This window comes from Mobula hypostoma, chromosome 9 (assembly GCF_963921235.1).
Source record: "Mobula hypostoma chromosome 9, sMobHyp1.1, whole genome shotgun sequence".
Lineage (NCBI taxonomy): Eukaryota > Metazoa > Chordata > Chondrichthyes > Myliobatiformes > Myliobatidae > Mobula > Mobula hypostoma.
In genome coordinates, this window is record NC_086105.1 from 95,685,721 (window position 1) to 96,106,120 (window position 420,400).

Sequence of the window (420,400 nt, forward strand, 5' to 3'; positions counted from 1 at the left end):
ACCAGATTTCTCAGGCAAGATTTTCCTTTCGGGAAAGCATGCTGACTACAGCCTATATTATCATGTGACTCCAAGTACCCCCCAAAACCACATCCTTAACAATCGACTCCAACATCTTTCCAACCAGTGAAGTCAGACTAATTGGTCCATAATTTCCTTTCTTCTGCCCCTCTCCCTTCTTGAAGAATGGAATGATACTTGTTACTTTCCAGTCCTCCAGGACTGCCAGAATCAATTGATTGAGAAAGATCAATACTAAGACTTTCAAAATCACTTCAGCCACCTCTTTCAGAACCCTGGGATGTAGACCATCTCATCCAGGTGACTGCTCTATCTTCAGACTTTTCAATTTCCCAAGAACCTACTCCCTAGTAATGGCAACCTCAGTCACTTCTGCCCCCTAACATGCTTGAACACCCAGCACACTGTGTGTCTTCCAGTGAAGGTTGATGCAAAATACTTATTCAGTTCATCCGCTATTTCCTCATCCCTGATTTTTCAGCAGTCTGATATCTACTCTTGCCTCTCTTTTCACATTTTGTACAGGTTTTCCCCGCCATCCGAAGGTAGAGCATTCCAATGAAACGGTTCGTAAGCCGAAATGTCGTAAAGTGAAGAAGCAATTACCATTTATTAATATGGGAAAAATTTTTGAGCGTTTCCTGACCCAAAAAATAACCTACCAAATCATGCCAAATAACACATAAAACCTAAAATAACAGTAACATATAGTAAAAGCAGGAATGATATGATAAACACACAGCCCATACAAAGTAGAAATACTTCTTGCAATCATTGAAGCACAGTCTAGCGCAACGAAAATCTCACGCATGCGCTCTCGGCGGAAGCACTCTCTCTGGTAGCCTTTAAGCTATGAGGCTGCCAAATCATACCAAATAACAAATCATACTAAATGACACAAAAATACACAACCTATATAAAGTAGAAATAATGTACGTACAGTGTAGTTTCACTTACGGGAATCGGGATGGTGTGTTAGGCTGAGTTGTCGGAAATTAAAGTGGTGGGAGGTAGAGGAGACTGGGGTGTCATCTCAACATAGTCTATTTCCAATAGTCTATTTCAGCCAGGTCATCTTCTTCTATGTCTGCCTGCCTCGATATCGAAGGTCGAGGTTCGTCGTCTGCTGTGGCTGATGTGCAAGGCTTGAAAAACGACAGTATACTTGACTGCTGAGCCTCGCATATTTTTAAATCATAGAGTCCTTTGTAAGCACTCAAAACATCCTGCAAACCTGCCCTAAACATACATGCCCTTTCAAAATTAAAGTCATACTTTTCTGCAATCATTGCAGCGCTGTCAATCGCAGTGAAAATCTCACGCAACTGCTTCACGTTCAGTCCCTGAACGACTTCATTTTCGTTACTGCGTTCGGTTTCGATATTATCCTTTCCTCTTGCAATTGCATCAGCTCTTCATCTGTCAATTCTTGGTCATGGGATGCCAAAACCACTTCAACATCATCTTCGTCAACTTCCACAAACCCAGCCTCCTTAGCCAAGCTCACTATTGTCGTATTTATTGTTGATGGTTCGAGAAGCCTTTAAAAACGTTCACTGCTTCAGGACATAGTTTCCTCCAAATGCCATTTCTCAATGAGACTGTTAGCCTATCGAGAAGCATCCTCCAATGTTGGCGATTGCCAGTTTTATATTGTAGTCTTTCCAGATCTCTTGCCGGAAGAATGCTTTCGGAGTTGCCCTCTCTGTCAATAGCACTTACAATAAAACACATCACATTTTGCGTATAGTAAGCCTTAATTGTAGTTATTAGGCCTTGGTTGCACGGCTGCAGCAACCATGTCGTATTCGGCGGTAAGAATGCAACACGAACATTACTGCCATTCCCGGTAATGGCAGGCGGATGAGCAGCACAATTATCGACAATCACAAGACACCTATTATCGAGGTTATTTTCTCTAGCAGTATTTTTCAACAAAAGGACTAACGTATCTGCTCATGTACTCAGAAAAAAGCACTTGGGTGTTCCAACTGCTTGGATGTGAACGGAACACAACGGGAAGTGTTTTCTTATCAACGCCTTTAAGTGCCCTCGGATTTTCTGAATGGTACACTAAAGTAGAGGCTTAGTGGCGTTAATAATAGGCATTAGGGTAAACCTGTCTTTCGATGCCTTGTGTCCCTTAGCCTGCTTTTCTTCTTTTGAAATAAATGTCTTACTCGGCAATTTTTTTCCAATAAATTGCAGTTTCGTCACAGTTAAACACTTGCTTATACGAATAACCACCTTCTGTAATTATTTTCTTCAGTTCTGCTGGGAACCTTGCAGCAGCTTCAGTTATCAGCCGAAGCACTCTCTCCAGTAAACGATAAACTATGAAGCTGCCCTCGCCTCAGAAACCGATCAAGCCACCCGTGACTACCTTTAAATTCCACTTTCACAACACTTTCATCACCATCAGCCAGTGCTTTCTATTTCAGCTTTTTAAAAAGACTGACTGATTTCTCCTTAAGTATAAGATAACTTAAAGGAACACCACGTTTTGTACACCCATCAATCCACTCAAGCAATAGACTTTCCATTTTATCCATTACTCGGATGCCGACTAAGAGAGAACACTTTGCTACGAGCAGAACCAACAGTAACATCGGCGGCTTTCAAGATTTTTTCTCTCTGTGTATAAATAGTGCGAATGGTGGATGCAGGCAAGTTCAACGCGCGGACCATGTCCTTACTTCATTCACCATGATCGAAAATGCTTAATTATGTCTAGTTTTACGCGAAGTGTTAACACCCTTACGAGCTCTTTTAGGCTTTTCCGATACCTTAGAACTCATCTTGCTAACGGATGCACAAAATAAATCGAGAATAAATCACGTGTTTAAGCAATCACGGCGGCTAGAATGCAGTTCCGGGGGAGGAGCTTGGCTGCTCGGGGCAGCGCGCTGCTTTTTTTTTTGCACGCTGCCATTTTTTGTGCGTTGCTTTTTCTCGTAACGCTGAAAAAACCTTCTGTTAGCGAAAACAGGGTACTAATGTAGGTCTTTCGTAACAGTGAGGTTTCGTAAAGCGAATGTTCGAAAAGCGGGGGACACCTGTGTAAGTTTCTTTGAAGAAAGTTTTGGTATCCTCTTTAATATTATTGGCTAGCTTACCTTCGTATTCCACCTTTTCCTTCTTTATGACCTTCTAAGTTGCCTTTTGTTGGTTTTTAAATGCCTTCTAATCCTCTAACTTCCCACTAATTTTTGACCTACTATTTGCCTTCTCTTTGGCTTATATGTTCGCTTTGACTTCTCTTGTCAACCACAAGTGCGTCATCTTGCCTTTAGAATACTTCTTCTCTGGGATGATGCACCTTGTGAATTGCTCCCAGAAATTCCAGCCATTGCTGCACTGCCATCATCCCTGCATAGTGTTCCCTTACAAACAATTTTGGCCAATTCCTCTCTCATGCCTCTGTACTTCCCCCTACTCCAATGTAATACCGATATGTTTGACTTTACCTTTCTCCTTCTCAGATTGCAAGATGAAGTCGATCATATTATGATCACTGTGATAAGGAATTGGAACTGTAAGTGGATGGAATTTCAGATCATTATGGAGGCTGAGAGGGCTCATTCCAATGGCCCAATCAACGGCAGGAGCAGACTATAGCGATGAGGTTTCTCACAGGTTGGCAGTGCCTGTTTAAAAGGAGAGCTTTGTGGGTGTTCAGGCTCATTCCGATGGTCTAAACAGTGGCAGGACACAATGATATCTTATGGTCTTGATCAATTGAACAAAAAAAAGATAGTTACACTCAAGTTGCAGGACACATAATTGTCAGGAGGGAGAAAGGGAATAGGCAGCCAGTGCAGAGTGTCATTCTCCTCAACAGGCATACCAGTTTGGAATTGAGTTGACTTTATTACATACATCCTTCATATACATATAGAATGTGGAATAAAAAATCTTTACGTTATATCTCTGTCTAAATATGCAATGAGCAATTTATAGTAATTTATAATAAATAGTATGTACAACAGGATAGTCAATATAACATAGAAATACAGTTGTGTCAGGATGAACTAAGCAGCCTAACGGCCTGGTGGAGGAAGCTGTCCCGGAGCCTGTTGGTCCTGGCTTTTATACTGCAGTACCATTTCCCGAATGGTAGCAGCTGGAACAGTTTGTGGTTGGGGCGACTCGGGTTCCCAATGATCCTTCGGGTCCTTTTCACACTCCTGTTTTTGTAAATATCCTGAATAATGGGAAGTTCACATCCACAGATGCACTGGGCTGTTGCACCACTCTCTGCAGAGTCCTGCGATTGAGGGAAGTACAGTTCCCATACCAGGTAGTGATGCAGCCAGTCAGGATGCTCTCAATTGTGCCCCTATAGAACGTTCTTAGGATTTGGGGGCCCATACCAAACATCTTCAACCATCTGAGGAGAAAGAGGCACTGTTGTGCCTTTTTCACCGCACTACCGCTATGTACAGACCACGAGAGATCCTCAGCTGAGGAACTTAAAGTTGTTTACCCTCTCAACCCCAGATGCATGAATGTCAGTAGGGGTTAGCCTGTCTCCATTCCTCCTGTAGTCCACAACCAGCTCCTTTGTTTTCACAACATTGAGAGAGAGGTTGTTTTCTTGACACCACTGTATCAGGGTGATGACTTCTTCTCTGTATGCTGCCTCGTTATTATTTGAGATTAGGCCAATCAGGGTAGTATCATCAGCAAATTAAATTAGCAGACTGGAGCTGTGGGTGGCGACACAGTCATGGTTATATAGAAAGTAAAGGAGGGGGCTTAGGATACAGCTCTGAGGGGCACCTGTGTTGAGGGTCAGAGAGGCAGCGGTAAGGGAAGCTCACTTTTCCCACCCGTTAGTAATCTGACAAAATGTCCAGGATACAGCTGCACAAAGCAGGGTGAAGGCCACGGTCTCTGAGCTTCTTGTTGAGCCTGGAGGGAACTATGGTGTTGAATGCTGAACTATAGTTCAAGAGCAGCATTCTCACATAAGCATCCTTCTTCTCCAGATGTGTAAGGATGGTGTGTAGTAGAGCTGTGGCTATTGTGTCATCTGTCAATCAGTTGTGTCTGTAGGTGAATTGTAAGGGGTCCAGAGTGGGTGGTAGCATGCTGCAGATGTAGTCCTTGAGCCAGAGTCTGAAAGCATTTGCTTATTATTGAGGTGAGTGTGACAGGATGCCAGTCGTTCAGACATGTTACCTTGGTATTTTTAGGTTCAGGAACAATGGTGGATGTTTTGAAGCAGGAGGGAACTCTACACTGGAAGAGGGAGAGGCTGAAATATAAGTAAACACACCCGCCAGTTGTTCCGCGCACACTCTGAGTACCTGCCCTGGGATGCCATCTGGTCCCGCAGCCTGTGTTACGAGAATACACATAAAATTAAGATGTTTGCTGGCCTGGGCTAGCATCAGTGCCATCAGCAGTTGGTCTGCCACCTGCCCTCAGGGGAAGGAGAGATAAGGAACAATGGAGCAGCGTCTGGAGATGTGTAATGAAGGGACGTGGGAGAGAGAGAGCTGTCTGGAGCAGCTCCCCCCTTTGAACCCTGAACTGTTTGAAGTGATGGACAGGCGATGCCCCAGCAGGGGGATAAAAAGGGACAGGTTCGCTAAGACAAGGACACACGCCACCCGAGGTAACGAGACCCTGGAAGCGGTGCGCCTCTCACGAGTGGGTGAGAAGTTCCAGACAACGGCCGGGGTGGAAAGGTACGATCAGCGGGAACCCGGTGTGTGTCCGCCCTTGCCTGGGTGCCGGGTTCACTGCAGAGGATCGACCGCATCTGGAGGAGGGGTCACAGTCGGTGACCTCAGGTGACATCACAAAGGACCCGCCCAAAAGCTGCTTGTGAGCCATCTCGCAGGTCTGTGAGTGAAGCAGTGTTCTGAATGATCAGTTGTTCCTATGTTCTCTCTGTCTCTCTTCCCCCACGTTGTCCATCGCCATGGCCACGATTACTGCGAACTGAACTGGACTGAACTTGAGTCATTTTGAAATTTGGTCATTTACCCCTAGACAACGATAGAGCTTGATTGATGCTGTTATCTTAATTCTGTGCACATGTGTGTTTATCATCGCTGAACTGTTGCATTTATTATCCTTTCGATTACTGTGTTGCTTGTTTCTTTAATAAAACTTTCTTAGTTCTAGTACTCCAGACTCCGGAACTGAGTGATCCATTTCTGCTGGTTTGGCAACCCAGTTACGGGGTACGTAACACCTGTTAGGGGGAATTATCTAACAGAGGAATGCTAGAGTGGTCAGGAGTCTTTCTCTGATCCTGGCTCCACTCAGAAGGAGAGTGCAGTAGTTAGAGAAGCGGACAGGACATTAGGAGGGAAACCTCTCCCAGGGTATTACATATGCAAACGGAAATGGAGGTGGATTGGCCACACCAACAACATCACCAGGCAGGCATTAAAATGGCATCCCCAGGGGAAAAGGAAAAAGAGACATCCAAAGAACACATGGAAGAAAGACACCGAGGTTGAAATTAGATGATGGGTCACTCCTCGTTCACCCTTCAGAAACTGGCTCAGAACAGAAGACAGTGGAGATGGGAGGTCATCAATGGCCTGTGCTCCACCCACTTCCCCCTGCATTTTCCAGATATCCACGTTCACCTTCCTGCTGCCTTAACATGGATAAAGTTCTTCTTGTCCTCACCTACCACCCCTTGAGCATCCACATCCAACATATCATTCTTTGCAACTTCTGCCATCTTCAACAAGACCCTACCACCAAACACATCTTTATCTCTGCCCCTATGCCCTCCCACTCTCTGCTTACTGCAGGGATCGCTCCATCCTTGCTTCCTTTGGATCATTCATCATTCACCACCAATCTCTCTCCTAGTACTTATCCCTGCAGATGGCCGAAGTACTACACCTGTTCATTCACCTATTCTCTCACCTCCATTCAAGGCCCCGACCAGTCCTTCCAGGTGAGACACTTCACTTGCAAATCTGTTGGGGTCATGTACACTATCCAGCGCTCCCAATGCAGCCTTTCGACCTTGGTGAGACCCAATTTTTATTGGGGGTCCACCAAGAAGAAATAAAAATGTAGACTATTTTCTAAATGGGAGATAAAAAGCAAAAATCTGATTGCAAGAGATTTGGGAGTCCTCATGCAGGATTCCCTAAAGGATAATATGCATGTTGAGTCTGTGGTGAGGAAGGCAAATGTGATGTTAGCATTCATTTCAACAGGACTCGAACATAAAGGAAAAGATGTAATGTTGAGGCTTTATAAAGCACTGGTGAGTCCTCACTTAGAGTAGCAGAGGGATCTGGGGGTACATGTCCACACAGTTGCCTCACAGGTAGATAGGGTAGTTAAGAAAGCTTATGGGGTGTTAACTTTTATAAGTCAAGGGATAGAGTTTAAGAGTCTGGCTAGGTAATGATGCAGCTCTATAAAACTCTGGTTAGGCCACACTTGGAGTACTGTGTCCAGTTCTGGTCACCTCGCTATAGGAAGGATGTGGAAGCATTGGAAAGGGTACAGAGGAGATTTACCAGGATGCTGCTGGGTTCAGAGAGTATGCATTATGATCAGAGATTAAGGGAGCTAGGGCTTTACTCTTTGGAGAGAAGGAGGATGAGAGGAGACATGATAGAGGTACACAAGATATTAAGAATAGGTAGAGTGGACAGCCAGCACCTCTTCCCCAAGGCACCACTGCTCAATACAAGAGGACATGGCTTTAAGGTAAGGGGTGGGAAGTTCAAGGGGGATATTAGAGGAAGGTTTTTCACTCAGAGAGTGGTTGGTGCATGGAATGCACTGCCTGAGTCAGTGGTGAAGGCAGATACACTAGTGAAATTTAAGAGACTAGTAGACAGGTATATGGGGAATTTAAGGTGGGGGGTTATATGGGAGGCAGGGTTTAAGGGTCAGCACAACATTGTGGGCCGAAGGGCCTGTACTGTGCTGTACTATTCTATGTTCTGTGTATTGTGAACAGATTTTGGCCCCTTATCTAATAGTCCGTGAGCCAGTAGGGTTGGTCGGTACCATCTGAGGGGAATAATGCTCATAGTGATTTTTGGCAAGGTATACATCTCTAGAGTTAGAAAATCTGTGATAGCATTGCACAAGTGGTAGCTTTATGTGTGCTATCATGCATTTTATAACACTACCCTAAAATAAGCATTTCTGAAAAGTGGCCACAGATAAAGAACAACATATATATTCAACCTAGTGGTATTTTGTCATCAGTGATCCCTCAACATCAAAATTTGTTACAATGATAGCTGAATTCAAGCACTTTCATATTGTAGAAATTTATGATAACATTTGATGAAAAGTATGTCATTGGTGGCACTCGCAGTACAGTGCCCAATTTCAGTTGAGTGAATCATTTCATTTTTAGAAAAATATTTCTCTGTTGCTTATTTTGGAAAAGTCAATAAAACCCCAAGAGCACATATAATCATATGGATTTGTAGAGAAATTATTCAGGAATTCAAATAAGTAATCACTTTTTGTATATATTCCATATTAACATCAGTACAGCAGAAAATGTTACCCCACCCCACAAAAGGTAAAAAACCTCATTTGGAGAGATTTCTGGAGTTTTATTAATGTCATGATATTTTCCATACTGTTGTATCAAATCAAAACAATCTTCAGCATTTGTCACAGCATATGAAATAATTCAAATGTGGGGTTCCACACGGCCATAACCTAGGCCCCATTTGGTAGTAAAATGACTATATTTAATCAAAGACTGCTTTCCATACTTTCATAACCTATTAATAATCATAATAATTTTCCAAGTCTTCCACATCTTCATCTGAACTTTCCACACCCTCTGAGGTGGACGGCTGGTTCTCACAGTCTGCCAGTCTACACATATCAGTACACCTGAGGCCATTAAGCAGCACACATACTTCTTGGGAGTGAACATTTTTTGGACAGTTACATGCTATTAGATCCAAGGACGGCATCGGGTGCTGGCTGGCCTTCCATCCAGTGCACAACCAACTGTTCAGCTTCTTCTTCTGTCTCCATCTTCCATCCTCTGCCAACAGGGCTTGGCACTTGTGGGTCCTTCTCCAAACATCTTCTCCATATACCAGCCTGGTAGTTGGCTCGCTGTGCATGTTTTGCATGGTGGGAGTTGATGACTTCTGATTTCACCTTTTTTGGCACAGAAAAGGTGATACCTGAGCTCATTGACTTGGTGGTTGATGCTTTTGAGGCATACAGGAGACATGTAAATGCCTCCAGTTTGTCCATCAGTTTTGGGAAGAGGTGCCATTCCTGATCTAACTCTAAGAATATGTCCTGAGTTTCCCTGTTGCTGGACAGAAGTTTTAGGGCACTTGTCTTCCTTTTGCCTGCAAAAGCGCTTGCAGTATCACATCCTGTATATGCTGGCAACCTGATGAGAGCCCTCCAAACCTCTATGCCAACAGTGGCAGCAACCTTCCTGATGTCTACAAGCCTTGTACGGGTTCTAGTGCCACACTTCTGGAACAATGAGGCCTCAATCTTGTCACAAAATGCTAAAGAAGTGATAAAGACATCTGTGCCTTCTGAGCAGATCACTAGAGATTGGTATCCTTCTCTTGTGGCATAGGCAGCTTGGAGAAGTAGGCGGCCATCTGCTTCTTCTTGTTGACACTGAACAGCTGACACCTCCTCACTGAGATGTGATTCTGTAACATTTGTCATTCACATTTGCATACAGAATCTTCTGTAGCTTTGCTCTGTACTCCGCCTTCCTCCATTCATGGTCTATGAAGCTAATGAGACTGTTTTGGTTACTGACTTTAGACAGGAAGCTCCTCCACTGCCTCACCATCTGTGTGCCTGTGATACCTTGCAACTCATAACCAGTCTCTTCATCCCACAGATATCTTTCACTACTCATTGATAGAGTTCTCCTTGTATGTGTCGAACACAACATCTATTCTGCTACTCTGACTGCCTTCCCTCAGAGCCATACCTAGAATTGTTGTGGCAACATCTCAAAGTAACTTGATCACCTTTCACTCTTTGGACCAAGTTCATTCCACCAACCAGTGTAGCAGAGTTTCCTGGGAGTTGCTCTTTACTGCTACATTTTTCTGCAAGGTTGTGGCTAAAGTAGCTTTATTTGTCTTTCTCGGCGATCCTTCTGGTGTGGACAGGGCCCAGGGCAATGGTCCAAGGGGATGAGAAAGGATATCCTCCATACGTAGACTGCGCCCTTGTGCCATCACTATGATGCGTCCAAACAAAGACCTGTCTGCTTTCAAGATGATTGCCCTCCCATTTGATTTCACTTCTCTCTTCTTACACATATCAGTGAATGTTTTCAGTTTGTTGGTTTTCATTGGGTCATGGAATTTCTTTGCTGGTGGGTCATGGAATTTCTTTGCTGGTGGGTCTTCCTCTAGTCTCTCATCCTTGAAGGTTGCATAGCATTGCTAACCAATTTCATATGCCTTCATCAGGTCGGAGGCAATGTCTTTGGGGGTTGTTTTGCCGTAGAGATGCTAATGAGGTCCTGCTTCTCTGCAAATGGGTTGACTCATTCATGTATGAGGCTAACCACTGCTGAAACTGCTTCCTCATCTTTCTGGATTCTTGGCCGCTGTGGCTCCGCATGACAAAGCCCTGATTTGTTGCCTTGCAGCATCTCCCTTAACTGTCCTAGGAATGCAATGCAGTGCTCAGTTGTTATGTAATAACACTTGATAGCTCCAGCATTCAGGCTGAACCGTGATGTGCCTCCAGGAGTCTGTGTGTCTTTGTTCACTGTAGCTTCAGTAGCCTGGTCAACAGGGATCTGCCCAAAGGGTTGTTACTTGACAGCTGCACTGAGAATTGACCTCATACACAGAAGGATTCTTCTCTGGGAGGTTCATCATCTGAGCAAAGTAAGGGGACAGGTACCTGGCATAATTCATCTTATCATAGGCAAAGCACCATGGGATCAGGGTTCTTATAGCATGGAGGTGCAACTCCCAGTCCCCCTCATGAGTGGCATGCAGAAGCCCAAGTACTACATTCTCTACCATGTACGTATGATATCCAGAATGCGGATAGCTCTCCATTGTTGTGACGGAGGTGTTCCAGAAAGTCTGTCCACAGGGTTATCAGCTCAGTTAAGAGTGGACTTTGCAGCAGATTGTTCAACTTCTGTTGGTTCAAGTCACTGGCCATGTCGTTCACATGGTCTAAGAATGATTTGATCATCCCATCCCTCTCTGGAATGTTGTCCTCAACCCACGGTGTGAACTCTGCCCATGCCAGTCTCATCAGTGCTTCATAGATGTACTTGTGGACCCTGACAGCACGATTGTAGTGTTTGCCATCAAGGACTCCATTGATGGACCCCTCTGCGACAATTCCAGCCTCTATGCATACATCCTTTAGACCAGCATCCCGAAATCGCTTTCCTAGGATGGCTAAGGCATTACATATGGTATGGAATGTCCCCATCCTGAGAAGAATGTTGGAGAAGTTCTCTTTGTGCTTCCAGGCAATTTCAGTGGCTTTTGCATAGTGTGTTTAATCCATGACTACCACAATTGTTTCTAGATGAAGTTCCTTCCTGATTAGCTCTAATTAGTTCAGGATTTCAAAGACTGCTGTGATGCTTTCCTGTGACTGATGAATTGATGGTAGGCAGATACCCAACAATACCTTGTGAGATTGGTTCTTGGTCACAGAATACACACAGAAAGTTACCACCGCTGCAATGCTATCACATATTTTCTAAGACTACAGGTGTATACCTTGCCAAAAATCATTGTTAGAATTATTCCCCACAGATGGTACCAGTGGCCCAAATTTGGGGTCCTGGCTCATGGACTATAAGAAAAGATAGGCTGACATTGGAGGGGGCTCAAAGGAGGATCACGAACATGATACCAGGATTGAGAGGCATGTCATATAACCATATAACCATATAAACATATGAGGAATATTTGATGGCACTGGGCCTGTATTCAACAGAATTCAAAAGAATGAGTGGTGAGCTCATTGAAACCTATCGAATGTAGAAAGGCCTCAATATAGTTGATGTGCAAAGGATGTTTCCTGTGGTGGGGGAGTCAAAGATCAGAGGACACAGCCTCAGAATAGAGGGACCTCCTTTTTAGAATGGAGATGAGAATAAATTTCTTTAGCCAAACAGTGGTGAATCTGTAGAATTTGTTGCCAAAGGCAGCTGTGGAGGCCAAGTCATTTGATATAGTTAATAGTAGAGGTTGATAGATTCTTTATTAGTCAGGGCATGAAGGGGTATGGGGATAAGGCAGGAGATTAGGGCTAACAGGGAAAATGATGAAATGGCAGAGCTGACTCGATGGGCAAATGGCATAATTCTGATCCTATATCTGGTGGTTTCATGGTCCTGTCGAGTACCTCCACTCCATCCACAAAATGCAAAATTTCCCAATGGCTAAACACTTGAATTCCTATCCCCACTCCTGTTCCACCATGTCAGTCCATGGCCTCCTCTTCTACCACAATGAGGGCACTTTCAGTTTGGAAGGGCAACACCTCATATTCCTCTATAGGAAGAGGCGCAGTCGATGTTCAGGCCGTGCTGCCTGGCCTGCTGCGTTCACCAGCAACTTTGATGTGTGTTGCTTGAATTTCCAGCATCTGCAGAATTCCTGTTGTTTACCTCATATTCCTTCTAGGTAGCCTCCAGCCTGATAGCATGAACATTGATTTCTCTAACTTCTGGTCATTTTTTCCTTCCCTCCCCGACTTTTTCTCTTTTTCAATTACCCACTCTGGCATCTTACCTCTTCATTTCACCTGCCTATCACGACTCCCTGATGTCCCTCTTCCTTCTTCCATGATCCACTCTCTTCTCCTATCAGATTCCTTCTTCTCCAGCCCTTTGCCTTACCTATCACCTCTCAGCCTCTTACTTCATACCCCCGCCCCCACCCACCTGGCTTCACCTACCACCTTCTGGCTTGACCTCCTTTCCTCCCCACTCCTTCTTATACTGGAATGTTCTCCCTTCCTTTCCTGTCATGATAAAGGGTCTCACCCCTAAAACATTGACTGTTTATTCATTTCCATAGCTGCTCCCTGACCTGCAGACTTACGCCAGCATTTTACATGTGTTGCTCTTAATCTCTAGCATCTGCAGAAGTTTTTACCAGATAAATAAAGAGTAAAAAAGAGAGGCAAGAATGCTGGAAAATGACGCTGGACAGGTAGTAATTGGGAACAAAAAAGTGATGGATAAACTTATTAAGTTTTGCATCAGTCTCTATTGTGGAGATACTAGCAGTTTGCTAGAAGTTCAGGAGTGCCTGGGGGCAAAAGAGAGTGTAGTTGTTTTTACTAAGGAGAAGGTGCTTGGGAAACCGAAAGATCTGAAGGTAGATATGTCACCTGGACTAGATGAACTACACACCTGCATTCTGCAAATGGTAGCTAAAGAGATTGTAGAGGCAGTAGTAGTGATATTTCAAGAATCACTAGATTTTGGAATGGCTCTGGAGGACTGGAAAATTCAAAAGATACTCGACTCTTTATCAAGAGAGGGAGACAGAAGAAAGGAAATGATGGGCTAGATGACCTGACTTCAGTGGTTGGGAAAGTGTTGGAGTCCATTATTAAGGATGAGTTTTCGGGATTCTTGGAGGCACATGATAAAATAAGCCAAAGTCAGCATGGTTTCCTTAAGGCAGGGGTTTCCAACCTGGGGTCTATGGACACATTGGCTAATGGTAAGGGTCCATAACATTAAAAAATTAGGAACCCATGCCTTAAGGGGATGTTTTGTCTGTCAGATCTGATGAAATTCTGTGAGGAAATAACAAGCAGAACAGATATAATAGAATTAGTGGATGTTGTAAACTTGAATTTCCAAAACGCTTTTGACAAGGTGCTTCACATGAGGCTGCTAAACAAGATAAGAGCCTATAGTATTAGAGGAAATATACTAGTGTGGACAGAAGATTGACTGACTGGTAGGAGGCAAAGAGTGGGAATGACTGGGGCTTTTCTGGTTGGTTGCCCGAGACTCGCGTTGTTTCGCAGGGTTTGGTGTTGGGACCACTTTGTTTCACATTATATGTCAATAATTTGGATGACAAAATTGATGGCTTTGTGGACAATATGAAGATAGGTGGAGAAGCAGGTAGTGTTGAGAAAACTGGCTATCTACATAAGAATTGAGACAGATTGGGAGAATGGGCAAAGAAGTAACAGATGGAATATAGTTCAGCAATGTTTATGCCCATACACTTTCGTAAAGGGAATAAAAGCACAGACTATTTTCTAAATGGGGGGGAAATTAAAAAATCAGAGGTGCAAAGGGTCTTGGGAGTTCGCATGTAGGATTCCCTAAAAGTTAAATTGCAGGTTGAAATGGTGGTAAGGAAGGCAAATCTATTTCAGAAGAACTAATATATAAAAGCAAGGATGTAATGCTGAGTGATTTTACAAGGCATTACAAGACTGTACTTGGAGTATTGTGAGCAGTTTCAGGCTCCTTATCTAAGAAAAGATGTGCTGGCATTGGAGAGGGACAAAGGAGATTTGCGACAATTATTCCAGAAATGAGAAGTTTAATATATGACGAGCATTTTAATAGTTCTGGACTTGTAGTTCCTGGAATTTAGAAGATTTGGGGGTGTGAGGAGGATTGCATTCAAATCTGTTGAATATTAAAAGGCCTAGGTAGTTTGGATGTTGAGAAGTGTTTCCTATAGAGGGGAAATCTTGGACCAGAGGCCACAGCCTCAGAATAGAGAACAGAGAGAAGGAGGAATTTATTTGGCCAGAGGATAGTGAAAATATGACTTTCATTGCCACAGATAGCTTTGGAGGCCAAGTCATTAAGTACATTTAAAGCAGAAATTGATAGGTTCTGATTAGTCAAGGCGTCAAAAACTATGGGGAAAAGGCAGGAGAATGGGGTTGAGAGGGAAAATAAATCAGCCATGATATAATGGCAGAGCAGACTCGATGGACTGAATGGATTAATTCTGTACCCATGTCTTATGGTCTAAGAAAGTATACTCCTCTTGGCAGGACTCTTAAGGAGCATTGATATACAGATATTGATATTGTGTTGCAAATCCATAGGTTCGCAAAAGTTGCAATGGAAAGTAGCAAAAAAGGTGAATGTCATGATGGACTTCAGTAGTCAAGGGAATGGGTATAAGAGTTGGTAAGTCAAGTTAGAGGTGTATACAGTTTTGGTTAGACCATATTTAGCTTATAGTGCCCATTTACGATCACATTACAAGAAGAATCTGGCAGCTCTAGGAATCTAATTAATACGTTTTAAAATAATTGACACACCTAGTGCCAAATGGTGCTAAATGGATCAATTTCATGACCATCACATGCTTTCATGAAGAAGTTTTCTTTTTAAGGACAACTTTTGAGCAACATAGAATAGTTGCACAGATAGTTTCTTGTTCTCTACAAAAATTCCAAATTGATGATGGAATTTTTCATTGAACACCTCAGAGTATACATAAATATATAAAGTTTTTTTCTGAAATATTGTAATTTACTGAAATACATTACTCACTTTGAAGCTGTATCTTACAATGTTTTGAGGAGCATGTGGATTGTTGGCAGTAGAAACACAAGTAATTTCTTCCTTTAGTTCCTAAACAAAAATCAGAATTTACATATTTAAAATAAAAATAAAGAGCAAAATTTACTGACCACATATTCCCAAAGGGAGCTGGGTTCAGATAGAGCATGGGTCAAACAATCAGCAATATTGTGTTGCAAAACAACTACAACTAAACTTCTCTGCAAACTGTCTCTGAAGTAGGCCATTAGTGAAATTTTGATTATAGTAACAAATTGTTAATTTTAATTTTTGTAAGTTTATTGCATCTTTCCTGCAAATAAATCTGAAATACCCATAATCCAGCACCATTAATAACAGAAATAAAGCAGATGGTAACAAAATGTGGAGAGCAATTGTTCTCTGACATAATAGTTTGCTTCTGGGAGTGTGTGCAGACATTGATAATATCTCAAGCAGAGGTTTGTTTAATTTAATAATGAGGATATGAATAACCAACATTCCATTTCCTGACATGTGAATTTATGTATCAGGAACAGGAAAAGCCATTTGGCCTTGTGAGCCACTGAGCCAATTAACAGGATTATAGCTGATCTGACTGTACTTTCAACACTATGTCTGTATATCTGCAGTATTCTCTTGCTAACGAATATATATTTTCACCTTGGTCATAAAAGTATTCAAAATACATTTCTCACAGCCCTTTAAGAGAGAGACTTCCAAATATTTTTTAAAGAGTCAGCAATCATTTAAGAGGTATAAAAAAGACAAACTACTGTTTAAATAAGTAAAAAATATATATATTTAAATGAAACATAAACAAATTAGAACACTATCAATACTATTAATGTGCTATAAAACTGTGTATTAGTTCTTAATAGTTATCGATGGAGGAATTAATGCCAAATACGCTGTCACGTTCTTCTGATTGTAAATTAACCAAATCAGCACAGACACCTGGTGTAGATTATAGACTGCCTTCATACAATGTAGTCAATAATTGCATCCTCGATTTTCATTGCAACCAGTTCAAGGAATGGACCAAAATTCCAGCAACTTACTGTGAGAAGCTTGTGGAAGGCAACCCTAAAACGTTTGACCCAAGTTAAACAATTTAAAGGCAATGCTACCAAATACTAACAAAGTGTATGTAAACTCCTGACCCACTGGGGAAGTGATGAAAGAAATAAAAGCTGAAATAAATCATTCTCTCTACTATTATTCTGACATTTCACATTCTTAAAATAAAGTACAGTGATCCTAAATGACCTAAGACAGGGAATGTTTTCTAGGATTAAATGTCAGGAATTGTGAAAAACTGAGTTTAAATGTATTTGGCTAAGGTGTATGTAAGCTTCTGACTTCAAGTGTATGTGCAAGTTAAATGTAAGTCCATGATACCTGCTGCTCTATTCTTACATGCCTCAGATATTTCTGTCTATTGTCTGTGCCACTGTAATGTTATTATTCGGTGGCCAATAGACAACTCCTACCAGTGATTTTTTTCCCTTTGCTATTCCTAATCTCTACCCAGATAGATTCAACATTCTGCTGCTTAGAATTCTTATATCGTCTCTACTGCCCTGATCTCATTTTTAATTAAGAGCATTACCCTACCTCCTTTGGATATTTAATTCCCAATCCTCTCCACCCTGCAACCGCGTTTCTGTATTGGCCACTAAAGCATATCCCTTTGTACTGATTTGTGACATGTTCACTGACCTTGTTACGAATACTATGGACATTCAGATATAGAGCCCTTACACTCATTGTGCCTTTAAAACCTAGTAATATTTTTCCCTTATGCACTTCACTTTTCTGCACTCCATCCTTACTTTTCTCTTTTACTTTATCCAAAATTCTCCAATCTGTTGAACCTATCCCCCTGCTATTTAGTTTAAAGCCCTATCCAGAACACTAGTTATGCGATTCGCCAGGATCCAGGTCCCATCACAGTTCAGGTGGAACCCATCCCAATAGAACAGCTCCCTCCTTCCAATCTGCTGTGTATCCTTATACTGAATTGGGATGTCTGTTATGTGTCCTTGTCCTGAATCCCGATGTCCGTTGTGTGTCCTTGTCCTGAATCCCGACGTCTGTTGTGTGTCCTTGTACTGAATCCCGATGTCTGTTCTGTGTCCTTGTCCTAAATCCCGATGTCTGTTGTGTGTCCTTGTCCTGAATCCCGATGTCTGATGTGCGTCCTTGTCCTGAATCCTGACGTCTGATGTGCGTCCTTGCCCTGAAGTCTGTTGTGCGTCCTTGTCCTGAATCCTAACGTCTGATGTGCATCCTTGTCCTGAATCCTGACGTCTGTTGTGCGTCCTTGTCCTGAATCCTGACGTCTGTTGTGCGTCCTTGTCCTGAAGTCTGTTGTGCGTCCTTGTCCTGAATCCTGACGTCTGTTGTGCGTCCTTGTCCTGAATCCTAACGTCTGATGTGCATCCTTGTCCTGAATCCTGACGTCTGTTGTATGTCCTTGTCCTGAATCCTGACGTCTGTTGTGCGTCCTTGTCCTGAATCCTGACGTCTGTTGTGCGTCCTTGTCCTGAAGTCTGTTGTGCGTCCTTGTCCTGAATCCTGACGTCTGTTGTGCGTCCTTGTCCTGAATCCTGACGTCTGATGGGTGTCCTTGTCCTGAATCCTGACGTCTGATGTGTGTCCTTATTCTGAATCCTGATGTCTATTTTGCGTCCTTGTCCTTGTGCATACCTGTGCTGAATACTGATGCCTATTATGTGAGGGTGAGAGAGGAGGTGTGTGGGCAGCAGTACACTTAGGCTACTTGCAAGGACAAGTGCCTGGAAGGTCATTAGTGAGAAGGGACAAATGGACAAAGGAATCATGGAGGGAGCAATCCCTGTGGAGAGCGGTGGGGGGGGGGGTTGGAGCAACGATATGTTTAGTGGTAGGATCCCTGTGGAGATGGCAGAAGGTGCGGAGGATAACATGTTGATGGTTGTCGGGTAATAACTGTTCCTGAACCTGGTGGTGTGGGGCATTAAGCTTCTGTACCTCCTGTTCGATGGTAGAAGTGAAAAGAAGGCATGGCCTGGATAGTAGGTGTCTTTGATGAATGATGCTGCTTTCTTGATATATATCTGAGAGTAGTAACTCCTCTTTGTCCCAGTCTTAAACAGCCAAGCCCTTTAGCTGAGGCTAGGTGCCCAGATTCTAGATGCAAAATGCAAATCGAAGCATCCTCACACCATCTACCCTGCTGTAAAGAAAGTTAAATTTAATCCCTCATTGTATATGCTAAAAAAACAATAGAAGTTTGTAAGACAAAATGGTGTTAGCCTTGAAGTGGGAATGTTTTGAGAAAATAAAAGGAGTGCAAATCTATAACCTTAAGAGTAGATAATGATGAATATATGTTTGTCTAAGGAAGGTGAGGTCATGTGCAGGTGCATTATCATTAGCAAGGGAAAGTACTAGAGTAAGGGATTTTGAAGGGTATGAAAAGGGGCAATTTGTTTGTGCAAGCTGGATATCTTCTCTTAGGCTTGGTCGTGACTAGTGCTAAGAAATGGAAATAGAGACAAGGAGAGAGGTAGAGGGAGAAGGGGAGGGGAAGGAGAGAGAGAAACTGTGTAAAAGTTTGTCAGACTTGGGCTTTGTGGAGATCAGCTCACTAAATGTTAAGTATTATTTTGTTTTCTGTACTATTACTACTTCATTAATCATTTGTTTTTCTTTCTGTATTGTATGCTTTATGTAATTCTAGTAAAGCGATTTCTTGTGACCGTTAACAGCATACAGCATAATAACCTTTGTTTACAAATACATTTTCAAATACCCCTTTCTGAAATAAAAAACACTGGACGAATTTTAAACGATTTTCGTTAAACCTGTCAAGTCCTGTCAGAATCCTTCAACGGCATCGCCCCTCATTCTTCTCAAGTACTGGCCTATTCTTCTCCATCTTGCTTTAAAGTGCAAATCTCTCATCCCAGGAACCAATCAGATGATGTTTTGTTTTTGACAAATCACCTTCAAGGCAAGGAAATCCTTATCTAAGGAATCCAAAACATTACTCCTGTACAGTGGTGAGAAGACTGACTGACTTTTGTATATCATCTGCTTTGTAAGAAAGACATATTCCATTTGCCTTCTTAATGATCTGTAGTACTTTTTATTAATTTTCTATATTTCTAGTGCAAATACATCCAGATCCCTTTGAACATTTAATAGATTTAAATCATTTAAGAGATTAATTTATTGGAAGTAGTTCAGAGGAGGTTTATTAAATTAATGCCTGAAATGGGTGGGTTGTCACATGAGGAAAGTTTGGACAGACTAGATTTGTAACTACTGGAGTACAGTAATGAGACAGGAACTTGATGGACTCTCCACGTTTCTATTCTTCTTGCCAAAATGTATAAACCTCACACTTCCCATTATTAAACACTATACACTCCTGTACCTAATAAAGTGGCCACTGAGCGTATGTTTGCAGTCTTTTGCTGCTGTAGCCCATCCACTTCGACATGTTGTATGTTCAGTGATGCTCTTCTGCACATCACTATGGTAACGCTGAGCTACTGCCATCTTTCTGGCAGCTTGAACCAGTTTGGACATTCTCTTCTGACCTCTCTCATTCACAAGGCATTTTTGCCCACAGAACTGCCGCTCACTGGAAGCTTTTTTTCTCACCATTCTTTGTAAATTCTGAAGACTGTTCTGCATGCAAAGCTCAGGAAAACAGCAGTTTCTGAGATACTCAAACCACCCCATCTGGCACTAACAATCTTTCCATAGTCAAAGTCACTTAGTCACAAAGAACACTGAGGCTGTCTACAAGAAGGGTCAGAGCCGTCTCTACTTCCTGGGGAGACTGAGGTCCTTTAACATCTGCCGGAAGATGCTGAGGATGTTCTACCAGTCTGTGGCGGCCAGTGCTATCATGTTTGCTGTTGTGTGCTGGGGCAGCAGGCTGAGGGTAGCAGACACCAACAGAATCAACAAACTTATTCGTAAGGCCAGTGATGTTGTGGGGATGGAACTGGACTCTCTCAAGGTGGTGTCTGAAAAGAGGATGCTGTCTAAGTTGCATGCCATCTTGGACAATGTCTCCCATCCACTACATAATGTACTGGTTGGGCACAGGAGTACATTCAGCCAAAGACTCATTCCACCGAGATGCAGCACAGAGCGTCATAGGAAGTCATTCCTGCCTGTGGCCATCAAACTTTACAACTCCTCCCTTGGAGGGTCAGACACTCTGTGCCGATAGGCTGGTCCTGGACTTATTTCATAATTTACTGGCATAATTTACATATTACTATTTAACTATTTATGGTTCTATTACTATTTATTATTTATGGTGCAACTGTAACGAAAACCAGTTTCCCCCTGGGATCAATAAAGTATGACTATGACTATGATTACATTTCTTCCCCATTTTGATGTTTGGTCTGAACAACTGATCTTCTTGACCATGCCTACATGTTTTTATGCATTGAATTGGTGCCATACAATTGGCTGATTAGATATTTACATTAATGAGCAGTTGTATAGGTATACCTAATAATGTGGCCACTGAGTGTATATTGTATTTTTTCCCTCACTTACTGTATATCCCTCGCAGATTCTTAGCATTCTCCTCACAACTTACATTGCCACCTATCTTTATATTATCAGCATACAATAAACTCATGCCCATGTTCTAAGCCAATTATATAGATTGTAACTAGATTCCTCATCCTATTCTCTTGTTGCTTTAAAGTCTTTCAGATTCTCCCCCCAGTCTCCCATGGTTGAACTTCTCAGTCTGCCCTTTTAGTGCTTTCGGTCAGCCTGATCTTCCGCCATCTGCCTGCCTCTACGTCTCCTGATGTCCCAGATCACTGACTGATTCTAAATAAAGAGGGCATTCATCGTCAGTCCCTCACATTAATATTTTTGGGGACGTAAATTCAAATGGAGTGACTATAAGAGTAGGTCAGTGGCTGGGCCTCTCTGTTACCACATCAAAATGACAGGAACACAAAGAGAAATTCCCACTTGCTTGGATGAATGAACTCCCAAAAACACTCAAGAAGTTTGACACCTTATAGGACAAGTTTGATTGCTACCCCATTCAATCCCTCCAGTACCAGCATTTGTACAAGGCAGCGTATTTCCTAGCGTAGGCCTCTTGTGCAGGATCTCCCAATTCCACAAACTCATCACCAGGTAGCACATCGGAATACTATCAAATGCAAGTCACATGCCATCCCAACTTGGAAACATATCACCAGTCTTTATTGTCACCGAGTCAAAATCCAGAAACTCCCTACCCACAGCACACAATTAATCACAGGAATAGGCCACTTAGCCCTTTAATCCTGCTCCATCGTTTAGTAAGAACCTCTCTACCTCTACCTGCAAAGGTAGTCTATTCCCTACCCTCTGATGAAAGCTAGTTCTAAAGGTGACCTTCTGAGAGAAAAAAAAATCACCTCATCTTTGTTACTAAATGGACAACCCTTTATTTTTAAACAGTGACTGCTAGTCCTATGTCCTTCTTTAAGAGGAATGGTAGAACCTAGGTCTCCAACCTTGCAAATATTTCTCAGGATCTTGTATGTTTCAAACAATTCCCTCTTTCACTTCATACTCCAGCAGTTACAAACCTAGCTTGTCCAAACTTCCCTCACCATCACCTATTGCAGATAATAGTTTAGTAAACTTCCGCTGAATTGTTTCCAAAACATTCACCTCTTTTTGAGGGAGTACCTTCATTAGAAAGACTGAAATAGTTACAAGCAGTTTGTATACTTAGTGACTAGATATGGACAAATATAATCCCCAAAATAATGAGCTATGAAGAAAATTTCGACTCACTGTCCTACTGTGCTTGTCTTGAATTTTGATGCTATCACTGCTTATATGTCCTGCTTACCCATTGTGAGTTCTTTGTTAGTGATGTTAGGCCTGTTCAGCTGTCCTGAGTCCTGGTGTCAGTCAAGCTTACCCATCCTGTTCACCTGTCCTGGAACTTGATGTCAGTAACACAGACACAGGCCCTTCAGCCAATCCGAAAAATCCATCAAACACACATTTACACTGATCCCATTTTATCTTCCCCACATTCGCTCCGACACCCCCCTAGATTCTAGAACTCACCAATGCATGAAAAGCAATTGGCAGTAAAGATTAAAGGTCTATTAAAGAATAGCTTTATTTGTCATATATACATCAAAACATACAGTGAAATGCGTCTTTTGCATCAATGACTAATGCTGTCTGAGGATGTACTGGAGGTAGCCCGTAAGTGTCACCGTGCTGCTGTGCCAACATAGGATGCTCAGAACCTAGTAATCCATATATTTCAGAATGTGGGAGGAAACCCATGTGATCACCGGAAGAATTTACAAACTCCTTACAAGCAGCGGCGGGAATTGAACAGTGATCACCGGCACTGAAAGGTGTTATATGCTAGCCACTATGCTGTCGTGCCACCCCTATTAACCCACCAACCAGCTCATCTTTGGGATGTGGGAACAAACTGAAGTACCTGGAAGAAACCCATAAATTACACAGTTAGCCTTGGAGGTCAGGATCAAGTCAGGGCTGCTGGAGCTGTAAGGCGCAGTTCTGTCCATCCATCAATGTCAGCCTTGTACACCTGTCCTGATTCCTAGTGGTAGTCTGATGCGTAGCCTCCTACTCATAGTTCTCAAGATTTTTGTCTCAATTGAACATTCAGCATTCGATGCCACATTCAATACAGAATGGCGGACCAAAGACAGAGACTTCCCAGCAAATTTTACACCTACATGTTGAACCTCCACACTTCAATAAATTGACATCTGAAAAATCAGTTACGTAGGTCAGAACATAGAAGATATAGTACAGATTAGTCAGCATGATTCGGAGGAAAGACAAATTTTATGGATGGAATCTAAATGATTTTACAGGGTCCATATGAGATTGCACCCAATTGTTGACGATTTGTTGATTAATGCAGATTAATGCCCTGACTTCATTTATACCCATGTAATACGGATCTGCTAAAATCAATGTGTTTGACTGAATATGAAAACTTACAGGCTTGTCTTTAGGATCCTCTTGTAAAACCTCAGGTGCAATCCAGCCCTCTGTTCCAGGTATACCAGAGTGTAGGCTGAAACTGTGATGTCCAGCAGACAGTTTCTTACACAGGCCAAAATCCGAGAGCACTGCCCTTACATTTCCATGAGAGTTTGGCAGGGAGATGAGGATGTTGCGTGGTTTCAAGTCACGATGGACTAGAACCCAGATTCACAGAAATAATATAGATTAGATTTGCTAGCAACCTGTGACTTTACATAATAACTTGCCTTTCAAATATTAAGAGGCAAGGAGAGGCTGATTTATAATCCCTCTCAAGCCCACTCTCCCACCTTCTCCTAGTAACCTTTGACACCCTTACTAATCAAAAACCTATCAACCTCCACTTTAAATATATCCAATGACTAAGCCTCCACAGCTGTCCCTGGCAATGAATTCCACAGACTCACCACCCTCTGGCAAAAAAAAATCCTCCTCATCTCTGTTCTAAAGGGATGTCCGTGTATTCTGAAGCCGTGCCCTCTGGTCCTAGACTCCTCCACTACAGGAAACATCCTCTCCATGTCCACTCTATTTAGACCAGTGATTCCCAATGGGGGGAAGTTGAGAGTCCTAAGTTAAGGAAACAGAAGTCGTCGGGGAGAATTCAAGATTCTTTGGAGACAGGGTTGGGGGCAGTAGGCGACACCTTAACAATGGCACGATAATTATGAGACCTTACGTGATTGGTCAATTGTGCTAACTGGAATAGTATAAAGGTAGCCTACTGAACACCAGTTCTATTCCAACTAAAATTCAGGTTCAAATCTGAATCCGTGTCAATGTAATTTTCACTGTTGTGATCGTCTTCACCTTTGCCTCGCTGCTCCTTTGTGTGCCGCAAACATCATTCCATCTGTTTCAATTCGCTGCCATCATCAACATCAGATAGACATTTCCAGTTTGTGTTAATTTTTTATTTTAATTTAGCCCTGTTAATGATGGATAAATACGTAAGGTGCAATCTCTACAAGTCTGAAGGAGGTGAAGCCTTGAATTCTAATCCTGCTAAGAACCAGAATCTACAGAAAGTGCGTCAATACAATGTAACATACCTGTAGTATGATTTTATTCTGTTCCTGTTGGATAAGCAATGCCCCATGTGTCTTATTTGTAATACTGTACTGTCTAATGAAGTCCCGAAATCATCAAGATTGCAGGAATACTTCTGTAAAAGACACACTGAAAAGGCTACTTATGGTATTACTCAGCTTCAGAAGATGAAAGAAGCATTTGAAAAGCTTTGCACATTCCAGTCATTTGCCAAGAAAGCTAAAAATGACCTGGATAGTGGCCTCGTTGCTTCTTATAACATTTCCAAAATAATAGCAAAGTGTGGAAAATCTCATACAATTGGTGAAAGGTTAATAATGCCTATTGTACAGAAGTGCTCACCATTGTTCTCAAGATGGACACCAGTATTTTATAATCAATTCCTCTGAGTAATAACTGTGTAGCTCATGGTATTGACAAAATGAGTGAAGACGTTGAGTATCAACTATGCACAGAGCTACAAAAAACAGAATTTGTGATACAACTGAATGAGGCATTGCTAATAGCATATGCAGAGTTTATCAAAAATGGAAAAGTTCATGAACAGATTTCTCTTTTGTAACAAGATAAAGACAAATATCAATGGAAAATCAATTTACGAGGAGCTCAAAAGTATTCTGATTAAGAATATGATTTCTTGTGCAGCAGATGGAGTATCATATATGACAAGTCACCATGCTGGTGTAATGGGATTTACAAAAGAAATTCCAAGTTTGTTTGCAATCCATTGTGTAATTCATTGTCAACATCTCACAGCCAAAAACCTCAGCCAGCGACTTTTTTCAAGCATGACTCTTGTAATATCTGTTATCAACAAAATTAAAGCTCATTCATTAAATAGCAGAATATTTCGCCAGTTATGCCAAGAACGATGAAGAGTTTGAATGCTTGCTTCTTCACATTGAAGTGTGTTGGCTGTCAAAAGGCTGCTGCTTAAAATGTTTCTTTGATCTTTTCGACACGGCGGTTGAATTTTTGCTCAAAGTCAACAAGAGCTAAGGAAACAAGATTGAACTTCTACATGGAGATGTGGCATACCTAGCCAATTGGTATGATAAAATGTACATTCTAAATAGGAAACTGCAGGGTGAGAATTTCAATTTAATCCAGTCAAAAAATGCAGTGTTTGCTTTTATTGGAAAATAGGAAATGTATAAGCAAAACATTGGGAGAAGAATGTTCTCACAATTTCACTGCATGGAAAGTATCGCACTCTCTTTCACAGACAATGATTTGCAAGAGTACTGCTTACACCTGCAGTCACTGAAGAAGGATTTTCAGAATCAAGGATTTGAACGATCTGGAAATTCTGGACTGGGTAATTAATCCATTTCTTTGCAAGGTGGAAGAACAGGAAGAGAACTTGCAAGAAGAAATTATTGAAATTTAGAATGCTGAAAAAGGAAAAATTGCTTTTAAAAATGTTGGCTTTTGTGGTATGTGGCTACACTGTCATATGAAGTTTCCTGGTCTCTGGAGAAGAGCCAAACTGCTCTTCATTGCACTTCCATCCTCCTACCTTGTTGAAAGAGGCTTCAGTGCTGTGAACCACGTACTCACAAAAAACAGAAACCACTTGGACATTGTTACGGATGGAAACTTAAGGCTTTTGCTGTCAAACTTGAACTAGATATTTCAACTCTTGCCAAAATCCATCAAGCACATTGATAACGAAGCTGCTGTACAGTGCACAGGTACTGTGTAAGCTAGGTTTAAAGATAAATAAAAATTTAAAGCAGTATCATTTTTCTCATGTTAGCATATGGTAGACATTTTTTAAACACTGGTGGTCTAAGAAGGGTGTTGGCAAGTATGAAGGTGCTTTAGGCGGGCATTGGCAAGTATGAAGGTATTAGGGGGTGTTGGGCTAAAAACGATTGGGAAACACTGATCTAGACCTTTCAGTATTTCAATAAGATCCCCCCTCATTCTTTTAAGCTCCAGCAAGAACAGGCCCAGACCCATTAAATGCTCCTCATACATTAACCCTTTCATTCCCGGGATCATTCTCACAAATCTCTTCTGGACCTTCTCCAATGTCAGCACATCCTTTCTTAGACTTTTTTTTAAGATTTAGAAATACAGCACTGAACAGGACCTCCTGGCACTCTGAGCTGTGCTACCCAGCAATTTAACCTTAACCTAATCAAATAACAATTTATAATGACCAATTAACCTACTAACTGGTACACAGGAAGAAACCCACACGCACACGGGAAGAACATACAAACTTTCTTACAGAGTACACTAGAACTGAACTCCAAACTCCGACACCCCAAGCTGTAAGAGAGTTGTGCTAACTGCTACATTACCGTGGCACTCAAAACTGCTCACCATATTTCAAGTGCAGTCTGACCAGTGCCTTATGAAGACTCAGCATCACATTCTTACTTTTATATTCTAGTCCTCTCAAAATGAATGCTAACATTGTATTTGGCTTCAGGGACTTAACCTGTAAGTTAACTTTAGGGAATCCCTTGGCACCTTGGATTTCTGAATTCGTTCCCTATTTAGAACAGAGACTATGCCTTTATTCCTTCTACCAAAGTGCATGACCAGACACTTCACTACACCGTATTCTATCTGCCACTTCTTTTCCCACTCTCCTCATCTGTATAAATCTTTTTGCAGACTTCCTGCTTCTTCAAAACCACCTGCCCTTCCACCCATCGTTGTATTTGTCCACAAAGCCATCATTAGACCAAGTAGCTAATAAACAAAAACGCAATCTACACTTCATAAGTTAATTTTTTTTTCACTGTAATAGTTTTATATATTTTAGTGAGCATAAAAAGATCTTACCAATATTAAGGGAATGGAGATGAGCTAGGCCAGACATGGTCTGAAAGAGTGCCGTGACTCGATCCAGATTAACATGGTCAAATTTACAATCTTCCACATACTGAATAATAAAGCAAAATAAAATATGAACAGATACAGGATATCTGAAATTAGTACTGTAAATATCAGAAATACCCAGTGGGTCAGAACTAAAGTGATCTGAAATGTTAAATCTGTTGTTTCTCTCCATAAATACTGTCTAATATTTTAGCTTTCCAGTTTTTCTTGTTTTACTTTAATAAAACATGTTTCACACTTAACATAATATAAAATTAAATCCACACCCCTAAAGAATAGTTTTATCATCAATAAGCAATTGTGGTATGAAATAGAATACCAGAACTAGAAACCCCCAAGATTAAATACAGGGCAAATATTAAACATATTCGCTTCAGAGAATATGTTTATCAAATGTTCCCAGAGATTATACTCCGCTACAAAACTCCTTCTACATTGCTGAATAATTTTTCCTCAGGCTAGGTAAAGGTATCAAGATCTTTTACACTGTCGCATTATACAAACGTTTGTAGAAAATATTATATATATATATATATATAAAACCCCCTCTCACTAATCTCATCTACCTGGTAGGTTATGCAACAAATAGACATTACATTCAAGTTTATGTGTAAGGTGAGTGTTCTTAAAGTTCATTTGGATTCATTTTCACATTTGATGCTCGCAGAATTAAAGTATTGGCATCACATGTTGTCTGTATCCTTGGCACATTTCGTAGCCTTCTACATGATCTTACATTAAAAGATATTAGATGAGGAAAAGTATTTTTGATAGCTTCAAGTGATAGATTATTAACGTAACAAATTATTACCATTTCTTTTTAATTGAAGAAATTTCTAAGTCATGTTCACGTCCTAACACAATGATTACATACAGACTATACCTAATATATCACTATTCGCTATGTTCTCACTTTATTCCTTAATCTATAATCTATTAAACCATGCACATTGATGTTCCCCACTGACAATATAGTTCATAACACTGTTGCCTATGTGTGAAAGAAGAAGCCCATGATTGCCTTTAATACCTGATTTCAGACTTTAAACGCTCTTCCCCATTTGAATGTGCACAATGTGCACATTTTACCCAGATTATTGCTGTCAGCCTTCTTTGTCATCTTGTAAACATTGACCAGGTTACTCTAAAGTCTTCAATGAGAATATGTTTCAAAAAAATTGGTGAAAAACCACATTGTTAAATAGAAAGCCCCAATTCACCTCTTGCAGGGTAGCTGCACACAGCTCGATTGCAATATAATAAAACTGCTTATCCCTTTCAGTACAGAAATAGCGAATGACATTAGGATGCTCATCAGATTCCCGAAGGAGCTGAACTTCACGGTTGGCAAAATTGAAACATTCAGGGAGAATCCTTTTCACAGCAACATTACGGTTATCAAAGGTCCCCCTAGGTGGTGAATAGGATATATGTAAGTTACTTCAATGTGCATATAATACAAAATGGACAGGTTAAAAAAACTTTATAAAAATGAAGTTCATCATTAATAAAACTCCAGAGAAACAATGAAAAATGTTTCATTACATCACTTCTCTGATAGTCTGTACAACTGAAAGGCTGATATGAGGGAACACTCCTTTGTGTAAATAGTTGTGAGGATCACTCTCTCTGGAAATTGCTGCTAATACTGGGGTTCAATTGCAGATTAAAAAGAGAAGCAATTCTTTGTTAATTCTTTGTTATGGATATAGTACCAAGAGTCACGAATGGATATTGAGTGGCAATCATTATTGAATTGATAGGTGGAACAGACCCAAGCAGTGGAAAGACCTCCTCACTTCTTATGTTCCCTCCCTACCCTCCATCAATGTCTTTTATTTAACTATCTGCAAGGAGGTGCAGCAAGGAGTGTTTGGGTTGCGCTTCATGATTCAAGGTTGTTTAATGTCACTTCCAGAACGTTAATATACGGAAGAACGAAATAATTGTTACTCTGGATTAGATGCAGAACAAAAAAACCCCACAATAAATAAAGAACACAATAACTTAGAATAACACAATAAATAAGATAGCTTATATTCACAGATTCATTGTATGTATATAAAGTGACACTAGGCACAGGACAGTCTGCACATAAGATGGCCGACAGGAAACGATAGGTGTTTGTACATAACGTGGCTGAAAGGAAGTGGTGGTGGCGTGGGTTAGTGGGTGGAGGTGTTGATCAGCCTTACTGCTTGGAGAAAATAACTGTTTTTGAATCTGGTGGTCCTGCCATGGATGCTCTGCAGTCTCCTCCCCGATGGGGAGTGGGACAAATAGTCCATGAGCAGGGCGGGTGGTATCCTTCATGATATCACTAGCTTTCTGTATATATGGAAGATATCATGAAGGATACCACCTTTCTGCATCTTTCTATATATATATGTCCTTGATACTGGTGATGCATTGGGCAGTTTAAAGGATCAGTCGTGACTCAATGGGCCAAATGGCCTAACTCTGCTCCTATATTTTATGGTCTACCCATTGTAGAGCCTTCCTGTCCACTGCGGTGATGCAACATGTTAGGAAGCTCTCTACTGCTCATCTGTAGAAGATTGTGCACAGTCCAGCTCTCTTCAGCCTCCTCAGAAACAAGAGATGCTGGTGAGTTTTCTTGATTGTATAGGATGTGCTCCGGGACCATGAAAGGTTGTGTGAGTGTGCTCTCCCAGGAGTTTGAAACTGTTTGCAGTTTCCACTGCTGTGCTGCCGATGTAAAGAGGGGCGTGAGTGGTGTGAGTTCTGAAGTCGATAACCATCTCCTTTGTCTTATTGATATTGAGGAACAGGTAATTTGCCTGGCTTGAGCTCTTGACCTTGACCTTGAACTCTTCTAACTCCTCTCTGTAGGCTGTCTCATCATGTTATTGGCAAACTTGACAATGGGATTACTTGGAGTATTGGGTGCAGTTTGACACAGACAGGAAGGGTTATGTTTTCAAAAGCAGCTGTGATGCTTTCTTTGCAGATAATAGATAAAATTATATATTATCATAGTTTATAATATAACTCTCCTTGCCTTACCGAAATACAAATGTTCCCCCGGCTCCATGACCTAGTACATCTTTTGGATTGAAGGAAATCTTTCCTATTGTAACCAAGTTGGTTCCAGCATCTGAATGGGTGGATAAGACACCATTAACATCATAAACATTAGCAGAATTACAAACAGAAGACGAAAAAACAGAATAACATTCAATCTATTCTTAACTCATTATCAAGATCTGGGCTCCTCATTTAAGTATGGAGTCTGTGAGCAGGACAGGGGAACAACTTGACTTCTTTTAAAATGGGTATTATAATCAGCTTGGTAAATAAAATTTTGAAAAAACTTATTCATCTTTAAGTAATTAGAAATTGATCAAAGTGAGGTGGAAGGAAACATGATGGGAAAATGAACCGTGAACCAGCAAGAAGTTCTTTAGTAATTAGAGGTATATTTTAGAAAAAAGATGCAGAATGCATCGTTTTAAAAACCCCAAGAGCATGGCTGCTCAGTTAACTCACTAACTTCATTAGTTTCATGCAAGAAATACACTCTAAACAGTCAATCAAGCACCTACTATTCTCAGCCAAAACAAAGAGGAATTAAGAAGGAATTTAATGTAACTCTGCCACATCAATATGCAGTCACTGCATGACTACCCAAGGGTCTCAGCCCAAAATATTGACGCTTTACTCCTCTCCATAGATGCTGCCTGACCTGCTGAGTTCCTCAAGCATTTTCAAATCAAATCTAATCTAACTTTCATTCAACTATACATGGATACAGCTGAAAAAGACAGCATGCCTCTGGGGCCAAGGTGCAAAACATGCACAGCACATTCAAAATAGTGAGAAAAGAAACCCATAGTCATGTAAGAAAACACATATATAGTCCAAGACCCTGAGCAACGTCCAGCAAATTTATGACACAGTTCTGGCAATCCAGCTTGTAATTCCACCAATCAGACACTGGATGGCAGCACTGACAGGAAAGGCCAGCCCCCAACTCAGCACAGATATCCTGCTACACTGCTCTGGCATCTCCTCACCTGGATTACAGCAGCAGTCAAGTCTGCAGCTTGAGGCCTGCTCCTTGCTACAATCAAGGTTACACTGCTGCCTCGCCATCTGCCTCACTACCAAACAAGGGAAACAGGCCTGCAGCATCTTACATTATAAATGTCCAACAGGGTCTTGCGATTGGAAGAGAAATGTCCAAGACAATCACCCATGGTTACACTGCGCAACACTTTTGCACACCAACTTTGATGCCTTCAAGTAGCAGGCAGCAATATGGTCTGCACCCAGGTCACCTCCTCCGAACCTAATTGGGCTCCTTCAACCTGCCAGCCAGCTCCTTCTCCGGCACGTCAGCCAGCTTCTCCTTCTCCAGCCCGCCAGCCAGCTTCTTCATCACTGACACGCCAGCCGACTCCTCTTTGTCCAACTCACCAGCCAACTCCTTCACCGACCCGCTGGCTGGTTCCTACAACACCCCAGCCGGCTACTCCGAACAATGAGCAGTTCACTGATGCGGCAGACCTGCTGTATCCATAGTTCTTGGAGTCTAGTATAGTCTTATGATCATAAAGAACACATTTAATAAAGAAAAGAACACCTTTGGTTGGCCCCCGAGAGGCCGCTGTGTCTGAACATGTGCCATCTTACTGGAAAGAGATGTGTGTTGGTTGTGTTGTTCTAGCAAATGGGCTGCCTGTTATACATTGTGCCTAATTTTACTATTGCTGCCAGGTTTCTCCCTGGGTGATAGTGAAAACCACTGTAGTGTTTGTCAATGGGAAATTAGCTAGATGAACAAAATAAATCAAATCACAATAGAAATAGTTCGGACACTCTCATTAGCTGTGAACTTAATGCACAAAGAATGATAGTTAACAGGAGTAATGCACTAGCAAGAATGAAATGAAGCTGGAGACTTATGGTGAGGGACAAAACATATGAAAAGCTGAAGTTTATTCAAAATGACAGGTTGGAAAAATTGTTAAAAAGTACACATGATCCTGGGCTTTCTAAGTAGTAGCACTAAGTACAAGAACAAGGAAGTCATGTTGAAACATCATAAAACACTAGTTTGGCAATAACTATAATATGGTGTGAATGTCTGAGTATTACATTTTATGAAAGATGTAAAGGTTTCTGAGATGGTTTTGATTGGAATTATTAAAATGAGCCCAAAGATGAGGGCTTTTACTTTAGTGAACAGACTGGAGAAGCAGGGGTGGACTTGCTTGAAACAGTGGAATTTGGGAGAGGAACTGGTAAAGATGTTTAAAATCAGGTTGGGTTTAGACAAAGGAGATGGAAAGAAACTGTTCCCATTGGTGGACAAGTCTAAAATTAGGGGACACAAAATGCTTGTGACCAGCAAAATTACTACAATTCTCAGATTATTTTCATGCTCGCAGAAAGGGTCTGAAATGGACTGCCAAATGTAGTACTGTAGGAAGATTCAAAAGAGGTAATTACTTAATGGAAAATATTTACAGGACTACCCAGAGAGGATGGAGGAGTGGGACAAGGTTGGCTGCTCCTACAAAGAGCTGTTACAAATGGGCCAAATTGTCCCAGTCTGGGCTGAAATCATTCTGCAAAAAAAGCTGCGATGCATTTGGGGAAAAAATACCTTTAGCTGTGAGCACCTGAAGAGCGCTCTCCTGATGATAAAAGAAAATAAGGAAGTTAGAGCAGGAGTAAGAACCTAGTCCTTCAAGCCTTCAGGGCTGATCTGTCCCAGGTCTCATCTCTTCTGTGCCAGTTCCCCATAGTCTTTAATTCCATGATGTTTCAAAAATGTATCCACTTCCTTTTCAAATGTCCTAGTGATCCAGCTTCCAAGCAACCCTCCAGAGAAGAGAGCTGCTGAGATTTACCACCATCCGTGAGAAGTTCCTATGTACCTCCGTTTTAAATGACTATGTTTAAATAATATTGTAACTATGTTCCTCTTTCAAAATTTCCCATTAATGGTAACATCTCAGCTTGTACCTTTTAAAAGTTCAAATGTCAAAGTACATTTATTACCAAAATATTTATACTGTTTACAACCTTGAGATTTGTCTCCTTGCAGGCAGCCACAAAAAAAAGAAACACAATGGAGCCCATTAAAAACACCCACACTACAAAGGCAGTCAAATACCCAACATGCAAAAAAAGTCAAATCTTGCAAACAATAAAAAATAATTAACACAGAGAACATTAACCACAGAGTCCGCAAAAGTGAGTCACAGTCACGAAACCCATTCAGCACTGAGGTGAGTGAAGCCTGTCAGGGTAACAACTGCTCCCAATCTTGGGGGCGTGGGACCCAAGACTCTTGTACCTATCACCCAACAGTAGTAGTGAGAAGAGAGGGAAACTAGCCAAACACAGTCAGACATTGCTGAACACCTGTTCATTTTCTGTTCTTGTCTTTGATAATTTTACTTTTGCCTGATGCTTTAATCAGCGTGGAGTAATGGAGCTGACCATGGGTTCATCTTCTGCCATTAGGCCTCCACGCAGTGTCCACCCCCAGCGATGGCCACCCTGGCCGCATAGGTACTCTTCAGAGTCTAGTTCGCTGAATTGGCCAGGAGAGCACAAAAGTGCCAGGTTGTTTGGTCAATTCAAAAACCATCCTTAGAAGGGAAATTACAGGCTGCAGACTTGCCTCTTGTGATCTTAAATGTTTCAATAAGATATCCACTCATTCTTCTAAACTCCAAAGAATAAAGATCTAATTTCTTTAGCTGCTTGTGACAATACAACCTTTCATCCCAGGAATTAGCCCCAGTGATTTCTTTTGGACTGTCTCTAATGCCAGTATATTCTTTCTTATTTAAGGGTCCAAAGGCAATACACAGATATTTGATTACGTTTATTTAGCCTATCCATCCAGTCTTCCACAACGGAACATTGCAAGCTTGGTGAGGTAGTACACTAAGGTTGTACAGGTATAACCTTAATGTAATTTGTTGGAAATGAAAGGGTAGGTCAAAATAATGGTTAAGAAACTAGTAACAAATGGACTACCTATTCTACTCTTTCCTGCTATCTCTTATTCTTAGTGTCATAAGTTCACCACCTTCCAGACGTTAGTTAATGAAAATGTTCCAACTTAATTTCTTCCTCTTTGTTATCTTGTTACCCCCACTTGGAACTGACCTCCTGTAATGCTTATCAATGTCATCCAAGGAGAAACATGGAAGTAACAGTTGGACTGTTCTTGTTCTTTGTGAACTAGGCACAGTGTGTCACAGACAGCTCATTTACTACTAGGTGTGGACATTCATGCTTTGCATGTGTCTCAACATGCAGAGTTAGATTGTAATTATGTCCTTCTCAGCTCCTCCTTTAGCTGAGTATAGTCAATGATTGCTTGACTGACTAGAAAGTAGGATGTTTGTTCTGGAAAAATAACAAATTTGCAGAAGTGACATAGATAATCTCAATACTAACCAGCCACTATTTCATCATAACAGACAGTACCATTGAATAAACTGTAGCCAGGAGGTTGCTCTGAGGATTGGGTACTGCTGTCATGACTTGGTGGGCTGGGTCCCTGGGCTTCTTTTAGGGAGGTTTGAGATACCTCACTGGAGAGTTCTGGAGAGTCCAACTTGATCTGGTCAGCAGAGCGCGGTGGTTGCTGCTGAAGCAGCTGAAACTTCTCCTCCAGGTGTTGTTCCAGTTGCTCCTGTTGTAATTTCTGCTGCCGATGCATCTTCTATAACAGAAAGGAGAGAGAGGAAGCTTCAGAGCAGGTAAGGGATCCTTCATAATATTACAGGATAATATAGGCTGATTGATTACTGAGCCAATACCTGCCTTAAATGGATTCCAAGCACCATCTTTCTCGCATTCCACCAGACTAAATGAAGAAGGCATTATCACTGGTGTAAACAATGTTAACTTACTGAGGTGGAGGTTGGGGGCAAAGGAATCTCTATACCATTAGGTTAATGGCCAAGAGCTGTGAATCACTATAAAATCAGCTTAATGATAAGCAGCTTGGCATCAGTTTAACATCAGATCAGTGTATATCAATTGGAGGATCATGATACAAAGCTTCAATTTAAAGAGTTGGGGGTACGATTAGGTTTATGGAAGAGAATTTGGGACCATTGTGACATTACCTAACAATTAATGGACAGGAAGGGTTAAAAGGGTAGACAATCAGAGTAGCATTAGGCTAACAGAGGTGAACTGGGATCACTGTAGCATCAGGTTGATGGAAGCTGGGCGGGAGAAAGTTCGACAGAAAATATAGAAGGGGAGCTGGGGGTTGGGGTGGGGTGGTTGGAGGAGAGCTAGATATCACCATAACATAATGTTGAGAGCAGGGAGACGAAGAGAATAAGATCACAATTACACCTGTTATTAAAAAAAGAAACCTCATGTCATTATAAGAAGAATAAAGGAGAATAAACTGGGAACTACTTTAACACTAGATTACTGGTGCATGACATAATTGTTTTGAAAATATCACTTACCTTTGGATACATGATTAGAAACACCACCCAGCATCCTACTAGTAAACCAAGTATGACTGCAGTCAGAATATCCTGGTTTCCAAATTCAGGCACAGTCTCTGTTGTAGCCTCTTGCTTCACTTCATTGTCTATCCGATAATTTTCAACAAAATCTTTTGATTGCATCTGGTTATTCTGCGACATAAACTTAACAGAATATCAAATATTTTGGTTTACAAATGAAATATGCAATGCTGCTACATAACTAAATACCTTTCAATAAATGATTTGTGGTTTTGCCTGCTATGAGGCACAATTACCTGATATTTTTCAACCTATCAGAGATCATGTGTAATTTACTTTTCATGTGTATTTTACAATTTTGATTATTAAAATTGAAGCAATCTGTCACTTCAGGTATAAAAGTTTTATATCAGTTGATAAAAGGAATGTATTCCATATTTTCCATTCTAACCTCCAGAGTTTTATAAAATTATGAGGGGCGTAGTTAGGCAGATAGCCAGTGCCTTTTCCACAGAGCAGAAGAGTCTAACACTAGATAGCACAAGTTTAAGATGAGAGGTGAAAGACTGAAAAGGGAACTGAGGGGCAAGATTTTCCACGGATGGCTGTAAAATTCCAGAGGAAGTGGAAAAACAGGGACATTACATTTAAAAAAAACATTTGGACAAGTGCACAGGTATGTGGGGTTAAAAGGGAAGTGGACCAAATGCAGGAAAATGGGATTAGTATAGATAGGCATCTTGGTTGGCATGGAGAAATCAGGCTGAAAGGCATGTTTCCATGCTGTAGTCTATATTAATTCTCTTTTTATTTAGAAGAGATTATGGATTCCAAGCATTGTTTTTAAGAATCACTGGGAATGCCCAACGCAGAGCATCAAGCAGTAGCAAGTCACGACAGGTGAAGAAACTCTTGTAATGGCCTGGTCTTCAGAGTATCTAAGTCAGTGTAGGAACAGAATTATTCCAGCGTTTCTCTTGTGCCTTGATTTGAATCAGTTATATTGTGACTCGAATAAAACAGTAAACGCTGGAAACACTCAACAGGGAAAGTGGGGGGGGGGGTAACTTTAGTAGAGCTGCTTCTTTGCAGCTCCAGCAACTCAGGTTCAACCCTGTGTGGAGATTCTCCATAAGATGCCCCTGGTTCACTGGCTGTTTTGGTTTCTTCTTCCAACTCTCCGGCACTCATTTACACTAATCCTAATTCTAGAAATGCGCTGGGTAAAGGGCCGGCATTTTTTCTTTCCACAGACAATGGCAAACCTCCTGAATATTTCTAGCATCTTCTGTTTTTATTACAGATTTCCAGCACCCACAGGTTTTGTTTTTAAAGTACCTCAGACATTTTAACATTGATAGTTCAGAGTGAAGGACCAAAGGGCAAGGTATGAATCAGCAAAAGACAGAAATGAACTATTTACAACATACTTCATCAATAGTTCTGGTGTTGGTCTTTGTTGTGATGACAGCCTCGTTATTTTTCTTCACGGGTTCTGGAAATGTCCTCAGGATCGTAGTGTGTGCAACTGGGGGGAGTTCATGATGACCTGGAAACAACATACACAAAATGGATTGATATATTTTTAGTGAGATTTTTTACAAGCTTAATGAATAAGTAAGGTTTTAAGTAAAGTCTACCCACTATCAAGGACATATATACAGAAAGGTGCCGGAAAATGTTTAGCAATATCAGGGAGGAACACACTACCCTGCTCATGGACTGTTTGTCCCCCTCCCATCACGGAGGTGGCTACGTAGCATCCACGCCAGAATGATCAGACTCAACAACAATTACTTTCCCCAAACAGTAAGGCCAATCAGCACCTCCACCCACTAATCCACCACTCTAATACTACTTTATCATTTCCTGTCAGAGTCACCTTATGTACAGGCACTCCTGTAACTAACAGTCACTTTATGTACATACTATAAATGTAGATAAGCAATCTTATGTAGATTTATTGTGTCTTTTATTAGTGTGTTCTTTATCTTGCTGTTTTTTTTGTGCTGCAACAAATCTAGACTAACAATTATTCCATTTTCCTTTACACGTGTACTGGAAATGACATTAAACAATCTTGAATCTTGAAATGAGAGCTGCATATCATAGCCTCAAGCTACCACCCCCTCACTACTATCTGACATTTGGCACATTCCACATGGAACGGTATGATTATTCATCCACTTACAGGAATAGAAACTGCACCAAATAGTTCATGATTATTCTGTATCCAACTGCAATTACTGCATTTCAACAGCAATTCAGAGTGCCTTTTCAGCAATTTGTTTACTACTATATGAATGTATAATGTGCTTTAAATTTAGCTTCAAAGAGTGTAATTACATTTACATTTTGTTCCAAATACAAAGATACCATAATCCAATTATAATAGGGAGATGTCAAATCATCCAAAACACCTCTACTCCAAAACTGGAAACTCTAAAGACTGTTTTGATTCTAATACTTAAAAGGAGTCAAACCATTTTAATGAAATTGCATTAGTTGCTATTTTAATGGTAGCCTATAATAAAATGTATTGAAGACAAGAGAGATAATTGTAGCTACTTAATATTTTTGGGCCAAAGAACTCTGTTTCAAATTCCATATTAGAAGTTTCAACGCCTACACTGACACTTTTGCAACTTGCCTGTTTTAAAGTTTATTAATTCACATCTGCTCACTGCCTTCCATGTAGCTCCATTAGAGCTGGGAACTCATTGAGCATTGAAACAGGTGTTGTATAAGAATCTGTGTATTACAGCTGAAAGTTAGTGGAGTTGGACATCACTTTGCTTTTTAACTAATACACACTCTGGCCAAAGATCACGTGTTGCCTACTCATTACAACAGCTGGGAGGTTATTTACGCACCTATGATCAGCCATTGGTTCTCGACGTTACCAGATGCAAGAATACTCCCCGGGGGATATTTGACTCGAGTGCTTGGAGTTCTTTCACAAGCGCCTTGCTCTTGCACAGTGACATCATCAGTTGTGGGACCACTGACATGTACGACCACTGACATGGGGATTCCACGAGGCTACGGAAAAGGCAGTATGTTCTGTATCCTTTTTTTAGATTAAAACAAACTCTCATGCAGCATTTTCTAAAGATGAGAAAATCAATAAAAGACGAGGGAAGTACTTTGTCCCAATCCTTACAAAAATCAACAGATTGTTCAGATAGCACTTGCTCATTTTACAGAGACTGTCCGGTTCCCAACCATGCTGCTAATCCATATCAGTTACTTTAATTATGGTAACGCTCTTAGAGTTGTGAACTTACCACTACAGCAACTCCTTCATGGACGAGTGATGTTGAGGCATAGAAGGCAGATGCATGTTTCCCAACATAAAGTGTGGGACTGCAATGAGGAAATAAAAAAGCAAAGCATGTTTAACCATTGGGAAAATATATAACCACCTGAATACTTTCTTGTACAAAAGGCAAAAAGGATGACTTTAGTTAATGGAACTGGCTGCGTATAAAAGGTAAACTGTAATAAGCATAAGCACAGATATAAGCATTTCTTTGTAATGCTTGAATGATAGGTGTAGTTGCCAGAAGTGTGTAGAGCGAAACTCCAAAGTGCAATGATATTTTATTAAGAAGCATTGTAAGTGTACTGAACAACTTTCCAAGCTCGGTGATTTAGCTGATGGCTACAAGGTCCACATTCAGGATGTGAGGTGGTCAGCAGTCTATGGTACATCACTACACTCAGGTATCAGGATGTACTCTAGAGCAATCTTGTAGAGTATGGCATTGAAGTGTCTAGGTCTCGAGTAAAACCTGTTTCAATTAGTCTATAAAGTTATGGAGAAGCTCATATATAGGCAATATAAGCTTGGATATATTCCAATAGAGTGTTAAAATTGGGATTTGGAAAGTAGCACTTACACCAATTGGGTCTTTGTAGTGGATGGCTCTTTTGCAAACTGGTAGTTCCATTTTATCATCCGGATGTCCTGAGAGTTAAAGGTGAGGTATCGCAATGTTTCCATGGCAACATTGAGGTGAGGTATCTGGTGAAGGCTGTCTTGTTGCCAAATGAACATTCCTACCACAGGAGATCCATAATTCTGCATCCAAAGGACATCACCTGATGCTCTGTCTACAGTCACCACCAAACCATCGCCATTTGATGCAAAATGAGCCATCTCTGTGAAAAGCATAAATAAAACAACTAGCATAAATAACTTCTGCAAACGAGAGGTCAAAATTTAATTTAGGAAGGGGACTCATATTATGGCATTCAATAAATTTTAGTTGGCATCGAGCTCATGAAAAAGTGAGTTCTCAAATTTAGAATTAAAAATGTAAAACTTACTATAGTCTGTATTTTCATTGCATAAAGGAGCAGAGTAGTCATAGTATGTTGCATTCCAGTACATTTCACGTGTCTTGGTATCGTACATGGTGATCATATACTCTGTCAAGTTAAGCAACAGAGATCATTCAATACACAGCTTCAAAATTATTCTTCATGAATATAAAGCAGGGATTTTTACAGAGGATTAAATACTGCTGTCAGAATATTGGTCTTGCCATTTGTGGCTCAGACAGTTGAATTCCAAGTTAGAACATTGTAAATTAACATTCAGTACCTGAGACCAAAACCCAGAGTGGTAACACTGAAGTGGTGTGTTGTCAGAGGTACTGAAATTTGCTTGATATTAAATTTAAGCTCTATTTGCTCTCTCAGGTGGATGTAAAAACATGATTTTGATGAGAAGAGGACTTAACTCTAGTGTCAGTAGTAACATCTCAATTGACTCAATAAAAGCAGATTATCTGGTCAATATTACAACACTTTGTGGGATTTTGGTTGATCCAAATAGCTGGCTTGTTACCTTCATTACAAGTGACTAACACCCAAACTTAGTCAAACACCTGAGCAATCACAGTGAAAACTGTGAGCAATGTCAAACTTCTTGGAGTGCACATGTAGCACAACCTCTTATGGTCTCAGAACACATCCTCCACACTCAAGAAAACTCAACAACACCTCTTCTTTCTGAGGAAACTGAAGAGAGCTGCTCTATGCACATCGATACTCATGACCTACAGATGCGCATTTGAGAGCATCCTAACATGTTGCGTCACTGCATCGTACGGAAACTGCACTGCGGTGGTCAGGAGGACTCTACAATTGGCAGTTAAAATTGCCCAACACATCACCGGTGCCAATCTACCCACCATCAAGGATATATATGCAGAAAGGTGTATATATCGAAAAAGGCCAGCAATGTCATGAAGGATCCCACCCATCCTGCTTATCAACTGTTTGTTCCACTTTCACCAGGGAAGAGGCTACGTAGCATCTATGCCATGACCACTAGACTCAAAAGCAGTCACTTTCCCAAGCCGTCAGGTTAATTACACCTTCAGTCATTAACCCACCCTACTAATCCCCACCATGACTAAATACACATCACCTAGCATCACTTTATGTACATAGTCATAGTAGTATAGTCATAGTCATACTTTATTGATCCCGGGGGAAATTGGTTTTCGTTACAGTTGCACCGTAATTAATTAAATAGTAATAAAACCATAAATAATTAAATAGTAATATGTAAATTATGCCAGGAAATAAGTCCAGGGCCAGCCTATTAGCTCAGGGTGTCTGACCCTCCAAGGGAGGAGTTGTAAAGTTTGATGGCCACAGGCAGGAATGACTTCCTATGACGCTCTGTGTTGCATCTCGGTGGAATGAGTCTCTGGCTGAATGTACTCCTGTGCCCAACCAGTACATTATGTTGTGGATGGGAGACATTGTCCAAGATGGCATGCAACTTGGACAGCATCCTCTTTTCAGACACCACTGTCAGCGAGTCCAGTTCCATCCCCACAACATCACTGGCCTTACGAATGAGTTTATCGATTCTGTTGGTAACTGCTACCCTCAGTCTGCAGCCCCAGCACACAACAGCAAACATGATCGCACTGGCCACCACAGACTCTTAGAACATCCTCAGCATTGTCCGACAGATGTTAAAGGACCTAAGTCTCCTCAATCAATCAATACAATCAATGTATACAACAGTTCCTTGTGAATTGTGTTTTATAAGATTGCTTTTATATTTATTGTTTTCTTTGTTTTTTTATTGTGTTATTTATGCTTATTGTGCATTTTTAATGTTGCATCAGATGTGGAGTAACAATCATTTCACTATAAAAATTTGTACTTTATATGGAACATAGAACAGAGAACAATACTGGACAGATCAGGCCCTTTGGCCCACAATCTTGTGCTGAACTATTAAATTAGTAACCAATTGCTCACTCAACTGAATGAATCCCTCCTGCCTACGCAATGTTCATGTCCATCCATTTTCTGCACATTCACATGCCTATCTAAGAATCTCGAATACTTCTATGTGCCTCCACCCCAACTCCTGCCTCAAGGCAGAGCCTTTTGGGCACCCAACACTCTCTGTGTAAAATGAGCCCCATACATCTCCTTTGAACTTACCTCCTCTCACCTTAAATGCATGCCCTCTGGCATTAGATATTTCATCCCCAGGAAAAATGAACTGACTCCAGTTCTATCTGTGCATCTCATGACCCTATAAACCTCTATCAGATATCCTCTCAGGCTCCGTTGCTCCAGAGGGAAAAAAGAATTAGTCCAATATGGTTTAACGTCCTCTAATCCAGCCAGCATCCTGGTAACTGTCTTTTGAACCATCTCCAAAGCCACACAATCCTTTCTATAATTAACTGAATGCAATAGTCCTGATGCTGCCTAACCAGAGAATTATAAAGCTGTAGTATAACTTCCTGACTCTTGAACATGAGTTACTGACTAATAAAGGCTAGCATGCCATCTGCCCTTGTCAACCTATCAACCTGTACAGCCACTTTCAGGGAGTTATGAACTTAGACCCAAGACTCCTCAGCTCATCAAAACTGTTAAGGGTCTCTTTACATTTGATCTCCCAATGTACCAACATTTCACATTTGGCCATGGTAAGTTCCATCCATATATATGCAACTGATCTTCACACAGTGGCCACTTTATTAGGTACACTTGTACACTGGCTTATTAATGCAAATATCTAATCAGCCAATTATGTGCCAGCAACTCAGTGCCTAAAAGCATGCAGACATGGTCATGGTTCAGTTGTTGCTCAGACCAAACATCAGAATGGGGAAGAAACGTGATCTAAGTGAGTTCGAGTGTGGAAAGATTATTGATGTCAGGTTTTTGAGTATCTCAGAAACTGCTGATCTTCTGGGATTCTCATGCACAACAGTCTCTAGAGTTTACAGAGAATGGTGCCAAAAACAAAAAGCATCCCATGAACGGCAGTTCTGTGGGCAACAAAAGCTTGATAATGAGACCAGTCACAGGAGAATGGCCAGACTGGTTCAAGCTGACAGGAATGTGACCAGAACTCAAAATAACCACACATTACAACAGCAGTGTGAAGAAGAGCATCCCTGAATACACAACACATCAAACCTTGAAGTGGATGTCTACAGAAACAGAAGACCACGAACATACACTCAGTGGCCAATTTATAAAGTACCTAATAATGTGGCCACTGAATGTATATACTGCTATATTCTTCGACACCACCAATCTTCATATCATTTGCTAACTTACTAACCCATCCATCTATAAATTCATCCATATCCAAACAGCAGAGTTCTCAGTACAAATTCCTGTGGAACATCACTAGTCACTAGACCCCCAGCCAGAATAATTCCTATTAACCACTATGCTCTATTTTCTACAGGCAAGCCGCACTATGGGCAAAAACTAGCGAGGATGCTGAAAAATCAGAATGTGATGTATGTTGAGGCACAAATGCCAGAGCTTAACAGACTAGTTTATGTTCATACTGTTAACTACTAAGAAACAACAGCCCATAATGGTATAATATGATAGACGTTAGAAAGGCTTGTTATTTGAAAATTGTTGAGCCGGAACCTATCTACTTCAAAGCTGAGATGCTATTTCTCAAGCTTACGTCGGGCTTTTGTTGGAATAGTGTAAGAACCCAAGGACAGAGAGGTCAGAGGGGATGGGATGGAGAATTAACATGACAGGAAACTGGAAGCTCAGAACAATTCTTGCAGACTTAATGGAGGCATCTGCAAAGTGGGAAGCGGAACATGATCAGACGAGTACTTTGTAGAATGCCTCAATTCAGGAACACCATGGATAGGTAGGGGCCAGGGTCTAAGACTTATGCTGACAATGCTAGGATCCCACATTGGCACATACATTACTGAACATATTGGAATCATGTATTGTGAAGCCAAATGCTCGCAATTCATTTGCCCTCAAAGTACCTTAACTGAGGAAAAATAAAATTTTAGCTTGCACAACTGCAAACACTTTAAATTAATGAAAAGGTAGTTGGATTTGACTGTTTTTGAATCTTTATGGCTGATAAGGAATTTAAAAATAACTTCACATAAGCTGCAAACTCTTTTCTACAGATGCTGCCTGGCCTGCTGAGTTCCTCCAGCATTTTGCGTGTGTCGTTCAAATAACCTACACTGTCAACACATAAAAGCACTAATTATGATTTCCTGCATTTAAAATAACAAAACTATTATGGGCTGTTATTTCTTAGTAGTTAACAATATGAACAGAAACTGGTCTATTAATAAACTCTGGCATTTGTGTCTTAACATACATCTGTGACTAAAAATAACACAATATGATCATAATTAAAGTAAGTTTCATATCAGTCAATTTCTATACAAGCTCTCACAAAATAGTAAAGCTACTATTTATTCTGTTCTATTGCAGAATAATACTCCGGCCACTAGATGTCAGTACTTTCCTGATTTCGTCGTTGTGGCTATCCCTCGAGGTCGAGGATGATGGTCTTTGTTCTGTTGACTACTTATGGGCTCTCAAGTGGTTTATGAGTCCAATCTTGGCTTTCAAAGTTCTTCCGCATTCAGGACAGGTAGTTCCAGATGGCAGATCGGGCTTTGGTTGTTGCTGCCTCTGTTTCCATTTTCTTCTCTTTTCTTCTAATTCTGCACATCTGTTGGCTTCGAAAGTTGCTGTTCCTTCTCGGATGATGGCTTGCCAGAGTTCCCTGTCCTTGGCATTGGTTTCCCAATTGTTGATGTCGATGTTACATTTCTTCATGTTGGCTTTTAAGACATCTTTGAATCTCTTCTGTTGTCCACCTCTTTTACGTTTGCCTTCTTTAAGCTGGGAGTAGAAGATTTGTTTCAGCAGACCTTCGTCTTTCATCCGAACAACATCACCGCTCCATCTTAGTTGGTTCTTGATGACGAAGGCTTCAATGCTTGTTGTTTTTGCTTCATTTAGCACACTGACGTTGGTTCTTCTATCTTCCCAGTTGATATTTAAGATGTTTCAAAGGCAGTGTTGATGGAACTTTTCAAGTGCCTTCAGATGTCATTAGTACTGAAGGCACTTGAAAAGTTCCATCAACGCTGTCTTCGAAACATCTTTCCTGATTTACGTACATCATTGATAAGGTTCATAACATTATTATTACATTCATTGGCACAGGAACATTTTACTAAATTATAGTTTTTCAGGCACTAGCACATTCTGATATCCAGAAAAATAAGACTTGACTCTCTGTTTCTTTCAGCAGGTCTCTTGATACATTCACCTCTATTTTTTGCTCTCAGTGAGGTGGGGTCTTGGATGTTCAAGCCACAGATGACCTTGATAATACTTAAGAATCTGTAGATGCTGTGTATATTAGTGAGTTTCTGGATCTCCTGTGCTCTTTCCAACTTTCATACGTAGAACAGTGCAGCAGAGAAACAGTCCTCTTAGCCTTTGATGTCTGTGCTGTCTCTGATGCCAATTTAAAATAATCCCATTTGCCTTCACGTGATCCATATCCCTCCATTCCCTTCATGTTTATGTATCCCATCCTTAAGAATCCACTCCAATAGCCTCCCTACAACTGACATGAGGCTCCCTGGCTAAAGTCAAGGATTTTCTGTAAAACCTCAATCTTCAGCCATCTGAAAAGCCATTTCTTTTCCCCTGAGGCATTGTGGAGCTTCCAGTCCAAGAAAACTTTGTGCTTGCAATGAATGATTTGAGTTAGTTCCTGGATCTCCCAGGCATTCTCATTTGGAGTTCTATCACAGGTTATAACGAGAGTGATTTGAGTTAGTTCCTGGATCTCCTGGGCATTCTCATCTAGAATTCTATTACCGGTTATAACTAGAGTGATTTCCATAATAATTCAGACATTGCAACCAATTTCTGGTTGCTGTTGATTAGCAGTGCTCAGATTGTCTAAGAGTACTGAAAGGTCAATCTTTTACAGGATCCTTAAGATCTCCAACACTGATACTCTTGTGGTAACATTTCTGTTGTTGCTATTATTTAGAACACAGAAAAGGCCTGTGGCTCAACCCATAGAGGAACTGTGGCTGATTCTATCTTATGCCCGTTTCATGAAGGGATATATATGGTGTTCTTAACCAATGGGTTCACAGCAGACTTAATGCAGACTGATGTTCAACACACACAAAATGCTGGATGAATTCAATGAGTCAGGCAGCATTTATGGAGGAAAATGAAAAGTCAATGTTTCAGGCTGAGGCCTTTCATCAGAACTGGATAGGATGGGTGCAGAAGTGAGAATAAAAGAGTAAGGGAGGGGGAGAAGCAGAAGCTTGGTAGGGACAGGTGATTTGGGTGAGAGTGGGGGAGGGGGAAAAGGGGAATAATGTGAGAAGCTGCGAGGTGGGAAGGCAAAAGGCTGAAGAAGAAATCTGATAGGAGAGGACAGTTTGATGATAGGTGATGAGCTGTTTGTAACAGTAGGGGAGTGGAAAGAAATGGAGAAACTGTGCCAGTGAAATGAGGAAAAATAGAGGAGGGAGTGATTACTGGAAGTTAGAAAAAAAATCGATGTTCATGGAGGCCATTTGGAGACTACTAAGATGGGATATGAGGTGTTGTTCCTCCAATCTGTATCTGGCTTCGACGTGGCAATGAAGGGGGAGGTGTACAGACATGTCAACATGGGAATGGGAGGTGGAATAAAAATGGTGGGCCACCAGGAGATTATTGAGTTATGGCAGACATAGCCAAGATGCTCAATGAAACAACCCCCCCAATCCACATCGTATTTCACTGATGTAGAGGATGCTGCACCAGGAACATCAGATGCAATGAATGACACCAACACATTCTCATGTGAAGTGCTGCCTCATCTGGAAGGACTGTTTAGGGCGCAGAATAGTGGTGAGAGAGGAGGTATAGAGGCAGGCGTAACACTTAACCTGGTTGTAGGGTTAAGTGCCTAGAATGTGATTGGTGGGGTGAGATGAATGGACAAGGGAGTCATGGAGAGAGAGACCCCTGAAGAAAGTGGAGAGGGAGAGGAAGATAAAATGTACCTTGTAGTGGAATCCGATTACAGATGGCAGAAGTTGCCGAGAATGATGTGTTGGTTATGGAGGCTAATGAAATGAATATCAATTTCCTCTAACTGGTAACCACAGTCTTCTGCTTCTTACCCCTTCTCTTTCTCCTTCCCCATCATCATCCTCCCTTTGGTTCCCTTCTTCTTTAGCCTTTTACTTTCCCCGCCTATCACCTTCCATCTTCCCACATTATTCCCCTCCCCCCTACCTGGATTCACCTATCCCCTGCTTATTTCTAAAATATCCATTATAGTTCTTTTAAAATATACTATATACAGCAAACATGTTAAAGCACTGTTGAGATATCACCGACATTGGCTCTACAAAATCTTCTAATTATCATCAGAGAATCAATGTCAGCACCCTTTCCCAGACTAACATCCCCTGCACTGAGGCCCAGTGGGTAGACCACAACATCAGACTCCCAAAACAGATACTCTATCCCAAGCTTCATCAAGGTAAGAGGTTACCAGGTGTACAGCCGAAGTGATCCAAAGATATCTTCAAAGATTTTGTGAAAAAATAGAACTTCCCCACCAGTTCATGGTAATCTCTGAATTACGACTACTCAAACAGATAAGGTACATTCAGGATAGTACTGAGAGCTTTAGGTCCATTTGTCAAGATCACAATGAATTACAGAGGGAGTTGCATCAGGATCATAACCAAACTATCCACTTGCCTCTCCCACCAAGCAGACTGTATGTGGCAGAGTCTGCCATTCTTTCACTGATCTTATCAGCCGACTCAGAACCATCAGAAATTGAGTGGAAGCAATTCAACCTGATCCTGAAGGACAGCTTAAAATCAACTAAAATCCATCAGGCAATTCACATGCAGCAAGCTCCCACAAATAATAACATGATATTAACTTGATAATTTATGTAAATTGAGAAATAAAATATTAACTACGACACTGGGGCAGTTCCCCTGATCTTCTTTGCAAGTAGTGATCTGGATCTTTTATCTCTATCTGAGAACACAGATGACCCTTAATCCATAACGTTTCCAAATATTCTATTCCCCACCAGTAGTTCTCCAGCTGTCCTTAAAACACCCTAATGTTGGTTGTTAATTGCTTCAATGATCCCTTTATTTATTCCAGAAACAAGTTAAAAAGTTCTTCATATTTCCATTCTATTTTATCTTACACCCTTGTAATTTATGCCATCACTGGAGTGAATTTACAATGGGATCAACCTTGATAATTTCCTTCCAAAATCACAAAAATATGACTTTGGACATCCTTTTCATTAAACAATTAATCCCAACATCCCAACTCTTTCCTCTTAACAGTTCTAAATACCTCAGCACTCATACCTGTTCGCCCAATGTACAGGAGAGGAGCAGATGGACAGATGTTCCCTGACATATCTGTAGTCAATGTGGTTTGCTTTTCTCCAGTTGCAGGATCTACTACAAACCACAGGTCCTGTTTCTTACCTAATGCAAGAGAATGTATACCACATATATTAAAATTAACAACCGGAGAACAATAAGCCACATCAAAAAGCTTCATAAAAATAATGTTTGCTCTGTTTTAAAACATCTTCTACAAATACGTCATTTAATTGTGAAAGAACAGACCAAATGTAGTCTGTACATAGAAGGCACACTATCAAATGCAGAAAATCAAATAGCATGTTGTCAGATGAATTCTTATCAGAATTGGTCCTTTCTAATTAACTAAAACGTTCATTGTATTTCTCTGTTCTTGAATTTCAAAGTTCAAAGTAGATTTATTACCAAAGTACATATACGTCACCAGATACAACCCTGAGTTTCATTTTCTTACAGGTATACTCAATAAATCCATAAAAGAATGCTAGCAATATCAGAATCAATGAAAAACCGCATCAACTTGGGCATTCAACTAGTGTGCAAGATATAACAAACTATACAAATACAGAAAGAAAGAAATATTAATAATAATAAATAAATAAACAATAAATATCAACAACATGAGAACAAGAGCCCTTGAAATTGAGTCCATAGATTGTGGGAACATGTCAATGACTGGGCAAGTGAAGTTGAGTGGTTATCCCCTTTGATTCAAGAGCCTGATGATTAAGGGGTAATAACTGTTCCTGAACTTGGTGGTATCAGTCCTTCTCCCTGATGGCAGGAGCAAGAAGACAGCATGTCCTAGGTGGTGGGGGTCCCTGATGATGGATGCTGCTTTCCTGTGACAACACTTCATTTACAAACGTAGCTGTGCTCAGTGGTGGGTAAGACTTTACCCATGATGGACAGGCTGTATCCACTTCTTTTTGTAGGATTTTCCATTCAAGGGCATACCAGGCTGTGATGCAACCCGTCAATATACTCTCCACTACACACGTATAGAAGTTTGTCAAAGTTTTAGATGTAATGCCGAATCTTCGCATGCTGCTGTGCTTCCTTTGTAATTGCACTTACATGCTGTGCCTAGGACAGGTCCTCTGAAATAATAACACCAAGGAATTTAAAGTTGTTGGCCCTCTGATCCACTAACAAGGACTGGCTCATGGATCTCTGGTTTCCTTCTCCTGAAGTCAATAGTCAGCTCCTTGGTCTTGCTGACTTTGAGTAAGAGTTTGTTGTTGTGGCACCACTCAGTCAGATTTTCAATTTTCCTCCTATATGCTGATTTTCTCTTATATGCTGATATGCACTCATATAGTGCTTGACCCATATACTTACATTACCTTCTGATTCAGTTCACCACCATTAACACATTGTTTACTTGTGGTATTCATAAAGCAGCAGCATGACTAAAATCAGCAACACTTACAGTATCTCTACATTAGAAGATGATATGATGTGTATCCTGGTAAACCTTCATCACAAGGGGATCGGGACATGTATAAAATTGTTTTTATATAACCAAAGAGGTTCCTTACAGTTCTTGTAGCTGGGGAAGGTAGTGGGGATAAGCTCCCTCTACCAATTAAATGCTCCCAATGTCGTGTATCTCAAATAGCTTCTGACAACCAATTCCAGCTCCCGGCCTTCAAGAATGGCTTAACTATTAAGCCTGGTGGAACAATTTCTACTGACAGGAGAAGCAGTAAAGGGAGGGGGTTACTGACACCTTAAAATTAGTTGCTTCAGGCAGACGGTGCATCTGCTGTGGTTGGCAGCTCACTTAGAAGGAAAACTCTGAATCTCTCCTGCCTTGTGGCTATAGCCACTCATGGGGAAAGCTTTGGGATTAAACCCGGAACTGGAGTCTCTGAGGCAGTCCAATGTTGAGTTCAACATTAACTGGCATCTCCTGCAATGCTGCTGTTGCCAAATTGTATCAGTGAATGTCATTCCTTTGGATTTATCAGCTGTGTAGAGAGGGGGAGCCTGCTGCATGGGCAATAGCTTCCTCTCCATATCGTACTGCCCCAGCTCACATACTGGCTTGGACATCGTGCAGACAGGTTGCAATATCCATGATTGACCCTGACCAAACAAAGAAATGCTAAGATATTGAACAAGAAATCTTTACCTGTGTACAGTATTCCATCAGAGCTCCGACAAGGAGAGGAATGAACCAGCTCAGGGATGGTGAAAGGGAGTTTCTGAAATAACAAACAACAGTATTTGGCATTCAACAGTGAGGTCAGGTAGGTAAGTATAATTAGGTAATAGCTATTATAATTAGGCTGCCTGTAGATTTTTAAAACCCTCAGAAGGTTGCCGTCTTGCCCCTTCTCAGTAGCTCTGCCTATCTTTCATCAATCCTTTTGAATTTGGACTTAAATACTGGCTCTTCCTTCCTATTCCATGATTTCTGGGACCAATTCAATGACTTCCTACAAGTGGCTATCAACAGGTATATTGTGTGCATATCCTACACATAACAATGTTCTAAATATCAGATTACAAATAACAATGTTCTCTGCTGCTCATGATTTATTCCCACTCATGACCTCAGTGTTGGTCATTCTGTGCTCCCCAGTGCTGCCTAATTCTCACCTCGTAGTAGGAATTATAAATGCAATCGGTTTCCGTTCTGGATGTTCCAGTATCTAACCACCTACAACAGTGCTAATCTGAACGATGGCTAGACAAATATAAGAATGTCCCTTTAGAACAGGGATAAGGAGGAATTTCTTTAGCCAGAAGGTGGTGAATCTGTGAAATTCATTGCAGCAGACGGGTGTAGAGGTCAAGTCATTGGGTATATTTAAAGTGCAGGTTGATATGTAATTAATTAGTAAGGGAGTCCAAGGTTTTGGGAAGAGGGCAGGAGAATGGGGCTGAAAAGAAAAATAAACCAGTCATGATTAAATAGTGGAGCAGACTCGATGGGCTGAATGGTCTAGTTCTGCTCCTAGGTCTTATGGTCTATATACATTTCACAGCCTGGGTAAACATTAGATTCCCCATGCAGAATAATCTATTCGAGTGTCAAAATGAATTCAGAAAACCTGGTGATCTAACATGACAAATACTCCTTGAGCTGCAGTATAATCACTAAGCCTTAGGCATTCTGGTTTTCTTAATCTCACTCCCAGAGGGCATTGAGCTAGTTCTATGCCTTTTTACGCTCAATTCCCATAGTCCATAATTCCTTTGGTGTCTAAAAATTTACAGAGTGCAGACTTGAATATGATTGCTTCACTAACTGAGCATCCCTGTTCTCCAAGTGTTCTGATGAATCACAACATTTTGCTTGAAGAAGTATATTCATATCAGTATCGATGCTTGGTCCTTCATCCTGGGATTATACTGCATAGTTTCCAGTTGGAAGAAACTGACTCTCAACATCTACCATGCCAATCGCTCTCAGAAATGTGTTTATTTCATAAGATCGTCTCTCAGTTTTGATAATGGTAACTCCTCTTTCCAAAGTATCATACTCTGGCAAGTTCCCTCGGTTTTGTACTTCATTTTCCTTACAACAAATGCCAGTAAAAATTTTGCCTTACTAAGTGCTATTGTGCCTGCATGTTTTCTTGCTCACCAACTAAGACAAAATGACATCTCTGTATGCCAATGTTTTATTAGCTTCTCAGTTTAAAAATTGCTTTTGGAGTTCTTTCTACCAAATCTCACATAGTCTACCAGCCAACTTTTTGTACACACATTTAACTCACTAATGATACAAACTTTTCACATCTTCCTTGACTTTGGATCACCAGCAAACTCTCTTCTCAAATTATATAATTCTGAGTGCAAAGGGCCCAATAATGATCTCTGAGATAACCCATTAGTAATTTGTCATTTTGAAAAACCCATATAGGACCACAGAACTGATAAGGCCAGGAGATCTTTAGAGTCTTCTTCTGGTGGAACAATATTAATCAATTCTCCTGATCTCTCACCACTGTACTGTAATTTTTTTTCTCTCTCTCAAGTGCCATATGAAGGTTCTGATTTGTTTCCACTACCCATGCAGGCTGTCGGCTCTGAGTTATTTTTACTGAGTAAAAAAGGCATCTGCTGGCTTCTCTCTTAACCCAGAACTGTAAATTTGTGCCCCATGGTCCTGCTAATGAGAGATATTCTCTCCCTGCCCTATTATCATTACTGTTTATTGTTCTTTATCCATGGTGAGAAGTTACTTCTAACCTTATGAACCTTTTACCTTTGTCTAAGAAAAACAAGAAAATATTTGTACACTTTACTGAACTTAAAATAAACTGAAGGAATACCTTACTATACAAGTTCTGGTGCTCTGTATCAAATGAAAAAATCATAGAAAGACTGATGGAAACTGAAGTGTTAAAATATAGTAACATTTGAAACTGAGAAGTATTTGGTTAGATATAAGATTTGAAGTAAAATTATGCAGCAAAAAGTAAAGGACAAAATATGATTGTTCCTGTGGTGCACAGATGGTTGTGATTATAGATTTCACATAGGAACCTAGCTGAGGTTGAATATCGAACATGTTTGTTTTTGAATATTTAAAAAAATATGTAATACAGTATATGTACAAAATCCTTCTTTAAGCAATTGGTGCATTAAAACCACAAGTGGGTACATTCTTTGTGAGATAAGCAAATTAAAAACATAGGGATTAATGATAAACAGACAGTTGTGTGCTAAGGGAAAGCTGATCATTTCCAGCCGATCAGGGAAGGCAGCATTTCTGCATTTGGTTTTGAATAATGAGCCAAGCCAACTGATCGTAATTTCATAAGCTTTAGAATAAAAAGTATAATGACTTTGTTAACACAGGTTGATTACAGAAAGCTCAGAGGGAATTATAAAGGACTTAAGAAGCCGAAGAGACAGCATGAGAAAAGATGAGCAGCAAATGTTGCAGATTCCAAAGATATTATTTGCATGTGAACAGGATACTGGCAATTGAAGACCAAACAGGAATTGATTTATGGAGATAAGGACATGGCTGGAACAGTTTACATCAGCGTTTAGAAAGGAAGATACTTGCTGGAATTTCAGCATAGGAAGATATAGATGAAATTTTGGTTGAGCAATAAAGTTGATAAAGTGAGGACATGGTTAGCTCCATTTCAAATTGATAAATCAGCTGATCCAGATGAAATGTATTCTTGGTTGCTGAAGGATAGGTGTGAGGAAATTACAGAGGTCCTGTCTAAACACTGAGATGCATGAGTAATGACAAGCTTTGAAAAACTAAAAACATAACACCGCTGTCTAAATCAACGTAGGATTAAATTAAGTAACTATGCACCTATCTGATATTTTTGATAGGCTGAGATCAGGGCTATCATGAGAATAACCTGGTAATCGGTTAACTACTTTATTATTGTCATATCTACTGTGATGCAGTAAAGTTTTTCTTTGCATACTATCCTGACAGGTCATTCCATACACAAATACACTGAGGTACTACAAAAGGGAAAAAAATAGAATTCAGAATACAGTGTTAAAATTACAAAGAAAGTGCAGTGCAGATAGAAAATAAAGTGCAAGGGTCATGATGAGGTAGACTGAGAGATCAATTTCATTTTCAACGTAAAAGCAGTCTGTTCAAGAGTCTATTGTAACAGTGCAATTGAAGCTGTCTTTGATCCTGGTGGTACATGTTCTCAAGATTATGTCTCTTCTGCCCAATGGGAGGGGTAAAAAAGAGAATGAGAGTGAGGGGTCCTTGATTACGCTGACTGCATTCCTGTGGCAATGGGAAGTGTTGATGGAGTTGCAGAGGTCATCTGGTCAATGGGTTAATGAAGCCATTACCAAAACAAAAAAAAGTGAACAAAATTATAAGTGAGAGCAGATAAGAGAGTGAGAGTACAAACAAATGAATGTAAAAAAATGTGAAAAATGCAGAGGTGGAGGACAAATGCAGAGGTGGAGGACGTATCCAGGTCAGAATGTGCTAAAAGGGAGTGAAAACAGAACCAAAATCAGATGAATGGTTTACAGCAGAAATGGTCAGTTCTCATACAGACAGGGCAAATGAGTTAGCTGAAGTTGTAGAATTCAATATAAAGTATATAAGGTTGTAATATGCTCAGATGAAAGACAAGACACTATTTTCAAGCTTATATTGAATATTTGTTAAAATATCATAGGAGATCACGGGCTGACAGGTTTGATGGGCAATGCGATGGAGAATTAAAGTGATAGGCAACAGGGTGCTATGAGTCTCTCTTGCAAGCTGATTGTGGGTGCACAATCTGCGTTTGGATTCTCCACTGTAGAGGAGACCACATTGTGAACACTGAATATAATACATTAGTTTGAACGATGTGCAAGTGAATTGCTGCCTCACTTGGAAAAAGTTGTTTGGATCCCTGGATCATGAAAAGGGGAAAGGTAAAAGGACAGATGTACCATCTCCTGTGGTTGCACAAAAAGGTGCTGCAACCAAAAATGACACTAGGATTTTCTTTTTGCAACTAGTGGTTAGATATAAGGGTCATTGATTTAATTGTGTAACTGAAAGGAAGGAACTTACTATGGCTTACGGTAAAGAGACAATGGGGTGGTACCAGCTGGTTGATGCCACAGAGCATGGGTCAGAAGTCTTTCCATGCTTTAGCATTCTGTCATTTCATTACTAAGAAAGGTAGGTCTAGGGTGCAGGGAGCTGACTTAATGGAACAAGTGGCCTCTTCACTTAAGAGTTTTTATTGTTCTATTTTATATAATGTATCAAGCTGGAAGTAAAAACTGGACCATTTTGTGTCTGTACTATTACAGTATAACAACTAGTAATTATAAAAAAGTTTTAGCTTTTCCTACATACTTTGGAAGATGTTAAAAAATAAGCTTGTGGATATGATGGATATGATGCAAACATCAGAGGAGTTAATACCCACTGTAGCTGAATAATACCCTCAGGAGTAAAATCTATGATCAAGGTTCATTAAAATATCTTACAACTTACCATTAGCCCCTCTTTAGCTGCCCCTCCCATGACATAGAGACTTCCATCAGTTGGATCTGGAAGAAATGCTGGTCTACAATCAGAACAAAACAAGTTTTGTGTAAAACTGGAATCAAGTTGTCACTATGTATCAGTGAAGAGTTTAAATAAGTAGCACAAACTGGTAAACAAAAAATAACTGCAATTAATTTGGCTTCAAATAACAGATATGAATCATCTCAAAGATGCTTAACATCTTCAAAAGAACTACCAATCTGCACGTCATGCAAATATTTTTATATCATCTTAACTAAACAGTGCTATAACATCTATGGTCTGAGTGTTCTTTGGTAGTATTGCAAACAATTGTTCAGAAACTGGGTATGTTAGGGCCTATACTGGAGTTGTGGTATATAGCAAATATTAATTTCAACAGCACCCAGTTGTCAGACCTGAATATGTATTGTAGATTGAGTTTGGTAGAACAATGGTGTTTGTGGAGCTGCAGACTAGGGTCGACTGAAAACAAAGAAACACTCCATTTGACTTGAGATGCTTGCATATTCCTGAATGCAGTCCAAAGTCCGTGGCGATTAACATTCATTTTGGTTGTCTGGAATGTGGGTGTGAATATGGAGGTGTTTGAAGTTTACATGTAATTCAAAGGAACTATAAAATAGTCCTACTGTCAGGCAGGCCTCTTCTTTCAAGAATGTCTCGAGTATGATGCCTGCTGCTTGTTTTCCGGAATAAAGACTTCTATATCCACCAGTTTCAGTGTCTCTCCAGTGACTTCATTCACGGTCACAAAAGGGTACATAAACCAGAAATAAAAAGTCTCTGGTGTTGTGTGCTTATTTTGAGAAACCATATTAGCAAGCAGTGGTGACTTGATGGCATGAAGATTAGATGACTTGTCAAAATAACACTAGCACTACAATAGATGGTTACACACAGAAGTTCAGCTGAAGGATGTGCTGCTTCACAGTGGGTGGGTGAGGGAGGAAGCAAGACTGGCGGGTGAAGTTTTGGTCCTGCAACTAGAAGCTCATTTAACTGTAAATTAATATCATAAACAGGGGACAGAAAACACTGTGATGAAATGAACATATTCACTTCATTCATAAAATGAATGCTTCAGCCACAAAATGAAGGGAAACTCCATATATCAATATCGGAACAATCTAGTATTTTTCAGATAAGGGCTAAAACCAATACAAAAGGGCAAAGGCTGGCTAATTTTAGACTGGGAAAAACTATGCACATTCATCACATAGAAAAAGCCAGCATGCACAATGGCCCCAAAACTTCACAATAATTTCACTGAACAAGCAGAGCACCAGAAACTGAACAAACATTATACTGAGTCCAGTCAGACAACTGAACCTGAAATTAGAAATCCAACATAAGGCTTTTGAAGAAACACTGGGCAGGAAGAAACAGGCTGAGGAAGTTTCTTTTATGAAATGGTACCTAAATTGGCAGGTGGGAAGGTCATTAATAAACCTTGAACAGAATACTGTCATATTGTCCTGAGGCTGGCTGATATACATGTTTGAAATACTTGACTGGACGCTTTCTTGCAAATAGGAATTTTTATTTTAAAATGTATTCTGTGGTTCAACATTACCCGCTTTTGATTGTGCGAAGTTTGAGTGAGGCAACAGACCTTAAATTTGTTTGTAGACTGAAACATTTCCCATCTATAGGATATTAATTTTCAACAGTGACTTACTTGGCCAGGTAGACTGGAACCTGAATGATTGGATCTGAAATATAAATTATAAATGAGATTCATTTCTATTTGGGGAAAGAGCAGTATTAATCACAGATCCCAAAATAGTACATCAAGTATAAAATAGTACTAAATACTGACTCTGTAACAATATTAAATACAAACTCAGGATTATTTCTATTACTTCATGCCATCAGGTTTAGATTGGAATAGGACTTCGAACTATCTTATATCTATCCAAACAAATTGAGATTTTTCTTTAAATCTGTTGGGTGAGTTGCATTGGAGATTTGATAGGATATACAACTCACTTCCCAAACATTTTACACTGTAAGATTGCCTACAAGAAGACATACATTAAAGTTTTAGGATTCTAAATATTCAAATATTATTCAATATCCAGTTAATTTAAGGAGTGGGGCAGATCACTGAAGAGAGAAACCATCATGCTGGTCCTAAACTTGATGATTGAATGTTGGTCCTGTAAACAGAGATTATATAATCACATCAACCTAATTAAGTCTATTTAATATTACCATTTGCTCCTTTCAGACTTTTCATGACAAGGGCAGAGGGTAGATTTACGAGGTTTCCTTTGTCATGATGTTCCTGACATCTATCAGGTTGCCTCATGCCAGTCCTCGTCCAAAGCATACTATCTGATTTTACTCAGTCTCTAATTTGCATAATTTTGAGAGACTTAACTGCTATTTACTTTCCACTTTCTGCACAAAGACCAAATCAGACTCAATAAGCATGATATTATTTGGACATGAAAGTCCATGTTTGCTCACTACAGAGAGGGCCATTGCACCTGCGTGTTTCTTTTTAAAAAAAAATAAATTCTGTAACTAAAGATCACAAGATTCTCGGTTTCGGAGCAGATGTTTATTTTCAGCCAGCAAGAAAATTGGTAAATAAGAACCTTTACAAAAGCAACAGCAATTTCCTTAACATCAGCTTTTTTGATTTCTGAATTTTTGCAGAAGCTAATGGATGATCAAAGATGCTTGTGAGTAGTGAAAGATTTTCACTAAACATCTATTGTTTTATGTTGCAAGGCTTATAGGGTGCATTCTAAACAATAGTAGTGCTTCTAAACAGAAAGCCACTTCTATGTCCATACCATATTGTTTTATAATACTTAATTTGTTCCCTTAACATCATCATCTTCATCATGTGCCATGTTGTATGATGTGGGTGATCATGGTCTTACATCTGTCTTTAATCTGAGAAGTTCTAATAAGCTCTTCAAAACTTTTGCCTGTCCATCCCTTGATGCAACTCATGAAAGTCAGTCGACTGTGACTTTTTCTTCCATCAGTATTTCCCATCACAGCTGGAGGTTCAAGCTTCGCTTCCCTTAATACATGTTCCAGAAATTCCAGCTGCCATTTCCGGATTGATGATATCATTTCCCTTTATACTGGACAAAAACATAGCTAAACCCAATATGGAAAAGTATAATTATGACAAAGAACATTATTTATAATGAATGAAATTAACTGTGAATTAAGACCAACCCCAACATTGCGTAAGAATAAGGCTGACATTATCCCACTAAGCTATTTCACCCTGGGATAATATGGGATCATAGACTCAGAAAGCAATAAGGACCAGGAAAAAAGTTCATAATTAATTAGCCGCTTCACCTTCTTTTAAGGTCCATTTGATCTCCCCAGTCCGTTTGCTAACAGCATGCAGGTTCCCATCAAGTGTAGATATAAACAGCAAGGTTTCTGGGAGAGTCACTGTACTGGCAGCATACTGTAAAACATTATTGACAATTATTGTCAGAATTCAAAGAAAAAGTAAAGTAAATCAGAATACAAATCCATGTCCATCTAATTCCAATCTAGGCTGGTAGGAGCGGCAGGACTGGCAGCTCACTGTCCTGGGGTCCTGTTGTTTTAGACATGATAGAACAGGAGGGATTAAAGGGGGAGGGGGTGACATCGCAGGTCAGGGAAAATGTCACGGCAATACTCAATTGGGACAGATTGGAAAGCTCATCTAGTGAGGCTTTATGGGTGGAACTGAGGAATAAGAAAAGTATGACCATGTTAATGGGATTATATTATAGACCACCTGACAGTCTGCGAGATTTAGAGGAGCAAATTTGTTAAGAGAACCCAGACTGTTGCAAGAAACATAGGGTTGTGATAGGAGCAACACACATCAAAGTTGCTGGTGAACGCAGCAGGCCAAGCAGCATCTGTGTTGTGATAGGAGATGATTTTAACTTGACACATATTGACTGGGACTCCCATACTATAAAAGGGCTGGATGGGAAAGAGTTTGTCAAATATGTTAAGTAAAGTTTCCTTAATCAGTACACAGAAGTCCCAACAAGAGAGAGTACAAAACTGGATCTCCTACTAGGGAATGAGGCAGGGCAAGTGACAGACATTTGTGTAGGAAAACACCTTGCATCTAGTGATCATAATGCCATTAGTTTCAAGGTATTTATGGAAAAGGATTGGTCTGGTCCTTGGGTTGAGAATCTAAGTTGGAAAAAAGGCCAATTTTGATGGTATCAGAAAGGATATGGCAAGTGTGGATTGCGATACATTGTTTTCTAGCAAAGGTGTACTTGGTGAATGGAAGTCCTTCAAAAGAGAGATTTTGAGAGTACAGAATTTGTATACACAAGATATTCTGCAGGAAGTCTGCAGATGCTGGAAATCCAAAGCAACACACACAATGGATGTTCAGAAAATGGAGGAGATGCATGTGATCTAGCATCTATAGCGGAGGAAGGGAAGCCCCGTCCTTTGAAGAAGAAGGACATCTCTGATGATCTGGAAAGGAAAGCTGCATCCTGGAAGCAGATGTGGCAGAAATGAAGGAACTGAGAAAAGGGAATAGCATTTTTGCAGGAGATAAGGTGGAGACAGGGTGAGAAGAGGTATAGTCAAGATAACTGTGGGAATTGGTAGGTTTATAAAAGATGGCGGTCAACAGTTTGTCTCCAGAGATGGAGGCAGAGAGATTGAGAAAGGTGTCCGAAATGGACCAAATGAATTTAAGGACAGGGTGGAAGTTAGAGGCAAAGTTGATGAAATTGACGAGGTCAGCAAAGATGCATAAAGCAGCACCAATGCAGTCATTAATGTAGTGGAGGAAGAGTTGGGGAGCATTACCGGGGAAGGCTTGGACCATGGACTGTTCTACATAGCCAAAGAAGAGGCAGGCATAGCTACTTCCCATGTAGTTGCCCATGGCTACCCCTCAAGTCCGGCGAAAGTGGGAGGTGTCGAAGGAAAAATTGCTGAAGATGGGGACTATGTTCCTGTCAGAATAAAAGGCAAGGATAACAGGTTTATGGAACTTTGGCTTTCAAGAGACATTGAAGCTCTGGTTAAGAAAAAGGAGTTGCATAGCAAGTATAGTCAGGCAGGAACTTGAGGAGTATAACAAAATGCAAGAGAACACTTAAGTAGGAAATCAGGAGAGCTAAAAGAAGACATAATGTTGCTCAGACAGAGAATCCTAAGGGGTTCTACAGATATATTAAAAATAAAAGGAGTGCAAGGGACAAACTGGTCCTCTGAAAGATCCAAGTGGTAATCTATTCGTGGAGCCGAAAGAGATGTAGGAGATGTTAAGTGGATTTTTTTGCATCTGTATTTGCTTGGGAATTGAACTCAGAGTCAATAGATATGAGGAAATGCAGCAGTGAGGTCATGCCCCTGATACAAATTACAGAGGAGGAGGTGTTTTTTGTCCTGAGGCAAATAAGGATGGACAAATCCCCAGGGCCTGACAAGGTGTTCCCTTGGACCCTGTGGGAAGCTACTGTAGAAATTGCAGGGGCCCTAGCACAGAATCCTTAGGGTGAGGTGCCATAGAATTGGAGGATAACTAATCTTATTCCATTGTTTAAGAAAGACTCTAAGAGTAAGCCAGGAAATTATAGGCCGGTGAGCCTGACATCAGTAGTGGGAAAGTTACTGGAGGGTATTCTAAGGAACCGGATATATTTGGGTAGTCAGGGACTAATAGGGATAGTCAACATGGCTTTGTGCATGGTATTTAAACAATCTTTTTGAGTTTTTCAAGGAAGTTACCAGGAAAATTGATGAAGGCAAGGCAGTGGATGTTGTCTACATGGACTTCAGGAAGATTTTTGACAAGGTCCCACACGAGAGGTTGGTCAAGAAGGTTCTGTCACTTGGCATTCAAGATGAGGTAGTAAATTCGATTAGACTTTGGCTTTGTAGGAGAAGCCAGAGAGTGCTTATAGATGGTTGCCTCTCTGACTGGAGGCCTGTGACTAGTGGAGTGCCGCAGGGATTGGTGCTAGGTTCATTGTTGTTTGTCATCAATATCAATGATGTGGATGATAATGTGGTTAACTGGATCAGCAAATTTGCAGATGATACCAAGAACAGGGTGTAGTGGATAGCAAGGAAGTCTATCAAAGCTTGCAGGGGGATATGAACCAGCTAGAAATATTAGCTGGAAAATGGCAGATGGAGTTTAATGTTGACAAGTGTAACGTGTTGCACTTGGGAGGACCAACCAGGGTAGGTCTTACATGGGCACTGAGGTGTGCAGCAGAACAAAAGGATCTGGGATTTCAGATCCATAATTCCTTGAAAGTGGTGTCACAGGTAGATAGTATTGTAAAGAAAGCTTCTGACATATTAGCTTTCATAAATCAATGTATTGAGTGCAGGAATTGGGATGTTATGTTGAAATTCTATAATGCATTGATGAAGCCTAATGTGGAGTACTGTGAGCAATCTTGGTCACCTACCTACGGAAAGATGTAAATAAAATTGAAAGAGTGCAGAAAAAATTTACAAGGATGTTGCTGGGACTTGAGGACCTATGTTATAGGGTAAGGTTGAATAGGTTCCTTAAGGTTGTTATAGCCGGGGGTGATAATGAGGACAAGCTCCCACTACCTATTTGAGGAATGTGCCTCAAATAGCCTCTGACAACCAAGTTCAGTTCCTGGCCTTCATGTGTGGTTTAGCTACTAAGCCTGGCGGAACCATTTCTACTAAAAGAAGAAGAGGCGAAGACTGGTTACCGGTGCCTTAAAACCAACTGCTTTGGGCAGATGGGACTCACTAGCCGTGGTTGGCAACTCATCTAGGAGAAGGAAAATTCTGATCTCAAACCTCCTCTGCCTTGCAGCTATACCCACTCATGGAGAAGGCTTCGGGAGTAAACCTCAATGGAAAAATCCAGAGCTGGAGTCTCTAAGGCAGTCCTACATTGAGTTCAATGCTGACTGGCAACTCCTGTGACACTGCTGGTACCAAACTGTATCAGTCTCTAATGTTCCTTTGGGTTCATCAGATGCACGGAGTAGGGAGCTTACTACATGGGCAACAGCCTTCTCTCCATATCATACTGCCCAGGTTTTAATATCTAATTAGCTAGGATGCAATATCCATGGTCAACTTTGACTGATGGAGGCCCTCACCTGAATAGGTTAGGACTTTATTCCCTGGAATGTAGAAGAGTGAGGGATATTTAATAGAGGTGTTCCGCAGGGGTCGGTGTTGGGGCCACTTCTTTTTACAATGTGTATCGACGATCTGGATTATGGATTAAATGGTTTTGTGGCTAAGTTTGCGGATGACACCAAGATAGGTGGAGGAGCAGGAAATGTTGAAGAAACGGAAAGGTTGCAGAGAGACTTAGTCAGTTTAGGAGAGTGGGCAAAGAAATGGCAGATGAGATACAATGTTGACAAATGTACAGTTGTACATTTCGGAAGAAGAAATAATCGGGCAGATTATTATTTAGATGGGGAGTAAATTCAAAAATCAGAAGTGCAAAGGGACTTGGGGGTCCTCGTGCAGGATACCCTAAAGGTTAACCACCAAGTTGGATCGGCGGTAAGGAAAGCAAATGCTATGTTGGCATTCATTTCAAGAGGAATAGTGTATAAGAGTAAGGAGGTGTTGATGAGGCTCTATGGGGCATTAGTGAGACCGCATTTGGAATACTGTGTGCAGTTTTGGGCCCCTTATCTTAGAAAGGACGTACTGATGTTGGAGAGAGTTCAGAGAAGGTTTACAAGGATGATTCCTGGAATGCAAGGGCTAACATATGAGGAGCGTTTGTCGGCTCTTGGATTGTATTCATTAGAGTATAGAAGAATGAGAGGGGATCTCATAGAAACATTTCGAATGTTGAAAGGGTTGGACAGAGTAGATGTGGAAAGGTTGTTTCCCTTGGTGGGCGAGTCCAGGACAAGAGGCCATAGTCTTAGAATTAGAGGGTACACAGTTAAAACAGAGATGAGGAGAAATTTTTTTAGCCAGAGGGTCGTGGATTTGTGGAATTCGTTGCCACATACAGCTGTGGAGGCCCGATCATTGAGGGTGTTTAAGGAGGAGATTGACAGGTATCTAGTTAGTCAGGGTATCAAGGGAAAAAGCCGGAAATTGGAACTAGATGGGTGAATAGTTTAGCTCAATGGGGAGCTGCGGAGCAGACTCGATGGGCCAAATGGCTTACTTCTGCTCCTTTGTCTTGTGATCTTGTATACAAAATTATGAGGGGTAGAGAGCAGGTAAGTGCAAGCAGCTTTTTTTCCCACTGAGGTTGGTTGAGACTACAACTAGAGGTTGTGAGTAAGGGTGGAAGGTGAAATGTTTAAGGGGAACATGAGAGGGTAGTTCCTCATTGAGAGGGTGGTGAGAGTGTTCTATGACTTCTATGATTTTTTTCTCTCTAATCCCAATGAAATTAAACAAAGTGCATTCACTTCCCAAAGACTGACTTGTCACTAGCTCCAGGATACCTTATTCCACTGAGTCTTTTACCTTTATTGCAAAAGGAGCTCTTCATATTTGATAATTTGGAATATAATGCTTGAAAATAATGAATTGGGAAATAGCATCAAATATTTACAATCAGACAATAAAGAGGTGGAATACCAATGTTCTTTCTCAGTTGTGCTGTTAAAAGAGATCATCTCACTAACTGAGCTGAAAGTTCAAATGCTCAAAGTTCAAAGTAAAGTTTCCTTTGAAAAATTGCTTTGTTCAAGAAAGAGATTAGGGATAATCCTGGGAATTATAGACAATGAGTCTTACCTCAGTGGTGGGCAAATTATTGGGAAGGATTCTTAGAGACAAGATTTATGAGTACTTAGAGAAGGGTATGTCAGGAATAGTCAGCCTGGCTTTGTGAGGGGCAAGGTATCCCTCATGAACCTTTATGAATTCTTTGTGGATGTGACAAAACACATTGATGAAGGAAGAGCAGTGGGTATGGTGTATATGGATTTTAGTAAGGTGCTTGATAAGGTTCCCCATGGTAGATTCATTTAGAGTCAGGAAGCAAAGATTCAGAGGAGCTTGGCTGTGTGGTTACAGAATTGGCTTGCCCTTAAAAGGAAGAGGGTGGTAGTAGATGGAGAGTATTCTTCCCGGAGGTTGGTGACCAGTGGTGTTCTGCAGGCTTCTGTTCTGGGACCCCCTGCTCTTTGTGGTTTTTATAAATGACTTTGTATGAGGAAATGGAAAGGTGAGTTAGTAAGTTTACATATGGCACAAAAAATTGGTGGAGTAGTGGATAGTGTGAAGGGTCATTGTAGGTTCCAATGGGACACTGACAGGATGCAGAGCTGGGCTGAGAAGTGGCCAATTGAGTTCAACCCAGGAAAGTGCAAAGTGATTCATTTTGGAAACTCGAATATGAAGGCAGAATATAGGGTAAATGGCAGGATTCTTAGCAGTGTGGCTGAATAAAGGGAATCTTGGAGTCCATGTCCATAGATCCCTCAATCCCTCAAAGTTGCTGCACAAATAGATAGGTTGTTAACAAAGTGTATGGTGTGTTGGCTTTCATTAGTTGGAGAATTGAATTCAAGAGCCGTGAGGTAATGCTGCAGCTCTATAAAACCCTGGTTAGACCACAGTTGGAATATTGTGTTCAGTTTTGGTCCTCTCATTATTGGAAGGATGAGGAAGCTTTAGAGAGGATGCAGAGGAGATTTACCAGGATGCTGCCTGGACTAGAGGACATGTCTTATGAAGATAGCTTGAGTGAGCTAGTGCTTTTCTCTTTGGAGCGAAGGAGGATGAGAGGTGACTTCATAGAGGTGTACAAAATGATAAGAGACACAAATAAAAGTGGATAGTCAGAGATTTTTTCCCAGGGTGAAAATGGCTAATACAAGGGGGCATAACGTTCTTTACACAGAGAGTGGTGGGTGCATGGAACACCCTGCCAAGAATGGTGGTAGGGGCAGATACATTAGAGGCATTTAAGGAACTCTTAGATAGTCACACGGATGATAGAAAAATGGAGGGTTATGTAGAAATAAAGGTTTTGTTTGATTTTAGAGTAGGTTAAAAGGTTGGCACAACATTGTGGGCTGAAGGGCCTGTACCGTGCTGTAATGTTCTATGTCCTATACTCTAATTTTACCATCTAAGTACGTATACGTTATCATATATCACCTTGAGATTCATTTTCTTGCTGTTGAGGTGAACCGAAAATGTTAATCAACAAAGGCCAGAGCACAATTACTTGTTCAAATCATGACCTGATAAATATGATGATAGAACAAGGGAGAAAGAGACAAGAGGAAATCAGGAAATCATTGTTTCAAGACTTTTAGTCTTCCATGAAATAGGTAAAGTAATAAAACACCATGGGTTCAAAGGTATATTTCCATAATTAGGTGTCACTGAATTCTTTAACGCTAGATCAACGGTCAGGGTCCTCAAGAACCCTGGACTTTCCAAGAACTGCCTCATTATAACTTTATAGTTATCATTCAATTTTGCTTTGCTTAAAATAAGATGATCAATAATTGCCATACTTGGACACACACTGCAATATTAGCCATCAGACAGGACCTATAACTGTTCATTGTGGTGAATTAACAATAGCATATTACCGAAGCAATATTATGTACAGGTGAAGATGGCTGTACATTTTTTTTAAGTGACACAATTTTCTTCAAACTGCAGGTCACTTACTTACAGTATATTGGAGCATAAATCTGTGACTACCACTTATTCTTTAATATTTTGGTTAATTGACCCGATATATTTATGTAAGGTAAGCAGAGAGTACTGGTAAATTAATTAATAGAGAAAGCTGCTTCATTTGCCTTTCAGCACAGTGTAAACTAGGTATAGTACGTAAAGCTCCATTAATTCAGAGAAGGCATGTAAAATGTCTAGGGGATAGTTGGAAGGGGACACTAGCAGGGCTGACAGCAGAACCGCGATGCACAAATAAATAGTATATGAAAGGGAGGATGAGGCATCTGTGGCTGAAAAGGGAAGTCAAAGACAGCATAAAAGCAAAAGAGGGCATATAATATAAGCAAACATTAGTGGTAAACTAGAGGATTGGGAAGCTTTTAAAAACCGACAGAAGGTAACTAAAAAGCAATAAAGAGTGAAAAGATGAACTATGAAGGTAATACCAAAAGCTTTTTCAGATAAGTAGAGTAAAAGAGTGGTGAGAATGGATATTGGACCACGGGAAAATGACTCTAGAAAGGTAGTAACGGGGGACAAAGAAATGGCAGGCAAACTTAAGTATTTTGCATCAGTCTTCATTTTTGTAGACATCAGCAGTATCCCAGAAACTTGAGACAGAAGTGAATGCAGTTGCCATTACTAGGGAGAAGGCGCTTAGGAAGCTGAAAAATCTGAAGGTAGAAAGGTCACTTGGACCAGATAGACTTCACCCCAGGGTTCTGAAAGAGGTAGCTGAAGAGATTGTGGCAGCATGAGTAATGATCTTTTAAGAATCACTAGATTCTGGAATGGTTCCAGAGGACTGGAAAATTGCAAATGTTACTCCACTTTCCAAGGGAGGGAGGCAAAAGACAGGAAATTATAGGCTAGTTAGCCCTACTTCAGTGGTTGGTAAGACGTTGCAGTCCATTATTAAGGATGAGGTTTTAGAGTACTTGGAGGCACATGATAAAATAGGCCAAAGTCAGCATGCTTTCCTTAAGGAGAAATCTTGTTTGAAAAATCTGCTGGAATTCTTTCAGGAAACAACAGGCAGGATAGACAAAGGAGAGTCAATGGATGTTGTTTACGTGGATTTACGGAAGGCCTTTGACAAGGAGCCACACATGAAGCTGCTAAACAAGAGCCTGTGGTATTACAGGAAAGATAGTAGCAAAATTGGAGACAAGATTGACTGACTGGCAGGAGGCAAAAAGTGGGAATAAAGGGGGCCTTTTCTGGTTGGCTGCTGGTAATTAGTGATATTCCACTGTAGTTGGGGTTAGGACCATTTTCTTTCATGTTATATGTCAATGATTTGGATGACAGAATTAATGGCTTTGTGGCAAAGTTTACAGATGATACAAAGATAGGTGGAGGGGCAAATAGCATTGAGGAAGTAGGGAGTCTGCAAAATTACTTAGATTAGGAGAATGGACAAAGAAGTGGCAGATGGACTACAGTGTAGACAAGTATATAGTCATGCACTTTGGTAGAAGAAATAAAGGTGTAGACTACTTTCTAGAATAGAAGACTAGAATATAAAAGGAAGGACGTAATGCTGAGGTTTTATAAGGCACCGGTCAGAATACACTTGGGAATATTGTGAGCAGTTTTGGGCCCCTTACCTAAGAAAGGATGTGCTGGCATTGGAGAAGGTCCAGAGGAGGTTCACAAGAAGTAATCCCAGAAATGAAAGGGTTAACTTATGAGGAGGGTTTGATGGGTCTGTTTAAAAGAATGGGTGGGGGATATTATTGAAACTTATTGAATATTGAAAGGACTAGATAGAGTGGACGTGGAGAAAATGTTTTCTATAGTGTGGGAGTTTAGAACTGGAGGGCACAGCCTCAGAATACAAGGATGCCACCTTATGAAAAAGATTAGGAAGAATTTCTTTCACCAGGAATGGAGAATCTGTGGAATTCATTGCCACAGACAGCTGTGGAGGCCAAGTCATTGGGTATATTTAAAGTGGAGGTTGATAAGCTCTTGATTAGTAAGGGTGTTAAGGTTACAGGAAGAAGGCAGCAGAATGGGGTTGAGAGGGATAATAAATCAGCCATGATGGAATGGTGGAGCAGGCTCAATAGGCTGAATGATATAATTCTGCCCCTATGTCTTATGGTCATGTGGTCTATGGCTTAAAATAGAACCCCATTTTAATTATTCCAGGGACATTGTATAATCTATCCAGAATCTTTTCAAATGGCTATTTAGTGGTACAGCTAACAGACTGAGGGTCACAAGCAAATTCCCTTGAGATTTACAAGTAAACGATGATATGAACTATTTGTTGTGTTTACCAACAGAACTTCCTTATAACTTTGTAACAGACACACACAAACCATTACACGCTTCTAAAGCAATGTACTAACCAGAGAATGGGTTTCCACATTTAATAAATTAACACAATAAATACATGCATAATTTTAGGAGTTTGCTTCAAATTTAATTTAACAACTGACACTGTCATTGCTTGAATAATATTTTCCCTCTTTTTCTCACCATTGCTCCCCACCCCTCCTCCATTATATCACAAACCCAATTACTGTAGATGTGTGGTACCACCCATTCCTTTTTTGAGTAAATCACCATTACTCACAAGCAACCTCCTCAACAATATTAACAAGATAGTCACTTTACGGGAAGCTGCACAACAGGCAAGCCCAATCTTGTTTTCATCTATCCTATCAGTGTAGGGTTTAAAATCAGAAATAAAAATAGGATATCGACTAGGTTTTATATGAATTACAGTATATACTGCAGGAATTTAGCTGGCAAATAAAACACAAGGATAATTTTCTGTTTTTTACAGTAATGGACAAATGTACTGAATTAACAATTGCTATACTATCATTGACCATCTGGATGCTAGCATGACAACAAAATTTATGATATACCACCAGTCAGACTATTTGTTTAAGTGAGTGTAAAGTAAAGTAAGGTGGAGAATGGCAGGGCAATTTCTGTTAATTATAAATACGTGTGATTGGATCAGCTCCAAATGCAAGGGCAAGGAATGGCAGAATCACAACATCAACAGCTATAGATACCTACTTCACAAAACAATATAGCAAGATAGCTCCACAAATCAAGGATTCATTGCAGCTTCCTGTCTCAATAAAGGAGTGTTTTCTTTTGCCTCTAGGTAATCAGTATCACCCCACAATTAGTATTTCATGTGAGTATTTTGCAAGCTGCTTGCAAAATATCACCGTGTATTGCCAGTGCCATCTAGAAAGATCTGCAGGAAGCTCTGTGGCAGGAAAGTAGCATTCATCATCAAGGACCTTCACAAACCAGGCCATGCTCCCTTCTCACTGCTGCCATCAGGAAGTAGGTACAGAAGCCTCAGGTCCCACACCACCAGGTTCAGGACCAGTTATTACCCCTCCCAACCATCAGGCTCTTGAACCAGAAGGGGTAATTTCACTCACCCCATCAATGAACTGATTCCACAACCTACTCACTCACTTTCAAGGACTCTACAACTCATGTTCTCAATAATTATCAAACCACAAACAAGAGAAAATCTGCAGATGCTGAAAATCTGAGCAACACACACAAAATGCTGGAGGAACTCAGCAGGCCTGAAACGTCGACTTTACTTTTTTCTATAGATGCTGCCTGGCCTGCTGAGTTCCTCCAGCATTTTGTCTGTGTTCCTCAATATTTATTAGTAATTTATTATTAATTAGTTTTTTTCCATTTTTGTATTTGCAGAGTTTGTTGTATTTTGCACATTGATGTTTGTTCGTCTGTCTTTGTTGCGCAGTTTTTCATTTATTGTTTTGTTTCTTTGTATTTACTGTGAATACCAAAAAGAAAATTAACCTGAAGGTAGTATATATTGACATACTCTATATGTACTATGATAGTAAACTTACTTTGAACTTTCAGTGTTAGTTGCCATTTTGGCAAGAATCCACTAGTGCCATCTTTTAACAAGAACAACACAATTGGAACATAATACACTGTAACAGTCTGTTTGTTCCTTTGTTCCAGAATGCAGAATACAATAGTCCATTATAATCACTCTTATTCCAGATCCAGTCAGATGTCATTTAATGAAAACCTCTTTAATGAAAAATTGCATTAATCAGTACTGAAGAATTATGCATTACAGAATCCATAACATATATAAAAGTGATTCAAGAATAAAAGGCATAGATAAAAACTTTAGACTATCAGAAATTGTGGCCTGCTCAACTACTTTTGAATTGTTTTCTGTAATTTCAGGAAAGGAACATTGATTCAATCCCAGACAAGGTGAACTTCAATCACACAATTGTCTTCCTTAAGTCAGATGTTGAATAGAATCCAAGTAAAAGAATGTCTTTTATTTATGCAGCAGCTTTCACAACTCATGATGACTCAAAATGCTCAAACAATGAATGCAAACACAGTTCTCAATGTAATGGAAGATACTTGGAAATAAGTGCCAATTTTTAAAAAGCGGCATCCATTTAGCAATTCAATTCCATGCTACCTCTGGCAACTAACTAGTTATGTCTGTGACTCGCAGCACATACAAAGAAGATAATTGTATGTATGATGTTGTTTTTTTGTCACTAGATTGTGCAACAATTATTAAAAACTTTATTGCATTCGACCATACTGTAAGTTTCTCTTTTCTTTGAAGAATGAGTTAAACTAATACAACACTAGACTATCACTTTGACCTTTGTACCTCAGCACAACATTGAGCTCATTGTACAGCTCAAGATGATGGTCATCAACTCCATAACTTTAAAAAATGATCAGTCATTTACTCCGATAGATTGTTCGTTGTAAGGTTTGAACTGCAGCACAGAATGTGTTTTCAGTCACTCACGCATAATAAAAAGCAAAATCAATCTGAATAATTATTAACACAGCATTTTTGGGAAATAACAATATGCTAAACAACACATGCAATTCAAATGGTGCAATTTTTATTACTAGAAAAGTATTAATCTTGATTAAAAACAATATCAGCAGTGTACCACAGTGGATCAAGAACAAAAATTATTAGTATCACTTTCAGTAATGACACAATGGAAACTTCATTTTAAACAATTCCTTCATATTTTAAACATTATATTAAAATCATCAGAAAAGCAAGTATTTTTATGCAAAACTTTATGCATTTACTTCTACCCATATCCCCAAGATTTGGCTAGCTGAACTGAGAACTTTGAAACAGACCCCTGAATTAATTTGCATTTTACTTTTTGAAAACTCATACTATATTAAAAGGAAAGTATTTCCTAACTAAAATATTAAAGTTTTGTCTTAGTGATTTAAGAATTACCCAACTAATAGTGGTGATACATAAAGGAGACAAACCAGGAAATTAAAAACAGTCCAGTTTAACAACAGTGGTTTGTGAAGCTATTCCAATCTATAATTTAAGACACAGTGAATAAGTAGCTAGTGAAATTTGAGCTGATTACCGTGCCAAGTGGATTTATAAAAGGTAGGTCATGTCTAAATGAATATTTGAGGAAGTAAAAGAGATTGTAGGGAAATGAGTATGTACACAAACGAAGACTGTGACAAGGATCTTAACTGATGCCTCATCATGCATTATGTTACACTGGAATGATTTTTCATTTCCCAAAATATATATTGCTTGTAAGCTAGGAACAAGATATTCAAGAATTTTAGGGTCCATGTAAATTAATCACTATAATATACCAAAAAGAATAAAAATAAAATCAATAAACTTAATGGAATTTTACACATTAAAACTAGAGCACTAGAAATTGGAAGGGAAAAAATGTTGCTACACTACACTGATACTGGGCATTGCACCTTCAAACATAATAAGGGCTGTGGAGACAATTCAGGGGAGATTCACCAAGTGACTCCAGGGTCCCAAGATATTATGCGATTATATAAATAAATCTAATGAAACAGAAGTTAAGTGAAGATTTCAATGAAGGATTTAAGATTCTGTAAATAACTAACTGGAGAAAGGTAATCTAATGGCAGCGTAATCTTCACTAAAAGTAAATTTAAGAGCTAGATCATTCATGATAAAGTTCTGAAATGTTTCTATAAAAATGTAGTAGAGCTAATGGTGCTCCCTCCCACAAAGTGTAATAAATGCCACCCCAATTAACCATTTAAAATATTAGATTTGTGTTGGTCCTGGATGTTAAAAGAAATGAAGAATTAGGATGCAGCTTAATCTTAATCTCATTAAATAGAGAAATAGATGCAAGGGACTGAAGACATACTCTTGTTGCTATAAACAGTATGGGAAAGTCAAACAGACCTAGAATTTGAATGATGACAAAAATTCATTGCAATAGATCCACCAGGAAACAAAGCATATATATTCAGAGTCCCTCTGCAATTCATAGGACATGTAATGAGACAATCTAACAGGTGTCTTTTTTCAATATTTTCACAGCATAAAAATGATGTAATCAGAGTTTCTACAAAACTTGAGTGTGGCTTCATCTTTACAGTAGAGGAGGCCGTGGATAGACATGCCAGAATGGGAATGGGATGTGAAATTAAAATGTGTGGCCACTGGGAGATCCTGCTTTCTCTGGCAGACAGAGCGTAGGTGTTCAGCAAAACGATCTCCCAGTCTGCGTCGGGTCTCGCCAATATACAGAAGGCCATATCGGGAGCACCAGACGCAGTATATCACCCCAGCCGACTCACAGGTGAAGTGTCGCCTCACCTGGAAAGACTGTCTGGGGCCCTGAATGGTGGTAAGGGAGGAAGTGTAAGGGCATGTGTAGCACTTGTTCTGCTTATAAGGATAAGTGCCAGGAGGGAGATCAGTGGGGAGGGATGGGGGGGGGGGGACGAATGGACAAGGGAGTCGCATAGGGAGAGATCCTTGCGGAAAGCAGAGAGAGAGAGGAGGGAAAGATGTGCTTAGTGGTGGGATCCCGTTGGAGGTGGCAGAAGTTACGGAGAATAATATGTTGGACCCGGAGGCTGGTGGGGTGGTAGGTGAGGACCAGGGGAACCCTATTCCTAGTGGGATGGCGGGAGGATGGAGTGAGAGCAGATATGCGTGAAATGGAGGAGATGCGTTTGAGAGCAGAGTTGATGGAAGGGAGGCCCCTTTCTTTAAAAAAGGAGGACATCTCCCTCATCCTGGAATGAAAAGCCTCATCCTGAGAGCAAATGCAGTGGAGACGGAGGAATTGCGAGAAGGGGATGGCGTTTTTGCAAGAGACAGGGTGAGAAGAGGAATAGTCCAGAAAGCTGTGAGAGTCAGTAGGCTTATAGTAGACATCAGTAGATAAGCTGCCTCCAGAGATAGAGACAGAAAGATCTAGAAAGGGGAGGGAGATGTCGGAAATGGACCAAGTAAACTTGAGGGCAGGGTGAAAGGTGGAGGCAAAGTTAATAAAGTCAACGAGCTCAGCATGCGTGCAGGAAGCAGCGCCAATGCAGTCGTCGATGTAGCGAAGGAAAAGTGGGGGACAGACACCAGAATAGGTACGGAACATACAAACCCCATTTCCAGAAAAGTTGGGATATTTTGCAAAATGCAATAAAAACAAAAATCTGTGATATGTTAATTCACGTGAACCTTTATTTAACTGACAAAAGTACAAAGAAAAGATTTTCGATAGTTTTACTGACCAACTTAATTGTATTTTGTAAACATACACAAATTTAGAATTTGATGGCTGCAACACATCAACAAAAGTTGGGACAGAGGCATGCTTACCATTGTGTTACATCACCTTTCCTTTTAATAACACTTTTTAATTGTTTTGGAACTGAGGATACTAATTGTAGTAGATTTGCAATTGGAAATTTTGTCCATTCTTGCTTGATATAAGACTTCAGCTGCTCAACAGTCCATGGTCTCCGTTGTCTGATTCTCCTCTTCATGATGCGCCATACATTTTCAATAGGAGATAGATCTGGACTGGCAGCAGGCCAGTCAAGCACAAGCTCTCTGTGTCTACAAAGCCACGCTGTTGTAGCCCGTGCAGAATGTGGTCTGGCATTGTCCTGCTGAAATAAGCATGGACGTCCCAGGAAGAGACGTCGCCTTCATGGCAATATATGTCTCTCTAAAATCCTAATATACGCCTCAGAGTCAATGGTACCTTCACATACATGCAACTCACCCATGCTGTGGGCACTGATGCACCCCCATACCATCACAGATGCTGGCTTTTGCACCTTTCGCTGATAACAATCTGGATGGTCGTTTTCATCTTTGGCACGGAGAACTCGACGCCCGTTTTTTCCGAAAACTAGCTGAAATGTGGACTCATCTGACCACAGCACACGGTTCCACAGTCTTTCGGTCCATCTGAGATGAGCTCGGGTCCAGAGAACTCGCCGGCGTTTCTGCATAGAGTTGATGTATGGCTTCCTCCTTGCGTAAAACAGTTTCAAGTTGCATTTCTGGATGCAGCGACGGACTGTGTTGAGTGACAATGGTTTTCCGAAGTACTTCCGAGCCCAGGTGGCTATAATTGTCACAGTAGCATGACGGTTTCTTAGGCAGTGCCGCCTGAGGGCTCGAAAATCACGCGCATTCAACAGTGGTTTCTGACCTTGCCCTTTACGCACTGAGATGTCTCTGAATTCTCTGAATCTTTTCACAATATTATGTACTGTAGATGTTGAAAGACCTAAATTCTCTGCAATCTTGCGTTGAGATATGTTCCTTTTGAACTGACTAACAATTCTGTCACGAATTTTGGCACAAAGGGGTGAGCTCCGACCCATCCTTGCTTGCAAAGACTGAGCCTTTGATGGACGCTTCTTCTATACCCAGTCATGATACCTCACCTGCTACCAATTAGCCTGCTTAATGTGGAGTCTTCCAAACCGGTGTTACTTGAATATTCTATGCACTTTTCAATCTTATTTTAACACTGTCCCAGCTTTTGTTGAGCGTGTTGCAGCCATCAAATTCTAAATTTGTGTATGTTTACAAAATACAATTAAGTTGGTCAGTAAAACTATTGAAAATCTTTTCTTTGTACTTTTGTCAGTTAAATAAAGGTTCACGTGAATTAACATATCACAGATTTTTGTTTTTATTGCATTTTGCAAAATATCCCAACTTTTCTGGAAATGGGGTTTGTAGATTGTTCCACAAAGCCAACAAAAAGGCAGGCATAGCTCGGACCCATGTGGGTGCCCATAGCTACACCTTTAGTTTGGAGGAAGTGGGAGGAGCCAAAGGAGGAATTATTAAGAGTAAGGACTAATTCCGTCAGACGGAGCAGAGTGGTGGTAGAGGGGAACTGATTAGGTCTGGAATCCAAAAAGAAGTGGAGAACTTTGAGACCTTCCTGATGGGGGATGGAAGTATACAGGGACTGGACATCCATGGTGAAAATAAAGCGGTGGGGGCCAGGGAACTTAAAATCATCAAAAAGTTTAAGAGCGTGAGAAGTGTCGCGAACATAGGTAGGAAGGGATTGAACAAGGGGGGATAAAACCGTGTCGAGGTAGAAGTATTGGGGAAGTTAATCGGTCATCTCATGATTAGGTTAGGGCTAGCAACACACACAAAATACTGGAGGAACAGCAGGCCAGGCAGCAGAGAAAAGAGTTAACAGTCGACAATTTGGCCCGAAACATCAACTGTTCACTTTTTTTCCATAGATGCTGCCTGGCCTGCTGAGTTCCTCCAGCAATCTGTGTGTGTTGTTTGGATTTCCAGCATCTGCAGATATTCTCTTGTTAGGTTAGGGTTAATCAGGTTTGTTGCTGATGGCTGGGGTAGTGTAGCTCGAAGAGCCGGAAGGGCCTACTCCAAGCTGAAAATTTTAAAAAACTAATAGTTTGCACCCGCCGAGTTCCTAAGGCTTTTTGTGGATTGCATTTATATAGTGTGTTTAACATAGTCACACCTCCTAAGACACTTCAAGGAATACCACTCAATATAATTTGCAACTACACCACAAAAACAGTATTATACAACATCAGCGTTGTTGAACAGACAGTACACAGTCCTTTGAAAATGGAAAAACAGGTAGACAAGGTGTTGAGGAAGATATATGCTATGCTTGCCTTGGCCAAGGCAGTGGGTTTAAGAGTTAGAACATCTTGTCACAATTGGACAAAATATTGGTTACACTGTACTTGAAGCATTATGTGCAGTTCTGATCACCACATTATAGGAAGGATGTGCCTAAGATAGAGAAGGTTCAGGAAAGATTTACAGGAATGTTGCATGGATTGGAAGCCTTGAGACTGGATAGGCTAAATCTGTTTTCCCTGGAGGGAAGAAGACTGAGAAGTGACATGGTAGAGGCATAAAATATTAAGAAGGGCATAGATAGATAGACAGCCAGTGTCTATTCCCCATATTAGAGGTATCTAAAACCAGAGGGCATACATTTACAGTGAAAGGGAGAAATTTTAAAGGGGACCTGAGAGGCAAATTTTTCACACAGAGTATTGGTATCTATCAGAAGAGATGGCAGAGACAAGAACAGTGACAACATTTAAGAGGTACTTTGACAGGTAATCAAATCAGCAAGGCATAAAGGCATGTCGAATTAATGTAAGAGAGTGGGATTAGGATATAGATAGGCAAGATGGTTGGCATAAATGAGATAGGCTGAAGGGCCTTTCTCTACACTGAACAACTCTATGACCTGAAGCTTGATTAAGGAGGTAGATCCTGATGAGGATCTGAACATAGATAGACACAATTAGGGCAGGAATTGCAGAGTTCAGAGCCTTGCCTCCTGATGGCATTCATTGATTCATTCAACAGTTTTGAACAAATCAGCTAATTTACCAAGAGTTGGAAACAGATAAGATGTCCTTGAGAGACACAGCAAGCACATTTTAATTTCTTTCTTCATTTCATTTGTGTCACAAAAGGGGGTGCTAAATATGAACTAGGATTTATGGGGAATACAAAGACTGGAAAAGATAGGATTCAATACAGGACAGGATGAAAGAGTTCAGTCAATCTTGGCAAAGTGTTTTATCCATACTTATGAAACAATGATTGTTTAAGTATTATTCTTTGTTTTAATATTTAGGAGGATGATGGCGCCTAAGGGGGACTCCTTCGCTTGCATCTTTGAAAACAGCTCTACTTCTATCCTTGATATCTCTTTTTTTTTCCTTTTCAAGGTTCTTTTGAAGACCCTGATCTGGAGTTACACGCTGACTTTGGTTCTTTGTGGAAATGGGATGCGCTCTCAGGGCCTCACAACTGGCTGCTTTTCAATATGCTAAAGATGTGACCTGGATGACTAGCATGACTTCAGAGTGTCACATTTCTGTGGCTCTGGAGGCAGGCAGATTCAAGGCCAGTGCCGCTGCCACCTGATGCGTCTTGGGAGACGGAAGATTGAAAGCAGAGAGCTGGCTGTTGGCTGTGTGCCCAGAGACCTGAGTTCTTTGGGCACAGAGCTCAGAAGAAGCAATGCAAAAGACTTTTAATGCCATAAATAAGTAAGTTGCTTTGTTATGGCTGTGAAACGGGGACATCTCTTTTTCCCTTATGAGGGAGAGAGAGAGCCTGTGGTATGCCGAATATCGGGTGAACAAGTACTCTTTGAGGTATTAACAAGTTGGGTGTCTTTATTGATGCTTTGTTGCATGCTTCAGTGCCCGGTGGGGTGTGCCGATACTTTTTTGCTGGTGGGGGGTGGTTGCTTTGCTACTGCTTATGCATGGGAGGGGGGAACTGGGGGGGGCTTTGGGGTCCTAGTATTTAACTGTCATTCATTCTTTAGGTCACTCCTCAGTTTTCGTGGATGTTTGCGAAGAAGAAGAAATTCAGGATGTACAATTCTGGATATACATTTCTTTGACATTAAATTTACCTATTGATATTGTCAAAGCACAAGGTCCAATCTGAGGGAACAATAACATTTCAGGAGAACCTAGTGTTCTAGGAACACGGAGAACTAGAATATGGAGAGATCTGAGATGGCCCACAGTGCTTGATCCAACAATCCTGCACCAGGCTAAATTGCTATTCCTTGTTTTCCTTCAACTTGCTAATTGTTCACGCTGACACTGGTAAGGCTGCAATTTATAACTAACTGATCTTACACTAAGTGCCTGCTTTGCCAATTCGAAGTCTGGACACAGTTCCCCACAATATTATGGGTTTGAAGACTTGACAGTGATTATTGGTAGGTTATTGGTTATCATAGGTGATCCAGCTATATTTTCATCTCACACATATATCCCTACCCAGTAGTCAGCAGCAGGAATCAAGACTTATTTATTCTCTTCCCTACTTAAGGATGCTCAGGCCATACAATCCATGCTATATGATTCTGGGCTGAACCCTGCGTTCTTTTCACAAGAAAATTAATATCTACATAAATAGCTTTCTTTCATATAATGCAATAGTAATATGTATTTATATGAATTGTATCACTCCAAATAATAAAAAATATTTTTTCATTCTTAAAAGGATGTGGAGGCGATTTTTAATAACAATTCACTAGTAATACAACCACCATTATTGATACAGGCCCCTTTTTTCAGATTTACTTTATAAATAAAATAAAATGGTATTAGTGTAATTGAGTGGCTGATGATTGAAGTGGACACAATAGGCTGAAGGACCTTTGCTGTATGATCCTGTAACTTTATTAGTTATATGTAATTTCTCCAAATGTTATGAAGGAATGTAAACTTTTATATTTCCATGAACATTAGTTCACTCTTCTGCTTGTCTTGTTTTGTAGTAACCAAGGTGCTCCCATATCCTTTGCATATTTTTTTTAGCTCAGTACTCAGTACCCATTGTGTATTTCTGGACTAGAGATATTGTTTTAACAAATAGGCAGCCAATTTGCATACAGAAAACTCTCACAAACTTCAGTTTGATACGTTTGGAGTTCCTTTATACTAATGTTAGTTGAGATCTCTCTTTCTCTGTGATTCTAATTGATAGATCTATGGTTCCTCAGTTCAGAGTGACACTAATGATATCTTTAGAAGATTATGAAGTAAAATGCACAGCCTTCTGACTAACGTTTTGTGGAGACAGCTATTGAGTAACCACAAATTCTAGCTGCATCCAAAAAAAGCAAGTTTAAATTATGTGCTATGTACATAAGAAGATGGGAGATTTTCACATTGAGGCCTGAGGAAAAGGAGGGCATTGTGTGCTAAAGATTGCCTTGCTGGAAACAATATTTCATTGTTTTTAAATGCAACATAAAGTTTCCATTTCTATGCTAATATTTAGCATTTCACTTAACATTGTTAGATTCGAAATTAATAGGATTCAAGATGAACCATTGTCTCTGAATCTCATACTCCGCAACCTCAAAACTGTCAAACTCTTTGGTTTTCAACTTTCTTGTACAACACTAAGGCATTTCTAATTGGCACCTCTAATTACCAGTGATCAGAACGTATTTCTATTTTGCTTACCCATCAAAACGTTACCAATTTCCTGCACTGGGCCTTCATCTTTCAATTTTATCATTAAAAGAAACATATATGATACAATCATGGATTAAAAACTGAAAATGCTGAAAATATTCTGATGAACAGTCAATGATACAAAGCATTTACTCTCTTTCTCTCTCTACAGAAATTGTCAGGTTTTATTTCAGATTTCCAGTATCTGCAGTACTTTCCTTGGTTCCCTAAGACTGTCATAGCCAGGGTGGGTGGGTGGGTGAGAGATAGTGGGGATAAGCGATAAGCTCCCACTACCTATTACATGCTCTCAATGGCATGCATCTCAAATAGCTTCTGACAACCAAGTCTAGCTCCTGGCCTTCAAGTGTGGCTTAGCTACTAACCCCAGCAAAACTGTTTCTACTGACAGGAGAAAAGGCAAAGGTGGGTTACTGGCACCTTAGAACCAGTCACTTCAGGCAGATGTGACTCATTAACTGTAATGGCAGCTCATCTAGAATGAAGAGTCTGATTTCAAACCTCTTGTTGCCTTGTGTCTATACTGATACATGGCCAAGGCTTCAGGGGTAAACCCCAGGGAAAAATCTGGAGCTGGTGTCCCTTAGGCTGTCCTATGTTGAGTTCAACACTGACTGGCAACTCCTGTGATGCCGCCTTATCAGTCTTTGCCATTGCTTTGGATTCATCAGATGCATGGAGAGGGGCAGCCTGCTCTCCCTATCGTACTGCCCTGGCTTGCATATCGAACACTGACAGCTAGGATGCAACATCCATGGCCGACCCCGACCAACGAAGGCCTCAGAGTACTTTACTTCACAGCAGTAATTATGACCGCTTTCTTGAAGTCAGGGGTTATGTCAGAAAACAGGACGAAAAAGCTCAGCTCCCAATATTGAAGTAAAGATCCAGAACTTGAATAGGAGAAAAACCTTAGAAAGGGGTTTTCCAGACGAAAAAAAACACACTCAGATCAAGCTACTGAAAGTCAGACATCCATTTGATGTTATACAGCAACAGCAATAAAAGAAATGTTTTTCACTACTCCAGTCCCAGCATGAGCAACACCATTGAGTATATTCATACTATCGGCAGACTTGGCCTAAAATATTTTGCATTTTTATCAATGGAACAGAGATAAGTGATTTCACAACAGCTCAGATCAAAGTCCCATAGCTCTACAATATCAAATCATGAGTGACAATGTACTGTTAAGCAACTTACAGAAGATATCTCCAATAATATTCCCAACCTTGATATTGGCAGGGCCCAGCAATCAAGTACTAAAGACAAGGCTGTTATGACACTGCTGAAATACAGTAGAATAGCTGTTAAGCTGATCAGATGACAGCACACAGGTGCAGCAAGTAGTACTGCTGGCTATCTAGTCTACCAATAGATCCAGTGCTGTGTAGCTTTCAGATTTTTCTTGTGGGTTTGTCCAAGATGCTCCCCTTTCATCTCCTATTCCATGAGAAGTTGGTTGGTAGAATAATTGGCCACTGCAAATTCCCAATAATCAGAATCAGAATCCTTTATTATCGCCAAGTATGCGGACACATACAAGGAATTTGATGTCTGTTTCCTTGAGCTCTCGCTGTACCGAATCAAAAGGCAAACCAAACAATAGTGCAAATAATCGTGAACTATATACAATGAGGTATACCTGTGTATGTACAGGTGGACTTGGTTCATAATAGACTAAAATTCAAGTGTTCATAAGACTGATGGCATACGGAAAGAAACTGTTCTTGTACCTATTTGTCCTGGCATACAGTGATCTAAAGTGCCTACCCGAAGGAAGGCAGGTGGATGGTAAGAACATCAAGGGGAATTAACAGATGTTTACGAGAGAATAGATTATGAAGAAATATGTTGTGGAATGGCATTGATCTGAAAGTTAGCAAATCTTCAATAAGCTGAATTGCCTCTTTGTTATAAGGAGACGTGAGAAGTTGGAAATATAACAAATATGAAATGAGAGAGTACAAATCCAAACATAACACTCGTAGAATTTAAATTCAAGTAATTAAACAAATCTTGAATTAACAACTAATATCAGTCATGATGACCACAAAATTAGAGGATTGTTGGAAAAAACATTAAAATTTCCAAGGAAATAAATCTGAAATCCAAACCTGATCTGGCACTATGCGTTTTAAATGGTGGTATAGGCAGTGATGTCCACATAGCATCAAAACAAATAAAAGTATTTGAAAAAGTAATTTACAATGCTTTACTCCAAAGATGATGATGAGAGGCACAGATGAAGTGGATAGCCAGAGACTTTTTCCCAAAGGCAGAAATGGCTAAAATGAGGGGGGCATCCTTTTAAGGTGGGGGAAAGTATATAAGGTATGTCAAAGAAAAGTTTTAAAAAAAATATAAACAGTGCCTGTAAAAAGTATTCCCCCCCCCCTTGGAAGTTTACATGTTTTATTGTTTTACAACATTGATAACAGTGATCTAATTTGGCTTTTTTGACATTGATCAACAGAAAAAGACTCTTACATGTCAAAGTGAAAACAGATCCCTACAAAGTGATCTAAATTAATCACAAATATATAACACAAAACAATTGACTGCATAAGTATTTACTCCCATTCAAAATGACACACCAAATCATCACTGGTGCAGTCAATTGGTTTTAGAAGTCACATTAGTTAAATTAAGATCTGTTTTTGGAGACCTGCGTGCAGTCAAGGTGTTTCAATTGATAGTCGTAAAATTATGGCTGTATCTGATGAGTCAGTATCCCGGCAAAAACTACACCTTGAAGATAAAAGAACACTCCAAGCAGCTCTGTGAAAAGATTATTGGAAAGCACAAGTCAGGAGATGGATACAAGAAAATTTCCAAGTCACTGAATATCCCTTGGAGTACAGCCAAGTCAATCATCAAGAAATGGAAAGAATATGGCACAGCTGTAAATCTGCCTTGAGTTTGCCGTCCCCAAAAACTGAGTGACCGTGCAAGAAGGGGACTAGTGATGGAGGCCACCAAGAGACCTATGACAGCTCTGGAGAAGGTAGAAGCTTCAGTGGCTAAGATGGGAGAGGCTGTGCATACAACAAATATTGTCTGGGTGCTTCACCAGTTGCAGCTTTACGGGAGAGTGACAAAGAGAAAGCCACTGTTGAAAAAATTTCACATGAAATCTTGGCTAGAGTTTGCCAGAAAGCACGTGGAGATTCTGAAGTCAGCTGGAAGGCGGCTGTATGGTCTGATGAAACCAAAATTGAGCTTTTTGGCCATCAGACTAAACAGTATGCTTGGTGCAAGCCAAATAACACCGCACATCATCAAAAACACACCATGGAGATAGCTGCATCATGCTGTGGGGACGTTTCACTGCAGCAGGCCCTGGAAGGTTTGTGAAGGTAGAGGATAAAATTAATGCAGGAAAATACAGAGAGATCCTGGAGGAAAACCTGATGCAGTCTGAAAGAGAACTGCCACTTGGGAGAAGATTTGCTTTCCAGCAAGACAATGACCTCAAGCATAAAGTCAAAGCTGCACAGATATGGCTTAAAAACAACAAAGTTAACGTGAGTGGACAAGTCAGAGTCCAGACCTGAATCTAATTAAGAATTTGGGCTGAACTTGAAAAGAGCTGTTCACTCATGATCCCCATGCAATGTAACAGAGCTTGAGCAGCTTTGTAAAGAAGAATGGGGAAAAATTGCAGAATTCAGATGTGCAAAGCTAATAGAGACTATCTACACAGACTCAAGGCTGTAATTGCTGTCAAAGGTGCATCTACTAAATACTGACTTGAAGGGGGTGAATACTTATGCAATCAATCATTTTGTGTTTTATACTTGTAATTATTTTAGATCATTTTGCAGAGATCTGTTTTCACCTTGACACAAAAGAGCCTTTTTCTGTTGATACTGTCAAAAGAAGCCAAATTAAATCCACTGTGATTCAATGTTGTAAGACAATAAAACACGAAAACTTCCAAGGGGGTGGAGGAACGAAAACATTTTATAGACAGCGTACATACACAAAGTGGTGAGTACTCAGAACACCCTGCCAGGAGTGGCGGTAGAGGCAGATATATTAGGAACATTTAAGAAACTCTTAGATAGACACATGGATGATAGAAAAATTGAGGGCTATGTAGGAGGGAAGCGTTAGATTGATCCTAGAGTAGGTTAAAAGGTCAGCACAACATTGTGGGCTAAAGGGCCTGTACTGTGTTCTATGTTGTCTTATCTGCTGAGTATTCCCAACATTATGCATTTATCTACAAATATGAAAAGAAGTAAAAAATTATCAAAAGTTAATCAAAATTCTCTATAGGCATAGATGGGAGAAATTCTATTTTGGAATAAAGAATTGACAAGATTAAAAAGTATTTTGTGTTTATCTTCACAGAGTTCATAGAAAATCTCTTAGAAACAAACAATAGAGAACTATGGGTCAAGAACAAACGAAGAGAAATAAATCACCATTTGTTTAAAAAAAAAGTAACTGAAGAAACTAATGATACTGAAAAGCAATAAATCTTCAGAATCTGATGACATACATCCTGGGATTTTGAATGAGACATCTTTACAGACATTGGATAGACCAGCTGGTAAATTTCAAGGCTGCATAGATTATGGAAAGCTTCCTATTAGGTAACTAGTATAGCTCCACTATTAAAAGAGAGGGAAAATAGGAATTGTCATTCAGTTAGCCTGACATTAGTTGTAGGATAATTGCTGGAATCTGTAGTTGAGGAAGTGATAATAGGGCATTTAGAAAATAATAACAGAATTAAGCTGAATGGACATAGTTTAATGAAATGTAAATAGTTTGACAAATCAGTTAAGAGATTTCTTGAGGTTGTTTCTAGCAGAATAGATAAGAAAAAACAGCTGTTTTGGTGTAATTCCTCTTTCAAAACGTCTTTGATAAAGTACCGCAACAAGCAATTATGAAACAAATTTTGAGTGTATGACATTGGAACTGATATGCAGGATAAAAAAAAGCGTAAAAATGAACAGGACTTTTCAGATTGGGTTCCAAAATGATTGGTATTGGAGTACGAGCAGTTAACAACCTACATTCATGAATGGATGATAGAATTAAGTTTACTGATAGCACCGAGCTAGGTGGCAGTGAATTGAATTGAATTGACTTTATTACTTACATCCTTCATATACATGAGGAGTAAAAAGTCTCCGTTCAAATGTGCAATATGCAACTATAGTAATTTATAATAAATACTTTGTACAACAGGATAGTCAATATAACATAGAAACACAGTTGCATCAACATAAATTAATCAGTCTGATGGCCTGGTGGAAGAAGCTGTCCCAGAGCCTGTTGGTCCTGGCTTTTATGCTGTGGTACCGTTTCCCAGATGGTAGCAATTGGAGCAGTTTGTGGTTGATTGTTGAGTGTATGATGCCAGAAAAGATGCAATCTTTTGGGAGCTTTAGGTAGCTTAAATGAATGGGGAAGGATGAGGGAGTGGATTCTATAACATAGAAAGTATGATACCATTCAACTTAGAAGAAACAATGAAGCAGAGTGCTTTTATTTTTAATGGCAAGAGCTTTAAATGTTGGCATTCAGTGGACCTACATACCCTGGTACATAAATTACTCAGAGTCAAAGAGTCAAACCCACCAAAATCACTCCAAATATCAAGCATCCATTTCTACATTTATCCTACCCTAACCAATTTTATTCTCTTCTACATTCCCATCCATTCCCCCTAGGTTCAACCAATCATCTGTATGCTAAGGGCAATTTTAGTAGACAATGAACCTATCAACCCATAAATTTTTGTGATCTAGGAAGAAATTGGAGTCCCTGGAGAAATTACATGTGGTCTTAGGCAGAACATACTGTGCAAACCCAACACAGACAGTGATGGAAGACAGGATTGAACCTGGGTCCCTGGAGCTGTAATGCAGTACCTCTCTTCTCTGTGCCACCATATCACCCTACTAACAGTTAGTGTGCAGGTACAGCAAGTAATTAGGAACAAACCCGTATACTGGCCTATAGAGGATTTGAATACAAAATCCTAATGTGACTGCACCTGGAATATGGTGTTTAAGTCTGAAGAGAACACACTTGCAATGGAGGGAGTGCAATATAGTAGTTTCCAAGGCTACAAAGTTAATGCAGGAAACTGGCACAGAGGTAAAAGATCATCCATGATTTTATTGAAGGGCAGAGTGGACCAAATAGCCAACTCCTACCTCCATTTCAAATTTCCAGAAACTACATTGCTTCACTGAATGTCAAAGCAGACTCAGTGGTTTGATTGCACATCTCATGCTCCTGTTCCTTATGCTCTAATGCATTGTTCCAGTATTACTCCCTCCTTCACTTTCTCTCTCCTACTTTCATTTATCACCTCCAAACAAGATCAGTTGTGATTAGCAAGCCGTTTCCTGCCTCAGCAGCCACCACCGTATTCACTTATCATTCAGTTTCTCTTGGTCTTCATCCTATCACTATCATAATTCCAACCTTTCCCAGTTCTAATTGTAAATTATTGGCATGAAACATTAAATTTCTTTCTCTACTCACAGGTGCAGGGTGAATGAGCAATTCCTACAGTTTTGGTGTTGTTATTTAGCCATAAGAGAGGTTGGAAAACTGACTGCTTTCTTTGAAGCATCGGAGGCTGAGGGGATACTTGACGGGAGTGAAGGGAAAAATTCTCTGAGACTAACGTGCTATGGAATGTAGTTTCCACTGCTCTGGATAGTTATACAACACAGAAACAGACCCTTTGAACCATTTAGTTTGTGCCAAACTATTATTCTGCATAGTGTCACTGACCTGCACTCGGACCATAAACCTCCACAGCCCTCCCATCCACAGACCTATCCAAATTTCTCTCAAATGTTGAAATCAAACCCACATCCACCACTTCTGCTGGCAGCTCGTTCCACACTCCCACCACCCTCTGTTTGAAGAAGTTCTCACTTCGTGTTCCTCTTAAATATTTCACCTTTCTCCTGTAACCCGTGACCTCTAGTTCTAGTCTCATCCAACCTCAGTGGAAAAAGCAAGCTTACATTTACCTTATCTATACTCATAATTTTGTATTCCAAATCAAATCTCCTCTCTTTCTCCTACACCCTAGGGAATAAACTCCTAATGGCTTAGTCCTCAAGTCCTGGTAATGGCTTTGTAAATTTTCTCTCTACTCTTTCAAACTCTTTCTCAATGTCAGCAAGAGTAAGGATCTGATTATTAACTTCAGGAGAAGGAAACCAGAGGGTCATGAGCCAGTCCTCATCAGAAGATCAAAGCTGGGAACAGGCAGTAACTTTAAATTCCTCGGTGTTATTATTTCAGAGGACCTGCCCTGGGTCCTGCATGCAAGTGCAATTATGAAGAAAGCACAGCAGCACCTCCACTTCCTGAAGAGTTCGCGAAGATTCTGCACGACATCTAAAATTTTGACAAAATTCTATGGATGTGTAGTGGAGAGTATATTGACTGGCTGCATCACAACATGGTATGGAAACACCAATGCCCTTGAATGGAAAAGGTAATAGATACGGCCCAGTCTAACACTGGTAAAGCCCTCCCCACTATTGAGCACATCTACATGAAATGCTGTTGCAGGAAAGCAGCATCCATCATCTGGGTCCCCCCCCCACCACCACCCAGGACATCCTCTTTTCTAGCTGCTGTCATCAGGAAGGTGGTACAGGAGCCTCAGGACTCACACCACCAGGTTCAGGAACAGTTACGACCCCTCAACCATCAGGCTCTTGAACCAAAGGGGTTAACTTCAATTGCTTCATCATTTGAAATGTTCCCATAACCAATGGGACTGACTTTCAACAACTCTTCAGCTCATGTTCTCGATATTTATTGCTTATTTCTTTCTTTTTGTATTTGTAGCTTATCGTCTTCCGCACTCCGGTTGGACACGATTTCACACACGCCTGCTCTTACCCTATCCTCCCGCCACCCTACCAGGGATAAGGTTCCCCTTGTACTCAACTACCACCCCACCAGCCCCCACGTCCAGTGCATAACTCTCCGAAACTTCCACCACCTTCAAACGGGATCCCGTCACCAAGCACATCTTTCTCTCCTCCGCCCCCCACCACCTTCTGCTTTCCGCGAGGATCACTCCCTCCGCGACTCCCTTGTCCGTTCTTCCCTCCCCACTGATCTCCCTCCTGGCACTTATCCTTGCAAGCAGAACAAGTGCTACACCTGCCCCTACACCTCCTCCCTCACTACTGTTGTGTAAATGAAATCACCAGAGAGAGCACTACTGGTAGATGCAAAGCAGTTTCTTTATTCAACAAAAGAAGGTACCGCAGGCATCATACGGAGACGCTTTCGGTGGAAAGGTCTGCTGGCCCAACGTGGGGCTCAATATTTATTTGCTAAACACAAAGGACAATTCCATATTTACAAAGTATAAACAATGCTTTCTTTTGAAGCTACTTGCAAACTTCACACCTTCTGGTTCACATCCATTCCACAGGATCCAGCATCGTCTGTGGACTGGGATTCACAACTTTTAGGAAATGTATTGTTCTAAATTAAATCCACAATACATTATCAAGGCACAGAAGACTGGTAGCCAAAGCCATTTCTTAAATGTAAATGACCCAAACTCAAAAAACACCCTAACAACTACTGAGGCTGGAACTACTTTCCAGCTGAGGCGACACTTCACCTGTGAGCCTGTTGGACTCATTTACTGTGTTTGGTGCTTCCAATGTGGCCTCCTGTACATCAGCGAGACCTGACGTAGATTAGGAGAGCGCTTCCCCGAGCATCGACACTTCATTCGCCAGAACAAGCGGGATCTCCCAGTAATTCCACTTCCCATTCCCATTACGATATGACAATCCATGGCCTCCTCCACTGTCGTGACGCCAGACTCAGGTTGGAGCAACATCTTGTATTCCGTTCTGTGTAGCCTCCAACCTGATAGCATGAACCCCAATTTCTCAAACTTCTGGCAATGCCCTCAAAACCTTCCCTTCTCCATTTCCCATTCCCTTTTCCCTCTCATCTCACCAATCAACTTCCCAGCTCTTTTCTTCATCCCTCCCCTTCCAGGTTTCACCTATTAGCTGATGGTTCTCTCTCCCCTCCCCCACCTTTTAAATATACTCCTCAGCTTTTTTCCCCTTCAGAACCGCCGAGGGAACGTCAACTGTACTTCCCCCCCCCACCCCATAGATGCTGCCTGGCCTGCTGAGTTCGTCCAACATTTTGAGTGTGTCGCTCGGATTTCCAGAATCTGCAGATTTTCTCTTGTTTGTGGTTTATAAAATCCTACAATTTTTCCAATGTGGGGAAACTACACCCTGATTTGAAGTATTACATCCGAACATGAAGTATCAATTTTCAATCAGAAGCTATTTTGGCTCCTTTGATTATTTGTCACTAGGGACAAGGCACTGTCAAAGTTTAATTATTTCAAGTCTCTTTAAAAGTGTCAAATCAAAAATAACTGCGGGCGAGGGAGAAGGTATTTGAAAAGATCCTGTTATACTTTTGGTCCGAAATCTGGACCGTGATATCGCTTTGCAGAATTAGCATGTTTAATAGGACAGAAACAAAAGCAACACAGGAAAATTAACCAAACGATGTTTTCCATTACCATCCCGTACTTAAGCAGATTAAAAGCGCAAAATTGTGAAAACTCACAGCAAAGTCCAGACGTCAAATTAAAACAGCTGCTTTCATTTCAAATGTTTAGTTTTTGCTAACAGAAAATCAGCAAAGGTTCACTTGGTAGCATTCTGCCTGAAACAGAAATGGTAGCTTCAACTCCCACATCAGAGACCAAGTACAGAGATTTGCATGAAACTTCGGTCCGGAAGCTATCGCAAAATTTGGGTACAATGTCCCTTGCAGCTGGGACATTAAAGTGGGGAAAGGTCTGCCTTCTCCATTATCCTGCATTATTGCAAAGAGCGAATGGAAACTGTCGGGCGTTCTGAATTCGTCAGTATATTATACACCTGGGAACTTGCTGACGAGAAGTGACTCCCCCGATTCCTGAAACAGTAACTAATTTGCAAAATACGGTTGTAAAGTACTACTAAATAACTCGAGTTGAGAGGCGGTGTATCAACGCAAATGATTTTACAGAAGTCTTTACAAACAAAAGTTCTCTCCTGAAAACCAGTCATTCGACGACAAGTCAAATCTTCGTCGGCTTCATGGGGTGTAGCCGAAATCCACAGGATAAACTGAATACCAAATCGTAATGATTTACGTGTATGGTTAGAACCAGACGCACCTCATTGGACCAAAACCCTTTTAATATCCACAGATTTCAAAGACATAGAAATCCTTTACACTAATTCCCCTGCAGTTGACGCGCTTTAGCAATAGTTCCCATACTTTGGGAGAGTTTTCAGTCTCGTCACTAACAACGCTAAAAAGTTTCTGCTACTTTTCGCAGTACGCGGAGGAGCAGTTATTATGCTACGTGCCTATGAACTCAGGTGCAGAATAGATGAACCGTCAGCAACTCCCAAACACAGGAGCGGAATCACAGCAGTGAAGCGGATTCCAGTTGGAGGTTGCGATCCTCGTCCTCGTCCTCCGGGGGTCCCTCATGACGGTGCCCACCGACGCCCCTCCCCTGCGCACCATTAACCCATTACTCCATACGGCGAGGGGAAGCGCACCGCCACCCGCCCGATGACTCACCCGTCTCACACCATGCAGCAGCAGGGCGACGAAGATGAGGGCTGCGGGCCACCGGGGCCCCGCCATGGCTCTCGCTTCGTTAAAGGCGAAGCGCCGCCTGCCACCCCCGGGCCCGCTCCATGCCTCGCACCCCAACCGTCACCGGATAGCCATAGCGCGCGCCCGCTGGCGGTCCGGAGCAGCCGCGCCTCACCCGCGATTGGCCAAGCAGAGACGGAACTCGAGCCCCGGTCACGATTGGAGGAACTAAATGAGTAACATAAAAGCCCACCAATGGAACGGAGGGAAGCTGAGAGGTGATTGGCCTGCGGCCAGACGGGCGGAGCATCTGTGTCAGTTGCGGATGGAGGCGGGGTCGGCGAACCGAAAGTGACAACTCTTGACACGTGGAGCTGTTTTGTTTGTAAATGCTGTCGAGACGGGTTCTTGTGACTTCCCGTTCCGGGAGCATGTCGAGGCCAGTTAAACACAAGCAGTAGTAAGGTGTTACTGGAAGCTGTGAGATCCGCCTTTTGGATTTCACTCCTTCACCAACCCTTTTTCCCCATACACAAATCACTGTATCGGTATCTCACGCAGATGTCAACACGAAGTAAAATCTTCAACTTCGTTGCAGTCTTACCGTCTCAAACCCTTCCCTACTCCACGCTTTTTCCCAATTTTACAGGACTTTTAAGTGCTCCTGGCACCTGGTCTTACTGTGCCACTTCCATACCAATGCTTCCACCACGTCTATCCTCGAAAGCTGGGAACAGACAGAACCATCGACTATCTATTCCATTTCCCCCATCTCGTCCCTTTCTCTCCCCCGAGAAAAGCACACATTTTTTGTCAGCAGATTCCAAACTTGAGAACGAATTCCAAACAGGAAACGCGAGGCTCCAAACACTTTCCACCTGAAGCAGCTATTTAATGATACTACCGCCCTGAACATCTCTTCAGCTTGCAAAATGTGATTTGTCACTTTAATTCTCCATTCTTCTCAATCTGGAACAAAGATTCAGCTTCCTTAAGTGTTCTATTTTACCTCAATGCCAGTGTAAAACAAAATCCTCTTCAAATTCAGTTCAACCAACACACATAAAAGTTGCTGGCGAACGCAGCAGGCCAGGCAGCATCTCGGAAGAGGTGCAGTCCACATTTCAGGCCGAGACCCTTCATCAGGACAAATTCAGTTCCATGGTTTTAGCTAGTGCACATTTCCACCATGTTCTTTTAACTCACTTTGTAACTTTCAGCATCTGCTCATGCCTTTGTTTTTCCCCTCTAAATCTCCAACTATTGACTGATCAGTTTCTATCTGCACACATGTTGTCACACTAGAAGAAGATACTGAAAATCCACTAAGGAACCAGAGGAAGCCATTTGGCTAATCAAGCATTGTTCACTGTAAATCTAGTATCTGAAACATTTATGCTCTTACTTTTTTTTGTTTTTTTTAGATCAATTTGAATTCCTCAAACTTATGCATAGGGAAATTATGTATAGGTTACCATCTACAGGCCTCATTTAGCTCTTTAAAACAGATAATCTCACTGACCTGTATGTGAATTAAATTTTACAACCTTTATTCCATGTATCCCAATAAAATGCATTTTCAGTCAGATGACATTAGTGAGGGATTGAGGATTGCAGTAATTCTCAACTGTGTAGTGCCATTTCATACAGACCCGCAACAGAAGACAAGGATACTGTAAAGTAACAAACTTTAATTGGCAATAAAGACTAGTTTTCAGAATTAAACATTGGGATAATTAATGGTCAGCACTAAAATTCGAAGCAGTGCAACTCTAAACCAAGTCAACTTCCTTAATTTCCAAAGATCGGTGTGCTTGAATCATGCATTCTGCAAGTTATTTGCTGTTAAAACTGCATGACCCTTTACACTCTCAACTGGAATCACTCTGCCATGAAAAACTTAACAGGGCAAAGGATTGCTTTTTTAAAAAATGGCATATTACATTGAAATATTGCACCTTTCATAGTTATCAGGTCTAAGATCCATAAACCTAGCAGAAACCCATAAACACTCAACTTTTAATTTATCTATTTATACTCATCCAAGAAAGGATATCAGTGATTAGAAACTGCACACTATTCCATTTATTGCCATTAGTGCAAGTATTCAATACAAGTACACAGTTAGCTCTTTCCACACTATCCAAAATACCTCCAAGTCATGGACATCAAGTTAAAATACAAAGCAAGGTTCCTCTGCAGCATCCCAAAGACTCCCAGGTTCAATGGGCTAGACAAAGAGCAAAGCTTTCTCTGCACTCTTCAAATATTTAGTGTCAGTCAGAAAATTCTGAAATTATTAATTGATGGCTTGATCTGCTGATTAGTTTACAGTACGAGAACCCTTCCCCCACCACTTTAAATGACTCAGAACCAAACTATATGGCACACATTGCAAACCTATACAACTCCATAGAGGCATGCAGAAAAATGGCCATTTAGTGTTCAGAAGTTGCTTGATGCTTTAGTCATTTCCAATTTTCTCAAAAGCATGCTTACTGTGAAAGGTGAAGGCAGCCATGGCAAAAGTGGGGAGAACAGAAGAGATGGTTTAGTTCTAACATTTTAAAACATGCGTTGCTCTTTATTGACAGTTGAACCAGTTTTGCCTTCCCCAGCCATGTGTACACTACCAAACCTAGATATACAGCACAGCCAACAGATGAATGCCAGTAACACGAGTGAATAATCCCCCGTGCAGAAGCATTAGTAACTCAAACACTCCTCCCAGCTTCCTGCCCTCAGATGCCAGGTAAAGCTGACATCTACCTGGAACAAATAGGTAGAAGCAAAGTGCAACTCACATCTAGAAAATGCTTTGCAGCTCATCCACTGCCCTCCTGTTATCTACCATTTTTCCCCTTGAAACCTCCAAGCCTCAAGAAACAAAATTGAAGTGGAAATGGTCATGCAGCTTTAAACAGGTACTGCCCTATGGAATCAGGGAATAACACTGATTTATTCATCCAAATATGGTTTTGCTTTCTTTCAAATACAAGTCAGAGGAAGTACAGTGGGTTCTGCATAATTGCATAGTGAAATCTCTGGGTTTCATGCCTGCAATTAAATAGCAAAGCTAGTTTGAAAGCAATGAGAAGGCACAGACAAATAGAATTTGTTATGCACCATTTACTCTATGCTCTGCCTTTATCTGGTTGTGAAAATAATTAGTGACTGAGGCAACACATAATTAAGGGTACATATGTTTAAACATTAGAATAGTTAAGTTTAAATGAATTTGGTGGCACATTTGATGTGCCATAATTTACACATTTGCAGACCAAAACTGGAAATTGGAATTAGGCCAGATACCTTTCCTGTTGGCATGGAGATAGACTGAATAGCCCATGAGGGCAGATATTTAAACACAAGGCAACCAATTGTGAAACCTCCTGAGAACAGACATGTGATTAAAGATTGCTTAAAGAAATAAATATTCCACAATTTGGTTTTATATCAAGTACAATGGATCCACATAAAGATAGAGCCAAGCAGCACATCAAGTAGAGCCCCACTGTACTGTTTTACAGATACTGCTCCATGGATGCTTAAAAAGCCCAAATTGGGATGTTATCCATGTTATAATAGATATAATAAAATGCTTCTAGCACATCACCTGTAGATAATTGTGGCTCTCAAAGAACTTGGATAATTTGATGTTTTGCTTCTTTGAATTTTTTTTTTTAAAATTTGATGTTCACAGGTAAAGTCACATTGGATTAACCACCTCCAGCTTCTGGTGAGGATCTTCAACTTTTTTTTTGTATCTATTATTGTTGGCATCTTCCAAGGATTTGAGAAGGGGGATGGGGTGGAAGGGAGGAAAAATTATAATCCAGTAATTAAGCAAGTTCCAATAAATTCTGTAGTCCTTTGGTTTCAGTCTATCCTTCACTGCCAGAGGTGGAGGCACATTCAAAAATACTGCCACTTCCCAAGGACTGTATCTTTGATTGCATCAACATACTGTGTAGGCACCCAGTAAACCCAATAGTAAGAAGCTTCAGTGGGACCCAGTTGAAAAGCCTGGAAAAATGAATAACAATGATTACAAACTAAAAATTCCATTGATGGACAGAAGAGGCTTATATTTGTACAGCATCCAGACCACTACATATGCATTGCAGTACCTTGTAATCCAACTATTGTGCATGAAGCCATAGGCAAGATCTTAAAGTACAACGAACAACCAGTTTGTTCTTCTTGGTGGTGTTGAAGACATTGAATAACAGTAATCTTTGTGCATCAAAATAATAAGTACTTCTGTTAAACCTCCCTAAATTCATCCTATTTACTCAAGCCAAAAAATTAATGCTATCATGGTATCCTCCCCACAAAAGTCTACAACCTTCAGACAGGTATACCAACACCAAATCATGAACCAGAAAAAACAAAGTTTCCAAGGGCAACTTTTCTCCTCAATTCTCCCCTTTGTCTTTAACTTAGAGCTCCATTTAACTTCACTGTACCTTTGTTGCTCTGGAGAATGAAACTGCAACTTTCTCCAATGTCTCCACTCTTTCATAAGAGCTACGTTCAAAAGGTAGCAAGAGGCAGGCATGTTTTAGTTGAATTGTGCCACTTTTCGTGAGCTTTTAAACTTGTAGGCACTATTGGCCATGTCTGCTGAGCGGTCAGAGACACTGCAATTAGACACACACACACACACAAAAAATAGCTCCTCATTCATAAGCTGAGGGAGTCTGCAAGTCAGACCATGGGGTGGCTGGGTAGCATTGTTGTTAGCACAAAGCTTTACAGTACCAGCAACCCAAAGTTCAATTCCTGCCATTGCCTGTAAGGAGTTTGTATGTTCTTCCTGTGACCATGTAGGTTTCCTCCCACAGTTCAACAAAGTAGAGGCTGGTAGGTTAATTGGACATTGTAAATTGTTGCACGATTAGGCTACGATTAAATCAGAGGATTGCTGGGTGGCGCAGCTCAAAGGACCAAAAGGGCCTATACCATGCTGAATCGCAATAAAGGCTGACATCTCAGTGGCCATAACAGGAAAACAACTATAAATCTCCACACAAACACCCCTCTGCCACCTTCCCTCCCCCCCCCCCCCCCAAACACACATTTTGCTAAAGTCGTCATTGTTTCTGACAATCCTGCCAGCTTTCCCCGGACCCTCTAACCCGGAACTTCTGCCATGTTCCTTTTGGCAGTTCACTCCTGCCTTGTCAACACTGAAGTTCCAATAGTGACACCTTGCTGCCATGCATCCACCACCTTCCTTTCAGTCAATACTCACCATCATGTGATAATCTTCATGTCCTTCAATAGGTTCAGTGATCACATTTTTGATAGAACCCATAGGGATTTTCTCTGTCCTTTCTGTTAAGAAACAATTTAAAACAAATTAAAACAAAACAGCCACATTAGAACCTTAAAGGAACTTACTGCTGTGCAACTTGATGTCTTTCCATCAAGACATGAACAAGTTCATACACCAATTTCTTGTACCACTCCTACAAACCTTTGACTTGAACTTAAACCTTGAGAGTAACAACTGTAGATTCAATGATCAGCAACTTGCCTTGACCATTCTAGTCTTTGATAGGCAAAACTGAATTCAATTTCAGTTGACTGCGCTATTCCTACCATCAACACAGAGTGAAAGACTTGGCCTAACCTTAAACAAAAAGAAAACTAAAGCACAGTAATGGTAATATCAAAGAAACCTGATATCCCAGAACTGTAGGATCGTATTGGGAAATGAAATCCTGAAACAAGTTCACAACTTCAAGTACCTTGGATCATGGGTAATATCTGATGGCAAATGCAAAACAGACATAGACACAAGAATAGCATTGGCAAGACCACCATTTACAGAAATGAGAAACATCCTAACGAACAAGAAAATAGCAACTGACATCCGCCTTAGAACTCTCAGCTGCTACATTCTTCCTATGTTGATGTATGGCTGCAAGTCATGGACCATCACAAATGCAATGGAAAAAAGAATCAAAGCAGCAGAGATGTGGTTCCTCAGAAGAATGCTATGCATATCATATACAGACGGGATAACCAAAGAAGTTCTACAGAGAATGAAAACAAATCATACATTACTAAAAAAAAAAGCAATCAAAATTCTTTAGACACCATGCGAAAAGACATTAGAACATTTAGTTACAACTGGAAAGCTGGAAGGAAAAAAGGCAGACAGAAAGAACATGATAGAGGGAACAACATCATGGTTAGAAACAGGGGAGGCAGTAACTACAATTTGGAGGGTCAGGGACTGTGATGAATGGAGAGACATGATCACCCATGCCAAACGGCAAGGCACCTGAATGATGATGATGATGATGCGCTATTCCAAATGATCAAGTTGTTTCTTAGGGTATCACACAACTTTTGTTTTGAATCATCCTGATATTCAACCTCCTGAATCTTTCAGTCAAACCCATTACCTCCTAGTGTGACTCTTGGGCAGACACTGCAGATATTAAGCTATAGAAGAATGCTATTCAGTGTTCCAGGCAACCAGTTCTTTTCAAAAGAGGAAATTCATCCCGAGAGCCTATTTAAAACCAAAAGGTCTTGGAAGTAGGAAGAGAATGAAACTCAGGTAGCTTATGCTTTAATTAGTGTTTATACAAAAAGCTGGCCATTTTTGCCTAAATGAAGCAAAATGGTCATCTTTTTATTCTGCACAGATTGATTAAACTTCATATAACCAATGATGCATAAAAGAATAGAAGTACTATCTTCAAAACTTACCCTTGGTTCCAATCCAGAGCTGGTCCTGCTCTAGTTTGAAAGTTAATCTTACTTTCCCACTTGACTTGTTGTACATGCCGGACAATGGTACACTTGGCAAACGCTCCTGCAAAGTACAGGGATCAATAGTTTCCAACACGCTAGGCAGCAAGCAGGAAATCAAGAACTAACCATCTGCCATCACCTTTTGATTTAATGTACAAGCTAAATAATATCTGTTGAAAAGACAGAACCAACAGGCCAAGACACAAAAGACTGCAAATGATGCATTGTGAAGCATCACAAGCATGCTGGAGGAACATGGGCTGCATCAATGGAGGGTGACGGACAGCTGAAGCTTCCAGTTCCCTGCAGAGATGCTGCCTGACTTGCTGAGTGCCCAATTTTTTAAAGGGAGAAGAAAGTAAGGCTCTATCCTTGGTGCCCAAGACTTTAGTTAGCAATGTGTTGTGACTGGATGTCAGCAATAGCACCAAATACAACATCAGGTTCCAATCTTCCTCAAGGTCCCAAGTCCGCAATTTTTTTTGTAAACAAGTCCCTAGGCACTACAATGAAGGTGTTAGCCTGGATTTCAAACTTTGGAGCAGACTGTTCATCAGCATTTCAACTCCACTGACCCCATCTCCCATCCTCCACAAAGAAATGCTACAAGATGTCACAAAAACAGCAAATATCAAAAGTATCTACTTACTTTAACACCCCTAATGGATGGCATAACATCTTCTGGTTTTCCTTTGTCCAATACTTTTCTGTGTTGCTATACACACACACAAAAAAAAACAAACTCATAAAACCAGAGCCAAAAGTAATATTGAAGTTCATGTTGGGCGATAGAGGAAGGGAAGGCAAGATTGAACTTGAGTGGGTTATAAAGTTGCAAAACATCGTGGGCCAAAGGTCCTTACTGTGTTGTGTGTTTTATGTTAATTTTCTCCCAGTAAGAGAATGCTTAATTTTATTGCACTCTTGGCTGCATTTAATAGAATCTTATCTTGTTTAATTAGTGCTACTGCAGTTTACATCTAGATGTTTTGACCAAAGCTCAGTAAATCACACTATAATCTTTCCAATAGTCTCACTACCAAAACCATTCAAATAATCACAAATCCCACAATACTACCATCTCCCTAGCTTGTCTGACTGCTGGATCCAGCAATGTAAACTTGATCAAACAGAAATGCCATTTGCCTTTTTTCCTCTGTTCATACCCAAAGAACAGAGTCTGCCATTCATTGGGTTCATTTTAGCTTAACTCCTTAAAACTCAAAAGACTTACAAATACTCACCAAAGTTCTTTCTAGTAGTGTGAACATTCTAATTATCTAGGTTGCAAAAAAAAGAGTCCATGCTCCAATTCCATCTTAACTTTCTCAGCTTAGACTGAGCATTTTGTTTTGTCAAAGGCAGAGTTCTTGTTCCCTTAAAGAAAACAGTCACTTGGCTGAAATTAGTATAGCCATGATTTAAATGGGGGAGGGGTGAGGAATGACAACACTTATAACTGCTTAAACCCAAAAAAAAAAAAAATTCTGACATCCCCAATATGGATGACACAGAAAGCGGAGCAAAATAGCACAGGTCATCTCTTGTGAGCAATTTTGCTGAGCATATAGTTTCACAGCTAGCAGTGACAGGGTAGAGATGATGCTGTCAATATACAAAACCCCCATCAAATTAAGTACTGCACAGAATGGAGTAAATAAGATCTGTGGAAGTTAGAATGTCAACTTAAATTTTCCTGTGCATCAGGCTTGAAGGGCTGAATGACAATCTCTTGCTCCCATAAAACCCAATGTTGACTATGACAAAAGCTACTTACCTTTTGCCTACAGAGAGGTTCCTTTTTGGGTTCTTCAGCTTTGGCCTCTTGCTGTACAACCTCTTTTGGTGTGTTTACTGCTAAAACGTCATTAATTGTTGATCCAATAACCATGATTTTTGCACCATTTGTTACTTTTATTTCACGTAAAGTTTTATCTTCCGGGAGCAGACCCTTGTACATGACTTTCTGCATGGCAGGAGTGAGACCTGAAAAGAAAGTGTTGATCCTAATCCAATATTTGAAAAATTAACTTGGGTGCTTTTTACTATTAGGGCAAATGATGAAGATCAATTTCTGTGCAGTGGTCAATACCTCCCACTGACTTGCTCCTCTCTATAACCTCCAAATGATTTATCATGAAATTATGAACAGATGATGTCACCCTGAATTTATCAGAAATTTTTAGCTGCCTGGCACCCAAACCATTTTGGGATAGAGCAAATGGCAGCTAAAAACGCAGCTATCATACCTCTGGCTAAATAAACCTGGATTTTCCCTACAGATACAACCACTAGGTAGTGATAGCTTAGGAAAGATTACTATCTACTGCCACTCCTGAAACACTTGCAGAGCAGGAGTGCCATAGTTAAAAAGTAAAAGTTGCTATCCTGATGTCAGAATAACACGCTGTCCATCACCAACATTACCAATTACCTCAACAGCATCTCAATGTCAAAGTGAACTCACCATATTTTGCATTGTTCATTTTGCCCACATCCCAGACTGGCAAAGTAATCTGCAAGTTTATTTATAGAGGTAGTTAGACAGTAGAATATCCAACTGGTTGAATTTCTTTGGTTGTAAGAGAAAAGCAAAGTCAGTTTGGGCAGCACCAAGGAATGTAAAGAAGCAAAAGACAGCTATTTAAGGGACCCCAAAGTGGAGGTGATAATATAGATAATACAAGTTAAAACCACATGCAATTAGGATTAACTCACTGGCTACTTTAGGTACACTTGCTTGTTAATGCAATTATCTAATCAGCCAACGTGGCAGCAACTCAATGCATACAAGCATGCAGATGTGGTCAAGATGCAGTTGTTGTTCAGCCCAAATATCAGAATGGGGAAGAAATGTGATTCAAGTGTCTTTGACCACAGAATGATTTGTTGGTGCCAGATGGGATGGTTTGAGTCTCTTAAACTGCCGATATCCTGGGATTTTTATGCACAATCATCCTGAGAGTTTACAAAATGGTGTGAGAAAGGGGAAGAGAGACATCCAGTGAGCGGCAGTTCTGTGGGTAAAAACACTTTGTTAAGAGGTCAGGAATATGGCCAGACCGGTTCAAGCTGAGAGGAAGGTAATAGAAGCTCAAAGACACGCATTACAACCGTGCTGTGCAGAAGAGCATTTCTGAACACAACAGACCTTGAAGTGAATGGGTTACAGCAAGACCACAAACACACTCAGTGGCCATTTTACCAACTCCAGGAGGTACCTAATAAAGTGGCCACTCAGTATTATCATAGATCACCAATTTAGACTAGGCAAACCAAATCAACAAGAATTCATTCCTACTGTTATTACAGTAGAACAGAGGGCTTCTAGATCAGTATGTGAAAAAAATAATTAGGGAAATGGGTCACCATAGATACAGCAATGATGAAATATTAGTTGATGATCCAGTAATTAAGGGGGCTAAAGAGAACATAAAATTTATATTCTCAGAGCAGAATAAAAAATGTAGAAGCAATTTGTTTAACCCAAAACCAGGATTAGAGATCCAAATAAAGCAACCTACATAAACACAAGACCCTTGATACAATAAACAAAACTTTTAAAAAGGTAAAATAATAAACATGTAATAGCTTACATTTAAAAATTAAACAGTTTTCAACAAGTACATATCCCTATAATGCACACAAACTCAGCAGGAAGTGATTAAGTCATGGCTGATAAGTTAAAGGGAGCATTAAAAGGACAAACTGTTGTCGGAAAGACCAATAATCCTGAATATTGAGAAAATTCTCAGGAATTTAAAAGACGATGCAGAACAACTGAAAATAGGACATGAAAAGTAATCTTGAGGGAAAAAACACTACACAAACTTTTCAGATAAGGGAAAAACAGCATTAGTCAAAGTGTGCCCCTTACAAACAAATTCAGGGGAAATGAAAGAAACAGATCAAGTACTGTGTCCACCTTTATGGGACTAAAAGCTCACAGTACCCAGACGTACCATCTATTTTAAAAGAGGCTGAAGATAGACGACAACTACTAGAACCTATGGTATTTTAGAATAGATTCCAGATTGGAAGCTGGATGCCAGAATAAAAAGGTGTGGGGGGGGTGGGGGGAGGTGAAGAAGGGTAGTTAGACAATGATAAGTGAAGCCAGGGAGTAGGGAAGTAAAAGGGCTGGAGAGGAAAGAATCTGATAGGAAAGGACAATACACCATAGGAGAAGGGAAAGGACGGACACCAAGGGTAGGTGATAGGCAGGTGAAAAAAACTAAAAGGCCAGAGATGGGAATAGGAGGGGAGGGAAAAGTTTTTTTTTGAAAAACAGAAGAAATTGGTATTCATGCCATCAGGTTGGAAGCGATCCAGATGCAATAAGGTGTTGCTCCTCCACCCTCATCTTGGCACAAAAGTGAAGTGCTGCCTCACCTGGAGTGACAGTTTGGGGCCCTGAACGGAGGCAAGGAAAATGATGAATGGTTAGGTGCAGCACTTTGGCCGCTTGCAGGAATAAGTGCCAAGAGACAGATTAGCAAGAAGGGGAAAAGGAAATGCCAGTCAACCGTTTGTCTCCAGAGATGGAGATCTAGAAAGGGGACAGAGGTGTCAGAAATGATGAAATCTTAGAAAGGTTTACGTAACATCAATGCAGATTAATGAAATAAAATCATTTGCAAAATCTGATAGAAGTTTTGTTTTAACTAGCAAAATGGCTATAGAAGAAAATGGAGGATATTGTATACAACAGGAATTCTGCAGATGCTGGAAATTCAAGCAACACACATAAAAGTTGCTGGTGAACGCAGCAGGCCAGGCAGCATCTCTAGGAAGAGGTGCAGTCGACGTTTCAGGCCGAGACCCTTCGTCAGGACTAACGAAGGGTATTGTATATTTAGATTTTCAGAAGTTCTACAAAAGGTTTATAAAACAGTGAGTAAATGGAACTCCAAATAGTATGGCATGGATTAAGAATTAGTTAACAGAAAAGAGCAACAATCAACAGGCCAATTAAGTTGATCAAAATGAATAGAGCAGTGCCACAGCAAAAAATTAGATTACTGAACCAAGTAGAACATATAAGTTTGCTGATGCAAAGTTGGATGGAATTGTGGGTTGTGAAAAGAATGCCGAGAAGTCAAGAGCCAACAGCATATTAGAATACAATAAGAAAAAGTCTATATTATACACTTCAGTAGAAAAAAGTGGGGAAGTTATTTTGAAAAGATGAGAAACTATCAAAGCTCAAAGGAAACTGGGTGACCTTCCACACAAATCAAAGTTAACACACAGGTATAGCAAGCATTTAGGAAAGCAAACAGTGTATTGGGCCTTCAACACAAGAGGACAAAGTTGACAATATCAATTATACAGAAGCATAAAAGCCACTATAGAAATGCACGTCTATTTCTTACTTTTCTAGTCTTGGCCACGTAGAAGGCGCCTAGAAGAATTGTCCCAGTCTGCATTGTCATGCACAATAGCACCACTGCGAATTTACATTTAAATATTAACTAGTACAAAATAAAAATTAGTGCAAACCCCTCCTCCCTTCACAACATACCTGTGAGGGAGTGAATCTTTTCTTTCAGGCCAGCTCCTGTACTATCCAATGGCATCCTGACATCATATTTGTTTTTATTCCAAATAATCTTTAGATCTACCATTTCCTTGCTGGTATCTGATTCTCCTCCATTACTAACAGAGGTTTGGGGAAGGGAATCCTCATTCTCCATTTGTTCAGTTATTAAGCATGGTGAATCTCCTTCACTGGTAGCTCCACATCCTGCTTTCTCTTGGTGAATACCTATATCTATGCTGGCCTCAGTTTCCATTCCACTGGGTTCTGCACCTGCAATTGAGAAAAGATAGCCAGGAATGCCACAATGTAGATTTTCAATCATGCAAAATTTTCCGACTTATTGCAAACCTTACAAACACATTTATACATTAATATGCCCTAACCTTTTACCTACATTTTAGATGCAGACTTCAAGGAAACAATACCTTCACTTTACATCCTCCCATAATTAATATTGCTGTAGTCCCCATGACCAAGCAAGAGAAAATTATCTTCATTTTAAACCAAGCATAAAGATACAATGCTATTTAATTCCCAATATGCATTACAATACCACTTCCAATAGACCACACACATTGACCCAAATATCCAATGGTTCAGCAGGTCTCTCTCTTTCTTGATGGGGAGAGTCTGCTGGTTCTCCAGTCGTGGGCAATCGAATAAGCAACGCTGCAGATTGTAACATCAGAACGGTGAGTTGTTGCCTTCCCCTCCTGCTGTGGCAGGAGCAATATCCCCCTCTCCCGCATCAGTGAGGGAGGGCTGTTAAGACGAAGTGTTAGAATGCACTGTGGTTTTTGATGGACTCCAGATCATGGCTTCGGGAGGGGGTATTGCTTACACGGTGGATGGTGGGGCTGATGCTTTAGCAGGAGCGGGGGTGGGGGGGGAGATGCTGCTACTTGTGAGGAGGAAAGGGGCTTAAAATTAGTTTATGTCTGGCTATTGACTATAATTATGAATTTGGATTACCAATCCAAACATCACTGAATTTAATATGCACATGATATTCCTGTTATCTTTCTTCTATTCTTGTTCAGCTGAAGGCTGCCCTTAGAGATTGCAGAAACATTAGTCAGCAAGCCTTTTTAAAACATGAGCTTATCATCGTACAAAATATGACACTGCAAGAGAGAAAAAAAACTCAGATGATCCCAAAACTAATTTATTGTTTCAGGAAAGAAATGTGAACTGGAAACATTCAAATACAATGGAAATAGAATTTATCACAGCACAGAACAGGCCCATTCGCACATCAAATCCATGCCAACTATCAACCACCCAATTATACTATTGACCCTTTCATTTAATTTTAATCTTTCATATTCCAATCAGATCTCCCTCAGATTCTACTATTCATCTATGTCCTCAGGGTATTTTACAACAGCCATTTAATCTACCAACCCACACATCTTTGGAAAACCAGTAGTACCCAGAGGAAACTCACATGGTCACAGAAACAATGTGCAAAATGCATAAACAGGACTCAAGGTCAAAACTAAACTTTGGTCTCTAGTGCCACGAGGCAGCAGCTGTACTGTCCTTAAAACTTGTAGTGCCAAGGGTATTGTCCATTTCACATAGGATCCTGTCAATATTCAGCTCACAACAAGACCCACAGCCCTTTTAACCTGGAATTGATTCTTCCATCTCTACTTACCCATCAATATTTACCATTTTGAGTGGCCCTTTCCTCAAATGCTGCTCCAAGAAACAACACGATTTATTTTTCCACCTCCCCTTAGATGTCTTTTGAGTTTTTAAACAAAACATTTGATCATTCTGTTCTTTGCAAGGGTCATACCCCATGTAAATCAGTAGTTTTCTATCAATATTGTACTTCATTAACCCTAAATTTGTCATATGCCTTCAATTCCTCTGACTGAACTCAGTTTCTGCCACACCATTTCTGGGGAAGCACCTTATGTTTATGGACCAATGGGTCAAATCCTGTGCTATACTCTTCTAAATTTACTCACTTGTGTCTGGATTAGTTATTCTTACCAATATTGGAGATTTCCCCACAATTTAGGGGTAACCAAGAAACTAGAACATATGCAACTTCCTTTTCAGTTTTATATCAATTCCAGTTATGCTGCAGTCACAATTCCATCTGGTCTCCGTCGATTTCCTGATGGGTGAAACAATTCTTCCCCAATTTCAGACTTAATGGAAATGATAAAAAGTGCGAACTCTAGGCATATCGCAGAATGTTGTTACATTAGATGTTTACCAGTAGGTTAGTTGTGTGGATAATTACTCCAACTACACTCAAAGCTCTTCTCTCCACTTAGTATTTTAGAACCCTCTTCTACTCTACTTCATCACACAAATCCCCTCCACCCCGCAAAAGTTCTAATCATTCAAAACATCTTATTGTCTAACATAATCAATTCCAAAGTAATTTTTATCTAGCAAATATCAAATTGTTACAATCGAGTGCAAACAATCCAACCTAGCTGCAGTAACTAAAAGGGCTCTTCCTGCTGCCTGCCATAGGGAAAGTAACTGGAGTTCACCTCATCACTTCCTCATTGCTGTAAGAGTTGATCTTTCATTGATCCTGTTATAGTTACTATTCTACAGATTTTCCTAGTATGCCTGCTGGAAAATGAATCTCAGGGCCATATGTGGCAACATACACATACTCTGATAATGCAAACACGAGATAATAACTTTTCTCTGAACTATTAGGCAGTTAAGAGTCAACTACATTCACTTGGTTCAAAAGCCACAAACTGCCCAGAATATTTCCTTCCCAAAATGACTAGGTGAAATAAATTTTATATAGTCATCTTATTTTATGGCTATCATTACTAATACAATTTTAAGGAAATATTCCAGTCTCAAAGTCTCAGCACTGGAACCAACTGAGCAAACTTTTCCTGTACCACATGTCAAAAACAGAAACAAGAAACTCCCAAACACTAGACCTTATGTAATGAATACACCTCAACTTAACTCATTGTTACACCCTTCCATAAACTTTTTAAAATATAGACTTCACAGAGTATTAGCTTCTTGCAGCTGTCCTCCATCTCCACAACATTCTGCTTCCTCTGCACTCTCATCCCTTACACCCCTTCCTTCTGCTCCCAGTAAGTATCAGCCCCTTGCATACTGCCCCAACCACCACATGTATCGTGTTATTCCTTGCACTGCCCCGTACTGTTCTCTTACACATTGGCAGCCCACTGCTCTTCATAATGTACTAGAGCTTATACACTGTCTGACCCCCCCCCCCCTTCACTGGTAGGCCCTTGACCCTCACTGCCCTCTGCACAGAAAACCCTTGCACTGTTCCCATCATTTACACCCCGCACATGCTGGTTCCTTGGAACACTCCTGCTTCCAGTATGCACACCCTCTCTCACTCACTGACCACCACATCCACTGAGTGTACATACTAGTCCCCTGTACACTGACCACCCTCTCCCGCTCCCTGTACACACTGGTCCCTTACACACTAACCCCACTGCTCCTTGTAAACACTGGTGAATTGGACACTATCCTCTACCTCCTTGCACGCTGATACAACCCACCCAGCCCCTTCTTCACTAGTCCGGGACCTCACCCTCGTTTCCCCATGAGAGAGCCTTCCTACATTCCAGTTTCCCTTCCCCACCTCCACTCGACTCTTTTGCATGTCACCACTGTCCACCCTCCCCCATTGCCAATTATACATTGGTGTCTTAGTTCTCCGACTCTCAGGTGCCTAATTTCGCGGTAGCCCACGACAACCACCGCTCTACAATGAAGATCTCTGTGTGTTACATTGTCCGGGCCCGTTAGGAGGCAGTGTCCTGCAGTGACTGAGCCGAAATCACCAACACTGCAGCAGGCCGTATCCAAAACCTACCATCCCGGGTTGCCATCGCTATCCGTATGAACTCGAGGCCTGCTGGGAAGGCAATGAAGATTTCCGCTTCCAGGCCACGCGTGCCCGCTCTTAAATGTAATGGGCAACTTCAGATGATTGACAGTAAATGGGCGGGTCGCAAGTCCTGCCCGATAACAGGGGCGGGGCCAGATGATTGACGGTTTTGGGCAGGGGCGTGTCCATGTGTGGGCGGGGTTATGCGTGATTGGCATGTTAAGGGGCAGGATCGTCTTCGCCAGCAGACCATCACTTCAGATGCTGGAAATTATACATTAATGGCTGGAAAGAATCAGCAGAAGAGTGTTGTTGAGTATCTTAAGTGGCTGCTCCTTGGGTTCTGGCCACAACCCCCCACACTGCGATGTTGTGAGTGAGGAGGAATGTTGTCCAGGAGACCTTCTTGTCAACGGGTACACAAAATGCTGGAGGAACTCAGCAGGCCAGGCAGCATCTATGGAAAAGACTACTGTCAACATTTCAGCCCAAGGCCCTTCATCAGGACAGGAAAGAAAGATGAGAAGTCAGAGTAAGAAGGTGAGGGGAGGGAGAAGTACAAGGTGGTAGGCGATAAGTGAAACTGGGAGAGAGGGAAGGGTGAAGTAAAGAGCTGGGAAGTTTATTGGTGAAAGAGATACAGGGCTGGAGAAGGGGGAATCTGATAGGAGAGGACAGAAGGCCATGGAAGAAAGGGAAGGGGAAAGAGAACCGGAGGGAGGTGATGGGCAGGTAAGGTGAGAGAGGGAAACAGGAATGGGGAAAGGTGAAGGAGGTGGGGGTGACAATTACCGGAAGTTCAAGAAATCGATGTTCATGTCTTCAGATTGGAGGCTCCCCAGACGGAATTTAAGGTGTTGCTCCTCCAACCCGAGTGTGGCCTCATCACAACAGTAGAGGAAGCCATGGACTGACACGTCGGAACGGGAATGTCAGTCTAATGCGGGGTCCTTTATCTAAATAATTACAACAGACAGATGCCAGCAACCTCTTCTCATTGAGGATGGAGCAGATATGGGAAGCTGAGGACTTGGGCAGAGGAAACGGGAAAATGAAGAAGACAAAGAGGAGGGGAGCGCTGAAGCAGTCAGCTGCCAGCTCCGGGAGACCAGGATCTGCAAGGTTTCTGACACACCACAGCTCCGATAGATGGAGGCTACTGAACAACCAGAGCCAGTGGGCAGAAAAGGAACAGAGACCAATCTCCCCTTAGTGACACTGCCAGCCTGGGAAGGAACATTCCCAGTAGCTGATCTCTGAGAAAGAAACACTGACTCTAGAAAGACAGTAAGGCAGTTTCATGAAAGGTTGTGGGCACAAAGGCTCAGGAAATATGGAAATAAAACCAAGATCCCTAACTGTGATGAACAGTCACTGAAAGGGACAAAAGGAGCTTTTTCTTTTTTTTGTCAACCCCAGCTTTCTAAATACTAGCAGCTGACACTTGTAAAGGTCAAAATATTGCAACCAATATTCTTGAACTTATTGTGAACAGGAGCCAGTCTTCAGTTCTTAATGTAAATGGTAAGCAATAATCAATTTGAAGTTGAAAAGACAGCTTTGTAAACAAGTACTGTTTATAGAGTCACAAACTTGCTGGCCCCACAGTATCTGGTCTAACTGCTAAAAAGCTTCAGCATAAGACAGCAGGTTATTTAATTTGGCTTGCTTCAAACTAGAGAACACTGGTTAAGTTATTTAGTTCAAGGAAGCTTGCAAACCAGATTGATATTTTCACTTACCACATCAGATAGCTGTGTTTCAAAGAGTCAGCTTCAGAGCATTAATCGTGGGTACCTGGGATCTCTGCCTCCAAAAGCTTTCAGATCACTTGTGTTAAAAGGTATCTGAAAAAATGCCACAAGTGTGTGAAGTCACCCAAGTGGCAGAGATACAGCATGAATGTTAAGCAAGCAGTCAAGCCTTTTAGAAATGGTCCAAGAACATCAAGAAGAATGACAGAAACGCGAGGTGAACTACAATTCATATCTCTGCCTTCAATTTCTGTGATAGACGACTGCTTTGTCTGTAACTCACAGGTATGTCATTTTAGCTTGAAGAAATTGTACCTGTATTTTGGAATTCCTTTGTGAGTTCTGAATGTGTTTTAACAATGCTCTTTGGATTTAAACATGTATCGCTGAGAACAAATGAACTGTGTTTAAACTATTTTGTTTGCTGGAAGTATCTCCTCCTTGGTAGGGATGGGGGGACCCACCATTCAAATACTGAGTGTTGGCTGCTAAACTCACCATGGAGGATAAACAGGGAAGTGAATTAATCATTAAAGGTTGGGTGGTTACAGTATAACTTCCCATTAGTGAGGAGACCTTTAGCAATCTATATCAGATAGGCCTTAACTTCTTCATTTGAGTTCAGAACTTCGTGGTCAAAACCCAACACCATCACATATCGTGCACAGTATGAAGAGCACTATGTAGTATATTAACACCCTGTAATACCTGGCCAAGCTCGAGGCCAATGTGAGTTTTCTACCGAAGTGTGGGCTGCCACACCTCTGCAACTGTGGAAGGTGGCTGCAGGGAAGGGGCTTAGTTACGCACTCGGCCTGAGGATCCTACTGCGAGGAGGTAAGTTCTCTATCAGTGAAGTGAAAAGAGGTAGTGGTGGGGAGGGGGCAGGGTGGAGGGCAGCTCTTTGTGGAGTACCACACTATCAGCTCTGTCACGGTGTTCACTAACTAACGACTGATCCCAGGTGCGGAGGAACGACAGACTCGCATGTAGAGACAGAAGTAAGAGCTTATTCAACAGAATTCCAACTGAACATAGATGGCTTGACCGAGCATTCTCAAAACATGGAAGGACCTTGCGATCTATCCTAAATAGGAATCTGCTTTAAATAAGTGCAGTACATTGAAAACCCACGGCAGCCAAAATAAACTTGACAAGATTAAACAGAAAACACGAATAGATAAGACAACAATTAACAAATACAGGTGCTCAGGTCTGCAGGCTCATGACAGACCCTGAATCATTAATGTTTTTGCCTTGCCTGTGCTTTGCTGCTCTTTTTAACATCGCTGCCAGTCATTCTGGCTGAGGCTTCAACTGCAGCATGGATCAGACAGTACCCACAGGAGACTGGTCTGCAACTCCTGATGGAAAGTGTTAAAGATGTGAGGTTGTACAGTGCCTCCGGTTTCCTATAGATAGAGCACAGCCAGGACACACAGAACGGAATGGAAGGCTCTGTATGGACCTGATTGGACTTACTCTTCATGTCAAAGGCAGTCACAGTCAGATTACCCAACATCACGATGATGCCCTTCTCTGACCTCTGCCTCCTTCACACCTCCTGTCGCCTACAGAAGGACCAGACTGCCATCGCCCACAGGGTCAGGTCTGTTCTGGTACAAGTGACTGACCCACCCCAACCAAATCTGTGCTATACCTGGTGGGAAAATCTTTGACAGCCTTGCACAACTCAGGGATACCATCACCTACATGTAGGAATGGAGAGTGGATGCCTGTCTGGTCTGCTTGGACCAGCAGAAGGCTTTTGACAGGATATCACACACACACATACACACACACACACACACACACACACACACACACACACACATGATGGACTGCTCTCCAAAATGGGTTTTGGGGAGGGACTCAGATATTGGATCCAACTGTCTGACACTCCAATTTAATGGGTGAGAGACAGATATCAGAATCAGGGTTCATATCACTGGCATATGTTGTGAAATTTGCTATTTTGCAAATACATTGTAATACATAATACTAAAAAAGCTATAAATTATATATTATTTAATGTATATATATCTATATTAAATGAGTAGTGCATAAAGAGAGGGGAAAATAGTGAGGAAGTGTTCATGGGTTCATTGTCCATTCAGAAATCTGATGGCGGAGGGGAAGAAGCTGACGACACATTGAGTGTGTGTCTTCAGGCCCTGCCCCACCTCTTTGAAGGTAGCAATGAGAAGAGGCCAATCCCGGGTGATGGGGTCCTTACTGGCGGATGCTGCCTTTTTGAGGCATCGTCTTTTGAAGATCTTCTGGATGCTGGGGGAGGCTAGTGCCTGTGTAATTCAGCCAGCAGAGTTTACAACTTCCTGCAGCCTTTTCTGACCCTATGCAGCAGCCCCTCCATACCAGATTGTGATGCAACCAGTTAAAATGCTCTCCAGGATACATTTGTGGAAACTTGCATGTGTCCTTGGTAACATACTAAGTCTGATCAAACTCTTAATGAAATATAGCTGCTGTCATGCCTTATTTGTAATTGCATCAATATGTTGAGCCCAGAGTAGATCTTCAGAGATGTTGACATTCAGGGACTTTAAACTGCTTATTCTTTCCACTGCTGATCTCACATTGAGGACTGGTGTGTGTTCCCTCAACTTCCCTTTCCTGAAGTCCACAATCAATTCCTTGGTCTTACTGACGTTGAGTGCAAGGTTGTTGTTGCGACACCACTCAACCAGCTGACCTATCCTGCACCTGCCCTTGTCACCATCTGAAATTCTGCCAACAATAGTTGTGTCATTGGCAAATGTATAGATGCCACTTGAGCTGTGCTTAGCCAGACAGTTGTGGGTGTAGAGAAAGTAGACCAGTGGGCTAAGCACGCATCCTTGAGGTGTGCCAGTATTGATTGTCAGCGAGGAGGAGATGTTTTTTTCATAGAATAGTACAGCACAGTACAGGCCCTTCGGCCGACCCTCAAACCCTGCCTCCCATATAAGCCCCCATCTTAAATTCCTCCATGTACCTGTCTAGTAGTCTCTTAAACTTCACTAGTGTACCTGCCTCCACCACTGATTCAGGCAGTGCATTCCACACACCATCCACTCTCTGAGTAAAAAACCTTCCTCTAATATCTCCCTTGAACTTCCCACCCCTTACCTTAAAGCCATGTCCTCTTGTATTGAGCAGTGGTGCCCTGAGGAAGAGGCACTGGCTATCCACTCTATCTATTCCTCTTATTATCTTGTACACCTCTATCATGTCTCCTCTCATCCTCCTCTCCAAAGAGTAAAGCCCTAGCTCCCTTAATCTCTGATCATAATGCATACTTTCTAAACCAGGCAGCATCCTGGTAAATCTCCCTGTACCCTTTCCAATGCTTCCACATCCTTCCTATAGTGAGGCGACCAGAACTGGACACAGTACTCCAAGTGTGGCCTAACCAGAGTTTTATAGAGCTGCATCATTACATCGTGACTCTTAAACTCTATCCCTCGACTTATGAAAGCTAACACCCCATAAGCTTTCTTAACTACCCTATCCACCTGTGAGGCAACTTTCAGGGATCTGTGGACATGTACCCCGAGATCCCTCTGCTCCTCCACATTACCAAGTATCCTGCCACTTACTTTGTACTCTGCCTTGGAGTTTGTCCTTCCAAAGTGTACCACCTCGCACTTCTCCGGGTTGAACTCCATCTGTCACTTCTCAGCCCACTTCTGCATCCTATCAATGTCTCTCTGCAATCTTTGACAATCCTCGACACTATCTACAACACCACCAACCTTTGTGTCGTCTGCAAACTTGCCAACCCACCCTTCTACCCCACATCCAGGTCGTTAATAAAAATCACGAAAAGTAGAGGTCCTAGAACAGATCCTTGTGGGACACCACTAGTCACAATCCTCCAATCTGATTGTACTCCCTCCACCACCACCCTCTGCCTTCTGCAGGCAAGCCAATTCTGAATCCACCTGGCCAAACTTCCCTGGATCCCATGCCTCCTAACTTTCTGAATAAGCCTAACGTGTGGAACCTTGTCAAATGCCTTACTAAAATCCATATAGATCACATCCACTGCACTACCCTCATCTATATGCCTGGTCACCTCCTCAAAGAACTCTGTCAGGCTTGTTAGACACGATCTGCCCTTCACAAAGCCATGCTGACTGTCCCTGATCAGACCATGATTCTCTAAATGCCTATAGATCCTATCTCTAAGAATCTTTTCCAACAGCTTTCCCACCACAGATGTAAGGCTCACTGGTCTATAATTACCCGGACTATCCTTACTCCCTTTTTTGAACAAGGGGACAACATTCGCCTCCCTCCAATCCTCCGGTACAATTCCTGTGGACAACGAGGACATAAAGATCCTAGCCAGAGGCTCAGGAATCTTTTCTCTCGCCTTGTGGAGCAGCCTGGGGAATATTCCGTCAGGCCCCAGGAACTTATCTGTCCTAATGTATTTTAACAACTCCAACTCCTCTTCTCCCTTAATATCAACATGCTCCAAAACATCAACCTCACTCATATTGTCCTCACTATCATCAAGTTCCCTCTCATTGGTGAATACCAAAGTGAAGTATTCATTGAGGACCTCGCTCACTTCCACAGCCTCCAGGCACATCTTCCCACCTTTATCTCTAATCGGTCCTACCTTCACTCCTGTCATCCTTTTTTTCTTCACATAATTGAAGAATGTGTTTGGGTTTTCCTTTACCCTACTCGCCAAGGCCTTCTCATGTCCCCTTCTTGCTCTTCTCAGCCCCTTCTTAAGCTCCTTTCTTGCTTCCCTATATTCCTCAATAGACCCATCTGATCCTTGCTTCCTAAACCTCATGTATGCTGCCTTCTTCCACCTGACTAGATTTTCCACCTCACTTGTCACCCATGGTTCCTTCACCCTACCATTCTTCATCTTCCTCACCGGGACAAATTTATCCCTAACATCCCGCAAGAGATCTCTAAACATCGACCACATGTCCATAGTACATTTCCCTGCAAAAACATCATCCCAATTCACACCCACAAGTTCTAGCCTTATAGCCTCATAATTTGCCTTTCCCCAATTAAAAATTTTCCTGTCCTCTCTGATTCTATCCTTTTCCATGATAACCCTAAAGGCCAGAGAGCAGTGGTCACTGTCCCCCAGATGCTCACCCACTGAGAGATCTGTGATCTGACCCGGTTCATTACCTAGTACTAGATCTAGTATGGCATTCCCCCGGTCGGCCTGTCCACATACTGTGACAGGAATCTGTACTGGACACACTTAACAAACTCTGCCCCATCTAAACCCTTGGAACTAATCAGGTACCAATCAATATTAGGGAAGTTAAAGTCACCCATGATAACAACCCTGTTATTTTTGCACCTTTCCAAAATCTTCCTCCCAATCTGCTCCTCTGTATCTCTGCTGCTACCAGGGGGCCTATAGAATACCCTCAATAGAGTAACTGCTCCCTTCCTGTTCCTGACTTCCACCCATATTGACTCAAAAGAGGATCCTGCTACATTACCCACCCTTTCTGCAGCTGTAATAGTATCCCTGACCAGTAATGCCACCCCTCCTCCCCTTTTTCCACCCTCTCTATCCCTTTTAAAGCACTGAAATGTTATTTCTGATCTGCAGAGACTGTGGTCTCTGGGCGAGGAAGTCAAGGATCCAGTTTCAGAGGGAGGTACAGAGGCCCAGGTTTTGTAACTGATTAGAACTGAGGGTATTATTGTGTTGAATGCTGAGCTGTAATCAATAAACAGCAGCCTGACCTAGGTATTATTATTGTGCAGTGATCCAAGGTTGAGTGGAGAGCCAATAAGTTTGCATCTGCTGTGGACCTGCTGTGGCGATAGGCAAATTGCAGCGAGTCCAGGTCCTTGCATAGGCAGGAATTGATTCTAGCCAAGATCAACCTCTCAAAGCACTTCATCACGGTAGACATGAGTGCCATTGGACAATAACTATTACCCTGCTTTTGGGCACTGGTATGACTGTCGCCTTTTGAAGCAAGTGAGAACCTCTGACAGCAGCAGTGAGAGATTGAAGATGCCCTTGAACAGTCCTGCCATTTGGTTGGCACAGGTTTTCAATGCCCTACCACGAACACCATCAGGGCCTGATGCTTGAGGGGGTTCACCCTCATGAAGTAGGTTCTGATGCTGGCCTTTGAGACAGAGATTATAGGGTCACCAGATGCTGCAGGGATTTGCACAGGGGTAATTTTATTCTCCCTTTCAAAGCACACATAAAAGGCATTGAGCTCATATGGGAGTGAAGAAACACAACCATTCATGATGTTAGGATTTGCTTTGTGGGATTTAATGGCCTGCAAATCCAGCCAGAGCTGATGTGCATCCAATTCCATCTTTAACCTCAACCGAAATTTTTTATTTGCTCTTAAAATAGCCTTCCGTATGTCGTACCCAGATTCCTTGTATAGTTTTGATCCACTGGTCTTGACTGTCACAAATCAGCAGACTATGAATCTTGTACTTCATCCACACAGGTCTTGATGAAGTCGGTGACAACTGTGGTGTATTCATTCAGAAGTGAAGATTAAATCCTGAATATTGTCCAGTCCACCAACTCAAAGCAGTCCTATAAATAGTCCTCCGCCTCCCTTGACCATAACTTCTTGGTCCTCACCACAAGAGTCTTTAGTCTTTAGTCTCTGCCTATACACTGGGAGTAGAAGTACAGCCAGTTGATCGGACTTTCCAAAGTGTGGGCGTGGGGTGGCACAGTAAGTGTCTTTGATGGTAGTATAACAGGGGTCAAGTGTGTTGGCTCCTTTGGTTCCACAGGTGATGTGTTGGTGGTAGTTGTTTAGCGATTTCTTCAAGCTAGACTGGTTGAAATCCCCCCACAATGATAGGGAAGGCATAAGAGGGTTACATTGCCAGTGGAGGCACACACCAAAATCTCCCTGTACACAGAAAATGCCACTTTGTTCTGCTTGGATCCGTGGTCATTTTGCAGTTTGATCATCATCTGTGACCAGTTTGAGTTGACATCTGGGGCCAGAGTAAACCACAGGAAGAGCAAAGCAATGTTCTTCTGCAACTGATCTGACCAATCCAACCTGCCCTTCACCATCAGGGCTGACTATCTGAAGGTGCTGGGGATCTAGTTTGGTGGGACTGAGGCATGTAACAAGATTCGGCTGGAAAAGATTGAAAATGGGTCTGTGGCAATAGTGTTCTTTGTCAATATGCTTTCAGGGCTGTTGTACTTGGCATGGGTATAGCTGTTCCCTGCTCTTCTGCTTTGATAATCACTTGGGTCCAAGATGGTGCAAATTTGATGCATCATGACGTACAAGTCCCCTGAGAATGGGGTGGGGGGGAGTGTACCCAATTTTGCTCTCATTTGATGACCCCCTTCATGTGCAGCTGTATCATTCAGTGCGTGGAGCAAAACTACATAGGCACCAAGTATCACTATGTTCTGAAGTTCTAGCTTCCCCTGGGGCTGCAGAAGGTACTGCACAATGCCACAGTCAGTTGGACATTACTCCACTACCTATGATTTGTGGAAGAATTCTTCTGGGTAAACTTCTTTGACCACAAGTCCATCGGGCAGTGGTCAGGATGGAATGTACTGCAGACAATGTGGGACAGAGATGCTATGGATTCTATGACTTTGTTCCTTGAGCAAACAGTCCAAACCATTTGGCAGAACACCTCATTGCCGTATCTGACCTCTAATCAACAAAATTATGCTCAGCCGATGGTGGGATGTGCCCTCTCAGTCAGTACTTTCCTGTACAGATGACATCGCCTCCAATATACGCTGCCCTCAGGACAGCTGTGGTGGGGAGAAAACGGCCACCCAGCTCTTTGCAGATTGTGTATTTGTTAAGAAGGATGCAAGGGTCCATGACCCAGTACATCTCCAGTAGCTGTACTACAGAGAACGCTGATCTGTGGGCTGTTTCCAGGGACACACAGTGAGACAAACATCAAGTTGCACTGGGAGGTCATCAGCTCAGAGGATGAGGCACTTTGGTCCAACAGAAACCTGTTGGTTGTCCGACACTGTGAGATGTATGTAAGGGAATACTGTAGACTGGCAAAGTCCAAGCTGCAGCTGTACGTGCTAAGGGACAGACCGAAGCTTGTGAAGCCAATACTGAGGCTTTGTGGGGAAGGATCACAGTCTAGGCTGCATTCATGGAGGGTCCAACTGGGGTGGGGGAAGCCCCATAAACAGTCAAAGGGTGTAACACCTAAGAGAGCCATGTGAGTTTGTTTGTTTTGTTCAGTAAAGTTCACACCACTGAATGTAACAATGACAAATATAGTGAGTTTTACACTGTTTCTTCCTTGGCATATATATTTTTATCATGAATAAAGTCTTCTTGAAATTTAAAAAAAAGAGAAAAGAAGAGGTTTCTCAACGGATTCAATAGCTACTGCAATGAGTACCCATAGATCAAGAGAGTGAGGTTGAAGTACAACCAGAACTTGAGAAGCAGCCCTGTCAAATACTCAAACAGGTCCTGGACAAATGTGATCATTCACAGACCTAAGCAGTGGGCCATCTGTGCGTGCTGAATGCCTGCTGCTCCTCAGAGGTTATAGTCATGCCAAAGTGTTCTTGGAGCGGGAGCACATGGGTGCCTGCTAGATTGTTGGAGCCGCAGAGGTTGAGTGCATCCAGGACACAAAGACCAACATTTTAATTAGCTTCCTTTTGATATTTGATGAATTTATTTTAAACAACCAAAATGCATTAAATGGGGACTTAGGTGGGGGGGGGGGGAGTCGAAGAGTAACAATCCGTAAATTATTGTCACAAGTACTGAGGTACTGTGAAAAACTTTGTTTTGCATTCCAACCATACAGATTATTTCATTACAACAGGGCAGCAAAAGGGAAAATAATAACAATGCAGAATGAAGTGTTACAATCAGGCAGCCAGTACTGCGAAACAGGCAGATAATAAGGTACAAGGCTAAAATGAGATAGATTGTGAGGTCAAAAGTCCACCTTATCATACTAGGGAACCAATTGATAGCTTATAACAGTGGGGCTGAAACTGCCCTTGAACCTGGAGGTATGTGCTTTCAGACTTTTGTACCTTCTGCCCAATGAAAGAGGAGAAAAGAAAGAAATATCCGGGGTGATTCAATTTTGCTGGATGCTTTACTGAGGAAGCAAGAATTACAGACAGAGCCTGTGGAGGGGAGGTTGGTTACTGCAGTGTGCTGAGCTATGTATATAACTCTCTGCAGTTTCATGCGGCCTGAGCCAGAGCTGTTGCCACACTGAGCCCTGGTGCATCTGGATAGGATACTGTCTATGGCGCACTGATAAAAATTGGTGAGGGTTGTAACTCCAAAACATGAAACGAATCAAAAGGAAAACATGGAGCTGGGAATAATGTATCTACTCTTAGTTTCATTTTACTTTCAGTGAGGTGTGCCCTTAGGACATGGTGGCGTAATGACGTATGCCATTCACATACTTTTACACTTAACCCGTAATCAATTATTTAAATTTATTTAAACAAACCAATAATGATTAATCAAACATTATATTTAAAGTATTACTGAAATATTAAATGAACGCTACTCCTCTCTGCTTAGCTATAAACCCCAACTCAATATAGAATGTATTTTATTCATATATATATAAAAGGACTGCAACTGTGACATGTCTTTTAGTCTTGTGGCATCCACCACTGCTTGAATATTCTCAGCACACTTGTGCAGATCTCTGTGCGCCAATGGTGTGACCACTGTAAGTGTTGCTTGGTTTAAAGAATTCACATTTCTTGCATCATTCTCTGAGCCCATAATCTTATAATCTTTTCAACACTGCCTTGAGATTTTGGATATGTTCCTTTTCATCATTACTGGTAACACCGAGTGCCTGGGCAGCCGTAGGGCACATGGTCCATAGCTTTCTGCCAGAGTGCATGTGCTGATGCTGCTCCAAAAATAAGCCTATTATAGTGATAAAGCCCTTTGTGAGTGATTATGGTGAGAAACACTTTGGACTCTACTTCCATGTCCTTCTGTAGGCAGGCCTCGGTTAAGTCCACTTTGCTGAAGTGTTTTCCTCTATCCTGGGCAGAGGGTATCGATCTACTTTCAGTACTGGGTTGATGGTAGCTTTAACATCACCACAGATCCTGATGGACACATCTTTCTTGGCTGCTAGAGCCACTGGCAATGCTCATGTGCTCCACTTAACATTAAAAAGAGTTCCTTCAGCCTCCATGCGATCTAGCTCACTGGATATTTTATCATGAATGGTAGAAGAAACCAGATGTACTTTGTAAACCTTGGGACTGGCATTTTCATTTAATATTATTTTACCCTTGGTATGTTTGAATTTTCCAACGCCATCCTTGAACTCTTCTGTAACATCATCCAGTAACTTTCTTAATTTGCTTTCAGTTGACTCTATTGCAGAACATGTGGCATGCAAATGGTGGATGGATCTCCAATTAAGTTGTAGTTGTTTCAGTCAATCATGCCCCCACAATTCCTGCCCTCCTGTTATACCACATAGAAGCCCAATATGGCTTGTTGATCGTTGTATTTCACTGTTAAAAATGTCATTCCCACAGGAGCTATCTTTTCTCCAGTATAGGTTCTTAGTTCGATATATTCAGGCTTCAGTTCAGTATATTTGAAATGCCGTTCAAATTCATTTTGTGGAATAACTGTAACAGCTGAGCCAATGTCCAATTCCATTTGAATTAATTTGCCATTCTCTTCTGGTGTAAGCCATATTGTTTGTCTCTTGTTAGTTTTTGCATTGTAAATCTCAAGGCTAGTCATTCCTGTGTCACTCTCATCACTAGCAGATTTTTCATCAACAGCATGCAGATTAGTGCTCTTTTTGAAACTGCAACTTGACTTTTTCTTTTTCTCTTCCCTGTACAATCCATTTATTTTTTGTCTGCCTGTCATGCTCTTTATATGTGCCCTACTTTGTTGCATTTTCTGTAAGTTTTGTCTTTAACCCTGCAGTACTCTGGTGTATGTGAGCCCCTGCCACAATGGTAACGCAATTTGTTCAACCAGGAAGGTTTCTGTTCAGACATTACAATTTTGTTTATGCTCATGTTTGTTTCTGAGTGCAACCCAATTGTGTCTTTGGCTGCAGTTTCCAATGACACAGCAATTTCAACTGCTCTTTTAAATGTGAGTTGTGCTTTAGATAGGAGGCCATTTTGAATGCTTTTTTGCAAGATTCCACAAACTAAATGTCCTGGGTTATATTTCTCCAATATTACTGAAATATTAAATATGCAACAAGAGTCAAAGAAGACATACAACATTTTTTTAGCCTTCTGAGGAAGTACAGGTGCTGATACACTTTCTTGGACATGGCATCGACATAGTTGGACTAGCTCAGTCTACTGTTCACTCCTAGAAACTTGAAGCTTTCAACCGTCTCAACCTCAGCACTGTTGGTGTGCACTACCCTCTTCCTGAAGCCATGAACAGCAGTTTTCTTAACAGTGAGGGAAAGAGTGATGTCAAGGTACCATGCCACCAGGCTCTCTATCCACTTCCCGCACTCCAGCGCATTGTATTTTGAGATACTGCCCAAGCATCATCTACAACCTTGTAAATGGAGTTAGGGCAGGATCTGGCCACACAGTTGTGGGTGAGTAAGGAAAAACGCTGAGGGCTGTGGACGCTGCCTTAAGGGCACCAGTGTTGATGCCTCTCCCTAACTGATTGCTGTCAGTCATGATCAAGGATCCATTTGCAATCTTGATTCCCAGGTCCAGGCATTTGTAGATGAGTTTGCTTGCAAACGTACTCAGAGGGAGTGCTGCAAAAATTCACCAGACTAGTTCCTGGGATGGCAGCTCTGTGATCCACATTAAAGTTGAGGTTTGTTTGCATCTATTCTCTAAAATGTAGAAGAATGGGAAATGATCTAATTGAAACACACAGTTCTTAGATGGTTTTTAGGGCAGTTGTGGGAGAAATATTCCCCTGTCTGAGGAGAGGGGCACAGCATCAAAAAGAAGAGGTTCCCTCTATTGATGCTGCCTGACTTGCTGAATTTCTCCAGCATCTTGTGTGTGTTTCAGAATCAGAATCAGGTTTAATGTCACTGGCATATGTTGTGAATTTTTTTGTTATGCAGCAACAGTACATTGCAATACATAACAATAAAAACTGTGAACTACAGTAAGTATACATATGTAATAGTTAAATTAATTAAGTAGTGCAAATGTAAAAATAAAAAAGTGGCGAGGTAGTGTTCATGAGTTCAATGTCCATTCGAAAATCGGATGGCAGAGAGGAAGAAGCTGTTACTGAATCATTGAGTGTGTAACTTCAGGCTCCTGTATCCCCTCACTGATGGTAGCAATGAGAAGAGGACATGTCCTGGGTGATGGGGGTCCTCAATGATGGATCCCACCTATTTGAGGCATCGTTCCTTGAAGGTGCCCTGGATGCTGTGGAGGCTAGTGCCCATGATGAGCTGACTGAGTTCACAACTTATTGCGATCCTGTGCAGTAGCACCCCCATACCAGTCAGTTAGACTGCTCTCCACGGTACATCTGTAGAAATTTGTAAGTGTCTTTGGTGACGTATCAATTCTCCTCAAACTCCAAATGAAATGTATCCTCTGTTGTGCCTTCCCTGTAACTGCATCGATGTGTTGTGCCTGAGACGTTGACACCCAGGAACTTGAAAATGCTCACCCCTTCTACTTCTGATCCCTCTATAAGGACTGGTGTGTGTTCCCTCGTCCTAACCTTTCTGAAGTCCACAATCAGTTCTTTGGTCTTACTAATGTTGAGTGCTAAGTTATTGATGTAACACCACTCAACTAGCTGATCTATCTCACTCCTGTACTCTGCCTTGTCACCATCTGAAATTCTGCCAACAATGGTTGTGTCATCAGTAAATTTATAGATGGCATTTGAGCTGTGCCTAGCCATACAGTCATGGTTGTAGAGAGAGTAGAACGGTGGGCTAAGCACACATCCTTGAGGTGTACCAGTATTGATTATCAGCAAAGTGAAGATGTTATTTCCAATCCACACAAACTATGGTCTTCTGGTGCAGAAGTTGAGGATCCAATTTCATAGGGAGGTACAGAGGACCAGGTTTGGAGCTTTTCAATCAGAATCAGAATCAGGTTTATTATCACCGGCATGTGACATGAAATTTGTTAACTTAGCAACAGCAGTACATAATCCAGCAGGAAGAGAGAAAAAAAAATAAAATAAAACATAATAAATAAATAAATAAATTACATATATTGAATAGATTATTAAAAATATCTGCAAAAACAGAAATACTGTATATTAAAAAAAGTGAGGTAGTGTCCAAAGCTTCAAAGTCCATTTAGGAATTGGATGGCAGAGGGGAAGAAGCTGTTCCTGAATCACTGAGTGTGTGCCTTCAGGCTTCTGTATCTCCTACCTGATGGTAACAGTGAGAAAAGTGCATGCCCTGGGTGCTGGAGGTCTTTAATAATGGACGTTGCCTTTCTGAGACACCACTCCCTGAAGATGTCTTGGATACTTTGTAGGCTAGTACCCAAGATGGAGCTGACTAGATTTACAACCTTCTGCAGCTTCTTTCGGTCCTGGGCAGTAGCCCCTCCATACCAGACAGTGATGCAGCCTGTCAGAATGCTCTCCATGGTGCAACTATAGAAGTTTTTGAGCGTATTTGTTTTTGTGCCAAATCGCTTCAGGCTCCTAATAAAGTATAGCTGCTGTCTTGCCTTGCTTATGACTACATCAATATGTTGGGACCAGGTTAGACCCTCAGAGATCTTGACACCCAGGAACTTGAAACTGCTCACTCCCTCCACTTCTGATCCCTCTATGAGGATTGGTATGTGTTCCTTCATCTTACCCTTCCTGAAGTCCACAATTAGCTCTTTCGTCTTACTGACGTTGAGTGCCAGGTTGTTTCTGCGACACCACTCCACTAGTTGGCATATCTCACTCCTGTACGCCCTCTCGTCACCATCTGAGATTCTACCAATCATAGTTGTATCGTCAGCAAGTTTGTAGATGGTATTTGAGCTATGCCTAGCCACACAGTCATGTGTATATAGAGAGTAGAGCAGTGGGATAAGCACACCCCCCTGAGGTATGCCAGTGTTGATCGTCAGCGAAGAGGATCTGTTATCACCAATCCGCAGACTGTGGTCTTCTGGTTAGGAAGTCGAGGATCCAATTACAGAGGGAGGTACAGGCCCAGGTTCTGCAACTTCTCAATTAGGATTGTGGGAATGATGGTATTAAATGCTGAGCTATAGTCGATGAACAGTATCCTGATGTAGATGTTTGTGTTGTCTAGGTGGTCTAAAGCCGTGTGAAGAGCCATAAAGATTGCGTCTGCCGTTGACCTATTGTGACGATAAGCATATTGCAATGGGTCCAGGTCTTTGCTGAGGCAGGAGTTCAGTCTAGTCACAACCAACCTCTCAAAGCATTTCATCACTGTCGATGTGAGTGCTACCGGGCGATAATCATTAAGGCAGTTCACATTATTCTTCTTTGGCACTGGTATAATTGTTGCCTTTTTAAAGCAAGTGGGAACTTCTGCCCGTAGCAGTGAGAGGTTGAGAATGACCTGTAGGAATGACTATGTTAAACACTGAGTTGTAGTCAATAAACAGCAGTCTGACGTAAGTATTAGTATTGTTCAGGTGATATAAGGCCGCATTAAGAGCCAACGTGGTAGCATCCTCTGTAGACCTATTGTGGCAATAGGCAAAATGCAGTGGGTCCAGGTCCTTGCTAAGACAGTAGTTGATTCTAGCATAACCAACTACTCAAAACACATCATCACTATAGATGTAAGTGCTACAGGGGTCCTTATAATCTCCCCTTCAAAGTGAACATAAAAGATGTTGAGCTTATCTGGGAGTGAAGCATCACTGTTCTTCATGATGTTGGGTTTCGCTTTGTAGGAGACAATGGCCTGCAAACCCCGCCAGAGTTGCTGTGCATCCAGTTCCGCCTTTAACCTCATTTAGAATTGTTTCTTTGCTCTTGAGATAGCCCTCAGTAAGTCATACCTGGCCTTCTTGTATAGACCTGGATCACCAGACTTGAATACCACAGATCTAGCCCTCAGCAGACGACGAACCTCCTGGTTCATCCCTGACTTTTGATTTGGATATGGCAGTATGTTCTCCTAGGGACACACTCATCCACACAGGTTTTGGTGAAGTCAGTGACAATTGTGGCATACTGACTCAGACTTAAAGATGAATCTCTGAATACAGCCCAGTCTGCTGACTCACAGCAGTCCTGTGCCTCCTTTGACCATACCTTCTTGGTCCTTACTACTGGTGCTGCAGTCTTCAGTCTCTGCCTATACTCAGGGAGTAGAAGTTCAGCCAGGTGATCAGACTTTCCAAAGTGTGGGTGTGGGATGGCACAGTAAGTGCTGTTGATGGTAGTATAACAGCAGTCCAGTGTGTTGGTTCCTCTGGTTCCATTATTTAGAAAATTTTTCAAGCTGACCTGGTTGAAATCCCCCAAAATAATGAGAAAGTCTTTGGGTGTGTTGTTTCATGCCTGTTGATTATATCGCTCAGTTCATCCAGAGCCTGTTTAACATGGATCTGAGGTGGGATGTTCACCGCTACCAAAACGATCACTGAAAACCCCCGTGACAGATAAAATGGACGACGCGTGATTGCAGGGAATTTCAGGTCGGGTGAGCAGGACTGGGACAGCACCACCACGTTTGTACACTATGGGGAGTTGATCATAAAGCAAATTCCACCTCCTCTGCCTTTGAAGTACTCAGTACTCCTACCTTAGTGGAGAATTTTGTTGTATTGTTGCATCTGGTCTGGCAGAGAATATCCAAGACTCCATGAAACAAAAACGCAATCTCAAACACAAACACCTTCTGATACAGCGATCTTGCTCTTACATCATCAATTTTATTTACCAGAGATTGTACATTTGCCAGCAGAATAGTTGAAAGTTGGAGTCAGAACACTTGTGTCCTTTAACAAACTTTTAAACCAGCACAGCATCCTCTCTTCCTTCCACTGTCTTAAAGGGGAACCATTACAGCAACCAGAGACTTTCCGAGATTCGTCGACTTTGAGTAGTAATAGATTTTTAAAATCACCTTCAAAAGATGTTACTTACTGTATAGACCATGACTATAGCTGTGGATTTCGGCTGTAGCAGTCTAAAATTGGAATATCTGATGATTTCCATCGGAGCTGCTTGAACGAGTCGCCTTCTTAATGGCTCCCTGGAAGCGTTCCATAGAGAAAGTCTTTTCATTCAGAGGGTGGTAAGTCTTTGGAATTCTCTGTATAATTTATGGAGTGTATGCTCACAAAAACATATGAATTCTTCCCAACCAGAATCCCTAGATGAGCCAAGAGATTCGTAGTCTGCTGAAGGCTAAATCTGTGTTATTTTGAACTTGAGATCCAGAGACTTACAAGAAATCCAGGGATGGAAGGCTATACAGAGAGCAAAAAGGCAATTTTAGATAAAGAGACACTATCTGGTGCTCTAAAATTGTGCAAGGGCTTGCTTGCCGTTACATCCTACAAGAGAAAATCAATTAGCATAATGGCACATTACTCCCTGATGAGTTTATTGTATTTTCTGCACTTTGAGAGGGAGAAAAATGATATTCCTGTATAAGTTCTCACAGAACACAATGACCCTGTGATCTCAGTCTCAGAAGCTGATGTCAGAACATCTCTCAGGTCAACAACACACACAAAATGATGAAGGAACTCAGCAGGCCAGGCAGCATCTATGGAAAAGAGTAAACAAGTTGACATTTCTGGCCAAGACCCTTCTTCAGTATTTTTTCAGGTGTCAGGCCCTGATGGTGTACGTGGCTGAATTCTGAAAACCTGCTCTTACCAACTGGCTGGAATGTTCAGAGACACCTTCAACCTCTTCCTCCTGCTGCCTGAGGTTCCTGCTGGTTTCAGGATGGTATTAATTTTGTTGGTATACAAGAAGAGCAAGGTGATTTGCCCAAATAACTAAAAACACCAAATGCAGTACATTGGGTTAGAAGAAGTGCAAATAATTGCCGCTTCACTGAAAAATTCTGTTTGAACTGACAGGCATTGTACTTCCTGTCACCCAAGGCACTCACAGATTTCTACAGATGAACCATAGAGAGCATTCTAATTGGCTGCAACACCATCTGATATGGGGTTAGGGGTGCCACTACACAGGATCAAAAGAAGCTGCAGAAAATTGTAAACTTAGTCAACTCCATCACGGGCACTAGCCTCCACTGTATCCAGGACACCTTCAAGGAGCAATGCCAAAGAAAGGTGGCATCCATCATTAAGGACCCCCAGCACCCAAGACATGCCCTGTTCTCATTGCTACCATCATGTAGGAGGTACAGGACCTGAAGGCACACACTCAATGATTCAGGAACAGCTTCTTCCCCTCTGCCATCTGATTTCTGAATGGACATTGAACCCATGAACACTACCTTACTACTTTTTAATTTTTAATTTTTGCACTACTTATTTGCTTTAACTATGTAATTGTCACAATGGGGGGCATTTGGAACGGACCCAAATGCAAGACACAGACACTGAAGTACAAGGAACAGGACTTGACTAGAGTAGGGACAGACAAGGAGCAGGGACAAGAACACAGACCTGGGTTTGGACCCTGAGCTAGGGACTGGACAAGGACCCAGAGCCTGGGTCTTGCCTCGGGCTTGGGCCCCAGAACCAGGCATGGACATGACATGACTGCAGGACTGGAGGCTGGGGTCTTGAGGCTTGAGGCTTGGAGATAGGCTTGGGGTCTTGAGGCTTGAGGCTTGGGGGCTTGAGGCTTGGAGACAGGCTTGGGGTCTTGGCTCTTGAGGCTGGAGCTTGGAGACAGGCTTGGGGTCTTGGCTCTTGAGGCTGGAGCTTGGAGACAGGCAGGGAACTGTACATCAACAGAGAGCCAGGACTTATCCTTCAAAAAGCCGGGACTCATCTTTAATTCAACACTAACATGAAACTGGACAGTACATAGACATAGAGCCAGGACTCATCCATAGACAAGCCGGGACTCAACTTTATCTCCACACCAAGGTGGGACAGGTTCACCTGTTGGGTAACGGCAGAACGGCCGGACTTACCCAGCAGAGGCAAAGACAAGACAGATCCTCCCCGCAAGGCAACGGCAGAATGGCCTGACTTACCCCACGGAGGAGAGGACAAGACAAGACAAGACAGGACCCCTGCAAGCAATGGCAGAACGGCCTGACTTTCCCAACAGAGGCAAGGACAAAACAAGATAGATCCCCCTGCAGGGCAAAGGCAAAACAGCCTGGCTTACCCCACAGAGGCAAGGACAAGAAGAGACAAACACCAAAGAACGATAGACAGTTCCATCTCTGCTTCGGGGTAGCTCCGAGTCTCAGTTCGGCCAGCAACCTCAGCTGGCTACGGAAACAGCCAGATCCCTACCTAGCTCAGAGTGGCTGACGGCCACTCAGCTGGCCCAGGAAATGGCCAAATCCATACTGCAAAGACAGCTCGGACTACTGACAGCAATGGCAAGTGGCCGCACTAGTCTTCCACTGGCAGGTTGCTCCCAGGGGATCTTGACAAGACAAACCAGCAGCCCACACTCAACCCCAAGGCTACTTATATTCCAAGCCCCAAGACGGGAATCAGGTGCCTATGATTAACCCAACCAAAACAAAGGACAGCTGGAAGACCCAGAGTCCTGAGTCCACAGACCGGACCGTGAACCGGAATGCGGACTTCACGGACTTGGACCATGACAGTAATATACATATATACTTGCAGTAATTCACTTTTTTTCTATTATTATGTATGTTATTGTGTTGCCACCACTGCAAAGACAACAAATTTCATGTCATATGCTGGTGATCTTAAACCTGATTCTGACTCTCATGGGAAAGTGCCATATAACAGAGAGTGGCAGCCATCACTTTATTTCAGATTTGCAGCACCTACAACTTTGTTCATTGTCATTTAAAGATGAGTGCTTAAGCCAGTTGATGGGTTTGTCCTGGACTGTGTTGAACTTCTTGAGGGTTGTCGAATCTGCACCTGCCCAGAGAAGAGAAGCATATTTTCCATCATGCTGCTTCTTCTTGCCTTGTAGATGGCAGAAGGGCATTGGGGGTATCAGAAAGCAGGTGACCACCGTGAAATATACAGCCTCTGACCTGCTCTTGTAGTCAGAGTGTTTATGCAGCTGACCCAGCTGAGTTCCTGGCAAATGGCGACCCTCCAGTATCTTGATGGTGGGGGTCTCAGTAATGACAACGCCATTGAATAGTAAGTCATTAGACACCAATTCTGTGGTGCAAGTGTTACTTGCTTTTTATCAACCTATTCCTGAATACTGCTCAGGTATTTTCCCCTCAGCAAGTCCCTGAAGGTTGAAAATGACTTAGTTCCACTCCAGTTCTGTGGGTTCCAAGCTGATTGACAAGGCAATGTAGGATCAACAGATTCTACCACAGGCTGGGTAAGGCTTTGTTAATTGGGTGGGAAGAAGTGCACTTACTTCACCATTTTTGCTCTGTTTCCAGGTGCTCCTGAAAAAGGGAAGAAACTAGACAAGCAAAGCTAAAACAAAGTAGGAAAAGAGCTCAGTGGGATAAGAACAGGATAAACAACAAATCTGCCAATAATGTTTCATTTTTCAATCATAGGGAGGAAGAAAAAATGGGCTGTTGGGAGGGAAGATTGCTTGAGAAATTAATGTCTATGACTATCCTTGAAACCTTGGTGGATTAGAGGGCGGTAATGAGGAAGTATCACAGAATAAGTTTTCAAAGCCTGAGAAATAGCATTGTTCTTGTAGCTCATAAGACGTAGGCCACTTGGCCCATCGCACCTACTCCGCCACTTAATTATGGCTGATTCATTATCCCTCTCAACCCCTTCCTTGTGCCTTCTCCCTATAACCTTTGATATTTACCAATCAAAAATATATCAAACTCAGCTTTAAATATACCCAATGACTTGACCTCCATTGTCACCTGTGGCATTGTATTCCATAAATTCACCACCCTCTGGCTGAAGAAATTCCTCTTCCTCTCTGTCCTAAAGAGATATCCTATTCTGAGGCTGTGCCCTCTAGTCCTAGACTCAGGCACTTTAGCAGATATCTAATCCACCTCACTCTATCTAGGACTTTCAATATTTAATCAGATTGTGTGACGGCAGTGTTGGGCTTATTTTTTAGTGAAAGAAATTCCGTAGGTTCAGAGGGTAGTAGGTTGGAATGAGTAATTAGAAAGGTAAAATTAAATTATCAGAGTGGTCCCTAATACTAGTTTAAGTTCATCAGCTGGTGGCTGCAGAAATGAGTTTTGGCGAATAACATCACACTTCAGAAGGGAAACAGAAAGCAATGAAGGTGAGCAAATGGATCATTGGACAGAGTAGAGTTTCTTCAAAACTGGTATTCCTAGGCGTGAAGTAACAGTGAATTCAGCAATAATCTAACAGCAGACTACTGCAAATGTTAGCATTCAAAATAAAGCAGGAAATTCGTCAGGTCAGGCTGAGAATTTGATTTTATTCTGCTCTTCCTATTTGCACCACAGTAATCTTTACTAGGTCACTGGTCGTGTGTCCTTCAGTCCAGTAATCTTCACCAGGTCACTGGTCGTGCGTCCTCCAGTCCAATAATCTTCACCAGGTCACTGGTCGTGCGTCCTCCAGTCCAATAATCTTCACCAGGTCACTGGTCGTGCGTCCTTCAGTCCAGTAATCTTCACCAGGTCACTGGTGGTGCGTCCTCCAGTCCAGTAATCTTCACCAGGTCACTGGTCGTGTGTCGTTCAGTCTCTCTTAAAGTGAATAGTGTCCTTTATTTTCTCTGCCTCTCCCCCCTTTGCAGTGTTAAAACTCACATTTCCATCTTTATAAAGTCATGATGAAAGGCCATTGGTTTGAAATGTTAACTCTTTCCTTGCTGCCAGCGACCGTGCTTTTGTTGTTCTGCAGCTGTCCAGTGGTTGAATGACATGGAGCAGAGTTGTTGGCAATTGCTGGCCATGGCTGAAAGATAAAATCTGAAATGATTTATTCGGACCTCGACTGTCTCTGTATCTTGTTGCGGTCATCCTCAGTATTAACCATTCCTCCCAAATTGGGATCATCTTCAAATCCAGACATGCGTTTTTGATCTAGGGTGGCCCTGAGCAATTAAGATAAATTGGATTCAGCCCTGGTACTGTATTTGTGAAACATGAGGGAAAATATGTGATGCTTTGAAGTTCAACAGCGTGAAAGCAAATTTAATAACAAATTTCAAAGGGGAATTGGCTAAACTGTTGGAGGGAAATTATTTCCAGGGGAAAGAAGGGATTTGGATCATGGATGGTTCTCTCACGGTGTATGCATCAGGTCCACGCGCCACTTTCTATGCTACATTATTCTGATTGACTACACTTCAAGAGTTCTTCACTAATTGTGGGACTCTTGAGATAACTAAATCTTTCAGTTAACAAACAATTATTCTTGTACCATTAAGGCAGTAGAATCGGTTCCTCCTTGATTACTTAACATGGACCTCATCTCCTCAACCCGCTGTCTGACACCACTGTCTTTGTCCGGCCCCTCCGAGACCGGGCAAAAGCGAGTGATCTGTCTGTCAAGGTCGGAGTGACAGTTTTCCACCCGCCTCTTTCGGCTCCGGCCCGTTCGACTGACTGACAGCTCCACAGAGAGTTCGCTGGTCGCGGCGGCGGCTGTGGCAGTCTACGGTCTCCATGGGTGATTGCCGAGTGGGGAACGTTTACCTTCTAGGTGTGGGTTTTATGCTCATTTTCACTGCGTTCACCACTTGCGGGAACATAGAGGTGAGTTTGATCACGGTTTAATGAAGTGGGATGACAGTACTTACCTAGATTTAGAGTAACTGTATTAAGACTACAGGAATAGGATATGAATTAGATTAATACTCGAACAGATTCTTACTGTGCTAATTTATGGAGTATTTAGCGGTATAGGCTGTGAGATTTACAGAATGGGCTAGAGTGGCTGAGTAATGGAACTGAAATAACAACGCATTGTTACCAACTTTGAATTCAAGTAATGGTATATGCAATAACTATCTGTGTCTAGGACGTATAGTTAAATAGTTTGATAAATCAGTTAACAATGTATCAGTTAAAGTGATACTGTATTGACCAAAGTAATGATTAAGACAAGTCAAGTTTATTGTTATTTAACTATATACATGTACTGTATATAACGTACATAACCATCATCATCAGGTGCCGTGCCCAGTTTGAGCTTTGACTGCCATGGCCCACACACTCCTGTTTCGGTTCAAGTGGATCAATTCATTGGTATTCATTTCCAGTTCTCTGGCTGCTGTCTCCATCATCATTTGTCTTTGTCTTCCTCTAGCTTACTTCCCTTCAAACTTTCCCATAATTACCGTAAATTCTAACTCCTCTTTCCTAATCACATGTCCAATGAAGTTACGTTACCTTTTCATGATCTCATACATTATTTCTCTTTTTGTGCTTGCTCTGTTCATGACATCCTCGTTAGATATTTGTTCGTCCATGATATTCTTTGCAAACTCCTCAAAAACCACATCTCTGCTGCTACAATTTGTTTTCTCATGTTACTACATATTGTCCAACATTCTGATCCATGTAACATAACTGGATAGACGTAACATTTCAGTGCTCTGAGGCGGGTTGTCATGCCTAGTTTATTGTTGGTCAGTATACACTTCACTTTCGTAAAGGTGTCTTTTGCCATCCCTATTCTTCTTTTGATGTCCATGTCGCACCTGCCATCTGATGTCACCCAGCTTCCTAAGTAGCAAAAGTTCTATACTGTACTTGTTTTATGTCTTCCCCATTTATTTTCAGCCTGCAGATAGGATTCTCCTTCTTTTTGAATATCACCATACATTCTGTCTTTTTGCAATTGATAGATAGACCCATTTTTGCACTTTCTTCAACAACTACATCAACTAAGTTTTTTTACATAACCATACAATGAATATAGAAGCAAGACAATGTTTTCTCTGAACCAGGATGTAAAGCACATACAGTAACTTATGACAGTAAGGATAAAATCTACAGATGAATTACATATAAATAACAAACTAAAGTGCATAAATTAAATGTTGTAAGGCACGGAACAGATTCACCAGTCACACTTTGAAAGCAATGCAGCGGGGAGTTCAGAAGCCTAATGGCCCGAGGGAAGCTGCTGCTTCCCAACCTGACCATTCTTGTTTTTATGTATCAGTCTCCTGCCTGATGGTAGAAAGTCAAAGAGGATGCTGGATGGATGGGTGGGATCCTTAATAACACTAAGGGCCCTGCGTATGTAGCACTCCTGATAAATGTCCCCAGTGGATGGTAGGGAGACCCCTATGATCCTCTCAGCTGTTCTCACAGTCCTTTGTAGGGATTTGCAGTCCGATGCTCGGCTGCTCCCACACCAGATGGAGATGCACCTTGCCAGCACACTCTCAGTGGGGCTCAAAGAAGGTACGATGGTAATAAACTGTTGATGAAGTAACAATATATTAACTTAGCAAGTAGCCGGGTAGCTTGCTGTGATCTGGAGAGAGTTGCATCGTACTGAAAGATGCAAGACACGTAGGTGCAATACCTCCAGAGTCCAGCTGTTCACTGATGCTCACTACCCAGGCTCATGAACTGAGAGGGTTAACAAAGGGAGAGCTGGAGAGGAGGAATGAGAACTACATAGCAAAAACACAGCAAAACAGTTGCAAAGACAGAAATAATTGTTATTTACTCATAGATTTACAGCATGTGATCCCAGGACTGGGGCACAAACAGAATCTTGTTCTTCAAATAACTTTATCTCCAGCAAGTAACCCATGATCATGAACTAGCTTCAATCAACTCTCTGTTCTGAATCACGAAATGTTTACAGCACAAAAAAGGCAGTTTCCCAACTATGTCTTCAATGGCCATTAGCTCATTACTTTTCAGAGACCTTTACCAATCCGAAACAAATCCTTCTGTCATTCTCTCTTCCCCTAGCCCTATATCAATTCTGCTTCCCCATTCTCCCTAGCTTGGTATCAAAGCCAAAGGAATCCTTTTGTGCCAGCCCCAGAGTCTACCCAATCCAGACCACGACTACTTCTTAGGCATGCCCTCGGGGGCAAGCATAATGTAGCCCCAAGATAATCCCAGTGCACCAGTGTTTGTAGATCTGTATCAATCTCAAACTATTAACACTGCCCTTTTCTCTCCTTATAAACCTGCATGAACCCCAAATCACTCACCATTTTCCCATTTTCTATTATTTCTGTATCAATCCCAAACTGTTCTCATCGTCTCACTTTCTACATTGGAGTCATAGCGTTATTCAGCTTAGAAACTGAGCCCACGGCCTACTGTAACCATAAAACCATAAGATATAGGAGCAGAATTAGGCCATTTGCCTGGTCCATGGCTGATCCATTTTCCCTCGTAGCCCCAATCTCTTGCTTTCTCTCCATATCCCTTCATGCCCTGACTAATCAAGAATCTATCAACTTCAACCTCAAACATACCCAATTACAGTACTTGGCCTCCACAGCCTCCCGTGACAACAAATTCCACGGATTCACCACACTTTGGCTAAAGAAGTTCCTCCTCATCTCCATTCTAAAAGGACACCTCTCTATTCTGAGGCTGTGTCCTCTGGTCTTAGACTCTCCCACCATAGGAAACATCCACCCCACATTCACTCTATTTGTGCCTTTCAACATTTGATAAGTTTCAATGGACTCACTCCTCATTCTTCTCATTTCCAGTGAGTAGAGGTCCTGAACCATCAAATGCTCCTCATATGGCAAGCCTTTCAATCCTGGAATCATTTTTGTGAACTTCCTTTGAACCCTTTCCAATGTCAGCACATCCTTCCTTAAACTAGGGGCCCAAAATGGCTCACAATGCTCCAAGCGAGGCCTCACTAGTGCCTTATAAAGCCAAATCATCACATTCTTGCTAACGTTGTACCTGTCTTCCTCACCACCAACTCAACCTGCAAATTAACCTCGAGGGAATCCTGCAAGAGGACTCCCAAGTCGCTTTGCACCTCAGACTTTTGAATTTTCTTTCCATTTAGAAAATAGTCTACCCTTTTATTTCTTCTACAAAAGAGCATGACCATACACCTCCTGACACCATATTCCATCCTCCACTTCTTTGTCCATTCTCCGAATCTGTCTAAGTCCTTCTGTAGCCTCTCTACTTCCTCAAAGCTACCTGCCCCTCCACCTGTCTTCGTATTGTCCGCAAACTTGGCCACAAAGCCATCAATTCTGTCACCAAGTCATTGACGTATAATGTAAAAAGAATTGGTCCCAACACACTAGTCACCGGCAGTCAATCAAAAAGGCTCCCTTTTTTTCTACTCTTTGCCTCCTGCCAATCAATCAATACTTCCTGTAATACCATGGACTCTTATCTTGTTAAGCAGCCTCATGTGTGGCACCTTGTCAAAGTTCTTCTGAAATCCAATTACGCACATCTGCCGATTCTCCTTTGTCTATCCTACGTTATTTCTTCAAAGAATTCCAGCAGATATGTCAGGCAAGATTTCCCCTTAAGGAAACCATGGCTTAAGGAAACAGCCTACTTTATCATGTTCCTCCGAGGACCCCGAAACCAAATCCTTAACAATCAACTCCAACATCTTCCCAACCACTGAGGTCAGGCTAACTGGTCTATAATTTCCTTTCTTCTGCCTCTCTTCCTTCTTGAAGAGTAGAGTGACATTTGCAATTTCCATTTCTCTGGAACCATGACAGAATCAATTGATTTTTGAGTGATCATTACTAATGCCTCCACAATCTCTTCAGCTACCTCTTTCAGAACTCTGAGGTGTATACCATCTGGTCCAAGTGACATATCTACCTTCAGACCTTTCAGTTTCCTAAGAACCTTCTCCCTAGTAATGGCAACTTCATACACTTCTTGAACTTCTGGCATACTACTAGTGTCTTCCATGGTGAAGACTAATGGAAAATACTCAGTTTGTCGGCTATTTCCTTGTCCCCCATTACTACCTCTCCAGCATTACTATCCAGTGGTCTGATATCTACTCTTGCCTCTTTTTACACTTTATGTATCTAAAGAAACTTATGGTATCCTCTTTAATATTATTGGCTAGCTTACCTTCATATTCTATCTTTTCCTTCTTAATGACTTTTTTAGTTACCTGCTGTTGATTTTTAAAAGCTTCCCAATCCTCTAACTTTCCACTAAATTTAGCTTTATTATATACTGTCTCTTTGGCTTTTATGTTGGCTTTGACTTCTCTTAGCCATGGTTGTGTCATCTTGCTGTTAGAATACTTCTTCCTCTTTGGAATGTATATATCCTGCACCTTCCGAATGGCTTCCAGAAATTCCAGCCATTGCTGCTCTGTCATCATCCCCACTGGTGTTCTTTGCCAATCAATTTTGGCCAGTTCTTCTCTCATGCTGCTGTAATTCCCTTTACTCCACTGTAATAAGATACATTTGGCATTGGATTCTCCTCAAATTGCAGGATGAATTCGATCAAATCATGATCACTGGCTCCTAAGGGTTCTTTTACCTTAAGCTCTCTAATCAATTCCGGTTCATTGCACACCATCCAGTCTAGAATAGCTAATCCCCTTGTGTGCTCTACTACGAGCTGCTCTAAAGAACCATCTCATAGGCATTCTAGAAATTCCCCCTCTTGGGATCCAGCACTGACCTGATTTTCCAATCTACCTGCACGTTGAAATCCCCCATGACTTATTGTAACATTGCCCTTTTGGCATGCATTTCCTATCTTCCATTGTAATATGTAGACCACATCTTTGTTACTGTTTGGTGGTCTGTATACAACTCCCATCAGGGTCTTTTTACCCTTGCTATTCCTCAGCTCTACCCATAATGATTCAATACCTTCTGACACTAATGATTTTTCTAACGATTTGATTTCATTTTTTACTACAGATCCGTGCCACCCCCTCTGCCTACATGCCTGTCCTTTTGATACAGTGTGTATCCATGGACGTTAAGCTCCCAGTTATAATCTTTCAACCATGATTCAGTACTGCCCACGGCATCATGCATGCCCATCTGTTGCTATACTATAAGTTCATCTACCTAATGCTGTCCATGCTGACCCTTTTTGCTAATCCACCCTCATTTGCTGTATTAGGACAATATACTTACATACTTTGCATATTTAAGTACCTGTCTAAATGATTCCTGTAAAATTTTGCTTAGGCCACATTTGGGGTGCTGTGTGCAATTCTATTTGCCTCATTACGAAAAGGATATGTAGGCTTTGGAAAAGGTGCAGAAGAGACAGTGGGGTAGCCACTGAGTGTATGTTTGTGGGCTTCTACTGCCACAGCACCTTCATTCCAAGGTCTGATGTGTTGTGCATTCAGAGATGCTGTCCTGCACACCACTGTTGTAACACGTGTTATTTGAGTTATTGTCACCTTCCTGTCAGCTATAACCAGTTTAGCCATTCTCCTCTGACTTCTCTCATTAACAAGACATTTTGGCCCACAGTACTGCCGCTCACTGGATGTTTTAGTTTTCTGCACCATTCTCTGTAAACTCTACAGACTGTGTGTAAAGATCTCAGGCGATTAGTAACTTCTGAGATACTCAAACCACTCTGTCCGGCACCAATAATCATTCCACCTTCAAAGTCACATTTCTTCCCTGTTCTTATGTTCGATCTGAACAAAAACTGAACGTCTTGACCGTGTTTGCATATCTTTAAGCATTGAGTTGCTGCCACATGATTGGCTGATTTGTATTAATGAACAGGTGTACCTAGAAAAAGCGACCATTGAGAAGATGTGGGAGCGTCAGAGGCTGAGGGGAGATCTGTCTGTTGTTTATAAAATCATAAGAAGCACAGTAGATGTTATAAGTTGATATAAGAAGCATAGTAAAGTTACTGTCATGGTCCCGTCTGTCAATTCCTCATCATGCTATTAACTCCCTAATTGGGCCTTAATCCCCTCGTCTGATTTCCGATCATTCCCAGTTCCACAGCCATGCTCTGCCAGTTCGTTGGTCGACTCTAGTGTGAGTAAACCTCGTTTCCCGATTCCTTGGGACTGTCATTTCTAAGCTCCGCATCATTTCCTGGATACTCTACATAAATCTTTCTCTGTGTAAAGACTCTCCTGGATACCGGTTCCCCATTCGCGGCGGTGCTAACGCCTCACTCTGCCTCCACGCCTGTGTCCTGCACTTGGGTTCATCCTCAGCCTCGTCCTTGCAACAGAATGAGCTGCCCAAGAATGAACCCAGCGGATACGGACCCTGTGCAACAGGCCCTCGCCAGCCAGGGCTACCGACTGGGCGCCCACGACCAGCTGCTCAGAGAGGTCACGGAAAACCTTCGTGCGCTGTCCATGAATGTGAGGAAGGTCAGTGAGCAGGTTGACCGGGTATCCGCTTCCCTTACTCCGTCCCTTCCAAGAACCCCAACTGACCAAACTGCACAGCCTGGGATGACTATGCCCCTCGGATCGGCAACACAATCCCCTCGAGAGCTGTACGTGCCCGAACTGGAACCCTACGTTGGGGATCTAGGGAAGTGCCGGGCTTTCTTATTACAATGCTCTTTGGTCTTTGATCAACAGCCATGTACGTACACCTCGGACAGATCAAAGATTGCATCCATCATAGGGCTGTTGCGAGGGGATGCCTTGGCATGGGCCACCGCAATCTGGGTCAACCAACCAGAGGTCTGTTCCTCCTTCCCCTCCTTCGTCTCCGAAATGAGGAAGGTCTTTGAACAGCCCATTCGCGGTAAGGGCGCTGCTAAGCACTTGCTAACTCTGTCAGGGTTCGCGAAACATAGCACAATACTCCATCGAGTTCCGAATATTAGCGGCCGACTCTGGGTGGAATGACGAGGCACTACGGGAAGTGTCCCGACAGGGCCTCTCAGATAAGATAAAAGATGAACTGGCAGCGAGGGATGACGCGGACAGCCTGGACTCTCTGATCTCTCTAGCTACCAGGCTCGATAATCGACTTCCAGAGCGGCTGAGAGAAAAGACCAGTCGCCCTGCTCCTCAGGTCAGCCCATGTTACCTTACCTTACCATCTTCAGCCAGCCTCCCTTCCCCAGCCGCTCCAAGTAAAGCTCCTGCTCTGACCATCCCCACTACCCTGGGGGAGGAACCGATGCAGCTGGGACAGAACCGTCTCTCCTCGGCCGAACGACTTCGGAGGCGGAGAGCCGGGGATTGTTACTATTGCGGCCAGCCAGGACATTTCCAGGATACCTGTCCTCTGCGGCCAAAAGGAAGGGCAGCCCCCAGAAACACATTCACCATGTCCGTCTAGTCCTCCAGGGACTGTGGGAGAACAAGTTATTTGTGAAGGTGGAAAAATGTGAGTTCCACGTCCCCTAGGTCAGCTTCCTGGACTACATCATTGAAAGCAGGCAGATGAAGGCAGATCCCGAGAAGATCTGGGCGGTGGAAGAATGGCCCAGACCCATGACCCGCAAGCAACTTCTGCGGTTTTTGGGAGTTTGCAAGCTTTTATCATCGATCTATCAGGGATTACAGTCGGGTGGCGGTGCCCCTTACCCGACTTACCTTGCCTACCACACCTTTTTGTTGGGACTCCGAGGCTGATTTGGCATTCACTGACCTGAAGAGGCGGTTCACAACCGCTCCCATCCTGGTCCAACCGGACCCCTCCCGTCAATTCATTGTTGAGGTTGACGCCTCCGACTCCGGGGTAGGAGCAGTCCTGTCCTGACGATCAAGTCCGGACGATAAGCTTCATCCCTGTGCCTTCTTTTCTCGCCCACTGTCCCCCGCCGAGCGGAACTACGACGTGGGGAATTGGGAACTACTGGCGATCAAGCTAGCATTAGAGGAATGGAGGCACTGGCTAGAGGGGGCGGAACACCCGTTTTTTGTTTGGACTGATCATAAGAACCTGGGATATATTCAGACCGCCAAATGTTTGAACTCCCGCCAGGCCCATTGGGCATTATTTTTTGGACCGTTCAAGTTTTCCCTCACATACTGTCCAGGGTCCAAGAACAGGACACCTGACGTGCTCTCCCGCCAATACAATTTCAATGAGGACACTTCCAGCCCAAAGACTATCCTCCCACCAACCTATGTGGTGGCCACCCTCACTTGGGAGATTGAGTTCATGGTAAAGGAAACCCAACGGGATGACCCTGACCCCGGCAATGGACCCGCCGATCGCCTTTTTGTGCCTGAATCCGTCAGGTCTCAGGTTCTCCGCTGGGGGCACACATTTCGGTTCGCCTGCCACCCTGGGAGTGATAGGACACTGGCTCTCCTGAAAAGACACCTTTGGTGGCGTTCCATGGAGGCGGATACCCGTTTCTATGTCTCTGCATGTTCCGTCTGTGCCCGGGGGAAAGCCTCCCATTGGCTACCTGCCGGATTACTTGGTCCCCTACCTGTCCCTGGTCGTCCTTGGTCGCACATCACCCTAGATTTCGTCACCGGTCTACCCCCTTCACACAGAAACACCACCGTACTCACCGTGGTAGACCGGTTCTCCAAGACGGTGCACTTTGTAGCCCTCCCTAAACTCCCTTCTGCTCAGGAAACCGCAGACCTTCTTGTCCTCCACGGAATCCCCGCGGACATCATCTCCGATGGAGGTCCCCAATTCATCTCGCAAGTATGGAAGGCCTTCTGTAAAGCCTTAGGTGCCTCGGTCAGCCTGTCATCCGGCTTCCACCCAGAGACGAAGGGGCAAACAGAACAGGTCAACCAGGACTTGGAGGTGACACTACGTTGTATTACAACCAACAACCCGTCTACCTGGAGTGACCACCTCACGTGGGTTGAGTATGCCCACAACTCTCTGGTTAGTACTGCCATCGGAAGGTCTCCCTTCGAGTGCTCCCTTGGGTTCCAACTGCCTGCTGTTCCCCGCGCAAGAAGAGGAGATTGCGGTGCCGTCTGTTCAGGCCCATATCGATCGGTGCCGCAAGGTTTGGGAGGACACAGGCACGGCCCTGCTCAGATCAGTGAATCGCAATAGGAGGATTTCTAATCAACACCGGACTCCTGCGCCTGAGTATCGACCTGGGCAGATGGTGTGGCTTTCATCCAAAGACATCCATCTCAAAAACCAGCCTAAGAAACTCGCTCCTCACTTCCTGGGACCTTTCAAGGTCGAAAGTATCATCAACCCCACAGCAGTCCAACTTAAACTACCAAGATCTATGCACATCCACCCTACTTTTCATGTTTCCCAATTAAAACCGCTTTGCCAGTCCCTTGTGTCCTCCGGCCAAAACCCCTCCACCCGTCCAGATCATCGACAACCATCCGGCATACACCATCCGGCGGCTACTAGATGTGCGCCGTCGGGGCAGGGGCCTCCAATACCTGGTCAACTGGGAAGGGTATGGCCCAGAGGAGCGTTCCTGGGTTCCCGCTCCTTCATCCTGAATCCCTCCGTCATCCAAGACTTCCATCGGGACCATCCGGACAAGCCTGGAGAATTGCCTGGAGGCTCCCATTGAAGGGAGTATACTGTCATGGTCCTGTCTGGTAATTCCCCATCTTGCTATTATCTCCTTAATCCCCTCGTCTGATTTCCAGTCATTCCCAATTCCACTAATTACAGCACACCTGGTTCCCATTAGCGAACACAGGTTAAAACTCTGCTTTGCCAGTGCGTTGGTTGACTCTAGTGTGAGTAATCCTCGATTCCCGATTCCTTGGGATTGGCAGTTCTAGTTCTGCATCATTTCCTGGATACTCTACGTAAACCTTGTCTTTGTGTAAAGACTCTCCTGGATACCAGTTCCCCGTTCGCGGCGGTGCTAATGCATCACGACCCTGCCTCCTGCACTTGGGTTTGTCCTCAGCCTCGGCCTTGCAACAGTTATAAGTAGATAGATTTTTACACAGAGTGGTATGTGTCTGGAACAGGCTGCTGGGGGGTGGGGGAGATGGACGAAGAAGTGATGGAAGCAGATACAATGGTGAAATTGAAGAGGCTATTAGATATACAGGGAATGGGAAGATGTGGACCATGTACAGGCAGAGGGGAATTGATTTATTTGGTCATCATGTTAGGTGCAGACATTGTGGGCTGATGAACATGGTCCTGTTTTGCACTGTTCTATGTATCAATACCAATTGAATCTCACTGGCCTATTCCCTTCCTATAACACTATATCAATTTTAACTAATCTATTATTTTGTTTTCTCATATTTGCAAAAAAAACTTAACAAAACCTGAAATAAATGTTGTCAGCCATTTAAATCTAATTGAATTTCTTCCAATATCTCTAATGAGAATCAGATTTAATATCACTAGCATATGTCGCAAAATTTGTTGTCTTTGTGGCAGCAGTACAATGCGATACGAAATAATAGAAGAAAGGTGAATTACACTAAGTATATATATTAATTAGTTAAATTAAGTAGTGCAAAAAACAAAAATAAAAAGTAGTGAGGTAGTGTTCATGGGTTCAATGTCCATTTAAAAATTGGATTGCGGAGGGGAAGAAGCTGTTCCTGAATCATTGATTGTGTGCCTTCAGACTCCTGTACTTCCTTCCTGAGGGTAGTAATGAGAACAAGGCATGACCTGGGTGATGGGGGTCCTTAATGATAGATGCTGCCTTTTTGAGGCATTACTCCTTGAAGATGTGCTGGATACTATGGAGGCTTGTGCACATGATGGAGCTGACTAAGTTTACAACTCTAAGATCTCAAGAAAACAAAGTAAGATCAATCTGGCCTAAAAAGTGTTTTGGGAAAAAAGCGCTGTAAATATCTGAGAAAGTTGCAACATAACTTTCACCAAAATTACACCAGAGATTGGAGATCTGAGCAAAAGTTTATAAAATCTCTAAGATAAATTCTATGAGTTTAGAAAGTTGGTTATTTTAACAATCATAGAGAACTCTGAACATTGAAATGTTTATTGGTAAAAGGCATAGTACTTAGGACTCATTCTGGTACATAAGTAGGTCATAAGATCACAACTATTCAATCTGATCACAATTTACTTCAGAGTTTAAATGATTCTTCTGCAGAGTTTTGCATTCTTAATGCCAGTTAATTTGTAGTATACCAGTGTCGGTTTATACGGTAAATTGGTGACCTGCTTCATGGAGTGAGCACATAATCTAAAGTGTACTGCAGCAATGATGTATTGTCAGAGGCATTGTTTGCTCTAAGTGATATTAAACCAAGGCCCAATCTACGAAATGGGGTGAATGTCAAAGATTGTTTGACCATTATTGAAACAGAACTTTCCCCAGTCTCTGGTTAAATATTCTTTAACTATGCAACACCGTCAAAAACAGATGAACTGTTGGCACTGCTGTTCGATCTTGCTCTGCATTGCATGACTGCTGTGTGAGTCTTTGAAGCAATATAAGAGAGTACACTTTAATATGTAGATGTTTATGGGAGAGGAATAAAAATAACCCTTTCAATGTTCTTCTTTTGCAGCAAACAGTAATACGGAGTTTGACCAACACCAGTTTCTCTGGCAGTGGTTATGACAGGTACTGAGGGTTGTGTCTCTTTCCTATTGATTGGATTGATTTCCAATGTTTTGTATGAACTTATGGATCAAAGCCCCTCCTCTCAGCCACCTGCTTTCTCCACTGTTGCCTAAGTCAATCTATGTAAATTATGGGAAGGGAGTGTGGTTAGGAAATTTTTTTGTCCAAAATTGGTAGTTCCCACTGCACTGAGTTTACTTGGCATCAATCCAAGTGTGCTTCATTTTCTGTTTCTTCCTATATGGTAATCTGGTTTTGTACTGGTTGAGTGAATCTGAAGACCTTGATTTCAGAGCAGAGGAACTCGTTGCTGTGTGTAAGCATTTTTACTGAGGCCAAGTTGAACATTTATAAGACTTCCCTACTTCTGTTAAATAATTTTTGAATTGGGTAATGTCACTGGAGACAGCTGCTTTTGCTTTATGGCAAGGCATCTGTTTGCATCTCTGTGGTGCCCTTAATACAGTAAATATCCCAAACTGCTTTACTAATTCATTTTCAGACAAACATGACATTGAACAATTGAAAGATCAGAGGTGATTTGAGGAGAATCTTGAGTCAAGAGAGATGAATAGAGGCATAAAGAGGAAATTCCAGTCTTTTGAACCTAGGAATCTGATGGAATGGCTTTGAAAAGTGGAGAAGATAGCAGGAATCGGAAATCTCAGGGGACTGGAAGACTGCAAGAAGTTAGAGAGGAGTGGAAGGAGATTCCATGCCTCTGTGATGGGAGAGGATATAAATAGAACACAGAAGGAGGCTCAATATGTGTGTGGAGTCCATGACAGGAAGAGTGTACTCTAGGCATGAGGGTGATTCAGTGGGTGGGTAGAGTTTATGATGGGGAAGAGTGTGCATTAGGTGTGGTTGGAGATTCAGTGGGTAGGTTGAATCCAAAGTAGTGCATAGATTGTGAGGGGAGAAGAAATGAATGGAATACTCTAATATTACACTATCTTGTTTTCTTTCCAAGTCTTGCCATTATCTATGGAGTGTTTTCAGCTTCTAACCTCATTGCACCATCTGTGGTCGCGGTTGTTGGACCAAAGCTGTCTATGGTATTAAGTGGAGTTGTTTACAGGTAAGGCCGGTCCATCATTTTGTTTCAGTTTGTAGCATGGCATCAATGATAAACTTTGTCATTGCATGGTAGATTCCTCTCTCAACCCCATCCTCTTTTTGCTTCATCATTTATCTCCCCTTATTCAGTTAATGCACCCCTGGCTTTTACTTTCAAAGGTTAGAACATTATTCTGGTAAGATGGCAGCATGCTCAGACGAGGCAGCTTCTGCTGAGCCAACCAAAGATGCTTCTGTCTTTTTCTAATGTATTTTTTACAAATCACAAGACCTGCTGGAGATTAAGAACTTACAGTACTGCAGGTCTACCCCAAAGCATCTTCAAGAATTCCAAAAGATTGAAGTAGGGTAAATACTGAAAGGTTTTTATTCGCTGTACAATTTGACTTCCATGCTGAGTGTCTGCCCTCGGACTGAGGGGGAGGGGCAAGGTGAAATCACCTTTATTCAGGGGTCTGTGGGAGGAGCCACAGGGGCAGTCAGCAGAGGGACGTGTCCAGACAGTTAACCCAGTTACAACATATATATGGTTTACCACAACCCCATCAGCAAGTTGTTTGTCGGCAGAGTAACTGAAGGAGTGGGACTTGGTGTGGATTGTCATTTTGCCTACGTCAGAGAGGCATCGGACGAGTTGGTGAGCCAAGGCAGTGTGCAGTCTAACAGTGAGTCTGAACAGTGTGCAGTCCAACAGTCTGAACTTAGTCACTTTTCCTGTGATCACAAGACCCAGTTGGACATTGCTAGTGTGGAAGGCTGCAAGTCTGATTTATTGGTGGGTGCAGACAGCAGGTCAAGCAACTTCTACAAAGACAAAGGGATGATGCAGGGCCTCAACCCAAAACGTCAATCATCCTTTTGCATCCGCAGATGCTACTCGACCTTCTGAGGTCTTCCAGTAGTTTATCTTTGCTAACTTTGTGTATCCTGATCCCACTGCACAGCAGCATTGTCGTTACACATTTAAATGATGGTCTGCTTTTCTATCTTACTTAAGTGGATAAATCTGAGTTTCTCCCACCACCTCCTCCTACCTTCTACCTCCTACCCATAATTTACTGTGTATTAAATGTTCAAAATTATAAGTAGAATTGATGAGGTGGATGGTAACAGTTTTTTCCCCAGGGTAGGGAAGTCCAAATCATGGTTTTAGGGTGAGGGGTAAGATTTAAAAGGGACCTGAGGGGCAACTTTTTCATTCAGAGGAAGATGGGTATATGGAATGGACTGACAGAGAAAGTGTTTGAGGCAGGTACGATAGTATCATTTCAGAAGCACTTTGAGTGGCCTGGCTTAGAGGGCTATAGCCTGAACACAGGAAATTGGGACTAACTGGCGGGGGCGGGGTACGGTGTTTGGCTTGGACTCAGGTCAAAGGACCCGTAGCCATAGTCTATGCTCTATAACTATACATTCTATTACATTCTCCCTCTGCTCGCTCACCTAACCTATTTACAGTATATCCCTTTATGGACCTCACATTCTTCTTTGTCTTACTTTCCCATCTATCATTGTATCATCTGGAAAGCTAACTACAAGACCCTTCACTGAGGTCATTAATATAAATTATAAGTAGCCAAGCCTTCTTCTGGAACTTCACCAGTCACAATTTGCCAATTTGAAAATTGCTCATTCATTCCTTACTCCCTATTATGACTCCTAATTCGCAGACCTGCTACTTCTGTTTTGCAATATTCTAAGCCTTTTCTTTCAGTCTAATACCATCCTTAATATTAGTTAGTTTTGGGTGAATCCTGTTTTGTGAAGATTCTTTATTCCTTAATAGCATGTATCTATTTCTTTCATTATCTGCCACCTATCATACATTTTAGTTCTAATTTCCCAGTTAACTTTGGCATATTCTCTTTCCATGCCTTTGTAATGATCTTTAAGTAAGTTTAAGATGCCAGTTTTGGACCTGTTGTTGTCACTCTCAAATTAAATTTGAAGTTCTACCATGTTATGATGATTCTTCAAGGTTTCATGCATGATCACATCTGAAAATAGCTTGATCTTTGGTTTGTCCACAGTTTATTGTCTGAGGAAATTCTCTTGAATGCATTCCATAACTTATTCACAAGACTACCTTTGCATATCTAATTTATCCAGGCAATTGGAGTAATCAACAATTACTGAATTATGTTTACTAAAAGCTCCCATTATTTCTTGAGCGGTATTCTATCCAGTAGTACTGCTAATGATATGGGGTTGGGATAGTGGCCATAGATTTCTCTTATTGTTGTTTTCTTTCTTTTGTTAAATATATTCATTTTTATTGTTTATAATACTAGTGAATAAAATGCATTAGTTTCATTTGGTCTTTGTATGTCCAGCTGAATTAATGTTACAACTAACATAAGAAGACACATGCTGATTTATTATGACTGTGTACTGACTCTCAAGTTGTTGACAAAACAAACCCATGAATTAAAATGCACTTTAAAAAAAAGAGAAGTCCCTACCACTTTCAGACATTGTGATGGAACCCAACCTTAACTCTGCTTTCAAGAAAATGGTATATTTCATTATTTAAGTGTCTGGTTGGAGCAAGCTTGTAATCTTCCAGGAACTGGATTTAGCACTAGAAGGGGCATCAGACACAACATTTGGCTGTTTTTCTTTTTCCAAGGCTTTTAATTGAAGATAAGATGATATTCACCAAATTTCTGCACGGCTTCACTGCTGTCAATTTCAGTTTGAGAGGGGTTGCTCCAGCAGCTAAGTCTTAATCTTATTCATTTAATCATGTACAGCTTTTAATTCTTGCCTCATTTTGTCCTTCCTTTTCTCTGCACCATTATAACCCTTTAGACAAACGGAGTTGATCAGTCATTTATGTACACAACTTGGAAGCTATGCTCATCTTGAAAGCCAAATACAAATTATCCCTTGTTTTCATTTATTGCCTGCAACAAGTTTAAATGTAGAAAAATGAAGTTTGCCCAAATAGTCTGGGGGGTGGGGGGAGATAATACAGAATGGCTATTTGACTTTTATCAGTTAGAAATGAAAATCTAAAGCTTTACCTATACCTTTTTTGCACCCAAGTTGATCCTATTTCCGATTCACTGATCAAGATAATTCACTGTTTCCCTAGATATGAATAATTTTTGTAATGATTTGGCACTGCATTGAATTTGCAGTCCCTAGTTTCTTTCACTGTGCATTGTAAATCAAAATTCTTCAGTTTTTATGTAATGGTGGAGGGGGGGGGTGCTAGAAATGTGGTGTGGGAGCAAAGAGGGCTGGTAACCCAAAAAAGTTTGGAAACCATTGTCCTAAATCCATCCTTTATTATTGGAACCACTCCATCTCCCATTTCCTTTTATATCTTCTCTAAAATGTTAAGTAACCCAGAATATTCAGTTTCCAGCTTTGTAGCTGCACCACTCTGATGGTTTCAAGTTCATATCATTTCTTTCTCTTTCTGCCACCTATACGAGATTCACCTGCCATTGTGTCGTGCATTCACAAAGGAGTCCGAATCAGGTTTATTATTATCGACATGCTGTATGGTGTGAAATTCATTATTTTGTGGCAGCACCACAGTGCAATGCATTAAAAAAATTCTAGAGGTTACAATAAGAATATAAAGATAAATAAATAGTGCAAAAAGAGCAAAATCATGAGATGGTGTTCATTGGTTCATGGACTGTTGAGAAATCTGATGTTGGAGGGGAAGAATCTCCTACTAGAGAAGAGGCTCCTGTACCACCTCCTTGAGAGTAATGAGAATGTCCTGGGCAGTGAGGGTCTTTCATGATAGATGCTGTCTTCTTGGGGCACTGCCTTTTGAAGATGTCCTCAACGGTGGAAAGACTCGTAGCCACGATGGGTAATGGGATTTGGTGATGGTAATACTACTAAATATCTAAGGTACTCTAGATGGGCGGATTCTCTCATGTTAAAGATAGTCATTGTGTAGTGCTTCTGTGTTGAAAATGTTAATGTACCGTGGAACATAGAACTGTACAACCTATTCAGCTCACAATATTGTGTAATCTTGATGTCAATTTATACTAAATGTATACTTTTGTGTATCACCTATATCCCTCCATTCCTTCATATTTGTTTCTATCTAAAAGCCTCTTGAACTCCACCAAACTGCCTGCTTCCACTATTACCCCAGGTAACCCATTCCAAGCACCATCTGCTCTACTCTGTGTAAGAACTTGCCTCTCGTGTCACCTTTCAACTTTCCCCCTCTAGACTTAAAAGCATGTCCTCTGGTGTTTGATATTTCTACCAAGGAATTGATTCACACAGTGGTGGGTGCGTGGAATGCACTACCAGCGAAGGTGGTAGAGGTGGATACAATAGGGTCTTTAAGAGACTCTTAGATAGGTACATGGAGCTTAGAAAAATAGAGGGCTATGTGGTAGGGAAATTTCTAGAGTAGGTTACATGGTCGGCACAACATTGTGGGCCGAAGGGCCGGTAATATGTTGTAGATTTCTATGTTCTATGATTCTGACTGTCTACCCTATCTATGCCTCTCATAATTTAAAAAAAAATCTCTATTCTGTCTCCCTTTAGCCTCTGATGCTCTAGGGAGAATAACCCAAATTTGTCCAGCCTTACCTGATAGCACATACTCCTTAATCGAGGAAGCATCCTGTTTGCAGCATGGTAGCATAGTGGTTAGCACAACGCTTTCTTTACAGTGCATGAAACCCGGGTTCAAATCCCAGTGCTGTCTGTAAGGAGTTCGCATGTTCTCCCTGAGACCATGTGGGTTTCCTCCAGGTGCTCCAGTTTTCTCCAATATTCCCAAGACATACCGGTTAGTAGGTTAATTGGTCATTGTAAGTTGTCCAATGATTAGGCTAGGGTTGAATTTGGGGATTGCTGGGTGGTGTGGTTCGAAGGGCTGGAAGGGTCTATTCTGTGCTGTATGTCAAATAGATAAATAAAGTGCTTTTGTATACATACTTTATTGTCGCCAAACAATTGATACTAGAATGTACAATCATGTTTTTTCAGTATGTTTTTTATACTGAAGGTACAGCATGGCTTCCTTACTTGTATAATCAACACCCCTGCTAATAAATGCAAGCATTCTGTGCTCCTTCTTTACCAAGGGACCTACCATGACTTTCCTTTCATTTGACCTCCCAATATGTAACAGCTCACACCTGCTTGGATTAAACATCTGCTACTTCTCTACCCATATTTATAATTGATCTATTTTTGATAGACCTACAAATCCTGCAATCTTGGTGTCATCCACAAACTTGCTAATCCACCCATCTCCATGTTCATCCAAATTATTGATGCGCATCACAAACAAGGTCCCAGCTTCTTTCCACTTATGAACTCATGTCTGAACAATGTCCACGTTGCTGTATGCAGCACATAAGCTGCTTCATTTGCTGAGAAGATGCAAAAGGAATTGAAAATTGTACAATTATCTGAGAGCATCCCTACTTCTGATGTTATGATGGAAAGGAAGTCATTAATGCAGCAACTGATGATGTTTGGGTCTGAAGCATTGCCTGGGGAACTTTTTGAGTGACATCCTGGAGTTGGGATGATTGACCTTCAAACGTTGGAGTGTCTTCCCCTTGTTGCCCAGTTACCAGGGCTCCTCAATGTCAATGTGTCCCTCCACATCTGGAATGTAGCTCTTTAATCCAAGCTTGTATCAAAGCTGTGATGAGGTCTGGAGCCAAAACTCAAACTTGCCATTAGTGGGGAAGTATTTTGACAAGAATTGCTGTTTTATGCCACTGTAGATGATGCCTTCCACCACTTTGTTGATAATCTGGGAGCAGACTGATCTTCCAGATTGGATTTTTTTCTGCTCTATGTGAACTGGACACACGTGGGCATTTTTTTCCACATTGTAGGGCAGATGCTAGTATTGTAACTACAACTAAATGTACATCTGTTACTGGAGCACAGATCTTCAGTACTCCAGCCAGACTAGTCCTGTAGACTGCTGTTTCCAGGGATCTTAGCCATTTCTTGAAATCATGTGAAGTGAATGAAGACTTGCTGCAGTGACGATGACAAGGTGGACCATGAACTTAACATTTCCAGAAGACTGGGTAAGGATGCATATTCTCTCCCTGAGGAATATCAGGGAACCAGATTGTACAGTTTATTTCAGCTTGTTCAAATTTGCCAGCAGGGATTTGAACTTGTGACTTTACAACTTTGGATGAGGCTCCTGGATTATCTCTCCATAACACAACTGCGATATCTTCACACTAATATCTCTATAGAGTAAATTACTTTCCCTTATTACTAATTGAACAGGATCAGTGGCTCAGTTTCCTCTTTCTTGCATGCAACTAGCTTAATAGGCTGAATGGCAGTCACTTATTTTAATGCAACTGTCTGCAGGCGCTAATGATTGTCTCCCGTTCTTCTGTAACATGGTCTGGGGGGCTGATCAGCCTTCCTCTGATTCTTGTAACTGATTGGGAGGCTGGATAGCCGCCTTTCCTAATGTGAGCTGGAGGAACTAAAAGGCCGTGTGTAGTTCCTGAGATAGGCTTGGGGTGAGAAGGACCTGTGATGAAGCCCTCATGTTTATCTATTTGCAGTGGTTACGTGATTTCCTTCAGCCTGCCAATGACATGGTCCATATTCACTGGCTCTATCCTCATTGGATTTGCAGCTGCTGGTGAGTATTCTTTGCAAATCTCAGTACCAATATCTTCCTTTCTACCCTTTAAAATTCTTCCCCCCCCCACCTACTGTCCTTCCAACTTCTGTCCTTCTAACCCAAAAGAAATAACACTTCCAACTCCACAGTTCTCTCTTTGCTAAAAGCAGGTGCAGCTGGTAGAGCTGATATCTCATAGTTCCAGAGTCCTGGGCTCAATCCTTATGCCTGGTGCTGTCTGTGTGGAGTTTGCATATTCTCGCTGTCACCATGTGGTTTCCTCTCATATTCCTAAAAAGTCTGGATTAGTAGTTAATTGACTCTAAGCTACCAATTTGTAAGTGAGTGACAGAAGCTGTTTTAAATTGTGGGACAATCTGATGGGCCAAATAGCTTTTTACTGAGCCTATACGCTCACTGCATCAGCACATTAGAACAACAATGGCCAGTGGGCTATTGAACAGTGACAGGAGAGAGTGGGCTGGGGTTTGTTGGGCCTGACCATGACCTCCTCACCCATCCCCAGCCCACTCTCCCCTGTCGCTGTTCAATAGCCCACTGGCCATCATTAATTGAAACAACGGCATTGGTAATACTGACAATTTTACTGAAGCTCTCTCCTTAAACCACTTTGTAGCAGGCTGTAATATCTCACTTCAGTTGAGCAAAATCATCACTGGCTGGGGAAAGAACTAAGGGCATTTCTCCTCCGCACACATTCCTGCTTCTCTTTCAGTACTGTGGACAGCCCAGGGGACTTTCCTCGTCTTGAACTCCGACTCCAACACTATCAACAAGGACACTGGGATTTTCTGGGCTCTCTTGCAGTGCAGGTAAGGGAAGTATGGTGCTGAGTGATCTAAACACAAAGGGAAAACCTCTCCAGACATGGTAGTCCTGTGGTTGTAGTAACCTGGTGAGCGTGAGATCCAGAACTCGGCAAGGTTGATCTCAGGAAATGTGGGTACTTTTCAGATGGATTAACGCCTGTAAAAACAATTGGGTCATATTAGGGTGACGAGGGAGGGAGAACAGGCTAAAGGTGAGTGAGCGACAGAGGGAGGGTGAAAGAAAGGTGAAGGTAAGGGTGTGAGAGAGAATGGAGTGAAAGGGAGGCTGAAGGAGCATGAAGATGAGTGAAGAGGAGGGAGAATGGGTGAAGCTGAAGATGCAGTGGAGGGGAAGCCAGGGTGGTGGTGAGCGAAAGATGGGGAGCACAGGACGAAGCTGATAAAGACAGATGGAATGAGCATTATGTTAGAAGTGGTGACATAACATATGCAGGGAGTGATGAGAGAGAGAGAGGGTGGATGATGTTTTAGGGGTAAGTCATGGTCAATGCCTCCTGATGAAGTCTTCCCCATCCCACCCATGGTCTAAATGTGAAGGATAGACAGAAAGCTGTCAGATGACTGACCTGACTGGGAGGATAATTGTGTTGGCTCAGTGTTAGAGGCCAGTTTTGCTGGGAAATTTGTTTCTAGGTTGTGAGTGCCCGAATATTGAGCCCCAACACACCACTAGTATGGTGATGTTGATTTTAGTGCGTCACCCTGTCTAGGACTGCTATCCTTCTGAGGTGATGGTTCTGATATTCTCTGGGTGCCCAATGCTGTCAATCTGACTGGGCAATGCTTTCTTTTTTGCAGCATGTTATTTGGGAATCTCTACATTTACCTGCAATGGAGAGACATGATGGTAATTTCAGGTAAATAGGGACTCTGATTTGGGCTTTATATATTGCAGACACACTGCGGGGGAGAGGTGGGGTCCCCAGCAGACTTTGCAGGCTCTACACTGGGCAGCACAACAGTACCACCAAGAGCTGCTACCTCATAGCTCCAATGACCTCGGTTCAGTTCTGACCACCGGCACTGCCTGTGTGGAGTTTGCACGTTGTCCGCATGACTGCATGGATTTCCACTGATTGTTCCGGTTTCTTCCCAAGTCCCTAGGACGTGGGATGGTAGGCTGGTTGGTCACTAAAATTGCTGCTGGTGGCATTGAAGGGAACATGAGGACAGGTTACAGGGAACGGGATAGCTGTTTGAGATAGCAAATACTGGATGGGCCACATTGACTCCTCCTCTACCTTAAAGTTTCAGCTTGGAATTCAAAGCTTGATTAAGTTGAACTGGGTCTACGTGGCCACATTATTCTGGGTACACTCAACACTCAGCAGATCTCTTGTCCACCCGTGATGTAGTTGGATGATTCAGTCAGAGTCTTTGCCGATTCAGGTGCCGAGTGATATGCAAGCAAAAGCCACTTGCTGACAGGTGAACTTCACAGGCTGAAGTTTGGGGCTTGCGTCTTCGGAGCCCCGAATTTGTGGCTTTGAGCTCGGCTCCAAAGACTTCAGCCTGTAGTGCAGTTCCAAGGGGAATGCAGTTTGAAGTTTCAAACTGAGATTCTATCTAAAGGACCCTGAAGCACCATTTTGAAGATAGTTTCTTTTTCCCGTTGCCCTAGCTGCCACATATTCCTCAAAGACCTTTGATAATATGGTCATCAACAAATTGCTATTTGGGATCTTGCTGTGCCCAAGTTGTACACTGCCTTCTCTCCATCAAATGCCACTGTATGTCAATGCATATAAAGTGTTTTAGGATGTTCTCAGATGATGAAAAACCTGAGAGAAGTGCAAATCCTTTATTCTTTGCTGTCAGATGATGACAGGAGGATACTGTTCATCGTGCTGTCTGTGATCTCTCTTGCTGGCACGGCCATTATACTAATGCTGAAGAATACTGGACATGAAGACACCAGTTATGGACTCACCGAGCCTTTGCTTCCAACTCGGACACGGTAAGTTTGAGAGTGGAATAACAACAACTTCCAATTGGAAGGGACTTGTAATTTTGCAAATATATTCCAAGCTGTACCCAGGGGTGTTTAAAAAAATTTTTAAAAAAACAATATTTTGGCTTAACCGTAAACACAAAATAATCTGCAGATGCTGTTGTCAAAGGAACACTCACAATGCGCTGGAGGAACTCAGCAGGTCAGTCAGCATCAGTTGAAAAGATTAGTCAACGTTTTGGGCTGAAACCCTTCGTCAGGACTGAAGAAAGAACTTTGGGGGGGGGGATTTGAAGAATGCTGGTAGTTGAAAAAAACAGTAATTTTTAAGACAAAGGGGTGGGGGAGGGGAAGCAGGGAGGTGATTGGCAGGAGAACAATAGTAGAAGGAGGCGGAACTATGAGGGAGGTGATGCGAAATAGGGAGAGATGAAGGGAGAGGGAGGGAATTACCGGAAGTTGGAGAATTCTATGTTCATAACAAGGGGCTGGAGACTACCTAGACGGTATATGAGGTGTTGCTTCTCCAGCCTGAGTTTAGCCTCATCATGGCAGTAGAGGAGGCCAAGTATGGACATATCCGAATGGGAATGGGAAGCAGAGTTGAAGTGGGTGGCTACCGGGAGATCCTGTCTGTTATGGCGGATGGAGTGGAGGTGCTCGACGAAGTGGTCCCCCAACCTGCGTTGGGTTTCACCGATGTAGAGGAGGCCGCACCGGGAGCACCGGATGCAATAGATGACCCCAACAGATTTCGCAAGTTAAGTGTTGCCTCACCTGGAAGGACTGTTTGGGGCCCTGAATGGTGGCAAGAGAAGAGGTGTAGGGACAGGTGTAGCACTTACGCTTACAGGAATAAGTGCCAGGTGGGAGATCCGTGGGGATGGACATGTGGATAAGTGAGTCGCGGAGGGATCGATCCCTGCGGAAAGCAGAGAGGGGTGGAGAGGGAAAGATGTGCTTAGTGGTGGGGTCCTGTTGAAGGTGGCGGAAGTTGCGGAGGATAATGTGCTGGATCTGGAGGCTGGTGGGGTGGTAGGTGAGGACAAGGGGAACTCTGTCCCTGTTGTGGTGGCGGGAAGATGGGGTGAGGGCTGAAGTGCGGGAAATGGCGGAGCTACGGTTGAGGGCATCATTGATGACGGTAGATGGGAAACCACGATCCTTAAAGAAAGAGGACATTTGAGATGTCCTGGAATGGAAAGCCTCATCCTGGGAGCAGATGCGGTGGAGATGGAGTTACTGGGAATAGGGAATGGCATTTTTGCATGTGGCGGGGTGGGAAGAGGTATAGTCGAGGTAGTTATGAGAGTCAGTGGGCTTGTAGAAGATGTCAGTGGACAGTCTGTCTCCAGAGATGGAGACCAAGACATCAAGAAAGGGGAGAGAAGTGTCAGAGATAGACCAAGTGAATTTGAGGGCTGGGTGGAAGTTTGAAGTAAAGTCGATGAAATTGACGAGTTCAGCATGGGTGCAGGAAGCAGCACCAATGTAGTCGTCAATGTATCGAAGGAAAAGTTGGGGAGCAGTACCAGAATAGGTTTGGAGCACAGACTGTTCCACATAACCAACGAAGAGGCAGGCGTAGCTGGGTCCCATGTGAGTTCCCATAGCTACACCCTTAGTCTGAAGAAAGTGCGAAGAGCCAAAAGAGAAGTTATTAAGTGTGAGAACCAGTTCCGCCAACCGGAGGAGGGTAGTGGTGGCGGGGAACTGGTGAGGTCTATTATCCAGGAAGTAGTGGAGGGCATGGGATGTATCGCGGATGTAGGTGGGGAGGGACTGAACTATGGGTGACAATATGGAGTCCAGGTAGGCAGATACAAGTTCGGTTGGACAGGAGCAGGCAGAAACTATGGGTCTACCGGGACAGTCAGGCTTGTATATCTTTGGGAGGAGGTAAAACTGAGCGGTACGGGGTGTGGGAATAATGAGTTTAGCGGCTGAGGATGGAAGGTCTCCGAATTTGATAAGGGCGGTGATTGTGTGGGAGACAATGGTTGATGTTTTTTGGTGGGGTCCTGTTCCAGGGGTAAGTAAGAGGAGGTGTCAGAGAGCTGCCGTTTGGCCTCAGTGAGGTAGAGGTCCGTCCGCCAGACTACTACGGCACCACCTTTGTCAGCAGGTTTGATGGTGAGGTTTGGATTAGTGTGGAGAGTGTGGAGGGCAGTGCGTTCAGAGGGAGTGAGGCTGGAACAGGAGACTTGGAGGCTTAGATGTTTTGGGAGATGTTTACAGAGTCCAGGATTTTGAACATTGGGGATGCTGAAGAGGAAAAACTGGTATTCAATACATCTCCAATAACCTAGTACGCTCAAGACCTTGGTGGTGTTGGAATTGGTGGATTTTCAGAATATCAGACATTATTTTTATTAATATGACCAAAAAACTTCTAATTCACTTTTTGTTTAGATATTACACAGTACGGTAACAGACTTAGTAAACTGGCCACTTTGGACAAACGAAGGTTGTTTACATGGCTGCTAGCTGACTCCCAAACACTCACCTCTAGGAAGAGATTGCTAAACAGAGTAAAGGATTCAAGGATTTGCTTAGAATTCCCTTGAACATGCACAAAATCTCCACTGACCACTGGAAACCTTTGACCCATACCATTCAAGGTGGAGAAGAAGCACTGGGAACCTTGAAGCCATGAATAGGGAGCATAGAGAAGCCCTGTATTAGCGGTAGACAGATTGCACCATCACTCACCCACACATCCACTTATCTCATCCAGTAGCAACCTCCTGTGAGTCTATGGTTCCCAATGTTGCCTCATCTCATTACCCCAAAATCAGATTGGAATCAAAGTCACCATCAATTCCAAGGGAATGCTGAAGAAGAAGAATATGGCTGCAAAAAAAAAGGCATACAAATTCAAATCAAGTATGAATCAATAGGTCTACAAGAAAGTATTCCATCTTTCCCCAGAACTTTTCTTAGTCCTTACTTCTGTGTTACAGTCCATCTCTGGCAAGCTTCCTGTGGAATTGAAGCTAATTTTCAGCACGAATTTGAAGCTGTTCGACACTCTAAAACTAAAGTCACATGAACTTCAGTGGTCAAGCAGGCATATACTGTACATGGCTGGAGACCTTGGTTTCAAACCATTGTCAACACTTACACTGAGGCATGTGAAATTATGGCCTTTGCACTAGATATCCACAGGACAGACGTCCTCTACCAATCTACCCTTGCTGCAACACTCAACATCCCAACAATTAAAGTTCATATCAAGCCCTGAGAAAATGTGGATGAGTTCCACAATAGTGGGAGTCATATTTCACTGAAAACAGATATCAATGATTGGAGCAACACACATCAAAGTTGCTGGTGAACGCAGCAGATTCTTTCCTGCCTTCATTGTATCAGGTCAACTTTTATCCCATTTTGGGGAAATGGTGCTTGAAGAACTTCAGGCCTGGCACAAAACTGCAGGCTTGGTATGAAACTCATTGTGTGCTACACAGCAATAATGCCTGCTCTCCTATTTGTTTTTGACACCTGGACTGCCTACAGCAGGCATGTCTTGGCACTTTCATTAGAAGGACAATTGAAAATTCCTAATACCGAGGCCCTGATTACAACCTATGGACTATTTTGTATAGTTCATACAATTTGCATGCCTGATACAAACTCTTGAGATGCATTCAATTCATGGTAAGAGATGAGCAGGCAGGTGGAGGAAAAGATACAATCTGCTCACAGGTACTTTCAAGAAATGGAACATCTTCCTGGTTCGTGACCACTCAAGGTGGAGAAGGAACGTTCTGCATGATACTGAGAAACATAGAAAACCTACAGCACAATACAGGCCCTTCAGCCCACAAAGCTGTGCTGAACATGTCCTTACCTTAGAACTACCTAGGCTTACCCATAGCCCTCGATTTTTCTAAGCAACATGTATCCATCTAGGAGTCTCTTAAAAGACCCTATTGTTTCCACCTCCACCACTGCTGCTAGCAGCCCATTCCACGCACTCACCACTCTTTGCGTAAAAAACTTACCCTTGATATCTCCTCTGTACCTACTTCCAAGCACCTTAAAACTATGTCCTCTTGTGCTAGCCATTTCAGCCCTGGGGAAAACTATCCACACAATCAATGCCTCTCATTACCTTGTACACCTCTATCAGTTCACCTCTCATCCTCCATCGCTCCAAGGAGAAAGGCCGAGTTCACTCAACCTGTTCTCATAAGGCATGCTCCCCAACCCAGGCAACATCCTTGTAAATCTCCTCTGCACCCTTTCTATGGTTTCCACATCCTTCCTATAGTGAGGCGACCAGAACTGAGCACAGTACTCCAAGTGGAGTCTGACCAGGGTCCTATATAGTTGTAACATTACCTCTCGGCTCTTGAACTCAATCCCACAGTTGTTGAAGGCCAATGCACCGTATGCCTTCTTAACCACAGAGTTAAACTGCATAGCAGCTTTGAGTGTCCTATGGACTTGGTCCCCAAGATCCCTCTGGTCCTCCACACTGCCAAGAGTCTTACCATTTATGGTATATTCTGCCATCATATTTGACCTACCAAAATGAACCACCTCACACTTATCTGGATTGAACTCCATCTGCCACTTCTCAGCCCAGTCTTGCATCCTATCAATGTCCCACTGTAACCTCTGACACTATCCACAACACCCCCAACCTTTGTGTCATCAGCACATTTACTAACCCACCCCTCCACTTCCTCATCCAGGTCATTTATAAAAATCATGAAGAGTAAGGGTCCCAGAACAGATCCCTGAGGCACACCACTGGTCATTGGCCTCCATGCAGAATATGACCCGACTACAACCACTCCTTACTTTCTGTGGGCAAGCCAGTTCTGGGTCCACAAAACGATGTCCCCCTGGATCCCATGCCTCCTTACTTTCTCAATAAGCCTTGCATGGGGTACCTTATCAAATGCCTTGCTAAAATCCATATACACTACATCTACGGCTCTACCTTCATCAATGTGTTTAGTCACGTCCTCAAAATATTCACTCAGGCTCGTAAGGCACGACCTGCCTTTGACAAAGCCATGCTGACTATTTCTAATCATGTAATGCCTTTCCAAATGTTCATAAACCCCGCCTCTCGATCTTCTCCATCAACTGAAGTAAGACTCACTGGTCTATAATTTCCTGGGCTATCCCTAGTCCCTTTCTTGAATAAGGGAAAAACATCCACAACCCTCCAATCCTCTGGAACCTCTCCTGTCCTCATTGTTGATGTAAAGATCATCACCAGAGGCTTGGCAATCTCCTCCCTCGCTTCCCACAGTAGCCTGGAGTACATCTCATCCATTCTCTGTGACTTATCCAACTTGATGCTTTCCAAAATCTCCAGCACATCCTCTTCCTTAATATTTACATGCTCAAGCTTTTCAGTCTGCTGCAAGTCATCCCTGCAATCGCCAAGATCTTTTTCCGTAGTGAATACTGAAGCAAAGTATTCATTAAGTACCTCTGCCATCTCCTCCGGTTCCATACACACTTTTCCACTGTCACACTTGATTGGTCCTATTCTCTCACGTCTTATCCTCTTGCTCTTCACATACTTGTAGAATGCCTTGGGGTTTTCCTTAATCCTGTCCGCCAAGGCCTTCTCATGGTCCCTTCTGGCTCTCCTAATTTGTTTCTTGAGCTCCTTCCTGCTAGCCTTATAATCTTCTAGGTCTCTATCATTACCTAGTTTTTTGAACCTTTCGTAAGCGCTTCTTTTCTTCTTGACTAGATTTACAACAACCTTGGAACCAGGTAGGGTTCCTGTACCCTACCATCCTTTCCCTGTCTCATTGGAACGTACCTATGCAGAACTCCATACAAATAAGCCCCTGAACATTTGCCACATTTCTTCTGTACATTTCCCTGAGAACATCTGTTTCCAATTTATGCTTCCAAGTTCCTGCCTGATAGCCTTATATTTCCCCTTACTCCAATTAAACGTTACCCTAACTTGTCTGTTCTTATCCCTCTCCAATGCTATGGTAAAGGAGATAGAATTGTGATCATTATCTCCAAAATGCTGTCCCACTGAGAGACCTGACACCTGACCAGGTTCATTTTGAAATTCGGCCTGTCCTCTAAAACCCTCACTAATTTTTATAGATGCACCATAGAAAGCATTCTTCTAGGGTGCATCACAACCTGGTATGGAAGTTGTCCTGTCCAAGACCGAAAGAAGCTGCAGAAGATCGTGAACACGGCACAGCACATCACACAAACCAATCTTCCGTCCGTGGACTCACTTTACACCACACGCTGTCGGAGCAGTGCTGCCAGGATAATCAAGGACACGACCCACCCAGCCAACATGCTTTTTGTCCCTCTTCCCTCCGGGAGAAGGCTCAGGAGCTTAAAGACTCGTACGGCCAGATTTGGGAACAGCTTCCTTCCAACTGTGATAAGACTGCTGAATGGATCCTGACCGGGATCTGGGCCGTACCCTCCAAATATCCGGACCTGCCTCTCGGTGTTTTTTTTTGTACTGTCTTACTTTCCATTTTTCTAATTTCTATTTATGATGTATAATTTAAATTTTTAATATTTACTAATTTTTACTATTTTTAATATTTAGTATTTGTAATCCAGGGAGTGGGAAGCGCAGAATCAAATATCGCTGTGATGATTGTACATTCTAGTACCAATTGTTTGGCGACTATAAAGTATCTCAAACCATTGGTCTGAGCATGTCCCTTCTCTATCACCTGCCTATCCTCCCTCTCGCACTGTCTCCAAACCACCTCTATTTGTGAGCCAACTGCCCGTTTCTCCATCTCTTCAGTTCGGTTCCCACACCCCAGCAATTCTAGTGTAAACTCTCCCCAATAGCCTTTGTAAACTTCCCCGTCGGGATATTGGTCCCTCTTAGATTCAAGTGCAAACTGTCCTTTTTGTACAGGTCACACCTGCCCCAGAAGAGGTCCCAATGATCCAGAAATCAGAATCACTGCTCCCCTGCTCCAATCCCTCAGCCACTCATTTATACTCCATCTCACCCTATTCCTATACTCACTGTCACGTGGCACAGGCAGTAATCCAGAGATTACTACCTTTGAGGTCCTGCTTCTCAACTTCCTTCCTAACTCCCTGTATTCTGTTTTCAGGACTTCCTCCCATTTCCTACCTACGTCGTTGGTACCAATATGTACCACGACCTCTGGCTGTTCTTCCCAATTCAGGATATCGTGGATGCGATCAGAAACATCCTGGACCCTGGCACCTGGGAGGCAAACTACCATCCGAATTTCTTTCCTGCGTCCACAGAATCGCCCGTCTGGCCCCTAACTATAGAGTTCTCTATCACTGCTGCCATCCTCTTCCTTTCCCTACCCTTCTGAGCCACAGGGCCAGACTCTGTCCCAGGCAGGTCATCTCCCCCAACAGTACTCAAACAGGAGTATTTATTGTTAAGGGGGACAGCCACTGGGGTACTCTCTAGTACCTGCTTCTTGCCCTTCCCTCTCCTGACTGTTACCCACTTCTCTGTCTCCCCAGGCCCCAGAGTGACTACCTGCCTATAGGTCCTCTCTGTCACCTCCTCACTCTCCCTGACCAGACGAAGGTCATCGAGCTGCATCTCCAGTTCCCTAACGTGGTCCCTAAGGAGCTGCAGCTTGATGAACCTGGTGCAGATGTGGCCATCTGGGAGGCCATGAGTCTCCCGGACTTCCCACATCTGACACTGAGCACAGAAAACCGGCCTCACACACATACTTCCTGTCTGTATTCTACACAGATAACCTACCTCAAACTTTAAATCCATTCATTTGGGAACACACTGGACTCTGATGTAAGTGGCAGAAAAGATGTCATTCACTCACTATCCCCTCCCCACTCTATCTGGTAGCTCCTGTCCTGTCAGAGGAAGGGTCTGCAGTTCCCATATTGGCCTCATCAGCCACCTCAGCACCCACAAAACTAGAGTGAAGGAAGTCATGCTTATTTCTGAGTAACTCCCTAAGAAGAAGACAAAGAGGGTGAAAAGGACTGAATTATCAATGAGACTGAGATTATGGGTTCAAATACCTCTCTGCATGCTTGAGGGCAAATTTAAGATTGACTCCCAGTGCGGTACAGAAGGAGTACAGCAGTGTTGGAAAGGCCTTTATGATAAAACTAATGAATGTCTGTTTTACCTTCTCAAATGATATAATATCCAAAGGTGCAATTAAAATATTGCTTTACTCAATATTTATCACTCATTCGCAGACCACCTGGTGATTATCAGATTTCCATCTGTGGGGCACTCGGGTGCTCTTCCTAGAACATGGAACATAGAAATCTACAGCACATTACACGCCTTTGGCCTACAATGTTGTGCCGACCATAGAAGCTACTCTAGAAACTGCCTAGAATTTCTCTACTACATAGCCCTCTATTTTCCTAAGCTCCATGTACCTATCTAAGAGTCTCTTAAAAGACCCTGTTGTATTTGCCTCTGCACCTTTGCTGGCAGTGCATTCCATGCACCCACCACTCTCTGTGTGAAAAAACCTACCCCTGACATCCCCCTTGTACCTACTTCCAAGCACCTTAAAACCATGCCCCCTCATGTTGGCCATTTCAACCCTGGGGAAAAAGCCTCTGACTATCCACACGATTAGTGCCCCTCATCATCTTATACACCTCTATCAGGTCACCTCTCATCCTCTGTCGCTCCAAGGAGAAAAGGCCAAGTTCACTCAAACTATTCTCATAAGGCATGCTCTCCAATCCAGGCAACATCCTTGCACCCTTTCTATGGTTTCCACATCCTTCCTGTAGTGAGGTGACCAGAACTGAGCACAGTACTCCAAGTGGGGTCTGACCAAAGTCTTGTATAGCTTACGTTATATCAGTGACTAATCTTTATGGAAAGTGTTTTCAACATTTTGAGGTCATGAAAGATGCTTTCATTTTTTGAGGTCATCACAGTTTTAAAATTTACCTCTTTTGCCTAGGTTTAAAGAGAAAGTGACCTCAACCATGAATCAGATCACCACAGAGTTCAGTAAGTTCATTTAATGCTGGTAAGGCTGAGGCCGCTGAGCTTGTATGCCTCTGGTGTGGAGATATATTTTGCATCATGCTGTGATTAAGGGAGGGGCTACCTAGACTTGGATGTGTGGAGAATGTGTAGATGGGAGGGTGTGTAGGGTAGTAGGGTGTGGACTAGGAGGTGCAGTGATTAACGATGAAGGATTAAGGGTAGTGGGATATGATGACCGGTGCATTTGATGGTGAGGCAATTCTATTCCTGGAACCAAAATCAAGAAATTGTTTCTTTGCAATCCTACTTTGAGAATTTGAATTCAGTTGGGATCAATCAGAATCAGGTTTATTATCACTGACGTATTGTATCCAGAGACCGTGCCTGTCACGGCTCAGCACTGCCCTCTACCTGCTCGGAAGGCACACCACATGCCAGTCAACATTTCACCCCTTCCAACTGATCAATGCACACTTAACCATTGGCCACCTTAATTGGATTAACCCGACTAGCACCAAGCCGTTGGCCCCCCGGTGAATCACCTGTGCTGGACCCGCCAGCCCCCGACCTATAAAGGGTGCTACATGTACTTGGCTCGCTCGCTCTCTCTCTCTTTTGCCATCCTCGAGGGACCACCCTGCTTCACTCCAGGCTGAAGACTGCAGAACAGCGCTGGAGACACGTGGTGAGTTGTGCATTGAATAGGGTTTGGGAGAGTTTATTGTTGTCCCTGTAGCAGAGAGCCGTGCCTGCCCATAGTCAAGGGGGGGCAGGTATCATAGTTACTTTCCCCTTGCTTGTATATGTACCTGTACTCTGTCCCCACACCGTTTTCCCGTGTATTGTACTGCCGACCCAACTTTTCCCACGCTCGTCTGTTCTAAGCTCATTTGTGCAAATATTGTAGCTGCTTGTGTTGTCCCCAAGTTCTTCTCCCCTTGTAAATAAACTCATTGTTAAAACTGTGTGTCCAGAATCCTTGCCTTGAGACCCACAGAATCTGTCTCATTTCCATCACAACACATATGTTGTGAAATTTCTTGTTTTGTGGTAGCAGTACAGAGCAAAACATGAAAAAGTACTATAGGTTACAATAGGAAATATAAAATAATAGTGCAACAAAGAGCAAAATAGTGTGTTGGTGTTCATGGGTTCCTGGACTGTTGAGAACGCTGACAGCAAGAGGAGAAGAACCCATTCCTAAAATATTGAGTGTGTCTTCAGGCTCCTCTTGTCCCCTCCCTGATGGTATTAATGAGGAAAGGGCACATCCTGGATGGGGAAGGTCCTTCACGATGGATGTTACCTTAGTAAATAAAATGCTGGTCTCAGTGAAAGTGACCAAGTAATGCGAGAGTGTTCTAAAATCTATTTGACTCATTGTTGGAGAAGGCAACCTAAAGTCCTTAACTGCTGACCCAGTGTGTGAGTGTGTGACTCTGTCTCCTCACTACATGGCTGGCTTTGTTGGTGCCCTTTCTTGTTGTTGAGGAAGATGCTTGGCCACCAAACCTGGGCAGCTAGATGCAGACTGTAAATGTGAAACTTCTCAGCAGAGCCTGAATTCGGCTCTGTTAACTACTGCTAAACTACACACTGATTCCAGATTGCTCCTTCAGTAGACCAACTTGGAGGGAGCAGTGGGAATATGAGACTGATCCAGCTCAAAGTATCACTTACCCAACAACACGATCCACACAATGGAAGGATATTTGTTAAATTTATTTCCCAGGTTCTGCATATCAGTGCTGGTTCATGTCTCCCCCTTATTGCTCATTAACTGAGATGATCGCTTAGGCTATTTGTTCCCATGTGTAAAAGTCAACTGCAGGGCAGGTTTCCTCCCCATAAGGACATTAGTGAACCAACTGGGTTTTCACAAGTTTTGTGGTCATTATTCCTAATATTTTTTATTTTATTTTTTCCTTTTTTTTATTTGAATTCAGAACTGCTGCAGTGCGATTTGAAATCAAGGCTTTGGATTAATGGTCTGGTAATTTTAGCTCTGTTGTCAACATGGGTGTAGATTTCTGTTTAATAGGTGTGGGGTTTATAAGCCTTTGGACGGACTTGGCCCTGATGCATCAAGATCCCACCAGAGTAGAGAATTGCAGATTCACCACCCTCTGAGTGAAGAAATTTCTCCACATCTGAGACATTATTAGACCATAAGATATAGGAGCAGAAATAGGCCATTTGGCCCATCGAGTCTGCTCTGCCATTCAATCATGGGCTGATCCAATTCTTCCAGTCATCCCTACTCCCCTGCCCTCTCCCCATACCCTTTGATGCCCTGGCTAATTAAGAACCTATCTATCTCTGCCCTGAATGCACCCAATAACTTGGCCTCCACAGCTGCTTGTGACAACAAATTCCAGATTTACCACCCTCTGACTAAAGTAATTTCTCTGCATCTCTGTTCTAAATGGACGTCCTTCAATCCTGAAGTCGTGCCTCCTTGTCCTAGACTCCCCTACCATGAGATACCTTTCCCATATCTAATCTGTTCAGGCATTTTAACATTTGGAATGTTTCTATGAGATCGCCCCTCATTCTCCTGAACTCCAGGGAATACAGCCCAAGAGCTGCCTGACGTTCCTCATACGGTAACCCTTTCATTCCTGGAATCACTCTCGTGAATCTTCTCCGAACCCTCTCCTATGTCAGTATATCCTTTCTAAAATAAGAAGCCCAAAACTTATTCTAAGACCGTGGCCACTAGTTCTAGACCCCTTGTCCTCGCTGCATCCTGTGTGATGAGTTCAGTATGAATTTAGTGTTTCAGTGTGATTTCTGCTCACTCCTTTAAACTCTAATGAATGGAGGCCTATTCAATCTCTCCTCCTATAGCCATACCTGAAACCAATACAGTGAATCTTTGTTGCACTCCCTTTAAGACAGGAATATTCGTTATTAGGTAAGAACGAACTATCCATGATATTCTCGTATAGTCTCTTAGCTGCAGTAAGGCATCATCGCTCCCACATGTAGATCATCCTGTAATAAAGGAGCATATACCATTTGCTTTCCTAATTGCTTGTTGTAACCATATGTTTCCTTTCATGACTTTATGTGCACGGGCTCCTCTACCGTTTTGAACATCAATATTGTCCCTTCCATAATGATTGTAAAATATTCTGCTTTCCTGTTTTGTGATGATGTGATATTTTCGATGTTCTTTACCATCTACCACATTCTTGCCAAGTTAACTAGCTTATCTGTATATGTCGAAACCTCTCTACATCACTTAATTTCATGCCATCATCGAACTAGGAAATGTTACATTTGATCTCCTCAGCTAAGTCATTGGTGGAGCTTGTATACTGTTCAAAGTTCAAAGTATGTATGCAGTACACAACCCTGAGAATGGTCTTCCTGACGGACAGTCACAAAGCAAAGAAAACCATAGAACCCGTTCAAAGAAAAACATCAACCCCTCTCCCGAGCACAAAAAACAAATCCCACAAATGGCAACAAAAAGGAACAAGTGAAAAACACGGAATATAAAACACAAAATTGAAAGAGTCCATATTTCAGTTCAGCTCAGTGTTCATTATCTGGAGGACACCTCGATTCAGAGTCGCCCAAAGTAACAACAGAAAAAGGAGTGACCAGAAAACACAGAGCATGAACTACAGTCCAATCCACAATCTGCAGACCCAGAGAAGACCTAAAACATTCAACCCTTTCTGTACTCATAGTTAATGGATGGCCAAACATCAGGCAGGAAACTTTTCTCACTAAGTTCAAATCTTCTTTTTTCAGGGTCGATGTTAAGGCTCTTACACACAAAGAACATGTTGCTGCTGAGTGTGACCATAGTGTACAGTGGTGAGTGTGTTTGTATATTGCAAAGAGTTTGAATGTGTGCCATGCGGTGGCACAGTGGAGCAGCTAATAGTTGCTGCCATGTAACCCGAGTTCAATCCTAACCTGTGGTACCATCTACCTGCAGATCCCTGGTAGAAACTAAGGGGAGCTCATGGGAATGTAGGGGAGTAAACAATGGGATTAATGGAGAGTTGGTGTAAATGGGTGTCTGACAGTGGATGTGGTCCTACTGGGCCAAAGGGTCTGTTCCCATGTTGTGTAACACCATGATTCTGTGACACGATGAGTCTGTGTGACTGTCCACACGACTGAATGTGCTTAGTCTGGTGGATTAGTGAGTTCATGAATGTTGCAGGTGGACAAAGTGGTGAGTGAATGTTATCAAAATAAGCAGGGTCGGTCATCAGGCCACTGTTGTAATTATTTTTTCTGTATCATGCTTTTCATGATTTGCATCTTTAGCACTCTTTCACTATTTGTGATCTTCTTGCGTCACTAGTTGAGATAGGAGGCACAGGAGGTAGGAGATGTGAGACAATGCTTGATCCCATTTCATTTCATTTTTTTAAAAATCTTTTCTTCTCTATTTGAGACAGGAGGCCAGGACACGAGATGTAAGGCAATGCTTGATCCTATTTTGCTGATTAAATTGAAATGCTTAAACTATAGGAACACCTTCACAGCAGGACAGAAATGGTCCAAGAAGGCCATTCACTAACACCTCAAAAACAATCATCTATAAACACATTCCACAAAATATAAAAGAATGTGTCTTTGTGTGAGTGTATGCACATCAGGCATGTGACAGTATGAGTTCTTAACGTTAGTAAGTAATGAACTTGAATACAGCTGTGCCTATGCTTGTGAATTTGGATGTTTCCACAGGAATGTTTGAGTGTGCGTGCTGTTGAGTGATTATGTGAAATTGCATATGCAATCACGGTGACTGCATTCATAGCATGAAGCTGAGGGGGACTGTATGACAGTTTCATTCATGTAAATGTATGCTGCACTCTGTTCAAGGTGGTGCAAGTCAAATACAGTATACTGGAATAAACCTTAGTCAAACCAGTTCTCCCTATACTCAGTGTAACCTTTGCCATTTTGTACTCATCTTCCCATCCAATAAACATTACATTGTCCCAACTGTAATATCTACAACTGGCATCATCCGAAAGGCACTGCACAATAGTGTTAAACAATTAGGGTTACACAGCAATTTCTATGCAAATGTTCAGAACGCCACAATATTAAACACCACCAGAATAGTCCGAAAATTCCGAGCAATTGAGAAATGCGTGTGCTTGGCTATGCTCGAACCTCAGGTGTTACCAGCCTGATCTGAGAACTAACTAACTAACTAACAAACAAACAAACATTATTATTAAGCAAAAATTTAACCAGTGGAAGAGCATGACCCTCCATGGAACTTATCCCATAATCTGAGCAGACTAGATGTCGACAAGGAAGTGTTGAACGCTTGACTCACAATTGAGACTTCTTCCAAGAAACAGAGGGATTCCTTGTGGCAATATAGGACCATGTGGTCAATGCAAAAAAAAATCAAAAATGTATAGTAAAAGAGCAACAAATTCAAGATGATAAATGCACAAAATGCCAATAGAAATCAGAAACAATTCAACGCATTACAGGACCCTGCAGCAGTTTAACTCAATCTGATTACTTACACAGGCACAATCAATTAGCAAACATCATTCATCAAAATCTTGTTTTAAAATACAAACTCATAAAGGACACCATATTTTACAATAAATACAAGCCTGATCCAGTTTTAGAGTCAGTCCTTTGAAATATTTTATGACTGATTCATTATTGAAGATAGCACAATCCATAACAACCATCCAGTTATAATATTTCTGGATAAACAAGCAAGAACAACTTACTTAATAGATACAGCCATTCCAAACACACATAACGTATAGAAATCAATAAGTGAAAATCACCAGAAATACTGAATTAAAAGAGGAAGTTGAAAGACTATGGGAAATGAACAAGATATACATTGCCCTGACAGTAATACCGACAACTGATATCATCCCAAAGGCACTACACAATAGCATTAAACAATTAGGCCCACACAACAAGAATTATGAAAATCTCTAGAAAGCCACAATACTAAATACCAATAGAATAGTTCCCAGCCATTGAGAAATGAGTGTCCTTGGCATTGCCTGTACCTCAGGTTTTACCAGCTTAACCTGAGAAAAAAATTAAAATAATAACTTATTTCTAGAGGACTTTTCATGCAGACAATGTAGTTCCAAGTGCTTTACAATGGGATAAAGTGCAAAGGTGAAAATACAAGACAAAATTTCAGTTAAAAGCAGGGTTCGATAAATAGCTTTTGAGCTGGTGTTTATAAGTGTCAACTGAATCTGCATCCGTTAGAGTTTAGGTATTGAATTCTACAATTTAGGAGTGCAATTCAAAATAGCTGACCTGCCAATTATCTTTTGAGGAGGATTATTTAAATTTAAGAGACTGGTAGAAGAAGACATGAGAGTTCAAGCGAGATTTTAGAACAAAAGCATTAGAACAAAGCCAATGATATCCCTGGATTGGAGCAATGAACTATGTATTGGAAAAAGTTGATAGTTGCTGTGGTTAAACACCTCAGATGTGATTTATGACATTTTTTCAATGTACGGTATATGTGTTGGTGCGTTTGTCTAGTGATCTGAAGGTCGCTAGTTCGAGCCTTGGCTGAAGCAGCGTGTTGTCCTTGAGCAAGGCACTTAATCACACATTGCCCTGTGATGACACCGGTGCCAAGCTATATGGGACCTAATGCCCTTTCCTTGGACAACATCGGTGGCATGGAGAGGGGAGACTTGCAGCATAGGCAACTGCTGGTCTTCCATACAACCTCGCCCAGACCTGCGCCCTGGAAACCTTCCAAGGTGCAAATCCATGGTCTCACGAGACTAATGGATGCCTATAAAATGGTATATAAATGCTTAAGTAGTTTAACCCAATTATTCTGTCATCCAGAAACAGTTAATAAAATAAATAACTTTCTTCTACAAGTTAGTCTATAATGACTACAACACAGTCTCACTTTTTTTCCAAATTTATCATGCAATTTAGGCAGTGCCTGAGGCACAGCCTCCCTTCACAATTCCAAACTGGACCTCGCTGATCAAATGCAAATTTAAAGGATCTTCAGTCTCTCTAAATATGCTAGAAATTTCTTGATGATAGATGTTTTACTGTCTGGTGTCATTTCTCACTCTATATGTTCCTCAAAATTGCTGTGTGATGTAATTTTGCAAAATAAATTTTTCCTGAACTGAGAGAACTTGGGACATTACAGAAAAGATACCTGCAATGTTCTTACCAATTTCCTTAAAGTCTCGGTGACGGACCTTATCGCCACACTGGAAATGTGTAATGAAATGTAGTAGAGGGAGTGTTACTTTGTGTCTACAGGTCCTCCCCAGTATACCCAACTTATGTACATACACATGAGTGTTTGGGTGACTGGTGGGTGGAGTTGTTGGCTGCTACAAGGCTGCAGACATCCTTTCTGGGTGCGAACTCTGAGCCAAAATCATTGCATCTTGCAGAGAAATCGGAATGTTTGAGTTACACACCTTGTTTAACTATGCACTGGCTTATAATTTTACTTAAGTAACTTACAAATTGCTCTGCTTACAAACATTCCTCAGGAACAGAAAAATTCAAAGTTGGGGAGGGCCAGCCTTAGAAGCCCTTTGTTTGGACAATTGGTGTGTAACTCTTGTTTTGGGGCTTATTGTTCCAGGTCTGATGTTGACTTTCTACAGCGGAGTGTATGGGACATGTATAGGAGCTACCAGAGAGTTTGGAACACAAGCTAAGGGCCTCATTGGACTTTCAGGGATATTTATTGGCATTGGAGAGATTCTTGGTAAGTGTGAAGATATCTATAAGATTCAATGAACATTGGCAACAGCTGCTGACCAGAATCTTCCTGAGGCACATTCCATAACAAACACTGTCATGGATGTAAGGTGCCTGTCAGAGAAAGGTGTGTTCGAGATGTCTTTTAGAAGAAGGTGTGTGTGACGTATCTCTCAGAGGAAGGTGTGTTGGGGCCAAAAAGGGTATTAATTAGAACCTGCCACTCTTAGAAAACAGGGATTAGTACAGCCTTGAACCTCCTCCCCATAGAAATATACAAATTGCTATTGATTGATGAGTACCGAATTGCCCCCTTGCTGATCTGAAAGGAGACCTTTCAAAACCTTGCTGCCCTGAAAGGGCTCCTTTTATTCCTATATAACAGTGTTAAGGTGCTGCATACTCCCTTGTAAGCCTCCTACTTCCACAGCAGGGGTAGGGGTTTACTGGCTGGAGAACAGTGAACTGCTGCCCTAACTCCCAAACCTTCTGGCGGTAGATTCCTTGCCAGCTTGTAGGTTAAATGACCACTGTAAATTGCCTCCATGTTGGCAGGTGGCAGGAGAATAATGCAAAAGGAAAAATAAGATTAGAGTAGCTGAGCGTGGCCATGGTGAGCTGGGTGGCTTGGTTGATTCCACGCCCATGTCTCTATCAGTTTATGGGGGCTTGTGGAGGGACTTTATCTGGCAGGGTTTGAACGAATCAGTGGGTGTCCAGGTGCTCACAGCTAAGTTCTAGAAGCTGCCTTCCTTGCTATGCCATCTCCAGCTGGAAAGAAGATGGTGCTATGGGATTTGACATCCTGCTGGTTTTTGAAGTGTTGTTTTGGAGCTGGTGTAGGTGGCGTTAAATGGGAAACCTGATGCACTGGCACATTTGGAGCTCTGGCCAGTGGGTGACTGGGAGGCACAGCCCGGGAATCTGAATCCTGTGCTTCTCTCATTCGCAGGGGGTGGGATTTTTGGGTTGCTCTGCTTCAATAACCATTTCCGACGCACCTCTGCCATCTTACTGGGAGTCATCGTGCATCTCTTGGGATTCTACCTAATTTTCCTCATGATGCCAGATGACGCTCCAATCACCAGTGCCGACAGCAGTCACGACAAGCCATACCTGTTTCCCAGGTAAGTCACCGTTATGAACCTTTGGTCATGGTGAGGGTCATCCTTCCCCAGCGCCTCTTCCCAACTCTGTACACCGTGCCCAATTTTTAACCATTCAATTGCACAATAATGCCTCAAGATTCATCTTGCCTGGTGACGTAGACCAAGGTTTGTCTCAATGTTCAGTGGAGAGGAGCGGAGGTTTGGTGGGGCAGTGCTGTGGGCAGAGCAATGACACAAATAGCAGAGCTGCGGCTCTCCTCCGTTATGTCCTGTTTAAGTTTAGAGTAAGTAAGAAGTCGGACATTTGATGCATCCTTTAAATTTGAGCAAATCTGGTGACCTTTTATCCAATATTTTCATTTAATTCAATTTATTACTCTTCCAATTTTTTTTTTGAAGTTTTAGATTTGATCAAAGTCTTTCTTTTTTTTTTGGTCGTATCCTCAAAGTGGACTGCCCAGTCCCTTTTTTTTTGTTTCTTTTTTTTATATAATGTCATGTTTTTTTTTCTCTCCATTTAAAACTCAATGTTTTTTCTTTCCTCTTCATGAACTGATAAGAGGAGAATTGCTGTTTGCATTTTTTTATTAAATATTTTATACTAGCTTAACAATATGTATGATTTTGACAATGTCTATGTTAATCTCAGTTTGTATTGTTACTGATATATATATTTGAGATAATTCTCCTCTTGATTGTATTTATGTTCCTTTTAAATCAATAAGAAGATTAATAAAGAAAGAAACAAATTGCAGAGCTGCTCCTTACAGCTCCCGTGAGCCGGGTTCAAAGCTGACCTCCAGTGCTGTCTCTGTGGAGTTCGCACATTCTCCCTGTGTACGGGTTCCCCCAGGTGCTCCTTTTTCCTCCCACATCCCAAAAACGTGCTGGCTTGTCGGACAATTGGCCACTGTAAATGGCCTCTGATGATAGAATCTGGAGGCAGCTGGTGAGAATGGGGTTAGAACAGTCTACAGGGAAAATTAGTTGGGGAATGGAATTTTACTCTGGGACCTGGATTAAACTCCAAATGGCATCTTTCTGATGCATAGGCGTGGCAATTTGTTATGGGGTGTGGAATGGTGGCAGGGTTAAGAGAATCAGTTGTGAGGTGGTCAGACTGGTGAGAACTGCAACCGGAGCGAACGGGGGCTAATTCCCTTACTGGGCTAGATGTCCACTACAAGTTGATCACAAATCCCTCTGTTTAAAAAAAAATGCTACCTTGTTCACCAATATCGTTCATTAAAGAAAATCTGCAATTATTCCAGGGCCTGGGTGCTTATCCGGTTTGTAGCTGAGAGTACGGTCCATTGTGAAGAGGCCGAGGGCAGAAGTCACGTAATCAGACCAGTGTAGTGGGTCAAGGATACAGCCTAGCGTGGCTATCACAGAGAATGAGCTGGACAGTGTCAGTAAACAGGCCTGTGTTTATAAAAAGAGAAACACAAGACAGCAGATGCTGCAATCTGGAGCAATTCGAAAGGTGCTGGAGGAATTTAACATGTCGGGCGGCATCTATGGAGATAAAGTGTTGAATCTCTTTTTCCTTCCATATGAGTTCCTCCAGCACCTCTTGTGTTATAAAAAATTCTAGAAATACTCTGCAGGTCAGCTGGCCTGTGAGTAGGGAAGTTGAATTAGTACTTCAGGTCTGATTATCTTTCATCGGAGGGAAATGTTGTTGTTTTCACAGTCCCGCCGTGGCATTAGTGATCAGCTTCCTGCTAGGCCTGGGTGACAGCTGCTTTAACACTCAGCTCTACAGCATCATTGGTATCCTGTACTCCGAGGAGAGTGGGCCTGCTTTTGGCATCTTCAAATTTATACAGGTAGAGTGAGTGGAGATATAATCTGTGAGTATACAGTTACTGGCTTCATCCTCATTGGTGCATGATGCTAACAACAATGCTGCTACAGCATCTGGCACACACTGTGCCAGGAGATGTAGAGGAGGATTGACCGAAAGACAAAACAGCAGCAATGATTTAGCAGTGAGCGATAACTTTAATAATAAACTGCAAAATAATAAGCCATGAGGGGCCACAAAACAGGAGAAAACAGGTATTAAACACCACAGGCAACCAGGCGAGGAGCAACTGGTAAGGGTTGGCTGATGCGTTGGGTGAACGGGGTTTAAATAGGCTGCAGGTGATGCGTCAGGAACAAGTGGCAGGTGATTCCTGTTATCTGGATAGAGATTGGGAGGTGCAGGCCTGACCCACGACTTGTCAATGTGTGAGTCACATTCATGCTGAGTCATGATTTCTATCACACCAAGCTGAGATGCATATCTGTGGGGAGGTTTGCTATTGCTATGGGGGAGGGTTTAAATTAGATTTCCAGGGCGGTGGGAACTGAAGCGAAGAGGCAGAGGATGGGACGGTTGGAGCACAAGTAGACAGCTTGTAGAGAGTTTGTGAAGAAGGATAGGCAGATGATAGAGCAAAGATGCACTCAGCCTGATGGTTTGAGATGTGTTCATTTTAATGCAAGGTGTATTGTAAACAAGGTGGATGAACTTAGAGCGTGGATCAATACGTGGAATTGTGACGTTGTAGCCATTACAGAGACTTGGATGTCTCAGGAGCAGGAATGGCTGCTGAGTGTGTCAGGCTTTAGATGTTTCAAAAAGAACAGAGAGGGAGGCAAAAGAGGTGGGACGTGGCATTGCTAATTAGAGATAGAGTAGCAACTGCAGAAGAGGAGGAAGTCATGGAGGGATTGTCTACTGAGTCAGCGTGGGTGGAAGTCAGAAAGAGGAAAGAGGCAATAACTCTACTGGGGGGTTTTTATAGACCCCCCAATAGTAACAAGGATATCAAGGAGCAGATAGGGAGGCAGATTCTGGAACAGTTCAATAATAATAGCGTTGTTGTGATGGGAGATTTTAACCTTCCTAATATTGATTAGCATTTCCTTAGCGCGAGGGGTTTAGACGGGGTAGAGTTGGTTAGGTGTGGTCAGGAAGGTTTCCTGACACAATATGTAGATAAGCCAACTAGAAGAGAAGCTGTACTTGATCTGGTATTGAGAAATGAACCTGGTCAGGTGTCAGATCTCTCAGTGGGAGAGCATTTTGAAGGTAGTGACCACAACTCTCTCTCCTTCACCATAGTGCTGGAGAGGAATAGGAGCAGACAATTTGGGAAAACATTTAATAGGGATAGGGGAAAATATCATGCTATTAGGCCGGAACTTGGGAGCATAAATTGGGACCAGATGTTCTTGGGGAAATGCATGGCAGAAATGTGGCAAATGTTCAGGAAACATTTGAATGGAGCTCTGCATAGGTATGTTTCACTGAGACAGGGAAAGGATGGTAGGGTTAAAGAACCAAAGTATGTAGAAAATCTAGTCAAGAAGAAAAGAAAAGCTTCCCAAAGGTTCAAGAAACTAGGTATTGTTAGAGCTCTAGAAAATTATGAAGTTTGCTAGGAAGGTGTTTAAGGATGGAATTACGAGAGCCAGAAGGGGCCATGAGAAGGCCTTGGTGAGCAGGATTAAGGAAAACGCCAAGGCATTCTACAAGTATGTGAAGAACAAGAGGATGAGCTGTGTGAGAATAGGACCAATCAGGTGCGATAGTGGAAATGTGTACATGGAGATGGGGAGGTAGCGGAGGTACTTAATGAATATTTTGCTTCTGTATTCACCAGGGAAAAAGACCTTGGCAATTGTAGGGATGACTTACAGTGGACTGAAATGCTTGCGCAAATAGACATTAAGAAAGAGGATGTGCTGGAGCTTTTGAAAAGCATTAAGTTATATAAGTCACTGGGACTGGATGAAATATACCCCAGGCTACTGTGGGAGGCGAAGGAGGAGATTGCTGAGCCTCTTTCGATGACCTTTGCATCATCCATAGGGATGGGAGAAGTACCAAAGGATTAGAGGGTTGCAAATGTTGTTCACTTGTTCAAGAAAGGGAGTAGAGATAACCTAGGACATTATAGAGCAGTGAGTCTGACTTCAGTGGTGGGCAAGTTGTTGGAGAAGATCCTGAAAGGCACAATTTATGAGCACTTGGAGACACATAATCTGATTAGGGATAGTCAGCATGGCTTTGTCAAGGGCAGGTCGTGCCTTACGAGCCTGATTGAATTCTTTGAGGAAGTAACAAAATACATTAATGAAGGTAGAGCAGTGGATGTAGTGTATATGAATTTCAGAAGGCATTTGATAAGGTTCCCCATGCCAGGCTCATTCAGAAAGTAAGGAGGCATAGGATCCAAGGAGACCTTGCTTTGTGGATCCAGAATTGGCTTGACCACAGAAGACGAAGGGTGGTTGTAGATGGTTCACATTCTGTATGGAGGTCGGTGACCAGTGGTGTTCCACAGGGATCTGTTCTGGGACCCTTCCTCTTTGTGATTTTTATAAATGACTTGGATGAAGAAGTAGAAGGGTTGGTTAGTAAGTCTGCTGATGATACAAAGGTTGGAGTTGTCGTGGATAGTCTGGAGGGTTGTCAGAGGTTATAGCAGGACATTGATAGGATGCAGAACTGGGCTGAGAAGTGGCAGATGGACTTCAACCCAAATAAGTCTGAAGTTGTTCATTTTGGTAGGTCCAGTTTGAAGACAGAATATAATATAAATGGTAAGACTCTAGGCATTGTGGAAGATCTGAGAGATCTTGGGGTCCGTGTTGAAAGGACACTCAAAGCTGCTGTGCAGGTTGACAGTGTTGTTAAGAAGGCGTATGATGTGTTGGCCTTCATCAACCATGGGATTGAGTTCAAGATCCGTGAGGCAATGTTACAGCTATATAAGAGCTTGGTCAGACCCCATTGGAGAACTATGTTCAGTTCTGGTCACCTCACTACAGGAAGGATGTGGATACTATAGAGAGAGTGCAGAGGAAATTTACAAGAATGTTGCCTGGATTGGAGGGAGTACCTTATGAGAATAGGTTGAGTGTACTTGGCCTTTTCTCCTTGGAGTGACAGAGGATGAAGGATGACCTGATAGAGGTGTATAAGATGATGAGAGGCTTTTTCCCAGGTCTGAAATGGCTAACAGGAGGGGGTATAATTTTAAGGTGCTTGGAAATAGGTACCAGGGGGATGTCAGGGGTAAGTTTTTCACACAGAGTTGTGTGTGCATGGAATGCACTGCTGGCGGTAGTGATGGAAGCGGATACAATGAGGTCTTTTAAGAGCCTCTTAGATAGGTACATGGAACTTAGAAAAATATAGGGCTATGCACTAGGGAAATTCTAGGCAGCTTCTAGAGTAGGTTACATGGTCAGCACAACATTGTGGGCCGAAGGGCCTGTAATGTGCTGTAAATTTCTATGTTCATATCAAAGTGAACTATTACATGATAATATTACTTTTTTTGACGTGTGCCTGCGTGTGTGAGTCTGTGCGTGTGTGTCTGCGTGTGCGTGCATGCGTCCATGATGATGTCTTTTTCATTACAAGGCACGGAGTGAGAGGGAGAGAGACTGTGTGGCCGCCACTCCTCACATAGACATTTTTTGCAGTATTTTCCCTGTATTTTACAAGGTCGAGTTGCGATCTCGACACTCAACCTGGCATAGATGGAAAGCGTACTCGGGAGCGGACCTGACTGGTTTCGAACCCAGGAACCTCTGCTCCTGAGTCCGGCACCGATGCCATTGAGCCACCAGCCGGCCCTACATGGTAATATTACATTGCACACGGGTGATTTTTTTTAAATCACTCAGCTAAAGTATGCAGGACTCTGAGTTTTAATAGATGTCACACCGATGTGTAGCACACTGGGCTGAGCTGGGAGACTCCCCACAGCGAGGAGACATTTCAGAGCTTAAAAAGGGGCCACGCAGAGCAACAAGACAAGACGCTCTGAGCTAAGCGAGGAATCACACTGAACTACGGAAGACAGTGTATCTCAGTATGATCGCTATCAATTCTCCGTTGGTCAGAACACTGAACAAAGGTACAGCTCACAATGCTCGAACATTTGTCACTGAGCTATCACACATACTACGCTGTGCCACTATTGGTACCATAGTGTCACAGAACTACAGAGTAGAGAAACAAGGCCCTTTAGCCAAACTTGTCCATGCCAACCAAGGTGCCTACCTCAGTGAGTCCCACTTGCTTGCTTTTGGCCAATATCCCTCCAGATATTTCCTACCCATGAACTTGTTCAAATGTATTTTAAATTTTGTAGCTGTACCTCCCTCCTAATTCCTCTGGCAACTCATTCAATATACCCACCATCCTGTGTTTAAAAACTTGCCCCTCAGATCCCCTTTAAATCTTTCTCCTCTTTCTTAAACCTATCCCCTCTAGCTTTCACCTCCCCTGCCCTGGGAAAAGACCTGTGACTATCCACCTTACCTCTGTCCCTCAAGACTTTATAAACCGCGTGAGATCACTTCACAGCCTCCTATGCTTCAGGGAAAACTTATCTCCAGCGTATCTACTGTAGTTTCTCCTTAAATTCTAACAGTCCTGCCAACATCCACGTCAATCTAGCTTTGTCCTCTCTGGCGGATTCACGTCCTTCCTAGAGCACGGCAACCAGTATTACGTACTCCAACTGCAATCTCACCAGTGTGTTGTACAGTTGTACTCTATGTTCCCATCAAACGCAGTACAAGTTATGATCCCTACCACACTCGACTATGAGTCATGTCCAGTAACTGCTCCCTAGGTTGATATCTTCCTGCTGTGCCTGGATATGATCTGTTATTATTTAGAATATTTCAGTGACATATCAGAAAGAAGCCATTTTCAGCTTCGTGCCAGAGTGGGTTTATGATTTTAAGGGTGAATTGCATTTGTAAGGTTTATGCCTCGTTGGAGGATTTTCTGTTTGGATGATGATTTGGCAGTGTTATATCTGGATATCCTACCCTTAGGGCAGCACAGTAGTGCCGTGGCTAGCACAGCACTTTACAGTACCAACGAGCTGGGTTCAATTCCCACCACTGCCTTTAAGGAGTTTGTATGTTCTCCCTGTGACCGTGTGGATTTTCCTCCCAGAGTCCAAAGGTTGGTAGATTAATTGGGCATTGTAAACTGTCCTGTGACTGGGCTAGAATTAAATCGGGGGATTGCTGGGGAGCACGGCTCGAAGGGCTGGGAGGGCCTATTCTGCATTGTGTCTCGATAAATAGATACACTTTAGTGGATGTGTCGTTAGCTCCGAGATGTGCTTGGCCTAAATGTAACCACTGTCCTCAGTGTTGTGACTGTGTTTCTTTGACTTTCAGTCTGTTTCTGCCGCGGTGGCTTTTGGATACAGTAACTACCTGGTGTTGTCGCTACAGCTGCTCATCCTCACCATCTTCTGCTTCCTTGGCACAATCTCCTTTTTTATCACAGAGAAAATTGAAGCCAACGCGCCGGACTTGCTAGATTTCTGACCTTAACTATGCAGCCATGAAGTGCAAGTGAAAGGCACGGCAAGAAAGCAGGGACTTCCAGGGACTAAAATGGGGAAAATTCTCTGAAGCAGATTGTCAGGATGTATCAGCTCTCTGGCTGTAGTGGGATCACTGACGCCCACTGCTGGCTGAAAGAGCATTTCCATCCAACGTTTTGCAGACGCTGTATTGATCAGCGGGTCTGGTGTCTCTGTTTATAATGATGAAGACAGAAATAAGCAGTAGTTCAAACCATCTGAACTGTTTTGTTATCTTCCCTATTGCTGGAAGGGTCAGGGAAACTGAAGGACACAGATTTATGGTGCTTGCTAAACAGCGTGCAACAACAGAAAATGCTGACAACACTCAGCAGGTCGGGCAGTATCTGTGGGAAGAGTTGTTTCAGGTTGGAGACCCTTTGCCGGAACTGGGGAAGAGAGATAACAAGTTAGTTTTAAATCTTGGAGAATATTGAGGGGCACAAAATAGAGCAAAGGCAAAGTGAGGGTGAGGTTAGGGCTGCCAAGGTACAGCAACCTTGATTTTGGATTACTCCAGCACACACATAGCTGACAGGCTAACATTGCAGGTTGAAAACCCTTCATCAAAACTCTATTTCTATTTCTACAGATGCTAACTGATCTGTTCAATGTTACAGCGCTCTTCTTATTTCAGATTTCAATGTCTTTTAAGAGCCTCTTAGATAGGTACATGGAGCTTCAAAAAATAGAGGGCTATGCGGTAGGGAAATTCTAGGCAGCTTCTAGAGTAGGTCACACGGTCAGCACAACATTGTGGGCCGAAGGGCCTGTAATGTGCTGTAGATTTCTATGTTTCTATGCTTTATTTCCATTATCTGCAGCTTCGTTTTAAATTTTCACTTTAAGCAGTGAGTAGTTACAATCTGGAACCCTGTCTCTGCAAAGGAGCGAAAAGCAGATCATTAGCAATCTTTTTTAAAAAAACTTTGTTTTTAGAGGGTACAACAAGGAAGATCACCATGTTATGCGTTGGAATGATTGTATCGAGATAAATTATAGCCTGGATTGCTACTCCTTTAAAGACAGCAAATAAATATATATTGTTGTAAAAGGTCCAGATGACCAGGTTTTTACTGTCATGCACAGCTGTATATTGATGGTCATCCTTCCTGTGGATTCAGTGGTTATTATGTGACTTAAATTTAAGTAACAAATTCAGTTAACTAAATTAGCAAGTAATAAAATAATATTGCACTTGTTTCTGGAATGACCTCCAGGCTCTTACTAGGCAACCCCACAACTTATAAATTCTTACCTTTAATTCAAATCTCTCCATAGCATTGTTCCTCCCTCTGTCTGTAATCTCCCTCAACCTGACAATCTCTGAAATATATCCTCCACCATTTGTCCTATATCACATCAGCTATTGTAATCATGGCGCTATTGTTGCCTCGTTTTACAGAGGAGCTTTTCATCATTATACTACATGGTCACCCAAGAATAAAGTTCATGGTGACATGCTGCAAACTATAGAGAAATTCCCATGACCATAGGTGCCACTTGTCTATGAAACTAAACATCAGCAATGCAATTTGCAATGCTGGCACAGTCTTTGGTTAATTGAGGAAAAGTCTGTTTAAAGATCAAACCAGTAAAACAAAACACATTGTCTCTCAGGCAGGAGTGATCCTGCTTCTCTGACTGCATCCAAGATATAGTCTATTCACAGAGCTGCCATCAATGTTTGTTCCTGCATATTTCTCCAAATTCACTGTCAAGTCTGGAAAATCAAAATCAGAGTCCTGTCCCAGGCCAGCTCACATATTAGGAGCAAGAGTACACTATTATTTATGAGTATCATAAATGGCCTGTTCATAACTTCAACTCTGCATTTGTTAACCCATAGTAACCTTTCACCCCCTTACTATTTGTATTTACTTTCTGCATTTTAACACATTGCAAAGACTCTAATTCTGGCTTTCAGGAACAGATTTCAAAAGACTCACAGTCCTCTATTTTTATGTGGCGGCCCCCATTGTTTCAGACAATGACCCCTAGTTTGCGATTCTCCGACAAAAAAGGAACATTCTCTTCACATGAACCCTCAAAACTTAGATGTCTGAATCAAGCTGACTCTCATTCGGAGTCAGGTTTAATATCACTAGCATATGTCATGAAATTTGATTTCTTTGCAGCAGCAGTACAATTCAATACATAATAATAGAGAAAAACATGAATTACAGTAAATGTCTGTATGTTTATAACAGTTAGGTTAAATAAGTAGCACAAACATACTTATTTTTTAAAAAGTAGTGAGGTAGTGCTCATGGTTCAATGTCCATTCAGAAATCGAATCACAGAGGGGAAGAAGCTGTTCCTGAACCGTCGAGTGTGTGCCTCCTCCCTGATGGTAGCATTGAGAACACGGTATGTCCTGGGTGATGGGGGTCCTAAATGATGGACACTGCCTTTTTGAGGCATCTCTGCTTGAAGATGTCCTGGATACTATGGAGGTTGGTGCTCACGATGAAGCTGACTAAGTTTACAAATCTCTGTAGCTTATTTAGATACTGTGCAGTAGTCCCCCCCTGCACCCCCTTCGGTATCAGACAGTGATGCAGCTAGTTAAAATGCTCTCCGCGGTACATCTGTGAGTGGATACCAAATCTCCTCAAACTCCGAATGAAATATAGCCACTGTTGTCTGTTTTTTATAACTGCGGAGGATGAGAAGTGATCTGATAGGGGTGTACAAGATGAGAGGCATTGATCGTGTGGATAGTCAGAGGGTTCTTCCCAGGGCTGAAATGGCTAGCACCAGAGGGCTCAGTTTTATGGTGCTTGGAAGTAAGTACAGAGGAGATGTAAGGGGTAGGTTTGTTTGTTTTTTTTTTAAAATACAGAGAGTGGTGAGTGCGCGGAATGGGCTGCCAGCAACGGTGGTGGAGGCAGATACAATAGGGTCTTTAAGAGACTCCTGGATAGGTACATGGAGCTTAGAAAAATACAGGGCTATGGGTAACCTGAGGTAATTTCCAATGTTTGGCACAGCATTGTGGGCTGAAGGGCCTGTATTGTGCTGTAGGTTTTCTATGTTACTCTGCATCCTTTTGTTAGGCCCAGGATAGATCCTCAGAGATAGTACTGACACCCAGGAAATTGCTCACTCTTTCCCCTTCTGATCCCTCTATAAAAACTGGTGTGTGTTCCCTCATCTTATCCTTTCTGAAGTCCACAATCAGATCTTTGATCTTACTGACATTGAGTGCAAGGTTGTTGCTGCGACACCATCCAGCTAGATGATATACCTCACTCCTCTACGCCCTCTGGTCACCATATACCTCACTACTGTACGCCCTCTGGTCACCATATACCTCACTACTGTACGCCCTCTGGTCACTATATCCCTCACTCCTGTACGCGCTCTGGTCACCATATACCTCACTCCTGTACGCCCTCTGGTCACCATATCCCTCACTACTGTACGCCCTCTGGTCACTATATCCCTCACTCCTGTACGCGCTCTGGTCACCATATACCTCACTCCTGTATGCCTTCTGGTCACCATATACCTCACTCCTGTACGCCCTCTGGTCACCATATCCCTCACTCCTGTACGCCCTCTGGTCACCATATACCTCATTCCTGTACGCCCCCTGGTCACCATATCCCTCACTCCTGTACACCCTCTGGTCACCATATCCCTCACTCCTGTATGCCCTCTGGTCACCATATTCCTGTACGCCCTCTGGTCATCATATCTCTCATTCCTGTACGCCCTCTGGTGACCATATCCCTCACTCCTCTACGCCCTCTGGTCACCATATACCTCATTCCTGTACGCCCTAAGTCACCATATCCCTCACTCCTGTACGCCCTCTGCTCACCATAACCCTCATTAATGTATGCCCTCTGGTCACCATATACCTCATTCCTGTACGCCCCCTGGTCACCATATCCCTCACTCCTGTACACCCTCTGGTCACCATATCCCTCACTCCTGTATGCCCTCTGGTCACCATATTCCTGTACGCCCTCTGGTCATCATATCTCTCATTCCTGTACGCCCTCTGGTGACCATATCCCTCACTCCTCTACGCCCTCTGGTCACCATATACCTCATTCCTGTACGCCCTAAGTCACCATATCCCTCACTCCTGTACGCCCTCTGCTCACCATAACCCTCATTAATGTATGCCCTCTGGTCACCATATACCTCATTCCTGTACGCCCTCTGGTCACCATATCCCTCACTCCTGTACGCCCTCTGGTCACCATATCCCTCACTCCTGTACGCCCTCTGGTCACCATATCCCTCATTCCTGTACGCCCTCTGGTCGCCATATCCCTCATTCCTGTACGCCCTCTGGTCGCCATATCCCTCACTCCTGTACGCCCTCTGGTCGCCATATACCTCATTCCTGTATGCCCTCTGGTCGCCATATCCCTCATTCCTGTACGCCCTCTGGTCACCATATCCCCTCATTCCTGTACGCCCTCTGGTCAGCATATCCCTCATTCCTGTACGCCCTCTGGTCACCATATACCTCACTCCTGTACGCCCTCTGGTGACAATATACCTCACTCCTGTACACCCTAAGTCACCATATCCCTCATTCCTGTATGCCCTCTGGTCACCATATACCTCATTCCTGTACACCCTCTGGTCACCATATACCTTATTCCTGTACGCCCTCTGGTCGCCATATACCTGTATGCCCTATAGTCACCATACCTCACTCCTGTACGCCCCCTGGTCACCATATACCTCATTCCTGTACGCCCCCTGGTCACCATATACCTCATTCCTGTACGCCCCCTGGTCACCATATACCTCATTCCTGTACGCCCCCTGGTCACCATATCCCTCAATCCTGTACGCCCCCTGGTCACCATATCCCTCAATCCTGTACGCCCCCTGGTCACCATATCGCTCATTCCTGTACGCCCCCTGGTCACCATATCCCTCATTCCTGTACGCCCCCTGGTCACCATATCCCTCGTTCCTGTACGCCCCCTGGTCACCATATCCCTCGTTCCTGTACGCCCCCTGGTCACCATATCCCTCGTTCCTGTACGCCCCCTGGTCACCATATACCTCGTTCCTGTACGCCCCCTGGTCACCATATACCTCGTTCCTTTACGCCCCCAATCACCATATCCGTCGTTCCTGTACGCCCCCTGGTCACTATATCCCTCATTCCTGTACGCCCTCTGGTCACCATATACCTCATTCCTGTACGCCCCCTGGTCACCATATACCTCATTCCTGTACGCCCCCTGGTCACCATATACCTCATTCCTGTACGCCCCCTGGTCACCATATCCCTCAATCCTGTACGCCCCCTGGTCACCATATCCCTCAATCCTGTACGCCCCCTGGTCACCATATCGCTCATTCCTGTACGCCCCCTGGTCACCATATCCCTCATTCCTGTACGCCCCCTGGTCACCATATCCCTCATTCCTGTACGCCCCCTGGTCACCATATCCCTCGTTCCTGTACGCCCCCTGGTCACCATATCCCCTCATTCCTGTACGCCCCCTGGTCACCATATCCCTCATTCCTGTACGCCCCCTGGTCTCCATATCCCTCATTCCTGTACGCCCCCTGGTCTCCATATCCCTCACTCCTGTACGCCCCCTGGTCACCATATCCCTCATTCCTGTACGCCCCCTGGTCACCATATCCCTCATTCTTGTACGCCCCCTGGTCACCATATCCCTCACTCCTGTACGCCCCCTGGTCTCCATATCCCTCAGTCTTGTACGCCCCCTGGTCACCATATCCCTCACTCTTGTACGCCCCCTGGTCTCCATATCCCTCACTCTTGTACGCTCTCTGGTCACAATATCCCTCATTCCTGTACGCTCTCTGGTCACCATATCCCTCACTCCTGTACGCTCTCTGGTCACCATATACCTCGTTCCTGTACGCCCCCTGGTCACCATATCCCTCACTCTTGTACGCCCCCTGGTCTCCATATCCCTCACTCTTGTACGCCCCCTGGTCACCATATCCCTCACTCCTGTACGCCCCCTGGTCACCATATCCCTCACTCTTGTACGCCCTCTGGTCTCCATATCCCTCATTCCTGTACGCCCTCTGGTCTCCATATCCCTCACTCCTGTACGCCCCCTGGTCACCATATACCTCATTCCTGTACGCCCCCTGGTCACCATATCCCTCACTCCTGTACGCCCCCTGGTCACCATATACCTCATTCCTGTACGCCCCCTGGTCACCATATCCCTCATTCCTGTACGCCCCCTGGTCTCCATATCCCTCACTCTTGTACGCCCCCTGGTCACCATATCCCTCATTCCTGTACGCCCTCTGGTCTCCATATCCCTCACTCCTGTACGCCCCCTGGTCACCATATCCCTCATTCCTGTACGCCCCCTGGTCACCATATCCCTCATTCCTGTACGCCCCCTGGTCTCCATATCCCTCACTCTTGTACGCCCCCTGGTCACCACCTGAAACTCAGCCACCAATAGTTGTATTGTCAGCAAATTTATAGATGTCATTTGAGGATACGGACCTAGTTTTTCCAACCTTACCTCACAAGATTACCTGTCCATTCAAAGTATTAGTTCAGTCACCTTTTCTGAACTGCTTCCATCACATTAACATCCTTCCCTAAATAAGGAGGCAGATATTGCACACAGATGTAATCCCACCTAATGCCATGTATCCATATGTCACATCTAACCTCTGATATTACCTTCCTACTTTTGGATTCATTTCCCCAGAGCTAAGCAATAACATTTTGTTACTTCTTGTACTTGCCAATGCGTCTTTTGGTGAATCATGCACTTGATTATCCTGACCCTCTGCATTTTAGGGATTCGCAGTCTCTCACTGATCACTCTTTTATTTGGTTAGAGATCCCTAGCACCGAGGCCCCAATGGTGATCATTCTGTTCCTTGCATTGCGTGATACAAGACTCTCCAAACAGACATTCCATTCCGAGTCCTACCGCAGCAAGAGCTTAGCAGACCTTCTTGAAAAAGTGCTTGTCCCTGCTGACTCCTAGGAACTCCTGACCCGTGATTCAAAGTGAGTGAGTGGATGTAGATGGGATATTTCCATTAGTGGGGGAGTCTAGGACCAGAGGGCACAGCCTCAGAATAGCAGGATGTCCCTTTAGAACAGAGGGGGAATTTCTTTAGCCAAATGGTGGTGAATGTCAGAGTCATAGACATGTGCAGCACAGAAACACATCTTTCTGTGCCAAACCATTTAAACTGCCTAGTCCCATTAACCTGCACCCAGACCATAGACGTCCGTAACTCTCCCATCCAAGTTCCTATCGAGCTCACATGCCCCACGTGCACTGTCAGCTTGTTTCACACTCTGAGTGAAGAGGTTTTCCCTCATGTTCCCCTTAAACATCTCACCTTTCACCCTAAACCCATGGCCTCTAGTTGTAGTCCCACACAACTTCTATGGAAAAAGCTTGCCTGCATTTACCCTGTCTATACCTCTAATTTGGTATACCTTCATTAAATCTCCCCCCAGTCATCTACATCCCAAGGTGTAAAGTCCAAACTTATTCAATCTTTCCTTACAGTCAGGTCCTCCAATTCCGGCAACATCCTTGTAAATAAAGTTGAAAGAGTACAGAGAAAATTTACATCTTTCCAGTAGGTAGGTGACCAAAACTGCACATAGTACTCCAAATCAGGCCTCACTAACATCTCATACAACTTCAACATAACATCCCAATTCCAGTACTTAAAACCTTAATTTACGAAGGCCATTGTGCCAAAAGTTTTCTTTAACTATCTACCTTTGACACCACTTTTCAATGATTTATGGACCTGTATTTCCAGATCCCATTTGTTCTACCACACTCATCACTGCCCTACTTTTCACTGTGTATGTCTACACTGGTTGGTCCTACCAAAGTGCAACGCCTCACACTTGTCTGCATTAAATTCCATCTATTATTTTTCAGCCCATTTTCCAGCTGGTCCAGATCTTGCTGCAAGCTCTAATAGTCCTCCTCGCCGTCCACTACACCCCCAGTCTTGGTGTCATCCACAAATCTGCTGATCCAGTTAACCATATTATCATCCAGATCATTGGTATAGAGGACAAACAACAATGGACTCAGCACTGATCCCTGCAGCACACCACTAGCCACAGGCCTTCAATCAGAGAGACAGCCATCTGCTACCACTCTCTGACTTCTCCCACAAAGCCAATGTCTAATCTAATTTACGACCTCATCTTGAATGCCAAGCAACTGAACTTTCCTGACCAACTTCCCATGTGAGACCTTATCAAAGGCCTTGCTAAAGTCCATGTAGACAATATCCACTGCCTTGCCTTCATCAACTTTCCTGGTAACCTCCTCGAAGAACTCTATAAGATTGGTTAGACATGACCTATCATACACAAAGCCATGCAGACTATCCCTCATTTGTCCCTGCCTATCCAAATACTCATATATCCTGTCCCTCAGAATACCTTACTTTCTTTTCAAATCTTTTTATGATCTTTTTTCAAAGTAAACATGAGTACATCGAAGTAAACAACACTTACAATGTCTCAAGAAAAATAAACATTATATCAAGATTGAAAAAATTTTGTGATGAAAAAAACTCTACTAAGCAAGAAAAGTGGGAAAAAAGAAAAATCCCATTAGGTGTTCAACCCCAGAACCATGCGTCATACATAAAACTTCTAAAGATAAACGTCAAACCACCAGCAAAAAAAAGTATCAAAAAATTTATAATTAGATCATGGAGAATCCACAATTAACTCAAATGAACCCCATCTTTTCTCAAAATCAAACATAGGTTCAAAGGTTCGACTTCTAATTTTCTCCTAACTAAGACTTGTCTGTTATCAGGGTGTAGATACCTCCGTAATTCAATCAATCCAAAATCAGTCAAAAAGGAGTTGATAAGTGACGCAGAATGATTTGGAAGTTGCTGTTGGGTTAAGCTCTTATCCATCAAAGGATTTAAACAACAGCTAAAATCCCCACCCATTATCAACATATATTCATTTAATTCAGGCAGTAAGGCAAATACCTTTTTAAAAAATGAAGGATAATCTAAATTAAGACCATACATTTAACCAAAACAACTTTTCTGTTACAGATCACTGCTTTAACAATTAAAAATCTACCATTAGAATCTGACTCAATATCCTCGAGTAAATATATTAGATTTAATAAAGATGGACATGCTTTTAGTCCTACTCTGAGAAGTGGAGTGGAACTGCAACCTTTCCACCATCCAAAAAATCTATTTTAATCTCCCGCCCTGGTATGTGTCTCTTGAGCAAAAATTATATCAGGTTGGAATCGGTTACTAACTTTAAAAGTCTATTTTCGTTTGATAGGATGAGTCCAACCATGTACATTCCTACTTATTAGATTAATCCGTTTAAATACCATATTATAATTTTATTCTACTTTACACATGCGAATACAGGATGATCAAAAATGGCGGCGATGAAGAATACAACCACATAAAAAACACGCATGCTCCAGAACCACCCAATGGGGAAAAAGATTCCTGACTCTAACCCCTCCCCCTCCCAAAAGCCCGAAAAGGAGAGCAAACTAGATAGAATACAAAGCCAGGGACTGCCCTGTCTGTTCAGGAGAAACATTTTTAAAAAGGATTATCTCTCCCTCCCCCCAGTTAAAAAAAACCGACTGACCTTGTGAAAGGAACAATAAAGTCTCAGCAAAGGAGTGTGTTTACATTCCAGCATAACAATGTTATCTCTTAAAGAGAAAAACCAGCGCCATTTTTTTTGGGTTTAATATTATGTCTCCAAAAAAAACTTCAAATTCAATTATAAGACGCTATAATAAAGCAGGAAAAATTAATAGCATGTTAAACCATACTAAATTTCCAAAAATACCAATTAATAATAACATAAGTAAATAAACCCCCCTAGATATATAAAAAAGCCCCATTAGTAGGAAAATCTACTGATTAATTAATTCAGAAAGAAACAAAAAAAAAGACATGAAACCAAATATTAGGTTAAAGGGACAAGTCCCTTTATCTTCTTTTTCTCAGTCAAATCTCTGAGTAACCATTTAAACAGTCATACTTGAACCATAAATCTTCTTTAAAAAAAACAATATGCAATAACGAATGACTCTCCTTATCTTCTTTCATTAGTCGCCCAATTAAAATATCCAAGTCACCTTTTTTTAAATTTTATTTTTATTTGGATAAGGAATTCACAAGTATCATGTACTTTTTCCACACTTATAACCTTTTCCATTTTTTATATGTATAAAACTATAATTATTTATACATTCTTAAGTACACATTGAGATGATATAAAAGGAAATTAGACACTTAAATAGATAATTATGTACAGTGGTAATTCTAATCTATTAGGCTAAGTAATGGTATTAGTTGTTAAGAAACATAGTAACAATAGTTTCCATAAATCTCTTCTGGACCGTTTCTTCTGGTCCAAAATGTTGTATGTAAGCCTATGTAACAACCATTGTAGGTGTTTATATCCTAACTTGTTCATGCTTGCTCCTGCCCCCAGACATAATTATCCAATCCCTATGTACTTATTTACTTAATTTTAGCATTTTTTATCCCTTTTCCAAATCTTTTCCTTTACTTATGTTAATTCTCTATTTTCCAAAAGAAAACAAAAACAGTGAACATTTAGACTAGAGGTGCTTACGTTAGCAATATTACTGTGTTGATGAGAAGAGCAGCATAAATCATTAGGAGAGTCATTTAAAGTCTGCTGGCATTGGGGTTATATATTCAATCCATTTATTCCAGATTTGATAACATTTTTATTTTTGAATTCTCAAGGATTAAGTCAACTTTTCCATTTAAAATATTTCCAAGATAATTTTGTGCCAATCTTCTAATGTAGGTGGTATTGGATTTAGCCACTTTCTAGTGATTGATTTCTTACTTGCCGCTAAGAGGGCCTGCAGCAACTTTATATTCTGTTCAAGAAACAATACATGCCCCAAATAGAGAGTCTCAAAGTTCAGAGGTATCTGGGACCTAAGTACCTTAACTAATGTTCTATGAATACTTTCCCAATATATACTTAATTTAGGGCAATCCCAGAAAATATGAAAATGATTTGCCTCCTTGGAGCCGCACCTTCTCCAACACGTCACGTTTGTATCTCTATATTTTTCCTGATATGGGGTCTTGAAGTATCTTATAATATTTTTCCAACAATGTTCTCTCCACGTCAAAGAATTAGTTGAGGACCACTGAAAGCTGCATATTTTCCCCCAAGCCTCCTCTGAAAGTACCAAACCTGCTTCTTTCTCCCACTTCTCTTTAATATACAATGTGTTTACATTTTTAGCATGGGAGAGTGCATTATATAATTGAGAAACTGATTTACTAGGTATTGAACTGCAAGCCGAATTCAGGATCTTGAAAAATTCTAATTCTACTGTTGATAGGTCTGTATATCTACAACTCTGGTTAACATAGTTTCGTACTTGAAGGTACCTAAAAAAGTCATTGTGTTCTAGGCCATGTTTGTCCTGCAGGATTTGGAAACTTTGTAATACTCTTTTATCTATAAATGAGAGGTAGGTTGTAAGACCTTTCTTTATCCATGATTTAAATCTTTTATTTCCTCTGTTGGGAAGGAACTCGGTATCATATGCACACCATCTGAAGAGTTTTAACATGTTATTAATTCCACACGAATTAATCACCTTCTGCCATACTTTTAATGTAAGATTTATCCAACTGTTTTTAAATTTTTTCAATTGGGCCATCAATCCTTTGTCAGCTATTGAGGCCTGTAGAGGAAAACTGTCAACTAATCCAAATTCTATTTCCTTCCATCTAGCCTTATATTCCCTATTACACCAATATAATAGAGGGGTTATCTGTGAGGCATAAAAATAATTTCTCAGGCAAGGAAGAACCATACCTCCTCCTTCCTTCCCTAACTGTAAGGTGTTATATCGAATTCTAGGTTTCTTTCCTTGCCAAATGAAGTGGGAAATCCATTTGTCCCATTCCCTGCCAAGTCACCTTCATAAATCTTCTTTCCGAAATGCCAAGAATATACAAATAACCAATTTCAGACAATTCATTTGGTAACAGCGGCAGGTATAGTTTGAACGAACTCCAGTGCAGCTTTTGGATCAAAAAATGTACGAGGAGGAGAGTTAGAAGGAAAAACTTTAATTCTTGTTGGGTAATGCAAGGAAGGAAACAGTTTCTTATCATATGCCTGTTTCATTACCAGAGCAAATCCTGATCTTTGTTCCATTACGACATCCTGAACGCTAAAAAGAGGGGGTTTAGAGATGGAAATAGAGAGGAGCTGAGGGCAATACAGAGGGACCTGAAAGCCAGGATCAGGGAGGCTAAAGACAGGTACAGGAGGAAACTTGAGTGGAAACTCCAGCAGAACAACATGAGAGAGGTCTGGAGTGGAATGAGGACCATCACTGGGTTCCGGCAAACTAGCAACAGAGGAGCTGAAGGCAGTGTGGACAGGGCCAATGAACTTAACCTGTTCTTTAACAGACTTGACATTGTGGCCCCTGCCCATCCCCCACATGAGCCATTTGTTGTCGGCCCCCAACCAACACTTATTCCACTCTCCCCTCCTACCCCTCCTCACAGTCCCCCACCCTGCTCTCATGACTATACCCCTTCCCCACACGAAACCACCACGGTGGGCTTCACAGCTGAACAGGTGAGAAGACAGCTGAAACGTCTCAACCCAAGCAAGGCTGCAGGACCGGATGGTGTCAGTACCAGGGTGCTCAAAGCCTGTGCCCTTCAGCTATGTGGAGTACTTCGCCATGTATTCAACCTGAGCCTGAGGCTCCGGAGGGTTCCTGTACTGTGGAAAACATCCTGCCTCGTCCCTGTGCCGAAGATGCTATGCCCCCACGGCCTCAATGACTACAGACTGGTGGCATTGACCTCCCTCATCATGAAGACCCTGGAGAGACTTGTTCTGGAGCTGCTCCGGCCTATGGTCAGGCCACACTTAGATCCCCTCCAGTTCGCCTACCAGCCCCAACTAGGAGTTGACGATGCCATCGTCTACCTGCTGAACCGTGTCTACGCCCACCTGGACAAGCCAGCGAGCACTGTCAGGGTCATGTTTTTTGACTTCTCCAGTGCATTCAACACCATCCACCCTGCTCTGCTGGGGAAGAAGCTGACAGCGATACAGATGGATGCTTCCCTGGTATCATGGATTCTTGATTACCTGACTGGCAGACCACAGTACATGTGCTTGCAACACTGTGTGTCCGACAGACTGTTCAGCAGCACTGGGGCTCCACAGGGGACTGCCTTGTCTCCCTTTCTCTTCACCATTTACACCTCCGACTTCAACTACTGCACAGAGTCTTGTCATCTTCAGAAGTTTTCGGATGACTCTGCCATAGTTGGATGCATCAGCAAGGGAGATGAGGCTGAGTACAGGGCTACGGTAGGAAACTTTGTCACATGGTGTGAGCAGAATTATCTGCAGCTTAATGTGAAAAAGACTAAGGAGCTGGTGGTAGACCTGAGGAGAGCTAAGGTACCGGTGACCCCTGTTTCCATCCAGAGGGTCAGTGTGGACATGGTGGAGGATTACAAATACCTGGGGATACGAATTGACAATAAACTGGACTGGTCAAAGAACACTGAGGCTGTCCACAAGAAGGGTCAGAGCCATCTCTATTTCCTGAGGAGACTGAGGTCCTTTAACATCTGCCGGACGATGCTGAGGATGTTCTACGAGTCTGTGGTGGCCAGTGCGATCATGTTTGCTGTTGTGTGCTGGGGCAGCAGGCTGAGGGTAGCAGACACCAACAGAATCAACAAACTCATTCGTAAGGCCAGTGATGTTCTGGGGATGGAACTGGACTCTCTGACGGTGGTATCTGAAAAGAGGTTGCTGTCCAAGTTGCATGCCATCTTGGACAATATCTCCCATCCATTACATAATGTACTGGGTGGGCACAGGAGTACATTCAGCCAGAGACTCATTCCACCGAGATGCAACACAGAGCGTCATAGGAAGTCATTCCTGCCTGTGGCCATCAAACTTTACAACTCTTCCCTTGGAGGGTCAGACACCCTGAGCCAATAGGCTGGTCCTGGACTTATTTCCTGGCATAATTTACATATTACTATTTAACTATTCATGGTTTTATTACTATTTAATTATTTATGGTGCAACTGTAACAAAAACCAATTTCCCCCGGGATCAATAAAGTATGACTATGACTATGACATTACCTCCCTAGGATAATCATCATAAAAACAGAGCTCGGATTCCATAAATCTAAAAGCTCTGTTTTCTTGCCTGTCACATTATTTGATCTTTAATTTTAAAATGATGAAAACAGACCAAAACAGACCTTGGTCTATTTGCATCTTTAAATTTCGATGCAAAAGCTCTGTGTGCTCTTTCTATAGTAGGCAGCTTTGATAATATAGTAGGAAATAAAGTATGAAAAAGCTTACCAAAGTAAGCAGTTAAATCTCCATCTTCAACTCCTTCTTGGAGTCCAACAATTCGTACATTTCTCTGGCGAGATCTAGTTTCCAGGCCTACAACGAGTTGTAGCTTCGACAATTTTTGCTTAGTTATCTTCAATTCCTCTTCGTGTGTAACAACTTGAGTTTCGAAGTCTTTAAGTTTTCCCAGAAATGACTTCATTTCATTACTATTCTTTTCCAGTTGATCTTTAATTGATCCATTCTGATCTTTAATTGAATTCAGTGTCCAGACCATATCTTCAGCCCATGGTGGCATTTCATCAGATCTCTCCTTTGACATCTTTCCTTTCCCGTCCCGTTACCTTTATCACTAGGTTCAGACAAGTCCTTCCCACTCCTCGTAGACATAGACATATTGTTCCTCCTCAAGAATCAGCAATTAAGAATTTTAAATTTGAAGTTTAAACCAGGGGGAGAGAAATGAAACTACGAGCAGCACAAAATTGCAGTTACTCCATTAACAGACAGGCGCAGTCTCCTCAGAATACCTTCCAATAACTTGCCATTACTGATGTCAGGCTCACCGACCTATAATGTTTAGAGGCTTTCTTAAAGAGCGGAACAGTATTTGCCATTCTCAAATCCTCCTGTACCTTACCTGTCACTAGGGTTTCTGCACTTGCCTCGCTCTGGGTCTAAGGGAACATCTTGTCGGGCTCTGGGGATTTATCCACCCCAAACTGCCTCAGGAGAGTAAACACCTCATCCTCTGTAATCTATATGGGGACCAGGAAGTTGAAGCCACTTTGCCTCACTTCTATAGACTGTGTTTGTTTCCTCAGTAAATACAGATGCAAAAAACACTTAAAGTCTCCCCCATCTCTTTTGGCTCCACACATGGATTACCATTCCGATCTTCCAGAGGACCAATTCTGTCCCTTTCAATCCTTTTGCTCTTAACATATCCGTAGAATCCCTTGGGATTCTCCTTCACCTTGTCTGCTCGAGCAACCTCATGCCTTCTTTTAGCCCTTCTGCTTCCTTTCTCAAGTGTCACAACCATGGATTCACCATGGATTCAGCAGTGCAGTAGATACGGCAGTTGCACTTGTGAATATGCACATGTCAGCTAATTATTATTTAATTGTGATAGTATTTAACTCCGTACTTGTCGTCGTAGTGCTTGTCAAGAATTGGACACAGCACAGCAACACTTTACTGGTTGTTTGCATTCGGCCTTCCCTGAGAAATTGGACTGTCGAGTCAACTAACTCTGAGGACTAGCGGTATTTGTTTAATGTTTAGTTCTTTTCAGCTGCAGTGTAGGCTTCATTTCCAATTTGAGGGTTTTAGTTAATGGCCTTGTTTGGCCTAACATCTATTGTTTTATTTTCCCTTTTGATACTGTTCGCATTAAAGTCAGTGAACTATCGACCTGCTTCAGTGTCTCTCACTCTGCACTTGGGCCATATCCGAACTGACTAACACTCGCATCTCTTATACTCCATAAGCACCTCATTTTTCTGAGCTGCCTATACCTGCAACATACCTCCTTTTTTTCTTAACCAGGGCCTCCATTTCTCTTGAAAACTAAGGTTCCCCTAAACCAGCTATCTTTACCTTTTATTCTGATAGGCTTTGTACTCTCAAAATTTCATTTTTGAAGGCCTTCCACTTACCAAGTACACCTTTGCCGGAAAACAGCCTGTCCCAAGCCACAGTAGCCCAGATCCTTTCTGATACCATCAAACTTGGCCCTTCTCCAATTTAGAATCTCAAACCTTGGACCAGACCTATCTTTTTCTATATTTACTTTGCAACTCCAGTTATTTTCGCAGTTATTTTGTAAATAACACTATTCTTTGCATTTCTGGTCAGATGCTAAATGCATTTCATTGGCTTTGTATCTGTATTCAGCACAATGACAATAAAGTTGAATCTAATCTAATCTAATGGCATTGTGATTACTCAATGTAAAACGTTCCCTACACAAACTTCTGTCTCCTGCCCTGTCTCATTCCCTAATAACAGATCAAGTAATGCACACTCTCTTGTTGGGACTTTTATGTAATGATTAAGAAAGCTTTCCTGAACACATTGAACAAACTCAATCGCATCTAGTTCATTTACAGTATGGGAGTCTCAGTTAATTTGTGGAAAGTTAAAACCACCTACTATAATAACCTTACATTTCTTGCAACAGTCTGTGATCGCTCTACAAATTCGTTCCACGAAATCCCACAGACTATTGGTTGGTCTGTAATATAGCCCCATTAATGGGGTCATACCTTTTGTTATTTCTCAGTTCCACCCATAAAGCCTCACTAGACAGTTCTCCAGTCTGTCCTGACTGAGCACTGCCATGACATTTTCCCAGACTAGTAACACCACCCCTCCTCCTTTAATCCCTCCTGCTCTGTCGAGCCTAAAACAATGGAAACCTGGAATACTGAGCTGCCAGTCCTGTCCCTCCTGCAACCAAGTCTCACTAATGGCTAAAATATCATAATTTTATGTGTTACTCCATGTCCTGAACTCACCTGCCTTTCCTTCAATACTTCTTGTATTGAAATATACGCAGCTCAGGCCATTAGTCATACCATGCTCAACCTTTTGATACCTGATTTTATCTAATGTCTTAGCAACATGTCTCCATTCTGGCACTCTGGTTCCCACCTCCTGCAACTCTAGTTTAACACCCCTCTGCCCCAGTGAATCTGTGGAATGCCTTGCCATAAACGGCTGTGGAGGTCAAGACATTGGGCATACTTAAAGTGGAGAATAACTTCTTGATTAGCAGGGGGGTCAAATGTTACAGGGAGAAGGCAGGAGAATGGGGTTGAGAGGGAAAATAAATCAGTCATGAGTGAATGCAGCAGATTTGATGGGCCAGATGACTTAATTCTGTCCCTATGTCATATGGTATTATTAAATACCTTGTGTCTGTTTGTTTGGGATATGGAGAAGGAGAAAAGAACCTCACAAAATGCCCACCCAGACTGCTGGGCTAAGCATCAGAACTGGCACAGTCTGTGAGTCCACGCTGGATTCACTAGCTGCAGTAAAACCCACAGAATGGAAATGGAAGCAAGTCATCCTTGACCTCAAGAGACTGCTCAAGAAGAGTAGCCTAAACATAGTAAGCTTCCCACAAGCACCCAACAGTTGTGGTAACAATCAATATCTGCAAATCAAAAGTCTTTTACCAACTTTCCCCAGCTACCGTGCATGCTCCGCTGACAATAATAATTCAGAGTGAGGAAATAGAAATTATGGACTACTTACCTTATCACGGAAACTACTCCTCAGTGAAGACAGAAATTTATCACAGTTTTCAGTGTACCTACACAGCTGTGGTCAGTTGAGGAGAAGTGTTTCAAGATCATGACTTCAGATGTGGTTAAAAACTCACAGTCTACCAGGTAGCAGTGATCCCTGCCTTCCTATATACTTCTCAGACCTGAATTACCTGCAACAGGCACCTTAAAGAAATGGAAAGATACCACCAATGCTGTCTCTAAAATGTCTTCCACACCCATTGAAAGTGTAAAGAAATTTCCCAAGTAATTCCTCCTCGACCAACATCCCTAGTGTTCTGTCCTAGTCCAGCATCATATGAGCATACACATTAGGAGCAAGAATAGAACGCTCGCTCACAGTGTTGACGCTCTAGGTACACTCATTTGGCTGTGTAAGGCAGGTATGTCATTCACTTGCTTGACTTCAAACTCCCAAAACCACTTCTTTATTCCAAGTTCTGTCATGGGAAGAAATACGAGTTGAAATGAGGATTCAAGGATGTTCAAAGTAAATTTATCATCTGTCCATATGTGTCACCATATACAACCCTGAGATTTGTAATTTCCTTTAATTTCCCTTTAAGAAATATACTTTTAAACAGCCTTAATGAATTAGTGATTTCATGATCTTCTGAAGGACTCAGTGGACATGCAGGTACAGCACCTTTAAGGTGATTGAAGATATGTTGCCATGGCTGAAAGAAAGGGAGGCTGAGAGGACTCTGAGCCAGGCTGAAACACAGATGAAAGAGTCTCCCTCTATACAGCATCTTGTTAGCAAATGTACAGTTGCTGGAGAAGAAAATTAAGGACCTTAAGGGCAGGATTGCTGTATTGGAGGGAAATGAGGAATTGCTGTGTTCTATGTTTCACAGAGACATGGTTCACTGCAAACACATTGGATGCATCAGTAAGACCCAAAGGTTTCTTGATACACAGAATGGACCAAATGGCTGATTTGGAGAAGGCAAAAGGTGGGGGCCTGTGTTTCATGATAAACTCCTTCTGATGCTCGAACATAGTGGTTTTGTCATACTCTTGTTCCCCCAACCTGGAACATCTAACAATTAAGTGCTGACCATTCTACTTACGAAGAGAGCTCTGGCCGCAGTTTACATACTGCCAAAAGCTGGCATAAATTAAGCACTCAAGATATTGAATGCTGCCATTTCCAAATGAAAAACACACCACTCTGACACATTTCAAATCATAGTCGGGGACTTCAGTCAGGCTTGTTTGAAAAAAATCTCTGCCTAATCATCACCAGAATATAACTGCAGCACCAGGGGTTACAACACACTGGACCACTGCTATACCACAATAAGGAATGCCTATAGTTCTATGTCCAGAATGCACTTCAGGAAATCTGATCACTTGTCTCTCCCACACTTCTCGATCTCTCTCTCACCATCTATCTCATTCACAATCTCTTCCTCACTCTTGGTTTGCTTCAAATTCTTTACCTTCCTTAATTTTTCTCTGTCATAGTATTTGGCTCTCTCTTCTTCTTGTAAAGCTTAATGGTGTTTGACAGACCAATGCAAGGGCATTACCACCACCTACTGAGCTGGAGTGAGGAACAAACAGGAAATAAACCCATTAAATAATATTAAAAAGTCAAACAATCTTCAGAAAGTCAAATATGCACTGGTATACATTATGTTTACAGTGAAAGAAAAACAAACTTTCACGTTAAACACCTCATAGGAACTGCATCCTAATATAGAGTATGCTGCATTGTTTCTTGACAAATGTACTCCCTACAAAAGCCCAGATCATGAACATTAATTCTGAACGAGGAATTATTCAAACTAGTATGTTCAATTATGTAAACATGTGGATATAATTTGTTTCCTCCTTTGAGTTCCCACCATCCTCTGAATTTTATATAAATGCTGCCCTTTCTTTTTCTTATCCCAACTTTGTTGCCAAAGTGATTGAAGAGATTTTCACCTCCGCTTATGCAAAGTCATAACTATATCTACACAAAATGCTGGAGGAACTCAGCGGGCCAGGCAGCATCTGCGGAAGCGTACTGGCGTTTGAGACCGAAACCCTTCGGCAGGGCAGGAGAGAAAAAAAGAGTAGATTTAAAGGTGGGGTGGCGGGAGTGTGAAACACAAGACGACAGCTGAAACCTGGAGGGGGAGGAATGAAGAGAAGAGCTGGGAAGTTGATTGGTGAAAGAAAAGGGGGAAGGAGCACCAGAGGGAGTCGATGGGCGAGCGGGGAGATAAGGCGAGAGAGGGACAACGGGATGGGAAATGGTGAAGGGGGGGGGGCGTATTACTGGAAGTTTGAGAAATCGATGTTCATGCCATCGGGTTGGAGGCTACCCAGACGGAATGTAAGGTGTAGTTCCTTCAGCCTGAAGCGTAGCCTCATCACAACAGTGGAGGAGGACATGGATGGACATACCGGAATGGGAAAGGAAAATACAATTAAAATGGGTGGCCACTGGGAGATCCCGCTTTTTCTGGCGGACGGAGCGTAGATGCTCGGCGAGATGCTCTCCCAATGTACGTCGGGTCTCACTGATATACAGGAGGCCACACCGGGAGCACCGGACACGGTAAATGACCCCAACAGACTCACAGGTGAAGTGTCGCCTCTCCTGGAAGGACTGTTTGGGGCCCTGGCTGGTAGTGAGGGAGGAGGTGTAGGGGCAGGTGTAGCACTCGTTCCGCTTGCAAAGATAAGTGCCAGGAGGGAGATCTATGTGGAGGGAAGAATGGATAAGGGAGTCGCGTAGGGAGCGATCCTTGTGGAAAGCAGGAAGTGTGTGAGGGTGGGGGAAGGGAGAAAGATGTGCTTGGTGGCGGAATCCCGTTGGAGATGGAGGTTTCGGAGAATTATGCGCTGGACGCTGAGGCTGGTGGGGTGGTGGGTGAGGACAAGCGGACCCCCGTCCCTGGAAGGGTAGCAGGAGGATGGGGCGAGGGCAGACGTCCGTGAAATGGAAGAGATGCGATTGAGGGCAGCGTTGATGGTGGAGGAAGGGAAGCCCCTTTCTCTGAAAACGGAGGACATCTCCGTTCAAGAATGAAAAGCCTCATCCCGAGAGCAGATGCGGCAGAGATAGAGGAACTGAAAGAAGGGTTATGGCGTATTTACAAGTAACGGGTAGGAAGAGATATAGTCTAGGTAGTGTGAGAGTGTGAGAATCCCGATTTTAAGTGATTGCTTGCCGAGAAGGTTTGGCACCTTGTTTCCTTCAACCCCAACATGGGCAGGGACCCATAAGCAATGAATATACATTGCAGCCTCAACCGATACTGTCCAATCTCAAGAATGTCTGGCTTACGATTTGAAATACCCGTTTCAATTTCAGTAAACTCCTTTGAGCCATCTGCGTGAACCATCGCAGATGTCAATGCTGAAACTTCTATTTTTTTTTAAAGTCACCTGAAACGGTGGAACATAAACAGAATTGGATCTTTTGAACCATCCGAGTAGATATGCCAGCAGCCATAATATTTGCTGTGCATCTATTGCTGAACTGACTGTGCTACTGATATACAGTCGCTCCTCATCTTGATCTTTTCTTAAACGTTTAAGTTACCAATAAGGGGGAAACCCCTTAGAGGAATGACAGAAAGGGGTACACTGGGATCATATTCCACATTAGACAACCCAAGATTTGTTGCCCATTCATTTTCCATCGACCCAAAACTGAAAACTTTACGACTGCGGTGTTCCCACCTGTTTCCAATATTGGATGACCGATCTTATGTCCTCTTACATTATGTCACCCGGTTCGGATATGGCCCAAGGGCGGAGTGAGAAACACTGAAGCAGGTCGATAGATCATAGACTTTAATACGAACAGCGTTAAAGGTAAAGAAAACAATAAGCGTTGGGCCAAACAGGGCCGTTAGCTAAAACTCTCAAATGGAAAACGAAGCCTACACTGTGGCTAAAAAGAACTGCTAAGAATTAAACGAATACCACGAAGTCCTCAGATTCAGTTGACTAGACAGTGCAATTTCTCATGGAAGGACGAATACAGGCAGCAAAATATTACTGTATCCAAGTCTTGGCAAATACTACGATAGAATGAATGGAGTTAAATACTATCTCAATTAAGTAATAATTAGCTGACACGTGCATATTCACGAGCGCAATGGCCGAATCCGTGGTTCTGACACGTTAACCCAATAAACCTTTGCTTACAATAACCTGTGTAGGTGTAAAGGAACTTTGCCCATTTCTACCAGTAATGCTGAAATTGGGGATGATTTAAAATACCACAACATAATCTCAATGCCTGAATTTGACCTTTAGCTTAAAGACCGCTGGTGAGGCTGACCCATAAGCAACACACCCACAATCAAAGACAGACCTGATTAAAGCAGCACACATTTGTTTAAGTGACCTCCTACTCACATCCCAATCTCACCCATCGAAGCATCTGAGGTTTGATTTACACTTGTCGAGAAATTTATTGACATGTGTCCACCCACATGCCTAGAAACTTTGCCACTGACTCCTAAGAAATTTACCATATAACCTGAGATCAACTGTGGATGTAATGTTCATTTCAGAAAAAAAAACACAAATAACTTGATCCTTTGCAGCAGGAAATGTAACCCCCCACGGACGTCCCATTCCTCTGTTTAATTATTTGGCTCTTTCTCTTCTTCCTCGTCCCCACTCACAGTTCCCCAGCCGGCCTCCAAGGGGCGCGGCCGGTGACGTAGGCTGCCCGAAGCCCCGCCCACCCCGCGCGCGTGAACCGGAAGTTGCCGCTGCGGACCGTGAGCGCGGTGATGGGGCTGAACGGGCTGAGTCGCCGCTGGCGGCTGCTGGGCAATTGGTCCTGTGTTGTCGGGCCCGCGGCGCGGCGGAGAACGGTGTGCAGGCCGGGCCTGTGCGGGTTGGCCTCCCGTGGGGAGGAAACCGGCAGTGGGGTGAGGGTGCGATTCGGGCCGAGTCCCACAGGTACCGCGATGGGAGGGTAACAACTAACAGGGCCCGCTTGGCGTGTGAATGTTTGATGGATACTCACCTTTGACCAGAAATGCTGTGCCTTGTAATGGATGTGCAGTCCTTATTTTCCATATTAACATGGAATCATCCTGGTCTTTGTATAAACCTTTCCCGGGAATTGTCCTTCCAGTATACATACTACATTTCCCTGATTCATCAGCCTTCCTGACTCCATAACCCTCTCTGCACATATTTCCTAATTTCCACCTTTCCCTTTGTCTCTTGTATGCTTTTCCATCCCGCCGCCTTCATTTCCGTCAGCTGCTTCCCTTACCACCGTGCTGTTTTCCCCTCAAATCTCGTTTTTCACCCTGTGAGCTCGTTGAGCCCGATATACAAATCCTTCAGAGAGCACTGCTACTGAAATAAACTGGATTAATTGAAGGCAGCCCTTAGTCTTGTGAGACCATGGATCTGCGCCTGGAAAGTCTTCACTCTCCAGGGCACAGGCCTGGGCAAGGTTGTATGGAAGACCAGCAGTTGCCCATGCTGCAAGTCTCCCCTCTCCGTGAGAGCAATGTTGTGTAAGGGAAGGACATTAGGACCCATACAGCTTGGCACCAGTGTGATTAAGTACCTTGCTCAAGGACACAATACGTTGCCTCCACTGGGGCTCGAACTCACCTTCAGGTAGCTAGTCCAGTGCCTTAACCACTTGGCCACGTGCCCACACTATAAACTGGATACAAGTAATCTTAAACACAAACCAGTCTGCACATGCTGATAATCCAGAGTAACACACACACACAATGCAGGAGGAACTCAGCAGGTCAGGTAGCATCAATGGAGAGGAATAAAGAGTCGATGTTTCAGGCTGAGACTCTACAGCTGGACTGGAAAGGAAGGGAGGTGAAGGTGGAAGAGGGGAGGAGTGCAAGTTGGAAGCCAGGTGAGGGAGAAGGCGGGTGGGGAAGTGAATAGCTTGAAGGTGATGGGTGGAGAAGGTAAAGGACTGAAGAAGCAAGAATCTGATAGTGGAGAGTGGACTATGGGAAAGAGGCAGGGGACCAGAGCGAGGTGAAAGGCAGTTTAAGGCCATAAGATATAGGAGCAGAATTGGGCCATTTGTCCCGTTGAGTCTGTTCTGGCATTTCATTGTGGCTGATCCATTGTCCCTTTCAGCCTCAGTTTCCTGCCTTCTCCCTGTAACCCTTCGTCTCCTGATTAATCAAGAATCTATCAACCTCTGCCTTAAATATACCCAATGAGTTGGCCTCCACGGTAGTTCATGGCAACAAATTCTGCCGATTCACCACTCAGGCTAAAGAAATTCCTCCTCATCTGTGGTCTAAATGGATGTCCCCCTAATCTGAGGCTGTATCCTCTGGTCCTAGATTCTCCCACCACAGGAAACATCCTTTCCACATCTGCCCTGTTGAGGCCTTTCAACCTTCGATACGTTTCAATGAGTTCCCCCCTCATTCTTCTGAATTTCAGTGAGTACAGGCCCAAAGCCATCAAATGCTCCTCATATAATAAGCCTTTCAATCCCAGAATAATTTTCATGAACCTCCTTTGAACCCTCTCCAATGTCAGCACATCATTCCTTTGATAAGGGGCCCAAAACTCTCAGTACTCCAGTCAGGCCTCACCAGTGTTTTATAAAACCTTAGCATTGCTTCCTTGCCCTTGTATTCTACTCCTGTTGAAATGAATGCTAATATTGCATTTGCCTTCCTCACCACCAACTCAACTTGCAAGTTAACCCTTTTGACATGCATTTTCTATCTCCTGTTGCAATTTGTAGCCCACATCTTTACTACTGTTAGGTAGTGTACAACTCCCATCAGGGTCTTTTTATCCTTGCAGTTTCTTAGCTCTATCCACAATGATTCTACACCTTCTGATCCTATGTCACCTCTTTCTAAGGATTTGATTTCATATTTTATCAACAGAGCTACCCCACTCCCTCTGCCGACTTGCCTGTCCTTTTGATACAATGTGTATCCTAGGATGTTAAGCTCCCAGCTATAGTCTTCTAGCCACGATTCAGTGATGCTCACAATGTTGTACCTGCCAATCTCTGACTGCTATGTTCATTTACCTTATTCCATGTACTGTGTGCATTCAAGTATAACACCTTCATTGTTGTATTCATCACTCTTTTCGATTTTGTCCCCCTTTTGCATTGCAACTCATCCCATTGACTGCACCTTTGCCCCATCATCAGCCCCTCCTTGCTAGCAGTCTCACCACACACTGCCTTTGTAAACCTACTGCCACGTGCTCAGCCCTCTCGCACTAGTTCCCATCCCCCTGCCAAATTAGTTTTAACAACCCCCCCCCCCCCCCCGCCACCGAACAGCTCTAGCAAACCTGCCCACAAGGATATTGGCCTTGGGCCCCCCCCCCCCCGGGTTCAAGTGAACCCATCTCTTTTATACAGGTCATACCTTTCCCAGAAGAGATCCCAATGATCCAGAAATCTGAACCTCTGTCCCCTGCACCAGTTCTTCAGCCTCGCATTTATCTGCCAAATCATCCTCTTCCTACCCTCATTCGCACGTGGCTCAGGCAGCAATCTAGAGATTACTAAACTGGGGTTCTTGCTTTTCAGCTTTCTACCTAGCTCCATAAAATCTGTCTTCAGGACCTCCTCACCTTTCCTACCTGTGCCATTGGTGCCAATATGTGCCAAGACTTCTGGCTTCCCATTTAGAATGCTGTGGATCCAATTCAAGACATCCCTAACCCTGGCACCTGGGAGGGAATGTACCATCTCGGTATCTATCGCGTCCACACAATCTTGTCTCTACTCCCCTAACTGTGGAATCTCCTATTGCTTCTGCAGGCCTCTTCACTTCTTTTCTGTTCCGAGCCACTGCACCAGACTCAGTTCCAGAGACCTGGTACGCCATTCCCCTCACCAGTATCCCCAAATTTGTACACCTGTACTTATTATTGAGGGGAATGGATGCAGGGATACTCTGCTCTGGCTGTGCATTTTCCCTCCTGACAGTCACCCAGTTAGTTGCATTTTGCGAGATCGGGGTGACTACTTCCCTGTAGCTCCTATCTATCACTTCCTCAGTTTCCCGTATGAGCTGAAGGTCATCCAGGATCTAGCTAAAATGTAAAGATAACCATTTTTTCTCCACTGCAGAGTTTCTTCATAATACCTGCCTGATCTCCACTGCTGCTACTGAGAGAGTTCCTGTACTACTGCCTGAATTCTCTTACAAATAAACTTTTGACTCTGTTCTTGTTAACCATTGCCTCATCCTTGGTATCCCATTTCTTTTCAAACTATTGTTGTCCCTATCTGTGCAGATCTTTTCCAGAACTCCATGTTTGAATCTCTGCAATCTAATTTTTTTCCAGTACTTATATAGAATCACAGGTGACAGGGTGGAGATACATCTCTACCAAAGGAGGTGTAAGGCGCTCCTTCCCTCCACTAGCCTGCAGGTCACCTTTGAACAAGGTGTAGAACCTGCTTAACCCCCTGATCGGGGTCACATGAAGCCATGGGAGCAGGTAGATGATGGTCGTATGAGCAGATGGTGCATATCACAAGTCCTGGTTATGTGACCACTGATGCCAGACAGACAATCTCTGAACTGTTTTGATAACGGCTGGGGTCACCCGTCTTGTAAAGACACTGCCTAGAAGAAGGCAATGGCAAGCCAGTAGGAAACTTTGCCAGGAACAGTCATGGTCATGGATAGGGCAACGGTGTGAATGGGTTCTTACCCCACAGTCAGTGATTCCTCACTCGGCAGACAGATGGAAGACCATGATTGCCCACGTCATACGATATGGTGCATAATGAGTACAGAATCATTTCTCCTGAGACTGTTATATTAGCTAATTCCTTCTCTTCCTTGGCATGGTCATCCATACTGTCATTTATCCAGCTGGGTGGGCAACAATCAATTACTATGGTTTCTCTTACCATGAAGGATCTCTCTTTGGTTCCCTATTTAGCAATATCATTTAAAAATAATGAACATCAGTGTGTTGATGATTCATGCCTCTCTCAGCCCCTCCACACTTTCTAAGTTACTGTCCTGCTGTCTGATGGGAGGTACTGTGCAGTCATAGGTACGACATAGAAACAGGCGCTTTGGGTCTCTGTGGCAATGAACTGTTCTATCTTCCCCCTGCCCTCAATTTTACAGGCCAATTAACCTACTAGTCTTCATGTCTTTGGTATGTGGGAGGAGACTAGAACATCCAGAAAAAAACAGTAGTCCAGGGGACTTGCAAACCCCACACAGGCAGCATCATCGGACGTCATTCTGTGGTGCAGTGAGGCAGCAGCTTCACTAACTGCGGCACTGTGCAGAGAAGTGACTGCCTCTGCAGACCCGGGTTGTCGCAAGTGTCCTTGGAGCCAACGTACTTTTGGAGGATGATCTTATGTCTTTCCTTTCCATTGATTCTATCCATCTCACTGGTAATTGTTCATATTCTTTATCCATATCTGACCCTGGAATGAAGTATGAAGCATATATGCTCCCTGATGAAGCACACTTTGCTTTACTGTGACGAGAGGTTTAATCTAGACTTTCTAACAAGTCCGTGTTCAGAAGGTTGCCCATATGTTACTCAAAGATGAATCAATCAATTAATATGCTGCTTTTGCTTCCTTGACCAGGCTTCGTGCACCTTGGAGGACTCCGCACAGCTCTGTACAATTACTTATTCGCCAAAAAACATAGAGGCCAGTTTATCTTACGTATAGAAGATACTGATCAGAGCCGTCTTGTACCTGGAGCAGCAGAAAATATTGAGGATGTACTGGAATGGTCAGGTATTGTGCATAACTCTGTGGTTGCTGGGTGTTATAGTCTCCCTTGGTATCAGTTAAATCTCTCTCCCTCTCATATATCCTGAAATAAGCATAAGCCTTTCAATTATATTAGTGTCTCCCACCCAGCGAAAGAATTTCAGTTATAACCCATTTTCAGTTTTACTGCCTTAGGCCCTTAGTTATATCACTTTCTTTCTTACAACCTGCATTCAGTTTAATGTCCCGTTACATATTTGTACTATGTTGCAGTTGACCTTGTGTTATAGGACTCTTGTCAAATTTGTTCTGTTACACACCCTTAGCATCTCACACATAATACTTTAATATACTCCACCCTCATTGCAATTTAATGGTTATAACGATGCTCTGAAGAACATAAGTAGAAACAGGAGTAGACTGGCATGTGCTCCTGTTCCATCATGACTGACCATTTACCACCTTTCTACCCCATCCTCAAGTTCTTTAATATCTAAAAATCTATTAGTCTCTGAATAGGGTCTTGGTATCTGAATCAGATTAATATCACCAGTATACATTGTGAAATTTGTTGCTTTGCGGAACCAGTACATTGCAAATCATAGTATTAAAAACTATAAATTACAATAACAAGTATGTATTAACAATAAATTAAATAAGTAGTGCAAAAGGAGTGCGTAAATGGGGCAAAAAATACTGAGGAAGGGTTCTCGGGTTCATTGTCCATTCAGAACTTTGATGGCGCAGGGGAAGAAACTGTTCTTAAAACATTCTATCACTTGTCCTACAGGTATCCCCCCTGATGAAAGCCCACGTAAAGGAGGCCCCTGTGGACCATATCAGCAATCGGAGCGACTGGATCTGTACCTGAAGGCAGCTGAAACTCTAGTGGAGAGGAATGCTGCTTACTATTGCTTTTGCACTCCCTCCCGTCTGGAAATACTGAAGAAGGAAGCACTGAGAATGAGGCAAACACCAAAGTAAGCTTAAAATGTGTGTTTACAGGGATGGCATCCATGTTGAAGCATGTGCCTTTCCTCCACATAATGGCTTTTAACAGCTTTTATCAGTGCACACAATAGGTATTGTTCCATGTGAACTCTGTCCTTTACTTGCTCAAGAATGTATGACCTGCCCCCTAATACTGAAGCCACACTCAGGTTGGAGGAACAACACCTTATATTCCGTCTGGGTAGCCTCCAGCCTGATGGCATGAACATTGACTTCTCTAACTTCCGTTAGGCCCCACCTCCCCCTCGTACCCCATCTGTTACTTATTTTTATGCACACATTCTTTCTCTCACTCTCCTTTTTCTCCCTCTGTCCCTCTGAATATACCTCTTGCCCATCCTCTGGGTCACCCCCCCCCCCCCCGTCTTTCTTCCCGGACCTCCTGTCCCATGATCCTCTCGTATCCCCTTTTGCCTATCACCTGTCCAGCTCTCGGCTCTATCCCTCCCCCTCCTGTCTTCTCCTATCATTTTGCATCTCCCCCTCCCCCCCCCAGCTTTCAAATCCCTTACTCACTCTTCCTTCAGTTAGTCCTGACGAAGGGTCTCGGCCTGAAACGTCGACTGCGCTTCTTCCTATAGATGCTGCTTGGCCTGCTGCGTTCAACCAGCAACTTTGATGTGTGTTCCCTAATACTCCCTCTGCCTTTTATTTCAGAAAGTTAGAGATTCTTATATAGCACCTCCCATTACCCTGAGATGCCTGAAGTTGGTTTACAGCCAGTTGCAGTTACTGTTAAAATGCAGGAAGCACAACAGCTGATTTGTGCTTAGCAAGCCCCCGAAAACATTCTAGAGGTACTGAACAACAGGAATTCTGCAGATGCTGGAAATTCAAGCAACATACATCAAAGTTGCTGGTGAACGCAGCAGGCCAAGCAGCATCTATAGGAAGAGGTGCAGTCGACGTTTCAGGCCGAGACCCTTCGTCAGGACTGACGAAGGGTCTCGGCTAGAGGTACTGATACAGTCGAAAGTTTCCACCTGTTTCAAAAGGGCAACAATTGTAGCAGTGCCCAAGAAGAACAGTTTGAGCTGCGTTAATGTCTGTCGTCCAGTTGAACTCTCATCTACAGTGATGAAGTTCTTTGAGAGGTTGGTCATGGCTAGAATTGACTCCTGCCTCACTGAGGGCCTGGACCCACTGCAATTTGCCTATCACCATAATAGGTCTACGGCAGATGCCATCTCATTTGCTCTCCACACGGCCTTGGATCACCTGGACAAATCAAATACCTATGTCAGGATGCTGTTCATTGATTATAGCTCCGTGTTTAACACCATCATTCTTACAGTCCTGATTGAAAAGCTACAGAGCCTGGGCCTCTGTATTTCCCTTTGCAACTGGATCCTCGACTTTGTCTGTGTGGATGGGTAATAACATCTCCACCTCGCTGACAATCAACACTGGTGCACCTCAGGGATGAGTGCTTAGCCCACTCCTCTACTCTCTCTTCTCCCATGACTGTATGGTTGGCCATCGCTCAAATGCCATCTAAAAATGTACTGATGGTACAACCATTGTTGGCAGAATCTCAGACGGTGACAAGAGGGTGTACAGGAGCGAGATATACCAGCTCATTGAGTGTGTGGCAGCAACAACCTCGCACTCAACATTGGTAAGAAAGAGCTGATTGTGGACTTCAGAAAGGGTAAGTCGAGGGAACACACACCAATCCTTATAGAGGGATCAGGAGTGGAGAGAGTGAGCAATTTCATGTTCCTGAGTGTTCATACCTTTGAGGACTTAACCTGTTCCCAACATATCGATACAGCTATAAAGAAGGCAAGACAGTGGCTATGTGTCATTACAAGTTTGAGGAGATTGGTATGTCACCTAAAGCACTCAAAATTTTCTACAGATGTACAGTGGAGAGCATTCTGACTGGCTGCATCACTGTCAAGTATGGGGAGGGGGCTATTGCACAGGATCGAAGTAAGTTGCACAGAGTTGTAAACTTAGTCAGCTCCATCATGGGTACCAGCCTCCATAGTATCTAAGACATCTACAAGGAGCGGTGCCTCAAAAAGGTGGCATCCGTCATTAAGGACCCCAATCACCCAGGATGTGCCCTCTTCTCACTGTTACCATCAGAAAGGAAGTACAGAGGCCTGAAGGCACACACTCAGCACGTCAGCAACAGCTTCTTCCCCTCTGCCATCCGATTCCTGAATGACCATTGAATCCATGAACAGTACCTCACTACTACTATTATTTCTGATTTTGCATGACTTAATTGATTTAACCATTGAATTTACACGCACTGACTGTAATTCAGTTTTTTTTGTGTTATGTATTTCATTGTACTGCTACCACAAAGTTAAGAAATTTCACAACACAATGCTGGTGATACTAAACCTGATTCTGATAAAGGAATCCAAGTTAGAGATGGCGAAAGATCAATCTTGGTGGAGACATGGGTGATTTCTTTGCATGAATAGTGCCACAGAACCTTTTTTATCTACATGAACAGTAATTAACCTAGATTACTATCACATTTGTAAAGTATATAGTGCAGGACTCTGTCGTCAACACTGCAGTATCCCTTCAACAGAGGAATGCTCTCGCAGCATCCGTGACAGTGAAGCATTCCTCCAATATTTCTCCTTCATCAGTGCAGTGTTCCCTTCACAAAATAAAATGAAATGCTGGGTGTCCTGAGAAGAAACCTCCACTCATGTAGTAAATCTGTCAAGAACATGGCATACAAGACACTCGTCCGTCCAAAGCTTGAGTATTGCACGGCCATATGGGATCCCCATCAAGCTATAAGAACTATATAAGAAGTCCATCAAAAAAATCCAACGCCATGCTGCTCGCTTTGTGTTAAACGATTACAGCAGGAAATCCAGTGTCACCAACATGCTCTCTAACCTTCAATGGGACCACTTGAAAACCAACGTATTAAACTATGGTTAATTTTCATTTTCAAGGAAGTTCACAACATCACTCCATCAAACATCCAAATTCGTCACAGGGTCAGTTCAACACGACAGCAAACTGGATCTCACATATTGGAAACTCCTTCATTCAATAAGATTCGCTACCAGTACTCCCTCTACCCAAGATCAACAAGAGAGTGGAATCTTCTGCTGCCAGACCTGCGCAGTATTTCTGACATGAATATTTTTAAAGATAGACTCAATCAAATCAATTTAGAGGATCTAGTCAAAAAAGCTCACTTTACCATTTAACTTGCACACCGTTCACACCGACTGCGCGTTATAACAGCCGTATGGCAGTGCTTGCACAGTACCAAGCAGAAGAAGAAGAAGCATACTAGCCTTCCACAGCTAACATTTGTTCAGTTCTTGCTCTCTTAATTTATGTATATGTTATGTTGTATGTTGTCTGAACCTACATGCCTGTGATGCTGTGGCAAGCAAGTCTTACATTGTACCTGTACCTATGTATATTGTATATGGATGTGTACTTGTGTCATATACTCAACTGTACTTGTGTATTTGATAATAAACTTGACTGAAGAGTGCTGTCTTAGCACTGCCTCTGAAACAGTGATTTCTTCACTAATCATCTAACAGTGCAACATTCTCTCGGGGAATGTTGTTTTGGATAATGTGCTCAAGCCTTTAGAATAGGACATAAACCCACAGTCTTCAAATTCTGTGTTAAATGAATGTTCTCCATTTTTAGGTATGACAATCGCTGCAGGCACCTTACTTCAAAACAGATCGAGGAGAAATTGGTACAAGGGTGCCCATATGTTATCAGATTCTGCCTGGACAAGGGTACAGTGTCCTTTGAAGATCTGGTGTATGGAACAAACAGGATGGAGCCGGCCAGTGTGGAAGGAGACCCTGTCATCATTAAGGCAGATGGATTTCCGACCTATCACTTGGCAAATGTTGTTGATGACCATCACATGAATATCAGCCATGTTCTGCGGGGTACTGAGTGGCTAACTTCCACTGCCAAGCACGTGTTGATGTACAGAGCCTTCGGCTGGGATCCACCAGTTTTTGCTCACCTTCCTCTCCTCTTGAACAAGGACGGCAGCAAGCTGTCTAAGCGTCAGAGTGATCTGTTCATTCAGAACTTTTCCCAGAATGGGTACCTCCCAGAGGCTTTACTGGACATTGTTACGAACTGTGGTTCAGGCTTCTCAGGTATTGTTCTGTTCTGTTTGGAGTGCCTTATACACGGGACTGCAAATCGGCTGGGCTATGTTGAGGGAGGGTTGTGCGGAGCTTAGAGTGTGTCAGATAGAGGTTGTTTTAAATTGAGCCTGCAGGCAGGGTTATGTACAGAATGGATTGAGTATTTACAGGTTTGGCATATTATGGACATACTGGGGTATGTTGTATGTAGGATATTTGGAGTAAAATGATAGCAGCAGGGTCTTGTTCTTCTGGGTGCTCATGAAAAGGATCAGTAAAACGAGTCACAGAGGGCAACTGGAAAACAAGGAATAGGCTTTAAAGCGAGAGGAAAATATTTAAGAGAGACCTGAGGACTAATGTTTTCACACAAAGGATGGTGGGTGTATTGACTGAGCTGCCAGAGGAATCTGTAGAGGTGGGTACAATAACTCTGTTTGAAAGATAGTTTGACAATTGGAAAGGTTTGGAGGGATGTGGGCCAAAACGAGACCAATGGGACGAGCTAAGGTAGACAATTTGGTCAGCATGGATGGGTTGGGCTGATAGGCCTGTTGTCATGCTGTATAACTCTATGACTCTTTGTGTTTGTAGGAAATCGGCCAGGTCGAACTCTAGAAGAATTAGTGAGTGAGTTTGATGTGACCAGGATCATAACTCACTCTGCACTCCTGGACCTTGACAAACTGCCAGAGTTCAACAGGTACATAAGGATCCAAGTGTGAGCACGCATAAGCATAAGTGTGCACATCAGTGTACTTGTACTAATAGTAAAGCCATTTTCTACTGTGGTGAACATAACCTTTACTCTATCAGTTTACATTTGTAACTTTAAAATTTACAGCCTCTGATAAAGTTCAAATGGCCCTCTCAATGTGGTACATTAAATAGAGTCAAAACAGGAGGGTGTCAAATGTTTCCAGTGTTTGAGGAAATGCAGGGAAGTTCTCCTGTGTTCTGGTTAGTTGTTTAAGGGATTGACTGAAGTACTTTGATGGTGTGGTAAGATGCAGTGGAGAAGTAAGTTTCTTGCTGCTGAGCTACTCAGACCTTGACACCCCAAGACAGTCTCAATCTGTTCTGAATTGGTCAGTTTTGCTGGGGCATCATAGGCAGTATCAGCATCAGGAGAGTAAAAGTCAGCCAGGCAGAACTGATAGGCATGCAATACTTCTCACTGTAGTTAATAAATAATATGCAGGTAGAGACACAACTAATGAATAAGGTGACAAGGAGAGAGGGGATGCTGTTGCTGTTTATTAGTGTTAACCTATGAGGAGGTGCACATAGCATTTTCAGGACTCCAGCTGAGATTAGGTTGATATGTTACACTGCAGACAAATGATTCACAACAACTGAACCTGCCCACTCAGATCCTGTCCATGCTCTTCTTATTTGGCAGAATTCACTTGTTGCGCTGCATTGAAAATAGTAGCTCACGGCAGCAATTGGTGATGGAGCTGCAAACACTGGTAGAGAAGGTGTACAAGGACAATCTGCCAGAGGGTAAACCCCTGAGCACAGACTATGTGGAACGGGTGCTGGTACACCGGAAGGTAGGAGCAATACTGAAATTTATTCCTAGTTTCAGCCCCCTCTGAGTCTCAGTAACTATGAGTTGGGATGGGTTGCCTGTTGTTGAGTAGTGGCTGTGTCAACTTCCCACTGGGAGATTGATACTGTTGCTGAAGAACTGTGTGGTTCGAAAGGAGAAAGCCGGTGTAGGAGCAAACCGAGAGGCCACACAGAGTTGGTATTTGAAATAACGGGCAATTTGTTAAAAATTGGTCTGCATCATTAGACCAGTCAAAGCTGATCTACCCGAACATGAACTGGGTACAACTTAGTTGTATTCTTAGTTGACAACATTACCAGTGAAACTACATTTCGATTTTAATTAAGTAGCAGACTAGGTCCTGATTACTGAATAACATGATTATCCACAGGTCTAACAGTATATATATATATGTTTTTTTCTGTTACAACAATGGATGCATGCTATAACGTAATTAATGAAGTCCCTGAACCTTGGGTGTTGTTACTGTTGCATTCCATGTCTCGATTTCTAGGCTTTGTCTGGGATTCCCTGTTACCACATTAGCACAATCCACATCCCTATTTCCAGTTATTAGCCCTCACTATTACTCCCCTACAAGCTGAAACCTCAGTTAATGAACTGTAAGACACAGCCATAAAATTATGTATTTGACATACTGGCAGGGGCACATCACTTCTTTGCTGGACTTGCTAAAACCAGACTACTCCTACCTGTGGATCCGCCCTCCTGTGCCACGAGAGCAGATGGAGGATCTGACAACAGAGGCAGTGAAAATCTGCAGCATGGTGTTAAGGTAAGCATCTGCCTCCCCTCCCTATCCTCCTAATCTGTTTTCCCATTCATTCTGTCCTCGCCTTTTAATCTCACTCTTCCGTCCTCCCCTTTTGTCCTCTCGTTTTGCTATTGCTGTCTGTCCTCCTGTCTCACCCTTTCTCCTTTTACCCCTCCTGCTCTTTCCCTTTTAGTCTCTCCACACTATTGCCCACACTGACCTTCCAGTTTACTCTTGCACTCCCCCCTCATTGCTTAGCCCTTCCCTCTCAACCCTTAGCTCTTCCCTATGGTCTCTTGTGGTCCTTCTGTCTCACCTGTACCCCTGCTGCCCTTGGTCCCTGCCTCCCCCCCACCCCCACCAATTCCTTCCATCTTCTTCCTCTAAGGTTTGGTCTCATCTGGTCTCTCCTTCCAACCCCACTCTCGCCCTCACCCTCTTTCTCAGCTCTCTACTCTTATCTCTGCTGTACCCTTTTCTTCATACATCTCCCACCACCTTCTTGTGTTCTGTCACCCTTCCCTAGTGCACTTACCTTTTTCTCCAAACTCTTGCCCTCCTCGAAGTCCACCCTGGCATTTCACATTTCTTGTACTGCCAACTCTCCTTTCTGCAATCCATTCTCCTCGACCCTCTAGTTTTCTTCAATCTGTCACTTTGAAACTTAATCTTACAAAGAAATCAATTAACTCTTTGCTGACTTGGATTCCAGCCTATACCAGAACTGTTCAAACGTTCATGGGACCCCAGCAGATCTGAATTCAGAGCTGAAATGGTTACAGACACAGTTGACAACCACCAAATACAGTGCCATGATGAAGCTCCTTCGACTGGCTCTCAGCGGGCAGCAGGTAGGGAGCATCAAGATCAGTGGCACTAGTGAAGAGGGACTAAATACTTGTGAAGACTGAAAAGGCTGCCCTAGTTTTCCTTAACACTGAGCATGCTCACAGGAGATATACATAGGAGATAAATTCTGAGAAGTTTTCTTAGGCTAGTGATGGAAACACTGCCTTCACTGTTGGCAAGTTAGGTATCCAGATGAGAGCGATTTGTTAATTGGAAAAAGAGCTGAAGGGGAGATGAACACAATGTTTTGTTGCTCATGGAATTGGCAGAGCTATCATTGGCAGTCGGTGGTGGGATTGGAGCTCTCTTTCAAAGATATAAATAGCTTGCCTTTCTGCCACGGTTATTCTAGTGCCTAGTGTTGGTTCTGGGGAGGTAATCTATATCTTTTTGGAGTGTTGTAGAGAGGGGACATAATGAGGGAATTTTAATTGGGTAAATTTGCTGTTTCTTTTGGAGGATCTGATAGTATTTTGCTTTCTCCACAGCAGGGACCAAGTGTAGTTGAAATTATGCTGTCCTTGGGACCTAAAGAGGTGTGTGAGCGACTGCACCGAGTGATTGTTCAGTGAGCGTGGGTGGCCTTCTACCACCTGTACTCTTGACAGGTTGTCCATGATGTATTCTTCAATCTGTACGACTGCTGATGGAACATCCAGGAAGGGAAAACGTGAACGTCCGAACATTTTACGCTTCTGGGTGAATCTACCTGGTATAATGAGAAGCTGCATTCACGGCGCTGCTTTGTGATTACAGCACACTGGTCAGGGACCTGGGCTTCAGCTGCATCGGAGTCCAGCAGAGAAGGGAAAGACTTCCATCCCCACAGGGTAATCCTTATGTTACTCCTGCTCTTGGAGGAGTCTCAGATCCATGACTTCAGGATCACGTGTTGTTCATGGGACTTTGATCATCTGATAACCAAGAATACCAAATCACTTGCTGTGAGGACTATTGGTATCAATGGATTAACAGCAGAGATAAATATCATTTAATGCAGCTGTTCTGTGCTCCACACCAGCCTCCTGCTTCACATTATTTTTTATTTATTTCATTCTGTTCTTTTCTCCCTTGTGTCTTCCAAATAAAGACATTGGTTCTATTTCTAATGCCCTAAACACCAGCAGCATAACAGGCAGTAACTAGCTAACTATCTCTAAAGAGAAACACAGACTTACTATGCTTTGAGTTAAATAGGTGTCTGGTGAGTTCTTTACTGGATTTATTATAAATAATTTATATTTATTATCTTATGTTTTTCTCCTTTTGTATTGATCTCACCCTTCCCACGAGTAAAAAGTTCAAATTTATTGTCATTCAGCTGTACACATGTACACTGCCAAACAAAACAATGTTCCTCCAGATCAAGGTGCACAACACAGTAATTCACATACAACATATAAAGTAATATTAGCACAAATAAATTAACAAATAATAAGGTGCAGTTACATCACAAGCTAAAAAGTAACCAGTATAATGCTATTGGTGCTTCCTACGTGGTGACACCTCGGTGTTGGTAGGGAGTTCAGTAGTATTACAGCCTAGGGGAAGAAGCTGTTTCCCATCCTAACAGTTCTTGTCCTAATGCTTGTACCTCCTGCCTGATGGAAGGGGGTCAAAGAGATGGTTGGATGGTGGGATGGATCATTGACAATGCTAAGGGCCTTGCATGAGGAGTGCTCCTGGTAAGTATCTCTGGTGGGTGGAAGAGAGACTCTGATGATCCTCTCAGCAGTCCTCACAATCCTTTATAGAGTCTTGTGGTCAAACGTCCTGCAATTCACCAGCCGGTGATGCAGCTGGCCAGTACACTCGATTTACACAGGCAGTCCTGGGTTTTTGTAAGTGAGGTCATTTGAAACCTGGGGAGCCCTTGTAATTTCAAGAACTTGAAGAAGGCCATGTTGCAGCTTTCCTTCCATAAAGAGCCTCAGGTTAATCAGCATAGCAGATAGTTACATCCTTCCAAACATAGACATGAGAATGAATGAAACTGGAGTAAGTTTTATAGGTAGCCTCTGTTAGCATGGATCAACGATTTAAAGATATCCAGAACTATGGAATTAGGAGTAAACTGTGCTGGGGAACATGGAGTGAGTGACTGGAACAGAGGATACCAAAAGGGAGGGGATGAGTGAAATGGGAAGGAGATGAGAGAGGACTGGAAGAAGGGGAGGGTGCTAAGAGGAGTTAATGAAAATGGAGCTGAGGATTGGGTAGGAAGTGAAGTATAATGAGAGGGAGGGAATTTGAAGTGAATGAAACAAGGATGGGATAAATGAAAATATCAAGCTGAGAGTAGTTAATGAAGATGAAGCTAAGAGATGTGTGAACTACAGGGTGCTTAGGAGTGTATGAAGGCAAAAAGAGGGAGAGGGCAAAGGAAAGTGAACTGGAATGAGAGGAACAAGGTGGGGAGGGAAAAATCGTGTAGATAGGAAGATATTTGTGTGTGTGAGATTAGATGTTTGCTTTAGGGTAAATGGGCATTCATGTATCCCACGTACAGATGCTATGTCTGTGCAGAAAGGATTAGACTCAAATCACTTTGGGCTTCCTTGTCATTGAATCTAGCCTCACTTTGTCACGTCCATGTGGACCACTTCTTGCTAAAAGGCTTATGGACACAGGTATCTTCCACTCGGAACTGGCATAGCAGCAAGACTCTGAAAATACAGTTCACGGGCTGGGTACAGACCAGGTGCCACACAATGGAGTAGAAGCAGATTCATAAGATAACTGCCCTGCATTGGGAGTCATCGTTCATGATGAGATCCCAGTGGTAGGATGCCTGAGAATAGGACACAACCTGAGAGGAAACTCCCAGAAATGGAATCTGATGTGTGCTGGAATCCCAGCTAATGCTGTGACCCAGGAGAGAGGTCAGATCCTTGGAATGAAATCCCCAGGAATAGGTCAGATCTTTAGTGAGACTTGGTTGTGGGAGAAGCAGAACTGGCAGCTCAATATTCTGCGGTTCCGTTTTAGATGTGACAGAGCGGGAGGGGTGGCAATACTAGTCGGGAAATGTCACAACAGGTCTCAGGACAGACAGTAGAGAACTTGTCTAGTGGGTGGAACTGAGGAATAAGAAAGGTATGACCACGTTAATGCTGTAAAAGGGCTAGATGGGATAGAGATTGTCAAATGTGTTCAGGAAAGTTCCCTTAATAAGGCCCTGGTTAAGAAAAAAAAAAGCAGGGGCTTAGCGGTAGGAACGTATGGGGCATTTACAGAGTATAAGAAATGCAAAAGAACACGTAAGAAAAAAAATCAGCATGCCTAATAGAAGACATGAAGTTGCCCTAGCAGACTAGGTGAAGGAGGATCCTAGGGATTCTACAAGTATGTTAAGAGCAAAAGGAATACAGGGGACAAATTTGGTCTTCTGGAATAGTGTAGGTATCGTGGTAGGTTGCTTCTAAACAATATTATAGGGATTTTCAAGGAAGTACCAGGAAAGTTGATAAATAAAGTCTACATGGACTTTAGCAAGACATTTGATAAGGTCTCACATGGGAAGTTGGTCAGGAAGGTTTAGTTGCTTGGCATTCAAGATGAAGTAGTAAATTAGATTAGACAACACACACAAAATGTTGGTGGAATGCAGCAGGCCAGGCAGCATCTATAGGAAGAAGTACAGTTGATGTTTCGGGCCGAGACCCTTCATCACGACTAACTGAAAGAAGAGATAGTAAGAGATTTGAAAGTGGGAGGGGAGGGGGAGGGATGAAGCCAAGAGCTGTAAAGTTGATTGGCAAAAGGGATACAAGGCTGGAGAAGGGAGAGGATCATGGACGGGAGGCCAAGGGAGAAAGAAAGGGGGAGGGCAGCACCAGAGGAAGATGGAGAGCAGGCAAGGAGTGATTGTGAGAGGGACAGAGAAAGAAAAAAAAGGAAAAAATAATAAATAAATAAGGGATGGGATAAGAATGGGTGGAGGGGCATTAACGGAAGTTGAAGTTAATGTTCATGCCATCAGGTTGGAGGCTAGCCAGACGCTCAGACGGTGGTGCGAGCTGCCAAAAGAACGGATGACTGTAGGTTTAATTGCAACATTTAATAAAGTTTGGTTAAATACATCGATGAGAGGTGTAACGGGTTATGCTCCTTGAACAGAGAAGGCTGAGGGGCGATTCGACAGAGGCGTACAAAATTATGAGGGGTATAGATAGGGTGAATGCAAGCGGGTGTTTCCCTCGGAAGTCGGGTGGGACTACAACTAGAGGTCATGGGTTATTGGTAAAATATTTAAGGGGAACAGGAGGGGAAACTTCTTCACGCAGAGGGTCGTGAGAGTGTGGAAGGAGCTGCCAGTGCAAGTGATACACGTGAGCTCGATGTCAGCGTTTATGAGAAGTTCGAATCGGCTCTGATCCGGGTGCAGGTCGATGGGACTAGGCAGTTCAAATAGTTCGGCTGGAGGGCCTGTTTATATGCTGTGCTTTTTTCCCCTGACTCTGTATGGGAATGGGATCAGATCCTAAGACGGAATCGTTGGCAAGAAATCAAACCCCGCGCTGAACTCTCCGGGAATGGTGTCGGGTCGGGCTTGGTCGGGGAGCTCGGTGACAGGTCGGATTGTGGAGAGGACACCCCACTATGCGGCAATGTTAGGCTCCGGGATGAGGACCTCTGGGAAGGGGGTAGCCCAGCAAGAGGGTGGGTCAGATCTTGGGGATGGAGCCAAACCTTGAGTCGAGGCCCTCGGGGTGGGGTCTTTAGGCCCCACTGTTCTGTTTTATAAAGGGGGCGGTGCGAGTGCTTTGGGGAGGAGCTGAACAGCGGGTCCGAGAGATGGCGGCGGACGAGGAAGGAGAGACGCTGGAGTCGTGGCTGAGTGAGTGCGGGGACGGGGAAAAGGTGGCGAGCTTCAGTCCCTGTTTGAGAACCCGGACCTATCGTGGTTGCTGCTCGGTAGTTTGTAACCGCCTACAAGGGAAGAGGCGGCCGCGTCTCCCAGTACATGCTGCCCACCAACCCCCTCCCCAGTAAGAAAGTGATCGACTTCTCAGCGGCCCGCAATTCTCTTGCCATTACACTCCCCGTGGGAGCTGATGATTCCTCGCCCACCTACCCCACCCTTCCCTGTTAGAGTTCCCCGTTGTTGTCACCTTCTCCCATTCTTGGAGCTACTTGCTGTCCTCCCATCTCTGATTCAAGAGCCTCCCCTTTTAAGTTTCAATAACAAAATTTGATTCTTAAGAATATAAATCTGTCCAAGCTGCCAGTGCCTATGCGTTCCCAACTGGACCTGCCTGGTGCCCTTGTCCCGTTTCTTATTACCTTTTTGCTATAATCTATCTGTTGTGCCTAAAATATCATCTCTACGGCTGATGGCGATCTCTCTAGCCCACATTGTCCAGAGGGGTTTGTTTAAGGTTTCCTCAGTTGTAATGCCGGGGGCTCGTGAGATACATTGCGATACGTAACCAGATGTTGGCTGAAGAATAACTATTCACTAGAGGGAAAAACCCAAGTGCTCTTTTTGAAATGCTAATACTGAATTCTTCAAATCTAATTAGAAGATCACAAATGAACGCTATATATCTTTCCAACGCCGCTGCCTGGCCTGCTGAGTATTTCCACCTATTTCTGTTCAGTGATGGGTTATTTTTTTATACGCTGGTGGTTTTGGAGTGGTGGGTTTCACTGAACCACAGCTGACACCAAAACACAGGGAACACCGTGATGTGTACAGGGTGTTAATCCAGCAATGGAGTTCAATAAACTCCACTTCCTATATAGATATCTTAAAATTGGACTGTACCTCTTCCTAGAGATGCTGCCTGGCCTGCTGCGTTCACCAGCAACTTTTATGTGTGTTTCTTAAAATTATCATAGCTTCAGAATTTACAATTCAGTTCTTTTGTTTTTCACAAAGTACCTAAGCAGGGTCTCAGTTGTTCATGCACTGAATTGGTAATAATAATCAATTATATTGCAACGTACAACATCTGAATTAAGCGATCAGTTCAGTCAGCTTGCCGTTGTGCCTTAACTAGGTGGTGCTTTTTGAGTTGGTGCTTATGGCTTGTTTTAATCTGCTGCTCTAATTGAGTGCGTTATTGATTGTGTGACATAACGAGGAGCCAGATTTGCGGGCTTGATGTGCCTAATTTGAAGTTGTGACTGTTCAGGGCAACTGAAGTGAGGACAGCAATAGTCGAAATTAGCAATAGTCGAAATTAGCATTTCAGTAAGTCATGGGGAAGTCACAAGACAGACATAATGACTTGCGACATAACCCCTCCCACACTTCGGCAGCATGGTTGGATCTGGGGAAATGGTTGAATTGACTGTGCAGAAGTGGGTAGATTTTTTTGAAAAAATGACTTATGTAATGATTTTGTTTGGCTCTAATGCTCACTGAGTAACTGTGAATGTGGCAGTGGCTATACAGTTTTAGTTATCTGCATTCAAGAGAATAAACATTACACAATAGTTGGAGAGATTAAAAGCAGAAATTGCTGAAAACAGCACGTCAGCCAGTAGCTGTGGAAAGAGTAACAGAGTTAAAGTTTCACTCCATACTCCGTTTCTCTTTCCACCTATGATGCCAGACATTTTACATGTACCCAACATTTACTGCTTTTAATTCACATTTCCAGATTCTGCATTTTGATTATATTCCACATGTTCAACCAATCATGAGATACTGGTGGGGTTCAACAGTAGTGACACAAAACACAACTTTTTCAAAAGTGTCAGGGTCACACTCCATCCAAGTATATAAGTAGTGTTAAGGATTTAACTCTGAATAATCATGGGGGGGGGGGGGCATCTAGCAGAATTGGTGTCAATAAGCTTCAAAAGACTAAGGGAACCTGGCACCAGGAACGTTTGCAGCTGGCCTCTGGCAGCTCATGTTAATGAAGGTACAGTACTTTGCTTTGCATGAATTGCCTTCCTCCACCCCACATGACCCACAACATGTGGAGGCATCAGTAGTGATCTTTCAGGAATCACAGGAGTCAGGAATGGTTGCAGAGGACCAGAAAACCACAGATGTCACTCTACACTTTAGAAACATAGAAAATAGGTGCAGGAGTAGGCCATTCGGCCCTTCGAGCCTGCACCACCATTTATTATGATCATGGCTGATCATCCAACTCGGAACCCTGTACCAGCCTTCCCTCCATACCCCCTGATCCCTTTAGCCACAAGGGCCATCTCTAACTCCCTCTTAAATATAGCCAATGAACTGGCCTCAACTGTTTCCTGTGGCAGAGAATTCCACAGATTCACCACTCTCTGTGTGAAGAAGTTTTTCCTCATTTCGGTCCTAAAAGGCTTCCCCTTTATCCTCAAACTGTGACCCCTCGTTCTGGACTTCCCCAACATTGGGAACAATCTTCCTGCATCTAGCCTGTCCAATCCCTTTAGGATTTTATACGTTTCAAGCAGATCCCCCCCTCAATCTTCTAAATTCCAACGAGTACAAGCCTAGTTCATCCAGTCTTTCATCATATGGAAGTCCTGCCATTCCAGGAATCAATCTGGTGAACCTTCTTTGTACTCCCTCTATGGCAAAGATGTTTTTCCTCAGATTAGGGGACCAAAACTGCACACAATACTCCAGGTGTGGTCTCACCAAGGCCTTGTGCAACTGCAGTAGTACCTCCCTGCTCCTGTACTCAAATCCTCTTGCTGTAAATGCCAGCATACCATTCGCCTTTTTCACCGCCTGCTGTACCTGCATGCCCACTTTCAATGACTGGTGTATAATGACACCCAGGTCTCGTTGCACCTCCCGTTTTCCTAATCGGCCACCATTCAGATAATAATCTGAACCTCACTCCTTCGGAACGCTCTGCTCTCCACTCCCTCCGCACTAATCCTAACCTTATTATTAAACCCGCCGATAAGGGGGGTGCTGTTGTAGTCTGGCGTACTGACCACTACCTTGCCGAGGCACAGCGACAACTTGCGGATACCTCCTCTTATTTACTCCTCGATCGTGACCCCACTAAGGAGCACCAGGCCATTGTCTCCCATACCATCACCAACTTTATCCACTCAGGGGATCTCCCATCCACTGCTACCAACCTTATAGTTCCCACACCTCGCACTTCCCGTTTCTACCTCCTACCCAAGATCCACAAACCTGCCTGTCCTGGCCGACCTATTGTCTCAGCTTGCTCCTGCCCCACCGAACTCGTTTCTGCATACCTCAACACGGTTTTATCACCCCTTGTTCAATCCCTTCCGACCTATGTTCGTGACACTTCTCACGCTCTTAAACTTTTTGATGATTTTAAGTTCCCTGGCCCCCACCGCTTTATTTTCACCATGGATGTCCAGTCCCTATATACTTCCATCCCCCATCAGGAAGGTCTCAAAGCTCTACGCTTTTTGGATTCCAGGCCTAATCAGTTCCCCTCTACCACCACTCTGCTCCGTCTAGCGGAATTAGTCCTTACTCTTAATAATTTCTCCTTTGGCTTCTCCCACTTCCTCCAAACTAAAGGTGTAGCTATGGGCACCTGTATGGGTCCTAGCTATGCCTGCCTTTTTGTTGGCTTTGTGGAACAATCTATGTTCTGTGCCTATTCTGGTATCTGTCCCCCACTTTTCCTTCGCTACATCGACGACTGCATTGGCGCTGTTTCCTGCACGCATGCAGAACTCGTTGACTTTATTAACTTTGCCTCCAACTTTCATCCTGCCCTCAAGTTTACCTGGTCCATTTCCGACACCTCCCTCCCCTTTCTAGATCTTTCTGTCTCTGTCTCTGGAGACAGCTTATCCACTGATGTCTACTATAAACCTACTGACTCTCTCAGCTATCTGGACTATTCCTCTTCTCACCCTGTCTCTTGCAAAAACGCCATCCCCTTCTCGCCATTCCCCCGTCTCTGCCGCGTCTGCTCTCAGGATAAGGCTTTTCATTCTAGGACGAGGGAGATGTCTTTTTTTAAAGAAAGGGGCTTCCCTTCCTCCACTATCAACTCTGCTCTTAAATGCATCTCCCCCATTTCACGTACATCTGCTCTCACTCCATCCTCCCGCCACCCCACTAGGAATAGGGTTCCCCTGGTCCTCACCTACCACCCCACCAGCTCCGGGTCCAACATATTATTCTCTGTAACTTCCGCCACCTTCTACGGGATCCCACCACTAAGCACATCTTTCCCTCCCCCCCCCCCGCTTTCCGCAGGGAGATCGCTCCCTACGCAACTCCCTTGTCCATTCATCCCCCCCATCCCTCCCCACTGATCTCCCTCCTGGCACTTATCCGTGTAAGCGGAACAAGTGCTACACATGCCCTTACACTTCCTCCCTTACCACCATTCAGGGCCCCAAACAGTCCTTCCAGGTGAGGCAACCCTTCACCTGTGAGTTGGCTGGGGTGATTTACTGCGTCCGGTGCTCCCGATGTGGCCTTTTATATATTGGCGAGACCCGACGCAGACTGGGAGACCGCTTTGCTGAACACCTACGCTCTGTCCGCCAGAGAAAGCAGGATCTCCCAGTGGCCACACATTTTAATTCCACATCCCATTCCCATTCTGACATGTCTATCCACGGCCTCCTCTACTGTAAAGATGAAGCCACACTCAGGTTGGAGGAACAACACCCTATATTCCGTCTGGGTAGCCTCCAACCTGATGGCATGAACATCGACTTCTCTAACTTCCGCTAATGCCCCACCTCCCCCTCGTACCCCATCTGTTACTTATTTTTATACACACATTCTTTCTCTCACTCTCCTTTTTCTCCCTCTGTCCCTCTGAATACACCCCTTGCCCATCCTCTGGGTCCCCCCCCCTTGTCTTTTTCCTGGACTTCCTGTCCCATGATCCTCTCGTATCCCTTTTGCCTATCACCTGTCCAGCTCTTGGCTCCATCCCTCCCCCTCCTGTCTTCTCCTATCATTTTGGATCTCCCCCTCCCCCTCCTACTTTCAAATCCCTTACTCACTCTTCCTTCAGTTAGTCCTGACGAAGGGTCTCGGCCTGAAATGTCGACTGCACCTCTTCCTAGAGATGCTGCCTGGCCTGCTGCGTTCACCAGCAACTTTGATGTGTGTTGCTTGAATTTCCAGCATCTGCAGAATTCCTGTTGTTTGCGTATTCAGATAATAATCTGTTTTCCTTTTTTTTCCACCAAAGTGGATAATTGCCCACTCACCCAACCTATCCAAGTCACCCTGCATCCTCTTAGCATCCTCCTCACAGCTAACACTGCTGCCCGGCTTTGTGTCATTTGCAAACTTGGAGATGCTGCATTTAATTCCCTCATCCAAGTCATTAATATATATTGTAAGCAACTGGGGTCCCAGCACTGAGCCTTGCGGTATCCCACTAGTCACTGCCTGCCATTCTGAAAAGATCCCATTTATTCCCACTCTTTGCTTCCTGTCTGCCAACCAATTCTCTATCCACATTAATACCTTACCCCCAATACTGTGTGCTTTAAGTTTGCACACTAATCTCCTGTGTGGGACCTTGTCAAAAGCCTTTTGAAAATCCAAATATACCACATCCACTGGTTCTCCCCTATCCACTCTAGTAGTTACATCCTCAAAAAATTCTATGAGATTCATCAGACATGATTTTCCTTTCACAAATCCATGCTGACTTTGTCCGATAATTTCACCGCTTTCCAAATGTGCTGTTATCACATCTTTGATAACTGACTCTAGCAGTTTCCCCACCACCGATGTTAGGCTAACTGGTCTATAATTCCCTGGTTTCTCTCTCCTTTTTTAAAAAGTGGGGTTACATTAGCCACCCTCCAATTCTCAGGAACTAGTCCAGAATCTAAAGAGTTTTGAAAAATTATCACTAATGCATCCACTATTTCTTGGGCTGCTTCCTTAAGCACTCTGGGATGCAGACCATCTGGCCCTGGGGATTTATCTGCCTTTAATCCCTTCAATTTACCTAACACCACTTCCCTACTAACATGTATTTCCCTCAGTTCCTCCATCTCACTGGACCCTCTGTCCCCTACTATTTCCAGAAGATTATTTATGTCCTCCTTAGTGAAGACAGAACCAAAGTAATTATTCAATTGGTCTGCCATGTCCTTGCTCCCCATAATCAATTCACCTGTTTCTGTCTGTAGGGGACCTACATTTGTCTTAACCAATCTTTTTCTTTTCACATATCTGTAAAAGCTTTTACAGTCAGTTTTTATGTTCCCTGCCAGTTTTCTCTCATAATCTTTTTTTCCCCTTCCTAATTAAGCCCTTTGTCCTCCTCTGCTGAACTCTGAATTTCTCCCAGTCCTCAGGCGAGTCACTTTTTCTGGCTAATTTGTATGCTTCTTCTTTAGAATTGATACTATCCCTAATTTCTCTTGTCAGCCACGGGTGCACTACCTTCCTTGATTTATTCTTTTGCCAAACTGGGATGAACAATTGTTGTCAGGGAGAGAGACAAGACTATAGGGTGGTTAGCCTGACAAGTGGTTGGTAAAATTAATAAGGATTATTAGTCATTAAATTATTCATCCATTATAAAGAATGAGGTTTCAGACTACTAGGAGGTGCATGATAAATAGCTCAAATCAAAATGGTTTCCTTAATCTTACCTGACAGTCCTTTGAGGAAGCAACAAAGAAGAGTAAGTGGATATTGTTTGCTTGGATTTTCAGAAGGCCTTTGACAAGGTGCCGCACAAGAGGCTGCTAACCAATATAGGAGCCCATGTTACTTTTGGAAAGGTACTAGCTTGGATGGAGGGTTGGCTGACTGGCAGAAGGCAAAGAGTGGGCACAAAGGGGGTTGGCCGCTAGTGCCTCGTGGTGCCCCTCGGGGATTCGTGTTCGGTCTCCTACTTCTCAAGTGATATGCTAATGATCTGAATGGCTTGTGGATGATACAAAAGTAGATGGAGGGGTAGGTAGGGCAGAGGAAGGAGGGTGTCTGCAGAATTTGGACAGTTTGGGAGAAAGGTGGTAAATGGAATACAACATAGGGAAGTGTATGGTCATGCATCTTGACAGAAAGAAGAATGGGTAGAGAATTCAGAAATCAGAGGTGCAAAGAGACTTGGGTGTCGTAGTACAGGATTCCCTAACGGTGAACTTGTAGGTAAGGAAGCCAAATGCAGTGTTAGCATTCATTTCGAAGGACTAGAATATAATGGTGAAGTTTTATAAGGCATTGGTGAGATACATTCGGAGTATTGTGAGCAGTTTTGGGCCCTGTATCTAAAGAAGGTTGTGCTAGCGTTGGAGAGGGTTCAGAGGAGGTTTACAGTAATGTTTCTGGGAATGAAAGGATTAATGTATAAGGTGCATTTAATGGCTCTGGGCCTGTACTTACTGGAGTCTAGAAGGATGACGAGGGATCTTATTGAAAGCGCTCAAACATTGAAAGGCCTGACTAGAGTGGATGTGGAGAGGATGTTTTCTATAGTGTGAGAGTGTAGGACCGGAGGGCACAGCCTTGGAAGAGGAGGGTGTCCATTTAGAACAGGGGTGAGGAGGAATTTCTTTAGCCAGAGGATGGTGAATGTGTGGAATTCATTGCCACAGACAGCTGTGGAGGCTAAGGTATTTGATACATTTAAAGTGGAGGCTGATATGTTCTTGATTAGTAATAATGTCAAAGTCTACAGGGAAAAAGCAGGCGAATGGGATGCGAGGGAATAATTAAATCGGCATTGATGAAATGGCAGGGCAGACTTGATGGGCTGAACGGCCTTGTGGTCTAGCGTGCAACGCCTGTGATGCCTAGGAATACCAGACTGAGATGGTGGAACCTAGAGCAAGAAATCAAACATTGAGGAACACAAGCAGCACCTATGGAGGGAAATCGACAGCGAATGTTTCGGGTTGAGACCCTTTATCTAGGTTTACTAAACATTTCCCTCTGCAGATGCTGAATTCAACCAGCAACTTTTTTTTGGTGTCTAATTAGATTATTTTACTATTGGGATCCAGTATACTATATGAACCGGAAGAGAAATGGACTACATCAAGGGATTCTGCTATTTGGTCAATCTACAGTAAGAAAGGGATGGGTTACTTGTTGCTTCTTTCCTTGGTTTCTTGAAACAGTGTTTGGGTTGTAAATGAGTTGAATGAGTAGGTGGAGGGATGGATTAGTGAATTTGCAGATGACGTGAAGGTTGGAGGTGTTGTGGGAAGCATGGGAGGCTGCTATAGAAGAAATGCGATGCAGAATTGTGTGGAGAAGTGGCTGATGGATTCAATCTGGATAAGTGTGAAGTGATACACTTGGGAAGATTGAAGTTGAAAGTGGAGTTAAAGCTTAATGGCGGGATTATTAGCAGTCTAGAGGAATAAAGTTGCCAAGCAAGTTGTTAGGGTGGTTAAGAAGGCATATAATGTGTTGGCCTTCATTAGTTGGGGGGATTGAGTTTCAGAGATGCGAGGTAATGTAGCAGCTTTATAAAACTCTAGTTAGACCACATTTGGAGTATTGTTTTCAGTTCTGGTTGCCTTATTACAGGAAAATTGTGGAAGCTTTAGAGAGGGCGCAGAGATGATTCACCGGGATACTGCCTGGATGAGAGGCTGTTACATAAGGAAAGGTTGAGCAAACTTGGGTTTTTTCCTTCAAAGTGACGAAGGATGAGAGGCGACTTGAGAGAGGTGTATAAGATTATGAGAGGCATAGATGGAGTGGACAGCCAGCACCTTTTACCCAGGGCACCAGTGGTCATTACCAGAGGTGAGTGGAGAAAAGTTTAGGGGAGATATCGGTCAGCAGAACATCCTGGGCTGAAGGGCCCATACTGTGCTGTGCGGTTCTGTGTTAGTCATAGAAAAGTATAGCATAAAAATAGGCCCTTCAGCCCATCTAGTCCATGCCAAGCCATTTAAATTCCCTACTCCCATTGACCTGCATTGGGACCAGAGCCCTCCATACTTCTACCATCCACGTACCTGTCCAAACTTCTCTAAACATTGAGATTGAGCTCGGATTCACCATTTGTGCTGGCAGCTCATTCCACGCTCTCATAGTCCTTGAGTGAAGTTTAAGGGGGAAGTTTAAGTTCCCTCTAAACTTTTCACCTTTCACCCTTAACCCATGACCCTAGTTGTAGTCCCACCCAACCTCAGTGGAGAAAGCCTGCTTGCAGTTACCCTATCTATACCCCTCTTTACTTTGTATACCTCCATCAGATCTCTTCTGCATCTTCTACATTCCAAGGAATAAAGCCCTATCCAATCTTTCCTTATAACTCAGGCCCTCTAGACTTGGCAACATCCTTGTAAATCTTCTCTGTACTCTTTCAATCTTATTTGGATCCTTCCTGTAGGTAGATGACAAAAACTGCACACGATGTTTGTTCCTGCGTATTCTGGTTGTTGGTGGAAGGTTAGAATATATAGAGAACACACAGCACAGGAACACGCCCTTTGGACCATGATACCTCAGACTGATAAAGCTAATGTCAGCTAATTAAACTAATCCCTTCTGCCTGCTCGTGATCGATATCCCCCTGTCCTCTGCATGTTCATCCCTAACCAAGAGCCTCGGTCTTAACTTCCTCCGCCACCACCCCGGCAGTATATTTCAGGCACCCACCAGTCTTTTTGAAAAAAAAAACAACAACACATTTCTCCCTCATACCCGAAACACATTCCCTCTCGTAATAAACATTTCTACCCTGGGGAAAAATGCCCGCTATTTAATCTGTCCATACCTCCTATAATTTTATAAATTAATATAATTTCATAATTTAGCAAATCTTTAATACTTCATCTATAACACAAAGACCAACACCCTTCAGGTGTTGCTGGCCTGAAACAAAAGCAATACGGCAGAAAGACTTGGTAGGTCAGTCAGTATCTGCCATGGAGGAGACTAGGTAACGTGGCGTTTTGTCAACACACAGTTTCTTCTAATTGTGTTGTATGTTTTTCTTTTAAAGATAAAGCTACCAATCCTCTAAATACTGAAGAGAAATGGGAATGCATCAAGGGATTCTGCGATCAGGTCAATCTAGAGCTGGAGGGGTAAGAAGGGGATGGGTTACTAAAGTGATTTAAGTATCTAAAGAGAATGTCAGTACCCCATGTCTGTTATCTTCTCCGTGATCTCTGTGTGCCGTTGGTTCTGGCCTCTTGGCCCTCCAAACTGCACCAATAGGAGGCAAAAGCTTTGGTTACTACATTACTTAGCTTTGAACCACTCTCTCTAAAATTCTCAAACTCTCTTAAAATAGACCACGTTGTCATCTACTTTATTGGTGCCAAATTTTGTTTAATAATCCTGATGTGAAAACGCCTTGTGTTGATTTCAGCAACATTGACATTGCTATAATTCCATCAGATGAACCAGGGTAAGACTTTCCCAGTGAATGGTAAGGCCCTGGGCAGTATTGTGGAATGCAGGGTCCTAGGAATTTACACACATACTTCACTGAAAGTGGCATTAAAGATAGATAGGCTAGTGAAGAAGACATTTGGCATGTTGGCCTTCATCAGTCAGGACAATGAGTGTAAGAATTGGGACATAGTTTTGCATTTGTACAAGATGTTGATAAGGCCACGCTTTGAGGATTGTGTACGGTTTTGGTCACCATGTTATAGGAAGGATGTAATTAAACCAGAGAGAGTGTAAAGAAGATTTACATGGATGTTGCCAAGATTCAAGGGCATAAGGTATAGGGAGGACTATTCCTTTGAATGTTGGAGACTGAGGGGTGACCTTTTAGAGATGTATTAAATGCTCCATGTTGGATTAAAGGCTGTAAATGAGGGATATGGTTAGGGTGATTACATATGGAAAAGATTTTAAAGGGATCTGTGGGGCAACCTCATGCAGAATGTGGTCTGTATATGGAGCAACCTGCTGCCCGTTACGCCGCTGGCACTTAGGGCAGAGATGAAGGTCCTCCATCTTTTGGCAGTATTAGGCTTCCCTTCATTGTGTCAGTAGCTTGGTTTTCACTACTGTCAGCCATGCAAGCCCCAGTTGGAGACTCGGGAATACCGTCACACTCAGGTGTGGAAGAATTCTTCATTGTGGTTTCTGTAACAATTTTGTTTTACAAGTCTGGGTTATTAACCCTGAACTGACCCCTGAACCTAGAGGACCACTCTTAGTCTGGCCTGTACCCTTTGACCTGTTTGGCATGGGTGACCCTACTAAGAGCCAAGGCATAAAGCCCTGACTACAGCCAGCATAGAATAATACAGCACACTACAGGCCCTTCGACCCACAATGTTGGGCCGACCCTTAAATCCTGCCTCCCATATAACCCCCCACCTTAAAATTCTCCATATACCTGTCTAGTCTCTTAAATTTCACTGGTGTATCTGCCTCCACCACTGACTCAGGCAGTGCATTCCACGCACCAACCACTCTGAGTAAAAAAAAAAAAAAACCTTCCTCTAATATCCCCCTTGAACTTCCCACCCCTTACCTTAAAGCCATGTCCTCTTGTATTGAGCAGTGGTGCCCTGGGGACGAGGCGCTGGCTATCCACTCTATCTATTCCTCTTAATATCTTGTATAACTCTATCATGTCTCCTCTCATCCTCCTTCTCTCCAAAGAGTAAAGCCCTAGCTCCCTTAATCGCTGATCGTAATGCATACTCTCTAAACCAGGCAGCATCCTGGTAAATCTCCTCTGTACCCTTTCCAATGCTTCCACATCCTTCCTATAGTGAGGCGACCAGAACTGGACACAGTACTCCAAGTGTGGCCTAACCAGAGTTTTATAGAGCTGCATCATTACATCGCGACTCTTAAACTCTGTCCCTCAACTTATGAAAGCTAACACCCCATAAGCTTTCTTAACTACCCTATCCACCTGTGAGGCAACTTTCAGGGATCTGTGGACATGTACCCCCAGATCCTTCTGCTCCTCCACACTACCAAGTATCCTGCCATTTACTTTGTACTCTGCCTTGGAGTTTGTCCTTCCAAAGTGTACCACCTCACACTTCTCTGGGTTGAACTCCATCTGCCATTTCTCAGCCCACTTCTGCATCCTATCAATGTCTCTCTGCAATCTTTGACAATCCTCTACACGATCTACAACACTGCCAATCTTTGTGTCATCTGCAGACTTGCCAACCCACCTTTCTACCCCCACATCCAGGTCATTAATAAAAATCACGAAAAGTAGAGGTCCCAGAACCGATCCTTGTGGGACACCGCTAGTCACAACCCTCCAATCCGAATGTACTCCCTCCACCACCACCCTCTGCCTTCTGCAGGCAAGCCAATTCTGAATCCACCTGGCCAAACTTCCCTGGATCCCATGCCTTCTGACTTTCTGAATAAGCCTACCGTGTGGAACCTTGTCAAATGCCTTACTAAAATCCATATAGATATCATCCACTGCACTACCCTCATCTATATCCCTGGTCACCTCCTCAAAGAACTCTATCAGGCTTGTTAGACACGATCTGCCCTTCACAAAGCCATGCTGACTGTCCCTGATCAGACCATGTTTCTCTAAATGCCCATAGACCCTCTCTCTAAGAATCTTTTCCAACAGCTTTCCCACCACAGACGTAAGGCTCACTGGTGTATAATTACCCAGACTATCCTTACTACCCTTTTAGAACAAGGGGCAACATTCGCCTCCCTTCAATCCTCCGGTATCATTCCCGAGGACAACGAGGACATAAAGATCCTAGCCAGAGGCTCAGCAATCTCCTTCCTCACCTCGTGGAGTAGCCTGGGGAATATTCCGTCAGGCCCCGGGGACTTATCCATCCTAATGTATTTTAACAACTCCAACACCTCCTCTCTCTTAATATCAACATGCTCCAGAACATCAACCTCACTCATATTGTCCTCGCCATCATCAAGTTCCCTCTCATTGGTGAATACCAAAGAGAAGTATTCATTGAGGCCCTTGCTCACTTCCACAGCCTCCAGGCACATCTTCCCACCTTTATCTCTAATCGGTCCTACCTTCACTCCTGTCATCCTTTTGTACTTCACATAATTGAAGAATGCCTTGGGTTTTCCTTTACCCTACTTGCCAAGGCCTTCTCATGCCCCCTTCTTGCTCTTCTCAGCCCCTTCTTAAGCTCCTTTCTTGCTTTCCTATATTCCTCAATAGACCCATCTGATCCTTGCTTCCTAAACCTCATGTATGCTGCCGCCTTCCACCTGACTAGATTTTCCACCTCACTTGTCACCCATGGTTCCTTCACCCTACCATTCTTTATCTTCCTCATGGGGACAAATTTATCCCTTACATCCCGCAAGAAATCTCTAAACATCGACCACATGTCCATAGTACATTTTCCTGCAAAAACATCATCCCAATTCACACCCGCAAGTTCTAGCCTTATAGCCTCATAATTTGCCTTTCCCCAATTAAAAATTTTCCTGTCCTCTTTGATTCTCTCCTTTTCCATGATAATTATAAAGGCCAGGGAGCAGTGGTCACTGTCCCCCAGATGCTCACCCACTGAGAGATCTGTGACCTGACCCGGTTCATCACCTACTACTAGATATAGTATGGCATTCCCCCTGGTCGGCCTGTCCACATACTGTGACAGGAATCCATCCTGGACACACTTAACAAACTCTGCCCCATCCAAACCCTTGGAACTAATCAGGTGCCAATCAATATTAGGAAAGTTAAAGTCACCCATGATAACAACCCTGTTATTTTTGCACCTTTCCAAAATCTGCCTCCCAATCTGCTCCTCTGTATCTCTACTGCTACCAGGGGGCCTACAGAATTCTCCCAATGGAGTAACTGCTCCCTTTCTGTTCCTGACTTCCACCCATACTAACTCAAAAGAGGATCCTGTTACATTACCCACCCTTTCTGTAGCTGTAATAGTACCCCTAACCAGTAATGCCACCCCTCCTCCCTTTTTTCCCCCTCGCTATCCCTTTTAAAGCACTGAAATCCAGGAATATTGAGAATCCATTCCTGCCCTGGTGCCAGCCAAGTCTCTGTAATGGCCACTACATCATAATTCCATGTATGTATCCAAGCTCTCAGTTCATCACCTTTGTTCCTGATGCTTCTTGCATTGAGGTACACACACTTCAGCCCTTCTACCTTATTGTCTTTACACCATTTATTCTGCTTCTCTTTCCACAAAGCCCCTCTATATGTTAGATCTGGCTTTACTCCATGCACTTCTTTCACTGCTCTATCGCTCCGGTCCCATCCCCCTTGCAAATTAGTTTAAACCCTCCCGAACCATGCTAGCAAACCTACCTGCAAGGATATTGCTCCCCCTCAAGTTCAGGTGCAACCCATCCAATCTGTACAGGTCCCACCTTACCCAGAAGAGATCCCAATGATCCAAAAATCTAAAACCCTGCCCCCTGCACCAACTCCTCAGCCACGCATTCAACTGCCATCTCCTCCAATTCTTACCATCACTGCCACGTAGCACTGGCAGCAATACTGAGAACGCCACCCTTGAGGTCCTGTTCTTCAGCCTTCTGCCTAGTTCCCGAAACACTCACTTCAGGACCTCATCCCTCTTCCTGCCTGTGTCGTTGGTACCAACGTAGAAACCATAGAAAAACTACAGCACAGAAACAGGCCTTTTGGCCCTTCTTGGCTGTGCCGAACCATTTTCTGCCTAGTCTCACTGACCCGCACACGGACCATATCCCTCCATACACCTCCCATCCATGTATCTGTCCAATTTATTCTTAAATGTTAAAAAAGAACCCGCATTTACCACCTCATCTGGCAGCTCATTCCATACTCCACCACTCTCTGTGTGAAGAAGCCCCCCCTAATGTTCCCTTTAAACTTTTCCCCCCTCACCCTTGACCCATGTCCTCTGGTTTTTTTCTCCCCTTGCCTCAGTGGAAAAAGCCTGGTTGCATTCACTCTATCTATACCCATCATAATTTTATATACCTCTATCAAATCTCCCCTCATTCTTCTACGCTCCAGGGAATAAAGTCCTAACCTATTCAACCTTTCTCTGTAACTGAGTTTCTCAAGTCCCAGCAACATCCTTGTAAACCTTCTCTGCAATCTTTCAACCTTATTTATATCCTTCCTGTAATTTGTTGACCAAAATTGAACACAATACTCCAGATTCGGCCTCACCAATGCCTTATACAACCTCCTCATAACATTCCAGCTCTTATACTCAATGCTTCGATTAATAAAGGCCAATGTACCAAAAGCTCTCTTTACGACCCTATCTACCTGTGTCGCCACTTTTAGGGAATTTTGTATCTGTATTCCCAGATCCCTCTGTTCCACTGCACTCCTCAGTGCCTTACCATTAACCCTGTATGTTCTACCCTGGTTCGTCCTTCCAACGTGCAATACCTCACACTTGTCTGTATTAAACTCCATCTGCCATTTTTCAGCCCATTTTTCCAGCTGGTCCAAGCCCCTCTGCAGGCTCTGAAAACCTTCCTCACTGTCTACTACACCTCCAATCTTTGTATCATCAGCAAATTTGCTGATCCAATTTACCACATTATCATCCAGATCATTGATATAGATGACAAATAACAATGGACCCAGCACTGATCCCTGTGGCACACCACTAGTCACAGGCCTCCGCTCGGAGAAGCAATTCTCTACTACCACTCTTTGGCTTCTACCATTGAGTTAATGTCTAATCCAATTTACCATCTCTCCATGTACACCTAGCGACTGAACTTTCCTAACTAACCTCCCATGCGGAACCTTGTCAAAGGCCTTACTGAAGTCCATGTAGACAATATCCACTGCCTTCCCTTCATCCGCTTTCCTGGTAACCTCCTCAAAAACTCCAATAGATTGGTCAAACATGACCTACCACGCACAAAACCATGTTGACTCTCCCTAATAAGTCCCTGTCTATCCAAATGCTTGTAGATTCTCTCTCTTAGTACTCCCTCCAATAACTTACCTACTATCGACGTTAAACTTACTGGCCTATAATTTCCTGGATTACTTTTCGATCCTTTTTTAAACAAGGCAACAACATGAGCCACTCTCCAATCCTCCGGCACCTCACCTGTAGACAGCGACATTTTAAATTTTTCTGCCAGGGCCCCTGCAATTTCAACACTAGTCTCCTTCAAGGTCTGAGGGAACACCCTGTCAGGTCTCGGGGATTTATCCACTTTAATTTTCTTCAAGACAGCAAGCACCTCCTCCTTTTCAATCTGTACAGTTTCCATGATCTCACTACTTGTTTCCCTTAATTCCATAGACTTCATGCCAGTTTCCTTAGTAAATACAGACACAAAAAACCTATTTAACATCTCCCCCATTTCCTTTGGTTCCGCACAGAGCCGACCACTCTGATCTTCAAGAGGACCAATTTTATCCCTTACAATCCTTTTGCACTTAATATACCTGTAAAAGCTCTTTGGATTATCCTTCACTTTGACTGCCAAGGCAACCTCATGTCTTTTAGCCCTCCTGATTTCTTTCTTAAGTATTTTCTTGCACTTCTTATACTCCTCAAGCACCTTATTTACTCCCTGTTTCCTATACATGTATCATGACTTCTGGTTGCTTTCCCCCTCGTACCAGGATGTCGTGCACCCGGTCAGAGACATCCTAGACCCTGGCACCCGGGAGGCAACAAACCATGCGGGTGTCCTTCTCACATCCACAAAATCTCCTGTCTGCTCCCCTGACTATAGAGTCTCCAATGACGACAGCTTTCCTCTTCTCCGTTCCACCCTTCTGTACCACAGGGTCAGACTCAGTGCCAGAGGCCCTGCCACCGTGGTTCACACTTGGTCGGTCGTCCCCGCCAACAGTACAGTAAACTTATTATCCAGGACGGTAAACTTGTTATTCAGGGGAATGGCTACAGGGGTGCTCTGCACTACCTGTCTACTCATCTTTGCTTTCCCCCCACTGACTGTCACCCAACGACCTGCTTCCGATAGCCTAGGTGTGACTACCTCCCTGTAGCTCTCATCCATGACTGCCTCATTCTCCCTTACGAGTCAAAGGTCATCCAGCTGCTGCTCCAGATTACTTACACGGTCTTCCAGATTGCCCAGCCGTATGCACTTCTGGCAGAGGTGACTCTGCGGAAGAGGGGAACTCCCCCAAGACTGCCACATCTCACATGAGAGGCACATCACCATCTCAGGAGGCACTGTAAAGACTAACTGGGAACAAGCTCGTCCTCCGCCTCTTCTCATCGAAGCCTCTCGAGTCAAAGCCTCAAAGCTCCACTCCTTCACTGGCCCACTTACTCATTGGCCGCTCCGCTTGAGCTACCCCTCTCTTTATTTGTTTGAGCTGTTCAGACTGCTTGGTCACATGACCTCGATTGCCCAATCAGCTGCTTTCTGCTGAGTCTGAGCTATTCACATCTTGATCGTCTAATCAACTGCTTTCTGCTGAGCTATTCAAATGTTGATTGACATAATTGTACAGTCCAGCTGGCAAAACGGCCAGAATCTCTTGAGTCAAAGCCTCAAAGCTCCACTCTTTCACTGGCCCACTCACTCACTGGCTGCTCTCCAGGTCATTGAAACACACAAGACTCCAAACCACAACAAGGTTGTGGTCCTCTTGGAAGATGGGGAACAAGTTGTCAGAGAAGGTGGTTGAGGCAGATAAATAATTTTTAAAAGATTGGATTGGAAAGGTTTGGAGTAGGGGTTCCTAACATTTTTTTTATGCCATGGAGCCTTACTATTAACTGAGGGGTGTGTAAACCTCAGGTTGGGAACCCCTGGTTTAGAGGGATTTGGGTCAAACATGGGCAAGTGGGTCTAGTTTGGATTGATACTTCGGCGTGGATGAGTTGAGCTGAGGTCCTGTTTCCATGCTGTATTTATCTAAGATTGTACGTTTGTGCTGGTTTGCAGTTTGGATCAACTAGATGGGCCTCATAAGTACCATAACTACATTGCGTACTTCCCTGCTTTCACCAATTCACCTCTCTGGGTCCCTGAAAATTATACAGTGCATTGAGTAAAGAACAGTGATTGTTTTTGTCAAAGAGTCACCATTGTTACAATTGGCTGAATGGCCTCCCTTCAACTTGAGTCTTTCTACAATATTAACATCATAGCAGAAGTAACAAAATGGCAGTTTGAGCCCCTGAAGGTTGGCCTTGCTCTTTTTAAAACTAAAAAAAAAATCTCTTGAGAAAGGTGTTAATTGAAGAGTGCGGAAATGTATCCAGTAAAATGTAAATTCCTCTCTCTCTCTCAAGCCCACAGATTGCAACTCGTCTCCTGGGTCACAAAATCCAGTCGCCACAAGAAAAAGAGGCTCTGTATGCACTCACGGTGAGGTTTTCTGTTGATTATTTGTATAAATTTTATATGGAATGAGCAGAAGGGCAACATTAATATAAACTCCACCAGGGTAGCACATCACTAATTGTACAGGAAGTGTCACTACACTAATCCATGCAATGATCCATGGTCAGCTACAGCAGAAGTTGAACGTGGAATGAAGTTATTTTCCGATATCACATCAATTACTTCCAAGGCAACTACAGTTTAAGTTTGTTACAGAGTAAAATCGTGCTACATATATATTTCCTTATGAGAGGAGAAAAGACTAACTTGGATCTCATTCATCTTCTGCATCCTGGTGGTTGTATTATGAAGTGATAATGGAGTTATTGGCTATTATCGGTAATATACAATAGATGCAGACACAAGGGAGAGAGCCCTCCTTAGGGAAGCATAGATTCGAAGTCGCCTCCTGCGCTCACCACACTCCATAGTTTGTTGTACTTACAGTATGAATCCCAAATCATCCCAAAGAGTCCAGATTGTCTGAATGAATCAACACTCTCCGCTACCATTGTTCAACCTTTAATGTCCTTGCATGGATGTGACTTTGACTTCAGCTGGCTGCAGTTGGTTATATGTTTAGTTATGTGATAGTCGTAGAGTGCTACAGCACAGAAACAGGCCCCTTGGCCAATCTAGTCAGTGCTAAACTATTATTCTGCATAGTGTCATTCACCTGCACCTGGACCATAAACCTCCACAGCCCTCCCATCCACATACCTATCCAAATTTCTCTCAAATGTTGAAATCAAACCCACATCCACCACTTCTGCTGGCAGCTCGTTCCACACTCCCACCATCCTCTGTGTGAAGAAGCTCCCCCTCAGGTTTCCCTTAAACATCTCACCTTTCACCCTTAGCCCATGACCTCAAGTTCCTGTCTCACCCAACCTCGGTGGAAAAAAACCTGCTTGCATTTACCCTGTATATGCCACTCATATTTTGTATACCTTGATCAAATTTCCCCTCATTTCCCTATACTCTAGGGAATAAAGTTCTGACCGTTTCAACCTTTCTCTAGAAGTTAGGTCCTCAAGTCCTGGCAACATCCTTGTAAATTTTCTCTGCACTCTTTCAATCTCATTGATGTCTTTCCTGTAGGTAGGTGACCAGAACTGCACACAATACTCCAAATTAGTCTTCACCAACAGCTTGAACAACTTCAACATACTATCCCAGCTCTTGTATTCAATAACTTGATTAATGAAGGCTAACGTGCCAAAAGCTCTCTTTACAACCCTATCTACCCGTGATACCACTTTCAAGGAATTTTGGATTTGTATCCCCCAAGCTCCCTCTGTTGTACTGAACTCCTCAGTGCTCTACCATTCATTATAAATGTGGTACCTTGGTTTGTTCTCCCGAAGTGCCCACTCTTAATCTACATTAAATTCCATCTTCGATTTTTAAGCCCACTTCTCCAGCTGGTCCAGATCATGCTGCAAGCATTGATATCCTTTCTCAGTGTCCACTACACCTCCAATCTTGGTGTCATTTGCAAATCTGCTGATCCAGTCACTACATTATCATCCAGATTGTTGATATGGATGACAAGCAACAATGGAATGAGCAGCATTGATCTCTGCAGCTCGCCACAAGACACAGGCCTCCGGTCAGAGAGGCAACAATCTACTGCCGCCCTTTGGCTCTTTCTGTGAAGCCAGTCTCTAATCCAATTTACCACATCATCTTCATCGCCAAGCGGCTGATCCTTCTTGACCAACCTCCCATGTGGAACCTTGTCAAATACTTCGCTAATTCCATGTAAGCAACACCCACTGCCTTGCCTTTATCAACTTACCTGGTAACTTCCTCCAAAAAATCTATAAGGTTGGTTAGACATGACCTACTATGTACAAAGCCATGCTGACTATCCCTAATCAGTATCCGGTCCGTTAGAATACTTTCCAATAACTTAACCACTGCTAATGTCAGACTCACCGGCCTATAAATTTCCTGGCTTATTCCCAACACCACACCCATTGCTAAGGATGTTTTAAATATCTCTACTTGGCCCCTGCAATTTCTGCATTAGCCTCCCACAAGATCCAAGGGAACACCTTGCCAGGCCTGGGAATTTATCCACCCTGGTTTTTCTCAATACAGCAGACATCTCCCCCTCTGTAATTTGCATACAGTCCATGACCTCACTTCTATAGATTCAGTGTCCATCTCCTGAGTAAATATAGATGCAACAAATCCATTTGGGAGCTCCATCTTTTTTGGCTAGATAACTATGATCTTTCAGGGGAACCATTTTATGTTCTCTTGCATTTTTTGTACTACTTAAGCTCATTTGTTCCTTCCTGCCTATACCTACATGCACCTCCTTCATAACCAGGACCTCAATATCGTTCGAAAACCAAGGTTCCCTAAACTTGTTATCTTTGCATTTTATTCTGACAGGAACATACATACAAACTCTGTACACTCAAAATTTCACTTTTGAAGGCTTCCCACTTACCAAGTACACATTTGCCAGAAAACAGCCTGTCCCATCCACACTTGCCAGATCCTCCTGTAATGGCATTATAATCACAAGGTGCAAAGCGTTCCCCTGGACAAATGTCTGTCACCTGCTCTGTCTCATTTTCTAATAGGAGATCTAGTATTGCACTTTCTCTAATTGGGAACTCTGTGTTGATTAAGGAAACTTTTCTGAAAATATTTGACAAACTCTATCTGATCTAGCTCTTTTACAGTATGGGAGTCCCAGTGAATATGTGGAAAGTTAAGATCACCCACTATCACGACCTTGTGTTTCTTGCAACAGTCTGCGATCTCGCTACAGATTTGTTCTTCTAAATCCCATTGACTATCGGGTTGTCTATAATATAAACCCATTAATGTGGTTATCCCTTTCTTGTTCCTCAGCTCCACACATACCGCCTTTGCAGTTTGTCCTGTCTGAGAATGGCTGTAATATTTTTCCTTTTCGTTTAACCCGTGCTGCTGAATCACCTCTAAAACAACGGCCGAAACATTGAGCTGCCAGTCCTGTCCCTCCTGCAACCAAGTCTCACTAATGGCTGCAGTGTCATAATTCCACGTGCTGATCCCTGCCCTGAATCAGAATCAGATTTATTATCACCGGCATGTGTCATGAAATTTGTTAACTTAGCAGCAGCCGTTCATGCAATACATAATATAGAAGAAAAAAATAATAAATCAATCAATTACAGTATATGCATATTGAATAGATTAAAAATTGTGCAAAAAGAGAAATAATATACATTTAAAATGTGAGATAGTGTTCATCTGCCTAACAATATCTTTCCCCACAACCACTCCACTATCTGCTCTGGCACTCCGGTTCCCATCTCCCTGCAACTCTAGTTTAATCCCCCCCCCCCCCACCTCCACCACACCCCCACCGTGCAGCACCAGCAAACTTTCTGGCAAGGGTATTAATCCTCTCCAGTCTGTGCCATTCCCAACTTCCCTGGAAGAGAGCTTAATTATCCAAAACCCTGAACCCTCCCTCTGCACCATCTCCTTAGCCACATGTTAAACTGTTCTACCTTCCCATTTCTGTCCTCTCTAGAATGGGTGGCAATCCTGAGGTCACAGCCCTGGAGGTCCTGTCCTTTAACTTAGCACCTAACTCCCCGAACTCACTTTGCAGGACCTTGTCACCCTTCCTAACCATGTCATTAGCACCAGTGTGGACCATGAGCTCTGGTTGCTCACCGTCTCACTTAAGAATGCTGTTGACTTGATCCGAGATGTCCCTGATCCTGGCACCCGGGAGGCAACATGCCATCTGGGAATCTCATTCTTCTCCACAGAACCACCTGTCTGTTCCTCAACTATTGAATCACCTATTACCGGATACCCCATCCCTTCTCCCCCACCTCTCCCATCTTCCCTTCTCTGCTAGTTTATTTTACCCCAACTGTATCCAAAGTGGTATACCTGTCATTGAGGATACGGCCACAGGGATACTCCACACTGGCTGCCGGTCCCCTTTCTCCCTCTTGACGGTCACCCACTTACCTGTGTCCTTCATCTTGGATGTAACTACCTCCCTGTCTTGCCTATCAATCAACCCCTCAGGCTCCTGAATGATCTGGAGTTCATGCACCTCCACCTCCAATTCCTTGACATGGTCTGTAAGAAACTGCACCTGATACACCTCTTGCAGATGTAGTCATCACAGACGCTGGAGGTCTCCCTGCCTTCCCACGTCCTGCAAAAGTAGCACTCCACGATCCTGCCTGGTATCCCCACTGCCCTAACTATGCAACGAGAAAGAAAGAAAATTACATGACCTACCTATAGTCTCCACCTCTCCTTAACTTAATCTTTTCCCGCAGGTATTGGATACGTGCATGAACAATTGTGGGAAACGGTTTCAGAATGAAGTTGGAAAGTTTCGATTTTTAAATGATTTAATTAAAGTCTTATCACCAAAGGTACCTGCTTTTTGATTGGTAATGAATCTTGAGTTTTCTGCTAACAATATATGTTCCTTAATTGTGGCTCCTTTTAGTTTGCTACTGCTCTTTAGGAAATGCAACCTGCCAGTATAATTGAACCCTTTTGATTCTAGTGCCATCTCAGCTACAGGCTTTGCAGGAACTATATTGGGTGTGCTGTCAAGATCTGAAGGTTGTTTTCTGGTGGTCCTCTGCCATTGTGGAAACATTTCCAAACATGCAGCTTGCTGAAAGAAACCCATTATATAATTTAATTGTTTTGGGTGAGGGGTGTCACTGCTCCCCCATTCCTGGAAACCCGGATGGTATTATAAATACAATATAACTCCTTGACTGAACTGTGCAATTGTGAACTGTGCAATTGTGGTTAAGCTGAATAATGAACGGGACTGTGATGGTAGTGGAATGTGGGTGGCCAGGACTACGATGACCTCTTTTGCTTTGCTTTTCCCCCCTGTAGTACCTGGGCTTGTGGTCCTCAGAACAAGTGAAGTCTAAGGTGATAGAAATGTTGTATAGCTGGACAGTGTGGCTACCAAATGCAATAAAAATCCGAGATGCCTATCAGATGCTGAAGAAGCAAGGTAGGTGATAAGAGACTGTGCTGTGTGTGTATGTCTGGGGAAATAAGAACATGCATTTCCATAGTGACCTTTATGGCCTCTTTATATTCAATGGAAGTGTGGTCACTACTCTGTGTAGGAAGTACAACATCAAATTTATGTACGTCGTCCTGTCATTTATAACTATAGGAGAAAACAGTCCGTTTTAATGAGTAGATGCCAGGGTAAATACTGGGTTCTAGGAAGGCCTTTCCTTTGGAAAAAGTGCCATCAGGTCATATCCATATATTGGAGAGGGCGGGTGGGTTCTCAGTTTAACATATCATCAATGGGGATGGATGGTTCCTTCCACACACAGATAAAATCTCCCCCAGCTTTAAAAAAAAACAATTGCTGGAGGAATTTAGCAGCTCTAGCGCATCTCGAGAGGGAAATAGACTGTTGACACTTCAGGTTCAGACCAGATATGAAGGTGCTTGACCCAAAACATCAACTGTCCATTTCCCTCCATGGATACTGCCTGATTCCATCAGTTCCTTTAGCGGTTTGGGTATTGCTTCAGATTGCAGCAACTGTAGTCTCATGAGTCTCCAAAATCTGCCCAATGCGAATCCTTTTCTATTTTCTTCCCATGCCACATTTACAATCTCCCGTAGAGGCAGTGGAACATTTTGAGAAAGCTGCCCACACAACATAAATTGGAGGGTAGTTAGGGGTGTAGTGGGTATAACATGGTGGTTGTCTGTCGTGTCCGACGATGACAGGAGACCTGTGCAGGCGAGTTTTTTAAAGTGGAAAAGCCATTGCTTTGGGGCAGGTCCACTCCTGTCAACCTCAGAAGTTTGGGTCCAGTGGTACGAGTAGTCTTTACAAACTGGGGTCTTCCCTGGTTGTAGTGGATGACCATGACGTTTTATGTGCCTTGTCGTGCCCTTCGTCTCCATGGAGCGTTGCAGAACCGCCTTCCTGGCCATTGGATCTCACCGTTCATTTCACCCACCCAGTCCATCGGAGCTGACTTTCCATGCTAGGACAGTCCCTGTCTCACCTGGGTACAAGGCCAGACAGCTACCCTCACCTGGTTCAGCTCACCTGTCACATGCAAACAGCTACTTGGAGCCACAGGTGAGAGCCGAGTGTCTGGTGGGGATCAAAGGTGAGTGAACTACCCCAGAATGGACACGACAAGCCCCTTCACCAGAGGTGCTACCCCTCCCTGAACACCCCTATAAAGTAAAAGCACAGAAGGAAAACTTTTTATATATATATATAAAAAAAAAATTTCCTCGTCCTCAGGTATCATCAAGCAGGATCCCAAGTTACCAGATGAGAAGCCTTTGCTGCCACCTTCCCCAGAAAAGAAGTGCTCCCTCTTTGATGATGATGAAAAATCAAAGGTAAAGAAGACCCACTGCACTGGCAATGCACCTCTGCTCTGGCCAAGTGTGTCAGGATACCTGGCATTGCTGGTAACTCTATCTGAACTTTGCCTGACTCTTCTTGAACTGTACCTCCCTTCTTCTTCATCCTTCATTTCCTTGGCATCCCCTTGTGGCCTCCTTAATTGATGAATAATCTTCCGCTGGAAGCGGGGATAGGCTTTTCAACCCTGCAGTTTGCTCTGCTATTCAAAAGATCATCGCTGATCCTGGGACTCTCCTCCTTCCGGTACGACCGCTCTTCCCCAGGACTCCTTTCATGAACATCCACAGTCCCTTTGAGACAGAGCATTCCACTGCTTTACAAACCTCTGTTTATAGTTAGTTCCCTCCGTTCTAAATGGCCGACCTCCAATTCTGATGTTACACTTCTGCCTCACTTCTCATCCATCTCTGGAAATGGCAGTGGAAGTTTGGCTGGCTTCCCTTCGAGAGTCAGAGATAAATACAGCACAAAACAGGCCACTCAGTCCATCTGGTCTGTGCTGAACCTTTATCAAACTTGAGATCACCTGGATCTGCACTGACCTTGTCCCAGTTCATGCCCGGTCAGTTCACCCATGTGCCCTGTACTTGTGACTGACATTGGCTTTCTTACCCGAATCACTTCTTGCAGTCCTCTATCCCACCACGGCAGCCTGTTTTTCACTGATTCTGGCCAATTCCTCATCCCTAAATGCAATATTTTATCATCAGTTGCTGCCTTCTAATACCAAGGGCCCAAGGTCTGGAAATTCCCTTGCTCCTCTCTGCCCTTCCGGCTTGTCTTTCCTCCTTTAACCTTGACCTTAAAGGCGACCCTTTCGACAAAGATGTTGTCCATCTGATTTCAGTGGTTTGCCATCCTTCTTTTTATTTTCTCACTCCAGTACCTTCAGATATTGTGCAATACTGCAGTGTATGTGTTTTATAAATGAAAGTTTCTTGTTGTCAACATCAATGCAAATCTTTTTCTCTCTGAGCTGATAAATGCCATCACAATGCTAACAGCCAAATCAGGAAAAAGTAATGTTTTACTTTACATTTAAAAACATATCCAAAAAAAAATCTTTGTGGCCGATAAGGAAAGTGAATTAGTAATTTATAGGTTTTGAGAGTTCCAAGCTTGTAGCTTGTAAATGGGATTCTGTTTTTTTTTTAAAGAACACCCAGAGATATTAACCAGCAATCATTTTCTGCAATATCCTGACCCACAGCTCCTTGCAAGACTTCTGAAAAGCAACCACCCAGAGGACTTGCAGGCTGCCAACAGATTGATCAAGAGTGTCATCAGAGAGGTAAGTTCATTCACAGCAATTCAGAATTTCAGTTGTTACGTACCCCGTAACTGGGTTGCCAAACCAGCAGAAATGAACCACATAGTTGGAGTCTGGATTACTAGAACTAAGGAAGTTTTATTAAAGAAATAAGTAACACAGTACTCTAATCGTAAGGATATAAATGCAACAGGTTAGCAATGATAAAACACACATGTACCCAAAACTAGGATAATAGGAATCAATCAAGCTCTATCGCAGTCTAGGGGTAAAATGATCAGTCTCAAGTGACGCAGAGTTCAGTTCAGCTTAGTACAGTTCGCAGTAATCGCTGTTGTGCCGTTGGAGAGAGAGAGAGAGCGAATGCAAATTTCGATTCAACAGACCTTTGATGTTCCTCGCAGTTAGCTTTCGGGCGAGCCCTTTTACTATCTTCGGAGGTCACCGACTGTGACCCCTCCGTTCTGGATACAATCGTTCTTCCGCGGTGAACCCGGCACCCAGGCAAGGGCGGACACACACACCAGGTTCCCGCTGATCGTACCTTTTCACCCTGTGCGTCTATGGTCAGTCCTGCTACCAGACCTCCAAACTCTCACCAACTTGTGGGGGCACACCACTTTTCCAGGGTCTCGTTATCTCGTGATCTCGTGGTGTCTGTCTTGCCTTAGCGAACCTGTTCTTTTTATCCCCCTGCTGGGGTATTGCCTGTCCATCAAACTTCAAACAGTTCAGGTTCAAAGCAACCGGTCTGTCAATACTTGGAACTGTTGTCTCTTTTCGTTAATCTCTCTCCTCTCTCATTAACATTTTGAATGCTTCTCCCTTTGTCTCTCTTATCTCTCTCATCAGCATCAATCTTCCGATAACTTGGTTTTTCGTCACACAGTGAAACACAGACTCTTGCCGGAACAATGTGTCTCTCCTGATCCAGTCGTGTGTCTCCTCACTGATCACATGAACAGTAGTTTTTTTCATCAGTCTCCTTTAAGGCAATAGTGTGTGTCTGATGGCCTCGTTAATCCCGCAGAGAATGTTCACAACATTGGCTGGTTTTGTCTCCGTTGACCTCTTTAAACATTGTGCACACCCGAGCTAATTCACGTGCGTCTCTGAAAGCAGTCCTCACACAGCATCGTGACCTGAGATGCTAACTGTCTCTTTCCCTGCCTCTCTCCGTGTACTTCTACCAGTTCCCTATTCTTGCATCAGCAGTTTCTTGTGTATGGATTTTATCAGCAACGTGTTCACAAAGCCAACTTGATTTCTGTTTCCCCAGTTCTGATGAAGAATCTCTGACTTGAAATTTTAACTCGACCAACGTGTGCCATCTGATTTGTATCTAGCATCTTTTGCCTTAATTGCAGATTTGGACTGTTGGTTTGGGGAAGCGATGATGTGTAGCTGGTGGGTGTAGTAGTCTGAGCCACTGTAGTGATGACAGGCCCATCCCTATCCACTATATAGGACCCAGTTGCTGGGAGGTTGTACACTGCTAGCATTGGGCAATGGCCTTCATACAGTTTTGGATGAGCCCTAGACCTGCCTCAAATAACTTGACCCTTAGAATAGGCGAGGTGTTTATTGGCCAAAGTCAGACACCCCTTGCCAGCTACTCTTTCTCTCCTCTCCCCTCCCCACCCCCCCCCCCATTGGGCAGAAGATGCAAAGTACTGAAACCCCATCCCACCGGGCTCAAAGTACTGAAACCCCATCCCACCAGGCTCAAAGCACTGAAAGGCCATCCCACCGGGCTCATAGTACTGAAACACCATCCCACCGGGCTCAAAGCACTGAAAGGCCATCCCACCGGGCTCATAGTACTGAACGGCCATCCCACCGGGCTCATAGTACTGAACGGCCATCCCACCGGGCTCATTGTACTGAAAGGCCATCCCACCGGGCTCATTGTACTGAAAGGCCATCCCACCGGGCTCATTGTACTGAAAGGCCATCCCACCGGGCTCATTGTACTGAAACGCCATCTCACCGGGCTCAAAGCACTGAAAGGCCATCCCACCGGGCTCAAAGCACTGAAAGGCCATCCCACCGGGCTCATTGTACTGAAAGGCCATCCCACCGGGCTCAAAGCACTGAAAGGCCATCCCACCGGGCTCAAAGCACTGAAAGGCCATCCCACCGGGCTCAAAGCACTGAAAGGCCATCCCACCGGGCTCAAAGCACTGAAAGGCCATCCCACCGGGCTCAAAGCACTGAAAGGCCATCCCACCGGGCTCAAAGCACTGAAAGGCCATCCCACCGGGCTCAAAGCACTGAAAGGCCATCCCACCGGGCTCAAAGCACTGAAAGGCCATCCCACCGGGCTCAAAGCACTGAAAGGCCATCCCACCGGGCTCAAAGCACTGAAAGGCCATCCCACCGGGCTCAAAGCACTGAAAGGCCATCCCACCGGGCTCAAAGCACTGAAAGGCCATCCCACCGGGCTCAAAGCACTGAAAGGCCATCCCACCGGGCTCATTGTACTGAAAGGCCATCCCACCGGGCTCATTGTACTGAAAGGCCATCCCACCGGGCTCATTGTACTGAAAGGCCATCCCACCGGGCTCATTGTACTGAAAGGCCATCCCACCGGGCTCATTGTACTGAAAGGCCATCCCACCGGGCTCATTGTACTGAAAGGCCATCCCACCGGGCTCATTGTACTGAAAGGCCATCCCACCGGGCTCATTGTACTGAAAGGCCATCCCACCGGGCTCATTGTACTGAAAGGCCATCCCACCGGGCTCATTGTACTGAAAGGCCATCCCACCGGGCTCATTGTACTGAAAGGCCATCCCACCGGGCTCATTGTACTGAAAGGCCATCCCACCGGGCTCATTGTACTGAAAGGCCATCCCACCGGGCTCATTGTACTGAACGGCCATCCCACCGGGCTCAAAGCACTGAACGGCCATCCCACCGGGCTCATTGTACTGAAAGGCCATCCCACCGGGCTCATTGTACTGAAAGGCCATCCCACCGGGCTCATTGTACTGAAAGGCCATCCCACCGGGCTCAAAGCACTGAAAGGCCATCCCACCGGGCTCAAAGCACTGAAAGGCCATCCCACCGGGCTCAAAGCACTGAAAGGCCATCCCACCGGGCTCAAAGACAGCTTCTATCTCAATGTTACAAGGCTAACTCTTGACCGCACAATCTGCCTCTCCATCGCCTTGCACTTATTGTCTACCAGCACTGCACTTTCTCTGTAAATATAATGCCCAATTCTGTATTCTGTATTGCCTTTCCCTTGTCCCCGCTCAGTGTAATGATGCGTTGAAATGATCTCCATAGATGGCTTTTCACTGTAACTCAGTACAGGTCCACAATCCCTTATCCTAAATCCTTGGGGCCAGTTGTATTTCGGAATTCAGAATTTTTCGGATTTCAGACCCCCCCCCCACCCCCCCACCCCCGCCATTGATACCAAGAAACACGTATACTCAAGTCCCTTATTTAACCTGTTTCAGTCTGGTGGACTTTAGGACCCAGCGGCGCACCAAAACTACTCACATCCTCCCGTATACTTTAAGATTTTAAATTATCTCTCGATTACTTATAATACTTAATACAATGTAAATGCTATGTAAATAGTTGTTATACTGTATTGTTTAGGGAATAATGACAAGAAAAAAATTTATTTCCAACAAAAACATTCAATAAAACATAAAAATATACAGCTTCAAACGAACCGAATCAAACACATGGTAAATGACTTATTGGAATAAATGTAAAATATCACTGTCACTATAAAACTTCAGTAACTTGTCTTTCTGTTTATTTAAATCATATACAGTGGTAGTTCCGACACTATTTTCTTCAATAAGACGCTGCACAGACACACCACGATAAAGCTTCTGCAATAACTCCACTTCCTCCATTATTGATAATGATAGATGCTTCCTTCTCTTTTTCTCATTGTTACCCATAGGGGTATCTGCAGCTCTTTCTGACATTTTCACAGTGAAATTAAACACAAAGTCAACAGCGAACAGCAAATGCACGTGTAACCAGTCAAAGCGCTGAGCCACAACTGACGTCTGGCAGCCTCTACTAGTGCTGCCACGTCACACCTGAGTGACGTCAGCTGCTGGAGAAAAAAAACTTGGTTTTCCGGGCTTTTTGGATTTCAGAATTTCGGATAAAGGAATGTGCACCTGTACATGTGACAATAGTTACTAATTAAAAACTGTAGACTTGCTCTGGTTTGTACTTATTGCATCACCACATAGTTAACGTTTTGCGATGTTTTTCTTGCGGCAGCAGGCAGGGAAGACTCCGGAAGGTGACCGAAAAGAGAGTGGATGGGGCGCGAGGGGGAGCATGCCTTGAGAAGGGAATGGACATCAGTGACTATGAGAGTGAGGTTATGAGGAGTGTATAGTTTAGGAGAGATTTTAAAGCTGAGGGATGTGAGGTGCCCACTGACAGCTGGGTGGATTTTTCTGGAGGAAGTGTTGAAGGCTGTTGGTAAGGGTATATGTACATAATCCCATCTCTGTGTGGATGGGTGTTTGTGTGCATGCGCACATGTGAGTAAGTGTGACACGTATGCATGTGTACATTTTGCTTTATGTAAATTTGGATGCAGGGCGTGGCCTCTTGTTGTCTCAGACCCTCTCTCTCCCCCCCTGCCCCACTTACCACTGGACCCTGACCTCATTCGGCCAAACCTGTGTGGTAGTTGGTACACTGGCCAATGTGCATTAACTCTCACATCTTGACTTCCAGGAACCAGCGTGAAAGTGTGTTATTGTTGAATAGGAGAGGGGATAGGGAAGGAGTAAGCGGAAGCCGGCGGAGGAACTTGTAAGATTAGGTGGGGAAGGGGTTAAGAAGTAGATGGTGGGAAGGAAAGGAGTAGAGGTAGAGGAGGAGATGGGGGGGTGATGAAAAGGGGGAGAAGACAATTAAATCCCAGTGCTCATAATATACTAGGTGAATGATACCCCCTGCTCTGCAGTGATCCCATTAAATCAGATGTATGTGTCTGTCACTTGCTTTCTTTAATGAGGGAGAAGGTCTCCCATTGCCAGATGTTGGTGGATGTATTCTTTCCAACAAGTTGGAATAATCACCAACAAACAACTAGCAGAGGAACACAGCAGGTCGAACAGCCCTTGAGGAGAGAAAGCAATTGTTGGACGTTTTGGGTCACAACCTTATCTTGGCACTGCAGTACTGAGCAATTTGACTTAACTGGGTTTTCTTTTTCTAGTGTGATGAGATAATGAATTTAATATTCTGCAGTGTTTGTGCCCCGCCCTTGGACTGATGATCAGCTGGGGTCCAGTGTGCTCATCTTTGTCTTACGCAGGAAGATCAGCCCTTTGTTCTGTGAAGGTGGCCGTAGCTGAATGGCCCGTCGCTCTCCGGTCCTATTGGATATTTTAGTGAGAGGATATTGATTCAGATTGCATGTTCTCAAACTGCAGTTCTTCACAGGATGAAGAGAAAGCTGAAAAGATCAACAAGAGGATCCGCCTCATTGAGGAAGTAGCCAACAGTACAAAGTTGCTGAATGAGATGCTGACTATGTACCAGAAAGACGGTTTGCCCGAAAACCAGATCGAAATTCTGAAGGTAATCTTCCACAGGTCTAAGCCCTTTGATAAAATACTCAATCCTGTATATCTATCAGACTCTTGCTCATTCCAACAGTGTGTGTGAGAGTGTGTACTACATCCCATTAGGCTGTGCTCTCTCACTTGGCTCGTTGTTCTTTGTGCACAGAACTTGTATCAGCGCTGCGAGAAGCTGCGGCCGGCACTGTTCCGACTTGCGAATGACACTGTGGAAAATGATGAAGCTTTGGGTAGGTAGGTCTGTTCCTTGGTAGTATGTGGATGGATGAACAGGGCAGCTGATTAGCAGAGGATGACTGGGTTCAACAGATGGCTGAATAATACTGATTACGTTCTGTCTCTCTGCAGTGGAAATTCTGCAGACCAACGACTCACTTGCAGATGCAATCAGCTTGTACAAGAAAATCATTCAGGGGCATGAAATCAGTGTGGCCCCCAGAAGTTCAGCCAAAACAGGTAATCTTGGGCAGAGCACTGTAAATGGCAAACTCTACTAGAGGGTCTGGCCAATGTTTGTTTGGCAAGTGTGCAAGGGTGAGACTTAGACTACAAACAAAAAGTATTACAGATATTAGAAATCCAGAATAAAATCAGAAAATTCTATAAATAATCAGGCCGGGCAGCATCTATAGAGAGAGGATAAAGTAAGTTAAGGCTTATCACTGAACTTTCTCTAACTTTTGCTTTCTACCTATCAGACTTCCCTTCCCTGACTTTGTACCTTTTGCCTTCAATTATTCCCATTTTTAATTAATGGTCATTGACTTGAAAATGAACTCTATTTTCTTTTTGCAAAGATGTTGCATAGTTTCAATATTTTACGTTATATATATATTTATATATATTAGAGGGGAGTATTTCTATATAGGGGAATGTTGTTTGATTCAAAGTAGTTGAATTTGTTCTGAAATCCAGGCCGTGAAGTGGGGGGATGCTTCTTGAGTATGTGGGGTGATTTTCGTTGGAGTAGTGGGAGAGGATGAGGATGGAGGGGTTAACAGCAGGAAGCTCAGGCTCTGCTCAGTCAGGGTGTGTTTGGTGGTGAGGAGAGTGACATTGTCTGAAGATGGTGATCATGTTATGAGTTTGAATTAACTTGTTTGTGATTTTTCGAATTGAGATTTAATCTTTTTAATTTCAGAAATGTCTTCGCTACTATCTGATTTATCTGATTTGGAGCTGGACTTTGGAAAACCTGAAACCGATGAGAGTTCAGGCCGCAAGCAGCAGTTGCCATGTTTGCTGGATGAAGAACTGGTGTCTCTGGGTGGGTAGCATTTCTCAACAGCTCCACACCCCACCTGACAGACAGGAAAAGGTGTTTGCTCATCTGCAGCCTTGACCCACGCGTCCCATGGCCCCGACTTGGTTTTATTTCCTCTCCTCTCTTCTCACTTTGACCTCTCATACCCAAGTAATGGCCTTGCTGTGGACCTTGGTAACTTTCAGTTGTTCACTTGGCCTCTGTTACTTTGCTCTGGATTATAATTGTCTCCTCCAGAGGGAAAAGCAAACATTTCTTGACTCTCTTAGCACCACAAAATAAAGAAAGAAGCTGATGATTTAACTCAGTGAGATCTTTTATTGATCTCCTAGTAAAAAGGCTTGAAAGTTTTGATACACACTCCAGTTGATGTAACATTAAATTATGATATAGATATTTCGGTGCATTGTTGAAGGATCACCACATTGGTTGATGAGGTACAACAGCAGGATATTAATAATGTCTTTCCAGTGAAACCTTAAACCCAAATCGCCATTTGAGCTCTCTGAATGTTCGAGTACAATTAGAAAATGGGAGGGTTTATGTTCAGAGATTTGAAATTGGTTAAATGATTTTGTTATCCATGTGATATAATTTTTAACATCTTTCCCTATTTTTTAGGCTTAGAGTAATTTAGGAAATTAATTGCAATTCATTGGGAGTGGAAGTAGTCTCAGTTTTAATGAGAGACATACGGAGCTCCCCTACTGCTGTCAATGAGTACGTCCTCAGTGAATGGCAGAGTGTTTGGGAGAATGAGGATGGGTTCTCGATTATTAACTGGCACACTGCTCTTCCAGATCTGAATGAACCCTCATTAATGGAGCAAGCTGTGAATCAGAATACGTCCCAGGTAAGGAACTGGTAGCAGCAAGCCTATTGCAGAAAATGAAAGATAATAGTGTAGGAGGTAACATTTGGTGTGGGTAGCAGAGTTGATATAATTGAGCCCTTGGATGGTAAAATATAATGACTGGTTTGCCATTGGATCAATGCTGGGTTCTTAACTTTTGATAGTTTATATAAATGACCAGAATGACTATGTAGTGGGATCTTGGTGTTCTAGTGCATGATTCTCAAAAGGCAAGTTCTCGGGTACAGTAACTAACTGTGAAAGCTAACAATTTATTGCTGGGGAATTGAATGTAGTACGAGGGGTGTTATTTTCCGATAATATAGGACGGCACTGTACCTGAACTATATCTGGACTATTGTGTACAGTAGTGGTCACCAACCTTTTTAAGCCCAAGATCCCCTACCTCGACCTCAGTGAAAGGCAAGATCTACCTAGTAAATCGTTTAGAGAAAAAACAGCTTAGATTGTACTTCCAATTTGAGGCCTTTTATTTGGGTGAATTGTATTTGAATTGCACAAATACTTTTGTCAAACTTTCAAATTAATTCAAACAAGAAAACACTAACTAGCATATCAAACAGGCCATAGCTGTCTTTCTTTAAGAATATTACAATACTTCACACCTTTAATTCTAAGTTTCATTATTTAATTTTATTTCAACACTAAAAATAAATGAGTAAAAATTGACTGTTGCACTCAGTGTGATGACTGGGGCTGAATACTTTCTGCTAGTTCCCTGAAATTTGGCTCATAACTACAGACAGCCAGTCTGAGACAGTCTGTGAGGTGTAGGGTTGCCAACTGTCCAGTATTCCCCCGCTAAGGTAGAACGTTCCTATGAAACCTTTCGTGCTGAAATGCTTTACGTCAAAGAAGCAATTACCATTAATTTATATGGAAAAAAATTTTGAGCATTCCCAGACCCAAAAAAATAACCTACCAAATCATACCAAATAAAACATAAAACCTAAAATAACACTAAGATATAGTAAAAGCAGAAATGATATGATAAATACACAGCCTATATAAAGTAGAAATAATGAAGATTAAGCCAAAACCGATTCGTGGGGTTAAAAAATTGGCACGCATGCGCACACAGGTGCCCGTGCAAGGCTTCATGGTCATGGTAGTCTTTCTCGGGGTAAACACAAATGTCCTGGGATTTGACTGCTACTTTTGTCCGTTATTTGGGAGTGAGAAAGTTGGCAACCCTTGTGAGGTGTCTGTCAGTAAGTCAGCTCCTGTACTTAGATTTAATAATTTTCATCCGTGAAAATGCAGTTTCACATAGATAAGTTGACCCGAAGTAGGCACTGACTTTTAGTGCTATAAAACACACCGCGCATTGCTCGGCCCCATCAGTAGTAATTGCCACCAGTTTATGAATGGGGATGTCATTTTCACAGACATTTTTTAAAAACTCATTGTAAATATCCTCTCCTCTCGTTCTTTAATTGCAAACGAGTGAGGAAGTTCTCCTTTGTTGTAAAATCCTGGAAAGCCATTCTGACAAATACAACAAGCTGAGCTGTTTGCATTACATACAAGGATTCATTGAACTGCAGTGAAAAATATTCATGTCCTCTGACGGTGACTCTACCCTCCTTGTCATTGTTGCAGGGCCAAGCGGCATATTATGTATTGCGGTTGTGATGCCGTTTTTGTTATTAAAGTCATTAAAAACAGTCTCTGCGGTAATGACCATTGCTTCCTTGAATAAATCGGCATCTGTAAAAGGCTTCTTGTGTTTAGCCAAAAGGTGACTTACACGAAATGATGCTTCAATAGCAGCCTTATTTTGAGCAGCATGTTTTGTGAAAAACAATTGCTGGGCCTTCAACCCTGATTTCAGCTCAACTTTCCAGGCACTCTTTGGGGGGTAGGTGTCTTTAAATTCCTAGTGTTTGGTGTTGCGGTGCTGCTCCAGATTCCCTCTTTTAGTCAGTGCTTGTGTTTGGTGGCACAACATACATACACACTTGTCTTTCACCAAGGTAAACAGAAATTCCTCTTCCTATTCTGGATGGAATTTGTATGTTTTCGCCTTCTTTCGTGGAGCCTCCACTATGATATCAGGATATCACGAGCAAGCACCGATTGCGTTGCCTCTGATCTGAGCCGACATTCACCTAATTAATTAGCTTGTTTATTTTGGCTTTTTTTCTTAAAGATGTGCTGTGTGCATCCTGACTACCGCTGCACCCCTGCATGCTTCGTGGCTCGGAGGTTGGGGACACTGCCGTATATTGATGTTTGCGATAGTCTGTACTATTACCTAATCTAATTGGTTACTTTGATACAGCACAGGCTGCGCTGAAAACGCGGTGCATGACGGGGGAACTACACACATGTGCACTTGGCAGGAAGAACGGAACTAAACCCCCACAACCCGGAAACAATCTCTCTTTACAAACAGCTTTTTAACAAAAATATTGCTATATTACCATTATCCTAATTAGTATTACTTTTATAATGCTCACATTACAACAGTATTTGTGTATTTATTTTTGATTTTTCTTCGGGATCTACTGGGAAAGTCTCAAAGATTGACGGGTTGGTGACCCCTGGTGTACAGTATTAATCTCTACTGTATCTGGAGTATTGTGTACGGTATTAATCTCCCTGTTTAAAGGACCCTGTTAATGTATTGTAAGTAATTTAGAGAAGGTTTATAAATACCTGGAAGGGTCAGGTAATGGCATGAATAAATGCTGAGAAACTGGACCTGTATCTGATGGAGTTTAGAAAAGTGACAAGGGACGAGATTGGAACATACGATATTCTCAGTGATGGACGGAATGAATTTCCGCTAGTGTAAGAACCCCTAACCAGGAGTCGCTGTTTAAAAATAATGGGTTGCCCATTTAAGATAGAGGTGAGTTTTCTTTCATTTTTCATAGTGGGCTGTGAGTCATTGGAATGTTGGAAGGAGAGGCAGATTCTTGATAACTAGTGGAGTGAAGATTCTGCAGTGTACAAGAGTGCAGAGCAGGCGGAAGGGGTGAGCGCCTTATCCCTGTTACCAATTCGTTTGGCTTTGCCGCTTTTTCTGGTGTGTGACCTGCTTTCTGAAGTCCGGCCCTCTTGAGTTTCTTGCAGGCAGTGGGCCAGCTACGTTTAGTGGGGTTTGTGTAACTGTCTAAGGTTGATGAACCAATTTCACACCAGGTGTATGCTCCCGTTTGATCCCGCTAAAACAGCAGTGTGCGCTGTTTAAAGTCCATGTGTAGCCCATACTGACCTGAACAAGATGCTATGACTCTTGTGTTCCAGAAAGCAAATCCAGCTACAACCGCACCAAGATCTACCTCCAGTGGGAGCAGGGACTTGGACGGCTTGGACCTACTGGGGTCAACGTTGATGGAACAGTTTCTTCAACACCAGACACAGCCAGTACAATGGTGAATGACAGAAACTATTTTTACTGTATGTCTGAATTCCACTGCCCCACCCTCAGTACTCCTGTTGCTTATGAAAAAGATCTTTGTTTCATAGGCAGCTTGCAGCTCAACAAGCCACACCACCCAGCAACCCAGCTATTTGACGCCAGCCTAATCACAGGACAACCGAAATGACCTACTAACCTCTGTACTGTGGGTGGGAAGCTGGAGGAAACTCACACTGTTCATGGGGAGAACGTAGAAACCCCTTACAGAGGACACTGGAATTGAACTCCGGAACACCCCGAGTTGTAGTTCTGTGGCACCCCATTCTCTTACCCTCCAGCATGATTTGCTAGTGCTGAAGGCAAATGATTATCTGTAATAAAATGTAGACATGGACGAGGACAGCACAGGAACAGGGCCCTCTGGCCCGCAGAGTTGTGTCAAACTAATTAAGTTAGTAATCAAATCGCCAGCTAAACTAATCCCTTCTGCCTACACAATGTCCATATCCTTCCATTCTCCACACATTCGTGTGCCTGTCTAATGTCTCTTAAGTGTCTAATGTTTCTACCTCTACCACAACCCCAGGCACCCACCACTGTCTGTATTTAATAAAATAAAAAGAAAAAACACGCCCTGTACATCTCCTTTCAAATTCCCTTCTTTCACCTTAAATGCATGTCGTCTGGTATTAGATGTTTCAACCCTTGTGAAAAGATACTGTCTGTCTACTCTGGAACTCCAGAGAAAACAACCCAGATTTTTCCAATCGCTTGTTGTAGTACATGCCCTCGAATCTAGGAAACATTCTGAGAAACTTCAACACCCTCTCCAAAGCCTCGACATCCTATAATGTGGCAACCAGAACTGTATGCAATACTCCAGATGCAGCCTAACTAGAATTTATAGTTGCAACATAACTTCTTGAACTCGATTCCTCAACTAATAAAGGCAAACATGCCATATGCCTTCTTAGCCACCCTGTCAACAAGATCTTGCCTTTAACAGTGTACTGTTTCTTTGAGTTTGACCTACCAAGATGCAACACTTCACATTTGGCCGGCTTAAACTCCATCTGCCATTTCTTTGCCCATATCGGCCACTAATCTATGCCCTGTTTTGTTCTTTGCCAGTACTCTCCATTATCTGCAATGCCACCGATCTTCATATCATCCGCAAATTTACTAACCCACCCATCTATGTTTTCAACCAGGTGATTTATATACATCACAAACAGTGGAGGCCTCAGAACAGATCCCTGTGGACAGATCTCCAGCTGGAATAAGTCTCTTTGACCCTCTGTCGTTGAGCTAGCCAGTTCTGAATCCAAACAGATAATTCACCATGGATCCTACGCACCTTAATCTTCTGGATAAGTCTCTCATGAGGGACCTTGTCAAAAGCCTTACTAAAATCCATGTAGACAACATCCACAGCTCCATCAATTACTCTCATCACCTTGTCAAAAAATTCCATCAAGTTAGTAAGACACAACATGAGGAGGTGTGAGGTTTGGACTTGCCTGAAAACAGCTATTCCCAATTACCTCTCCCTCATTCCTGCCAAATGCTGTTGTAAATTGTCCTGCTCCAATGTAATATTCTCCCGCAAGGTCCATACTTATCCTTATCTATAGCTACCTTAAAACTTAAGGAGTTGTGGTCACTGTTCCCTAACTGTTTACCCACTGAAAAGTTGGTCACCTAGCCAAGCTCATTACCCATCACTAGATCTAGTACAGTGCCTATGTACATACTGATTTAAGAAACCCTCCTGGATGCATCTAACAAATTCTGCTCCATCTGAATGTCCTTGTTTATATTAGAGAACTTGAAGTCCCCCATGACAACAGCCCTGCTGTTTTTACAGCTTTCCTTAATCTGCCTGCGTATCTGTTTCTCAGTCTCCTGGTGGCTTTTTGGAGGGTATATAATACAATTTCATCAGTGATTGCAACCTTCCTATTTTTGAGTTCTACTCGTATAGACTCAGTGGATGATCCTGCCATTATGTCCCCTCTAAGTGCAGCTGTGATATTGTCCCCAATTAGTCCAATATCCTCCCTCCCTTTACCTCCTTCTCTATCTTTTCTAAAACGTTAAACCCCTGGGACATTAAGCACCCATTCCCGTCCCCCATCCCTCTTTCAACCAAGCTTCTGTAATGCCTACAACATCATCTATGTTCTAAGTTCATCGTGTTTATCCATAATACACCTGGCATTAAAATACACCCACTTCAAACGATCTGTCCCATCATATCTATTACTTTGATCCTGCCTGTTTTTATTGGCCCTGGCATCTGCCTTCAGCTCCATCTCAACACTTTCTGACCTGGTGTCCTGCCAAACTAGTTTAAACCTTCCTGAGTAGCACCAGCAAACCTCCTGGCCAGGATATTGGTTATGAAACCCCCTTTTACTGGGCGTCTCTGGGAAAACCAGCTTGCTAATCCCTCGCCAACAACCACTGGATTCTGCAGTGATAACCTCGCCTTTCTCCGGCTTTGTACATCTGGGATGCAGACAACTTTGGTCCCGGAAAATGCATGAGGTTGGGATGTCTCGCCTGCCCAAACTCTGGTTTGGGTGGACATTGTGTGATTGATTGCCCCCAGCAAGAAGTAACAGATCGTACACTGCACACAATTATAAAGAAGTATATTTAAGAATGTTAATTTAAGCAAACAGTTACTAAATGAAGGAAAGAAAATACAAAAAAGGCCCATTACTCTTAAACAGTCAAATGTGCACTTAAGTTGGGGCTCACCTTGAACTTGTCTGTCACTCGTGCGCTGGACTCTCAGTCTGCGTGAAAGCACAGACCAGCTTCTAAATGTTGCTCAAAATCCATCTTGAACCAAGGGAATATTGGTTGTTCCTCCATGAAGCCATTCATCTGCACAAAGCACCTTGTGCAACAGAGATGGCAGCCTCAGCCATCTTGTTTTCCCCTGCCTTCCTCCAGCTCCTGCCCACAGAGACCTCTGCACCTGCACCCTCCAGAACCTCCTGCCAAATCTACCATCCTGATAGGCCGACACCACATTCCTAAGCTGAATAATAAAACTTCTTATCTCAGCTCGAACCCAAACAAGTCGAGAGTAGCACAGACTGCTCTTACAGAACTGCTAAAATGAAATACCTATGGCGTAGCAGTAAAAATCTTAACCGGGATGTTACACTTAACTTCAGGGAGCAAGACACCAGGAAAGTGAATAAGAGATTTAACATTTTGTTTGAAAGTAAAAGTATTCTGTTTCCCTAGGGAACAGCCATGCATCAAACCTACACGGAAGGACCTCCAGAACCAGGCACCAGCTCGCGCTCTCATGGCCGATTTGGACCCATGTTGTCCTGCCATGTCCGCTTCGCTTGCGGCGCCAACTCTCCTTCCTCAGTCCATGGTACCGCTGGAGCTCATGCACGTTTGTCCCCTTCAGCTGCAGCACCAAGTGCCTGCTCCACGTGGGCCCTCGATCGCAGGGGGCGAGGAACTCTCCTGGAAGAGGCTGTTTGTGCCAGTGGAGACCATTCGGACAAGTAGGTGCAGCGAGACTGGCGTAACTTGTTCTGAGCTCACCTCCGCCATGGAGAGAGGGCTCCAGTTCTCTGGAGCTCTGCTGTTGGGGGATAGTCTGAGGTGTAGGAGAAGGTGGTGTGTCACGTCAGGGTTGAAGGATGATGTTATTGAGTGATTCAGAGATACAGCACAGGAACAGGCTCTTTGGAACCCATTTACACTAAACCTATGTACATCGTGTTCTCCTCGTAGTCTTGTCAACTCCCTACAGATTCTGTAAATGGAATGAGCTGCCCGGATGGGAAGTAAACAAAAGTTTTTTCCATTGTATCTTGGTACAGGTGAGTGTAGTAAACTATAACCAACACCTTTCAGCAATACATCAGTGGCAATTTACAGTGGCCAGTTGATCAAACCTGCACGTGTTCTGGAAGAAGCCAGAGCACCTGGAGGAAGTCCACGTGGTAGCACGTGGCACCAGAGGTCAGGACTGAACCTGGGTGCCGGGCGCTGTGAGGTTGCAGCTCTCTGAGACACACCACTCTGCGGCTCCCGAAGGACGAGGGATCCATTCCTGTTCAAAATGATAAAGCTCATGTTTTACAGCTGAGCTCAGGACCGTGTCTGAAGACAGGCACCAGCCGTAACAGGTCCGCGTAAGGGAGTGGGAGGCCTTCAATCCCTGTGGTTGACTTCCTCTCATTTGTGGGCCTATATAGGATCTGGTCCAACAGCGTGTGCGTTTGTATAGCATTTTTAGTATAGCCAAAGTTCCCTGAATGCTTGGCAGGTCTGTGTGAGACAACATGTGACACCACCCTGCATAAGGAGATCATAGGGCAAATGAGCTTAGCACGAGTCAAAGTTTTACAGAGCATCTTGAAAGAAGCAAGAGATGTAGAGGGAGAATATTTCAGAGGTTTCGCTTTGGAACCTATAGACTTGGCAGTTGATAGGGGAGTGATCAAGTCCGGAGGCAGAAGGACAGGTGCTACCACTTACAGGACGTAGATCAGCTCAGGACTCGTACAAGGATCCTGTCAGTCCAGGACATTACAGCCGAAAGAGGCCTTCCTTGAGTCATTGACTGTGCTGGTGAAGGAGGTGGAGTGCACGGATACTGAACTATCTGAGGGATGGTTTACTCTGCCAAACGTCTGCCTTATCAGCACACTCTCCCCAGATCCCCTGCACTCCCCAGCCATGTCCTGAGCTGCCAAGGTACATTTTAGTCTCCTCTGAGTATATAAAGAAAAAAGTGAAATAACTGGAAATTTGATTAAAAGTGGAAAGTACAAAATCTGATGAGGGAAAATATCGACCAAAAGGGTGCTTGGTTTTGTGTTTTTATTTTTCTGATCTTCCTGCTGCCCTGGGTGGTGGACTGGCGAATCAGTGACTGTATAGGGGGCACTGCAGTACCCTCGTTACCTCTATCCATGCTGCATCTGCAATTACTTCCTTCCACAGGTCATATACCACCTGTCACAGTCTACGACAAAAATGGCTTCCAAGTCCTCTTTCACTTTGCCAAAGCCTCTTCCTTACCCTCACAGAGGCCGGACCTGTTGGTTGTTATCATCTCTCTTCTGAGCACATTGCCCGGACCAATAAAGGGCATCCTTTTCCAAGCCGCTGTGCCAAAGGTGAGGCTCCTCAATGCAGTCGTCTGGGGCTCCACGTGTGTGTTACCCTGCTAGTAATTTCATTGCGGTTTAACTTGTTGCTAAAGTGTGGTTCCTCTGTCTCTGGGGCATTCTCACCTGCACAGTGTTGGCTTTTGTTATTTCACACATGTCTTGAGCTCTGGTTTGTGTGTTTGTTTCCAGGTGATGAGGGTGAAGCTACAACCTGCCTCTGGCACAGAGCTTCCTTCATTCAATCCCCTCCTCCCACCGCCAGTCATCTCACAGGTCATGCTCCTTGACAATCCTCGCAAGGTAAGGTACTGGACATCCTGCTTTCACCCAGTAAAGTAACCGTGCTCCAGAAGTGTTTTATTCTGTATAACACTTATATCCCATATTCCGGGATGTTTCTACGTTCACCTCCGGCCTATTGATACAGGTTGTCCTGAGAATATGACGGGATTCTCTTCCTGAGAACGATTTGTGACTCAGACTGTTACCAAGTTGGAACTGTGTGTGGGAGAGGATCACAGATACAGTTGTGGTGGGGGAATGAGCAGGTGAGGGAAGAGTGGCTGTCACTCGGCCTCACTGACAGAGAGAAAGTCAGCTCGGCTGGGCTCAACTCAGCCCTCAATTGTAGTGGGTCAGTGAGGTGTGGGTGGAGTGCAGGGGCTGGGAACAGGGAACAGGGAAATGCCTCCTTTCCACCAGCAGAGGATGCCAACAGCCCCACTGCAGCCTGCAAATCCATCCTGCCTATCTCCCAAATGCCTCCTCTTACATTTCAGCTGGCATTCATAACCTGGGGAAGGCCTGCTTGCCAGGTTGGTTAAATTACAACTAGCAGAATGGCTGTTTATTTTACACTTAAGTAGGTGAAGAGTTGTGTTTTCCGATGTGTGTTAAAGATGTAGATCTGGGAGTGCAAGCCACAATTCCAAAATTTGTTGTTGACACAAAGCTGCAAACTGTGAAGAGGAAAATTAGAGCAGCTTGTAAACGGGCTGGTGAAAAGGCAGGTGAAGTTTAATGTCAAAAAACATGAAATTATTATCTTGATAGGAAGAAGTAAGTGAGGCATTGTAGAATAAAGAATATTATTCCAAAGGGAGTGCAGGAATAAAGGGACCTGGGGTAGGGGTGAACAATATCATTGAACGTCCGGGGAAGATTGTGAAATAGGCAGGTATATTTTCTGGGTTTTATCAATTGAGGCATAGATTATAAAAGTAGGGAGGTAATACTGCACTTTTATAAAACACTGGTCCAAACTCACCTGGAGTTATGTGTTTAATTCTAGTCATCACATTTCAGAAAGGATGTAAAGCTTGCAGAGGGGTCCAGAAAAGAACAGCTCTTGAAATGAGGGGTAACTACTACAAGGATAGGTTAGAGAGACAGGACCTGTTTTCGTTAATGAAATGGATGAGAGGTTTGGATGGAGAGATGGACAGAGTGGATTGGGGGAGAGGTGGTGTTGGGAATGGGGAGGCTGTTCTTGCTGTTTGAGGATCAGAGGTTATGGGGATAGAGTGATATGAGGAAGGAAAAATCTTTATATACAACTTGTTGTTGGACTTTGGGATGCACTGTCTGCAGATCTGGTAGAGGCAGGTTCCATTGAGCAAAAAGTATGAATATACAGTGAGGGAAAATCAGGAAGACTAAGAAGAGGCTTGAAGTGAAACTCCTGAGTTGTTCTGATAGTGAGACAGAATGGACAGGGTGAGCCGAGAAGACACCTTATGCTCTATAATTATACTCTTGATTTAATACTCCCACTCCAGAATCTATCTGCAAAATTGTTCCCATTTTGGATTCTCTGATGAATTGGGTTTATCAATCTTATCTTTTTCCTTTGATCAATTTCCTAATTCTAAGCTGGTTTTTATAAATGGGAAAAGAAACAAGCTGAGCTTCATCACAGTTGTGCTGGTGGAACAGAGCCAATTCTACTACAGTATCCTCAGGGTGCCAAGGTCAGTTGAAAATTGAGTGGCCAAGTGACTTTCAGGGTTACCAATCATGGGTGGACAGTCAAAAAAGTTTTTTTTAAATCATGTGGCGCCCTCCTGTCTTTGGCCACTAATATGTACACCCTCATGAGGCCCTTTCCACACATTGTTCCAACCTTCCAATGCCTTGCTTCCTGTATACATTCACCTTTGTGAGGCAATCATCTGGCTGGTCCCACCTCGGGTCTAACTTCCTCGCTAACTTCATCTGTACTGAATGCACTTGATGGTCAATGTTTGTCATCTCCCATCTCTTGTCATAGTTGGATCTTGGACTCTCAGGTCTTCCCAATTCAGTCAACCACCTTTGCTCCATCTCTGAAATCATAAAACTACAATGGATTTCAATTAATTGGGTTATCAGTTAATCGGGGTAGCCACCTATTTGGGGCAACTCCATTGGGATTCTCCTTGTTTATTTGGGACACTGTGTTGCTTAATTGGGGCAGGAGACTGTTGCTGAACAATTTCACACTAGTGCCTGTCACATGTACCTGTGTGGCCATTAGACACTATACCGTGCTTAGAGTGATCAGTTTTTAAATAACGCTTGTTGCATGTGTTTATCTTCATAATGCAGTGATTTTTGTTAATAGTTGTTGAGAAATAAGCAGCAAGACAATTCAGAACTGTTCTGCTCACTGCTGTCTCAAGTGTCAGGCTTGGAGATGCCAGTAACATCGGGAGTGAAAATGAAATGATTTAGTACTTTAACATGTTAGGAACTACGAAGAATTTGAAGGTTGCGACAATCATCTTAGATGTTACAATAAAATGAAGATTTAGAGGATGCAGTTGTCGAAAACATTGTATATAGACAATTGATTATCTGCACAAGGTGTCTCTGGTTTTGTCCATTTACAGTCAATCAAAAGAAGACAGCAGCATACACTCACAAAAGTTGCTGGTGAACGCAGCAGGCCAGGCAGCATCTCTAGGAAGAGGTGCAGTCGACGTTTCAGGTCAAGACCCTTCCTGACAAAGGGTCTCGGCCTGAAACGTCGACTGCACCTCTTCCTAGAGATGCTGTCTGGCCTGCTGTGTTCACCAGCAACTATTGTGTGTGTGTTGCTTGCATTTCCAGCATCTGCAGAATTCCTGTTGTTAGCAGCATACACTGGATGAATTCCTCTGCCGATAACAATTGGGAACTAATGCAGTTTTATAGTACTGTAGTATGACTAGTGTTCTAATCTGTCCTGTATTTCATTTCAATACATAATTTGTTACTCAGTTAAACAGCAGTTTGTCTTTTTTTCCTATCTTTTTAACTACTTCCATGAAACTCTGGCGAATTAGGGCAGCTGCTTAATTGGACCAAAATGTACTGGTCCCAATGTGTCGCAGTTAACTAGAATCAACTGTATTAGATTTGCATTCAAAGCAAATAAGTGAATGTCTTGTTAGCACCACAGTAATGTTTCTTGTCACCGCATCAGAACTGTGGAGGTTAATTACTTATTTCTGCCCTGGAGAGTTGGTTTTTATACGTGTCTTTGTTAATTTCTGTTGCCTGTTCTGTGCCTGGTTTCAGGAGAAGGTCCGTTTGCGATACAAGCTGCACTACACCCTGGCTGAGCAGCCCTTCACAGAGACTGGGGAAGTCACTGAGTTCCCAGCTGTGGAAACCTGGGGTACTCTTTGAGGAATGAGAGAAGGTCACAAGACAGAACACCTGAAGGAGTTTGACACCATACACCCCAGCACCAGGACCATTGTTCGGTGATACCAAAATACGACAGGATTCCCATGAATTAAATTGGATTCCCTGTTGGGACAGATGACACCAGAGTTCGAAGGATGGGATCCTAATTTTGCCAAATTACATTTCACTTACCCCCTCTTTCTCTAATGTTGCTGGCTGGAACAGAAGAATAGTCCTGTTAATTAATACTCATTTATAGTTCCTATTGCCTAACGCAAGTGGCCTTGTCCTCTGTCACATCTGCACACATCACCCCAATAATATTTTTAATCAGTGTGGCTCACACTGTGAGGTGTCACTTGCAGGGGTTAAGAAGCCTTGTTTGTTTTAACAACCCCTCCAGTACATCTTTGTTATAAAGTTTGTCAATAGCAGCAGAGCAGATGCTGCATGTTTGCCTTTTCACTCCAGTCTTTGCATTTCCAGACAATTAGTTAGAACTTAGAACGGCAGCAAGTTGAAGAATTCCATTCAAATAGTCATTTAATTGTCTTTCACTGCATAGTAAATGCAAACAATGGAAATAGGTGGGATTATTTGGATTGGTGGAGGTTTAGTAATCTGAGTGTTCATCTTCACTGTAAAACACAAAGTTCAAAGTACATTTATGATCAAAATGTACAGTATACATTATACAACTAGTCTCCTTACAGACAGCCACAAAACAAAGAAACCTTAAAAGAACCCATTTCAAAAAAGACCATCAAACACCCAATGTGCAGAGGGGAAAAAAATATGCAAACAATAAAAGTAAGCAAATGGAATTCACAAGTTCAGTTTTTATGAAATTGAATCATTTGGATCTGCAATTGTTCTGCAGAGAAATGCATTCACTGGAAGGGAAATAAGAAATGACATTTTGCTTCCAGCTCTAAGTACCAAAGTTGACCTTTCCATCCACAAGATGCCCCAACTCTTCACTCTTGCTTGCAGTTTGTCACCACATAATGAGGCAGTGAACAGAGAGGAAATAGCATTAATTTGAAGGGAATAGTGGAATTCATAAAGGCCACCCAGTCCCTTAAGCCCACTGTAACTCCTCATTTCTAGCAACAATTTTACCCAAAAGTGGTACAGCCTGTCACTGAAGGTCTATGGTGAGGATTGGTCACCTGGGTGATGGTGACACCTACAGGCTCAAAATCAGTATTGCACTGGTTTTTAAATTGCACTCAGTTACAGACCCAAAGTATTCACTGTTCCTCCTTGGAACGGATGCGTCCTGACTTGCTGAGCCTTTTTCCCAGTATATTCTGTTTTTCTTTGTTTCAGATTTCAAGACTCTGCAGCTTTTTAAAAATTTTAATTTAAAATTTACTTACCCCTTGTTCATTTTGTTTGCATGTATCTTTTTCAATATGTAGGAGGTAAGGATTTCTAGAATCTAAACAAAAGTATTCTGTTCTCAGAGGGCTTAGCATGGTCTTAAATGAAAAAATCATTTTTCTGTTGGAAAGAATAGTGAAGACATTTGACAATATTCTCTGGGAATATGACAGCTTGTTTTGAGTGAAGAACTAATTTACAATTAAGAACATTCTTGGAAATTAATTATGGGAAGAGAGATTAGTCTTGCAACTATAATTCAAATATTTATATTTTTGTAATATAAAAGAATGACCCATTTAAACTTGTGCCTGCAGAAGCAATGACTTTCCAGTTCAGGGAAAGTAATATTCTTATCAATAGCAAAGCATTCAAACCGACATCTGGGGTGTCTGAGCCTAGAAATGAAGAGAAAGATTTACATTTATAGAATACCTATCATTTCCCTTTCAGAACCCACCAAAACATTTTACAGCTGATAAAATAAATTTGATTGCACTGTTGTAATGAGTCAAAGCGATGGCTAATTCATGTTCATACTGATGAGCAGCACTGACAAATGACCAAGTAATCTGATGTACAATTATTGGTCAATGACCTGGGAATCGCGCCACCTGCTCTTCCTTGAACAGTATCATGGGGTCTTTTATAAACAGATCGTGCAGTAATGAAAGCCCTCGTTTGAAAAGTTGCATCGCCAACAGAGCAGCACTACAGCTGAACATTGACCAGGATTTTTGGGCTCAAGCCGTTGGTGTGGACGAGCTATCTGCTCAAGAGGCGAGATTGCAGCCAGCTGGTACTTCACATTAATGAATAAAATCTAGAACTGCCTACTTCTGATGATGCTCCTGTGAAATATTGAGACATTTTACTACGTTAATGGCACTTCTGAGTGCAAGTTAATAAGGGTACGTGCTTTATCTGTTGATGCTACTTGTGCACAGCCACAGACAATGCAATTGTGGGAACGGTGTTAATTTACTTCACTGAACCAGTTTTAAGAATGGTAAAATAAATCTTTTAAATTCCTCAGCTTTTCTGTACTTTGTCGCCTCGTTCAATTGCCATGTCTGATGGATGTCAGAGGTTCAAACGTCTCACTGTGTCCATTTTTTTTTTAAAAAGAGGTTTATTATGTAACACACAATGGCTGGAGGAGCTCAGCAGGCCAGGCAGCATCTGTGGAAAAGAGTGAACAGTCGACGTTTCTGGCCAAGCCCCTTCGGGGCGGGAAAGGAAGAGAAGTCAGAGTAAAAAGGTGGGGGAGGTGAGGAAAGGTGGCAGGTGGTAGGTGAAACTGGGGAGAGGGGTGAAGTAAAGAGCTGGTAGGTTGATGATTAAAGGGCTGGAGAAGGAGAAATCTGAAAGGAAAGGACAGAAGGCCATCAAAGAAAAGGAAGGGGGAGAAGCACCTGAGAGGTGATGGAGATGAGGTAAGAGAGGGGAAACAGGAATGGGGAATGGTGAAGTGGGGGGGCACAATAACTAGAAGTTAGAGAAATCTATGTTCATGCCTTCAGTTTGGAAGCTACCAAGACCGAATAAAGGTGTTGCTCTTCCAACCTGAGTTTGGCCTTATCGTGGCAGTAGAGGAAGCCGTGGACTGGCATGTCAGAATGGGAAGTAGAATTGAAATGGGTGGCCACCATGTAACTCTACATCCCACTGTTCAGCTCATCAAAAATCTCAAAGCCAACTCAAATTACAGTTCAGCGACATAGACTATCATAAGGCATTTAAAATCAGTGGAGAGATATCACCAATGTTACAAGGTCATAGAAAGCACCCTATACAAATACATCACAAGTTTAGTATGGCATCTGCTCTGCCCAAGACTACAAGAAATTGCAGAGTTTTGAACACAGCCCAGTCTATGATTCAACCTGCCTCCCCTCCTTTGCAACTGTACTTCCTGCTACCTTAGGAAATACCCAGCATAATCAGAAACACTCTCACCTGGGTTATTATCTCTCTCCTCCCAATGGGCAGAAGATGGCAGCTGGAGAAACACATCAGGTCAAGAACAGCTTCTATCCTGCAGCTGGGCCCTTGAAGACAGAAACAGGTGAAATTATGGAGAACAAGGAAATGGCAGACGAGCTGAACAGGTACTTTGGATCTGTCTTCATTAGGGAAGACACAAACAATCTCCCAGATGTAACAGTGGCCAGAGGACCTGGGGTAACAGAGGAACTGAAGGAAATTCGCATCAGACACAAAATGGTGTTGGATAAACTGATGGGACTGAAGGTTGGTAAATCCCCAGGGCCTGATGGTCTGCATCCCAGGGTACTTAAGGAGGTGGCTCTAGAAATTGTGGATGCATTGGTAATCATTTAACAATGTTCTATAGATTCAGGATCAGTTCCTGCGGATTGGAGGGTAGCTAATGTTATCCCACTTTTTAAGAAAGGAGGGAGAGAGAAAACAGGCAATTATAGACCAGTTAGCCTGACATCAATGGTGGGGAAGATGCTGGAGTCAATTATAAAAGATGTAATAGTGGCATATTTGGATAGCAGTGGCAGGATAGGTCTGAGTCAGCATGGATTTACGAAGGGGAAATCATGTTTGACTAATCTGGAATTTTTTGAGAATGTAACTATGAAAATGGGAAAGCCAGTGGATGTAGTGTACCTGGACTTTCAGAAAGCCTTTGATAAGGTCCCACATGGGAGGTTAGTGTGCAAAATTGGAGCAAATGGTATTGGGGGTAGGGTACTGACATGGATAGAAAATTGGTTGGCAGACAGGAAACAAAGAGTAGGGATTAATGGGTCCTTTTCAGAATGGTGGGCAGCGACCAGTGGGGTACCGCAAGGCTCGGTGCTGGAACCGCAGCTATTTACAATATACATTAATGATTTAGATGAAGGGATTAAAAGTAACATTAGCAAATTTGCAAATGACACAAAGCTGGGTGGCAGTGTGAAATGTGAGGAGGATGTTATGAGAATGCAAGGTGACTAGGACAGGTTGGGTGAGTGGGCAGATGCATGGCAGATGCAGTTTAATGTGGATAAATGTGAGGTTATCCACTTTGGTAGCAAGAACAGGAAGGCAGATTACTATCTGAATGGTGTCAAGTTAGGAAAAGGGGAAGTACAATGAGATCTAGGTGTCCTTGTTCATCAGTCACTGAAAGTAAGCATGCAGGTACAGCAGGCAGTGAAGAAAGCTAATGGCATGCTGGCCTTCATAACAAGGGGAATTGAGTAGAGGAGCAAAGAGGTCCTTCTGCAGTTGTACAGGGCCCTGGTAAGACCACACCTGGAATATTGTGTATAGTTTTGGTCTCCAAATTTGAGGAAGGACATTCTAGCTATTGAGAGAGTGCAGCGTAGGTTAACGAGGTTAATTCCCGGGATGGCGGGACTGTCATATTTTGAAAGATTGGAGCGACTTGGGTTGTATACACTGGAACTTAGAAGGATGAGAGGGGATCTGATTGAAACATATAAGATTATTAAGGGATTGGACACGCTAGAGGCAGGAAACATGTTCCCGATGTTTGGGGGAGTCCAGAACCAGAGGCCACAGTTTAAGAATAAGGGGTAGACAATTTAGAATGGAGTTGAGGAAAAACTTTTTCACACAGAGAGTTGTGGATCTGTGGAATGCTCTGCCTCAGAAGGCAGTGGAGGCCAATTCTCTGGATGCTTTAAGAAAGAGTTAGATAGAGCTCTTAAAGATAGTGGAGTCAAGGGATATGGGGAGAAGGCAGGAAAAGGGTACTGATTGTGGTTGATCAGCCATGATCACAGTGAATGATGGTGCTGGCTCAAAGGGCTGAATGGCCTACTCCTGCACCTATTGTCTATTGTTGTAAGACTCTTGAACAGCCCTAGTGTACAATAAAGACGAACTCTTGGTTTACCTCACAGCGTCCCTTGTACTTTGAACGTCTATGCTTTCTCTGTAACTGCAACACTACATTCTACTTTTTGCCCTTCCCTACCCCCGTTTGTACAACCTGATGTCCTTGTGTACAGAATGACATGTAAAGAAAAGCTTTCACTGTTTCTCAGTACAGCTGACAATAATGAAGCAGCGAGTAATATGAAGAATCGCCATGGAAACAAGCCCACCGAGCCTGTGCTGACCACCAGGCAACCATTTTTATCCTGATCTTAACCAATTAGTTTCCCCCACATCAGCCCCAAGTTCTTCACAAGCAGCAAGTCTTCCAACCGACTATGCGGCCCAGTGCTTCGCTATCTCCAGGAATGGCCTGGAGGTCGTGCATTCTCGGGGCTGGGAGGTTGGAGGTCAGGGGAGCGGCCCCCATGGGCGACCCGGTTCTTGGCTGACTGAAGCATCGTGGGAGACTGAAACATCGAGGCTAGGACATCGGGACAGCTGGTGGTGTGTTCTGCTAATCGCTGGATGCTGTCGGAGGAAGGCCTCTGTACTCCAGCGATTCCTCTCTCTCTTTTGATGGTGAGAGAGAGCCTACCCATCCTCGACAGTGGGGGGAGGGGGTGGTTGTGTGGGGGTATTTAGAGAGGTGATGTGGAAGATTTGGAGCATTGAATCCGCTCTCATTGTTGCAGGAGCAACCTCTCGCACCCTCGATGGGGAGAGAGCGCCATCGTGCTGGTTTGTGAACTGTAGTTTGATGGACTAGGTCAATGGACTCTAGTGCTTCTGCTCCTCACACAGTGAGGGAGTGGGGTGGCTCAGTGTTTCTGGCACTGATGATGGGGAGGAGGAGGATGATACTTTCGCTGGTGCTTGTGCAAAGGGAGGGGGGGATCCAATGTTTCTACTGTTCTATGGGGTTTCTTTGTTTCGTGGTTTCTGTGAAGAGGATGAATTTCAGGTAGTATACTGTATACTCTGATAGTAAAAGTACTTTGAAATTCTACACCTTTATACACTAACAGCATTTTACAATGGCCAATTATTCTACCGGTCTGTATGTTTTTGGAATGTGGGAGGAAGCCCATGCAGCCATTGGGAGAATGTGAACTTCACACAGACGGTGTTGGAAATCAGGATCAAACCAAGGTCTGCAAGGCAGTGATTACACCAGCTTTGCAAACTCCTCCAGCAGGATGAGGGAACCAATTTCAGAGTATTTTCCCTCACCAACAGGCCTATAATTACAATCAGCTGCCTCTAGAGGTCAGGGCCATAGCTCTACTCTGAGTGATAGATCAGAGATAGATCCCAAGAATTTTCCATAACTTAAGAGCAACTTAAGGAGGTTCTCAGTCTTCTTGAAAATGGTAACACCCTCAGCAGCTTGTGGGAATCCATGGCCAATGACCACTCAAATTACAGAAGCTTCAGGGCTGGCCGTGAGAACCTCATGTTTGTTCTGCAGAAGCTTACATGTTAACCCCATCCATCTTGTTAATCACCTCCCATCCCACCTCACAACACGCTGGAGAAACTCAGCAGGTCGGGCAGCATCCATGGAAAAGATCGGTTGACGTTTCGGACCGGAACCCTTGGTCAGGACTGGAGACTCCATTGTCCTTATTAGGGTTAAACTAGAAACTAGAACAGAAATAAGCAACCCCAAACTCAAGGGGACTGTCTGAGGGGAAGAAGTCGGCTCCCTCTGAACCAGAGGGCTGTACCATTGATATTGGTGCTGGGACAAGACTGCTCCATGGGATGGTTCTCTACATCTAGTTGCCTCTTCTCTGGTTCAGTTCAGCCTGGCCATGGCTGAAGGCGGGTTATGGGGTCGTTTCTAGATTGTGGCCGCACTGTTTCTGGGAATAACCTGCATTATCACCAATCAAACTTTTAGATTTTACCATGCAAAAAATGTCTTCAGCAATTTCCCACATCAAAGCCTACATTTTAAGAACACTTCATTAGCTTCAGTTCTTTATGGGGTGTCCTTGGGGCGATGGGATCACCGCCACTGGCTAAACCATCCCACATTTCACTGAATGTAACAAATAAATTTAATCTGAAATCATACCCAGGGATTTGCCCTCACCAAGATGGCGGCCACGAGGTCCCGCTGACCACTTTACGGCGTTTATTATTTTGCGACCGCAGTTTAGCTATATCCGGTTTCCGCATGTGTGGCGGCGGATCTGACGGTCGTTCCGAGATTGTGGCCGCGCTTTTTCTGTGGTTTGTGCGGGGGCTGGGGGAGAGGGTGGCACGGGGTAGGTCGGGCCGAGCCGAGCTGAGCCGAGTAGCGGCAGGGGCGGAGACCGAGGCCTACTATCTTCCGGCCCCCGACCCGAGGCTGGAAAGGTACCTGCCCGGTGGGTTCAGGGCTCCGAGCTGCCTGAAGCAATGAACCCGGAGGTTGTGGTTGCGAGTCCCTGGCCGAGAACCAGTATACGATGCTGGCAGAAAGAAGGGAGTCCTGTACTGTCGAAGCAGTGCTATAAACCCCCTTCTACTGCTGTGGTGGACTGACAGGATCCCCCCGCACCAGGGACATTCTCCCCGGGGTTAATACTTGTCATCACTGGATAGGTCGTCCATCGTCAGCTGCCGTGTCCTCTGACATTGGCGATCATGGTCTATCCACGACCGTAATTGTTCTTGGCAAATTTTCTACTGAAGAGGTCTGTCAATGCCTTCATCAGGGCAGTGCCTTTTACAAGACGGGTGACCCCAGCCGTGATCAATATTCTTCAGAGATTGTCCTCAAATAACCAGGACTTGTGAAATGCATCAACTGCTCAAACCACTATCCACCACCTCCTCCCGTGGCTTCTCGTGATCCTGATTTTGGTGGTGGTGGGGGGGGGGGGGAGGCGGATTAGCAAATTGCTCATGTTAACACAAAATACTCTGCAGATGCTTGCTCATGTTAACACCTTGCCCATGGGTAACCTGCAGGCGAGTGGAGGGAAGGAGCACCTCACACCTCCTTTGGCAGAGATGTGGCTCCAGCCCGCCACCCATATTGGATAGGTAGTCCGGCCACTATCTCTTTGTTGGTGGTGTTCATTGATGCCCCATTGCATTTATACTGTAGTGAATAAAGATTCAGATAACAACCTGCCAGAAAGGCTTTGTGGATAGAATGAACTGCAGTCAGTGATGGAAGATCTTGACCCGAAATGTTATTGGTGTGTTTCTCCCCACGTATTCTGCTTGAACTGCTGATATCCTCAAGCATTTTGTGTCTTGCTCCAGGTTCCAGCATCTGCGGTCTATGGTGTTTCAAACTGCCCCCTTTCTTGTATTGCTTTTGTTCAACAGCTGACTGACTGACATATTGGTTTCTTTTGTTGCCCAGACATATGCTTCCTATTGGACACGGAACAACATTGAATGATTGGGATATTCCCTGAATTAAAATTGGATTGAGTGCTTCGGTCCATGTGAAATGGATTTCTCAAAGTTCTTGGACGACAACTTCGATGTGAAGGGCTGGGTGAATGGGGCTTTCAAAACAGTTCAAAAGGAAGCCCCAGGGAAGGTCGACAGTCACGCCGCCACCCTGGTGATGAAGCTGCAGTTGTTCATTCAGGAGGTGAACAATGCAATCGAAGGTGTGTAACAATTATCCATATGAATTTATCTGGGGCTTCAGGATTATCTTTTAGTTACATGGATTCATGCAAGTGATCGCAGTGACTACTGCGCACAGTAACGCACAAATGATTTGCGAAGAAATTTAATGGGAGGGGCAGGAACATGTACACTGGTGACCCAGGATATGAACACTTTGGCAAGGTTCCTCCAGAAATAAATCAGTGTAACATTAAATACAGTTCACTTGTACCTCTGTAAAAAGAAGGTTGGAATGACTGGGATATGCATGGTTTATGTCCGTATTCATGGGGATAGGGATGGAGTATGTCCGTATTCACTGGGGGATGTACGGAGTGTGTCAATATTCACTGGGGGATGTACGGAGTGCGTTCGTATTCACTGGGGGATGTACAGAGTGTGTCCGTATTCACTGGGGGATGTACAGAGTGTGTCCGTATTCACTGGGGGATGTACGGGGTGTGTCCGTATTCGCTGGGGGATGTACGGAGTGTGTCCGTATTCACTGGGGATGGGGTGATGTACGGAGTGTGTCTGTATTCACTGGGGATGGGGTGATGTACGGAGTGTGTCCGTATTCACTGGGGGATGTAGGGGGTGTGTCCGTATTCACTGGGGGATGTACGGAGTGTGTCCGTATTCACTGGGGGATGTACGGGGTGTGTCCGTATTCACTGGGGGATGTACGGAGTGTGTCCGTATTCACTGGGGGTTGTTGTACGGAGTGCGTGAGTATTCAGTGGGGGATGTACGGGGTGTGTCCGTATTCACTGGGTGATGTACGGAGTGTGTCCGTATTCACTGGGGATGGGGTGATGTACGGAGTGTGTCCGTATTCACTGGGGGATGTACAGGGTGTGTCTGTATTCACTGGGGGAGTGTTGTACGGAGTGCGTGAGTATTCAGTGGGGGATGTACGGGGTGTGTCCGTATTCACTGGGTGATGTACGGAGTGTGTCCGTATTCACTGGGGATGGGGTGATGTACGGAGTGTGTCCGTATTCACTGGGGGATGTACAGGGTGTGTCTGTATTCACTGGGGGAGTGTTGTACGGAGTGCGTGAGTATTCAGTGGGGGATGTACGGGGTGTGTCTGTATTCACTGGGTGATGTACGGAGTGTGTCCGTATTCACTGGGGGGGGGGAATGTACGGAGTGTGTCCGTATTCACTGGGGGATGTACGGAGTGTGTCCGTATTCACTGGGGGGTTTACGGAGTGTGTCCGTATTAACTGGGGGGTTTACGGGGTGTGTCCGTATTCACTGGGGGATGTACGGGGTGTGTCAATATTCACTGGGGGATGTACGGAGTGTGTCCGTATTCACTGGGGGATGTACGGAGTGTGTCCGTATTCACTGGGGATGGGGTGATGTACGGAGTGTGTCCGTATTCACTGGGGGATGTACAAGGTCTGTCCGTATTCACTGGGGGATGTACGGGGTGTGTCCGTATTCACTGGGGGATGTACGGAGTGTGTCCGTATTCACGGTGGGGGGGTGATGTACGGACTGTGTCCGTATTCACTGGGGGATTTACGGAGTGCATTCGTATTCACTGGGGGGTGTTGTACGGAGTGCGTGTGTATTCACTGGGGGATGTACGGGGTGTGTCCGTATTCACTGGGTGATGTACAGAGTGTGTCCGTATTCACTGGGGGGTTTACGGGGTGTGTCCGTATTCACTGGGGGATGTACGGGGTGTGTCAATATTCACTGGGGGATGTACGGAGTGCGTTCGTATTCACTGGGGGATGTACGGAGTGTGTCCGTATTCACTGGGGGATGTACGGAGTGTGTCCGTATTCGCTGGGGGATGTACGGAGTGTGTCCGTATTCGCTGGGGGATGTACGGAGTGTGTCCGTATTCACTGGGGATGGGGTGATGTACGGAGTGTGTCCGTATTCACTGGGGGATGTACGGAGTGTGTCCGTATTCACTGGGGGATGTACAAGGTCTGTCCGTATTCACTGGGGGATGTACGGGGTGTGTCCGTATTCACTGGGGGATGTACGGAGTGTGTCCGTATTCACTGGGGATGGGGTGATGTATGGACTGTGTCCGTATTCACTGGGGGGTGTTGTACGGAGTGCGTGTGTATTCACTGGGAGATGTACGGAGTGTGTCCGTATTCACTGGGGGGTTTACGGGGTGTGTCCGTATTCACTGGGGGATGTACGGGGTGTGTCAATATTCACTGGGGGATGTACGGAGTGCGTTCGTATTCACTGGGGGATGTACGGAGTGTGTCCGTATTCGCTGGGGGATGTACGGAGTGTGTCCGTATTCACTGGGGATGGGGTGATGTATGGAGTGTGTCCGTATTCACTGGGGGATGTACAGGGTGTGTCCGTATTCACGGTGGGGGGGTGATGTACGGACTGTGTCCGTATTCATTGGGGGATGTACGGAGTGCATCCGTATTCACTGGGGGGTGTTGTACGGAGTGCGTGTGTATTCACTGGGGGATGTACGGGGTGTGTCCGTATTCACTGGGTGATGTACAGAGTGTGTCCGTATTCACTGGGGGATGTACGGGGTGTGTCCATATTCACTGGGGGATGTACGGAGTGTGTCAGTATTCACTGGGGGATATACGGGGTGTGTCAATATTCACTGGGGGATGTACGGGGGGTGTGTCCGTATTCACTGGGGGATGTACGGAGTGTGTCAATATTCACTGGGGGATGTACGGGGGGTGTGTCCGTATTCACTGGGGGATGTACGGGGTGTGTCAATATTCACTGGGGAATGTACGGGGGGGGTGTCCGTATTCACTGGGGGATGTACGGAGTGTGTCCGTATTCACTGGGGGATGTACGGAATGTGTCCGTATTCACTGGGGGATGTACGGAGTGCGTCCGTATTCACTGGGGGATGTACGGAGTGCGTCCGTATTCACGGGGGGATGTACGGAGTGTGTCCGTATTCACGGGGGGATGTACGGAGTGCGTCCGTATTCACTGGGGGATGTACGGAGTGCGTCCGTATTCATTGGGGGATTTACGGAGTGCGTCCGTATTCACTGGGGAATGTACGGGGGGGGGGTCCGTATTCACTGGGGGATGTACGGAGTGTGTCTGTATTCACTGGGGAATGTACGGAGTGCGTCTGTATTCACTGGGGGATGTACGGAGTGTGTCCGTATTCACTGGGTGATGTACGGAGTGTGTCCGTATTCACTGGGTGATGTATGGAGTGTGTCCGTATTCACTGGGGGATGCACGGAGTGTGTCCGTATTCACTTTGGGATGCACGGAGTGTCCGTATTCACTGGGTGATGTACGGAGTATGTCCGTATTCACTGGGGGATGTACAGAGTGTGTCCGTATTCACTGGGTGATGTACAGAGTGTGTCCGTATTCACTGGGTGATGTACAGGGTGTGTCCGTATTCACTGGGGGATGTACGGAGTGTGTCCGTATTCACTGGGTAATGTACAGGGCGTGTCCGTATTCACTGGGGGATGTACGGAGTGCGTCCGTATTCACTGGGGGATGTACGGAGTGCGTGTGTATTCACTGGGGGATGTACGGGGTGTGTCCGTATTCACTGGGTGATGTACAGAGTGTGTCCGTATTCACTGGGGGATGTACGGGGTGTGTCCATATTCACTGGGGGATGTACAGAGTGTGTCCGTATTCACTGGGTGATGTACAGGGTGTGTCCGTATTCACTGGGGGGGGGGGAAATACACAGAGTGTGTCTGCATTCACTGGAGTCAGTGCATAGTGTGTGGTATTCACTCTTGGTGTACCAGAATGTGTTAGTATCTGCGTGGTTCTCGGGCATATCTTGTTAATAGAATTGATGTGGGTGTCATTTGTAGTGTGTCTCGAGTTACAGGGGCTTTCTGGAGGTGTGCGGTTGTTTTTATTAAAAAAAACTTGGAGTTTATTTGAATTTTTTGGATTTATCAAGGAATAAGATAATTTTTATAGTATTTTCTAGTGTGTGTATGTACAGAGCATCCTGTTGGAAGTATATCAGTTTTTTGTGGAAGTTCCAGAAGTGTGTCAGTATTGATAAAAAAAATTCTTTCCAAAGTACGCTGTTATTTTCAGGTGACTTTGAGTGTACATCTTCGATTACCTTTTCATCAAAGAAGGAGACTGTGCATGACAGTATTATGATTTTCAAACTGTCCCTCTTCTATTTAGTTATTGATTCTGTGATTTTCCCTATGGCAGATGTCAAACTAATTGTATCAATGTTTCAAAAATTTTTCTCTCCCTTTTTTCTTGAAATCACTTTCATGATTTTCCAGAACCTTAGAAAGGATGAAAGATCAAATATGATGAGTCCACTCTGCAGCCGTTTCTTCCAGCACAGTCAGCTGCAGAGTGGTTGCATTAGTTCTTTTAGAGTGATGCAGAAAAATTCTAACTGGAGGCCCAGAAGTCTTTTGGCGACATTTGAGCCTTCAGTGTACTTTGTGAATGGGAATCGGGTTTATTATCATTGACATATGCTGTGAAATTTGTTGTTTTGTAGCAGCACCTCAGGACAAGGTATGAAAATGACCATAGGTTGCAAGAAGTAAATTGTGCAAAAGTCCAGTATTGTGAGGTAGTGTTCATGGGTTCATGGAGCATTTGGAATTTGAGGGAAGGAAGCTGTTCTTAAAGTGCTAGACGTGGGTGTTCAGGCTGCTGTACCTCCTTACCAATAGTGGTAATGAGAAGAGGGTACGTTCCAAATAGTGCGGGTTCAATGATGGATGCTGCCTTCTTCGGGCACTGCAGTTCGAAGATATCCTTGATGGTGTGGAGGGTTGTTCCCGTGGTGGAGCAGGATAGGTCTACAACCTGTTGGCTCTTTCGATCTGGCACGTTGGAGCCCCCATGCCGTGTGATGATGCAACCAGTCAGAATGGTCTCCACGGTACATCTGTAGAAATTCATTAGGGTCTTTGGTCTCCTCAAAGTCTTAATGAAGTATTGCTGTTGGCATGCCTTCTTGGTGATTCCATCAATGTGCTGGGCCCAGGATAGATCCTGAGATGTTTTCACCCAGGAACTTGAAGCTGCTCCCCATTTCCACTGCTGACCGCTCAGTGCAGACTGCTGTGTGTTCTCATGACTTTCCCTTTCTGAAGTCCACAGTCAATTCCTTGGTCTTGCTGATGTTGAGTGCTAGGTTGTTGTGGCGACACCACTCAGCTTTCACATAGGACACACTACGCCCTTTTTATTTCTGTATCTGACAGGTAAATGGAATTGACTGGTTTAGCACAGGTGTGTCCTCTCCTTTCACTCCCCGTTTTTCTTGCTTTCAGAGACTAGTCATCAGGCTTTGCAGAACATGCCCAGAGCTCTCCGCGACATGGAAGCTCTGAAACAGGAAGCTTCCTTCTTGAAGGAACAGATGGTACTTGTTAAGGAAGATATTCGAAAATTTGAACAGGAGACAGCACAATCCATGCAGGTGAGACTGAAAAATATTTAGATCGCGGGACAAGGTTGCATGTTTCCTCAGTGATGCAGTTTTGAAATACCTTTGACCTTTCTAATCTCACTCCCTCTGAGCACACTGTCCTCCACTTTCTCCACACCAATCCCAGCTTCAAACTGGCTGACAAGGGTGGTGCTACAGTAGTCTGGCAGACTGACCCCTACCTTGCTGAGGCCAGACGGCAGCTGTCAGACACCTCCTCTTGCACTTGCCCCTTGAATAGTGCCCACTCAGAGGCGCCTGCTCATTGTCTCTGGCACCATCACCAACCTCATCGACTCTGGAGATCTCCCACCCTCTGCCACCAACCTTTGAGTTCCCTTACCCTGCGCTATTCGTTTCTACTTCCTCCACACGGTCCACAAACCAAACTGTCCTAGTAGGCCCATTATTTCTTCCTGATTCTGCCCTACGGAACTTGTATCTTTGCACCTGGACTCCATTTTGTTCCCCTTGGTTCAGTCCCTATCTACATTCATGACACATCACATGCTCTCCATCACTTCAGTAACTTTAAGTTCCATGGCATTCTTGTCACTATGGATGAACAGTCTATATACACTACCATCTCTTTTCAGGAAAGCTTAAAGCTCTCTGCTTCTTTCTTGACAACAGACCTAACCAGTTCCCTTCTACTACCACGCTCCTCTGTCTGGCGGAATGGATCCTCACCATCTTTCGCTCCTCCCACTTTTTCCAAACCCATGGGCCCCAGCTATACCCGTTTTTCTTGTCGGCTACAAGGAACAATCCATGTTCCTAGCCTACACTGATAACAGTTCCCAAACTTTTCCTCCGCTCATTGACAACTGCAGTGGTGCTGCTTTTGCATCCATTCTAAGCTCAACATTTTGTCAGCTTTCATTCCACTCTGCTCTCAAATTTGCTTGGTCTGTCTCTGACACATTTCTCCCCCTTCAATCTCTGTGTCTCCATCTCCAGAGACAGGCTAACTACTGTTATCTTTTACAGGCCTACTGACTCTCATAACCAAAGAGAGGGCATATAGTAAAGTAAAAAAGTAGTGGGCAGTTAGAGGATTGGGAAGCTTTTAAAAACAACAGAAGGCAACTAAAAAAGTCATAAAGAGGGAAAAGAATGGAATATGAGGTAATATTAAAAAGAATATTAAAAGTTTCTTCAGATATATAAAGAATAAAAGAGAGGTGAGAGTGGACAACTGACTGCTGGAAAATGATGCTAGAGAGGTAGTAACGGGGGACAAAGAAAAGGCAGATGAACCGAATTAAGTATTTTGTATCAGTCTTTACTGTGGAAGGCACTAGTCGTATGCTAGAAGTTCAACAGTGTTGGGAGCAGAAGTGAGTGAAGATGCCATTACTAAGGAGAAGGTGCTTGGGAAACTGAAAGATCTGAAGGTAGATAAATCACCTGGACCAGATGGTCTACGCCCTAGAGTTCTGAACGGGGTGGCTGCAGAGATTGTGAAGGCATATTGATCTTTCGAGAATCAATAGATACTGGCATGATTCTGGAGAAATTGCAAATGTCACTCCATTCTTTAAGAAAGTAGAGTGGCAGAAGAAAGGAAATTACAGGTCAGTTAGTCTGAACTCAACGGTTGGGAAGATGTTGGAGTTGATTGTTAAGAATGTGGCTTTGGGGTACTTGGATGTACACAATAAAATAGTCTGAAGCCAGCATGGTTTCCTTAAGAGAAAATCTTGTCAGACAAATCTTTGGAATTCTTTGAAGAACTAACAAGCAGTATAGACAAAGGGGAATCAGTGGACATTTTGTACTTGGATTTTCAGAGGGCTTTGACAAGGTGCTACACATGAGGCTGTATATCATGTTAACAGCCCATGGTGTTACAGGATAGATACTGGCATGGATAGAGCATTGACAGGAGGCAAAGAGTGGGAATAAAGAGAGCCTTTTCTGATTGGCTGCCGGTGACTAGTGGCATTTCACAGGGGTCTGTGTTGGGATCGCTACTGTTTACATTATATGTCAGTGATTTGGATGATGGAATTGTTGGCTTTGTGCCCAAGTTTGCAGATGAAACGAAGATAGGTGGAGGGGCAAGTGGTGTTGAGGAAGCAGAGAGGCTACAGAAGGACTTGGACAGATACGGAGAATGGGCAAAGTGACAGATGGAATACAATGAAGGGAAGTGTATGGTCGTACACTTTGGTGGAAGGTATAAAAACGTAGACTATTTTCTAAATGGAAAGAAAATTCAAAATTCAAAATTCAAAATTCAAAGGGACTTGGGAGTCTTCGTATAGGATTCCCAAAAGGTTAATTTGCAGGTTGAGTCAGTGGTGAGGGAGTCAAATGCAATGTTAGCATTCATTTCAAGAGGACTAGAAATAAAAACAAATAAGTAATGTTGAGGTTCTGTAAGGCACCGGTGGGGTCTCACTTGGAGTATTGTGAGCAGTTTTGAGCCACTTATCTAAGAAAGGATGTGCAGACATTGGAGAGAGTTCAAAGGAGATTCATGCAAATGATTCTGGAAATGAAAGGGTTACCACATAAGGATCGCTCTTGGACTGTACCACTGGAATTCAGAAGAATTAAAGGGAAATATTGAAACCTATCGAATGTTGAAAGGCCTTGATAGAGTGGATATGGAGAAGATGTTTCCTGTGTTGAGGGAGTATAGGACAAGAAGTCACAGCCTCTGAATAGAGGGACATCCATTTAGGAAATGAGGAAGAACTTCTTTAGCTAGAAAGTGGTGAATTTGTGAAATTCTTTGCCACAGGTAGCTGTGGGGGCCAAGCCATTGGGTATATTTAAGGGAGAGGTTGATAGGTTCTTGATTAGTCAGGGCATGAAAGGTTATGGGGAGAAGGCAGGAGGCTGAGGCTGAGAGAGAATTGGATCAACCATGATGAAATGGCAGAGTAGACTCAATGAGACAAATGGCTTAATTCTGTTCCTGTATCTTATGGTCATCTTGACTGTATTTCTTCCCACCATGTCACTTCTAAAATGCTATTCCCTTTTCTTAGTTCCTCTGTTTCTCTCTGTGCATCTGCTCCTAGGATGAGGGTTTCCATTCTACAACATCTAAGATGTCTTTTATTTAAAGAAACAGCATTCCCTTCCACCACTATCAGTACTACTCTCAACTGCACCTCCTCCATTTCCCCCAGATCTGCCCTCACACCATCCTCCTGTTGTCATGACAGTGATATGGCTCTCCTTGTCTTTGCCTGCTATCCTATGAGCCTCTGTGTCCAACACATCATTCTCCTTAACATCTGCCATCTCCAAAAGGATCCCACCACAAAGCAGATCTTTCCCTCCCCTGCTTTCATTGAGAATTGCTCTTTATGTGACTCTCTTGTCCACTTGTCCCTGTCTATTGATCTTCCTCCTGGCATTTATCTCTGTAAGAGTGGTAAGGACTACACATTCCCCTACCCCTCCTCCCTCACTACCATTCAGGGCCCCAAACGGTTCTTCCAGGTGAGGTGACACTTCACTTGCTAACCTGTTGAGGTCTTCTATTGTCTCCGGTGCTCGCCGTGTGACCTCCAGTACATCGGTGCGACCCAACGTATATTGGAGTACTGCTTTGTGAAGCACCATTGCTCTGTCTGCTGCAAAAGGCAGGATCTCCTGGTGGCCATCCATTTAAGTTTGACTTCCCATTCCTATTCTGACATGTCAGTTCTTGGCTGCTTCTACTGCCATGATGAGACCAAACTCAGGCTGGAGGAGCAACACCTGGTATTCCATCTGGGTAGCCTCCAACCCAATGGTATGAACATTGATTTCTCTAACTTACAGTGAGTTCTCCCTCATCCCTGCTCTCTTTTTCCATTCCTCATTCTGGTTACCCTTTCACCCCCTTTCACCTCACCTGCCCATCACCACTCTCCGGGGTTCCTCTCCTTCTCTTTATGGTCCACTGTCCTCTCCTGTTAAGTTCCTTTTTCATTGCTTTACCTCTTCCAAATATTCCCTCCCAGCTTCTTACTTCATTCACCTCCACCGCCCATCCACTTAACCCCTCACCTGGTCCCACCTATCACCTGCCAGCTTGTACTCCTTCCCTTACCCTCACCATCTTATTCTGGTTTTTACTCCCTCCCCTTGCAACACACACACAAAATACTGGAAGAACTCAGCAGGTCAGGCAGCATCTATGGAGGAGTAACAGTCAGTGTTTCAGGCTGAGACCTTCAGTACTGAGTGCAAAGAGGGGAGATGCCTGAATTAAAGGTTGGGAGGAGGGAAAGAGGTTAGCTGGAGGGTGATAGGTGAAGCCAAGTGTGTGGGAAAGGTAAAGAAAGAATCTGGTGGGAGAGGAGAGTGGACGGTAGGAGAAAATAAAGGAGAGGGTAAACAGGGGAAGTAATGGGCAGGTGAGAAGAAGTAAGAGATGAGAGTGGGAAATAGAGGGGGGGGTGGGTATTTGATTCACCAAGAGGAGAAATTGATATTCATACCATCAGGATCTCTACCCAGAATGAGTATTTATCCTCCTCCATAGATGCTACCTGGCTTGCTGAGTTCCTCCAGCATTTTGAGTGTGTTAGAAAAATTTCTGTTACTTTTGTAATAAGGAATTTCTCTTCTTGCTGTGAACTGATTGTCTACGGATAAAGTTTAGATTTAACAGACAATTTCCAAGTGGGCATGCCACAACTGGTGAGGTATCTTTGTGATTAGATCTCACATCACAGATATTTACTATTTATCTTAATAACTGAAAAGAAGGACCAAGTGTAATGTAGCCAAGTTTTCTTGCATAATAATTGGGAAAATAAAATACAAAGAGCTAACAGAATCTCCATTAAGATGTTAGCTGAATGGGCAAAAGTTTGGCAGATGGAATATACTTTTTGAAACCATAAGGTAGGAAGGAAAGCGAAGTACAGTAAAATGCCAATGCTTCAGCCGATTTTCTAGACTAGTGGATATTACTGCTGCTAATACTGCAACCTAATTCCATTCTCTTTTTTTGATACTATGGAGTAGTACCATCAATTTAAGTGAACCAGGCCTGTTTAGAGGGAGTGAGGAAAATGGGGCCCTGGTGAGTTTAAAGGGTGCACAGGAAGCACTCTGCCATGATGAGCCAGGTGCCAGTCCATCAGCATTTTCTAACAATCAGATAGTGGGTTATTGGATTACTTAAACCCAATGAGATTTATGTGCTGAAACACAAAGGGTCCTGGGGGTTCTTGTAAAGTAAGATACAAAATCTTAACAAACATGTATGTCAAGTGACTCAGAAAGCAGATGGAACATTGCTGTTATGGCAAGGAGGATGAACTACAAGTAGACAGAGATTTCTTTATGTAACTTTGCTGGACTCGACTGTGAGTGCATCAGAAGTACTGTGTCCTTATTGATGCTAGACTTAGTGATGACGTAGCAATGGTTTTGTAGATAGTTCCTGGGATGAAGAAAAACTGTATTGAGAGAGAAAAGAAAATTGAGATTAATGGACCTTTCTTCCAGAGACAAAAAGAACAAGAAATGGTCTGACTCAAGTAATTATTTTGTAGGCTGAGATAGATTTTTAGATGGTGGAGGAATCAAATGATATGGGGATTAAGCTCGGAGGCAAGGCTGAGGCTAAACGTGATATACTCAACGCACCTTGCTTCCACTCTGTCTTAGAGGGTGACCATACTGTATTACACGTTGTCACCAGGTTCTCACCATTATGTACATAAAAACAATTTATTGATGACCATTGCATGTTTATGGGGCCCATTTCTATTCACTCCGAAAGTTGAAGCATCTCATGTCAGCTGTGTAACACACACAAAATGCTGGACAAACTCAGCAGGTCAGGCAGCAACTATGGAGAGGAATAAACAGTTGATGTTTTGGGCTGAGGCTCTTCATTAGTCCTGTTTATTCCTCTCTATAGCTGCTGCCTGATGTGAGCTCCTGCAACATTTTGTGTGTGTTACTCTGGATTTCCAACATCTGCAGAATCTCTTCTGTTCATGTCAGCTGTGGTTCAATTGATAGCACATTCACCTTGTGTTAAAATCCCACTCTAACAACTGGAGTGCAAGAGCCTGCACTGAAACAATAGCGCATTTTTGCACAGTTGAACATGCCATTTTATAGATGATATGCTGAACTGAATCCCCACCTACTCTCAGGGGGACATAAAAGCAATACTGAAGAATACATTATATGGAAATTAGAATAAAAATTTCCTATTACAGAATTTAGATGAGGAAAAAGTAACTAAATAAACAAAAAGTGCAGAAGAACTGGCAAATATTGTCAATGTTTGTCAAAGGTTGACATTATGGAAAATCACAATATGGACAATTTTCTCGGAATGAAACCCAACTGTATTGCAGGGGGTTTACTATGTTTCAAAGAAGATCCAAAGTATTTATTCCCAGTGTTTTGGCCAATATTGATGTCTCGTCTCTCTCAACTGGTGAGTCCTGAAATGTCGACCAACCCTTTCCCTTCACAACTCACTGAATTTGTCCAGCAGTTTATTTTTGAAGTCAAAAGGTAGGTTTGGCCAAACTAGCCTTGGTTATTCCTAACAAATGTCTACACTTGTAAGATACTTCATGGTTGCCATGAAAGATGCTAAATAAATACATGCTCCTTTCTTTTATCATGTTATCTGTTAACCTTCCTTTATTAAGGGAAAACAACTGCAGTTAATGTGGCATGGTAGTGTAATATTTTACCTGCTGTTGTCCGTAGGGAGCTTGTTCTCCACTTGACGGGGTGGGTTTCCTCTGGGTGTTCCTCCCACATTCCAGAGATGTACAGATTTGTAGGTTACTTGGTCACATAGGTGTAATTGGGTGGTGCAGGCTCGTAGGGCCAGATGGGCCTGTTAATCATGAAAATGAACAACTCTTGACATTTACATCTTCTCCTTTATGTAATGACCTCATAAATCTTTAGGGGAACCTCTTCTTTGCTGGCAGGTGAGCTGACTGAACTCTAACCTGTTGAAAAAAAGATCATTGCAAGTGAATTATCAGACTGGACCCTCTGCTTTTTGTGTTGCAGGTTCTGATCGAGATCGATGAAGTGAAGTCAAGAATGCAGATGGCGTCAGAGGCACTGCAGGAGGCCGACAAGTGGAGTACACTCAGTGCAGACATCGAAGAAACACTGAAGTCGCAGGCAAGTGTGGTGACTTTGAGATCAGAGCTGACTGACACAAGTGGCCCAATATTATCAAGTCAAGTCGTCACTTTTTATTGTCATTTCGACCATAACTGCTGGTACAGTACACAGTTAAAAACGAGACAACATTTTTCAGGACCATGGTGCTACATGAAACAATACAAAAACTACACTGAACTATGTAAAACAACACAAAACTACACTAGACTACAGACCTACCCAGGACTGCATAAAGTGCACAAAACAGTGCAGGCATTATAATAAATAATAAACAAGACAATAGGCACAGTAGAGGGCAGTAGGTTGGTGTCAGTCCAGGCTTTGGGTATTGAGGAGTCTGATGGCTTGGGGGAAGAAACTGTTACTGAGTCTGGTTATGAGAGCCTGAATACTTCAGTGCCTTTTGCCAGATGGCAGGAGGGAGAAGAGTTTGTATGAGGGGTGTGTGGGGTCCTTCATAATGCTGTTTGCTTTGAGGATGCAGCGTTTGGTGTAAGTGTCTGTAATGGCGGGAAGAGAGACCCCAATGATCTTCTCAGCTGACCTCACTATCTGCTGCAGGGTCTTGAGATCCGAGATGGTACAATTTCTGAACCAGGCAGTGATGCAGCTGCTCAGGATGCTCTCAATACAGCCTCTGTAGAATGTGGTGAGGATGGTGGGGGGGAGGTGGGAGATGGACTTTTCTCAGCCTTCGCAGAAAGTAGAGACGCTACTGGGCTTTCTTTGCTATGGAGCTGGTGTTGAGGGACCAGGTGAGATTCTCCACCAGGTGAACACCAAGAAATTTGGTGCTCTTAACAATCTCTACGGAGGAGTCATCGATGTTCGGCAGAGAGTGGTTGTTCCATGTCCTCCTGAAGTCAACAACCATCTATTTTCTTTTGTTCACATTCAGAGACAGGTTGTTGGCTCTGCACCAGTCCATTAGCCATTGCACCTCCTCTCTGTATGCTGACTCATCGTTCTTGCTGATGAGACCCACCACAGTCATGTCATCGGTGAACTTGATGATGTGATTCGAGCTGTGTATTGCTGCACAGTTGTGAGTTAGCAGAATGAACAGCAGTGGACTGAGCACACAGCCCTGGGGGGCCCCCCGTGCTGATTGTGATGGTGTTGGAGATGCTGCTTCCGATCCGGACTGACTGAGGTCTCCCAGTCAGGAAGTCTAGGATCCAGTTGCTGAGGGAGGTGTTCAGGCCCAGTAGGCTCAGTTTTCCAATCAGTTTCTGAGGAATGATTGTGTTGAATGCTGAACTGAAGTCTATGAACAGCATTCGAACATACGTGTCTTTTTTGTCCAGGTGGGTTAGAGCCAGGTGGAGGGTGATGGCAATGGCGTCATTTGTTGAACGGTTGGGACGGTACACAAACTGCAGGGGGGTCCAGTGAGGGGGGCAGCGGGGTCTTGATGTACCTCATGACGAGCCTCTCGAAACACTTCATGATGATGGATGTGAGTGCAACGGGACGATAGTCATTGTGGCAGGACACTGAAGACTTCTTCGGCACGGGGACGACGATGGCGGCCTTGAAGCACATAGGAACGACGGCGCTGCTCAAGGAGATGTTGAAGATGTATATTAAATGTTCCAGTCTCTTTCTTTCTTTTTAAATCTTTTTATTGAATAAGTATACCAAAAGGTAAGCCATATAAACATTAATACAATGTTAAAATATAATAAAATTCCAGAAGGTATCAATACCAAAAAAAAATACTACAAACAATGTAATTTAAACATAAGAAACCAAGATAACATAATAGTATACTAAATTTTATATATATCAAAGGAAAAAAAGAAAAAAAAAACCCCCAAAAAAAACCCACCGTGCAACTAACTAAAAGCAAAGCAAAGCAATGGGCTAACTTGAAACCAAACAGAGTTAAACTTAAAATTACGTCCTCAATCCCGACCTCCATTAAAAACAGTGAAAAAAAAAACAAGAAGGGTATATATTACATTAAATGAAAATATCGAATAAAAGGTCCCCAAATCTGTTCAAATTTAAATGAAGAATCATAAAGGTTACTTCTAATTTTCTCCAGATTCAAACATAAAATCGTCTGAGAGAACCAAAAAAAGGTAGTTGGAGCATTAAGCTCTTTCCAATGTTGTAAAATACATCTTTTCGCCATTAAAGTAAGAAATGCAATCATTCTACGGGCTGAAGGGGAAAAATTACTAGAAATTTTAGGTAGTCCAAAGATAGCAGTAATAGGGTGAGGAGAGATATCTATATTTAATACCTTAGAAATAATATTAAAAATATCTCTCCAAAAAGTTTCCAAAGTAGGGCAAGACCAAAACATATGAGTTAAAGAGGCTATCTGCCCCGAACATCTATCACAAAAAGGATTAATATGCGAGTAAAAACGCGCTAACTTATCTTTGGACATATGTGCTCTATGAACCACTTTAAATTGAATTAGGGAATGTTTAGCACAAATAGAGGAAGTATTAACTAATTGTAAAATCTGCCCCCAATCATCCACAGAAATGGTAAGCCCCAATTCCTGTTCCCAATCTACCCTAATCTTATCAAATGGAGCTTTCCTAAGTTTCATAATAATATTATAAATCATAGCCGATGCACCTTTCTGACATGGATTGAGGTTAATTATCGAATCTAAAATATATGTAGGAGGAAGCATTGGAAAGGAAGAAAGTATAGTACTTAGGAAATTTCTAACTTGTAAATATCTAAAAAAATGTATTCTTGATAAATTATATTTATTAGATAATTGTTCAAAAGACATAAGGGAACCATCTAAAAATAAATCCAAAAACCGTAAAATACCCTTAGTCTTCCAAGTTTGAAAAGCGCAATCCGTAAAAGAGGGAGGAAAAAATATGTTACCTAAAATAGGAATCGCTAACCCGAATTGATTAAGATCAAAAAATTTTCTGAATTGAAACCAAATGCGCAAAGCATATTTAACTATCGGGTTAGACACCTGCTTAAGGCGTTTCGAATCAAAAGGGAGAGAGGAGCCTAAAATAGAGCCAAGTGTATAACCCTGAACAGATTGTAGTTCCAATGCTACCCATTTAGGAATAGATAGTATATCCTGATCAAGTAACCAAAATTTCATATGTCGAATATTAATAGCCCAATAATAGAATCTAAAGTTAGGTAATGCTAAACCTCCATCTCTCTTAGCTTTCTGTAAATGTATTTTACCCAGTGTCGGATTCTTATTCTGCCAAATAAATGAAGAAATTTTAGAGTCAACTTTATCAAAGAAAGATTTTGGAACAAAAATTGGTAATGCCTGAAACACATATAATACTACAGGGGGTCCAGTGAGGGGGGCAGCAGGGTCTTGATGTACCTCATGACGAGCCTCTCGAAACACTTCATGATGATGGAGGTGAGTGCAACGGGACGATAGTCATTGCGGCAGGACACTGAAGACTTCTTCGGCACGGGGACGATGATGGCGGCCTTGAAGCACATAGGAACGACGGCGCTGCTCAAGGAGATGTTGAAGATGTATATTAAATGTTCCAGTCTCAAGGGTGTAAGTTGTTAAGTTTGCTGAAAGGTAAGTTCAGGGCTTCGTACTCCCCGCGGCATGAATCACTGATAGTAAGATGTCTGTAAACCAGGGGTTGCCAACCTTTTTTATGCCATGGACAATGCTATTAAACAAGGGGTCTGTGGACAATAGCTTGGAAACCCCTGGTCTAAATGCTTCGTAATCTGTAATTGGATTTCAGTGTCACTTCTAAATCTGAAGGTTGAGGTTTTATCACCGTTTCAGAAACCTGAGTGTGTTATCCAGTCTAGACACTACAGTGCCGAAGGAGTGAGTGCTGCATTGTTGGAAGTGTTGCCTTTTTGGATGATATTAGTTCTTTTGGCAAATACACTGCCGATAGAAGGGAGTATTTTGAACCTTGCAGTGTGATTAGTTGTGTAGAAAATTAACCATGGAATTCCTGGTGTGGCAGGCAGATAGATAACGGTTTAATGCTCCATCCATTCTGTGTCTTGAATAAGTTATAGCAGATCATCTTGTCCTTCCCTTCATTTTCTTCCACAACCCTCACCACCAGCACCAGTACCACATTCTACACCTCAGCTGGATTGCAACCAATACTGCTCACTGCTGCAGAGGTTGCATCAGGTGCCACTGACCTGCATGCTCTGGGTTTTAATTAACTGTCAGTTTTATTTAACAATACAGCCCTTTGGGCCCCGTCACCCCAGCAGCCTCTGACAACCCTGATTGAACCCCAGTCTAATCGCAGGACAATTTACAATGACCTAGTGCATCTTTGGACTGTGGGAAGAAACTGGGGCACCCGGGGGGAAGTCCACTCATTCAATGGGGTGGATGTACAAAGACTCCTTACAGATGATGCCAGAACTGAACTCCGACGCCCTGAGCTGTAATAACATTGTGTTAACTGCTTTGCGACCGTGTCAGAACTTTTTGTTTACAAGACGACATATAAACTAGTTAATATCACCTGTGGAAATGAACCTTACTCCTGCAGGATATTGAAGCCATTTCCGCCAAATTGACCAGTATGCAGAACAGTCTTGCGATGCTGGTGGACACGCCTGATTACTCTGAGAAATGCGTTCACCTGGAGGCACTAAAGAATCGGCTCGAGGCCATGGCGAGTCCACAGATCGTGGCAGCATTCAACTCTCAGTCTGTTGGTGAGCGCCCTTAATTGTTAATGGGACACACGCCCACTTTGTGTGCAGTAGCACCTCGCTCTTCTATTTCAGATTTCATTCAGGCACACCGTTACCCTTTTGTCATTCAGTCTCCTGGTCTCCACCACATCGAAGACTTTCCCTTTACTGCTCATCACCTCTTAAAGCTAACTTTCTAACTTTCCCTATTTCTGATTAAGGGTTAATGAACTGAAACATTTTCTCTGTTTCTTTGTGCACAGATGCGGCCTGACTTGCTGAGTATTAACAATATTTTCTTTTTATTTCAGCTTTCCAGCACCTGCAGTATTTTTTTGTACCATTTTCTGTATCACAGTTTATACAGTAAGCTATCTGAAGGTACTGCATGGAAATGTTACGAGAATTTGTCATTTGGCCACTTGACTAAAAGCGTGGCCAAAGAGTGAGGTATTGGGAGTGTTCAAAAGAAGACAAAACGAGTGCAGAGGTGGTGCAGTTGCTAAATTGCTGGAGACCTGAGTTCAAATCTTATGATGGACAATGTGGAATTTAAATTCAGATTAGTAATCTGAAGTAATGATGATAGCAAAATCATTTTAAAAACTTAACCACTTTTTTATATCCAGTCAAGAGATGTGGGCTTTAAGGGCTGAGCCAGCAATTTAATTGCTCATTCCTAGTTGCCTTTGAGAAGGTTGGAACGAGCAGCCGCCTTGAACCACTGCAGTCATTGGGGTATTCCTTTAGGGAGAGAGTTCCAGGATTTTGGAAGGTATCTGTCTTCCCACCTGGGTTGGCCTGTTTTTGACTCCATATCACCAAGCATCAATTCCCCTTTGAAGTGACATTTGGAAATGGGCAATAAATGGTGGGTGTTCTGGTAGTGTCCAGATTCTGAAAAGTTAGAGTCGTGTGGTACAGAAGCTGGCCTTTTGCTCTACCACGTATGTCCTGGCTATCAAGTATCTATCTATGCTGTTAGCTATGTACGCAAATCCTCTTGAATTAAGGCCTATATGCAATTTGCTTCTAATTGACTGTTGCACCTACATGTTAATTTTCAATGATTCGTGTACACGGACACCACAGCTTGCAATTCCTCAACTTTTGAAAAATTCTCCATCTCCCTATGTTTCCCACCAAACTAAATGACCTTGTGTTTTTGCACATTTTCCATTTGCCCTGCCCTTGCCCATTTATGGTCTGTCAGCTTCTCTGAATCCTCTTCACTGTCTATTTTGTTGCATAAATTTATATAAACAGCAAAATAGAATAAATACATGATTCTCCCAAGCAGATTATTGAAATAAATTGCGATCAGTTAGGGCCCTGTCATCAGTCCCTGCAGCATCCTGCTGGTCACAGCCTTGACTAAATGTGCCATTATCATGTTCACATTCTCTTTCCTCTTTGTTATCTAAACCTCAATCCATGTGAGTAGATTATCCCCAATGCTATGTTTTCTAATTTTATGTAATTAACTTGTGTATGATACCTTATCAAAACCTTTCTTAAGATTAAAATCCACCACATCAACTAGATTACCATTGTTCTGCCACTGATAACTTTTTAAAATTCCAATGGATTTGTCAGACATAATTTACTCCACCTTTCTTTTTTTTTAAATTTTATTTTTATTTGGATAAGGAATTCACAAATATCATGTACTTTTTTCACACATATAACCTTTTCCATTTTTTTATATGTATAAAACTATAATTATTTATACATTCTTAAGTACACATTGAGATGATATAAAAGGAAATTAGATACTTAAATAGATAATTATGTACTGTGGTAATTCTAATCTATTAGGCTAAGTAATGGTATTAGTTGTTAAGAAAAATGGTAATAATAGTTTCCATATAACTCTTCTGGACCATTTCCACTGGTCCAAAATGTTGTATATAAGCCTATGTAACAACCATTGTAGGTGTTTATATCCTAATTTGTTCATGCTTGCTCCTGCCCGCAGACATAATTATCCAATCCCTATGTACTTATTTACTTAATTTTTTCATTTTTTATCCCTTTCCCAAACCTTTTCCCTTACTTGTGTTAATTCTCTGTTTTCCAAAAGAAAACAAAAAAAAAGACAGTTAGGCTAGGGGTGCTTACGTTAGCAATATTACTGTGTTGATGAGAAGAGCAGTATAAATCATTAGGAGAGTCATCTAAAGTCTGCTCGCTTTGGGGTTATATATTCAATCCATTTACTCCAGATTTGATAAAATTTTTCTTTTTGAATTCTCAGGGAGTAAGTCAACTTTTCCATTTTAAATATTTCCAAGATAATTTTGTGCCAATCTTCTAATGTAGGTGATATTGGATTTTTCTAGTGATTGATTTCTTACTTGCCGCTAAGAGGGCCTGCAGCAACTTTATATCTTCCTTCTGTTCAAGAAACAATACATGCCCCAAATAGAGAGTCTCAAAGTTCAGAGGTATCTGAGACCTAAGTACCTTAACTAATGTTCTATGAATACCTTCCCAATATAGACTTAATTTAGGGTAATCCCAGAAAATATGAAAATGATTTGCCTCCTTGGAGCCGCACCTTCTCCAACACGTCACGTTTGTATCTTTATATTTTTCCTGATATGGGGTCTTGAAGTATCTTATAATGTTTTTCCAACAGTGTTCTCTCCAAGTCAAAGAATTAGTCGAGGACCATTGAAAGCTGCAGATTACTCCACCTTTCTTAATCTCTCTTGATCCTCCTCTTATTATTTTTCCCAAGGCCCTGATACCACTAGCTTCAAAACAGATTTCACCATTTCGCCTACTAATGGTTTAGGTTAACTACCCTCTTTACTCTTGACGTCTTACCACTTAATAAAGTGTCCTCTTTATTAGGTACACCTGTACACCTACTTGTTAATGTAAATATCTAATCAGCCAATCATCTAGCAGCAACTCAGTGTGTAAAAGATGTTTAGTTGTTATTCAGACCAAACATCAGAATGGGGAAGAAATGTGCTCCAAGTGACTTTGACAGTGGTATGATTGTTGATACCAGACAGGATGGTTTGAGTATCTCAGAAACTGCAGATGATCTGGGATTTTCATGCACAGCAGTCTCTAGAGTTTACAGGGAGTGATGTGGAAAACAAAAACAAGCCAGTGAGTGGCAGTTCTGTGGGTGAAAATGCCTTGAGGTCAGAGGAGAATGGCCAAACTGGTTCAAGCTGGCAGGAAGGTGACAGTAACTCAGTTGTGTGCAGGGTTACTGCAGAAGACCACACTGGGTTCCACTCCTGTACCTAATAGTGGCCATAGAGTGAATAGTTCACTATGTCTGTCAGGCTTTCTGTGTCTTGTTCGGCAGAGAGAGACAGAACCTTTTTCAGTCTGCTTCCAATGGCTGGAAGATGGATGTAAGTTGGGAAGCTTTCGGTCAACTGGCATGGATGCTGTAGTATTATACTAATTTGAAAACAGGGCTAGGAATCTTAAAATTGAAGCTTAGACACCGTAAGTTAATATGCATTAGGATAATGGGTGAAGAGAACGAAGGGAAATGGAAAGATAGGACTTTGAGAGAGGTACATGGCCTTTGACTATTTGCTGTTTTGCATTTTGTATGAAAATCTTTATACCAGCCAGCAGAGGGTAGCAGCGAGTAATAGTTAAAACCAGCACTAATTTCTCTTGTTCTTTCCAACCTTGGGTCAGGTTAGAAATCACAACATCTTAATAGTTTTTAAGGGAAATATGAAATAGAGAAATGTGTGCTAGATGGCTAGCATACCAACAATACTTCCCTAATTCTAAGCAGCTAAAAAAGCATCTAAGGATAGGGATGGATTCTATAGTATTTTCCTGTTGAAAGATAGATATCAGAATGGGACCTTATTTGTCTACTCCATAGAGAAGTTAGTAACCTTAATCCAAGCCTTGTAGTATTCCTGAAGAAAGTCTGATGATAATAGTCAGAAACCCGATGACCTGGACGGTTTGCAGTTGGAGAAGGAACTTCCCCTTCCCCTACTATTCCTCTCTTCCTTCTACCCTTCTCCTTTGTTCCTGCAGGGAGCCCTTGGAAATATTCTGTGACTTGCATTCTTCCAGCATTGCGCATGGCCCAGGACATCCAAAGTGCTTGTTAGGCAGTGAGTAGGTTTAAAGTGTGGAACAGAACAAAAACGGCTGCTAATTTTGCAGCAAGATCTCACAGACAGCTGTGTAATACATGAGCAGATGATCTAGATTTGGATGACTTTCAGGGATAAATGTTTACCAGAATACTGAGGGGATCTCCAACCTTTACTGTTGCACATCCAGTGGAGAGAACAGATAACAAGAATGAGACTGGTAGGGAGAGAGGGAGCAGGTACAAGCAAAGCCTAGGCCCTTCATAACCAACATTTAACTGTTTTTGCTTGTGTTTCAGATCAGGCCCGCCTTTTTGTGAAAGTGTTTGTGGCTGTGGATAGAATGCCTCAGCTCCTGACCTACTACTACAAATGTCACAAGGTGGGTTACAGCACTTGCTCTCAGAGCAAACGCTGGGGGACATTGTGTGGGGGAAGGAATGGTGTGGGTGTGGGCATGGGTACGAGAGATTGCTTGAAATCTGAAGAGTAGACTATCTGGGAGAGATATTCTGAGTGATGGAGAATCATTGCAAGTACTTCTGTTGAATTGGGTGTGGACTTCTGGGCAACTCCCTATTTGCAAAGAGAACTCCCTTGTGTTGTCTGCTCCCCCCTCACTCCCCTCTCTCTTGCCCACCTCCCCTCACAGTCACCCCCCTCACCCACTGCACCTCTCACCCACCCCCCCTCACCCACCCCCTCGCGTGATTGCCCCCTCTCGATTCCACTCTCCCTCTCTCTCTCCCCCTCTCTCTCCCCCTCTCTCTCCCCCCCTCTCTCCCCCCTCTCTCCCCCCCTCTCTCCCTCTCTCTCTCTCCCCCTCTCTCTCTCCCCCCCTCTCTCTCTCCCCCCCTCTCTCTCCCCCTCTCTCTCCCCCCTCTCTCTCCCCCTCTCTCTCCCCCTCTCTCTCCCCCTCTCTCTCCCCCTCTCTCTCCCCCTCTCTCTCCCCCTCTCTCCCCCCTCTCTCTCCCCCCTCTCTCTCCCCCTCCCTCTCCCCCCTCTCTCTCCCCCCTCCCTCTCCCCCCTCTCTCTCCCCCTCCCTCTCCCCCCTCTCTCTCCCCCTCCCTCTCCCCCCTCCCTCTCCCCCCTCCCTCTCCCCCCTCCCTCTCCCCCCTCCCTCTCCCCCCTCCCTCTCCCCCCTCCCTCTCCCCCTCCCTCTCCCCCTCTCTCTCTCCCCCTCTCTCTCTCCCCCTCTCTCCCCCTCCCTCTCTCCCCCTCTCTCCCTTGATTCAATTCTCTCTCTTGATCCCACTCTCTCTCTCTTTTGCTCCTACTCTCTCTCCCTCTTTCGATCTCTTTCTCTCTCTCTCTCTCTCTCCCCTTCTCTGTCTCTCTTTTGCTTTTACTCTCTCTCTCTCTGCCCCCCACTAAGAGTTTCCTGTGGACACAGAGCATCCTTTACTCAGGACATTGTCTATACTTAAATCCTAATCCTACTCTCTCACCTGAGCATTCTCATTGGCTATTACACATAAACTGGAGACATTGCTGTGTTAACTATTCATTCTAAAATGTGGCAATTGAATGGAACTGAATTAATAATGTGAATATAACTGTGATTTTGCTGGTGGGTGGAGGTTGTTCACTGTGGAGGACTCCCATCGATTGAACTGTGCTGTCCTTCAGGGCCAGTTGGTCTCGGTGTGGCAGGAACTTTGCCAAAGTGACCTTAGTCTGGATCATCAACTCAGAGAGTTCTACGATACCCTCCTGGTGACTTGGCACTCCCAAATACAATGGACCTGTCAGGTAACGACTTTTACCACAAATCATGACTTTTAAAAATGGGAAAGCCATGTATTTCTGTAGTACCTGCTGATTTCCCACAGCACTGTACAGTAAATGGTGCTTTAAATTGAGATCATTTTGTAATTTAGGAAACACAGCCATCACTTCAGTCACAGTATACTCCCACGACCAGCAACATGATAAAGATAAGGTCATCTGTTTATGGTTGTTGGGTATTAAATTAAATGTATCTCTTAGTCCAAACCTTTTTTTTCTCTTTTTAACAGTGTTGATAGTTGAGTAGCACAAATCTCATGGGGGAGAGATTAAAAGAAGTTTTCCCAAGCTCTGTTTCCCATCTTCTCCCAGTTTAGTGCTGATTCTCTGTACTTTTTGACTTTGCTCTGTAGTGTGTTTTCATGGTGCATTGGTGTTAGAAACTTGTTAGTTAGAAATAAGGACCTCGCCTCATCCAGTTATCATACCTGGCTATGAAGCTCATGTTGTGTTTGTCCTGCATGCTTTTGCACTCTTGATGCACAGAGAGCAGGAAATTCTTTGCTAAAAATAAACGACACTAGTGTATCTCTTTGATGACTTGATGAGTGTGTGAACTAGTTAGCTGAGCTTCATATCCTCAAGTCTGAACTTTGATGCATGATCGATCTCTGCCGTCATCATCAAAGAGTTCAGCATGGTGATAATAGGAGTGGGAAAACTCAGGATGGCTGATGGCTGAGTGGCTATGGTTCTGCCATAGTCACAGAGTAACCTTGGAAACAGACCCTTCAACTCAACTTGTCTGTGCAGACGTCTTTCTAATCCTTTCCTATCTATATACTTCCAAATGTCTTTTAAATGTTGTTACTGTACTTGCCTTAGCTGCTTTCTCTGGCAACATATTACATATGCATGCCACCCTATGCATGCCTTTTTGAATCTCTCCCTCTCACCTTGAAGCTTTAGTTTTTGATTGCCTTTACCTGGGGACAAAATTCTGTGTGCATTCACCCTATATATTGTTATTATTTCAATACTCTTCTGTAAGGTTACCTCTCTGTCTCTTCGGTTCCAAGGAATGAAGTCTTAGCCTGACCTACCTACCTTCCTACCTTCCTACCTTCCTACCTTCCTACCTTCCTTCCTTCCTCCTTCCTCCCCCTCCCCCTCCCCCTCCCCCTCCCCCTCCCCCTCCCCCTCCCCCTCCCCCTCCCCCTCCCCCTCCCCCTCCCCCTCCCCCTCCCCCTCCCCCTCCCCCTCTCCCTCTCCCTCTCCCTCCCCCTCCTTCCCTTCCTTCCCTTCCCTCCTTTCCCTCCTTTCCCTCCTTTCGATACAGCACACAACAGGCCCTACTGGCCCTTCGAGCCACACTGCCTAGCAATCCCACGACTCGATTCTAGCCTAATCACGGGACAATTTACAAAGACCAGTTCCTATAATTCAGGCCCTCGTGTCCTGGCAACATTCTCGTAAATTCTCTTTGCACTCTTTCCAGCTTGTCATGCCTGAACCCCCCATAGAAGCATTGACTATATTCCAGCAAGATGCATGGACTGTGTTTTGGGGGCATGTATCTTGGGTAAAGATGACTGAGCTTAAGTGAGAGATCCCTTGCCCCTACCAGTCATCTATCTGAGTAAGGAATCAAGCAGCTGTCTACCCTGACGGGTTAGCTGTATTCCATCAAGTTCTAGAGCTGTTGTTGCTTTTGTGGAACGTGTGACGTTTGTACTGGGCAGAGGGAATGTGCGTCTGTGGAGGGTAGACTGTCGTGGTGCAATCTGACAAGTGTGCTCAGAGGTGCTAAGTGTGATATTGCAAGGGCAGAATAGGTCTTAGTTGCCTGCAGGTGTTCCAATGTTCCCATTTTTATGTTCCCATAACAGTAAAAATGAACAACACCGTGTCAGTTTAGCTTCTGATGAGATCTTGATAAGAAGTTCCATTAAACACCACAAGTGGAATTTACTTAATGACAATCCGTGTGCAGTGCCCTGAAAAGGCATGATGTTTCACAGCTCACTTCCTTCCTCCATTTCTTTCTCACCTGCTGACAAAATCACCTGAAACGGTACCATAGCAATCATCCTGATGAAGGCACAGCTGATCCCCACTTGGCCTGAGAGTCTGGTTTCCACGCCACGGTGGCTGACCTCTAGCAAGGTCGGGATTGGAATTCTTGCATGTGATCTCCACTCTGAGTTGGAGGGCAAATAAAATTGGCAATGTTCCCACATTGACTATTCTAACAACACACAATGCTGGAAGAGCTCAGCAGGTCAGGCAGCATCCATGGAGGAAAATGGACTCTTCACGTTTTTGGGTTAAGCCCCTACATCTGAATCCTTAATCACATTCGAATAGTTGCAGAGATGGCAGGGTGAAATGAGTTGCAAGTTTGGGTGCTAAAGGCTGGAGAGGGAACATTTTGATTTTTGACTTTAGTTGAGTAATTGTACTCCCTGGAGTTTATTTCATGGTCGTTAATGGAAACATTTACCCACCATGGATTGAAAAGTACTTGCCTCTCTCGCCTTTTTAATTGCTTCCGAGAGACAGGTCAGCATTTGGTGTGTTGATATTGCACCATTTGCCTCCGTGTTGACCATTGCAGTGCAGTCACTGCTGACCAATGTAAGCTGAGTTAACACAGTCTCACACTCCCATTATCGAAAGGGTGTGAGACCAATAAAAAAAATTATTGCCATGCAGTCACTCATTTAGTCCTATACAACTTCACTGCATTTTCCATGTTGTTTCCAGTTCCGCTGGTGTTTATTGTATGCCTAGGAAAGGAAATATGAAGTTGGACAAATTCATTGTGCATGTCAGTGTATGTAAAATAGTTTGCACTCAATGTTTCACGATTAATATCCAAGGGGCGTGAATTAAATCCCACATGTATCATTCAGTCCCACTCTTTTGTTCACAGATTGTGTCAATCACTAATACTGGGAATATATTACAAACAGGAGAAACGTGCAGGTGCTGGAGATCCAAAGCAACACACACAAAGTGCTGGAGGAACTCAGCAGGTCAGGCTTCTGCAGATGCCTGGCTTCACCTGTCACCTCCCAGCAACCCCCATACATTTCACCACACATGCCAGTGATAATAAACCTGATTCTGATTCTGATCTTTTTATTCAGGCATCTGCCCCCTTCCTTCTCAGCCCTGAAGAAGAGTCTCAGCCCGAAAGGTTGACTGTTTATTCATTTTCATAGATGCTGCCTGACCTGTTGAGTTCCTCCGGCACATTATGTACGCTGCACTGGGAATATCCTGTCTGCATTATTCATGCATTCTACAAAAACCTGCATTCTCTCAATTTTGTTTGCTCTGCATGTGGGATTGTTTTAAGGGGAATGGTGGAGAGCAATAGGAAGAATGTAGTGAAGGGAGCAAAGTGAAATGATTAGTTTTAAACCAAGAGAGAGTTTTGATTTCTGACCTCAATGGAATATTTATACTCTCCAGGGTTTATTTCTTCCTCTTTAATGGGTATTTTAAACCCACCACAGATTGAAAAGTACTTGCCTGTCTTGCCCTTTTATACATTGTTTCCCAGAGGCTGTGGCCCCAAGTCCAGTACAATTTGTTACAGCTGAATAAATGTTCCGTCTTATCTCTAATCAGTTTGCAGGAATAACTTTGTGTGAGTAGATTAAATGTTAAGATGTTATGTCTAAAAAAACCCCCATAATTGTGAACTGTCTTGTAAAATAACTCAGGTTCTGGCATGTTACGTTCCATAACATTTTTAGGGTGGTCAGCTATATCGATACTGGTGTTGTTCCATTATTTAAAGGATTTGCAGCATTTTATGGGACCTTGAGCAGACAAACCAATAATCTATAGATTCAGTTGTGGTTCATTTATTGGCACTCTTGCTCTCTAACTTGCTGCTGAGACTTACACATAGTCCAGCTGAGGCATCAGCACAGTACTGAGGGAATGCTGCACTGTCTGCGATGGTGAATTTATGTTGGCATATTGACCTTCCAAGATTTTCTTCAACTGAATATATATTTTTGGAAATGAGTGATAAGAGAGGTCCAGTTACTGCACCATATGTTGATTTTAAAAACCATTTGACTCGGTCTTTTATAAGAGGCTAATTCATGAGCAGTGAGGGTGGTTGTGAAAGGTTGTAGGAAAGTAGTGGTGAGCAGAATAAGTTAAAGGACATGTGCAACATAATGGATTATAAGAGGAAATACAAGGCAGGAGAATATCTGCTCAATAGAAAGGTGAAGATGTACTGAGATGGGTTCAGTTGTAGAATTCCTTGAACCTATGAGTGCAGGAATTGAATTGACATTCTTCACATACATGAGAAGTAAAAATCTTTACATTATGTCTCTGTCTAAATGTGCAATGTGCAATTTATAGTAGTTTGTAATGAATAGTATGTACAACAGGACAGTAACTAACAGAAATACAATTGTATCAGCGTGAATTAGTCAGTCTGATGGCCTAGTGAAAGAAGCTGTCCCAGAGCCTGTTGGTGTTGGCTTTTATGCTGCGGTACCATTTCCTGGATGGTAACAACTGGAACAGTTTGTGGTTGGGGTGACTCGGGTCCCCAATGATCCTTCGAGCCCTTTCTACACACCTGTCTTTGTAAATGTTCTGAATATTGGGAAATTCACTTCTAGAGATGTGCTGGGCTGCCCATACCACCCTCTGCAGAGTCCTACAACTGAGGGAAGTACAGTTCCCATACCAGGCAGTCATGCAGCTAAACAGGATGCTCTCAATTGTGCCCCTGTAGAAAGTCCTTAGGATCTGGGCACGCATACCAAACTTCTTCAACTGTCTGAGGTGAAAAAGGCGCTGTTGTGCCTTTTTCATCACACGGCAGGTATGTACAGACCATGTGAGATCCTCGGTGATGTTTATGCTGAGGAACTTAAAGCTGTTCACCCTCTCAGCCCCAGGTCCATTGATGTCAATAGGGGTTAGCCTGTCTCCATTCCTCCTGTAGCCCACAACCAGCTCCTTTGTTTTTGTGACATTGAGGGAGAGGTTGTTTTTTTGACACCACCGCGTCAGGGTGATGACTTCTTCTCTGTAGGCTGCCTCGTTATTATTTGAGATAAGGCCCATCAATGTAGTATCGTCAGTGAATTTAATTAGTAGGTTGGAGCTCTGGGTGGTGACACAGTCATGGATGTACAGAGAGTAAAGGAGGGGGCTTTGGACACAGACCTGAAGGGCTCCTGTGTTGGGGGCCAGAGGGGCAGAGGTGAGGGAACCCACTCTTATCACCTGCCGGTGATCTGACAGGAAGTCCAGGATCCCCAGCTGCACAAGGCAGAGTGAAGGCTGAGGTCTCTGAGCTTCTTGTCAAGTCTGGAGGGAATTATAGTGTTGAATGCTGAACTGTAGTCCAAGAATAACATTCTCACATAAGCATCCTTCTTCTCTAGATGTGTAAGGACAGTGTGTAGAGCTGTGGCTATTGCGTCATCTGTTGTGTCGGTTTGCGAATTGTAGGGGGTCTAGTGAGGGTTGTAGCATGCTGCAGATGTAGTCCTTGACCAGCCTCTCAAGAAGAAAAGAGAAGAGAGAAATTGCCTCACGAGAGAGCATAGGCCATCAACTTTCTGCTGTTGATGTTTCTGTAGCAGGCAATTTCGTTTTTATGAGGTTGAGTTGCTAGCTCGACGCTCAACCCAGCACGGATGGAAAGCGTGCACGGGAGCTGGCTGGATTCGAACTCGGGACCTTCAGCCCCAAAGTCCAGCGCTGATATCACTATACCACCAGCCGGCCAGCCTCTCAAAGCATTTGCTTATTATTGAGGTGAGTGTGACAGGACACCAGTCATTCAGACATGTTAACTTGGTCTTTTTAGGTACAGGGACAATGGTGGATGTTTTGAAGCAGGAGGGCACTCTACACTGGGAGAGGGAGAGATTAAAAATGTTCGTAAACCCACCTGTCAGTTGTGCCACGCACATCCTGAGTGTAATTCAGCCTCAGAGATAACCAAAGTGCAGGTCGTTTCAGCAGCTCTCCTCTGGTTTCAGTGTCGAACATCGAACAGAGAGTAAAAAAGATTTTGCTCATCTGGGAGAGAGGCAGCGATGTTGGCAGCACCACAGCGCTTAGCTTTGAAGTCTATAATGGTGTGCAGACCTTGCCATAAGCTGCGTGTTTTGTTGGTGGAGAGTTGTATCTGGATCCTGTCCCTGTATTGTCGTTTTGCTGCCTTGATGACTTTGTGCAGATCGTAGCTGCATTCCTTGAGTTCCTGCTGATTACCAGCAACATCAGCTCTGTCTTTGTGATAAATGCTGCTTGCATGGAATTGTTGATCCAGGGTTTGTGGCTTGGATAGACCCTGACCATTTTTTGGGTGACAACATCCTCGATGCACTTCCGACTGAAACTAGTGAACCCATCCTTGAACTTGGAGACATCCTCATCATGAAAGACGTTCCAGCTGATGTCATCAAAGCAGTCCTGTAGCATGGAGACCAATTGATCAGACAAACACTGGACGGTTTTAACTATGGCCGTCTCCTGTTTCAAGCTAGAGCTGTTATAAACAAGTTTAATGCACTTGAGGCCATGCATCATAAATTAAGGAAGAATGACTAATTTCAAATGAATGTATTTTGTTTCAAGATGTAAGAGGGGGCTATGAATAATCTCATCAATACCATTGTCCCACTTGCTGCCTTGGACATGCCCATTAGACCCAATCCCTCGATTCTCCTCTAATCCACCCATACACCAGGATCGATTTACAATAGACATTACACTGAACGTATTGGAGAAAATGGGAGCACCCAGTGTGGGGAGAGCCCATGTGATCACAGAATATTCAGACACCATCTGAGGTCAGAAACCCGACTCCAGCTGTTGGAGTCGTGCGACAGCCGAGCTACCTGCGGTGACTAGAAGAGAAAATGTTTTCTGTGCTTCAAGATACAAATTTATTGTTATCATTGAAAGTGGTTAGGGGATATTTCTTTACGCATAGACTAAAACGAGCGTATGTTTTATCACAGGAATTGCTTGAGGCTGAGACCACTAAGTTTTAAGAGGAAATCAGTTAAATAAGGAATATTATGGGCTGGAGGATGCCCGGAGGGGGGAATGATTTTGGGATTAAGAGAGAGGGTTATTGTGACTGCTCATGCCAGTACAGACATGGGGTGAATTGCTGTCTTCTGTTTTGGCTCACACATTAAATCATTGTAAAATGCAATGACAACTAAGTTAGTTGGTTAGTTTTGTAAGGATGATACACGGTCAGATTGTGCTATTTACTGAAAAGTTGCACAAGATAAAGTAACTCCAGTTGAAATTAACTTGGGAGATATTTTATGGAAGATGTTTTCTTTTTGTCTAATGGTCACTAGCCAATGGAGCTACAAGTGTACAAGAGTCCATATTCACTTGGTTAAAGAAGAATAGGAGATGATCTTACAGAGGCATATTAGACTTTGTGAAGTTTGAAGTCTGTATCGTCTGGCTGGAGAATATTTGTGTCTAATCTTACACTATTTCTCCTCCTGGGATGTGATGGCGTTAGAGTGGCTGCAGAGTTACAAGGATGTTGATAGGAATGGAGAATGATAGTTATGAGGAGATTATCCAGACTGGCTTTGCTTCATATAATTCAACTAAGTCTTGACAAGGTAAACAAGACGAGCTTAATTATATGAAGCAAATGAATATTTATTGAGTAGGGAACTGGGTAATTAGTGGTAGAGTTTTGTTAATTAGTCAAAGAACGAGGGGGAAATTGAATCAAAAATGTTTCATCCGTGAGAGGTGGAGATCTGAAACTCATTGCTTGGAAGTGTGTTGGAGACAGAAACACTCAACAAGGTTTTAAAATGCTGGGTGAGCACTTGTGGACCAAGAGTTGAGAAGTGGAGTTAATTGTAATGTCCATTTTTGGCCAATATCAACATATGAATAAAGAAATAAAAATTCCTTTTATAGTGTAAGTTATTTTGATTTTTAAAGAACAACCCCTTAATTATCTGACCAGAGGACATGATAAATGTTTTCTTAAGTATGAAGAACAGAACACCAGGCATGAAAGGGTTTGGGTACTATCACCAAAGACAGCACAATTGTAGCATAACCTTTTGTAGTATGGCTACCTTGCAATAACGACCAACAAACCATTTCTTTATGTGCCATTGTACCCCCATGATAACATTTTACGTTTCATGAAACAGCATGCTACGATCTATCCATCACCAATATTTACTAGTTTCTCTTAATTTGACGATTATTCCATTTATCTCATCTTCCTACCCAGTTATTCTCCATCAGCTATCTTACTCGTTCATTTAATCTGTCCATGTCCCAGTCTGCACTCTGCTTATTCTTGTATTATCTCTGAGCTTTGTTTCACAGTATATCTAGAATATAACTTGCTGTTTTCATTTATTTCTTGATATAAACTGTGCGTAGCTGAGGACCATGTATGGTAATCCTTTTGGCATCACACTGCAAAAAAACCTGCCAACTTGTAAAAGACTTGTTTATCCTTCCACTGTTTTTTGTCCTTTCAGTAATCCTATTTTCACGCCAGTATGTTACCCCATTCTCGTAAGCCTGTATTTTATGTAATTAGTATTTGTGGTGAAACTAATGCATTTTGACAATCCAGATTTATTTCATCCACAATTTTTACCCATTTTCCACCCTGCTTTTCAATGCTCAGTAGACTGTCAGACTAGTGAAGCATCATTCTTTTAATAAAGCCATGTTAACTGGGTCTAATCATTTTAATTACCCTATTATCATATTTTTAATAATAGATTCTAATATTTTTCCACTGCCTGGTATCCAATTAGTCTACAGTTTTCTTTTGAAGCGATTTTCTTGAATAATAGTGATAATTTACCACCTTCTCGTCAATTGGGACTGTCTCAGAATCCAAGTTATTTGGAAGATTAGCTCTAATGTAGCTACCTCAGCTGCCGTACATTATGAGATGTATGTATCTGTCAGTTATAATGTAGCTATCTGAGCCAACTGTTCCAGCAGTTGTCACCTTTAGAACAGATACAACTACCAGAGTAAGGTGACCTGTTGATTCTCCGTCCCCTTAATTTCCCCACACTTTCTGTTTAATAATATTATTTATTGATAGCAACGCACATAAAATGCTGGAGGAACTCAGCAGGTCAGGCAACATCTATGGAAAAGAGTAAGCAGTCGAAGTTTTGGGCCAAGACACAGCTCCTAATGAAGGGTCTTGGTCCGAGACGTCAACTGTTTACTCTTTTCCATTGATACCTCCTGACCTGTGTGTGTTGCTCTGGATTTCCAGCATCTGCAGATTTTCTCTTGTGTTTGTTATTTATAGTTAGGTTCATTTCTGTAATCAAGCTCTTGGTTTGCCATTATTTTTGTTTGCTAATTGTGTTTTCTGTGTGCCATAAATACAGTGGCGTGCAAAAGTTTGGGCACCCCGGTCAAAATTTCTGTTACTGTGAATAGTTAAGTGAGTAGAAGATGAACTGATCTCCAAAAGTCATAAAGTTAAAGATGAAACATTCTTTTCAACATTTTAAGCAAGATTAGTGTGTTATTTTTGTTTTGTACAATTTTAGAGTGGGAAAAAAAGGAAAGGAGAACCATGCAAAAGTTTGGGCACCCCAAGAGATTTGAGCTCTCAGATAACTTTTACCAAGGTCTCAGACCTTAATTAGCTTGTTAGGGCTATGGCTTGTTCACAGTCATCATTAGGAAAGGCCAGGTGATGCTAATTTCAAAGCTTTATAAATACCTTGACTCCTCAAACCTTGTCCCAACAATCAGCAGCTATGGGCTCCTCTAAGCAGCTGCCTAGCACTCTGAAAATTAAAATAAATGATGCTCACAAAGCAGGAGAAGGCTATAAGAAGATAGCAAAGTGTTTTCAGGTAGTCGTTTCCTCAGTTCATAATGTAATTAAGAAATGGCCGTTAACAGGAACGGTGGAGGTCAAGTTGAGGTCTGGAAGACCAAGAAAACTTTCCAAGAGAACTGCTGGTAGGATTTCTAGAAAGGCAAATCAAGACCCCCGTTTGACTGCAAAAGACCTTCAGGAAGATTTAGCAGACTCTGGAGTGGTGGTGCACTGTTCTATTGTGCAGCAACACCTGCATAAATATGACCTTCATGGAAGAGTCATCAGAAGAAAACCTTTCCTGCGTCCTCACCACAAAATTCAGCGTCAGAAGTTTGCAAAGGAACATCTAAACAAACCTGATGCATTTTGGAAACAGGTTCTGTAGACTGATGAAGTTAAAATAGAACTTCTTGGCCGCAATGAGCAAAGGTATGTTTGGAGAAAAAAAAGGTGCAGAATTTCATGAAAAGAACACCTCTCCAACTGTTAAGCATGGGGGTGGATCGATCAGCTTTGGGCTTTTGTTGCAGCCAGTGGCACAGGGAACATTTCACTGGGTAGAGGGAAGAATGAATTCAATTAAATACCAGCAAATTCTGGAAGCAAACATCGCACCATCTGTAAAAAATCTGAAGATGAAAAGAGGATAGTTTCTACAACAGGATAATGATCCTAAACACACCTCAAAATCCACAATGGACTACTTCAAGGGGCGCAAGCTGAAGGTTTTGCCATGGCCCTCCCGTCCCCCAACCTAAACATCATCGAAAATCTGTGAATAGACCTCAAAAGAGCAGTGCATGCAAGACAGCCCAAGAATCTCACAGAACTAGAAGTCTTTTGCAAGGAAGAATGGGCAAAAATCCCCCAAACAATAATTGAAAGACTCTTAGCTGGCTATAAAATGTGTTTACAAGCTGTTATACTTGCCAAAGGGGGTGTTACTAAGTACTGACCATGCAGGGTGCCCAAACTTTTCCTTTTCCTTTTTTGTTATTTTGAAACTGTAAAAGATGGAAATAAAAAAGTAATCTTGCTTAAAATATTAAAGAAATGGGTCATCTTTAACCTTATGCCTTTTGGAAATCAGATCATCTTTTACTCGCTTGGCTATTCACAGTAACAGAAATTTTGACCGGGGTGCCCAATCTTTTGCAAACCACTGTATTTAGCTATTTCTACATTGCCCATTATCACTAGTCTCTGTTGGGCCCATTTTTATCTTTGCTACTCTCTGGAGGGTAATGTTTAAGTTGGGAAACAATTAGTTTTAAATAGTCATAGAACACTATGGCACAGAAACAGGCTGTTCGGCCCAACTAGTCCATGCTGAATTATTATTCTACCTAGCACCATCGACCTGCACCCGGACTGTTTAAATGAATAATCAACTACCTGTTGAAACAGGTTAAGGGGATGACGTAAAAATAATTATATTATAGAGGGCGTTTAATTTGCTAACAGGCAGAAATATTTTGGTCAATGATGCTTTAAAAATCTGCTTTAAGGGAGAACTTGGGGAAGTCAGTCAGGCAATGGCTGGCTTAATGACAATTATGAAGAAACTGTGACAGAACTGTAGTTGTTAGATTAGCTTTCAGAGGCCTTGGCTGTTGACGTAGTGACATGTTTTAATCTCACCATGGCAGCTAATAAACTTAAATTCAAAATGTTCAAATTCTGCTTCCGGTAAGATGGCAGCTTGCGCGAACTGGGGGTGCCTTTTTTCTTTGTAAAATGTGTTTTTTATGATCACAAGATAATTCTACTCTAAGAACATCAGGGCTACTCTATCATATTTCTCATACGTACTATAGTGCCTTTTTGATATAATTCACTGGATAGGATGAGGATTTATGGTGCAAAACAGAATTAAAATTAAATATTGTCACTTAAGAACATAAGAAATAGGAGCAGGAGTAGGCTATCTGGCTAGTCGAGCCTTCCTTGCCTTTCAATAAGATCATGGCTGATCTGGCCATGGACTCATCTCCACCTACCTGCCTTTTCTACATAACCCTTAATTCCCCTACTATGCAAAAATCTATCCAACCTTGTCTTAAATATATTCACTGAGGTAACTTCCATTGCTTCATTGGGCAGAGAATTCCACAGATTCACCACCCTCTGGGAAAAGCTGTTCCTCCTCATCTCCATTCTAAATCTACTCCCCTGAATCTTGAGACTATGTCCCCTAGTTCTAGTCTCACCTACTGGTGGAAACAGCTTTCCAGCCTTTATCTTATCTAACTCTTTCATAATTTTATATGTTTCTATAAGATCTCCTCTTGTTCTTCTGAATTCCAATGAGTACAGTCCCAGGCGACTCAATCTCTCCTCATAGTCTAACCCCCTTATCTCTGCAATCAACCTGGTGAACCTCCTCTGCACCGCCTCCAAAGCCAGTACATCCCTCCTCAAGTAAGGAGACCAGAACTGCACACAGTACTCCAGGTGCGGCCTCAGCAGTACCCTGTACAGTTTTTGCATAACCTCCCTGCTCTCAAATTCAATCCCTCAGCAATGAAGGCCAACATCCCATTTGCCTTCTTGATAGCCTGCTGCACCTGTAAACTAACCTTTTGAGATTTATGCACAAGCAATCCCGAGTCCCTCTGTACAGCAGCATGCTGCAATCTTTTACCATTTAAATAATAATCTGATCTTCCATTTTTCCTTCCGAAGTGGATGACCTCACATTTACCAACATTGTACTCCATCTGCCAGATCCTTGCCCACTCACTTAACCTATCTATATCTCTCTGCAGACTCTCCGTCTCTTCTGCACAATTTGCTTTTCCACTCAATTTATTATCATCAGTAAATTTAGATACACTGCACGCGGTCCCCTCTCCCAGATCGTTAGTGTATATTGTGAACAGTTGTGGGCGCAGCACTGACCCCTGAGGCACACAGCTCACCACTGGTTGCCAACCAGAGAAACACCCATGTATTCCAACTCTCTACTTTCTATTAGTTAACCAATCCTCTATCCATGCTAATACATCATATTGAACCCCTTCTGGAAATCCAAGTAAATAACGTCTATCTCTTCCCCTCTATCCACTGCGCTTGTTATATCCTCAAAGAACTCCAGTAAGTTTGTCAAACAGGACCTGCCTTTGCTGAATCCATGTTGCATTTGCTTGATGGATACATTTCTATCCAGACACCTTGCTATTTCTTCTTTAATGATAGCTTCAAGCATTTCCCCAACTACATATGTTAAACTAACTGGCCAATAGTTACCTGCGTTTTGCCTACATCTTTTTTTGAACAGTGGCATGACATTCACCGTTTTCCAATCTGCCGAGACCTGCCCAGAGTCCAGAGAATTTTGGTAAATCATCACCAAAACCTCTACTGTACCTTCTGCATTTCTTTCAGTACCCTGGGATGCATTCCATCAGGACCAGGGGACTTGTCTATCTTCAGATCCACAAATTTGCTCAGCACTACCTCTTTAGTGATAGCTATTGTATCAAGGTCCTCACTTCCCATCGCATCCATAATATCTTTCTTTTGCATGTTAGATGTGTCCTCCACCATGAAGACCGACACAAAATAGTCATTCAAAGCCTCTGCCATCTCCTCGTTACCCAATATCAATTCCCTTTCTCTTCCTCCAAGAGACCTACGTTCACTTTAGCCACCTCTTTCCAGCTTTTTCCACTTTATGTAATTATAAAAACTTTTATTATGTTTTTATATTTTGTGCTAGCTTTTTTTCACAATCTATCTTTGCTTTCTTTATTGCTCGCTTAGTATTTCCTTTGTTGCTTTTTAAAGTTTTCCCAATCTTCCAGTTTCCCACTACTCTTGGCGACTTTGTATGCACAAGCTTTTCATTTGATGCCTTCTTTTATTTCCTTTGTTATCCAAAGCTGGCTCTCCCCACCCTAACTGTCCTTGCTTTTGACTGTAATATACTTTTGTTGAGCACCGTGAAAAATCTCTTTGAAAGTCTTCCACTGTTCCTCAACTGTCCCGCCATATAGCCTGTGTTCCCAGTCTACACTAGCCAAATCCTCCCTCATCCCTTTGTAGTCTCTATTGTTTAGGCATAATACACTGGTTTTAGATTGAACTATTGCACCCTCCATTTGTATGAGAAACTCAATCATACTGTGATCACTCTTTCCAAGAGGATCCCTAACTACAAGATCACTAATTTTACCTGTCTCGTTGCATGTACGAAGACCAACAGCTCTAAGATGGCACGTTCCCCTGTGGGTTCAGTAACATGCTGTTCAAGAAAGCCATCATGAATGCATTGTATGAGGTTCTTCTGAAGACTGCCTCGACCAACTTGATTCACCAATAAGTTAGCTGTAACTGTGATAAATTTGTTCTTTCTGTGATGCTGACTTTGTAACCAACATCCAAAACTTCCTGTGAAACAGGTCTTCAAGAATCCTTATGAGATTGTTACGGTGCTACAGATCCAAACGCTTGGGGCCATCGTTCCATCAATCCCTGTCTGCCTCAGCACTGCAATTGAGAAGGCAAGCCAGGAGGATAAGTTGAGTGTGCTGCTGGATCTCTACGACAGCACCGCTCACTTTGCCAAGAGCCTGGAGGCGGCAATGCTACCACACCTGGGTATGTTATCACAGTAGAACTGATTCTCTACAGAAATAGTAGGGACAACAGAGGATTTTTATATAGTCATAGAAAAGTTCAGCACATAAAACAGGCCCTTCTAGTCTATGTCGACCCATTCAAATTGCCTGCTCCCGTCGACCTACACTGGGACCATAGCCCTCCATACTTCTACCATCCGTGTACCTATCCAAACTTCTCTTAAACATTGAATTCGACCTTGCATGCACCATTAGCACTAGCAGCTCATTCCACACTCTCACAACCCTCTGAGGGAAGAAGTTTCTCCTCATGTTCCCCTTAAACTTTTCACCTTTCACCCTTAACCCATGGCCTCTGGTTGTAGTCCTACCCAACCTCAATGGAAAAAGCCTGCTTGCATTTACCCTATCTAGATCCCTCATAATTTTGTATACTTCTATCAAGTCTCCTCTCAATCTTCTACATTCCAAGGAATAAAGTCCTAACCTATTCAATCTTTCCTTTTTTCTGAGGTCTTCCAGATCCAGCAACATACTTGTGAATTTTCTCTGTACTCTTTTAACCTTATTTATATCTTTTCTGTGGGTAAGTGACCAAAACTGTACAACAGAATATCCGATTTGCTGTACTCAGTACTTTGATTTATGAAGGCCTATTCTTTACCACCCTATCTACCTGTGATTCTACTTTCACCGAATTATGGACCTGTATTCCCAGATCTCTTTGTTCTAACACACTCCTCAGTGCCCTCCTGTTTACGGTGTAACATCTACCCTGGTTGGTCCTACTGAAATGCAACACCTAACACTTTTCTGCATTAAATGCCATCTGCACTTGTTCAGCCTAATTTTCTAGCTGATTCAGATCCCACTACAAACCTTGCTGGGCGCTACACCAAATAACAGGAATTCTGCAGATGCTGGAAATTCAAGCAACACACATCAAAGTTGCTGGTGAACGCAGCAGGTCAGGCAGCATCTGTAGGAAGAAGTGCAGTCGACGTTTCAGGCCGAGACCCTTCATCAGTCCTGACGAAGGGTCTCGGCCTGAAACGTCGACTGTACTTCTTCCTACAGATGCTGCCTGGCCTGCTGCGTTCACCAGCAACTTTGATGTGGGCGCTACACCCCCAGTTTTGGTGTCGTCCACAAACTGGCTGATCCAGTTAACCACGTTATCATCCAGATTGTTGATATAGATGACAAACAACAATGGCACACCACTAGTCACAGGACAACAGTCAGTCAGGCAGCCATCTACTGGCTTCTCCCACAAAGCTAATGTCTAATCTAATTTACTACCTCGTCCTGAATGCCGAGTGACTGAACCTTCCTGACCAGCCTCCCATGTTGGACTTTGTGAAATGCTTTTCTAAAGTCCATGTAGACCACATACATCCACTGCCTTGCCTTCATCAACTTTACTGGTAACTTCCTCAAACTCTATAAGATTCATTAAACATAACCTATCACGCATGAATCCATGCTGACTATCCTAATCGGTCCATGTCTACCCAGATACTTGTAGATCCGGTCCCTTAGAATACCTTCCAATAACTTTACCACTACTGAGGTCAGGCTCACTGGCCTGTAATTTCCTTGTTTATTTTTTGAGTCTTTCTTGAACAGTGGAACAACATTGGCTATCCTCCAGTCCTCCAGTATCTTATTTGTCACTAAGGATGATTTAAATATCTCTGCTAGGGCCCCAGCAATTTCTGTACCTGTCTGCTGCAGGGTCCAAGGGAGCACCTTGTCAGGCTCTGTGGATTTAGCTACCCTAATCTGCCTCAGGACAGCAAACGCCTCCTCCCCTGTAATCTTTTTAGGGTGCATGAAGTTGATGCTGCTTTGCCTCACTTCTATAGACTCTGTCCATCTCCTGAGTAAATACAGATGCAAAAAAAAATTTAAGATCTCCCCCATCTCTTTTGGCTCCACACATGGATCATCATTCTGATCTTCCAGAGGACCAATTTTGTCCCTTGCAATCATTTTTCTCTTAACATGTCTGTAGATCCTATTGATTTTCCTTCACCTTTTCTGCAAGGGCAATCTCATACTTTCTTTTAGTCCGCTTGATTTCTTTCTTAACTTTGCTCTTGCATTTCTTGTACTCATAAGTACCCCATTTGTTCTTTCCTGCCTATGCCTGCTATCCATCTTTTTTTTCTTAACCAGTGGCCTCTATATCACTTGAAAACTAAGGTTCCATACACCTGTTGAAGGGAAGAAAAATGTGGTACAAGCTGGTGGCGAAATTTCTTACACCTGTTATCTTTACCTTTTATTCTGACAGCCACATACAAGCTTTGTTCTCTCAAATTATACTAGGCACAACAATGGGGAATTTTATATTTGGAGCTAAAGGATGACAAAGCCACTCTTTTGGCATTGAACTAGAGAAAGAAAGAGGATGAGCACACTCACTCCTTTTAGTATGTCAACTATTCAGTGTTGTCATTAGCTGATTCTGCACTCTGATTCCAATTTCCTGCCCTGTGGCCACATTTCCAGATTCCTTTCGTACCTGAGAACTATTTGTCAGCTGTGTATGTACTCAATTGCTGTCCATCTACACTCTCTCGGTTCAGGATTCCAAAGTTGTGCTACCTTTTGTCTAAAGCAACTTTACTCATGTTAATCATGTATGGTTGGCCCCTTTATTTTTGGACAATAATATAACTCGTCCTGAAACACCGACTGTCTATCCATTTCCATAGATGCTGCCTGACCTCCTGAGTTCCTCCAGAATTTTGTGTGTGTGGATAACTTGCTCTAGCCAAGTCTTGCCATTGAAAACTCCAAAATGGAAAATGTGGACTAGAAGGAGTGTAAAAGAGAAAGTAGGAAGATGTAGAAACTGTATTTTCACAATGACGCCCAGCACCAATTTTTCTGGTTTCAGCATGGAAGCAGGTCCTTCAAATCACTGACTCTACACTGACCATCACCATACATTCAATTTAATCTTACACCTATCCCACTTATTCTCCCAACATTCCCATCAACATCCCTCAAATCTACCCTTACTATTAGGAGCATTTTACAGTGGCTAATTAACCAAATGACCCATGTCTTTGGGATTTGATTCCAACGTGGTTGTTCAGTTTAACTCATTTTGAGTCTTGCACGCAAACTGAAGGCAAACTGAATGTGACTAAGTGTTAGATCAAGTTCTGGCAACAAGTTGCAAGACTTCAAATCATTATTAATGTTGTTGACCACAGGTGAGACCAACCTGGTGAAAGTTACGGAGCTAGTTGCAGCAATCCATAGTCCTTACGTGCCATATCAGCTGCAGTATGGTGACCTCGAAGGTTCAAACCTGCTCATCCAGATCAGTGCAATCCCTCTGGTAAGATCTTCATTGCACTCTGCTGGCCAAGGGGTGCATTGTGTAATGGGGAGGGGAAGGGGTGCATGATGACGACTGGCCAAAAAAAAGGAGTAATCGAACCTTCATATATTAATCATTACCAATTTTATCTAAAATCTTTGAAGAATAACTTCCAGTAATTTAGCTGTTGGTCCACTGCATGTTCCGCTGTGCAGTCACTGTCCAAATGTTGGACTGCAGTTCAAGTTTGAATTTTGCAATGTAGATTTGAGTATAGGCTGTGTATCTGTGATCGTGGGAGCATTCAAATTTAATTGTTATATTTAAAGCCTCGGGCTACGCTGTCAGACACCAAGCTTTAAAACGATTAGAGAGAAGGGAAAGCAAACGGGAAATAGGTGCTGTCGAATGTAGAGATTGAGGACTGGAGGAGCAGGTTAGGAAAGAGCATTTTCACTTTTCATCTGGGTGGAGTGCCAGGAGGCAAAACAGGTTAGGTGAGTTCTTGCAATTTGAGAGGAATGATCAGAATAGAGGGGATTGTGATGGTGCAAGGTAGAGCAAATCTGGTTTAGGTCCGTTTGTACACCCCAACACCCCTTCGGTAGAATGTGTACTTCTCTGTTGTAGTGAAACACTTTTGTGTCTTTTTTAGGAGCGTGTGGAACTGATTGACTCTGTGCAGGAGCTCAGTCAGTCAGTGAATAAACTCTTCAGCCTGGCTGGAGGCGCAGTGGATAGATGCGTGAAACTGACTGATGGGCTTGCATTTTGCGGCTTGCTAAAAGCACTCAAGGGTCTCTTCTCAAAGTGAGTTCCCTTCTCTTTGCTATGATTGGGTGTTTCTTTGTTCAGCAGTGACTATTATGCTGCTATACACTGCCCTGTCATATAATGACCATGCCCTGTTCGGTCACGCATCATCATGTCTTTTGTCTGGTTCCTCTTTGAACAAGTTGTTACTCTTCCAGAACACCTGAGATGGCCTCTTCTTCAAAGAATGAGGTTTTCCTTCCTCTATCATTGATGCTGCCTTCACTCGCACCTCCTCCGTTCTGGACATCCGTGCTCACCCCATCTTCTCACCACATTACCAGAGATGAGGATTCCCTTGACCTTACCTTCCTCAGCATGGGCTTCTTCATCCACTGCATCATTCTCCGTTACATCTGCCTTCTTCAACGGGATCCTATCACTAAACACATCTTTCCTTTCCCTCCACTCTCCGCTTCCCACACGGATCGCTCCCTACATACTCCCTTGTCCACTCGTCCCTCCTGGCATTTATCCTTGCAAGCAGGAAAATGCTACACCTGCCTCTTCACCTGTTCCCTTACCACCATTCAAGGTCTCAAACAGTCCTTCCAAGTAAAGCAACATTTCACCTGTGAGTCTAACAGGGTGGTCTACTGTATCTGGTGCTCCTGATGTAGCCTCATCTACACTGGGGAAACCTGACATAGATTGGGGGACTGATTCGTTGAGCACCTTCACTTTTTCCACCACAAAAGGTGGGATTTCCCGGTGGCTATCTATTTTAATTCTTCTTCCACTTCCCATTCCCATTCTTGCCTGTTGGTCCAGGGTCTCGTCTATGGAGAGGCCATTCTCAGGTTGGAGTAGCAACACTTCATATTCCATCTGGGTAGCCTCCAACCTGATGGCACGAACATCGATTTCTCTAACGTCCAGTAATTTCTCTCCCCCCACCTCTCCTTTTCATTCCCCATTCTGGCTCCCCTCTGACCACTTCTCATCTGCCTCCCTCTGGTGCCCCTCCTCTTTCCCTTTCTTCCATGATTCACTGACCTCTCCTGTCAGGTTCCTTCTCCTGGCCCTTAATCTCATCCACCTATCACCACCCTACTTCGCTCTTCATCCTCCATCTTATCTGGCAGCTTGTACTCCCTTCCCTCCTCACCTTCTTCCCCTTCCCTTTCAGTCCTGATGAAGGGTCTTGGCCTGAAACATTGACCGTTTACTCCTCTCCATAGGTGCTGCCTGGCCTGCTGAGTTCCTCCAGCACTTTGAGTGTGTTGCTGTGGATTTCCAGAATCTCTTGTGTGTATGTCACTTAGCCCGATTGGGTGCTGCATTGTACAATCCACAATGCACTTTTATTCCCTCTGGTCACCTTTCCCAAACTGGAATATAGTTTGAAAATCCAGAGGACAACGCTGAAATCTTTTCCTATATTGGTTGTCGATCTCTCTGATTTTTACTCAATCATTTTTCATTTTTGTATTTGGATCATTCACATTACACCCTCCTGCGGAATATTATTAACTCTATTTTTATTCTATCATGTTACATAGTCGTTTAGGACAGTATTTGTGTTGACCATCTGAATTAGCCATCAGCTATATGCGGAGGAGGTTCTGATGCAGGTTCTCCTGTGTTGTATGATTGGAGTTTGAGGATCCGCTCCTGGCTGATGTTTAACTCTCTCTGCCCTAGGTATGTGTCTGACTTTGCCAGCACTCTGCAGTCCATCCGCAAAAAATGCAAACTGGAGGAAATTTCCAATGGCTCCTTGTTCCAGGAAGACTGGACTGCTTTCCAAAACTCTATCAGGTGATGACCCAGTGAGCCATAGAGAACATTCACACTTATAACCCCATGTTACTCCCACCAGTACACTTCCGCCTCCTTGCTGGCAATGCATATTCCTGACTTTGATATTATGTGCAAATGTGTAGCTTTCCTCCTCCCAGATTGCCGTGTAATTAAGTCATACCTAAAAGTTATCCTTCATTATGACTCTTGTCCTGCTTTCACTCTCCTCTAGCCCCATCCCCAGAAGCTTAATGGCTCACTAATGAGATTAAGTTTTATACAGTACTGTGCAAAAGCCTTAGGCACAGTACTTCATTACCACTCAGTGGGGGGGAAACAAGAGTCCATATTTTATGTCAGGTATTCTTTGCTAGAACTGGAAAAGTGCAGAGGCAAGCATATTTTAAGTTGTGCATAAGGGAAGGGGTGGAGAGAACAGATAAAATGTTTGTAATCGAGTATAGACTAAAGTATCACTAACAACCAGCAGTTTCCAGTATTTGCAGTTTTGTTTTGCTGCCAGCTGAATCTCTCTGCTGTCCGTTACACCACTGGCGTTTAGGGCAGCAATGAAGGTCCTCCATCTCTGCCAGTGTTCAGGGCTTCCTTCATCGTGTCAGTAGTTTGGTTTTCACTACTGTCAGTCACGCAAGTTCCAGGTGAGGACTCAGGAATGCCAACAAACTCAGTTGTAGAAGGATTCTCCATTTCTGTTTCCGTAACAGTTTTGTTTTACCAGTCAGAGTTGTTAGCCCTGAGCTAAAGATCTGAACCTGGAGGACCGGTGGACCACTCCCAGTCTGGCCTCTACCCTTTGACCTGTTTGGCATGGGTGACCCTACCAAGCGCTAAAGCATAAAGCCCTGACTCCAGCCAGCATAGCTCTCCAGGTGAATGAGGCACACAAGCCTCCAACCACGACAAAGTTGTGGTCCTCCTGGAGGATCAGCTGAATGCTTCCAGCATTTTCTATTTTGTTTCACATTTCCAGCATCAGCATCTCCATTTACTTCACACCACTACCTTCATTCATTTCTCCACTGCATTTAAATTGTCACCTATTTCTGTGGCATTTAGTTTTGGATGAGCAGAAGCTTTGTATACCTGAATATTGCGTCAAACAGTTCTTTGAAATCTCTGTCACATGCCGATCCCTATTTCATGTTCTGACAACTATCTAACAATGAATCAGATCATTCAGTGTCTTAGTTACTCAGAGTTGTATTCTTTTGTCCATAGTATCATTAAGACTGATTATTTCCAAGTATGGTTCATCCATCATCCTGTTACTGAGTTGGACAGGCTCCCATATCTTGATTTTAACATTGTCATCTTCAGGGCTTTTCAAATCCCTCAAAGATCGTGCCCCACCCCATCTGTGTAATTTCCTCCAGCCCATTACCCTTTGCTATATCTTGATTCATTTTCCTTCAACTTTTTGCTGCATATTGATAGTCATCCAGTCAACTATGAAAACTGATGCTCAGCAGTCCCTCCTTAACCACTTAGCTTCTGTACCACTCCCCTTTTTTAAGATGTACAGTGCCTTGTAAAAATTTTCAGCCTCCAGCCCTTTGCTCACATACAGTAAATGAGTATTACAACCAGGGATTTTGATCAATTTAACTGAGATATTTTATTTGTTAATCACGTGCTCCTTTTTTCACAGTAGAGTTAAAAAAACAGGGAAAATTTTAAAGTATGAAAAACTAGCAATTCAAAAACTGAAATATCAGCAGTTCAAAAGTATTCATCCCCCTTTACTCAGTACTTAGCTGAACCACCTCTCGTAGCTTTTGCAATCAGTAGTCATTTTGGATAATCTTTATTAGCTTTGCACAATGTGATGAAGCAAGATCTGCCCAGATTGCTCAAGCTGTGGCAGGTTATCTGGGGGCAGTTGTGGACAGCAATCTTGAGGTCTTGCCAGAGATGTTCAATCAGGGTAAGGTCAGGACTCTGGGCCACTCAAGGACATCAATTTTCTTCATTTGAAGCCACTCCATGCTTGCTCTGGCAATGTGCTTTGGGTTGTTATCCTTCTTCCCTGCCTCAAGACCTCAAGCTTGTTGGCAGAGGCTAGCATGTTTTTATTCAGGATCTCTCTGTATTTATTAGCACTCATCTTCCCATCAATCCTGACCAGATTTCCAGTCCCTGCTGCTGAAAAGCATCCCCATAGCATGATGCTACCTCCACCATAGGGCTGGTGTCACCTGGCTGATGTGCAGTATTAGATTTACACCACATGCACTGCTTCATGTTGAGGCCAAAAAGTTCCACTTTAGTCTCAGCTGACCACATGACCTTCTTCCACATCTTTACAGTATCTTCTAAATGACGCTTTGCAAAATATTTAAAGGGCAGGGATACTTTTTTTTTCCCTACCCAGGGCTTCTTCCTTTCCACTCCTCCATAAATACCCTTATCATAGAGTCTTAGAGATTGTGGAGCCATGAACTTCATCTCCAGTTGCTGCCACTGACATCTGCCACTCACTCTGAGTGATTGTTGGCGTTACAGTAGCCTCTCTTACAAGTGCCATTCTTCTCTGGTGACTAACTTTAGAGAGGGAGCCTGATCTAGGCTATGTGACTGTGGTTTCATATTTTTCCTGTTTTTCACAATGGACCGCACTGAGCTCTGAGCTATGTTCACTACCTTTGAGATGGTCTTGTACTATTCCCCAGATTGTGCTTCTCTATTATCACTTCCCTGACTTGCCTTGAATGCTCTTTTCTCTTCATTTTGGTTTGATTTGTTGAAAATCTACCAAACTGTTGGACCCTACAGAGAGAAGGTGATCCTCCAATTTTCTGCATTAACAAATTGGGTGAGTTGGTAAGGTAATATTGCACCTGAGGAAAGTTAGCATCGTAATTACAAAGGGGGTGAATGCTTTTTCAGTCTCACAATTTAGATTTTTAATTTTTATTAATTTGTTGATAGGTTTTGGAATTTTTGTTTTGATTTGACATGATGCACAATGTTTTGTAGATTCGCTCAAAAATTTCTACTTAAATACATTTTAAATTTAGAAAATGAGACAGTAAAATATTAAAATAGTTGTGGGGTCTGAATTCTTTTTCAAGGCACTGTAATTCTTGTTCCATACACTTCCTCACACTAACAGCCCACCAGTTGGATATAAAAGGGTAACAGGATATATTTTATTTAATAAAAGTTATACCAAGCAGACATGTTTTAACATTTTTTATTTGTTGCATCGGGACACGATCAGTTTTGTGGTTCGCCACAGACTGGCCCTGTAATGGAACAGCTTTACAGCAGAGCCGGAGGAACCTGCTGCAGGTAGGGTGCTGATGTTCGGTTCAATTGCACCCAGTAATTGGAAGCTCGTTCCCCTCTCACAGGAGTCTCTGTGTATGAATGCGAACATTTTCTGCATGTGTTCTTGGTCTAGTCTTCTTCTAGCCAAGTTTTTAAGTTGGTTTCAACTGGCTTGTTTGTTATTTTGTTTTCTGGTTTCTAACACCCTTCTTTTAACTTTCAGAATTATAGCGACCTGTGGTGAACTATTGCGACAGTTTGGAGATTTTGAACAGCAACTCTCCAACAGGTCAGCCACGAGCAACGTATCTGCTTCTATCATGAGTCTAGTTACAGGGGTGGGAAGGAAGGCAGTGTGGAGGAAGGGGCACTGTTAAAGCAGTAAGGCTGGTTACAGAGGTGTAAAGTTGGACAGTGTTTCACATCAAGTTACTTCACCCTTTCAAGTCACAGATCAGGCCACTGAGCCAGGAGGAGAATTGTTAAGAAAGGGAGTTACTTGTCAAATTGGTGGCTGTACAACAGTTCACACCTAAGTTCCTACATTTTGTGAATATGTGCATAATCTTTAAAGGTTTTTTTCTCCTTTGCTACTTTTCAGCTCTGACCCCTTTTCTGTGTCTGATCCCTCCTCTTGTGTACTTTGCTAAATTTGGCCAATATCCATAGAGAAGACTAGATGGTGAATGTGAACTGTTGATTTAATTTAGAGACCTCACAACTGGATTATGTCCTTTCCCTATCTTTTACTTGAGACTTTTCTGTATACAGTTCCAATGTATGGGATGCAGAAGAGGGAGCCCTGCCAGTGTTTTGTTGTTCCCTTCCTACACCAGGATGCTGATTCCCCTACTGAGACATCTACCATTCTCTTGGCCTCAGCTATAATCAGCCAGTTTCCTGCCTGAATGAACCAGCAAGTTGCTGCATTGACAAGGCGAATAACTGGAGATGCACCTTAATGCTCCCTATATTAAACATCCATGATCTTAAGTGACTAATGCAGGCAATTTTGTTTTTTGCTCAGGCTACTCTACAAAGTCTTCAGTTTATATGCTATTGATTGATTTCACTAGTTAACAACGCAAAGTCCCAAGTTGAAATAATGAAAATGGACAGAAAGATGTCTATTTCTATAATACATCTCAAGCTCTGAACATCCCAATCTGCATGTAAAGTGTGATCCTGATCTGGTTCAAGGTCACTAAAGATCAGAATTCCCTCAACACACCAATGATCAAGTCTTCTTCTCCTTGGGCCCTTAGGTCCTTGGAGTTAATCAGTGTTTCTGGAATCCACTGTATACACTGTAGAGGGGATTGGCCTATACAGTTTCACCAGAGCCCTGTTGGCTGACCTTACCTGTTTCCACCTCTCATGAGGTGGACTTTGAGAGGCGATCAAGTCGCAGGAACTGGATTTGAACTCAAAATCTTTATGACTTAAGGAGGGCGTACTACCTACCAATTCACTATTTTCTTCTTCATAGAATTCCATTACAATGTGGAATGTTCTTATTACAAGCCACTGGGGAAATTGAATCTATAAGTTCTTCTATCAATGGTAATTTGGTTATAAAGTTATTCCCAATATTATTGATGACCTGGCAGATTTAAGATAGTTTGTGAGCAGTTTTCCGATACATTGGAATCTCTCTTGCAGAATACTGTCCACTGCAGGGAAATATTTATCAGAATCGTACAGTCCATGTAGTTTGACCGGTATACAAGAAACCAGCTGTTCTGACAAAAAATCCTCCACTAAGAATCCTTGGCAAGAATACAATTACTTACTGAAGGGAAATCCAAGTGAATATGCCGGTCTAATGGAAATGCTTTATACATTGAAGGTAAGACTGCCTTTCTTACAGCAGAGCAGTAGAGAAAGTGCAATAGAAGACAGATCAATTGTCTTTCAAGTAAATTGGCTCTCTGGTCAAGTAGTCATGCTAAAATTCTTCCCTGCATTGCAGGAAAAAGGAACGGGGAACTATAACCTGCTGTCAGAGCCTCGAGCGGCTCTGGGCCGTCTCAACCAACAAGCACATCAGCTGGCTTTCGACTCTGTCTTCCTCCGCATCAAGCAGCAGCTTACACAGGTGCCTAGGATGGAGGTGAGGCAGGGACAGAGAACGGCTGATCTGGGTGAGGTGTCTGGGATATATGATCTAAACAATACATTTCCTGGCTCCAACAACTTCCTAAAGACAGGAAACTCTGGAGAAGCTCTGCAGGTTCAGTCCAGTTTATGAGGAAAGAAATTAAGGTATCAATTCAAACTGTTAACTTCTGGTCAAATTTGGCTGTCTCATGTTCATTTTCTCTTCACGGATGTTTACTTGGAGTTGTACAAAGATGTAAGTTTAAAATTCATTTGAAACAGTTTTTCACTTCAGCATTGTGTAGCTTGGATTCCCATTCGCCACCAACCACCCACCCTATTCTGCCAAGAGTGAAGTGTATTGTGCATTGTGCGGGAAATTCAGCCAGGCTCTTCTAGCTATCAGTGTATGGGTGATTAATTCCCTGTGTGATTGTGCTTCAAAGCTAAAGTTAAGTTTATTGTCATGTGCACAAGTATGTGTACGGATAGATAGAATGAAACGCTTGCTTGCAGCAGTATCATGGTCAAATAGCATCAGATAAGTAGCATTCACAAGAGCAACAAAGGAGAACACAGTTAGGACAAGAAAGTGGTGCAAAGTGATCATAGCGTTTCTGCACTGTAGTGCTTAAGGTTGTGCAGGTTGGTTCAAGAACCGAATGGTTGAAGAGAAGTAGCTGTTCTTGAACCTGGTGGTGTAGGACTTCAGGTTTCTGTACTTCCTGCCCAAAGGTAGTTGTGAGAAGGTGGCATGACCCAGTTGCTGGGGACCTTTGATACTGATGTTGCTCTCTTGAAGCAGCACCTCATGTACAAACGTTTGTAGATGCTACTAGTGGTAGGGAGGTGTGCCCTTGATCTTTTGGGCTGGGTCCTCCGCTTTCTGCAGCTCCTTAAATCCCTGCACATTCAAATGGCCATACCAGACCATGCTGTAACCAGGATACTTTCAGCAGTATATCTGTCGAAGTTTGTTAGTGGTAAGTGATGTGCTGAATCTCTTTAACCTTCTAAGAAAGTAAAGACACTCATACACAGTTTGAAGCATTGCAGTAAAACTTATGTTGCTGTTTTGGAAGTGCCCATCACTAGTGCTTTTGGGGCTTTCTGGGCTGGGATGCCTGCTATATGAATGAAAAGGCCCCATTATGTTCGTGACTGACAGTCTTCCTGAATCAGTTTCCGAGAGAAGTACAAGGTCAACTCTGGAAACAATGTAGTTTTTAGAGGAAATGCAGGTCAGTAAGTCACATGTATGATCTATTAAGGTCAGTTGTAATTCATAATCTCATTTGAAGCAGTTAGTGTTTCCAATAGTTGATTTTATCTTAGGTTTAAGTATTATTGATTAAAACCTAACTACCAAATAGAATAGAAAACTTCTGAAAAAGTAGAAAGGTTACAAATGTTGTATGTTGTTTGTTGTTGCTAGTTCAAATGCGTATGTTGGGGTTGTCATTGCATCACACCAATGTTTGGTTACTGTGTGGTTCATGTATTCTTTCTTCTGAAAAGACCTGGAATGCAGGGACAACAGGAGAGACACTGACTGAGGATCTTCCAACATTCAGCCTTGTTCCCCTGGAATACATCAGCAATGTAAGAACCTTATTTTCTCAAACTAATTTTGTTTTTCTTTGTGCATCTTTTGTCTTCAGTTTCTACCTTCATTCAGAGTGAAGTTTTTTACAAGGAAGTGTTTTATTAATTGCTGGCAAGGCTACCATGTATTGTACACTGAACTGCAGCATAATAAGGCCACCTCTTGAGCTCCAGTCAGCATGGCGAAGGTACTCCAGCAATATTGTTCGGTAGCGAGTTCTAGGGCTTTGGCTCAGCGATAATGAAGGAGACCTGATTCTGTTGCACTCAGAATGGGGTTGACGTGCATGTGGGGATGTCCCTTATATAATTACAGTGGGAACAGGTTTGAGAAATGCTGAGATTATGTGATTATATGCATCAGTTTGTTGAGTTTGACAACACAAGATCATAGAAACAGAAAGGAGAAATGCTAGAAATTAGCATCTAAAAGGATGATCCAATCAAAAACAAGAGAAAGTCTACAGATGCTGGAAATCAAAGCAATACACACAAAAATGCTGGAGGGATTCAGCAGACCAGGCAGCATCTATGGAAAAAAGTAGGGTTGACTTTCAGGCCAAGACCCTTCGGCAGGACTGGAGAAAAAGAGAAGATTTCTCCAGCCCTGCTGAAGAATCTCGGCCTAAAACGTCAGCTGTACTTTTTTCCACAGATGCTGCCTGGCCTGCTGAGTTCGTCCAGCATTTTATGTGTGTTGCTGTAAAAGGGTGAAATTGTTTTGGTTGAAATTGGAGTCCGGATGAAAAGAGACAAGACTGCTGGTGCTGGAATGTGCTCACTGCAGGAACTCAGTGCATCAAGCAACATCTTTGGAGGCAAATGGTGTCGGTCAGTATTTTGGGTGGAGACCCTGAAGGAGGATGTGGTTTCATGCCTGAAATGATGACCTATCTTTTTCAAAAACTGTTCAGCTTGTTGTGCTATAGTGCTAATCAGTACAAAGTTTATAAATAAACTGGAAATTACCATTACACAGACATGTAACACTCCTTCAAGAGGTGTCAGTTGCAACTCTGTCAGTACTACTCTTGTCTCTGTCAGCAGTTGTAGCATCAGAACTCTCACCAAAAGTCCTTAAGCACAGAAACCTCACCTGATAATCAATAGAACCATAGAACCATAGAAACTACAGCACAGAAACAGGCCTTTTGGCCCTTCTTGGCTGTGCCGAACCATTTTCTGCCTAGTTCCACTGACCTGCACACGGACCATATCCCTCCATACACCTCCCATCCATGTATCTGTCCAATTTATTCTTAAATGTTAAAAAAGAACCTGCATTTACCACCTCGTCTGGCAGCTCATTCCATACTCCCACCACTCTCTGTGTGAAGAAGCCCCCCCTAATGTTCCCTTTAAACTTTTCCCCCCTCACCCTTAACCCATGTCCTCTGGTTTTTTTTCTCCCCTTGCCACAGTGGAAAAAGCCTGCTTGCATTCACTCTATCTATACCCATCATAATTTTATATACCTCTATCAAATCTCCCCTCATTCTTCTACGCTCCAGGGAATAAAGTCCTAACCTATTCAACCTTTCTCTGTAACTGAGTTTCTCAAGTCCCGGCAACATCCTTGTACACCTTCTCTGCGCTCTTTCAACCTTATTTATATCTCTCCTGTAACTTGGTGACCAAAACTGAACACAATACTCCAGATTCAACCTCATCATAACATTCCAGCTCTTATACTCAATACTTTGATTAATAAAGGCCAATGTACCAAAAGCTCTCTTTACGACCTTATCTACCTGTGACGCCACTTTTAGGGAATTTTGTATCTGTATTCCCAGATCCCTCTGTTCCACTGCACTCCTCAGTGCCTTACCATTAACCCTGTATGTTCTACCTTGGTTTGTCCTTCCAACGTGCAATACCTCACACTTGTCTGTATTAAACTCCATCTGCCGTTTTTCAGCCCATTTTTCCAGCTGGTCCAAGTCCCTCTGCAGGCTCTGAAAACCTTCCTCACTGTCTACTACACCTCCAATCTTTGTATCATCAGCAAATTTGCTGATCCAATTTACCACATTATCATCCAGATCATTGATATAGATGACAAATAACAATGGACCCAGCACTGATCCCTGTGGCACACCACTAGTCACAGGCCTCCACTCGGAGAAGCAACTCTCTACTACCACTCTTTGGCTTCTACCATTGAACCAACGTCTAATCCAATTTACCACCTCTCCATGTATACCTTGCGACTGAATTTTCCTAACTAACCTCCCATGCGGGACCTTGTCAAAGGCCTTACTGAAGTCCATGTAGACAATATCCACTGCCTTCCCTTCATCCGCTTTCCTGGTAACCTCCTCAAAAAACTCCAATAGATTGGTCAAACATGACCTACCACGCACAAAGCCATGTTGACTCTCCCTAATAAGTCCCTGTCTATCCAAATGTTTGTAGATTCTGTCTCTTAGTACTTCCTCCAATAACTTACCTACTACCGACGTTAAACTTACTGGCCTATAATTTCCTGGATTACTTTTCGATCCTTTTTTAAACAACGGAACAACATGAGCCACTCTCCAATCCTCCGGCACCTCACCTGTTGACAGCGACATTTTGAATATTTCAGCCAGGGCCCCCGCAATTTCAACACTAGTCTCCTTCAAGGTCCGAGGGAACATCCTGTCAGGTCCCGGGGATTTATCCACTTTAATTTTCCTCAAGACAGCAAGGACCTCCTCCTTTTCGATCTGTACAGTTTCCATGATCTCACTACTTGTTTCCCTTAATTCCATAGACTTCATGCCAGTTTCCTTAGTAAATACAGACACAAAAAACCTATTTAAGATCTCCCCCATTTCCTTTGGTTCCGCACATAGCCGACCACTCTGATCTTCAAGAGGACCAATTTTATCCCTTACAATCCTTTTGCTCTTCACATACTTGTAAAAGCTCTTTGGATTATCCTTCACTTTGACTGCCAAGGCAACCTCATGTCTTCTTTTAGCCCTCCTGACTTCTTTCTTAAGTATTTTCTTGCACTTCTTATACTCAAGCACCTTATTTACTCCCTGCTTCCTATACATGTCATACAACTCCCTCCTGTTCTTTATCAGAGTTGCAATATCCCTTGAGAACCAAGGTTCCTTATTCCTATTCACTTTGCCTTTAATCCTGACAGGAACATACAAATTCTGCACTCTCAAAATTTCTCCTTTGAAGGCTTCCCACCTACCGATCACATCCTTGCCAGAGAACAACCTGTCCCAATCCACGCTTTTTAGATCCTTTCTCATTTCTTCAAATTTGGCCTTCTTCCAGTTAAGAACCTCAACCCTAGGACCAGATCTATCCTTGCCCATGATCAAGTTGAAACTAATGGTATTATGATCACTGGAACCAAAGTGCTCCCCTACACAGACTTCTGTCACTTGTCCTAACTCGTTTCCTAACAGGAGATCCAATATTGCATCCCCTCTAGTTGGTCCCTCTATATATAGATTTAGAAAACTTTCCTGAACACATTTTACAAACTCTAAACCATCTAGACCCCTAACAGTATGGGAGACCCAATCAATATATGGAAAATTAAAATCCCCTACCACCACAACTTTATGTTTCCTGCAGTTGCCTGCTATCTCTCTGCAGATTTGCTCTTCCAATTCTCTTTGACTATTGGGTGGTCTGTAATACTATCCCACTAATGTGGCCATACCTTTCCTGTTTTTCAGCTCCACCCACAAGGACTCAGTAGACAAGCCCTCTAATCTGTCCTGCCTGAGCACTGCTGTAATATTTTCCCTAACAAGCAATGCCACTCCCCCACCTCGATCACATCTGAAACATCGGAACCCTGGAATATTAAGCTGCCAGTCCTGCCCCTCCTGTAGCCAAGTTTCACTATTTGCTACAACGTCATAATTCCACGTGTCAATCCACGCCCTCAACTCATCCGCCTTCCCCGCAATACTCCTAGCATTGAAATATATACACCTCAGAAAATTTTTACCAACACTCATAGAAAACATAGAAAATAGGTGCAGGAGTAGCCCTTTCGGCCCTTCGAGCCTGCAGCGCCATTTATTATGATCATGGCTGATCATCCAACTCAGAACCCTGCCCCAGCCTTCCCTCCATACCCCCTGACCCCCGTAGCCACAAGGGCCATATCTAACTCCCTCTTAAATATAGCCAATGAACTGGCCTCAACTGTTTCCTGTGGCAGAGAATTCCACAGATTCACCACTTTCTGTGTGAAGAAGTTTTTCCTAATCTCAGTCCTAAAAGGCTTCGCCTTTATCCTCAAACTGTGACCCCTCATTCTGGACTTCCCCAACATCGGGAACAATCTTCCTGCATCTAGCCTGTCCAATCCCTTTAGCATTTTATACGTTTCAATCAGATCCCCCCTCAATCTTCTAAATTCCAACGAGTACAAGCCTAGTTCATCCAGTCTTTCTTCATATGAAAGTCCTGCCATTCCAGAAATCAATCTGGTGAACCTTCTTTGTACTCCCTCTATGGCAAGGATGTCTTTCCTCAGATTAGGGAACCAAAACTGCACACAATACTCCAGGTGTGGTCTCACCAAGGCCTTGTACAACTGCAGTAGTACCTCCCTGCTCCTGTATTCGAATCCTCTTGCTATAAATGCCAGCATACCATTTGCCTTTTTCACCGCCTGCTGTACCTGCATGCCCACTTTCAATGACTGGTGTAGAATGACACCCAGGTCTCGTTGCACCTCCCCTTTTCCTAATCGGCCACAATTCAGATAATAATCTGTTTTCCTATTTTTGCCACCAAAGTGGATAACTTCACATTTATCCACATTAAATTGCATCTGCCATGAATTTGCCCACTCACCCAACCTATCCAAGTCACCCTGCATCCTCTTAGCATCCTCCTCACAGCTAACACTGCCGCCCAGCTTCGTGTCATCCGCAAACTTGGAGATGCTGCATTTAATTCCCTCATCCAAGTCATTAATATATATTGTAAACAGCTGGGGTCCCAGCACTGAGCCTTGCGGTACCCCACTAGTCACTGCCTGCCATTCTGAAAAGGTCCCTTTTATTCCCACTCTTTGCTTCCTGTCTGCTAACCAATTCTCTATCCTCATCAATACCTTACCCCCAATACCGTGTGCTTTAAGTTTGCACACTAATCTCCTGTGTGGGACCTTGTCAAAAGCCTTTTGAAAATCCAAATATACCACATCCACTCGTTCTCCCCTATCCACTCTACTAGTTACATCCTCAAAAAATTCTATGAGATTCGTCAGACATGATTTTCCTTTCACAAATCCATGCTGACTTTGTCCGATGATTTCACCGCTTTCCAAATGTGCTGTTATCACATCTTTGATAACTGACTCCAGCAGTTTCCCCACCACCGACGTTAGGCTAACTGGTTTATAATTCCCTGGTTTCTCTCTCCCTCCTTTTTTAAAAAGTGGGGTTACATTAGCCACCCTCCAATCCTCAGGAACTAGTCCAGAATCTAACGAGTTTTGAAAAATTATCGCTAATGCATCCACTATTTCTTGGGCTACTTCGTTAAGCACTCACAACCTTTCTATTTGTGGATTTGCTTGAACTTTTAACATCATTTATTTTCACCCCAGCCCCACTGTCAGCTCTGGCACTCTGGTTCCCATCCCCCTGCAAATCTAGTTTAAAGCCCCCCCAGTAGCATTAACAAACCTCCCTGAAAGGATATTGGTCCCCCTGTAGTTCAAGTGTAACCCGTCTCTCTTGTACAGGTCCCACCTCCCCCAGAAGAGGTCCCAATTATCCTGAAATCTGAAACCCTGCCCCCTACACCAGTTCCTCAGCCACTTGTTCATCCTCCAGAGCATCCTATTCCTACCCTCACTGGCATGTAGCACAGGTAGCAATCCTGAGATTACCACCCTCGAGGTCCTGCTTTTCAACTTCCTACCAAGCTCTCTATACTCACTCTCCAGGGCCTCCTCACTCTTCCTTGCTATGTCATTGGTACCGATGTGCACCACGACATCTGGCTGATCACCCTCCCACTTCAGAATGTCATGCAATCGATCAGAGACATCCTTGACCTTGGCACCCAGGAGGCAACAAACCATCCTGGATTCTCTGTCACGACCACAGAACCTCCTATCTGCACCTCTAACTATCGAGTCCCCTATCACTACCACTCTCCTCTTTCTCCCCCCTCCCTTCTGCACTGCAGAACCGGACTCAGTGCCAGAGATCCGGCTACTGCAGCTTGTCCCAGGTAAGTCATCCCCCCCAACAATCCCTAACAATCCAGTGCGCTTGTTAGGGATTGTTGCTGTATTTTACTTGAAATCTTTTAGATGAGGTTTATCATAATCACGCGAGTGTAGAATATTTGTTTACTCCAATTAATATTGGAGAAAGTATTACCAAGCAAAATGTTTTGGTTTTCCTTACTTGATAGTGTGTTCTGTTATTGCCAGATTGGACAGTATATTATGTCCTTGCCTCTGCATCTGGAACCCTTTGTGACACAGGAGGATCCGGCACTTGAGTTGGCACTGCATTCTGGAAAACTCCCATACCCTCCAGAGCAAGGTAAGGAGAGATGGGTAGCTAACTGTGAGTAAAGTCAGGTAAAGTTAAGTCCAGAACTATCATGATCGTGTTAAATGCTGGAACAAGTTGACGGGAAGTTACTGTCCGATCCTTTTGCACCTGGGCAAGAAATACATGCTTCTGTTTGGTTCAGAAATTTTCACTGCAAAAGCATTTTATCCTGCATAATCAAATCAAAGTCTTTAGTATTTGCTCATTATCCATTTCAGATGGGAATTGGTGATGATGTAGGCTCCTGTGACTGCTGTTTGAAGTTGCTTAATTCTCAGTTGTTATGTTTGCATGATAGAGTTTTTGTTTGAATAAGGATTTGAGTCTTATTCGGGGTCTGGGTTTGAATGGAGTTCTAACGAAGTGGAAGTCCTTCATAACTGCAAATGTTGAGTCAGTATCCAAATTTCACCAAAATGCAAAAGCTTGCATTTCTGAAGCACCTTTTAAAAATGAAATATTAAACAACAATAAGAGAAGTGAGGGAAGGGGAGATAAGGAAGATGGGCTTGAAGAAGGATTTTGAAAACATCTGATAAAGCAATGAGTGTTCAAGGACAGAATTAGGCAAATTTTGCTAATAATGGTTTTGAAGAAGGACAGCACTACTTTCAAAGATCATTACAGACTCAGGTTGGGGGGTGGTGTGCAGAGGTGAGGACCAGGCTGTAGCATGAAATCCACATTTAAAACTCACAGAGGTAGTTCGATCTTATAAAAGATTTACAAATTACAAATAATTTCTAAAACACACGGGATTTCCAAAATACAGATACAATTCCGATAAGCTAAAAAGACACACCAGTGAGTTGTAGACAAACGATTCACATGTCACAGATATTGAAGACAGAGGAACGAATTATAGTCACCCCATCTTTCTGTCATTCTTCTTGTTGTTCCTTGGCCATTCCTAACAAGGCTGACTGCCTTATACTGTTTTTGTGCCACTTGTGTGACTTCACACAGATGGTCTAAAATCTTCTACCTCTGTTAGATTGCATGTGGATTGTGAGTGAACAGCCCTTTTTAAGTCCAGCCACAAATACTTATTTGGTTTGAGGTCTGGACTCTGACTTGGCCACTCCAGGACATTAACTTGGTTGTTTTTAAGCCATTCCTGTATAGCTTTGGCTTTGTGCTTGGGGTCATTGTCGTGCTGGAAAACAAATTTCCCAAGTCGCAGTTCTCTTGCACGCTGCATCAGTTTTTCCTGCATTTATTTTACCCTCTACCTTCACAAGCCTTCCAGAGCCTGCTGCAGTAAAGCATCCCCACAGCATGATGTAGCCACCACCATGCTTCACGGTAGAGATGGTATGTTTTTGATGTGTGGTGTTCGGCTTATGCCAAGCAGTGTTTAGTCTGATGGCCAAAAAGCTCAATTTTGATTTCATCAGACCATATAACCTTCTTCCAGCTGACTTCAGAGGCTCCCACATGCCTTCTGAAAAATGCTATGAGATTTCATGTGAGTTTTTTTCAACAGTGGCTTTCTCTTTACCATTCTCCCATCTTAGGCACTGAAGTTTGTAACTCCTTCACAGTTGTCATAGGTCTCCTAGTGGCCTCCCTCACTAGTCCCTTTCTTGCAGGGTCACTCAGTTTTTGAGAACAGCCTGCTCTAGGCAGATTTACAGCTGTGCTGTATTCTTTCCATTTCTTGATGATTGACTTATCCAAGGGATAGTCAGTGACTTGGAAATTTTCTTGTATCCATCTCCTGACTTGTGCTTTTCAACAATCTTTTCATGGAGTTGTTTGGAGTGTTCTTTTGTCTTCATGGTGTAGTTTTTGTCAGGATACTGACTCACCAGCAGTTGGACTTTCCAGATACAGGTCTATCTTTACTACAACCAATTGAAACATCTTGACTGCACACAGGTCTCCAAACACAGATCTCCATTTAACTAATTATGTGACTTCTAAAGCCAAATGGCTGCACCAGTGATGATTTGGTGTATCATATTAAAGGGGAAGGGTGTGAATACATATGTACGGGGTCTTTCTACACATATGCAATCAATTATTTGGTGTTTTGTTTTGTAATTAATTTAGATCACTTTGTAGTGATCTGTTTTCACTTTGACATGAAAGTCTTGCTTTGTTGTTCAGTGTCAAAAGAGCCAAATTAAATTCACTGTGATTCAATGTTGTAAAACAACAAAACATGAAAACTTCCAAGGGAGGGTGAATACTTTCTATAGGCATGTACTTCATGTTCAAGAAGGTAACAGGGATAATCCATGTAATTATAGGCCAGTTAATGTTGGTGGTCGGAAAATAATTGGAACAAGTTTAACCCACACTTGGAAAGACTGTGCTTAGCTAGGAACAATTCACAGATTTGTTGGTGGGAGATTGTCTGAATGATCTAATTGAGTCTTATGAAGAGGTAACTAAATATTTTAATGAGTCCAGTGCAGTTGATGTAATTTACCGTCAAAGGTCTTACTGAAGTACAAGGTGTCACGTGGTAGACTTGTCTAAAAAAATTTAGAGCCTATGGGATCCAAGGCAACTTGACAAACTAGATCCAATATTGGCTTGGTAATAGGAAACAAAGAGTGGCAGTGGAGGGTTGCTTTTGTGCTTTGAAGTTTGTAACCAGCAGCGTATCACAGAGATTGATGCTGGAATCATTGTTTGCGATCAGCATTAACAACCTGGATGTGAATACCAGTTTACAGGTGATATAAAAATGAGTGATGGTGGTGATAATGATGAGTGCTGTCTACAGAATTATATTAATCTGCTGGTAAGATGGGCAGGGCATTGGCAGATAGATTTTAATTCTGACAAGTGTAAGATGATGTATTATGTAAGGATAGGACAAATACCATGAATGCTAAGTATTGTGGAACAAAGGAATTTACTGTAAAGACCAAGAATCCTGAAATTGTAGCACAGGTGGAGAGGATGGTGAAAAAGGCATATGGAATGCTCATCTTTATTTGCTGGGACATGGGGTATAAGAACAGGGAGGACTTGGTATGATATTATCAAACATTGGTTGGGCCACAGTCAGAATACCTTGTGGACAGTGACCAGTATAGTGAGAGCTGTTGTAGATCAGCGAGGAGGTGTGTGGACGGGGAATGTAGGTGATTTAGGGTAGTAGTCTAATCTGGTGGAGAGAAGTGAGCTGGTTTTGACTGGTATGACATTGAAAATCATCACGGTGAGGGAGGTCAATGCTGGTCTGTGGGAATGGATTAGAAAGAGACATTATTGGTCGATGGAGTAAGAGAGTACCCAACGTATGTGAGTCAGGAGACAGTTTTAAATCGAGAGGTGGGAGAAAAAACAATGTAGTTCTGTGAGATGATAGATACTGCAAATGTAGATGTATAAAGAGAAGATAATCCAATGTAGATCAGTGCAGCCAACAGAAGTGTGAAGGTTGCCAAGGTACATGAGTAGATTATAGGAAGAACAAATATCTTTATTTAGAGAAGTAAGCCACAGTGGGTGAGAGAGTCAGGGAGGATGGTATTGAAAGTGAATAGGTCAGTGAGGTGAGTTGGGATCTAATTTAAATCATTGAGGATAGCATTGTGGCAATGGTAATCACTGGCAAGGGTTAGTCACTAATAAGAGGCTGTTAATGTTGGCCAGTGTGAGGAGCAGGGAACCAGTACTGGTGTGTGAGGACCCATTGTTGGTCAGTGTGTGAGCAGCCGAGACCTGGTGTTTGTCAGGCAGTGTGTGTGAGCAGGTGGGCAGTATCAGTAATGTTGATTGCATGGGAATCCAGCTCTGGTCTGTGAAGTGAGCCCTTCAGTGTAATAGAATGTGTGCTGTTCTCAGTCTTTGACTTCATATTAGAGTCAGTGTAGCTCAGTGCTTTGAAGGAGAAGCCTGTGCAGGTCAGTGTTAAGAGTCATGAGGTGGACCCTTCTGTAAAGCTGGAATCTGGATAAGCTGAAATTGGTGTGTGGTGTCAGGAGGAACAATGGGATTATTTGTGTTTGCAGAGCGGTGGGTGAAAGGGTAAGATGAGGTTGCCAGTAGTTTGGGATTCAGACTAATTTGCAAAATAGATTGAAAACACTAATACTTTCATGGGAGCTTTCTGTTGTGGTTCATTTACCGATGAAATGTGTCTGTTTGCTCAATTTATGTGCTTCAACTCTCTCCTAGGAGATGAGGTGCCAGAAGTAGACAACATGGCTGATTACTGGCTGGGCTCCATTGCCAGGGCAACAATGCATACTTACTGTGAATCCATTCTGCAGATCTCGGAGCTTACACCCCACGCAACCAAGCAACTCATCACAGACATTGGTGAGAGTCATGTAAACAAGGAGAAGCATCTCTGTTGTATTCATTAAGTTATTATAGCACACAGCTGGCCACTTGGCCCTCGTGCCTTGTGCTGGGTCTTCCAAGAATTCATTCTGAATAGGAAAGTTTTTCTAAGCTTTCATTTCTTATTTCTTCTAGCATTTAAGTATTCTATCTTATGCTCTCACTGTAATGGTATACCCCAAACTCAACTATTGAGCTTAGAATCAGGTTTATAATTTTAAAATGTTATTTTATTGAGATACTGTGCAGAACAGGCCCTTCTGGTCCTTCAAGGCAGCTGCCCAGCAATCCCCTAATTTAATCCTAGTCTAATCAGGGGACAATTTACAATGATTAATTAACCTACCAACCGGTACATCTTTGCACTGTGGGAGGAAACCGGAGCACCCGGAGGAAACCCACTCGGGTACGGGGTGAACGTACAAACTCCTTGCAGGCAGCAGTGAGAATTGAACCCGGATCTCCTGTACCGTAAAGCATTGTGCTAACCACTGCACAACCATGCTGCCCATTTGTGAACTTTGTTATTTTGTGGCTCATCTTCCAGTCTCCCAGAAGCTTTAGAATTCCAAAGCTAATGTGACTTTGAGTCTTCATTCAGATCTTTTCTGCCTTGATGTTGCACCGCACTGTGTGCACAGAGTATTTGAACAGCTCTGTAATCAATCTTCCTGTATGTATACCTTCCTATTGGCAGATTACCTCAGCAATGTAATGGACGCTCTTGGCCTGCAGCCATCCCGAACTCTGCAGCAGACTGCAATGGCTCTGAAAGCAAAGCCCGAAGAATTCAGACAAGCCACAAAGGGGCTTCCACGGAGAATGACGAGTGCAATCACATCCATGAGGAGTATCCAGTACTGACCAACAGATAGAACTCTCTATTTCTATTGAATTAGTGACACAGCGTGGAGTTGGCCCCTCTGGCCCTTCGAGCCACGCCGCCCCAAGCAACCCTGACAAACCCAATTAATCCCAACCTAATCACAGGACAATTTACAATGACCTTCTAATCTACCCGGTATGTCTTTGGACTGTGGTTAGGAAACCAGAGGACCCAATGAAAACCCACTCATTCCACGGGGAAGACGTGCAGAGACCCCTGACAGAGCGGTGCTGGAATTGAACTCCATACTCCAGGACACCCCAAGCTACACTACTGTGACGCCCTAGTGATATTTTGGGAACACTATTCACGAACACAATCTGTTTCATTCTTATGTGGGAAGACCATCATTCTGGGTGGCTTACAGACCAATTTTGTGAGTCCTCTATGCTGGTACAATGGACCCTTCATGCTGAGTTGTTTGATACTGAGTATCTGACGTGGGTTCCACACTCCAATCTTCAGACAATTTGAAAAGGCCAGGATTGGTGATTAGAATATTGCAAGTGTTCTGATAATGGGTAGGGGAAGTTAAAATTAAACAGCACCATGATCACTATCTGTAGACACCTGAACCAAACCAGTGCTGGAGGTATATTTGCCCTTGGCTGTTAGACCTGAGAGTGTAGTATCTGCACCAGAGCGATCCTGGGTAGCCTCTTAAGCTTGCATGACTGAAAATGAGCCACAGCAGCGCCTTCAAAGGTAACACAAAGAGCCAAAGTCTTTGTAAATGATGGTAAGGAAACCAGCAAGAAGAGACTGAATGTGGAGGAAACGTTTGAGAGACTAAATGGCAAGAAAAAGTCTGTGAGCGTGTTTCAAGTAGCTCATGAATACACTTTCTCAGGTGGGACTTCAAAGTCCTCCCGACTGGAATCAATTTACTCATGGCAAATTAATTTAAGAGAAGTTCCAGTGGCCCTTCTCACAGCTCCACAGAGCAATGGAAGGAAGAGTACACAACCTCACCGAAACTACGCAGGGTAGGAAGACAAACCTGCATGATATGTTGCAGGCAAGTAGCATAATGAGGCTGTGAACTGCATGGACTGCAGTCATTGGGTAATGAATTGTATCTTGTAGACATTGAGAAATGAAGTAAATCATTTTTCTTGAAAATATGTTTAAAATGTATTAATTTATTATGAGGTTGTGTGTCTTTGCAAAGAATATATGGAGAAATATTTTAACTGCAGAATTCCCTCCTGAAGCCTCTCTAGAATTCTCACTAGTTCATTTTTGGACCGTTCACTGTGCTAAAGGCATTATATAATTGCAAACGTTTTCAATTTCCTGGTGACAGCTCCTTGCACAGGTTTTTCTGGAATCTCTGGAGGGGGTGGTGGTAGCTGGTTTGTCAGGATTGTGTGTGCCTTTTTCCAGCCAATATATATAGCAGTTGTGCCTGAGTCATTCAAAAGCCCATACAGAAAGGAAGGTCTGTTGTTTCTGTGTCAGTTCTAATTCATGCGATCATTTCAGCTCTTCTTTTTCCATGTTTACTCATCAGGTAAAGAGCTTCTAGTGAACCTCTTTCCCTTTATCTTTTCTGGAACGCATGACTAGGATGGTAATGTTGAAAAAAGTAAAAAATATGTGGATGCCATTTATGTTAAGACTGGGGGCCAATGTCATTGGAAGGGCAGGAACAAGAGCTTTCCTTCTCTATTGATGTGGTGAAAGGTGGTTTCATTTTCGGATCCATCACCATGTGGCTCTTTCCATCTCGCAGGTATGGGATTAGAAAGCCCAAAACACTGAAGCCAATAAACTGGATACCAGTCATAGCTCAATGCATGAGAAATTCACCTTGGAAATCTGTATGCAATTAATGCCGAGACTTTAATTGTCTTGCTGAGGTATCAAGTTTTGGATGAGGAGTTAAATTTAAGTCCTTTAAGTCCACATTGGTGGGAGCAAAAACCAATAGTCCACATGTCAGGAATCAGGACATGAAGGATTCCACTGCATTCCAACAAGGTCACAAGTGTTACTAATAATCTGTCTGATAACTCCTCATTATCAGACAAAATCTGATGATCTGGCCAGTGCTATATTGTGTTTGCAGGACTTTGCTGTGCACAACTTGTTCACGGTGTTTCCTGCATTGCACATAGGCACAGCTAATGGAGCTGCTGCCTCAGAGTTCCAGCGACCCAGGTGCAATGCTGACTTCCCCTGTTTGGAGCTTGCACTCTCCCGCTGTAACCACAAGAGTGTCCTCTCACATCCCAAAAACATGGTGGGTGGTAGTTTAATTGCTCCAACATACAGTTTGTAAGGACAGTTTACAGGAATGTGGAGAGAGTAAGTGCTTAATTGAGGTTGCAGACTAGGTTAGCGACAAGACTGTTTCTTTTTGACATTTGTAAGGTATTTCATTGCTATTAAACACCTTGCAAATGTCTTCAGGTGCTGAAAGGCACCATTTGAATGTAACTGGGGAAGTACATTTCCTAATGTGAGAATGCCCCAGTGTGAGCACCAGATCACTAAGTGTAAACAGTTGTGAGCCACTTCAGTAAAGAGATCAGGAATTTATTCATTAATGTTATGAGCTGTGCAAATCATCCTGTAGGGGAAGATCTTGTTATTTGGGTACTCAGTTTGGTGAAGTGTGTGAGCATTAAGTTTGTAATGATGTGGAGGTCATATGACTGTATTGAGGACTATGATTTAGTAGCTTGAGAAATCTGATTCCCTAGGAGGGAGTGTCTTATGGCCCAGGAAGTCGATGTCTTCTGCCATGAGATGAGGCTTTTGGTGCTTCTCTGGGACTTTCACCCATATTGGTCTTCCCTGCTCCTCTTGTTTCAGCTGCTCTTCAGGCTTCACCTCATCATCCCTGTGTGTGTGGTTTCTCTGGCTGTGACTGGTAAGGTTGTGGACCAGACAGCACAACATGATAACATCTCTGCACCTACTGGGCGTGTACCCTTGGACTGATGATGGGTCTCGCTGTGTGGCACTCAGCCACTAGAGAAGGAAAGTGAATTAACATGAGAAGCCAGGGAAGTCGAGAGTGGCCCCTGACCCAGAACCCACCACAGTGGGCAGTATAAGATGTGATAAATGGCGGACAGTTCAGTCTCCCTCAAAAGAAGCCATTGTGTGTGTTCCCAGAAATATGGCATTCACCATGAGGATTTTTTTTATGATTTACAACCACCTCCCCTCAAAAATAGAAGGAGCCTTTTGGAGGAAAGGTCCAGATTATTAGTATTAACCATCATGGGAACATGCATGCAGTCAGTGACTCCAAACTAGTAGGAAGCCAGTTGTGCCAAGGAATTCAAGTGCCTGAGATACCATCTGATCTTCAGAATCTAAATAGCTAAAATCCTTTCCGAATTGCCTCAGAAATAGTGGTAAGCAGCAAAATGGAGATAGTCATAGAAAGAAACTCCGCACAAGTAATCTGTTCAGCCCACTGAGTCTGCACCAACCATCAACCATCTGTTTACACAGACCCTACTCTAATTCTTTTTTTTTCTCCTCATATTTTTGTCAACTCTCCCTAAATTCCACCACTCACTTACATGTTAGGGGCAATTTACAGTGGACAATTAAACTACCAACCCACACATCTTTGAGATGTCAGAGCAAACCCACACAGTCACCGGAGAATGGGCAAACTCCACAAAGACAGAGTCCTGGTGTGACCTTTTAAATTACGATAAATGCGAGAATCTAGCACTCCCACTTGCACTGTGACCATTCAGTAAAGATTTAATCTAAAAAACTCCAATTTATGTAGGTATAAATGAGGTGAAAATAGTGATGTCTTTAGTAGCATTTTTTTTACACTGGAAAACATCAGATGTACTATTGTGAAAGCACATGCAGTACCCAGTTTATTTTCCAATGAAGGCCATTCACCGGAACGTAATCACTAGGGCTTGAAAAACAACAGCCAATTTGTACAGTCATTACCTTTTGTGCCTCTTGTATTGCTTCCAGCTCAACATTTAATGGGATGATTATAGAATGTTTTCCTCCACATCGAACCCTGGTTCATTTTATGGAACGTCAGTGGCTTTTACTCTGTCTTACTGTGTTGTACATATTCTGGGTACATTTGAAGGCACAGTGCAGAAGAAACTTTACTATGTAAATACCTTGTGTTATATCTGCTTTGGGATTATCTACTTGGATAGTATAAAGAGATCTTTACTCAAGTGAGGTAGCTTGTCAGGATGGTATAAAATGCATTAGATCTGCTTGTTAGTGTTAGATGTCTGTGTCCATTATGGACAGGGTGTGTTGTTGAGAGAACATTCTTTCTGCTGAGTAGAACTTTAGGAAAGTAGGACTAACTAGTCTGAGCTATTAGAAGAAACAGGGACAACATTTATATTTTTGTACCTGTAACTTTTAACCTTGAATTAATTTTCTTTCTCATCACAAAGGCATGATTCGGACCTTAGTTGAAGTGAGAAAGATGTGCAGCTGAATATGAATTGTAACCAGTGCATGATCATGTCATTATCAAACATCCTCGTGCATAAACATTCCAGCACACCTTGATGAGAGTCATGATCTACAATCTGGCCGAGTTGCCTGAATTGGAGCCAGTTAACACCAAATGTGGTCTGTATGCTGCAGCTCCACTTCACTAAGCCACTATCACCTTTGGTAACTAATAAATACTATTTTGTCAATACCCCATATGGATTGGAATGAGCACAAGGCCATTTGCTCCTTATATGTGTGCAGTCTGTATAATCAGAATGTCTGAACAGTTCCACTTCCCTGCTTATTCCTCCCACCCTTGAAATGTTTCCCCTGCAAATGTTATCTGGCTTCATTTTGAATCTTACTGTGGTATTTGTTTTGATCATTCATTTAGACAATGCAATTTAGAACACACGACCGAGAAGTTCAATACCCTTAGCTCTTTACTGTCAGTTATCTGCTTTCTCTCATCATCAACAGACTTCTTAGGAGAAGCCTTAAATACCTGTTGCCTTTTTGTCTTGAACCCCAGTTGAGAACAGTGCAGAGTTATTAGAGTTGTACAGGCTGGGAGTTTGATGTATCAACTGGAATTGACTGGAGGGGATAATTCTAGTTTTAGTCTCCATTCATTGCTCCAACTTGAGTTCACAGGTGCAGAAATCCCAGATCTCCTGCAAGAGCTTTGTTGCCTGAGTGCCAACTAGCTTGATCCAGGTCAAACCTGCTCTCACTCAACCCCTTAGTGAGGCTCAGTCACTGGAGTCAAGTGGGTTTGCTTTGGGTGGTCCTTTTAACCTCAGGGCAGAAAGGATGTATTGCTACCTTAAAGCAGGTTGAACAATTGCCTGATACTGTCAGCATAGGAAGTATGTTGTAATGCTTTGTCTGAAACATACAACAATAACACCAAATTTGCAGATATGGTTTAAACAGTACCAAACCTGATTCAGTTTGAAGCAAGAGTCAAATTACTATCCTGTGCTGTAGTCCTTTAAAACATTTAATTCAGCTGTAGCATAGGAGGTGATTCATTGTAAGTGAAAGACTTGCTAGGCCACTTTCCAGACTCTAACTGTAACTCACTTGGGCTGTACCTGTTTCAGAGTGCTGGGACAATGTAGCTTTACTCTGTATTTAACCTTTGCTGTGTTTTGCTGGAAGTTATTTGATTTAAGCTTGTTAGGATCTGGGAGTTACTGGGAATATCGACATTAATTGACAAGCTCTAATTTTCAGTGAGAATGTGATGGCTAGCTACCTCCTTTGATCCATTGCAATCCTGATAAAGGTTGTTCCACGGTGCTGCTGGGCAGGGAGTTTCCAGATTTAAACTCAGTAACAATGAAGGAAAGGTTAAAATGGTGTTATTAGTGTGGGAACATGTAGGCAGCAGGGATCCCAAGCACCTGAAACGCTTGTCCTTCTAGGTAGTGCTGGTTGCAGATTTGGGAGATGCTCTCCTAGGGCTTAATTCATCTCCAGCAACCATAACTATCTTCCTTTTCACAAAGTATGACCTCAGTCACTTGAGTGTTTTCACCTTGAGGCCCATTGACGTCAGTTTTGCCAGAGTTTTCTGATGGTGCATTTGGTCAGATGCTGTCTGATGATCGAGAGTAGACTGGTTGGGTAATAATTAACTGGACTGGATTTACTTTGCTTTTTGTGAACAGAACATTCTTTGGCAATGTTCCACATTGTTGTGCAGATGCCTGGTGTTGTAACCATATTGGAAGAGTATGGTTAGAGATACAGCTTGTTCTAGTTCAGATGGAGTATTGTTTAATCCCATAGTCCTTCCTATCTCCACCGTTCTCATTTTGCTTCTTGATGTTACATGGAATGATTTGAACTGGTTCCAGGTCACTGGTCCAGTATGATAACTCCACTACTGTGGCACCCCATATGTATGTGTAAAACTGTTAAAGACCTCAAGAAAAAACTGTAGAAGATTGTATAGTAGTTCAAAAGTATTTGTTCAAATGTGTTTGTGATATGTTGATGTCGATTGTTACTCTCTACAAGCACAGGCTTTATTGCAATCTTTAAATCTGTAACTGATAACAGATCAATAATTCTGTAATTTATACTTTAATTAATATTGATTGAAGTTTACTTGTACAAAACTGAAAAGCATCACAGGGATTGTTTACAGAAGTAAATTTTTGATGGATTGCAAGTTCAAAAATGCAGCACAGTGCCTGGCTGTAAAACAATTTGTACTTTTTTGATTTTATTAGATGGCAGATAAAAATTCCTATTGCTTTATGCATTAACTGAGAAACATGTGGCCTCAGTTTAAATCAATTTGAACTTTCAAATGAAAATATTTTCATGACTCATTTACTGCGAGACCAAAATCTGTTAATGTGATTGACTGCTTCCACAGCAAAATCTTGACAAGTGTGATGGAAGAAGAATTACCTCTTGGGATTCAAAGTGCTGGCTTCAACTAGGCTGATCCAGTGGATTCTGGCAGGGCCACAAAGGCAATAGATGGTCAAAGACTTAGCTCATTTCCATAAAGTTTGAAGTAATTGCAGGGTGGGAGCCCTTAGATTAAGTCATTGTAAAGGCACCAACAATGGTGAGTCTTTGTGATGCAGTTAATGCTTTTTACAGAAAGGCATTGCCCAAAGCTTTTTTTGAGACTTCCATCTGATTCAGCATTTACTTATAGTGAGGTGCCTGTTTAACACGATAAAAGGAAGATTGTAGCTTTGTGTATAATTCCGAAATGTGTTTGATACAGAAATGCAACTGCTAGTTTAGACATAGCAAACTCCCACTACCTGTAATGTCATGCTGGCCAAATCATCTTGTGATATTACTTCTAATTTCCTTTGGAATCTAAGATGTCCTACAGTAATCCAAGACTTGAAGGAAGATGGGGTCTTAGTTTAATTTATTATAGAGTCATAGTGCACTACAGCACAGGAACAAACTCTTTGTCCCATCTAGTCTATGCCAAACTGTTACTCTGCCTAGTCTTATCGACCTGTAGCTGGAGAATACTCATCGCGTCCATCTACTGATTTGAAGGGAGCACTTCTTAACGGGTCCTGCCAAAGGGTCTGGGCCCAAATGCCGACTGTACTTTTTTCCATAGATGCTGCCTAGCCTGCTGAGTTCCTCCAGCATTTTGTGTGTGTTGCTTGGACTTCCAGCACCTGCAGATTTTCTCTTGTTTGATGTTGGTCTGAAACCCATAACAATGATTCAGGGATGGAAGTATTAACAACTGCACATGACAGGGCACCAGTAGGGTGACTGCTGGTTCAAAAGGAGTGGCTGTAGTCACATTGAATAAGTAAAGCTGTGAAAAGCATTCTTAATGACTACCTCATGTTTCTGGAGCATATCAGGCTCAGAATTTATAAACCATGTCTCAAAATCCATAAGTCAAGGATTGGTAATTTTTTGTTAAAATGAAGAGGCACTGATTGTCCTGGATCTTTAAAAAAGGTTTCAGAGCAATCAGTGCCTCTTCATTTTAACAAGCCTTTATCAAGTGAGGCTAAGTAGCAAACATCAGGAATTATAAAGTGGTTTGAAATAAAAAGGATTAACTAGACTGATAGATTATGAGGAGTTGATAGTTATGTATCTGGGCTTTGGGGGGGGGGGTTTGATAAGGTAGCACAGATGTGGTTATTGTGTAAAATTGAAATACATGGGATTAAAGATAATATACTGGAATGGATTGAGAATAGTTGGGAGAAAACAAAATTAATGGGCCTTTTTCAGGTAGCAGGCATTGCCTAGAATTGGGGAGAAGAGTGGGTGGTGCTGTTTTCAGGGATCAGTGCTTGGGCCCCAGCAATAAGCAATACATATTACTGTTTTGAGTGAGGGAACTAATTACCTTTAAGTCTAATTAACACAATGATGGGAGAGTGTGAACTGTGAAGAACATGCAAAGAGGCTCCAATAACATTTAAATAACTTGAGAAAAGGGGGGGCCGGGAAGGTAGAAGGAGATCTGGGTTCCCACGTGAGACACCGTACGGAGTTTTATGTGCAATTTCTGCCCATTCTCATTTTCCAAGCACGTTCTAAGCTTATTGTTGCTCAGCTTTATAGTCAAATAAATTATGGGAGTGGTCTGGAAGTGTAGTCGATTTTATAAGGGCATCCTACCAGTGTTACCCAGTGTGTGTTATGTATTGTAGGATTATGTACCATTTGAGAACTGTAGCAAACAACCAGCTGCTCTGGGCGTTTTTATAAGTGTTTCAGGATGAAATTGGGAGAACTGCTCTGCTTACAGAGAGAAACTCATTTGAAGAAATGCTGCTCGTCTTTCTGTAGGTTCTTTTGTTCATTTAAATTACCAGTTACTCTTCAGTACCTTAGTGAGTGAACTAGAAATATTGAGACAAGTGGAGTAGGTAATTGATCGTGTGGATAGCTAGAGGATTTTCCCAGGACTGAAATGGCTAACACGAGGGGACTTTTTAAGGTGCTTGGAATTATGTACAGAGGGGATGTCAGGGCTACATTTTTCACACAGAGAGTGGTGGGTGCGTGGAATGCACTGCCAATGAAGGTGGTAGAGGCAGATACAATAGGGTCTTTTAAGAGACCCTTAAATAAGTACATGGAGCTTAGAAAAATAGATGGCTATGCGGTAGGGAAATTCTAGGCAGTTTATAGAGTAGGTTACATGGTTGGCACAACATTGTGGGCCGAAAGGCCTGTAATGTGCTTTAGATGTCTATGTTCTATGTCATAACAGCTTGTGTCTGCATACTAAAGCTAAGTAACACACACAAAGTGCTGGAGGAACTGAGCAGGTCAGGCAGCATCTATAGAGGGGAATAAACAGTTGACATTTCAGGCCAAGACTCTTCATCAGGAGTTATTACTGAAGCTAAGTACCTGAGGCAGTTACACACTAAGGAAGCCATAAGGACTGTTTGGGATTGCACATTTTCCAGTGCTAGAAGTTTTTTCTGTTCAATTAAACTGGTTTAATCATTTAAGAGATCTTTAATTGTGTAGGAGAGGAGTGGCGAGGTGATCTCCGGAAGTCTGGATTAATAACTCCAAGCAAATACAGCTACATTTTGGATTAACAGAGAAAAATACAGCACACTACAGGCCCTTTGGCCTTTGATGATGTACTGACCCTTTAACCTACTCCGAGATCAATTTCACTCTTCTCTCTTACATAGCCTTCCATTTTTCTTTCATACTTGTGCCTAACTAAGAGTTTATTAAATGTCCCTAATGTATCTGTCCCCAGCAGCGCGTCCCATGCCCCTGGCACCACCCCGGCAATGCATCCCATGCCCCTGGCACCACCCCAGCAGCACATCCCATGCCCCCCCTGGCACCACCCCGGCAGCGCGTCCCATGCCCCTGGCACCACCCCGACAATGCATCCCATGCCCCTGGCACCACCCCAGCAGCACGTCCCATGCCCCTGGCACCACCCCAGCAGCACATCCCATGCCCCCCCTGGCACCACCCCGGCAGTGCGTCCCATGCCCCTGGCACCACCCCAGCAGCACATCCCATGCCCCTGGCACCACCCCAGCAGCACGTCCCATGCCCCTGGCACCACCCCAGCAGCACGTCCCATGCCCCTGGCACCACCCCGGCAGTGCGTCCCATGCCCCTGGCACCACCCCAGCAGTGCGTCCCATGCCCCTGGCACCACCCCGACAATGCATCCCATGCCCCTGGCACCACCCCGACAGCGCGTCCCATGCCCCTGGCACCACCCCGGCAGCGCACCCCATGCCCTTGGCACCACCCCAACAATGCATCCCATGCCCCTGGCACCACCCCGGCAGTGCATCCCATGCCCCTGGCACCACCCCAACAATGCATCCCATGCCCCTAGCACCACCCCGGCAGCACGTCCCATGCCCCTGGCACCACCCTGACAATGCATCCCATGTCCCTGGCACCATCCCGGCAGCACGTCCCATGCCCCTAGCACCACCCCGGCAGCGTGTCCCATGCCCCTGGCACCACCCCGGCAGTGCGTCCCATGCCCCTGGCACCACCCCGGCAGCACGTCCCATGCCCCGGCAGCACGTCCCATGCCCCTGCTACTTGTGTAAAAGGCCAACCTCTGACATCCTCCTATGCTTTACTGCCAAACAACTTAAAAGATGTGTCCCCTTGTATTAGCCATTTCCACACTGGAAACATGGTGCTGGCTGTTCATTCTATCTGTGCCTGTTATCATTTTGTACACCTCTATCAAGTCACTTCTCATCTTCCTTCTCTCCAATGAGAAAAGCCCTACCTCACTGAACCTATCCTCATAAGATATGACTGTCCCAAAATGGTGTTGGTAGCATCGCTGTCCTGAAGACCACTGGATGACCTGTCAGGAGTGTTATGCTGCTTTCCAGACACGTTTTCCTTGGTGTCAACTCACAAATTATAACCTTCAGCAAATGCAACCTAGCTAAATCCTATATCCAAAGCTTTGAAAGCCAAGTCCCTCTGAACAATGACGCCTTTCAATCACCTTTTTAGTGTAGAAAATGCTTTCCATTTAATTAAATAAAGAAATGCAACCATTTCACTTCAGTTTGCTCTTTTGGGTAAATTGACAACTCTTTTGAAATGAATAGGGCTGCTTGCTGTGCTGATGTAAGTGTACCTGGCCATTTTGAGGGCATCTAAAGAGGTCACATGAGATCAATGTGACCACAACTTCTATACTACCATGCTGCAGTGTACAGGAGCATAAGTCCAGACACGTGCACTATGCTGAACAGTAGTTCTCCGTAATCACTGGATTAAAGTTAATATGTTATTTCTGACTACACCATAACTTAATATTGTAGGGAAATTGTCATAGAGTTGCACAGCAAAGAAACACGCCCATGTCATCATCAGTCATTTATTTAAAATAATCCTAAACTAGTCCCATATTTTCTCTCCATTCCCCATTTCTCCTCTAATTTATACCTCTCACACATTAGGGACATTTTACAGCGGCTGATTAAGACCATAAGACATAGGAGCAGAATTAGGCCATCTGGCCCATCAAATCTGCTCCGCCATTCGATCATGGCTGATCCTTTTTTTCTGTCTCCTCCTCAACCCCAGTTCCTAGCCTTCTCTCCATAACCTGTGATGCCATGTCCAGTCAAGAACCTATCAACCTCTGCCTTAAATACACCCAATGACCTGGCCTCCACAGCTGCATGTGGCAACAAATTCCACAGATTCATCACCCTTCGGCTAAAGAAATGTCTCCGCATCTCTGTTTTGAAAGGGCACCTCTCTATCCTGAGGCTGTGCCTCTTGTCCTAGACTCCTCCACCATGGGAAACATCCTTTTCACATCTACTCTGTCTAGGCCTTTCAACGTTCAAAAGGTTTCAATGAGATCCCCCCTCATCCTTCTGAATTATCAAATATTCCTCGTATGATAACCCTTTCATTCCTGACATTATCCTTGTGAACCTCGCCTAGACCATCTCCAATGCCAGCACATCTTTTCTAAGATGAGAGGCCCAAAACTGTTCACAATACTCAAGGTGAAGCCTCACCAGTGCCTTATAAAGCCTCAGCATCACATCCTTGCTCTTGTATTCTAGACCTCTTGAAATGAATGCCAACATGGCATTTGCCTTCCTCACCACCGACTCAACCTACAAGTTAACTTCAGGGTGTTCTGCACAAGGACTCTCAAGTCCCTCTGTGTCTCAGATTCCTGGATTTTCAATAGTCCGCACATGTATTTCTACTACCAAAGTGCATGACCATGCATTTTCTAACATTGTATTTCATTTGCCACTTGCTTGCCTATTCTCCTAATCTGTCCAAGTCCTGCATCCTACCTGTTTCCTCAACACTACCTGCCCCTCCACCAATCTTCTTCATATCATCTGTAAACTTGGCAACAAAGCCATCTGTTCCATCATCTATATCATTTATATACAACATAAAAAGAAGTGCTCCCAACACTGACTCCTGTGGAACACCAGTAGTCACTGGCAGCCAACCAGAAAAGGATACCTTTTATTCCCACTTGCTATCTCCTATCAATCGGTCAATGCTCTAACCATGTTAGTAACTTTCCTCTAATACCATGGGTTCTTAAATTGGTAAACAGCGTCATGTGGCACCTTGTCAAAGGCCTTCTGAAAGACCAAATATACAACATCCACTGCATCCCCTTTATCTATCCTACTTGTAATCTCTTCAAAGAATTCCAACAGGTTCGTCAGGCAGGATTTTCTCTGAAGGAAATCATGCTGACTTTGTCCTATCTTGTCCTGTGTCACCAATTACTCCATCACCTCATCCTTTACAATTGACTCCAACATCTTCCCAACCACTGAGGTCAGGCTAACTGGTCTATAATGTCCCTTCTGCTGCCTTCCTCCTTTCTTAAAGACTAGAGTAACATTTGCAATTTTCCAGTCCTCTGGCACTATGCCAGAGTTCGATGATTTTTGAAAGATCATTTCTAATGTCACCACAATCTCTAAAGCTACCTCTTTTAGAACCCTAAGGTGCAGTTCCTCTGGTTCAGGTGACTTATGTACCTTTAGGTCTTTCAACTTTTTGCGTACCTTCTCTCTTGTAGCAGTAACTGCACCTACTTCTCTTCCTTCACACACTACAACATCAGGCGTACTTCTAGTGTCTTCCACAGTGAAGACCGATGCAAAATACTCATTTAGTTCACCTGCCATCTCCTTGTCCCCTGTTATTACTTCTCCTGCCTCATTTTCTAGCGGTTCTATATCCACTCTCATTTCTTATATTTTTAACTTGAAAAAAACTTTTACTATCCACTTTGATATTATTTGCTAGCTTGCTTTCATATTTCATCTTTTCCCTTTAGTGATTTTTCTTTAGTTGCTCTCTGTAGGTTTTTAAAAACTTCCCAATCCTCTTTCTTCCCACTAATTTTTGCTTTGTTGTATGCTCTTTCTTTTGTTTTTACAGTAGCTTTGACTTCCCTTGTCAGCCACAGTTGTACCATTTTACCATTTGAGTATTTCTTCATTTTTGGAATACACATGTCCTGCACCTTCCTCATTTTTCCCAGAAACTCACACCATTGCTGCTCTGCTGATGTCCCTGCCAGCAGCTCCTTCCAATTTACATTGGCCAACTCCTCTTTCATACCACTGTAATTTCCCTTACGCCACTGAAATACTGCTTCATCAGAGTTTACTTTCTCCCTATCAAGTTTCAAGTTGAACACAATCATATTGTGATCACTGATTCCCAAGGGTTCTTTTACCTTAAGCTCCCTAATCGCCTCTGGTTTGTTAATAACACCCAATCCAGTATAGCTGATTCTCTAGTAGGCTCAATGACAAACTGCTCTAAAAAAGTATCTCTTAGGCATTCAACAAACTCTCTCTCTTGAGATCCATTGCCAACCTGATTTTCCCAATCGACCTGCATGTTAAAATCTCCCATGACTACCATAACATTGCCCTTTTGACTTGCCTTTTCTGTTGTCTGGTGTAACCTGTGGTGCATCTCCTAGCCACAGCCACTGTTGGGAGGCCTGTATGTAACTGCCATCAACGTCCTTTTACCCTTGCAGTTTCTTAACTCAACCAACAAGGATTCAACATCTTCCGATCCTAAATCACATCTTTCTACTGATTTGATGCCATTCTTTACCAGTGGAGCCACACCACACAATCATCTGGAAGTTCATGGTCATCTCAGTAGGGCTGCTTTTAGAACAGTCCACATTAAATATAATACACTAAATTGGAAGAAGTGCAAGTGCATCACTGCTTCACCTGAAAGGGCTATTTGGGTGCCTGGCAGTGGAAAGGGAAACTGAGAGGATAATGCTGATTCTTCTGAGGTTGCATGGGAGAGTGCTGTGAGAAGGGAAATGATTGTTGGAGGTGGGTGAGTGAACAGATAGTCCTGAAGGGACTCAGAATGTTGAAAATGAAGCAAAGTGTCTGTGATGAAATCTTGTTGGAGCCATGGAAAGTGCACAGGATGATCCAGCTAGGGGGCTGGAAGGTGGGGATCTCTGTCCTTGTACTGTCGGAGGAGAGAGGGTGAGAAGATAGCTTAAACATGCCCAAGAGTTCTATCAACTACAGTGGAGGAGAAAATACAATTAAGGAAAAAGGAATTATAACTTGGAGGAACACACACAAAATGCTGGAGGAACTCTGCAGGCTAGGCAGCATCTATGGAAAAAGGTATAGTCGACATTTTGGGCCTAGACCCTTCAGCAGGACATAGCTGTGGGACATACTCGTAATGAATATTGGACAATATTTGAAAACTTGCTTTTCCTGATCAGTCCTACCAAATGGTCTCGGCCCAAAAGATTGACTGTACCTTTTTCCATAGATGCTGCCTGGCCTGCTGAGTTCCTCCAGCATTTTGTGTACGTTGCTTAGATTTCCAGCATCTGCAGACTCTTGTTTATAACTCAGAGGCAGCTGTAAGGAAAGTATCATCATTAGAGTTGTTACAATAGAGACTGGAAGAGTGGAATGGAATCCTTACAAATGGCAGGGTGGAAGGAAGAATAACTACTGAGGTAGCTGTGGGATTCTGTGGACTTGTAATGGATATTGGACAATACTTGATCACTTGTTTTTCCTGACCAGTTCTGCAGGAAGTTTATTACACCTGTAATAGCAACACATTTCTCCTCTCTCAATTGTTACTACCTGATCAACTGGACTTTCTCAGCATTTTCCTTTTGGCTTCAGTTCTCTGCAACAATTCTGACCTGTATCTTACTGCTGTTATCCTGTATGTCCTTTTACCTTAGTGTCATAGTCACATCGCATAGAACCTCCTTGGCCCAGCTGGTCCACGCCGTACAAGATCCCCATCTAACTTGGTCCCATTTGCCTGCATTTGTAACATATCCCTCTAAATCTTTCCTATTCACATACCTATCCAAGTGCCTCTTGTATGTCATTAATGTACCTGCCTCCACCATTTCTCTGGCAGCTCATTCACAAATGTTGCTCCTGAGTTTCCTGTTAAATTTCTCCCCACTTACCCCAAAACTCCCCGAGGTTTCAATTCTCCAGTTCCAGGGGGAGAAACATGCATTCACCCTACCTTGGCCTTCATGATGTTATGCTCCAATGAATAAAGTCCTGACCTGTTCAATCTTTCTTCATAATCCAGTCCTTCAAGTCCCAGAAACATCCTCATAAATCTCCACTGTACCCTTTCCAGATTAATGGAATTTTTCCTATAGCAGGGTCATCAAAAATGAACTCATTTTCCAAAAAGCAACCTCACCAAGGTCTTGCACAGCAGCAACATAACACCCAACTTCTATAGTGCCCTGGCTGCTGGAAGCCAGCATGCCAAAGGCTTTCTTCACCGTGTTATTTACCTGTGACGCCAATTTCAGGGAACATGGACTTTTACTCCTAGATCCCTCTGTTCTGCAACACTCCCTAAGACTCCACCATTCTAACTTCGTTTGCCTTCCCAATATGCAACATCTCACATTTAGAAACATAGAAAACCTACAGCACAATACAGGCCCTTCAGCCCACAATGCTGCACCAAACATGTACTTAGTTTAGAAATTACCTAGGGTTACCCATAGCCCTCTATTTTTCTAAGCTCCATGTACCTATCCAGGAGTTTCTTAAAAGACCCTGTCGTATCCGCCTTCACCACTGTCACCGGCAGCCCATTCCACGCACTCACCACTCTCTGCGTAAAAAAAAAAAGCTTACCCCTGACATCTCCTCTGTACCTACTTCCAAGCACCTTAAAACTCTTGTCTAGCCATTTCAGCCCTGGGGAAAAGCCTCTGACTATCCACATGATCAATGCCTCTCATCATCTTACACACTTCTATCAGGTCACCTCTCATCCTCTGCCACTCCAAGGAGAAAAGGCCGAGTTCACTCAACCTATTCTCATAGGGCATGCTCCCCAATTCAGGCAGCATCCTTGTAAATTTCCTCTGCACCCTTCCTATAGTTTCCACATCCTGCAGTGAGGTGACCAGAACTGAGCACAGTACTCCAAGTGGGGTCTGACCAGTGTCCTATATAGCTGTAACATTACCTCTACGCTCTTAAACTCAATCCCACGGTTGATGAAGGCCAATGCACCTTATGCCTTCTTAACCACAGAGTCAACTTGCACAGCAGCTTTGAGTGTCCTATGGATTCGGACCCCAAGATCCCTCTGATCCTCCACACTGCCAAGAGTCTTATCATTAATACTATATTCTGCCATCATATTTGACCTACAAAATGAACCACCTCACACGTATCTGGGTTGAACTTAATCTGCCACTTCTCAGCCCAGTTTTGCATCCTATCACTGTCCCATTGTAACCTCTGGCAGCCCTCCACACTATCCACAACAACCCCAATCTTTGTATCATCAGCAAATTTACTAACCCATCCCTCCACTTTCTCCTCCAGGTCATTTTTAAAAATCACGGAGGGGTCCCAGAACAGATCCCTGAGGGACACCACTGGTCACCGACCTCCATGCAGAACATGATCCGTCTACAACCACTCTTGCCTTCTGCGGGCAAGCCAATTCTGGATCCACAAAGCAATGTCCCCTTGGATTCCATGCCTCCTTACTTTCTCAGAAAGCCTTGCATGGGGTACCTTATCAAATGCCTTGCTGAAATCCATATATACTACATCTACTGCTCTACCTTCATCAATGTGTTTAGTCACATTCTTAAGAAATTCAATCAGGCTTGTAAGGCACGACCTGCCTTTGACAAAGCCATGCTGACTATTCCTAATCATGTTATGCCTCTCCAAATGTTCATAAATCCTACCTCTCAGGATCTTTTCCATCAACTTACCAACCACTAAGTACGACTCACTGGTCTATAATTTCCTGGGCTATCCCTACTCCCTTTCTTGAATGAAGGAACATCATCTGCAACCCTCCAATCCTCTGGAACTTCTCCTGTCCCCACTGATGATGCAAAGATCATTGCCAGAGGCTCAGTAATCTCCACCCTTGCCTCCCACCGTAGCCTGGGGTATATCTCGTCCGATCCAAATGAAACTCCCTTTGCTAGTCTTCTCTCACTAATTTGTAAACCAGAGGGCTCCATAGGGAGTGGGATCACCTCAGCACCCACCTTCTCCAGAGGCATTGCCCTTGTCCATCCCATGCACCCTCTACCCAACCTATCAATTTAAAACTTGTACCCTTAATTTCCTGGTTGTGGTGAAATCTCCATGCTAATACTGTTGAATGCCTCCAGCATGTTACATCTTCATTTCAGACTTCCAGCATCTGCAATTTTTTTTTGATTTTCAATTGTTGTTTCATCCAAATTTCTCATAACTATGGGAGGTTTCTAGAACATTGACATCCAAAAGAAACACGCAACTTCAGACTTCCTGACATACACATTTATTTCCATCTTCCAAAGAAAACATTTAAAAAAATATATTTTTATTTCTCCAGAGCAAGTGATGATTTAACCCCCCCTTATTTTTAATTAATAACCCTATTAGTTTATTGATCATAATTTGGAGTGTACTTGTGACTAACTTGTATTCCCAACATTTGCCAGCGAGATTAAACCTGATTCTGTATTGCAGTTTCAATATTGTCAGCACATTTGCCTTTGAGCGAAGGGTTATTGTTACAGGTTGTCTCCAGGTTCAGAGTGTAGTACCAAGAAAGGCCACACAGCAAAAGATGGTGTCAGTGAGCAACATAGGAGTTGCTGGCAAACTTAGCGGGTGAGGCAGCATCTGTGGAGGCATATGGACAATCAATGAGTCCTTTCATCTGGATTGGAAAGAAAGAGGGGAAAAAGGTGAAGTAAGAACTGGTAGGTGATGGATGAATCCAGATGAGATGAGGGGGTGGTGGGAGAGACTGTGGGAACCATGTCAGAAACTGGAAAGAGAAGTGTCAAAGAGCTGAAGATGATGGAGTAAAGGTGGGGTTGGGATGGGGAATGAGTGGGAAGAGTGAGTGAGTGATGGGCAAATGGATACATGGGGGAAGGAGGTAAAGACAGAGTGATGGGGGGGCCAAGTGGGTCAGGAAGGTTCAGAGGAGGATTGGATACTGCAAGTTTGAGCATTTGATGCTGTTGATGAGATGAGGCTAATGGGATATATTAGGTCCCAGAGCACTATCTCCCCAAAAAAAAGTCATTGTAAAAGCTTACCTGCTTGGGTGTTGTAGTGCTCTTTATGAGAGTGTACTGTGGGCAAATTGTCTGCTGTGCTTTCTGCATTAGATAATTGAATGTTTCATTCTGAAGTGAGTTGAGGCAGCCTGAGACTCTGAAAGATGCTAACTATTTTTTCCCTGGTCCAGCTATGTGAATATTTAGTGAGATAGCTGTATTATGCCATCCAGATTCAAGCAAGTTTTTTTTCTTTTTTTTACCCTCTGAGGATGTTGTAAGATCCACTACCCATGTCCATGAAATAAAGCCCAAACACAATTCTTTAACTCTAGCTTCAGTCCCAAGTGTTGGTGACTTTGCTGATTGGATAGATCCGGAGTGAGTCATACTGAGGAGGAGGTGTACCCGGGATCGCCAGGGCACAAGGCCTTTCCACCTGGCTTTCCGGCTCCAGCTGGAATCCACTGTTGACATGCTCCTCCACTGATTGACTCACGCTTGGTGGAGAGTGCGAGAGGTGTGGTTGAGCTCGGCGAGACTTGCGCACTTCACTCTTGCACCACTTCACCACCTTGATGGCAGTGATCCACAGGCAGTCAATCATGATCTCCATCAACTCAATGATGCACAGAATGGAGCCACCCATCCAGAACCCAAACTGTCCGCCCAACTGGGAGGGAAGCCAGTCAATCTGAAAGAGTAGAAACAACACACACACAATATTAGAGGAACTAGCAGGCTAGGCAGCATCTATGGAAATGAATAAACAGACAACACTTCAGGCCGAGACCCTTCTTCAGGATTGAGAAGGAAGGGGGAAGAGAGCAGAACAAAAAAGTGGGGAGGGGGAAGGAGGATAGCTGGAAGGTGATAGGTGAAACCAGGTGGATGAGAAAGGTAAAGGGCTGGAGAAGAAAGAATTTGATAGGAGAGGAGAGTGGACCATATGAGAAAAGGGGAGAGGAGGGGACCTAGGAGGAAGTGATAAGCAGGTGAGCAGGTAAAGGGTTAGAGTGAGGAATAGAGGAAGAGGGGAGGGGATGGATATTTTTACTGAAAGAAGAAATAGATATTCGTACATCGGGTTGCAGGCTACTCAGATGGAATATAAGGTGTTGCTTCTCCACCCTGAAAGTAACCTCATTGTAGTACACGAGGAGCTTTGTCTTAGGCTGTAAATACACATGTGCTCCCCAATAATGAACCAGAGCCACCCAACGAAGGTGGTTCCACACCTTCTGAACTATCTGTGAACATCCTTCCCTCTCATGGATTCTACCCCAGCAAAGGGATACTCCTTCCAAGCCTGAGTTCTGTGCCCTTTGATTGCCTGGAACCAGAATGTAGTGTGAACCTCAACTGTGACAGGTAGAATGAACATCAAAAAGGATTATATGTACTATGGAAACTTACTGTTAAGGCTGGGTCCTCTTGTATTGTCCTGAAATTAATCTCTTGGAAATACAGGTTTAGTTTCAGGACACTTGATCTGTTAAAAAATTGAGATTACAGTTAAAAACTTTTTCTGATGGTTTTATTTTCACATTCATTCCACTTTGCCTGTTACCTACCTACTTGTCCAACACACTGTTCCAGCTCTCCTTGTTCCTAACTCCTCTGAGTGGTTAGGGTGGGGGAGGGTTGGGGATGCACAGCTGAAGTTTCTCTTTATTGAACCTATTGATTACTTAATCATTGTAAACATCTTAATTAGATCATCACTCCACCTTCAAAAGAAATTAATTCCTTGGTTGTCAGTTTTTTTTCTATTAATAGTCCAATGAATCTCAGTTGTCTCAAGGAAATTCTACTCTGAATTTGTGACATGCAGATGTACTTTGGACGTTGTATTATTTTAATGGGTCTGCTGACCGCAGCCCCATGGCAGGCACCCACAGAATGAAACAAGTTTTAGAAAAATCAAAGACCCCTCCAACCTTCTCCAGCTGTTTTTAAGAACAGATCCCAATACTCAGTCAACCACGAACTTACCTGTTTACAGTAATCGTAGTTGAGTAATCCCTCTCATAAGATAAAACAGAATAAATCCAGTCCTGAAAGTTAAATTGAGAAACAAGCTCAGACACTAGTATTGTAAGTTTTCCAGAACAAATATCATATTTCCTATTTTAATGCCATGGAGGAGGCCGTTTGGTGCTTTGAGTCCATGCTGGTTCTCAGAGCAATCCAATCAATTTCATTCCCCCATTTATTTCCACGCGCACCCCCCCCCCCAATGGGAGAAATTTACAGTGGCCAATTAACCTCTGAGATATAGGAAGATTCTGGAACACCTGTGGGAGATCCACAGAGACAACATGCAAACTCCACATAGACAGTAGCAAAGGTCAGGGGTCAGTTCGGTGGCAGGAGCTGTGAGATAGCAGCACTACTCAGCCATGTCACTGTGATTGCAACAATATCATCTTCTCTTGCATTGATCAACACTCTAAATACATCTGTGCCACAGTCCTATAAAATAGATGCAATTTTGCCTTTCAGTCCACTTGCCTTGCATGCCAATGTCTGATCTATCTACTGGTTTTTTCCACCTCGGTACCTCCTCTCCAATTGTATATCCCACCTCTGTGAGCCATTCCCTGATCAAGTTATCCTTCCCAATAGCAGAAGCAAACTTCTGCAGAGTGAAAATCTATCATTTCACATTGCTCAGAAATTTCAAGCAGGTTCTTTGTAACTTATCCTTGTAACCCAGGTTATATTTTCACATCAGGGCATTATGCAATGGTGGGCTGGAGAATTGCAGAATTGCAGAAAAATATGGAACATGTTACCTTGGAGTGCTGGTGCTGTGCATTCCTGGGACAAAGTGGTCTTTAAACTAACCGAACAGACTTTGTAACAGTCCATTCCCATCTGGTCCCTGCTCACAGCAGTTTATATCACTACAACCCTGTCTCCCCATAACATTCATCCTAGCTGAACCTGATTTCCCCAGACACATTTCCCTCCAGCTCCACTAGCCACAAGTCTGCTCAAGCCAGTGGCTTATGCCATGCCTTAAGGAAAGATGGGTGTGCTTGCCCATCATACCTGTGAAGGTACCCAACGTAGTTATAGCTTATTAATCAATGGTGAGGCAATGATCCAACTAGTCTAGGCTCATAATATTGACATTATTCCAGTCTTCCCTGATATTGCACTGGAATTTCTAGGTATTGTAACAATATCATAGCCAACCAGAGTGGAAGTGATTGGGTAAATTTCCAAGTAATTAACTTTGATGACTATGTTACTTTAAGAGACTGAGCTGATTTTATGCACATAACCTCTGCTCACTGCATTTTATTTTGGAGGAAACAGTGCCGTAGCTTCTGTTCCCTCTGACCTTTAGATCATTTGTTTTCTTGGTAAATTGCCACTGTTGTACAAGAGACTGCTTGGAGTCACATTCCACCTCCAATCAACTGCTGACAACCTTAAGTGAGAAAAGGGGAGAAATCAACCCTTGGGACAAACTATTACAAAGAGTTTCCTGTGCACACCTTGGCTGTTGCTTTTCCCGCTGATACTGCATTTCCAAAGTACTTAAAGCACTAAAGAATGACGGGGGAGGGGGGCAGGTTGTTAGAGGAACGGTCATTAAACATGTCATACAAAATGTAAGCTAATCCTTTGTCCAGTCCCTCTGCTAGCACAGTGGGCACAGGGTCAACCTCAAATCAGAGAGGAGACGAAGGGAAGAGATGAACAAATCTTCAATTGCAGCTAGTGGAGCCACAGTTTGCAATCACTTCAACTGGACATTTCCCTGTTGAAGGAACGGGGTTTCAGGGACAGAATACATAGCTCAATTACACAGATCAGGCTGTGGAGTAGTTTTTTTCAGACTGCAAAGGTTTCAGCGTAAAAGCCAGCCATTTGGGTCACTATTAATCCTTTTGCCCTCACATCTGCCCATCCTCTACTCCAATCCCAAATTAATCCTACTGCCTTGACCTCTCTGAACATCCATGCATCAGTTCCAAACTAATCCTGCTGCCCCGATCTACCGGTGACTTTAGCAATCCCAAACTAATTTTACCGAGTCACTTCTCATAGCCCTCATCAATCCCAGACTAACCTCATTGCAATGACAAAGTATTCCTGTTTCCTCATCTCCCTTCAGTGCCCCCTGCCAATAACAGTATCATTCCAGTGGCACACTCTGACCCCACAACTTACTCAAGTACCTCATGCTCTTGACAGGCTGCTCCAGCAACATGCTCTCCCCCCATTGGGCCGCATCAACTAAAAACTAGCCCCTCCTCTCTTTCCAATCTCTATCATGTATTCAAACCTAGCCCCACTGCCTCGGTAAGCTACACAGCCTAGTCCTGTCCCAAATTGAACTCATCACACTAATACCTCCACGGACTGTCAAACCCAGTCCAATATTGCTAAATCATTTTGCCATGTATCAGCCAGAAATTAAAAGCAATACTCACTCTTTCCTCACAGGCTTCTTTAAACCACAATCTAACGCCCCTGCCTTGCCATCTCTCTAAAACACTGCACAAATCTAAAATTACACTTATTGTTTCAGTCGCATTCTGCACCCCCATATTAATCCCAAACAAATCCAAATGACTGCTGCTCTGTATCAATCCTGATTCCAGTCATACTATCTCACCACATCTGGACTGTGTTCCAGGTAATTATAGGACCATGTCCTCTCACCTCATTCATAGAGCAAACCCATGTTTTTTTCCTTAAGAGACATTTATTCAGAGATACAGCACAGAAACAGGACCTTCCGACCCACCAAGTCCACGCTGCCCACTTACACCCATTAGACCAATTAAACTACTATCCTGTACGTCTTTGGGAAGTAGATGGAAATCTGTGTGGTCATGGGGGAGAACGTACAGACTCCTTCCAGAAAGCAGCGAAGTTGATCCCGGGTCGCTAGTGCTGTAATTGTGTTTCTCTAACCGCTGTACTACTGTGTCACCCATTCACACAAGCACGTGAACGGGCAGGGGATGGAGGGATATAGACCATATGCAGGCAGATGGGATTAGCTTAAACTGTCATCATGGTTGTCACAGACACTGTGGGCTGAACAGTCAGTTCCTTTCTAGGTTCTGTGTTTTCTGGGATAATGGATTTGTAGTTTCTCTGAATAAAGGAATATTTCTACCTCAACTATTCATTTTTAATGGTAATTTGATATGAAAGTAGAGATTCCATCCTACTTTGCATAGTTGCCGGGTTACCACGAACTCCTATAACCACTTAGCATCCACTCCAGCAACCCAGAAATCCGTCTCTAGTGAGCTGTGTTAATATGGACAGTAAGTAACGTGACCCGTTTTCCTGACCCCGCCAATTACCCATCTTCTCAACCCACAGCGGGTAGGGGTCCCCATCCAATATCAGCACAGGCAAAAGAGAATGAGTCCTAACACTGAGGTACTCAGAAGTCACACACTAAGCCACTGGGGGTGCCGGCCAGTTACTCTTCAACAGGCAGTCGGTGCTTGGGCCTACCTCTGAGGATTCCGATGGCCAATCTGCCATAGAGATGGTCAGTCTATATTGGGTCTCACTGTAGGGAAAGAAGTTGGTGAGTTGGTTTACTTCAAAGACTGTCTCTGACTTAAGACACTTTCTTATGCTTTTCTTCTTGGTCTTCTCTACTCCTCTCAGAGTTCGAGAGACACAAGGGACTCCAGATGCTGAAATCTGGAGCAAAAAACAAAAACAAACTGTTGCAGGAACTTGGAGGGTTAAGCAGCATTTGGGGGTAAAAGGAATTGTTTATGTTTAGGTCAAAACCCTATTTCGGTCCTGATGTGGCGTCTCAAACTGGAAAATTGACAAATCCTTTCCCTTCACAGATGCTGCTTAATCTGCTGAGTCCCTCCCAGTGTCTAACTGTTTTCTCTGGGAGTCTTTCATGTCCCTCTCCTTGACCCCCAAAATCTCTCCTCTCATTATCTTTTATCCCACCTCTCCTTCTCCCTCTCCCTTTCATCTCCCACACCACTCCCCAATTTGCTGTCTCCCTTTTTGTTTTAACCTAATTCATCATCCACTTTTAAAAATTGGCCTCTTCATATCTGCATAAACATCTCCAAAACACATAGATACCAGAACCCTTCTCAGTGTCCTATCCTCTAGTGATCACCCTCCATTGCCTTGTGTTCCACTCCTCACCTCCTTTGTCTCCCCCTCCAGTACATTTTCGGACACCTCTATTGTCTTACTGTTTCACCCTTTAGAGTTCTCTCCTCCACTGACTTAGCTCTGCTTTGTCTTATCCCTGAAATAACTCAGCCCGCATATTGCCCAACCCCTTCGTTCCTTTGCCCTCTCCGACTTCTTCTTGCCATTTGTAGTGTATTTAATATTTCAATTATATTTGAGTAATACTGTAAAATATTGTTTGATTAAGCACTCTGTTTACATAATTCATTATATGTAACAAGTATGTGCATGGCATATTTCACATTACACCATCACATCATATGTGAGTACCTCAATAAAGAAAAGAACTAAGTAGACAATTATCTCAGGCTCCCCTGGTTTTCTTTCGATTAGTTTCTGAAGTTAAAAAACATAACAGTGGTGATGAGGAACTTTTAAAATAAACCCGAGATGACTACCTACCTGTTGAAGTGCGGCACATTTTTCTTCAAAAGAGGAGAGAGACGGTCGAGTTAAAAAAAAAAGGCAGGAAACTGATGAAATTAACAAGCAGCGAGTGCTGCCACGGGTTCATAAATAGTGAGTACTGGGTGACAATAATAAAATTTTAAAAAAGCAGAAATGGCAGGTTACATTGGAAAGATAGACATAGAAACATAGAAACATAGAAAATAGGTGCAGGAGTAGGCCATTCGGCCCTTCGAGCCTGCACCGCCATTTATTATGATCATGGCTGATCATCCAACTCAGAACCCAGCCTTCCCTCCATACCCCGTGACCCCTGTAGCCACAAGGGCCATATCTAACTTCCTTTTAAACATAGCTAATGAACTGGCCTCAACAGTTTGCTGTGGCAGAGAATTCCACAGATTCACCACTCTCTGTGTGAAGAAGTTTTTCCTAACGTCGGTCCTAAAAGGCTTCCCCTCTATCCTCAAACTGTGACCCCTCGTTCTAGACCTCCCCAACATCGGGAACAATCTTCCCGCATCTAGCCTGTCCAATCCCTTTAGGATCTTATACGTTTCAATCAGATCCCCCCTCAATCTTCTAAATTCCAACGAGTACAAGCCCAGTTCATCCAGTCTTTCTTCATATGAAAGACCTGCCATCCCAGGACCTGCCATCCCATGTTCAATTGCGCATCAGATAACTGAATAATGTATACTGAATGAATTGGGAAGTATTTTGAGGCAAATGAAATAGCCAATGAGAAATGAGTACCAGTGTTGCTGAGTGTATTGGGTGGAAGATTATACAGTTTACTTAGAAGTTTAACTGCTCAACCAAACCAGCCAAAATGAGCTTTGCTGATAAGGTGAATGTAAGGCAGTAACATTTAGAACTGAAACCACTGTTGATTGCAGAAATGTTTAGGTTTCATAAACAGAATCAAAAGTAAGGGTAGTCCATTGCAGCTAATGTGGCTGAATTTAAGAAATTGTCCCAGCATTGTCAGTTCAGTGATGGGCTTAAAGATGCACTGATAAACTTTAATTTGTGGAATCTTACAAGAAAATATTAAAAAATGACCCCTAACCAAAGCACAACTCACATTTAAAAGAGGAGTTGAAATTGCTATATCAATGGAAACAACAGCCAGAGTCGCAATTGAGTTGGTCAGGAATGAATGCGAGTGTGAACAAAATTGCAATGTAAAACAGAAACCTTCCTGGCTGAACAAATTGTGCTACCATTGTGGCAGGGGCTTGCATTCACCAAACCAATGCAGGTTTAAACACAAAACTTTCATAAAATACAACAAAGTGGGTCATATACAAAGAGCAAGAGCATGACAAAAATAAATGGACTGCAGAGTCTGAGTGGGAGTGCCGAAAAAGAGATTTTTGAAATTTTCGTTATTTTTTTTTTCTCCAACGGCTTTCTGAGAGGCGGGACTGCGCAGGCGTGTGACGTAGGGCAGTGCAGCGCGGCAGATTTAAAAGGAACAGAGCCTCATAGAGCGGGCAGCGTAGTTTGCGGGCGGCGGAGTGAGCCGGGAGCAGAGTGAAGACTTAAGGGCTTCGGCTCACCGGGCTTAGGCGGAAGCGGGTGAGGCGAGGAAGGTTTGACATTCATTTTCTGTTGCTATTTGAGGAGAGGGGCATTATGACTGTGAGGGCAGTTTGCTGTTCTCGGTGTCGGATGTGGGAGGCCCTGGAGTCTCCAAGCCTCCCGGACGTCTACATCTGCGCCAAGTGCATCGAGATGCAGCTCCTAAGGGACCGCGTTACGGAACTGGAGCTGCAGCTCGATGACCTTCGTCTGGTCAGGGAGAGTGAGGAGGTGATAGAGAGGAGTGGAAGGCAGGTGGTCACGCCGGGGCCACGGGAGGCAGACAAGTGGGTCACGGTTAGGAGGGGGAAGGGGAAAAGGAAGGTGATGGGGAGTACCCCGGCGGCTGTGCCCCTTAACAACAGGTACTCCTGTTTGAGTACTGTTGGGGGGGACAGCTTACCCGGGGGAAGCGACAGTGGCCCTGCCTCCGGCACAGAGTCTGGCCCTGTAGCTCAGAAGGGTAGGGCAAGGAAGAGGAGGGCAGTTGTGATAGGGGACTCGATAGTAAGGGGGTCAGATAGGCGATTCTGTGGACGCAGTCCAGAGACTCGGATGGTAGTTTGCCTCCCTGGTGCCAGGGTCCGGGATATTTCTGATCGTGTCCAAGATATCCTGAAGTGGGAGGGTGAAGAGCCAGAGGTCCTGGTACATATAGGTACCAATGACATAGGTAGGAAAAGGGATGAGGTCCTGAAAGAAGAATATAGGGAGCTAGGAAGGGAGTTGAGAAAAAGGACCGCAAAGGTAGTAATCTCGGGATTACTGCCTGTGCCACGCGACAGTGAGAGTAGGAATGCGATGAGGTGGAGGATAAATGCGTGGCTGAGGGATTGGAGCAGGGGGCAGGGATTCAAGTTTTTGGATCATTGGGACCTCTTTTGGCGCAGGTGTGACCTGTACAAAAAGGACGGGTTACACTTAAATCCTCGGGGGACCAATATCCTGGCAGGGAGATTAGCGGGGGCTACTGAGGTGACTTTAAACTAGAATGGTTGGGGGGTGGGAATCAAATTAAAGCGGCTAGGTGTGAGGAGGTTAGTTCACAACAGAGGGATGGGAACCAGTGCAGAGAGACAGAGGGGTGTAAAGTGAGCGTAGAAGCAAAAAGTACAAAGGGGAAAAGTAAAAGTGGCAGGCCGACAAATCCAGGGCAAGCATTAAAAAGGGCTAAGAGAGTTGTAAAAGAGTGCCTGAAGGCTTTATGTGTCAATGCAAGGAGCATTCGTAATAAGGTGGATGAATTGAAAGTGCAGATTGTTATTAATGATTATGATATAGTTGGGATCACAGAGACATGGCTCCAGGGTGACCAGGGATGGGAGCTCAACGTTCAGGGATATTCAATATTCAGGAGGGATAGACACGAAGGAAGGGGAGGTGGGGTGGCGTTGCTGGTTAAAAAAGAGATTAACGCAATAGAAAGGAAGGACATAAGCCGGGAAGATGTGGAATCGATATGGGTAGAGCTGCGTAACACTAAGGGGCAGAAGACGCTGGTGGGAGTTGTGTACAGGCCACCTAACAGTAGTAGTGAGGTCGGAGATGGTATTAAACAGGAAATTAGAAATGTGTGCAATAAAGGAACAGCAGTTATAATGGGTGACTTCAATCTACATGTAGACTGGGTGAACCAAATTGGTAAAGGTGCTGAGGAAGAGGATTTCTTGGAATGTATGCGGGATGGTTTTTTGAACCAACATGTCGAGGAACCGACTAGAGAGCAGGCTATTCTGGACTGGGTTTTGAGCAATGAGGAAGGGTTAATTAGCGATCTTGTCGTGAGAGGCCCCTTGGGTAAGAGTGACCATAATATGGTGGAATTCTTCATTAACATGGAGAGTGACGTAGTTAATTCAGAAACAAAGGTTCTGAACTTAAAGAGGGGTAACTTTGAAGGTATGAGACATGAATTAGCTAAGATAGACTGGCAAATGACACTTCAAGGATTGACGGTGGATATGCAATGGCAGGCATTTAAAGGTTGCATGGATGAACTACAACAATTGTTCATCCCAGTTTGGCAAAAGAATAAATCAAGGAAGGTAGTGCACCCGTGGCTGACAAGAGAAATTAGGGATAGTATCAATTCCAAAGAAGTAGCATACAAATTAGCCAGAGAAAGTGGCTCACCTGAGGACTGGGAGAAATTCAGAGTTCAGCAGAGGAGGACAAAGGGCTTAATTAGGAAGGGGAAAAAAGATTATGAGAGAAAACTGGCAGAGAACATAAAAACGGACTGTAAAAGCTTTTATAGATATGTAAAAAGGAAAAGACTGATAAAGACAAATGTAGGTCCCCTGCAAACAGAAACAGGTGAATTGATTATGGGGAGCAAGGACATGGCAGACCAATTGAATAATTACTTTGGTTCTGTCTTCACTAAGGAGGACATAAATAATCTTCCAGAAATAGTAAGGGACAGAGGGTCCAGTGAGATGGAGGAACTGAGCGAAATACATGTTAGTAGGGAAGTGGTGTTAGGTAAATTGAAGGGATTGAAGGCAGATAAATCCCCAGGGCCAGATGGTCTGCATCCCAGAGTGCTTAAGGAAGTGGCCCAAGAAATAGTGGATGCATTAGTGATAATTTTTCAAAACTCGTTAGATTCTGGACTAGTTCCTGAGGATTGGAGGGTGGCTAATGTAACCCCACTTTTTAAAAAAGGAGGGAGAGAGAAACCGGGGAATTATAGGCCGGTTAGCCTAACGTCGGTGGTGGGGAAACTGCTGGAGTCAGTTATCAAGGATGTGATAACAGCACATTTGGAAAGCGGTGAAATGATCGGACAAAGTCAGCATGGATTTGTGAAAGGAAAATCATGTCTGACGAATCTCATAGAATTTTTTGAGGATGTAACTAGTAGAGTGGATAGGGGAGAACCAGTGGATGTGGTATATTTGGATTTTCAAAAGGCTTTTGACAAGGTCCCACATAGGAGATTAGTGTGCAAACTTAAAGCACACGGTATTGGGGGTAAGGTATTGGTGTGGGTGGAGAATTGGTTAGCAGACAGGAAGCAAAGAGTGGGAATAAACGGGACCTTTTCAGAATGGCAGGCGGTGACTAGTGGGGTACCGCAAGGCTCAGTGCTGGGACCCCAGTTGTTTACAATATATATTAATGACTTGGATGAGGGAATTAAATGCAGCATCTCCAAGTTTGCGGATGACACGAAGCTGGGTGGCAGTGTTAGCAGTGAGGAGGATGCTAAGAGGATGCAGGGTGACTTGGATAGGTTGGGTGAGTGGGCAAACTCATGGCAGATGCAATTTAATGTGGATAAATGTGAAGTTATCCACTTTGGTGGCAAAAATAGGAAAACAGATTATTATCTGAATGGTGGCCGATTAGGAAAAGGGGAGGTGCAACGAGACCTGGGTGTCATTATACACCAGTCATTGAAAGTGGGCATGCAGGTACAGCAGGCGGTGAAAAAGGCGAACGGTATGCTGGCATTTATAGCGAGAGGATTCGAGTACAGGAGCAGGGAGGTACTACTGCAGTTGTACAAGGCCTTGGTGAGACCACACCTGGAGTATTGTGTGCAGTTTTGGTCCCCTAATCTGAGGAAAGACATCTTTGCCATAGAGGGAGTACAAAGAAGGTTCACCAGATTGATTCCTGGGATGGCAGGTCTTTCATATGAAGAAAGACTGGATGAACTGGGCTTGTACTCGTTGGAATTTAGAAGATTGAGGGGGGATCTGATTGAAACGTATAAGATCCTAAAGGGATTGGACAGGCTAGATGCAGGAAGATTGTTCCCGATGTTGGGGAGGTCAAGAACGAGGGGTCACAGTTTGAGGATAGAGGGGAAGCCTTTTAGGACCGAGGTTAGGAAAAACTTCTTCACACAGAGAGTGGTGAATCTGTGGAATTCTCTGCCACAGCAAACTGTTGAGGCCAGTTCATTAGCTATGTTTAAAAGGAAGTTAGATATGGCCCTTGTGGCTACAGGGGTCAGGGGGTATGGAGGGAAGGCTGGGTTCTGAGTTGGATGATCAGCCATGATCATAATAAATGGCGGTGCAGGCTCGAAGGGCCGAATGGCCTACTCCTGCACCTATTTTCTATGTTTCTATGTTTCTATATGCATAGGGAAGAGAAAAACATTAAAAAGTCAAGTTGCAGTTTCTAAAAGAGCACTAATCTACATGCTGTTGATAAAAAATCTGATAATGATGAGAGTGACACAGGACTGAGTAGCCTTGAGATTGACAGTGTGAAAGCACACAAGAGACAAGCAATATGACTTACATCAGAAGTGAACGGCAAATTAATTAAAATGGAAATGGACATTGGCTCGGCTGTTGCAGCAATTCCACAAAACACTGCAGTGTTCAAGGATGACACTGAAAAACTCAAACATTTCAAGGGTAAAATAGTGCTAAATGAAAATGCCACACCCAAGTTTTACAAAGCATGTCCAGTTCCTTATACTCTCCATAATAAAGTAGCCTGTGAGCTAGATTGTATGGAGGCTGAAGGAATTCTTTCCAAGGTTGAGCACACGGGCAATGCCAGTGGTCCCAGTAGCCAAGAAGAAGAGCCTGTCAGGATCTGTGGTGATTTTAAGGTCACCATCAACCCAGTGCTGAAAATAGATCAATAACCCCTGCCCAGGATAGAGAATATCTTTGCAAACCTTTCTGGAAGGAAAATTTCAGCAAATTGGACTTAGCTGAGACCTATCTACAGATGGAGATGGAAAAAGAGCACAAGTTATTTCTCATGATAAATACCAAAGGGCTTTATTGCTATAATAGGCTTATTTTTTGTAGCATCTGCACATGCTTTCTGACAGAAAGCTATGGACCAGGTGCTACAAGGCCTCCCAGGTACTCAGAGTTACCTGGATGACATCGTTGTTTCTGGCAATGATGACAAGGAACATCTCCAAACTCTCAAGACATTGTTAAAAAGATTAGAAGATTATGGGTTCAGAGCATGATACAACACGTGTGAATTCTTTAAACCAAGCATCACTCACTGTAGTTACACCACTGACTCACAAGAATTACACAAATGCGTCAAGAAAAATCAAGCAGTGGTGGATGCCTCAAGGCCAAAGAAAGTGTTACAGTTGTGGTTCTTTTTAGGATTTGTCAATTATTCTAAAAGGTTCCTACCAAACCTGGCTACTGTGTTTTACCCCTTGAAGTCATAAGTACAGATCACAAAGAAATGACAATGGATAAAAACAGAGTGGGGTGGTTTTCAAAAAGGTAAAGGAAATAGTGACATCAGACATTGTACTCACACACTGTGATCCACATTGTCCAGTAAAGCTTGTCTGTGACACCTCACCTTATGGTACAGGTGCAGCCATGTCACATGTTATGAGTGATAGAAGCAAATGCCCCATAACATTTGCATCTCGTTCCCTTACCACTGCAGAGAAAATTATGCATAGATTGACAGAAAGGCCTTGAGTCTGGTTTGGGGTGTAAAATATTTCTACCAGTACCATCAACCACTAGTGGCCATTTTCAATCCACAGAAGGGTGTTCCACTAACAGCGGCACCATTAATGCAGAGATGGGCTCTGTTTCTTGGAGGATACAACTACAAGATCGAATTCAAGAGAACAACTCATCATGGAAATGCTGATGGATTGTCCCATTTACCCTTGGAAAAGGAAATACCTGAAAAATTGACAAAAGAGGACACTTCTCTAGACGTATTCTCCCTAATGGCAGCCAAAAGTCTTCCTACTATCGCAGAAATGATCTAAAGGGAAAGCAGAAAGACCCCAGACTGTCTCAGGTTTACATGGCCACCCAAAATAGCTGGAATGTGCAGCGGAACTCCAGTTTCCCTGTTTTTACCAGCGCCAGGATGCGGGTTGCCTTATGTGGGGATTGTCAGTTGTTGTACCATGGAAGCTGAGAGCTGAAGTGCTGGAGGAGCTATATGCCTGTCATCTAAGCATGATCAAAATGAAAGCATTGGCTCGAAGCTTTGTCTGATGTCCTGGGATAGATCAGCAGATTGCCATGTACTGTTCAGGATGCCAAGAGCAGCACCTCTCCATCCCTGGGAATGGCCTGCATTGCCCTGGCAGAGGATTCATGTAGATTTTGCCGGACCTATCATGGGCACAAATTTCTTGGTAGTAATGGATGCAGCGACAAAGTGGCGTTGAGAAGACTCTTCTCAAGAACTGGTGTTCCACAGTTTTGTGGAACAGTTTCAGGCATTCCTGAAAATGAATGGACTAGGACATATTACATTTGCACCGTACCACCACAACTGGTAGAATGGCCTGGTAGAAAGGTTTGTCCAGTATTTAAAGAACACACTGTGAGCAACATCAGCAGAACACACTACACTGTCACTGAATCAGAAGCTCACCAGTTTCTTCCTTGCATATTGCACTGCAGCACACTCCACAACCAACAACTCAACAGCTATGTTGTTCCTAGGTCATCCTTTGTGTTCACACTTGGATCTCCTCAAACACAATCTTAGATGGAGTATGCCGGACAAACAGCTGAGAAAAATTGAGGGATCCTCAAACAGGGAGGTTTGATGTTTCACTTCTGGACAAGCATTCCTGGCGAGGGATTACAGAGGTGATCAAACGTGGGTTCTTGGAAAGATTAACGACAGAGCTAGACCACTCTCCTACACAGTGGAGATTGTGTCTGATATCATCTGTAGACAACACCTTGATCAGCTGAGGAGAGCAGAGTCAATTGTTAGAGAACAATGATGTCCAGAGCAGTCAGAACCAGTTCCCGCAGTCCCAGAATCAACTCCTTCAACCACCTTGGAGGAGGCTACAAGTCTCTCCTGCCAAGCAGATTGATTTCTTCCCCCCCCACCCCCCACGTCAAGAAAGATGTTATCCCACAAGAGTAAGAAGTCCTCCACAGCAATTAAATCCTTAGGCCAGAATGGGAAAATTAAAACTTACTCTGTTGTGGATGTCAATAAAGTAGTTGTATCATATCGTATACTCTGTGTGTGTGTGTATATATATATATATATATATATATATATATATATATACACACACACATATACACACACACACATACTAGAGAGCAGAAGGTTACATTTTTGAGTTGAGATGCTTTCTGTATTCAGTTGGAATTTATAGCTAAGCAGGGAGGTGTGCAGTGTATTCAATATTTCAGTATATTGTTTGATTAAGCATTCTTTGTTTACTTACATAATTCATTATGGGTTATATGTAAAAGTACGCAAATGGCATACGTCATTATGCCACCACATCATATGTATGTGCCTCACCAAAGAAAAACTAAGTAGACAATATCCTGGGCTCCTGTGTTTTTATTTTGATTGGTTTATGAAGCTACAAACTAACACCAGTGTATCATCCATTCCCTTACTCCATCATAGAACCATAGAACATTACAGCACAGAAACAGGCCTTTTGGCCCTTCTTGGCTGTGCCGAACCATTTTTCTGCCTTGTCCCACTGACCTGCACCTGGACCATATCCCTCCATACACCTCTCATCCATGCACCCGTCCAAGTTTTTCTTAAATGTTAAAAGTGAGCCCACATTTACCACTTCATCTGGCAGCTCATTCCACACTCCCACCACTCTCTGTGTGAAGAAGCCCCCCAAATGTTCCCTTTAAACTTTTCCCCCTTCACCCTTAACCCATGTCCTCTTTTTTTTCTCTCCCAGCCTCAGTGGAAAAAGCCTGCTTGCATTCACTCTATCTATACTCATCATAATTTTATATACCTCTATCAAATCTCCCCTCATTCTTCTACGCTCCAGGGAATAAAGTCCTAACCTATTCAATCTTTCTCTGTAACTGAGTTTCTCAAGTCCCGGCAACAACCTTGTAAACCTTCTCTGCACTCTTTCAACCTTATTTATATCCTTCCTGTAATTTGGTGACCAAAACTGCACACAATGCTCCAAATACGAGAATATCAATATTAATAAGAGAATTCGAGGTTAAAGACCTTTATCTTGATAACACTGCCCTTGCGATCCTTTTTACTCATTCTTGAACCTGTGCTGCCATCTGTCTGAGATCAGCTGGCATAGATTATGGATGGAATGTGAGATCTTGGTGATCTGTATGAGATGGTTTATACACACTTTCTTGAGATCGGTGGTGATCCCAGAAAGACCATTAAAGTTTGCCCAATGTACGTGCACAATAGCATTCTCTTGGAGTCCTGCTGAAGGGTCTTGGCCTGAAATGTCGACTGTTTACTCTTTTCCATAGACGCTGCCTGGCCTGCTGAGTTCCTCCAGCATTCTGTGTATGCCTCTTGGACCTGTTGTGTAGAGGGGAGGAGGAATATGCTGCCTTCCTCCTCTGACACTTCCCCTGCCTGCTCCATCCATTTCACATACTTTGGGAAAGTACCGCATGACTCCTGGTGAAGGAGTCTATTTGGAATATTGAGGAGATGGTCTACCAGAGGCACTCAGTTGATGGCAGTGGTGGCCACCTTGCCTACATTTCCCCCTCCATCCCATGCATTCAGGTTTTTTGAACACCTTCCTTTTTATAGTGGGACTGAAAATTTAAATGTAAGAATTTGTGAGGTGTTTCCAAACTGGGGTGGGGTGGGGGGTGAAGGTGGGTAACAGTTCACATATTGGATACAGTCAACAGTAGCTGGAATCGGCTTCAGGACTGCTGAACAAACGTCGGTAGTCATCCCAGGACAGTGTACACTGGAAGGGGAGTGCCGTGAGCCTGTATGGAGATGCTGGCCGGCCAAAATGACCTTCCTGGACAGTATTGACCTTAAGGAGCTGAGCAGTACTCACTTGCAGGGCTGTTTGCATATCTCCAGGCATTTGGAATTCTCCACCTCAATCTGCTCTCTCAGAGTGTAATAGCAGTAACCTGGTGAAGGTAACACAGTAGAAGTTGAACTCGACAGCATTAGGAGGTCATTTACCCCCAAGTCAGCAAATTGCACTGCAAATTAGAATGTAAATTGCCTTACACCATATCTCTTGATTGCTTTTTCAATCTTTATCTAACTTCCCTTCAAGGGAAATGGACCATAACCTATGAATACAGTGTGAACAGTCCCTTTCTCCTTTCTATTACAAGCCATACGTAGAATCCTGAGCTTATCCCTCATTTATATGCAAACAATTTTCATTCACGTAATATAAGGACATTGCAAACTAGTTTAACAGAGTGTCTGGATCCATTTTGCCTACAAGAAAATGGATCTGAAGGTAGTAAATGGTAACATATACATACTTCGATAATAAATTTATTTTGAACCTCTGATGGGACCTTGTCTATTTGATATACTATGTTCTTTTTTTATTTATATACACACATTCTTTTTCTCTCTCTCCCTTTTCTCCGTCTGTCCCTCTCACTATACCCCTTCCCATCCTCTGGGCTTTCCCCCCCTCCCTGTTTTCTTTCTCCCTAGGCCTCCCGTCCCATGATCCTCTCGTATCCCTTTTGCCAATCACCTGTCCAGCTCTTGGCTCCATCCCTCCCCCTCCTGTCTTCTCCTATCATTTTGGATCTCCCCCTCTCCCTCCTACTTTCAAATCTCTTACTAGCTCTTCTTTCAGTTAGTCCTGACGAAGGGTCTCAGCCCGAAACGTCGACTGTACCTCTTCTTAGAGATGCTGCCTGGCCTGCTGTGTTCACCAGCAACTTTTATGTGTGTTGCTTGAAATTCCAGCATCTGCAGAATTCCTCGTATTTGCATACTATGTTCCTCAGCAGGATTCTTTAGTTTAACACACTCTGTTTTTATATGGCCTTTATCTCCAGACCTACGTTCTGAATGTGTTTTGCTTGCTTTGTTCCTTTATTTTAAAATATTCTAATTTGAAATTTCACCATTATTTCCCCAATTGCAAGATGAAATCCATTCCTTGAGGTGTCCAGTAAAATGCCACCTATGAGCCAGCTGGGCTTGTTTCCCAGAGATACCAGGACTTGAACATAACTTGCACTGATGGCCCAGTGTTTGGACCTGTGTGTGGTCCAGGAGCAGCCTGACTAGGAGCCCTGACTTGGAGGAACCATGACTGGCTGAGTTCCTTATGCTCTCTGCTTGCCCCTGTGCCCCATTGGCATGGGGCCAGAATAGAATCAGAACTTATGGAGCAGCTCCTTCAACACTCAAAACGGGGCCACAACCTCACATTCTGTAACTCCATAGGACGTTGATGGTCCAGGCAGTAGAATTGACTGGCAGCCTCTGAACCAGCACACATCCACATTATAAAGTAGGGGAATCAATCGCACAAAGATTCTCCTGTTGCTAGATGGCAGAACAGATTTCCATATTGACTTCAGATGCAAGTTTGGGGCGAGGAAGAATGGAAGAGCAGCCTATGCAGAAATCCCTTCTGTAGGGTACGGAATGACACAGAGGACGTTTCCCGGAGAGGAGATAATGTGTGGTACCAGATTCTGTTGTGGCTTTCAGCTCTTGGATCTGATCAGCATCTTGGGCCCAGTAGAGGTCAACTCACACAGCATGCAAACAGACCCGTCAGATCATTGAGTCTGCACTAACCATCAATTACCCACTTATCTCATGTGAAACCCTTTGCTAATTGTCTCCACATTGCCACCAACTCCCCCTAGATTCCAGTACACGCCACAGACACACATTTTCTTCCTCTCTCACAAACACAGTCAGTCTCTCTCTCTCTCTCTCCCCTTCTCTCTCTCTCACTTCTCATACACATAAACAGCTTCTCTCTCCTTTCTCCTCCCCCCCCCACACACAGTTTCTCTCTCTCCCTTCCCCTCTGACACACAATATAGTCAGTTTCTCTCTCTCTGTCCCCTTCCCTTGTTCCCACATGCGACAGAACTTTACAGTGGCCTGTTAACCTACCAACTCACCCCTTTGATTTTTTAGTCTCAGTAATACTATTCGGTAGGTTTAATACATACTCTAAATTCTGTCACAAACAAGAGAAATCTGCAGATGCTGGAAATCCAAACAACACACACAAAATGCTGGAGGAACTCAGCAGGTCACGTACATTTATGGAAAAGAGTACAGTCAACATTTTGGGCCAAGACCTTTTATCAGTTTATCTGGTAATTGCCCCTCCTCCTTCACCATTCCCCATTCCCATTTCCCTTGCTCAGCTTACCTCCTTACTTACCTATTGCCTCCCTCTGGTGCTCCTCCCCTTTCTTCCATGGCCTTCTGTCCTCTCCTATCAGACCCCCTTCTCCAGCCCTGTATCTCTTTCACCAATCAACTACCAGCTCTTTACTTTATGCCTCCGGTTTCACCATCACCTGAGACCTTGCACTTCCTCCTCCCCTTACCTCATCTTCTTACTCTGACTTCTCATCATTTTTCACCAGTCCCGATGAAGGGTCTTGGCCCGAGCGTTGACTGTTTACTCTTTTTCATAAATGCTGCCTGGCCTGCTGAGTTCCTCCAGCATTTTGTGTGTGTTGCTCTAAATTCTGTGATGGGGCAATGCCTGCTAAATAACCACCTGTATTCCGTGATAGGTGCCCATATCCTGTAATAGGACCCAGCATCCACCATTCCTGATGGGATTAGTAATCTCTGTCATTTGTCTGGGAAACTTTTCAGTTTAAAACACACCCAATAATTTCGATAGCACCTTGTACAGTTTACAAATGCTCTCAATTCAGTGGGTTTAGTACAGTCTGTAAATTCCAGGATGCAACCTTTAATCATGTTTTCCATCCCCGTCAAATCAATAAACCCTACACTTTATGTTGGCCTTCCTCAATTTAATAAAATCAGTATAACTGGAACTTCAATAGTTTGATAAACTCTATAATTCGTTATAGAAGTACATCAGTTTCACACCTGCTTCATTTGGTGCTTGAGCTGCAGCAGGGCTGAAGAGCTATGCTGTATGACTCTCTGACTGTTCTAAAATCTCTTTTGTATTCTGTGACGGTACCAGCAATAAATTTCTTCAAATGTAAGATAAGACCTGTCCATTTAATACACTCTGTATAATAAATTTAAGATCTTGACAGTTTATTGAAGTGTCTGTAATCTACTTGGGGGAGGGGGAGGGGTCTAGTCATTTTAGCGCCATACTCTGCATTCGGTAATGTGACCCAATACATTGCTAATGTGATTCAGTAACAGAACAAATGATTTAATACATCCCGGCTGGGGCACTGTCGGTTTAATACCCTATTCGTATTTGATAACTGGACTATATTTTTAATACACTTTCTAAATTTTGCGATGGGACACTGTTAATTCAATATCAATATTGATAGCCATCGAGTCATACAATGTGGGGGAAGACTCGTGTCCATGTAGCCACCAATGACCTAATCGCAGTTTTCAGCTCTCAGATGGATCACTGTCACATTAATACACTCTCCGCAACTTGTATTGGAAACCGGTCATCAATATGATAATCCCTGCTGTGACCCTGCCAATTGAAAGTACTTGCTACAGTTCATGATCAAAGCCTTGCGTTCAATATATAATCTGTAATCTTTAATGGTACTCTGTTAATCCAATATGTGTGATACAGAGCTGACAATATAAGGCCTTCCTTGTATTGTCAAAGTTACCAAATCAGAGTCATATGCTCGAAGTCATTTGCCCTTCAGCCGACTGTGTAGCAGCTATCAATCACCCATTTGTCATGCACGAATCGTAGTTTCTTCTGTTTCAATGCACGATGTGTTTGTTAAGTTGCATGTTGTGTCTTTGAGAGTTTCATGCATTTTCTACAATTGTAAGGCATTCTCTCATTTTAGTACACTTTCCATTGTCTGCGACAGGACCTACAGTTAGTTTGTTTAACTACTACAGGGTATTGAATTACCAATTTAATAAGCTATCTATATTTCATAATAGGATGCTGTCAGCAATCTGTGATGGATTTCTTTCAGTTTATTACGCACTCCATAATTGGGTCTGCAATTCTTGTTGGGTCCCTGTTACTTCAATAGACTGACTAGAGCCATTGGAAGAAACGTCTCAGTCTAATAAATACTCTACAAATGGTGATAGTAACTTAATATACTCGTTATGATACACGACGGGGCCTTGTGTTTATTAGGCCCTGCAATCCGAGTTGGATAATTATCGATTAATTACAATCTAAATAATCTTTGATGGAAATCTGTCAAGGTAATGTGCTCTCCTCACCCCTCTTTAATGCCCTCCCTATTATCTCTGGCAGGACCCGAAAAATTGAAACCACTCGCTGTGACCTTGATGGAATTCTTTCCCTTAATCAGTTACCATACTTTGTCAGTGTAACGCACTCACTGTACAGTAATACATAACAGGACCCTGTCAATCTATTACACTTCTACAATCATGAAATGAGTCCGTTTCATTTATACAGAGTACAAATAATCCTGTTAATTTTTATTTGTGATGGGTCTCTGGCAAGTTAAAATGCTCCCCATATTACGTTATAGGATCCTGCCATTGATGTACAATCCGTATGAGATCCCTAAGCCATATAGTCTCTATAATTCACGACAGAACTGTGCCATTTTATTACATATTTCATACAGGTCCTGGCCAATGTAATGCACTCTCTATAAACTATAATAGAAAGCTAAGAATTTAATACGCTCATTATGATGAACATCATAGCCTATCAGTTGAACATACTAATTACAAACCTTAAAGAAATGCTCTTGGTTTACACCCATCTCCACGATGCTCAAAGGTCCAGGACACCTTCAAGCAGCGATGCCTCGAAAAGGTGGCATCCATCATTAAGGACCCCCATCACCCAGGACAGGCTTCTGTATCTGTGCCAACCATCAAACATTAAAACTACCTCAACATCTCACGACGTATGCCGGTGACATTAAACCTGATTCTGATTCCGGTGTCTTAGTCAGTTTAATCCGTGATCAATAATTGTCAATTTATCACACTACCTCCAATCCCTGATCAATTTAATACACACCATATAATCCGTGATGGAACGCTGCTAATATAACACACTTGGTAATTCACAATGCTACAATAATACCCATAATGGAAACCTGTTAATTAAAATGCCCGCTATAATCCGTATCAAGATTCTGTCATTAAACACTTCTCATTTGATTCAGTGAAGTGGCTGCAAATTATTACCCTCTTCTTGACTTTGACATCTCAATCTGTGATGACATCAATAGGCTCACTTGCTGTATAAAGAAATACATCACAATTCAGCCCTCTGTATCCGTACAAACCATCAAACAGTCACTTACACTCATACAACATCAAAATCTCATCTTATTCTCACAATATTCCCGTCAACACCCCCTAAATTCTACCACTGTTACAGTGAGCAGTTAACCTTCCAACCTGCACATCTTTGGGATTAGAAGAAAATCCCCTGCAGTCATGTCACAGAATCACACAGCATGGAATCGATCCCTTGGCCCATCTCATTCGTCCATGCCCATTGTGTTGCCCAGTGAACTAGTGTCTCCCACCTGCCCACGTTTGGCCTAGAGCTCTCTAAACCTCTCCCATCCAGTCCATCTAAATGTTTTTTAAATGTTGCTAATGTTTCTGCCCCAAACACTATTTCTAGTAGCTCATTCCAAATATGTACCACACTTTGCTTGAAGAAGTTGCCCCTGAAGTCCCTTTTAAATCTCTCATCTCTGTTCTTAAACGTCGGCCCTCTTGTTTTTAGTACCCCCTCCTTAGGAAAAAGTCTATGTGCTTTCACCCTGCACATGCCCCCCCCCATGATTTTATTTACCTCTGTCAGGTCACCCCTCCATTTCTATGTTGCAGGGAATAAAGTCCTAGTTCATGCACCCCCCCCCTGTAATTTAGACCCCGAGTCCAGGTAACATTCTGGTAAATCTTTTCTGCATTCTGTCTTGCACTTTTTCCTATATAAGGGCAGCCAAAACTGTGCACAATACTCTAAGTGTGACCTCACCAACATCATATATAACTGCAACATAACATCCCAACTCCTATCCTCACTGATAGAAGCCAGTGTGCCAAGTATCAGCTTCAGCTCTTCACCATTTTTACCTTTGACGCTGCTTTCAGTGAACACTTGCACTCCTAAGTCCCTCCTCTCAAAACATTCGCCAGAGCCCTACTATTTAACAAATAGTCCTACTGTGGATTGATCTCCCAAAATGCAGTACCTCACATTTCTCTAGATTGAAAACCATGTGCTAATCTTCAGCCCCAGTCTAGGACTGTGGTGCTCAAATCAGGTGACCCTGACCCTTAGAAGAAATCAAGATCAAGCAGTTATCAGGGATGCCAGGAGACAATACCAGACCAAAATCAAGACCCAGACCAGCTGTGAGTTGTACCAGGTTCACATGCTATTACAGGCTGCAAAATAAAATTGGGCAGCATCCCGAGTAACAGCACATTCCTTCACATTGAAAGTAATGCATTCTCTGGAATGTTACCACCCACCCTGAGACCCTCCATTGTACCTGAACCCACAGCCACTGTTGTGGACGTAAGAGCAGAGAGTGAACCCATGGAAACCTTCTGGCCCAGAAGGCATCCCTGTTCGCATCCTTAAATCCTGTTCAGGTCATGAGCTGGAGGGTATTCGCAAACATTTTCAATTTCTCCCTGCTTCAGTTTGAGGTTCCTACCTCAAAATAAGCAGGGAGAGATTAGAAATACCACAATCATTGCAATCCCTCGGAAAAACAAGGGAAAGTGCCTTAATGACTACCACTTGGTAGCTCTGACGTTCACCAATGTGATATGCTTCAAGAGGCTGGTCAGAGCACTCATTAACTCCAGCCTCACAGATAATCTCATCCCACTGAAATGCACCTACTGCCAAAACAGGTCCATGGCAAACCGCAGCTCCCTACACTTCTCTCTGGAGCACCTGGGTAGTGGACACTCACATCAGACTATTGCTTACTGACTACAGCTCTGCCTTCAGTACTATAATTTCAAACAAACTCATCTCCAGACTCTTACACCTGGGACTCAGTGCCTCTCTTTTCAGATGGATCCTTGATTTCCCGACCACTGTCAGTAAAGACCGGCAGCAATAGCTCTGCCATCATTATTTTCAACACTAGTTCCATGACTGAGTCTTAGCCCCTATTCTACTCCCTATACACTCACGACTGAGCGGCCGCGTTCTGCTCTACAGGTTTGCAGATGATACCACCATAGTGGGCCGTATCTCACAAAATGATGTGTCAGATTACAGGAAGGAGATGGAGAGCCCAGTGATGTAGTGTTGTATCAACAACCTTTCCCTCAACATCAGCAAAACAAAACAACTGGTCATTGACTTTCGGAGAGTGGGGCAGTGAGCATGTTCCTTCTTACATCAATAATGCCGAGGTCAACAGGGTTGAGAACAAGTTCTGAGGTGTTAACATCATGAACAGAATGTCATGGTCCATTCTCACACAGATGCCACAGCCAGAAAAGCTCACTAGCTTCTCTGCTTCCACAGGAGGCTAAATGAATCTGGCATGTCTCCATCAACCCTCAACAATTTTTATTGATGCACCATAGAAAACATTCCATTCAGACGCATCATTGCCGGGTATGGCAATTGCTCTGCCGATAACTGTAACAAACTGCAGAGAGTTGTAGACAGAGTTCAGCACCCCATGGAAACCAGACTCCACTCCCTGTACTCTGTCTATCCTTCTCATTGCCTTGGTAAAGCATCAAGTATAATCAAAGACCCCACCCACCAGACCACCCTCTCTCCTTCCTTTACCCCACTGTGTAGAACATGCAAAAGCCTGAAAGCACATAACACCAGCCTCATGTGACAACTTGTAGCCCATGATTATAAGACTATTGAATGTTCCCCTAGCATGATAAAATGGATTTTGACCTCATAATCTACCTTCTTGTGATCCTGAACATTATTGTCTACCTGTACTGCACTATCTCTGCAAGACTTTATTCTGCATTCTGTTATAGTTTTACTTTGACTACCCCAATGCGTTGTTGTAATGAATTTATCTGTAGGAATAATAAGCAAAACAAGTTTTTCACTGAACATGTGATAATAATAAACCCAGTTACACATATAGCCCTCCACATGATGTGCAATACTACTTGTTTTAGTAACATCTGCAAACCTACTAACTATGCCTTATACATTCACATCTAAATAATGTATATACATTACAAACAACAAAGGTCCCAGCATTGCCCCGTGTGAAACACACTGGACATAAGCCTCCAGACTGAGAAACAACCCTGGACCATCACCCTCTGCTTCCTGCTACTGAGCCAACTATGAATCCTATCGACTGACTCCCCCTGGATCTCATGCAATCCGACCTTCCAGGCTAGTCTACCATGAGAGTCCTTATCAAAGACAACATCCACTACTCTACCCTCATCTAGCCTCTTGGTAACCTCCTCAAAGAACTCAAAAAGATTTATCAGACATGATTTCCCTCACACAGAACATGCTATCTCAAATAAGAACTTGCCTCTGCAAATGGTAGGAGATTCTGTCCCTCAGAATGCTCAGCAGCAATTAAACCCCCTCCCATCACAGAGAGAATGCACAAGCTCCAGACAGAGAGAGGCTGGGATTGAACCCAAGTCCCTAGCACTGTCAGGCAAGTTCTCCACCAGCTGGGCCACTGTGCCAACCCTTCCTGGGTCAATTGAATACCATAATCATTGATGGAACTGTTTTCAGATTAATCTTTAAAATATATGATGGAATTCTCTCTTTGCAATCTATATAATAAGATTGTCAATTTAACAGACTGATGAAAAATTGTCAGTTTAATATAATATTTGTAATTTGCGATGGGACTCTGTCAAATAAATGAGCTCTGTGCAATCTGCATTGGAAATCTAATAATTAAGAGCTCAGTATAATTCGTGATTGATCTTAGTCCAATTGAATACATTTGCAATAATTGTTTTATTTCACCGATTGTATTAAACCAGTGTTCAATCACCAACTGCGGATAGTGTGTGGTACAGAAGTTGGTTCACTTGATTCACATGACAGGTCGAATCATTATACAGCAGTCAATTGAATGCACTTGCTATAATCCTTGAAGGATCCCTCTTTGTATTCAGTGATGGAAACCTGTCAATATAATATCCCTTGAATAATACCATTTGAATACTTGTCAACTTAATAGTCTCTTAACGATCATTGATGGACCCTTGTTGGTTTAACACGCACCAAATTTACAGTGGAACACAGCAAAAAATGATGCATTCTTTACAACGTGCTTGAAAACTGTTAATTTAATTTTGTACACTTTCAACTTTCGTAATGAGTCCCTTACGATTTAATACACTGTGCACAATCCACAATGAGTCACTGGCAATTTAATTCTCCACTGTCTCCAGTTTAATACCCTCCCTACAAACACAAGGGTAGCTGCTGAATGTTCTGGGGTTTAGATGTTTCAAAAGGGACACCAAGGGAGGTAAAAGAGGTGGGGGTGGGGAGTTGTATTGCTAATCAAGGACAGTATCACATAAGACCATAAGACAACATATAAGACAAGACCATAAGACAGAGGAGCAGAAGTCAGCCAGTCGGCCCATTGAGTCTGCTCCGCCATTTTATCATGAGCTGATCCATTCTCCCATTTAGTCCCACTCCCCCGCATTCTCACCATAACCTTTGATGCCCAGGCTACTCAGATACCTATCAATCTCTGCCTTAAATACACCCAATGACTTGGCCTCCACTGCCGCCCATGGCAACAAATTCCATAGATTCACCACCCTCTGGCTAAAAAAATATAACCATAAGATTACAGCTATAAAAAGGGAGAATGTTGTGGAGGGATTGTCTATTGAGTCAGTGAGGGTGGACGTCAGAAACAGGAAGGGAACAATCACTCTACCGAGAGTATTCTGTAGACCAACCTCCCACCACACCCCAAACTGCGACAGCGACACTGAGGAGCAGATCATGGGGCAGATTATGGAAAGGTACAGAAAATAGGGTTGATGTCATGGGGGACTTCAATTTCCCCAATATTGAATGGCATCTCCTTAGTGCAAAAGGTTTAGATGGGGGCAGAATTGGTTAGGAACAATAGTTGACAAGAGATGTGGAACATCTAGTCAAGAGGAGCAAAGAAGCTTACTATAAGGTTGAGGAAGCAAGGATCAGACAGGGTTCCTGAGAGTTGTAAGATAGCCAGGAAGGAGCTGAAGAATGGACAGGAGAGCTAGAGGAGGCATGTGAAGGCCTTGGCAAGTAGGATTGAGTAAAACCTCAAGGCATTCTACATGATCGTAACAAACAGGAGGAGTAGACTGATCATGTAGAGTAGAGGAAACATGTTTGGAGTTGGAGGAGGTAGTGAAGATCCTTAAGTGAATACTTTGCTTCAGTATTGACTAGTGATAGGGACTATGACCACTCCAAGTACAGCGTAAAACAGGCTGATGAAGCTAGAACCTGCCAATGTTAAGAAAGATGTGCTGGAACTTTTGGAAACTTCAGGTTATATAAGTCCCTGGGTCTAGAAGGGTATATTCAAACTTACTACGGGAAGCAAGGAAAGAGATTGCTGCACCTTTGATGATGATCTTTGCATCCTCACTGTCCACAGCAGTAGTACCAGATGTACCAGGGTGGAAAATATGATTCCTTTGTTCAAGAAAGACAGTAGGGTTATCCCTGGGAATTATAAACCAGTGAGTCTTACTTCAGTGGTGGGCAAATTATTGGAGAAGATTTTTAGAGACTGGATATACGAACATTTGAAGAAGCATAGTCAGATTAGGAATAGTCAGCATGGCTTTGTGAGGGACATGTCATGCCTCATGAGCCCGAGTGAATTCTTTGAGGATGTGACAAAGAACATTGATGAAGGTAAAGCAGTGAATGTATATGGACTTTAGAAAGGTGTTTGATAAGTTCCCCATGGTGGGCTCATTGAGAAAGTCAGGAGCCACGGATCCAGGGAAACTTGGCTGTATGGATATGGGATTGACCTGCCCACAGAAGGCAGAGGGTGGTAGTAGATAGAGAGTATGCTATCTGGATGTTGATGACCATTGGTGTTTCAAAAAGATCTGTTCTGGGACCCCTGCTCTCTGTGATTTTTATAAATGAATTGGATGAGGAAGTGGTAGGGTTAGTAAGTTTGCTGATGACATGAAGGATGGAGGAGTCGTGGATGGTGTGAGAGTCAATGTAGATTGCAATAGGACATTAACAAGATGCAGAGCTGGGTTGTAAACAGGCAGATGGAATTCAACCCAGCAATGAGTGAAGTGATTCATTTTAGAAGGTTGATTTTGAAGGCAGAGTACAGGGTTAATGGCAGGATTCCTGACAGTGTGGAGGAAGGGAAGGATCTTGATGTCCATGTCCATAAAACCCTCAGAGTTGCTGCACAAGATGAGAAGGCTGTTGAGAAGGCTGTTAAGAAGGTGTGTTGGTCATCATTAGTCAAGGGATTGAGGTCAAGGCAGTTAGGTAATGTTGCAGCTCTATAAAACTGTGGTTAGACCACATTTGCAAGACTGTACTCAGTTCTGGTCACCTCATTATAGGAAGGATGTGGAAGCTTTAGACAGGGTGCAGGGAAGATTTACCAGCATGCTTCTTGGACTCAAAGTCATGTCTTATGAAAGTGGGTTGAGCAAACTAAGGCTTTTCTCTTTGGGGTGAAGGAGGATGAGAGGTGACTTGATAGATGTATACAAGATGATCAGAGGCATAGATCAAATGAATAGCCAGAGATTTTTTACCAAAGGTGGAAATGGCTAATATCAGGGGGCATAATTTTAAGGTGATTGGAGGAAAGTATAGAAGGGATGTCAGCGGTAAGTTCTTTACAAAGACAGTGGTGGGTGTGTGGAACGTCCTGCCGGGGGTGATGGTACAGGCAGATGCATTTGGCCATTTGAGAAACTCTTAGATAGGCACATGGATGACAGAAAAATGGAGGGCAATGTAAGAGGGAAGGTTGATCTTAGAGTAGGTCAAGAGGTTGGCAGAACATTGTGGACCAAAAGGCCTGTATTGTGCTGTAATTTCTATGTTCTAATCCATGACAGAATCTAGTCAGTTAAGTAATTCCACTGCATATCAGAGGGGTCATTGTCAATTTAAAATACCATCCAAAATTAGTCAGGGAGCCTTGTCAACTGTGATAGGTAACTGAATTACTGCCCTCTCCTTGAATTCCATACACTCTCTTAATCCGTGTTGGCATCTTGTCAAGTTCTTGCTCTCCCTACAGTCTGTATTAGAAGCCTCTCAATGGGCTTACTGTAATCCTACCCACCACTCAGTCATTTCAAAACATCTTCTGCAATCTGTGATAGGATGCTGTCAAAATAACACACTCAATGACTGTAGCCAGTCAATGTACCACATGCACTGCTCTCTGCAATCTGTGATGGAACTGTGTCAATGGAGTACATTCAGTACAATCCATATGAATTCAGTATGGACCAAGAGATCTAGCTGTTGTACAATACCCCATTTGCAGTGGGTGAAGGAACTCTGCTACTTAATACACCTCTCTACAATTGATGATGGTACTGTGTTAGTTTAAAATGCACACTGCTGTATGTCAGCAATCAGAGTGGTTCCCCGTCTGTGCACTTATTTAAATCCTGCTAAGATGATAACCTCCACAATCTCTGATGAAAATGTGCAAACTAATTGCACTTTCTCAATCCATGATGCATTAAATCAATATATTCTCTACAGTCTGTATCGGAAACCTGTCAATTAACACATTCACAAAGTAGACCTTGTCAGCTGGATATCATTAATGGAACCTTCTCGGGTTAATACATTCTCTGCAGTCCAGTGGAGCGCAGTTTGTGATCAAATAACGTGGGGTTAAAACACTGTACTCCACAGCAGGCCTCTGTTAATTCAATACTTCTCCCTATTCATGCTGGTGCACTGTCTGGTGAGTGCAGTCTACATATTCCCTACTGGAAGTAGGTCAATTTATTAGGTGTGCTTTTATCTTTTCATCGATACATTGTCAAAAATGTGTGACAGAACATCAGCTTAATGTATTCTTTGCAATTGCAATTTGTCTTGGTAAATGTAATACAGTCTGAATAATTTGTGATGAGATGCACTGCAGTTAATACAGTGTCAACGGCCTGCATTGGAAACTGGTGGATTCACTAACTACAATCTTCAACGTAATATGCAGTCCGCGATGGCGTGATGGAACTCTGTCATGTTAACGTTCTGACAATAATTCAGATTGGAATCCACTACTACAAACTGAAATGCAGCTCTTCTTAATACACTAGCAATAATTCCTTGTCATTTTAATACACTTCACATTCCATATTGAAAGCTTGTTAACTAACACAAGCACTATAATCTGTGATGTAACCCTGCGAATTGAAGAAACTCTACAAATAAAGAACAGCAGAACACGGGAAAAACTCAGTGGGTCAAGCAGCATCTGTGGATGCTTGACATTCTGAGTTCCTCCAGAGTTCTGGTTTTGCTCTAGGTTCCAGAAAATACAGCCTCTTTTGTTTCTGAGATGGGATAGTGACATTTTAATATATTCTGCACTTGCAGCAATGGGCTTCTGCCAATTAAGTACACTTTCTACGTTCATTGCTAGCACCCTGTCAGTGAAATGCCTCTCCATAATTCAGTAGGGGTTCCCGTCTAGTTAATGTAGTCTTCATAATTCAGTTAGGAAAGTTGTAAATTTAATAATAGCATTATAATCAATGACAGGACTCTTGTTATTTTAATATACATCGTGCAAGTCCTAATTGTCCCTGTAAGACACTCTCTGCAATCCATTATGGGACTCTGTCCAGTGAATATATTTTCCAGAGTCCCAATAGTAAACTTTTTAATTCACTACAGTGTGTGAGGGCTCTGTCAATTGGATGCACTATTTACCATTCTAGATGAAATTATCCTGATGTAACATTGACAGTCTGTGGTGGAAACTTATCGGTTTATTACTGGGACTACAATCTGTAAAGACCTCCTATCAAATTACTGTACAGTCCACTGTCCATGATGGAATCCAATTGGATTAATTCACCCTCCATAATCCTTATAGAAACATATACAAGGATTGGGGTGGCACAACGGCATAGTGGCTGGCACAACGGTTTACAGTGCCAGTGACCGGTGTTCAATTCCTGCCATCGCCTGTAAGGAGTTTGTACGTTCTCCCCGTGACCACGTGGGTTTCCTCCCACAGTCCGAAGACAGACCGGTTGCTAGGTTAATTGGTCAATGTAAATTATCTCGTGATTAGGTTAGGATTTAAAAAAAAATCAGGTGATTGCTGGGTGGAACGGCTCGAAGGGCAGGAAGGGTCTATTCTGTGTTGTATCTGAATAATAAATAAATAAATAGAACAATACTATTATATTAACTATAATGTATTATGAAACCCAATCAATGTATTACAATCACTACAAATCCTTGATGAAAATCTGCTAATTTACTACCTTTCATACATCAAAAGCTTATTTTCAGGGTATTTATAGCTGGATATTTATGTGCATAATAATGAACTTGAACATTGCTAATAAAATGTGAGCAGCCCCTGTCAATTTATAGAGTTATGTATCATCCATGATATGCCCCTTTCAATTTAGCACACACTCTACTGCTGGTGATGGATCCCTGCCAAATGAATACACTTATATCCACCCTGTCGATTGAATCTTTGACTCGACTGACCGGGTTTAAGACACTGTTTACAATCCTAGATGGAAACCTGTCAATTTAATATATTCTCCACAATCCATGGCAGATCCAATTTACTGCACCCTTGATGGAACACCATCAACGTGATGCATTGTCTACCATCCCTGATGGAATCCTGTTGGTTTAATACACATTGAACAATGCATGAAGACTCCCTTTCAAATGAATGTGTTAATGCATGCCTACCAACACACTCTGCACTGTTTGTATTGGAGACTTGCTCTAATGGATAGTGGAAGTCTCTCAATTTAATAACCTGACCATATTTCATTACAGTACCCTGTCAATTCATCACCATCTTTGATGGAATACTGCCAATTTGCTATACTGTTTACAATCTGTGGTTCAATGCATTCTAATCAGTCCTTGATGGAACACTGACAACTTGATACACTATCTCCAGTCAGTGATGGTAATCTGCTGGTTTGATACACTCTGCAACTTTGACTACCAATTGATACACTATCAGCAATCCCTGAATGCACTAACTACCATCCTGCATGGAAGCCTTTTGGTTTAGCACACTCTCTACAATCCACAAGTCAATCCAACCCTGTGTAATCAAAGTACCATCTGTTACCCGGGATGGAGTAATATAGGTTCAAAACATTCTCTGCAAACGTGGATAGGTTTGTCCGATTATATACAGTTTCTGTGATCCTAGGTATCCTCTGAATTTAATATCTGTGATAGGACCTTGTCTAATGACTGCACTCTTTGCGTTCAGTTCTGTGATAGGACTCTGTCGCCCCCTGCATCCTCTGACATTTTACTGAAAATCAAAAACGGTAGATGATGCAAATACAGCACTGTCTAAAATCCATGATAGAACACTGCCAAGTAACGTTCTTTGCAATCCATGAATGCATTCACAACATTTGATGGGACCCATTTGTTTACAATCGGTGTCAATATTAGTATACTACCCTGCCAATTCTGTTTCCTCTCCATTACTCCTGATGGAATCCTTTTACCTTACAATGGTACATAGGACCTAACCAACTTTATGCCCTCTTCACAAATCATATTGGAATTTGCTATGATCCTGCAGTTGTCTGTAAGGAGTTTGTACATTCTCCACATGACTCTGAGGGTTTACTCCAGGTACTTCAGTTTTCCACCCTTAGTCCAAAGATACACTGGTTGGTAGGTTAATTGGGCATTGTAAATTGTCCCATGATTAGGCTAGGGTTGCCAAGTGGTTAAGGTGTCGGTCTAGTAATCTGAAGGTCACTAGTTCAAGCCTGAGCTGAGACAATGTCTTGTGTCCTTGAGCAAGGCACTTAACCACACATTGCTCTGTGACGACACCGGTGCCAAGTTGTATCGGCCCTAGTGCCCTTCCCTAGAACAACATTGGTGTCGTGGAGAGGGGAGACTTGCAGCATGGGCAACTGCTGGTCTTCCATACAACCTTGCCCGGGCCTGCACCCTGGAAACCTTCCAAGGCACAAGTCCACGGTCTCACAAGACTAACGGATGGCTAATGCCTAAAGCTAGGGTTAAATCGAGGGTTGCTGAGTAGAGTGGTTTGCAGGGCCAGGAGAGCTATTCCATGCTGTAACGCAGTAAACAAGTAAATTAATGCCCTCATTACAATACTAACATGACCCTATCAATGTACTACTCTGTCTACCATCCATGGGGTAGAGAAATGCCAATTTAATGTACTGTCTTTAATCCTTGATGGGATCATGTCACTTTACCACACCCTCTACAATCAGCAATAGAATGCTGCGAATGTATAACTCTCTTCTACCAGTGATGGAGACCCGTGGAAGAAAAGCTCCTTCTGTACACAACAATGCAACTCTACAAGTTCAATACACTTTCTACAGTCAGTTTTGCATATTCTATGCAGACTCTGATGGGTCACTTTTGGTTGTGGCACTTTGCACACAGACTGGTCAGCAGCTAAGGGGTTAATGCCCACTCCACTCCACAGCCTGCGTTATAAACTTGTTAATTAATACAGTCAATTGTCAATGATGGGACTAAATTAAAAACACCCACTACAATTGTTGTATGGTTCTTGTTAACAGGATGAACTAACAGTGGTCCTCACGGAATGCTGTGATGAGACGCTGTCAATTAATTTCATTACAGTATGTGCAATCTATAATGAGCAGTTCATTACAATCTCTGCTGTGCCATTGCATTTCACACAACACACTCTTTACAGCGGGGGACTGAAGCCTGCCAATTTAATAGGCCTGAATTCTGTCAATTTTGCCCACTCACAGTTAATGGGTAAATCCACACCATCAGTTTAATGTGCCCTTTCTAATCCGTAGACATGCTCTCTATAATTCGTCAAGTAAATCACCACATTGGAAACCTCAAACAACAGGAATTCTGCAGATGCTGGAAATTCAAGCAACACACATCAAAGTTGCTGGTGAATGCAGCAGGCCAAGCAGCATCTCTAGGAAGAGGTGCAGTCGACGTTTCAGGCCGAGACCCTTCGTCAGGACTAACTGAAGGAAGAGTGAGAAAGGGATTTGAAAGTTGGAGGGGGAGGGGGAGACCCAAAATGATAGGAGAAGACAGGAGGAGGAGGGATAGAGCCAAGAGCTGGACAGGTGATAGGCAAAAGGGGATACGAGAGGATCATGGGACAGGAGGTCCAGGAAGAAAGACAAGGAGGGGCAGGGGGACCCAGAGGATGGGCAAGAGGTATATTCAGAGGGACAGAGGGAGAAAAAGGAGAGTGAGAGAAAGAATGTGTGCATAAAAATAAGTAACAGATGGGGTACGAGGGGGAGGTGGGCCTTAGCGGAAGTTAGAGAAGTCGATGTTCATGCCATCAGGTTGGAGGCTACCCAGACGGAATATAAGGTGTTGTTCCTCCAACCTGAGTGTGGCTTCATTTTTACAGTAGAGGAGGCTGTGGATAGACATGTCAGAATGGGAATGGGAATGGGATGTGGAATTAAAATGTGTGGCCACTGGGAGATCCTGCTTTCTCTGGCGGACAGAGCGTAGATGTTCAGCAAAGCGGTCTCCCAGTCTGCGTTGGGTCTCGCCAATATATAAAAGGCCACATCGGGAGCACCGGACGCAGTATTTCACCCCAGTCAACTCACAGGTGAAGTGTTGCCTCACCTGGAAGGCATTGGAAGCCTGATCATTAACACATTCTCTGTTACCCATGGCGGGGCCCAGCCAATTGAATACAAGATTTTTGATGGGACCCTCACTTTCCCTTTCCCAGTTTAAAACATATTCTACATTCTGTGACAGTATGACACCAATTTAATGCTCTCTCTAAAATCCATGACGGGATACTGCCAAGTTAATACATTTCCAATGACCAAATTGTGATGGGGTCTTCTCAATGTAATGCCATATATATCATTCAAGATAAACCTTCTGGGTTTAATATTTCTCTACAATTTACCAATTTAATATTTGAAGAAGGAGCCTCAATTTGACACAGTCGACAGTCTGTAATGGAATACAGTCATCTCAAAGCACTGTCTACAATGGTGATACATAGGGAATCTTGGACAGTTTAAAGGCTGTGTACGATTTGTAGTGGGTCACGGGCAATGTATTCATTTCTATTGCCCTTGATGGAACTCTGCTTTTAAAATATTCAGTATAATCTCTCGTGAAATTCACTCTAAATTTGTGATTGAACGTTGCCAATTTAGTCCACCATATGCACACAGTCGACTTAACACACACTCCATAATTCATGAAGGAACTCAGTCGAGTTAATATAAACTTAACCTGCATTGGAAACTCAATAATTCCTCCCAATCTTTTTGAGTTTTTTGAGGTTACCAAGAAGGTTGATAAAGGAAGGGCAGTGGATGGACTTTAACAAGGACTTTGACCAAGTCCCACATGGGAGGCTGATCCCAAAGGTTAAATCACTTGACATTCGTGATGAAGTAGTCAATTGGATTCAACACTGGCTTAGCAAGAGAAACCAGAGAGTGGTAGTAGATGGTCGTCTCTCTGACTGGAGGTCTATGACTAGCGGTGGCCACGGGGATCGGTGCTGCATCCATTGTCATCTATATTAATGACTTAGATGATAATGTGGTAAACCAGACCAGCAAGTTTGCAGATGATGTCAAGATTGGGAGCATAATGAACAGTGAGGAAGGCTAGTAAAGCTTGCTGGGAAAATTGGCTGGTAAATGGCAGACGGAATTTAATGCAGACAAGGGTACTTTGGGAAGACAAACTTGGGTAACACACAGTGAATGGTAAGGCATTGAGGTGTATGGTAGAGCAAAAGGATTAATGGGTCAAGTAGTTCATTCATTATGTGCCATGTCATATGATGTGGGCGATCATGGTCTTTCCATGATCATGATTATTCTTGGCACATCACAGGTAGATAGGATCACAAAGACAGCTTTTGGCACGTTGGCCTTCATAAATCAGGGCACTGAGTTACAGGGGTTGGGATGTTATGTTGAAGTTGTGTAAGACATAGATGAGGCCAAATTTGGAGTATTGTGTAATTTGGAGTACCTACATGAAAGATATCAATAAGCATGAAAGAATGCACAGAAAACTTACAAGAATGTTGCTGGAACTTGAGGACCGGAGTGATAGGGAAAAATTGAATAGATTTGGACTTTATTCATGGGATTCAATGAGGTGAGATCTTATAGAAGTATACAAAATTATGAGAGGTCGAGATAGATTGAATGCTTGCAGACTTTCCCCCTCAGGTTGGCTGAGACCAGTAGAGGTCAAAGGTTTAGGCTGAAAGGTAAAACATTTAAGGGAAATTTGAGGGTGGTGTGAGCGTGGAACAAGCTGCCAGCAGAAGAGGTAGATGTCATTTCAATTGTAACATTTAAGAGATGCCTGGGTAGGTAAATGATGAGAGAGGTATGGTGCAAGTAGATGGAACTAGGCCAAAGACCAGACTAGCAAGGTCTATCTGAGGCAAAGAGCCTGTTTCTGTGCTGTAGTACTCCATGCCTTTATAATCTGAAATGGAATCTTGCCCGTTTAATATGCTCACCAAATCTGTTAATGGGTCTTGTCAACTTGATATACTTTCTACAATTGGTAACAAAACCCATCAGTTAAATAAATTCTCTGACTGTCAGCTTATATACACTCAAATATTTGTGATGGAATTGTACCAGATTAATGAGCTCTCTATCATCACTGATGTAATTCTGACAGTTTGACACATTCTTCCTACTGTGTAAAAACTTAGATTAGTACACATTACAATCTCGTTAATCCTTAATCAGATTTTGTCAATTTAACACACACCTTAAATCTGTGATGGAATCCCGCCAGTTCAATAAATACCCTATAATCTATAATGATGCAGTGTCAGTTGTATAAACACACCTAAATATGTTTATATAAATCATCTCAGTATAAACTCTTGATAATCTGATATGGCAAACTGATAATTTGATAGGTCTCTAGACATTTAGTGCAATCTCCATAATTCATTATGGAATCTTACCAGTTTAATAATATTATTCTTAGCTCACAAACACTTCATAAACATCAATGGATGCCTTTCAATTTAATACACACTCTAAAATTAGTGGGAAGTTAGAGGATTGGGAAGCTTTTAAATACCAACAAAAGGCAAGTAAGAAAGTCATAAAGAAGGAAAAGATGGAATATGAAGGTAAGCTAGCCAATTTTAAAGAGGATACAAAAAGTTTCATCAGATATATAAAAGGTAAAAGAGAGGATAGAATAGATATCAGACCACTGGAAAATTATGCTGCAGAATTAGTAATGGGGAACAAGGAAATGGTGGATGAACTAAATAAGTATTTTGCATCATACTGCACTGTGGAAGATACACGCAGCGTGCCAGAAGTTCGAAAGTGTTAGAGGGCAGAAGTGTGTGAAATTGCCTTCTTGGGAGAAGGTGCTTGGGTAACTGAAAGGTTTGAAGTTAGATAAGTCACATGGACTACATTGTCTAAACCCCAGAGTTCTGAAGGAGGTTGAAGAGATTGTGAAGGCATTGGTAATGATCTCTCAAGAATTAATGGTTTTGAGCATGGTTCTGGAGGACGGGAAAATTGCAAAAGTTACTGTTCTGTTCAAGAAGGAAGAGAAGCAGAAGAGAGGAAATTATAGCCCAGTTAGTCTGACCTCAGTGGTTGGGAAGATGATGTAGTCGATTGTTAAAGATGTGGTTTCGGGGTACTTGAAGGCACCTGATAAAATAGGTTGTAGTCAGCTTAGTTTCCTTAAGGGAAAATCTTGCCTGACAAATCTGTTGGAATTCTTTGAAGAAATAACAAGTACGATGGACAAAGGAGAATTGGTGGATGTTGTGGATTTTCAGGCATCCTTTAACAAAGTGCCACACACGAGGCTGCTTAACAAATTAAGAGCCCATGATATTACAGGAAAGATACTAGCATGGATAGAGCATTGGTTGATTGACAGGTGGCAAATAGTGGGAATAAAGGGAGCATTTTCTGGTTGGCTGCTGGTGACTCGTGGTGTCCCAAGAGGTCTGTGCTGGGACATATTCTTTTTATGTTAAATGTAATTGATCTGGATGACAGAATAGATGGTTATGTGGCTAAGTTTGTTGATAATACAAAGATAGGTGGAGTGGCAGGTAGTTTTGAGGGAGCAGGGAGGCTACAGAAAAACTTAGACAGATGAGGAGAATGGGCAAAGAAGTGGCAGATGGAATACAGTGTCAGGAAGTGTATGGTCATGCACTTCGGTAGAAGAAATAAAAGCGTAGACTATTTTCTAACTGGAGAGAAAGTACAAAAACCTGAGGTGCAAAGGGACTTGGGGGGGTCCTCGTGCAGGACTTCCTAAAAGCGAATCCGCAGGTTGAGTCAGTGATGAGGAAGATAAATGCAATGTTAGCACTCATTTCAAGAGGAGGAGAGTATAAAAGCAAGGATGTAATGTTGAAACTTTACAAAGCACTGCTGAGGCCTCACTTGGAGTACTGTGAGCAGTTTTGGGTCCCTTATCTAAGAAAGAATGTACTGATATTGCAGAGGGTTCAAAGCAGGTTCACAGAAATGAAAGGCTTATCATATGAGGAACACTTGATGGCTCTGGGCCTGTACTCACTGGAATTCAGAAGAATGAGGGGAGATCTAATTGAAACCTACCGAATGTTGAAAGGCCTCGATAGAGTGGATGTGGAGAAGGTGTTCTCTATGGTGGGGGAGTCTAAGGTCAGAGGGCACAGCCTCAGAACAGAGGGAAATCTACTTAGAATGGAAATGAGGAATTTCTTTAGCCAGAGAGTGGTGAACCTGTAAAATTTGTTGCTACCGGCAGCTGTAGAGGCCAGATCATCGGGTATATGTAAGGCAGAGGTTGATAGATTCTTGATTAGTCAGGGCTTGAAGGGATACAGAGAGAAGGCAGGAGATTGGGGCTGAGAGGGAAACGGATCAGCCATGATGAAGTGGTAGAGCAGACTCGATGGGCCAAATGGCCAAGTTCTGCTCCTATATCTTATGGTCTAATAAATCCATAATGGAAACTGATTGATTTAATTCATTCATGCTCATGCCAGGACTGTGTCATTTTAATGCACCGTAAACCCTGAATGAGCCAGTTTACTGCCACCCCAGCATTTCAATAGCCCATGTAGATTCTGTAAAAAGGCCTTTTCAGTGTAATATGCTGTCTTGATTCTAGTGTGTTTAATATACCATCTGGATTCCCTGGCCAGACCTGAAGGGTCCCATACTCTCAACATTCCATAACAGTAACCTGCCTGTTTAGTACATGCTCTGGATCAGCTAACAGAAGTCTGTCAGTATATTATACTCTTTCACTTTAGTATATTATACTCTTTCACTTCTGTAATGGGAACTTGTCAACGTAAGACAGTGACTTACCCCAACTCGGATTATCCTGCTGGTTACAGTAGTGTGCTCCCTCAGGTAGAGGGTAAGTTTGATGCCCACATCCACAGTTCTGCACCATCTGATCCTGGAAACAGGAACGCAGGCAGGTCTGGGAATAGAACGGAATAGAAAAGGAGCATTAGAGGCACAGGAACCACTGTGGCCTATTTTTAAAATTTTCTACCCTTGCAACAATGGCGCATAGTGAGGACTGCTGAGAACACCATCGGGGTCTCTCTCTCACCCCACCCTCCCCATTTCAGGACATATATCAGAGGTGCTGCATATGCCTCCGGCGTTGTCGAAGTCCCCTTCGCACTACCTCTTTGACCTCCCGCTGTCAGACAGAAGTTGCCGCAGCACAAAAACCAGAAATGCCAGGCTGGGGAACAGCTTCTTCCCCCAGGCTGTTAGACTTTTTAAAACCTCGCCGCAACTCAGCACATATGTCTAAATGCCCAGCTGCCTACCGCCCCCACAAAATCATGGACACTTTCTCATCCTGCACTGGTCACTTGTCATCTTTTATTGGTGCTGTTTCACATATTTATACCACTGTTTTTTTTATTATAATAGTGCCAGCAACATTATACTGTCTTACATAACAAGCACCTCGCACTTCCTGTCAACCAGTCAATCTTCAGGCTATGCCATTCAATGACTTGTGCTAATCTTATTCTGTGACTGTACTATATGCGCTGGATCATAACTATATGTGCTGTGTGTGACTGTATGTATTGTGTTTTATACCTCGGCTACAGAGGAACAATGTTTTGTTACCTGTACATGTGTGTATTGTTTAATGATAATAAACACAAACTTGAATTAGAACTTTAATGCCAATGAATTAAACCATCTCCACCCATTCCTGTTGCACAGAAACCTCATCGACTAACTCTTCCCATCCATTCTAACTGCATGAAATCCCGATGGTCCAAAACCCAACAGTACCTGTTTTACTCCTCAAAAAACACTCCATTTAAGAACAAAACCTGTTACTTTCAGTGAGGTTGCACCTTCAGGGTTAAACTGGAAAAAAATAGGAATAATGGAGTTTATTTTATTGTAGGGTTGGCATACCTGCATGGTGTAGGTAGTTTTGAAAAGAGATTTGACATTGACATCTGAACCATCAAACGTGCAGCGAGAGTACAGGCCACCCAAACGCACTATTTCATCCTGCACAGAGAAGGAACACATATAAGGCAGTTAAGAAACGAAGTTGTCTGACACACTACATGATCTCCGGACTCTCCAAAGATTGCTGTTTATGCTTGTTATGTAGGGCCATTGGTGGGAGTAACTGTTATAATGGCTGCCGTTTGAAGAGGAAGAGCAAACCTGCAGCAATGGTACATCATCTGTGCTATTAGTTTAAGGGATAAATACCTGCCAGTGTAACAGGGTGAACTGCTGGCCCAAACAACTGCACAAATTCAGTGTTAATTTCTAATGTGCAGAAGATTTCAATGATGTGCAATCCCCCTCAATGATGTACCTAGGCTTTGGCCTGAAATATGTGCTCCTGTCTCCAATGGCAAGGGTGTTCATACTTCGTCACAAAGTCCTCGAGTAATTCAGTACAAGTCCAACTCATCCAAGCTAACCACTGGCCCATTTGCCCATATTTGGCCTTTATCTTACTAAACCTTTCGTGTCTATGTATTTTTTTTAAAACGTTATTGTTCTCAGCTCCGGTGGCTTGCTCCACATATGCTTGTTCTACCCTCTGCATGAAGATGTTGCCTCCCAAATCCCTTTTAAACTTTTCCTCTCTCAGCTTAAACCTATGCCCTTTAGTTTTTGGTTCCTTTACCCGCAGCTGGCGGGGGTGGGAGAACTTGGTGTAAGGAGTAATAATGAAGTGAAGCGTAAAGTCACAGCCCAATACGGCACTGGCTCAGGCAATGGTGAGCTGACCATTGGTCACTGGGTCAAGAATCCAATCAGAACAGAGGGGCTTTGAACCGTGAAAAGTGTTGTCTCTTCTTTCCACTTTCAGTTTCAGGTATTAGCCTAGCTCCTGGCAACGAAGTGGCATTTCACTCAAACCCCTCCCCAATCCCCAAAAGCCAGCCATTGCCGGGAGATGTACCTACCACAAATATTCCAATGGATGTTTCTGCCCCAGCCCTGGCATATAGACCCAGGTCCTCGAGGAACGGGTAGGTGTTGGGCTGATGCAGCATGAGCCTGGCACCAGCTGCAAACGACAGGAAGGGGTTGTAATCATCCTGCGAGATATCCAACACCAGCTTCAGCCCTGCACAAAAAATAACAGCAATCATTTATTTTCTCTTGGGCACATATATATGAGCAATTATACAGAAAGTTTGAGGTTAATAACTTATCAGGGGTGATTGATAAGTTTGTGGCCTAAGGTAGAAGGAGATGAGTTATTAACTTCAAACTTTCTGCATAATCACTCAGAGTTGAACTGCATGTGCATGTAACGAGAGCTGTATAATTAATCTCCTTCAACCTTGGGCCACGAACTTATCAATCACCCCTGCTGTGGGCACTTTCTGGAGGTCCAAGATCCTGCTGGACTAAGTATGTAAATGTAGGAGGGGACTATGTTGAAAAATAAATATGCAAGGTTTTGTAAAATTGACTCCTTCTACCTTAGGCTACAAACTTATCAATCACCCCTCATATGATACACACACACACACACATAGTGACACTGTGTGTTTACTTCTATCTCACATGTGCAATATGTGCCTTAGGCTGTCTATGATTGCACCTTGTTTAGCTGTATTCATGTATGGTTGAATGACAATTAAACTTGAACTTGAACTAGAGAGGGGAACAATTTAAAAGAGATTCGCAAGTCAAATTTTCTTTTCACATAGAGAGCAGTAGGTGTCCGGGACACACTGCCAGGGGAGCTGTTGGAAACAGATGCAGCAGCAATATTTAGACACGGTCATGCAGAGTCAGGGAATGGAAATATTTGAACCATGTGCAAGTAGATATGCGGTTTAAATTGGTAAGATTCTGCAAAGATATGATGGGCTAAAAGGCCTATTCTACACGTGACGAAACTGAACGGCCTCTAGGTCATTTCAGGGGGCAATGAAAAGGTTTGGCAAAAGAATACATCAAGGAAGGCAGTGCACCCGTGGCTGACAAGAGAAATTAGGGATAGTATCAATTCCAAAGAAGAAGCATACAAATTAGCCAGAAAAAGTGGCTCACCTGAGGGCTGGGAGAAATTCAGAGTTCAGCAGAGGAGGACAAAGGGCTTAATTAGGAAGGGGAGAAAAGATTATGAGAGAAAACTGGCAGGGAACATAAAAACTGACTGTAAAAGCTTTTATAGATATGTAAAAAGGAAAAGACTGGTAAAGACAAATGTAGGTCCCCTACAGACAGAAACAGGTGAATTGATTATGGGGAACAAGGACATGGCAGACCAATTGAATAATTACTTTGGTTCTGTCTTCACGAAGGAGGACCTAAATAATCTTCCAGAAATAGTAGGGGGCAGAGGGTCCAGTGAGATGGAGGAACTGAGAGAAATACATGTTAGTAGGGAAGTGGTGTTAGGTAAATTGAAGGGATTAAAGGCAGATAAATCCCCAGGGCCAGATGGTCTGCATCCCAGAGTGCTTAAGGAAGTAGCCCAAGAAATAGTGGATGCATTAGTGATAATTTTTCAAAACTCGTTAGATTCTGGACTAGTTCCTGAGGATTGGAGGGTGGCTAATGTAACCCTACTTTTTAAAAAAGGAGGGAGAGAGAAACCAGGGAATTATAGACTGGTTAGCCTAACGTCGGTGGTGGGAAAACTGCTGGAGTCAGTTATCAAAGATGTGGTAACAGCACATTTGGAAAGCGGTGAAATCATCGGACAAAGTCAGCATGGATTTGTGAAAGGAAAATCATGTCTGACGAATCTCATAGAATTTTTTGAGGATGTAACTAGTAGAGTGGATAGGGGAGAACGAGTGGATGTAGTATATTTGGATTTTCAAAAGGCTCTTGACAAGGTCCCACACAGGAGATTAGTGTGCAAACTTAAAGCACACGGTATTGGGGGTAAGGTATTGATGTGGATAGAGAATTGGTTAGCAGACAGGAAGCAAAGAGTGGGAATAAATGGGACCTTTTCAGAATGGCAGGCCGTGACTAGTGGGGTACGGCAAGGCTCAGTGCTGGGACCCCAGTTGTTTACAATATATATTAATGACTTGGATGAGGGAATTAAATGCAGCATCTCCAAGTTTGCGGATGACACGAAGCTGGGCGGCAGTGTTAGCTGTGAGGAGGATGCTAAGAGGATGCAGGGTGACTTGGATAGGTTGGGTGAGTGGACAAATTCATGGCAGATGCAATTTAATGTGGATAAATGTGAAGTTATCCACTTTGGTGGCAAAAATAGGAAAACAGGTTATTATCTGAATGGTGGCCGATTAGGAAAAGGGGAGGTGCAACGAGACCTGGGTGTCATTATACATCAGTCATTGAAAGTGGGCATGCAGGTACAGCAGGCGGTGAAAAAGGCGAATGGTATGCTGGCATTTATAGCAAGAGGATTCGAGTACAGGAGCAGGGAGGTACTACTGCAGTTGTATAAGGCCTTGGTGAGACCACACCTGGAGTATTGTGTGCAGTTTTGGTCCCCTAATCTGAGGAAAGACATCCTTGCCATAGAGGGAGTACAAAGAAGGTTCACCAGATTGATTCCTGGGACGGTAGGACTTTCATATGAAAAAGACTGGATGAACTGGGCTTGTACTCGTTGGAATTTAGAAGATTGAGGGGGGATCTGATTGAAACGTATAAAATCCTAAAGGGATTGGACAGGCTAGATGCAGAAAGATTGTTCCCGATGTTGGGGAAGTCCAGAATGAGGGGTCACGGTTTGAGGATAAAGGCGAAGCCTTTTAGGACTGAGATTAGGAAAAACTTCTTCACACAGAGAGTGGTGAATCAGTGGAATTCTCTGCCACAGGAAACAGTTGAGGCCAGTGCATTGGCTATATTTAAGAAGGAGTTAGATCCCCCTTGTGGCTAGGGGGATCAGAGGGTATGGAGGGAAGGCTGGTGCAGGGTTCTGAGTTGGATGATCAGCCATGATCATAATAAATGGTGCTGCAGGCTCGAAGGGCCTAATGGCCTACTCCTGCACCTATTTTCTATGTTTCTATATTAGAATCAGATCTGGTAGGGTGCTGGGTTTTTCTGGATCTACTAATGGTCTGTGGAACCTGATATGGTATTTAAAACAATGACAGAGACAGGTTCAAAGAGAAGTAAAGAGAAAGGGAAAGACAGAGAGGCAGGAATTTCAAGGGGTGGAAAATGGCAGAAGGGGGGAAACAGAAGGAGAAGAATGGAGAGAGAGAGAGATGGAAACAGATGTAGAGAAACAAAAAAGTAAAGGGACAGAGGTGTGCACAAACATAGTTCACGTGCTTCTGAATTGGGTTTATTCTAAGGATTTACAGACATTGGCCACAGACAGCACCTGGTGTTGTTACTAGTGGATTGGATTGTTCTGTTCTTGCAAGGAAGGGAAGATCTCAGACAGAAGCAAGTAAAATAATACAAAAGTCAGATTGTACCGAACTCTGCTCCTGGGTTGGATGACATCAGGATCTGCCCATTGGACCCCCAGTTGAAGATGTAACAGTTCCCATACATCGGATGCATCAACTGGGTGAAGTTACTGAAAAATAATGGAGTGACCTGTTTTAGTTTCTGTTTTTAACCCCTGTATAGTATATGGTTCTGGAGCCTTACTGTGTTTAATTCTTTATAGACTATAAAAACATAAAAGAACAGGAATGGAAGTGAGCCATTCATCCCGTCAAGAACATGAATGTTTAAGGTGCCAGATGGATCCACAATCAAGCTAATCGCCTCATTCTGTACAACTTCCTGACCGCTGCTCGGCTGCATTCATTCAGGTTAGTAGAAAGTGCAACAACACGATTTGGGGTTACAGACGAAGGAAAGTCTTTGAGGTGTGAGGAAGTAACTCACTGGCTACTAGATACCCAACCTTTGGCCTGTCCTTATAACTGCAATATTTATGTGGGTGGTTGGGTTGTTGAAGTAAATTGTAAAGGTTTTGTAAATCTTTTTGGAATTGGAATCCCATAAGTAGAATTGTTCAAAACCCAGCATCCCTAACATCCCTCAGCTGTCACCCTTCTTTCCTCAATTGGTAACATAGTAAAATTTCTTATATTCTTGGGCATATAACCATTAACAATCTGATGCCGGGTTCCAGCTGGGAGAGGAGTGAGGGAAATGTTACATAACTTACTCAAGATTACAAGGCTGCCCACCAAAAAGACAAGCAAGAATGAAATCTTCACCCTGCTCGGCCATCGCTTGCCGTTCTGATTGAGATGCGTTTGACAGGATGGTCATGTAGTGCAGATAGTACCACTCACTTATCACCTCCATCACTGAGCTGAAGTTCCTGTATATACAGTTCGACCTATTCTCATTGCACTAGAAGAAACGAGAAGCAGAGTGTCACTCACTGTACACAGTGTATACCGCCGTGTACAATGTGCACTGTATACTGTCTGAAACACCACAAATAACCTTCCGGTCAAGAAAGTGTCTGCATACAATGCTCCTTTGGTCAACATCTTCTGGATAGAACATGGAACCATATATTTAACTTCTTTTATGTTTGATTTTTGTCTTGAATGTGATTCTGCAACTGTTGGAACAGTTTGGAGATCATCTGGGTGTTCCAGCATTCTGCAGTCCCCGAGGGGGACTCCAGGAGGCAGAGGCAGTGTGTGGAAACCTTGTGGTGAGAAGGCTGTCAACTGATGTTCAACCTCATTTTGCCAATTAAAGCGATGAGGCAGACTAAAACGCCGGCTGCCTGCCTTTTTATCGCTGGTGAGATCGGTCTGCTACTGAGAGGGGGGACTGCTTTTTTATTGCTGGGGAATTGCTCTGCACGGAGAAGGGAGACTGCCTTTTATTGCTGGGGGAATCGCTCTGCATGAAGAGACGAGACTGGCTTTTTATTGCTGGGGGATCGCTCTGCTACAGAAAGGGAGAATGTTGCCCAGGTCTTCTGCATTTTGGATGTGGACTTGGGACTGTGGACTTTTCTTTCCAGTCATGGTTTTTTTGTATTCTGTGTTTTTCACCAATCTTTCTCAATTATTTTTTTGTGTGTGGGGGAGTGGGATTTGGGGGTCAATGTGCCAGTTTTGTTTGTGTAGGGAGGAGGAATTTGGGGGTTGATGATCGTGCTGCTTTTTTTTTCTTTCTTGGTTTCATAGTATCTGGAGAAGAATTTCAGAGTTGTATACTTTGATAATACATGAACCTTTGAATACACATGCATTCATAAGTATGTACACAAATTCATATGCACACAGATACACATGCATGTCCATGTACAAAGGGCATATGCACACAGCAATCATACATGCACACTTCTGCATCTACATGCAGGCAGGAACACAGATATTCAAACATGCAAACATAAGCACCCACATTCATGCACACACAGGCACAAACACACACATACACACAATGCCACAAACATAGAAAGACACAAACACCTACACACAGCGCAATGCCTTTGCTCACCAGTTCCATCGTCACCTTGTAGCTCCCTGTCCATGTCCTGTCTCTAGGTGCTGATTGGGTCTGATTTTGCCCCAACCCCAGGACCTGCAGAACATTCTCCTCTCCTTGCTCATTCTTCTCAATGATGACCAGCGATGCCACCTGGCTCCAGTTTGTCTCTGATACTGGCAGCTCACTAGGAATTGTCCCGTTCTGGCTGTAAACATAAATACGCTCCAGCGCAAGTTTGGTAAATTGATCTAGATGCTTCAACAGCTGCTTGGACCTTGTGTACCTGCAACAAATATCAGACCGGTGGAAGATCATATACCAGCATATCCTCTCACAGCTTGCTGTGCCCTCTTCCAGAAACAGTGGCTCTGTCTTTTCACACTCCTTCCAGATTATTATTTAGGAGAGAGTTTGGCCTAGAAACCTTGTTCTACAGTTTCATCTCCTGCTGACCCATAAAACCACTTGTTCGCCTCATTCCTGTTATGTATGAACGGAGCAAGAATGGCGATGGAACAGTAAGATTAAACGTTTTTACTAAGCCATGTTAGTCTCTGTACACGCTGTACAACTTACAGTGTGGGAGCTACAAACTGGGGCCCACTGAGACGAAAACACGCGCACGGGAAAGCCCGCGGGAAAAGAGAGCCCTCCGCACGCAGCAGGCTCAATCGATTCATTGCGCGATCGATCGGCGCATGCGCACCTTCCACATTCCTGTAATCGATCCGATGTGGGTTCAGTCGCACGGAAGGTTTGGACTGAAAACTTATTATTGGCCAGAGAGTGAGGTGGACAGTGGTAGGGTCGGGATGGCAGGGTCACAAACAAGGTAACACAGAGTTAAGATGATTGGCAAAAGACATGAGCGTAGTTCATTTACGTGGAAAGTCAGTAAGTTGTAAAAGAAAATTGCATGAATATTTAAAAAGAAGACGTTTGCTGAGCTATGGTGGAAGAGTAGGGGAACTGGACTGAGTAAATGTAAACGAGGCAGTACAGGCAAATTGACCTCCTTCAGTGCTTGAACAACAAATAGTGATCAATCTCTGTCCTGACAACTCTGCGATCCCCCTCCCTGGACAACTTTACATCCACAAGAATTTTATCATGGATTTACAGCCATATGTGGAAAAGTGTTTCCTGAATTTGCCCATTTCCCTACATTGCCAATTACTGGGGGGGGGGGGGTGCCTTTGGACGGAATATTCCTACAGCACAGCATTACCTGAAAGGGTTGGAGTTGCAGACTGTGACAGCAGGGAAATCCATTGCCTTGAAGCCAGTCCGTAGGTTCACTTTGACCTCCCAGGCAAGGTAGCTCCGGATAAGGATTCCCCATTGCCAACAGACAAGCCCTGTGAAGGCTAGAGTGAGCACGAACCACACAGCCCGCTTCTTGGGCCCCTCAGTCACAATTCGTTTCGGTCCGTGCGTGTTGGTGTTCTCGCAGTACCAGACCAGGAGTTCAGTGTAGGTGTAGCCCGGCCCTTTCTGCAGCCGGTGCAGGGCGCGGTTGAGGAATTGCCATACTTTCATTCTGCTGAGTACAACAGGAATCTGTCATCTTGTGCCTATAATAACTACAGCAAGTCTACCAAAACATTGCAATCTTCGTCAGGAAACTCATGTCTCTTGCACTTGTACCTTTAACATTCCTTCTTCCGAGTTAGCCATGGTTTCAGAGGTTTCAGCATTTAATACAACTACTACTCATAACTGAATCCCACTGCTCCTCTTTATTCCTGATAGACTAGTATCAATTCCAAACTAATCCCATTCAACACTTACCTCACACAAAGTACCGACGCTAAGTCATTCCCAATCACCAGCTGCCTAGCAGTATCAGTACAAAGTTTACTCCCCTAACCCTCTCTCAATGCCCTGTCATTTTGCCCCCATTCTCCAGAATGCTGTTTGAATTATCAATTCTGGTTGGAAGTTCAAAGTAAATTTTATTATCAAAGTATCTATACAATATGTCACCATATACCACCCTGAGATTCATTTTCTTGTGGGCATTGTCATCAAATCTATACAATAGTAACTACAACAGGATCAATGAAAGACCACCCAACTGAGACATTCAACAAGAGTGCAGAAGACAACAAACCGAGCACATGTAAATAGCAATAAATAGCAAGAACAGGAGATGAAGAGTCCTTGAAAGTGAGTTCATTGGTTGTGAGGACATTTCAATGATGGGATAAGTGAAGTTGAGTGAAGTTATCCCCTTTGGCTCAAGATCCTGATGGTTGAGAGGTAGTAATGGTTCTTGAACCTGGTTGTGTGAGTCTAGAGGCTCTTGTACCTTCTACCTGATGGGAGCAGTGAGAAGACAGCTGGCGGGGATCCCTAATAATGGACGATGCCCTCCTGTGACAGTACTTCATGTAGATATGCTCAATTGTCTCGAGGGCTTTCCTCATGATGTACTGGGCTGAATCCAGTACTTGAGTCATTGGTAAATCAGAGCAGCTGCTTATTTGGGACAACTCTTGATGAACAAAAATTGATCGAGAAAATATCTGGGACTCCCTTCATTTATTTGGGATGCTATGCCATTAAATTGGGACAGGAGACTGTTGACAAACAGATTCTAACTAGTTCAGTTAAATTCACTTGTGTGGCCATTAGACACGAGGAAGCAAACATTTTAAAAATGGCATTATTTGCATTTGTTTGTGTTATATTAGCCATTTAGGCTGATGGACACCGATTCAAAAAGCAGAGATGTTTGATAATGTTTTTTATTTTGACTTTATGCAGGAAGGCAATGAAGACAGTCCATTATCTGCATGAGGTGTCTGTGCTAGTTTTGTTGATTTACAGGCAAAGAAAAGAACACAGCAGCGTAACATGGATTAATCCCTCCATTGTTAACTATTTGGAACTAATACAGTTTTAGAGTACTGTAGTGGTATTGGTAGTGTTTTAATTTGCTCTGTATTTCATTTAAATGCATAATTTATTACTGAGTTAAATGGTAGTATGTCTCTTTTAAACCCTTTAACTTCAGCTAATTGGAGCAGCCGCTTAATTGGGCCAACATGAACTGGTCCTGATGTGTCCCATTTATCCAGAATACATACAATTTCCTTTGTATGTTTTACTTCCTACAACTTCATATGAAACCCAACAAATACTAATACTCTGCTCTCCTTTTAAAGCTTTTAAAGATTAGTTTTATTTACCATATGTACATTGAAACTTACAGTGAAATGCCTTATTTGTGCCAAAGACCAACACAGCCTGACGATGAGCCGGGGGCAGCCCTCAAGTGTTCCCATGCTCCCTGCGCTAACATAGCAGGCCCACAACTTTCTAACCCGTACTTCTTTGGAAGATTGGAGGAAATCAGACCACCCAGAGAAATCCCACATGCTCATGGGGAGAACACAAAATCTCTTTCCAGTAGCTGCAGGAATTAATCTCTGATCATCCAATTCTTGGTACTGTAAAGCTTTGTACGAAGCACAATGCTACCATGTCGCCCTACCGACCTCACTGCCCTTCCTCACCCTATTATACACCAATCTTTATTTGAATCCATCGTCCCTCGCTTCCCATAACCTAACTTCCACTGTATCAATCACAAAGTACTTTTGTGCCTCATTTGCTCTGTACCTACTTCTACAAGCATATGTCAGATATCCTCTATAAACCTACAATCCTCCCTCCTTGTGCTGCTGGGTACAACCAGATCGAGCGAAAGTGTTCACAGTCTGCTGCCAGGGCTGAAGAATGATATTCATGGGGAAAGGTCGGCACAGCAACAGTCATTTTATTTGGCACGAAAGAAGATGAGAAGAAATTTAATTCAATGGTATGAAGTGAGAAGGTGATGAGACCAGTTGACCACTTGTCATCTACGTGACAACACGGAAAATGAGCCAGCTATGCACAATTCACAAAATACTGGAGAAAGTCAATCTATCCAGTTACACCCAACCAGTGTGCTTCTGATCTTGGGTAAAGTGATGTAAAGTTATTGACAGAGCTGACGGGCACCATCTACTCATTAATAATCAGCTCACTGATGCCCATTTTGGGTTTCACCAAGGCCCCTCAGCTCTAGAACGGATTACAGCCATGGTTCAAAGAGCTGTGTAACAGTGCTGAGGTGACATTAGATGCCCTTAGCATCAAGTTATAATATTGACTTATGCAGCATCAAGGACCCCTGGTAAAATGGAAGTCAGGCGTCCAAAGGGTAACCTCTCTGATAGCTGTAGCCATACCTCACACAAAGGAAGAGAGTTACAGTTGTTGGAGGTTAATCATCCCATTCCCAGGTCATCACTTCAAGAATTCCTCAGGTTAGAGTTCTAGGCCCAACAATCTACAGCTGCCTCACTAATAACCTCTGTTCATCATCATGTTAGAAGGGGCAATATTTGTTCACAATTGCACAGTTCCATTTGCTGCTCCTTAATAAATGAAGCAAGCCATGCCTGCAGGCAGTCAGATTTAGCCAATCACCTCCACTTGGCATTCTGTAACATTACCTCAAAATGTACTATTTCTGGATACTGTTCCAAACCCACAACCTCTCCCATCAATAAAGATCATTGCACTTGGAGGGTCCTGTCTAAATTGTACATTATCCTGATTGTCATTGCTGGGTCTAAATTTTGGAATTCTCTCTTCAACAGTTGTGCAAGGACCTGGACCCACTGCAATTTGCCTAGCGCCAAAATAGGTCTATGGTGGACGCAACCTCGTTGGCTCTTCACACGGGCTTGGATCACCTAGACAATATAAATACATCGAGATGCTATTTATTGACTACAGCTCAGCATTTAACACAGTCATTCCCACAGTTCTGATTGAAAAGCTCCAGAACCTGGGCCTCTGTACCTCCTTCTGTAACTGGATCCTCAACTCCCTAACCAATTGACTACAATCTGTGCAAATCAGAAACAACATCCCCATTTTGCTGACAATCAACAGTGCTGCACCTCAGGGATGTATGCTCTACTCTCTCTATACCCATGACTGTGTGGTGAGACACAGCTCAAATGCCCTTGATAAATTTGCTAATCATACAAACATTGTTGGCAGAATTGCAGACGGTGACAAGAGGGCATACAGGAATGAGATATATCAGCCAGTCAAGTGGTGTTACAGCAACAATCTTGCGCAACATCAGTAAGCATAAAGAACTGAGTGTGGACTGCAAAAAGAGTAATATGAGGGAGCACACACTAGTCCTCATAGAGGGATCAGAAGTGGAAAGAGTGAGCAATTTCAAATTGCTGGGTATCAGTATCTCTGAGAATCTAACTGGTCCCAACATATCGATGCAGCTACAAAAAAGGCACAACAGCGGCTAGATTTCATTAGGAGTTTGAGGAGATTTGGTATGTCACCAAAAACACCAAAAGCAGGGGTGGGGTGGGAGGCACTCCTGCTGCAGAGAGTTGTAAACTCAGTCATCTCCATCATGGGCACCAGCCTCTGTAGTATCCAGGACATCTTCAAGGAGCAATGCCTTGAAAAGGACCCCCATCACCCAGGACATGCCTTGTTCTCATTGCTGCCATTAGGAAAGAGGTACAGGAATGTGAGGGCACACACTCAGTGATTCAGGGAAAGCTTCTTTCCCTCAGTCATCAGATTTCAGAATAGACATTGAACCCATAAACACTACCTCACTACTTTCTTAATTCCTATTTTTGAACGACTTATTGAACTATTTAATATATATCTTATTGTAATGCACAGTTTTTTTCTCTATTATTATGTATTGCATTGTACTGCTGCCTGGTCAGGTCACTCATCTGAGTGCTACTGGTACTATGTAACCCAGTACTACCTGTCGCATGGTTGGGTGGTCGCTACCAAACCGACTCCCCCACCAGGCTTGCCCTCTCGTAGGGTCAACGGCCATCTAGCAGACAGGTGCTGTGAAGCGCGTAAAGGGCATCCCTTGCATCGAAGCTTGGTCTGGCCATTCACTGCAAGAGAACTTCCCCCAGCCGTCTTGGATCCCACCATGCCGCTGGATCTGGGAGGGGATGTCGAGCGGGTGGGTCTGGACCTGTGCAACCCCCTACTCACCTAAAATCCATTCACGCACATGCTGTTCCTTTCTGAGGAGTGGGCTACCACCCCGATAACTGACTGAAAGAAACCATCATCATCCTATGGGATAGAGAGAGAGATATAGAGATAGACAGAGAGATAGAGAGAGAGAGAGAGAGAAAAGAAAAAAAAATGCTGCCTCAAAGTCAACAAATTTCATGACATATGTTGGTGATATTAAACCCGATTCTGATTCTGAACGGCAGTAAGGGGGTTGTCTCATTTGAAAGGAGGCAGACCATCACCTTATCAAGGACAGTCAGGATGGGCAATAAATTTTGATCTTGCAGCATCACTTAAATTAATAAAGAACTATTGCTTTCGTCTAAGAGCTCTGGGACCAGGGGTAAATGAAGAAGCACTAGTGGGAAGATCAGGAAAGATGTTTTCATTCGGAGAAATAGAGCAGCTGGTGAAGATTACTGCCTGAGAGAGCCATAGCAGCAGAAACCCTCATCATGTGTAGGATGCATGAAGTAGGTGGCACGGTAGTGTAGTGGTCAGCACAACGGCTACGGCACCAGCAGCCCTGGTTGAATTCCTGCCAATGTCTGCACGTTCTCCCCGTAACTGCGTGGGTGTCGTCTGGGTGCCCAGTTTCCTCCCACAGTCCAAAGACACACCTTACTTGGTAAGTTAATTGTCTTGTGATTAGGCTGCGACTGAATTCAGGGCATTGCTAGGTGGCGTGGCTCCAAGGGCAGGAAGAGCATATTCCTTACTGTATCTCGATAAATAAATAAAGGTGTGTTCAGTATGAACTGAAAGAAGGATCAAACCAGATTTCTTGTTTTCTTTGACCCCCATGGGCTGAGTGATCTCCCACTGTGCCATGTATTTCTAGGGTTCTATGCTCAAACCCTAAATAAACCTCAAGTCTGTGCCTTTCTCAGCCAGAACTTAAAATTGACTTTTCCCTCACGGAGTAAATGTCCTGTGGATATATATGGTATGGAAAAAGAAACTTTGGCTCACCAAGTCCTTGCTAGCCATCTATTGGCACTATAGTCTCTTCATATTCCCATTAATTCTACCTTTCATTAACACACTAATAAGGAATTTATAGTGACCAATAAACCTACCAAACACACATTTCTTTCGGATATGGGTAAAAACGTGGTCACAAGGATAATTTGCAATGTCCATACAGACAACACCAGAAGCTGGGATCCGAACCCATCTCCGGCACTGTTCGGGAGTGACTCTACCAATGATGTCGCCTTGCTGCCGTCTCTCATCACTACGCTTTCCCATTGCTGGGCTGTGGCATTCATATAGAACTTACAGTCAGCTTTAGTTACCTCCAGCACTGATGTCAGCTGGGTTGGGAGATTTGTTTGGACTCCAGTGGTTTGGCAAGTGATAACGGAACAGCCAGTTTGTTCTGTCTCGAATAAAATCGGACCCGCCTGGAACTACTCAGCTGTCTGTGGAAAGAAACACAGAATCAATGGTTAGGGTGGCTGGCCTTGCTTCCGAGCAGGATAGTAACCTTCTGGGGAAATCCAGCTGTCCTTTATTGCAGGATTTTGCCGCACGAGTTTTATTCTGTGTTTATGGGATGGAGTTGGGCTGAGTTCAATTTCTTAACTTCTCCGATGCCGTTAGTCTTACTACAAGTTGTAAGGCACTTTTTTAAAGGGAGGGAATTTTTTTTGGGTGGCTGATAATCTCAACGACGCACAATAGAAAGCCAGTCGGGCTCACACCGGCCCCGGTCAGAAAAATATCCGTTGCTGGATATTCTCCAGGATCTGCGACCGAGAAACGGATGCGATCTCTCACCCACACCCGTATGACAAAAATCAAAATATTTACATCGTGCCGTATACAATTCGTGGGCAACGTTTAATGCAATATCATGGAAGCTCTATGTGCTAAGTTTTAGAAACAAAACATACACTAATCATAAATAGGCTGCAGTTTGTTCAAAATACAGCTGCAAAAAATCTTAACCAAAAAAAGATAAATCTGAGCACATTTTACCAGTTTTGGCATCTGTCAGCCGGTGTCCTTTAGGATCAATTTTAAAATACATTTATATAACGCTGAGAGTAATCTAGCTCCTCTGTATATTTTGGAGCGTCAAGCCCTTACATCCCGAATAGTAATCTTAGATCCGCGAACACTGATTTGCTTCGTGTTTCTAGAGCCAAGCATATAAGAACTGGCGATGCGCCCTTTTGCTCTTCTGCACCAAAGATCTGGAATACTCTACCGACTGAGGTATGCCAGGCTACTACTGTGGAACGTTTCAAAACATTTCTTTAAAAAAACCGTTTTTTTAATTTGACCTACTTATAGAATTACTTAATGTCCGCTGATGTTGATTACATTGATATAATTTAGTATATTCGATTACATTTTATTCTTTACGTTTGTCTTATGATTTTTTAATTGTGTCTCGTATTTTATGACTATATTGATTTATCTTTACAATCTATGTAAAGCACTTCGACCCTACACCTTTATGACAGGTGCTAAATAAATAAAGTTATTGCCATTATTTTTCAAACATTGTGCACATTGACGAAGGGTTGTAAAGGCAGTTGGAACTTTTCTTATGGATATAGATTAAAATAAACTTTAATATTAATCATGGGTTTCTGTAGAGATTAAGTTGAAAATTCTGTACGATAGCAGTTGGAAAAACTTTGTTTTATCTCCCGTAAATAATATTAAACCCCTGCGCCACGAATCTACGATATAATCTATAAATAACAACTCATATCCTCACCTTTTAAGTCCGCGCACCTGCAGATCCTGGGAAGTTTTGAAGCGGCGGAACTCGCAGTTAGAAGAAAGGCCAAGAGGAGGAGGGTGAAAAGGGCAGAAAAACGGGATAAGACAAAATAAAAGAGGGATATGTAGAAGTCGGGGAAAGAGAAGGAATCAGCTTCACCTGCTTAGTTCTGTTTCGATCCGTACGGAGGGAAAAGAACCTGCGCCAGCTCAAACCTGAACAATTGCTATCAAGCCCCGCGCATCAGTTTGACCTGGTTAGCAAGTCGGCCAGATCACAGAGTAACGCTGCTACAGGCCAGCTCAAAGGCGCACGTAACCAGACACACACACACCCACCCACCACCCCACCCACACATACGTGCGCGCGCAGACACACACACATACAAACACACACACACATACATACACACACACACATACACACACATACAAACACACACACACCACCCCACCCACACGTACGTGCGCGCGCAGACACACACACACATACATACACACACACACATACACACACATACAAACACACACACACAGCACCCCACCCACACGTACGTGCGCGCGCAGACACACACACATACAAACACACACACACATACATACACACACATACAAACACACACACACACCACCCCACCCACACGTACGTGCGCGCGCAAACACACACACACACACACACACACACACAGATTCACTAAATTCACTAAAGTTTAAACAATAAAAACGCACACACACAAACACGAAATAATACCAGAAACACCACACGCACGTGCACATGCATTCGTTCACACTCATTTTCACGTTACTGTGCACTCTAACATAGACATGCACTTAAATACACATACAAATTCACAATAACGTACAGAACTCAAATACACTGATACAACCACATTGCAGAGACGCCAGGCTATACAAAAGACTCATACTTACAGACATACAGATAAAAGTACATATATACCCCTTCTCAAGCACTTACACGTATATACTGTCTGAAATGCACACTCACATTCATATGCACTATAGTCATTCAATTATACTTTCATACACATACACTGATGTGTGTGTGTATATATATATATATATATATATATCATATATATCAGTATAAATATATAATTGCGCACACAGACTCAGGCACATATGCACAATCAAAAGGACAATTATTTCAGTGCCTGGGAAGAGTAATGTGAACTGCCTTATTGACTGTCATCCTGTAGCATTCACATCTACAGTGATGAAATGCTTTCAGAGGTTGGTCATGGCTAGAATCAACTCCTGCCTCAGCAAGGACCTGAACTTGCTGCAATTTGCCTATTGCCACAATAGATCTACAGCAGACACAATCTTAATGGCTCTTTGCATGGCCTTTGATCACCCGGACAACACAAGCACCCATGTCAGGATACTGTTCATTGACTATAGCACTTAATACCATCATGGCACTGTCCTGATCGACAAGCTACAGAACCTGGGCCTCTGCAATTGGATCCTTAACTTCCTAACTGGAAGACCACAATCTGTGCAGCATGGTGATAATATCTTCTCCTCTCTGACAATCAACACTGGCACAACTCAGGGATGTGTGCTTAGCCCACTGCTGCACTCTCTCTACACAAATGACTGTGTGGCTAGACATTGCTCAAATACCATCTATAAATCTGCTGATCATATAACCATTGTTGGTAGAATCTCAGGTGGTGACGAGAGGGTGTACAGGAGTGAGATATGCCAACTAGTGGAGTGGTGTCGCAGCAACAACCTGGCACTCAACATCAGTAAGACCAAAATGCTGTTTGTGGACTTCAGGAAGGGTAAGTCAAGGGAACATGAACCAATCCTTATAGAGGGATCAGAAGTGGAGAGAGTGAGCAGCTTCAAATTTCTGGAAGTCAAATTCTCTGGAGGTCTAATTGGGCCCAACATATTGATGCAGCTATAAAGAAGGAGATTTGGTTTCTCACCTAAAACACTTAGAAACATCTACAGATGTACCATGGAGAGCATTCTGATAGGCTGCAACACTGTCTGGTCTGGGGGGGGGGTGTGGTTACTGCACAACATCGAAAGAAGCTAAAGAAAGTTGTAAAATTAGTCAGCTCTATCTTGGGTACTAGCCTCCATAGTATCCAAGACATCTTCAGATAGTGGTGCCTCAGAAAGGCTGTGTCCATTATTAAGGACTTCCATCACACGGGACATGCCCTTTTCTCACTGTTACCATTAGGAAAAAGGTACAGAAGCCTGAAGGTACACACTCTACGATTCAGGAACAGCTTCTTCCCCTCTGCCATTCGATTCCTAAATGGACATTGAACCCATGAACATTACCTCACTTTTTTTTTGTTTTTATATTACCTGTATTTCTGATTTTGCTCTATTTTAAATTTAACTATTTAATATACATATTAAATTACTTATTGTAATTGATTTACTTATTTATTTTCTCAGTATTATCATGAATTACATTGTACTTCTGCCGCTAAGTTGACAAATTTCACGACATATTCCAGTGATAGTAAACCTGATTCTGATTCATTGGTGCTCTAAGTGCCAACAGTGTAATGGGCTGCAATTAAGGAAGTGTCATAAGGGGGGGGGGCATTGGGAGTGTACCCTAAAGCAAGACACAGACACAAGGAACAGGATCAGGATTATCGAGATAGCAAGGTGAGTCGGGAAGAAATGACACTGGACATTGACACAGGCCCTGGACAAGACTAGGATTCAGGGCCTGGGCTAGAAGCACGGGACCCAGATGTGGAAGTAGGAAAAAGGAGCCTGGACCAGGAACTCAGAACTCCAGAACCAGAGTCTGGACAAGGACCCGGAACCTGGGTCTTGGATGGGAATCGGAACTGGAACCTGGGTCTAGGCTAGGACTCGGGACTAGGATCTTGGCAAGGACAGGACGTGGCTACAGGACTGGACGTGGAACTCCTGCACAGGATGAGGCACACGGACAGGACGAGAACACAAAGCCTTGACTTGGACAGGACGAGGTTTTTGGATGTGGTTTGGACAGGATGAGAGACTCCTGGACAGGATGAGGGATCTCCAGCATCGGGCTGGGCGAGGTACTCCTGGGCTGGGCGAGGAATCTCCAGCACAGGACATGACTCTTGGACTAGATTCAGCTTGGCTCTTGGACTTGGCTTGGTTAGGCTCTTAGGTACTGAGCCAGGACTCCTTCGTGGAGCGCAGGGCCGGGACCCTTTCTTGGACTCCGGGCCGGGATGACTGCTGAGGTAAACTGCCAAGGATTTGGGTGGAGATGATCCAGCACAGGACGAGGAATCTCCAGCACTGGGCTGGGCGAGGTACTCCTGGACTGGGCAAGGCCATGAAGCTCAGACTTGGACAGGGCTGGAACACGGCACCTGGACTTGGTCTTGGAACACAGGAACACAGAACCTTGGACTTGAGCACAGGAACACGGAACACAGAGTCAGGACGCCTCCTTGGGAAGCACAGGACGTAGGGCTGGGACTCGTATACAGAACACGGTTACTAAACATGGGGGCACAAAGAGACAGTTCCAAACTCAACGATAGATAGTTCCTTCTCTTGGCGTGGCAAGGCTCCAGTCTCACTCCAGCAGTTGAACTTGACGAGGTTGCAGGCGGAGGTTCAGAAGGAAGCAGAAGGGAAGGGAACAGTCCACAAAACAATACCTGGTTTGCAGAGGTATTTATGTGCCTGACCAAAATGAGAATCAGGTGCCTCAATTAAGGAACCCAACAGAACAAGGGAGAAAACAGGAAAACCTGGAACAAGGATCAATGGACTGGACCGTGAACCAGAATCCAGACTTCATGACAGGAAACAATAATATTTAAAAAAAGGAGGAAACTATGAGATTAAATTAACAGGAACATTAAAGTAAAATGGATCTTACTGAGAAAATAAATATCAGAAATTAAGAGATGCACAGGCAACAAGGTTAAAATCACAAGAAATTATAGTGAAGCATCAAATAAATGAATATTCTGTCTTGATCTTTACCAGGGATTTAATATTGTAGGATGAGGCCAGGTCCCCAGCTTGAAGTCCTCATTCATACCACTACAAATGGCGAGAGCATGAAAAGTTTTGGTTTATGGGGGGTGGTGGTGAGCTGGATGTTCTTGTATTTGAATCACTGCAGCAAGCGAGTTGGAATACAAATGACATATTGCCATAATTGCTAAAGGACTTGAGAACGAAACTAAAGACACCTTATTGGCGCTGGAATACCTCCTTTGGTCTGGTCTCCTTATCCATAGAAGGATCTACTAGCAATAGAATAAGTAGGATCGGCAGACTAATTCCTGAGATGGGGAATTAGGGATATTGGTCCCTAGAGACTTGAAGAAATGTGAACTGTTACCACTGAAATATAAGATTCTACTGCGATTTCATGGATCCAGGGAAGATGTTTCCATTCAGGATAATTTTTACATCAGTGATTAACCTTCATTATGATGTAAGAAACCAGAGTGGGAACTCAACTCACACAGGCACAAGGAGCATCTCTAGGAAGAGGTACAGTCGACGTTTCGGGCTGAGACCCTTCATCAGGACTAACAGAAAGAAGAGCAAGTAAGAGCTTACTAGCTCTTTCAGTTAGTCCTGAAGAAGGGTCTCGGCCTGAAATATCGACTGTATCTCTTCCTAGAGATGCTGCCTCGACTGCTGCGTTCGCCAGCAACTTTGATGTGTGTTGCTTGAATTTCCAGCATCTGCAGAATTCCTCGTGCAGGCACAAGGAGGACATGCAAACTCTACAAAGTCAGGATCAAACTCAGGCTTATGGGAGCTGTGAGACAACAGTGTGAGCCAATGTGCCATCCAGGAGTCACAGTCCCAAAATAAAGGGTCAGAACTTCAAACATCAGCCATGATCTTATTGAGTGGTGGAGCAGACGCGAGAGGTTGAATGGCCTGATCCTGCTTCTCGTTATGTTCTTAAGAAATAGTTTTAAGACCAACATCTTGCATGTGCGCTTAGGATATAAAAAGAAGAAGCAACAGATGAACTGTTCACCCTCCAGTGAACAAGTCTGGATGAATGGAATGAATCCGTGGGCAGCGATGACAAGACAACATTATGCACATTAAAATATCATTTGCAATTAATTAAAGGGGTTTGATTTGTTTTTTACTTAATGTGATTTCTATATTTGAAAAGGGAGAAAGAACAATTATAAACCAAACAGCTTAATATTGGCAGCAGGAATATAATGGCATCCTTACCCAACGGTGTAATGGAAAACAAATCAGAAAATGCAAATAAGGAATAGTCAACACAGAAACCAAAAGGGGAATTAATGAGTGACCATCCTTATTATGCTGTATATTCCAAGAGGAATAGATAAAAGTTAATATACTGGATGTGATATATTTGGCCTTCCAAATCACCTTTGAAAAGTTGCTGCAAATGGGACTTGTGTGACATCGGAGAAAGTCACAAACTGAATGGTCTATTAGTCATACCAAATGGAGGAGCCACTGTATTTAAATCTGCATAATCAATTCAGGTGCAGTCTTGGACATTACTAAATTGACAATGAGACCAATTTGGGCAGAGGTAGGGTAAGGGGGAGGCTATAAAATGGCTCTGTAATAGGCAATAGACCATTATAGATATGTTTATTGATACATGCTTGCAGGAAGAAAAAGAAGGTTACAATTTCTTGGAAATAAAGTACCTAATGTGGTACAGGAACAGTGAGTTATAAAGTGTGTAAATATATAGAGTAAGATTCTTTTATTCTTTAAAAAAAATCTATCCACAGCTTTACAAATCTTAAGAAGGGCTTCTTCTGCCTTTGAACAGAAATCAAAGTCATTTGTTACAATTGACATCTTTGCATGATTTTTGCCCAAAAGTATATATTTTTTATTAAGTAAGATATTCCGTTTTGTAAAACAGTTACTGGAGATACTACGGTTCATTAGCAATTGTAATGCCAACTAAAGGTCATGAAAAGGCAATGTTTTTTTCTTTATATTTTCCATGTTCATTTCTAAAGGAAAAGAAGTAAAAAGCAGAAGCTCAAACTCACATTGATATTGGTTGGACTGTTGCTGAATAGTATTGCAAGTCATGTTGGGTGTAAGAAGGGTAGAGACACTGAAGACAGTGGCTGAACAATAAAGATCAAACTGACTAGGTGCACTTGACCTCAGAAAGAAAAGACAGAGGAGCGATGTGATATCAGAAAGGGTTTGAAAAATGTTAGAATAGAGTGGTTTATTGTCATATACATCAGAGTGAGGTTGCAATGAAATTCCTTGCTCATGAAAGGCTCACAGAATAAACGGTACACATGGTAATAATAAATACAACTATAAATACAGAAATAAATATGCTATGATGTAGCAATTTTTCTACTTGTCACAAAGGCTAGTACTTGGTTCTAGAGTCACTAACAAATACAATAGGAAATTCAACAAAAATATTTTATCCAGAGAATGGGAAGAATATGGAACTCTGCCACAAGATTGGTTAATGTGAATTCTGTAGGTGCACTTGAGGGGACCCAGATATGTTTTTTTTTTGTAGAGAAAGGCATCTAAGGATATTCTGACAGAGTGTAATGAAAGGTGGAGAGAGTAGGCATGTTAGGATCAAAAAACAATGCAATTAGCTATTGAGGATGGGCTACATGCTTCAGTGACATATAATATATTGCACACAGGTCATTGAAGAACCTCCAGCTACGAGGTCTTTGTTACAGTCTACAGAAGGCTCTGTTGGGTGGGGAACAGTGGGAGGAGTGGGAGGAAGGCTGAAATAACAGCATTCATGGGAAACAAATTGAGAAAGAGTTGTGTAATATCCCATTAGATATAAGCCCATGGATTGACAGAATATATTGGAGGTGCCAAAGAGTCCACCCCTACTTCCTAACTTTCTTCTGGATGTCAACACCAACATCTGGTATTTATTTCCAGAATACTCAGGATTCAACTTAAAAGCAGGAACAATCTACAAAGCTATTGGGAAGATAAGATCATAGCTGTCAGTGGGAAAATTATTAACAAAATATCAAAGACAGAAAAATGACTAAAATGACTCTCCCTATTTTGAGGCTTTTTAAAATTTTACCTCTCTTTCTCCCATTCTTTCCTTTCTTGCCAATTTCCATACAAAGGAGGCTGGTGCTCACTTGGCTGCAGATTCGTGGACACTGTGGTATCCTCTGACTCAGCCTAAGGGACTGTTGCTCATGTTCAAATGCAGAGAGAAACACTGGGACAAACTTAGAGTATCCTAAGGTCATAAGGCATGGAAATAGACCCTTTGGTGCACTGGGTCTGTGTCAAACATCAAGCACTTATTCATACTAATCTTATCCTAACCCATTTTTATTCGCTCCACACTTGCATCAACTATTTTGGGATTTATGACTTAGGGGCAATTCAGTGGACAACTAACTTGCTATCTTTTCTTTGGGATGTAGGGGGAACCAGAGGATGCAGGGAAAGCCATGGTGTTGCAAAGAGCATGTGCATACTCAGAGTTCCAGATCAAATCCAGGTGTCTGGAGCTATGAGGTCCTAAAATGAAATAAAAATAGAAAATGCTGGAAACACTCAGTTGATCAGATAGCATGTGTCCAAAGATAAACTGTCAACGTTTCAGGCTGAGCATCTTTCATGAGATGAAGGGCCTAACCAATTTTATTAGCTGGTGAATTTTGCCTGAATCTGACTGAGATGCACACTGTCCTAAGCAGGAGAATGGAGTTTATGATCTCCAGTAAGTACCGATTCTGAAGGTCTCTAAACACAGGAGATGCTGGAAATCCAGACCAACACACAAAGTGCTGGAGGAGCTCAGCAGGTCAGGCAGCTTCTATGGAGGGGATAAACAGTTGGTGTTTCAGGCCGAGATCCTTCATCAGACTGAAAAGGAAGGGGAAAGAAGCCAGAATAAGAAGGCGGGAGGATGGAAGAGAGTACAAACTACAGGTGATAGATGGAGACAAGTGAGGGGGAAGGAGGGTAGGTGGTGAAAGTCTTTCACCACCCACCCTCCTTGCCTATGGTCTAGATAATTCAGCCCATAACTGGATGGAAAAACTACTTGTATATGTATAATGCAAAAGCCATTGCAATCAATGAAGTACTTTTGCAATATAGTCAATTTTGCAATATAAAAATATTGCAGACATTTTAACACACCAGACTCCCACAAACAGTGAAGTAAGACACTCTGATGAGGATATATTATTAGGCAGAACTTGTCCATCTTCTTCAAGGTAGCATTTTTTTGTCCACTTGATAGGGCACTATCTCAATATCTTTTCCAAGAGCTTCTTCAATAGTGCAACATTTCTTTGTTCCTAAACTGAGCCCATTTCCCAGGGGTGGGATGTGCCCAGTGCACCATCTTTTCCACTGGAGCAAGAGCGCAGAGAATTACCAAGTCCCAAACATAACAATTCAGTCCTCCTTGAAGATTTAATATGCTGTCACAAAGCAGTTTGTTCTTATCTGATAAAGTGATGAATGTAATTGTGGTTCCACAGCCAGAGATGAGCGACCCAGCATCTTTGGAATGCAACTGATCAGGTTGTGGTCAAGTCAACTACAGATTTGGACTGAGATTGAAGTGTGTATTTCCCTTAGGGATAATCATGTTGTTTTGGGGTTAAATCACATTGCTGGTGCTAGCCTGGGGATATTCACAGAATGATCGACTATATCTACATAATTTCCACATCCTCAGGATGTCCCGAAGCACCTCAAATTTAAACATTAACTTTGGAAGTGTAATCTCTCTGGTCTTCTTTGTGTAGAGCAAGGCTCCTCATTCAGCAGATTAGCCCATTTTAACTAGAGCAACTTTTTAGTGGTTCTAGTTAAAGGAGCTATTTTGGGCAGTCATTTGATGAACTTCACTGTCCTTCTCCATATGTGCATCTGAAATAGTCCCAGGGTCTTTCACTGAATCATGAAAAAAAAGAGAACCTTTTAAAGGATATTACTCCTTCAGTAAGGAAAAGGATGCATTTAAATAGCATCTTTCATAGTCACAGGACAGTTCAATGTGATTTGCAGCTGATCTATAGTCTCGTCAATGTCACTGTATAGAAAATGCAACAGCCCGTTTGTCCACATACAAACTTTTATGATGTTGGCTGAGAATTAAAAAATGTCCAGAAGACTGTGAAGAACTCCCCTGTTCTTCATTAAGATAGTACTATGGGATACTTCATGATTAAGATCTTATCTGAAAAATGGCATTTCTAATGGTACAGTACTGTTCTGGAGAATTGCCAAGGCTTTCTGTGCTTGGATCTCAGGACTGTACTTGAAGCAACACTTCTGTGTCTGAGCCAAGGAACTGAACCAAGATATTGAGATATCATTTTGAATATTGTGCATGTGGGAACCTGCCAGATCTGGTCATTTCTGATGATTTCCTTGTTTTTGTCTTTGAGACTTTGTAAGACAATAACCTATCCCTCAACGTCAGTAAGACAAAGGAATTGGTTGTTGACTTCAGAAGGAGTAGCAGACCACATGACCCCATTTACATCGGTGGTGTGCAAGTGGAACAGGTCAAAAGCTTTAAGTTCATCGGGGTCAATATCACAAATTACCTGACTTGGTCCAACCAAGCAGAGTCCACTGCCAAGAAGGCCCACCAGCGCCTTTACTTCCTGAGAAAACTAAAGAAATTTGGCCTGTCCCCCAAAACCCTCACTAATTTTTATAGATGCACCGTAGAAAGCATTCTTCTAGGGTGCATCACAAACTGGTATGGAAGTTGTCCTGTCCAAGACCGGAAGAAGCTGCAGAAGATCGTGAACACGGTGCAGCACATCACACAAACCAATCTTCCGTCCTTGGACTCACTTTACACCGCAAGCTGTCGGAGCAGTGCTGCCAGGATAATCAAGGATATGACCCACCCAGCCAACACACTTTTCGTCCCTCTTTCCTCCGGGAGAAGGCTCAGGAGCTTGAAAACTCATATGGTCAGATTTGGGAACAGCTTCTTTCCAACTGTGATAGGACTGCTGAACAGATCCTGACCCGGATCTGGGCCGTACCCTCCAAAGATCCGGACCTGCATCTCGGTTTTTTGCACTACCTTACTTTCCATTTTTCTGTTTTCTAGTTATGATTTATAAATTATATTTTTAATATTTACTATCGATTTGTAATCCAGGGAGCAGGAAGTGCAGAATCAAATATCGCTATGATGATTGTACGTTCTAGTATCAATTGTTTGGTGACAAAGTATAAAGTATGCATTTTCTTTGTCTTCATTACAATTAAAACTAATGTGATTTAATTACAGTTCAAGTATGTCATATTTAAAAAGATAACATTTGAGCCTTGTGTTAAGCTCATTTAACAACTCATAAAATAGAAAATACTTTATAAGCACAAGAGATTCATCAGATGCTGGAAATCTGGAGAAAAACACATAAAATGCTGGAAAAACTTATCAGGTCACGCAGCATCTATGGGGAGGAATAAACAGTTGAGGACCATTCTATGCTGGATCACAAGGGTTGGAAGCCTTAGATAATTTCTTATTTTGTCTCTAACTCTTTGATCAAGTTCTGAATCTCAATGGCAGTAAAGTATTTTTCCCTGTGTATGAAGTTCCAACAAAAATGTTGAACAGCTCTCGCAAATGTCCTCCTGAAATCAGCCTCTATAGGAACAATGAATGCTCAGTTTTGCTAAGGATTGTGAATTGAACCTATTTTGATGTAGACAAGGTTTGTGAAAGGTGCCTG

General features: G+C 43.0%; 9 protein-coding genes across 22 annotated transcripts in view; 4 read left to right on the top strand and 5 right to left on the bottom strand.

The window, feature by feature from the left end:
- The window catches only part of LOC134352263 (serine/threonine-protein kinase/endoribonuclease IRE1-like), a 93,739-nt gene extending 82,291 nt beyond the window's left edge, over positions 1 to 11,448 (bottom strand). The window contains exon 1 of the mRNA XM_063059554.1: positions 11,029 to 11,448. Coding sequence (XP_062915624.1) covers positions 11,029 to 11,448 — 420 coding nt within the window. The remainder of the gene's footprint in view (positions 1 to 11,028) is intronic.
- Positions 11,449 to 19,485: 8,037 nt separating this feature from the next.
- Positions 19,486 to 90,804, bottom strand: LOC134351874 (serine/threonine-protein kinase/endoribonuclease IRE1-like). Its single transcript, XM_063058715.1, has 18 exons — positions 90,385 to 90,804; positions 59,080 to 59,194; positions 57,428 to 57,461; positions 55,714 to 55,786; positions 50,890 to 50,962; positions 48,732 to 48,854; positions 40,336 to 40,437; positions 39,906 to 40,167; positions 39,291 to 39,369; positions 38,877 to 39,045; positions 37,434 to 37,552; positions 36,001 to 36,186; positions 34,967 to 35,234; positions 30,548 to 30,638; positions 28,741 to 28,930; positions 27,464 to 27,563; positions 23,567 to 23,766; positions 19,486 to 19,525 (listed from the first exon to the last, which is right to left on the bottom strand). The coding sequence occupies exons 1-18, from the start codon at positions 90,448 to 90,450 to the stop codon at positions 19,496 to 19,498; spliced, it is 2,280 nt and encodes a 759-aa protein (XP_062914785.1). The 5' UTR covers positions 90,451 to 90,804; the 3' UTR covers positions 19,486 to 19,495.
- A 1,195-nt stretch (positions 90,805 to 91,999) lies between these two features.
- Positions 92,000 to 258,148, bottom strand: ubfd1 (ubiquitin family domain containing 1). 3 transcript variants are annotated; one of them, XM_063058726.1, is made up of 8 exons: positions 257,960 to 258,148; positions 108,335 to 108,439; positions 102,701 to 102,988; positions 98,954 to 99,162; positions 97,826 to 97,891; positions 97,132 to 97,237; positions 95,660 to 95,742; positions 92,002 to 94,428 (listed from the first exon to the last, which is right to left on the bottom strand). In XM_063058726.1, exons 3-8 carry the CDS (start codon positions 102,969 to 102,971, stop codon positions 94,318 to 94,320), a joined length of 846 nt encoding a protein of 281 aa, XP_062914796.1. In that variant the 5' UTR covers positions 102,972 to 102,988; positions 108,335 to 108,439; positions 257,960 to 258,148; the 3' UTR covers positions 92,002 to 94,317. The 3 variants fall into 3 exon arrangements, with proteins under 3 accessions (XP_062914795.1, XP_062914796.1, XP_062914797.1); XM_063058725.1 differs by lacking the exons at positions 108,335 to 108,439; positions 257,960 to 258,148 and adding an exon at positions 106,578 to 106,672 and having other exon boundaries at positions 92,000 to 94,428; XM_063058727.1 differs by lacking the exon at positions 108,335 to 108,439.
- Positions 106,865 to 178,552, top strand: LOC134351876 (UNC93-like protein MFSD11). 4 transcript variants are annotated; one of them, XM_063058723.1, is made up of 13 exons: positions 106,865 to 107,132; positions 141,762 to 141,817; positions 142,791 to 142,898; positions 149,449 to 149,528; positions 150,247 to 150,343; positions 151,160 to 151,218; positions 152,180 to 152,318; positions 161,246 to 161,295; positions 165,040 to 165,105; positions 168,890 to 169,015; positions 169,961 to 170,135; positions 171,814 to 171,949; positions 177,330 to 178,552. In XM_063058723.1, the coding sequence occupies exons 1-13, from the start codon at positions 107,052 to 107,054 to the stop codon at positions 177,480 to 177,482; spliced, it is 1,326 nt and encodes a 441-aa protein (XP_062914793.1). In that variant the 5' UTR covers positions 106,865 to 107,051; the 3' UTR covers positions 177,483 to 178,552. The 4 variants fall into 4 exon arrangements, with proteins under 4 accessions (XP_062914793.1, XP_062914794.1, XP_062914791.1 ...); XM_063058724.1 differs by lacking the exon at positions 106,865 to 107,132 and adding an exon at positions 108,049 to 108,116; XM_063058721.1 differs by lacking the exon at positions 106,865 to 107,132 and adding an exon at positions 108,491 to 108,631.
- On the bottom strand, positions 182,189 to 192,328 carry LOC134352264 (filaggrin-2-like). Its single transcript, XM_063059555.1, has 3 exons — positions 192,277 to 192,328; positions 182,982 to 183,942; positions 182,189 to 182,600 (listed from the first exon to the last, which is right to left on the bottom strand). Exons 1-3 carry the CDS (start codon positions 192,326 to 192,328, stop codon positions 182,189 to 182,191), a joined length of 1,425 nt encoding a protein of 474 aa, XP_062915625.1.
- On the top strand, positions 197,513 to 214,709 carry ears2 (glutamyl-tRNA synthetase 2, mitochondrial). Of its 3 annotated transcripts, none has more exons than XM_063057368.1 (9): positions 197,513 to 197,810; positions 204,803 to 204,958; positions 205,725 to 205,914; positions 209,600 to 210,072; positions 210,658 to 210,766; positions 211,466 to 211,619; positions 212,284 to 212,414; positions 213,106 to 213,244; positions 213,731 to 214,707. In XM_063057368.1, the coding sequence occupies exons 1-9, from the start codon at positions 197,708 to 197,710 to the stop codon at positions 213,812 to 213,814; spliced, it is 1,539 nt and encodes a 512-aa protein (XP_062913438.1). In that variant the 5' UTR covers positions 197,513 to 197,707; the 3' UTR covers positions 213,815 to 214,707. The 3 variants fall into 3 exon arrangements, with proteins under 3 accessions (XP_062913438.1, XP_062913437.1, XP_062913436.1); XM_063057367.1 differs by lacking the exon at positions 197,513 to 197,810 and adding an exon at positions 199,955 to 200,154 and having other exon boundaries at positions 213,734 to 214,709; XM_063057366.1 differs by lacking the exon at positions 197,513 to 197,810 and adding an exon at positions 199,955 to 200,154 and having other exon boundaries at positions 213,731 to 214,706.
- Positions 217,488 to 266,437, top strand: LOC134351875 (ADP-ribosylation factor-binding protein GGA1-like). 4 transcript variants are annotated; one of them, XM_063058718.1, is made up of 17 exons: positions 217,488 to 217,573; positions 228,101 to 228,185; positions 236,313 to 236,388; positions 240,720 to 240,818; positions 241,303 to 241,426; positions 242,702 to 242,802; positions 244,041 to 244,121; positions 249,546 to 249,683; positions 249,834 to 249,915; positions 250,034 to 250,141; positions 250,827 to 250,952; positions 251,750 to 251,802; positions 255,079 to 255,206; positions 258,458 to 258,732; positions 260,183 to 260,358; positions 260,542 to 260,652; positions 263,893 to 266,437. In XM_063058718.1, exons 4-17 carry the CDS (start codon positions 240,735 to 240,737, stop codon positions 264,001 to 264,003), a joined length of 1,698 nt encoding a protein of 565 aa, XP_062914788.1. In that variant the 5' UTR covers positions 217,488 to 217,573; positions 228,101 to 228,185; positions 236,313 to 236,388; positions 240,720 to 240,734; the 3' UTR covers positions 264,004 to 266,437. The 4 variants fall into 4 exon arrangements, with proteins under 4 accessions (XP_062914788.1, XP_062914789.1, XP_062914786.1 ...); XM_063058716.1 differs by lacking the exon at positions 217,488 to 217,573 and adding an exon at positions 217,700 to 218,082; XM_063058719.1 differs by lacking the exons at positions 217,488 to 217,573; positions 260,183 to 260,358 and adding an exon at positions 217,695 to 218,082.
- Positions 266,438 to 271,424: 4,987 nt separating this feature from the next.
- On the top strand, positions 271,425 to 341,810 carry cog7 (component of oligomeric golgi complex 7). Of its 2 annotated transcripts, none has more exons than XM_063058730.1 (18): positions 271,425 to 271,491; positions 272,618 to 272,873; positions 278,151 to 278,299; positions 285,320 to 285,436; positions 289,948 to 290,116; positions 294,492 to 294,574; positions 295,822 to 295,944; positions 310,201 to 310,399; positions 313,611 to 313,738; positions 314,376 to 314,530; positions 316,178 to 316,294; positions 319,791 to 319,856; positions 321,230 to 321,416; positions 321,540 to 321,680; positions 323,186 to 323,269; positions 329,694 to 329,808; positions 333,961 to 334,104; positions 334,826 to 341,810. In XM_063058730.1, exons 2-18 carry the CDS (start codon positions 272,708 to 272,710, stop codon positions 334,990 to 334,992), a joined length of 2,310 nt encoding a protein of 769 aa, XP_062914800.1. In that variant the 5' UTR covers positions 271,425 to 271,491; positions 272,618 to 272,707; the 3' UTR covers positions 334,993 to 341,810. The 2 variants fall into 2 exon arrangements, with proteins under 2 accessions (XP_062914800.1, XP_062914798.1); XM_063058728.1 differs by lacking the exon at positions 271,425 to 271,491 and adding an exon at positions 271,558 to 271,617.
- Positions 341,811 to 352,674: 10,864 nt separating this feature from the next.
- LOC134351304 (amiloride-sensitive sodium channel subunit beta-like) lies at positions 352,675 to 409,954 on the bottom strand. 3 transcript variants are annotated; one of them, XM_063057372.1, is made up of 14 exons: positions 409,651 to 409,954; positions 408,215 to 408,340; positions 402,055 to 402,366; positions 400,836 to 401,109; positions 399,535 to 399,725; positions 398,828 to 398,931; positions 395,354 to 395,517; positions 394,335 to 394,433; positions 393,246 to 393,363; positions 370,549 to 370,627; positions 359,058 to 359,115; positions 355,557 to 355,618; positions 354,978 to 355,053; positions 352,675 to 354,255 (listed from the first exon to the last, which is right to left on the bottom strand). In XM_063057372.1, exons 3-14 carry the CDS (start codon positions 402,363 to 402,365, stop codon positions 353,899 to 353,901), a joined length of 1,893 nt encoding a protein of 630 aa, XP_062913442.1. In that variant the 5' UTR covers position 402,366; positions 408,215 to 408,340; positions 409,651 to 409,954; the 3' UTR covers positions 352,675 to 353,898. The 3 variants fall into 3 exon arrangements, with proteins under 3 accessions (XP_062913442.1, XP_062913439.1, XP_062913440.1); XM_063057369.1 differs by having other exon boundaries at positions 402,055 to 402,369; XM_063057370.1 differs by lacking the exon at positions 409,651 to 409,954 and adding an exon at positions 408,900 to 409,003 and having other exon boundaries at positions 402,055 to 402,369.
- Positions 409,955 to 420,400: the final 10,446 nt, after the last annotated feature.

Excerpts from the sequence above, each read along its gene's own strand:
- LOC134351876 (XM_063058721.1), top strand. The coding sequence starts at position 108,491 with ATGAATGTTAAGCAAGCAGTCAAGCCTTTTAGAAATGGTCCAAGAACA. Across the intron at positions 108,632-141,761 it reads GCTTTGTCTGTAACTCACAG|CAAACAGTAATACGGAGTTT; the intron begins GTATGTCATTTT and ends CTTCTTTTGCAG. Across the intron at positions 169,016-169,960 it reads TGGCATTGGAGAGATTCTTG|GGGGTGGGATTTTTGGGTTG; the intron begins GTAAGTGTGAAG and ends TCTCATTCGCAG.
- ears2 (XM_063057366.1), top strand. The coding sequence starts at position 199,983 with ATGGGGCTGAACGGGCTGAGTCGCCGCTGGCGGCTGCTGGGCAATTGG. Across the intron at positions 210,767-211,465 it reads AAACTGCCAGAGTTCAACAG|AATTCACTTGTTGCGCTGCA; the intron begins GTACATAAGGAT and ends CTTATTTGGCAG. Across the intron at positions 212,415-213,105 it reads ATCTGCAGCATGGTGTTAAG|CCTATACCAGAACTGTTCAA; the intron begins GTAAGCATCTGC and ends CTTGGATTCCAG.
- LOC134351874 (XM_063058715.1), bottom strand. The coding sequence starts at position 90,450 with ATGGCGGGGCCCCGGTGGCCCGCAGCCCTCATCTTCGTCGCCCTGCTG. Across the intron at positions 57,462-59,079 it reads CAAATGGACCTTAAAAGAAG|ATCCAATCATTCAGGTTCCA; the intron begins GTGAAGCGGCTA and ends TTTATATTTCAG. Across the intron at positions 55,787-57,427 it reads GTTCCAGTCTACCTGGCCAA|ACCAGCATTTCTTCCAGATC; the intron begins GTAAGTCACTGT and ends TTCTGATTGTAG.
- LOC134351875 (XM_063058716.1), top strand. The coding sequence starts at position 218,040 with ATGGCGGCGGACGAGGAAGGAGAGACGCTGGAGTCGTGGCTGA. Across the intron at positions 244,122-249,545 it reads TCAAGAGTGTCATCAGAGAG|GATGAAGAGAAAGCTGAAAA; the intron begins GTAAGTTCATTC and ends AGTTCTTCACAG. Across the intron at positions 255,207-258,457 it reads CAGACACAGCCAGTACAATG|GGAACAGCCATGCATCAAAC; the intron begins GTGAATGACAGA and ends CTGTTTCCCTAG.
- LOC134352264 (XM_063059555.1), bottom strand. The coding sequence starts at position 192,328 with ATGTCTATGTCTACGAGGAGTGGGAAGGACTTGTCTGAACCTAGTGAT. Across the intron at positions 183,943-192,276 it reads GTCTGAACCTAGTGATAAAG|GTGGTGACCAGGGGGCGTAC; the intron begins GTAACGGGACGG and ends GCTGAGTTTCAG. Across the intron at positions 182,601-182,981 it reads TACAGGAATGAGGGGATATG|GAACGAGGTATATGGTGACC; the intron begins GTGACCAGGGGG and ends GGGGGCGTAAAG.
- cog7 (XM_063058730.1), top strand. The coding sequence starts at position 272,708 with ATGGATTTCTCAAAGTTCTTGGACGACAACTTCGATGTGAAGGGCTGG. Across the intron at positions 314,531-316,177 it reads CTCAAGGGTCTCTTCTCAAA|GTATGTGTCTGACTTTGCCA; the intron begins GTGAGTTCCCTT and ends TCTCTGCCCTAG. Across the intron at positions 329,809-333,960 it reads CCCATACCCTCCAGAGCAAG|GAGATGAGGTGCCAGAAGTA; the intron begins GTAAGGAGAGAT and ends ACTCTCTCCTAG.
- ubfd1 (XM_063058725.1), bottom strand. Across the intron at positions 99,163-102,700 it reads AAAGATTCACTCCCTCACAG|GTCTCACTCCTGCCATGCAG; the intron begins GTATGTTGTGAA and ends CTTTCTTTTCAG. Across the intron at positions 95,743-97,131 it reads GCTCTGGATTGGAACCAAGG|AAAGGACAGAGAAAATCCCT; the intron begins GTAAGTTTTGAA and ends GTTTCTTAACAG.
- LOC134351304 (XM_063057372.1), bottom strand. The coding sequence starts at position 402,365 with ATGAAAGTATGGCAATTCCTCAACCGCGCCCTGCACCGGCTGCAGAAA. Across the intron at positions 359,116-370,548 it reads ATATGCAAACAGCCCTGCAA|TGAGACCCAATATAGACTGA; the intron begins GTGAGTACTGCT and ends CTTTCCCTACAG. Across the intron at positions 355,619-359,057 it reads GGCCATCGGAATCCTCAGAG|GACTGGATTTATTCTGTTTT; the intron begins GTAGGCCCAAGC and ends TTTAACTTTCAG.